General features: G+C 38.6%; 1 protein-coding gene across 1 annotated transcript; it reads right to left on the reverse strand.

The window, feature by feature from the left end:
• Nucleotides 1-20,616: 20,616 nt before the first annotated feature.
• DSCAM (DS cell adhesion molecule) lies at nt 20,617-481,519 on the reverse strand (the record flags this gene model as incomplete). The annotated part of the gene is made up of 33 exons (XM_080612812.1): nt 20,617-20,957; nt 41,244-41,546; nt 44,724-44,921; nt 48,658-48,807; nt 51,300-51,415; nt 57,534-57,564; nt 63,642-63,818; nt 68,577-68,867; nt 69,673-69,861; nt 70,430-70,528; nt 73,161-73,324; nt 74,118-74,235; nt 81,183-81,336; nt 93,361-93,494; nt 101,223-101,378; nt 103,144-103,290; nt 104,790-105,030; nt 111,421-111,491; nt 115,322-115,489; nt 120,178-120,306; nt 121,789-121,885; nt 124,933-125,129; nt 158,798-158,971; nt 162,557-162,676; nt 172,220-172,498; nt 185,818-186,093; nt 186,911-187,207; nt 189,455-189,730; nt 191,821-192,099; nt 198,232-198,378; nt 408,216-408,362; nt 413,005-413,322; nt 481,477-481,519. 33 exons carry the CDS (start codon nt 481,517-481,519, stop codon nt 20,617-20,619), a joined length of 6,027 nt encoding a protein of 2,008 aa, XP_080468938.1.
• Between the last annotated feature and the right edge of the window lie 95,197 nt (nt 481,520-576,716).

Consider the following 576,716-nt stretch of genomic DNA (forward strand, 5'->3'; position numbering starts at 1 on the left):
GCCCTCTGCAGCACACATACACCCTTCACTTAATATTTCAGTTCCCATCATACATGGTACAAACAAACATAAATCTACCAGAAGTTTCCACCTTTTGCAAGCGTCTACAGTTTTCAAAGTCGTCTTTTTCTTTCCTTCAGAAAGTGTAGTTCCAACAGTGATTAAAAATTTTCTTCTCAGAAATCAGAACCTGGATTCAGCTATTTGAGAACAAATGTGCAGCAGTGAATTAAATAATTTTGCATATTTATTTTAAAGAACAGTTACTGTTATGAACAAGTAGTCTATCATCTGTTCTTTGTTGTAATTAACTTTCAGGTAATGAATGATATCAAACCAGCACATACAGGAGAAGATTATTCTAATTTTAAGATTGTCATAGTTTTTATCATTAAAAATGCAGCATTCACCCATCTACCTCTTCATCATCTCTAAGATCCTTAAGAATTACAACTTAGCAAATATAAACTAATACTAAAATATCATTTGTTATATCTGCAGAACATCTTCAGTTTCTTTGTGCTTTCTTGTGCAGAGCTAAGTACTCGGTGCTTCAAAAATTCCCATTTGTCAAGGCTGACAAGAGCAATCTGCTAGCAGAGAGGGAAATGTGATAGCAACCTCCTGTCCTATAGGCTTTAGAGTTAAACCGATATCTTAGGAGGGAGCATGTTTGCTGTTTCTGTGGTATATGAGCTAAACAAGCATTCAGCATTCAGTAATTCTCTTTTCTATTACATTGAAGGCAGAGTGATTGCTTCAAAAGTCAATTTTAGTGTCACCAGCTGCACATCATGATATGCTGACCAACTGCAGACGGTTTTATGTAGTATACTGCTTGCATTTACAAATATTGCAAATGATTCACTTCCATCTTGAAAATATTTATGCAGACCTGTTCCCCTTACAACTAATTGTACACCAGGAGACAAACTTTAGAAGTATTTTGGTACTGTTTTAGCTTAAGTCATCAGTGGCCACAAAAAAACAAGTTCCACTTCTTTCAACAGGTCTTTGCTAACTTCTGTAGCTGAAAAAGGAGCTGATATTTTGCTAATAATGCATGAAATGCACTTGCTATCAAGGTCCATCTTTTTAATGTGTGAAAAGTCTTGGAAAACAATCTTTTGTCATTGATTAATCACTGATGAGAGCAAGCATAGACTATACGATGCTGGATTATGCTACAACAGACGTAACGCCTTCTGTAATCCCACATTTCTAAATAACAAAAATGGTTTTTAAATCATTCTCAGAAGCTGTGCTAGATCTGTAATGATGAAATGCTCTGGAGACTGCCTTGCAGTTAGCCTTTATGTTTCAATACCATGCTACGAAACTGAAAATGGCTTCAGCTGAAGCTGTACTAAATCTCATGTCAGCTCTCCCCTCTGCCTTGCAAAATCATCCACGTACTCATTGCAGAAAGTGCGATGTCTTTTCTTGTTTTTGGAGGTGCTGTTTGCCTTATTGATAGACCTTTACTACTGCAGTTACGTTTATAGTCACAGTGCATGAAAGAATGTAGTTTGCCCAGCTGATATAAATAAATCCTAATTTCAAAATTAAACCATGGTTCTGCTGACTGTTCTGCTCCTTTTGTGTGTTGGACTAACAAATGGCTCCAGATGCTTTGCCACATACAGCTACTATTTATTGCCTGGAAAAAAAAAATCATGGAATAAACTGATCATCAAACTCTAAGCTACAGTAAAATAGCAGAGCAATCCTCACCTAGCCTGACAAGATAAAGTTAGGTATTTAAATATACTGCAGTGTTCTGGAAGAGAATTAAAATTTTTGCTCTTTGGAGTTGCAGTTCTCCTGGTGGCTGAAGGCACATTTATATGAATGACATGAAAAACTGAAGACCCTTTGGTGATAAAGTCTAAACTTTTGTTGATAACATTTTAGGATTTGCTCTCAAGCACCAGCATCATCTGGAGAAGCAAAGCAGCATGTGGTAGCCAGCTCAGCCACTCAGAAGCTCGTGGCAGGCAGAGGAAGTTTTCACCATCACTCCCTGGGTAGTCCTAGGTCTTTGGCTTTGCCCCTCTATAGCTGCTCTCCCAGTCTTTCATCAGCTACAGCCTCAGCAGTAGGGTATGGCAGAGGCCCCAGCAGCTTGGTCTCTGCTCTTTGAGATCATGGAGCCTGGGTGACATTTTGCTGAGCTCTGGACTGGAATTTGTTGAGGAGCCCACCAGGAGGATGATGCCATGGATAAAAGCCCAGGTCTTGGAATGTAGTATAGGCAAAACTCTTGCAGTAAAGCATTTGTGGTGGATTTAGCTCCTTATCCTTTGCTCAGATGGCATAGGAATAAGATAAAGGCTGGTCCTTTAAAACAAGGTGGTATAGTCACTCCAGACAGTGCTGGTGTAAATGATTCAGATTTCAAGTGTCTTTTTTAATAATTATTATTTTGAAGAACTTGGTGTTTTCTCACCTTGGACAATGTTTTTCTTTTGTCATATATGCTACCCACAGGCAACAGAAAGCCATAAACACCACAACTCCTGTCACCTGCTCCCTTCTGCTAGAGCATTTCTTGTCAGAGACAAGCTACACCCTTCTGAAATCAAATCCAGGGCAGGATATCTACTTCAACTGGGGTAGAAAGCAGCTCCCTTCCTTCATCACCCCAGTTTGGGGATCCAATACATGATTACTAAGGAAGCATAAAGTTCACCTTTTTAAATGATCAAATTTTGAGTTTTCATCCTGCTAAGTATCCCCTTAGTCCCGATACTTGAAGGAATGCATGTTCCTCAAAGAGAAAAAAAAAAACCAACCAAAAAACCAATTTGATACAAAATGACAGAAATTCAACACACTTCAGATTTCCAGCAAGGTGAGAATTTTCTCTTCCTCCCCCCTTTGTCTTCATCAGACCCCACCTCAGCTCAGCTTTTGGCACCATTTTGTCCTACCAGAGCAGCTTCTTCATCACTTCTGTGCCTGCTGCCAGCTCTGCACCACCCCTTTCTTTCCTGTGCCATCACTTAATAAAGTCACAGCGTGAGTTGCTGGGCAAAACCTTGCTTCTCTCCATGATGGATCATTTCTGAAAGAACCACTTTCAATCAGTACGGAATAGTTTTCCATAGGATTGCTGGGTGCTCAGCACTTCTGAAAGCACTAATGTCCCTGGCTGTCTGTGGGAGTAGGAAGCCAGCTTGAGGCAGTGGTTAAAATCACACTTCAGCTTTATTTTATATGTGCAGCTCCAGGTACTTAAAAGCATTTTTTTTTCCAGCAGTGGTGGAAAGAGTACGATGATATGAGAAAACATAGGTACCTCTTCTGAACTGCATCAGAAATCTTAACAGAGATTGCTTTGCTCTCCCTACAGCCTGTGTTTCACATGAGCTGTTTTTTGGAGGATAACCAGAGGGAAAAACCTTTAATCACAATCCACACCAGCTGGTTTTCAGTCAGCAAACCTATGTCACTTCAATCAGTAACCTAGGAGGGAGAGCTGCTGCATCCCCAGCTATTGAGCTATTTCTTCTATCAGCTTATTCAAAACAAAGTTTTCTTTGATGTCCATCCCCCATTTTACCTTCCTTTCTTCTACTTCCCACCTTTAACCCTTTCTTGGAGAACAAGATACTTTAGGACCATGGTTGCAGTTCTCAAAACTGTCAGAAAAGGCAAGTGATGGTGTCTGATGAGAAGAGGCAATCAGCCTTCAGCCGTCAAACACCCTTCTCTCCACATAAGCAGGAAACTTTTCACCATTCAAGCTTGTTTATTTCCTGAGCTAGCTAAAGGCCATGAAATGCTAATGTTAACGCTGCAAGCACATTACTGCCTCTTTAATTTATTTCAGCTAACTTCTGTTGATGGCATTTGGGTAAGCTAAACTGCCAGTTGAACTGAATTTGTTGTGTAGTTCAAAGTAAAAACAAGGCTGGAAATAGATCTGTATTCAGAGGCATCTAATTAGGAAAACATCATGATAGTCAATGCAAATGTTTTCCAAGGCACTGCATCTGTGCACCATGCATCAATTGCGTACTGAGATTGCAATATCCATTTTCCAAGTAAAAAAAGCCATTTTATGAGAAAAACATGCACTTTCAGTCTGACTGTGTGAAAGAAATAGCAACCTTCAGGTTTTGGTGCTTAAGCCTCTGTGTGTAAATTTCCTCAATGAAATAAACTTAGAAGGAAAAAAAGAAGGAAGTTAGAAGGAAAATTTGCAGGGCAGGATGTGCCATAAATCTGTGCAATGCTTATTTGCTGAGAGTTGTGGTTTAGAAGTGCCTGCTCCTATTCCATTAGGCTGCATTCAAACACTGCTTGATGTGGAAGGTGTCAACCCAAATGGATTATTTTTGCAGGCCCAGACATTATGAACTGCTCTGAGCATGCTGACCTGTGCCCTCCCTTTTCGTCTCTTTTTTAACAAGTGCTTATGTATTTTATTCCACTTGCACATGCATTTATATATATGCAGACAGGTGTATGTACTTACATATACTAAAAAAGTAATGCTCCTTCCTGAGCAGTATGAAGGAATCAAGGGCTTGGGGTTCAGCTTGTAGATAGACTAAAAATAAGACTGATAATGAACAAGATTCTCCATTCTTACATTAGCCTTTTGCACAAATCCATTCTTTTTTTTTCTTTTTTTTTTTTTTATCTTCTTCACTGTAGAGAAAAAATTAAGGCATTTACTTCACTGGGCATGCTTCCAGATGTGAGATCAGTTTCTCTGTGATCTAAGCTCTTAGATCTGGTACAAGTTACACATAGGACAGGCTGATCATCACAGGAGTATGAGGGAGAGTCTTTCCTACACATAAAGTTACGTAGTCCTCACTGTCTTTCTGCATCTTGCTACTGATGGAAATAAAATTTCTACAAAAGATGAAAAAAACTAATTGGAACATCATTAGCCATTTAAAGCCTTGTTGGAAAAGAAAAGAAAAAAAAAAAAAGAAAAAAATACTGTTGAAAAAACTGCTTAACTATTTTGTACTGTATAAAAGTGAAGTACCAGTATTTCACTAACAACTGGGCTAAAATGCAAGTGTTAATGTTCTTATGCATATATTGTTGGAAAGATTTTGTGGAGTTTTTCATTAAAGCATTTAAAATACTTTGAAAGCATCAGAAGTGCTGGGGAGTGTTTTTCCTGTGATTCTAAAGTGTTATAAAAATCCTTAAGTATCTGTACAAACTCTTGCTACGAAAAAAAAGAACTTGCTTCTAGTGACTAAACCCAACTAAAAATAACTAGTCCATCAAACTGAAAAGAACAAGCAATTTTATTCAAGTTCATTTTGGGATTTGATTATTCTTTTGAAAATGGTAGAAAACAGCACTCCTGAAAATCCAGGCAGAAAAACAGATTGATCTCCTAGGTCTGTTTAGTTGCTGCCCTTTAAGGAAACAGATAGCTCTCCTCTTTTCTTGGAGTAAGAACATAATTTCTGGCCTCTCACATCTGTAGAAAACTGCTTTTCAGGAAGAACTTATTCAGCAAGCAAGTCATTACAGTTCTATTTGTAGAACAAATGGATCTTTAATGTTTCACAGTCTTATTTGAATATTCATGCTAATGTGCATTTTTTTCTGTTAAGAAATAATCATGTGGTAACCAAGCACTCCGATTAGCTGCAAAACCTACTTCTTTTAGGATATTAATTTACACGGATTCTTGACGAGATTGAGGAAACTACCATGTTAATTAGGGAAATTAAAACTACCATATGTTTTCTACCTGTCTCAGCTGTAGTATATACAATATACCATTTACATCTTCAGTGTTTCCTAAGGATCTCCCTGCTTATAAACATTAAAAATCCTGACTGTCCATCCTGAACATAGAAGCAAAGCAGTCACTGCAGATCTCACTACTGACTGCTGTACAAAACAAATAAAGTTGTGATGAAAAATGAGGAAGAAAAGAAATGAAAATGGAGAATTTAAGCAGGTATTCTCACTTGACTGGTATGGTGTCATAATTCATAAAAGCTCAGCACCTTTTTCATAACTAGACTCAATGAAGTCAACTGTTCATGTTAAAGAAGGATGTTCTCACCAATATCCTTGATCACAAGTACGTGTGCACATGCCCACTAAATATCTCATTTTGCTATCTCCCGAAGCTCTTTTTAAAAAAATTTACCAGTAATTTCACATTCCCAAATTCTGCAATTACACAGCTCAGCTCAGTGCCAACACTGACTGGCAGTTTTCCACAGACAACTTTTTACCTGTCCTATTGGAAACTAAAAGGAAAAAAATGTTTAACAAATGTCTGTAGTAATAGTTTTTGACAGAGCCTTATAAATCTGTAGTCAGGTAGGAGCTGATTATGGTTCTTTGCATATTTTACTTACTTCCTAAAAGTATCAGTAATGCAAAACATATTGGAAATGTGTTCAGGGACTCTTTTTTTAAATTCTGTCTATTAAACAGTTACAAAGCATATTTACAGATTTTTTTTTTCTCCAACTAATTGTCTTAAAGATAACTATTATTTTCTGTCATATATTAAGGAATACAAGAAGTAAGGGAAAGAAAAGAGGAAACCCAAAACATTTCTATATTACCCATTTATTAAAGCACTTAACAGTGTGTACTACCCACACATTTTTATGTGAGATCCATTACGAAAAGTACTAGCCCTACTGATCTGATGGAAGCTTTGCCTTGGGGACTGAACTTCATAGCCTGAGCTTTAGGCATACCCTTGTTTAACTGGTGATTGGAGACTTGTGGTTGCAAAAACTAGAAGTTAAAAGCCTTGCTGACAGAGCTAATAAGCTTGTGAGAAATTGAATTACACAGCATTGCACAGAGAAACAATTGAGGAAGATAAAAGTTCTTCTAGAAGAACTGAGAAAAATTGGTGCAACATTTACAGGACTGGTATGTTAACTTCTGCTGTCTGTCTTTGCTGTGCTCTCCCATTTTCACCTGTTGTCTTTTTAGCTTGCTACAGAAAGAAAATAATTGTACGTGTTTCCTTTAGTCTTTAAGTAAGCATTTGACAAATGCTCAAAATCTTGGACTGGATGACCTTTAAAGGTCCCTTCCAACTCAAACTATTCTATGATTCTATGAACTCCACCATGCATGTTATTGCACAGTCCACTCTTAAGGTGAAATATTACTCATTGAAATACTGACTGGGGCAGAAGAAGGACAAGAAGAGGGTGAATTACGTCTCCTGACTCCAGAGTGCGAACATGACCTATGGCAGTTGGCCATACACACACACCTATATTGCCACATTCATATACTTTTACCTTACGTATAAAACATATCCATGACCGTAGATGCGGACGCTTATGCTCCACAGACATTAGTATATCACAGGACTGTCAGAGCACATTTTTCTTTATTAAATCACTTAAAACTAAAGGATTGCCTATTTACTTATTTATTTTGCATTAGGACCTCCAGTTAAGTATTTTCCTTTTTTGCTGACAAAATCACATTTTTGTCCTCTAATAGGACACTTAGGAAAGTCAATAAAATTTGGGAAACCACTTCACCGTGCCTGAACTTAAGCCAGATCACAGTGATATTAAATTAACTCCTTTTATAATTCATTGCATCAGAATATGGTTTACTTTTAGCTAGCTCTTACAGAAGAAAAAAGGCATTTGGCTTCTGAGCTTCATTTTGCAGAGCTGATGAATTGCTCCCAGGCTGCTGTCCAGATGGTCCTCCAAGCTGGGCTGCCAGAGAAAATCCACCACATCTTCCCTCTCTTTTTCCTCCCAACACCCAGAGTACAATACCTCCATGCCTTGTGCCAGCAGCAGCCCTGATACAAAAGGTGATAAATCGAAAAGGCAATTACCTGCATATCTTCCCATTTTCAAAAGAAAAGGGAAACCTTTCACCTAATGATGGACAGATTTAATTAAGCCTTCTCTCCTCAGTTACCACAGACAGTAGCATATCTCAAGCCCCCGTGTACTCCCTGAACGGAGGAGCTGTTATGCATTGCAATGTTTGGGATTGTGACAGGACAAACAACTCAAGCACAGTGCAGAAAAACAGCAGCGGTTTTCCACAGATAGGAAATAGAGGCTGTTTTGAGCTTGGGTAGCGTGATGTGTCCATGAGAAAGCAGCAGTTTGTGTTCAGCTAATGCTAGCCCTGTTGTAGCTGTGGTGGACTAAGGCTACTAGGTGAAGCAAGGTTTGCAGAGAACTATACAATTATTTGTTAACATAGCTGGTATAAAAAAGGGGAGAAAGACAAATTTGGGGTACATGAGCCCTGAAAATAACCTGAAAAAAACCTCACTGCCTGAACACATGGGGTTTTTTTTCCAGCCTTTGGTCTAACAAAAGTTATTCTCCATACACTTAACTTCACTTGTGTCTACCTAAAAGCTAATATATTACCTCAACCTGTATGTGAATTGAAGACATACTGGTTATATTACAAGCATACATTAATTTAAAAGTGTGCACACATAGGTGCCTGTAATTCAAACAGTTTGTGTTATACGTAGAGATGCAAAACTATGTCTGCATCTGTAGATAGACACTGTTCCTCCCTGACAAAAGAAAAAGAAAAAGAAAAAAAGAAAATAGAAAAAGAAAAAGGAAAAGGAAAGAAAAAAGGAAAAGGAAAAGGAAAAGGAAAAGAGACCTATTTTATTAATAGTGCAATTCAGTGTAATATCAGCTGGATAAGAGTGATGTTCAATTTTACTAGCTGGGGATGTGGCCTGTAGCATGAATTCCCATTATATGGGACCCAGGGAAGGGAAACAGCGATGTCTCTGCTGGAGCTGTTTGGTGAAAGCCTTCTTGCAGAAGTTGCAGCTTCTTTGAAGGTTAACTTTGGGAGAGAAAAGCTGTGAACATTGCCCCCCAAAATGTAACGATAATTAAAAAATGTTTCATAAAACATGGAAATCAGTGTCAATGAGGATTAGTCTCATGCGATATTCTCCCATGGTATGTGATCAAATTACTTTAAAAGCTTTACCCTTATTTTTAGAGTCCTACTGCTCTTCTATTTGTCAGTCAGGAGCCGTTTTTTGCCATCTGACAGATGCTATCTGGGTTGACTGGGGTCAAATTTAGCATTCAGAAGCACTTACGAGCAGCCACATGAACACTGCCCAGGTCCCAGAGGTAGCCAAGAAGAGAAAACAGAGGGCTTCGGTAAACAGTTCTTTGAATTACACTTTGGATTCAATTTGTCAGCTGCACCACCAGCAGCAAGAAATGAGAAACTGAAATGTCACAAAAGATTGCAACCTTTAAAAAGCCTGTTCCATTTTTAAAAGGAGACTGCAAAGCCTCGCACAAACCCATGTCCACATACTAGCCTGCAGCAGTGTTTTCAGCCTTCAAAGACTTCACTATTCCAGCCCGCAGTCCTGCTGGCCTGCAGTGGTACCTGACCTTGGGAGCCTGCAGGGTGGCATCAGTCACTGCTCTGGCAGTGTCCCCAGAAGGGACCACTGGGTGCCATCAGGAGCCTGATTACACCACTGCTCTGGCCACTGTCTCTGGAAAGCAGCACACAGGGAAACTCATCACAGCCCACCCCAAACCTGTTAGCTAAGCAACATGGCCATGCCATCAATTTTTAATGATAAAAGTGCATCATAAACACAGCTTTGGTTTTGCAACTGAAAGGCATTTTGGCCGCACATGTCAAAGAAATTTTGGTGGTTTTCCTTTGAATCTCCTTTTAAGGGGATTGCTCAGCTGTTTGAAGAATTAAGATTATACCTAACATATTCCAGTGTGACCAGTACTCCTTGTGAAAATCCTAGGATGTTTTCTGTGAATGTGAAAATGCTATTTTGAGAATGAAGAGTTTCAGAATAAAGGCGTCTTGAAGTAAAAAACTACTAATGTCATTGATATTTAGACAGCATAAGAAACTATCTGCCTAAGGAAAATGATGTCTGTAGAAATCATGTAGTAAATACTATAGTAGAAAAAGAGATAAGTAGCAAGTTTTTGCTGAAAGTATTGGAAATACTTGAATTTTTTATAAATGAGTCAACTTTGCAGTTTTTCTATAGATTAAACATACTTTGTTGTAAACATTTTTGGGGTTCTTTTCTTTTTTTTTTTTTATATATATGTTTATATGTATTGATTCAACAAATATCTTCAAGCACTTTGGGAAATTTTAAGATGTAATTCACATCCTTCACTGTTTCTTAAAAATTGACACTTCTTTAAACAGAATATATTTAAGTTTGGACCCAGGAGTACCCTGCTTGTTCAAAATGTCAGCTATAAAAGTTATCTGAAAGTCATTAAAACACCATAGATGCTCTTTTTAAACAAGGTCACTGGTTAGCAAAAAATCAGAAAGTTTCTGCACACTATGAAGCACATAAAAAATAACTAGGTTGCAAGGCCAACCATGTGAAGTTGAGAAGTGCCAGAATTAGATACCCCTGCAGTACTAATGGTACTTGCTCTTCTGTGATGAAATGTGTTATGACACAGGGTTCGACTTCATAAACCTATATCCTCCCCCTCTCCTTCAGCCCACTCCTATTTCCATGCGTGGGGAATTACTCTTTATTTTCTTTTATGCTACCTGCATTTTATTTAGAGTTCACTGTTCAGAGGCTGAACTGAACATAAACTTATTCATTGGCTCCCTGGAAATTTCATGATTCTAATTTCATGAACGCTGTCACAAGTGTCCAAGTGATCAACAAATAATTCTGAGTTTCTCTGCATGAAGTCATGGTGAGATGAAGTAACGACTGCCTGCACCCTTTAGCACAAGAAACTAAGGTATAGGGAGATGAAAAACAAACTTTCGCTTGATGTTTGGGACCCCACACTATGATCATATTTAAAAAATATTTATAGCACTGTATGCATGCCAAGCTAGGTGAAACTTGGTAGGTTGCTGCACAGTAGCATGTGTTAAACTGAAAGCCAGAAGTTTCCCCATGACCATCAGAAAAGTGTGCAATCAGAAAACCAGGGAAAAGGGATTCTTTTTCAAATATGGAAGTATTTGCTCCTTCCCAAGGATCAGGAGAGGAAAACTTCAGTGTTCTACTGTTAACAACAAGGAGGAAAGCAGGTCCTTACAACTGAGAAATTCCAAGTGTAATTCTGCTTCCATGGGAAATTCTGTTTTTTAAATGGCAGAATAATTTAGTCCAAAAGCGACCTCCAGGATTATCCCTCCCCTTCTCAGAGCAGGGTCAGAATAGCTCTGGTCACTCAGGGCTTGCTCACTTGAATTTGGAGTACCTCCAAAGATGGAAACCCCACAACTTCTTTGGGCAATTTGCCACCGAGCTTGGTTGAGCAGAATAAAGCCCTGCATGAATACCAATGAGGGCTGAAGTCTTGTGTCTTCGGAATGACCTTGAAGAAAGCATCTGATTCCTGCAGCCTTCCCTTTCTCATAGGTATGATGTGGGGCTGGGGAGGGATATAAAGCTTTCAGGCTTCGGAGTTTTTCAGTTACACTCCTGACATGTGCTAACCATGACATAGCAAACAGAAGACTGTACCGGCAGCTTTCACTCTATGAGATATACAGCTCCTGAGTCATTAGAACAAGAAATGTGCTGTATCCTATTCAGAGGGGGGAGTCCTATCTTAGTGTGAATAAGAATGAATGAAAAGCTCAGAGACATCTGACCTTAATATTCTGCTATCTTTGAGGCGACAGCATGTCACTGTCAGAGCCACAATAGCATTTGACATTGCCACCATTACTAAATGTTGAAGTTTTCAATTTTGATTAAAACTGCAAAAGTAGAAACTGCACTGTTAACTGTCATCTTGATGCAAACATCAGCTGTGCGTAACTTTGTCTACATGGCAAGATCTGGTAAATTTAAAGTTGCGACAGATTTTCCCAACGTCTTAAATCTTGTTCTGCTATTTTTCTTTATTACACCATTTACTCTCTTTATTACCCACTCACCTGCCTGCTTCTCTTACCCTAAACCCCTACTAAAGTCTTCGGGACTTCAGTGACTTCAGTAAAAATAGGAAGGATTTTGTCCTGCCGGACTTAGCTGTGTATTTTACTGGGACTACGTAGACTTTGAAGATGAATTTCTGTTCTCGAACTATGTAAGAAATAAGCCAATATATTGCCAGGTAAATGGGGAAAACTTGCTCTTTTGTCATGTCATCCAGACTAATGTTCGTTATTGAGTGATAAAGACTGCTTCAGAGCTCACTTGTTGGAAATTGTTTCATCCTTATACAGGTAACGTGCTAATTTCCTTCAGGAACTGTGTTTTTTGTTAGTGTGTTTGGAAGTTGCTGAAGCGGCTGGAATATACCCTGATTTCCATAGATCTTGAGCTCTCTGATAAGTTCAAACATGTCAGCACCAGCTGATTGCTCTGCTGGCTCAGCTGCCTGGTCAGTTGAGCAATCAGTAATTTACATGGCAAAGTTTCAAGCCTTTTTCAGGCCCAGCAAACACAGCTAGAGAAGTGCTGCATGGGAACCCTCACTGAAGCGCTAAGCAAGTTGTTTTTAACTTGGGCTCAGTGCTGGCTAATTTCATCAAGCCTGCTGAGACCCAGACTTGTCCTGCTTGCTCCTTTTTTTAGAAAGCACAGCATGGAGAAAACAAATCAATGTCATAACCATTGGATGTGGCCAAAAATGTTTTCTGATCTTCATATAATGAGAGCGCTAGAAATAATTTCATTTGCCTCCCGGGGTAGAGAAGAGATGTGTGTAGCTTGATAGGATAATGGAAATTCTGAAAGTTGCCTTTATTTTAAAAGGAAAAAAAACCCCTAACATCTAAATGTTTCCTTCACCTGGACCAGAGCATTTTCTCTGAGAAGTCTCTGATGTGTCTTCTTGCCTTAAATGGATTAAGAAGCTCTACTTCTTGTTATAAAGAGTAAAGATTAAAATATGAAGTTATAAAAAGGAGGCATCTCCTGAATAGGCAAATTTTTGCCAAAGGGTGGGCCATAAAAAGCTAAGATCTGCCTATGCACCCACACACATCTAAGACAAACCCTTGAGAGTAATATGACTGAAAGTGGCTGATCACTGTGATTTCATGGTGCTGTAGCATCTTTCCTGCTTCCATCTACCAAGTGCAATGCAGTGGTAGTGAAAGGGTGGTGATGATAACTTGCACATTGATCTTGGCATTCTCTGTGCAGGTAGCAAAGAGTGTGCGTGTGTATGGGTATGCACATGTATGCCTGTACGCTGTAATCACAGATAAGCAACTCACAGCGCAGGTGGCAGCTGGTTCTGTAATGCCAGATTGACCTGAAGTAACCTGCAATCCCACCTGTTCCCAGTGCACCAAATCCCTCTGATCTGGCAAACCATGTTCAGCTATCCTGTACTCCTGCCCCAGGCCAGTGAAGAGCAGCCTAGATCCCAAACGTACCCTGTGTGTTGCAAACCACCCATGGGAGCAAATGCACAAACAGATGGTCACATCTACTTTTTCTTTAGCTCCTAAATCTCAAGTCTTCCTCAAAGACAGTCTGCCCTGAAACTAGCTTTGCCATCTCTCTAGGTTTTGTCTTGGCCCTCTTAGAAATGATGGGAAAACTGCAGAGTTATTTTTAACAGCACCTCATCAATTCTGTGTTGCCTATTGCTTTGGTTCACAGCTTCTCCACCTGAGGTGATTCTGCTCATAAATACTGTAAAGGGTTCACCTTCAAGGATGATGATTTAATTAGAAGTGCAAAGAGCTATGGCTCAACATGTCAGAGACTAACGAAGGAGCTTTTGTGGTTGGTGGAGAGCAGCTTGTCAAGGTATCCATTCATTCCTCTGCATATAAGACGAAATGTAACTGAAGCTGTTGTCATTCTAAAAGAAAATTCTTATTAGAGTCTGGGCAGAGATAGCAGGATAAAATAAATGGCTTCTGGTGCTTCATCTGTTTGTATGTAGGTTCAGGTGTGATTATGTAGTCTGCTATGAACTTTAATTAAGCTTTCTCTTTGCTCCAACCTTGAGGCTTAAATATAATTTATACTATAGGAAACACAGGTGTTACAAGCTCGGTGTTTCAAAGTTCGAACTGATTTAGGTTACATTTAATTTTAATTTCCTTGTGGAAGCATATAATTGTACTGTTACTGATGTTGGAGCAATTACACAGAGGTGAAGAAACTGGTACAGAGCAGAGCCTTACAGCCCTCTAACGCTTTTCTTCATGAACAAAAGTATCCCTGCCTTGTGCTTTTAATATAGTCTTATTTAAATCCAATTGTGGTGAGCTCCCACTCTCCTGTGAGCCTCTGGCTGCCCAGATAGACAGGAGATGACAGTCAGACATCAGTCATCAGAACACTGCTGTGCAAATGCATAGATGGGCTCTAGCAAACTTGTCCCTACCTGGGAGCAAAGATGAGGTCCTTAATGCTACCAGCCTATTTGTCTTCTCTGATAAAACGGAGCTCTTTTCTTGGCATGGGAAAAATGTGAGGCTCCTGGGAGGGCTGTGAGAAGCAGATCCTGGTAAGGCAGGCACTCTGGGCACCACAGGCAGGACAGCCGCTCGACAGAGCCTTATCCATCAGAATTGAGCTTTCCATCCTGAGGCTCTGAGATGTCTGGGAATGGTGTGCACTGGGGCTTGTCTTGTACACAGCGGATGCCCTGATCCCAGTTTTCTGGTTTTACAGAAGGAGAGTGGTGGCCACCACATGAAGGGGCATAAGCCACAGGGGTGCAAGAGCTTAGCATGGGGCAGCAGTGGTGACTGGGGCAGTGTGGGAGCAGCAGCATGAGAGGGTCTGGGAGATGCTGTTAATGCTGTCAGCAGAGAAGATGGGAAGATGCTCCCTAAGATCCAGAACAGATGTACTGAGTTTCAGTCATTTCAAAAGTCTCTGAAAATTGAGGGCAAGTTAGAATGGTAGGAAAGGATGAGGCCTGCAGGAGGATGGGAGGAGAAAGGCTTTTTCAAGCCCTCCATGAACTTGGTATGTTTTCTGTATGGAAAAGCTGTAGGATCGCCCATAGCCAGTCTCTAGCTGGTGGAAGATCTATCACAATGCATGTTTCCTTTGCTTGGTATTTCCAACCCCTGATTGCAATGCTCCCTTTTCTCCCACACTATCCAAAGCCTCTATTGCATTACAAATAGCACTGAAACCACGCTTTCTCTATCAAACTGCTAAATCAGGTTGATTTTGTTATCCCACTGGGACTGGAACTGTTAAAGAAAGCATGCTGGAAAAACTTTAGGTGCAAATATTATATAAGTTAACTCAGCTGAATAACTTACTGCATGTTACAGTTTTGATGACAAATTTCCCTTAATGATGGCATTTCTCCAGGTTTTCCACCTTGTTTTCCCATTGTGTTGTGGATTTCTCTACGATCTCACCATTATATGATATCTTTTTATGAGATGAGACACCTATCTTACGCTCAATTAAATATAAGAGTGTGGGGGTTTCTTTTATGCTTTCTGACAGACTCAGAGAATGAAAACTTGGCAGTTTCAGTGTAAAACCAGTAACTTCCACAATTTATCTCAAATCAGTTTTTCTTTTTTGGTACTCTGAGAAGTTGGTTTGGGCATTACTCTTCCATGGGCAAGGATAAAGATCAGTTTCTTTCACACTCAGTCCCAGATATTTTGAAATCTTTTTTGTATCTGTATTTCCCATTTTAAAAAGATAAAAATCACTGGCTAGGAATTCTGTATATTTCTAGTCCAGCAGCATCAGAACACATACCTGCAGCAGCCTTCCTCCTGACAAGCACATTCCAGAGAGATGGGTTTTCATCTTATGTTCAAACAATTGCTCCAACAGGGAGGAAATTTGTCTCCCTCACTCCTCCCAAGCCGTGGTTGTGTTCAGTAAGTTCTCTGCTCAGGGTCATCCCTGATGCTTGTCCCCTTGTCTTCCACAAGGCCTGAAAAATACCAAGCACAACTTCAGTGAATGCCTGTGGAGGGGAAAGTCATTCACCTCAGAGGACAAAGGTGCTTATAACAGAACCAGGAGGAAGTTGCTGCAGGGTGGGCGGCCAGCGTACTAAATGCTGAAGACCTGCTGGGAAGTTTATAGGGTCCTTGCCAACCCTGAAAATAGTTACAGATCCTTTTGCTGTCAATTCTAGCACCTTTCTGCCCTGAAATTCTGAAACGAAGGAGAGTGACATTCATTGTGAAGAAAGAAGGAATAGTACAGACAGTACAAAAATATCCAGGGAAGAACACTGTATGACCCTCCAGCAGTGTTAGTAGTGTTTGCTGGGCTGGGGAACTTCCTGCAGAGGCATATTGCTTCCAGGAAGGTGGTGAGGTTCCTCTTGGGAGGTGTAGGCAAGCCCAGAGAGAATTAATGGTGAAAAGTACTCTCTTTTTCCTGCTGGGAATGTCTCATAGTCAACCACAAGAGCCCATTAAGGCGGTGTAGTGACCTAAAATAACCTGACTAATGCTAAAACTATAAACAGGCCATACAAACTGTATGTTGTTTTTTCTTTTACATTTCTTTTAAAAGAGAGCTCCCTTCTCTGGAAGAGCTTTACTGCCTACTCAGGAAAATGATGTACTGTCAGAACTTGCCTTTCCAGCTGCCCCCTTTATCCCACATCTTTGCTGTTCATGTCATCAGACAAAAAAAGAACAATCCCTCAAAACCCCCCAAAGCCCAACCAACCAAAAGAACCCCTTTTCATACAAACCTGGCTGTGCAGGCAAATGATGTTGGTTATCAAATTCTGAAGACATTTACCCCAAATTATTTAATGCAAGCAATCAGGTGGAGACTTAATGCCATTCAACCACTTGCAAGCCAGGGATGGGTATCACTGTCCAGCTGCTAGGGAAAGTGAGAAACCTGGTTGCACAAAGTTCCATTTTTCCCAGATTGTAGCCAGGGTTGCTTTTATTTCATTTTCAATTATGTTATTTGGTACAGTAATACCTCACCTTGCTCATAACTCCTAACTCCACTCAGCTATGGTAACACTGCTATGGAGCTCACCTAGTTAAAAAAATAATTGATCAAAAGACAAACTTCAGCTTTTAAACCAGCAAAATTTCTTTGGTTCTCAACAGGAAAAGCATGCTTCAACCTAAAACAAAGGAGAGGGAAAAACTGAACCGAATTTAACATAATTGTGTTAATCAGGCAATTTAAGTGAAACAGTAATGGAATAATGAAGGCTAAAAGGGTTCTTATAAAAATGAGGGAGTTACAAACTCATTTGAGACTAAAGGGGAGAGTTAACTGCTATCTGAATCTTTAAAGGGCTAGTTGAGTTTGGGGCATAGGGAAAAATATAATGTGAAAAATAGTGAGTCTGAGGAGGAATGATTTTTAGTAGACAGAAGAATTCTAGTTCTTAAGTTCATCTCTTTGAAATAAAGTCTCCTATCACCCTCAGGACTAAGTTGTAGTGACAGTGTTGTGCAAGATGTACTTGCGTTGATACCTTGATGTTCTGGCACTTTAGGGCTTGTCTTTTGAGATCTCATGCTGATGCCAAGTGATGTTTTCAGTTAAATGAACATTTTCCAAGAAGTATACCACATACCAGGATGCAGACATATAGGATCCATGGGTTTGGATGATTCTTTTATAGGGAAGTGTTTGAAATGGTGCTGGTAGAAATATATCAGCACATTTTCTTTCAACGTGGTCCTGTGAACTAATGCATCATGCAAGAACTTGACTGCTCCCAGCTGTATTGATGTGAGAAAAGATATTGCTTCTACCTCCAAAGCTTGACTAGATGACAGGACAGACAACTCCTTAAAGCTTCTGTTACATGTTTAACTAGCTCTACCACTCCAGTGAGGCTTGGAAAATTAAAAGCTAATAAAACCCCCAAGCTGAGGGACTGTACCCATGTTTACACTTATGCATACTAAAGAGCTGGCTAGATCCAGGGTATGGAGCCAGGCACCCTGCAGGTCTGAGCCTCCATGTGTTAAGCAACAACCCAGTTCCACTCTGATTTTAAACAGCAGTAGACTTGCCGTGAATTTCTTTGAATATGGGGTCTCCAATGGCATCTTCACTTCATAAGGAAGATGAATGTTACCAGGCATATTGAATACAGATAAGGAAGAAGTCTTATTAAGTCAAGGACCATTGGCACTTTCCAGACTGTCAGCCAAATGTAGAGTCAGGGAGATATTGGAATATATCCACTATCAGCAGTCATCAGGAGTTTAAAATGTGAATATTTCCTTCCTCCATTGTATGCTTATTCTTTTCTGTCACTGAAGGCAAGTTTTGGTGGGGAATGCTGCCACAGGATCTTTGCTTGAGGGCAGTCAAGAGCCAGGGAAGCAAATGGATCAAGCCTCAAATTTGCCCCAGAATCATTCACATTTTTTTGGAGAACAAGAAGGAAACTTGAATGAAATATGAAAGTGGCCTGGGACTCAGAAGTCCTGCATGCTACTAGAAAATAAACTTCTATTTGTAAATGCAGTACTAATGCCCATCCAGCTCAAGCTGAGTGCGCCAGCAAGTTTCTTGTGGGAATGAAAAAGAACTGAATTGCCCCAAAATTGCCCCTTTAATAAAATTTTAGTTTTCTGTGGAGTTTTTTTTTTTTGCATGTTTGAATTAGATTCTTATCAATAAAGTATTTCTCTATGAAAAAAACCCCAACCCAGCACAACAAACCAAAACAAATGGATAAACCTTTTTTTTCAAGACAGTTTTCTTCATTCTGTTTGAAAATACTTCATGGGTAATTCCTAATTTCTTACTTCTTTTTTTTTTTTTTGGAGGTGTCAAAAATTAGTTTGGTTGATTTTGTTTGTTTGTTGTTGTTGTTTGCACTTTTTATGGTGTTCTTTTTTTTTGTTTGGATTTTTTTTGTTTATTTGCTTTATCACGGGCAGACTAGATGGGAAATGGTTCCTTATCTGAGTGACATCTCAGCATTTTTCTGTAGGTCTGTAAGAAGTACATACCTCAAGGATGTCTTCATTTGGCTTCTTCTGTAGGACTTTCCAGAACATTAGCACTTGGGCTTGACAGAGCTAAGGATGCAAGTGCAACTTAATTCAAGACATTTAAGTACTTTGCTAACTTAGTGCCCTTATAACAGCATAATCACATTATTAATAGTAATGAAACGGTTATACATAACTGCATTTTTCTATTTTAAAATAACTTGAATTGAGCATGGTGCATAAATGTTTGAATTAGCAGTGCCCACACTGCCACCAGCCAGGGAAATTGCAGGAGGTTCTCAGCCTCCTCAAGCATACTGAGTTTTGTTGCTTTCAGACCCCAGTTAATATTTCCAGCCAGTGCTGAACAGCTTGTTCATATTAGCACTAATCTGGGGTGCTCTGCACCATGTTCTCTTACTCAGGGCACAAAAAGATAGCCAGAATACACACATGGAGGCAGTTAGCAAGGCGGCTCAAATGTTGTTGTGTTAAACCCACCAACTGTAGTATTAAATCATTTATGATTTGTATAAAACAAGCAATATTGCTTCTCATGTAGTAAAAAGATGCAACAAACTAATATGAACTGACAGCTCCCCTGTAAAAAGATTTTTCCTCTAAAGAAAGCCATTTTGATCTTAGACCTGGAATAACTTTTTCCTCTCCTTTCTCCTATTACAGAAAAAGCTGTTTTTTTTCCTTCAGTCCTCACGTAAGTGACTAATTTCTGTGAGCACTGTTCCAAAATGGACTAAAGATGCGTTCCTATGGAGTAAGTAAAGTAACATCAACGCATTTCTTCTGATGCAAAAAATATTGAAGCTGAACAAAAGCCTCCTGGTGGCAGATGAAGCAGATGCAGGGAGACCTGGGTGACCGATTCAGAGCACTCAGGACTTGCCCTGTTCTGGCTCTCCGCTCCATGATAGCAAAAAAGCTGTGGATAAGTGGACCTCAGTTTTTATCCAGAGGTATGACCCTGTGATCCCCCACTTTTCCTTTCTGCCCAAGGTACAAGACGACATTGTTCAGAGTACAGTACTGAGATGATTATTACACTTAGAGAAAATCAAGTAAAGCAGAAGGCAACGGAAGCAGACATCACAAATAAAGGCAGAAGACCCTTTTATTTCGCATAGACAAAATGCAAAGAGTGTCTCATTAAATTAATATTAAAAAAACCCAAAATCAATGCCCTCACTCCACTGACATCACTCATCCTAATTAACAACAACAACAACAAAAAAAAAGAACAATCAAGGACCCATTTTCTAATTAAAAAAAAAAAAAGTGCAAACATGACAAAAGACTTTTTGTTTTTCCAAATCAATGTTCCTGTTGAATTCACAAATAGGGTGATTTTTGTGTGTGTGTGTGTGATTTTTCTCCCTTTTAAATCTTGTCTGATGGAATTTCCAGTTAAAATGTTTTAGTTAAGTCTCCATGCACTTCGTAGAAAATCAGTAAAAACACAAACGTTTGTGAAGATCAGAAAACTGGATTCTTTTACCCAAAAATTCAGATGTCCAGTCAGATGAAGCTCACACTCAGACAGAAAAAAAGCAAGAGTCTTTGCACTGTCTGTCGTTCATATTATTATTAATTTTTTTTTGTCAAATATTTTGGCAATCTTCTTCTTTAATTATAAATATTGGAATTCAATAAAAAAAGGTAGCTTTCATTGGATTATTTTTCAGTGTAAATATTTACAGCCATTGTCCAGCCATGCTCTTTTCGTTATACCAGGGTATAAGATTTTGCGTAGGGATTGTTTCCTTTCAAGTGGCCCCGGGAGTCCAGCAGGGATTCTTGGGAGCTGCTGATTTTTGCTGCCTGTCCTAGCTCGGCTCCTTCTCGCTGAGGTAACGTTGCCACAGCACCAGGTTGCCATGACTGTACTTCTCTTGTGGAGGATGTCTCCATGGGTATTGGCTCCAGGACGGTGGGGCGCTTCAAGGTTCGGCTTTTCTGCGGCTCCAAGCAGGCTTGCCCCAAACCCAGGTCTCTGCTTGTGCCCTGCACACCACGGTTCAATAAGAAGTCCATCCTAAGGTAGGGTGGCAGATGCATAAGATCACCTAGGGAGGCAAAAGGGAAAAACAAGTCTTTACTCATGGTCGTGTGTGTGCCACGCTTACCTGTTGGCTGGGGGAGTCAAGCTGATGGATTTGGCCACCAAAGCAGGGTATCCATACTCAGTCCAGCTGCAGCATTTATAATTGACATATTATTTGTCAGTCATTTGCTATGGTATGATTTTACAGAATCAAGGGTCAGCAAAGTCCTTTTGATCAGATCCATAGGAATTCACTATTAATATTTGTTTTTGTAATAGAATGATCATAATGCAAAGTGCGATGTGTTTGTCTTCTTCATGCACTCACAGCATGAAAAAGATAAAACTGAAAACTGAAGGAAGTTTTTCTTAAATCCTAAAAGAAAAGGTCTTTGTTTTCATTTGTCAAAACTTGAAAAATGTGAAGGTTCTGTAGATTTCTGTTTCAAATTAAAACCTTCACAATTACAGGTAATGACCCCCAACCTAGAGTAGAATGACTAAATTACCTAAAATGGATTCATGAGTGTTAAGGCTACAGTTTCAAAGAGATTTCTGAATAAGCAGAAAAGCATTCTTGTCCTAATATAACATTTACCTGCCATACATCATCATTGTGTTTAAATCACTAATGACTTTTTACCACTATGGCCGTCAACGTGCTGCTGTTCATGGCAACAAAATGCATTGGGACTGGCACCTCAGCTCCTGCGTCATCTTTCCCTTCTGTTCTGCATTGTCAAGGAAATCTCTTGTTATTTCCCCTGATTTCTTGGCATTTCTATGTGAGCCTGGTGTTGGCAGCCTACTCAGTTCAGAGTATTTGCCATTGCAAAACTACTGAGTTCAATCAGGTGCCTTGGACCTGCTGTCTAGAATTAAGCAGGGATGAGTGTTACCTTCCACATATTTGCATATGTATTAGACCTACAGAAATCAGGTTGGCTTTACTGTAGCCCTGCCTGTTAGGTATTCAAAAAATTGCTTCAAGGAAAAGAGAGTAAAAGAGAGGCAATCAGGCACATGATAACATTTCCTTCTAAAAATATTTGATGATGTAATCTCATGTATATAAGAAAAAAAGCAGTTACAGGTGTATTCAAGAACAGTATTTCCCTTTCTTTACAGATCTCTGCAGGTATATACCTTCCTTTTTATATCAAAACTCTAGTCTCAACTATAGATGGGATGCATCCTGAATGTAGAAGACTGTTGGCACCACTACACCTGTGTCTACATATTTACAGCAGTAGAAAATAAGGCTGAGCTGTGCCAGTGGCATAAACAATAGACCAGGAAAGCACTTCTTTGTAATAAACCAGTGTCTAACAATTCCATTTTTCCTAACCAAGCTAAAAGCTGTCCAATGATCTAAAATAAAACAGGTCTTTTGCTTTCTGGTATAATTTAAGGCACTGCAAATCTTACCTAAAAGACTAACAGCATCTGCTCTATCCATAATTTCGGTTCACAGGCAGAGGACTGCTGAGAAGCTACATTTGGACAGAATCACTGTTTATTCCTATAGGAATTCCCCCAGCACTCTGACACCATATGCTTTATTCTAGCTGTATCTCCAACAAAGATTCATGTTACACGGTATTTAACCCCTGTAGAGTAAGATGCATGTATCTCAAGATTAAGCTATATACCACAGCAACATTTATGTAAGGTTGGAGAGGAAGCAGGAGGTTTGTGTTTATAATCATACTGATTGCCACTTGAAGACTGAGTTGTGGTAGCATTAATTGGTTTTACTCACTTTATTTTCCTCGGGTACCTTCCATGCCAAATACATTCTGCTTATGAGAACTATTTCAGCTGAGACAGCAATGAATCTGCCATGGGGGTAAAGATCAGCATATGGACATATGAAATGGCAGGTGCCAACTCAGTCCACTTAACTACCAGCATTGAACTGAGCTGCCTGTGGGTACGTCCGTGCTGCCCAACAGCTTCGCTGCCCCATTGGCACCCAGACCCTGATTTCCTGGCCACTTACACTTTAACTAACAGTTATTTTGCTTCTGGGTTCCCTTTTGGACTGAGACAAGCCCAAAACACAGCTGTGAGGGCAGTTTGCTCCAAAAAGCATTGCCTGGGGGTTCAGAGAGGAGACAGCCTGGGTCAGAAAGGCTTGTTGAGGGAAACTTGCTCCCTCTGGCTATATCTTTTGCAGCATTGTGATATCCTAAAAAAGGAATCTTATCACTACCCATTTCTCCCCAGTGGAGGAGAGAGACAAGTGTAGGCATGAATGATGCTGCCCTCCCCCCCCATACCTGCCTCTGCCTACTAACGAAGGTGGTAAGGGCCTCTGTATGGCTGCCTCAGGCGTGGGTTATGGCTGTCAGGGCCCCAGTGAAGACAAGCAGCAAAGCACACTTTAGAGATGGCAATAGTAGGCGTGAAAACTTTGTGACTAGCTATAATACCAAAGTAATGCTTTCCCTCTTGTCAGGGATGTTTAAAGGCTGCTGGGGTCAGAAAGTGGGTTTCTTTTGCACTGCCATTATTGCCCCCCATGCAAAATAGAGGCCACTCAGCCCCAACAGAAGAGGATCAATTTCCTGTGCTGAAACCCCATCCCTATTTCCTGCAACAGCAGGCCTTTTCCCAAACGTGTCTGTCACCCTAACCTGCTGCCAGGCGGCACAATGCGTGCTGCTTTATTAAGACCAGCCAGGTCATTTCATATACATTCCCTCTTACTCTTGCTTTTTCTGTTTTGTGTTGACTTCTCCAAGAAGGAGGTGGTGCAGAGCAGAAGCTGGAGCATGGATCACTGGCAGACCCCCATGGTTGCTTCAGAGAGCTGCTATATGGCTTCTTTTTGACAGCAATGGGTGCGCATGGACTATAAAAAAGTTGAGTATTGAACATTATAGAGATGAAGGTTGTTTTTCAAACTGCTGCCTAGACAATTCTCATGTGTATTTAAGAGCTTCAGGCTATGTAAAAAAGACCTTTTTTCCCTCCCTAAATCTACATGAGAAAGCACAGTCAATAATCTGTGTAAACAATATGCGGTCATTTTATTATGATTTTCTAAATGTCTGGAGGTGAAGTTCCAAAAGGATTGCAGTAATGAGAAACCAAAGAGTGTAACTTGTTCCCCAAAGCTAGATACACAATGCACAATCTCTGACATGGCTCACACAGAGCACTCATTATTTGATGTGATGTACATGTTTTCCTATCATAAAAAGTTCCAGTGTTGCTTCTTATCTACAAGGAGCGTCTTTCCTTGCAACTGCTTATAAAACAAAGCAGATTATTAAAATCACCGAAAAAGAAAAATTTTGTGAACGAAATGTTTTCTTCTTTGCTAGATTGAAAACATCCTGTAAGAATTGAAACTTACAGGAAGAAAAAGTCTTTGATTTGTAACAACTAATGTGTTTCTAACTTAAAAACACAGTCTTTGAAATCTAACCACAGGGGCTCACTTTTTCCATTCCTACATCAACTCTGAAGGTAATCTGAAGACGATGAAAAGCCTTTTGTCATATCTGTGGAGTTACTTTGAAAGACGTTGGTTCTCATTCTTCTGGCCACAACAGCATAGACAGTTTTTTTGTTTCTTGCTATTCAGCTGAATGATGATTTTTTTCAGTCAAAGCATTGCAAAGTTTCAGGATGGTTCATTGCCTTTGATGCTCTAATTACCTCTTTTCAGCTGTGTGTGTGCCTTATTAGTAATGAAAGCAAACCTTTCATGTGCATGAGCACTGCCAATGAGCATGCTTAATAATTCATGCATTTTAGCTTAATTAGTTCAAAAGACATTCCAAAACTATAGTTTTCTGATGCATTTTTAAAAGGGGGAAATTTGCTGTGTTTAGAAACACTGAGTTTTTACGCAAATAATAAACATCCGGTCAAATCTGAATGTGGCAATTTAAGCCAGAGTTATCTCTGTATTTCTTTTTCTGAGTGGCCAACCCTCTAATGAATTATTTAGTATAGTACATTTAAGAAAATGTTAGCTTCAACAAATATTTGTCAACAAATGCTACAAGTCACTTACTATCACATTTACCATAAACAACATGTTCTACCAAAAAGGGAGTATTTTCTGGGTTAATGCATCACTACGCAAAAAATATTTGCCCTTATTTCAGTACAATTAAGCTGATATAAAACATTTTGCAAAAATAATAGATATTTTTATCTCTCTTCTGGACATCTGCTTTAGGTAGGGGAAGGGTTAGGATGAATTTGACAGGCTACATGGAAGGGAAAATATCACCGCACAACTTTTTGTGGATTTTATTCAACATGGCTATCTTGTTTGCAGAACTAAACCACGCTGAGATGCACTCCTTTCTCTCAAAAGACTTACCCCCTACCTTTTTCAAATGCCAAAGAGCTTGCATGTGTTTTTGCTTTCCTCTGCTCTAGAAAAATCTAAGGATCTGTGCTGTATTAAGTACAAGGTAATCACAGACTGCAAAAAAGATACTCTTATCAAGTTGTCACGTGATAGCTATATGCATTTTCTCAGGAATCATACCTTCCACCAAAGCAAAAGCAATTTGTCTTCACAATGCTCCAACACAGATACCTTCAGTGACAATGACTGCCTGATGATTTTCAAGTTTTGGTTGCCATTCGAAGGAAATTCCATGCTATTTGAAAGATTACTTTAGAAAAGCTTTTGAAGTAGGACTGGGGATTATGACAGGATATTTTATTTTAACAAAGGTAAAAATAAGACTGGGTGAATAGGACATTCACACAGCTTATTTCAATAGGCAAATGGGTAAAAAAGACTCTCGAAGTTCTCTCTGGCATGATCTCATGGGATCAGAGATCATGCCAGAATTGCAACCATACAGCTCTGTTAGCATTGGGAAAGTGTCGTGTTGACGTAGTTATGTTGTTTTGGGACCCAAGTATATAACTCTTCCTGACATTGTGCAGTGCTGGGGGGTGTACAAACCCTGCCACTACATTGGGCATCTCTTGGCTTGTCCTAAGTTTGGAAGTGGAAGCACTGGTGAAATACTGTGTTTTCCTTTGAAAGGAAGCAAGGGAGACAGAGCTGCTGACAGCTTTCAGTTCAGGTTTGTGCTAATTAAAAATTTTAGTGGGGTCTTCCAGCTCACTAGCACAGTAAATAAATCAGTGAAGCCTTTGCTCACAGGCTGTTTATCAGGAAAAAAGCTGCCTATAGGAAAAGCTCTTATTAGAAATAAGGAAAGGGTGGAAGGTCTGAAAGGCCAAGGTGAGAGGTTTGACGAAAAAAGAGCACAAGTAATGTTCAGAGGTCTTTGTCACTTCAAAAACTGACAGACCATTAAAGCAGCAGGCAAAGGCTTCTTAGACAGCAGCTGTTTGATCTGAAGACAGATTGATAGCAATAACATTTCTTACAATTGCTTGTGTCAGTGTTTGAAACCTGCTGGTGCTCCCTCACTGCCCATCTTCTGTCCATATATCATACATTAGACCTGCAGAACAGTCTGCACTATGCTGCAATTATTCCCACACCAACAGGCTAAGAGTCAGACCCGCAATGCTTGCAGCACAACATCAGATATAAATACACTTGATGAGCAGTAAAGCCAGCTGTTCGGTTACCTTGATCCTGTGCCCTGCTCAGCCAAGCAGGGGGGTAAAAAGGATCAGTCCTGCACCTCCCTGGTTGGCTGATAGAGGTCTCAGGCTGATGGTGCCTCAGTGAAGAGCTCAGCTCCTTCTCTGCCCTCCTGCCTTGTTAACCAGGGAAGAAAGGGGATAATTTCCAGATGCAGTCATTCCTGCCCTGAAGTGGGGAGGTGAGCACCTGCTCCCAGCACTCCATTGAGCTTTGTGGTGCCTCCCTTGACTCAGCACCCTGTCAAAGGGTCAGGTGGATACTTGTTGGAAACTTGGAGGATAATGAAATGAAGAGAACCAAAGCCTGTGTTTTCTGTTTTCATTTTTTGCTTTATTTTTGTATTTTTTTTTCCCTGAAACTTCTGGAGCTGTTCAGTGTGGAACTGCCTTCCCAGTGCTCTTTGTTTAATAATATTTTCTTGTAAATGTTGCAGTAAAATGTCACAAAAGAACAATAAAAAATTCTGAAGGATGCTTTGAACAACAGGGCTCTGCTTTCTAGAGCCAGTATTGATCAGTAACAGGGGTGAAGTCTCCCCATGCAAATTACTGGCCGTTTGAAGGAATGGGAACCTCAGCTGACTCTTGGTCAACAGAAGCACAAAATTGGCAAGTTCAGCAGCTCACATCTGAGCCCACTTTTTCAATACAAAACCTGGATTTAGTAATTCTCAAAGGTGACCCAGAACAAAAGGCAAAAGGTCCAAGTACTCCCTTAAATTACATTTTTAGCAAGCAGCTAAGCAGCAGAAAGGGAAAGCAAGAAGGCGAGAGGCAGGGTACAGCTTTCTTGTAAGAAAAGTAGCTGCTTTGAGAGGAGGCACACGCTCTTCCTTTCTTCAGAGTAGCTTCAACCTCTGCTTGGCTGCTCCCAAAAAATGTTCAAAGTGCTCAGTGTCTGGGGGAACACTTAAACCAACTGAATACATAACACTGAACAAGGCCAACAAGTTGTCTGGATGCATTTCAGCTGTTAACCTGCCCTCTGTGGCTTTGTGACTCATGCCACGTAACATCTTTAAAGCTCCTCACAGTGTTTCAGAAGATGACATAAAATTACACCTTTTGCTGTTCATGTTTGTGATCACATAGATAAGAAACAGCCAAAACACTTTAGAAAAATATACCAAGTTTCCCATTTCTAGACAGAGAAATCAAAATTCCCTGTCATTCCTGCAGGCCTGTACTTTATAAAAGACAAGTTTCATTTTCCTTTCTCCATGAGAACTGCACCCTTACAGATAATTTGGAGATCTGAAACACCTAATTAAATGTTACATGTTGCAGTCTGCTAAAACTAGCATTTTCATAAAAGCATTAAAAATGCCAGCTATGCCAGCATTAAAAATGCCAGCTATGTTTCACACAACAAAATAAAACCAACAGTTGCTGTTGACAGCAATCACTGGAGTTCTCTCTTAAGAAACATCAGGGTAAAGCTGTAGTTCAGGAGCCAAATTTGCTACTGGTATAAACCAGAGTACCTATATCGATTTCATCAAGACTATAAATTGATTTATATCCACGGGACATTAGGTTTAAGTGACTGAAAATGAGGATTCCAAGTAATGTTCATTTTATTAAAGATGATTCATTTTGTTATTTAGATTTAAGCCTTCTAATTCCAAGAAAAAGTCCTTAATCAATGTGTCTCAAAGCAAAAGCATGGCTGCTATAGTTTAACTGAGATCACACATCCGTGCTACATCAATGTAACACACTGTGCATCTGTCTAGCTGAATGCCAGAGATTTTTCACATTGTTGCCTCCTCCTGAAAGGTCTAATGAAAGTAAATTAAGCTCATTTTTGGTTTCTATTTCTGTAAGCAGAACTTTAGCCTCTCATACAGTGCTGCGCTTTTAAAAGACCTGTCAGGTGTTTTGTATCTTTCAGAAGTAACTTTAAGAAGACTTTCTGCAGTTGAGCTGATGGTCTAAGGAAGGAAACTCCAGAGGCTACACAGATTTAGACCCTACAGAGATACCATATAGATGTTCAGCCTCACAGGGTCAGTGCATCTGCAGAACAGAGTCCTTCCTTAGTTCTAAGGTCTAAGTTATAAACATCTAAGTTATAAAAACTTGTAAAAGGGACCTCACCATGTGAATCAATATGCACTCCAAAACTAAAGTCAGAAAAATTGTCAATAAATAATGAAATTATGATTGAAAAGTAAAGTATGAGAGCTCTCCTTTTCTGTCTCCACCTTGTCATGCAAGCTGCTTCATACATTTTTAAGGATGCCCAGAGACAGCATTTTCCTGCCCACTGGCTAAGCTAGGAAAGCTGTAATGAAGCCCTTGCTCAGGTGCCTCCAGTTAGCAGTGCTGCAATTTTAAGACTCTTTTACTGATCCAGGCTGCAGTGAACAGAAAGTGTTCAATTATACATCACTTCAGTTGAGGGTTAAATCGATTGTGACTCCATGGAAACTGGCATCCTTCACAGGTTTATTACTGGGATATCTTGGGAGCCTATATTCGGCACAGAGACTTGGAAGGTGAGGACTTTGAACTACGCTTACAGTTCATTGAAATCAGTGGGAGCCACTCTGCTGACCTCAATGGGCTCTGCCCCATACCCATGAACTCATAGCTAAACCTGACCGTGCCAAAGTGATGGGTGAGCATAACACTCTACTAATAGTTACACGGATGTCAGGCTGCAACAAGGAAACCAATAATCATCACTGCCCTGCTGCTCTGTTGAAGATATATTCATGGATGAATTACTGTAACTGGGTCTCCACATGTCCATCAGCTTGATTCACCTCATTGCATTTTGTTAATTAATCCACGGGGACCAGAAGTTCAGCTCTCACATTTAAATTAAGACTGATGGCATGAAAAGGTGAACAATACTGAAACACATCCAAATGTACATACAGCTATGCTTTAAAGGTCAGCATATAAAGAAGCTCTTAAATGGATAGCAAAGACTACCACTACAGTCAGATTAAGCATGCATTGTTAAAACAAAAGTTTATCTGGCTAGTGATAACAGTTTCAGCTTTATTTTTAAAAAATAGCACAAACATGGCCTTTCTTGAAGGTAAGATTCAGTTTACATTTTCAGATACCATAGTCTCAGTTCTCCTGTAGATCTCAGATTACATTAAGGTCCTCTTGGCACAGAGGAAATTAGCAGAGCCTGCTAATTGTGTGTGATGTCAGTTAAAGCAGTAACAGCTGTACATGACCGCAGGGACCTCAAAGCAAGGCTATATCAAGTCTTGACTGTATGGAAACCACTGCTTCTGATTACCTTGGGCTGATTGAAAGCCCACAGAAAAAATCACACACACTGTGCCTCAACACTATCAAAGTGAAATGCTTTGACATTTTCAAAATAATAATGACATGAGCAGGAAAAATCTAGTTTTTGTAGAAGTGAGGTTTAAGAGAGAGACTCTTAACAGACATACTCTAAAAATCAATTATTTTAATTGAAGTGGACACAGCAGCTTTGATTTGATTTGGAACATTAGCTGGTAGTTTCAGAAATTCAACATTGCAGTTATGACTGTAAGAACATGAAAGTAGCTAAAAATTTACTGATAAATGTAATCTTTGCTTTAGGCATAAAACTCTCCACTAACTGAATTCCACGCCTCCAAAGTTACAGAAAACATGGCCAGTTTTTAACACTTGCAGCTTATGAAAAGAAAAAAAAAAAAAAAAACAAACCAAAGAAACCCCCATGAAGCAAATAATCAGCTTTAGAAAAACTAAATTAAATTAAAGTGTAAAAAAAAATCTCCTTTTAATAAGAAAGATCTTGTTGGTAATAAAAAGATAGGAAATGTCAGTTTCCCTTAACATGCAACTTTAGCCTAGAAGAAAACAAAAACCCCTATAGGATTACAAACCAGCACAGTTTTGGATATTGTATTTTTCCAAAGTCACAGTTAATTATCAAATCAAAAGAAGAAATAAATTAGACGGATAGCAACAAGAAAAGACAATTGTGCGGCTACATACTCCTCGTACAGTCCTTGAGGAAATGGTACCAGTTGTTTCTTTCCTCTAAGAAAATAAATATTAATAATAAAAAAATCTTCTTAACACCAGTATCACTGATTTATAGATGACAACTGTAAAAATACTTTAAATTACTTTTATCAGCAATGGCTTGAATTTAACTTCCACATCTTATACACTACCTAAAATGGAATTGCACAGAAACTTTGTACCTGAACAGCTACCCTATCTAAACTCAGGATTCACATTGATATTGTGATTGATATTCCCTGTCTGATCTCATGATAATTTCACTTTTGATATGAACCTTTTTAGTTCATTTTTGTTGTACTGGCAAGGTTAAAAAACTTGCAGTGTGAACCTTCCTCTGTAAATCCACCAGAAAAATAATGCAAGCCAATGACTTCAAGTATGTAGTCATGTCACATTAAATGTGGAATTAAATGGTTTCCATCCATGCAGAACATTTAGCTTTTGAGAGAAGAAGGAGAAAAAGCTCCTGATAATTCACAGAAATAAAGCCTGAGACAGGATAAAGGCAATTCACTCTCTTCACCAATGTGCTATTTCTATAATAAGAAGCCAATGACACGGTCTGTCTCTTTGTGACATATTCCTAGTTTTCCACCGGAGCAATAGAAAATAAAAAGAAGGTGTTCTAGGTGCAGGAGAATTTAATATGGAAACATTAGAGATGCACATCTAGGGTCGCAATTTCAGAGTATGTCACATGTGTAAGAAAGTACATATACAAGTAAGTTAATATACAAGTGAAGAGTATTTACTACAGTCAATAGCATAGGCAAAAAGCTTTTTTCTCCACTTACAACTGTTTTTCCTGTCTTGCAGTTTTCCCACCAGCGTATTTTGATTTGTCTCCTTATGTAGTTTTCTCATAACTGGACATTTGTCTCCAATTGTGGAGTTACGATGGTGATTTCTTTGTTCTACATACACACTATATGTGATATGAGTATACACATGTATATTTTTATATATGTATCCTATTTTATTTGAAACCAGACGGAGCAGTGCAGAACTAAAAAAAGACAACAATCTATATGTTAGCCTTCTCATGCTTTGCTGTGGGATTTCTGAACAAAAAAAGGTCAAATGTAGATTCCCCCATATCTTCAAGAAGTTCAGTTTGGAATCTGGAAGTTGTAGAACTATACAATTGTATTTTTAGCTAATGCAGAAGAATATAATAGGCATGTGGAAAGGAGGCAAAAGGTGAGCTTGAAACCCTGACTGAAGAATCCCAGCCATTACTGAATCCCCAGTGACCAAATCTGTATAGGATTCAGTTGCTTCTGTAGCTTACAGAGCACTGTCAGCGACTTTTCAACAGAAAGCAAGTCTCTAAATAGACTCCATCACTATGTTGCACTTTCCTGCATCAAGTAGAAGAGGGAAATAATTCCTTCACCCTTGAACTCATAGATGAGTGGAAAAGAGTTCACACCTCTTTATCTCAGGTTACAGGGCTGGCAATGGAAATATACTGTGCTTTCTGTTACTGCCTGTTCATATTTTTCTTATTGTGTTAAGCAGCTTATTTTTAGCTGTAGTGACTGAATACTAGAAAAGAAGATTTATTTCTTGACTTGAGTGTTTAAAGCAGCACTTATATGTTGCAGGTTATGTCCAGACTGTATTTTAAGGGACCCTTGTAAATGGTTATTTAATAAACCACTTGCATTCTCTAGCTTAAGGCTTGTCTGCCAGCCAAGACTTTGCTGTTCAAATTGAAAGGATTAATCAAAGCATCATGAAACTTGTAAATTGGGTCAAGAATGCTAATTAAGGAATCTTTAAATACTGAAAAGACTTGATCATTCAGCAAAGCTGGAGAGGTTGGAAATCTTTTCTAGTAAATATGCAGTAGGCTTAGAGCTGGACTCAGACTGCTTGACTCAGGTGCCGACCTGTAAAAACCCAGCCCGAAGAAGTATCCATACTTGCTTACTGAGAGCCCGGCTGAAGACAGGCGTGCTCTGTCCTCGGGCTGCTGCGAGAAGGTGGTGGCTGCTGACTCCTCTGGGATGGAGAGGCCAAGCAGGATGGCTGACAGACAGTGAAAGGAGCTCTGCTCTCGCACAGAAACAAACAGCACAAGGACAGCAGGAGGAAAATGCCTTTGCATTTTCTCCCTATCCACCATCCAAACTGATTCCTTTCATCAGCAGGAAAGTTTTAGAGGAGGTTCCCAGATGTAAAATCTTGTGATGCTTTAAATGGATTTAAAAATCTCCTGGTCTGATATACCCAGTGAATGATAACTTCTCTGGAAGCTTATCTGAATGGCTCTTAGTCCACAGTTTATGTATTAAAGTGACCTCCAAACAGGCGAGGAAGAGGGATTGTCAAATTGAGCTTACATTTGTTTTGTAACATCAGGTATACAAGTTTCTGCCTGGTCCAAGTCAAGCTAACACTTAAGGATAATGTCATATATTTCAAGAGGTTCTCTTTGTGCTGATTAGCATCACAGAAAAATATAATCTGGTGGGTCTGAGTTTTGCAGTACTCCTGTGAAAGGGAAGTTTCTGCAAATAGCAAGAGACCTGATGAAAACTTTCTGGATATTTCCTATTCAAGCACTGGTCAGACATTATTTCTTGCAAGCATGAACTCCATTGCCAAAGGGTGCAAGTAAGTGGCCTGTCCACAAAAAAAAATAAAACAAAACAACAACACATGAAAAAAACCCAGATGTAAATAGCACTTGGGAAGCACAGAAATATCAAAATATTTCCCAGTTAATAGCTGTTCTTTTCTCTAGCACAATAATTTAGGAGTAAAGAGAGAAAAAACTCAAGAGGCTTCTTCACTGAGGCTATTACAGAGATTTAAAATTATAATAATGGGAATCTATTTTTAATAAACTATTATTGCAATGTTTATTGCAGTTAAGAATAATTGTTCTGATAACTCAATTTGTGGTTAATTTAAAGAAAAAATCAGAAAAGAGAAACACTATTATAAAACTTTTTCAACCTCTACAAATATTTTCCATTTTTTTACATTACAGACTTTGATGACACAGTGGGATGTAGGAAGAGAATATATATCTTTCCAATTTCTGTCCCACCCAGTTTCTCAATGCAAGAATTGACTGACAGCTTTGGAGGATGAAGGAATGACTCATTTGTCAACCTCTGAAATAAACTTTGAGTAACAATTATTGAATTTCTGAATATGAATATGAAAAAGTGCCTCAGTTTTGATCTGGAAGGACCTAGTATACTTTTGAGATAATTTCCCAGTATACCTATTCCTTGAAGATCTGATCTTGCTAAACAAACTTGTAGTTAGTGACAACTGTGGAGAGGAGAACAGTAATCATAATCCCAAACTTCTGGGGGTTTTGATGGCAAGAAAGATGCAGTGCTAACAATGTGTTGGCATAATTTTTACACCATGAAGAATATTAACACTGCACAGAATTTAGGAATTGAAGACCCATTTTTCTAAAGGGTGGATTTATCCCATGTGTTTAAAATACTACTGTGCTATCTTTACTGCCTCAATTTTCCCTTTAAATGTGCCTCCTGGGACACATGACTACTCTGATGGCTTACAGAGAAATGTCACCATCTGCAATGAGTGAGCTTCAAGGCCTGAGCAGATTAGGTCTGCCAGCTCTGTGAAGTCCACAAAATCCCATGCGCAGGTCTGCATCCATTCTTTCATTTTTTTTGAAAGCTCTGCATTAGCTGTGTTATGCATCAATTTCAATTTGCTTAGTGCTTTATAATGTGTTATTATAAAAGAGAAAATAATGATGTTATTTTTGATGCTGAAGCAAAACCTACATATAATCTTATCTTTTTCCAAGAATCTGTCTATGGAGATATAAAGATCAGAATGCAAGGATACATAAGATATGCTTTCAAAACACTGAATGTAGGAATTAATTAAAAAATATTACTTGCTTGTTCTTTTTCATGTAGCTATGACTTTTGAAAAGTTTAAGAAAAATGCAACTCCTAAAATATCTTTCATTGTAAACTCTTTAATAACACTGTCTCTATATACTTGAAAGTTTTGGCCTGATGTCAGGACAGTGCTGCAGAAAACATCTACAACTTCTTGTACAGTCAACTAGAAGTAGCATCGTGTCAAAGAAAGTTGATTGATATGCAAGGAACAACTCCTCCAAGGTCAGTGAGCAGAAGCTCAGGCAAAAATGCCAGGATGATAGCACTTTTCGTCTAGCTTGTTCATCTGCATAGATGAACAAGGAGCTCCCAGCAAAACTCAACCATAAAGAGAGGCACAAGTAATCTGCAGGGAATGGAGAGACACTGTCCAAGCATGTGGAAATGTGGTTAGTTAAGTCAAAGTCCAACTGGAATTGAATCTGGCCAGGGATGTCAGAGAAAACAAGAAACACTTCTATAAACATGTATGTGACAAAAGGAAGGTTAGGGAAAATGTGGTCCCACTGTTGAATGGGAACCAAATGACAGCGTGTGTAAAAGGCTAGGGTACTGCATGCCTTATTTGCCTCAGCCTTTACCAGCAAGACCAGCCTTCACCAGCAAGACCAGCCTTCAGAAATCCCACATCCAAGAGATCAGTGGAAAGAGGCTGAAGCAAGGAAGACATATCCTTGGTGGAAAAGGATCAGGTCAAGGAACACTTGACATATGCAAACTAGACATATATAAATCCATGGGCCTTGATGGAATGAACTTAAAATTGTTGAGGGAACTGGAAGATGTCATTGTGAGGCCACTCTCAATAATCTTTGATTGGTTGGAAGAAGTGTCTGAAGACTTGAAGAAAGCAAATGTCACTCCTATCTTTGAAAAGGACAAGAAGGAAGACCCAGGAACCTATAAACCACTCAGCCTCATCACGATCCCTGGGAAGGTGAGGGAGTAGCTAATCCTGGAAAACATTTTCAGGCACATAAATAACAAGATGGTGACAGGAGTAGTCAGTATGGATTCACCAAGGGGAAGTCATGCTTGACTGACCTGTTAACTTGCTGTGATGAAGTAAACAGCTTGGTAGGCTAGTAGAAGTTAGTGAACATTCTCTACCTTGATCTCAGTAAGGGCTTCCACACCATCTCCTGTAAAATCCTCATAGAGAATCTGATGAATTATGGGCTGGATTAGCAGACAGTGAGGTGGATGGAAAACTGGCTGAACAGCTAATCTAGGGGATGTTCAGTGGAAAAAAGTCTAGTTGGAGGCCAGTAACTGGTGGTGTATACCAGGGGTCAATATTGAGTCCAATCCTGTTCAAGACCTTCAATAATGATTTGTATGATGGGACAGACCACACCTTCAGCAAGCTTGCTGATGACATAAAATTGGGAGTCATGGCTGATATGCCAGAGGGTAGTGCTGTTGTCCAGAGGAACCTTGCCAGGCTGGAGTAATAGGCCAACACAAACCTCATGCAGATCAAGAAGAGGAAGTGCAAAATTCCTATGGAGGAACAACCCCACGCACCAGTACGTGCTGGAGGACACCCAGCCTGAAAGCAGCTTTGCAGAAAAAGCTCTCAGGTCTTGTCAGACATCAAGTTGAACATAAAGGCCAGGTTGGACAGAGCCTTGGGCGACATGGTCTAGTGTAAAGTATTCCTGCCCATGGCAGGAGGTTGGAACTAGATAACTTAAGGTCCTTTCCAACCCTAAGTATTCTATGATTCTATGAAGCAGTGATGTGCCATTATGACAAAGAAGGACAGTTGTAATCCGGGTTGCAATAGGAGTGTTGCCAGCAGGTCAAGGGAGGTGATGTTTCCCTCAGCATTGGTGAGGCCACACCTGGAGTACAATGTCTAGCACTGGGCTCAACAGTACATGAAAGATATGGAGAGAGTCCAGCTAAGGGCCACTAAGATGATTAAGGAACTGGAGCATCTCTATATGAGGGAAGGCTGAGAGAGCTGTGACTGTTCAGCCTGGAGAAGAGAAGGCTTGGTAGGGTGTCTCATCAATGTATATAAATACCTTATGTGTGGGTGCAAAGAGGATGGAGCCAGACTCTTCTCAGCAGTGCCCAGTGACAGGACAAGAGGCAATGGGCAAAACCTGAGACGCAGGAGGCTCTGTCTGAACATCAGGAAACATTTATCTACTGTGAGGGTGAATGAGCACAGGTGCCCAGAGAGGCTGTGGAGCTTGCACCCTTGGAGATACTCAAAACCCATTTGGACATGGTCCTGAACAAACTACCACAGGTGCTTCTGCTTGAGCAGCGTGAGTTAGACCAAATGACCTCCAGAGGTCCCTTCTAACCTCAACTATTTTGTGATCCTGTGATGGAATAACTTCAGCTGAAATGTAGAGATGTGTACTACAGCATAATGCATTTGGCAGTCTGAATTATAAAAGAATAACCATGACAAATATCCAAATCATTCAGAAGTCTCAGTGCATGTCTCAGAGTCAGTATGTCAAAATTACTTGGTTTCCTTATTTACTATTCACAGTGACATTAGGTATGATTATGATTCCACTATTTTTCATTACAAAGTTATTGCTTCTGGCAAAATCCTTGTATTTTTAGCTTCTAGGTATGAGCTGACTTCATAAAACTGATTCTTATTTCTTTAAACTAAATATCAGGAAAAAGGTGTATAAATCCAGAAATCAGAAGCAGTTCTGCCTGCTGATGTGCATGTGCATACGCAGTACCAGCTGACTGGAAGGTAAAAAAGTCTATTAGGAGACTTACAGTGGGCAGAATATGAGGCAATCAACTATTACACATTGCTAATTACAGAGTTAGAGTTGTACATAATGTGTAGAAGTTTCTGAAAAGACAGTCCTAATTCATAGTTCTAATGCTAGAAATGATCAATTACTAAGCTCGCCTAGACATCTGATGAGCCATCCAAATATAATTCAAGCTGATGGGGTGATCGAATGTTTTGATTCAATTTCTGAATTAAAACGGCATGGAAGTTGAGAATGTCACAGCATGTTGGTGTCAGCCCCCAGAGTACAAGCTGTTGAATCCTGATCACTCCTTTTTCCTCCTTCAATCAAAAAGTGTTCAGGTTCCCTACTCCTAATCATTAATCATCTCAGTTTGGAGCAATCCTGAGGTCTCAAACTTGTTGGATATAGCAGATGAGTTTGACGAGCAGGCAGATGGTTTCACTATATAGCTACAAAAGAATCCTATGAGGTGCTCGAAAAGCAAGAGAGCAATCAGTGACATGAGTTGGGATGCCTTCAGAAACTGACAGGAAGTTCTTCTAAAGCCAAGCCTCAGGTAGTCTAATATTTTACTTCCTCATATCAACACTTATGGTAGCAACAAGCTAAGAAATAGGTACTATAATAACTGAGTCAGTTATGGCTAACAAAATCTTCACCAGTAAACTCTATTGTTATCTTTCTTCAGTAAAATTGTAGCTTTGCCATTGGGTAGATTAGTTTTAAAATGTCCCATTTATAATTTTTTCTTGCAGTCTTACTGAGATGGTCTTATAATCATTGGGAATTGTTCTGAAAAACAAACACTACTTATTGCAGACTCTTAAACCTTTACTGCAACAATAAAACTTCCAATAGGTAGCATTAAAGGCAGTTTGAAATGTGAGATCAGAAATTAAAATGGAGGAGGCATAAGTTCTTGTACAATATCACTTTCAATAAAGAAATCAAGTTAGGGTAGAAAAAAAGCAAAGCATTATGAAAACAAGTAAAAGTTATCTTTAAAGAAACGGAAGAATAAACGTGCTAAAGAAGCACAGTTCAGTGTTTCATCTCAAATGTTTATGAAGTTTAACCATGCCAAGTGCAAGGTCCTACACCTGGGTCGCAGCAATCCCAGGCACAGCTACAGGTTGGGCAAAGAAGAGATTCAGAGCAGCCCTGCAGAGAAGGACTTGGGGGTGTTGGTCAATGAGAAAATGAACATGAGCCGGCTTCAGTGTGCGCTCGCAGCCCAGAAAGCCAACCGCATCCTGGGCTGCATCAAGAGGAGTGTGACCAGCAGGTCGAAGGAGGTGATCCTGCTCCTCTACTCTGCTCTTGTGAGACCTCACTTGGAGTATTGTGTGCAGTTCTGGTGTCCTCAACATAAAAAGGACATGGAACTGTTGGAACAAGTCCAGAGGAGGGCCACGAGGATGATCAGAGGACTGGAGCACCTCCCGTATGAAGATAGGCTGAGAAAGTTGGGGCTGTTCAGCCTGGAGAAGAGAAGGCTGCGTGGAGACCTCATAGCAGCCTTCCAGTATCTGAAGGGGGGCTATATAGGGATGCTGGGGATGAACTATTCATTAGGGACTGTAGTGACAGGACAAGGGGTAACGGGTTAAAAATTAAACAGGGGAAGTTTAGATTGGATATAAGGAAGAAATTCTTTACTGTTAGGGTGGTGAGGCACTGGAATGGGTTGCCCAGGGAGGTTGTGAATGCTCCACCCCTGGCGGTGCTCAAGGCCAGTTTGGATGGAGCCTTGGGTGACATGGTTTAGTGTGTGGTGTCCCTGCCCATGGCAGGGGGGTTGGAACTAGATGATCTTAAGGTCCTTTCCAACCCTAACTATTCTATGATTCTATTCTATGATTCTGTGATTCATCTACTTAATCTAAATACCTTAACTTTTAATTTCTTCTCCATATTCCCAAATGTAGAATTTCTTTGACTAATTGCATTTGAATTATTAATTACTTCCACAGATTTTCTGAAATGGTGGGTGAAAGAAGAAAGATGCCCAGTAAGTCTTTCCTTACTGATTTGAACACTAAAAATGTCTGCTGCTATTACTGAAAATTCCTTCTACCCATATGTTTTGTTTAAAGCCCTTCATAAAGTAACCTTTAATAACATATCACTCAATATTTGTGGTCGAACATTCAAGCTGCTCCATTGGAGCACTCAATTTTTTTTAAGGTATTGAAGCTAAATATTAATTTCACAATATATGTTATTTTTTGACTGTAAAGGAAAGCCAAAGTTAATCAAGAAAAGCAGGTAATAATTCAAAACATTTAAACTGAGATGAAAATAGCTACCAGTCTGTAATCCACTAGAGGGGCTCATATGATGCTCCAACATGGGAAGCTTTTAACACAAGCACAGCCACCGAAACTTGGTGTTGTATACCCTCAAGAAAATAATCTCTATATGGAATATATTAGAATATTTCCAAATACTAAATAAGCATAAATAAAGTATTTGGAACATGAAAGACAGAGTTATTAGTTATTAGCTATTAGTTAAAGAAATGATAAAAAATGCTTGTTGACTGACTGGAAAATGAGGGCTGCAATTTTCTACGTAGCTAAGAATACAGATGCTTCCCTTTGGCAGAGCAAGAGCAAATATTTATCTTACTTTTTTGAGTTAGAAATGAAAAGTATTTCTATCTTTATCTATTTCTACAGCTCCTGGGTTTGTGGTTCTACCCTAAGACTACACAGAAATCAGTGATTTCTCTCACTATTTTATTTTCTGCTTATTTTCCCTCATCTCTCTGTATGACACACTAATTTCCTGCCTTGTGTGTTATAACTTTCTACCTCTGCTTGGTATTTTTCGTTCTATGTTCTTTTAGCCTTCTCTAGCAAAATCCTTTATTATTTCTTTTCAGTGTCAGGTCCTGCTTTTGAATGACTTTTCTGATACCACTGTCCCTCTTCCATTCCTCTGGCCTCCATTTATGGTGTATATTAAGCAAAAGACTATACTTCATTCACTACTCTTTTTTGCATATATAAGCACTACTGATTAGTTTCTGTGTATATAAATAGCTCCACCCACCCTAGCAAATGTATATGCTAAATAAAGAAAAAAAAAAGAAAAAAGAACCTTAACTAAACTAAAATAATATAAAATAAATAATGTTTGCAAAAAGCACACAAACATAATTATACCTTTTTCCTATTTGAATCTTCCTTCACAATGTCACATCATGTATTCTGTAGCAAAGACTGACAAGTCTTCTGAGAAGATTTTATAATGTATTTGATCTCAGAGTACCACTGATAATCTACCTATGCTATTCTGCACCAGGATATCACTAGATGCAGCATTATTTGTGAACTAACGATTTGATTGAGCCCAGTAGATGGATGTCCTTCAGGCACCTTCTGTCACTAAGAAGTTGGAGTGGGTTTAAATTTGCCTGAAGGTAGAAGGCTCCATATCCCCTGAGCTATTACACTGTCCCAATTTTCTCTATTTTTTGTCCTCCCCCCTTTAGATAATCCTAATTTGATATTAGGAGAAGTCAAAGGAAGAGTACAACAGCTCAAGAACTGAAGGGTTATTACATCTTTGACAAGCTACAAGGCAGAAGGGATAGTACATCTTCTACAATTTGTCTTTGTGAACTATTTTGATAATAAACCTTTGCTCTCAAGAGCAAATTACAGTATTGCTGTAAGACCCTTTTTATTGGTGGGTGGTTTGAGTTGAAGACAGGCATATGTGCCCACATATGGTCTTATTTATCCCAGAAGGGTCTATTGCCTGATGGCTACAGCAGTAAAAGAGTGGATTTGATGGCCTAGACAGTCCCGTTCTGTTCCTAAATTCCAACTTCCTAATTTTTCTGTATGGGGGAAAATATATGCATATCTTATATTAGCTGGGACAAAAAGCAGTTATCTCTGCAAGTAGTTACAGGATATATTGTACACTTTCTTTCTTCCTTATACCCGCTCCTGTTAACCAGCCTAGGCATGGTGTGAAATGCTCACCCCAAGGTCCAAAATGTTTCCTCTAATGTCTCACCTGGTCGATGTGCCTTTGGAACTGCCATGTTCATCACTCGCCCTCCATCCTGAGGTTTGGGAGGGGATGCGGTAAACCTGCAAATCCCCGACTCTGACGGTGTGCTTGAGGTCAGGCTGTCTGTGTAGTCATTAGTCCCTGCCGTGAGCTGCTCCGATGACGTGTCTGATATGAAGCATTCTGTAATAGTGAACTTGGCATGTCTCAGCTGCTCTTCCATTTTTGCGTGCTCATATGCTCTCGCTAGCTCTTCGTAGGTAGAGGAGGCACTTTCTGTGGAGACCATACTGCTTCTTGCTCGATCTAAGCATCAGAAATATACATAATGGGAGAAGGAAAACATCTGCACAATCCTTTTTGGAAGAAAAGCTGTGAAAATGATGCTTTTTCTTAATAAAATGCAGAGCCCTTGAAATTATCAAGGTGATGTAAATGAGTCTGCTTCACTATAAATGTCTGCACAATTTTTAGTCAGTTACTTGATAATTACAGATAATCTAAAGTGAAGTTTATTCTGCTAGCTTCATTATAAAGCTTAGCATTAAATTCACGGTTTAGAAGATATAACATTTAATACATGAAAAGGGTTACTTTTTTTAAAAACAAGAAATAGTTTCTCAAAAAAATGTTAGAAACCCACAAAACAGATGTAGCAAAATAAGGAACAACTTCTTTACATTATCTTTTTAATGCATCTCAGATACATTTCTGTGAGGGGATGTGTAGGTGGTCTTTCTGTACCTTTTTCAATCTTACATCTTTTTATTTGAGAAAGCCCTAAGGACAAAGGTCAAATATAAAGGCATTGTCTCTCTAGACACCAAGTAAAATACTAACTCATTTCGTTCAGAACAAAGGTCTTAAGAATGCAATACTTTTTTGGTAGCTATCAGCCTGCAGTCATTCAGGTGCTTTTTTCAGTGCTGCTGAAGCTAATGGGGGCTTTATATTTGACACACAGGATATTATGACCTACAAGCTGTTCTTTTCTGCTGATGAGTTTCTGAGACTATCAATATTTCTTAAACAACACTACTATTGAAAGTGTAAATGGCTACTGATACATTAAAAAGTGTTCTGTAAATGCAGCACTGATTTCTGTGGGGACAAATCACTGCTCTGTTGCACCCATTGCACTTCTACTTCAGTGGGCTGGAAAAGCAGAGGACTTCCCAAAGTTCCTTGGGCAGAAGTCATGTTTCACCACAAGATCTTCACAATTTCACACATTGTTGAAGATGTTCAATAAACAGACACAATGTAATAGCTAATTCATAAAAATGGGACTCCTATAGCAGCCAGAGGCAACCGTGTTGTTATTGCAAATCTTTATCTTTTTTATTATATGCTATTGTTTTCACTGTGCACAAAGAACAACACTTCTTCCACTTGTAAATAGGACCATACGTTATTTAAAATGACAAGTACTTCTATAATATGCTGTAACTTGCTTAAATTTTTGAGCTGCCCAATACTTAGACTAGGAGTTTTAGTGTTGTGGGTGCTGGAAGGCTCCTGTCCCACAGTGCCACAGAGAGGGATCTCTAAATATGATAATCATGCAAAAGACCTGTTTTGTCCATGAAGCTCGGTACCTTCAACTTCCCATATCCCATGCACTGGGGACACTATTCCTGGAACAATTTGCTTTAACACCTACTTTAGATTTGATGAGAGCTCATCCAAACCCAGGTTGAACTTCATGAAACCTAGATTCATCAGAAAATTTCTGATGGTCTCTAGTTAGAACATTTGAACATAGTTACAGCTATGAACTGCTGCAATACATTTCTCCTAAGCTTAAAAGCTACTGCTTTGTAAACCTGGAATTGTTTTGATAAGAAGTGATAAATTCTGCCAAATATCCACTGCATCAACTAGATTCAGAAATTTGAACTCCTTATTGGACAAGTGATCAAATATACACCTTAGTTCAATTGATGTTTGAGCATACAATTTGGCTACCTCTGTTGTAAAGTTTATTTGGAAATTTTAAACGTCTGAAGTACTTAGATTAAATTAGCTCTATTTTTTTCCGAGAAACCAGGTGGCATAATAGAGCTACATTTTGGCCTAAGAATCACACTCTTAAGCCTGATTTAAAGCTTGCTATCCTTTACATAAATCACTGCATGTTCAAGGGTAAACACAGAGTAGGAAAGTAGCCATGTTGAAACAGATTATAGAGTGTTTACAAAATTGCATGTAGTTTGTTTATTAAACCACATAGCTAACTGAAATCTCTGCCCTTTGCCTTGTGCATTGGAAAATATCCTTGGGTTGTCCAACATCCAAGGTTGAAACACATGAAAGTGAAATATGGAATGTCTACAAAAAGTGTATCATTTTGCTGTATAGCTGTTAGAGTTGGTCCTTAAAGCCTTATGATAATTCTACCTGAAGAAATCAGGATGAAGTGTGACGGCTGGCTAGAGGTGTCTATTGAGTGCCATTGCCCTGTGGAGACAACACAGGGTCTTGGAAGGAAGGACCTTGTGAAGGGGTCTTCCTTGGAGGAAGAATTGTGAAAAGACAAGAACTCTAACCTATAAATTAGTGGATGTAAGATAAATTAGATGCTTGCTCTTATAGACAGGATAAAAACAGTCATACTGTTTTGCATGGTGAAGTACAATCACATCTACTGCCTTTTAGCTCTAATGCAAAACTTTTTCATGTATCATACACTTTCACCCTAAAATCGGGATAGAAGGCAGGCAATTCCTTCTGAGGAGGGCAGGGTAAGCCTGGATTCACTTCTGTCAGGCATATGTTCGAATAGTATTTTACCTTTCTTTATATTTAACCTTTATTAGGTTTGCTTTGTGACTATTCTGCTGCTTAATCATTTACTCATTTGTTTGTCTTACATTTGTCACTTGTTCAGTATAGGGCAGAGGAGAAATCTTTTTTATTCAGCTACAATTGCATTTATATTGTGAAGACATCTAGAAGAGATGAAGACTGCAGGCAGAATATGTATTCAGTGTCTTCCTACTTATCATATAGAGGAAAAAAACCTATGCTGTTTCTCAGGAAAGTCCGAGCTAGCTGCTGCAGTATTCAGTGATATTGCCTTGGACTCTAATTCCAGATTTTTCCTCCTCTTTTTTTTTTTTTTTTTTTTTTTTTTCTTTTCTGCTTAGGATAAATGCTGTGAACATACTACATGAATGGGAAAAGGAAAATACCTCAATGTAGCTCAAACCTTAAAACCATTCCGCCTATGACTCAGGCATGTTCTTGGTTGCTAATACTGCCCCTTTCTGGTCAATGCCATTTCATGCAGCGAACTCTCTTACTTTTTCCTTCAGGTACAGAAGTACAACACTTCAACTACAAGAAAAGATTACCACCATTATTTTTCAAAGGACCCCAGTATGCATGCGTGGTATGAGGAACCACAGGCATAGTATTTATTATCATTAGCAGCTACGGCCATCCCATTCTCACAGCGCAGTCCTGCAGAGAGCCCCGTACCTGTGTCTTGTGAGGGGCTGACGCTGTAGCTGTCACTTTCCTTGTCCACTGACCCTGTTGGTCTGGGTGTGGGCAGCCTCCAGTCTGTGGTGAGGGTGTGAGCTGATATGGTAGGGTGAGGTCTGTTGAGGGTCCACTGACTAGCGTAGCGGTTGCGAGCTGTGGGTCCAGTTTTGGCACTCCTCCTTGTGGTAGGATCTATGATGGAGAATAGAGAGAAGCTTTGCCACTAGGCTCTTGAATAGATAAGGAAACCAGCCCTGCCAGAATGGGATGGCCACTGAAATCATGTGGGTTAATAAAACCCTCAGAACATTCTTTTGGGAGTGGAAAAATGAACACTGAAAGTGCTCTTCATTATCAAACTGCTATTGCTTTTCTGAAATACCTACTTTCTAATGAAACCATACATTTAAAAAAGAGTGTCACAGAAGAGCTGAGAGACCCACCAATCTCCCATTGACACATTCAGTATCCCTTCACTCCAACATAAACAGTTCTCTAATAACAAACAGGCTTAGGCATGTGAAAGAGCACAAGGCATGTAGATCTAGTTGGAGATTTCACAACACATCTCAGGCAAAGCCAAAGGTAAATTATCAGCATAGATAATGCAGAAACACCCTAGGCCAGGTATCTGCCCTCAGTTTGTAAAAAACATGTCCTAAGCAATGTGGTGATATAATTTCCTATTCTGAACATTTTACTAATACTTTTACTGTATTATGGTATTAATCAGCTACAGATTCCCTATTTTTTTAACAGCTAGCCAAGACATAAAACGTAACCTGTAATAGTCCCAACAAAGCTTCAATAGGAACAGGTTGATAAAGATTTGTCTGTTTAAAATAAATAAACAAATAAATTTTTTTAAACTTTAAAAACTATCTGCTACTTTTTGAAGGTCATCAGTGTTTTATGCTTTCTTTTTATTATCCTGGAGATAATATGGTGACCACGAGAGTAAAAGCAAACTATGTGCCAAAACTGACCTCAATTTTGTTAATAAATCGCTCTTCTGCAAAATGAGTCTTGCACTCCCTAACACAGCAAATGCAGCAGAAAAATCATTATGTGGCAAACAGAAAGTGACTAAATCAGCACTGAAGTATTTATCTTCAAAGCTTCTAAAGGGATATTATTAACAATGGTGGGAAAGTGTATTAGAAATGAAAAATTCAAATCTATTCAAATGTTCTTTGACATTCAAATGGTGAAGTTGTCAGTCTTTGAGGTAAGAGACTTTAGCAGAACCAATTTAAAGAAAAAAACAATACCCAGATAACGACACTCAGCATTGCTTCTGCATAAGCATTCCCAGTAAGTATTTTTACTCTGCTGCTTCAAAGAATCAAGGTATTTTTTTATAAATACCAGCTATGGTCTGATCCTTCTCCCGTTTCACATCTTCCCCCTACAGCAGTGGAAAAATATGAAGCCGGTGCCATTGATAATTGATCCTCTTGGTAGTGCAACACATAGCTGCCTCACATGGTTAATATTCAAAAACAAACTTGGCATGACCTGACCCAGCCTGTCAGTGTAAACCACCGCTTTTAACAGCTGTGAAAAGTTGGCACATGGTTTTCATGTAGCCAAAAGTGGGACTCATGCCTGCTTCAAGGGAAGTCATGAAGGACAGAAGGAGAGTGCTGGTGGAAAAACTCTCTGCACAGTGCTTCGTCTGGCTGCTTTGTCTGCATAAGAGAAGGATTGGAAAGATTTCATCCAGGTATATAAATCCCTGAAGGGGAAGTGCAAAGAGGACAAAGCCATGCTCTTTTCAGTGATGCCCAGTGACAAGATCAGAGACAACAGCCACAAAGCGAAATGCAGGAGCTTCCTTTTGAACATCAGGAAACACTTAACTGTGGGGATGACTGAGCCCTGGCACAGGTTGCCCAGAGAGGTGTGGAGTCTCCATCTTTGGAGATATTAAAAAGTCTCCTGGGTATGGCCCTAGGGAGCTGGCTCTAGCTGACCATGCTTTAAGCAGAGGTGATGGACTAGCCAGTGCCCAGAGGTCCCTTTCAACTTCAACTGTCCTCTGATCCTGTGACTCAGTGGGTTTTTGTCAGGAATTTGAAGGAGGTGGGAGAGCACACAGGAGGTCTGTGCCCATCCTGCTGAGCATGTGCTGAGCAGTAGCTCTGCACCAGCTGTGCTGTGCTTGCATAAAAGACCCTGTAGCAAAGATGCAGCAAGCCTCAGAGCTGCCTGTGTGATCAAAACCAGCGTACATCTGGTGCCCTCGTTGTTACGCCAACTCTGCCGTCATATGCTGAAACACAGCTGTAGAGAGCTGAGGTGAGCAAGACAAAGGTTTAGGGAGCATACCTCTTTTATAAATAAATGCAAACAAACTAGAGAACAACTCAAAAACTTCTGCAAGGGAATATTTGCTTATAAGTGAGCATGAGTGTGATCAGAATAGATTATCCATAACCACTGAGGCAGCCAGCTGGTCACTGCTCCCCTCTCTACAGAAAAAAGCTGTGGGTCTAGACAAAATCTCATAGTCCAACCTCTATCAAAGCTGTATTAGAGTCTTGAATCCAGACAAGACTACCTAAAAGTCTTTGAACAGTCCTGTGCGGTGCTGCAATCAGACCTTCACTGCATAATAAAAGTGATGATGGATTTCTACTTCCAAAGTTGGGCTGGACACAGATCGTATTCTTAGACATGAGTTAAATCCAAGTTTAATTTGAAGGAAGTCTCCCCTTGACTTCAGTAGAATGAATCAGATAACTGCACATAGGAAAGACATTAGGTATACGGAAGGTGCTGGTGCTATAAAATGCTGTGGTATGATGCAGGCATGCAATTTAGGGGTGGTGCCTCTTTCCTATTTAGAAAAGACAGGGCTGGAAAACAATGGAGAGTCTGTCATTTACTCAGTCTTGATCTACCAACCTAATAAAAATGATCTGATGATTTTTTTGCTCTTGGAGAGCAGGCTAGCCAGCATGTATGTGAACTAAAGGAATGAGACAAGAGTGGTACCGGAAAGAAAACAAATATTGTATCTTCTAATTCAAATGCCATGACGCTCCATAGATGAAAAACGATGGTACTGATCTAGTCCTCAAAAAATAACTACCCATATGTTAAAACTGTCAGAGTCAGAAAAGCAGCAAGGACAGGACTAGAAGAGCTATCATTTATAACAGCTGGGGTGTAAATGGAGGTGAAATTAAGATTTTTCAAATAATCTGTATTCTAACTGAGCTTTCAGCATTTATGTTCACTAAACTCATCAAGTAAACAAATTCTGAAGTGGTCAAGAAATAGAAAAAGTCCAAGAGATTTTAGAAATTGCACACTGCTGGTGAACTACACTTTGATAATATTCCTAACTCATACATATTCCTCACTTTTATAGATATGGAACATATTTATAGGAGAAATAAGAAGACAGTTTATTAATTTATGATAGCATTTTAATCACTATAAGAATGACTCATCATTAATATATCTGGGAAAAATAATTTACCATAATAACTGAAACTGGAAATACAACTTCTCAGAAAAGCAATAATGAGAAATGTATTTCTTGACTGATGGAGAGGTAAGGAAGGAAGATGTATATTGAAATACAATAAAGATTAATCACTCGGAAAAAATATATTAGACATTAAAAATCATTAAGTTAATTTACCCCATAAATTCCAGATATGAAAATCTAGCATGCATTTGGTTTAATGAAAGTCAGGTATGAATTATTTCAAATTACACCTATGTTTCCTATGCATACTCAATTTTTGCTATATTGAATTACGAAATGCAATTGTATAAGAAATGTTCTCTGCTGACCTAAGTATATTTCTTTTAACTTTCAGATTGAAGAAAAAGACCCATGAGTAAGCAAATGCAGTACTCATTTTCTTATAGCTTTGTCCTTTTCAGATAACATATTCTTTTATATGCTTACTTGTTCCTGGTCGAGCATCAGAAACATCCACTAGTGGTCCTGTAGCTTGTGACACAGACTGGTAATGTACCGTGTGGGTGACAGTCAGTGACTTCTGTTTAGACGTCTCTCCGAAGTCAGCATCAGTGAGCAGGACTGTTGATCTGTCATCTGTAAGGAAAAACATCCCATTAGATAATGAGTAATGAATTTGGGGTTTGCCTTCATAATAGCTTCCCAGCAAGTCTCCAAATGTATTTTCATCTCAGCACCACCACTGACAGGTCTCTTTTCTCTGCAGGTCCCAAGATGGCTTTGAAGTGTGTACCACAGCTTGGGAGGCTCTGGGTTTAAACTCAAAGTTCATACAAAACTAAAGAATAAGTGTAATTTTCATGTCTGTTGTGATTTCACCTTAGAGATGTGCAACTGAGACAGACTGTTAAGCACCCTTCCAAAAAGCTAATTTGTGTGTAATTATTTTTGGCCCTAACTCCTTCTTTCCCATTTTCTGAACACTGCCCTCTTCATTTTCAGAGCTCTCAGCTAAAGCTTTCAACAGCATATATATTTATTTATTTATTTTTATTAACATGATTAGTAATGTTCCCGGTGAAATTGCCCATATCTTCCCAAAAAGAGGTTGTTAGGTTGCTAACTACTCCTCTACTAGTCAGCTTTTTCTCCAGAGACAGAATATTGCAGAAGGGATGGCTGTGACCCAAGACAGTTCTTAGGGATCTGCTTATTTTCAAGTATGTGAGTACTGTAGTGAAAACCTTTACTGCTGCATGGTTCTGCTGCCTATTGCTTCCACACAGAGTAAGATACATTCACCAGATTTCTACTCTGACCTTGATCCCTGCAGAGAGCCAGTGCTATATAGCACTACTATTTTTTTTTCCAGTTGTGATCTCTGTATCATATTTCTTTCATGCCAAAGAGGAAAGTGGTCCGCTTGATCATAGAAGGTTTAATAGCAATAAATCTTGAACTTCGTGCTTGCAGAACACCTATTTGGATACTATCAGACATCCTTTTGTATTCTTTACAGTCTTTTTTATCCATTCATAACTGTAATAAAAGCCACAAGAAGTTCATGTTATGCTATGCTACGCTACACTATGCTATGGTACACTATATATATTTTTGCAATGTATTTCTAAGGACAGCAGTGGGGCTTCTGTGCATTTACTAGCCAGAAGAGGTTTATCCTCCTCTTCTAAGCATTTCTGGGTTTCATTTTTTTTTTTTTTTAACTTGACAAGACACCATTAAGGCAGACAGTTCTGCACAATAACATAACTAGCATTTTGTACCCAAAGAAGGCCATAAACAGAATGAGCATTATGAAATCGAATTAGTCTGTCTCTGGCAAAATATGAGCTCTTATTCAGGTTGGGAATAAAGCCTCTTGGCAATAAACTACGTCAAAGACCGCCAAAGTGCCTCCTTAGTCTGAGTGCTGTGTAGAGAGTTTGCTATTATCAGGCACTGATCACATTAACATAGTTAAGGCACTAATGGTATTTGCACTATAACCTCCTATTTTTCAGCAACTAACTCCAAAGTAAAAACTGTCTTTAGGATGAAGCCTGGCACAAAAGACTGCAATCACAGAGGCAAACTTTGTGAAGGTCAGATCAACATTTAAAAAAGATCTTTATTTCAGGTGAAGCATGGGTCTCCTTTTCAAATCTGCAGCACAAACTGAAATGTTCCCTGAGGCCATCCCCATACCAGACTGACAGCAAATGTGATGGGGTACAGGGCTAAAGCAGCTTCTCTCTTCCCAGTGTGGGCATGGATGGGAGACGCAGAGATGCTGATCCCTGCTTGTGGAGTTTCCTCTCCAGCCACACCATCCCTGAGATGCTGTTACATTCTCAGCCATCACAGGCTTCTACACAGATTTTGATCCAAAAAAAGTTAGCAGTCTAACAAGAACAGTCATTCTGAAGGGTCTTGCTACAGCGTGTACCCACACAATCATGAGATCAGGTTATATTTTTATTCTGTTGAGATTTTAGACATGCTGTGTTTAAACTATTCGGAAAAAAAAAAAACCATCACCAAAAAATTCTATTTTTTTATGGCAGTTCAGCTATGTGCCAGACACATAAGAAATCTTGTTTTTTGTTGTGTGAAACAGTTTAGATTTGAATTTTGCATAGATACACAAAAGTTGAAAACTGATCATAATGTTGAAATGCCATTTGCTATGAGCAGGTGGATACAATATGCAACATGAAAGTTGTAGAAGTTGGCACAGCAAGTCTTTAAATACCAATATTTTAGTTTCAGAATTTCGTTTTCCTTATAAGTAATGCCAGTGATCCAACTGCCTAGTCAGAGCCAAATGGGAAATCAAAATGAAAATCATAAAACTGCCACTCTTCATTTACGTTTCCTTCAAGTGGCTCTTTTCAGCAGCTTCATTTTCCTAATGTCCTGCATTATTTTAAATACTGTACTGAGGTTGCTTAAAGTGCAAAATGACTCAAAGGGGATAAAAAAAATCAGTTTTCTCTTTTCAATGTGGCAAATTACTTTGTAGCTTTTTTTTCTTCCTGTGTGCAGTGGGGAATATGTGTGGGTAAAGGAAGTCCACCTACAAGTGCCTGTTACATTAACCATTGAAAACAATCTCAACAAGAGTTTACCAATGGTCTCCATTGTGTCCCTCTCCTCAATCAGAAGTTGTGCTCTGGGAATGTCTATGTGCATCCTCAGTGTTTGCTGCTGCTTATTAAGCGTATCTGACGTCCTGGTGTTCTTGCTAAAAACAAAAGAGAAGTAAACACATTAACATTCAGCCTAAATGATAAGATACTTTCAAATTTCCTAATTTAAAATCAGTCCAGCTCAAACAAAAAATAATATTACTGGTGTATGATATTAATTCATTGCACATGACAAGCAGTTAGATGAATTTACAGTGTTGAGGGATTTAGACTATTCCTTATCAGTTAAGTATCTCCTGAAAATTTTGTATCATTTGCTTCAAGAGTTGTCATGTAAAATAATTAGTAAAAACACTTTGCAAGATGGACTTTTTCTTTCATTCCTCATTAATATGAATAAAGAAACATTAAGCTGCTCAAATAAGTTGGTAGGAAAATGATGCCTTGAGTAATTTCTAATTATTTATTCTTTCTTTTTAACTTTTCTGGTTTTTTTCATTCAACAGAATCCAAATACCACTAGAAGTGATAAATGAAAAAGAAAATTAATAACTAGGGATTCTATTTATAAATTGCAAAAAATAAATAAAGGTTTTAGTCCCATCGATGTTTCAAGACTAAAATTGCAAGTCTTATCTGCACTCACGGATTATTTGCTAATTGATTGATTCAATATTCTAGAAAAGAACATAAACCAATTATTCCAACATCATGCAAATTGAAACAATTTCATTTTGAAGTTTGTGTACCAGAAAATGACTTCTTAAATAAGCTGTCTACTGAAAGCAAATGAAAATGGTTAGTAAAATTGAGTGCTACAATCTTTTCTAGCACAGAGCTTGCACCAAGAAACCTTCAGACTGCACTAAGATCCCAGGAACTTTTTGCCCTTTTAGATGTAATTACTCTTTGGAGGAGAGAAAACATTTGCAAATACTTCTTTATGCAGAGAGGCTGAGAAAAATTAAGATAAATCAGCCTGTAGTGTGATCCAAGTGCTCACACTTCAAAGAACTTTAAAATCCAAGTGGAGGCTCATTTTCTACTGTAAAATATCTGTAGATCACAGAAAACTCTCTTTTGGCAATGGATTATTTTTGTTAATGGAATCAGAAGAGGACTATTTACCCGTTTGATGAGAAGCTCACTTCTTCCCTGAGTGTGAGCCTCTACATGGGAGATTAATGCATGTGTGATTAGCCCACATCTCTAGACAATTTGCCTTAACTTTCTGTTGTATCTCCATGTGAGAAAGACATAACTTGCAGGTTTAGAGTTTCCCCTAAAGTCCTTTTTAGGTGGAATTTCTGTGGTCAGTAATTCTGCTCCAAATCCAAGAGTGGGATCTTCAAGTCCCACAGGTACACCTTTCTGGCCGATTCTTTTTCTGGCTTTCTGTGCTTTTGTGGTCCCCAGCATTAAGACTATCTATGTATCTCAAACTTTAATATCTCTGTCTTTACCTGGGGGATTAGGTGGCATCATTGACACCGTGTACAGCTGGATAGCTGATATGCATTCAAATAGCTTAAAACTGGTGTTTCATTTAATCATTATGGAAGCAAAATATCAAGAGAGCTAACAAAAGGCTGCCAGATTTTTCTCCATATATAATCAGTGGAGACTAGTAGTCACAATGGCTTATTAAGTACATGAATTTTCAAAGACGTTTAAGATCCTAAAATGCAGATAAATTCCACATTGATGTTCTCAAAGACTCTGCAAAGTCTCTGCATTAATTCAATGCCACTCTCTTATTGGTTCCCATTCAAGTTGCTGAAATGCTAAGAGAATTAGAGACTAATATATTATCTTCATGCCAAATATGCTTGAATACATGCCCTTGAAAAGTTGGACTACTTTGGGCTTGCTCAAGATCATAGAGCAAACCTATGATTAAGTAGGAAACCGAATTTCTGAGGTCCAATTTCAGTTCATAATCAATAATTCAACAGTTGCAGGCTACATGAATGCAATCAGACACATACAGAATTTGTGCAATACATAACTGAGTCTAATAAATTCATCATTGCACCCCTCCTTTGCTCCAGGGAAACAGGAGATAAAGGAGACAGAGAATGCAGATCCCAGAATCCCAGTGAGATGTAGAAGCTTTTCTGCAGTACAAATACTATATATATTCATATACAGTATGCACAGAAAGTGTTGCACAGAATGTATTGTTTGGACCATGTGGAGCAGGAAGACAGTTCCCCAGTTTTCAGTTATGCTGCTCACCTGCCAAGGGAGAATTCTGAATCCCACTCTTGGCTTCAGGGATAGTTTTGTGCAAAGTAATGTGGAAGGTCCTTCAAGCCAGAACTGGAATACAAGCCTCTCTATATTCATTAAAATTCCCCACTCTGCTCAAGAGTTGTTCCTTGTTTTGTGTGATCTCTGTCCTCTTCATTACTGGCCTAATTAATTCTTCTGTATGCAGCAGCATGGTGACACGGAGTGTCCAAAAACAGAACAGAAAACTGGCAGTAGCAAGAGTGTTGCTGCTGATTATCATGTGGCTCAAGGAATTTTGAATTATTTTCTGCAGAGGACCATAGCTCAACTTTCAGGTTATAAAATCCTAAACTGCCAACAGCAATTAAGTGCCACTAGGACTTGGCAGTGAAGCAAAGATTTTTAGTATTGCAATTTTGAAGTTTGATGCCCAAGTATTTTCTAACCTGTAAAAATTCAGGTATCACAGTATCACAGTATCACAGTATGTTAGAGATTGGAAGGGACCTCAAAAGATCATCTAGTCCAATCCCCCTGCCAGAGCAGGAACACCTAGATAAGGTTACACAGGAATGTGTCCAGGCGGGTTTTGAATGTCTCCAGAGAAGGAGACTCCACAACCTCCCTGGGCAGCCTGTTCCAGTGTTCTGTCACCCTCACTGAGAAGAAGTTTCTTCTCAAGTTTAAGTGGAACCTCTTGTGTTCCAGTTTATACCCATTACCCCTTGTCTTATCATTGTTAGCCATTGAGAAGAGCCTGGCTCCATCCTCATGACACTCCCCCTTTATATATTTATATACACTAATAAGGTCCCCCCGCAGTCTCCTCTTCTCCAAACTATAGAGACCCAGCTCCCTCAGCCTTTCCTCATAAGGGAGATGCTCCACTCCCTTAATCATCTTTGTCGCCCTGCGGGTATCAAAGTATTATAACAGTCTCATGAATGAGAAGCTGTCCTGGTTTTAGCTGTAGCAGTTATTTTTTTCTCCTTCCTAGTAGCTGGTGCAGTGCTGTGTTTTGGCTTTAGTTTGAGAGCAATGCTGATAACGCACCGGCGTTTTAGTTGTTGCTAAGTAGCACTTACCCAGATCAAGGACTTTTCAGTCTCTCATGCTCTGCCAGTGAGGAGAGGCACAGGAAGACTGGAGGGAGCAGAGACAGGACACTTGACCCTAACTAGCCAAAGGGGTATTCCATACCACAGCACGTCATGCACAGTACATAAACTGGGGGGAGCTACCCAGAACGGATGGATCGCTGCTCGGGTTGGGCTGGGTATGGGTCAATGAGTGGTGAGCAATTGTATTGTGCATCACTTGTACTTATTGTTTATTTTCATTTCTCATTTTAGTTTTATATTGTCTCCACTTGTTATTTCCCTTATCATTGTTGTTATTATTATTATTCTTATTATTAGTAGTAGTTCTATATTATTATTTACTTGAGTGAAAATTACTGTATGCACAGGACAGGGTTAAACCTATCAAGCTAGTTACGCTAAGGGATTAAATATAGTTCTCTCTTAACCCAAAGTCATTCTGGGTACTTGGCAGAGAGTCAAACCACCTCACAATTTCCCGTTGTCCAAGCTGGTTGTTGTAGAAACATATGGAAAACTAAATCTTGTAAGTAATCAGCCTGACAGAGGAATATCTGTGGAGAAAAGATTCCTTGCCTTGTGCTCAAAATTTGAAAATCAGTCAATTGCTATCCTGATTCACAGTGAACTGTTACAAAGAAGTTGGCTGGACCCACCCAGGAGAAACACAAAAAAAAGCTGTGATTGTATAACAGCAGACATTTTTATTTGTGAGTTTAAGGTATCAGCAACAAGTTGTGCAGTTCCCATTAAACTGCTAAATTCTGGGGTTTATCCTGTGTCTCTTTTTGACTTACACAGCCAAAGTCAGGGACTTTCAAAGCAAAGAATAAAGCTCCATTCTTAATCCACTTTAAGCATGCTCATAAAAATCTCCTCAAAGGAAAAGCTCTGTCCATCCCTCACACCTTCCTACGATCATCTTTTCTGCTCTTTGTCCAATACTTAAACAGCAAGGCGCAACCCACAGCAAACTCTAATTCTTGATATTTGTATCATAGCAGATTTTTGTGAAATCAAAAAGATATAAACTATCAGGAAATTTATAATATATGATTATTGCTTTGGAGAGAACTTATTATCCTTTGATTATTAACATGCTAAATCTTCAGGAACATCTGGTGATTGTGGGTAGCTCAGGTTTCCATTGCAGGTGTTTCACAGACTTATTACAAGTGAGAGAGCATTTTGCCTGTAGAAAGCAGGCTCCACAAAACAGCATCACTTTGAGAGCTCCAAATTATGACATGTCTGTAAATGCAGCCCTATATCCCCTAATTCCTCTGAAGTCTTGTTTTACTAGTCATTTGCCTCTGTTCATACTTTTAGAAAAGAAATATAAAATATGAATATTTGATAAAAACAAGATAATTTGTTAATAAATGAGATGGGAGAAACTGACTTGGAAATATTTCAATTCAGGTGAATGGAAAAGCAAAAAGAAAGGGTGACAGACGAGATACCTAGAAAACCATCTCTGAACTAAAGGCTGGGAAAGGACCTGTCTACTCTCTGAGTGTATTGGGTGGGAATTGGGGGTGGGGGCACAAAAGAAGTTCTTTAATTTGAAGTTCGACATTGGCAGAGTCAAAAATGGGTCAAAGTTAGGCACCTATGTTGGCAGTTTGATGAAGTTTTCTGAGTGTCAGAGGAGTCAGACTGAAATGGCCTTGCAGAGGCAGTGACAAGAATAGTGAAGCTAGCCAGAGTTAAGGCATTTACCAGTTTTTCAGAGGTGTTATGTGTGGTTGTCACTGGGATTAACTATCTTCGTCCAGGAGTTTCAGGCAGCCTGTGCTGGGTTTCTTTAGGGAACAGACTTGCTGTATGCTAATGTGTGCAGCTTTCTGCTACACTGAAAAATATAAAGAGCATATCTTCCTGACGTTGCTTAAACCCGCAGTCTGCTGCTGGCAAGGGTTTCTAACAGGCAGATAGGAAGTGTATGACCTGACCAGCATGACCAGTCTTGTTACCATCAGTGAGACTGTTCAGATATATTTGCAGACTGATGGTGTAGAGCTGAGTTGATACTAAAACCAACTTTCTCTATCTCTTAGGTAAGTGTATTCTTACAGTAGCAGGTGAAGTTAATCATGGGTGAGGAAGTTTAGAGTACAGTTCATTTGGTAAAATATCTGACATCTCAAACTTGTTGCTTAAAAATAAAACCAAAACTCATTTATACTTGAAAATAATCCTTTGGTGATCCTATTTTCAAATATATTTAGAAATTTTAAAGTTCAGACAAAACAATAAACATTGAAGATATGAGATTTCCATCTTTGAAAGAATTGTGGTGCCAGGATAGTTATTCTGTTGCATTTCAACAACTGAATTAAATTTCTGGATGCTGAACTGATGGAACAGAAATGAGAAATAATACAGGGATTTACGTGCTGTTCTGTACCTTTGGGTATAAGCAGCTAGCAATAGTGAATTACATAAATATAACAAATATTTAGAGGTACTCGCATCCAAGCATTTATTGACTTTAATTAGATGATTTCTGAAAAGCAATTACTTTGGTTCATATTATGAAAATGTTTTTCTAAATAGGCCAAATATTCAAACAGACCTACACTGCTTCTACAATTTAATCCACTAACACAAGAGTGTTCAGTTTTTTACCATTGTATTTCTTCACAGATGCTATTCACAAATTGGTTTTTTTTTATCCCATTTCTAACCATCAGTGTGTCCTAGATTTTAGCCAACAGTCAAATAGTGTGTTTTCAAAAAGGATTTAGGAAAAGAAGGTTCTCAGAAAAACTCAAACAGAAACTTCTCTATCTCTATAATAATTTTTAAATGCAATGCCATAGTTGACAGTCATTTTTCAATGAATCAATTCAAATTTTAAGAAATCTAGTCTTACCTCATAAGCATTTCAGCCAAACTCTTTGCATCTAGAAGAAAACAGAAGAAATGTCATCAGAAAATCTGTTTTACAGATTTATTATTAAGAATCTATTTGAATCAGCTGTAAGACCATTGTTGTTTCTCAGATCTGTGGCAAGAATTAAATCATCTCTAAAAGTCTTTACTTTCGATGAAACTGCTTTTATGCCCCAGATATCCCTGTTAAATTCCTCAGTAGCACCAAAAATGCTTAGAGAAATACAAGCTACCATTAGCTTAACTAGAAAAAACTGCAGAAATATAATAGAAGAAGGAAGAGCTTAGCAAATAATGGGGATCTCTTTTCCTTTATGCCATGGTTAGCAAGTGAACAGGTGAGGAAGGAAGAAAAGGCAAGAAAAACTTTTGACATCCGTCTCTAATAGGGGTCAAACCCAAGCTGGATCAGCAGTTGCCAACCTGCCATTTCCATGGTATTGGATTTTCCAATATTTTCCCATTCATCTTACTGCATGGAGGTCTGAACAAGGTCTCCAAGAAGTCAGCTTTTTTGATTACAATAAAGGAGGTGGCACGTTCTCACATGGATCAGCCCTACAAAATGAGGTGCTGCTGAAGGAAAAATAGCCCCCCTGTTCTTGCTATTGCTGCTATTATTACCATAAAATCTTTTAGGGGTATAGTTATTCTGGTACTTATCAGGTCCAAAGACACAGCTGAGGGCTAGTTTGCCCAGTGTTATTCAGGTAGATTTCTGTAAAACTTTATCAACATAATATAATAATTTCTATAGTATTATTTAACAAAAGCAGACAGCTATGCTTTGTTCTCCTGCAGTCTGCTGCTAAACAAACTCACTTAAAAATGCTGACTCTAGAGTCCTTAAGTATATCAGACAGCAACAAAGCAGCCTTTTGTGCAACCAAGTGAAGCAAATCCAAGAAGAAAACAATTCCAAGTTCTAAGTCTTTAAGCAAGTCTTCTACTATGTGAAACTTTAAATTCCTTCTTTTATCTGATGCTTGTAAATCTACCAGAACCGGCCAAGACATTTACTGGATTTGACTTTGTTTTCTCCATCTCACCTATTTTATTCCTTAATCACCTCTTGGGTATCCTTCACCTACAACAACTTACTTGCTTGTGATCCTATTAAATATCCTGCCTTTAAAACTCAGGGGATGCAGGCAGAAATAAACCACCATCTCAGTGCATCGCACTGGTTACATTTGTATTTATTTTCTATTCCAAGTCATAGTGTTTTCAGCAAACTTTATGATATTTTTCATTATTCTAGCAGCATGAGGATCATGAACAGACTATGCACCCATTCTCCCTCTAGAACATTATAAGAAATTATAGAAACATTATAAGAGTGATCTAACATGTAAATATTGTTTTAATTCAGCTAGCAGCTAGCTAGATGCTATTTTCTCCTCCTTAAGTAAAGGCCATAGATACCTGTGCAAGTAATTCACAACTCAAGAAGAGCTGAAGGGACAAAGCTGAAAGTTAACTGGCCCAACGTTGTTCAGTTTGCTTTCTAGATTTGTTTACCAGGATTAAAAACCAAACAACCTCCATCACGTGTTCTCAGGTGCAGCACAGCATATGGCCGTGTTCCATGCTGCATCTGGAAAAAATGTTACCCTCCCACCATTAAATGTATGTGGCACATGTTCAAATGCTGCTTAACATATATTCATTTTTGGTCAAAGAGATGCAAAAAAGATTGTGCATCTTTAATCAAAATAACATGAGGCACCACGAAAAATCATGTTACATGTCAAAAAGCTGAGCCAGGAGGTATTGTAGAAAAAACTCCATCAGCAGGGTTAAATGTACTAATTATTCAAGCAGATTATTATAATAGTCAGCAGCATTACTGTAGTTAATGATGGCTGTACCCAGGCCAGCGTAGTACTGGACCAAAACAAACATCCAAGAAGATAAGAGATCTTATGTAGCCATCAAAGCAAACCCTCAACCCAACTGAATATGGTAACAGTGTGTCCAAACCATCAGCTACAGGAGGAGAAATGCCAGTTTCACAAGTCAACTACTATAGACTACAGATTGTAATGTGTATTTCCTACATTACACTTTTGAGCAGCAAATTGAGAGCACTTCATAAAATGAGTCAGTATCCCTGCCAGTGTACTATCTCCCAGCTTTCACGTGGGGAAAACAGGGCTTGGGGAGGCTATAAATGACATAGTGAAGGGGGTGATCTGCTCCAGCCAAGCAACAGCCCATGCCTTAGTGAAATAGACAAACTGCTCCTCACTGTGAGTTTCACACCTGACTAAACTGACAGGCACTGACCCAACGACAGCCTTCACTTCCATTTGCTGGGGCAGCCGCCTTTAAAATCCTTAACACATTTGGCTTGCCACCTGGGAAATCAGGGACTGTGATACAGTATTAAATTGCATGCTGCCACTTCTGAACTATCATGCCGTGCTGCTACTTTCTGCTTGGATTAAGATGAGCTGGATTTAAAAACAAAGAGAAAACCATTACGGTAGTAGTGGAGCTAGGTTAATAGTAAGGACAAAGAGTGGTAAGTCATCAGGTTTCTTTTTTTAACGTATGCTGACCTATTGAATGGCTGCATGAACTCCAGCAGCTAATTGACCTTTTTGTCAATTGTCTTGTGGAGCTACTAAATTGGGCAAAAATCAAGGCTTTGATGAAAACTATGCTTTCTTTCTAAACAGAGTATGTAGTTCTGAAGAAATAAATCATACTGGGGTGACACAGGAGGAAGGCAAAAGTTTACTTGTGTCCATATCCTAAAACAAGGAGTAAAAGGATTAAGAATGGAGAAACTGCTGTTCTTATTCTGCATTTGTTCCATGGAAACTGGAACCACAAACCTACTGTCTATAAGCATAGATACAAATGTTAGCATGCAGAATGTATAGCAAATAAATTTACAATTCCCACTCTTCTTTGTCAAGCAAATTCAAAGAGAACACATCTCCTGAAGTCACAAAAGCAAGAATTACATTTGTAACTTGAATAAATTCTTTTAGAAGGTCCCACTGTGGAAACTATTCTTTCTGATGTAGACTAGAAGAAAGTTGATGGTGAAATTGTGATTTAGGAAAAATGATTCCTATGCTTCAAAGAAACCCCACCAGGTGATACATATCAAGTAATAATGACAGGATTTTAATTTCAAAACTAATTCAGATATAAGCTGAACATAAAAAGTACTAGAGCAAAACATTTTTTTTAGTTAAGAGATCAGGAAAACCTGCACACAGGATTTCTTTTGCTTTCTTTAGCTCTCTAGAATGGCAATACTGATTATCAGTAAGACTTTTAGAATATGAAGTAACCTCCAGAAGAACAGAAAATAGCTAACAAGGGATCAGTCTTCAAAAAGAATGAATTAAAAAAAAGTCTGAATTACTGAAGTTCTATCAATCTGATTTTGGCAATAAGCAAAATGACTAGAAAAAAAAAAAAGAAAAAAAAAAGAAAGGCTTGATGAAATCAATTAAAGGAGATGGAATAATTGAGGCCAATCAATACAGACTTGTGGTCAATCAGCCGTGTCAAACAAAGTTGATTTTTTTACAATGAGATTAAAATTCATTGGGAATTGATGACAATGAAAAAACTCTCACTGACATACAATTAAATAACATTAAAATACATGCGTTTCTCTAGAGCAGTTATGGTACCTCAAAATATATTGATATCATAGTAGCATGATGTAAAAAATAACATAGCAGCCATTTTACGGGGGTTTCAATATATTCAAACTACAATTTTAGAAGCAGAGAGTATTTATTTTCATCATGCAGTATGGGACAACACACTTGGTATTTTTATCAGTGGTCTGGAGTAAACAAAATAATATCTGATGAAAGTTTAAAAATGGCACAAGAATTAGGTAGCCAAAATATAATGAAAATGCTGGCTCACTAAGGCATAAAACTCTGGATCTTAAGGTAGCTTGGCCACAAGTTGGCCATGTATCTGTATTAGTATGAGGTCATATATCAGGAATACAAGCCATAACTATAAAATGGAGAATGTTACCCTATTGCACTGTAACCAGACAACTGTCAGATATTCTCAGTAGATAAGACGTTAAGCACAAAATCTTAAAATAATGTTGTACTCAAAAAGGTGATCCGCGCTGATACAGAGACCATAAACAGAAAGAAGAAAGGTTGTTACCTCTCTATGTGATGCTAATATATCTGTTGGTGGAATACTGCATTAATTTCCACCAGACACAGATGAGGAATGGTACCTAAGGATTACAAAGGGACAAGATAAAATCCTTGACACTAATAAATGATGGGAAAATTACACAGAAAAATTGAAGAATATTCATCTGTTTCATTTATCAATGAAAATATTAAGAAATTATTTGGTTACTGCCATGTATAAAGGAATATCCTCAGAGACTGAAAATACAATAGAAGAAAGAACTTCATTCCTTGTACGCAGACAGAAGTCTAACAGGGCCAGATGGCTGGGATGTTGAGCTGTAGCTCAACAGATTTAGATAAGAAGTGAGATGTAGCTTTTACAGAAATGTTAGTTAAATGATGATGTCCTTTACCAAAAGTACTGATGAATGCTTTGCCACTGACTATGCTTAAGAGAAGCTCAGCTATTTTTCTGAATTCCTATATTCTGAGAAAATATTTCAGAGAAATCTTACATTATGCAAAAGCCATACTGGCCAGCAATCATCAGCCTTCTTTAAGGTACCGTAAGTAAAAAATCTTCGAATATTTATAAATTAATAATGAAAAACTAAATGTGCACAGCCATCTTTTCCTGGAGCCAAGGAGCTCAAAATATCCTGCTCATTACTGGATGGAATTCCACAGTGTTTCCAAGAAGATAAGACAACACTTTCTTCACCCTTTAACAACCTTTTTTTAATGAAAAACCAAAAATGCACAGAGGTAAATGACAAAAGGCTTTGAAAGAGAAAGCTATTATATAATATGAAGCTAAAGCGTCCATATGTCCTGATTTCTGGAGCTATTTGTGAACCATAAGGCTACTTGTCCTCTTTGATCTAAGAATTTACCAATGCCTAAGAGCCTTGTACCTCTGCCTTTTTTTACAAAAACATCCAAACTATTGTTACAAAGGACAAAATGAGACCCAAAAGAGGTGAGTAGATGTTAAGGTGAGATCAAATACATACAGTTGGCCCTGGTTGTAATATATACCATGATCATATTTTGGTTAAAAGACTTAAAAAAAACCTTAAAAAGATTCAGTTAAAAAACTGAACAATTTGGTGGCTGTTGGAAATTATTAGCCTTAATTTTGCAGATGATAAATTGCTTTAATATTTAGTCAGTGTGGAATTTGAAAGGTTTTCTCCCAAATACCTTCAGTGTAAGGTCTGCTGTTGCCTGCTAGTAAAAATCCTACAGGGCTGAGTGCAGGAAGTGGATGATGCAAGGGTCAAAGCCTGACTGCAGCTCAGTCAGGGGTATTTATCAGATCTATAACATTCACTTGGCAAACACCTGAATTAGAATAAGGATTAGAGAAAATGCAGATCAGCAACAATGGAAGCTCACTGAAGAATAAAGTGTTGTAATAGCTGTGTTCTAACAGATCATAAGGAAAAAGATGTGGTAACAAATCTGAGAATATCTGGTTGTGTTTTCTAGCCTATATTAACAAGCAGCTATATTCTTTTATAACTCAGTAATCATGGTTTGCATCTGCTGGAAAACTGAAATCCCCTCATCTTCAAAGCGTCTGATTTCATTCTTTGAAAAAAATATTATTTTAGGTTATCAAGACCATTCACAAGAGAAACAAACACAAACAACAACAAAAAAAAAGGAAAACAATCAAACACCAGTACATGACAATCATTTTCCTTTCCCTCATGCAAAATAGTAACATTGGATACATGAGTCATTTTTCAGAAACTTACTACCAAATGAAAAAGAAGAAATTTCTGTAGAAAACACAAATGCTTTGTTGCCTTATGTTGGTTACATATTGCAGGAAAATGACATCAACTGGGGACTGAACACTTTGGTCAAGTGCCGCTCCACTTGCACTTTCATGTTCAGGGAGTATGCACATGTAGAAGTGCGTGCCACAGCTCTCATCTTACCTCTCAGCCTCTTCAGTCTCTGCTCTCTCCTCCTCCTCCTGACGATGAGCAGCATCACAAAAAGCAGCAAGACCCCAACCAAGATACAGGAAATGGTCACCAGCATCTTTAGTCCTTCGTTGGTTGCCAGTCCCTCCTCACTTTGCACAACTGATTTAATGAGTGGAGGGATCGTACCTGGAAACAGGGTCATGATATTAGATGCCTATTAATGAAGACAAAAGATTGAGTTCTCAGGGAATATGGCATTTCATGTGCTTCAGTTGCATGCAGAACATTAAGAAGGATTCATCATGTTCAGGGTGGATGCTATGCATGCATGTGTAATGGCAGTGCACACATGTCACACTGGTAACAAGGCACTGACTTCAGAGACTCATAGATTATCAGAAATCAAGAAAATTATTCATTGATGAAAGAAAACCATGCCCAGTATACAGTTAAATACTATGATTAATTTGAAGTCATATTAAATCATTACAAAGCTGCAAGAGATTGCAGAATTACTACCTATGTATATTACTCTACTATAGGAAAATAACACCGCTGCAATGTATACATACTTTCTGATGAGCTTTTTTATGTAAGGACAGTAATTGACAAAGTTCATTTTGTGCTTTATACACGAAATGAATCCTTTGCACAGAAACATTCTTATATCACCTCTTAGGGGTGCAGCAGTGATATTGATCTGAAATTCAGATAGCCAGCCTGATGCTAATTTGCCAAAAAGTGTCCAACTCATCAGTAAAACAGCAGAATAATACTGGATAGAAACAATCAAATTTTGGTTGAAATGAAGGAAATTAATCTAAAAACTACTGGCGTCGGCAGACAGCTCACTTTTTCATTTTGGGACATATTTGCATTTTGAATATACCTGGCTTCCTGGGGACATATAATACTAGAACTTTTCGATTCTTTTTTCTTTACTTCTAAAGGACGTGAGAAGAATGCAGTACTTTCTCTGGAAGGCTGTTTAGTCATGGCAGACTTCTCACTCATTTGCTGATTACTATTAAACTGCTGAATGCAATCACAAATGGAGCTATAAAATGCAGATTTGTTTGAAAAGGGATAGAAACATGCAAGTACTGTGAACTGTGATGACTTTTGGCAGAAGCTATTCAATTTTAACCATCTACCGAAACATAAAAGTAGCTACTTACTTCTTAAAAAGATAGGAGAGTGAGATAAGCAAACAGGCACATCCTTTTTTTACATTGTAATTGCTGCATTGAGTGATATCGTTATATCTCATTATATACAATACAATATCAGAAAAGTAAAATTGATATGATGCAGTACAATGTGAGTGCCATAACCACACTGCAAAAGTAGAATTCTAAGCCATGTTTTTTTCAGAAGAGCTATTTGAGTTGCATGTGATGAGAAAAGTAGTACCCTAAAGGGATGAAGATAAACAGAAAAGCTACAACCATGCAAACCTATGTCAGGTACTTTAGAAAATTTATTCCCTTACAATTGCATTTTGAATATTTTTCTACTGTTGCATTGCAGTTCTTCCCCATAATTTTCCCAGTTTTTCTAATTTTACATTTCTTGGAATAAACACACAGCAGATTTTTCATCTTGTCTTAACTGAGATGTAGTTTTTGCACTATTTTAAAGGCAAAGAAAATGATTAGATGAAGGAATGACAAAAATAGAAAGAACTTCAAGTTTCTGACCGCAATACTAATAGCTGTCTCTAAATCCTCCTAAACCCTCCTGAATAAAAAAAGACCAAATTTTGCTCCCAATTAAAGTCCCGCAGATCATTGGCTAAGGATTTTTGGGTTCAAGACTTCCTAATATTATGTCTTGCTCTCCTTAACACTTTGATGAAAATCAAATTAAGAGTGGCATTAATTTCAGTTAAATCTTAAGCATTTAGGTGATTATAATTTTCCATACCTTTTCCAAGTAAAGTGTAAGCCTTATAATCCTATATACAGGCAGTACAAGGTTAATTTAAAAAACATACTACAAATGTATATATATTTCACACTATCCATTTTTGGGTATTTGATGATTTTATTAGAAATTGTGAAAAACTAAACCAGTTATCCATTGAGTAAACACCATTTCAACATTTGTTGTCATTCTAGGTGTTGGCTAGGAGCGGAATAATCAAAGCTTTTCTCAGGACAAAATCCCAGACACATTGGGAAGTTCAGTTGATTTTATTATTTTTCCCATGTTAATTCACCATCTCCCTTTGTTAGCCTGCTTTACTGGTGCTTCACAGAAGTTGCAATTATAATGTCTCAGCCTCCATTTTCCCCTATATTGCAGCCCTTCCAGCATCTTGCATTGTACCTTGTGACTTCAGGGCCACCAGGTGTTTTCCTGTGTCTTAACTGTTCTTCATGTTTGGTCCCTTGGTGGGCTAGAATCAATTAATATAGCTTAGAGCAGCTAGCAAGCTGATCTGATTTAATGTCAGGGCTACTGAGTAGCTGATCTCTGAGTCAGGAAGCTCTTTTGCAGTGCTACAAGCTACAGCTGCACATTGCTAAAAATATCTTCTTAAGTATTGAGTTCTGAAAAACAAGGGCAGGAAGGTCATAAAGTCTGTAAGCAGAAAGTGGTTAGCTGAAATATCTATGAGCAGAAAGCAAAAAGTCTCACGTAGATCTGTCATTAGCCTTCTGACCTAAATCACCATGAAGAGATTTGAGGTAAAGAATACTTAGCCATGGTACTTCTCCAGAGCTCTATCACAGACAACAATCAGCTACTGCAGTCCAAGCAAAATGACTGAAACCCCAGTTTCACTTTCATATTGAAATCCACATAACTCAAGGATTTCTACAAAGTTTACAAAGGCTTTATCTTAAGGCTGCTAAAGCTCCTAAGCTTAGGAACAAGCATTTGGTACCCTAGACCTGTCATACTTTAGGTTTTTTATCTAATCTTCAAAGTACTATCCTTGTATCTGTTTCATCCTAATGGCAGCTGTTATTCCTAGAAGCAGGAAGGGACTAATCTCATATCATAAAAAGAATCAATGGTAGGGGTAGGGTTAGCACTCAAAAGTTGAGCTGGCCAGGAAGTTTCCATTGTAATGCTTTTTGTATATGAAAGTCACTTCCTATAAAAGGAAAAATTTCCACATGAAGTGTTGATAGAAAATGTTGACTTCTAATCAGACACCATTTTCCAACTCTGAAGTACCTTAAGCCAACACAGCTAACCAAGGAAAAAGTGAATGGGGAGCTGTGGCATGTTAGGGACAACTTTTGCGTTAGAAGCAGTGAAATAGTTATTCTATGAAATCTTTAATGTGGGAATAGACTATCTTATTTTTAAATAATGATGATGGTAATAGATCATCATCATTATCATGATGATGATAATAAATCATGATGATAATAAATAAATGATGATAATAAATAATAAATCATCATAATTTTAATTCTGCATCATATGTAACAAATTCGGAAAATTTGATACTTGAAGTTTGCTTTTCCATCCACATATTCTTCTTTAACCTTGCGATCAGTATTTGAAATCATGCTGCCTCTCTAAGGCACAATATAGTCCTGGCAAAGCATGCTTGACAAACAAAACCATCACTGTCATAAAGGAGAAATTTTCTATCTGACCAGAAGCAGGGGCCCAGGAAAACATGAGGGGATATGATATTCATGACAGAGTGAGCTGTGATGGCATGTGTCATTTATTATCTGCAAGAACTGACAAGTACTTAGTGCAAAGACTGTGATAGCATTAGAGGATGTGTAAGATGCTGAGGTTTAAACCCTGCTTGATTCCGACTGATTCCACACTTCTGACTGCAACGGTCCCTGTCATTTGCTCTTCCCTGAGCCATACATTGGTATTCTCCTGGAGAGTGCTGGTTTGTGTGGGACAAAACCATGGCAGGCAGATGTCTTACCAACACAGAGTTATGAATGATTAGCAATTTGGTGCTGTAACTGGATGGTTGTCTGTTCTTGTTTGAGCTTGCTCACTAGTTCTGTTTTTTAATTTAACAGAACTGATGTCGCCAAGTGGTTGCACAATACAGCACAATATCCCTGGCAACAGAACAACATTTTACACTGGATGTCTCCAGAAAAGCTCTGGCAAGTCATACTAGAGCAATTCAAGAGATAGCCATCTGGAGCCATCTGTGCTGCTTTTTTGCCAGCCATTTCCCACTATAGAGCCAGCAGAAGCACACATGTGCCACCATCACTTTCAATAAACATGCCAGGATAAGAGCTGGACTGACTGACAAATTGACATTTTTGCTCTTGCCTTCTTGTCCTGGCTTTTGCAGGGTAGGCAGTAACCCTGGCAGAAGGGCGGGATACAACAATGCCTTCGTCCCCTGTGCCCTGCTGCTGGGCATGACAGACCCATCTGTCATGGCCATTAGTTTCACTCTCCCCTGTCTGTAAATACGGATAATAGCATTGCTGTTACTTTGCCCTTGAGGATGTTGTCTGAAGGCTTTCCTGGATTACAAGCTGGTTAGCTGCTCCGCTGTGTCACAAGGACATTGCATGGAATAGGCCAGTCACCCTTGTTAATGGCTCCAGGAACCAATTGTACAGGAGATGAATATTCACATATTTCATGGAAGAGATGCATGAAATACTATCAAGTGCTTCTGTGACCACTGGATCTAGTGACACCTGGTGTCCTATGGTTTTGTGCCTCATGGCTGGTTGGTGCTGGAGATTTTCCTCACTGAGGACAATTAAATAATTCCTCTTTTCTGCCTCAGAGACTGTTGCTATGAAATCAGGAGGCATTTTACGCCTTTGAGGCTGTTACCCCTGTGTCAGCATGGCTAGCAGATTCAAAAGGGGTTTATAGGAGGGGGAAGAGAAACAGGAAAGAAAGAGAAACAAAAAAAATCATGTAGGAAAATAGAGCAAAATCAGTATCTCAAACATTCAAATAAAAATGCATACTTACTGCCATCATAATTGAGTGTTGCAAATTTGGCTTGTTTTTCTGCACAGCCAGCACTGTTGCACACTCTCATTTGCAGTTCATACCAGGTTGCCTCCTGGAGGTCATAAAGTATGTAGGACTTTGACAGGGATGTCCGCTGGGCGGTTGTCCATACTGTTGTCCCAAATGGCCGGTACTCCAGGGTGAAGGAGGTAATGGGGCAACCACCATCATTCCAACCTATCAGGTTCAGCTTCACCCTCGTGGTGTTGATACTAGCAAAGAGCTCTTGTTCCTTTGAAAACTGTGGCTCTAGAATCATTGGTATATTTCAAATGAAATGTTTAAGTATAACAAATATAGGACTCTCAAAAACATAAAGTTAAGAGAATAATTTCAAAGACAATCTTAACTTTATCTTACTACCTATATATTCAACTTCTCCTCCCCCCAAGAAAAGTTTTATTCACACTTTGTGCCAGACTCACAAACATAGATTTTCAAATCCATATGCCAAATTTGTTCATAATTCTGACACATATTTGCAATGTGGAGCCACCCTCAGCAACCAGGACCAAGGAACCCATTGCTGAGTTAGCTAAGAATTCCACAAATCTTAGCTGTTTTGCCTTGCAGAGCTTTTGTTTGGGTTTTTAATACTTATCCTGTTCAAAGGCTGATACTTGCTGGCTCCTGCAGTACCAGCTTGGAGCAAAAAAGATATTGGCTCCATTTCCTTTACACAAAAATATACTTTACATCTTCCTTCAACATCCAGACAAATAAACTCCTAAATTTTTTGCAAGAGAAGGAATAACTTCCTCATGGCAATAGCAGCAGCTGGAATTGCTATAGCCTATGATATTGCAGGCACCCCCTTCCCAAATATCTACCAACCCATCTTAAATATAAATGTTAAAGAAATAAAGATAGAAAAACTCCCAGTGCGTGCTTCAAGTCCTGCAGGGACATCCTCTTCTGTCACAGCATAGACACAATTGGAAATGTTTCCAAAGCCAATAATATTAAAATATCCAAGCCTGTCTTGTCATCGAACCAAGATTTACAGCAGAATGCAATAGCTTTAGGTGAGAAAAGGGGATGGACATCAATGTACCTTTTCCAAGTGTTTTGGCCTCAATGATCTCACTGATGCGTCCTGGCCCCACTCCATTCTGAGCAGTTAAAGTAAACTTGTACCAAGTGCCACATTTCAGTGTTTCTAAACGGTAGGACCTCTCACTAGGGCTAATGGGAAAACTACCCCACTGCTCACTGTTATCTTCTGAGTACTGCAAAATATAACCTGGAGGAAAAGCACAGATAGCCATGGTAAGCCAGACACCGACCACAAGTTCTGCAGGTAATATGACAAGTCATTTTAAAGACCTAATAAAACTAGAAAAATCACATGTACAGGGAGACATACAGCTCTTCCCTGAATAATAGATACCAGGCAATACATTTTGCTTACCTTTACAACAGCTTAAATACCATTTTTATGATCATTTCAAAGGGAAAAGAAAGGGATAGGCATTTCAAAACACTCTTCAATCAGAAATAAAACCCAGATGATGAACCTGGACCCTCAAAATGAACGGTTAAAGATTACATGTCTGGAAAATCAGAGTGAGTAACTGTCATAACAGTTGAGGGTATGCTGGAAGAAAGCGATTAAATCTGTGATTAAACTACCACAAAGAGAAACTGCAATTTACTGAAAGCTGTTATCATGATGATAGTGCACATTAAGTGCTGACAGCAATACAGATTGCTTTGTTTTTCTTTTTTTTGTAGCCATTCATAATTATACACTAATCCTATCAACATATGCTAATTCAGTAAGAAGTTGCAATTAACCTGAATTATATTACCTCGTATAGAACTGCCACCATTGTCTCCAGGTATCCAGGAAAGAGTGATAGAAGAAGATGTAGTTTTAGATACAGTGAGTCTCGGCTGGTCTGGTGGAACTACATGGAAAATAGTTAAAAATAGAAAATAGAGTCAAATAATTAGATGTTAATAACTTCTAACAGTCATTTATCAAATAACTGTTTTGAGTTGCAAAAAATTCAAATGATTTCTGTCAAAGTGTCTGTTTAGTTGACATCCTTAGTTAAGTCAAGAGCAGACAAGCTTTCATTTTTTATATTTCATTTTCTACTCAATTTTGTCTTTCAGTTCTTAACCCTTGCTTTTCTCTTCATTATTTGCATCTGTCCTGCCAGATCTAAGTGGCATATGAGCTACCCAGCCATTATTATTCATTATTTTTCATATCTGTTTTAGGGAGAAACTGAATTTTCAGTGGAGAGAAACAGATGTCCACTTGCAAGTGATGCCCCACTTATGCATGTGTTTACAGCTATTATGGCAAAAGTAAATTAAATAGTGCATAACAGAGCTTCTGCCAGTATAACTGTGAGTGCTAACTAGGTAGGATTGTTAGTCCTGTGATAAGAGGCAGATCCATGCCTCTTTCAGATCACACCATGTATTCATCGAGGCTATTGGTATAAACAAGACACAACTCTATCAGCAAAGGACGAACAAATCAGGAAACAATTCAGTTCTGCTGCTCCCTATAAACATTATAGCTATGTGCCTAAACTGTGGGACACAGGATCAGTACAAAGCACAGAAATAAGACAGAAGTCTCATCTCTTATCCTCTGCCCACTGTCCAGTTTGCTTTGGAGGAAAACCCAGCATGAAATGTCAGAGAAATTGTTACATCCCAATGAGTCGCCCGGGATAGGGAGAACTGGGACCAGAAACAGAGACAGGGAATTGGGATTGGAAATGGGACTGGGAACTGGAACAATTTAGGCTCCGCCTAAGTAACCCCAAATTGCACCAGTGTCTATGCCTGGGTTTCCAGAGTTCAGTGCTCAGGGGCAGAAAGTAGCGAAGTAGCCAGCTTTCTTTTCACCTTGACAAATCTCCAACAACAGATGATGACAGGGCAGTCACACCTGGTCCAGTCACTGCCATTTCAAGTGTGGGAAGGGGGTGCTGGTTTTGGCAATTGCTGCTAGCAGGAGCTGCCATTTCCCTGCCATAGTTACTCCTCGAAGACACCATCCAATAAGCAAGGCAGGACAGAAGTCAAAAACGTTCTGCTGTGTCCAATAGTCTGCTGTCAGAGGATGTTGCCTGCTTTGCCTGTGTTTAAGGGGTAGCTCCACCTGCAGAACGAAACTCCAGGAAACTCTGCTTGTTTGCAGCTCAAGTCAGCAAAGTAATGAGTGCCGACATGAAATGGAGGCTGCTGGTTTAGAGCTATGAACTAGCTCAAAAGGAAGTTAATTTTACTGCCCTCAAAGGGTTGAACTGACTCTATCCATGGGTAATTCCATGGAGAAAGGCTGCACTCACTACACTGAAACATTTATTGTAAAACTTTTCATTACAGCTGCACCCTACCTACAGAAGATGGTGGTCCCATATATTATATGCCAGCCTCTATCTATCCCTTGGGAAAATAATATTGAGTTGCTTTTAGTTATTGCAGTTCAATAACAGCAAGGATATGGAATTACAGAAGTACTTCATGAAATATAAGTTTTCCCTACTTCGTGTTGTGGCCATGCTTCAAACATTGCAGAAGAGCATCTTTAGGCTTTGTTGGCTCGTACGTAAGTTAATATACACTATGACATTTGTTTCAAGGTTTAGTGGAAGGGTTTAGCCAGAGAGAGTTTGACTGCAGTTAAAACAATCTCATTCTGTGTTCTCATATGTTTGTACTAGAAATTTAGATTGTATATCAAGGTAAAGGAGTGTGACATGCCCATATTCCCAACTCAGTTATTTTCTTCCCTCTGGTAGAACAATTTGCAGTCAGTTGATGCACTCTTAGGATCTACTTTAGTATAAGTGAGCAAAACTCTTAGGATCTACTTTAATATAAGTGAGCAAGGAAATCTCCTACATAGTGAATTATTGGTATGTGAATATATGTGTTCTGCTTTGCATTACTGTTACTGTATATTCCTATGTTATCATTACTTTTATACATAGCAACACCATAATGGATACATTATATGCATTTCAACACATAAAAAGCAGATGGTAATATGTGCTGATGTTCCATTTAAATGCGTCCTCATATTCACCATCAGTAAAATTCTGCTTTTACATAATGAAGTTTTTGTCCAAGGTCTCAGTAGAGAGGTTAACGGTTTTTCAAAAGCTAAAGTAAAGGACTTCATCTCTTCATGAATTTTTCAGTATTTAAACGATACATGTAATATTTGTACGGAGAAGGCAGAAGTTGCTATCTTCTGCGTAAGGAACTAGAACATAACTGGTTGCAAACACTCAGTTGTCAATCCTACAAGAGCTTACACAGAGACTTAGTTGCAAGTATGTGAATCATTTCACCAAAGCCAAAACATTTGCTATATCATACAGTGTTGCTGGCTGCATCAGAATGACCAGTATAATATTTTATTTCTTAATTTGGAAGAATAAAATTAGTATTAACACACAATACTACTAATATTTTACATGCATCTGCAAACAGATAAACCAATGCACCACCAGCGCTTGGCAGTCAATAGCCATAATAACAATCATGAGATAAATCCAATAGTCTCACCTTGTACCTGCAAATTCAAAATTATTTCATCAGAGCCCCAGTTGTTACTGGCCACACAACTGTAGTATCCAGAGTCTTCTGCTTTCACAGTACGGATGACAAAGCTGCCATTGCTAAAGATGCTTCTTCGCCCATCAATCATCACTAGACTGGGTGTCCCGTTACTACCTCACAGGAAACAAAGTGCATACATTAAAGAAGTTACAATCAAAATTACTCAGAATTGGATTTTTTTTTTTAAGTAACTAAGAATTGAATGAAAGAAAAAGGGGTGGGGGAGTGTCCTCTTTAATAAAGACAGCAAACGAATATTTTCTGATGGGCAACACCTGCCATTTGTTTAAAGAACACAGATACCTTTGCCCCAGTTTGAGTGACAATGGAAATTCACTCCTTCCTTAAGTATCTGCTATTTCATAAAAGTGCCAAAACAAAAGTAAAAATAGTTCCTGGCTACAAGCTATATCCTTATGAAATAATAGCTATTTGGATTAATGTACAAGCTGGTTTCATAGCACTGCAGTATCACTGCTTACACAGTGCTTGGATGAAAATTATTGTCCATGTGTGTTTCCAAGTGACTCTGTCAAACTGTAAAACTAAAGAACAAAAGAGAATAATGAAAACCAAGGCATGTGCAAGACATGTACACAGCACAATTCAACGCATCAGACATTTTGTTTTCTCAGACTGAAACTATTTGGTGTGCCTGAAGCTAAATCAGAAAATAGTCCTAGGTTTTATTGAATGTTTACTTCTTTCTAACTTTTCTCTCATTTTGACACATTCTAATAATCATAATTCAAGGAATTTTTGAACTCCTTATCTACAGTCACTGTGTGCAGTTCCCAAAAACAGTTCTTCTTCCTGACAGTCATCCAAGGTTATCGGCATTGCAACCCTCAGGATTTTAAGCAAATGGGTTTTATTTGACCTATACATTTAGTTGCTGGTTACCTATCCTTCATCCATTTGACTGTTGGAGCTGGGTCTCCCACGGCTTTGCAAGGGAGGACAATGTCCTTCATCCAGGGAGTTGTCACTGTGCCACTAAATGTCAAAATCCTGGCAGGAGCTGAGCAAGAGAGAGCAAAAAAGAAATGAGGTGTTCATTCATACAGCTGTTGAAAGGAAAACACAGATATCCAGGATTAAATCATAGAATAGAATAGAATCATAGAATAGTCAGGGTTGGAAAGGACCTTAAGATCATCTAGTTCCAACCCCCCTGCCATGGGCAGGGACACCACACACTAAACCATGCCATCCAAGGCCTCATCCAACCTGGCCTTGAACACCGCCAGGGATGGAGCATTCACAGCCTCCCTGGGCAACCCATTCCAGTGCCTCACCACCCTAACAGTAAAGAATTTCTCCCTTAAATCCAATCTAAACTTCCCCTGTTTAAGTTTTAACCTGTTACCCCTTGTCCTGTCACTACAGTCCCTGATGAATAGTTCATCCCCAGCATCCCTATATAGCCCCCCTTCAGATACTGGAAGGCTGCTATGAGGTCTCCACGCAGCTTTCTCTTCTCCAGGCTGAACAGCCCCAACTTTCTCAGCCTGTCTTCATATGGAAGGTGCTCCAGTCCCCTGATCATCCTCGTGGCCCTCCTCTGGGCTTGTTCCAACAGTTCCATGTCCTTTTTATGTTGAGGACACCAGAACTGCACACAATACAATGAATCTATTTCAAACTGTGCTTTTAGGTAACTATTTCCTTTTAACTCATAATATGAGCTATTTATTCAAACACAAATATTATAGTTTTAGTATCTGGAAAAGAAGTAACCAAAAAAGAGATGAGGCAGGGGACTTGAAGAATTGTTGTGGAGTAAAAGAGTAAAATCAGCTACTGGTCATTTTCACTGATTTTTATGTATTTCATAGTAGAAATTAAGCACAAAAAATATGTCCAAGGGATGCTGCTCTCCAAAATTCCATCAGAAAGTGTCCACAATAGATAGACACCTTGCAAAAGCTAACTTACTGAATCATCACTTTTACAACAGCTGTGGTATTAAGCAAAACAATCCTTCATGTATGTACATGTATGTACATGTATCACGGTTTAACTGAAACATTGCAGTCTATCTGAAGCTCACAAATATCAGCAAACTGTTAAGTCAGTTTAGGCTGTATCAGCTCTCATCTCACTTAAATACATCAACACAAATATCACTCCTGTAGTTTCAGTTTGTAATATGCAGGAGCACTAGAATTGTGTTAGAGCTGCATCATATGTTATTACTCAGGACTTACCCTTAATAGAAATAGACTTCTTATTGAACTCTAAATACATATTTCAAAGGCACATACAGAATACAGATACAAAAACTACTGTATTTTTAATCCTGATCTACTTCAGTCATGCACACTGAGCAGAATTTATATTTAATAATCCATTTTGCACCAATTAGAAAAACATGAAAATGAAAGCCAGCATCAAATATCACTGGAACAGTTAATATCAGGAAAAAAAAGTCATGCATAAAAGACCAGGCCTTGAAGAGTTAAGGGAAATTGCTTGACTAGGCTGCAGTGGGACATGAAGTATTCATAAAGAGAAAAGATTACAAAGATTATATAATCAGTTTGGACTGTGTTGCCTGCGTTCTGTTCAAGCAGTTTTGAAGGCTAAGCTTCTTGTGAGATTTTTGTCTGGTCGAAATTTTAACTGAAGTTAACAAGAAATAGCTGAAACAGACAAAATCAGTGTTAAATAACAGGACAACAATTACTTTCCTAACAGCCAAGCATTGAAATGTCCCATCCTGGCTAAACAGCCATTGAGAATCCCTGGCTCCCTCATTCTGGCATTGTTGTTGGTTAGCCTCTGCAGGAGGGTGCTGTGGTGTGTGCTGCTCTGAGGAGGTAGTAACACCAGAATGACGCAAAGACATTGCTCAGCCAGTAAGTTTCATGATATAGCCTTGTTTTCCACTGTGTCACTCTTAAGGCCATATCTTCTAGGAAAGATTTACATAGGCCTATACTGCCACAAGCCATGGGATAATTAACCAAGCTAATTGAAACAGAAAAATGCTCAGTCTATCTAGAGATATGGTGTGAAATGCTGACTCCACTGAAGTTAGTGTTAGAAGGCTCATTGGCCCTAATTGGTGCTAGGTTTTTGCTGCAGGAGATGCCTAATGGTACTCATGCCATCTTTTAAAAGCAGCAGGAGATGCTGTCAGCTGTGTCTATCTACAAAGAACATCTGAAGCATCTGGACTGCTCCTAGTAGCAGCAGTGCATTCTGAGTAGTGGTGGTTAGAAACTTGAATTGCTGTTCCATGCAAAATTCTTTCTGTAACATGAGACCTTAAAACTCATTTAAGATGAACTATTAATCTTTTTCTCCCTAGCTTTCCCACCTCTCCAATGTTTCTCAAAATATCCAGCTATTTCCAACTGCCAACAGTTACTTTAAGACAAAGTGTAAGTATTGCAGGAATCCTACTGAAGGCTTCAGTATGACAGCACCATTGTTAGCAAACTTTCTGTGATATCCATTTATATGTTATAGATATTGCAACATTAATTCTTACGTAAGCCATAGGTTGGATATCAGATCTCAAAGCACATTTATGTATAGCTCCTGGTTTTCAATATCCTGTGTGTCCCACTTTACTGTGATATGTGGAAGTAACACAAACGTCACAGAAGCTTTAGCCAGTGGTAAGATGAGAAACTGTAACTCAGAAGTGCCCATTACAAAAGCATAAAGCACTATTTCTTTGAAAATTCCCACAGCTTTCTATGGATTATCTACTTTCATGTACTGAGTGCTTTTAAAAGAGATGGCAAAATAGCATGAAAAGTCTGAACTCCAATTTTCTTTATAGCTTAACTTCTAATAATGTTCTGAGACTGCTAACAGGTACACAAACAAAAGAAAAATAGAAACAAAACAAGTGTCTAGTGAAATTCACCTGAAAACAATAGGTTTGAAAGGCTAACAGGCATTCATGAGGTTAAAATACCTTGAATCTTACAGCCTCCTCCTTTTTGAGCCAAGGGAGCTTTATGCTGCAAGTGGGCAATTCAGCTGCAGGGCTTACCTTTGCTATTGATGCTACCCGTATGCCTACTGACTACCCACCAGCCTGATGTTTGCTGGTACTAGATTAGGACTCTGTCTGTTCCTAAACTTTTACAAATTACCTAGTCATTAATTGAAGATAAAGAGATGCCTTCAACAAATAGTGCACTCTCATATGCTAACGAGGATTTCTAAATGTTTTTTGTTCAAATTCTGAATCCTCTTACCTACACTTACTGTCATAGAATAAGAAGAGTAGAAATTCTTTGTGAGAGGCCGTAACACACTTTTGGTTGGGTATTGTTTTTTGTTTGTTTGTTTGTGGGTTTTTGTGTTGGTTTGTTGTTGTTTTTTTTTTTTTTTCCTTTTTTCCTCTAGAGGGCACTGTAGAATCTTAAAGGCAAAACTGTATAGGGAAACTGAACAAGGACTGTGACAGTTCGCTGCAGCTCATCTTAATATGAATTAACACAAGGGCCATCAGTGAATATCCTGGCTCAGGATTTTCTTCCATTTATTTTCTCAAAGAAGAATGTCCTGGGTATTCCAGGGTGATGAAATAGACCAACAGCGTGTGTGTACTATCATGTGAGTCCTACATGTTGTTTAAAAACATTAAACACACAAAACCACATAGACTAGGTAGCAAATCTGTTCAACATTAATGCTCTGGTGGTCTGCGAGAAGAGGGGAAATAAAATGTTAAAGTCAGAGTTCTCCTCAGAGGATGAGATTGCCATGGGTATAGAACAGTTATTGTCATATTGCTGACAAATGCTATTCTCTATTAACTGTGGTCAGGAAATACGAAGAACAAGGTGAATGCAAGGTCTGCTGTCTTTTAGATATATTTGATGGGCTAAATTCACAACTTTCAAGTCTGAAATAAAGTTTAATTTGAGGTGTAAGGGCATAGCCTGCTTATGTGAAGAGTGAACTTTCATTGCTGTGATTATTTTCTGTTTGTTGAGGTTCTTTTTGCTTATTTTTGTAGTTAATTACAGAGAATGACAATCTGTTCTGAGAAATGGAGACACTAAAGAAAGAAAAGTTAACTTGAATTAAGCTTTCAGTTAAATTGTACTATCCCTTTCACATCAAACCACTACCTAGACATTCTCATTGTTCTCAAAGGGGTTATTAAAGGGGTTATAATTAAGTTGACATAATTCAATTCAAAGTTAACTCTCATTAGCTGTCATGATGGCATCATTACTTGGACAGCTACTGTGAAATAAATGGAGGAAAAAAGAAAGCAAACAGTTTCACAATAAGGGCCCATAGGAAGTACTTGCACTGGGGACTTGTGGTAAAATCAGGACATAACTGCTTCTAACCCTGCAATGTGTTATTTGTTTCAGATGTCCTGGCGGTTGAGAAAGGTATTCAAGGTTAGCTCTGCCCACTTTTCTTCATTGTGCATCCACTGCCCTTATCACTGATCATCACTTTCAGCTCTCCAAAAGCCCAGGGATGCATTCATATAGGCAATCTTGTACATGACACAATAATTTCTAGCTTGGCTACATCCAAAGGTCAAAAAATTGCTATCTATCAGTATCCCTAGTGTCCATCATGAGCTCCACAAATGGATTATCACTTTTTCAGTTCCAAGTGCATGTAAGAGAGGCTTGTCTTGAGCATAATCTAATGCAGACTTTATATTGGGGAACCACTACTGTCTCTGACATTGACTGGATACATTCTACTGTCCTGTAAAATAAAGTCCTGTTCACATTGACTTGTCTATATTGAAGTAATTAATAATGAAATTTTTCTTTAAAATTCCTCCTGTTATTTCATACAAGCTATTATTTAGTTCACTTATTTGTCATCATGGATCATATCAAATACAGAGGGCTTGGAGGAGCAGAATTAATTCTGGTTTCTAGCAAGCTTGTTCAGCTTACCAGAAATACATGTGGGTCAATCTCTTTCTAATTTTGGCAAGCCAAGAGCAATCATATACTACATTTCCTCATAGCTAGAAGTTACTAATCTTGGAACCTGCAACCTCTTCATTGCTCTGCGTTCATCTTGTCTGAACACTTCCCTCTTTTTCAAATGCGTAAAACATGAAGAAAGAGAACTTCTAGTGCATTATATGCAGGGGTTCTTGCACACTCCTGGATTTGCTTGCATCCTCAATCTATCAGTATTGCAACATGCTGTCTAATTGGTTTTGCTCTTATTCAAGCATCTATTTTTATGCCTATTTTTTTTTCTTTTTTTTTCATCACCAGAAATTTATTACACAGATATAACAATTGGCCTAAAAAGGAGGAGCACACTGAAACCTTTGCCCTGTTTCCCTGTGGCTTTTTTTTCCACAATCTTCCTTCATAGATGTCCTTTACACTCCTCATCCACCTTTTAAGATCTCAACTTTGGTTTCACTGATGTTCATGATGTAGTATGCAGTGATCCTACAAGAAATCCCACAGTGGAAAAGCTGCAGGTTTTTCAGGTCTTTCAGACATTCTTCATGTCACTCCACTAACACTGTGTAGCTACTAAGAGAAAGGATCTTCTGAAGGACTGTACAAATAATGCCAGAAAAAATCAGAAAGTGAAGGTGGCTTTTCTCAGTTGACAGAAAAAAACATAAAAGCGATAGTATGGAGACCAAGCATAACCCTGCTTGTTCCAACCTAGGCTTCTTTACCTTGCTAGACTCTCCCCACACTTACTAATGAATCTTCCATTGTGATCTACAGTAGTAACATAGTAGTTACTACAAGCTTCTCACAGGAAGGCAGAAATATATATCTATCTCCTATGATAAAAACTTAAGCCTAGAGAAGGGGCAAAGCCATGAAAGTTCCAGCCACACGCCTGAAGAGCCCTGTTTACAACTTCTATGTTCTGGGAAGCTATGCCATGTGTTGAAATAGTGCCCTCCAAACACCATCAGTACCATTCATGACAATAGCTCTGATTTATCTACCAGTATCAAACTGGTTATCTACCACATAGAAAGGTAGGAACAGCAAGCTTTACCATGGTAATGGTATATGCTTTTCCATGCAGAAAGTGCTTTCAAGTTGGTGGCATATATCTAAAGTTCTGCAAAGCTTTGTTTGAAAGTATCTGTTATCATGAAACACTAGACACTATTTTACATTACTACATCATTAGCCAGAATTAGCAGGCTTGTAAAACTGCATAGTCAATCAAATGCCTCTGATTTTGCAACTCTAGGGACCTGTTCATACTGGCACATGCTGTGATGTTACAAATTTGAGTGGAGAAAAAAAAATATTCAGCCTGAAGACCCCATGTAGAGCTTGAGTACTGATGAGACTTTGTTGTCTAAAATATTTGGTCTCTAATTCCAAGTTGAGATGCTGTAGTGTTGTAAACATCAAATCTCACAGTATAGATAAGGCAGAAATAATAGGCCCAAGCAAGATCTTTAAATAGAACAACTAATACAGCTGGAAAAAAATATGCAAGATTTGAGACACATTATCCCTTCTTCACATCTAAAATAGAAACAGCAAACTTCAAAGCTAATGCAAGCTGAGAATAATTGTTCAGAGTTTAGATATGTTAATCAGACAATTTTATACAGAAGCTAGTACTTGTGAAGTACACAAGAGATATTAGTAAGGAGAGGAATAATAAAGAAGTTATCTTGTATGACAAGAAAAAAAAAAGAAAGGGAGAGGGATCAGCTGAAAACCCTCTGTACCCTACAAAAGAAGATAAAAATTACTCCAAAAAGCAATTTATTTCCTTCTAAGGTAGGTGGGATGAATTACCCACTAGAGGAGCACGTCATTCTCTGCTGACTACAACAAAAGCTTGGGCAATTAGCTGAGAGTTGTCTCCTAACTTTTGGAAGGAACTGAAGTTACTCCCGACAAATCCCACTTCCAGTAAGCAAAGAGGCATAAAGAAGCCACGTGCTGATTATAACAGTAATTAGCATTGTAAAGTTCTGGATTGCTTTAAAAAGCCCTGCCACCTTACCTTTAGCTAGAGGTTCCACAGTGATAATCTCGCTGCTGTTACCTCTTCCTGCAGCAGTCACTGCTACCACCCAGACACTGTACTGGCGATTTCGGCTCAGGTTGGGGATTCTGTAGGAAAATGAGTCGGGAGAGGCTTCAAACTCGCTGATTACCTGTGGTAGGAGAGACAAGCGTTTCCAAACTAAAATAAACATCATTTGGTGAAACTCTGCTAAGCTGAGTGATACAAAGCCTGTTACTTCAGGGTACTTTGAATGAGTATCAGTTGCTCCAAACAGATGGCAGATGGCAATAAACAGACCAGACACAATAACTTGTTGCAATCAATTTATATTCAGTGAATTTGGGCCTATATTTTGTTTACAAATTGGGTTTTATTAGATCAGGAATTTTCCGTGTCTGTTAAATTTACAGGGTTGTATAAACAATTTAAGTGAACATATTTGCCTGGTTTTTACCATCAGTAGTTCCGTGAAATCAATTTTTTTTTTGCACAGAACTTTCCCAACAGAGGATTCAGTCCTGCATCTGCTATGAAATCTGGAGTTTATTACTCAAGATATATCTTTGGTCACCTAGAACTGTCATGCTGGTGTTCCTTATCCCTAGATTGGGTGGCTTACTCCTTCAGTAATGGAGTAAATCAAGAAACAAACCTGTGTTCTGTAATAAGACTGTTAAAGCTTCCCCCGAGTCTAGTTTTGTTTAATGACAAAATTACTTCCATTCAATGATTCCCAGCAGAAGGCCACCTCAGCTATTTAGCTACATTAGTAGGGAAGGACAAGTGCTGGAAGAAATGTCAATTCAGTCTATTCTTGCACTGTCATTCAAGTGCCTTGGCCATGGGCTGCAGTGAAGCTGACCAGGTGCTGCTATGCAGTACTTGCTTATTGGTAAGATGCTTTGCAGTCTGCTTGAAGTGACTTGTATGAGGAAAGGTGCAGAGGAATATATAGATTCCTCCAGGGGACATGGGCTATGTGCACCTCAGCACATCCTCCACAGAAAGCCTGTCTCCTTGGTGGAGGAGAAGGGAAACGTCGCCAGCCCTGAACAGTATTAGAATGCTCAATGTAACCAGTTTTATTTCTGACATGGGCTTTGTGATTCTTGTACTTAAAAATAGAGGGGTAATGAACCATTAGAATGAATAATACCTGCTTCCCTCGGTAATACTGTGTATGGTAATGGCTAGCTAACACTGGGCTAAAAATGCTTAGAACATTAGTGACGTAGAAAAGATTTTACTAGGAATCAGCATTAAAAATAATGCATCAGTGTAATCTAAACTTGATACAGACTGACAGAAATTGTGTAAGGGATCTCTTTGATATACAAATGTCTGCTGGGGATAAAGGCCAATTTCATTTGTTTAGCATTTCAAAAGGCAGGTTGACCTGAAAGCATTGGAATATGTAGTCCTTCAAAGTGAATTACGGATAAATAAGGGATGTTTCTGAGATATCATTAAACATCTCTCCAATGTGAACTGATAGCCAGTTTCAGCTACTGAGTGGGTCACTGCATTTCTCTATTCTTAAGCTGGCATCTCCTATAACAGGCGAAAATGGGAGTTCATCTCTCTTATTATTTAAATCTAGAGTGAAGACAGCTGCATCTAAGCCAGTGTCCTGGGTTCAGCAGTAGCAGTCATTTTTTCTCCTTCTTATTAGCTGGTGCAGTGCTGTGATTTTGACTTTTGGCCTGGGAACAGTGCTGATAACACCAATATTTTTAGTTACTGCTCAAATGTTTAGTCTTACCAAGGACTTTGTGAGTCTCATGCTCTACCGACTGAGAAGGGGAAGCCAGGAGGAAGCAGAGACAGGACACCCAACCCAAACTACCCAAAGAGGTATTCCATGCCACAGCACATCATGCCCAGGATGTAACTGGGAGTTACCTGGAAGAGCTTGTTCACTGCTGGGTGGGGGGGAGATATTGGTCGACGGCTCGAGAGGTGTTGTATTCTCTTCCCCTGTTATTTCTCTTATCATTATTATTATTGGTGGTAGCAGTAGTGGGTTTGTGTTATACCTTAGTTACTGGACTGTTCTTATCTCAACCCGTGGGAGTTACACTCTTTTGATTCTCCTCCCCATCCTTCCGGGAGTGGGGGAAAGAAGGGGGGAGTGAGATAGAGACTGCGTGGCTGATTTATGGCTGACTGGGTTTAAACCATGACAGCCAGCCACTTTGACTTCCATTAAAGACCATGCAAAAAACAAGTAACTTCTAAGGCAAGGTTCTTCTGGCCTTTTTGAGACATATATATTGCAGTGAGATGAATCCTGGTCTCAACATAGCTGTGTTTCACCACCAACTATAGAAGTGTCCATATAACTAGTCCAGGTATAGTTGACTGTGCTGAAGGCATCTGAAGTTAATGTTCTTGTTAACTAAAATAATTACCTCCCTGGCTTTTACACAAATGTGTGCTTCTATTTGCTTCTACAGCAATACACTCTGTTTTCTCTGTGGAGACTAAATCTTCTGGGAGGACTGATTTCTTCCAGCTAACAGTTATCTAGGCTCAACACAAGCCCAGGTAGGGACCTTACCATGCTTTCTAGCCAATCTCATTGCTCCTGTCAAAATGCCAAGTCAGTTTGTCTCATTTAGCAAGTGGTTGCTTGGGTTTCTGCTTCTGATATGAAGAGGTCAGAGCAGGCAGATACTTCTATTATTATGTGAAATATTGCAGCAGGTTTTGAGAGCCATCTGTCTCTACATTTACACAAGAATATTGGACAAATGCCCATAGCTTGACAGGCTGGATCTTTGTGAGGTCATACATAAAAATTAATGTATTGATTATGGCACAAGAGGCTGAATTTTAATATTCATAAGGCAGCATTTCCTAGGGTTAATTTGAAAGTCAAACAGTCTACGCTGTCTCTGGCACTTAGGCTCCGCTCATTAATGCATCTATCTAGCACAAGCTACTTCTAGACTACCTAACAACATGGGACATGGATACAGCATTTAGGAAAAGCTAAACATTACAGATTTCCTCATTGCTCAAATTTCATTCCAGCAAGCATCAGTCCTTGCTGGAATCCCCACTGTTTTTTCTACGATGCCCATGTTTTATGAAAGGGACATATGGCTGCCTTTGGAAGCTACTTCTAACACTGCAGATCTCCTGCTTGAAATGCCTTGCTGCTCTCTCTCCTCTGCTGTGGCAGACTGGGACAGTTGGGCAGACATATACCCTGTATGCAACTGCTAAATACAGCTCAGAGATATCTGGTTTGAGATTTTATGTTTGAGATAAGGTGAGCAGCTAAGCACAAAAGGAAAACCTCAACATTGAAGCTACAGTGCTAGCATTGAGTGCTCCTGCTCTGATGACCAAAGTTAAAGAAGACAAAACCAGAAAAAAACCCCAGCCTTCCAAATTCCTCTGGTTGCAATGTGGTCAGTTAGAAGAGCAGGCAATATTGTCTCAAAACAGAAGAGTTCTCTCTCTCTGGAACTCCAAAGATGGAATAATCACAAAATTAGCTTCTCTAATGCCTTTGAAAATGCCTTGTCTTCACTTCTTTTCTTTCACCCACAAAGGACCAGTATCATTCACACATTTGCATCTGTAGCTATTACAAATATAAATTCAATTATTCATGGAATTAATTTGTTAATTGAATCTGGTAAGCGTATCTTCAATATTAATAAATTAAAACCTCATTTTCTTAAAACAAACTGCTATAGCAAAAGATTTTGGTTTCTAACTGATTAACATACATCTTTTTTTTCCTCAGCTAACATTACCTTTTAAACAGTTGGGAATGCTCTAGTGACAAAGAACTGATTTTACTTTTAACTTTTGCACGTCATTTCAATTAGACTAACATGTCAAAGACTTTCATTACACAAGAATAAAAAAGAGAGCTTTGTCAGCAAAGAGAAGATTAAACAATTGAAATAAGAAATATTATAGAGCAATGTCACCTTGTCACATGTTGATCTTTGCATGTGCTGGTATGAAACATATGCTGTTCTATACCAAAAGCAGTAACACGCTTGCTCAAGGGATTCTTTTTCTTCTATCTATCTGGGTTCTTGTTGTGTTTTGTTTTGTTTTGTTTTGTTTTTATTCAGCATACAGATGATGGGTTAATTTTTTCTTCTGTCTTTAGCTCACTGTCTAAGAAGCGTAGACAGGGCTAAATCTCTAAAAAGCCAGCAAGGGCAGTGAAGAATAAAATGAAATTGAAGTCCTTTCTGAGGGTGCAGTCAATCTAGTTCTCAAACAGAAGACAGCAAGATATGCTGAGGAACAGCCACTTCAGGGAGCATCATTTTCCCCTTATGCAGCTTCAGCTCTATTGGTGTACATTGCTTTGTATGCTTTGAAGCAGTATGCCATCTTCTGACGCTTCTAATTCCTTTATAAAGCAATTAGATAGGTAATGTGAATAAACTCTGAACCCTCTGGCTGCTTTTTAGCTTTCTTTGTTTGTTGTGATTTTTAACCTAGCCTAGGAAAATTTCAAAAGGGCACCTTAGAAGAAAAATATAACAGTTTTCCAAGCAATCAGGGAGCTTCCCAAACAGGGAAGTAAGATAACAGGTAGCATTTACTGAGGACTGGAAGATTATTCAGTCAAAAGCAACCCTGCACCTTGCCTGCAACTGTATCTACAAACTTCTGATGTAAGATAGGTGAACTGAAGATCTTTATCTGCATGTTGCAGGAAACTTGGGAAAGTCACATGGAGACTTTAAGAACAAGAGTGAAAAGCAAGAAACATCTCAGATTTGTGGCCTGTGAAGTAAGAGTGTTTACAAGTTGGCTACCTGTATACTGGGTTCCTCATCTTAAAAATTAAAAATACATACATACATATATATATACACACTACCTAGAGAGGCATGTGTGTTTTCACTATGAATTTGAGTATAGAATATGGCCACAGCATCATAACATGGCTGGAAGGACCCTGAGAGCTCACTAAAGTCCATTCTTCTTCTTTAAACTGGGTTCAACTACTTCTGCACAATTGTCCAACATGATTTTGAAGACTTACAATGAATGGAGATTTTGCTACTCCCTAGGCTGCAAGACCTAGTCTACTGTTTTACTAATCTTACTATTGGAAATCTTGAAATCTATCTTGAGTTTTCAGATGCTGTTTAAACCTATGGATTATTTCCCACCCCATTAGAAACATGGAGAATAGATTATTACCTCCATCTTTACACCAATCTTGAATCTGCATGAAGTTTTATCATTCCTTGCCTCACCAGTACCCTTATCTTTTTACAGTTTAATAACCCCTATGCTTTCAACACTTCTAGAAATCACATCTTGTCTAACTGTTTCTTTAATAGTATCTGCTGTTATCCTTCAGACTCTCTAGCGGTGGTCCATAGCCTTCTCAAATACAATTTCCAAACCTGTATTCAACAGTCCCAGGATATGGCATTTGGCTTTTCACAACAGGATGATAAAGTTAGCTGATTTTCATCTTGAGATGCCAAATAACCTCAAAATCCTTTTCTGAATAGTCTGGCCAATTGCTCTCTACCCAGTACTTTTGTAGTTGGTTATTCATAGTACCCATTTTTCTGTACTTGTCCAAGTTAAATTTTATCTAACTTTTTCCAAAATAATTTCCCAGTTCATCAAGATCTGTCTGAATTCTAGTTCTGTCTCCAGTGTACTTGCAATCCCTCCCAGCTTTGTATCTCCTGCAAATTTAATAGCCACTCTTGCTATTTCATTTTCCAGGATGCTAATGGAACCACTGAACAAAAGTGGACTCAGGAGAGATACTTATGCTGCTCCCTTCTGCCCACAACATCAAACCACTGGTTTCATAGCCTCTCACAGAACAGCAATCAAGTTTATATTTAGCCTGAGCTTCCTAAGTGAAACCCTGTTTGTCTAGCAAGGATTCTCTCCATAAATATTCATCCTCTGGGCTTATCTCCATTGCTAAATGGGAAAGAGCCAGGGATTGTGTAGAGCACTGCACACTGATGATCCACACCACTAGCTCAGTTTTGTACTACTCCAGAAAGCTGTCTTCAAAACAGATCTGCTTTAGATGAGCTAGTGTTAAGCGGTGTAGACAGCCATCAGTTAAAAACACATACTCTTGGGGCCACATGCTGCTCTTTGGCCTTTGTTTAATCAACAGTGCAGATGAGGCCCACAATGAGCACTGAGTCTCGTCAGTAATTAAAGCAAGCTTTTAGTTCTACAAGGTCAAAACACAAAGATCTCTATCTTTTTGCACAGACGCTATCAGAGAGCTGTCTACCCTTCTTTACTTCAGGCCTTTGTTGTTCCTGGAAATTATGTGAAGACACAGTAATGAGCACTACAACAAGTTGTTCTTACTTGGAAGCAAATTGGGTTAATATGAAATCAAAATATTACTGCATTTATAGAGAATGAACATCAGGTTCTGCATCCCTGAACAGGGCAGACAGACCACTGATGTGCCCTCTCAGTGAACTCCCTAAAGATGTCAAACTCTGGGTGAGGTCATGGACTACTACCTTTCTCGAGGACTGCTGGCTTTTGCCTCACTTCTTTTCACAGATGGACAAACTGCAAATAACCACCAATCCTGCACCACAGTTTTCAGTAAGACTCTGGATACCACTTTGATCATAATGGCTTCTGTTCAAGTCTTTGCTATTTTGGCTTATGTTTTGAAACATGGCATCTCATTTCTCACTCAGCATTGTTGAAGATAACTGTTGTAAACAGAAGCTGTGCACAAAACACAATGCAGTTCCCTTTTTTTTTTTTTTCTTTTCTTAAATACAGAAGTGAAATTTTAGAAAATTCAAGATCGAAATGTTGGAAAAACAGAGGCACTTGCCTGCCTTCCCATCTGCAGGAAAAGCTTGCAAACACATTTCTGGGAATTATGCTCAGAAGACAGTCCATTGCCTGGAATTCCAGGTAGCCCACATAGTCAAGGATTGTGTTCCTTGGGAGCTGGCACACCACCTGCTTCCTCCTGTGCAGCAACTCACAGAAAGTTCCTTGGTCTTATGGGGCTCATGATCAGGGAAAGAGCATGTGGTGTCACAGGCTGGTGACCAGCCACAGTAAGGTCAGGAGACCACCTTCTGTGCTGTCAGAAGTTCTATTGCCTCCTTTGGTGAGCCCAAGAAATCATCAGGTTTGTTCAGAGCATTTCTGTCAACTCAAATTGTATGACACCACCTGGTCCCAAGCGCTTTGTCGCCTATATGATACAAAAGGGAACCGGATGAATTCAAGCCTGATGAAACACACTGAAACTGACATAGAGGACCTATTGTTAGACTATATTGATATACCTGTTATATGAGCCCAGATAGTGAGACAAAACCAGATTTTATGAAAAAATCAATATAAAATTTGTTTTAGTAGGCCTTTGCAAGGAAACCTTTTGAAAATAAAATAAAATAAAACAGCACATGATCAGAATTAGTTTATACTCTGTCGCATCCTTCCTGAGATCTGCTCTGTGGCAAAAATAAGATAGGCAAAAAATGTAAAGTTGACAAGGCAATTAGAAGAATGAATATACTGTGTTTGGGGGCTGGTAACAAAGTTGTGAAATAACTATGAAAAGTGTAAACAGCACACGTGTTATATTAAGAAAAGACATATTTTGAATATCATTCAAAATAAATTTTAAAATAACCCCCAAATTATATACTAGTTCTATGCTATATAAAGAACAAAATCTAATAAACATAAATATTTTCATGCTGGAAAAAATACTATATAGACATAATGACAAATACTGCTTGTAGTACACAAAATAATGAACATGTACTTTAAACTAAACTTTACAGATTCTGGCTCTAAAAAAGCTTCCATTCAACAGTAACTTAACAAATTTCTGCAAGCGACCTCTCCCCACTTTAAAAGAGACTTTCAGCACCCCTTTAATCACTGAAGCCTCTACAGTGTGTAACGATGAGTCACTTCTGGTTTATAATTGCTCTTGCCCTATTTTCATGCCTTTTATTCAAGTCTTTATACTGGGGGTCAAAGTATGAAGCAAAGCTGCTTCACATTGAATTAGAATTTGGACAGATCTTATGCAAAATCAAGACAAAGACTTTGGTCTGCCTGGAAGAATTGTGCGGAAAATACCTGGATGCTTAGAATTATGTCAGCTAATTCTGGTTCTGTAAAGATCTAGTTTAAAACATTTGTATATACTTTCATATTATCTAGTTTAAGGTGTATATCATCTCGTTTAAGATAACCACATATACTTTGCCTAGAATAAACAAAGAGAAGGTAATATTTTGGAATAAGATTCATTCAGGTGCTTCCAGACATTTAGCTTCTTTTCTTTAATGAAAGGATCTCATTACATTGCAAAGAATATCCTCCACTGGAAGATTCCACATGTGTTTGCACTGGAGAATATATCTCAAACACATAAGAAACCAAGGTATTTGGAGTGTTTTCCACTGGAACCTTTTGAAAACTCTGTGGCAGAGTTGGGAGGGTGCAGCCTATGCATTTGTGAAAGAGAGAAAGGAAACCTGGAGAGTCTGATTCATGACACTTTTTGTGCAGACCAAAAAAACCCAACAATCTAATACACCCTCACTGGGGAATCTGACTATAGCTTTTCTCTCGGCATGGTGCTCTGCAGATTGGCAGAAAAAGATGCAGAGAGATGTGAGAAACAGATGAACAGTTTAGTCGTTACTGCTGCTACTTCTGCTGCCACTGGTGGTTATCCTGTCACAAGACTAAGCAGACAGAATGTACATGGGAACGGTGTCTTGTACAGACATCATATGCCTGTTGTTTAATTTGATAGCACATTAAACCATTTTTTATTTTTTTTTTTTTTACTTTTAGTAGGTTTAAACCAAAAGCAAAAAAACACAAATATAAAAGTCTAACAGTCCTAAGAGTATGTTTATCACAATAAGTATACAAAAAGATCAGTAACCATCAGCCCAAAATGGCACCGGATGTTGGTCAGTTTTCAATATCAATTATATTTTCAAGTAAATTGATTGTCTTTTGGCCCAATATAGGATCATTTCCTTCTTCTCCATCATTGCTTCACACCTGTTCATCTCCCCCACTTTCCAAACCCAACTATTTCACAAAAATATTTCCAGGTCAAGATGAAACTTTGCTGGGCTTTCAGCTTTTGTGCCTTTTTAAATCCTTTGGAGAAGTCCAGGATTGCAGATTACAGTTCTCAAAGATTCTTTCAGACACATGTCACTGCCAGATACCTGAGGATGACTGAATGGTTTGAACTATGAAATAACTCCTGTTATTCTGTTTGGGTTTTTGGGTTTTGTTTGTTTGTTTTTTCCAGTGGAGAATAATTTTTATTTTTCACACATATTTGTGGCTTGAAACACCCCAGGCAATATACTGTTCTTAGGACTCAAAATACTTGAACAGGAAATGTCTCCATTTTTCTGTACAGAGGCGGCAGAAGTTTTAAGAGTTTCTGCTACTGCGAAGCAAACTGAACTCTACAAAAGGTAGCAAATGTTCATCTTATAATATGTCAGGGTCATATGAGAGTTGTGTTTCATAATAAGAATATGTGCACAATATTACCAACCGAGTTAATTAGTTTTCCTGTTGGTGACTTAAACACCAAAGCAGTGCTTTTGTGTGAAGGGCTGTCTCGTTAGCCGAAGTGTTCAAAGTGTGCGGTAAACACATGCTACTTGTAAAATACAATTTGCAGGCAATATGGCCTTCCTATAAGTTTACCTCTACCACTGTCCTTTTCTCTTTCTTCTCACTGATACTTAAAAAATGAGTCTGTCTTTCTGCTTAAATAGTAGACTTTTAGTAAAGTTATTTTGCAACCAAGGCTTTGACTGAAGGAAGAAGCCTATTCAGGAAGTTTGTATGGCTATATACTTTCAACTACAATACTTAAGTTGCCAGAAGAGGTGGTAAAGAAACAGGTCTTCTATTTATTTTTCTCCTCACCCTAGTAAGACCTCTTTCTTTGTCAACTAATTGTCTTTGCAAGAGTGACTCACACAAGAACTTCCTTGGGATATATAAACCCTATCTGCACATGAGTGTTAGCATTCAAGTACCTCTGCAAGTAGGATTCTTTCACTGCAAACCTAGCTCTGAATAAAATAACTTTTTATTTTACTATCTTTTAAACAATAAAAGATAACAAAGCATTTTGTTAGAAAAAACGTTAGGGGAGTGAGTTCTATATCTCTATAAATGTGTCCTGACATCTTGCATTTATTCAAGTGTGTCCAACTTCGCTTGTGGAAACTGAAAACTGAGTGCTATCACTGCCTCACTCACCACATGGAACCGATATGAAAGACCTGCTCTTTAAGCCACAATTCATGCTGATCTGCAAAACACTAGAGAGAAGTGGTGAAGTGACTGATACATATAGGACATATTGTACATATAGATAGATACACATATGTGTATTTACATATTTATGTGCACACAGACACATTCACCCCTTCATGCGCACAGGTACCAACAGGATAACTATCCATGTACACATTAGCAACCAACAGAAAACACCTCCAAGAGGCTCTTTGTTGGGCTAAGGTATACAGTGATACCCCCACATCATAAACACTACAAAAATACAGCTGTAAAATTCAGTACGGGCCAAGACCAGCAGAGGCAGTAACTATTTTTGTCATTGTCCATCACTGAGGTACTCCAAAAGGTAACCATACAATATGAAGTATTTAAAAAAAATAAAAATGTACATGAGAGAGCTGCACATTAAAGAAAAAACAGAATAGCTACAGATATTTTTTTCCTGGTGATGTAAACATACAATTATTAGCAAAGCCTCAGGAAGAAACACTGCAGCTTTCTGCATGGTGACCAGCGAGAGACAGCAGCACCACCTGGTGTTCTCTCCAATCCCCCAGAGAAGTGCCTGGTGCCCATTCAAACCAGATCCCTGACAGCAAGGTCCAGTTCTGTAAACTCCGACCTCTTAAACCCAATGTGTGCCACAGAAATGTATGAACCCTGGTGGAAAAGACACTGGATATTTTACATTTAATCAGTATGCTCAAGATAGTTTGGTTTTGCAATTTTTAATGGAGCTAGAAGGCAGTAGTCCCCAGACATAAATGAGGTAAAGATTTCCAGTCTTTAGCTCTGGATTTGACTCATAAATCCTGCTTATGTAGGATGTATTGGTTTAGGCATAGCTGTCAATGGACTTGTGCATTTTTCTCTGTTTCCCCTTGAGTAACTGCAGAATTAGTTCACTTGCTGGAAGAGTGGGTTGTGTGAGGTTGTCCCCCATTCAGACGTACCCTCAGGCCGTCCTCTCTCTCAGCAATCTTTGAAAAGAAGCCTGAGGCACTTTGGGAAATTTCCCTGTCAAACTCCTTCTACTTCTGGGACAATATTTTCCTTGTTTGTTAAATTAAGATCCCATTTTGCAAATTGCAATGCTAACTTTGAGGGGAAGTCCTGGTTAAAAATGAAATAAAAACCTTGGATAAAAACTAAACCAGTACGTTTTTCAATGTACATTACAATAAATATACATGGGTATTTACAAAGTGTAATTTGCCCTTGTGTTTAAAGATAGCTGGATTCCTTTGTGACTCAGAGAGGGAAAAAGATTCCTGATATTCAGTTCAATTTTTGTCTTTTCACTTTCTCAGAAAGTAAGAGCATGTAGACCTAGAGTGGATAAATACTCCAGGCATAAATAAGCTTATTCAGCAGCAAATATATTTGTTTGTAAGTCATTATGTTCTTGCACACATGGATACTCAAGCCAAAAAGGCAGGAACTCAGATGAAAACACATAAGTATCTGTGTATAAAAATGCATGCTTCCAGCTACAACAGGGCTCTTGCACTCAGCTGGTCCTGTAAAAGGTAACTTAGTACATTCTAAAAAATATTTCCTTTTTTATTCTAAAATAAAAACCTTAAAAGATACTCAACTTCAATTGTGAGTTTTGAAATGATTTGTAAGTCAGAGCTCATGGGTTTTAGACAGTGCAAAATTTTCATAGGTGAGAAAAAAACAAAACCAACTTTCAGTCATCTCCGTAGCCCCAGGATCCCCCTTCACCCTTGCTTAGTGTGAGAGGAAGTGGCAAGGAGAACATCAAGCACTGAGTATCTGCAACCACACAGTTTCAGCTGTGCAAGTAAGTGCTGCTGGTCTGTGGTCACCCTGTGGGACTTACGGTGGGGTAGGGGTGTGAACAGAAGACAGTGTATTTCCGAATGATGCCGTTCAGCTTGAGGGGAGGGAGCCAAGAGACGAAGACAGTGGAGGCCGAAGCTGCAGCTGCTTTAACACCCGCGGGAGGACCTGGAACTGGAAAACCAAGACGTGTTAGAATGGCCCACGGCAGGCACTTGGTCACCTTAGTGTAACAGAGAAGTAAAAGGAAAAGTGGAGCATGCCACTTTGGTAACCACACCTCGATGGACTGAGATGGACACGCTGTGTTAGGAAGCATCGTCCATGCTGCCCACAGCAGGGGAGAGGGTTTGGAGAACTGTGTCCCCATCCCTAAGAGGAGAGAGGCTCTGCTTCAGAGGTCCTCAAAGCAGAAGCTGCCGTCGATGGTTAAACTTTTGTGAAGTATCACCCCCAGCCTGCATGCATGAAAATATGTTGGCTGTGGCCAGTGAAATTGCCAGACAACGTATTATTACAAATTTTCAGTTTTGAGGACATAACCCATGGCAAATTATTATTCACTTTATAAATAATACATATGTGAGCAGTTTAATGGACATACACAGTAGAGCTGTGAATTTAACGAAGTAGAGAGTAACTGAGCTGCAGTTCCATGCGGTTAGCACTGCCTGACATGACCCATGTCTAGCTACTGGTGGAACACATGAGCAGACAAACAGCCACACAGTATCCATATCCCCAACCTTGCCCTCAACAGCTCAAAACTCTCTAGGGCACTGCAGTGTGTGACTGTTATTTCTCTAATTACAGCAGCTATCTATATAAGCCATCAAAAACTGTCGGAGAAGGAGAGAAAAAAAAACCCAAAACTCTTCTCTAAAACTACGTGCAAAAAACTTGAGCCAGGAAATGCTAAAATCCTGGTACATAAAAAACCCATCTATCTTTGCATTCTTGTATTTTGAGAAAGGCTTTAATTTCATGATAATGTTATTTTTCAAACTCACATTACACTGTACAATGTTCTTCAAATTTGGAAACACTGTTATACTAATGTGAACAAAAACATGCATGCTGGACTATCAAGTTGGACATAAGCTTGTACTTAAACAAAATACCAAGAGCTACCTGTAACATCAGAACAAACTGTTTTAAAGTTCTCTGAAAAAAAAACCCCAATTTTTGTCATTATTTAAAAATACTTTTTTAAACAATCAAAATAATAATTTTAAATATATTTTAATATTGCATGTGGTGAATATATATTCATGTTAAATTATTAAAATAGATATGTTGCCTTGGAAATTGCTACATCTGGTATAAGGACAAAACAAAACATTTTGATGGACTGTTATCTACATAACTTTTGGTTCATGAGGAATCTAATATTTTTGGCTAATTTCAAGCTTAACCACGAAAATGTTAGAATTTCCAAGAAAATTACCACTGCAATGCTTGATCATGTTTCCTCACTTTTACAGAAAACAGTTATTTGCAATATAGATGGAAAACCCCTTGTCTAACAAGCTGATCTTTGTAGGTGGATCCTTAATATTTGCTGTACTTCATTTAAGCAAATAGATATTATAGTGGCACAAAACTTTGCCTATAAAGAGAAGCCAGACAGCCTGGGGTCTAAATTTGCTTAGCTTTGTGGCTAGCTAATTCAGGTTGTAAAAAGCATGTTAGAAAAACTTCAATTTTATATCTGTACAGGTACTAATGGAAGATGTAAGAAAATGGACAGACAGGCACCGCTCAGTGCAACATTTCTGAATATACATTTTCTATTTATAGTGTGTTGAGAAAACTGATAAGACATCAAGTGAGAATGTCATGATTATAATTGCATGTGAACCTAGCCCCTCATTGCAAAGCGGCTAATTCAGTTAACAGTTCTACTCAATGCGGACTAAATATTAGTGCTTGACAGCATTCAACTTGTTATCTATACCCAGCTCATTAGAAATGCTATTTGCTCCCTATGCTGAAGAGTGAAAGCTAGCTTTCCAGGGTAATTACCTAACCCATGGGAGGATTGCTTAACAGTTAGTAATGTTTTCTGGAAATCACTGCAAATATATGTATAAGGTTAAAGTAATTTATTGTTAAATTAGGGGGTGATCTATAGGGACAGGTTCTGATGGTAATTGGTCATGGCTGTCAACTGTTGAGGGATTAACTCAGAATTCATCTAGCATTTTCTAGTCAATGTATATATTGACTAACACTACTTGCCATTGCATGAATGTATTACTGTGTGGTATACAGACCAGCAGAAAGAGGGTCTAGAAAGAAAGTCAGGAAGCCACATGGTTAAATTTCTAATTCAAGAGTCCCTCCACCACATTGCAGAGGAGTTTAATGGAGTTAATTGTTCTGAATCTTCATTTATTACTCCTCATTTTGCTACAGTGTCCTTGTTTGCTATTTTGGCCATGTGGAAATTACTGCGTGGGGGTGTTTACATTTCCTTAGCAAGAATCCTGCTGTCATCTGATGCCTTTCAGATCACCACTGTCTTCTGTCCAGAGCATAAAGTCATTGTTCAAACTCATACCCTGGACCTAAACAAGGTTATTACGAGTTAGCTCGGCATTAAATGAAAGATTTATTACTAAACATGGGTCCCATGAGAATCTGAAGAAGTTGTGGTAGGGAATGCAGTGCCTGCCTTATCTTAGATAGGAAAGACCCCAGTCTATGCTAACTTAAGGTATTTTCTCTCACTGCCGTTGTACACTACCAGTTTCCTTTTCTCCACAGTCACCAGGGTAAAATAATGGTAAGAAGCCAGAGAACAATCAGGGCTGAGCACAGAGAAGCTGAGGACTGCTTCTAGCCAACTTTGCAGCCTTCCAGGGAGTAGATTCTGCAAATTTAACATCAAAGATGGCCTCATTCTCCAGCTAGCAAGGCTTTGAAAGACACGGAAATAGCATGCTGCTTTCATGTGGAGGAGAATACTTTGTATTCTTGACAGGGCAAATGAAATGCTAACGCAGAGAAGGCAATTATACTGATACGACTAGTCCGGGAAACAGCATTTAGATATGCCAGATAATACGGAGGAGCTCCAGGAACTTTCTCATTCCCCTTTTCATAAGCAGAGAGATTATCACCATTTTTCTTCACAGTGCTGAACAGCAGGGAGGCAAATGCACAGAGCACGGCACATTTAAGAGCGATATCACCCATACATCAGAAAACTGAACCTTGTTCCATAACACATATTTAATTCTGCACTTCACAGGACTATCCTACTAAAAGTTACATTTATGAAAAACAAAATAAAATAAACTTCTGACTGCTGCCAGTAGTGCCTTTGTTCATATAGATATCCCACCTACAATTTAGATGTACGCTTGCCAAAATGCATTCACATGTACTGTTCACCCCTCATTCACTCAGAACTGGCCTCATATTAATCACACCATTTTTATCAAATTCTGCCAGTTTCACAAGTGGAACAGTTACCATTTTGTTAGTCAAAAAAGATAAAATTGGAGATCTCTGACAACAGAAAAAATGCATTAAGGAGTCATTAAGGGCAATTTTCCATCATAGCACCCAGGTGATGAACTGCACAGCCATTCTCATCAGCTGAATGAGCCCGAGCAGAGCTCTGCTCCAAAGAGCACTGAACGTGCACTTGATTGGATTTATGCTTATTCATTTTAAAATAAAGCTTTGTCAGATGGATGTATCTGCACATCCACCTCTCTCATGCCAATTGCCAGGAAGCTTGGTGTCCAGATTGATTAAAAAGAGGAGGAAAATCTTTCTGGATTCAGGCAGGATCTTACAATGAGGCTAGCAAATGACTTTAGTGTTATTTCTCTTTCCTCCCTGCAGCTAGTTCCCTGCTGCTCCCTTGCTGCAGCCTTCCTCTTGCTCTGAACGCCAACGTCTCTGGCAGAGGAGAGCTGGAAGGACAGCACTGCTGCACTTAATAGTCTTCTGTGATACACAATCAGCTTTCTGTGCATAAAAATGCATTTTCACAAAAGAAAATGACAAGAGTAAGAAACTTGAACCCTCCTGTGTCACAAGAAACCCCAGAAGCAACCTCTGCCTGACACTCAACAAAAAGCAGCCATACCAGGTCAAATTCCCAATTGCAGGAAGCTTTCCCTACGAAGCGGCTATGTCTTCTGCTGGCCAGTTTTGCCCAAGGTCAGAGGTGCTGCTGCCAGCTGAGGTGCTGCTCCCAGCCCAGGTGCTGCACTGTGTGTCAGCCTTGTATGGGGAGCACATTCATTGTCTCAGGTTGTCCTGGGTTCAGCAGCAGCAGTCACTTTTTCTCCTTCTTAGTAGCTGGTGCAGTGCTGTGTTTTTTACTTTTGGCCTGGGTATAATACTGATAAAACCAATGTTTTCAGTTGCTGGTCAGAATGTTTACTCTGACCAAGGACTTTGTGAGTCTCATGCTCTGCCAGGGAGGAGAGGAAGCTGGGAGGAAGCAGGGACAGGACATCTGACCCAAAGTAGCCAAAGAGGTATTCCATACCACAGCACGTGCCAGGGGAGGTAACTGTAAGTTACCTGGAAGGGCACGCTCTCTGCTCGTTTTCAGCAGGTGGTATCGTATTCTCCTCCCTTGTTATTTCTCTTATCATTATTATTACTGATGGCAGCAGCAGTGATTTGTGTTATCCCTTAGTTACTAAACTGTTTTTATCTCAACCCGTGGGAGTTACATTTTTTCGATTCTTATCCCCATCCCCCTGGGGGGGAGTGGGGGGGTGGCGGAGTAGTAACTGTGTGGCTGACTTGCCGACAGGGCTTAAACCATGACACAGATATAGGTTTCTCATATTGCATTTGCAGTGTAGAAAGAGAGGGAATTTGTCACACACCACCACCGCTCCTTGTTGCTACAAAGTGGAGTAGCTTTCAGAACTGTCCTTTGAACTCAGTGAGGAAGAGAATTTGAAGGACTACTTAAATTTTTAATGATTTAGTAAATTAAGTCCTCAGGTGAAGAGGACAAACAACTCATTAGAAACTGGAAAAAGTAGGCGACAAAACCATAATGAATTCTTAAAAAATGGACATTTCTGCTTGGCTTATTTTTCTGTCAGGAGGAACTTCAAGAAGAGGAGGGTTTTTTTCTGAAGGCTAATGGTGGAAAAAAATGCTAGACAAAACCCATAAATATGATCACATTGAATGCTCATTTTCTATTATTTGCTAGAGCTGTTCCCATTTCCCAAGCTGATCAGCAGCAGTGTCTGACCTCTGGTGTCTAAAATCAGTATCAAACATTACATGAAATCAAAGCATCAACTAATTTCATCCAGGGTGACTGCTTCACTCCCTGGGTCACTTTTATTTTGCCACATTGGAGATTTCAAGCCTGCTAAAGACAGTTTGGCCAGATGTTTCTAGCTGAACACCAACAGAGAAGTCACAGGAAGTCACAATCTACCTTTCCACAGCAGCAGTGGAACATGCTGCACAGTTGATTTTACAAAGAAAAGTTTCCCCTAATGTAAAAGAGAAAGGAATTAATGGTGTGCTATGGCCTCTTGGTAATAACAGTGTAGAGAGCCTGGCACCAGTTAAAAATATCTCAGATTTACCGATTTTATTAAGAAGGGTGGAATGTCTTGTGTCATAATTTTAGCCAGAGAAAGTCTGGGAGCAGATAAAAGGTTTCCAGATCTAAGCTCTGGTAAGATCGCAATTACTTTTATTTCACACGCTCTCAGCGTTCAAACTAAATTTAGGGCAGGATCTTTTAGGTGCATTGAATATAGTCCTACTAAATAATTCTCTGTGGGAGACTTTCCCTTATAAAATTACCGACGAAATGTTCATTCCATGGAATAAGGCACATGTTCGATGCCATGTATCTTCCTCAGCGTAAAGGATGTTTAAGCCCAGGATGTTTTTATTTTTATTATCTGGCAGAATGCTCCTTATTGTCCCCTGACATTGGACTGACTGGCCGATCTGACACATAGGGCAGCAGTCTCCAATGTTTCTCAAAGACATAGACCATCAAGCATATACTTCCTGTCCTCAGGAGTCTTTTGACACAAACTGTATCTCCTCAAGGCCAGCTGGTCCCTGAGTTGCTGGGACAGTGTAGGACAATCCCCCCTGGCTGCTGGCGGCTTAAATCCTAGTCGCAAGGCCAAAGGGTGAGAACCTCTGTGTTCAGGGGGTATTCAGGGAAAAGTTGCCATACTGGGATCTATTTGGCAAAAAGTAACTTAAAAATGTAAAAGGTGATCTTACAGTTCTCTTATTTCTTAGTTTATTCTTTGAAATAAAACCATCTACCTCCAAGCAATGGGTGTCTCAAGAGCATTTGTGTCAGGTGCTCCAAAGTAGTTTTTAAAGGACTTCATGGTGGGAGCAGAATGAACTAACATTCAGCATATAAGACACGCAAGTCTATAGCTGAGCAAATTGCCCTTGACAGTTGCAGATGAAGTGCAGTACCTTGAGACAGCTTTAAACAGAGCCACTATTGCAAGTTGATGCAGGATCTCAGCAAGACCAGGAAGCAGACCTACACTGACCATCATTGCTGTATGCCCAAATTTTCTCATATTTCTCAGCTACAAGACATCCACTTACTTTTTTTGCTGTTAATTCAACTTTGACCAAAGTAATGGAAAGTATTACAAACATGAAAATAGAACAAGGAAAAATAACTCATTCTGATAATGTAAAAGAAAATTTTAGAAAAAAGAGAAATCTAATTTTCATTTATACTGCATCACCTAGAAACAGCTACAGTGGGGTCCATGTGACCTTACAATGTATGTAAATGTTAGAAAGACTCCCTTAATATTTTATTGGAAAAAAATTAATAAAATTTAAAGTTTTTTTTTTTATTAGCAAAGAACCACCAAACATTCCTCAAGTCAGTTAATCTACTTAATCTATTCTGTTGGCACTTTTGTAAATCTCATTACAGATAAAAAATTTGACAAATATATTTGCACATTCATGAAAGACCTGTAAACTGGATTATAAAAATCCATTGACTAATTTTCTTGAAGAAAACACTACATGACTCACAGGAGAATTTCCCAATCTAATATTATTAAGCTAATTTTATTGCTACGACTGCTTTTTTTGCTTCTCCAAAAAATTCTTGATCCAGATTTTCAAAAGTGTTTAGGGATCTAAGGATGTATTTATACATCTCATGGAGTTTTCAAGGCACTAAACAGGTTAGGGACAAAATTCCCCCTGAATTTGAGATTCTAGTCCTTGAGAAATAGATCAGTATGTGGCATCCTACTGAGGCAACCTGAAATGACTTTCAGAGTTAAAGTTACAAGAAAGTGATTATGAAAACTTGTGTGTGTGCGTGTGATTAAAACTTTCTTAAACTTTCAGCATTAGAACTTGAATCTTTCATGCTTTGGTCTATAAACAGACAAGAGATTTTTGTTCTACAATTTGCCTTTAAGTGAACAGCTGTTTGGATGGAATTTTTTTATATATCTATTCTGAAAAAAATAGTAGAAGTATATAAGTTATATAAGATCATCCCAGAATAGTTTCTTCTCCTTTCTCCATTTTCAATCGTTTTGAAAGAATTAACTCAAACCTCCTCAAAATTCTCAAATAAGATACTAAGGTATTTGGAAAAAGAAAAAAAAGAAACCCGACAAAACTACTCAAACTTGCTCAGATCATTAGTGCATCGGTGTTATCTACAAACTTCAGGCTCACCTGAACCAGAGTCTTGGAAACAGTCAGATTGTTTTCAAAGCTGTGAACGCATACTCCTTCTGCATCATATGCTCCTAACTCAGAACCTCCAGACAGAAATCTCACTCTGCATGTTTGTACAATATTTACACTATTTTGAAAACCAGAGACATATGAGCATTTTGTGGAAGTGGGAATAGAAAATGTTTTACTCCTTACCATCCTCTTTAGTGCGGGTGAAAATTTGTTCACTTCTCACTCCATCTCCAGCTCGTGTAAAAGCCAACACTTGAATGCTGTAGTTGGTGTATTTTTCAAGGCCATCAAGCTCTAGGGATGGCTGTGTAGTAGTGACATTCTTTATCTCTCCTAGTTCTATAGAATGAAGAGGAAATCGAGTTATTGTCAAGTTCAGTCTTCTTCCAGTTATTGATACCTACTGTGGAAATCTTGGGGATTAAAGAGTGTACCAGAGAAGTAATGTTTCATTATTATAAACCAGCAATGAATTACAATAAATTAAAATAAATTCCTTCATGTCCTGACTTCTTACCATTCAAAGCAGATCCAGTTTTCCTTTTCAACCTTTTTTTTTTTGCAATTTTTTTTTAATACAGGGAAGAGAATTGAAAATTTCTTCAAGTAATAAGATTTTCATAAAGAATAGATAACAGGAGGAGATTATTGCAAAACATTCCCTAAAGCAAAAATGGGAAAGTCAGTTATCTCTATAAAGATTTTCTGGGTTTGAGAAAGACCATTTCTCATGAGGAAAAACATGAAAAAGTCCCCTTTATTTTAAAATATGTAATAAGCGCTGCTTTAAAGCACTTGATAGCAGTAATACCAGCTAAGAATAGATTTAAACACAGTAAAATCAGATTTACTTGCAGAAAGATGATGCACTTCATATGAACCTTTTTTTTTTTTTTCTTTGCAGCAAGCTAAGAAGTACAACCCATATGGCAAAATAGCTTTAAACATATTTGGGCAGAAAGTAAAGATAAAAAGATGAAGAAAATCCAGTTTTAAGCACTGCATGAACATAATTTTTTATCATGTTGTAGGACGTCATACAGGAGCTTAGACACACACAGACTATATTCATATAGGATCTGACCCAAAGACTGCAGACATCACTGAAAAAAATAATTTTATGTCTGTCATGTGTACATTTCTATGTATGCTCCTCATACAATTTTTATCTTTATTTTTAAACGTACAAATGAATTGGTAGCTTATTTCCAAATATTTTTGACCCTAACAGTACCAGTGGTAGCAGTAGGCCTCTGGGTTACATTTCCACTCTGAGTTCCCCTTGCCACACTAGCAGAGGCCAGGATTTCCAAGACAGTGGCATATTAGTGTGAACTATGATTCTGACAGATGAAAGGAAAAGACGGGAGCCAGCTGATTGTCCTAAGGCTGTGAAAATTCAGCAAGGCAAATGGAAATAAAGGCATGTGCATCCCAAATCTACAAATATTTAATTTACCAGGAAGTATCATATGTATGATTATCATCACGTGATAAATTGCAGATTAGGTAAGGTATTTCACTCCTTCTTTGATCATTTCAGTCATTCTCTGCTTAGAAGTCCCTAGGAATTATGCTCAGAGAACAAAAACCTAAGCATAACAGAGGAAGCTGCCATGAAAATATGAAGCCTTTTCCAAAAATGTTTCCTTCTTTTGCCCTCAGCTATGGAGATGAAACACACCCTGTCAAAAAATAAATAATAACCTATGAAGTAGGAAACTAGCTAAGGAAACAGATAACCAACCAAATTAAAATAAAATACAGGTTTGGGCAGGTGTCTTCTAGGTTCATATCATCATTCTTTATAAAAGATACCTGCTGGAATTTGTAACTGAAATGAAATTTGTTCAGGTCATTTGGGGTATTATGGTAGGTCTATGGAGCGTTGCAGACCCACAGTGGAAGCCTTCTCCAGGGGAGACTCCAGGCAGCAGCAGCCCGTTGCTCTGTTAAAGCTCTAGGGAAAATGCTTTCCTTCACAAATAGATGAAGCTTTCTGTAAACCCAAGAAAAAAGGAAGAACAATGCCTTCACAAAAGAGAATAAATGATATAAAGGCATCATATGCCTTTTTACTTGGTAACAGCTGGATTTCTCTCACCTCCATCCAAGAGATTAGCCCAGTAGATAACCCTGAATCCTTGCAGAATCCCATTCAGAGTTTCTTTCGCCAACGTTGACCAAGAAATAGAGATGGTTTCTGGTGATGTGGCAGTGGCTTGGACGTTCCCTGGAGGGCAGCTGGGCACTGGAATAAGATATTCACCATTTTTAACTCCATTAACAACCCAATGATTACCCTTTCAGCTTCCTTTTAAATTTCATTGCTATCTCACCACCCATTGTTTAATTAGCAGTTATACCCTGTTACCAGTGCAAACCTTTATTCTTGCTAAAATCTCCTAATAGCAGCCCATTTTCCTGGAATGACTTTGGATGTACTGCTTCCCCACTTGCTGACTATTATTTTAATAGGCTTTTTGTTGCTTCTTTTGAAAAAAAATGTGTCCTAGTGCTGAAATAAACATAATATTCTGTAAGCAATTTAAGTATGGGGTTCTTTTTAAAGTTTGCAGCCAAATTGACATCTTTTTGGACAATTCTAATGTCCCTTTAAAATTGCTGGGAGGTGAAAGCTGGCAGTTCTTTAAAAACACTTGAAAAAATGTTAATGAAAGACCCAAATTAGAGTAATAACCAAAAAAACCCTGTTGCTAGGAAAAGTAAACATGTAGGATTCTGAAAAGAAAAAATACTATTTGTTATAATAAAAAATATATGCATGTATGAATGTACTTCCTTCTGAGGTCTTGCAGTGATCTGTCTAGGCCTAGAAACGTTTAGAGTAAATGAAAAACACCAGTCTTTCATGAAGCATATGCTTCAAAATCTGTAGGTCTTGAGAATGTTAGATGTGTCCTACTCCATTCCTCCTGTGTAAAAAGTCAGATTCCTAGCTGGCACTGACTTCAGTACGCAGATGCTAATTTACAGTAGCTGAGAATCTGACCTACACTATCCTTTACAATTTATTTGCTTTTATATGCCCGTACAATATTGGGTCTCCTTTAGGATATGGAATAATTTTCTTTTTCCACTAGAGGACACCCTCTCATTGTTTAAGAAGTGCTTTTGATGCAGTTTGGAAAAAAAAATAATCCAAACCCTAGATTGTTCCTTGGATTAGACAGGTTGAATTTTATCTGAAATCAAAATCATATTTCTCTCATTAGTTTGAATATCCTTGAAAAAATCCCACACATCTCTCTTTAGGCTGACAAGACAAGGGATTGTGCAGTACAAGAGCTCTAGATTTCACAGCAGATTCATTTGAAAACAAAAGAAAGCCAACAACATTAACAACATCACTTCATCCTTCAGAGTTTTACTTCTAGGCATCTCAAAACTATGTTGAGATCACAAAATTTATAAATATGTAAACACCAAAGCAATAGGCTACTTAATGAAAGCTACAGTCTTAGTCAATATCATTCACAGCAGGATATATTATGTTAGTAGAGTTATATTTATATACCTGTATGACCTTGCATCTCTTGCAGTGAAAACTGTACATGGTCACTGGCCAGTTTCTTCCCACCCAGCTGTTTACTGGATCTAATGCCTGTAAAGTTTGGTCTTCTATTATCCCCACTATAATAATCAATATTCAAGCAATAAATCTAAGAAGGTAAAAGGAAATTAAGAAATAATAGCATGTCCCATGATAGCTGTTTGCCAAGGGCCTACCATCCTCAAGAGTAGTGGTGATGATTTCCTGAGAAGAAGGTCCTATTCCAGCCCGGTTACAAGCCTGGACTACCATGCCGTACTGGGTGAATTTTTTCAGGTTATTCAGTGTATAGACTTCACTGTCTCCAGTGGTATCAATACTGATGATATTGAACTGGAAATTTCCGCCTGCACTGTACTCCCGGTAACCTATCTGGTATCCACGAATAATTCCATTTTGCAAGTGCTTCTTTGGAGCCTAAATAGAAAATGAAAGATCACACATTAAGTACGTGTCGCCAAAATAAAGATATTCTTCTTAAATTTTTTTAAATAAACACAAAGTCAACATTTTTTTCCTACTGAACACAAGTCTATTTGTAGGCAACAATTCAAAAATTTTCCCTGCACATAAAGTAATGAACATGAAATAAAAAATTTTTACCTTGATACATAAATTTCAGGTGCAGATTGTTCTAATTCCTGCATTCTTATGCTGAAAGAAAAACCTTTAAATGGTTCATACACAGAAGAAATAGATAAGGAGATATTCTTGAGTTATAACTTGAATTCATAATGCTTTGTTCTCTTATCAGATGAATCAAACAAGTTTGAGTTGATAAGGCTGTATTTGCATTACAGGCCTACCGTTCACTATTAATTGTGGTTTTGCTACAAACCCTTACCATTCGCTCACTAAATTTTTAGTAAGGCATTTATTGATCTGTTCAAGGCAATCACATAAGTTTATTCAACTAGATGCATTAGGAAAATTTTATACTGTGTTTTGAAATATGCTTCTGTAGTGTGGAAAGATGATTAGATAATGAGTGCTGAAGGCAATAATGAATTGAAAAGCAGGGATTTGCATACTGAATAGCTACTGAAACAAGGTGTACAATATCTGGCATTCAAGAATTCGGAGAGTACAGAATGCTTGGCCATAATTATGCACTGTATTTCTCAGTCATAGTGCAAGATTCCCTGTACCTGACTAGTGGAAATAATTTCTATACTCTGCAATATAGAATATAGTCTAGAGTAAAGGATTGACAACTCAGGTAAAAGCCTGTTATTGTCAAAAATACCCATTAAAATTCCATTTAAATACTATTGGACTATTTCCAACATGTGATAATGTTCCTGTCTGGTTTGATATGTATATGAGGTATAATTAGTATAAACATTTTAAGGCACAGTTTGTAATCCATGGAGAAAAATCTCTTTCAAATCCTCCAAACTTCTTTCAAATTCCCACCAGATGCCCACAAGCTCATCTGTTCCACTGACCCATGAAAAAGGTCTTTGTGATGTAGTTTATTGGTGAGTTAAACAAGCAGAGGCAGCAATTTCTGTTGTTACTATATCCCATTAAATCTACTGAAGAATACATTCTTAAGAAGAATACTATTTTTTGTCACAGGACCTGTCTGTTTGAGTGAGTTTATAGTTCACTCTGCTGAAGTCTCACTGAAGCCAATAAAACCAGTGTGGGATTTGCCTTTCATCCACTATCAACAAATCGTTGCCCTGCAAAAGCCAGCACCCTCTCTGTATTTGAAATGTATCACTGGATGGATCTGACTGCTTGAATTTTATACCTTCAGATGCTTTCTTTGAATTTTATTTTCATATGCTCCCTCCTGCCTTCAGAAACAGAAACAAAACTTGAAGCAAGGATATAATTTCTGCTGTACTACTTCAGGTCCTCTGGTGCTAACAAGCTCTCTGCAAGCATGGGGCTGTCCTTTCAGTGGTAGATGAACAAATTAGGAGATTCACATCTTGAGCAACTTGTAAGGCATACTGCAGGGATTAGAACTGTGTTTTTGGAATCTAGAGGTATAGTTGTCTCCTGTTCAGATATTTCTTTTTTTTCTTATAAGAAAAAAAAAAAAAACCACAACCAAGCCTCAAACAAAGAACCACCCAACTTCTTTACAAACATGTGGGTCTTTTATTATCAAAACACTTTGTTTGCAAGAGAAAGTACTATTCTGAATGGCTTTATGATCATGTAATGATTGCAAAAGCTTTTGTTTTAAGCTGGACTGTGAGGTGGAAACTAAGGCCAGATTATTTTTTTGTTTGAGATTCAGATATCTTCATAAGGTGAAGCTGTTTCATTCCATCTTAAAAGAAAATAACTTTATCACATTTAAATAATTTAAATATTTCATGGTGAATTGTTTCATTAGTTGAAGGATTTCAAATTCTGTTACAAGCCATGATATTGTGCACAGCTCATATCATATATTTTTACAGGCAATGTTGATGGGAAGGGGCAAAAAAATGAGCCAACATAATCTAAATATTTCAAATTGATTAAAGAGCAAACAGTTTGGACAAAGCAGCAGTCAACTCAGATGGTGTTACAGGGAGGACTGCTTTCAAACAATGTGGCAGGTCACTGTCTCGTTTCTAAATATGTATCAGAGTAGAGGCACCACTTTAATCATACCAGGACACCAGTTCTTTCCATCAGTGTTGGATGCTATCATAGCTTGACAAATCCTCAACAGTTTGCATGGAGATTTCTTGTCTCAAACATTAACGTGATCATGGTTGCACATCTCAAGATCTGAAGCCTTTCCTAGTTAAAGGCTGCAACTGGAACATTCCCATGTGTTACCACAGGTGGTTTTTGAGCAAAAGTTGTTGCCACAGCACACATTGCACATTGAAATCACAAGCAACATGCTTAGAACACATACACCACATAATGTAGTGCATTTTTTGTTTTGTGAATGGCATACACTGCCTACTGCCAAATACAGCATAACTAAAGATCCTGTATATACGTACACTATATACCATCAGGCATGCACTGTATACCAAGAAAAAGTGAGCACAAGCCTGGTGCATAATAGATTACAGAAACATATAGAACATATATTGGAACACATACATCATACTGTAAAACATATGGAACAGAATGCTAAAACTAAATCAAATATTTACCATGCACTGTAATGTTTTCAGAGCAGGACTATAGTCAGCATAGCCTCTTCACTGGGAATTATGCAATTATACACTTTCTCATTTTGAACTGGAATAAAATGGCAAAGTTTGCATTCTTCATGAAACATCTTTATAATTGTTTTAGGTCAAGGGTTTTTTTTTTCTTTTTTCTTTTTTTTTTTTTTTTCCCACTTTAAAACATTATACAATATCAAAGAAGCTCAAAGTCACTTCAGAACAGTAAGTTGAAATGTTCTGCTCCACAAAGCTTCAAATAGTCTTGTTAGTACTATCTAAATGCTTCATTTTTTGATAGACTTTTTGCACAAATAAATCACATTTTCTATATACGCCTTCTGGTATATATACTCATTTTTGGTAGAAAAGTCAATAAAGCAACCTTTGTCTGTGACTAAGTGTTCATGGGAAAAAAAAAATTGTTAATCTTGTCTGCAGTCATAGAACACCAGTGAAAAGTTTCAGTCCCTGATCTTACTGGTTGTGTCACAAAATCTGAGAGTTGTAAAATAGGGTATCAATGACTTTTGTAAAGTGGGACCTTTTATAGTTCTGTGCAAGTGCATATGCGTAAAGAGGGGAACGAATATTTCCCATGCCTAAATTTAATGGGTTCATTTACCTTGTAAAGTACTAAAAAAAAAAATAATATCTTTATGTTCTTTACTAAACGAGACTTCCTGTTTAATTCATATTCTCTCTGCACAATTTTAAACTACTAAAAAGTGCTGAGTATTATTTAAAAATCCAGTCTAAACCCCAATGTTCTATGTGGACACATAGAAATCAGATTAAATAGATCACAGACCTATAAAACTTTGCTTAACTAGGATTTTCTGAAAGTGGGCTAAGAGAAACTTTAAAGGGTAGATTAATGACTGTAGCAAGTTGCAGAAATAAAACAATACAAGATGAAAGATACTTGGTGTGCTATTCGCTTCTGCTTTTGCTGTTATTGACACTGTCTGTATTTAAACGAGGTTTGCCAACTTTAAATAACTTTAAATAACTATGATTTTTAACACAATCCCTTTTGTATAATGGCAAACACTCCACATGCCTGCAAAATAAAAATGTCCATATTATTAATAATTTAATTTTCTTCCCTTTTTGCTTCTATGATTGATCTCATGGCTATTTCTTTATTATTAAATACTTTGTATTGCACAATGCAGTGAGTGTCTTCTGCACAGCAGTGCATCGTAGGGACTTACCCAGAAGCCAGGATTCAGAATGGGACTGATGTGTCTTTGGGACCATCTTAAAGTACTTTTTTTAATAATGAACTAAAACTGCTCTGGCTGGAAAAAACCTGCAATAATTCAAGGGAAGCAAATGGCTCACTCCTGGTTTGGGACTTCTTAATTAGCAGGACTTCTTAATCAACTGTTGTGAATTGTCATTCTGGAAATAATTCTTCTAGTAAAGGTAGGATTATGCAAGCAGTAACCTTTCAGGAAGGTTTTGTTTCACTTCAGCCAGCAGGTAAGCCTGTGGCTAGTGACTACATGCCTTTCGGTTTTGGAAGCATTTGATGAAAACCAACACTGATATAAATTCAAGAATCATAGAATGGTTAGAGTTGGAAGAGACCTTAAAGATCATATAGCTCCAACTACCCTGCCATGGACAGGGAGACCTTCCACTAGACCAGGTTGCTCAAAGCCCCATCCAACCTGGCCTTGAACACTGCCAGGATGGGGAATCCACAGCTTCTCTGGGCAACCTGTACCAGTGTCTCAACACCCTCATAGTGAAGTTTTTTCCTAATGTCTAATATAAAGCAATCCTTTTTCATTTTAAAACCACTCCCCCTTATCCTGTCACTACATGCCCTTGTAAAAAGTGCCTCTCCAGACTTCTTGTAGGTCACCTTTAGGCACTGGAAGGCTGCTATAAGAGAAGAGCCTTCTCTTCTCCAGACTGAACAAGGTCAATTCTTTCAGCCTGTCTTCATAGGAGAGGTGCTCCAGCTCTCTTTGTGGCCCTGTGGACTTTCTTGAGCAGGCCCAAGTCCCTCTTACGTTAGGGGCCGCAGTGCTGAATGCAGTGGTCCAGGCAGGCTTTCACAAGAGCAGAGTAGAGGGGGAGAATCACCTCCTATGACCTGCTGGCTGTGGTCATTTTCATGCAACCCATTGTTATAGGTTTGCTTTCTGGGCTGCAGTCACACACTACTGGCTCATGTTGAGCTTCTCATCAGCCAACAACCCCAACAACTCCTCCTCAGGGCTGCTTTTAATCCAGCCTCTGCCAAGCCTCTAGATGTGATTGGGATTGCCCTGGCCCAAGTGCAGAACCTTGCACTTGGCCTTACTGAACTTCGTGAGGTCTGTGTTGTCTCATCTCTCAAGCTTATCAAGGTCTCTCTGGATGGTATCCCTTCAGCATGTCAACTGCACCACACAGCTTGGTGTTGTCAGCAAGCTTGCTGAGGGTGCACTCAATCGATCAATAAGATGTGAACAAGAACCAAAATCAGCACTGTATCTGTGACCTGCATGTAACAGGTCTGGTAAAGACTACTGCTTTTGAAGCTTAATGCTGAAACTTCCCATCAAAATGGAAATTTTAATGACCAATTTATAAAGCACCAATGAACTATTCAAAATGCTTGACAGCTGAGATCCCTCTGTACTAGTTAGAATATCTGTAGTTATATGTCCACCTGTGCTGTACAGAGATCATGCACTGTAGAAACCTGCCTTTCCAGGAACCAGCTCAAACGTAATACAAGATCATGCTGGTTATTTATACAATAAATAAGCAGCAGCCTACAGTTATTTATATGGTTAATAAGTAGCAGCTCATTGCTACTATTCTAACTTTCTGGATAGTCCACATAATGGGGTGAAAGACACATCATCCGCATTTGCAGGAGTAATTAACATCACTATTATGCCACATCCCACTCCAGCACTTAATACTACATATTTCAGAGTATTAAATAAATGGAATTATAAAAAAAATTTGGAAACTGTCATTCATATTGAGATTATGCTACTGTAATTAGATAGCTTTACTCTGTCTGCTAAAAAGTACAAGGAGTATATATTGCAAAACCATTTAAAGCTTGGTTTAAGTACCTCTGATATCATACCAAAAGCATTTAAAACATTCTGGCATTGTCAAAACACTGGGCAAAATCTAGAAAAAATGAATTGAGTCATAAGACACGCCAGATTTTTAAATATCTGTTGCTGATATTTTTAATCGGTTGCTCTGATTTATCAGTTCTCATTTTGAGACACTTTACCGCTTTCTCTGTGCAGACATGCCTTCAGTAAGGCTTTGTCCCAAAGTCCATTGCAATAGGAAAAAATTGCCATTGGCTTCAATGGTTTGGGGAAATTTTGCCCCAGATCAAAGTGAAATTCTTTGATGCTTATTTCCAAGCATGTAGTCTTTGAAATCAGAAAGAAGCAGGAAATGTTCTACTCATCAGTACAGACAAGCAGTTGCTGCTATTATTAACCAATGGAAGGTTCATTCTTTTCATAATGCACCACTCTTAATGGCAACTATTTTAAGATTTGGTGGCAAAGGATCTGCAAGGAATCTCCCAAATAAAATAACTAATCCACAGTTGTTATAATACTCCCCTCAATAAAACCTCCTTGAATGCACCAAAATACTGTCAGTCAAAATTCTTGGATGTGTGCATATTTACCTTCCAGGTGACCCTAATGCTTTGTGAAGATATAGGTTCAAGTTGGACATCCTGAGGTGGACCATCAGGAGCTGGAAAGAGAGAAGAGAGACACATCAAAACTATTCCTCATAGCCCACAGAAATCAGCACTTCACATAGCATGTCACCATCTTAACACACCAGCATCACAGAGATTTGGACTGAGTCAATGTCATATGGAAAACGGCATACACAACTTCATTGCACAAAACTAGAGCATAGCATCTTCCTATTCAGGTGTCATGTCTGATCACCAGTGAAATACAACACATGCCAACATATAGCATGGTAAATAAAATAAGAATGAATAATAGTGACTTTTCATGTTTAGTGATACTCTCACAGTGCTGTTTCTGTTTTGTAAGTAGGCAAGACGTGTTTTCAAGAGTCAGAACCCTGTGGGTGATAGAAAGACAGTAGAACCCATTTGAAAGCGAGACAGGAGCTCCTCGTCCAGCCTTCATGTTGCACACTTCCTAGTGGGATCTGCTTTGTTCAGTAGTGACTGAGCACATTCAGCCAAATATCAAATATTTCATACTCAAAAAGCTGCACACTTTACTCTCCCTCTCTCCCCATTATAAGTATTTCAGCCTGGAAATCAGACAAAAAATAACTGCCAGATACAAAAAGTGTGCCTGAGTTAGGTAGAGTTTCATTTAGTATCAATATGCTGCCGAGGGTTTGCATGATGCTTTAAAGGCAAATGAAAAAAGAAGACCCTGATTCCAGGGAAACCTACTTGTCAGCTGGGCAGCTATAAAGCAGATCAAGAATTAGATGGGTTTGAACAGAAAGATCTGAAGTAAATTGCTTGCTCAGTGTTGTAAATCATTGTAAAAGAAAGATCTGAAGAAAGGAATGGAGTCATCTTGAGCTGCTGTAGAGGGTTCCCTTGATGCAGAATATGGCCTCAGTAAAAGGTATTAAATTAAGTTTAATAGCATGACAAAGGAAGTAAAGCAATAAAAAGGGTGAGATGGGGCTGTTAGAGGTGGAGCAGCAGTAAATGACAGCTGTGGTGAAAGGAACCAGAACGTATTGCTTTAACTGATGAAAGCACAGAGACCCAGAATACAGCCTATAATATGTTTAAGTTGTTAAATATGCCTTATTCTGTGCCATTCTTGACTGTCCTTCAGATAGGAAATTTCCAAAGGTTGAAAACACTTTATTTCTATTCTTCCTGCATTACTGTACAGGAAGAAGAAGAGGAAAAATTCTACTGGCAAAAATGAGATCACTCTGAATTTTTTTAACCCTGTCCTTGATTCTGACTCCCTGTTGACAAACATGAATGGCATTTCTCCAGGTACATTATAATGTAGCGGAATTTGAGAAAAGCATTTGAGTTTAAAAATGGGGTTTAAAATGTGCTTCTTAAAATATTGACTTTTTCTTGAAGGACCCCCAAAATTTTCCAGACTGGAGTAGGTAGCTGTTCCCAGCATACCATAGTGAAATGTTAAATAAGAAATCATTTTAAAAATATATTTAATGTTATACAGATTTTGTGTCAAAGACATAAAAAAAGCCAAGATATCCCAGCTTCCTACATTGATTTCAGTATTAAACAGCAGCCATGATGCTTTTTTATTCGTGATAAACATTAGTGCAAGTGGGTACTTGCAGTCTATTTTCAAACACAGGAGCTAACCATGGTTGCATAGAGTGAAAAAAGTGGTCTGTAAGCTTTGAAATCATGCCATTCTTGACTATCCTTTTGCCACAGAGACCACATACAGTTTTCTAATAGATAGTGCTGGCTGACTCAGGTCACTGTAATATGTCATATACAATCTGCACCCTCTTGCCAATAGCATGGTTTGAGTTGTCCAGTTTTTATATTGTCTTTCTTGGACCTTTATTTTGCTCCCTTCTCATTACCTTCTCTCTCATTCCCTGCAGCCATGCTGCTCTCCATTTCCTATTGTAAAAGCAGAGAACAGAAGTAAACAGTGATCAAAGATATGGTGCTCCTGTACATCACATACCATCTGAAATAAAAATCCAAGAGACAAACATCATATGCTCGCCTAAGTCTGACCTCCTCTCTTCCAGTTGTTCCCTAGGTAGATCAGTGACTTTTGAATACAATTCCACACTGTTAGTCTTTTTCTCCAAATAGACATCTCCTTTAAAGACAGTAACAAAAGGACCAATTATTCTGAATCTTGGTTACAAAGAACTGAATAAAATGTGGTGTTAAGGTTCCACCCTGTTCACAGGGAAGCTGTTTTTCAATTTCAAGGCCAGCTGCTGATCCTGACAACTTAATTAACAGGCAGGAAAAACTCAGCAAGTAAGAAATATCCCAAGTATAAGTAAATAAGACCTACCCCTCTACTTTGATGTATATGCACAAGAAAGAATATGCATTTTGGGGACAGGTGATGCTGACCAGAAGAAAGGATAGTCTGTTTTCATTAGCGATTTCACATTTTCATTGAACAAAGGACAAGAAAAATCCTCACCAAATGATAAATATTTTGCAAACTATTCACCATTAATAAAGCTGTTCACTGAAGGATTTCCTTCCACTAGGGTGAAAAAACACCTGGTGCAAAAAGAAATGCAGCTGATATTTGTCTCCTGCTTATTTTGCTTTTCACTGTGAACCCTTGGATCTTGTTCTTATTCAGCAAGTCCCTTGGAGACATGAACATGTTCTCCTGACAAGGGGTATATTTTCACTGTAGTAAATTCACCCACAGAGAAAATGTGTAGGAATTACACAGCTGTATTCATAAGAGCTGAACTAAAAACTGGTCATGGGTGTTCAAAGCCTAGACCAACGTGAATCTTGAAAAAAGGTAGGAATTTTCACTGCTAGAAGACTGCTACCCAGATACTTGCATTGCAGTTTTCCTCTCAAAATTCCTAAAGAAGGAAGCACTACTGACTCAGCATAAGGTAACAGGAAAAATAAAATTAGCAAGATAAAAATGTGTTTTCCAATAAAAGTGAGCAAGCTTCTTTCTGGTCAAGACTTCAGAGTAATTCCATCCAGTTTTAGCTGCTTAGGTAACTCTCAACACCTTTCTACATTGTATGCAATTGGAACATATGCCTAGCAGAAGTATTCTTGGCCATTCAGCATTTTCATTCCTAATTTCTGAAACAGAGAGCTGTAGCTCTCTGCTTTTCACCCACAAGTAACATGCAGGACTAGGGACATAGTAGCACGCACAAGGCTATGCTGGCCTTATCCATCTGCCACTTCAGATAGCTCTGAGAAATAAAAATAAGACAGCACTGGAAGGCAGCAATTTGAGTACACAAAAGAGTGGCTCCAGCCACCAAAGCGAAAATGCCCACACAGCCATCCTGGTACCGAAACCTACAACAACGTAGACGAATACATGGCAACAAAGAATGGGAGGATGACATTTAACTGATGACAGCCAACTGACTTATACAGCAATCAGAAAACAAAATGGTGAGTGAGTTCGGGGATGGAATAGTAAAAGAAAGATTTGATTCATATAGATCAATGTTCTCAATGAGTTAGCTTAAATTAGTTACCTACACTAATATCTGAGCCTCTAAGGAAAACCACATGACCCGCAGGGGAGGAACTACCACTAAAACCAGGATGATGTTCATTGAGTTGCGTAACTGTAGATATAGGTGTGCTGTTTTCAGTACACCAGGCTAAAAATTTGAACACAATGTCTTCTCTGACCACTAGATGCCACTGAACAGCTTTAATTACGAGCCTGCACGATGAAGTTGCAAAAGTCACAGTGTTTTATGGGAACAATTCAGTTATTTCTTTTGATGCAGCTGCAGCAACACAAGCATCATTTCAGGTAAAGATTCCTTATGTCAAAGAGCAATAATTCCCAGCTTGATTTAAATGCTACAAAACCCGAGCGTACCTGCTTCATCAGTAGTGATGGTGAGCTCATTGCTGGCCTCACTCTTGCCAATGCGATTCTTGGCATACATGCGAATGTTGTAAGTTGAGGAAGGGTGGAGGTCAATGATAGTGGCTTGGTTTAGCTGAGGGGAAACATCTTTGGTTCTCTGAACAGAATCCCAAGAGTCTATTTAATAAGAGATTAAAATAAAACAGAGAAATAAAAGATGATGTTAACATCACTAACATAAGCTTGCAGTTAAACTGTCTCACAGAGCGGGATACTGCCATCGGTGAATTAATCCAGAAAACGCCTGCTGCTAAAAGAAAATCGACTGATCCCCTTCCTTGGCAGCACTCCCAACTGCTCCTAGTGTGGTGCTGTGAACGATGGGATCTCAGCTCTGCGGTCATCAGCATATCTGAGGAAATAGCTACTCATTTGTCTTTTTTTGAGGAGGTGGTGAGAGCAGCAAAGATTCCCCAGGTCTGCGTGTGCACACACTGTTTTTTCACCATTGCCACATTGGAACAACTGTGAAAAAGATGGAAGCTGCTTCCCCAAAGAGATCCTCACTCAAGGAGAAGGTTAGCTGTGCTCCAAAAAGGGAGGAAACAAAGTTAATAAACAGGAATGTAGGGCTCAGACTAGCAGGGAAATTAGGCAGAAATTTTGATCCCAAACTCCAGGAGCTCACACCATAGGGAAACAGTGAGGGCAAGCTTACAGTACTTAAACACAAGGCTCAGCACCCTCCAGGACTGGTGCTATTTCCCTGACTTGTGTTAGGATGCAGGAGCAGGGGAATACTCGGCATAAGACAAGGGGAATGTTAAAGCCTTTTACCTGTTTGCGTGTATCTGTAAAAAGAGGAGCACATTGTTATTATTCATGCTTACTATTCATCTGCCTGTTCCTTTTTTAATAAATTCTCCAGACATATAAGAAAAGGATGGAGATTGACTGAACACAGTAACTCCTCCTTTTTATCCAAGCATTCAGTTGCTGCAAACAAAATAATAGAATGTAGCTGTTTAAAGCATTTTGATGTCTTTTATGAGTTGCTATCCTTAATTTCTTTCTTACTGCAGCGGATGTTCTTCCTTTAACCTCTGCAGCATCCTATGGGGGATGTCACTGAAGACTCTACAGGAGTGTTTTACAGTGTGGGTCACTGCAGGCAGGATCGCAGAAAGCTCAGCAGATAAGAGACTGCTTTAAAAATAGAAAGCTCACAGACACAAAATATTTGCACATGCTGTGTAAATTCTTTTATATGAGCTTGCTAAAAGATGCACAACTTGTCATGATGACATCTGCAGCTTGGCTGGCTACAGGGCCTGTTTGCTTGTCTGTGTGGCTTTGTTTACCCAGCAAACATTTAGGAAGCAGACATTAAAGTGCTAACCAGATTCACTTGAATATATTTTTCCGTGGTAACTGAGTTTGTCACCGCTTCCTCTGTAGGATACTTTCAGAAGCTCTAAAGCAGTTACCTTGCAGTGCAGGCAGCACTGCAACAACTTGGTTTCAGTTTGCTACAACTTTGCAGAATTTCTTAAACTTTTCAGAATTTTAACCAGTAGTTACCCTCCATTATGTTAAATCTTGTACTAGCACAGGTGGAGACTCTGTTCCAGTGTTACCACACCAACAAGAAATGCATTTTAACAAAAGACCTGCTTGGTATGGAGAATTGTGTTAAACTGCCCTTGAGGGTGATGAGAATTTATTTAAATTTAGTCTGCATATTACCAAATTGCTTAAGTTTGCACTTGGTTGTTTGAAATACCAACCTCTATGGTACGTATTAGCTGCTGAAATCAAATAAACGAATTTGAAAAATCCTGGTGATTCTTAGTAGATTAAGCAATGATGCATCATGGAGAAAGAGATTTATGAAAACGCAGGTCTCCAGTGTTTATTTACAACTCATGCATGGACTTCAGGTGTATATTTTGATACATGCGCCCCCTTCTTGAAGGGTAAAATAAACCAGCAAAAGCAATCCCTCCAAACTGAACCAGCCCAGAGAGCAATTAATCAATTTCTTTCCAAAACTGTTTTCAATTTTGAAAATTTTAAGTGTTTATAAGAATAATTGAAAAAAAAAAAAAAAAAGTTAATTTTGCTTTCTTCTGTCAAACCCAAAAATATTTGGTGGTGTCTACGTGGTGAGTAATTGAGTGAGGTACTCAGATTGACTATTGGCTCTTCTGGTTTTCTTTTTGACAGCTTCATACCAGTTCCCAAAAGGAACACGTGGAACTCTGAGGTTACTGTGCTGCGACCAAAAAAGCGGCTGTAGCTCGAGCAAGGCTGGTGCTGCCGCCCCGTGGCCTCTTCCGGTACTACACCGCACCTCCGTGGGCAGGCGTAGTAGGAGCCCCTAGCTCTGCAAAGGCGTCTGTGTCCTCTATTCACACGTGAGCACAACAAAGAGCAAAGCGCGTCCTCTCCCTTCAGGTCAGGGCTTAAGCGGAACTGATGTTAAGTTTTCCCCTCAGCTTTCCCTCATGACGTGAAAAATAAAAAATATAAGGAGAAAGGCACAAAGAAGGACACACACACCTTTTCCTAACGTCAAACCTTGTTGTACACCTCCAGTGGAAATGTCTGCTGGCTACACATCGGTGGTTTTAGGGAGGGGTATTACAGGTACATTTCTGTACAGACAAGCATTGTACCTAAGTACTGAAACAGCCTGAAAAGCTGAGCTCTCATCTTCCTCCTGCATGGCAACTGGACCCTACAGATACCACCTACCCAAATGACAGGCAACTCCATGCTCCTTCTAGAAGGTAAGCAGAGTGTCTTTTTTCACACTAAAAAGAGAAAGTACTTTTTGAGAGTAAAAGAGAGTGTCTTTTTTTGTTTAATTGCACTGCAGGGGTAAATTGGATACCTGAGGGAAGCACCATATAGGGAACTCCATGCATGACATGTGGTCACCAGCACGTTCTCTGAAACTGGAAAGTTCTGCAATTTTCCTTTTTAAGAAACCTAGATGTTGCATCCTGCTGTAAACCCTCTTCTGAGTCCTCAGGGTAAGCAATGTAGGTGGAAAATTCTTACTAAACACAGCTGTGCAGCTTACAGCTTTACTTTGGCCTTGGCAGGATGTTCACTCAGCTTACCATCTGGATTGTGAATGTTTTACCTAAGTTTTCTTCTGTCCCTGTAATAATCTGGAATTGTGAGGAGCTTTCTTAATTCCCTCTTCTTTGTTCTATCTTCCTTTAACTACCCAGTACAAGTTCTTCAGTAACCAGGTTTGATGTTTCATTTTCTTGATTATTTAATTACTGAAAAAATTCACGTGCAAGAATTCAAAAACCCAATCCTAGTTTCTCCGAAGATTCAGCCTTAGATTCTAAAAAATTATGTTTCTATTATTTGCAGTGAGATGTAGGAAATCTGCTCTTTTTAGGACATGAACTCCAGTGTTTGTCTTCATATACAAAGAAATACTTTCTCCAACACTAATTCTGCCACTCACTGTTTTTTCTTTCTTTCAGTTTTTTTAACCTTTATCACTGTTGTGTCTTGATGTTTTCATTCAGTCTGATAGTGCCTCATTTGCTGTCTTGCTAGTGATTTATCGTGCCATATTAGAGAGACATAATTTTGTAATGCAAGCTCATGGTGATTACCACTTCATCTTTGCCTGCATTCTGCATTATCACTTGAAAACATTGAACTAAATCCAACAAAGATGGTTTAGAGCGCTGTAATCTTTCAGGTACCATGCTCACCTGTACATTATCAATTTCATTTCCAAAGCAAACGTAAAAATGATAACTTATGATTTAAAACTCAAAAATATTTTATCTAGTAGGTAGAACATCTCAAAATTTTTGCCTAAGTGAAGCACAAAGGAAATACTCAATGTAGACAAACAAAGAATAGAAAAGATGAGTAGTAGAATAGTTTTTGAAAAAACTTGGCAAATATTAGAATTTCATGAACAAGTACATTTTTCCATCTCAGAACTAAAGGGAGAAGACTGTAAATGGACTGTAGTTGCTTTGATAAACAGAATGCTTCACTGATAAGCACACAGAGCCTTCCTATTAGTGAACTATATTCCCTTTCAAATAGTGCAAAAAACTCCAACATGAAGTAGTACAATATAATTTCTCAGTGTCTTTTTAATAATACTTGAAATATGAAACATTGTTCCATCACAATTGTCCTGCTTGTCCCTTCTCAAATCATGAAAGAAAGGACTGAGATTAAATATTAGGAAGAAGTTCTTCACTACGAGGGTGTTGAGACACTGGCACAGATTGTCCAGAGAAGTTGTGGATGCCACATCCCTGGAAGGCTTTCTTCATCTTAAAATTCTCTTAAATACTCTTTTCCACTGCTAACTTTCCAGGGAGGACGCCATATACTCATATATTGATAGAAAACAACTTCTAAAAATCGGCTCTGCAGGAAAAGATAATTTGTAAAGGTGGATGGTTTTTTCTATAGGGAAAAAATAGAACTTGAAAATTTAAAAAAAAAATCCAAATGGATTAAAGATAAGAACAGGGACCAAGAATCAGCTATCAAAACCATACCAGCTATCAAGCTATCACCTAGAATGGCTTATTTTACAACACAATTTTTCCACTTAATTGTAGGTTTTCTCTGGTAAAAAAGAAAAGCACTAATTGCTAAACCTAATGCCTTTGGCTCAAAAACAAAAAAAAAAAAAAAGAAAAAAGGCAACAACAAATGAAGATAAATTTTGCTGTGGAAGATTAAATAAACCATGGTAAAAATTTCCATCAGGCAGTTTCAATTTATGAATCATCTTTTACGATACAGACTCAGTGATGAATGACTAGTGACAGGGATTACTTCAGAGGAAGATTATTTCTTACCTGACTTATTCTTGCACTCGATATCGTAGCCGGTGATTGGACTGTTCCCATCAAATCCCATGGTCCATCTGAGGGCAATACTGCGTGCTCTCACTTCTCGGATTTCTATTTCAGGAGGGTCGGGGGGCTCTGAGTAAACATACACACAGTTTTAGTCAGAAGGAAGCCTGTACTCTTAATGAGGTAACATTAATGAGCGTGGCACTGGCGTAGCTTGCTGGTGGTAAGCTCTCATGGCATTTTCTCTGATCACTCTTTAGTACCCTGAGCCAGTTAATCACCTGCTGAAGAATGCTCAACAAGAGGGAGGAAAGGTCAGTTTGCAATTAGGAGTCACTGATGCAATCTTGAATACTGACTTCCGTTTTAACCTTCTTATATGCAACCTAGAGCTGCGTTTGCCTAAAAGCACTCCAGATTGGACTACACATGCTAGAAAAGATTTTTTTGCCTTGAACCCTATGTTTCACTGATACTTCCACAGTTTTTACACAAAAGGTGACGGTAGAAATACGAATACTCACCTTAAAAGTGCTAAATTGAGTAGGGGGAGGGAGTAGAATTTCTATCTCATTGAGTATGTTTAAAAGTATTTATTTAATAGCAGAATAATTTGATAACAGTATGAAATTATACTAAAGCCTTTTTCTGCATTTAGAATTAAGGTTATAAAGAAACAGCATTTATTGCCATTCTAATGCCGCTTTAAATTGTCACGGCAGCTTAAATGAGCAGTGGTGTAGCTGAGAACCTGTCCCCAAATTCCACCTGAATTATTTGACACATTTGCCGTAGGCATTTGCTGAAATCCACTGTTTCAGTGATTCACTGAAATCCACTGTTTCAGTTTCTGTTGTTTGAAATCAAGAGTGGGGAGAAAGAAATTTGCAAGTCTTAAAAATCTATTGTGTGCATGCTCAAAGGCATACAAGCACAGGGAGAAGCATCGCACAGAGAAGTAAGCAGTAGTCAGTGGCTGAGTCCTGCCCATGCTCTGCATCTTGCATACTGTAACCTCCATCACCAGGACGTGTTGCTGTCTGCCTGCATGGTACCCTGAAGGAGGAGAGACCGCACCCCAGGAAACATAGGTTTCCGGAGTTTGTAACGTGCAAACTAATTCCAATTTATTTTGACCGATTAAACTAGAAATATTTTGTTTAAAGATCCACAGTAGGTTTAGCATTTCTCTAGAGATAAAGTCAGATCACTTCTGCTTTATTTTGATATTGGGGTTTAGGTACATTTGTTCTTTAACAGCAAATGCATCCCTCTCCCTGCAAAAAGTAGCCTCCTCATATCCGCTGTCCCTACTGAAGATGATAGCCTCAAGTATCTTTAGCAGATTGTCGGCTAGTATATTTAAGAAAAAAATCTTCTTTTCAATTTGTACATATCTAGAATGACTGAAGCTTATCCTATGTTTTGATTTAATCTTTGATGCTGGAAAATGAAAGACTGAGCACCTTAATGCAGCTCCTCATTTCTTTGACAATGAGGAATACATTTAATTAGGAATCAGAGCCTCCCTCCCCAACAGATTTCTGAGATGGCATACACTTACTGTACTACAATAGCTGTGCTTTTTTCCTTATGTTGTCCTCTTCCTACCTTGCACAGTGAGCTGGATTATTCCACGATCCTCCCCATAAGAATTGATGGCATGGCAGGAAAAGAAGCCAGAATCTTCACGCACAGTTGGCAAAATCTATAGGTGATTTGAAAAGAAGTAATTGATTGAACAGCACATAGAGAAAAAAAAAAAAAACCAACAGCTTTTCTGTATAGTGCAAGAAAAATTGTACAAATTGCTTTACTTGACAGTAATAAATAGATACTGTGTGTTATACACATACATACATATGCATAGTAAAATATCCAGAATACTGAGAGTTATCAAAACCAGCAAGACCTGGGCTGAGGAAGTAGGCTATCTGCTCTACATGTGTAGTCAGGAGTTGGAGCACCACTTATTCCTGTAGCTTCTCATTAGGAGTCTTGTTTCCTGTTACTCCTAAGTTTGCCATGTATTTAACTGCTCAAATTTTCCATACAAAATGGTGCCTCCTGCTACCTCCATGTTTTCCCAGTAATTTCTAAATGTAACTCAAATGGGTGAGGTCTGTGTGGAGGAAATAAAGGTTCAAACCTTGGTGATGAACCCTGCAGTATTAAGCATTGTGCCTCATAATAAAATTTTGAATGATCTTTCTTTTCAATGTGTGATTTAATAATGTAGAAAGTTGCATACAATCTTTATGTACATGATCATAATGATATTTTTCTACAGGACCACTGCTTCATTCCACGTACAATAGGGAGAGTATTTTTTTAAATGAGAAAATATTCCAAATACCATTTTCTTCCCAATGTTCAGTGTGCTGCTCCACACTTTATTTACTGCACACAGTTCAAACTGTGCCCTGAAGACAGACTTATTCATTTTCTCATAGCCTTTTCTGTGGATTCACCTATGCAATACTCATTTCAGAAACATGAGTGAATTTATTTTCATAAACCCTGACATCATGAAAAGTATTACCACCATTTTGTATGAGGAATTAAGGAACCAGACGTATGGTAATATTTGTGGCTGCTTGACAATTTGCCACATATTAGCTGGGCCATAGTAACTCTGTGTGCTCTTTATTCCTTAGCAAAACCAAGGTAATATGGGCACAGCTCTCATTCACCACAAGTTAAGTGGATTAATTTCCCACTCGCTATGAGAATGTTGGAGAGTTATCATCTGAGATGTGGTAACTTGTCAAGCTGTGTGAAGTTGCACATGTGGCTGAGCTTTAAGATAGGAAAACAAAATTTTTCTGAGCCCAATTTGATACATCTAGGGCCTTCTTCCCCCCTGCTCAGAGTTCTTAGCAATAAATAGCTTTTCATGTGTTCATAACAGCTTCCATTGAGTTAAGCTGCAGCTATGAGGGCTTAGTACTTCTGCAAATCAGACCCCCAGGGCTCAAGGCAAGTACCTAGAAAACAAAGAACACACAATTATTGGCCACCTGTGAAAAGTTTGGTTTCAATGATCAGCCTTGCATCACACAGTGTCTTTCATTACTCAACCCTAATTCAATTCCAAAGAAAATCCAAGTCATGCCTCATTGAGGCAGGGGTCCTGCAGAAAAAATAAAAGCCAAGTATACAACTAAAAATTACATCATCATGCACACATGCAAAACCACTGAGTTAAAAGCTTCAGAGACAATGTTAATCCTGACATTTTCTACTTTTGGGATATTTTATCTCTCAGAAGTCAAAGGTTTTGTATGTAACATACATATAGTTGTAGAATGCCACTACCCCACACAACTGCTTTGGAAGAGAATTCTCTAAGCAGGTCTCCAGCCTCCCAAAAAGAAATATTGTTGTGCATCAAGGCATCATCTTATTAAAGTCAATAGGATGAATGAGGGAGAGAAGTCTAGGGGTTTATCCTATAATTAAATATTATTTGTAAGACAAATGCACTAATATGAACAAAATCACACATAGAACTTATTCTTTTTCACAGAAATCAATGACAAAGCTCCCTCACATAGAGCAAATCCAGATTTTTACTGGTTATCATCATCACAATTTTTGGCTACTAAAGAAAGAGATATACTTTTACAGTTACACTAGAATGTCACCAGACAATCACAAGAGAGATAGAAAATTATTTCCTTCAGCCTGGTCAATAATGTTTTTAAGAACATGACTGAAAAATGGAAAATCAAGAATTTTGACTGAGAATCTGTATGATTTTATTTTTTAAGCTTTTTGATTACATAAAGGCACATTTAAAAATATAAAGGAATGGACATGCTCATGTTGTTAAATTTAAAATTTGACTGGAAAAAGCTGTACCCTGGTATGTTGGGGGCAATGTCATAACCGCATCTGTTGTAGATGACATCACAACTATGAGTTTCCTGTGCTTCTGTGGCATCTTGGGGAAACTTAAGTTCCCGAAACAGTAGGTCCACTCATGTAGCCCCTCAAACTAACCCAAGTCAGACACTTACAAGTTAACAGAATACCATATACTGATTCGTCATGCAAGTAGAGATGCATGGTGCCCACACCACCAAACAGCTGCCCGTCACAGAAGCAGAAGTGAAGATGCAGACTATAACCATTTGCTAGGTAGCTTGGTGTCTTCTGCTGTTGTGTACAATAAATACCAAATGCTGGCAGCAGTGGATATACTACTTACATATCTACACATCTTTTCTTTCCATCTCATTCTGAATTTGATGACTAATCTGATTTTGTAAGAATATCACAAGCCCCAAAAAGTGAAACGGAGGAAGAAAAGGTAGTTTAAAAAGACAGCATTTTTATCTCAAAACAGCTTAATGATTTTGGCAAAGGTAAGCCTGACACACGTCAGAGCTAGGGGTCAGATATTCACCCAGCGCTTATCAGTAGTGTACTCAAAACTGAGCTGTGCTGCCCAGGAAGGGCAGGCTAATTTATGAACCACATTGCTCCTGAGACAGAGAGGATGGGGAGCTGCAAGCCAGGCTCACTCTCTTCTTGTGTCTGGAGCATGGGAGGATGGAGATGTTTTTCTAGGGGTTGGGATGAAGAAGCATCCTCTACCTCTTGCTGCTAGCTCTCCAGTGGTGCACCACAGATGGAGCAAGTGGTGGGGCTTTAATTTTTTAGGGCAGAGGTAGTTGTGCATCCTTATCAAAATAAAATAAAGCAACACTCACACATGTAGAAAAGTCATGGACCGCTTTGTTTTCTTACCTGCAGAGTAGAGATCACTTCATCTCCAACTTCCTTGGTGGAAACAAGGTAACGGGACATTTCAGGGTTAATGATTCGGTCTTCTTTTTCCCAGCGGACTATGATGGGTTTCTCTCCATGTGCCGTGCAGCTCATCTCCTTCTTTTGACCTTGTGTTGCCAAGGTGGTATTTGGATAGGAAGTTATCATAGCTGGAACTAAAACCAGACAAAAAAAAAGATCATTCTTCAGTAAGCTGACTAGTCTGATGATGCATGGTTGGCCCTTCAGTCTGGGTCTCATTCAGCTTGTCCATATTTGACCAGATGGCCAAAAATGTCAGAAATTATTTTGCTTTCATTCCTGTGTTAGAGAATATTTTTAAGACTGAAGATGGGCCTCAATGGGAACTTAGCAGAGGGGAGCTGGGACTGGACACTGAGGCTGTAGAGATGAGAAGATGCAAACCCAACAAGAGCCTGACTCCATTTGTTTTGCTGCTCACAGGACCACTTGTAACATAATTCAAATATTCACAGTACATGAAAGTGCTGTAAGTATAAGCATTCAGATATGGGGCCAATTACAAACTGATAAAAATTTCCTATTTCTTCTGATGAGCTACTGTTTTATTTGCTGACATGTATATGCTCTACCATTTTGTATAACATTAATGACCTATCAAAATGAGGGCTCAATTAAAACCACGAACTGTACAAATGTAAAAGAAAGGCTCTGCACCAAAGAGCTTAGCCCATGTATGCACTAAGTACATAGTTAAAATGCACTAAATGTACTAAACAGAAAGTATAATTAAACTGACAGTAAACCTAGCTAGATTTGAGTTCTATTGTATTCAGAAGGTATTTGCAGAAAAATTCGGACATAATTGTCAACTTCATTAATCATGTAGGAATTTAAAAAAAATTGTTAAAAAAAAGTACTCTCTTGCTAGCAAGAATAGGCTTAAACCCAAAGTATTTTCCCATTTTGGAATAATTTTGTTTCTGGAAATAGGAAGTGAAAATCCTCAGAGTGTTTCAACGTAAACCCCTCAAAACACAGCATTTTTGATTCATGATGGTCTCTTTGGTGTCCTCAGTAGTCTGTCTTTTCATTCCCATATTATCTGTCCACCAATGAATAGCATCTGGGCATTTCTGAGTATCAAAGCCCATGAGCCTATCTTTCAGTTCTGGCCTGTTCCCTTCTTGGTTAAAGATGGAAACCCCTGGACAGCACACAGAACTGCTCTCTTCTGAACAAATATATCCACTCCTTTCAAAGCATATGAGGTGACAGTAGAGTCCCTTCTCTAACTCCCTTCTTCTTCACTCCAAGGCTGCCTCCCACAATAGCCTCACTCTCCTTGTTTTTATGCATGAACACGTGCCTCTTCTTATCAGAACAACTCACATCATCTGAACTTCTCTGGGTCTTTATTTTAAGATGCCATTGGCGTAGGACCTTATTTGAGGCTTCCACAGTCTTTCCTTTTGCATAGATTGTATCTATTGCTACCACACAGCAAAAAGAAAAACATAATCCTTATTTGAATTAATTACTATAATTGCTATTCTGAAATGCTAATGCTTGGTGGCATGACCTTTTCATGCCAGAGCTGTTGATGTTCAGATATGACAATATGTCAGGATGCAGTTTCTTCTGTTCAAAGGCTTCCTGAACCAAAACAAACCAATTTGAAAATTAACAGGCCTGTGGTTAGAGTTACAAACGAGATCTAATTACAGGAAGAACTCTTAGAAAGATTGTGTGAGACATGAGGCTTTTTAGTCACTGATATGCATTAGTGATGAAGCACGTCTTGTTTAACAGTTTGGATATTATATATCAATTAATTTTGTCAAAGAGGAGCATTTAAAGATAAAAAATGATGAATAATCAGAATAGAAAATTAGGACAAGTCTGATTCCATCTTCCAGAGAATGAAAATAGCTTCAGTTTTATCTGGTGTCTGTTCAAGAACTAGTACCCACAAGGAGGTTAAATTCAGAAAGTTCACTTTTTGTGACCATCCACTTGTTGCTTCTAAACACAGAATGTAGCATACTAGACCTACACAGCTGTAAACCTATGGGCCCTATATTTACAGGTATGTGCACCTGAATATATCTGCTCTTATTTGCAATACCTGAAATAGACCAATATATCCTTTTATGCATTTTGTTCATTAATAAGAGACCAAATTCAAACGAGTAGCATGTTATTAAGAAGTCCACATTACCATCATTATCTTTTGCCACCACCTTTTTCCTGCCACAGGTCTCTTTCTTCTTCACTCACTGCACCTTTCCACCCCTTTCTCTTTTCCCCTCAATGTAATATGCTCCAGTCCCCTTCACCTTTCCCTCTCTTCTTCCTGCTGAAACCTCCTTAGGTTCAAACATGCTCCCTAACCCCTACAGCAACATCCTTCTCCTCCAACACCATTTTCCATCCCAAATTAAATCATACTAACTTTCTAAGTCACCTAAATGATTTTTGTCTACAGCTTCAGTCCTTCTTCCCACCAGTATGTCCTACTTTGAGTTTCTCTGGTGACAGAGGGAACGTGTGCTTAGCCCACCCAGAGAATGATGAATGGTGTGTGCCTTCCCAGGAGGTACCTCAGCTCCCTGGGTGCCTGTGATCCCTGGGCAGGAGGTCTCAGCATTTGGAGCTGTTGAGCCTTGCATTGGCAGGTCTCCTGCTTCACTGGTATGAGCACAAATTGTGCACCCACAGAAAATGGGACATATGGATTTAAACCCCACAGACCTCAAGGAACCTGTCTCAGAGACTCCTTCCTCACTTTCAGATCTCCTAACCAGTTGTCTAACAAGAGTACCCTGATGGGTGCCATCCAAACAGTGTGACTATCTTGCTTGCTTTTTAAATAACAAAAGCTAGCTTTTGAAACTCAATTTTTTTTTTCCAACAAACTTTCTTAATAAGAACATCATAAAAACATGTAAAGAAAAGATGACTTTATTCCTCAGATACTGCTTTATCCCTGCTTATCCTTCCTTCCTTCTCACATAATCTTCCACACAGATTCCTTATTGCCATAGCAATGCCTCACAGCTAAATATTTCCCCTTCTTCCAAAGCTGATTCTTTACTCTTCACAATTTATCTCCAATGATCCTAAGCTATAAGCTCTTCTTTTTATCTTCTTTAATGTCAAAAGATTTCTGGTAACAAAACCACATTTCCAAGGATATTTTAGGCAACGTATTTCTTCATCCTCAAACTATCTTTAATCAAATTACTGATGCAAATAACTGAGATAAATATGCTGGCTCTTTACTGAAAAAATAATCTATAAAACTGTAAATAAGCAAACTAAATCTGTACTACATATGCATGAGATATTCTCTCAGGATGTCTTAAAAATAAAGTGAAGGCATTTAGAAATATAACAAGATGATTCAGATGCCCTATTAAGTGTGTGTATCCTTTATAGCCCTTCAAATATACATTATATACACACATATATAATGATATGCATTTATATAAGAGAATTTTGGAAGGGAAGGGCATGTTGCTGTATATGCTCAAGGAATGCACAGCATCATTTTCCAGGACTTTGTAGTCGGCTTCCTTATGGAAGAAATCAATCCAGTTATCTCTCCTCTGGGATTCTCCAACATCCTTCTCTGAAGCATGTGCTGGGCATTGTTAAAGGTGTATTGGTCAAAACTGGACAAAATAGAAGCTACAGTTTATAGATTATGGCAATTTCCATTTTTAAGTGATGCATTAATGCTACAAGCAGCATTAATCTTGGAGATTTCTGTTTAAAGTTGGGATTCTGTTTGGAACAATAACACTATGTTACATACATAAATGATTCCAAGACTGTTAAATTCTCTGTATGTTTAAGAACTGTGGCTCCTAAAAAGGTATTTTTCTAGCAACCTGGCTGTGGTGAGAAGAGAGGAATACAGCACAGTCAACACCACAATAGACGGGGAGATGCCGTGCAACATTGTAGGATGTGTTCTGAGCTATGCTGAAAGTCAGATTGCTGATCATAGCCAAACAATGCAGATTTAAGTTGCTCTTGAGAAAGAGGATGTAAAAGATGCAGTAGATAAGCAAATCCAATGATACAGATAATGATCTGTAGATAACTGAACATATTTAAACAGATGATCTGTGCCCTCAAAAGTCTCTTCTTTACACTGATCACTCAGGAACTTGCAATGGTTTGCTTAGTTGCAGAGATGTGCACACTAGCGCTGTAATGAGGGAAGATGAATGCCATCTGGTTTTCTTGAACAGCTTCTAGAACAGAGGGCTATGGTTCTTTGACACAGTGTAAACAACCTTGGGTAAAAATAACATCATGGATGAGGATATGAGTTGTGATAAGAGAAAACTGCATTAAACTTGAAATGAATATATATTGAAAAAAATAAATATATTAAAATTCCATTTTAACATTTAAGCCAAATTTAGCATGTCCTTTTACGCTGGTCAGCCACTCTCTTCTGTGAGAAATCTCTTCTGTTCATGACAAATGAGATTTTTCTACCTGAAAAACAAATTTCTTCTTCCTCAATCCACTTCTGCTCAGGCAAAGAACGCCCATGCAAGTACATTGCTTACATTTAAGGGAGCCTAGCTCTTACACTATAATTAGTTGATACCTATTTGATAGTTTACTTTTAAATTTAGTAGATTTCCGGGAGTCAGTGTGTGCACTGCTATAATTCTTCTCTTAACTTTGTTTTTCTTTTCATAAATGATGTTTTTGCTTAGTTAAGTAGCATCTCTCCAGAATTCAAATGGTATCCTGAATGTAGCAGAGAATTTAAAATCTATAGGACTGCTTAAATACTTCTATTTAAGTACGCTGTTCCTTGGTAAAACTGTATTCTCCAGTCTTCATCCTCAAGAGATGCACAGGACTAGAAAAACACCTGCATATCTCAAACGGTGAAAGAAATAAGTTAACACACATATAAACACCCCATTTTTATGAATACAGCAATTTTTAAAAAATAAGAGACAGAATTAATAACAACTTTTCTACCAATATTCACTAATTTTGAAAATGAAATTAATGTTTGTTACCTACTCAAGTTCATTAGGAAAATATTTTGAAAATTCAATTTAAATTTTATAAGACAGTGGATTTTGAAGGCAATATTTTACTATATATATTTTTAAAAAAGAATTAGTTGTGTAAGCAAAGCAACTTTCATAGACAATACTGGGTGAATTATGTAACTAATCAATATGGCAAGAATTTCAAATTCAAAAAGTGAATGTTTTGAAATTAATTGATGCTGGGGTTCCATGCTAAGAAAAACTATTTCAAACATGTAGACCTGAGAAATTTGAGAAATAAAAATTTGATGAGTTAATATGACAGATTGCATTATTTACTCAGCTTCAGTTTTAGGAATTTACAGTATACATGAAATAAATTCAGAAAACATATTGATAAAAATGTTCCTGAAAATATTTTTAAACCAAAGCAAAAGAAATCAAATCACCTTCTACCTCTAGTCTGCCTTAAAAGGAAGGCTAGTAGCTTTTTCAATGCTTCCATTTGTAACTGGTAGAGGAATGGATTTCTGGACAATAGACATGAACTTCATTAGCGGTTCTATTAGCAAAAATAATTTTCTGACAAAACAGTATGAAAAACAGTACTACCATGGAAAAAGAGACTGCAGAGCAGAAACTGCATCTTTATGTTTCCATTTAGTGAAAAGTGACATCCATGAGAATTATGATATATAAATAATAGAGAGAAATTAAACAGAGACATGACTAGTCCATATCCCAGCCACCTAAGGTTGTATTATAAATTCCATATCAAAATAAGAGACTCAGTGGTATGCAAAAACTACATTATTAGACTATTAAGACATTATTAGAATATTAAGACAATCTTACAAAGTAGTCTTAGAAAAAAAATCTAAAAATAAATAAATCGGAGTGGGAATGTGACTCTGCACATTCTAAAACACCATTTCATCTAGCTATTCCACTGATATAAATGAAGTTACTTTGATTATAAGTATTATTTAAACATACGTTTCCAAGCTAGAACAGTCCTTGTTTGATGCTAAGCTTTAATAAGAATGACAATGATGTCTTGAGTACTTGGCAGCTTCACCAGTGCCTCATGATCTGATTGAATATGTCAAGGCAAAGGCTGTGAACATTTAGGGTTCATACCTTATTCACTCAGAAATGGTTTCAGATCACATTATAGGAAAAAAAGTTGATTTATTTTGCATGACAACTAAGAATTTTAACCGAAAGACACATTAATAAAATAAAAAAGGTCTCTTCTCTCAAATCACAAAGGCAATTCTTTCCTCTTCCTGAGGTCTTTTCTTGCATTAGTTCTTTATTTGTACAGTACAAACTGCTGTCTTCAAATGATACACATAAGACAAGAGGTCTTGATCCTTCCTTTGACTTTGACATGGTTCTGAAATGAATATGACTTTCTTTTGCTTTGCTATGCAGCTTCAATTTCCATTTTGTCTAACTGTACTTCCTAATAACAAGAGAAAGAAAATGGGAAATGATAAGCTGATAGCTTTGTTCCCTGCAGTCAGTTATAGTAAAAGCGTGTGGAAATTTGTGACAAACTAGGATAACCCATGTAAGGCAATGGAAAATCAGTTTCATCAAAGCTTGGCTAATTGTCAAAACAAAAGTGATCAAAGACCTATAAAAAATTACATTAGCATTTATATAATTGTGATTTATGAAGACTTAGACAAAGACCTTGTTCCTACACAATGAATTAATGAACAACATTAATGTTACCATCATCACCACTGTTGAAAATTATGGATGCCTAAAAATTAATATTAGAAACATGTCTCCATTAAGTATAAATTTCTTGGGCCACTTTCTATTCCAAATCAATTATGGTCTTTCATCACTGTATAAAAGTCAGGCTGGAAGGAGCAGGAATGATAAATAGTTAAAACTAGCAAAATATAATTTTAGATAACTTCTCCAATGCTTTGATCTTAAATTGAATTCAGTCTGCCATCAAGATGGCATCAAGTTTTAATGTTAAATGAGAGGGTTACTGCTATTGTAATTGTAAAGTACAGTGCTCTAATTTTTTGTTACTTACTGAATGCAAATCAGTAAAGACCAGAGACTGTAGAATCACATGGGAGAGTGCTCGGTTTCTTACAAGTTGTTATGCTTTAAACTTTCCATTTGTGCCTTTTCATTAAAAATACTAGAACAGTCTGCAAGTTTAAAAGAAAAAAAAAGGGGGGGGGGGGCGTAGGAAGTCACAGGAAAACACAAGCTTTAATCAGGAAATATTTATGACCCAGCAATTCCCATAGGTCTTTTAGATTTTGGAGTCTGTGAAGTGACATGTGTAAATGTCCCTCCCAGGGGAAGATAAGCAAGCACTAATTGAGGTATTGACAAGTTTAAATGAAGCAGAAACACACTAAGAAACACTGGCTACAACAAAAATAAGTATTGGTGAGCAGTGCATCCTGGGACATTAATGGTTTTAATTCACTGCTCATTCATGCAAGTAAGTATACTTTTAAGCACGGTGACTTGGGTCTATAATAGCTCAGTACTGAGTTAAAAAGCCATGAAATACTACCTACTGGTGTATAAGAAAGAGAGCTTCAGTAGAGCTAGTATCATCTAGCCTTTCAAAGCAAATTATATTTTTATTGTTCAGATAGATGCAGGTAGACCAATAGCATCTGGGGAACAGAACTCAAATATGTTAAAATCAGCAAGATACAGCTCTCTGTACGTTTATGTAGACATTTTCTATATTAGTACATAAACACAAACAATATAAATATAAATATAAATATAACCTGCATAGTAATACTAAGAGAAAGGTCTTATTGCATTGTATGTATACACAAAAGCATTCACTTGTGCATGGAGGTAGAGGACAACCATAGAACCAGCGGCATTCATCTCAGCCTAACTTCAGGTAGGTAAAACTCAATCATCCAAGCCTTCAGATAGTCAAATGAGGACTTCTTCTGTAGCAGTCCTTGGGGGCAAACAAGAGCTTACAGAGGACCATTTGTCTTGCCTTAAAGATGACAAATGGCTTCTTATTGATGATAAAAGGACCTCAGGGTGAGCTGCTCAGACTTTTACAACCAACCTTTAGAAGTTCAGCTTAAAGTCAGGGAAATCCAGTGCTAAAGGTCTAATCTTAAAGTCTACATTCTCTTAACTAAGGAGATTTAGGATGTCAGTAAATGGTACTATCTCAGGAAAGACAGGAATGGAGATTCAGCTGGGGAGAGTCAGATCTTAATAAAAAGCTCTGAAGACATTTTTTTTAAAGGACATCAGTCTGGTTTCTCCAGTCAAAATGCTAATTTTGCACCATGTCACAGAGACCATTTGGGCATGGTTTGGTAATGGTCTGACCATCTATGTAGTATTAACTCTGCTTGTTGCTGAAAAAAAGCAAACTTGATTCCTAATCTATTTGATCTTCTATTTTTCACTGTTTCCACTGTTTTCTACTTTTGCTGCTCAGCATGCCAGCAGCTTCTACAGGTGAAACAGATCTCCTAAGCTAGTCAGTAAAAGTAGAAAATTTCCAGAAGAGTGAGGAACCATCTTAAAGGTTACGCAATCTAGGAAAAGCTGATAAGTAACCTGTATGCTTAACAATATATTTTCATACATGTCTGATGGAAAGAGAGAATTAATAATAAAGAAAAACAAAGAGGGCTTAGATAAACACAATATTTTTTACGTAAATATATTCAGTATAATACCTTTGTGAGTTAACATTTACCTGTAAATGAGCAGCAGCTCTTGCAGCAGAAAATCAGAAAGGAAAATTCTCACTTACTTTGATTAAATCTAAAATTAGTACCCCTTGGGGATATTTTTCTTTCTTTTTGGTGTGTTTTACATTCATTGCTATCAAGTCTTTGCAGTGTTTTGTCAAATCTAAAAGCTAGGCCTACAAAGAGAATTTTGGGAGTATTACACTGAACAATTAACAAAGCTTCCAGACAAAAGCAATGGCTGACAATTTGGCTCCAGTACCCAGATACCTAAGGCCAGAGGAAGAGGACCTTAATTTGAACTAGCTATAGTTATTTTGGCTTATTTAGAGTGGCCAGTATGCTCATCCAGCTGTGACCCAGAAAACAGCTGAAAAGCTAGATTTTACACTGCTGTTCCTGATTTTGGCCATGTCCGACTATATAACTGGGGTCCTATATAACTGAGGTCAAGGTTTGTGTGTGTGCTTGTGCTTACATGATCAGTGCATATGCATGTGTGTGAGTAAGAAAGCAAAATAAAAAAGTAAATATTTTCCATGAACTCAAATAAAGAGAATTATTTCAATGCCTGGAAAAGAAGACAAAGCAACCCTCATTGCCTTCTTCCACTGACCTTCAGCTGTCCTGTGGATTTCTCTTTTCAATATGCTTTTAAAAAAAATGCTTCTATTTCTCTGGAGACCATTTTTACCCCTCAGCCAAGCAAAGGCATCATAAATACTAGTGTTTCAGGCAGGAGTAAATTATAGCCATCCATCTCATGAACAAAGCACATGGCACAGGGCTGCAGGTCACTTGCCTCCACAGTACCTTCCCACAGCATGAATGTTATAAAGAGTTCAAAGGAATTGGTTTATTTTTTAACTTTAAATTGTGTTTCAAAGGAATAGGAATTCCCGTTCACTCTTCCCCATACAGAATGAACCACCAAAACCAGAGGCCAAAATGTCAGTGGTGATAATGTAACAAATAGCAAATTAAGAAGAAAGTCATGCTTCTAAGCATGGTTTGACATATTGTATATGATGGATCTTGAATATGACAAATGAATCAGCTAGTTTCAGGGACATTATAAAAATACTTCTTTGATTTTTTTTTTTTTTAAACAGATTGACAAATTTTTCTTCTTAATCATATTCTTGAAATGCACACACACACAAAATCTGTACTTAGATCTAAACTTAATACCTAAATTATTAAATTACCCTCATACAGAGTTTGGCTTTAGGAAATCAAGGAGTTTTGAATGCTGATTTGGTGATTCTGGGTTTGGGGTTTTATTATTTTTTTAAAATTATATTCCATAACAGCGAAAGTAGAAGACAAAATATATATTATGGTTCAGAAATTGCTAAAAAATCAGACCAAGATCCTTACAAACATCTTTAAAATGTGAAGTTGCCAGAAAAGGAAAAAAAGAAAATCTAGGAAAACTCCTGAAAATTCTCGAAACAAAACAATTTTTTTTCAGCCAAACAATATTAGTAAAACTGCTCAATATCATGAAGCTAAAATCACTCTAAGGGAACATAGATTTCCTGGTGATCACGTGGGAATAGATTCCTGACTCTTTAATTCTATAAGGAACTGAAAGAATAATTTTGCCAAGTAAAATATAATATACAAGGTTATGGTATTATTGAATCAGAGGTAAAACATCTCTTGTTTACCATGAAGTAAAGCTAACACTAATTTCTAGTCAGCTTCTTGCTTAATGAATTTACCCATGGATGAATTCATCTAGGTTTCTTGCTAAAAACTGTCAGCGAGATTGATGGACAGGACAAATTCTAGTGTTTTATACCCATGCTACTTCTCATTTGCAAATAACTAACCAAGCTCTTTCCGGTAGCTGCTTGTAATGAAAGGTTTATCATATTACCTAAGATCCTGTAAAACAACATCCTGAGATTTTATTTTGAGAAGCTCTTGCACTTCTGTTCTGTTACTGTTAACTGATGGAAAATCTGGCTGTTCTTTGAAATTTGGCATGAAAAATCCCTTGCTGTTAAAGAAGTGCTACACTATTGTCCCACACTATTTCTGAGAATTCACAGTTGAAAGATGCTGAAAAATGACATGACTAACTTTTCTTACTAGTAAGATAAATTAAAGTAATAACAGTAACAGCATGAGGCCAAACTAGTAGCTGAATATGAATGTTTTAAAAAGGTAGGTGCTGCCACTGTCAAAGCAGTTGCAACTGCAACTTTAGACTGGGACAAAACCACCAGATTCCTACATCGTCTCTAATACATATGCAAGGAAAAGAGTGATGAAAGTAGATTGCTTCTCCACACCAATTCATTTTATTTTATTTCTTTTCCCTCTATTAAGTGGATCACTGATCACATAGGATATCTTCAGAAGATTTTGTAGATAACAGGTTTTTTCCCTGAATTCATAGGAAAGAAAATGGGGGACTATTCAACCAGGCTGGTTTGTCCAAGCCTCCAGATCTAACAAATGGTTCATAGAGTTTGTTCCATCTTCCATTAGCATTGAATCCTGCAACTTGAATGACAGAAGTCTATTTTGAATACTAAGTATTCAGGCTCTACTGATGGCAGATTTAAAAATACATATGAATTAAAGTACATACAGAACTGTAGATATCCACTCGGGATTAATCCTATATGGATTAAGGAAAAAAAAAAAAAGGTAAATAAAAGCACCAAAAATTTCAATAAATAACTGAAACTTCCCAGTAGTCTCCTATTTTGTTGTGATCATGTTTGATGAGACATTCTTTACTAACACAAACATTGTTTTCCCACAAGATAAGGCCTTCAGAGTACACAGTGCTCAGGATTATGCAGTTGGTGATGATGCTACTTCTCTTTCTGCCTTATTTTTGATCATGCACTTGGTTAGAATATAATAAAGGAAATTAAGCAAGAAAGAAGACTGGCTTTCTGGCTAGGCTTGATGAACGCCACACAGGCATTTTACTCTATTTTCTGTGGCAAAATTAAAATTTCCTAGAAGGTTACCTCCCATCCTCTTTGTCAGATGTTATGTTCCTTCCTTGATTTTGATGCGTTCAAGTTGCTTTGCAAAATTTCTGAACATCCCTGAATGCAGTTGAAGTCTTCCTAAAAATACACCCTGATTAACTAGTGAATTATTTCTACAGATAATATGAGCATATGTTTGCTGTCTTTTGAGGTACTTACACAGTTAGAAAAGATCCAAACTCACATTTCACAAAGGTTTCCCAAGGATAACTTCAAAACTTCTTAAAGTTGTGTGGCTCCTGAAGATTTTTCTGTATTTATGCTGTGTACTTGGCTCAGATTTTCTGTATGAGTGACATCAACCAAGAGACAGAGTGCCTAGAACCAGTCTCACATTGAACAGCTTTTTAAGAAGCTGAACTCTAGTGAAGTGTGAATAAAAAAATAAAAATAAATGCAATCATAACTGCAGCACTGAAGAAAGGAAAAAACTTCTCGTCCCTGTGCCAGTTAAATACATTTTTAATACTGCTGCTAAAAAAATAACAATCCTTTGATTTTCTTTCCAGAAGCTTGCAGAGTTGCCGGCAGCTCCAGTACCTCTTCCAGTTTCTACTGTCAACTCTGCCAGTCTCTCATAAATCTCACTAGCCTCTTACACCTCTCCCTTCAGAGCTCTCCTTCCTTGCCTCAGATTTTGCTAGAATAAATCCCTGTAATGTCACACAGTTTTGCCCCCGCTCAAGTCTACCCTCCTGTCTGAGCAGGCCCCTGTTGTGTTTTTTAATTAGATGGTGTCCTTTGCAGAGAATGGGACTCTGAGGCAAAGAGGTGAAGAAAGGGTCACTGATAATTTATTGCATGTATCAGGGCTGACCTAGCTGGTAACAGCAAGACTGAAAACCTGAATAATTTGTTTTGTAGGAAACATTGGAAGATTTGGTACTCCAATTCAGGTGAAAACAGAAAGGAATTAGAATTGTTATATTAATCTTATTGAAACCTCTCTGGAAGTGTAAAAACAGGTCATCTGTCAAGAATTATTACTGGTAAGGAAAGACATAATTCAAGAGCAGCCTCTGAGAAGGTTTTCTCTTTCTGTTTTGGGATCACCTAGAAGCGCAGGGTACAAAAATGTGAACCAAGATGTTGCTTTAGAGACAAGTCTTTCAACTTTAAATTTTCTAAAACATTTACATGTCAGCTATCTTGGACATGCTTCAAGGGGGAGACTGGTCAGCTCCTATGTATTTTTCATATAAAGCAGCATCAGCATCAGGAGCACACAATTTCTGAAATTCACTGGTTAAGGAAATACGATGGAGGAACAAAGTTTGTGTGGCACGCTTTGTCTACATTGTTGCTGACAGTTATGGCATGACTAAAGCAGTATTAATGTTATCATCATAGCATATTGACAACTCTTCTAGGGAGCTATTTGTCAGCAGGTCCCACATAACCCTATGGAGAGGCAGCATTAGAGGAGGCTAGCTGCTGGCAGTTCTGTAACAAGCAGCTTCTGCAGCTCTGGGGAAAACTGTTGAACATTTCTGTACCTGGTGAACCCATGGCTCTTGGCAATTTTGCAAAGCTTACTCCCAGAAGGAGAATAATCATGTTTCTCAGTTAGGTGAAACAAAAAACAAGAAAACAAAAAATACATAGCCTAATAAATTGTCACGTTCATTGTTCAGAAGGAAAACTTTAAAAGATGGTAATACTGCCAAAATCCTTAGATAACAAAAAGAAGTAATTCAATCTTTCTTATTGAACTAGGTTGTATAGAGACAAAGCCAGTGAGGACTTAGTTAAGTGCTATGGGACACCCACTGGCCCTGCTGCCTTGGATAATGGGAGCACTTCTGTTCCTGTGACAGTTAAAAGTAAAACCCACATGCCAACCATGAGCTTGAAATTGCTGCTCTATCACAAAAGGAGTGTGAGATCACTCACATTTCAGAGATTGATAGACCACAAGGGTGAAATCCTGGTCCTGTAGAAGTCCAGAGGAGCTCTGTTACTGACTTTCACTTGACCAGGATTTTAGTTGTTAAAATAAGAGTTAGATGGGCAACTCTTAATATCTTGTTATCCAGTCCTCATACAAGTTAATAGGGAGGTGCTAGAAAAGAATTAACAGTAGAATATTAAAAAAAAAAAAAAATCCTTCCTGTTTGTGTTTAATAAAAACAATAAAAAATCTCCTAAGATCCTTAATATTGCCCATTACTATTCATATCCTCAATTCATGACTAATGCATTTTAATCCAGTCACAGAGTGTGCTTTAAACAATTCAGTTCTGCATTATGTGCTGCATTTGAGATGTTTAAGATCTTAATTGTTTGTTCTCTTCAGTATCCCTCACCCAAGAAGTTAATGAAAAATTCAGTCATGATGGTATTGTTTATGACATACATAGCTGTGACACATGATAATTTCACAATCATTTCAAGACACCATGTGGGTTTTTTTGACATTTTGTGACAGGCTGTGTTATCAAGCACAATTGTTTGCACAGGAAACAACTGTAGCACATGGTCCTTAGGACATTATGTTATCTCCTGATAATGATGTCATTAACATGTGTATACTATAATTAATGACTACAAGAGCGATTCATTTGAGTAAGGCTTATGAATCCATTTCATCTAAAAAGGGAAAGAAAACCTATAATCATTTGCGCTCAGATCCTGAAAGCTACTTACTTGCAACCTGCTGCAGCTACACTGAGTGACCCATTAATTGAGGCATATTAACCAAGAAGCATTTATTTCTCAGTTATATTACAGAAGCTTGGATTAGAATCATTATCATAATGATTGTTCTCATAGAGATCAATGAGAGAAACAGGAACCTAGCAGTGCTCAAAAACCCTTTGTCACCCTATCTGCTACCAGCGGTAGCCAGGAAACAATTACAGTTCATCAGCCTGCATAGATAATATAATGAAGCTGAAGACATGTAGACAGCAAACCCACTGCCATTAATGCCATCTCTTCATTCTCCTGTAAGGCTCTAAGACAGAAAAGCACACTTTTTAAATCCTTGCCTGCATGTCACATAGAAAACACACTGTCCTAAGGCAGTTCAGACACATGAAGCTTTCTTATATAAGGTTAATGATTTCTATCCCTCCTGCTATAATGGGCATCCTTTTGACCAGGTAATATATACCTTATTTTTGCCATCGAATTTTTGCCAATATATTTGATGGCTGAGTGTCCTGATGTTAGACACACCATGGTTTTAGTGTAATGTCTAAATTATACTGAAATGTCTAATTGCTGTGTTTTTGCTACAGACTCAATTCTGCTTTTTGTTGCTTATAGCTTCCTAAAATAATATACATATCTATTTAGACCCCCTAAAATTGTTTTCAATCCTGATAATCCACTCTTCTCTCTTAAGACTAATAAAACGCCACAGAGAATTTTTTTTTTTATTCAGAATTCCAGAAGGCTTTGTTTGGTCACACAAAATATTTTTATGGTGATATTTTCATACAGAACAGCCACACCAAAATAGCTGGGAGTGAATGAAATTTCCAACCTGCCACAGATAGAGTCCTCAGGAAAACTGCCTACAATATGTCAAAAGAGATTAGAATGAGACTGGATGCCTGTGAAGATGCTTGAAAATAGACTGCTCACAGAAGTTACAACCAAGAAAGACTGGATCATGCTGAATCCTCCAGAAAGATTAAAACACAACAGGAGGGAGCTGGGGAGCTGTAAGCAGACCTACTTCTCCCAGAAGCACACAAAGCACAAATGTTGAATGGGGTTCAAAGGCACATGAAGCACTAGAGAGGCTTTTCCAGAATGGGGGGGGGGGGTGTGGGATATGTTCCTCCAAAACAAAAATCAAAAAAAATTATTTTTTTGAGAGACATCAGTGCCTTCAGCTGGTTCTTTCTTTCTTCCTGTGGAACTGGAGGAGAGCGTATTGGGAAACCCAAGAATACCTCTCCTGTCCAACTGTTTCATTGCTAACTATACAATGTCAATATCTGTGACTTTTTTGTTGCCTCTTACATATTGTTTCTATAGAGTAAACGTAAGGATTATATGAGTATATTGTTTAATGATTCACATGCGTCATTAACTTTGCTCTGAGGCTTGAAACATTAAATATGTATTTATGTAGTAGCCTTTTCTACTCTGTAACTCCAGAATAATCATCACTGTATCTACTTTGGTGTGCACTACATTTTTTAAAGTTCAAGTGAATAAAATAACAATGTCTATTTTAATGATATAAACTACAAAATATTTAAAAACTCAAGAAATGCAAAATCAGAATTTCTGGAAGAGTAAATAAGAGCAGTATTATCACAAGCTGATGTGAGCAACATAATAAAAGAGTTAACATTCGGAAATCATTCTTTCTACCTCATAAAAATGTTATATATATATATGTTATATATATGTCTATATGTTATTACATATATATATTATATATATACGTATATTTGTACATGTATGTTCCATCTTGTACAGTTGTCTTTCAAAAATGCTTGTGGTTATACTAAAAATAAGATAAGAATGACTGCGCCTTCTAAATAAAGCTCCTGATTCAGTATGAAGTGCTCTTTTTCTGCCATGCAAATCACAGAAATTGGAAAGTTCCCGGTTTTGGCCTACAGCAATCTTGTATGAGTTAAAATCTACAGTTCACATACTGTCCACTTTTTAATTGCAGCATTTTTTATAATTATTGATTATAACATGCTTTATAACAGCACATTAAAAGAAAACGCTGCCAAAAGTTAAATAAAATTTATACACTCATATAAAACAAGTGGAGATGTAGGAACAATCAAGGAATATATATTAAGTATTTCAATTGGAAGTAGCTTGCATGCTTAATTCTGGAAAAGCAAAAAACAAATGAAAAAAACCCACAAAGTCAAAACAGGGATGCCAGAGTTCACTGTAAATTTAGAACCCTGACTTGAACCAAATATGACAAATATGTCTTCTTAGGTATCCTATGGTACTTAGGGAATGCCCCCACTAGCTTTATGGGAGGAGGCAAGAGAGAGCACATATTCCCTCGACTTAAACCAGTTAGATGGTTTATCACACTTCTTAGTGCTACTGAAAAGTAATGTTACTATTAGAATGTGCTAGAATAATTAGCAAAAGCAGAAATAATCTTGTATATGGACAAGATGCAAGGAACTTACTGGGAACTGCAGAAGACAGCATGCACATGTATTCATATATGCATACAAGCACATAAATATACTGTTTAATTGTAGCATGTGCAGAACTTACTCTGTGTCAGCAGAGCCATAGTAACTGCCCAAGTCCACATTCCTGTCCCACAGCAAATGGAAGGAAATTCAACGTCTTTAACCGTCGATTAATTCAACTGTCAACCTCTTTGGATGTCCCCTGTGCCAAGCAGATTCATGGACAACTTCCACAGCTCAGCAAAATGCCAAGCCACTTGCTCATCCATGCTCACTGGATTGTACATTTAAGCCCCTTCTTCCAGAACAGAGGCCAATTTATTCTGCTACTGTACTTTAACAGGCAAAATAACTAGATAGCAATAGTTAAAAGCAGATCACAGACAAGGAAGAAGCCCTAGTCATCCTAGACAAGATAATAGTGAGTAGCACCAGCCTTACACCTTCTGGCCAGGTCATTCTTTCTTAGTTTTTGAATACCTCTTTAAGTGTTTTGAAAGGTCTACCAGTTTCTTACCAAAAAGCTTAAGTGCAAAAAGGAAGAGTGTTAGCACCTCTGTGCAATGAGTAATTCCGTTAGAAATGCCAAACCAAAGTAGGTCCAGAAAGGCAAGGGTCACTATAAACAATCAAAACACAGAAGTCCTCTTTCACATCTGCCTTCTCTGCTGAGTTACTTAAAATACAGCTGCTACATGGCATCCGCAAAATTCCTGAGGGCACCCGGTATTGCTATGCACTCCTATAATGATCTTCCTCATCATTTAGGTGCATGCCCATTTTCCTTAAAAGCTAGGCACTTCATTTGACTATTATTTAAGTCTTAGAGATGGGCATTTAGAAAATGGTAATTGGATTTTCAACAACAATATGCAACCACTTATGAAAAGTCTGTTCTTCCTTATTTCAGTTTGGCAAGTCTCCACTTGAAAGTCTGATGGCAGGAGATTTTCCTTGCTGAAAGTAAGGGTTTATAGCTCTAAGTACATGGCAAAGAGACAACTTGTACCAGTTGTAAATGCAACAGTTATGCTGCATTGCAAAGTAAGACAAAAATAGCAGAGCACTGCTTTCTTATGGTGCTCTTACAGTAATAGGCACTTATTTTAAAAACCAGTTTTGAGATAAGACTGCAAAAGTGAAAACCTGCTGCACTATTGTGTATGTAAATGTGCGCAATTACTGAAATCAATGACTGGTAATTAAAAGTCAGGAAAAATAACTCTTTAACGGATGCTCTTTCTACTTTCTGATTTGCAGAAAAATGTACTTATGTAATAGTTTTGTTGAGGTATTCTTTTTTTCTGTCTCTTTCTTTCTCATTTTGTGGTCATAAGTTTATATAATTTATCTTTTAGAAAAGACTTCTGATCCTTTGAAAACCTTTGTGAGGAAAGAGATGGAAGTCAGACAGCAGGATTGTTTCTCACTTATCTCTCAATATGACACATCAATTAGTAGAAAGATGTTCTTGTTAGGTCACTGGCAATATGATTTAGCTGCTTATTTCTAACTTATTAGTACAAGAATAGTTCAGAATGGGGAAACTAACTGAGAGAACTTGTAAACCTGACTGAAAGCCAGACTATTGACATCAATTGCTATATTTCCAATGACTTACAACATTTGCTGGAGCTTAATCATGTCTACTTTCAGATCATGGCATACAATAAATATGCACAGCCTTTTCCTATAAAGTATAAACCAAATCTTAAGAGAACAAAGCCCCAAACCAACTCTTAGCAATATATGACAAAATTCCTTGATAGCCATCTACTTTGCTAAGTATAATTTAGCATGTCACTGACTATGTGAAAGACAATTGCATACATACTATTTTTATAAATCAGGGTTCTGCTTTAAGAATGAAGAAATGGCTTTAGGAATATAAAGCTTAGATTTTTTTTTTTTTTTTTTTTTTTTTTTGAGGATGCACTTCAAAGGATTAAAAAAAAAATCCCAAACAAACAAAAAACCAGGAATGTCACAGACAAGAAGAATTGTGTTTAAGGAAAGCAGGAGTCCCATCATATCTCTATTTTTTTTTCTGTTAAAAAAAATAGATATGTAATTGTTTTTTGCTAAAAAGATTTGAAATCAGTAACCTCCAGCTGATGAACCAAAGATCAATCATTTCAGTGTGTCCCTGACAGCTCCATTACAGCTAAGTAAACAGCATAAGAAATACAATCAGGAAAAACTTCTATCATCTGATCAGATCTGGATGGGTTTTGTTCCTTTTTTGCGTTCTTTCTTTTCAGTAAGCATTAAACAACACATTTATGTCAGTGCAAACATGCTCATGCACATGGACACAAAATGATACTGGTAACTGAGGCCAGCAATCTACATAGATCAGAGAAAGAGACCTTGTTGGACTTTTACAGCATAATGACATAATATGATATTTTGGAAAATGAAGTACAGAAACTTACAACAGAAGTTTCAATCATAAAAGCTAGAAGCTTAAATAACATCTTTACCAATAACTATCAAACTAGGCTGCTTACTTGCCTGAGAACACATCAGCTTGCATGAGGAAATATGGCAGGATGCAGACTCACAGCTGTCACAGCTAAACCATTTAAATCACATGGACCTACCTGTACCTGTACAGGGAGTTCTGTTCTAATGTTCTGATAAATGCATACAGTGGGCAGCTTTCAATAAACATTTAAATTCTTCATGGATAGTGTTGCTTACTCTTTTGAAAAATCAGCAGGAAGGTTTGCACATTTCCAAACAAGGTAAAAATGTTGATGGAAAATACTGTTTCACAAGTCAAGAACTGTAGTTGGAACTACAGCATCTATTCCCTCCCTGAAGAACCTTTTCTCTTTCCTGAATTTGATCATGTGTTCACTTTACATCCATACAGTTACACAACATTGCTTTCCCAGGAATCTACCAGGAATTTGCCAGGTGGAAGCTAAGCACTGAATAAATTATGACAGAGAAGGTAAAATTAATGTCACAAAGATGTACATACTGCCTGGACAACACAATTCCTACGTGATCAAATATTCTATCCCAGTATGGAAAAGAAAACAAAAAGTGAATGTAAGACTAATTATTCTGTGGCCTGATGGAGACAGTTAAAAGAAAAAAAACAAATGATTGGGTTAGATTAATCATAACTAATTAGGCCAACAGTAAGAGCTCATTCTTTCATTATCTCCTGGTTTGACAGACTAAATCAATTCACTCCTTAACCCTGCAGGATCCTAATAAGATTTATCTAAAAATGGAGCCATGCTTTAGTTATCTACACCATGAAGACACTCCAAAATCAATTGCTGTGGCCATAAATGGACACTTCCTTTTTTTTCTCCAAGAAATATAAAAGTGACAGATTAAGATATGTTCCAGCATCACATATCAAACAAATTATTGAATGAACAATTTGAAGGGAGCTCAGACATTGATGCAGAAGATGAATCATAATGTTTAGGAACACAGTCTAGGGGGAAGAAAACCTGTCTCCCACAAACCAAATACATCTAAGTTGCTGAAAGAAAATCTGCATTTGCAAATCCTTTCTGCTGAGTATCTCTGACATTCAGACCAGGGAGAGGTATAGGAAGTAATCCCTTAAATTCTTCTGTATGCAGCTTCTTCAGCTTGTAGACAACTCTACTTCCTACCTTGTATATTCTGTTCCTTTCCTTCACCTCCCAGATTTGAATTTATTTTTTGTTTTTATGTTGATTATCACAGAATCTATACACAGTATTTATATTGAGTACCATCATAGGATTTTCACAGAGGGATATGAACAAAGCTAGCATTCAATTCTTGAAAAACTATTTTGAAGAGAAAAAAACCCAACACTTTCTTTATATTTCAAGGCAAAATTGCTTATTTTAAAAAAATCTTTAAATTGCACTGATGCAAGCAGTTGTAAAAGACTGTCTTTGGCTAATAGTGACATTTGATATATTTGAAAAGAAATAAAATCTTATCCAAAGCATAAAATATTTGCATATAAACTACCTTTTTTACTTTTTTTCTTTTAGTACAGGAGCATTATACAGAAAAATGTATGTAACTGATTTGCCATTTGTGTCAACTATCTGTGTCAAATGTAGTTTATATCCTGCATATTTTTTAAGATATTGTGAAATATATTTATATATTTATTATAACTCATTGTCTCTTTTTTATGCAAAAATTTAGGTTTATACATCAAATCAAAGATAAAAAATCAGCCACACTAAATAAATAAATAGATACAATATAAATTTATAAAGAATCACCATGCAGGTCGCACAACAGCATTCAATAATGAAAAACAGCAAATAACCTTTTGAAACACAGGTCCTGTACTGAAAAAAATTGTGATTGGGTCATTCAAAGTATAGAAGAACCTCTGGTATATAAGATGAAATACTGTCATTTAAGACTGCCCACGATTTTTGCTGTTCAAACAGTATTCTGCAAATCCTAAACTCACATGAGAATAATAATGGGGAGCTCTGAAATGGATAAATAAAAGAATGAATTTGGATGGAAAAGGATTTTTATAAAAGAGGAAATGGTGGCAGAGATGTAAGGTTGCAGAATAGCGACAGTAAGGAAGAGGAAGAAGCACCAGTGACTGTGAAGGGAAAATGATATGAGACACAAGAATACCATCCTCTCTGAGCCTGAGGCTTTGTCCTGGTGGAATATAGGTACTGTGTAAATTAGATGTATCTTAAAACTAGCATGACTAGACACAGAGAAAAGAGATGAGGAGAAAGGAAAACGAAAAGCAAAAAGGGAAGGGAAAACCATGGTACTATAACAGATAGCTTTTCTGAAATGCAATACTCATGTGTATGGCACATACAGCTAAATTAATTTATATCTCACTATTGCTTTACAATGCTCTCTTGATTTAAATTTATTTAAACTTTGTTAGTGAGATGTAGGCCCAATTCTTGATGACATTGCAAAAGTAAAAATAAGTAACAATAGATCACGCATGCACTTCCTCCACTAGAAGCAAATATTAAACCCAGCAAACACAGTGCATACAGCTCCCACCCCACAAATGAAACAGATATATTCACAGCAGCATCTATATTGTAAAAAGTTACTCAGAAAAATTACTTGGCTTAATAAAACAAACATGATAACCCAGGGGATTACATACTCTGAGCATTAAATGCCCCTTAAGGTAAATATTAAAGAAAAAATGAGACTCTGTACCTACATACATGCTGTATTTAAAATCAGTTTAACTCTAGATAAACCAGCAAACATCACTACTGAACATTTGGCATGGTTAGTGTTTAGTTGTTATTCCTTTGCCACATGGATTAAAGGCAAAAAAGAAATAACCTATCAGGGCACTGTCCTAACACTATTTATATGAAGACATACTTTTGTGTAGCTGACTTTGAGAACTAGAACAACTTCATAATTTCAAGAAAACATCAGAAAGAAAAAAAAAAGAATTGTTTTGTATGAGTGGTGTGTTCTGATGAGAGTTTCTGAGCTATGTGTTCAAATTTAATTACCGTGTCTATTCATCTCTTTCCCTATCTTCTAGTTGATACGGTCTCATATGATAGATGTCACCATAGCCTCTTACAGCCATCACATCGAGCTCCAACCACTTAAGTGGTCCATAGCTGTGCTTGTGAATATGATGCTCTGAGTGTGTGCTGCAAAGCTGTTGCACCCAAAGGAGTTGGCTGAGCTACTGAGGGTCTATCAGTGACTCACACCCTCGGATGGTCTCTTCCCATTCTCAAACAAGGCTTAGAAACAGCACAGAGCCCAGGAGGGGCACAGTGGCAGAGCTAGAAGCAGGGCACTCAACCTCTTTGCAGCTAGATGTGGAAAGAAAGACAACAATGAACTATCAGAGATTTGAAGATCATCCACTTGTCCTATCAAAATAGGAGGAGGAGTAATGTTTGCTAAACTAAACCTAGTAGATGAGTAATAGGTAACTTCAAGACGAATAATCCTGAAAGTCATAGAATCATAGAATAGTTAGGGTTGGAAAGGACCTTGAGATCATCTAGTTCCAACCCCCCTGCCATGGGCAGGGACACCACACACTAAACCATGCCACCCAAGGCTTCATCCAACCTGGCCTTGAACACCGCCAGGGGTGGAGCATTCACAACCTCCCTGGGCAACCCATTCCAGTGCCTCACCACCCTCACAGTAAAAGACTTCCTCCTTATATCCAATCTAAACTTCCCCTGCTTAAGTTTGAACCTGTTACCCCTTGTCCTGTCACTACAGTCCCTCATGAAGAGTCCATCCCCAGCATCCTTGTAGGCCCCCTTCAGATACTGGAAGGCTGCTACGAGGTCTCCACGCAGCCTTCTCTTCTCCAGGCTCAACAGCCCCAACTTTCTCAGCCTATCTTCATACGGGAGGTGCTCCAGTCCCCTGATCATCCTCGTGGCCCTCCTCTGGACTTGTTCCAACAGTTCCATGTCCTTTTTATGTTGAGGACACCAGAACTGCACACAATACTCCAAGTGAGGTCTCATGAGAGCAGAGTAGAGGGGCAGGATCACATCCTTTGACCTGCTGGTCACGCTCCTCTTGATGCAGCCCAGGATACGGTTGGCTTTCTGGGCTGTGAGCACACACTGCCGGCTCATGTTCATTTTTTAATCGACCAACACCCCCAAGTCCTTCTCTGCAGGGCTGCTCTGAATCTCTTCTCTGCCCAACCTGTAGCCGTGCCTGGGATTGCTCCGACCCAGGTGTAGGACCTTGCACTTGGCATGGTTAAACTTCAGAAGGTTGGCATCAGCCCACCTCACAAGCATGTTGAGGTCCCTCTGGATGGCATCCCTTCCCTCCGGCGTATCAACCAAACCACACAGCTTGGTGTCATCGGCAAACTTGCTGAGGGTGCACTCAATCCCACTGTCCATGTCACCAACAAAGATGTTGAACAAGACCGGTCCCAACACCGATCCCTGAGGGACACCACTCGTTACCGGTCTCCAGCCGGACATCGAGCCATTGAACACAACTCTTTACGTGCGGCCATCCAGCCAGTTCTTTATCCACTGAGTGGTCCACCCATCAAATTGATGTCTCTCCAATTTAGAGACAAGGATGTCATGTGGGACAGTGTCAAAAGCTTTGCACAAATCCAGGTAGATGACGTCAAATCTGTCTGTCAAGAGTCCTATGCTTACCAGCACATAATTTTCTTAAAAGTTTATTGGGACATATTGTGTTTCAGAAGTATTCATTCACATTTCACATGAAGGCAACCCTAAACCTGAATAGTTATGTTTTAAATTCTCTTTCAAGAAAATGACCTTCTGAATTACCAGAAAGAATAATTTCCAGAATATTTCTTCCCAGATAGGAGTCTTTAAGTATTACCATTTATTTTATTCTAGCACAGTAGGGTTTGCAGTTTTTGCTAAATACAATATACAGAAATTTGTGAGCTTACTTTCTCAATTAAGGTTATTATGAATGGATTATCTATCTAGCCTGTATAAATCACTGCAACACGACCATCTCAATTAAAGGAAAGCACAGCAAATGTTATTTTCAACTCTTGTTTCAGCAGTGTTCGGAGACATAGGAGCTATAATCCTTGATCTGAAATTAACTCTGCTGCTTGGACTCTACTGACCACAGCTGGCCAGAGCTGGACACAGAGTTCATTGCAATCTTAGAGCCATTTAAAACCTCTGAATAAGCTAGTAATTTAACAGCACACAAGAGGTATTAAGATTGAGAAAGGAGGACACTTAAAATATCTGTGGGTTTTTTTGTGTGGAAGTATTACTAATGTGTTCAGTAAACGGAGAAAATAAAACAACAGCTAGAATATATACCTTGCAAATCATACCCCTTGCAAGGCTTTCTAAGAAATGTGAAGATGTGAAGGCATTCAAAAGATGAAATCATCACAACTTTGTTAAACTGCTCAGTTTTTCCATGAAAGACTCGATATTCTGCATCTACTATGAACATTTCAATAGAAAGAAAACTTCTGAAAATAAACCTCACTCTTGCTTCCTTTTGAATGTTGCTATTTGGGCAGCATAAAGCTGAGAGATACAGCTATTCTGAAAAAGAACCCACAAACGGAAAAAGTACAGCAGAGCCCATGTGCACTTTGTTGTTAGCTAGCTAGCTAAAGAGAAATCTGTTTCACCTTCCTGCTAGAAACATTGCTGTGCAAACCGCCTTGAAGAAAAGAAAAAGGGCTGCTATATTCTTTTTCTACTTGCACCCAATTAGAAAAATACATTTTTAAAAAGAGAGAAGTCCTTACCTCTCCTCTTTTCCTTAAATGAGAGTATTTCAAAGATTTGCATACAAAAGCACTTAAGCATTTGTACTGCAGTACATCTGGCAATTTTCTTACAAGAGAAAGCATTCGTTTTAGCCAATTGCCACAGGCTTGGCATTACTGAGGGAAGTAGAAAGCATTTGAATGTACAGAAGAAAAGGGATATTCCAGCTTTCTACCAGCTACCTTGAACATACTTCACGTTTAATTTCACCCTGTTGCCACAGGCACTGTGTTGTTATGACAGCTGATCTGCCATTGAATAGCTGTAAAGGAAAATCAACAAAGGATCGCTTCAGCGATTTTCAGTGCAATTTATTGGAGCTTGTATCTTGCGGCTGCTGCCGCCTGTTGGGGTAATGACACATGATGGGTGATTAAAGTGCAAGTCCCTAAATCAAAGCTGTGCCAATGGTCTGAAGCAGCAGAAAACAGCATTCAGACCCTGTTCATTTCTCATAGTGGGAGGACCTCATCAGGGGAAAAAAAAAAGGCTGTTTTACTAAAAAGAGAAAGTATTTGTGTCTAGGGAGAATTTTTGTGTTTCTAAGATTTACTGTAGCTTTCTTACAGCATCTTTTAGACTGTGCATTTAATGAAAATAAATAATTAAAACACAGTGTTACAATCCATCTCCACTGGATTTTAAGCTGAGCTGTACTGTAGTTCTTTCACATGTTCATATTTAACATAGTTTTTGCCTTTTTTTGCCAAGAAATAGGTGGTGAAATAGAGAGCTATCTGTCATGAGGGTAACGGCAAATGTAGAAAAGGGCAGCTCACAAGCTCATGAGAAAGGAGACTTTGGGATACAAGAGTATTTTCACTTCACTGAAGTTATTTTTGCTTTTCTTTCCTTTTCTCTTACACTTTAATTCTGAGAACATATGCAAGTACTTCAACTAGATATTTCTACCAATTTTAGCCAAATTCGTTCATTGGTCAAAAATGTACTGTACCTGAAATAACTGCAAAATAAGTATGAAGAAGCAAAGAAAGAAAAATACTTTTGTTTAAAAATGGCAGAATATCAGGAAGATAAAACAATAAAGCAGTGTACACAGACCAGGGAACTTTGATTTGTTGGTTGGGTTTAGGTTTGGGTTTTTCTTTGGGTTTGTTTTTTTTTTTCTTCCCTACGGGAAAAAATATTTACAGATCATGGAACTGTGAAAATATATGGAGCAAAGACAGTGTCCTGGTTTCAGCTGGGATGGAGCTAATTTTCCTCCTAGTAGCTGGTACAGTGCTGTGGCTTTGAATTTAATATGCAGCAAGCTCACTGCCCTGGACTTCAAGAGAGCAGACTTTGGCCTCTTCAGTAGCCTGCTTAGTAAGGTTCCATGGGATATAACCCTAGAGGGCAGGGGGGCCCAAGACTCTTGGTTGTTATTCAAGGATCATCTGCTCCAAGCTCAGGAGTGTTGCATCCCAACTAGAAGGAAGTGCAAGGAGGGCCAGGAGACCTCCTTGGATGGATAAGGAGCTGCTCAGGAAAATTCAAAGGAAAAAAGAGGCTTATAGAAGGTGGAAGCAGGGACAGGCGGCCTGGGAAGAATACAGGGATGTTGTCTGGGAAGCTAGGGACCAGGTGAGGAAGGCTAAGGCCCAGTTAGAATTGAACTTGGCTAGGGATGTTAAGGATAACAGGAAGGGATTTTACAGGTACGTAGCGAGTAAAAGACAGACTAGGGACAACGTAGGCCCCCTTCGGAAGATATCAGGAGAACTGGCTACCCAGGATTTGCAGAAGGCTGAGGTTCTTAATGACTTCTTTACCTCGGTCTTCACTGGCAAAGGCTCTGACCGCACCACCCAAGTCTTGGAAGGCAAACGCAGGGACTGTGAGAATGAAGACCTTAGGCCCACTGTAGGAGAGGATCTGGTTCCAGACCATCTTAAAAACCTAAAAGTACACAAGTCCATGGGACCTGACAACATTCATCCGCAGGTCCTGAAGGAGCTGGCAAATGAAGTTGCTAAGACACTGGCCATCGTATTTGAAAAATCATGGCAGTCAGGTGAAGTTTCCAATGACTGGAAAAAGGGAAATATAACCCTCATTTTCAAGAAGGGGAAAATGGATGACCCGGGGAATTACAGACCAGTCAGTCTCACCTCTGTGCCTGGCAAAATCTTGGAGCAGATTCTCCTGGAAGGCATGCTAAGGCATATGAAAAACAAGGAGGTGGTTGGTGACAGCCAGCATGGCTTCACTAAGAGGAAATCCTGCCTGACCAATTTGGTGGCCTTCTATGATGGGGCTACGAAACTGATGGACAGGGGCAGAGCAGTTGACATCATCTACCTGGATTTGTGCAAAGCTTTTGACACTGTCCCACATCCTTGTCTCTAAATTGGAGAGACATCAATTTGATGGGTGGACCACTCAGTGGATAAAGAACTGGCTGGATGGCCACACGTAAAGAGTTGTGTTCAATGGCTCGATGTCCGGCTGGAGACCGGTAACGAGTGGTGTCCCTCAGGGATCGGTGTTGGGACCGGTCTTGTTCAACATCTTTGTTGGTGACATGGACAGTGGGATTGAGTGCGCCCTCAGCAAGTTTGCCGATGACACCAAGCTGTGTGGTTTGGTTGATACGCCGGAGGGAAGGGATGCCATCCAGAGGGACCTCAACATGCTTGTGAGGTGGGCTGATGCCAACCTTCTGAAGTTTAACCATGCCAAGTGCAAGGTCCTACACCTGGGTCGGAGCAATCCCAGGCACGGCTACAGGTTGGGCAGAGAAGAGATTCAGAGCAGCCCTGCAGAGAAGGACTTGGCGGTGTTGGTCGATTAAAAAATGAACATGAGCCGGCAGTGTGTGCTCACAGCCCAGAAAGCCAACTGTATCCTGGGCTGCATCAAGAGGAGCGTGACCAGAAGGTCAAAGGATGTGATCCTGCCCCTCTGCTCTCATGAGACCTCACTTGGAGTATTGTGTGCAGTTCTGGTGTCCTCAACATAAAAAGGACATGGAACTGTTGGAACAAGTCCAGAGGAGGGCCACAAGGATGATCAGGGGACTGGAGCACCTCCCGTATGAAGATAGGCTGAGAAAGTTGGGGCTGTTCAGGCTGGAGAAGAGAAGGCTGCGTGGAGACCTCGTAGCAGCCTTCCAGTATCTGAAGGGGGCCTACAAGGATGCTGGGGATGGACTCTTCATGAGGGACTGTAGTGACAGGACAAGGGGTAACAGGTTCAAACTTAAGCAGGGGAAGTTTAGATTGGATATAAGGAGGAAGTCTTTTACTGTGAGGGTGGTGAGGCACTGGAATGGGTTGCCCAGGGAGGTTGTGAATGCTCCACCCCTGGCGGTGTTCAAGGCCAGGTTGGATGAAGCCTTGGGTGGCATGGTTTAGTGTGTGGTGTCCCTGCCCATGGCAGGGGGTTGCAACTAGATGATCTCAAGGTCCTTTCCAACCCTAACTATTCTATGATTCTATAATATTGATAACATACTGATGCTTTAGTTATTGCTATGCAATGCTTACTCTAAGTCAAGGACTTTTCAGCTTTCTGTGCTGTGCCAGTGAGGAGGGGCACAAAAAGCTGGGTGGAAGCAGACACAGGACACTTGACCCAAACTAGCCACATGGATATTCCATACCATAGAACATCATGCTCAGTACATAAATTGGCAGGAGTTGGCTGATTGCTGATTCGGGGATGGACTGGGCATCAATCAGCGGGTTATTAGCAATTGTATTGTGCATCACTTGTCTTTCTTGGGGTTTATTCCTCTCTCTTTTTGTTGCCTCCCTTTTCATTACAAGTTATTATTGTTATTATATTTTATTTCAATTATTAAGGTTTTTTATCTGAACCCACAGGTTTTACCTTATTTCCAGTTTTCCTCCCCCTCTCACAGGGGGCAGTAAGAGATGATGAGGAAGCAGCTGCACTGTACTTAGTTGCCGGCTGGGGTTAAACCACAACAGACAGATTAAGAAATATCAGAAAACTGGGCTCAGGTGAATTTGACATAGTATGATTACAGTTCTTACTATAAGCATTTTTTGAAGGTGTTAGAGACAGTGATTTTAATCTTCCTTTACAACAAATCACGGATAATCTAGCTTTGCAAATGCAGAACAGCCAGTGCCACACTTACATCTTGTGGGATATATGCATTTTTAATAAGAAATTGGACATAAACAAAAGGCTAACACCTATGTATAAATGCGATTCTTTTCATATACAAGGAAAAGTAGCAATTGGAGAGATCTCAACATTCCTATATTCTCAACAAGGAATAATTTTCCTAAAGGCTAAACCAAGTATCTAGAAGTACTTTGGTGAGCAGAGCACAGTGAGCTCTCCATCACAGCTTGCTGGCTTTACTGCAGGTGTTGCAGCAAAGCAAACTCATCTGATTGGCCATGTTGGAAGTGTGCCTTTATCCTGCCCTTATAAAGTTTCACAGAGGAAGCCATGCATAGACTTCTATGCATTTTAATACACAAATGCTGCAGCACTTCAACCACACAGGGGAACAACTGCTGCTAGCAGTGGAGGAAACATCTTCACTAGATTCAGAATCGTCCTTCATAACCGTCTTTTGAGTTTATTTGTGTTTATAACTACTATTATGTTTTATTTCTTTTGCTGTGATAGCTAGTTATGTGATTTGGGCTTCTTTATTCCATTAATTGTCTGAAGATGGAAATAAACAGATCTTGCTGGAAATAGGTTGTGGTCAACATGGATGAGACGCCCTATAAGGGGAGCAGAGGCAGCAGACGTACAGGGTGGCAAATTACCACAACCAAGACCCAGATAGCTGCAGAAACAGGGCACTACACTCACTTTTACACTGTGACAAGGCTTCTGTTCCCAGACAGTCTTTTATGTTATTCCAGCAGGTCTTGTCAAAGATAACAATTCTTTAAAGTTTAAAAAAAAAAATTGTTTAAGAAACTTAGCATTAAAAGTATTAGCTGGGGTTAGTATTTTCCTTCTGGAAGAAGGTGTGGGTCTTTCTAACAGTTTTAGGTTTATATATTAAACACATATAATGTAATAGTTAAGAAGCATATTTGAGAGGTAAGTGAATGGAGCAATTCTGTTTTCTTGGCAGACAGGATTTGTTGGAAATGTTTTGATTATCAGACTAAAACTTCTCAGGTTCCACACTGACATGAAAATAAGTGGGAGATTTGAGAAGGGGCAGGGCTAACATGACTAACTTCAACAGAGTATTTACATAGGAACATACATACCTTAATGAAACTTGCTTTTCAGCAGGGAATTTTTTTCACAATACCATTCTATCATGTTATATATTGCCCCTAATGTCAATTAGGAAGTGTGACATTTATTCAGATGAAGGCAGGCAGGCAGTCCATTTTAAGCAGACATCTCTTCCCTTGTGACTCCCAGGCAATCTTTAAATAATTTTAGTTCTTCTCTTTATGCTAAAGGCTCATTATCCTTTATAGAAATTCTTTAGAACTCTTCTCATCCCGAGCACCAGGAGTCATTTCTCAAGAGAGCACTAGATTCCTTATTCCAGATTTCTCTCATAATTTTCTAATATTGTATGTCTTAGTGAATACAGAATTTGAGAACAACTTATCGTTGGTTCAGAAGAAGAGAAAAAGTCACTGATCATGATTTTTATGTCCATTTCTTGAAAAGAAAAGAAGAATGATAATAGCTGCTAAGTGAAGATGCTCTGCTTTCATGGCTATCATTCTAGCCCTATGATTCCTGATTCAGCATTGATTCTGACAGCTCTTTCTTTCCACATTTCTATTAGCATTCCTGAAGCATCTTTCTTTTGCTCTCATCTTTTTGCTTTGTAGTCCCTCCTCATACAATCTCCCTTCAGCATATAAGTTGGACCAGCTTCTCTGACATGAAGGTGTCATGTAACGAACACTGAGGCTCTATATAAACATGTATCTGGAATTACTACTATTTCCTTCTCAGCATTAAAAGTCTGGTTAATCAGGCTGAGTCAGTTTATAGCTTTAGCTGGTTGGTGAACACCGGAGGATCTGCCAACAGGGCTGGTCCAGCCCAGTCAGAAATTTTGCATACTGTAGAAGGGGATAAAGTTCCTGTGGTCCACATAAAGAATTTCCTGGGGAAGACAGTCTGGGTTATTTCTGCTTCAGATAAAGGCAAACCTACTTGTGGGATTCCTTTTGCTCAGAGACTCGGATATACTTGATGGGTAATGCAGGAAGATGGGCTTCACTAAGAAAAGGTCTGTCAATTTTAGCGGTAGCAAGTCATGGAAGTATATTATGTTGATGCTTAATCTGTCCACTCCTGAACAACCAAAACAAAAATTTGTCTATCCTTTTTTGACATCAAAGGTCAGTTGCTTTTCTGTTTAGATACAGGTGAAACTGGAAATTCTAGAAGAGTAAAGCATCCAGTCACATTTAAGAGATTTGTCACAGGATCTATGAAAGGCAAAATTTTATCCAGCAATGTTACTAACAGAGTAGGTGAAAACTTTTATCAAACATGGAGGAGAAGAATCACCTATGCATAAGAGGTTGGGGTTTTTTAAGTTTGTATTGATGCTATCAATGGTTAGCATCTGCATATATGAGGTATCTGTGGTACAAGGGACAGTTAAGATGCGAAGGAAGTGGCTGTAAAGGCACTTGTTGCCATGTCTTTCTTTCTGAGAGGCAGTCTAGTTTCACAATCAGTGACTATATCTAAGCCACTTTACTTTTTCATCAGATGATTTGAGCTACTGTTCACAGACAATCCATGTAGACTGAAGGAAGGAAGGAAACCAATTTGTCACACAGAAGTCCAAGGTTTTTATCTAGTAGTAGGGGCCTGAGGACTAGGGTCCAGAAACAGGCTTGTGGGAGTGAGGGTAAAAGAGCCAGAACAACCAGAGAGAAAAAGAAAACGGCAAATTATAAGATACAGTGTCAGAGAGAATAAAGGTTCAGGCTCTCACCTTGGTGTCACTCCACCTGACATATTATATGCTGTAACCACATTGCCAGAACAGGGAATCCAGCTATACTTGAAGCCCACCATATCACACTTCCCCAGACCAGCTTCTCCTTAATGTGTGCTTGATTATAAAGCTAAAGACAACATATGCTCTTGTATGCACACACCAACACGCTAATGGCGTTTGCTCTAACATCCGTTCTGGGAGCAGTACGTGTGTTAGTGTGGATGTGTGAGGGTGTATAGACATGCTTGCCTGCTATCTCAGAGCTGGAGGGGTTTTCATTAGATTGAAACAGCAACTGACTCTCCAGGGAAGCTCCTGCTCCTATTTGATAAGGGATGCTCTTTTATCACACATGAAACTGCATGCAGTGATCAGACAGGCAGTGTGCGTAGCTGTCAACCAGAGGAAAGCTGTTTTTCTGTAGCATATTACAGCAGTGTATTGCTACTACAGTTGAAGACTGACCCCAAAATGGCCAGTTATGGAAACTGCAGAAGCTGGAACTTCTACTGATCAACAGAAAAAAGTATGCAATTAATGCACTTGCTTGAGATAATGGGATATCATGCTATTTTTCAGAAGACAAAGCCACTCTGGTATATCAGAGTGGAGAGGTACTGGGGCTTTCAAATCCAATAAAGCTAACACTGTTCGTTTCAAAGAATCTAGTTATTCATTCTCTGACATTACAACAAACAATGCCCCTAAACTTTGATGGTCTAAAATACAGTTCACCAATGGAGAATAAGTTGGATTTTCCTTCCTTTCAGAAAAAAAAAAAAAAAAAAAAAGGAAAAAGAAAAAAACTTTTTTACTTTCAAGAGAAAACCTTTTTCAGGCTAATTGACATCTCAAAACTCCAAAGCACTCAGTCTCTCTTCAAAAATCTTACAAACATGAAAGTGCATGTCTTGGTGACCTCCATCAATACTAGTCTAACAGGTCAGCCAGGAACATTTGGCATGTTGAAGTGTCAATAGTTGCTTCTTTTCTTTGGTGAGAAATTATATTATCTCTACAACTTCTTTTTTTCATAATATTTCCTCTATATTCTCAGCTATGTTCATGTTTGGAGGAGTTATAGCTGGCACGCACATAAAAATCAGGTTGCTCTTGTACCCAGAAAGTACAGGTAAGTTAAGGCTGTGTACGCAATACAAATTCAACAGAATTGAATGCATTTTCTGATGTTACTTGCAGTGACTAAGTCAAAATGACTATTGTGGCTGCATCTGTAATATTTCATAGTATGTTATAGTATCTTGTGGTATCAACTGCAATTACACCTATAATATCTACCTATGGAATTGTTTCAGGGAGTTTTAAATCCATATTTTCTTCAACTTCTGAGATTTTTAACAGTTGCTGCAGGTATTTCTCCTTTGTTATGTTTGTTTTTACGCTGGACCAAAGAATTTTCTTACTTCCCCTTCATTACTCAGCTGTAGGTCACAGACATCATATAAATTTTTGAAATGAGATGTTAATCCTTTTCATCTTTAGGTCCCCTTTTCTCCCCCTACTAAACAATGGTTTTTTATTAACTGTACTAACTTCCAGGTGCTACCACATGCAGCTGAATGCCAACATTAAATTAAAACCAACAAAACAAATTTGTCACTTCCTTCCCCACGTGCTCTCCCTCTAAACTAAGGATGCAGTAGACAAGCCTTTTTCACTCAATGGTAATCTGAGTCACAGAGAAGTGGTTTAGTTCTTACTTTTAACAGTGAGGTACATGGACTTGCTGACGTCTGCTCCCACATCATTGCTGACCTTGCAGAGGTAGTATCCACTGTCTTCTTCCAGCACATGTTTAATCAGCAAGGAGCCATTTGTGAGAAGCTGGATACGGCCATTCAATGCAATCGGTTGGAACTGTGGAACCCCAGCACCTAAAGCAGGACCCCCATGGAAATAAGTTAGTTAGGAATCAAAGTGGTTTTGTTTTTTTTTTAAATAAAAACAAAGGCAGAAACTATAGCTTCCTGTTGTTAGATGCTTAATTCAATAAAAATATGAATGGCTTCTGACATCATCAGAACAAACGAAATGTTTCTTTGCCAAAACTGAATTCATTAAATGGAAAGAAGGCAGGCTTCTAGAATGTAACTGTAGGAGTAATTTGCTCATAGTAAAGGGGCAAAAGGAGCACAAAGGTGGAATGGAAGAACCAGAAATGGGGAGACGGAAAGTGAAGATTTTCAGACTGTTCATGGGTAAAAAACAACATTTGTTTCACATTTAGAGGCTGATAAATTATTGACAATTACAGCTGAACAGTCATATAAGTATGCATTCATAATGCATACACCAAATGAATTTCTTATGACTAAGAGGGGTTTCTGTTGTAGTAAACATGGTATACTCAAGAGATCTCTAGGACCTTGTTTACAGAACTTTGGGTAACATGGAAAACTGCATGTGTTGCATGTTTCCTCCTAAAGCTGGCTGACTGATGACACATAAAATCTCTATTCTGCCATGTTTGTAGCCAGTATTTATTTGGACTGTTAAAAAAAATACAGAAAAAGAAAGAAAAAGCTGAGACCATTAAGCACACATGACATGCCATGTTTGTCGGTAATGTAAAAATGGAAGGTCAATAAAGAGACAAGAAGCCAAAGATTTCTGTATCAACTTTGGTTTTAAGAAAAAAACCACTTTTCCTTGGACATAAGATACTGGGTGATTTAGAAATAAGGATCAGATTGCTGCCATGTCGACAACATGCCATACTGTCCAGAGGCTCACCGCAAGTTCAGGTTCCTCCATGATTAGGGACTTTCTAAGTATATACTAAGGTACAGTTCTCGTTACAAAGGTTTTCACAACCTACTTTGGCAGCAGGAGACAGGATTTTTCGGGGAAATCATTAAGTAGTCTTCTTCAATGGAATTCTCTTATACATCTTTCCGTACACGAAGTTAATGTCTGTCAGCATTAATTACTGTTGGCAGTTGGCAGTTGGCTGAGTCAGCCCAGGAGAAAATATAATGAATAAATATTATGGGGAATGTTAGTATAAAATAGCAAGTTATAATGACCTATGAATAGAACCTCTAGAATATTAAAAAAGAGCAGCCATGCATACTGAAAGTCCTTCTAGTCCTAAAAGTGTTTGCTTTAGGGACTTACAGTTACCCTGAAAGTCTGGTGGCCAATACTGTGAACTAAGGAATGTTCAAAAATAAATCAAAATTGTTAATTTTTCAACTATTTTATTCACATGCATATCACATTTCCCCTTTTATTGTTTGGTTTGTTTTCTTTAATAAGCCATTTTCCTTGTAATTTAGTTGGAAGCCACATTTATGCTTCATAAACTCTAACTATCTGCAAGTGATTGCCCAAGTAGATAGATGCAAGCACTCACTTCTTACATTTTTCTTCACATGAAAAATTCTAGCAAAAATTCTGTGTTCCCAGAAATGAAAGTGCTGATATTCCTGAGGATAGCTACAAGTGGGCACAATTTTGCATACCAGTTTGCAAAGGCATGCGTGAATCTGCAAGAGGGCTCCCTGTTCATGAATCACAGAATCACAGACGGACTGAAGTTGGAAGGGACCTCTGGAAGTCTAACCCTTTTTCTCAAGCAATGCTACCAAAAGATGGTTGCCCAGGACCATGTCCAGACGGGTTTTGAATATCTCCAAGGATGAGACTCCACAGCCTCTCTGGGCAACCTGTGCCAGTGCTCAGCCACCCTCACAGTAAAAATGTGTTTCTTTATACTCAGACAGAATACTCCTGTGTTTCAGCGTGTGCCCATTGCCTCTTTAAATCTGAAGGGCTTAAATCAACAGCTTCTTGCTGATTATGGGGTACCTGTATTGACCACTGTAATTAGAGACAGCAAGTCCATTTCCATTACTTGTTTATCCTGGTGTGCAAATAAATGAATCATTTTTTTTCCATTTTGCATGGACACAAAAAGCCAATTACACAAACTTACCTGCAGGTGTACAAATGCCCTTTCTATTCGGTTGTGGTACTTACAAATGAACTATGATCCAATTGCTTTACTCCTGATGGCCTCACCTCAGTAAATATTTCAGAATTGGGCACAAACCTTGCTCACAAACTAGTTATATAACGTTTCTCTTTAAAGGAAGATGTAGGATATATCCCATCGACCTATAGAGCACCTTAGACTAGGTATTGAAATTGCAGTCATCCATTAGCAAAATACAGACTTTTGTAAAAATCCTGACCTTTCCACCTAGAGTTACTTTGGGCAAAAATTTGTTAGATGGCTTTGCCTACATCACTTATACTAAAGCTTTCTTTGACTTAAAAATTTCAGGGCTCTTAGTGGAAAACCTTTAAAATAGTCACTTGAAAGTAGAGCATCACTAAATTCAAACTACTGTCCATTTCTCCTTTACTAAGACGGGCCACTTATCTTTTCACAGTTAATTACAACCCAGCTAGCTTGGCTTGGCCTCCTCCTTCAGCATGCAAACACAACAAAACAGAATTACTTCATCATGACCTATATTCATAATTAAAACTGCTTATACCATTGAGATTAATGGAATTTGAAGCTCTGCATCCTTCTTGCCATAAACCAGAATTCATAAATAAAAGCATAAATAATCTTTAACATGAACATTTCTCTTCCTTCACCTTTTTTCTTAAAATATAATGATATCATAATAAATAAAATACAACATAAATATAATATAAATATATATCTTCAAATATAATTATGTTATCGATCCTAAGGAAATAAAAAATTACATGGAGCATTGTAGAAGGATTTCTTCTCAACAGCACCTAGTTTTTATTTTTAAAGAGTTAACTCATTCAGATTGGATACAGTGTTCGGAGAGTTTGTTTTCTTGCTAAAATCTACCAGAAGATAACTGGGCAGAAGACGCAACCCAGACGGCAGCACATTTTAATTAAAAAGCAGCCAATTTCTTATGGTTACTGAGGGTCAAGTGGGGCCAGTTTTAATGCTCTGTTACATGAGAAGAAAATGTTAGAGCATTATGTAAAGCACATAATGAATTACTGCTTTGCTATGCTACCTGACCTTTCTTCTTTGCTGAAAAAATATGATTGGCCATGTTATCATGAATTTTGAAGGGGAAAAAAAAAAAATCTGCCAAATCCTGCTGGTGGACCTTGTTCTGAGGGTGTTTCAATTAAAGCAGTACCTCTTTTTTCTCAACCATCTATTTCATCACTTGCCTGCTGAGGCCACAGCTAACCTAGGCACAAATTTACAGCTCCAGGATGTCTTCAAGGCAGACCAAAAGTCTATCTAACTCTGCCTTGTGTCTATGACAATGACCAGCACTAAGTGCTTAGGGAAATTATATAAGAAGAGTATAAACAAGACTGATATTTCTCTCACTGCATCCAGTCAGCCTCTGCAATATGAAGATTAAGTCAGGAACTTACAGGTTGAGTAAACTGCTACTAAACCAGAATTAATCTGTACACAATGATCACTGGAGGAATCCTACCTTTTGAGTACTTCCAGACAATGGTAGGAACAGGATAACCCTCTGCAGAACAGTTGAGTATTACAGCTTTTCCATAGATCCCGTCCTGGTCGCTGGGCTGAACCACAAACCTAGGGGGCACTGTAGGAGAAAGCAAAAGGAGCCTTGAGAATTTGCACAACTTACCAGGTACCTCAAAATGGCAGACCAGTCAGATAAGGAGGCATAAAATTTCATAGCAGAAAGCAAAAATTAAAACCAGCTTTTTGATGATCCAGTGTCTTAGTAAAGTTGGTTTTACAAGATTATTTAGTTTCTGTGCATAATATCAATGTATTTCTTGACAAGCACAACAAAAACTGTGATCTTTGTATGATATAAAAGTAAGTTAATAGAAATCTCTCCATAGCAGAGGTTATAAAATGGACCAAGAGATAAGTCATACTACTAAAGTAAAAAAAAAAATGCTTTCTAGCAGAGGCAGAGGTTTGACAGATGTCTAAGAACAACTGAAGTTTTCTGTGTTTGCTTTTTATAACACTGAACTAGTAAGCTTTAGAACAAGAATTATTTAGTGTAAATAAACACAGAATCTTATAGAATGTTTTAGGTTGGAAGGAACCTTAAAGATTATCCAGTTTCAAATCCTCTGTCATGGCAGGGACACCTTCCACTAGACCAGGTTGCTCAAAGCTCCATCCAACTTGGCCTTGGACACTTCCAGGAATGAAACATTCACAATTTCTTTGGGCAACCTGTTCCAGTGCATCACCACCCTCACGATGGTTCGCATAAAGAGCTTCTTCCTAATACCTAATCTAAATTTAGCCTCTTTCAATTTAAAGCCATTTCCCCTTGTAATCTTAGAAAAAAACCCCAACATTCTTAATAGCAATCAATTCTCTTCATATTAAAATGAGAGTGTTTGAACCATAACTTCTGATGGCATGTTTCTTTCCAAACAGCTGTAGAAACGTTCAACACAATTTGCTTGCATGAGGTTGAAGAGGGAGGAGAAATGTTACTGGAATAGAGACTTTTTGTAAGGCAGCATAAAACCACTTCACTAAGTCTTCCAGACATATGTATCTATTTATACATAAATAAGAGTTGCTTATCTCAAGGAAAAACTCTACATCTTCCAAATATAGATACACAGCAAAGAAATCAACTTAAGACAATGCAGTTTAAAACTACAGTTTACCATGAAGGCCCAATACTAAATGTCGAAGTCTCAATAAAACATGCAGATTTGACAAAAGTTTTAAAGAGAAGCTGAAAATTGTAAAGAATCTTGAAAACCCCACAGAAGTTATTTAATATTAAAAGCACTTGATGGTTATATTGAAGTCAGTTAAGGTCAAGATTTTCAGTGACATCCTATTCAGTGGTTCACAACATGAATAAGTAAATACCTGAGAAAAAGTAAGCTATTCCTGTCCTTATCCCACATGTTATTCTTTTTATCTGTGCTACAGAGAAAATGTAGTAAGGTGACTGAGCCTGGGACAGATTTTTTCCTCTCAAGTGCAGCAAAACACTCAGGTATTCCTAATAGTTTCTTGCTTTCCTTTCCTCATCACAGCACATGCTCACAGAAATAAATGCAATCTAATGGATTCACAGGTCCAGCCAGGGCTGACTTTGTCTGAAACTTGGGAGAGACAGAACAATGGGCCAAACCAGCCCTCCCATACCATATCAGACCCCACCACCTGCCTCTCCAGAAGTGTCAGAAGTTAAGAAAGGAACTATGAGAGAAGGCTGCAGCATGAGGAAATGTAAAGCAGAACAGAAGTGGATCATGAGTACAGTAACTGACATTGGACCAGAAACAGCTCTTAATGACTTGAATACAGTACTGATTATATATCAGAAAAACTGTTCAGCAGAAGCACCAATGTTAAAACACGTGACTTTAAAGATTTTTCAGTATAAACATTCTCATATTTTATGTAAATAGCACTTTACGTTATACCAGAGAGTTTTCCTTAAGGAGAAACTTGAGCTGGCAGTGTTGGTACAGACAGGACTGCTAAAAATTTGAGGTATCTAGACATACTGTCTCCAGATTCAGATAACCCTCCTCACAATGGCTCAAGCCTTCCTCTTCATGCCTCCATAATCCAGACTCCACTTCAACTTCCTCTTTCCACCTTCATAGATACAACCGTTTTATAAAAGATAAGAACAATCTTTTGGAGAGTAAACAAGCCCTTTAACTCGACTTTTTCCTTATTGAATCCTACAGCTATAATGCACAGCTGTTTCTTGCCTAACTATGTACAAAGAAGCTCTACTGCTTTTTGGAATGTGGCTAGAAGAAGCAGAAGCAATTAACAGTGATAGAGGTAAGAGACACCTTTGTACTAGGAGATATTTACACTGCTGTCAAACATTTTGGCCTTCCAAATGGCTATCACACTGACCAACACATATCATATGTTACATTATTCATGATAGGTAAACATCAAACATGAAATCCCGGCAACAGCACCTTTGCACAACCACCTACCCTGTTTTAATTATCTACTCAGAGAAGACAGAAAACATTTGCTTCAGTGCCTCTTTTCTCGTTGTTTTGTGTCCATTTTATCACAATGAAACACAAAAGGAGTCCTAAGTACTTATTTTAAAGCAGGTGGAAAGTACAATTAGTTGCACAAATAGATTTGATTTTACATGACTCAGCACGGTGACATCAGCTTGTTTCACTTCGGTAAATGCAAGTATGCATTTGTGCATTTGTATGCACAGCTTCTGAAAGACCACTGACAAGCTACTTACCCACAAAAAGGGTAGACCAAAAAAACCCCAGCAAACCTAAAACATGGAATCATCTCAGCTGTATCAGTCTTACAGGTTAATGATTACAAATGATGCAATGGAGGTGACGGATAGTTACTGCCCTCCTCTACCACTGAAAAGTGTGAAGAGAGAGTGCAATACCTTCTAAAATCTCATACTATTCAAAACTTATGCAATTTCTTCATTTTATTTCCCTTCTTGAAAAACATTTTCTTTATATTCTTCATGATCTTAAGGTCCTTTCCAACCCTAACTATTCTATGACTACTATGATTACTAAGATTTCTTATTGATGACACTAACAAGAAGTGATGATTTTTATGAAATAATTGATTATATTAAATGGGTAGACATATGCAGAAAGTTCTGGAAAAGTTAAGCAAGGTTGCCTAGCATGGAATAAATGCAATCAGCCTTTAAAATACTATTTGCATTAAAGTTTTCTATTAAAATAATTTATTTTCTTTTTTGTTCAATTCTTTTGGGCATACATAGAGAAAAATGGATGGATTCCAAGTATAAATTTTTGAGCATTTCTATGAAATGCATCCTTCCACATTTTAATGAGCTCATTTAGCTATTCTTGATGTATTGTGCCACTAAGGCTCACAAGCTCTGAACACGGCATTTTATCATATTGAGTTCACTGTATTTTGGGTATATGTAAAACTTAAGGTTTTGCTCAAATATTCTTGGTATTCTCACTTCTAATCATTGCTTTCAATACAGAATTATACCGGAATGGTAACTGTGGAAATTAAATTTTGCCGTATAAGCTCCAGAGCCAGATGTATGATTAGCAGTTGTATGGTTTACTTATACTGTTCCACAAACAAAGCATGTTTCAACCTTACTTGGCAAAAACTCTGCCCACATCCAGTAATAGAAACAATTTCTATATTCAGTAAAGCTTTGGCTTTCCTTTAGGACTACTTATAAAAATGCCAGGTGTTGCTCTGATTTTAAAGACATGAACCCTTGACACCTGGTCTTAAGATTGCCAATAGAAATAAGAAAAGATGCTACAGTGAAACAAAATTACTCATTCAATGACCTTTCAGTTATTTCTGTATCGCTGCCTAGGTAAACCACAGGATTTTTCTTCTCATAGAAAAATTTAAAAAGTAAGCAGAGGAGACCTTTACATTTATTTTTTCCTTACTGATAGTTTGCTTCTCAATTTTGTTTCAAATTAATAATTTGGTCAGTTTCATGTGTTACCATACTTTGGAAGACAATGCACTTACTATTTAATCTAGATTCTGATACTTAGTTTTAGGTTATAAAGCTACACTCAGCTTTTGTTATCTTTCAGGAATTCATTAGCCCTTAAAGAAAATTTTCTTAAAATTTAACAAAGTTAATTTGTCTTATATGCTTAAGAGGAGTTAGTGGAGAAAAGCAAACAATTAGTTCTCTCTCTTTAGCTGTAAAGGTGCGAGCCTCCTCTACCCCTTCAGAAGTGAAGCATTCTTAAATAGCTCATGAATATGACTGAACAGTTCTACATTTATTATTACTCTTGTTTCAACAGCACAGTCCTTTGAGTCTGTAAAGGAGGGCATTTAAAATTCCTTTAACAGTGAATTTCTGCTAGGCTTTCTCATTTTATGCAGCCCACAGATCTGTGATGAGAAATGAGCTGTTGAATTGTTTACTGTAAGAGCAATAAGGTGACAGATGCAAACTATTTAATGGCTGAACTCAAAGGACCTAAAAAAGTGTTTTCAGTCAATATTATGACTAGCAGTCGCAGGCTCTCACAAAGGAAAAACAAAGGATGAGAGCAATCAAAATAGGATGTTGAAGGTAACATGAATGCCACAGTGCCATTTTAGGGGAAGGAAAATGCTTTTATTAGCTCCTTGTGTGAAATAATCTGAAATAATTCTGATAAGATGATAAAATGTAAGTTGGTACCCTACGAAGTTACTGCTTAGTAGTGCCCTTGCTGGTCTCAATGGACTTTACAAGCTTCTAACAAAAAATCAGTTTATGAGTTCATGCCTAACATTCTCTGACTTCATTTTGCTTTATGTAAATCCAAGAATCCTTTCTGACTGTGCTTTATGCCAGGGACCAGACAACAAACTTGCACACATCTTCCTGGACTTCAAATCTATGCAAGTGCTTCTGGCTCCCAAGTACAGCGATTAGTATATCACACCAGAGAGCAATTCTGAAGGCTCATAAACTGAGCTCCTCCAGTGGGCTACTGGAGTGAGTTAAGAAATAATCTATGACATTGGCCCAGAACACAATGTTTCATTTTTACATGGAATATTTGTACTTTACATTTAGATCATACTGTCAAAATGATGGAAGAAATTTAATCAGCCAAAGCAACCATTGATGTATTAATGAATGAGATCATTAAACACTGTACTTTAGCAAAGATGAACAGTTATTAAATTTGGTCATTGGACCTAAGGGGTAGATTTAGCTGGTTTAGTAAAACCATTTGCTATGCAGTTCAAGAAAAAAGATGCACTTTTCCAAAATGAGACAGTCTCTAGTGGTTTGTGTTGACCAGGTTTGTGTAATTAGAACATAAAATAGGAAGTGACTCTTTCAAGAGTAACCTTCAAAGCCACAGTGTGCCAGCAAAGAAAGTAAATGAGTTTTGACTCCAGCTGCAATCATAAATCTTCTCACTCTGTTTTCCTATCACAAGCTGCATTTGCTGCATCACACCAGCACCATGACCAAACATTAGAAAACAGACAGATACTTACTTCCTAATTGGAAGATTCAAGGCTTAGGGACTCCTCATTGGATGCCTAACAATCTAATGATATTCAACATTTCTGGCAAGTGTAAAATTAAAACACATTTACACTTAATGCACTAAATGTATTAAGAAGTGTTATTTGGTATTTACCTCCTTTCAGTTTTAACTTACGATGTGTTCACTAATAGGAATTGTAAAATCATGATTTATGCACCCACTACTATATTTGAATTCTCTTTTCTGTCAGTATCTGAAAAAATTTTAACTCATAATACATTTATGAGCTTTTTCTTTTTGGTTACCAATTAATATATTTTTCACTGTTTTTTATTTCATAACTACTTCATTCCCATTTTAGGAAACTCTACAAAAATTAATAACACATGATAAAGTATATATAGATTTTTATCACTCTTTAGAAGACACTCCTAATAAGTAAAGCCTTAATTAATTCCACATGATGATATAAGTAGTTGACAGAGAAGATATTTTCCTAACTTTTAATGGATTGCTTCCATGACAGGATCCTATTCTTTTTTTTTTTTTTTTTTTTTTCTTAACAGCATACCTAGAAAAACAAGAATGTGACAACAAATAAAATAATCAAAATAATAATGACTGGTGAGTTTCTGAGAAACCCTTCTAGCTTTCAAATTTTCAATGCATTTCAAGAGGAACTTCAGGCTGGGATCTGGCAGAGAACAAGATTTTGAGAAGGAAAGCTCTGTGTTTGCTCACCTGGATTGCCTACCTCTGTTTCTTTCATAGACCACAAAATAACAGGAACAGCAGCGAAGATTTACCGTAAGGTGCCCACAGATTTTAAGAGACCAGTTTGGGGGTTTTGTTTGTTTTTTTGTTTGTTTGTTTGTTTTCAACTTAATACTCTTGGCAAAATAGCAGTGCAGTTTAGATATGAAATATAATATTTGTAAGAAGATTATAGGAAAGCTATTTAACAGGCTTAAAACTTAACAGAAAAATGTGAATGTTAAAAAATAGCAGATACATGCAATCCAACATAAAAAGTATTGAGGAAAAAGTCTCAAGCTGTAAAGCTGAAAATTTATGTGGTTGCATGGATTCTGCAGAAGTTGTGGACTCACTAGTACTTTAAATGTCGCAACAAGCAGTTGGCCTGTGTTTCTTCATTCATCTTAAGAATGGACTGGATTTAAATTCTACTTTTAAGTCTACCCAAGTACTGTAAATGATATGGACTCCCACTTATTTTGGAAACATGATAGCTTTCATCATGTTCAAGTATGCTTTTAAAATGAATACAAGGACAGTATAGATAAGGAAACAGGAAATTTGTGGTGAACAGTCACATCTCCCTTTACTTTCCCATTCACTTTCTACTCTCATATCAAAACGTACAAACTTCACATAAATAAGATATTCCCAGAACACATTCCCTGACATTTAAGAAAGCCAACATTAAAGTATACTGCTGAGAAGCCATCACAAAATGTGCATTAGAAACAAAAGGAGTTAAAGCACTATTTTTTTCCCTTTATTTGGAAAAAAACCACTTCACTGGTTTAGAAAAAGAATATGTTTAAGTTAAATGGCACCCATCAACAAAAAGGTGAGGAGGGTCAGAAAGCTTGGAGAAGGGACAGAGAGCAAGAAAACAAGTCTTTACTTAAATGTGTATAGGTTAGGTTGGATGCAGATGAGTAGTGATCAAAAGCAACCCTCTGATGGCTGGCTGTCTTCTACGTGGGATGACACGGATGGAGCAGTTTCAATATAAGGAAAAGAGGTCAGTCCAGGGTTTTGGCAGAAAATACAGGTCAAACATCATATTATATTTCCCTCTTTTCCTCTGAGGGAGAACTATTATCCCAGATGAATACACGAAACTGATTAAGACATTATCATTTAAATTGACTGAGAGAAAAGAGAGGACAAAGTCTTAAAAGAGGCTGCTGCAGAGCACTGGCTGGGCAGAAACAGAAAGCAAGAGGAGAAAAATGAAGTAGCCCTCACAGCTTCCTAAAATGTTGCAGGACTAGGACTCTAGAAGTATTCTGCAAGCCTCTGTGTAAAACAGTGAAAAGCTACCTTTATCATGTCCAGGGATTTATAAGGACACCCTTCAGTCACATGCACCCAACAGCTGCCATCCCACCACTGGCGCAGAGCCCTCACCAGGAGATGCAATGAGAGCAGCAGCATATGAGGGCAAAATGGAGGTGTCAGCGATGTGAGAGAAGTGCAAAAGCAGGCTACCCAGCGCATCTCCTTTGGAGAAGGAGAGAAAACGAGTGCCAGCAAAGTCAGCAAAAGGCAAACATGTTCAGGGAACAGAGCTGAGGCCAGCCAGGGGCTTGCCAGAAGAGGAATTGCCCACTGACAGCAGAAGGCAGGAAAACTGCAATTCAGGAAAGCCAGGGAGAAGTTAGGGGAAAGCAGGGATGGCCCTGATCAGAGGGACACAGACCAGAATACCCTAACTTTACATGGGCTCACTTGAGCTGTTACAGCATCATGGATCTCAGTGCTGAAAAAAGGATAGACAGTGTTTGCAGAGAGCCAGTTTCCAGTGGTACAATCAAGATCATCATACCATTCCTGTTTTGATGACATGCCTATAGGAACTTGTACAGAGTTGCTACAGTGATTCATTTCAGTTACTTCAAGCACTGAGTGTAACTGCAGATCAGGTACGACCTCAGCTATTATTAGATGCAACACTTCTTTGTAGGGCAGACACAGCCAGTGGACTGCCTGTTGTGATTGGAGGTTGTCAACTTTCCCTTCTCCAGATGAGGAAAATCTTTTATTATTAGAATTATTAATAGGGTTAAAAGTTAACAGAACAGCTTGGTAAAACAATAATTATATGCATGTAGTTATTTAGACTACTTCATTTAAGAACTACTAGATAGATGCGGAAAGTTATAGATATCTGTACTGAATAATACTTCAGATTAATACCAGTGAAAATTAAAAAAAAATTGTTAAAATAATATTTATATCAAAACTACTGAAAAAGCAATGGAGCTATTTGCCACCAAGCTTTCAGAATACTACCATAAAAACCCATAAGCAAACACATACCGTAAGTAGAAAACTAGGGAATAATCCATTTAAGCATAGTCCTAGGACAGTGAGAAGATTGACATAAAATGAAGAACTGTCCAGAAGGTTTTGCTTCAAGTGAGTTTTTGAAGGGGGGGGAAAAAAAGCCCGGAAAAGATGGCAAAAGCCCCTGAGTGGTTTTAAGATTTACCTTGGTAACTTTACATAAAGGAATATAAAATGTAGTGATCAGCAACAGGTAGAAATAACTAGGGTTACTTGCTGGATTATGGTATATGTCCTCTTTTTCTGAGGAGTCTAATGGCTTCATAGCAAGAAAGTGATGGTGGGAATGAAAGAGTATAATACTAATTTTTTAAATATTAAAATTGAAAACACTTTGAAAAACTTTCAGAAACAAAAGGAAGCAATTTAGTTTTGTTGAAGTAAATTAGAAAATCTATCACAAGGCATAATTTCTATGTAATCTGGCTAAATTGCGATTTGAAGGGAAAAAGCTATTGAAAGCAAGGTATCTCTCTGAAAAGTCTTTTCCACATAAAATGTTTCTTTACTAGAACTATATTCTCATCTATTTCAAAGCAAAATTTTGTGAAGTCATCAATCATGCTACTTGCATAATAAACATAACTAAGGAAAAGAACAACATGGTAAAAGGAGAGAGTCTTTTCCCCATGAAATCAACATCAATGCTTTGGCTTTTTACTGACATAATGTTATATGAGAGACTGAGCTAAATAAAAAATGGGGGTAATCAGAGTAAAATAATAATGGAGAGGAATTCGATACCATTTTGACGGCTTGATCCCAATGAACAGGCTTGTGCCTAACGAAATTTTTCAGGTCAGTCTTCTAGCTCACCGATCCATCTGTGGATGGGGAAACCCACTCTAGGGTTTCTGATTAGTTTCAAAACTTTTAGACAGAAAAGTCATATTAGTTTCTGTGTTTCATTGTTCTGTGTGCTCTCTGTGATGAAGAGAGGGATTATCATATCTTCTTCTTTTTCATACTTCCCATCAAACAGATGTCATTACAAAATACTGATGAATTCTGCTTAATTGGTGCCTTTCAAACTAATTACATCTACTTACCTCTCACGATTAATTGGCTTTGGTGCTCCACAGCTGCTGCATCATTTCTGGCTATACAGGTATAATTCCCATTGTGCATCAGTGAAAGATTAGAAATCCTTAAGGAGCTGGTGAAGTCAATGTTGTCAATCGTCACCCCAAGACTGGCTGGGATCGGCCTGCCATCCTTCTGCCAGGTGATTGTGATGGGCAAATCCCCAGAGACCACCACGCAGGGAATGAAGACCCGCTGGCCGATGGAGAACCGCGGAAACTCAAAAGGCTGAATAAAAGGTGGAACTGAAACAAAAGAGGAAAGAGAAGCTATTGCAGTTATGGTTTCATTTCTGAAAAGACTATAATGGAACAGATGCACAGTCCTGAATATGTAAAATCAACACCTTTGACAGCCATAGACAATTGTTTAGATAAAACAATTAAGTCTTTTACAAATACCCTTTTTTTCTGGAGTACCCAATGTATAAAGCAGAGGTCATAAGCAGTAAAATCCGTGGCTTCTAGGACATCAGACATTGGCAGATTCCTGCAAGTGTATTGAGTACCTCTTCAAGAAATCACACTGCCAGTTTGTGACATTCTACGTCTTCCAGCAGTGGCACTGTCTGGACAGTCCAGGAAGAGCTCAGCAGCTTTCAAGGTCTGGTGCAAAGGCCTTACTTAGGGTTATGGAATAAACCTGGAAAAGGGTCCAGTTTTGATTCTGTGATGTGAAGAAAGGGAGTGTAAGCTTCTCTAACTGTTCCTAGCACTTATTTCTTAGTGTTTCTAGTCACAATTTTCAATAAGATTGAGTACAGGAATGTGGTGAAAAGCATATGCTTGTACTATAGCAAACTAAGTTAAAAATAATTTCTAAACAGAGGGACAGTACATAAACACTCAAGTTGGTGTTTAATTCCTGCTAAGCATTTTTGACTATTTATTTTTTTTTCACTTATTATTCTGTGGTTGAATAAAAAGATGCGAAAGAAATGTTCTTATTTTCTATCATGTGGAAAATTCTGCTTCTTAAATAACATTTATTCTTCAGGTATTTTTAATAAAAGCAAAGGAAACAGTGGGCTGGAGTCAATAAACAAAGCAAGAATTAATGGAGGTGCCTCGCTTGCTCCAGCTTGTGGTTGGAAGAATTCGTCGTTACTAACAATTTGGTAAATTGAGACTCAAATACCTACCCAGAAGAAGGAACTGAAATCTCCGTTTCTCATGGGAGCACTTTAACAGCCAGGGCATTGATCTAAGATAGGTTTCTATCAATCACTCCTGAAAAGACTATAAAACCACTTTTGCAAGCAGTACTCAAATACTCATTCATCAAAAGAGAAGGTTCCTAGAGGTCATGTACCTGAGATATAGGAGTGCATTTTCCTTTTCTTGCCTGAGAGATTACTTACATATACCCTGTAGTACATTTGAACATCTTTAACAGGAAAGATTGAAGGATACCCACAACAGAACATTTATACTGCTCTATATTAACTAGCTTCAGAAGAAAATGGAGTTGGTGGTTTTATCTAATTGTATTTCTTCTGTCCTTTCTCCCTTTAGCAAATCTAAGGCTGTATTTTCCCCAGACCTGAAGCATAAAAGCTGTTCCATATCAATGTATACTAGCTCATTGACTTCCCCAGCAGCATTTTTTCTCCTCTGCCAGTGTCCTATTTCTGTGACACAGGGACAGGTTTTTGTGACTATTACTATGTTAGCTAAAAGCATTTATTTTGATCTTTGCGTATGATAGCTTTTCCTCCAACAGGAGGAACATCAGGAGTAAGAAAGTTTAACACTAAGGAAACAATACCAACCCCCTGAAGGATTAAGGCATTGTTCAAAGGCATGTTCAAATGCTTGCGTACATTGAGGTGCAAGAGATGAATGACACAAATCAGACATTAACTCCACTGTTTTCAGCATAACCATGATGCCATTTGCTGAGAAGGAGTTATGACCATGTGCAGCTGTCGCAGAGAGTTAACATCAGGCGTAGGGTACCACAAGTCATCCTTACAGGCTTCCCTTGACTTCTGAGAGCAGCTTGCTGTCTGTGGCTGTGAGAAGTGCCACTGCAATCAATTTTTCTCACATGCTGTAACATCTTTTCCTGACTGCCATCTCTCAAATCGCTAAAACCTGTTCTGTTGTGTTTGGAAAATCTGGTAGATCAGGCATACAGAAGAAAGGAAACACTGTATAAATTAGTGTGTTTATTTGAACTTTGAGCACTGGAAATTAACTGCTTTTCCACTTGGGGACCTAGTGTCAGGAAGTGAGGCAAAATGTCTGCCTGCCTCTTCTAACTACCTTAGCACAGCTAACGCATTCACATGAGATATTTCAGATTCTTTGTACATCCCCAGGAAGAGGCCAAATTTCTCTTAACATTTATTGGCAAGCAGTTTATAAGTGGGAATAAGAAATTTCTAGAATAAGACTGTCAAAAGGCTTTGACATAACCTTTTTCCTTGATGACTGCAAATATCTGCTAAATGCCAAGTGCCCCCCTTACTGTATTGGCTAGCACATTTCTGCCCAAACCCTTTTCTTAATCTCAGACATCATTACTGAAAGATACGCTAAAATTCATAACAGGGTGGGAAATTGCTTCCGTATTTCCTGCTGAGTGTGTAATAAATTTGGACCAATCTTTCTTGGTCAAAATGGTATAAAAAGTCAGACAACATATATCTGAAGGATTATTATGTACATTTCCACTCTCCATCTCCTTGATGCAGAAAACAAGGAGCAACATCGTTAGATCACATTGAAGTATTTTTCAGAAAATATTGATTTGCAAGGCTGCATTTACCAACTCTAAAATTTAAGAAGCAGCCTGCAGAGCATTTCAGAATTTGGCTAAAATATTTATAGACAGCACATTTTCCTTCTAATCAGGTTTTTAAGATACAGAGGAAACCAACATTTATTTCTGCTGTATAAAATATAATGCATATTCAACCTACAGCAGCTTGCAGTCCTGACAAGTAGCTTATTTTTAAAAACAGCTTGCAATTTAAAATTAGTACTTAAAAGAAGTAAATAGTCTAGTGTTAACTTTGAAGTATTAAATGTTTTTCAGCCACAGTATTTACCAGTTTTGTCTGATAAAGGCAGTTACTGGTGACCTAATATAGCAGATAAATTTTCTTCCTGCCAGATTAAAGAATGACACAATCACAAAAAAAATCACTTATTAAAAACATAGACTAAAGCATACCTGACATCAGGCAAATAATTTCTGAAATACTGATGTTGGCATAAATATATATGTCAGTCTATATATCTCTGCAGCAAAAAGTTGACATATATCCATGACAGAAAAAAAAATCAAACTTGATTAAATAGCCTGTGGTTTATTGTTTAATTTTTTATAAATTAAATCTGTTTCATTGCCAAGCAGCATTAAAAACATAGGAGGGGTGTATACTGCTTTAACTCAGAAAGAAAAGTTACAGTAGGACAGATGTATTTAAAAATGCGTTCAAAATACTTCAAGGTGTGTTGAAGTATTTTCCTTCTCTATACATAGCTCTAGTTTGATCATACTTCAAAGCTTCTTTTTCTTTTTTTTTGTTAAATTATGCCATTTCATATATAAGGTGTTACGTGTTAACTGTATATAGAGAGGGCTGTATGTGTATGTATGCTTGTGTACATATAAGGAATATTTCTTCCTCTACCCACAACAGGAAGAAGATTGAAAAATCTCTGCTTCATGCAGTGAAGTGCGATGTCTTGGGAATGCTTTATTGATGAGTGCTTGAATTAAGTGTCTATTTAAGAAGAGGAGCATGGGCCAGCCTCATTAGTGCTAATGCAGAAAGATTTAAATTATGGTTTTGTGCCCTAGCAAGGTCTTCTGTACCTCTGGGAGATTACTGTAAAGGAGGGCAAGGAGGGCTTCCACACTGCTCTCCATTAGCAGGGGAACATCTTTAATTTCTTGCCCTCCGTTCCATGGGAGTTGTGTTGGAAACTGCTGAAAAGACTCACTAAAACAGTGTATCCTGCAGATAGCCTGTCTCCTGCAGCAGCATCATAAATGTGGTATTCCTCTCCTGTGGCTCTGCATAGTAGAATGAAAGTTGTCCTCTGCTTTATCATTATAAATGGCTCCCTAATGGATTTTCTTGCAACAACACTGTTGCCGATAGTATAAAATCCCTTTGGCAATGAATACTTACCACACTGGTCCATTGGCTGATGCAAAGTAATAACCACCAAACTATGTAGCCTCTTAAGGCAGCTCTTAACCCCTTGATTTCACACTCTTGGAGCGCAAAAGCCAAAACTATTTTATCTCTGCACAAACCCTAGCCACAGTCCAGTCATTTGTAAGTTTTTTCAACTATCAACTGTTTCTCCTAAACAGCCCCATCCCTTGTGGGTGATGGTCTGAGCAATTGTACAGTCACTGAAGCACTGGATTTTTATGCTTCTTTCTTGTATGTATTGAGCCTTATTAATAGGGTATGTCATTCAGCAGAAGGCATTTACTGAGATGAAACTCGTACCCCACTCGCTTGTTTTATACTAATATATCCTGCCTTGAAAAGAAGGAATACTGTCATATTCTTTGGGTCTAAGTGTATGCACTGAAAAAAACCCAACCCAAACCAAACCAAAAAGCCTAACCAAAATAATTCCTGCAATGCTCCTGCTGTTGCACTACATTTCCCTCTACGTGTAGGTTCCTTAGTTGCCAAAATTAACCCTATATTCAAATATTCAAAATCTTACCACAACAAACTGTGGTATTTTATCAGGAATGTTTCCAAATGTGGCAGAGCAAATGCTGTGGTATGTATTTCTCAGGGGAGCTTATGAGAGAGACTTCATCCTTCACATTTACCCTCACTCCCCTTTCTTGCATTGCAACACTGCTAGTTCACAGGCTCCCTAATACCATTCTGGGAGCTCCTTCAAAATAACGGAGGATGCAAAAGGTTGTATAGAAACCAAAAGTGCTTTTATGTTGTATCTCATCCATCTATCAAACCACTTCCTTTCAGTCTCCATTGAGAGCAGAAAAGTGCACGCCCTTATCATATGAAACAACCTGCAAACCCAGGACAGTGGAAAGCTGAGTTCCCTGCCCAAGGGGATGCATTTACTATCTTTTAAAGGAGGAAACCTTCTTGATTTGATGTTAGCAGCTGCAAGAGTATATTGACACAACAAACAATTACCTTCATTGTTAAAGTGTCGACTGTTAAAAGCCTCACTTGTAGGCTATGTATCCAGGAGAACTTACCAATTATTTTTACTGTGCTTTTGGAATGTGATCCTCAGGTAACACTGTGAAAAGTTTAAATCAACTAAATCACTACAGCTAAAAGTTCCAGATTTAGATGAACAGAATGATCTCTTTCCCTGAAAATCATTCCTGTATTTTGACTGGTTTCACACTAGCTTCCCTTTTACCTTCATCCTAGGACTGTACATAAGAAGCTGATTTTATACCACACTTCCATTTCCACACGATTAATACTTTTTCTTTTTTATTTTGCATGCTATGTATTGCGCACATTGATCTGAAATTAGGGCAGCATACTTCAGACTCGCACTATCATGTGCACAGATATGCACTTTGCATATGTGCTTTCTATATGTATATACACATGCAGTGCTAATAGCTCATACTAACTTGATGCAGTAAAGTGCCTAAAAATTTAAGAGCAACTGTATTCAAAATATAATTGGCAAAATACATAAAGAGCAAGAACATGCCTTCTTCTAAAACTAAAGTAAATAAAGCTGCATTGTAAGAAAGGGAAGAGGACTAGCTTTTGATAAACCCAAATATAATATACATATACTCTTGAACTACTTAGCTTAGGGTCTTATTCAAGTATTAAGGCTCATTTCACATTGCTTCCATAATTCATAAATAAACACATTCATACACCAACTTCAATTGTTTGAAAGATATAAGATTATGCACAAAGCCAGTGAGCTTTATTTCAGATTTAAGTGAAAGGTTTTATATTTGTGCATCATGAAGACTAGGATAATAATGAAACAACTTTAGCATACATTTTTGGGTGAGCATTTTCTGCAATGTCAGAGGTGAAGTCCTTAGGAGTACGGTGTACTAGAATTGCAGTGCTACAAAATAAGACACTTGGCTGCAGCATCCACATGACACTTGTGAACTTTTGAAGAATGTAAATTAACTATTTTAATTTAAGGTTAATCTTGAGTTGTTGAATGGTAAAAGTATACACAGACCTGTCAAGTCTCACATACTGAATAGCAGACTGGTTTAGTATTTTCTTCAGGTACTTCTATGAGTTAAGTGCCAGGGGTCTCAAATTTGAGATATCGTTATCAAAGTGCACGTTTCCTTAAATCAGACTGCTGCCACTGCTTGCTCCCTGTAACAAGTCGTCATGCCCATTATGAGACCTGAGAATGACTGTTAGGTGGATTTTTGAAAGATCTTTTGAACAACTGCACATTCACATCCATTCTCACCACGTGGCCTTTGCGTGATTTCTGCATATGAGAGCTCCAGTCACTTTGAGACATCTGAATATTCCTTCTTGAAGAAGTTGCAACAAGCTTAGAGGAATCCAAAAAGATATTGCAAAACAGAGTGAAAGGCAAAAATGGATATAATGAAAGAATTACCTGAAGGACATGAAGGCCAGAAGTTTCTTCTGACTCAAATTATTAGCAAGGTTCAGTTAGTAGGACTGAATGTCTTAGATACATACAAGAAACTGAATTCAAACTTGCCATAATCCATGCCATAGACTGAAGAATAAAACGATTAGCAATTTGTTTGATGATGGCATGCACCATGTGCCTAAGAGCTCTTGAAAGATCTCCCCTGATGGTTTTTCCCTTTTATTTCTGCATATTTTTCACTATATAATCCAGCCCTCCCTGAACTGATCTGCCATGCAAATCTGCTAATAACATTTTAGCTATTAGAAAAAGCTATATAATTCCTAGGAAAAATGAAGAGAATCTATTCAAATAGTTGCAACATGAAATTATTTGGAAGTAGCTCCTGTTTGATTTGCTTGTTTTCTTAAAAGAAACAGGCTGGTACAATTGTTTTATGTGGTTCACAACAGGTGAAGAACTATCACTTTGGTATAAGGCAATAAGAAGCCTTCTAAATCAAATGATACATATAAGCTTTAAGAGATCAGAAACAGTCCTTTTGAACACCGCACTTTTTATTTTAATGATGCTGCACCCTTCCCTCTCAGGGGCTCCTTTTTCAATTAGTTTCTGCTGAAGAAGTGTGAATAGCAGCAGACTGTTTACATGAGAAGTCTGTCCCATGAGACTGATGAAAAGAAAATCATCACTTACTACTGATAGCTTTTACTGTAGCTGAGAAAACTAATACTATAAATTACATAATAAAACCCCCCTGAAATAATAACTCACTCCTGTTTTTAAAATGCTTTGAGATGTATTAAAATGCTGTAGAAGAGATGCTGCTATTATTATTGTACCATCTTGCCGCTTGAAAGGTTTCTTTTTCAACAGAAATCTGAAACTTACAGATGGGGTGGGTAATATAATCTCTTTCTTTGCTTACCAACACTTCTCATTGTAAGACTATTTTCATTTGCTTGCTGTTGGACTTCTGCTTGGACAATATTTTTCCAGGCCAGGTGCCTGCCTCAGGCGGAGTCATTTCAGCTGGAAAAATTCAGTTACAACCGTTTGGCCATTTCAAGAAAAAGGGGTAAGTGTGGAAAAATAGGGATGCAGTACATATTTATGAAACAAATAAAAAAAGAAACGAAAAAAAAAACCAAAAGGCATTATGAGAATCTGAGAAGTCTAACCTGCCCCACGGTTAGCAGGATGGATTTCAAGTTCAGCAGGCATTGACCTTAGCATCAGACATTCTTGCTGTCCCTATGGAAAGCCTTCACAAGGACGCCTAAATTTTTCAGTCAAAGCAAAACCAAGTAAATAACAGCTCTCCTGAGAAAATGTTTGCCAGTGACTAATAGCTAAGAGCTCCTAGGGTTCCAACAGCACTGAGCACATCCTATCACTACTCTCAGCGGATGAGTCTGTTCAAGGCATATGGGGCAGATGCAGTCTGGTGGGATGTCAGAAATCAGAGCAGACAGATTTGTCTCTCTAGTTCTCATATGACCACCTGTGCTGGGCTGAGGAAGCATGAAAAAAGTTATTTCAATGCAAAGAGAAATGAGATGTGTGGGCCAAGGGACCAGAACAGGGAGCAGCCTGCATTGCTAGGCATGTAGATTGTAGCAGCAAGTGATGGACAGCAAGCAAATGTTCAGGATAAGAAGAAGGAATTATAGAACTGGATTTAGGGGGTGATTTCTGACTTTCTCTTTTTTAGGGAAGTCAGAAGTTGGGAACAATCTTGTGGTGGGATTGCAGAAGTGATGGAGGTTGAAAAAAATGCAGTTGGGAAACTGGCTGGAGATGCAAGACTGGGAAAAAGAAGCGGTGGGGTAAGGTACAGCACTGACAGTGAACAAAGACCCACATGAAGGAGAGACAGGCCTGGTGCAGACGGAGAAAGTGAAGACCTGAAGAAAGAGAGGACTGTAACTGGAGACTGGGAGGAAAGTTGGGACCTCTGAAGGAAAAGACTGATTTTGAGTCATGAGAACAAGGCTCTGAGGAAATGAGAACTGAGATGGGAAAGACACAGAGGACAGATTCGCTCTGGAATCTAGAGCAGAAAAGCCGGGACTTGGGCAAGGATAAGCTGGAGAAGACTGAGGAAGACAGGTCATACTTAGAAAGAATGAACACAAAACCCTACATCTGCTGCAGGCAATTCTTAGGATGCCCAACTTCAATACTCCTCTGATGCTCACAGACATATATGAACCTCACTGGCAAACCACTAGAGCTGGGTAAAATGCAGAGTAAGAAACTAGTGCTGTTAAGAATAATTCTGTTCTTGGCAAGGATCCATGCAGTATCCTTAGCAAGGCTAATCTTGATGATTACTTCAGGCCAAAGCAAAAATCTTGAAAGGGTATTATTGCAGTTGCAAAGATAAATGGCCAACAGGTTTAAAGTACCAGAAATTAAGTATGCAAGTACAATTGTAGCCTTCCCCCAAATAAGTATGCATTACATACTTATTTGTCTGTAGTAAGTAGCTTGCACGGCTTTCTGTAAGAACTCGGAACTGATCAATTCATTTATCCAAATATAAAAAATACTGCCAAGATGGCTTGATTTCCAAAAAGCTCCATTAGGACTCAGGCACAATTCCAACAGAGCTATGTCTGCCAAGCAGAAACCTGCATATTTTCCTGCCAGCTTATCCAGTCAGCTCCCAGCAGCCAGTTTATGGGACTGCTAGATTTCAAGGTCCAGATTTTGGGACAGAGACAAGGGACAGGCAAGTGATGATGGGCAGGTGGCACGCCACATTTCTGTGGGACAGTTATTTGGAATCCACAGACCTGTGGGGTAGGTGGCAATGCAGACAAGGGCACTGGTTATTCCTAAAAAATGGGACAACTGAGTTCATGTGATGTCTAACTGATTCTTCTGATCAGCAATGCAAAGAAGTAGCTAGCATAAGGTTGAATAGTACATAAGTGCCAGGCTTTTGGCTTTTGTCTTCCTGATGGAGTGCCAGGTAGGAAGCTGCAAAGCAAGGCTCTATACAATCCACTCTTGGGCCCTCTGGCAGCCAGGATTTCATTTTGAAGTTATTGTCAAGAAACTTTATGCTCTTATCAGAGATCTTACAGTGATCTCCAAAGAATGTCCTTGAGGATGTTCAAAATCTTTGCTTTAATTTGACTGTTTGTAAATCTCAGAATACTGTACAGAATGGGCAGCCCTCTTGTATTTGATTACATGCTCATGTTTCGTATCTTTGTGTAGATGCTGCTTTCAGCAAGCTCTCATTCAAGACAGAATGAGGATGCTTCATGTACTGGAGAGTTAGAAATGTGACCAGTAAATATAGCAGACGACTGCAGACAAGAAAGGCCAGTTCTGTGCATAATGCAGATAAATGTTGCCCTGTTGTCATGGTCTAAAACCAGCCAGTAACCGAGTATCATGCAGCCGTTCACTCACACTCCTCTTTTTCCCACTACCCACCCCAGGCAGGATGGGGAGGAGAATCAAAAGAATGCAAAACTTGAGGGTTGAGATAAGAACAGTTTAATAATTGAAATAAAAGTAAAATATAATAGTATTCCTACTACTACTAATAATAAGGGGAATAACAAGCAGAGAGGTATAAAATTCAAGGGGAAATGTTAAAAAATAAAAAACCAAAAAACAATAAACACAAGTGATGCACAGTACAATTGCTCACCACCCACTGACTGATACCCAGCCTGACTCAAGCAGTGATCGGTCCTGTCCAGGTAATTCCCCAATTTATATGCTGTGCATGACATGCTGTGGTATGGAATATCCCTTTGGCTACTTTGGGTCAGGCGTCCTGTCTCTACTCTCTTCTGGCTTCTTGTGCTCCTCCTCACTGGCAGAGCATGAGAGACTGAAAAGTCCTTGATCAGATCAGGATAAGTGCTACTTAGCAACAACTAAAACATCAGTGTGTTATCAGCATTATTCTCAGACTAAAGCCAAAACACAGAACTGCACCAGCTACTAGGAAGAAAATTAACTCTCTCCCAGCCAAAGCCAGGACACCTGTAAAGACAAATTCTGTATTCACCCTTGCCACAGATCTCTCAGGTAATGCTAATTACTTAAATCTGCTTGTCCTAGGGGGCTTCTAAGCTGGGTGATGTGACTGATCTGAAGAAGGGAAAATAACTCTCAGAAGCAACCTCATTTCAATGGGACCTGAGCTTTCAACGTGTGGATGCTATATAACAGCAGATGAACTGAATAAATCAAGCTGTAGGCTTCTGAAAGTGAATGTACAAAAATTTGTGGATACTTTTAAGTACAGTTTGTGCCTCAGTTGCCATTTGCCAAAATACTCCTGATCACCCAAGTGGGTTTTGGAAAGAATTCATTGTTTCTAAACCACTTTGATACTGCAGAGATTATAATCTCGAAATTTCATGAGGAAATTCATAATTATGTCTTCAGAACAGAATGTGAAGGAAACAAATTTCCAAATGACAGCTCATTAGATGTTCTCTATTATGAATCACCCTTCAGATGACTGATTTGACGTCACCCAGAATCTTGTAGCAGAAGTGAGAACAAACCAAAGGACCCATGACGTTGAAGATGGAGAAGAAATTCTTCTCTGGAGAAGAAATATGTATATCAATGGCATGAGAAGCCTAACTATAAATAAGGTTATTTGGGTTCAATATTAACTCCCCTTACAATGTCATATTACAGAGTACATTTTTTTTAAACTCTAGTATGCAGACTGGGCCATATTTCACATTTTTTGGAATCAGATACAAGTGCCTGAAAACTCATCACATTAACTTTGGAATCTATAAAACAAAAGGCAATGCAAGCTATAATAATAGTTTAAACCTTCATGCCACTTTTGACTCTCCATTAATATGTTAGATAAAAATCCCTATGTAGTTATGGAAGAAAACAATACATAACCATGTGCAGAAACACTGTGGCAATGCTGACCTCCAGCTACAACAGCAGAACCTTGAGAATTGTTCAGGTCTGACATATAAAGCTCACCTTTGACATTTCAGGCTTAGCATATGAGGACAGGTTATTAACCTTTTTTTAAATAACAGTGTCTTCTCAAGGCCAGGGCACGATGAACTAACTAGGGCACTTTGGAGCCGACTTTGAAAACTCTAGATCAATAGATAAGAGCCACACTGAGACATTTGCTGTGCATGTCATGAACTTCTTTTCATACTGCAACTTGTACAGCTCTGATGCATCTGCCTCATGGAGCAGGATGGGGCAGCATCCCAGTTGCAGCTGCAGCTCAGCTCACTGGCAGTCTCCAAATGTGCCACATGTTTATGGAAATTATTCAGAGTATATTCTGTCACTCTGAGATTTCTGACAAGCCAAGACCATTGTCCTGGCAGCTGTATATCCAGAAATACAGAGACGACTTTCAAGGAATCAAAATTGATAGAGATGGCAATATGCTTTCTGGGGAGGAATTGTCAAGTTTGAAATTGTAACCTAATGGAATTAAAACCAGTATTGTACCTGAGGTATCAGCTAAGAATCTTGGTGACTAGCAATGTTTTGATCTAAACGCCTGATCTGTAATAATAAGCTGTTTTCTGTTCTGTGTTTTAATGGGCTTTTGGTTTGGTTTAAGGGATTTTTTTGTGGTTTTTTTTTTTTTTTATTTTATTTGGTTGGTTCTTGGTTTTGGTTTTTTGTTGTTGTTTTTGTATGCTATATTAATTTTTGATAGTCATTTGAAGAACTGTATCATTTAAGAGACAGAATTCCCCACCAGATTTACCATGGCAAACTGTTAGTCCAGCAACCACATAATTACTAATTTGTTATTCAGTTCCTAAATTGTATCAAGAGATCTGCAATGTGACTGTAATATCAAACATACATGAAAAAAAATGGTGACATTAGCTTTTTATGTCACAGCATGTAATCAGTGACCTGGTGGTCTCAGGTGTGTGAAATGGCATGTTTTTCAGAGTCCAAATTGCTAGTGACTTAAAGCTAATCCCCTAACCTCTTGAAATAATTAGCAATTACATCACTCCAGACTGAAAACAAGAAAGGACTAAACAGAACAGAAGAAAGAAGTTAAAATATCAAATGTCTGTAGCAAAGTCATTTTACCTTACTGTTCCCTGTATCTTATCTGAGAACAAATACAGGAATCAACCTTCTTTCTCTCATCTCCTCTCCTCCCCAAAAGCCCAGGAAAAGTTTCTAAGAATTTCAGAAACACTGAAATTATACCTTAATTCTTCCTATATGCTTACATGAAGTACACTACTTAGTGGCCCCATTGCTCAAAACTAGGTGCTAATGCAATCAGGTTCCCTGCCTGTTGTGTCCTTGTGAATAAGTCTGAACATTGCCAATAGAACACAATGCTAAAAAATTCCTATTCTCATATATTGCTGAAGTCTTTCAGGGCCATCTGAACATCCTTGTTTGGGACTATTTGAATAGATTTTAAGCATCCTATTAGAATTTCAAGTCACGTTTCTTTACATTGCTAGCCTTCCAAGCATCAAGAACACTCAGAAAAGCACATTTAATAAGAGGAAAGCAAGGTTAATGCTTTTAGTTCCTGTCTCTGCTTATTGACAGAAACACAGACATTAAAATTCTCATCTTATTTTTTGAAAGCTGGAAAGTCACCTGCTAATGAAAATGTGAATTTTGTCATCCAGCAGAGAAACAGTCACCAGTCAAAATTTGGTGGCAAACCATTAATCTACTGACTTAATTGTTACGGTGAAAGCTGTTCATAAAAAGCTTGCTTTTGTAAGGCTTCTGCTGCTAGCTGAATGAAAGAGGGTAAAAGTCAAGAAAGAACAAGACATAGTGACTGATTAGCATCTATGTCATCATTAAAAATAAACACAAATCTGGATTAACATTCTGAAGTCCTCATTATTTGTCAGGACAATCCTATGGGTGCAATTCTGTGTTCTATAACAGACACAGCCATTAGCTTGGCTCCAGTTTTCTCGAGTTAACCTTACCTTTTACTGTCACATGCACACTCTGGCTGGTGGAAAGCTGGGGTTGAACAAGGACATTACACGTGTATTCACCCTCATCTACTTCCTTCTGCACATCTGAAAGCTTCAGTGTCCCATTGTTTTCAAATGCCACTTGGCGATGGTTAAACGGTAGCAGGTTCGAGTTCTTGTACCACTTGATGGAGTAATATGGGTAGCCGATCACACGGCAGTGGATATAGGTGTCCCGTCCAGCTATTGCTGTGATGTTCTTCATTGGTCGAATGCTTGCTGGCCCTGAAAAGGTAAAAAGAAATTCTTGAAAACAATTTAAAGGCACATTTGCTTGAGGAAACATGCATATAATTTTTCTGAATATACAAATGTTAATGACATTTACAGATGCGGCTTGCACAACACTTCTTAACATTTGACAGTTTTTCTGCTTAAGAGATACTTAAGCCGTTTCCTTAATCTTTATATGCTCTACTTTTTCCTCACCCTGCTGCATACATAATAATTATGTGGGGGTATATGTTTGGATTATCCAACACTTGCCTGATAAAATCTTTGCTGCATTACAAATTAAAAGGCTGAAGGTGATTTAATTAATGTGAGATACTAAAGCTGATACAAAGTTAGAATCCTGTTACACATGAGAACACTGACAAAGTTAGCTCTTTTCGTTTGGACATATAGAAAGTATAATACCATGAGGATGGGTATTATGCCATGTAGAACTAGAAATGCAAGCTAAAGTACTGTATACATGAATAATTACAATGAATGTTGGACAAGTAAAGGAGGAAATTAAAAAACAAACAGACATGCACAGCAGGACTAAAGTAAAGAAACTATGAACTAATTGAGATGAGTATAGGAAAAATAGACTACAGAACACAAGCCAACGGGTTCTTCCAACATTTAACCATACCATACACTTTCTAGATGGGGCTGGAGAGGCAGGGTGAGAAAAGAGAGAGGGGAAGAAAAGGAGAGGAAAAACAGTAAGTTGGTTTTGGCATTCCACGACTCATTTCATCGCATGCAATAGTCTTCTTCTCCACTACAATGAGTTATGTGTGTTTTTTTGAGGAGCTGATTTGACAAGCACCTCTTACGTTTATTCGAGCCTGGTACAGGACGACTCCAGCAGAGTTGTTGGCAATACAGCGATAAACTCCACCATCTCGGACCTGAGTATTAGAGATATTCAGGTAACTGACCACATTGCCTTCAGAGGTGATAATCTGGCTGATACGATGACTGCCATCCTTCACAATTGGATCTTCATCCAGTGTCCAAGTTATTGTAGGCAGAGGAGTCCCCTTCACATTGCACATAAGGGAGACTGGCTCTCCTGGACTCACGACTTTCTCACTAAAGGCAGAAATGATTTTGGGAGTTCCATCTGCCAAGGGAAAGAAAGCAGAAGAATAATAGTTACTCGATGTAAAGATTGTTCCTTCTATCCTGGACCCAATCGCATGAGCGAAGATTTTTTTTTTTATCAGTGATGCAAACAATTATGTTACAGGATATAATTCTAATTATTGAGAGAGGAAAACAAATTTTGGTAGTAAAGTACTTAAGTGATCCTTTGCTTACTGCAGGTTTCTTTTTCATCCTCTGGGAAACATGGTATTGACTCTGCTGCAGGAAAGGCATTTGAATAGATGGCCCAGGACTCTGCACATCTATACGAACTGACTGGGTTCTTGCATAGAAGTGTTAAAGCCATACACAGTGCATCACACAAGACGTACAGCAAAATCTCAATACATTTTGAATTTTATTTCTCCTGGTAGATTTCAGCTCCTTGGAAAGCTAAGAATGAATCCTGTTGGCAAGAGCTGGGCATAACCTGCATAGGCTAATTTCACACAGCTGTGCCAATACAGTTTACTCATGACCCACAACAATAATCCATTTAGAAAAGTATTAAATTAAGCTTTTCTGAATACAGATAGCCAGTAACAGCAGTGATGCCAATTTCTTTCTGTGGTCATTTTGTGCTACAGAAAAATATTCCTCTGAAATGGGAGCATTCAAATGCTTTCTCTTGCAATCTGTGGCACAATTTCCTCAGCCTCTATCAGAGCAAACGAATAGTAAGAGTGGATGGAGACAGAAACTTTAAGATTGTAAGTAGGGAGCAGGATTACATATCCACTATTTGGAGAGTTTCATGGGATGACATTTAAGAGTGCTGACATCCTCTGTGTATTAGATATTGTCAGACCTCAGAAAAAAAACCAGCAACAAAAATAAAAGCTTTTTGTCCTGAAAAAAATCTGACCCAGGACCAATATATCCGTGAGCATGCACACTATGTGCCTCTGCCACCCCTCCTCCTCTTTTCTTTTTTTAATTCAAGTGACAGGCTTTTATTGGAGATGAAAGCAGGCATTATTTTCCCAGTGAGACCCTAGTGTCTTTGAAATCTTTCCTGCTGTTGCTCTCTGATAGCCTGCATTCTCTTGACATCATGATAGATTATCAATATGCTCTTTAGGCTTTCTTAGTCACAGGAGATGGTTGCCGAGGTAACTCGTTCCAGGAAGGTAATCTTTTATTTTTCTATAAAGACTCTAAAAATAGTGTCCATGCCATGTTTGCACTACAGCCTCATTAGTGAGATGACTCTATACAAGTTGATAACTTTCCTCACTTAATTATCATGTAGAACATTGTGTCAGGTAGTCCAGGTTATCTCTAAACCTTTAGCCAAAACATCCAACCAGAAAAGCCATGCCCAGATGATCTTTGGAGTTGTGTCCTGCTGAAAAACTAAGGTAAGAATTCAGCATCACTACTACCCACTCCCTCTGCTCATAAAAGAAAAACAGTAAAATATTGACTGGAATGACTGCTTCAAAGGGTTTTTTTGGTTTCTGTCGTGGTTTAAATCCAGCCACACAGCTTGGTCACTCACTTCCCCCCTTCCTCTATTCCCCTCGCTCCTGGAGGGATGGTGAGGAGAATCAAAAGAATGTAACTCCCATGGGTTGAGATAGGAACATTCTAGTAACTAAGGTACAACACAAAACCACTGCTGCTACCACCAATAATAATAATGATAAGTGAAATAACAAGGGAAGAGAATACAACCGCTAACCACCCGCCGACCGATACCCAGCCCAGTCCGAGCAGTGCTCTAACCCTTCTAGGTAACTGCCACCAGTTTATATACTGGGCATGATGTGCTTTGGTATGGAATACCTCTTTGTTTAGTTTGGGTCAGGTGTCCTGTCTCTGCTTCCTCCCAGCTTCCTCTCCTCCCTGGCAGAGCATGAGACTCAGAAAGTCCTTGGTCAGACTAAACGTTTTAGCAGTAACTAAAAACATCGGTGTTATCAGCGCTGTTACCAGGCTGAAAGTCAAAAACACAGGACTGCACCAGCTACTAAGGAGAAAAAATGACTGCTGCTGCTGAACCCAGGACACTTTTTTTGGTTTGGTTTGGGTTTTTTTTAATATTTTTTTTTTCATTCTATGAGCTTTTGTTCAGAGTGGGGCACAACAAATCCCATTGACAGTTCATGAGTACCCTCTTCTCTTGTTCAGTATCCATTATCCCTCACCATATAATGATGGCACCAAAGACAGCATATATATTGTTATGGAGACCAGAATCACTAAACCAGTAGTGACTGACCTTCTAGTACCACCTGAACATAGTCTTGAGCAGACATCTTGTCCTTGCGCACAAAGCACTGGTAAGCTCCACCATCACTCTTGGCCATGCCATCCATAATAAGGTTCTCTCGATTGATGCCAGTGATCCGGACATTGTTACCAGGGTTGATGATTTCACCATTACGATACCAGGAGAGCTCCTGGTCCTCAGTTCCCGTCACACTGCAGGACAAGGACACTTGACTACCAACGCTGCTTTTTACTTTCCGTGGGCTGATTGTGGCTTTTAGTGGTTCTGAGGATTTAGATCAAAATAAGCAGGAAAGGGAAATAGAAAATATTAAGTATACACATGCATTTACATGCAAGTAACAAATTAAATCAAAATTGAGAAGTGCAACAAAAATCACATCCATACCCTTCTGAAAAAAAACTCAAACCAACCCAACCAAACAACAGATGACTGTGTTTGCTCTAACAAGCATTTCTGTCACCAACACTGATGACACAAACCATAGATCTACCCAACACATGACATAATCCCATGCCTAAATGAACAGTAGGAGCAGATTTACTGAATAACAACATTGGTGCTGAGTGCCTAACAATGGCACTGCACATGTTTTGGGAGGGTAGGACATTACTGCACATTATTTCAGTGTGGACCTTTGAACTGGTGCATTCCTGAAGCTCATCTGGTTTAACTTCCTGCAAAAGGAAGCAAGTTTGCATGTTCCAAAACCACTCCCTGATGTGAACAAGTGCAATAAATGCCAATGGCCAGGACATTAGCTTTTAAGGGTGGAAGATTCATGCTAAAATTTTAACATAGGTACACCCATAGATATCCATCAGATCTGTTCACATGGAAGTTTTTTCTTGTGGAGGCTCCTTATGGAGTAAAGTTTTATATTGTAAAAAACCCAAGATGAACAATCTTGAAAAAAAAGTCATAAATATAAATGTAAGATAAACAGTCTTTATCCTGACACCTAATAGTTATCATAGAATCATAGAATGTTTAGGGTTGGAAAGGACCTGATGATCATCTAGTTCCAACAGCCCTGCCATGAGCAGGGACAGCTCAGAGTAGACCATGTCACTCAAGGCTCTGTCCATCCTGGCCTTGAACACTGCCAGGGATGCAGCATTTACCACTTCTTTGGCCAACCTGTTCCAGTGCCTCACCACCCTCACAGTAAATGTAGATCTCATATCGTGTTCTGTATATATTGCTGAAACTTCCTTATAAAAATAAGGGACTACTATCACCACTGATAGCATCTTTGATACTAAATACATACCATCATATTTTTTACCAGCTTGCATACACACATGCAGACATAAGTATACTCACACTTATACATAAAAATTTCCTCAGCTAACTAACATACTTTAGTGAAACTTTATAACACAGAAGTTGGAATAAATCTTTAGTGGCCCACTCAGAACAGAGGCTTGGAAAACGACACAGGTCAGTGGCCTCATTCACAGACATGTATGTAACAGACCTTTCCTCTACAGTGGTCCAGAGCAAATATGGGTGTTTGACCGTAAAGTCAGTAGGTAAAACGTACCACTAGGCACTGAGGACATTTTTGGTATCACTAACAATACTGTTACACCATGCCTTTGGAAATTTTGACATTATATTACAAAACAGACTGAATTAAACTAATTTTTATGAATACTTTTAGAAGCAAAGCTCCTCTGTCATAATTCATGAACTACTGATCTTTGTCTTGGTTTTATTTTGCCCAAATACATTATATGTAAATTAATTGTGAAGACATTTTTATGGCCTAAACTGTTCGCAAACTTCTCCCTTTTCAGTTTTCTAGTCATGCTGTATAGGTGGAAATGTTAGTTCACAAAGCATTTTTTCTATTCTAGGAAATATTTTTTTTTTTAACAATAGAAGAATAACACTTTTCCAGTGCAGTGCTTCTGAGTAATAATTATCTTTGTAGAATTTGTGAAACATTCAGAATACTCACACATGAATACTCGACTGAGGGGAGGTATGAGTATTCAATATTACTGAACAGCATGACTCATCGCAATGGGAGTTTGGCAGTTTTATTCATGAGAACATTTGAAATTTCTTTTTAAGCATCCAGTTCAAGCTTCTAAATTACATATCCTCCATGTGATAAATTATATAGTTACATAAGAAATTGCATCTCTTTGCACTTCTGATCGCTGAGTTGTCCAACTAACTCATCTCCACTGAGCCTACTTTCTGTTGTTCCACAACTTAGAGAATTTCAAGCATTGTTTAGATAAAGTAACAAACCAGGAGATATAGCAAGGTAAGCCAACAACTTCTTTGATGCAAACCCAGACAAGAAGTGATCTGAGATCTTCACTCACTCCAGGACTTACGTTTTACATACAGTCGCCCTATCATCTCAGCAGTCCCATAGTTGTTCCACACCTCGCAGACATAGTTGCCCGAGTCTGAGGGACGTGTGTTCTCTATCAGCAGACCTGTAACTGTCTGACGAAACCTGCTGTCAGGTTCCCAGGGAACATTATCCTTCAGCCAACGATACTTTGGTGCGGGGTGCCCTGATGCTTTGCAAGGCAGCTCCACTCGCTGTCCTGCCATGGCTTTACGGTGGTCAAACCCATCTAGAATAGATGGAGCTGAATTCGCTGGATCTGAAAGAATAAACAGCAGTTTTCAATGGGAGCATTAAAATTCTTTCACTCGCTAAGCAATATGCCAATATTTTTCTCTCCTGCATTTTTTGACTAACTAGCCTAGTGTTTTTCATACTAGTTTGCTACTATGACCCAACAATCATTCAGTAATATCTCAGCAGTAATGGCTGGGATCCAGCAGCATGTACTACTGAAGCACCTCATGACTACTTGGAAATCTTCTTGCTCGATTTTTTCCAGGTTGCAACCATTTCTCTGGTCATCCTTCATGTCCCCTATAAGAGCAATTGAAAGCCAGAAATGCTGTGACCTCAACGATTATTACTGCTATTCCTGCACTATTTGACTAAATGAAGCCAACATGTTTTCAGTGTTTCTCCGTGGTTTAAAGGATTTGAATTAAAGGAACAATAGAGTCCCTTGTCAGGAGAGAAATAGTCAAAGACGCAGGAATTTCTCTCTGCAGTCTGACTGACAGACAGACCTTTTCTTCCTTCTTGGAAAAAGAATTTAACATGACAAGACCAACTTACCACTTAATACTCCAAGTTTCTCTGTTCAACTTACTCATAAAATCAGCTTTGAGACTAATACACTTGTGTAGCACCTGGCATATCACAAAATCATTGAATGGTTTGGGTTGGAAGGGACCTTAAAGATCATCCAGTTCCAACCCCCCTGCCATGGGCAGGGACACCTTCCACTAGACCAGGTTGATCAAAGCTCCATCCAGCCAGGTCTTGAACACTTCCAGAGATGGGGCATCCACAACTTCTCTGGGCAACCTGTTCCACTGCCTCACTACCCTCACAGTAAAGATCAAACGGTAAACATCCCTTCCCTCCAGTGCATTAACCGCACCACACAGCTTGGTGTCATTGGCAAACTTGCTGAGGGTGCAGTCAATCCCACTCTCCATGCTGCTAACAAAGATGTTGAACAGTACGAGTCACAACACCAAACCCTGAGAAACACCATTTGTCACTCATCTCCACTTGGACATAGAGAAATTGAGTACAGCTCTTTGTGTGTGACCATCCACTCAATTCCTTATCTACCAAGTGGTCCATCTGTCAAACCCATGTTTCTCCAATTTAGAGATAAGGATGTGATGCAGGACAGTGTCAAATACTTTACACAAGTCCAGGCAGATGATGTTAATTGCTTTTCCCTTATCCACCAACGCTGCAACCCCATTTTAGAAGGCCACTAAATTTATCAGGCATGATTTGCCCTTAGTGAAGCCATACCACATGTCTCCAGTCACATGCTTACTGTCCATGTCTATGCCTTAGCAGAGGTGCATGTACCCCACCAGAAATGTACTCTGTGATTTCAGTTTTTTAGATTTGAAAACTTTTGGAGCAAGAGGCTGACATGATTTACAGTTTTGTGCAGCATGATGAAAAGTATGATGAAAGCCCATTCTGGAGCTACTGCAACCTAAGGACTGAACAATAAATCAACAAATATTCATCTAAATATTTTCTCATCACATACAGCCACTTTACTGAGACTTCTGTCTCACAAGGAAATTCCACATGCTGATCAACTCTTTTTATCTGACACACCAGTCTCTTTGGGTATACCTACATCATAGTTGCCTGGCTGTAGGTGTAATTGTAACTATTCAGACACTTTCAAGTGGTCTTTGACTTAGCTAAGCTCAGGTATTCCACACAGGGTAGTTGCAGAAGGTTCCTTTTAGGAGCTGAAGAGATTAAACTGCTGAATTGAATCTACTCAAGCAATAGTGTGATCAGTACCTGAGCCTAGTTAGTTTAAATCTAGTTTAGATACATCTTCATGAACTGCAGTCACACCTGGGAGAGTACACTTGAGAGCAAATAGCTAGACACACTGTGCAAGTTCTATTATCAATCCAGAAACTAAAATTGTGATGGTAAACAAATGGGCTAAATAAATTTTAAAGTGAATACCTTGATAAAACCCTAAGTGCCAGGTTCAATGAAAGATGACCACTGAGACTTTTCTGTTCTCTAGGTGCCAGTAAAAAGTGAAGCCATTGAAGGCACAACCACTTTCAGTTTACAGAAAGTTCCTGTTTGTCTTATTAGAAATGTGTCAGCCAGTAGTTAAACAAATGATTTTGCATGTATCAGTAGCCTCAAGGTCCATATGTGACATCAAGATGGGTTATATTTTTGAGCTTGCCGTGCTGTTTGTGTCTGGCTTAGTGAAAGCACAATCTGCCAGAACACCATTGGGAAGGCCGACGTCAATTTGACTAATTGATTAGCCAGTTCCTTTCTTGCCTTCTGGATCATTGGGCAAGTATGTTTTCAGTGCATAGGCTCTTCTGTGCAGCCTGAGGAATTAATTCTGAAAAAACATAAGCATGCAAGAAATTATAGCTCTGGCTTTTAGGAAAGCTACACTTACATGAAATCAATTTCTTCAATTGAAAGTTGTTATTAAATGATAAAGAAGTAGAACTGACTTTTAGAGGTATTCTCTGTGCATTCCTAGTCAAAACTCACAATATCTTTGTACCTTCTCCATATGCTTTTAACGTCAAAAGATTTTGTGATGGATTTATGGTTTCCCATTTGCAAACCATTAAGTACAAAAATACAAAGTACTGCATGGACTTCAAAACGGGATCGGGTCACTGGAAAGGAATTAAAACAATGGTAAGGAAAAGTAGTGGGTAGCAAATATCACATTATGACAGCTTCCTAGTTTGTGGCAGAGAACTGCATATGCTTCAATGATAGGCCCAAGCAAAGTACAAAACCACCTTGGACAGCAAGCTGGTTTTTTTTGGGGGGTTTTTTGTGTTTTGTTTTTTTTTTTTGGTTTTGTTTTGTTTTGGTTTTGTTTTTGTTTTTATTTTTTTTTTGCAAAAGCAAATCATCTGCTGCCCTTCTGCTCCCTTGCCTAGGCAGAAGCCCAGGAAGCCAGGCAGACTGTCTTAGGAGCTGGAGGCTGTGACAAGAGATGCTACGGAAAGCACAGCTCCCTTTTTACCTTTAAAGAACAGCACACCAGTCCCTGGGTCACTTCTTTTCAATTTTTCTCCACCTCAAAGTGGGTGTTCCATCTGCAGACCCGCTAAACTGAAATTTTCCTATGTACTTGAGAAGCCTTGAGCTGGTTCTTATAGAGGAGGTATTTAAAATAAATTCAGGGTTACTTAAAATACGATTCCAGTGATCTGCTTTCTTGCACTCTGTACTTACACACTTAAATGGGTGGTAGAAACATCTCTTTGGGATGTACCTGGACCATACTCCTATTTAGAGCTCCTACACGCTATATATTCCAGTTAAAGAGGAAAAAAAAAAAACCAACCCCAAGAAAAAAACCCAAAAGAAATACCAGGGTTCATTTGCAATTGTCTTCAATGAGGCAAAGAGCAGTCTCTTAACCCGATTCCAGTGCATGGTATGCACTCTTTTGAATTATTATTTTATTATGCTTTAACAGTGCGCTGCAAATGACTGCTAGCAAGGACAAGAGCAGAAAAAATGAGGCAAAATACTATTTTAAAATATTGTATTTTGGATCTCCTTTGAAGGACAGAGCAAGAAATGCTATCAAAATCATGATTTTCTGAAGGGTGAGGGTTTAAAAAAGTTAAAAATCTCGGGAGCTGGGATTCACTGGTGGACAAAATTATTTCTGGAAAAGCACACCATAATGGATATTAGAGGAATAGTCTGTGGCATGTTAATAACCTTGGTTTTAATTTTATTTAGGAAGACCACAGGGTTTCAAGGAGATGTTCTTACTCCAAATGAAATTTGGAACTTTGCCTTGGTCATAGGCATACTAGTTATTCACATGTGTATTTGCTATTAAATCTATGTTACCTTTCTCACTCTTTCAAAAAATAACAAAGCTTAACTAATATTACAAATGTGGTCAAGAGACTATGATCAATACCCACCACAAACTATTTAATCCCCAAATATTTTACAAATGTAAAAGTCAAAAATGTGGGTCTCATGCAAGCAATCCTTTCACAACTATGTTCATGGATTCTCTGGTCTCAGTTCTTAAAGGACTATTTAAAAATATACAGTAAAGAAAAAAGAAAGCATGTTAGAGAAATATTAAGAGACAAACTCTAATGATAATTGCTGCATTTGTTCAGAAGACTAACAGGACTTGAAATCAGAGCCCACTATAGTTCTTGTAGGGAATAATTAACTCCATTGAATTAAAAATGCCAACTATTACACACAGGTAAAATTTCCTATATTGATTTGGTCTGTGGCAGAGAATAGAAAAGGAAACTCCAGACAAAGCACATCTTTTTGTCTGCTTGTCCTGAATTACAAAGGGGAGATTTCATTTTCCCCCTTTGTTCAGCAAAATAACTAGAAATTTTCCTGTGGTAACCAAGATACAAGCCTGATTTTATTTATGTTACCACTGGCTCAGCCTTAGCATGATTTCATACGGAAGCAGACCATATTATGGAGCCAGCTAGAAGGATAGGACCCTGCCTATCCTTATAAGACCAAAGCAGGCAGATTATTGTGCAAGAAAACTACTTCTTCATCTGGCTGGGAAAAGAAGAGACAGGAGTTTTACTCATAGGGGACAGATATCAAAGGAAGAAACTCCTGGATCTACCCGGTAAGTGATTCTGACCTGAACAATTACACTAATTTTTTTATCATTAGTATATTTAAGTACTGACTTGTGTGTTCAGAGGGCTCCAGGATCCTTCAGCAATCACCAGTTTGGAAGAGGGCAGGAAGTATGTTACTAGTGCAAAACCTCGTGCCCACATCTGCCTCCTTTAGGGCTCTTGAACAGAGGGTGGAAAGCTGAGACCTAATCACTAGATTATGGTTTCTTTTTTCCTGACAAAAAAAAAAAAAAATGGAAAAAAATGGAGTCTGACCGTTAGACTGTGAAGGTCACTATACGCTGACTGATCTTTAGGGTTAGGATCTTTAGGGCTAGGATCTTTAGGGCAACTTATCAACAGTGAAAAGGAAAAGAAACTCAGTGGGGCTTTCAGTGGGATGGTGGGCATGTCTTCAGTAAGGCAAGGATACAAGGAAAAAAACCAGAGAGTCTGGAATATAGTCTTAGCTAACTCAATGGATGTAGGTATGTAGTTGCAGATTTACTCATACTCAAACACAGGGTGCAATTAGAGACACCCAGCAAATGAGGGAGAGGAAGGGGAGATGGAAAAGAGCTAATCCTGTACAGAGATGTTTGAGAGCAAGTTCCAAACTCAGTTCTGGGGTCTGCTCCTCCTTTTTACCTCACCCACAACTGGCATCTCCCCAAGGCAAAGTCAGGAGAAGGTGTGACTGGAGCAGCACTGTACGGATGGCCCTAAGTCTTTCGAGTGTGTGCACAGGGAACCAAACAGTCCATCACACACACAACAATCAGGAAATGATTTACAATTACAAGTAAAAGTTAAAATACCCCATCTACCTTCTTGTTTATCTATCTGCTGCACAAAACATTTTGCCCTGGGACTCTTAGCTCTGCCCATGAACAGCCACTGCCTAACCTCCTGGCTGTCAGCAGCACCTGGGTGGACTAGGATGGGTCATGTACCCCTTCTGGCAAAGATCCCTTCTGAAATCAGGGGAACATACTGTTTTCTCCAGGGAAGGAGAGTGATGATTGAAAAGAAAGGCTGAAATGCACCTCAGCTAACCTGAGACTTCTGCAGTGGAAATAGCTACAGATGAGCTAAATGCCCTGAACTTCTGCTATGGTCAACAGAGAGAAATAGGCACCATGGGGCAATTCATCTCACCCCAAAGTGGGCAGCTGAAGTAGGTAAGCTACACTGGCCCTTAAAATTGCTCCTCAACTTTGGTTACAAAGGAAAGATAAGGCGAGTAGATACGTTCACGGCAGAAATCTACTTTTAATGAGATGAATCCCATCCACAGTCCTTTTAAAAGGACTTTAATACTAAAAAAATCACTGTACTAAATACCAGTGTACTCTTACAGGCTCTCTGGAAATATCTAACAGGAGGTGAAAAACTGGCCAGGGGGGAAGGAATTTAAAATGGGGCATTTTATTTTGCATCCAGGAACAAGAACATTCCTGGCCAGTTTAACACACTAGAGAGAAGCTTATACAATACTTGATTTAACATGATATAAAAAGGAGCACCTGATACAAAAAGTCTTGCACTGTTGCTTTGTCGTGTTTCTCCAGTGTATCTGTGCCTTGTAATACATCGGTAGTTGTACAGTCCATCTTCATTCTGTACGTCTAAAATATACAAGGCTCCCGTGGATGTGATGAGAAATCTAGGTCCTGAAAGACACAAGAATTTGCAGTGTTTAAAATATCTGCAAGTTGCTACTGTGTTCTGATTGCTCACACTGAGGGATGGATGACAGAGCCTGTAGGTCCTGAAGATATTTTTGCCAGGCTAGAAGCTGCCAACTATAAATTGACTAAGTACTGACTGCAAATGCATATAAAGATGTTAATTCATATGCACTTCTTATTAAAAAAACGGTAGGTCCCTAAGCAAAATGTGAGGAATGAAGGAAAGAAACATGTCATAGTATATATCACAATCAACAAACAACACCCAAGAGGCAATTGAAACAAAATACAGAGTAAAGAACCAATGCAGAATTTAATCCCATTTAAGTCAATATTTTGCATTGAATATGATGGAAATTCACCAGCAGAGCTGTACCTGTTAGAAAGACAGTCTGGGATGGCATGAATAATCAAACAACATTAGCCAAAATGGCATTTGCTGTCCAGATACACCAGAAAATTGAGAAAAATTGTCACAAAATGTATAACTGAAGGGATCAGTAAAAGAAAGAGAAAATCACAAAAAAAAGAAGGTTTTTCCCCAAAGAATATAAGACATATTTTCTGAAGGGTTCAGGCCATAAGAGCCATGTACTACACAGCCCTGCTCTACATCCTGCTTCAGGTGTGATGGGAAAATGAAGACAACAAACCCAGCGTTGATGATGCTGACTACATTGCTGACCCTGATGAAGTTATACACACCTGCACTAGCTGCAAGCTAGACAGCTCAAGTGTCAGTAAGAATCCCACCCCATCCTGCCCATATTTCCTATGGGTTAATGCACTTCAGGCCTCAGCAGTATGAGCTGAGCTTTCTGCAGCTCAGTACTTTCACAGCCAAGCTACTGGCAGAAAATGAATTAATACATTATCTGCTTTGATGTGGACATTTTTTTTTTTTTTAATAATATTACAGTCTGTGATTAGAGAAGCACAATGTAAGCAGGTTGACAGACTCCTTGTCTGAAAGAAGGGCTTAACTAAATTGCACAGGTCATGTTATTTAATAGCCAAAGCTGGTTTTATTTATTTATTTTTAAATTATACATCGAAAGGTTTATTTCAGGAAGAAAATTAAACCCAGCAAAGTGACTGTCCCACTAAAACTGAACAAGATGGACATGTTCATGGTCAGCATTTCTCCCAATGTTCATACAAACTGAAAAATAATATAGTTGAAATTTTTTCAAATACATATTTTTTTTAAACATATCTACAAGTGCAGTTTTGATTGCCTGACAATCACAAATGCCTCTGTTCTGTTGTAAATGCATGTTCTAAAGCAAGACACAAAAAACCTGACACCTACATGGTACTTGTTTACTCTGAGGATTTTCCCATATTTCAGTAAATGGAAGTAACCTGGTTAGAATGCATTGCAAACTTGAGTCTCCCCTGGTCACTTCTTCCATTTTAAAAATAGTGCAGTTTAAGCTATGTAATGCTTTTCTAAAACTTTTACACTGGAGAAAATGTTCATTACTCCTCTTTTTTGTGTCTCCTATTTTTTCTCTATTAGTTGATAGCTCTTACAATATAAAAACCTGTATCAATGTACTATAAAATACACCCAGCTCCCAAAGTAAGAAGAAAATACACAAAGACAAAACCCATTATGAACTAATATTCAGTAACATGCAGTAAGAAATATTTCCTTTTCTTCAGAGCTCTATTTGAGCAATGACTTTTTAATAATTAAGTGTAACCAGGGTGCCTGCTCACAAATACATCAGTGGGAAAGCAATCCAGCAGAGAAAAGACAGAAAAGAAATTATATCATTACAGAGGGCAATTCCTTTAATCTCCAATCTAAAAAAAAATAGAAGCAATAATAATAATTAAAAAAAAAATACAACACACCCCCCCCAACAGTCATCCCCCCCCCCGTTCCCCCTAATATTTAATGTCACAGGACAAGACTGACCCTTAGAGAACACTGAATAAAGCAAAAGCAGCCCACCTCTCTCATCCTTGTATGCATACTGCATTATAAAATAACCACACTGGTGACTTGTCTTGGCTGACCCTGTTCTCCTGAAAGTAAGGCACATGCATGGAAGCAAGTCACAACTTTGGAAGAACATAAGCCACACTGCACATACCCTTCTGAAGTACTTTGTTCAAATAACATGGGCCATGGCTAAGAAGTATATGAACAAAATAAATCCCCTGAAAAGAGGCTACTTTCCTGCTTCTGAAGAGGAAGAACTAGACAAAGGAAGGTGCAAAGGAGGAGAGAGGACTGGATGGCAATGCACTTTCCTCAGCCATGAGCAACACTATATTCCAGCCTAGGGCTGGGTTTACAGACTAGAGAGACTCCTTCTTATACAGGGCCCATATTGACTTCATGTGCCTCTGAAAACTGAAGTGCTTCCATACAGAAGGCTTGTGCTTCAACACAGATTTCTTGCAAATGTATTGTTGAGTGTATTAGTGTATTATTACCTGAAAAGGCAATATTTCAGTTTCGCAACCAGGTGTCTGAATCACGGCACTGAAAAAGTTACAAGAAAAAAAGCAAGGCTATCTTGCTTCTTATATTTTAATACTTCAGTTGTAATGTTTGAAGGAAATTATATAGACAGTTAATAAGAATAAATTAAAATATATAAACAGCTAATAAGAATAAATTTAATTAGTTGGTTTCTCAATTACTAATAAGTTATTTGCTAGTCACAAAACAGCTTGACTTGACCAAGCATTCTAATGAGGTTTTCTACAAATACCAGGTAGCCAATAGCTACCTACTAGCAATCAGAAAGCATAGTCTGCAAGTATGTGGGCAATCACCTAGTGAACCCCCTTAGCAATCATAGGATTGTTCTCTACCTGCCGTCAGTCGTAGAGCCCAGATCCAAACCCACAGCAAGGGAAATCCTACCACCTCTTAGGGAGGCAGGTTTTTAATGATTCACTCAGAAGAAGTACTTCTTGTTGGTCAGAGAATAATTTTTCTTCCCCAGTTGATTCTCACACTGTAACTCCTAGATATGGTAGAATGTCCTATGCTAAATATTTCTTCCTTTTTCTTTTACAGTCCCAGTTACTGAGACATGAACATTTCACAATATCACAGTATCACGGTATGTTAGAGATTGGAAGGGACCTCAAAAGATCGTCTAGTCCTATCCCCCTGCCGGAGCAGGAACACCTAGATAAGGTTACACAGGAATGTGTCCAGGCGAGTTTTGAATGTCGCCAGAGAAGAAGACTCCACAACCCCCCTGGGCAGCCTGTTCCAGTGTTCCGTCACCCTCACTGAGAAGAAGTTTCTTCTCAAGTTTAAGTGGAACCTCTTGTGTTCCAGTTTGTACCCATTACCCCTTGTCCTATCATTGTTTGCCACTGAGAAGAGCCTGGCTCCATCCTCATGACACTCCCCCTTTATATATTTATATACACTAATAAGGTCACCCCTCAGTCTCCTCTTCTCCAAACTATAGAGACCCAGCTCCCTCAGCCTTTCCTCATAAGGGAGATGCTCCACTCCTTTAATCATCTTGTCCTGTTACATCCTATCTCCTCAACACACAGAGGTGCTCAACACCTGAACGCTTTAATAATGTTTACTTTTACCCCTAACTCCAGGTTAGAAGGATATTTAGAGTTATGGAGTGAAAGCCATGGGCTGTTTTACTTGTATGTCACATGCACATTCTGCATTACTGAAATATAAAGCAAATCTATCTTTGCCAAGAAATACAGGTAATTAAAGCGCAGTTGTCTTCCTTAGTTTGTAGGCAACATAAAATGACAGCTGCAGGAGATAGGAATCACACTTTAGGACTTCACTTACAGTATGCAGCAAAGGCAATCTATTGCTTCTGCTTCCAGCTGTGTGAGCATTAACCATCTCTGTATTTCAGACAGCACAGGCAGTTCAGATGTATGCTTGCCCACAGCAGTGCGACTTATCTGGCAAACCTGCCAGGTGTTGAACCAGCTCTGTATATACCATGCAGACATGGCCTCTGCAGCCTGATCAAGATGTATATCAGATTTTTCAAGATGGGGAGTAGCTCTGCTAACAAACTGTGCCAGGGTAGATGTCAGCAGAGAGACTGCTCTGCTGCTGACACATCACAGGACCAGGAACGCGTGTAAGTTCTGGCCATTTACATCCTGCCAATAAATCTGCATGTGCTGCTGCACTTGTGTCAAGTAAGTGGAACTTAAACAGCTGAGCGGCAGAAACGTGTTCATTGTACCATGACTTCATGTGGCTTTCTTTTTCTGGGATCCAGATTCAGCTTTGCTAAGTGCATGTAACTCCATTTCTACAAAGAGTCACACTGTTGGAGTCTTACTAGCATGCACAAGTTTAAGATCATACAAAATGTGCCCAAAATTTATAAAATAATTCCTTTCTCCATGCTTTTCTAAACCTTTTCTGTTTTCAGAATCCCTGCACAACTTTTAGATATGGTCTATATAAGCTATCATTAGTAATTAAATTTGTCTCTTCTCTTAGGATAAGCATGAAACATCTGTCACAGAAATAAAGTTAGAAGACCAAATGCAGAGTTTTCCTTAGAACTGCCAAAAGCTCACTTCCTCAGTATTTCTACCTTGCACATATTATTGCAGCTAACATTTGCCCTGGAGTTGAGTCTGGATAAACCCATGGAGTGGCTATTGACAGGCTGAAGAATATATAGATTTATGCACTATTATCAAATCCCATAGCACTGACTTATGTTTGCAAGTGAAGCCTTCCCTCCTCAGTCCTGGAGAAGAGCTTCCTCTGATGCAGTCATACATCTGGGTCAATGACAGTGGGTACACTTATTAAAAGCCTGTCACTTAATAAAAGAGGTTTGTGAAAACTGTGCAGAGCCAAGAAATTGTTTGGTGTTATCTTGCTGTATTTTTTAGAGAAGTTATGCACATACTTGAGCTATCTAACACTGCTTAGATCATCTTCCTGTAGGAAATTCCTCAGGCAATCGCATAATAAAACCTTCACTTAACACATTATCTAGAGATTTTTGCCTCACCCTCTTTAAAGATAACTGAAAGTAAATAGTTATTGCCACCCATTAGATGTTATGCCAAAGCATACTTTTCTCACCAACACACATTGTGTGTAATTGCAGGGCTAAAGCTTTTCCTTTTCCTTTTTCTTCTTAATATATTTTGCACACTTATATAATGCTTTAATAAACAGCACCTCCTTATACTGTAAAAATGCAAGGCAGAAAAGCTGACAGAAAAATAAAAGGGGAAATGCATGTAATTTCTGTCATCTTCTAAATGGAGAGCATTTTCATTAAAACCGACAGGCTGTCAGCTGTGACAAAACCAAAGCGTTGAGTGTTCTGCCTTCTGTACTTCAAAAAGTGTTTAGAAATGCACTAGGATGGGAATCGACAAGCTCTTATTGCCCTGTTGATCTAGGGGAGTGCTTTCTTCTTGAGGCTCATTTATTTTAATTGCTCCTGCTTTGCTGTAACAAAGTTTAATATTTTTGACTCACCTACTTAATATGCCAAATAAGGATTTTTTTAAATGGAACATCCTTTCACATAAACTGAAGCTTTTTGTTTGTTTGGCTTTTAGCAGGCTTCAAGGGAGGAAGGCAGAGAAGCCTCCTTCACAACAATTAAAAAGAACATTGTCAAAATATAGCTCATAATTCCCATTTCTTATTCCTCTTCAGTTGTGTTTGTATTAATGCCTTGAAAACTTGATTATAATAATTTCAGCATCTGATTTTCAGAGACATTGAAAGCTTACATCTTTTTTGGCTGTCAAAGCTTGTTGCCTTTCAAAACTCTATCCAATATCTGTAGTCTTTATTTCATTAAAAGAGTTCAAAGGGTGTTAGGAACCTTACAACCTTTTGCCTTGGTGAAGTAGGCAAGCATAGTAACATACTACTATTTAAAATTTAAATATTTTACAGAGAAGCTCACTGAGGTACATGGATAAATGTACATAAGTCAGTGGACATAATTCTTTCTCCAGCATCCCATGCCTCAGCATGAGACTGAAAACAAAACATATAGATCCAAGGACTAGAAGGACCATTAGAGTCATTTATTCTCACCTTTCATGCTTCACCCATTAACTCCTGCATCAAATCCATACCTGGAAGTTAAGCTAAACTTTTTTAAAAAGACGTTAGTCATGATTAAAGATTTATTGTAAGCGGAAAGGATGTGATACCCCTGGGTAAATTATTCCAATGGTTAATTATTCTCTCTTTTGAAAGTTAGTGTATTGTTTGTGGTCTATCTGGCTTTGACCCCAAATATTGGATCTTACTGTGCCTTTGTTAAAGATTTCCTCTGCAATCAGAAATCTTCTGCCCATTTAAGTACTCACAGAACTTGAGGAAATTACCTCTTAAACCATCTTTCTCTTTAATTAGTTATACAGATTGAACTTCCTAAATCATTTACTGTGAATTATTCATATCTTGAAATAATCTGGTTTTTGCCCAGAACTGTAACAACTTTTTAAAGTTCTTTTTAAAATTTGGAATGTGCACATAAGTTCAGTAATGTTTGTGGTAATCACAAATGCAAAATGTCACCACTCTTTCGCTATACAAATTTTGCTTCCACTTATGCATCCAGGAACTACAGTAGTCCTTTTATCAATGCTAACATGCTGCAGTTATTCATTGAAAATTGTGATCTCCTTTTCAAAGTCATAGATTTAGAGAATAGATTTCCCCCATTCTGTAGATGTAATCTATTGTCTGTCTGCCTTGACACTAGAATTGGTTGTATGAAAGACTACATGTTCAAATCAGACCTCTTTATCACATGATCCAATCTCCCTGTGCAGCTCACCAAGTCATATCATCATTTGCCATTACACAAAGATCTGAACAGTTTGCATACTTTATCAACGTCTTTTCTTAAATAAATTTCACTCATTAATAGAAACTTTAAACTTATGTCTTCACTTGAAATACCAAACCACTTGATTTGAAGATACATATTTTAAAATAGTAAGACATTGAAGAGAACAAACAGGGAAGAGGAGGAGGAAACTGGGTCACACCTAAGTTTGACGGACTTGAACTATGGGCCCCAAATCGCACAACATTTTAGAAACACCCCCCTCATTTTACTATCTGCTGACTAGTGCCCTAAATAACCTAGGGACTTCACTAAAGTTGAGCTGCATTAGCAAATCATGTGTTCATTTCTCTAAGTAGGAAGAGGTCACATTAACGATTATGAAATTGTGCTTACGTAAGATTTTTAATGCTTTCCATTAGACTGTATAATATCAGAGATTAAAATAAAATTTTACAGGTCTGAGTAATAAGTTAAAATGATTCTGTTTAGGTTTCTTATGTGAAATTGTTCTCATGTATAATTCATAAGAACAAGAGAACACTTTCCTGTCGAATTAGTGCCCAATATTCTTGTACGAAAATAAGAATATTTTAAAACTGTAACATTAATTATTCTTTTATCATGCTCTTTTACCCCAGCATGCTGGTAGTTTTAAATAGCGGTAATGTTATCCTCAAGATCATTTAAAATATCATATTTGATTTTCACTTTGCTGGAAACACATCTAACGGTGTTATGTTATTGCAGTCTAAATTGGCTTGATAGAAATGAAGAGAACAGATGGCTGTTCTAATAGTGTACCAAATGATAATATAGAACAAATAAACTTTTATCAGCTCTACTTGTCCCTTCCTCTGGATAGAACTGCTTCTGCTAAGCACGTTTCCAGCATGACCTGTGCACGAAAGGGGAGAGATCTTCCCACAGAGCCAAAGTAGAGAGTAACCTATAACTCAGTTTTATAACACTGCTAGAACATCATTCTCAAAGCAAAACAACCTGCTGCTCTAGGCATGGAAAATGTGCTAAGAGCAGCCATGCTTAAACTGTGCCCTGAAGTTACAATCCTGTGAATGTTTTTGATTCCGAACCAAAGATTAGATGAGGAAAGCAAGGCATGTAGGAAGGTAAGGATTTCACTTTTCTAAGCAGCACTCACATTCTGTGCTCTACCTACCTGAGACACCTGGGGTGTTGTTCAGAGTAGGTGGTTCAGATGATCACTCCTCTGAGCAGCCCCACCTGCCCCCTGGTGATGTAGCCAAATCTCACAGGCCCTGCTAGCAGACCTTAGAGAGGATAAAACCGATTTTTTTTAGTTCTTCATATTCCCTCAGCTCTGTGAATTGCACTTTTGAAGAGTGTTGCTCACTACCCCCTCTCTTCTGGGGCACAACCTGCAACTGACTTCTAGAACACAAGCAGGAGAAAGTAAAGCCATGCCACCACCCTTTCTTAAGTAGGGCAATGACCTGTCTTAATCAATCACTTTCAATTACAATTAAATTAGCCCTCCCTTGTATTATCACCTCCACCATTCAGGCACACCCGTTGAAGAACCAATTACTTATTTGCATTACATGCTTGGTCTTCTTCTCTCATAGATCTAGGGTTTGATAACTAGAGAGGCCACCATGATAGTGATTCAGCAGTAAAGCTTCTCAAGTGTTGCCATTGTATGATGGAATGATTCATGAGGAATTAAGGTCTTTGATTTTCACTTTTTTTCCTGGCAGAAGGAAAGAAATAAACATAAAAGGCACAGGAAGTGTTTGTCTGAAGCAAAAGAAGCCGCTGCCATATTTGATATATTTTTCCATGCTCCTTAAAGCTCACAGAGATGCATTTCTATCATAAGAGTGAGCTTGCAGGTCTGAAGTTTTCTTCAGTTCCACAGGAGAGAGAATTTTTCATTTTCCTTCTGGTTTTGGGGCAGTGGATTTTTGGGGAGTTTTTTCTTGTTTGTCATGGGATTTTGGTGGGGATTTTTTTAGGTTATTTTGTGGAGGGTGTTTTTTGTCCCTGTTTCGTTGATTGGTTTGTTTTGTTGTTTTTTCCCAAAATTAAATTTGAGAATTTAAATACAAGCCAGCAACCTCACATGAGGTATCCTTTTATTCTATAGGCACATATTCTGTTTTGAGTTCAATTAATAGTAACCGAGGTTATCTCTCTGCAAACAATTAAGGATGTTTATAAACATTTCCAATCCTGTGGCCTGACATGGTTCCAGTTGTAACATAGATGGATTCTTAACTTTGCAAAATTTATATAGAACTGATAGCTCATAACTAAGATCTTTTCATACATCATCACTCCTTAGCCCTCCCACTTAGAATCATAGACTCATAGAATCATAGAATAGTTAGGGTTGGAAAGGACCTTAAAATCATCTAGTTTCAACCCCCCCTGCAATGGGCAAGGACAACTCGTACTAAACCATGTCACTCAAGACTCTATCCAACCTGTCCTTGAGCACTGCCAGGGATGGAGCGTTCACAACTTCCTTGGGCAACCTGTTCCAGTGCCTCACCACCCTCATAGTAAAGAACTTCTTCCTTATATCTAAACAAAACTTCCCCTGTTTAAGTTTGAACTTACTGTCATTCATAACTTGAGATTTTGTGAAAATATTATTTCTAGATTTCCCTTAATGTTTTGCATGCAATATTACTAGCTAAAAAAACAAACCTATCTGTTTCCTGCATATAGAACCATAACATGAACAAAATTGAGAGGAGAGAGAAATAAAGAGAAAGAAAAAAAGACAAAAAAAAAAAAAAAGAAAAAAAGAAAAAAAAAGACAAGCAAAAAAGAGAAAGAAAAGGTAAGATAAGGAGGGAGTGAAATGAAGCTCCAGTTTTGGCTTTATAAATTGAGCTAAGATGTTATCCGCTGAGTCAATTACAGCCTAACCATAGGAACAAATGTTGTGGTACCATATTGTGTTCACATTCAGATGAATTGAGGCCTGAAAAGAATGCTCCAAAATCAAACAGGTTCTGAAAGCTGGTGGTATCTATATAACTAACCAGTTTTAGTTTCTTTAAATTCAGCTGTAACATGAATGTTTCTGGTTTTGCATTTCTGTAACCGTAGAATAAGGAAAGACTTATGAGCATTACTGCTGTTACATGTGCAGTGCTATCATTTTCTGAATAAGTTTGGATACTAGGTTAATGTTAGACTCTTAGGCAAATTGCACAGAACACATTTTATCACCTCCTTGATGTTTCTGAGACTACAAAAATGTATTTCATGCCAATTGTCCATACCAATTCCACTTACATTATGTATACAGTATTCAAGTTTTAGAAGGGAGGAATAGGCATGTTGGGTTTTTTTAAAAGCATAAATAGATTCAGGAGCTGTGTTTATGTGTACATAGACTAGGTTATGTTAATTGTTACTACTTTATGATTGGATAGTATAAACATGACTGATCACATAATGTTTATATTTAAATGTTCACCCTCTTAATCTTTTATGAATATATTAGATATGAGAAGCTACAGTTCTCTACCCACTGTTGTTAACTGTCAGTCCTACAGGATATTAAATAAAACTGCCATAATCTTTAATACTGCAATTTGAGATTATTTGAGTCCTTGCACACGTTGCGGTAGAAGCTGATTTCCTTATTTTAGCTAGAAGGAAAGCAGATAATTTTAAATCACTAGCTAGTTTTAGGGCTCTGATTAAAGAGGATTCAGCTTTGCCCATGATATATGGAGCTGTCTAGGGGATTAAAATTTATTCTCTCAGGCTTTTGCTGTTGAATCCCAAGTAAATATCTAGCCTAAAGCTGATCAGTGGCTTAGCACAAATAAACTTATGCTTTATATTTTACAACATCCAGGAACATAACCTATCTCTCCTTCTATCTGCATGTAAATTTAAACACAAGCTTGTTAAGTAAAGGAAGAATCTCCATCTCCTCTGGCCAGAACAGCAGTTGGTTTTTGTCACTATCATCAAATGTGCACCTCAATGGTTTATAGCTTCAAAGTCACTGTGTATGTAGAATAGGTACCGTTATAGACAATATGATCAGAATAAATCACAGCCTCACATACACAGAATTACAAGTGCCACCAGCAGCAGAATTATTTAGAGAAACTGCAAATAATCAATATTAAGCTACATTAATTAGCTCTGTGGCCCCACATGTTTAACCACATTTATTATACAGGTGACTGTGAAGGTAATGAAGCATCTTAAACTGAAGGAAGAGTTTTATGGGAAATTTAGAACAGTACCTGCTTCCTTTCATGAAAAATCTATTAAAATATTCACAAGATATCTAAGCATTCAGAATTTTTATTTAAGGTATAAACTGTAACTAACAGACAAAGCCTCATCTGGTACATTCTAGTGCAGTATTTTCAAAAATTACTTGAGAGTGTAAAATTTGGGAAACCTCAAAGATTAATTTGGTTTTAGGGTAATGACTTAGGAAGGATTCATTACCTTGCTCACTCAATTTGAAGAAATAAACCTATGTTGTTTGGATAAAAAATACTCAGAATATTCACTGTGGGAAGAAGCAGCTTCACTAGGAATTAGAGCTAAATTAACTAGCTTCCCCTGGAGACTCTTGGCCAGTTCCCTGGGGAAAGAGTCCAGTTTTCAGTGAACAATTTTAAAGAAAAGGCAATTAATGATATGTGTTTCTACCTTTTTGAATGAGAAAATAGTGTTAAGTCTATGGATTCACTTTCCAACAGCTCTTTAAATATCAAAACATTTTTAAAATTTCCCTTACCATTAGCTGCATACTACTTTTCCTCTAGAAACTTGTCTTCTCTCATCCATGCTGATTCCCACTCTGAACATACCCAGCTATGGAATACGATAGGAACCTAATTCTCTCTCTAGTTTACCCTTCCACACAACACAGGTGAGACACAGAGTTCTATTTCATATATTTTGTAGTTTTAACTTCTTTCATTTCTGACTACCACTTGTACACAGTGTTTTAAGAAAAGAGTCTGACAAGGTAGTACCATCTTTTAGGACTCGGTACACATTTTCCTCGGTATAGAAATGTGTGGAACCTTCACTGGGTTTCTATATAGCAGAGCCCCAGAACAACTGATGAAGCAGTGTTTTAAACAGAAGAGACAGAACATCAGGATGATATTAGTAAGAGCAGAAGTATGTAAAAACTGTTCCATGCTGTATAATGAAACAAAAGAATTCCTGCAGACCCTGATCCAGCAAAATTACTCCATAAAGGAATATTAGAAAAATGGCACCTAAGTGTTATACAAGATAAGTCACGTGTATAATCAACTGCTGGAAGAAAAGAAAATCACACGCTGATTTTAAATTGAAATACCTGCAAGCAGTTCCTGACAATCTGATTGCAGAATGTGTTGCATTAGCATATAGGGATTTAGTGTTTCATGCCTGCAGACCTCATTTTTTGTGGGTTACAAAGATTTATAATTCTTAAAGCATTTCAATGATCAGAGAAACTTTGAATGTGAGTTATAGCATAATGCTGTAAGTAGGCATGGCTATCGTGTTGTTTTCTGTGCTTTCTCAAGTTAGGATCTTTGCTGACGTCTTTGGCAAACTAACTTTAACAATAAAAAAACAGTTCAGTAAATATAACTTTTCAGCATGGATTAAATTCACAGTGTGATTCTTGCTAAGCATCAACTCGAGATTATGGGATATTTCACTACAGCTTAATTTCAAAGACATATGTGAGATAAAGCTTGGAAGGATGTGTAGCTGCAGACCTTCTCATAAAGATTGCTTTGATTCTGTACTATTACTTTCCTTAGGCTGGCAACATAAAGACAAATATCATTGTAAGCACAACAAACATCATTCCTTTAGAATAAATGTAAATATTTTAGGGGTTTTTATTGCCTTCTCTGAACTGTTCAGAGAATCATGACTTGGAAGCTTTTCCAGATATCAGGAACATTATGCAAATATGCCCAAATACATTTCTTAGGTAATTTGCCTATTTTTATTTGATTGGAAAATTGAGGCACAGTAAAGCTAATAGCGTTGCCTAATGTTGTCTTATGTGTTTGTGGCAGATTTGGGAATAGTGTATCCCAGACCTGGGCTTAGAGCATAAAAGCGTCCTTTTTACTCCTCATGTTGCAAGCAATGCCTGAAGACCTGCCAGACACTATTCAACCCTTTATGCAGGTACACAAGAAGGTTGCAGTTTGAGTATGTAGAGCTCTGTGTATGAGCTAAAAATCACTACTGTTCTATTGTTTCAATTGTCAGAGTGTCTGCAAGCACACTGTCTGTGCTTTGTTTGCACTGTTGCAAATTTTGGACAAAGGCCTTTGGCCAGACTAATGTTCCAGGCAAGTCTGTGTTAAACATTCTTCCGTATTTCCCTAGCTTTTCATGTATTTAATGATACAATTAGTTCTACAAATGATGACAGGCATCTATTTTGTTAACCCTTACAGTTCTGTTTAGGGTTGCATGGTACCATTTATTAAGCAATGAGACTCACTATAATGTGTTTTCTTGTATCTTTTAAATGATGAATATTAAGAAGACAGAGGTATTTTAAAACAAACTGTTGCAAACTCTTGTTCTAAATATTAGACTTTGGGCTGAAAGTCACATGAAACATTTTTTCCACATCTAAAACTAGTTTTTGAAGCTTAGCATTAGGTTAAAAAAAACCCAACAAAATAAAAATGTCAAAGCAGACAGACACCAGCATTACCTGGACTTTAAGCAATGTTCTGAAGCAGTTATCCTCTCTTTGTTTATCTGCACAGGCCTTTAAAGAATACGTCTAGTCACAGAATGACCTTGCTTGTCAGTGTCATATGACATTAGCACAGATGGTCTCGATGACGCTAATAACATTTATACATGAAGATCTATATAATTGACATTTCTTGCATTCCCAGAAAATGCAAGCAGCATAAAGTTGCCTGAACAGGACTGACCTGACAGGTATGCCTACACAACGTATAGCAAGTTGTCTGTTCCAGATGTGCAGAATTTGAAGTGCATACTTTGCACCAATGACTGGTGCAGAACTGTTGTAGTGCACACATGTAAGTCAGACACATCCACGATGTCTTGCACAGCTGTAGATATAGATGGCCAACTGCATGCACAGAATTTGTCTTTAAAGGATTAGAACATTGGGATAAAAGGCACCTTTAAGTAGAGGAGCACTATGAAATCTGTGAACTGTATATGTATGTATCATTAAAGCTATCAGAACATGGCTTCAAAGGGATCTAAAATCATGTACAAGTGATCTGTTATTATTGCTTGTGCACGATATTTGCCTGAAAAGAGATGTGACTCTCTGCACAGTGTTTTAAATGCATAAGGTCTAAAAATACTCCTTTTTTAGATAAATTCATCTAAAGCGGTGACATTCTCACAATTTGCTTCAATGTACTTATTTTCCCCAAGAAGGCACAATGCAGTTTTGAGGACTGGACGTTTTACGCGAACATTTAAAAAATGCTAGTGTTAGTTACATAAGAACATTTCTAAATAACTATCCTTATTTTTCAAAATCAGGTACCAAAAAAGCAAGGAGGAAAAAGCTCTGAACTAAAACTGTTTTTCTTCTCTTTCCTTGATATTCAACTTTAATTAAGTTATATTTTTTTATGCAGCAGAAAGCTTAGGGATGCGAATAGCCATAAATGAATCTTATAAAAAGAAAATTAAAGTAGCAAAATCTGACAGCTATATAGCATTTATTCTAAGCAAATTCTGCATTGGTTCTATCTCTTGAGCAACTGTTATTTGGGTCACATCATTGCTTTTGTAGTTCAGAAGCTCCCAGAAGAAAGCCAGTTTTATTTTACTCCAGTCCTCCTGGCAGTCCTCCTGGGCAAAGCCCCAAGAATTTGTATCACTGACCCTAGAATTTACATTCTACACCATGTCCAGTGGAGACACAGTATCCCTAGAGCATTTTCATTAAAAAGGTAGAACACATATGCAACCCCTGTATATTGAGCCTTTTTAACTTTACATTCTTGCTGGAGCAAAAGGAACATTGTACAAAGCACAGCACACTGTAGAGCAAAGAACACAGAAGGTAGGACATAAAGAAATAATAGATAAATAAATAAATAAAATCCAAAAGATCTTAAAGTCAATATACCATGTTTCATTTCTTTTTCTTTCTGACAGTAGCAGTGGCCCCCTGGTCTAGTAAGGAACAGTTCAATAATAACGATCTAAGGCTGGTCTTCAATAGAGACTCAACAGCTGACAGCTCTTCTGTTCAAATTGACAAGAGCACAAAGAAAGGCTTGAATAACTAATTGGAAATGGCTGGATGTGATTTGATTGTGTGACCAACCTGTTAGATTTACTTACTTTGGCCTGATCTTTCAAGATGAGATATTAAACCTGAAACTCTTCCATACAGAGACTGTGGCATAATCTGCAGAGTATACCCATGAGAAAATAAGTGCCAGAAGAGAGACCAGATTTCACTTGAGTGGCTAAGATTCTGGACTGCAAGCCTCCCTGGTCTCTATCTTAAGTACTTATAAATTCTACTGTACAGATGCGGTCATTGTAAGACACTGCCAATGGGAAAGAAAGTGACATTACCAAAGTTAACATCTATTCACTAATTGATTTCTTCCTATCTTAAAAAAACAAACTAAAACAAAACTCTCTATCATTATTTTCTGAGATACTTTTTAGAAAACATTTCCTGGAATAATTTCCCATTTAAATCAAAGCTGCAAGCACCGGAACATTCAGAGGTAATCTATGTGATTAATGCCATTTCAAACATAAGCTGCACTTCCTTTTTCTAGGGACATATTAAAATTATATTAAAATTAATTCAATATAGCATTGTCTTTTAACTCAGATGCTGCTTTTTCTGCATCAACAACTCTGACATTATGCACAATAAACCTTTGTTTAACCACCATTTACCATAGTTGGGGAACAGAAATAGCACATACCTGATAATTTCTGATTGCTAAAGTTCATATAGACCTTTCAACATGAAGGAAATATTGAGAAAGAAAGATTGCTATTTAGGCTGCCCAAGGTCTGTGAATATGTAGTTAAATGCTGATTTTGTATGTTGAAGGAGTATTTACTACAGTTAATGGTTAAATACTCGATACAATGTACCTTGGGAAACTGAGTTTTTTCAGTGATAAGTAATAAATATTTTCTCTGAGACCTGAGCTTCTCTCTCCCCTTACTCAGATAAAATTCTCACAGCGTTTTACTGTGTATGGGAAGAGTGAAAGACTGAGCATGTATTTTAAAGTTTATGTGATAGCTTGTCTTCTGAACAACAGACACCACTTAAGTGAAAGAATATGTTTGTTCAGGACAGTCCTAATCATGTCACTGTATTCTAGTCCCAGCTTAACACTGCACCATAGCATATGGCATTCAGAATTTAAATAGTCTCCAGTGCTTAGTTAAAAAAAAAAAAGTCTCTTTTTAAAATATGACATGTTTAAGGCTAATGCTAGCTTTTAAGACAGTAAGTTTTGAAGAAGAAAGTAGAATACATGGAAGTAGAGCACACCTTTAATAAAAATTAAAATTTTAAATTACCTTAGTTCTTCCTCACATTTAAAATTATATTCTGTGAGGAGGCATCACCTGCTTCTTACCAGGTGGTACCCTGTGGCACCTATTAGACTTGCTGAAAAAGGTCTTTTCCAAAACTTTTAGGAGCAATAATTTCTTAAACTATAACCTCAGTTAAGTATTTATGCATTAATGTTTAGTTTTATGTAAGGAAGTATCCCACATATGCATGTGTGCACATGCATGTCCTTATGAAGGTAATAAGTGAAGGTCCCTCTTTATGATAAATTATAGATGAAATGTATAATATATGAACTAAAGTTAACAACAGGAAAAATCAGTCATACACAAGAAGCTGGGGGCAGAACTTAGTGAAGTCCCATTACCTGCCAGAGAGAGGTGGCAAACAAAATTTTAGTTCAGAAAGATACACCTGAAGATTTCATAACTGTGCAGGTTTCTCTGCTCTGTTTATGGAAAAATTTTCTATCAAGCAACTGGAAAAACAAAGAAATATGAAAAAATTAATCTCACATCACTGAAATAATGTTGAAAATCTGGCAGGATTCAGAGAAGAGCTGCAAGAATTATTCAAGAACTGAAAGCGCAGTTTTACAATGGTAGCCTTAAGAACCAAAGGCTTTGGTTATGAAAAATGAGCTTATAAAGAGACATAATAATAGCTTGACTGATGAGAGGGAAAACTTTTAAATTAGCAGGTCAAGACAAGGTAAGACTAAATTGACTGAGAATAGACAGAAGACGGAAAATTTAAGCAAAAAGGTATTCACAGCTCATTCAGAAATTACAAAGTGAGTATAGGAACTCTACAGTAAATTCCAGGCAGAAGCATGGAAGATCGAAAGAGTTTAAAAGATTGCTTAGAAAAAGGCAGAACATTTGTCCTTCCTATGAGAATTTATAGACATGTAGGAATCAGACACTTTACTGTGGCAGAATTAGAGCATACTACTACTGAAACTCTGGCCCCACCATCTCCCTCTGAGCAAATGGCCACTTGTGTGCCTGGAAGGCACCTAGGAAGCACAGCATTATGGCTGGCTTTCTTCAGAGGCATTCGCTTCCTTCATGTAAAGTCAGCTAATAATTTGAAGACACTTGCTTCTGGTTTCTAGTCTAAATTAATCAAAACTTCATACTGGAATTACGTCTCTGCACATTGCTGGACTCATCTGTCCCCTTCTGTGCTAAAAAGCCACCTAATAAACAAATTCCTAGAATGCATGAGCAACCATTTCTGTAACTTTATCATTACTGCTGGGTTTCTAACCAGATTGAGTGTATTTTATTCACACAACAATATCACAACAACATATGTTAAAATAAAAAGGCAGGGGTTTGAAAGAAGCAGCACCTTCAAGAAATGAACAGAGCAAGTACAAAAAATGCACACAATAGCAAACTTCCTCACACAGAAAAAGAATTGATCCTAACAGGTGCTGGTAGCCTGATGCAAGCATAATGTGAACGAACCATCAATCAAATTGCTTCTGACTTGGATGGGTAGGAGTGAGAAACGTATGATAATTTTAGAGGGAGGACTTCAGAGTCTTCTTTCCAGTTTCTGTAAATCCTGATGTGAGTCTGGATTAGGACATAATCTATGTTAGAAAACTCGTAAAGGTACTTACGAGTTCCTACCATGCATTCTTACAAAATTACAAAAGTATTCATTTTCTTCTCTTTTTCAGCTTATAAGTGGTTTTCACATTAACATAAAAGCCATATTTTGCTCATTTTTTTTACATTGGTCCACTTCACATTTTTGTGGAGATGCAGTCACAGAGGTCTCTTTAAGAATGTGTGTATTTAAAGAAAAAAATATCCTTGATGTTTCCTATGAAAATTAATTCCCTGCATTGGCTCTGGATGTGAGAAAGCTTTATTTTAAAACTTAAAAATCACCCATTTATTTTTGGTCCTTGTTATTGTGTGATAAATCTAAGAATGAAAATATTTTGGAATACATTTTGCAACCCAGGATTTTTCTATGCTTTCAAAGATTAAAATTAGACTGAAACTAAGAAATGAACATGTGGGTATTCAGGTGCACTCTCTGGGCTTGAAGTAATATCTGTTAAATTTAGGAGAGTCAGGAACAAGATTAGTTCTCATTAACGATGCGGCATGTACTCCACAATCTTGTGCCCATAGTATTCACTCTATAAAAATGTCATAATCCCAAAGAGGAGGCATTAATGTGCTACTACGTTTCTCAAATTTACTTACAGAGGGTAACAGAAGAATGCAGTACATGAATCTATATTTCTCCACCTTGTCTGTGTTTCTTCCACTTGGTTTCAAGAGCAGCATTATTTTTCTGTTCAATTTGAGGAGGACAAGAAAATTATTCAGGAAAAAAAAAAGAATGCTGAAAATGGAGCAGTTGGAGCAGGTAACTAAATGTACAATGACTTTTGGTTTTTTTTCTTTTTGAAATGAGATAGAGTTCAATTAATTGAAATGGACAGAGAAAGAAAGGAATATAGATGTACTGATGGATGACAGAACAGCTGTGAGTTACCAGTGAGATATAGCCATGAAAGAACCTAATAGGATTCTAAGATTAACCAGGAAAGGAGTTTTGATAGACACAGAGAAGCAGTAGTATTATTGAATAAGATGTGGGCAATAGCTCACTTAGGATATCATCTGTAATCCAAGTTGATTTTGTTCACAAAGGACAAAAAAAAAAAAAAAATCATCTATTTAAATGCTTATGCAAAAAAGAGAAGGCATTCTTTTAGAGGAGACTTTAAAAAGCTGGCTTATTTATGTTGCAAAAAATAAGGTAGTAATAAATGTGTCAATAATAAAATTAGAGCAAATAGTAAAATAAATACTTTTGGGTATATGTACCAGGAAAAGAGAGAGAGGAATTATTCAACTTAAAGAGCATTACTGGAATGAGATTTAATGGCTTTGAATTATCCATTAATAAAACGTAGTCTAGACATTTGAAGAAGATTAGAATAATATTGGGAGATGATGGAGAACATCTCAAAGAGAGTGGTAGTAAAATCTACTTGTTTCAAGATGGAGACTAAGACAGAAATTGAGGTGACTGTGTGCATGATCCAGGAGTTCAGAAAGCCTGTGAGGTAAAGGTTTGGGCATTAAATACAAGAAAAAAAAAGAAAAAAGAAAAAAAAATCCTATGATTCAGATCTTCTAATCATCAGTTCTAGGGTTCAGGAAGATTTCTTCTCCATACTCTTCTTTGACATATCTGTTGTCTTCAAAGCACAGAGCAGGTTGCCTCGCTTTGTAACAAGGTGATGGAAGGAAGACAACATTCTGAGGGAAGAGGCTTAGAAAAACCTGAAGTGCTTGGTTGGCATTTGTTTTTTGAATGCTCAGGATTAAAGACAGTCTCCTAATTTGGGAACAGTGAAGAATTATGGTACAAATTACACTGGCAAGGTCCTCTGGGTATTTTCCTGGTGTCTCTTGGAAGTGTTTTTACGAGAGAGCCATCCTGCCACTGGAGGGTTGTAGGATATCACTTTTTCACCCCTCCTTTCATTTTGTCATATTATTTGGGTTGGGCTTGTTTTGGTTGTGTTTTTCTGTAATTTTAGATTCTGTATACCAGAAGTTCGAAGATAATTTCAAGGAGTGCTTTCTTTTTGTATTTTTAGGGGGAGATTAGAAATAGAAGTTCTGTGAACTCTTTGGTATTATGTATTTATGTTCATGGAACTGAACTTGATGACCCAGGTCATTCTTTTCCTAAATTCAAATGGAAGCTGCAGCTATTTTTTTACTTTTAGGTCCTCATTTCAACTGAGTTTCTGACCATGGCAGGCCTCACAGCTGGGAATAAAGCGAAAGATCAGTTTTCTTTTTCTTGTAGGATTTTTTTCCCCATTTCCAGTTCTGTCCAAGGAATTACCAGGACAAAACTCTTTTGGAACCTGGTGGAGGAGCTTCATTTTCTGACAGAAAAAAATTAATGTCTAATTTGACATAGTTCTTGCATTTATTTGCAGTAAGATAACAGTGATGTACCCTGAAAACATAAAATTAAACCATCTGGTACTTCTTGCAAATAAGTACAAGATCTTCATATGGAGATTATGCTGTGAAGTGTATGCACAAGGAGGATTATAATGAATATCTCTATTCATGCACTATGTCATACTCTGCAAAACCACATGGTTTGTCAAGTCACTCAGTGAAAATCACCTGTACCCAGTGAAAATCTTTGCTTTCTTTTCCAATTCATATCTGAATACCATGGCTATTTTTGTCACAGTGTCACTGGAAAAATTAGCCACCAGAATATTTCTGCTGAAAGGTACTGGGCTCAGCATTCTTAGGGCAGTTTTCCTGATTTCCAAATACCTTTAAGGAGCACTTGGAATAAAACATACTAATTGCAAGTTATGCGTATGTAACGGAGAAGAAGATGCAGGTCTGTCCTTTAAGAAATATAACCAATAGATAAATTAAAAAAAATGCCCCTCAAAGTGTTCCAAAAATAGAAATTTGGGGAGTAATATTACTATTTTTATATCCACCCATAAAAACATTAGCCAATAAACTAAAGTAAATTTTCCAACTTTGAAGATCTAAGTCACATAAAATGAACATACACTCATGTGGTGGGTTTACTGTTGCAAGGGACAATGAAGAAATATGGAAATTGAAAAGGAAGAATTGACTAACTATTTTGTATCACAAGGTAGAAGGAAATTCTGGACAAGAAGAGAAGCAGCTAGGTTCACAGGAGGCAGTAATAACATAGTGTTAGGTCTTAGGGATACAACAGTGTAAGAACAACTTAAACTACATGAAAATCAGGGAACAATTTGTTGAATGGTTATTTGTGGTAATGGTCAGCAAGTAAACTCTAGGGTTCTTCCTTCTCTGATTTTCATTGAAGTTCTCTCAGTATAAAATATCTCTCCAGAAAGCTGTACCCAAACCACTGACTGAAGTCAATGGTCATAAGAAGTTGTTCATAACCATAAGACACTATGCTTCAGGCTATTAAGAAATAAAATTAAAGGAAAACAAAGCCCATATTACTTTAAAACACTCAGTTTTACCACCAGAGAAAGTTAAAATGTATTTCCAGTCTATTTACAACCCTTCTATCAACATCTCTTGATTGGTAGTCAATGACATTGCATCTGCTGGAAATGCAGGTGAACATAAGATGAAAAGACAATGCATCTCATCACCAATGTGTAAATGTAAACCTCAGGAAAATATGAATACAACAGAACAGAGGCTTGTTCAAGTTTCTTAGCGCTGCAGGGACATAAAGCATGTGTAAAAGCAGACTGTAAACTAGTATATTTATCTAGTCAAAGCAATAACACAAACTGTTGACATGGATGATTCTGAAATTTCCTAAGGGATTCTTGGACAATGTTTGTTGGTTTTGTCTTGCACCTAAAAAATATTCACAATCAATTCCCTGAAAACTGAAATCTATGCTGGACCCTCACTTTCAGCTCTTGAGAAAAAGCAATCTACTGGGGGCATTACCTCTGGAAAAAGACACTTTTCCGCTCTCAGAATCATCAGAACAAAGCTATAAACTATGCAAAATGAATGACCATAAAAAGATTTAAATCCTATGAGGTGCTAGTCAAAATTAATATGTAATGTACCAGTAGTCCATCAGCTGAATAAGTTTGGGACAATAATGACTCACAAAGATAGGTCATCTCCTACTGATTTTTTAAAAAAGAAAATGGGCTCAACAGTTCACGTGTCAGTGAGTAATTTACCTCATTTAGTGGCAAAAGTCCAATTTGCTAATCACTGCTGCATGGAAAATTCTTTACCTTCTATATACCAGAAAGGAAAATATTATTACATGTTGTATATAAAGCCACAGCTCCTTTGTGCCGAGAGCCTTACAGTATTATTCCCCAAAACCATTCCCTACAGGTAATAAAGAGCCCGCAAGTCTTTCTAATGTTGTTCTTGGCAACAGAAACTTGTTTAGGAAGTTAAAACCAAGACTGTGAGAGCAAAGCATGCTATGAAATAAATAACATATGAACATATGAAATAAATACATACAGTTAAGTCAATCTTCTGTTGAGCATTCTGACTTCTAAAAATCTTGTTTTGAGTATTACAAGTCATCTTGAAGTAGAGACATTCAGACATCATTAATATTTTAAATATTCTTGACCTTGGATCTTCTGGGAAAGTCACTGACCTAGTTTGGTTTGGTTTTTCAGCTACACCAATAAGTTTTGCTCAGAAAGTACCTGAATGGAAAGAAGCAAAAAGCTCTTCCCAGACCTCATGAGAGGGAAAAGAGAGGGAATGGATCTACTTTAGGTGTTATGGCCATCCATAAGCTCTACCAAGTTGCCACTAGAGGAGAAGAACATGAAAAATCTTCCAACATTCCATTTACAGAAAGGAATCAGAAACTGGATTCTATTCCTCAACATCCTCCTGCTTTGTAACACTGCTTTGGTTGTGTCTTTCTTAATATTGGTCATGAATTAGGATTTAGTAGGTTTTAAAACTTACTACAGTGTAACTATAAACAGAAATAGATCCTAGAAGAATCCACAAGTACCATTCGAATCTCAAGAGAAAATTACAATTATTCCTCGTCCATATTAAGCTCATTCCTTAAATGTGTATTTTTGTTTGTTTTTCTTCTGGATACTGTGATTATCTTGATTGAGTATGCAATTCTGTGCCTTCAGTTGATTTTTTCTTTTTCTAGGCTTTAAACTTATTGGGAGGGGAAAAGAATATTGGCATCCACAAACCGATTGACTGTGCAGCCTGATCATTTGCTAAGCATTATTAAAAGCTCCCTGAAATCACTCCAATGCATTGCCCTTTACAAGCCATCAGCCACCAATTCAGACCATCAAATGCGATTACAAGGACTCTTTCTGAAGCTACTTCCAAGCCATTAGTCTGATCAAAAAGCTGTGTCTTTTTTTACCCCATGTACATGTAAATCTACCATACTAGTGCTTCAGTGTTTATGTGGTGATTCATCACACTTCTGAATAGCATTCATGTTAAATCTTCAAGACAAGTTTGAATTTATTTAATTTTCAGAAATCATCCTTATTTAATGATTTTTTTTTTTTCAAAGATACGCTCACTTGTACATCTCTCTTCTATGTACATCCATCTATTATGTGGTAATTAAATACCACATCTATGTTCCTCCCTCTTACTGTTCTTTGGAGTCAAAATGGCCATTATCAGCACAGCTTCAAGGAAAATCAGAGCACTCTATTCTTCAAAAAGCATATTTCATTTAATCACAGAATTTCTATATATTTCAGATGCACACATTTATCCACTTGTTAAAGCTTGTATTTCTTCATCATTCTGTATCAAACATGACCAATGAACAATCCTGCTGTGCTCATAGTCCAGACTCAAAGATAGGCACACCTTGACCTGTGTGCTGTTACCTAGCTGGGGACACACAAATACACGACTTTGAAGAGTGGAGTATTACAATCACCATGTTTAAGCCCATCACTTCTAAAGCTATGGAGGTATGGATTTAGGTGCCCAGCTTGGATTCTCAGGCTTGTAAATGCCACTGAATGACTCTAGCATGAACTGACAGACCAACTCACAAAGAAGGAGAAGGAGGAGCAAGGGTGAGACATACTGTTGAACAGCCCCCCACCTGCTTAGCTTGTACCTGAAAACTAAATGTAGGAAACAGAACTTTTCATGAATATTGTTACAGAAATACTCAGCCATTCTCATACAGAAATTCTCAGTTCTCAACCATTTCCTCATATTATACAGTTGAGCCAATGGCCAACTTTTCATTTATTTTTGTGGGTGATGTCTTTCATGTGTTTTTCCATTGTATAATTGGAGCATAATATGCCAAGATCACTTATCTTCACCTGGCTGAGAAACCAGAAGAAATATTCACAAAATTAAGACGTCCTGTAGCAACAACAGCAGAAGAAATCATTACAAATGCAAGACAGCCAGCCAAACAGGTAACTAGAAAATGCATCATTCCCTGCAAATAATTTATAATGAATCATTTATTTATTCAATTTCACTGCTTTTCCTGCTCACAATGCGTTAGCAAGATACCACACTACTAGAATTGACTCTTTACTTGAAATTATTCATGATTTTTCCTTTTTAAAGATAAAAAGCTTTCTCTTGTTTCTTTTTCAAAAAGATTTTTACCAGGTTTGTAAATTATGTAGAATTAGATTTAAACCAGGCACCTTCATTTGAGCTTTACAGTGTTGGAAACTTACTTTAATCCTAATTTTGTGATATAAATATTCTTAGTATTTTTAAGATTATTTTCCAAACTATATCCTTCAGTAAATATGTAAGTATTTAAGATTTATTCCACTCTGATTCTAAGAAAATCAGATATCTAAGTAGCGCATATCTGTAAGTCATGGAAAAATATTGATCAGTGCGTATCTTCTATATTTGGCTCTCAATTTAAACTTGTCCTTTTATTCCCCTCTTCCCTAGTTGTTATTTTACATTTTGTCACAGATCACATCCCTGCACCTGTGGGCACAGTGGGTCACTTAGAGAGCAATCTCTTTGACTTTACTTCCAGCTGTGGTGCTTCCCTTTGACTGGCTGAGCTCTAGATCTGGGGTACCAGAAGAACTTTCTTTCAGCATGGTCAAAGGTGTATGTGAGATGCACCCTCAGCTTTTAACAACAGTTGACAAAGGTCTCACTCAAACACAAAGTTGAAAGTCAGAGACATTTTTCCCCTCTTACTAAGGCCTTTTATATCTGTTTCGACCAGAAGTGTCTCTTCTTTAATGAATCCCTTTTCTACTGAGAGTAACCATTGCTTCTGCATGTAAACTTTTCCTTGCAAAAATGAAATCATCTGAGAAACTCAGAATGGGATGTCTTCCATTCTGTTCTATAGCACAGACATTTTCCTAAAATGCAGTATTCCAAATTTTTGGGGGACATTTGGAAGGACTGTGGACATTAGCTACAGTCCCTGCAGTTCAGTGCTGCCATTCTGACATCAGGACAAAGTGCCATATTTGTGCAGTGTATCATAGGTATGTGACACTGGAGCAGGTTGCCCACTTTGTGGTTGTCCCATCCCTGGAAGTGTTCAAGGCCAGGTTGGATGTGGTTTTGAGCAACTTGGTCTAGTGGAAGGTGTCCCTGCCCATGGCAGAGGGTTGGAATGAGATGATCTTTAAGGGCCCTTCCAACCCAAACCATTCTGTGATTCTATGATTCTTTTCAGCTGACTGCATGTAGAGCCACATCATTTCACCACCCAGGTATTGGCAACTTTCTTCAAGCTGCTTAGTGTCAGTACCTAACTTATATATTACTAGTTACACCTCCTGAAGTAGGTGTTGGTATAATGCAGTACGAAGATAGAACCTGAAATTTTTGAAATCCTGAGTATTTAAGAACTCAGTTATTTAAACACATCCTTTGTGTAAGCAGTTATCACAGCTGGATGGTGTCTAAGAACACAAAACAGGCAATGCAGAGCCTGAAACAAAAGCATCTTACAGTCTGAAGATTATCCTGAGGGCTATACAGTAAACAATAACAAGGGCTGAAGACCTTTAACAAATGCTTTATCAGTAATTCTTTTGTAAAGTAGTGTTAAAAGTTGTTGCAATATTGATAATTGTAGTTCCCCAACAATAGAATACCTTTTAAATATGCCTGCATGCTACTTTTAACATTTCTACTTTTCATCAGTATTAGAATGCATATTAAATGACATAAACCTCATTATATACTGCAATATATATAAAGGGCACAAAACTATTCATATCAGCCATCTCATCCATTCAGACAAAAAGGCGGCATTTTCAGAATGTTTTCCTGTGTGTTTTTTCTTTATTTTTTCATTTATCATCAGTTCTTCCCTTTTTCTATGATATATACTAAGGTGCATATATTTTTGAAAATGCATATTTGTCAAACATAATGTCTTTTCCTCAGAAATGCTGCTCATAAAGAGAATGTGCATAAAGCGTGTATTAAATTGACATATGATAACAAAGGTGAAGAAAATTGGAAAAACCAGTAGGTCCTCTGAATTTTTAAATCCTCCATATTTTTTTCATTTATTAGGCACAAAGACAGTACATGTTTATAAATAAACTGACCATTTCTACAACAATTAAAACACACAAGGACCACAGTTTTTAGAGCTGGTACACAAAAATTATTTTTGTGTCATCAAAGGGCTGTCAACAGTTTCAAAGACTGTTTTCTGAAGAGCAGAAATGTAACATGACTTGCTTTTACCTTCTTCTACCAAAAATACTATCATATTCCAAGAAAACTTACTTGCAACCACAGACTAAAACCCTCAGAAAAAACCCACAGTCTTACCCCTTCAAATAGTTAAGCAGGAATATACAAGATATGTGATACTGTAGGAATTTCAGAAGTTTAATATTAATTAGAGTAGGCTTAATTTTTTGTTACAAATATTTCTGATGCAATTGCAGTGGTAAGAAGACTGAAGAATTCACAGAGCACAGCTAGATTACCTCACAATTGAGACTAAAAAATCAATGAGCTAATTGATTACGTTTTGCAAAAAGAGTACAGCTAGTTTTTATATTGCTTTAATGCTACATGTCCATAGCAATATTGTGTTTCTATCCATTGAAGAATTTATGGGGAAATGGAAGAATTTGCTATTCCAGTGCTTAACAGCTGGAATGATCTTCCTGTGGTTTTAAAACCAAAGGCTATAGTACTTAGCTCACAGTCAATTCTAAACTTTACATATTTTCTACCATTTTGTTATATTGGTTGATATTGTCCTCCACAGTGAGGCTTCAAGCTATTAGTATGGTTCTGAAATGTTATTAAAAAGAAATTTTCTTTTATACAGAAAGTTTCATATCACAGCACACCTCAAGTTATGCTAGGAATATGCAGCAGGAGCATGCTATTTTGCACTTCAAGATCCTAACTGATATTCTTTTCCAAGGAAATACCACTGGGGGCAGGTGAAAGATAACAATTACAGGCACTTGGATACAACCTTGATTTGGAGTCAGTGCCACCAGGACATGCACCTGAACACAGGAGCTCACAAACTCTCTTGTTATCCCATATTTTAGACATAACCTGAGAGTGTTTTCAAAAGCTAACCCAATACAGATAGCTGAATTTCAGAAATAAGCTGCAATTAACAAGTCCTTATATGAGCTACGGACTAAAAGAGCTACCTTATGTGTGCCTGTACACAGCTGTGAGAAGGTCTTCGTGCAATACAGATGTCTACGTAAAAACTCTACTAAAGCATTTAATTTCTACATAATCAGTCATTTACCTTTCAAAACTTTTACTATCTTAAGAAAAATCATTCTTTCTAAGCTCAACTTTGGCATTACAAGGAAACGTCAGAAGAATTTGTGATGTGTGAGATGCATAAAGCCTAATCCATAAATGAGTGTGATAGCAGAGCCCACCGATAAATGTGAACAGTACTTCAGTCCAGAGCTGCCTGAAAAACAAGGTGACTGGGAAAAAAGTTTTACAGCAGCCCAGATGAAGCAAGGGGAAAGTATCATGCTGTGTATGTATATGGTCTCCTGAGGGAAAGCATGGCAACCCTGAGGATTCCCTAAGGATAAGATTAGCATTTCTCCACAGCCGTGTGAAAGTGGCTCTGGTTGTTATATTTTAGTAGAGGCTTCAAATGCCTTAAGTGTGAGAGCCTGGTCTTCAACTGAAGATCCTGAGAAAGTCAGGAGAAATATAGGAACCAGACTGTTCTTTGTTGTGAAATGGAAGGTAACTCTGGACGTGTATACAATTAAATTTAAATGTTTAGACAACTTTGTGAGTGAAAAATGAGGGATTTTTCACAGGTAATATAACTACATAATCAATCAAGGCAACTTCATTTTAGTCACCAAAATGTCTACAAGGAAGTGAGGACAAAAAGGTTTTTTTGCGTGAAGGGTATTTTTTTATTATTATTATTTGTCTTAGGACTTGAGAAAAATGCAACTTTCTAGCTTGAAATACACACATATAAGTTGCATGTACCATACTTAAGGGACATCAAAGGTATATTTCAGAGCTGGGTCTGAAACACCAATCAACTAAATGATTTCAGGACTAGCATTCTTGCAGTCCATCTGCTTAGTTCATTGCACATGAAAGCAATATTTCCTGTATTCTAACATAACTGAACTTCCACTCCCTTTGAACTAGTAGCTGCATAATTTTTCTGAAGTTTTGCTGAATGCTTAAAGATTTTAAATCAGACTCAGCATATGTGAACACAATAAGAGGTTGGCTTGAGTACAAGAGCTCAATTACATGCTGCCCAAATTACAGAAAAAGCAAACTCTGGACTACGTGCATAGCAGTTTAGGCAAATACATATTATTGTGTGCATACATATATATAGACTATATATATAAAATATATATCTATATAAAAAGTATAGTCCTAAGTTTTTTTCTGTTCTAGCTGAGCTCCCCGTTTTCTCTAATGTGAGTTCTACCACAGGGAGGATTTTGGGATTCGCTCATTTGAAATTAAATCAATCACTGTGTTGTAAGATACCCTAAAGAGGGCTGCTTTATTAGGCCAATTATACTATCTGAGTGTGTAAAACTTTGTAGCCTGATTTCTTGCACAATGCATTGTTTTGCATACTTTAAGGTTAATACCACGTTTCCATGATGAAAACAAGTCCTCTAAGTGTGCATCAGGCTACGCAGCACTACATCTACTTAAAATGTAACAATGTACATGGTATTACCTGTAATCTTATTTGTAATTCTGGCTGACATAAGCAGTGTCCCTAGGTTGATGTATTTCTGATTAATGAGGCATTAGTTCTATATCAGGTAGCAATTTCAGAATAGTCCATTTCCAATGAGTTATGAATATGACTTGATTATTACCATTTGACCTACTCTTGTGTTGAAATGATTTGTGGCTGCATTTTCCCAGAGGACCGACCAAATGTCATTGCCTTGAAATACCACTGTTATGTTCTGGTAATTAAATGAAGATTTTAAAAAATTGCATGGTGGGCATGGAATCTGTGCCTGGTGTTCAACAATCTGAAATACCTGCACACTTACTTACAAGAGAATTTCCCGAACATGAATGAAAATGAGCTACATAAAAATTCTGCAAGTGTTGACCTAATACAAATCACAGCTGCTTCTGTCTTACAGATACTTGAAAACATCGAGTTCTATCCCTTACCCTACACTTACACCAGCCTCATGGCATTTAAAGAATAATGAAATCACCACACACAGCCAACATGGGAGAGTCCTAGTTAACTAATTGGATATCCTTCTCTGATAAGGTCACCCACTTATGTGGGTGAAGGGGAGGTGGTGCATGTATTTTTTCTACATTTTAGTAAGGCTTTTGATATGGCCCTCATGGCATCCTTCTCGACAAATTTTGCAGACATGGGGCGAGCAGGTTAAATGAACATTATTATCCCTTAAGAAGATATTCAGAATTGCATAGGCTTAAAAAGCACAGAAACAGAGGTCTTGCATGATTTGGTCAATTAATGAGCTGACCAAGCAATACTAATAATAATCTTGATTTTTTTGTACAAGGCAAAGGTGATAACATTGTGAAAAACAATAATTGCACATTCATTGTCATATGACATCTGTAAAATAGAAGTAATTCTCCTTTTAAAAACAATGTCAGAAATGAAGGACATCCTTATTTAAAATCCTCTTTGCTCTGTGACTTGCTATGTAACTTGTCACACGTTGTTCAAACGCATCTTTTTCAAAATAGCATTAGAATTTTACTACAAACTTGGTTGCCACTTAACTCTCCTTTCCCCTCAGTTTACTTACTCCACAATAAAAGGCTATCCTTTTCTAAAGGCTTCTTCTATTCACTGCTTTGCTTATTCTGAAGCAGAAGGGCATCAAACTAAAACCTGCCATCCCAACTTAGGGAATAATCAAAAAGTGAACCTGAAGCTAGAAAGAATCAATTTCATCAAGCACTACCAGACAGAAGAGGAAAACCATAATGCCAATTTAAATTCAGAAGTCTGCAGGGTCGGAGCACATCTTCAAATTTATGTGTGACAAGGGGGTCCTTGTGTAGAGCTTCTTGATACCCTGCAAATCACTATCTTCATTGCATATGACTTCCCAGTTATTTGCAGAATGGCGAGAGTTCTGTATAGTTAGGATCTGGTGGAGAACATCCATATACATGACACTGGCCGGCAGGTCAATGGCAGAGAATAGTGTATAAAGTCTTTTGTTAAACCTGGAATATCAAGTAGTGAAATAAGAAGACAACTGCAGCATGTGCTCTCCAATAAATGCAGTTAGCTTAACCTGAAGTTAGCCTACTTTCCACAAAAAACACGTATACAAGTACTTTTTCTTTTTGTAGCAAGGACCATACAGTTTCACACTCATTTATCAGTTTTGCTACATGTGCTATGAAGGTCTGACTCTTTTTTCATATATGTTGAAACACAGAACCAGATACCGACTCCTACCTGTCACCTGCACTGCCCATGACCCAAGCCAAATGACATTGCTTTGGGATGGGGAGTATGCCCCGAGGGCATCCAAGTGCACCACCAAAAGTAGGGAACCAGGGGAAGTGATAAGCTTTGGCATGAGACAAGGCAATGAGTAAGGAGCCCTGTCATTTAATAAGGTCTGTTCTCAGTAATTACAGCAACACAATTTGATCAGCAAGGACTAAGTATCTTCATCTGAAAGGGATCGGATGAAATTAGTGCTGATGTAATAAGTACCATTTGTCACTATTAGGGAGAGAGGTGTTGACAGGTCCCTGCCGTTGCCACGGCAACGCGGCAGCGCTGTTTCTCCCAGCATGGGCTTTAACTTCAGCAAGTTACACAAGTCTGGAAGGTAGAGAGTGCTCCTCTGTGGTAATCCAATTACTCTCTTCCCCAGCCTGGGTCACACAGGATCTACGTAACACTACCCAAAGTGGGATTCCTGGGGCTCGATTTGGGGTGGTGGTCCAGACTGTGATAATCAGCTCAGGTGTGCCATTCCCCAGCCTCAAGCCTGCCTTGGTTTCCTTGCTGTCAGCAACCTTGAAGCTGCATCCTTAGAGATGCTCCCTCTGGATCATGCTCTCTCTGGCATCTTGCCACCAGCCCTCCTGCAACCAGCTTCCACACGTCCCACAGCAAGTGGGAAGCTGCTCCATTTTCTCATTGTTTTGACAGCATCCTTATGTGCCTGCTGGATTTCTCTCACATAACCTTAATGTAAGATTTAGAAGCACTGAAGGCTTTGTGTTGGCCAAACTACATCTGAAAGGTGTCCTTTCCAGATGACCACTTTCCACCAGGCAGCCTCATAAAGGAAATTTTCATTTTAAGTAGAAGTGCATTTCTCTCTGACAGTACATGCGTAAGGTTATTCAGAGGTAGATTACATATTGTTACAATATTTTCCACTGACACATTCCATGAGGTGAAATAAAAAGGAAAGATTTGCTGCCAGCAGAATAAAATATTAAGTGTGAAATACCACATGAAAGAAAGAGAAAGATTCTCTTGATAAGATACTCATAATCAACGCACATAGCCAAAATGCGATCTTAATTATTGTCAGTGGGTGGAAGTTTCCTGAATGTTAAATTACCTGCAGCAATTACAAACTACTGAGTAACCTGTTTACAGCTTCCTAAAATTATCATCACATAATTTGGCAATCTGCCATATTTTATTTCATTAAAACCTTAATGTACCATAACATAATAGCCATAATAAAGCTGTCAAGGGCCACTCATTGCTATTTACTTAGATCTCATCTGTTTATTATCTCTCGAAAACAACAACCAAACAGAAAGGAAACTTGGAAACTAACAGGTCACATGAGAAATGGGGAATATGAAGGGCTCTTTCTTTCTACTCTACAGCCCTAAATCCCTATCTATCCTATTTGTCTCACAGTCAAAATTATGCACAGAAAATGCTTAATAACCTGGTCTTGAAGACCCTAACTGCTTGCTAAAGTATAATGCATGTAGATGGGACAAAACATAACTTGTCAGAACACAGAAATAATTACCAGTATTTTACGCTACATGTAGCATTAGCAACGTCAATGAATTCTATAATGTTTTACAAGCTATCATCTGGAAGAAGTGCTTCTTCTGCCAGGTTACCTTTAAAATTAAATACTGAAGCTTTTGAAGAAATTGTAGTAGCTGGAACTGACATAAAATACAAAAATTATTGACTATAACAAAATGCAAAGCTACTAGATCACTCATTAATCCCTTCAATTAGATCCCCACAGCAGTAGCCAAACGGGGTGAGCTTGTAGCTGTGCTCTTAGCAGACAGTGCCTTGTCAGAAGTTTCATCATTCAGATGCAGTGTAGGTCTAGAAACAGGTGTTTAAGTCATCTATAAACTCAACTGTTCTACTTACAGAATAAGTGTTGATTTTCTTCAACAGCTACCTGCTTGAGTACTGACATGCACCACGCCTGCTTAAGTCTTGAAGCAGATGAAGTGCTAAGAGATGCAAGCTTTTGGAAGAAACAACTACATATTGCCACATACAGGTGTAGGTGGAACAACACTACCGGCAACAACAGATCTGAGTAGCAACACAACAGCACTAACAGAGCTGAGATACTAACAAAAAACCCATGCCCTTGTTCTTAGTGGATCTAGTACACTAATATCCCCTGTGTTACTGGCAAATCCTGAAGTAGTTTAACATATATATATTAAAAATAGACTTACTGAGTATCACATTGATTAGCATAGTTTGCCCACTTGGGTTGTTTTGTTTTTTTTTTTTTTTGGGGGGGGGTAGGGAGCTTACATAGAGAGAAAGTAGTTAAAATTACATTATATTTTTGTGTATCACGAAGTTATTGAAACCACAATGACAGCATTTTATTTGCAAAACATTCAATGACAATTTCACAAATGGGGCAAATAAACCAAGACACAATGTTTTCAAGTAGTGAGGGATAAATTAACACTGTTTGAGTGCTCACAGACAGCTATAAGAAACATTAGTTGGTATTGTTTATGTAATTCATAGTTTTAATCTTTGAGCTTTTAAGTAAAGGGAGAACTGCTGGATATACTCTCTTTACAGGCAGTATTTCCCTGAGTTTTAGATGAATGCATCAAATAGAAGACAATCAATATATATATATATACATGTACTGAAGAAACCTGAAGGGAACCCTGTAGCAAAATAAAACCCCTGCAGATAAAAAAAAAAAAAAAAAAAAAAAAAGCTGCACTTTTCATTAAAACAATTCTGCTGACATCATTTTACCCCTGGGTTGGACATAACCATAAGTATGATTTACAATAAGCATTTTTTCTGGTTACAAGTGCTGTATTGCTACACTAGCACACATTTCCAAGGGTTAGCAGGCAAACATTTTCCTCAGTTTCAGGCTGGGATCTTGTGCCATGCATCTTTAACATGGAATATTAGCTAAAAATGAAAAGCAGATACTAATTTGACTTTCAAATTCATATCCAGATATATCTTCTCAGACAAAATCTGTTACAACAGCTATACGAAAACGTTCATGCTATTTCACATACATTATCAGATCCACACCAGTCATTTTTTGGAACACATGTGCAGGTTCTCCCACTCTGCTTCTAGGTGTAACCGGAAAGTGCAAAGGAAGAGGGAAGAGCAGAGGCTGTTGTTATCCTCTACTTGAAACACCCTATAGAGAGACTACATAGCTAGCAGGAGCAAAAATGAAGACTTTTAAGACCTAAATCCAAATTAGGGAACAAAATCTGAAAAGTAAAGCTCACGTTTTATGTTACATTAAGATGTAGGTTAAAATGAGGGTATAAGGAACATTAAATCCCAGTTTCCAACCGAAGTCACTGGGGTTATTGGAAAAATCCCAGTGCAGTTCCATGGATTTCAAATAAGAGAATTTTTCTAGTTACAACAGTGGGAACTAGGTAATGATGCTATTTTATCACAGGTGAATCTAGCTAACTAGCTTACAGTTTTGACCTAAAATACAACATGTCAAACTGGAAATGTAACCGACTTACTTACATTAGAGGCTTGAATTCTCTCATTCCTTTTACCTTATTCTGTCTTCTGCCTAAATGGACCCATTGTGGTCAATCTGTCGCTGCACCTGTAACGCGTATCTTTACTCATTCTTTACATCTGTTGAAAAAGATTTTCTGCTTACTATGAGTGTGCATGTACCATTCAGTATTCTGCCATGTACCTGAACTCATCTAGATGTTGGAAAGAGTACTGAGCAAAAGAAGGATGGTAAATTAGTCTTGGCTAAGTGCCAAGCTCAGCAGGTTATAACGTTTCCAGTATTCAGACAAGCTTACTCATCCCCACACATCACAGAACTGGGCAATGTAGAGTTACTCTTACAAGTGATATTAGCAGTAGTACTAGTGGCAGATCATCATCCAGAAAGCTGTCACTGGACTCCATGTGTTCTTCCGTCATTTCATGTCTCAAAGTTCTTCATGAAAAATGACTTCCTAGCTCTGTGGGAAGGCATGCAGGCCTGTAAATGCCAAGGTGCCATAAGATATGCATGGCAATTGCTGCCCTAAGCTTAATTTCTCTGGTTTTCATTTGTTATGGTAATGCCATGAATAACTGAACTCCTGATAAGTTTTGAAAATACTTTTCTGAGATTTGTATTATTATTTTCAGCTAATATTAGTTTTTAACAAATGATTTGTAACCAACTTATTAAAATGCATCCTCAGAGACAGTTCAGCAATGATTACATCATTCCTTCCTTCATGCTGCTATCATTAGAAGGGATATGCTATCATTACTGCCTGAAATTTCTGAAAAGGCTTTAAAAAAAAAAAAATAACTGCAAAAGCACATCACCATTTATGAACATGCTTTGGCAATAATTTCAGCTTTTACAAAGGTTTAATTTAATCTGAAACTTGTACTTAAAGGGAAAGGCTCAAAATAGTAGCTGCTTACAGCACAGCAGATGGTCCAGACAATAAAAAAGGCAGAACTATTTGAGCAACGTGAGTTGTTCACTGATAAAGATAGAGGCAGTTAGCAACTGTGCAATGAAAATGGTGTTTCACTGGAATAAACTAATTTGCAAAACAAACTTCAGAAACTTGACATGGATTAATCTTTCTTCTTTTTTTTTTCTTCCCCAAAAAGTGTGTTCTGAACCTGTCCAAATGGATAATTTAAAAAATAAACAGAAATTCGTGTTTTTTAAAACCTAAGATAACTGTTGTAATTTATTTAAATATTGTGGGATGACACACACACAAACTAACTCAATGTAGATTAAGATACATATCCAACAGGTGTCTTATTACAGGATGAGAGAAGAAATTTTAAATTGTAGTTTTTCCAAGACATAAAAATGATTTCTTATTTCAAATGAATGTTTCATGTAGCCAAGAAAATGGGGAACATAATAATGGCAAAGAGAAAAATACCTAACTTGAAAATCACAGTTAAATATTGAAGTTACCTGATTAATAACCTCCGGCTTTTTTAGCATCAGAATTATAATCAGTGTCAGTAAATCCTTTAGAAAGCCTTGTCAAGATGGAAGCCTTTAAGTCACAGCTTAAATTTTTAACAGCAGTAGAGTTAACATATTAAATAATGATATAATCTGCATGTATGAAGTTTCCAGGTCTTCCCATTTCTTTAACTAGTAATTTCTCTCTTGAATGTTTACGATGCTCTCTCTTGAAGTTAAAATAAAGAAAATGCGTTATTTAACTTGAAATACCATTGGTCACCTTAAAGTACACTTTCATTCAGTTCATACAAGAGTTCTTTAACAATCATTCAGAAGAAAGTAGAAGTTGAAGGAACTTTCCTGTGTAACCCACTACTGGCCTCTGCTTTAGAAGGCAAACACAAAATACAAACTGTTTTCATAAACCAGGGAAGCACCATACAGATCTTGTTTGTGACCACACTGATTTCTCTTGAAGGGCTGTTTCAGAACTCTGTTTCCACTGATGCCTGGAAGCTTTCTTCCAGTTTCCAGGCTAAATGTGTTTGGAATCAATTTAAATTGATGCTTTCCTTTAGCTTAAACAGCTTTTCACTCTTACTGACATTTTCACATTACTCTTTTTAGAGAAGGCAATGGTATTTCTTTCTTCCTTGATGTATATATTCTAATTAATTAAACCAACCACACACTTATAGCAATGTTTCCTAAGAATTTTTCTCCACTCCTAAGTTTTGTCAGTAGGCCTTCTCTACATTTATTCCAATGTAAATTTACCTCTGTTGATGACCTGCCTGAAGAAAACACTCCAAATGAAATAGCATTTTGCTTCGCATAACAATACTAATGCTTCTATCTCTCTTTTGGAAATACAACCTCTACCAACTATTCTCTGTGCTACGGATGGTACTCTGCTGGATGCCTAGCAACCTAGGCTGTCTGATGTCTGGAAGTCACAGGATTTCTGGAGTTAAAAAAAAGTATCTATTTTTACTGGAACATTATCCTTTATGGAGTTGAATGGCCTTGTCCCGTCAGAAGCCTAGAGATTGTCTTTACATCTCCTCTCTAGTGGCTGCCTGCTAGTCGCTGAAAAGCATTTTACTCATTCTGTAGGTCCAAATCTGTGACACAAAAATCACTGATTTCCATGATTTCAAAGGAAACTTCAGCATTCCATGGCTCCTAAGCTTTGACTAGCAGTTAAAATACAAATATTTCTTGCTGTTAGTGAGAAAGCAATCACTGGGACAAAGAACTGCAGTACTTCCACATTAACAGTTAGCACTATATGCTAATCGTATTTTAATTGCTAACCAGCCCCTACCAAAAAATAACAGGATACAAAAGCAGAAAACAAAATTCATTAAGCATAAGTTTCAGTTTCTCTCTTCTTTTGTGTTTAATTTCCATTAGTTACTGTCCGACTTGCATTGTATGAAATACATTTGGTTACAGAAGGCTCAGAGCCCTTGGATCAGGTAATCCTGTAAGAAATTAAATTTTGGATTTTCACACCCCCACTCAGGTTTGTGGTAGGTTCAAAAATTGTCTCTGAAAGTTGCTTATGTCCAACCTGTGGTTATTATCACAGCTACACCATCAAATCAATGCCACATTGTATTTTTCTGGATCTGAGCTGGTATGGTGAAGCAGAGGATTTTTAACTCTGGTATGGTACCAGTGTGACAATTTCCAGCAGTAAGGTAGGTACCAGAAATTCATCTCTCTGTGCTTTTGAAAGCCAGTGAAACTCCCTCTTCCTGAGTAATCCTATAGAGGAAATAGGTTTTCAGGAGAACAAAGTAAAACAAATAATAAAGATACCAATCCTGTCCTTTCTACCCAGCTGCAAATTATTTCTACCCAAATGCATATTATATGTATCAGAACACTTAAAAGCTCCTCTGGCCCACAGAAGGCCTCGGAAAGGTTTTTCATCTCATGCACGCCCATCCTTTTAGCAAGCTCAGAAAGCTTCTTTCTGTTTAAGTGTTGAGCAAGAAATGGTGCAGAATGGCAATTAGTGGAGAAGCATGTTGGGAGCAAAGTCCTTTGGTTCCTTCAGGGAGGGAAAAAGCTCTTCAGGACAAAGTAGCCTGGGGAAGGAGGCTCAGGGAAGCTGATAGAGGGCAGAGGTTAACCTTGTGGTAGGTACTGAGAGTATGTGGCCAGTGGGCTCCTCATTGCGACTACCTTAAAGTGTAACAGAATAACTCAGATATTCTACAGGCAACAAGAACAGACTGATAACCCTTAACTTTGTAATTTGTTATATGAATCTATTATGTATTCTTCCAACAAAAGATAGATTTTCTAAGTCTCTTTGCTTTTGTCAATACTGACTGAAAAACTTCACTTAGACTAACACTGATTTTTTTTTTATTTCAAGTTTAAAGAATTTCCAACTGCTGCAACAGTTATTAGTGTCAAAAATCACTTTCAAAGACACTTGTCTAGGGAGAGACGGTGATTGAGCTATTCACTTTTTTGCCATGTTTCTAAATGTTCTACAATCTTCCAAAATAGAGCTTAGTAGAAAAACTGGAACTCAAAAGCAAAAACACCAAAACCTGTAGTTATTTAAGATATTCTGATATGAAAGCACATCCTATAAAAATACTGATGTCTTACTATTAGCTCCTACAGCCTAACCAGCAGCAGTGGTAGTTCTTAAATAATGGCTATGAAGCATAAATACAACACCTCTGCCTTGGAACCTTCCCCTGGTAACTGTCCTCTAATGGACACCCCATTCATTAATTAGGTTGGGTTTGAATAATTTTTCTAACTTCTACAAAAGAAAAAGGAATTTTGCCCTCACTAACAATGTGCACATTATGACCAAGCAACAAAAATACAGAAAACAATTTCTCACACATATGGCTAGGAGAGAAACATGTATTATCAGTTATCAGGAGTCAAGCCACAGTATAGGAGAGGATGCTTCTTTCATTGACAGGATTTTGTCTGCAGAAACAGCCTTACACTTGCATTTACATGTTACATTTCTACGTCATTTTCAGATCCAGTTGTGCTGGAAGAGGACATAAACAATCATTTCAGTCGTACATTAAAGAACTAATTATTTTTCTAATTTCATTTGCAATCTGTCCACCTCTGATTCTTACTGGCATCTAGTGGTACAGTACTGCTTTTGTTAAAATGCACATTCTTTATTGGTCAAAACAGGAATTGTCCTAAAATAAAATGCAGATTCTGGACTCTAGAGGGTTAAGAGAACTGGAGGTAAGCTTGAGTTTATAGGTCTGATGGTGTCACTAGGCAACAAGTAACTTGCTGCAGCCAGCTCTTTTCAACCTCCTTGCTTCCTAATGAAGCCTGGTCTGCAGGCTGTTTAGAGACAATAAGAGAAAGCATGTTTATTCCCTCTTCTTCCCATACCCACTTCCTCACCAAAACCTAAAACAAAACAAAACCCAAAAATTAGAGAGTGATGCTACAATTGCAGTTACACCATGTTCGGAGTGGTTAAAAAACAGATAGCTTTTGTAAGGTGGGGACAATTGCGGAGCTCTGATGTTTTAGTCATGTTTCAAGGAAAGGACTGCAGCTGTAATTCCAAGAGAGTAAGAAGGGGGAGGAGGAAGATAAAAAAAAAAAAAAAAAGAAAGAAGAAAAATGTCATTTGGAGCCAGTTTGAGCTTGTAATTACAAAAACTACTTTTTCAAAGACCCATTAAAATAAAATTCGAAGCACATCATGTTTTTTTAAATTGGAAATTTAGCTATGTTTCTGTGGCTTGGCTGATTGTGTCTTGCATTCTTATCTGTTCTAAGGGATTAAAACATGAGCCCAATTTAAACAACTAAATCTTTACAGTTGTCTTATAGACATTATATTATTTTCAGTAACAGAGAAATATTAAAGACACTGTAACGAAATAAAGGAAATCTCATGATAGATTGTTTTGCAAACCATTTCTTTAACTACAAAAAACTTCCTATAAACAAAGAAAGAACAAATGACCTGTAAATTCTACAGGAATTCTGCAGATTTTGAATACAATGCAATAAAAATAAATCAGTGCTATACAATCATCAAGGCATATTTATTTTTCTGCATTTAAACAAAATATCACATCTTTTATTTATGCAGTCCAAGAGATTACATGTTCTTGCACTGAATACTTCCAGTTCTTTATCATAAATCTGAATTCTGCCACCATAAATTCTGTACTCCAACATCTATACAACCCTAACAGTTTTGACAAGCTAAGATATTTATTTTATTTGAAGACAGGTCCTTGTAAATTTCGTAAACTTAGTATCTCACAGCAAGTACAAAAATATGAGCATATTGTATTACATTGTCAGAACAGCAGCTCTGTATAGTTACGAATACATACAAGATGACCTATGCCCTACTAGCTTGCAATTGCAGCACATTTTATCCAGAGGTAAAATTCAGACACACTAAAACTAATTTCTTACTTCATGTAAAACTAGTCACTGTGTTGTCCTGGCTAAGAGACAGCATGATTCTTTTTTGGTCTTTTTTTTTTTTTTTTTTTTTTCTGGAGGGGGCATGCTTTGTGTTTGTGGGGTTGGTTTGGTTTGTTTTGTCTTTAACAAAGCATGCTGTAGATTTAATTTATATGGCTTCTCTTAGCATAGGGATTGAAACGTATTTCTACTAAGGTTTTAATTCTGCACTCTGTTCAGAGTTTCCTGCAGGTTCTGCATTTCAGAGTTAAGCTCAGAACTGCTGGGTCTTTACTGCAAATAAGGTTTCATTTTTGCAGACAATAAGCCTTGTTTACTCCTCTGAAATTACTTTTTAGCTGTTCTACTTTCATGCACATTGTATTTCAGGTTTAAAGCCCTCCGTTCTTATGCTGCATAAGCAACAAGTTCTTAATCTTCAGCTACTCCACTCAACAATAGGTGCCAACACACTCACTACAGCCTAGAAAAGCCATAACGAAGGAGTAAGGAAATAGCTGTCATGTTCAACTAAGACTATGTTCTGTGTTTGTGGAGCTGACATTAATTTTAGCCTCAAAGGAGCATGAATTCCCAGACTGGTGATCTCTCTTTACAGCCAGAAAACAAGAAATCAAGTTCACAGAGAATGAATAGTTACACTGATTTAGTAATGCAGGTGTTACACACAGCTCTAATCTCTTTTTAAGATCGGGGAGAGCAGCAAGTCAAATTAGTAGGTTCTAGATCAATCATCCACCTAAGAGTCTTGGATAATTCATTGAGCACCATCTAGAAATCTAAGCTTTCCTTAGAGGTGCAGTCTGTAGTCAAGGCAGCTTGTCCCATGCAAGAGGCAGGCCACTGATTTTCAGAGCAACAGAAAGCTTCTCAGTGGCCAAGAATAAATTTATGCATAAAGGCAGCGTACATAAACAATAAAATACATTTACAGTATCATAAACCGAAGGTGCTAAAGCTGTGCTTTGCCAAGGAGCGGCAACAACATCACACATGCCCATGCTGGATGAAAGGTACTTTCTCTAGCAAGGAGTACTTCAAAGACCATGGAGGCCCATTGTTTCAGACTCAGCTGGTTCACCCAGCCTTGGACCTCCAGTTCAGATATAAATTAGGAAACCATATCGCTAGCCTCAGGGTAAGTAATTTACAGCCAAAACACCATCACCATGTCAACAGCTGAGCTCTCATTTTTTCATCATGACAATCACTTACCTCATAAGGAGAGATGAAACCCCTCACACCTCATATACCAACTGTACACAGCATGCAAAAGCTGTCCTGGTATGAAGAAGGAGCTAACCTTCTCAGACACACAGTTCATACCATATATGTAATCTCTTATTGAACACCGGTGCTTGCATAGCAAACATTGCAGAGGAAGTTGATAGCATTTTTTAACCACCTGCAACATAAGATATCTGTGGCTGTTCTTATGTATTATCGTTAGGCTGACAACTTACCAGGTACATCTCCCTCCATGCAAAGGAAGGAAGAAGGATGGATCAGGAGGAGCGTGGTACAGGCTCATTTTCCTTCCCAGCTCAATTAGGAAACAACTGTCTTCTCTTCTCAGCCTGCTCCTTTTATCCAGTCTTAGTTCTGAGTGATTTACCTCTATATCCCTTCCCTTTCCCACTTCAGCACTGGCTCTGAATGCTGGTGAGACACTGTGAGTCACCCCAGGTGTTTACTTAAGTACTTCATATATGAAGATTACCTGACCCACAGACATTTAGGGACCAGTCAAACCTGTTGTCTGAAACAGCCCCAGGTGCTATGTTGGTGCTGCCTGGATCACAACAAAAAATGTACACACAAACAAATACAACCCTTATGCAGACAGTGGGGAGGAACAAAATCAAACCCACACTTTTTAATAGAACAAAGACTAAGGAAAGATACTTGCTTTTGAAATGCAACATCTCTTGCTTGCTTCTCAGAAACCTACAGTAATTAAGGATAAATAGCAACTTAAATGTATTCTATTTGCAATGTCGAAAGCTTCAATTTTCTTTCATCGAGGGGGAAAAATGTGTTCCTTTCCAGTAGGAAGAAAATTGTTCTGTGATTATAATGACATCATGCTGCCTCTGATAGATTATTGCAAGTCTAAAAGCTTGAGAAAGTGGAAGGGCACATGAAGTACAGTACAGCCTTTCAGCTATTTACACAGAAATTCCTATACATATGTATGTACAGAAAGTAAGAAGTAAAAGAGCTTTTTTGTCTTTGACTCTGAACTCTCTTTCCCTTAGCCAAAATGCATATAAAAATTGGGACTGGAAGAAATGGATGTGATTCTTAGTTTGATTTTTTTCTGTAAAGTAGCAATAAGCAAAAACAAGAACCCAAATACCTTTGGAGGAAAATGACAATTACAATAACATTCAAAATTTACAGTGTAATTTCATTGCCATAATTTTCCACATTTTATACTAAAATATATTTGCTTACAGAGCAAGTTTTCTTATAATGAGTAAGAGCTGTTTTCATGTCACTTGCAGAATTAAAATACTTAACTGACAAAGGAAGAATTTGTTTCCAACAATTTAAGTCTGCCTGAAAATTAGAATTATTATATTCAACTATGCTTTGTAATTGAACAATAATGTTAGTAAAGTCTATTTACATTTTAGGGTCTTTGGGACCAAAACCATAGTGTTCATATATTTTGGGTCCTCTTTAGACTTAATGCAAAGACATGGCTATTCATAACGTATGCTAAAGAATAACTACTGAATGTTGCCAACCACCATATTGGGGTGTACAGGGAGACCACTTGCAAGGAAACCTCAGCAGTGTCCTGATCGTCCTTGTTCCTGCCTCCTTCCCTGCTGCAGATAAGTTCATTTCAGCACCCTGTGAAGTCATCTGCCCCTTCCTTATGCCACTAGTCACTTTTTGTGATTCAGGTCCTTCATCTTTAGGGCAGCATTATTTAATTCTGCTTGCTTTACTGACATGCCTAAAACTTCCTCCAAGGTACCCCAATACACAAAGGAGTGACTGCTTTGAGCTCTTTTTCTTGGGAGTCTAGCAGTCTTCTTGTCATTCTCAAACTTGGAGCACAAAGTTCCCTTACAAAATACTGAAGCAAAGCATCAAAGCAAAGAATTGTTGGATATCATTACTCAAAACACTGTAGAAATCCGTGCATTGCTTCTTTGCACATCACTGTTATTTGGAAAATACTTTTATTACAGAGAAATGGAACAGTACCTACATATTTCATGAAACAATACCAAGAAGGTTACTTTCCTGTCTGGAGTTTTAACATTTGTAAGAAAAAGAGTGTGTCAGGTAGCAAAGTACTAGCCTAACACTTGTGACCAAAGGAAAATAGATTCCCCACACAGATTCTCCAGAGCATGGTAAGGTTTTTATTGGCCAGAAAAGTGATTTCACAGAATTTATAATTCTGATTTCTATCACAAGTTTTACAACTGCACAGATTGTCCTAGTAGAAATCCGAGACATGCTGTAAGATATTATCTGAGCTCACCTTCGTTTTCTACCTCCTCCTTGTTCAAAATCAGAAATCTGCAAAGGAAAATCTGAACTTTGTGGATTGTGATGCCAATATACAGGTCCAATGTTCAAACAACAGGGGAAGCTGACAAGTAGTCACTGATAACATCCTATCAGCAGTTTGCACCTCTTTACATTCAAGAGTCTAGCATACTTCACTGAATCACAACTTAGTATCACTGGGAGAGAGCAGTAACTCCTCAAATCACCAAGAAATTAATGATTCAGCTGTGGCACATGCAAAGCTGTATAATCGAGAAACAGATTGGGACTGACACAAAACCTGGAAAAAACGGTATTGCGTTTTCCCCACCTGATAAATCACCAAACAAGCCAGAAGCTCACCTCTGGCAGCTAGTTTTGATCCTGAGTCTCTCTCAAGCAAAGTACAATATCTGAGTCCTGAGGTAGCTGAGACTTAGATGAACACAAAAAAGCTGAATTAGGAGGGAAAGTTGGACCTTTCTCACTGGGCACAGGTGTGAGGACACTGGTCAGGGCTGTATCTGCACCTGGTTCTTATAAAAGCAGCCCAGGTTATAATCAAACCACACTGTTGGGCTTCCGCACAGAAAGTCATAAATACATTTTCAATACTGCTTCTGTCTGTCACAGCTGCTGTGGTTGTCTGACTTAGTGCTTAGTTTGTTCACCTTTTAAAGGCAAGTTTTCACTGATTTAGTGGTGATGAAAAACACAGGATTTATTAGGACCTGCTTTGAGGATCAGATGAAAAGGAACAGGAAGAGGCATTGTTTGAATGTGTGAACTCATTACAAGCACTAATATAAATACAGGTATTTCTGCAATCTGTACTACAGATGTCCATATTCAAAGCATGGCCATCTGCAAAGCGTGTGATAAAATAACTACCACCCATCATTTCTCATATTCACTAAAGGGCAAATCGTGCCTGATAAATTTGGTGGCCTTCTACAATGAAGGTGCAGTGTTAGTGGATAAGGGACGAGTGACTGACATCATCTACCTGGACCTGTGCAAAACATTTGACATTGTCCAGCATGACACCCTTGGAGATATAGATTTGACAGATGGGCCACTTGATGGATAAGGAATTGGCTGGATGGTTGCAGTCAAAGAGTTGAGGTCAATGGCTCCATATCCAAATAGAGACCAGTGATAAATAGCTTTCCTCAGGGGTCAGTATGGTGACCAGCACTGGTCAACATGTTTGTCAGATAGTGCAACACCTTATAGCAGCCTTCCAGTACCTAGAGGGGCCTACAAGAGTGCTGGAGAGAGACTTTTTTATAACGTTATGTAGTGACAGGAGAAGGGAAATGGCTTTAAGATGAAAGAGGGTAGATTTAGATTAGACATAAAGAAGAAATTCTTTACTCTGAGGATGGTGAGATATTGGAACAGGTTGCCTAGAGAAGTTACGGATGCCTTATCACTGGACATCTTCAAGCCAGGTTGGATGGGACTTTGATTGACTTGGTCTAATGGAAGATGTCCCTGCCTATGGAAGGGGTAATGGAACTAGATGATCTTTAAGGTCCCTCGCAACATTAACCATTCTATGATTATATGATTCTGTGATCTGCAGCTCAGACTGTAGCATCCAATGGACTGAGTTCAGTCAGTCCACTGAGATCTGTTCTCAGGATCTCAGAATATCTGTTCCTGAAATCAACATTTTAAAAGCATATCCAGCCTTCTGTGACTTCTTGCTGATCCATTGCCAAATAATTTCAGGTTTTATGCAAATTTTTAAAAACATGATGGCTTTTCTATTTCCCCAGAGTGTACCATTGAATTCAGAATAAAACAGAATCTGTACTGAAATGCAGATACTAAAGACAAAACACAGAAAAACAAAGTACATGTTTTAAAAACTGTATTTTGCCAAGCCTAGTTCAAATAAGGCAAATTACCCAACTCAGAAAACTACCCAAATTCTTTATATTTCTAAGTTTTTTGTTGTAAACTACAGTTTAAAAGTTCCAATTCCAATCAAGATCATAAAGCCTACTCCCTTTAAAGCCTAGAAATTATTTGCTACACGTGCAAAGTGCTCTTTTCGTTGGTTTTTTTTTTTTTTTTTTTTTTTTTTTTTTTTTTAGCTCCTATAGTCAGTTTGCTATAATTACAGGATGAATAAGGATAAACATGTAGGAAGGCACCCCTCCTTGCAAATCAGCTGGAAGCCAGTTGTTAAGATTTAAAAACATTTCCATGCTTCTGCTCTGACAATGTTTAAGCATTTGTAAACATCCCAAAATGCTATGTGGGAAGGGAAGTGATAGCAGATACAGGAAACAGAGAATGACAATTTCAATCAAAGAACTAGTGAAAAGAAAGTGGGGGTTGGACTAGATGACTTACAGGTTCCTTCCAACCCAAACCATCCTAAGATTCTATGAAAATGGCATGACTACACTTAGGATGGATTCTTGGAAATTTGTTATAATTTTCACTTCCAGATGTGGCTATAACTCAGTCATCATAATTTGGCAGATTAAAAACTGAATGCCTTTTACTCTTTCAAATAAAAGCTGAGGATTTTTTAATAAAAATAACAGTAAAACTCCCCATGAATATTGTGAACATAAACCAATGCTATACAATATACAGTTAAGGTATTGAGCTAATACTGAAAAAGAATTCTATGTGTTTTGTTAGTTGCATGCTCTACTTGTATTAACAATTGCTGTGTTCCAGTTTCCTCCTTTAGCATCCAAGATCGTATGAGCGTGACTTCCACAAGCTTTAATTATGACATGTATCAGAGGATTTTCCAAACAAAAAACCCACAGGACAAGTAGAATCAGAGGACAGATAAATTACATGCTAGCTGTACTTTAGTTTTTGTTGGTGTTTTATCCGCACCACTGGACAGGCCCGTTGAGGTACAGAGACCATGTCCAGCTCCTCTAACACTCTGGTTAACAAGCAGTTACCATGCAGATATTCCCTGCTCTCTGGCTTCCTCCTTAGCAGCTGTGAGCCTCTGGAAAGTGACGCACAGCTCTCCCTGCCTCATTGTATGATACACAGTTGGGATGAGACTCTTCTTGCTTTTTATTTATGCCCACAGGAATGAAATTCTGCTCTGCCTCTGCCCTCAAAGAAAATAATACCCCGTCTGAGGGAAGTGTTCCTATAACTACATAATCCTTTAAGGCATTTAAGGAACATGAACTTGAACCCTTCCAGAGGAAAGATCAAGATCTAGATTTTCAACAAGAAGTTCCTGCTGGTAATTTATATAATCTGAGTATCTGGGCTTTCTGACTTTAGTGGTGGAAAAGAAGAAAAATATGTTATACAAGAAGGAAAACATAGCCAGTATCAGAGCTGACAATTTGTTACATGAGCAGCAAAACTAATGAAAGCAGTTTTCTTACTTGTTAGTTTTTCTGGTGCACAACAGAGCATCAGGAATGACTGAAGTTCTTCCCACCATTGTGATATTCACAGCAACCATCTGCCGTTCAGATCCTTGTGAGTCTTAAGAGTTTAACGCAGTATATGCCTCCCCTCAGCAGAACACTGGGTATGGCTTCTGCCCCTGCTTGTATTTCCTCAAAACTTGTAGGGATGTATAGCATTCCTGGGTCATTTGTATTTCTCAAATGTAACAGACCCTGTCAATCAGCAGGTTCAAAACCCACTGGGCCTGGGAGAGAGACCTAGGAGGACATGGGCATGGATGGAAATACCAGCAGCAAAATCAGATGGCTCTTGTTTTCTTCGGAAACTAATCTTTAAAAGTATTCCTTTGTTTTGTATGTGGATTGGGCTGATTTCTCCTTGTTGAGAAAAAATATTTTATAGTACAAGTCAAGTTTAGAAAACAGTAGGAAATTCTATTAAGTATGCTATCTCTGTTTCACCTATTTACATCCAGACATTTGACAATGCAAATATAATGTGCATCTGTACATGAATGATGAACTATTTTTACACTAACTGAAGAACTGGTCATAATGTGGTATAGAAATCATGGTTAAAAATTACCATCTGCCTGTTACATTTAGAAGAGGAAAAATCTATTACATTATTCATTTTAAATGTGTTCTGCCTCACATTTGGATTGAGGTGAATAACATGAAAATTAAGTACCAAATCAAGGATCTTCTTCATGTCATAGTGTCAGTCTTACTGCTTTAAACACAACAAAAAGATCTGAAAGATCTTCAATGGAAATTCTTATAATCTGAGTATCTGTAATCTCTTCAGTGTCAACAGTAGGACATATGAAAGCTGATTTCCACATTTTATTAAAAGTTAACCATACTGTGTGTCTTTGAAAACGAATCTGTTATTTGCACAGTCCATGTCTTTCTCTATTCTCAGAGTCACCAAATGCAAACTGGAGCTGGATTTTTCATTTAGTATGCATCTGTTAGATGCACAGTGATAACTGCATAATACATCTGAGTGACATTCCAAACCAGCTCTGACATTTCAAGTTTGTTTTTGTCACCTAATGTTAAACGACCACAACTTTCAATTTTATAGTGTTCTTTCTGAAAAAAAATAAATCCGATGCACAAGCTGTTTTGCTGTGTGACATTTGTCTTTAGAGTGGTCATTGAGTCATCAAGCAATGAATATACCATACTTTCATTTTCTTGTTTAGGATGCAAGCACTTTTGAGAAGGTGAAAGGGAAACATTAGAAAAGCTTGGCTCTGCCCTGTCATGTTATCTTAGTGTGACATGAAATTCTGTGACGTGTGACATTAAAAAAGGTCACTTTGACAATCTGACTACTAGAATGTGAGGATATTTTTCCCTATTCCTGGCAAATGAATGGCAAATTACAAAATGTCTGCAACTAACAATAAAAATATTTTCTTCCTTTTTTTGCCTTCTATGAAGTTTTATGACCTCAAGGAGCCTTAAAACATTACAGAGCTTCTCCAGCTTCTCTCCAGTTTTCTCTTTTCTTCCCTGTAGAATTTTATTAGTTGAAATGAAGCTTATTTTCTTTATTTTAAGGGGTTTAATTAATGTGTTAAAGCTTCCCTATTCTTTCTTATTACATTGGATAGAAAAAGATGCAAAACCGTTTTAGTACTATGCTTCACATTTAAAAGAGGAAGATTTCAAGAAAGAGACATAACACAGGCCCAAATCTTACATTTGAAGAATGATCAGCATTTCTATATGTCAGCTGGGAACTTCCAGGTTCATTCTGATATGACAGAGGCTCTAAATGATACCTCAGCCGTCAAATCGCTTGAATTTAAGTTTTAGCAATTAAAAAAAAAAGGGTATTCTTAAAGACTGAAGTCAAGTTCTTAACCTCCACCTAAAACCCATGGTGGAAGTGGAACAGGGGTAAACTAGATGAAGCTTTATCAAAGATCAAAAGTGCCATCTATATTTCTTTAATTTTTTTTTTTTTTTTGCATAATTTCGGTAGATTAGAAATAAATGCCTAAAAAAAATAAAATAAAAAAGAAAATAAAATAAAAAAGAGCACTGCAGCTCATATTTATACTCTGTTTTTCCTTGTACTTCTGGTACCTACGCGGGTCATTGCAGTATGTGTTCTGTCAGCTTTTTATATTTTAAGCATTGTTCTCATGAGTGTATTATTTGTCTGTTCTATTATACTTCACACAGTTGGGTTGCTGGCATTTTGAAATGCCTTTTCAGCCTGCCAAGTGCCTGTTTAAAATAGAAAGGCAAAAAAATGTGAGTTTTGAATGTTGTTTTTCTCTTACAAACAAAAAGATTGAATTTGATAAAATAAGAGATAACAATTTAATGAAATGAGATAGGGACTGGCCTCCACCAATACTGTGAAAATAAAAAAGCAAGCTTTTTTTATTTATTATTTTCCCCTGGGGTTTGGGCCTAAATAATGTAATATCTCTCAGGCATTGAATAAATATGGTGGACCAGTAATAATATCTTTAGTCAAAGACTACCAATCTGAAGCACTGATACACAGATGGTGTTTGTTTACTGAGTTAGCTATTGATGTGTTTCCAGATGGTGATTTATCAGGACTTTTCTTAAGAGCATAGGTAGATCTGGCATAAATTTGTCAGTTTAAATTGTACAGATTTCTGTAAGACCCTGTTTCTTCACAACAGTTAAAACTCACTATTTTAGAGCATTGGGCAAGTGGTTTTTTACATACATAGAAAAGATTATAACTTTTAACAGACGCTATAATCATAGAATCATAGAATAGTTAGGGTTGGAAAGGACCTTGAGATCATCTAGTTCAAACCCCCCTGCCATGGGCAGGGACACCTCACACCAAACCATGACTCCCAAGGCTCTGTCCTACCCAGCCTTGAACACTGCCAAGGATAGAGCATTCACAGCTTCCCTAGGCAACCCATTCCAGTGCCTCACCACCCTCACAGTAAAGAACTTCCTCCTTATATCCAAACTAAACTTCTCCTGTTTAAGTTTTAACCTGTTACCCCTTGTCCTATCACTACAGTCCCTAATGAATAGTCCATCCCCAGCATCCTTATAGGCCTCCTTCAGATACTGGAAGGCTGCTATGAGGTCTCCACGCAGCCTTCTCTTCTGCAGGCTGAACAGCCCCAACTTTCTCAGCCTGTCTTCATACGGGAGGTGCTCCAGTCCCCTGATCATCCTCGTGGCCCTCCTCTGGACTTGTTCCAACAGTTCCATGTCCTTTTTATGTTGAGGACACCAGAACTGCACACAATATTCCAGGTGAGGTCTCATGAGAGCAGAGTAGAGGGGCAGGACCACTTCCTTCGACCTGCTGGTCACGCTCCTTTTGATACGGTTGGCTTTCTGAGCTGCAAGCGCACACTGAAGCTGGCTCATGTTCATTTTCTCATCAACCAACACCCCCAAGTCCTTCTCCACAGGGCTGCTCTGAATCTCTTCTTTGCCCAACCTGTAGCTGTGCCTGGGATTACCACGACCCAGGTAGCTTGCACTTGGCATGGTTAAACTTCATAAGGTTGGCATCAGCCCACCTCACAAGCATGTCAAGGTCCCTCTTAATGACATTCCTTCCCTTCAACATATCAACCAAACCACAAAGCTTGGAGTCATCGGCAAACTTGTTGAGGGTGCACTCAATCCTACTGTCCATGTCACCAACAAAGATGTTGAACAAGACCGGTCCCAACACCGATCCCTGAGGGACACCACTCGTTACCGGTCTCCAGCTGGACGTTGAGCCATTGACCACAACTCTTTGCCTGCGGCCATCCAGCCAGCTCTTTATCCAAAGAGTAGTCCATCCTTCAAATTGATGTCTCTCCAATTTAGGGACAAGGATGTCCTGTGGGACACTGTCAAACGCTTTGCACAAGTCCAGGGAGATGACGTCAACTGCTCTGTCCCATCTGTCAGTTTTGTGGCCCCATCATAGAAAAGCCACCAAATTGATCAGGCAGGATTTCCTCTTAGTGAAGCCATGCTGGCTGTCACCAACCACCTTGTTGCTTTTCATGTGCCTTAGCATGTCTTCCGGAGAATCTGCTCCAAAATTTTGCCAGGTACAGAGGTAAGACTGACTGGTATTGAGTTGCTTAACATCTCTTGATTTAAAACTCTTCAGATGGAGGTTTTGTTAAAAAAAAAGTAAATATTTTTTTGTCAAAGATCAGTCATGATCTTTGTGTATTTTCTTTAATACTTGTATGGAACTAGAGTTTGCATTTCTTTCATTTGTTTCTTGATTCCACTAAATTTGCATTATATACAAAACAGGTATTTCATATTCACAGTTGTTAACTCATGCAAGCATACATTAAAGTTTTATAAAAAACTAAATTCTGGAAAAACACTGTTCTCTTTTTCTAATGCCATTAAAAGAGCTTCTATAGATGTACACTCCCAACTTGATCTTGAAAGATGGACAATAGCTGATAACGAATTCCCTAAGCATGTGGCAGGAAGTTTGTGTCTTACCATTAAATTCCCATGTGGGGCATAACCTATATGTGGGTCCTACACCCCACAGATATATCTGTTGATGTGACCAAGGAGGAGGCCAAGGAACTGTTAATTGACAGGACAGCATAAAACTGGCTGGGATGAGACCAGTGCATAGCTCTATGCCCACCAGTGGTTGAGCTTGGGATAAAAAAGAACAGTATGAAGCGGGCACAATCCAATTCCATCTTTGTGGACAGCTTACATTTTTAAGCTAACTAGCAACACAGAACAGCAACATGTTTAAGCCTTGATCTAACTTCTTAAATTCTAAGATAAAGAAACAACAAAATCAGGGCTATATCCTCATCCTTCTTGACCTTGACCTTGCATCTCTGGCAAAAACAATCTTCCTCCTCTTCCTGTAGCACTACTGTGCTTCAATTCCATACCTCCAAGCTTTTCTTCCCTTCCTAGCTTTCTAATTTAATTTTCGTAAACCTTCTCTTCACCCAAATTCCAGGTTCCCATCATTTCATGCAGTAATTATTACAATTGCTTTTCTTTGTCCTCAGCAAACATAACTTTGCCTTTCTCATATCTAACCAGAGTGCTACGGACAGAAATTTTTCCTTGTCTGCTCCTTTGGCTGTGTCACTTCCCCTTTCTCAGTCATAACAGAAGTTCTTTGTCATTCAATCCAGGCACTTAATTTCCCTTCTACATGTTCCCCAATCACCTCTCACTGCACCTTGTAAGAGTAATTTTAGTATCCACTTGCCTTGCAGTGCCAACTCTCTGCACCTGTTGCAAACTCATACTTGGGAGGATTTCTTCAGCCATCTCCAAACACCAGCCTCCTTCAGCCTTCATCCTAAGGCTCCCTTCTGCTCTGACACCCATTGAAACTTAGCAGAAGTTAGCTTCTGTTGCATGCTTCACCTGCCAGGTTGACCAGTACTGGCCCCTTGCTTCATTGTCCCCGCAGTTTATCTGCAATCCTCTGCTCTGCTTGTCTTATGTGGCCATCATGCTAATCCGTGTTTGTACAAAGCCTCAGAGAAGCAAGGATTTTAAGGAGAGAGTCTATTTTTAGACCAACTGAAATAAATGGAAGAAACAGACAAGCTTTGGGGTATAAAGGAAGCGAATATCTCCTTAAGTTGCAAATCCCATATAGCAAAAAAAAAAAAAAAAAAGTTTTCCTATCTGAAAAAAAAAAAATAGTGAAGTTTGCCTCTGAGGCAAAAATAGGGGTTGGAGTAAGGTGGTAACTAGTGGCTATTTTTCCCATGTTTATTTAAAAAAACCCACCTATTATGTGTGAGGTCACCTTCAGTTTCTAGATAGAGTTAGCATCATTAGGCAGGATGAACTTGGACCCTGCAATAGGACACAACAGTAACAGCTTATCCACAAAGGTAGGTCAGGATAATTTTAACAGTTCTGGTATTCAAACCTTAGGCTCCATGTTGCTGCAGACTGCATTGATGATTTGAGCACCGGACAGGGCTCACTGCTGGAGGGGAATTCCCTTCAAAGTTATGGAGTTGCCACCAATATATTTTTTGCAGCCAGGGATGAGTTTACTGTGACATACAAAATGTACTATCTTGGAAGATTCATGAATCATCAAAGTATTGACAAAGAGACTGAAAGCTTAGATGACATTAATAGCACTGAAATTAATATTGTAGCCATGGTTCACTACTTGCTTTTTGGGACTGAAAGTCAGTTTAAATATGCAATTGCTGAGCAGTTACTACACAAAATGAAAAATACCTGTAACATTTTTTTACTCATAATGACAATAGTTCCTCTGTCTCCTACTAAAGTCTCTGCCAATCTGCTTATTTACTAGCTACAAGATATGTTGCTTGAGAATTACATAATTTAACAACTTAATTATTACTTTAATTGTACTATTGCAATTTTTCCACCAGAAAAAAAACCAAAACAACCCAACAGCATAAAATTGCTACCTAACTATACCAACAGACAGCTTGTAAGAAAGATAAACACAAAGAACTCCTTCCTGCAAATGAGGGAATAAAATCTGCAGATTTTCAAGTGGGAAAACAGTTATCAGCACTGTAGGACTCTGCTTAGCGGGTTCTGGATTGCTATTTTATTCAATTTTTCCAAGACAGTGCCAATAAAATAAGAGCACAGCTGCACAATTGCACCTCTGCTATGAAGAAAGACTTAGAGAGTTGGTTTTGTTGAACCTGGAGAAGTCTCTGGAGAGACCTTATTGTGGCCTTTCAATATAAAAAGGAGGATTGCGACAGGACAATGGGCAGAAGTTTCAAAATTAGATTGGGCATAAGGAAGAAATTATCTATGCAAAGGGTGGTGAGACGCTGGAACATGCTGCTCAGAGAAGTTGTGGATGTCCCATCATTGGAAGTGCTCAAGGCCAGGCTGGCTGGGTTTTGAGCAACCTGGTCTAGTGGAAGATGTCACTGCCCATGGCGGAAGAGTTGGAATATATGATTGTTGAAGGCACCTTCCAAACATTCCAAACACAAAAAAATTCTACAGTTCTCTAACTGACATTGTAATTTTTACTGGAAGATCATAAACCCCAAAGGACGCAGGGTCAGGCTAAACAATAACTCTGTTCACTTTTCACACCACAAATGTATCTTAAAATTCTACACAAGCTGATTATCAGACACAAGGACAAATCAAAGATTGCATAATATTTGACATGCTTAAAATGAAAGTACAGTTAACTGATTTTCCAGAGATATGAAACTGAGAAAACCACTGATGCTCAACTACCATTCTGGGCAATGAATGTAACAACTTCACTGCATCCCTTGTGTTCAGAAAGCAAGCTGAGTGAAGAGTTTGTATTGAGATGTCTCCTGGAAGGGACATTTCTGACAGAATTAAGCAAAATGGCAATGCAAGTCCCAAAACGAAAAAGCGTACTGAGTTCCAGAATCTGTTCTTCACGTTTATATTCAGTTCAATGCACCAGAGCATTTTTTTTTATTCGTTGGACTTTCACCAAGACAATTCATAATTGTTAACATAATTGCTTAAAGCCTTTTAGGTGTAAATCAGTAAGCAATGAAGTGAGGTGGAAAAGTAGCTTCCCTGTGACAGATGCATGCTTGAAAATGAGGTGATAATAGGTAAAATGGTATTAAGTAGACTAATGACATTCAATAACAAGCCTGTCTAATTGTGAAGATTTAATTAAAACAGAGCTGCTGTGATGCTTTTGCAATTATTAAGAGAATAGTTGGCTTTCTGTTTCAGATCAAGATGCTGTTTCAAAATAACATAATCTAAGCCTTTAAAAAGGTCTAGATCTTAGCACGTCATATAAATATTTTAATCTACTTAATTACTCTGGGTTGATAGTATATCAATAGAGTTAAGAAAAAAAAAGGCATATCTGAGATGATTCATAGATACATTATATGTTAAGTCCTTCCCATTCAGCAAGACACTTAGTGTCTGAAATTTTTATAAACAAGATTTCATTAATGATAAAAAAGCTGGATTAATGAAAAACTGAAACAAGTACACCAACACTTTATTATAAGGTTAGGTGGCTTGTGACAATTCTAAAGCTGCTCTCAGCTCTTTCACACTGAATTATATTTGCAACTCTAACCAGGTTCATACGCTATTTGGCATTAGCCAATAGTTATTACATACTAGAACCTGATTTCCAGGAGACTAATGTTTAGAGCAGAAATATTGTTAGGCTCCTTGCACCATCAGTGAAAAGCTACATACCTCCCTTCAGTTAATAATTTAGAGCAGGGGCCAATCTTATCTTAAGAAACCCAATCTAGAAACTGAAGTAGATGGTGAGAATTCCTGATAAGTTCCTCCTTTCAGTCTATTCCCAATATTCAATCTTCCCTGGTGGGCCTCAAATACAAGAGATATTGTTGGAAGGACACCATATATGGCTGGCCTCAATCCCCAGAAATATTTTGCTTGAAAACTGCTAGCTAATTCAAATGAAGCATTTTTCTTGTGTCTGATGTCACCTCAAAACCTACTGACCTGCATAACGACAGCAGCACTTGCGCTTTCTCCTTTTTATTCCCTTTTCAATATCCATTTACTGCCTTGGTGTCCAGTTTGTGGCAACCTTAGTATCTGCTATGCTCAAGGAATTTCATCAGCGTTTCACTTCGAAAAGCATTAAAACATACAAGATCCACTTGCTGTAATGTGACTCAGAAGTCCTAACATGACCCTTTCCTTTCTCTCCACTGATTTCTTTATTCATAAAGAATAAATCTTTTGCACTGTATCTAACCTCATCAATACCTTTATGCCATGGGGGATTTTGGCTGCCAATTAAATCCAGGTTTAGGTTTGTTCTGTTCCCTGTTGTGCATGAATGACACAGATAGGCAGTTCTGCATGTTTCTGAGATGGAAGAGCCCAAGTGTACTTGGTATCTTACCATACATCCAAAAATCTCACATCATCTGGACAGATCAGTGGCAGAAAACCAAACATACTATAGAGTAGCTACCACATAATTTTCTCTGTTTAGTACTGTTAAAAACTATATGCTCATCTTGAGGTTGCTCTACTGATGGGCTAGCAGACAATAGTATGGAAAGAAAGCAGTATCATGGAGAAAAACATGTCTGTATCCATGCTCAGCCTTGGGTATCTTTGTCTTGCTTTGCAGTATTGCCATTGAGTGGCCCAAAAGCTTTAAGGACAAAATAGGGCTTAATAAAAGCATATCAGATAGACTGATTTAAAGTATACCAAATGCAGCTACTTAAGAGATAATATAAATTCCATCACTGCCAATTCAAATTAGGCAAAATTCACCAATGGAGTGAAAGTTTCTTTTCCGTTTTTCTGAACAAAGCAATAACAAAAATTAACAGCAGATGGTATATGAACTATTAGTCATTTGGATAGTAATTCAAAGTCTATTTTAATCCTTTCACATGTGATATTAATTCCTTTTTCTCCCAATCACAGTTATATCTTTCCTAGTTATTTCAGCATTTCTAATTCTAGCTTATAACCAGAAATGAAAATATAGCAGTGGTCCTGAATTTTATGGAAGGTTTGACTCAGTTTTGGTGCTATGAATAATACTTATAGCCAAGGAGAGAAAAGGACAAAACCAACATTTTACATAGGCCACAGAAATATCTTAGAAGTCTTTTCCTATCTTTACAGTTATAGGCTTGAGATGGCAGCTTACAGGCAATGGAATTCATTACTCCTAATCACTAGATTGTCCAGTGACTCACTTCAAGAAACTGATAGCTTTTGTTTACTCTGGGTTTTGGATTAATTGATTTAGCACATTAGAAAGAACATCCCCCTAAGGTTTTCTCCATCTTCAGCTTGTCAAACACTGTTCTGCCTTCGCACACTGTCTTTCAGACATACTTTCCTCACCCCTTCAACACTTTACACAGGACCTGTACAACCCAATTTAATCTAAGACTGTTAAGACATCTTGTTTTCAGCATCTGTAATGATAGCTCCAAGGAGAGCATGATTTAAAGGCTGCTCTTGAGCATAAAAAGATTGCACAAGTTTCATAAGTCTCAGAAAAATAGCAGAAAGTCTTCTTTATTATTTACAGATTTATTTTTCATCAGCTGAATTCAATAAGAAATACAAAAATCTAGTATTTAATTGTTCATGTTTTACAAAAATATTCTACTTGCACTACTTAGTGTCTAATAAACATGTACACACTAAAGTTGATGAAATCTCAATGTATTCAACCCCAAAATGTCTTTCTCCACCTTTCTTACCTCCTTCATTTGTTGTTTCTGAAAACAGGTCTGAGAGGGTTTGTTCTCAGTACATCAATTTTTTTTAAAAAAAGAAACCCAGCCTCATTCCAATTCTCCCTAGCTTGTTAAAGTCATGCAAAAAATCTGTTTGTGGTAACCTTTGAGCTCTGGTGATGGCTATATTTTTTCCACTTATACTGTGGCATGTTAAATGCCACCACAAATGATAGTGCATGCTTGCTTGTGGAATCATCAGAAGATTAGGAACTAACATTGACAAAAAACTTTCTTAAGAAACTGGCATGATATGTCCTAGTTCAGGAAGGAACAAAAATTATTGCTAGAATGAGTGTTTTGAAACCTTTGAAAGGCTAGTCAACATGGGCTGAGGGCAATTCCTGTTTCCTTGTTGTTCTGCCAATGACAGGAAATGGGATACCTAAGACTTGTTCTGACAGTGCCCTTGATGCTTGACATGGAGAACTGCGGTTGGGGAGAAGGAGAAATAGCTGTTTGCTCTACTGGGGTCCATAGGTGAGCTAATGAAAAAATACACTTCGTAGTTTAATCTAAATACTGATTTCTTCTCCTCTAAGTACTTCTCTGCTGATCAAAGACAGAATCCATATTCTTTCCAGATCAAAAATATAGCTAGAAATATCACAAGTTATCAAGTTTCCCACAAGACATCACTGGTAAACTGTGAAACCACAACAGGCTTTTGGATTCACAAAGACTTTACAACTCATCTAACAACAGAGGGCATCACATATTCCAGGACATGTGTAATGGAAGACATTTTTTTTCTCCCTTAAGAGTTGAGAAGGAGAGTTAGTTATGACTTGTTTAAGCAAAAGGAAAAGACGAAACTCTTAGAAAAATTCCAGGTTTACTTCTCTTGTATTTGTAAAAAGAAGATGCCTTTTAAAAGTATTTCTTCTTCTAGGTAAAACCACAGTGGGATTTAAAATTTCATAATGAAATCAGAATGAAAAAATACCTTTCTCTTTCAGAAGACTGAAAAAAAAGATTCCTATCTCTTCTGTTTTCCGAATGTGTTTCAAGGAAAAGAAAAAATCATTTTTGTATAGTCTGCAAGTACCTTCAACCCAGAAGCCATTAAAGAAAGCAGAACAGCTGCATACAGTTGATGAAACAATTCTTAGGATCAGTTGCAATTTAAATAGTTTCTCTATGCAAATCTAGACATCCTATTTATCTCAGGCAACACTTCCATAGGGAAAACAGACAGAATTAGGGAAAGGGAAGTAAATGTGGACACAGAAAAGGAGAGCTGCAAAACAAGCTAATGGAGAAATTGCAGCTGCATTTTTTTTTTTTTTTTTTTGTTATGTGAAGCAAGCCTCTTTACTAGAGGATAACTTGCCCAAACACAGCTTTTATATTATGTGTGATACCAAATTTGTTCCACTGTTTTCTTCATCTGTAAAACAAGTGACATAAACAGTATATGCTTGTACTGGCAAAATTACTTCTATTTTCAAGGGAAAAATATGGCCCCACTGAAATGAATGACAAAGCTCCCAATAAATTTAAAAGGACAAGTCTCCATCCAAGCCTTACTGTTTCTCAGTATTCAGATGTAGTTAAGCTAATAGCTTGATCCTTCAAATTTTTATATGGGTGAGTGTGTATATTCACTGCAAGATCTCTCACAGCTATGTAAGGGTCCCATCTGCAGTGTTAGCAAATAGGTAGGCAAATTGCAGCTTGGGGAAACACTACTACCATCCTATTCCTTGGTATCTCTGCAATCTTAGTGTACTGGCTGATATCTGACCTGGAAGAATGCTCTTATCCAAAGGGCAACCCCAGGATCTTGTGTAAAAACGTTGTTATTGTGTTCACAACACGCAACAAAGGAGAGACACGTTTGCATACATTCACAGCTTTCGATTATGTCTCCAGGACTGAGAATCAATTGGGATCTTTGCCAAGTGGCCAATCAAAGGCAAAATTCAAATATAGATTCCTGTGAAACTTACGGATCGTCCACACCCTGACAAATGCTAGGTACTGTTTAACTGGGCCATATCAGACATAGCTCATTAAATTATTGCTATCTACAGTGCACCATCCTTTTACTTCTATGTAACAAAAATATATTGGACTTGTTTTCTTTTTTCCAGCCCTATGGTAAATCATCTTTTTTATTCACAAGACATGACTAAAGTAAAATTTATGACTCTCGTATTTTATTAATAAACTTTACACCAGTATGAATTCCAGGGATGTACTATTCATTTCTGTACATTTTAAAAGACCTAGAGTCATAACAGAGAGTCCAAATGTAAAAAACTCATAAAGATATCAGATGCAGTAAAGAAGGAGTTTATATAAAGTCTAGTTTTCTTCCAGAGTTGTTTTATGTACTGGTGACTACATCATGTTACTGAATTAAATGCAGAAAATAATTTATTGCTAATTATAAATCACTTTTAGAAGTCAAGAAATTCAAACTTTATCTTTCAGAGGTGAAATTATTTCTTTACATTAAAGAGACCTGTGCCCTAGATTCCTGATCATCCTGGTTGCCTTCCACTGGAGAATTTTCAGCTTTTCCACATAGACCTCCACAGTTGTATTCCACTGTGACCTCACCACTACCAGCCACAGAGGGATAATAAGTTCCCTTACTCTAATGGCCATGAGCCTCCTAACATAAGTCAATATTTTATTTTCTTTATTCACAGTGGAAGCTCAATTTGGAGTTCAAGGTGATTTTGTTAGGAAAGTACATTTCATTATATCTACCTTAGTAAATACTCCAAAATTACAAGTTACATAGCGTAAAACCTTTTTCATACTTTCTTTCATTAATTTATTATTTTTCTTTTTTCAGTACTGGAGATGATTTAGAAATGTAATAATTGCTAATGTAATTACACTCTGGTACAGACCCATTGCTGTGTACCACAGCTCTGCTTTAACAGACGCTGTGCAAACACCGAACTTTTTATGGACACTTTTAGTGTCCATAAAAGACTTTGCTCAAACTTCAGAATTCTGCTTCATAGTACTAATCTTTCAGTATAAGTTACTTAGGATCTCTAATAGAACTAATCTGCTATGGGTTTGGGACAGTTAACATGAAACCATGAAAAACTGCAGTAATTTCTACACCTGGAAGAATAACTCAGCCATATAGTCACTTGATAATCTCTTCTGTATACAATACAGATCTATTTGCAGTTCCCTGCCATTAACTTTCTTTTTTTTCCTAATACCCCACCTGAGTCTCCCAAGGTGCAGCTTTCCATCTGTCCTTATTGAATTTCATAAGGTTCCTGAGGGTCCATCCCTGTACCTTGTCTGTGTTCCTTTGTATGGCAGTCCTGGAGTGTATTGATCCCAGTTTGGTATCACCTACAGACAGTATCAGAGTGCACTCCATTACCACTTTCAGGTCACTGATAAAAATGGCAAACTGGACAGGTCCCTGCAGTGACTTCTGTGGTATTCCATTTTTCACTAGCCTTCAATTAGAGTACAAACCATTAATTAACTATGACTGCCTGAGCCCAGCCAGCCAACCTGTTGCAATGATTACTGCTGCACATATATCCAGACCACAGTGTCCTGACATGGACACAGGAACATTTTCTCAAATACTGCTGTAAACCTTGATAAAGCTGAAGGTAAATGATGTTTGACACTCTCCCCACCCATGAATATAGGCATTTTATCGTAGAACTCAATCAGGTTGGCCACGAAAGAATGGACTGACCAGGTGTCAGTCCATGCTGGTCATTCTTAACTTATTCTGTACCTGGATAGGTATTCTAAGAGGATTCTCTGATTTTGTGTAATTTAATGGACTTAGACCCTATGAAGTTAGTTTTAGCATAAGATTTTTCCTTTTAAAGGCAAAGTTTATAGTGTTACTTCATTTGTATCACTAGGAGTTAGAAGTCCATTGAATCAGTGAAGTACCCCTCATTTATGGGAAAAAAAAAAAAAACCAAAACAGCAGAGTAATGCAGTATTGGACCAGGTTGCCCAAGAGGGTCTGTTTACAGATTTATTCTTTTGGAAAAGTGTCCTTAAGTTTCTTTGTTGTAAGCACCATAAATATAATTTCTGTTTTCTTGTAAGTCCGTAAAATTCCCTTTTATGGCACAGAAAACCTCAGTATTCAAGAATCATTTTATAGAAAAGTAATTTGCAATTATAATTTATCCCCATATTGCCATACAAAATTGCACTTAGGAAGACAAATAGAACAGAATGAACCATAAATTTCCCTCCTCATTATGAATGATCAGGATCCTGCAAACACATTATGTGTGATATAAATATGTGAAATAGGATCATTCACTAGTGAATTTAATAAGTTTGGTTTAATAAAAAGAGAGCTGAAAACCGCTTTATACCATGGAAGGTCTAAATTCCTGCTGTAAGAGAGAAAATGGTCAAGATAGAAAAAAAAAGTGAGTTACAGAACTTTATAAGAAGTACTGCTGACCACCTTGAGTCCTGAATGGACCAGAAGCAAGCCATATATATACTTCACACTTGTTTATATTTTTGTCTTCTCATTTTCACTTCCCCAAATGAAGGGAGATAAAACATGCCACAAGAACATTTACATTAACAAAAAATAATTATAGCCTCTAAGCATTTTTAAATTGAGGTAATTGCTCTCTATGACCTGCTGCTAATTGTGATTCTGCTCATGTTTTGCAATTTTTTACCTTAAAATATTTTGTAACTCCATTAAGGGGTTTTGATTTTAACAAACATCAAAAATTTGAAGCCGTGTTATTGTATAAAGATGGCAGCTGGTAGCCTGATAAAGTTAATGTAACATTTTGTACTCCTGGATTTTAAATTTCTTCTGTACTCTCTCATTTCTCAATTTAGTGTTCCATCCCTGGCTTCATCACACCATTTTGGGAGCTCTGTTCACCTAAAAAGGGATGAAAACTTCTCCTTTTCTGTAATATAATGGACTTAGACACTGTACTGTCAGCTTTAACGTAATTTTCTGGTTTTAGATACTGAAGCCAACATTTGCAGTGCAAGTTCTCTAACCATTTGTACTGCTACAACTTCACTGAATGCAGGAAAGTAATTCCTGATTTACAGGAGTGCAAATATGAGAATCACACTACACACTAGAGTGTTAATCTATTGACTGAATCACTAAGGTTTCTTGTGCAACAGGACAACCCAGAGTACAACACTGCATAACTCAGAAGAAATGTGATATGAACATAATGTGTACTCTGTGTTTTGAAATTTATTACTTCACTTCTCAAGATAAGACTTTTCTATAGCTGCTTTGCCAATCAATCACTGGACTGAATCATTATCAAAATTAATACAAATAAAAATACTCATCATATTACTAAGATTGTGCAATGGAACTAGACCATGTGTACAACACCTTGCTTATTCAGTGTTATAAAATGATTAATACCACAGCTTATCTCACCAATGTTATTATTCCCTTCTACTGTTACTGAAGTAAGAACAATGAAACTTTTTATCCCATTTTTATATGAAAACTGAAGCTGAGCGATTCCCATTCCCTTCCTTTGTAAAAGGATATTCTGGCAATGTTCCTTTCAAGGAGGACTCTCTGGCATTCACGTATATTGATTTAACAAGAGCTTCTCTTTGGATAAACAAATGGTTTCAAAAGCAGGGTCCTCTTTTTTTATAACCTCTTTTTTTATGTGTTCTAGTCAAAACAAATGGGATTTTTGGACATATTCCAGCTAAAATAAATGGGATTTTTTTTTATATATATAGTTATAAGAAAAAGGACAATAACCACTTTTATACATACATGGCACAGTTTTCTAACTGACAAAACCAGTTTTGATTTTCCTATCTCTTCCAAATATCCCGTCTGCAGACTGAGCTGTTTTACAGTTCTCAGTGGACTGAAATTTGTGCAAGGGAGGTTTGCTACCTATGTCAAAGTAGCTATCATTTCATCATTGCACAATTAAAAAATAAGAATAAATTGTGAAATGAAGAAAATTAAAAGAATAAAAAAGGATAGAGAACCTTATGTAGCACGCACCCTATGCTACATAGGGTGCTAGGAAGCTTTATGACTACAAGGCTTTCACACACCTGCAGATGAATCAAGTCACGCAAAAGCACATGCCAAGATCTTTAAATTTGCCACGTGCCATTTTTTCTCTTTCCCTGCCTTAGACATCATTAACCCTGGGCCTTGAGAAAACTATTAGTTTTCTCCTTATCTTCCCTATGTCCAGTACAATTGCACATTAGCAGATATTTGGGTTTTGTTTTTTTTTTTTTGAGGGGGGGGAGAAAAATTTCAGCCCACACTTATTTTTGTAAATGCTAAAAATGCAAGAAAATGGAAAACTAGTATTTATAAGAGGGTAGCTCCTAGGCATTGCAGTAGGTAAGGAGGACACCATTATCATCCACATTGTATAAATATATACCCAGTCTGTCACAGACTCTTCTTCAGAGAGTTTAAATGGACAATTTAAATCGACAGGACAGTGACTGAAATAGAGAGAAAACTGAATTACACAGAAGACAACCTGTCCAAGGTCACACCACAGTCTAAAGTCACTGTGTTGACAAAGTGGAGCCACTACTGGCAGCACTGTTATTTTTTAAGCTTTAGTGTACAAGTCTATCTGTGGCAACATGCTGCTAATAAGCTATACATTGAAAATAGCAACATCGGGTTGGTTAGCCATTGGAAGAGAAGATAGGAGTCTCCTGCAATTTAAATATCATTACTCCAGTCTGACAAGTTATGAAACAGCAAGGAGAAACAGCAAGTAGCTAGACGTTAAAATGTTAAGGAATAGTATTAGCATTCTTAGTATTCAGATTACAAATTCATTTATTTCAAGCAGTAGGAAGAATCTCCTGGAGTTGTTGTCAACGCTAACGAAGTCTAATAGTCTAATTAATGGCCTTTTTATTTCTCATTACCCCTCCATTAACAACGGTTCTGAAGAAAGGTTCAAAAGAATGTGTAAGAATAAAGAAAAAGTAATATAAGTATTTTGATTTCCAATACTTAATAGTTAAAACAGTGAAACGTAAAACATCTCAATATGCTGCAAAAAAGCTGATGGCAATTGCAACATGCAAACAAGCTGATTCTTATAATCAAATGAGAGAATCAGAGCCCTGAACAAACCAGTTTTAAATGGACTATAATTTCTAGCAAAACACTGTTGCAAAAACTGTTTGAAATAACCACAATAATATGATATCAAATTGAGGACAATTAAACAGGAGAGGAATAGATATTCTTTGCTGCAACAATAAAAAAGTTACTTCAAAATAATTGCTTGCCACATATTCTACTATTTATCTAAAGAAGAAGATGGAACTGTGCATTATAAAACACAATTTGTTACTTAAAGTATATAAAAGTAAGAGGAAAAAAAATATTAGCCCTGTGATTTAGGTAACACCATGCAATACATGCATGGGAAGCATTAATATATTGAGAAAGCAAAAAAAAATAATTATCTGCTGTCTAGAAAAATTACTCCAAACAAAGATTCACATATATAACAGCAACTACATCTTAAAGAATAAGATTTTATGTTGCAAATCAACAGAATTACCAGGGATGGAGGACCCTTCATTTTATGAAAGGCAGTAGGTAAGGTTCCTGTATGTGTGCGGGTTTATTATGAAGAATCCAAATTCCTAATTGAAAGAAGTGTCCTGACCGATAAAATTAATTTCTAAAAAATGTTGCATATGCTTTGCAATACTCAAATCATGAATATTATCACTCCAGTTTCTGAAAAAACTTCAAAGATCCCATCTCCTCCTCTGACTTGAAATCTACCATGCTTCTTTTCTGCATAATATAACATGAAATGCAACTTCACGTGAGAACAGAAAGTGATATGTAAGAAACTGAATTTACGCTAATAACTATTGGCATTTCTCTAGGCTACAAAACTTGCAGTTTAGGTCAATTTCTGTATCTGATTTTCAGAATGAATTAGAACCCAAAAATGTCCTTTCACATAAAAAGTTATAATTGCAAATCATAGATAATCCAGAAGCTGCAGTCAACAGAAGTTATTTTCTAAAGAAACATCCCTTTTCTTTGGGGAACAGCAGACCTGAATGAAGAAAACCGAAGACCCTGAGAATGCAATGCAAATGTAGAGGTAACCATTTAAACAACATATTAAATATTGGAAAATTACTAGTGAAAAGTTCATTTCAAACATATGAATGGGGATAAAAGTCAAGGCCAGCAATTATTAATAATTATTAATATTGTAAAACATCATGTTATTTTGGTACCTATTCTTCCACCATAACCCAGGAAATGAGGCATTTTGAATTTAGGTGGCTGTTTTCCTCTTTGGAACTGTGCACTAGTACTAGGTTACTGAATTCATTGCCCTTTATATGGCTGGTCATTACTTTCTTGCTGATACCCCTAAAATCTATTCGATAAGGGAGCTATGGATCCCAAAGCTCCTACCATGTGTATATAGTTCCCACCACTGTGTGTGCCAACCACATGCTTTTACTTATTTTCCTTCATTTTCCCTTTCCCACCAACCTTCATTTTCTTCCTTCCTCTCAGAAGAAATGACTTTACAGATGGGTGTGGATATACCTAAGCCCATATGTATGTGTTTCATCAGGCTGGAGCAGAATCAGTTGCAGACTTAGATGAAGTTGTGTCAAAGGAGCGTTTGGAAAACAGTATCTCTTCAGCTGGCAAAAGGCACAGTGCTGAAACCTAGGCTAATACAAATTACAGAGCTTCTCGACAGCTCAAGAATTTACAGCAGCAGCGAATCTGGTCCATCTAGAGGTATGTAAATACTAGGAATTGTCATAATGCTACTCTTAGTTTATATTTCTTTGACTGTGAAGAAATTTGTTACCTGTCTGTGAAAAACAAGATACTTCAACAACAACCATGATTCTGAATCTCAAAATGTTTAATTAAAACCACACAGAATAAATTTATCTACAGTAACTTGTGTATCGCATATTCTTTATTTGTGCTACTCTGTTTCATTAGTCATTCCAAGACCATAATATCATTCCTACCATCCATAGAACAATGCCACATAAAAAATACTACATTGTGTCCAAAAACTTCTTATGCCATTATATGTCATCTTCTCAGCAATGAATACTTAGTGCAGTACATCTCTATTAAGATAAGATCTTAAGCATCACTTATAAGGAAATATTGATTTTGCTTCCTAATCCTATGACCATATGTAAAAGCCAGATCTTTCAAACAGAAATTAGATCACCTGTTTTTACTTTAACCTCTTTCTACAACAGCTTAATGACTTGTTTGCATTGTTCCCTACTGCTGTGCATTGTCTTGATTATTTCAATAACAATAATCAACAGTTCTTTCCTCATCAGTTTACGAGGATCTTTCTTTTTTTTTTTTTCCTCAGACTAATTATTTCACATATTTCTATACTACACTGTATTTACCATCTGTTGACCCAATTACCTAAATGATCCAAATCCTCTTCAGTCTGGTTGGAGTTTCTCATTATTTGCTTCAAGTTTTATGTCAGTAACATCCATAAGCCATGAGGGCTTATTTTACATTCTACATCTATGTATCAGTAGATCTTAAGACTGCAGTCTAGGTGGTCAGATCCCACTGAAGAATATTCTGAATCTGATACACTGGACAATTATTTCTTCAAATGGTATGAAAGATGATACTAGCCAAAAGATATATGAAACTTCTAACTTTTTCAGGTTTAAATCCAAATGTTCATTCAGCTTCTCAGCCTATTCCTCACTTTTAAGGATTTCAGAGATATTTTTGAAGTATGTAGCTATCATTGCAGACATCAATCATTTGCTTCTCAGCTTTGCCAGATTTGTCTAACACTAACTAACTACTAACTACCAGAAAGAAGGCCAGCACATGACTGGCTGTTCATGTCCTTATGTGCTCCTGACAACATGAGTTACTTTACTGATACCTTGCAAGTATTAAACATTGCACTTTATACAGATGAAGGTGGGTTTTTGAAGTATATCATGCATTTCATATGAGAATGGCTGTGATAACAACTCAAGATGCTACAGAAAACTTCAGTAAATGGTGGTGGCTTTGAATTTTGCAAGAGAAGATATTAATACAGTTTCTTTCTGAGAAGGAGCAGAATGGAAGAGGGTTTCTAAAAGATAAAAAACCTTTTCTCACTGGTTTTTAAGTAAGTGCGAGAAATCAGAAGGGAATGGTACATGCACACAGAGAGTTAAAAGGCTGGAGGGTTTTTAGACTGAAGGGATTTGCAGTTTGTTCTAATTGCTTACTTATTCTTTCATTATGGTTGAAGAGTTCTGGTAATTCACCATTATTAAATATTCAAGGACTGGTCCGGAGGAAGCATTCTTCAGGGATTGCTCTCATCACTCCACTGCCAGTTGAAAATCCTGCTTTGTGCCTGTTCATGTGTGCAAATAAAGCTCTGCTTTTCCCTTTTTATTGACTTCCTTTACTAAAAAAGCTTCAAGCATTGTGGTAATGTGAGAATATTTAGGAAATTAACACTTGTGCATCTTTCATAGAACTTTCCCCATATAAAGAACAGTTGTTTACCTTTTGGAAGCAGAGAGTAAAAAATGTTCCTCCCCCTGAGGAGAACCTTTATATGCCCACACTCTCTCCACTCCCATCTTGCTAATACTCCCCCCCTACCTGCATTTTCTTTATCTACAGACCTCATAGCATGAAATTCTCTTACTTCTCTGTCAAGGTGAATCAGTATAAAAGATACAATTATAAGTTATACAGTAGTTTAAATCACTTGAAGAATAAATCATCGGTTATGCTGGGAAAATATTGCATTACTGGAAAGGCTCCCTCAGTACCAGGGCTCTGTTATAATAAGGAGTATTTTTACACATACAGTAATTGAGCATCCTTTCTCCAAGTCTTCAAAACAAAGAAGCACAAAATATCTTCTTCAATAAGTATAGACAAACAGCACCTACAAAACCTGAGAAGGGTACATGGCCATCACAGAATACGCTAGCATATAGGTTAGTCTCATTTCCGGGTAAGATTTTCACTGATACCTGAGTTCTGCATTAGGAATAACAGCAAAAGTCCTTCAAATGGTGCAGAGGGACCACAACTATTCTGCTGTAGAAATTGGTTGTCACCAATTGGAGCTCTCAATACCTTCTAAGAGGGGTTGAGAGCTACCCTCAGAGTTGCCACAACATGGTGCTTGCACTTCAATGTCCAGCTCTGTACATAAGTGTTCACTTTAGTCTAGCAGTTTCTAACAAGCATATGAAATAATTCCAAAGTCAACTATCATGGGTTGCTACACAGAAAATTATCAGGAAATGGTATCTCCTTTCTCAGTAGATCCTTATATATGATTCCATATCAAACTTAATTTGGTAGGGAATAACCGTGGATTGTTCTGGATTTTGTTCTGGCTAACCATGGACAGTCAAAACAGCAATGATCAAGGTCCTGGGTTATGCTGAGATTTCTACATCAAAAATTGCATTTGTTTTTCACCTGAAGCCAAATTCTGCTTTCATTAATATTTTGATAACCTAAGGCAGAACCTGAAATAAATGAAGTTTCAAAATTTTGCAGTGTTCATGCACAAGCAAGTAAAAACCCCTTAACAACCTGATGACAAATTTCAAACCATGAAGTCAGTATTACAAGTCCTAACACACAATTCTGAGAACTACTCGCTTCCCTTGTTTATATCTTTGAAAATTTTAGGTGCTACAGAAATTTTCTGTGTTGTTACTACAATTTTATCAGAGGCTGCCAGAACTTTATTTTGGAATTCCTCATAGAAAACTTAGGGGAAAGCTTAGGTTTGCTCTCCAATCCTAATAAAATAAATACAATTCTTTCATCCTGGAACCACTGAATAAAAAAAATCCAAATAGATATAAGAAAGGATTTTCTGAAAACGGTTTATCTAACAAAAAATGTAAAATAAAAAATCCATTTAGTCACACTCAAGCTGGTTGCAAATTTAGCAGAAATTCACCAAAGATTCTCAACTAAATGGAAAAAAGTGCTAAAGGCAGATTTTCACAAAACTATGATTTAGTGGCTTGAGCACTTTGATACACAAATGATCAATTTCTTCCCTAACTGAAGAAGCTCAACATACAAATCTTCCCCTTCTTGGAGAGGATTCTAACAGCTTGTTAGCATATTTGATTTTTTTCTCCACTTTGCATAACTGATTAAATGAAGGTGATAATTCTTTCACATCTGCTATAAGTATCCTATCCATCCTTGTTGTTGGGTTTTATTGTTGGTTGGTTGTGGAGTTTTTTAAGGTGGCTCTTTCTTTCTAGTCTTGAACTATTAAACTAGTAACCGAAGAGAGAAGGAGAGGGATGGTGTAATTCTCTGGTCTGGTAGTTTTAAAAATAATTTAGAACGATTTAATTGTTCCAGAATTTGTGCTACTGCACATTAACTTATTTACGTAACATGAAAGTGTCAAGAGGAGAGATGGAGAATGCACTTTGCTTTCCTCTGAACCTAAAAAACTTATAGCTGTGACTATAGTGTTCCTCCTGAATAGGTAGACAATATGGGTTTGATAACATTCTGATGGAATGATCTGGACCTAAGTCTCGTATATGTTTTATATCTGATCTACTGCATAAAGGGGTGATATTTTTCATCAGTATTGGGAAAACAAAAAAATCATAATAAAAGCCAGACTGTTCATTAAATAAAAAGGGGGAGGGAGGTGTAATAAAGAATGTAAGAAATCGGCAAGCATATACTGATATTTCAGCAGAATACTTTCCCATTTTCTAGCACCTCCTGAGGTTTCAATGGCATCTTTGTATTTAATGGTCCCTGATGGCATGTTTCTTGCCAGAATTTGTCCAGCTACTTCTTAAATCCATGTAAATTTGCATTATCTATGACATCCTGTGAAGTAAGTTTCTCAATTATATGAGGTATGAAGGCATACATAGTACTGCTCATTCAAATCCACCACCAAATAACTCAATGTGATAGCTTGTTCTTATGGAGGGAGAAGAGAGGAGAAAGAGACTAAACATTCGCTACCATATCTTTCATGGCTTCTGGGATTTTGCAGTCTCCTGTCATGTGCCTGCCTCAGCTGTCTTATTCCCAGACTGAAGTCTTACACTATACAATAATTCTGTATGCACAAGCTGATCCATACCAACCAACTCTGTCAGCTTTTTCTGAATTTGTCCTGAATCCACTGCCTCATTCCTGAGGTGGAATGAACCAAACTGCACACAGCATTCAGGTACAGCGTGGACCTGCTGATACACTTCAGATTTATGGAACAGCATAGTAACTGTTGCTTTGGAGCCTAGCTCTTTCTCAGCTCCTAAAATTCAGTTCATTTTTGACCTGAATGAATGCTGACCTGAAAGCTACCATAACCTCAGGTCTGACAACTGAATGATACCAATTAGCTCATGGCTTGCTAAACTGCACATACATACACTGCTTTGCATTTATATTACTGAGTTTTGCCTGTTTTTTTTGTCACACAGTTACTTAACTTTTCAGAGCAAGCCCTCACCCACATTACTCAGAAATACTGCATGTAGTCATTGCCTCTGTCACCTCATGCTTCACAACCTTTCACACTCTTGCCAGCGACACCCCAAAGAAGTCTCTTAAAACTATGACCTGCTTTTTAGACAAGTTTTCATATGGGTGAGGAGCTATCCTTTTCTTTCTCAACGGTTTTGGTTTTCCCTTGGTGCTTTTTTTGGCACTTCTTACATTATCTTGTTTGAGTTTTTTTAGGTATAAGTGCTTGTGAGTGTCTGGTGCTAGCAATTTGCTAACATTCATTTTGTCTATTTGTTCCACAGACCTTCTCTTTGGCAACTGATCCATTTTTGTTCTTTTGCTGCAGTCTTATCTTCTTTTAGCAGTCCTTTGCCACATTCCCAATCTATTGGACCTCTTCATACACTGGGAGAATGCCTGTTTCTGTTGTGTCTGTAAGTGGATGCATTATTTTCTCAATACCTTTTCAAGTTGCTGCTAAAAATCTTTGTAGCCTGACATGTTATGTTTCTACACAATAAAAACTGCTAGAGGTTAAATTATTTCCTATTTCGGACATAACATCAAATTTCTGAAGGATGCCTTCCTTCTGTTCTCCTCCCGTTCCACCTTGTTTGGCCACATCTGTTTTTGATAGTCTTTCCATAGCCTTTTTTACAGATGACATTGTCTCCAATATGTGGCCTTTCAACAGACATCATGTCACCTGCAAAGATTTTGGGCTTTCAGCTGCCCCTTTTAGTTTCCTTTTTTAAGGTGATCCCACATTTTTCTTGGAGTTCCCTTTATGCTCACACATACAGCTCAGATAGTAGCTCTGGCTACTGTCACTCCTGCAAGGACAGATGGAAATCTGTCCTTGCAAGGAGCACCTCTGTGTCAGCAGCACTTTGAACAGTGCTTGTGCAGCTTCAGGCCCAAGGGAAGGCTGACGTTTCCAATCCTGGGTTTCCATCCATGAATTAGTTGTTTGTGGCAGTGCAGGCAGCAGGGAAGCCTTGCTGTTGCCTTCCAGGTCTGGGATTTCAATCTGTGTTGCCTGTTGTGTCACTTACTTTAATGATGTGAATTAACACCAAGCTTTCTCTAACACTCATACCAACATGACCTATTTTGTAATAGCATGCTTCAAAGAGTTCAGGAAAAGCATTGTCTCACTTTACTCTGTCTGGTACTCCATTATTTGCCCAACAGATTATTCCTGAGTTTCATTTCAATGGAAGATTGTGGGAGATTAAAAAAAAGAAAAATCAAGACTAAGGTTTTTTCTTCCTCTTCCATTTTAAAGCCTTCATCCAAGCAAAGAGACAACTATACCCTATCCCTAATTTCAGCAGTTTTCACAGAACAAACACTAGAAATTTGCCTTGTTTCAGTGTTTTTCCAGTTAATGGTTACTTAGTGCTGTAAGTTAGATTTCAGTATATTTGCATATCTGCATTTAACAGCTTAGAAAATGTGAATTAAAAGTAATTACACAGAAAAATAAGGGGAAACATAATTATTATCTCAACATCAATAGTGTCAAGGATATTTCAATACTTGAGTTAAACTGTGTAGCCATCAAGATCTATATCAAGTTATATGGCTTATGTTATCCAAAGGGCAAACTAGATTATCACTTATTCCTTCTGCCTTTAATATTTCTGAAAATATATAGTCATCTGACATATAATATGTAATATGTTTTTTTCTTTTTTATCTTTTGCTGTCTTTTTTGGCCCTGAAGTCTTACATCAGAACATCAGTAACTTATAACTGAGTTATTTTGACTTGATCTACCTTTGCTTTACTGCAGACACAGCAGCCTTGGCTGGGTCTATATCTTTGACAGGCAAATTCTAGTTACTTTATCGTCAACCATTCTAAATTATCAAAGGAAAACTATTAACACATTTCTGACATGAAAATACTGCCTCTTGTCACTGTCATGCAATAGCTACAATAAGCAAGCAAGCGCTTATTTTCTCACAGAGTTGACATACGTCTTTAGTTTCACCCAGCTAAGCTTTGATACTTAACGTGTCACATACCTACAAGGATTATGAAATTTGAAATGGAAAACTTTTCCAAAGTAAGTTCAAGTTCAGTTTAAAACCCTATGATGTTCTATGCTTGCAGAAATGTAATTTGAAACTTGCAGACATCTAATAGGTGAAAACTGCAGGACAAGGAAGTTTTTTTGGTTGAACCATCTTCTCCTTTACTTACACGTCTAAAGCCTGAAGCAAATGAAAGCTTGAGACACTGCAAAGTTTGAGACAGCACAATTCAAATAAAAACAATGTCAATAGAAGAGCTCCCCCAGTCACTTTTGCAGATACAAGGACTATGTATTTGCATAAGTTTACATCTCTAGATGTAAAGTGTCATGGATGTTTGCCTTAAAACAATGAATTCTTCTTCAGCCAAATTCAAGAATTTTGTCTCACTTTGGGTGAATATCAAAATTAGTGAAGGGAAAGGAAGGCAGATGTTTATTTTTAATATGAGGATAGACTGACAATTTTTCACTGTCTTTTTCAAATCTCCTCACCCTTGTTTTCCAAAAAGTGTCTCATTCATTCAGCTACACACTGAAAGTGTTTTCATATTACAGCAGAACTTTTTCTCTGTCATGTCCATGATTAATGTGATAGCAACAAGTTATATATGTATGCACAGGGGTTCCCGAACACTGTTACAGATCTGATATGGTGATAGCCCTGGCTGGATACTTTTTACATCATCTGTCAACTCTAGGAAGACATCTGGAAAGAGGCCAGAGTTTTCCCATTTTTGTTATTTTGAAAATACACTTTTAGAGTGATATGTATTATTGATAAGTGCAGATTTGAGTATATCACACCAGTGACTGAAACATTCAGCATTCTTTCTGAAATTATCGTCTTTTCAAAAGAAGAAAAATCACATAATCCTTAAACAAAAAAATATTGTTTCACTGCCATTGTATTTTTTTAATCTTAAAAACTAGGTAGAGGGTTTTGGGTGGAATCAGCAAGTCAAATCCCTTAGAAACTTTAAAAAATGTTGAACTTTAATTAAAATTGCTATGGTGCATTGTGGAGCTTTTACCTCTTTAATTTTTAGAAGTTGCTTATTGTCACAATACTTTGCATAAATCCTTTGGCCTGAGAGAAGTGGCAGCTGTTTCCCAAATCTGTTAATGAATTTCACACTAAGTACTTTATAGTCTTTAGAGACAAGGAACTTAGCCTAAGTTGCTTTTCCATCATTTTAAAATATGGCAGTCTTACTGAAGGTAACATCTACTTTTTTACTGGTGCTCGAATTCACAACTGTAAAATTTGACTATAACAACATTGTCCTGGTTGAGTTTCCATCATTTCATACCGCCTTATAATAATCACGGAAGCCTATTCTGATAGGCTAATGTACAGATGGTGCTCAGAGAGTAACTTTCAGTTTCAAGTACTCCAATTAAACTGTTCCCCTGAGACTTCCACTTGCAAAACAAGGTCACTTGGGGTCTACCTAGCAACAGTGACAAACAGCGCTTCTAATTAAGGAAACCCAAACCACTGTGTTATTTGCATTTTCTCAAGGACCAGTAAGAAAAATATTTTAACCTCACACATTGCTAATCATTATGAAATAAACATATATTTACAATTAATGAGGATAAACAACAATAAACATTTGGCCTTAATTCCATTCACATGCATGGTTACATAAGTTTATATAAATTAGGAGTACCAATGATAGGCTCTAACACTAAATAGAAACAACCACACTTGATGGACTCGCATTGCCACAGAGCATCTTTACAGGTTGATACAGAAACATTCATTACAATTTACCACACTCATGTTTTGCTAATACATAACCAATGTATTGAATTGCTCTGTTAATCTTAAAGATGAGCGACCACTGTGAGGGCTTTGTTACAGACTCATCTATACCATCAGCATTTGTGCTCTGAGACAATAATAGCAACATTGCATTTGGGGAAGAAGAATGAATATTCCAAGTAATTAAAGATACTCAATTTTGACAGCTGATTATTTTCCAGGAGCTGCTACTCTATGTCTCACTAATGAGTCATTGGAAGTACCAAATACTAGTGCTAACCTAGAGATTTTTACCCTGTGAGAAAAAGCAATTAAAGATAGTATGGGATTGTGGACTTTTAACCAGTTTCATTAGCTTCTTCCTTTCAGCAAGAAACAAATTTACAGAAACTTTAAGAAATAAAAAGATCAAAGGTCGAGAAAGATTCAGCTGTATGAATGCATTGCTCTGCAGAGAACTTGGTTTAATGGCAATGTTCATATGCTTAGGCTATTTTGGGTTTTTGTTTGGTTTTTTTATCCTAGTTCAATTCCTGGTCAGATCAGATCAATGTGCGCCTAAAATGATGGCTTTGCAAAATAGCAAAAAAGAAAAGGAAAGTCTTGCAGACTGCATTTGAACTCTTGTGATCATCTTACATCACATTTACACTTGTCTGCTTTATTCTTCATGAGTGATGTGTCAAAGTTCAGGATGTGCTGGTTAAACACTAAGTAGTTGGGTTACATTCAACTACATAAAAAGTAAGTTCACATAGATCCCCAGGCTATCTCTGCTAACACACTGGGACTGCAGGGAACTGAAAGCTCCAGGGAACTGATTTTGCAGTTTACAAGTCCAGCCTTGTTTTGTAGTGAGCAAAACTTATCAAGCTCTCATAAATTTTTATGTAAGAGCACAAATTTTCTTGTGGGATGTGTGCCCATGTCACATGAATGGGCTTACCATCTTGTCAACTAAGCATTTGGAAGCTTTGCTGGAATTGGGTCCAAGAAAGGCAAACAGCATTGTTTTAGTAAGTTGCAAATTACCAACATACATGTTTTATAAAATAAAGTGATCTTTTCACTTTTCCTCCAGTCAAAAAGAGCAGAAAAAAAGATTACAAAGAAAAATAATTTCAGTTTTGTTATGGAAATAAAGACTATATTGGAAAGTATATTGAACAGAAACATAACATTAAATCAGTAACAAAACCTGGTTTATTTCTATAAAGCCAATATATTACTTCAATTACTTTTTCAATACTTCCAAAAACATCTGCTTTCCGTTAACAGTGCATGCTGTAGTACAATATGTTCTACTTCCTCTTTCCTAAGACCACTCTTTCTATGTTTAAATTAAACTGTGCTCTTAATTGTTTGGGGGAATGTGTGTCATTATCATGACTTGCTATGATTATTTTATTAGACCCCAACGGAGAAATGTGGCGTGCAAGAAGTTTAGCAGCAACTAGTTTATCCCTGGAAGAAAAAAAATCAACTTTGGAAGAAATAGTAGCTAAAATTATGTTTTCCAAGGGGAAATGAGAGGGTTGGTGGAGAAGAGACTATAGAACACCAAGTACTTGGGGATCGTAAGATCAACATAATTTGATTTGCTATCAGGGTTTATTAAGACAAATATATTTAAATTTTCTTTTTTGGTTTATTTTTTATGTTAATGACACTTTTGCTGAGGCAGTTGTTCTTCATGGAATAAGCTCCTATTTTTACATCCATCCATTCTGTCTGTCTTGCATCTACCTAAGATTATATTTTTATTTCTTGCTAAATGTATCTCACTACCCATCACTTAAACCACATTTCTATGCCATGAATTCCATTAAAACAATTTACATGTCTAAAAGTACACTGATTTAGGATATTTATTTTTTGCTTGTATTTGGAGGAGACAGAACAGCACAGTGGCAGAGAAACAAGGAGAGAAAAATGGCTTTGAAAAGTTGTGAGCTAAAGATTAGAGAAATTTAGACAGACATTCTGCCTCAAAGAGGATGGGATCTGCAGCCTAGGGAGGGAGGATGAGGTTACAGCCTTTAAGCCGTGCTATGCAGGAAGATCCACAAGAAAATCTAGATCAGTCTCTCACTAAAGATTGCAAACTGCTTGGTAGTAAAGGCAATTTCTATGTGGTACTTGTGTTTGAGAGAGGCAAGAGAAGATCCTCACTTGACCCCAAGCACAGTACCAGATAAGGTAGTGGTGGGAGAACATGTGCAGATATAGTTCTAAATTGCTATTAGGCACCCCACTTCCAGTTATTCCAGATGTCAACTTCTTTCTACTGGCCCATTTATTTCCTATTACTATTGATGACAGAGAACTCTCTTTTTTTTTTTTTTTTTTTTTTTTTTTTTTAATGCGTTTTAATATCTGCAGTTGACTAACTTGTTTAAATTGGTTAGACATTTATAAAGAAAATTAATCATTTCCAGCATGGTCCACAGCTCACCTCTTCCTCTCAAAGCACTGGAAGGCTAAATACAGTACTTAATACAGAAAATACAGTAAGGTTCCTCAAATACTATTGGTAAATAAGATATAACCAGGAAAGAGTTATGTTAGAAAAATACAAAGGCTATGGTCTTGCAGAAACTAGAAACGGAAGCTGTAATCTTTCTGAATGACCATATGTAATGTAATCTCAGAATGTAATCTCAGAATGACCAGAAATGTATCACAATGTATTTCATAATGAAAATTAGGTGACTGAATGGCCCTACTTTTTTCACTGTTATTCCTCTTTCTTTGTTTTAATGGTGCATTACTAAAATGTGAATTGCCTTCTTTGACTTTCTCCTGTACTTACAGATACCATTCAAAGCAGCCAGGTTGCACTGATATGTGTTCTAATGGCCAATGGTAGCATCTAATGATGTGAACAGGATGGGAAATACATGATATTCCTTTAAATGAGAGAATAGTGCTGCATTACAGGTCACGGACAGACTGCCATCAGTAAGAATCCCCTGGAAATGTTTATGTCTTCTTTGCATATTATTCTCTCATGCCATGTTTGTGGATTTTATAAAAGTTAATCATCCTTGCCTAATGTGAAGAGTATTCCAGGACTATCTGCGTGGATTGCCCACTAGATGTCATACTAGAAGGCTTGTGTTGAATGCAGCTTGTATTCAGATAAAGGATATATTATACACCCTCTGCAACATAGCCACAAATAAAAGAGAAAAAAAAAGGAATTAAAATATGGTCACTGTATACTTAACTCTTAAAATAAGCACACTAGTATTCCTGGATACAATCCCAAGGCATATGAGAGAAGAGTTTCAAAAGCAGTGTTCCCAAAGAAATACATTAACTGAAAGATATTCCAGTACAGAAGATTCCCCAGATAATCTGATTTTGTTTAGGTGGCAACATTTGCATATTTCACATTACACCTTTAAAGCAAAGTGAGGTTCCTACTATTGGCTGTTATAGGTAAAAATTAAAAAAGAAATAAATTGGTCAAAAATTAAAGAAATTATATTACTCATTATTACATATGAAAAATTACATTATCAAAACCATCAAACTTTATGAAGATTCGTGAGCAACTCAACAATTAAGGCAAGAAACCCACAATGAATACATTACTGTTCTAAATGTCACTTGTAGTAGTTTATACACACTGCATAATAGGGTAATATCATCCACCACCAGTGATGAATACATAAAAAAACCCCAACATGGGGCTACATATTTTTATGCTTTTTTTCTGCAGCTGTAGAAAATTTCAGTGTTTCAATGTAGCCTTTTAACTACCTGAGCATACTCATGGTGGGCATGCTTAAAGCTTACAATGCCAGCTCAGAATGATGAATAATCTGCTAACACGGTCAGAGAGGTTTTAAAATCCTAATTCCAACATAATTTAAATCAGCCTGCTTTGTAGGCCTAAATCTAACTTATACCCACATCTAACTCATCTGTCAGGTCGGCTACCTCCCGAAGCAATAACCTACCAATAAACTCAACAGGCTGGCAGGTCTGCAGAGCTTTGGAGATAAATGAAGGCAAAATCTCTCAAGAAAATACTACCATTAATTTAAATTACTTGCTTTACAAGTTTAAATTACAAAGATTGTAACCACTTTCCTTCAGGAATCCTTTTATTTCTGCCAAGGTTTAAAAGGCAAGATGCCCACTTTTCCTTCAGCAGGAGTTGATTTTCAGTACACTGCAGTCGCTTTCCCAAAACTACCATTAAAAAACACATCACACCAACTCTTTCTTGATGATGGCTTATTTGCACAGGTTTCTAAAATATCAACTCAGGATTGTCTGTCCCAGTTTTAATTAAGTTAATCAGATTTAATTACAGGTCTAAACACTGCCTATGCACTTGCCAAAAAAAGCCTCACATTTTTTTCTTACTGCCTCATATTGAATACTCCTATGGAGTTTATACAACACCTGCTTCACATTAAGATCTGCTCAAGACAGGTAGCAGTGATACCAATTTTAGTACTATGTGGTAATATCTAATTACTGGCAGAACTTCAGCATAAAATGGTTATGGAAGTAATAATTTTATGCTTCCCTCAGAAAATACCACAAGAAAGTCCAAGTCTGACTAAGATAAACTGATTTATTTCCATTAGAAGTAATTTCAAGTCACTGCCTAGTTTTGTCACTCTAACTTCAAAAAATGTTAATTATTTCTAAAGCAGAATGTATGTAATTATAATAGATTTCTGCTGGAAAACAAATTACCTAGTGCCCTTGGGGTGAATGAGACAGAAGATATTTCATATTCCTTTCAACAGCATAAATATTTTACCTTTTAGACCATAAAAATAACATGCCAACCATAAACATCCCTTTTTTTCCTTCTCAAATATTTAGAGAGACTGCTTTCTCCCTCTTAACATGAAGATACTAAACAAGTTGACAGTCTGCTTGCCAGTCAGTTTAATCTCACTCTCTCTATGGGTTTGTGGAAAAACTGTAGCATGCCAAGTTATTTTTGGCCAAATGTTACAGCATAAAGAGCCTTCAGGAGCTTTCACTTAGTGAGTGGACTAACTGGCAGCCGATGCACCTGCAGAATGTGAATTGACATTGCCAAGAAAATAGAATAACTTTTTTTTTTTTTTTTCCCCCAACTTTGAATATTTGGATTTGTCCCAGTACTTAACTCAGTTTGGGAAGAATCTTTAAGAACCCAATGAAAGACAAGGATGCCCCTTGGAGAGAGAGCAAAAGTAATTCGCGTCTATTTCAGCTAATGGTCATTTATAAAGCAAGCAAACAAACAAACCAACAAAACCAACAAACACTTGAGTTTCTCTTCCTAAATGGGAAATAGGTGAAAAATAAAAATCCACATTTCGTCCTTGTCTGCTGTTGACTGCCATATATTTTCCCTTGCACTTTATATACTGACCAAACTTCACAAAATGTGCCTTTCCAAAAGGCAGTGGGGATAGTTCTGTTTGCCTTCTTTAACACAATCTGTATTGTAAAAAATGTTATCTAATAACTATAGATAAGGCTTACAAATTTGTAGTAAATGAATTTACACTTCTGTGTATGATCCTGAGCTAGAGAGCTCTGCAAAAGACAGAATCCCCATCTACATGATAGCAGTAGCCTTAGAAGTGAAATTTATGTGCCTTGAGATGACACAGTTCCAAGAGAGACCTCCCCATCCCAGCCTGTCTCCATCTTTAAGAGAAAGTCAAAGAGATGTTTCCATCCAGTCATAAAATCATCACTGTTTTATCAGACAGTATGTTAACCTTGGAATCTTCAAATTGTTGAACTGTGAAGTCAGTGGAAGTGCTGCAAATCGAATTTTCAGAGGAAGGGTTTTAGAAAAGGGAAGTAGTATTGACACAGTCAGTAATGTTTAGTTTGTGTACTAGTTTAGTGGCTACAGGAAAAAAGCAAAGGAGCTATAAAACTTAGAATTTACTTCAGTAAAGAGGCCAAGAACACATGTCGACAGTGTGACTATAGACATTGCAGACACACAAACCACAATAAGTTTAAAATGCATGGTTTAAGTACAAGTAGTTCTCATATAATTTCTACACTAAGAGGAATACAACCCACACATGTTTTTTCTGGAGGCAGAGATGCTGGTGAGAAACAAATCCACAACAGGTTGGGATTTCCATCTAAACAGATTAGAAACACAAGCCTTACTAGAAGCCAGTAGGGTTTGTGCCCTTCGTATAAGAACTTAAAAACTAATCAGCACTTTTGGCACAGTATATAGGACTGGGGCGGGGGGGGGGGGGGTGTGTGTGACAGGGAGGTGGGAAGGTTCTTGGTCTCTTTGTTTCTTTTTTTAAGTGTAGTTTAGATCCCATTGTCTTTCCCATTGTGGCAACTTTATCTCACATTCACATCTCAGGGGAGAGGCAACATCTTCCAATATACTGGCTGTCAGCACTTTAAAAGCTACAAACTGATCAAGGAAGGAAAATAAGGCTTTTTCTTGTTGCTGAAGTATTCTTTGGATTTAGAAAAATCTAAGCACTGTTGCCTTTCCAGGTCTTCACAATTTCTTTACTTTTCCTCATTTAGTTCCACATCTACTTTAATAAATATTTAACTATGTGCACCAGCACTTCCCATTTACTTTCTCTTTAGCTTAAAGATTAATGTAGATATCTAAGGAAACAGCTTTAAAACATGGAAAATCATTCTGTTCATGCATGCGTTTAGACACAACTATGTTTATCAAATGTACTTAATGGGGTAGAAGATTTCACAACTGCGTATTAGCCTAAGAGTCAGAAAATACTGAGAGAGAGATGAGGAAAGCAGATTTCTCTGACTCATTTATGATGTTGATTGAAATCTTGTCACACTGGAATCAACAGGAAAACAGCCAAGGTCTTCAGCAGGACAAGAATTTTGTTACTTTTTTGGTCACTGCTTTTTTTTTTTCCCATGAATGAGCATACCGACTTCCATAATTTTCTTTTATGGAAACTAGTGAAAAGATTGAAATCACAGTCCAATATACAAATGAGGCCTAACTTTTCTAACAGCCACATGAAGGACAAAGAAACACCGTACACACACTGACTCTGTGCAGACTAAAGCATGACTGCAGCATGCCTAAGCATTGCTGGTTCGGATGTAACCTGTCTAGTTGGAGCACTCATGAAACCTTAGAAGAATCCACAAACTTATCTGAGACCTGCAATACTTAAGAATGAAGCTGTACATTTAGTTCTTGAGTAACTGAAGTCAGCTCAGGTGTACCCCTAATTCAATACAAATTCAACTTATTTATTGAACTGCTGGTGTATCTGACTGGAAGTTATACACTGGTACATACAAGCGCCATGACTATTCAGTTTAAGTTTCAAATCTATGTAAGTTAGCTGCACATTTTACTAGTTAAAACCAGTATTTTGAAGTCAAATGCAAATTTGAGGTTTTGCTTTCTGCAAAGCCTAAGGGGCGCATTTGTAACTCAACCCAATCAGACTTTCCAGGATCCTGGGCCATTTCAGCACATTGTGTATAACAAGAAATTTCATTTATCACAGTTATGTAATATTCAGATTCCTTCAGGCCTTGACAGGAGCCATATTATCTCAGATTTATTTACTTACAAGGTCACTCTTCCTCCAGATCAGCATAAGTGTTTTTGCTTTGGTTCCGTAATTGTGACCTGTAAACTCAAGCTGACATTTATCAACAACTCTTGTGCTTTAGACTGATTCAGGGCCAAAGTAATGTTATGGTAAATTCATCAGCTTTAGTTGACTTCCGTGGTGGTGATCCAGTCTCCTGCATTTAATATGGTTTTAACATGAAGGATTAGCGAAAAGCAAGAAATCTAGAAGAGCAAACTGTATTTAAATTTTCTACTTGCATTTAATGAGTTCTAGCACTGTATTTTTAAATGACACTGTATTTAGGCTGTGTTATTGCATCCATAAATATAATGTAGTGCCAATAAATATTTCTTTGTTGATGTGCAATGTAGAATTCTCATCGCAACCATATACCATGCATTTTGTCAACCTATCAGTCTGTTGGACCACAAGCTAATACATCTGCATCTGTTTGCATTTTTAACCTTAGAAAAGTCTGACTTGAACTTTGCTTATTCTGCAGAAAATCTCTGGATCTTTATGAAAATTTTCACAAATACAATTTTCTCTAGAGTATATATTAATATACACAAATTGAAACTAAACAGTAACTCAAAATATGCCTTTTTATTTCTTTCTTCTGTTTAACAAATCCCTGTCTCCATCTCCCACACGATTTTGTTGTTAGAGCTCCTGCAGCTATCAACCATGCTACATCAAACACTTCAACTCCTTTTGTGAAAAGGACAAAAACTATCTTGGATTAGAGCAAACCAAGTTTCAAATCTTCCTCATATATCACAAAGGAAACTGTGGGTACATGTCTGCACCTGCAGATTCTGCTAATTCACTGTGGGCATGTCTCTCTTGTCAGAAAAGCACAAAGACACAGCAGCACGATAAATGCCCTTGTAATTTCAAAAGCCCTCTCCAATTTCTCTGATTTTCATACCCTTCATCTTACAATTAATATCAAATAATTCTTTACCGACTCTGATGAGGATAATTCCCCAATCCCCTATAGCCTCATTAATGTTTGATGCAGTCCCCTTAATAAGTCTGGCAAAATAAACAATAATTGTGATTCATATATCCTTGAAAACTATTTTGTTCACATTAAAAAAAAAAAAAGGAAAATTCCCAAAAATTTCAGAAAAATAGTAAATGTCAATATTTTGGACTAATTTCTTGACTGATGTTCTTCCAAAAACAACTCTTCCTTTAGGGAAGGTATGTCATATAATGCGTAAAGGGAATTCCTTTTTTTTTAACTTAGAAAGGCTGCTTCCGAAACTTCTTTGATGCAATTTTTCAGCTAGCTTTTCCACCTAGTAAGGAATATCTAACACCATTCTGCAGGCCTGATTCAAGGCCAGTGAAGTCACTACACAGCTGCTGTTTCTAATGACTGGAGGGCCCTCTCTTTTGCAAGTCAGAGCACTTTATTGTACAAGAAGATGCTCAGATAAGGAAAATCAAAAAGCAATCATCTCCTGCTGAGACTAGACCAGATTCCAAACTGCAGTCTTTTAAGTTTTTCTGTGGCTGTGTACAGGCTTTGTAGCTGAAATGCCAAAAGCAGAGGATCTGATTGCTGTGACCTCATTATGGCTTCAGTGGACAGTAAATATGATGAGCTGCTAAATAATTGATTATTTCAAGATCTTAATGCTGAGTGCTTTTCATGCATCAGTACAACAGACTATTTTATAGGTGTTAGTGTATCAGCAAAACTCTGAACTACTCACCTACAGTTCTCGCTGAGTATAAAAAAAGGGAAAGAAGTGGGAGTCAGAGGCAGGCCCCTTGAGGGATTAAAAATACGCTTCAACATCAGCTTCTTTAAACCCAACCTGCAGTGAAGTTTGGTTTGGCTCTTTGAATTTAAATGCACAATTCTAATATCAGTATTGCTGAGGAGGAAATGTTAGCTGTTTATGGCAATAAACTAGCAAATTCTCATGTGCCTGGAAGCTTTTAATGGAAATTTTCAGCAGGTAGAGAGATGTCTTTACTCCACCCACACACAGCACATTGCTGTGCAGCAACAGCTATTGCTCCCAGCTATAGGCAATATATAATGCACCTTATGTTAAGTTTCTTCTTCTGAGATGACCTTGTAGTTTGTCAGATAGTTAAAGTTCAAGGGAGGTGGCCAAAGTACTAGAACGACACTGATATCCTGGAGTGAGCCTGGTGGAGGTCAAGGGGCTAGAGAACATGGTACATGAGGAAAGGCTGAAAGAAGTGGGCTCACTCAGGAGAAGAGCAGGTGAAAGGGAGATTTTGTTGCTGCCTGGACCTCTCTGAGCAGAATACTCAGACAATGGAGCTGCATATTTTTGGAGGTGTGCAATGACAATTCTTTTTTTTTTTTTTTTTCATGAAGATGGTTAAATACTGGAACAGAGAAGTTGTGAGACCTCTGTTCTTGGAGGTGTTCAAGATTTGACTAGTCATGGTCCTGAGAAACCTGATCTAATTAAACCTTTCCTGAAAAGGGTGTTAAACTAGATTAGCTTCTAGAGGACCCCTTCAACATAATTTACGATTCTGTGAGACATAAAAAGGAGGGAAAGATTTGGCATCTCTAATGTAATTTCCAAACTAATAAAAAATATTACCCATTTAAAAATATATGTGCTGTGTCACTACAAAAAAACCTTGTCTAAAAGTTAAAAGCTGTTATGAACATTAGGGTTTTACATACAAACCTAGCTTGAAGAGCTAAACCAAATGAACAGAAATTCAAATAGAATCTGCACAGGAAAATATGGAATAAATAACTGATCTACTTGTTGGGGTTTTTTTCCCCTATGCTTGGCCATATTTACTTGTACAAGATCTAAGGAAAATGCTCCCCTCCTCTGGAATAAGCTTAGTTTTTTTCCTAAAATGCCATCACATCTGGAAGGTGTTTAGGAACAAGCTTGACATTCTAAAACTATATGCATTCACAAGTGAAAGAGAAACAAATAATAGTGACAACCAAGCTGTGAATAGCTATTAACATCTTTGGAGATTGTGATCTATTTACAGAGGAGTCAGAAGGAGAATATGTCTTGTGTTTCAGTTACTTAGTTGCTCTCAATTTTTCACAATTCTTGTAATTTTCACACAAGTGATATCACTTGACTGAATAAAAAGTTCGTAATTTGTACCTATAGCAAAATGCATTGGTTTGGGCTCCCATTAAGGCATAACATTTGAAATTAAAATCAGACCTAAACTGGATGCATGAGGATATCCATTTAGACTCTAATAAAAGTGACTTAGAGATCCAGGTGCAAAACTCAACCATGGTGCAAATTAATTATCAAAATTTACACGACAGATTTACTGATATGAATCACTTGCCTTCTTAATGTTCCCTCCTGTCTAGTTTCTTTGACTTTCCTTCATTTGACATCGTTATTTATTTAATATGCTGGATGGCCCAAAATGATAGTTATTGTGACAACTGAAGAAAATTAGAACAGTATTACATCAGCAACAAGAACAGAATGCAGGAACAAAGAGACCAAAATAGAAGTACGTAAGATTTGGCCCAACTGACTTTCTCTAATAGTAATACGTGATTCTTATATAGTCTTCATAAGTTTTGAAGTAGAAAATAACCCCAAGAAGCCTGAACATTTGCGTATATGCAACAAGAAAGCAAGAAAATATTCTGCAATTTTTTTTTCTTTTTAATCTTTTTGTGTGCTGTGTACGTGTTCTTACCAATATGCAAACAAGTATGTGAGAGTGGTCTTACAAGGAAACAAAATGATGGTCTTAGGATGTTGAAACACAATAGCTTCTCTGCAAATAGGCAAATTCACTGTGAAACAAAAAATATTTTGCAGTATTGTTACTTCTGTATTACTATTTACAATTGTCCTTTTGTCACTGAAAATAAATGTTTGCTATTCTGTACTTATACCAAAATAGACATACCTATGGTCAATAGAAGTTAGTAGCAAAAGCCTCTAGTACTCAATCTATACTGAGTTCTATAATCTGGAGATAAACAAAGCAATTCCTATGACAGCTTCTCCATGGGAGCAATATGCTAGCAGGTTAGACAGAGACCCTATCATTTCTGTAGCTGATATTCCTCTCTGCTTCTATCCCAGAGATGTAGAAGTAAAGGGAAAAACAGTTGACCTGGATACAGAGATCTGAAGAACAGAAAAATTCATAGTAGGTGGATCACCTAAAGGGCACAAGCAAAAAGAAAAAGGACCAAATGCAGCAAAACCAGAAAAGAAACAGAAATGGATGGTGCAGAAAGGTCTTTCTCTGAATTTGAATGTGTCTTAGGATTTCTTTCTGAAATCATTGGTACACAGGATTTTCATAATGCCTAGCTATTTGTTGAAATCCTATAAAAAAAATACCCTTTTGCTGCTACCTTTTCCCACATAAGTACTTCAAGGACAATGTCATTGTGCAGCTAGGTCCCAAAGCCCAACTGATAACTCAAATGAGACCGAAAGTGGTGTATATGATAAAGATACTATTTAGGTATTCTTTTCTGTATAGGAAAATACACTTCAAAATTTATACTGACATTATATTTGGGTTAAAAAAGCAAACAGGCAACCAGAAGTTGGACAACACCAGAGATGAAATGGTTGGTGTGATCTTGTTCTTTTCCTTTTTCTCATGTCAAGTTCTTCATCACCATTAAATGCTGTTACACTTAGATCCTGCCTTTGCTTTAAGCAATCTCCTTCTGATTGCATAGCACAAATGGCACCAGCAGCTTTAGGCAAGATTGCAAACAGTTATGACTATTAGCTGGAAAGCAATAGGGTATGTATTATCTCTTGGAAGGATGATTGCCAAAGTTGTAGGAAGGCCAGACATAACGAAAAAGTAAAAGCTGGGGACAACCTACAGCAAACTTGGAGCAATGTCTTATTGTGACCATACGAGTAGTTTTCTCTGACGCCCCTAAAAAGTTGCAGGGAAACACCTGAGACCATTGGCTTAGGGTGTGTCATTGCAAAGGCTTAACGTGGCTGAGGCACGTTCAGTGCAAAACAGAAGGTTCTCATTTTCTCTTAACAGGATCTAACAAGCTCTGTGGAGTATAAAATTTACTACGAATGGCAAATTTTACAGATTACAGTTAGCCAATTTTGAATAGCTTTCATTAAGAAGGATCTTCTGTGATTTCAGGATTATCTCCTTGCCCTGCTACAAATAAGAAGATATCTTTAATAGTCAAAACACACTTAGATTTTTGTATACATGACAAAAGCTAGGTCACCTTGCAAACCACTGATGTTTTCCCAGTGACATTATAACAGGTAACTGAACTTCATACTTGGTGGGATTTATAGAAAATCACTGGGCATTACATTTCATGGAGCAATAAAAGCTTTTCAGTACTCTGTAATATTCATGTATGTCCCTCCACCACCTCCTATTTTCTGTAGCTGTTCGTGGCATCTCACATTTTGAAGAAGTTGGTCTGTGCATTCTGAGAACACGTGTCTCATTTAAATGTAAAAGGAACATGTTTTACTCTTTGTTTCTTTCATGTTAATTGTACTGATTGATATGACAGTAGTCTTCATGCTTTGTACTTTCTTTTATTACCTGCTATGAGCAGTGCAATTTCCTTGAAAAAGCTCTGAGATAAGACCATGGTAACACTGAAGAGAACATAAAAAAATATTTTTGTTTTTTATTTCAGTGCAACTACAGGTTCAGTCTAGCTCAGTTATTCCTGATAGTAATGATTATTCTGCATATTCCATCTGTTGTCAAGGTGAAACATAAAAAAGGTTGACTCATTTTATGTAGAAATTCTGGGTATTAGATAAAACAAATAACTTCATTACCATTAAGAATAATACTAGGTATTATCAGTAAGATCAAATAATTAACAAAATTTGAAAAGTAAGATTTTTTTTCCAGAAACATATTTCATTACCCTCTTATTTTATAGACAAACTTATGTATATGCATAATGCATAAGGCTAGAACTCTTTTATTTGATGAATTCACTGCAAAGTCAGGCGATATCTGCCAAAGATCCGGAAAATCAGGAATTCATACACGCACTTATCTGAGATTTTATACAACATATTGCTATTGCAAAATGTTCTCTTCCCATACTGTTTATTATTTAAATTGGTTGCTTAAATCTTCTGCATTTTTAACATTTCATTTTATCTTATTATGAGATGATCCCAAGAGATCTTGAAATTCTAATTTCAACTCTTTTAAATAATCAATGTGTATAATTAAGTCAATCTTCCAGAAGACCAGTAGGGATCTATGTTTTCCAGTTGATTTTATAGGCAATGCTCTGAATGTGAAATACTTTACTCTGACTGAGGCAAAACAACACTTCCAGAAAAGAAGCTATGAAAACTTAACAGGAAAATTCCTTATCCCTCTCAAAAGATAGCTGAAAACTAATCAGATTACTGCCATGCTCCATCTGCCCTTTGTAATACTGAAGACCTTTTTGCCCACAAATATTTACTCTATGCTTCTGCTACAGGTACTGACATTCTGCTACTATGCAATGCGTTAAAATGCCAGGAGTCAAATTGTATCTAAAGCTGCAACAGTTTAGGGACAAGGTCAGAGGTCAATCTCAAGCTTAGGTGGTCTATCAGGCTTCTGTGATTAAGGTATAACAATATTTGCAGTCAATCTAACATAAAGAGAAACCTTTGCAAACAAGGCTTAAAACAAGCATCAAATAAATGGTAATGTTGTTGGCGGATATGTAAATGTTAGAAATACAAAAAGATAAAATTCCATCAATTCCACAAAGAAAGGTAGGAAAAAAAAAAAAAAAAAGGCATTTATAGTCTCATTCCTTCAATATCATCCTGGGACCAAATGGTTTTATGGGTTTAGTATAGCAGGATTTAAAAAAAAAGCAGGAAGTCAAAAGTGATGGAAAAAAATACTTGCTGTGTACAAAAAAAAAAAAAAAAAAAAAAGAAAAAAAGAAACCACAAAAAACCCACAAAACCCCACAAGCAAACAAAAAAAAACCCCTCAAAAAAGGCAAAACCCAAAAAAGACCCAACAAAATAAACCAACAAAGAAACAAGAAAAAAACCACAACCCCCCCGAAAAAACAACACACCAAAACCAAACAACAACAAACAAAACAACAAAGCAGAAACTACAAATATAAATGCTAATGGCTCATATTTAGAAGTAGAAGAGATATCTTTACTTCCTAAAGTTTCAAGGTCTCTCCCTTTAATGCCTCTTCATCCAGAAGGAACATTTGGCTTTGAAGAGCAGAACTTGGAAGTGAAAAGATATTTAAATACTTGGCTTCTTGTTCCTTCAGCTTTTTCTGACTGAATGTCATAACGCTGACTGCAAGGAATAACCCTAAAAGACAATTATTTGGTTTATATATAAATCATTGCAAGTCAAAGAGTGATGGCTCTTAGAAACAAGTTCTCAAATGCAGGCAGCTACATTGGATATATGAAATGTTTCTGTGTCCTGATTTAATAGGAATATTCTAGACACCTATTTGAAAATATGGTCCTGACTAAAAGCTAGATGAAAGCTGGCTCCATGATCTGGCAGCAGAGAATATATTAGTTATCACACCCCTGAGAAGCAACAATGCAGGACTGCTGCTCTGAAAGTTAATGGCCCAAAGACTATTCAACTCAATGGGAGACTTTTCAGTAACTCCATTAAATTATTGGGTTGGGCTCAAAAAGCTTAATTTAAAGGTCTTTCATGACAGAATTTCACTCTAGTGACAGCATTATTCCAAATTCTGCTGTTCCCAAAAGCAACATCCCAATATTCATTTAAGCCTCTGAGTTGATGTTAGCTGCCACAAATTTCAACATCAGAATGTAGGAATTGTCCCAGCTGGCAAATGTTGATTATTATATTATTCTCATCCGCAAAGTTCTATATATAGAAAGGCAAAACGGTTATTTTCACACTGATTATTGAGTCACAGTAATCACATTTCATATGGGAAGTAATTTATATCTAATTCAGTATATGAACAATTATGTACACCTTGTCAGTTATTAGTTAACACGTGCATCAGTTAGCATGTGCCTCTGATGTGTCACACAGTTAATACAGACATATGTAAAATGAAAAAAATAAAATCTAACAAAAAAGTAGCCCTCTTCTGACAGTAAGAAAGATACTGAATTCCCAGCTCAACAGAAATTATCACATTTATGTGGATGACTTTCTGGCAAAGAACAGCCATGTACCCAGATCAGCAAGTGCCTACGTGGAGTTCGACATGAACCAAGGGACAACAAAAGATGAAGGAGGACGGGAGTGAGGCACTGGGAGTGAGAATCCCAGCAAGATAAGAAGGAGCTGGAATTTACTGAGTTGCTAAATTGAAGACTGTCGGAAAACTTTGAAGGTCAGGTTCTCACACCTGTGCTTAACCAATTATATGTTAGTTGATAAGGGCCTCAAAGATACGTATCCAATCACAATGGGCCAAGTTAGTGTAAACAGCTTTAAGAAATAGTATATAAAGAGTTAGTTTTCTATAATAAATGGCTTTTGTCTGATCACATTGATCTCTGACTGAGTCCATTCAGCGACACATTTCAGCATCTGTTAATGGGTTAAAAGCTGATGCATTGATGTTCTTTACTGAACAGGTATTAATGGAAAAAAGGCTCCAGATTCTAAAATGCATCACTTTAAGGTTCAAATCAAAATGAAATATTTCAGTTGTCCCAAATTTTTTATTTTTTTTTTAATTAGACTGAACTCTTGTTTTCTGTGAATTCAAGAAAAGGAATAGGTCTTATGGAAGCTGAAGTTTGGATCATCATTCTCAATTACAAATCAATTCCTTGAAGATTCGCACTTCCCAGAGGTAATGTAACTGCTATTCTAGCAGGGTCCACATGTTGCCCTGTGGAAACTGAAAACTGAGAACTGAATGGCATTATTATTTCTTGTACAGAGCTTTTTAATCCAGCTATATCTGCTGTAATCCAAACACCTGTTTAAAAAAAAAATAAAATTCACTGCTGTCTTCGGAGAAATATGGTTGTCAAACAAGCCTGGCCTATAGAGATGCATCCAAGCTGTAACTTCAATAAGGCAGTTCAGAGCTAGGGAATGGTGTTTTGCTTAACTGCTTTGAAACAAAGTATTTCTAGGAAAATAATATAATTTAACTGAAACTTATTTCAGAGAAACCAGTCTCAAAAGTCAAATCTGCACACAGAAAATGGGGTGTGGAGAATCCTGAGATTTGCTGACGTTCCATATCTGTGATTTAGTCTAACAGTTAGGGCCTTAATCATACCTCTAGGCTGTAGCAGAGCATTCTGTACAGCTGAGAAATGCAAAAAATGAGAGAAAGCTCATCTCTATATTTCCTCTCCTTGGGCCAGTTTGCCAGTGTAAGTTAGATCATCCTCTGATGACAGATGGCTATAACCCCTGGAGGGCCAAGAACCGTAACAAAAGTTCACAAAGTGCATGTGAAGGTTTGCATTACTTTTGTTTTGGGCTGCTAAATACTAGAGAGACGCAGAAGGCAAAAGAGTTTGATAGTAGCTTGATAGAGTTACAGGTTGCAGAACTGACATCTGAAGTGGAGATGCAAAGCACTTCCCCCCTGCCTCCCGAAATCCTACCATAACATAAGCTCTAGAAATCTAGAAGAATTACAGAAAACAATGAAAGAGGAAGGTGGCCAAAGGAGAAAGCAATTATTTCTACAGTCTATTGACTGCCACCCTGCAACCAAGTCTGCAACTGAATCTGATATACGTCTAAGTCAGGTATATTGCCAGGAGAAGCTTTCCCTGTGTTCTGCATCCCATTCAGATGAATTATAGCAGTTTACAATATAAATTATTAAAAGTAGGAAAATTTAATGGCTTGAGGTAGCAGAAGTAGATTGCCAAGATTGGGGACACACCAAAGATGAAACAAAACCAGACATCTGAGAGTAGGATTTGTGTTGAATACCTAGACAGTTCATTGTTTCTGAAGGCTATAGTAATTTTATTGCTACTAATTCTAGAAATTTATATCCAATGGCAGTATTGCATATATATTATAATGTAACACTGTCACAGTTACACCTGGCAATGCTGCCTGGCCAAAATCAACATCTACACAGAAATCCCCCTCAAAAAAACCCCAAAACAGTCACAGGGATGGATGCAAAAATACCATCATAGATAGGCAAGTAGGAATACCTACAGCAATCATTTGGATCAATATATTTCTCCTGAGTTTCCTGCAACTGTATATCAGCTAAACTGTGCAAGCCAATAACTAGATGATGCTGAGAAGAAAATACATCACTTCATGATTTTAAAAGATCTGTATATCAAAAGCAGTAGCTCAACAGAATATGTAGTGTAAACCTAAAAATAGGAAATCTCCTGATGTTGAACACTCAGTGCAACACTGATATAATTCTCATTTGCTTTTAAAAATTGTACACTCATGTAAACACAGCATGTTCTCAGCCATGGATAGAAGTATGTTGAAAATAAAAGTGTATCTGTTTTCTTAATAAATTAGAAAAATAAGGAACTCCTTTAGGAAAAAAAAAAAATCAACAGAAAAAAGACCTTGCAGTCACTCTTAGATGTCAAATACCATTAAATACAACTTTGCCTGTTGCTAGAGAAGATAAAAGCTGTATTTAAAAGCCTTGCCAAAAATGTCCTTTTCAGTACTAATTAACATCAATGGTCAAAGCCACTAAAGAAGCAAAAGAAGAACAGAGAGAAGGAGAACAAGAGAAATAAGTACCATCACTGACACTAATAGGATTTTTTTAAGCTATGTCTCATGATACATTAAAGGATATTTTCTTTTTAGTAAAACGTCTTAGGCTTACAAGTACCATGAGCAGATGTCCTTCTCAATCTTCCCCAAAATCAAGTCTAATAGAACACAAAATAAAAAAGCCACAGCAGAAACTGCCTCTTCCTGGAGTTTTCCCAGACAATAAATTAGCAGTTCTATATCATAAAAGAAGTAGAAATATCCTTGTCAAGTTTGAGAGCACTTTTGGTTCCTACACTTCAGGACTGTTCAGCCCATGCCCCAAGATCACTGAGAAAAGATTACAGTTAAAGAGCCTTGCAAAGAGAATGAGGCCTCAGGACTGTGTGGGCTTTCTCTTCACGCTTACTCCAGCCACACAAGTTTTCTATATTCACAAAATGGGGAATCTTACTGTGGCAGCAATCCCATTCATTGGGAATTGCAATGGATGAATTTTTTTTTGCTTGCTTTTTCCAGCTTTGACTGTGCCAAACAGATCCTTATTAATAAGGGAAAGCATTAGTAGAGGTCAAGAAATGCAGGTGTTTTCTTATGTTTCAGAGAGAAAAGCAGATTATCAGGTCTGTTCTACCATGTTGCCAAAAATAACTTGATCTCATGTTTTGGAAGCGCTGGCGGCCAGACTGTGCACTTGTCTTTCTTTTCCGTGCTACCTCCAATGTACATCACACTGCTTAAAAAATAAACCAACCAAATGGAAAAAAAAAAACAACCTAAAAGAATCCACCCCAAAAAACACCACAAACAAAACCATCTCAAAACCTTTTTGCTCACATCACCACCCGCATGTCATTTTCATTCTTTTCTACAGATTAATTTCCTTCAGAAATACAATGCCTTCTAACTTCCCATTCACAGAGTTAAGTCTGGAGCAACCATGGAAGTGGTGCAGTTCTACGGATGTAATAAGACATGAGAATTCCTACAATTCATAATTACTGCTAACTCAAAATGTGGGTCAGAGCCTAAAAACTGATTAGCCCCTTGAGCTTTTCATGTCTCTTCTTGTCATGAGTGGCGTGACAGGGGAAGAAGAATAAATAAGCCTTCCCCCTCACACTCAGCATACAGGCAGCCTAGGGCACAGAAACTCCCTATGCATGGGCTAGAAAAAGCATTGGCATGGTAGCTACACCAGCTTTCCAAATCTAACCTGTCATTATGTTTCAGTCCTTTTTATGAGGGGATCCTCTTTCACATTCCGTCCAGACTGACTTCATGCCCTGGATTCTCTGAATTGGCACTAAGTGCTTGAACCAAACTTCCAAAAGATGAAAACCTCATTTTTCCTCAGCATCCTACTAGTATTTTTGATTTATTACTGGAGCAATCAACAAAAGCGCAAGATGCAGTAGATCTGAGATACAGACGTTGTCAGTATATACAGGATCTCTATGTGATCATTTTAGACAGCTCCCCTGGTACTGAACAGAAAGAAATGGTTTTATTCACCAGCTGAAGGAGCTAGAGCAAAATCTTGGAGCAGATTCTCCTGGAAGGCATGCTAAAGCACACAAAAAACAACAAGGTGCTTGGTGACAGCCAGCATGGCTTCATTAAGGGGAAATCCTGCCTGATCAATTTGGTGGCCTTCTATGATGGGGCTATGGAACTAATGGACAAGGGTAGAGCACGCAAAGAGTTGTGGTCAATGGCTCAACGTCCAGCTGGAGACCAGTAACGAGTGGTGTCCCTCAGGGATCTGTGTTGAGACCGGTCTTGTTCAACATCTTTGTCGGTGACATGGACAGTGGGATTGAGTGCACCCTCAACAAGTTTGTCGATGACGCCAAGCTTTGTGGTTCGGTTGATATGCTGAAGGGAAGGAATGCCATTCAGAGGGACCTCAACACGCTTGTGAGGTGGGCTGATGCCAGCCTTATGAAGTTTAACCATGCCAATTGCAAGGTCCTACACCTGGGTCAGAGCAATCCCAGGCATGGCTACAGGTTGGGCAGAGAAGAGATTCAGAGCAGCCCTGCAGAGAAGGACTTGGGGGTGTTGGTTGATGAGAAAATGAACATGAGCCAGCAGCGTGCACTTGCAGCCCAGAAAGCCAACTGTATCCTGGGCTGCATCAAAAGGAGTGTGGCCAGCAGATCAAAGGAAGTGGTCCTGCCCCTCTACTCTGCTCTTGTGAGACCTCACCTGGAATATTGTGTGCAGTTCTGGTGTCCTCAACATAAAAAGGACATGGAACTGTTGGAACAAGTCCAGAGGAGGGCCACGAGGATGATCAGGGGACTGGAGCACCTCCCGTATGAAGACAGGCTGAGAAAGTTGGGGCTGTTCAGCCTGCAGAAGAGAAGGCTGCGTGGAGACCTCATAGCAGCCTTCCAGTATCTGAAGGAGGCCTATAAGGATGCTGGGGATGGACTATTCATTAGGGACTGTAGTGACAGGACAAGGGATAACTGGTTAAAACTTAAACAGGGGAAGTTTAGATTGGATATAAAGAGAAAGTTGTTTACTGTGAGGGTGGTGAGGCACTGGAATGGGTTGCCCAAGGAACCTGTGAATGCTCCATCCTTGGCGGTGTTCAAGGCCAGGTTGAACAGAGCCTTGGATGACATGGTTTACTGTGAGGTGTCCCTGCCCATGGCAAGGAGGTTGGAACTAGACAATCTTAAGGTCCTTTCCAACCCTGACTATTCTACAATTCTATGATTCTATTTTGTATCAGTCTTCTATGAGAATCAGTGAGTTAATAATGGTCAATGTCCAGGCATCAAGGTTGAACTACTGAGTCATGCTGTGTTTGGTATTTCAACTGTATGGATGGTCACTTGAATAAAAAGGGGTTTTCCTTGTATTCTGAAACAGAGTGTTCCAAAGGACCAATGGACTGTTTTAGGAAATTACCTTCACTGTATGCAGTACAATAAAGCCAGTCTCTTTCCATGTACCAAAAGCTAGAAGTGACCAACTTTAACATTTCCACAGCAGAAAAGCATAGTGAGGCACAGCATGTGAACAGGCATAAGTCTGTTAGGATGCATCCAAAATAATTTGGGGTCTACACTGAGTCAACTAGCAAAAGCCACTGTTTGGAAAGCTCAAGTCTATATTAGAATCTGTACACTAGCTGACAGATTGGATATATTTTACAGTAATGGCAACAATCCTGAGTAAATAATTCCATGGCTTCACAGGCTAATTTGTAATATAACCACCAAGATATCTCTTGTGAGGAGAAGATTTAAGAGACCCTTGCATTTTACCACATCTGTACATTCATTCAAAGAAAACCAAAATAACCTGAAAATTAAATCCCTTCTACATTTTTTTCAGTTCTGAACTACAGATAGAATGCTAATCTAGGATATTGAAATTTATATTAAAATGTGTTTGTGAAAAGTTTTGTGTGCACTTACATGCACATACTATACATACTAATTAAATCTTCTACTCAATACCAGATATGAAAACCAAAATGCTGAGGAATAAAATTAGGGTTCTTTTGCTATGACAGAAAAAGTGATCTTTACTTCAAAACAAAAAATTACCACTTGAACAAAAGTTTATGGTATTCTTTATGTCATTTAAGTAATTGAGCTCTGCAACTGGTATGTCAGGAGGTTATATTATTGCTTGATGTTCATTTTCTCTTAATATCATTCCAGTGGGCACCCCTTCCTTATCTCAGGAGGCATAGCTACAAGGAATTCAAACTGCTGCTAAGCAAAGTGAATGCTCCATCCACATCTCCATGGAAATCAAGCTGGTTCATCCCTCACTATGGGAACTGGAGCCTCAAATTGCTGAAGGCTAGTTTGAATAAGCAAGCCCAACCCACATGGGATGAGAAGATGAAGGTCAGCAAAGAATATCCAGTTCTTTCTTTGTAAATGTGTTTTGCTTCATATCTACAGTTATGACTAGTAAGGGCTTGATGCAACACAAGAGGAAGAAATAGGAAGGGAATACAAGATTTTTCTTTCCAGCATGTTTCATGCAGTCTCAGAAATGCTTTTTGACAGCTCCTCATGTGTTGAAGAGGAATTCTTCAATGTGCAATCAGCAAGGGGGTCTCTGTAGATGCAGGTTGGCATATGGTATCTCAAATTTCTCAGTGACAAGTGGCATGTTAGCACAGCAACAGAGTAGCAGAGAAAAAGACGTTTTGCTAATCACTCCCTGTTGCCCAGCCCCTCAGGCAGAATCATATTGCTTTATGCAGATGAGCTCATAACAGTTTCTTCAATTTAGCTTTTATATAAAAATGTGCCAGCTCCTAACACTATGTCAACAGGCACCGGAGGGCCTTCCACTTTACATTGCAAGTGTATTACTATTTAAAGACGAGCTTTTAGCTTAACATCATTGCTTGCCTTCAGAGTTTAATTACCGCCCTCCCCATGAGGCCCAATGAGCCATCCACTCCTCCCACGGGAGTTCTGCCTGGCAGTGATCTTTAACTAAATAAGTAAATGCCAAATAAGCACTTCTTAAAGATGCAGTGTCTTGTTTTTTTGCCCGGCTTTGAAGTCTCATGAAGCCAGGCTCTGATCTGCATCTTATGGCAGCAAGCCATGTTGAATTTAGAGATCTCAGTTATAAATTTCATCTCTGATATAAAGTAGAAAGGGGATATAAAAAATTGAAAACTTTTTTCCTTTGCTATTTCTTGTGCTCAATTATCCTACATCGTTACCTGTAGGCAGACATATATCACTATAACAAGAGCTGCTTGTATCCAGTTACACCATCTGTCTTACACAGATACAGCACTCTGTACAGCCTGCATTTGCTACAATACTCCTCCAAGTTATCTTCCCATATTTCTTTCCATCACCTCTGTCTATAATAGGATAGTAGTTTTACAAAACAATTCCCTTTAATTAAATATCCAAGACTTAAAACAGGTCAACATATGTTTTTAATTCTGTATGAAGTCAAGCTACTGGGCAAGACACAGAGGATAACAGACTTAACAGTGTCCATGGAAACAGGAATTTAAACATACTTTTCTTTTAAAGAAGGAAATAACAAAAAAATGGCACAACCGGATATGATTTCTGAGAGATGGCAGTATTTCAAAGCAGCTACAAACAGGAAAGTTGATCCTAGTTCTTAGAATCTTCTAGCCAAATATACAGTGGCACCCAGAACACACACACACAAAAAAAAGCCACTGAGAGATGAGTGAACAATAATTTATGACACAACAGGTATCTCCAAATGCCAGTCACTCAGGAAACCAAGAAACAGGGACGAAATACAGCACTACAAAGCAACAGAGAGCTGCTGCAAACTGTGAAGACATGATGTATACACTTCTTGCACCATCTACACTTCAAATCAGCATACACAGCTGTGACTGAGCTGGAAAGGAACAGACCAGGTGATCTATTTCACCTTACTTCTTTGCTAACAGGAAAATAACCCACTTTTGGCACATACTACCAGAGTAATAATCATGACACTTCATTATTTCAAAAGGCTTAGGCATTGGCTGTGGTTTATACGGTACTGTTCAGCACATGTTGCAAATGGTATTGTGAATGTGTCTCTGGGATTTGTGCCTGTCTTCAGAAACAAATTCAGGCTCTACTGCCACAGTGATTTTGAAGAAGCACGGATCTGAACTTAAAATGAAACTGTTCAGCATATAATTATATAAATATTATGAAGTTTTTTGTAACTGTTACAAGACAGCATATCCTTTCACTGTGTTACAGAATATAAAATCTCTAATCATAATATTCTGGGCTAAATAAAAGTACTTCTATTTAAAATAGAGAATGGAAAACACTTTTGCTTTCAAACGATGCAGTTCACAACAGATTCACCATCTTCAGAAGAAAGCAGAAAGCTAGTTCATTGCAGGCTCCCTATGAATTATGGATGTGTGGTTATTATGGTAGCAGGCAACATTTTGCTACAATGTTAATTTTCTTCATTTTTATTTTCTGTTATTTGTATTTATAAGGAAAGTTATCAGGCATCAAACACCAGGAATGCCCTTAAAATAGTTACTGGCTTTCTGAAGGTGTGAACTGTAGCTGAATGAAACCAGTTCTTACTCATCTTTAAGCTTTTATTTTTATACTGTGTTTCTCACCAGAGTACTTCAGTGTTTTACAAACATGACCATTTCTTCAGTTTAAAATACTAACTAAAATGAAAACAAAGCACATTTCTTTACCTATCAACTCCCACACATGTTGCAGGGCTTGTTTAGTTGCTGCGAGAAAGCAACGCCAGGGAAGTGATTTGGGTTTTTTTTTTCTTTTTCCTTAGACAAAATCATGCATGATAATTTCAGTGGAAGGACATGGGTACCTCTTTTTGCATTCAGTTTTAACTCTGAATCACCATTTTGAAATGACATAAATGCACAGGAATTACATCCAAACACAGACTCTGCCCATTCCTTTGAGAAGATTTTTCACTGACTTGACCATATTTGGAGAATGGCATCACACTCTGTTGTCAGTACACATCTTTGAATTAAGACAGCTAATACTGGGAAAGATATTCAGGCACTAGATCCGTGACACAGATCAGCCATTGCTTCTGTCCTCTATGGCAAGTAGCTTTTGAATACCGAATAAAAGTAATAATGAAAAAAAAAGGTTCATCCTAAGCTACGTATCGTTTAGGGCTTCTATTTGAAAGTATTTCCAAAGGGACTAATTTGTGCAGGTGTTACCTCTGTTGGCCTCTTCATGGCTAAATAATGTGGCACCTTCTCTTTAAGCCTGTACTGTCACCACTGTAAGGGAGAAGGGTGAGAGTGAAAGGCTGGAAAAAATGTTACTCATGGCAAAGGTAATATTTGAAACTTGTCAGGAGTTCCCATCCTGCTTTGAAACAGTTAAAAGTATTACACAGACTAAGACTTATACATTTGCTCATGTTTGTGTTTTAAGAAGAGAAAGAGATCTTACTAAAAAGGTGTTGGCAAGTGGATAATTCTGGGAGTCTTCAGCTATTTTCTCCACATTAAATAATTACATGGAAGAATTTCCCACGTTACTTAATTTCTTCACAGTCGTATTCCAACTGTAAAATCAAACCTCCCTTGTTTCGGAAGACTTTCCTGCATGGTTAAAAGAAAGTACCAAGTTACGCCACAAGTAGTACAAATTGAAGAGCTGGATGCTATTATACAGCCTTCTTACAGATTTACTCCTTCACTAAATATGATAATGGTATTATTTTATATACATACTGTAATCACTGAAATATGTCAGCTATCTGCAAACAAGCATTAAAGATCAGATAAAAACAGATTTCTTATGTTTCAGACATGGATTATTGTTAAAATCCAACCCGGAAATTGAAGCAATCCTAAGCACGGTGTTTTTTTGGTTGGGTTGTTGGGTTTTTTTATCAGCATTACAGCTCCAAACCATCTGTACTTAATTGTAAGACAACAAATTGTCTAAAAACCAGAGAGGATTAAGAGGACAAAGCTTCTTATGGACAGTTTATATTAGAGAAATTTAAAGACTGCTGAGATCACAGCACTTCTTCTGTACTTGTCTTATTTCAGAGAAGACCCTATGCTTATCTTCTTCAAAAATGGGAATACATGCAGCATGTTGATCATTGCCACAGCTTCAGTAAGAGGTTTACCAGGGTCTTAAACCTTGATGAGAAATCCACTCCTAGCTTAAGAGCTTGCTGACATTTTTTACTAAGGTTCATCCAGGCAAGAAGACCTACTGCTGAGCTCCAGTGCTCCACTGACTTCCAGAACTGGAGAAACTGGGCCAGTAGAGTAGGATGGAAGGCATTTTGTATACCATGCTTCATGTTCAGAAAAGAAAATAATTTCATTTATGCAGAATGAGGAACAGAAATTTGTTTACAATGGGATGGATGGGGAGAAATGGAGACACTGGTCACTAAATGGGTCACTCAAGCACAATTATCTGGTGTGAATGGCATCATGTCAATTGCCTCCTGATGAATACCTCAATATACTGAGCAGTTTCAAAAATCTTTCAAGTCTCATGCCTATTCATCTATGCCTGCATTCTTTTTCATTTATTCTTTTTGGTAGGCACGATTTCTTTCAATAACTGGATAGAAAGTAATATTGTGCAATTAAATAACAATTCATGAGTTGAATAGCTAACAACTACTAGTCAAAGTCAGTAGTCTGCCTACCTGCCAGCTACACTACGCTTCATTAAAACATCACTTGGTATATTTTCCAAAGAAATCTATACCTGCAGAACAGAAAAATCTGTGCATCTGCCAAGAACAATTTCCTTTTGGGTCTCTTTTTCCATATCTTTAAGGTCCTTTTAAAATTCTTTTCTTCTCTTAGATCTCTATTTTTAACCTTTACAAGCTATACCCTTTCCTTTACCAGATCCAGCTATCCCAACTGACCACAGTACTTATCATCCTTGCTGCTGCTGCTTACGTTCTCCTCATCCATTCTCTAATATTCTATGTAATCATTTTCATAAAAAGGAAATGCTGTAAAACTGATAAATAGAGCAGGAAATGTGCTGCAACACTCAAGACCTTTACAGAATCTTCCAAAGTTATTTAAAGAGAACTTTTTTTTTTTTTGAGAGAGAGAATAAAATCCTTAGGAAAACCACACCATAACCTCTGAATAAGCTTTAAATGGCATGCCCCCTGGGATCTTTTATGCAGTAAATGAAATTAATTTGCTTTAAAAGTAACTGGTAAAATATCTAAAGATGAGCAAGACGTTACAACTATATAATCTACTACTTAAAATAAACATACGTATTTTTTATATTGTAGTAAATAGTTCTGGACCTGGCATACAGATTACTTAAATGATTTTCCAGTCTTACAAGAGCTGCATGCTATTGTCTGAATCCAGATTGCAAGTTTGTCTTCAAAACATTTTCTTTTAAGTGTTAATTTTTTACTTTAAAAAAAAAAAAAGTCAAATATCATCTAGGACAGATAGTGAGCAACACAATCTCTAAATTTTCTCAGTTAAGTGTTATATTTAAGATTGCTTTATTTGAGTTTCATGCAAATGCTAGATAACAACTTTTTATTTTTTTAGAAGCATTTAAAAAAATGGCTTTTTTCCACTACCCAAAGACTTTCATTATCAGCTGTTGCTAACATCTCTGTTTTCATTTTAGTTACATACCTTTCAATAAATTAACAATGGTTCTAAAAATAGAGGAGAACAATTTTTAATATTTTTTCATTTAAGCAAAGATAGCTCTAAGAGCTTAAATTTAAATAAAACTTTTTTTGCTTCTAATTTGAACAGATAACAAAAGGAAGAGTTAAAGTGATCCAGTTTCAGGTATAGAAGCTTACCTTCCCTGTGTACAAAGATGAAGATTCTTTCAGAATTAATGCTGAGATTCACTGCTCCGCTTCAGCCCACTGCCTTACTCGCTTGCCCAACTCAAAAGTCCAATTCAGATTTCAGACTGCATTTTAAAGGCTAAAGACTCAATGTGCGAACCCACAAAGCAGCACATCCTCCAGGGCAAATATCTGTAGACTCATAACCTCTTTGCCTCAAAATTGTTTAATTTTAATTTTTAAGCTTTTTTATAGCTATACACATGTAAACTGTTCTGTTAAGTATTTTTAGGCAATTTTGTATGGATATACTAAAAAGATGCATTATGTCCATACCTTCTGGGCAAGACAGATTTTCCTGAATGAGGCAGTTCAGAATAATTTTTAAAATGACCACAATCCTGAATTTGCTTTGCTTGGGATGTATTTGAGCTGCACTGACACAGTTCAGGGTTTTGCATGCCTCTTATTTCCTTTCCAAAGCAGGACCTGCAGTCCTTGATACATCTAATAGTATGAACCATGCTGGCTCATGTCAATGTCTTTCCCTCCTGCCTTATAAAAGATGACACTCAGAGAGGAAAGCTGGTCCTCAAAGACAAGCATAATACTGTGAAAGGGTTAACTTATTCTGTTAAACCTTATAATAAGTATGTATTGTTATAATCTTATAGTCTTTATAATTACTAAGTATACCAGCTGGATCCTATTCTCTTTTCTGCTATACAAAGATGCACAGGCATTCAAGGTCATAAAATGACTGATCTTGTGGTCCCAAGAAGATGAAAACACTATTTATGCATACAAAAGTTTACAGAACAGAAGTAGTAAAATTTTATAAAACTATGAAGTGTGAAAAAATAGCCCAGTATTTGTTATGAGGGTTAAAATATTACATAACAATGAAGGTTTTGCAGATACAGCTGAAGAATAATACAATAACATGAATATTTACTTAATAATTAACTTGCTTATATTGTATGCTTTCTAACCCTCCCCCTTAGGTTCTGGAATTCAATGCAATGGAGCCATGAAGTCAATCTTAATAAAAATTAAACAATGAGAAGTCTCTTTCTATGGCTAAAAGCTATTATGAGATAATGTCCACAACCCCATTCCTCACCACCCTCCCAAAAATGTATAAACTGCACATCTTTTCAACAATTATAAAGAACAACAGTTCCAACTACTGGTTATACTACCATACCAATGTAAACAGCACCCTCAGCAGATGTGATTACTCCTAATCTGAGTTTACAGTTCCTAAATACTAGCTCAGATGTTTTCACTAGTCCCAACTTTATTTCCTAACACCAACTGCCCTCAGATGAGAAAAAAAGAAAAGAAAAAGTTTCACATTTATAAAAGTCATCATTATCTCCTGACTGGCTTAGAACAACACAATCAACCTAGGTGTAAAGGTATCAGCCTGGAGGAAGCTAGAGCCTGGACATAATGCACCTGTCCCCTGCTCTCTAAATTGGCTCCCTACTGGCTATCATGTCAAGTATAAGAGTTCAGTCTTAACTTCAAGCTGCTTAATGATCAGCAGCTGGAATCTCTAAAAGACTGCCAAAAGCTTGAGGACTGGCTTTGCCTTCCGTAACATCCTGGCACTAAGGAGAATCAGAGATATCCACACTGGTGGTCTTGCCTATAAAAGTTTTAACAGCAATTTCTCAAGATACCAAAATTCTGCAGCTCATGCAATGTTAATACAGATTTTAAGTTATTGTAAAATGTTGGCATTAACTGCTCTGTCAAATTAGAAAGTCACCTTTTCATTTCCTTCCCTCATATATATATACTCAAACTTCTGCTCCTAATGACTCTCTCTGTCTCCCTGGCCCTGTTACACCTATCAAACAAATTATATCATATTTCCTAAATAAGATATAGAACACTTAGCAGGGGTCCAGTGTCCATTCTCCTCAAGAGCTGCTTGTTACTGAGGTGGGAAATAGAGGGATAATTGTTCTTCCCCATTTGTTTCCATCCACCTGCTGGGTAATTCATATAACCAAAGGGATTGTTAATTTTCCTACCTAGGACGGAAGATGAGATAGTCTACATAACTGGCCTAAGCAATACTGAAGAGTGCTAGGGTGCAGACCAAGTGAAGGGAAGCTCTGTTTGCTTACTCTGACAGTTGTCCTAGGGTTATAAAAAAAAAGGACTGCAGGAGCTGAATATCCTAAGGAAGAGACCATCCCAACTGACCAAAATTGTGGGGAAATGGTTGCCCCATAAATGCCAGTCTAGGAACAAATTACAGACGTGGAAATCACCAGCGAAGTGGTTCAGAATAAAGTCTTCCAACTGCATTCTTGTATGTAGTTACATCAGAGAACCACCTCAAAATCAAGCAAATCTATAGTGAGATTCACCTCATCCAACTTTGGCAGTCTGAGTTGATCAGGTGGGCATCCTCTAATAAAAGGACAGAGTAGGACATTTCCAAAATAGGATGTATCCTGTTCTAAGGAAGATGCCTTATATCGGGGAGCTGAAATTACTCATCTATTTCTATAGCTCATTGGAGAGAAGAGACCAAGATTGCTAGTTTCGGTCAGATGACTGGAGAAGGTGGACCTTTTTCACAACAGTGTGCCTCTTCCTGCTTTGAGACCCTACCCCAGTATAGCAAGTAGTCCAATCTTCCAATGTTCCCAAATGAAGCAGAAGATGGCTATGTAGGATGGAAAAATATATTGCAGAAAACATTAAAAGAACTTTATATGTTGCTTGGCTGTAATAAAACCAGGCAATGAGGACTTTCTACGCTTAATTTAAACTGTGCAAGATCCTCTAAGACAATGAACTTCTAAGGGGAGTCAGCCCTATATGGCCACATTTTAACTGCATCCTTAAAAAACATTATGTTCTGAGTCAGAGCAATACAATTTTATGGAATCTGAATTGACACATTACTTAGAAAACTGATTTAGCAGCCGTCACAACTTCTCCACTAAAGTAGTTTCTCTGCTGCAATAAACCAGGTTTATTGAGTAGTTGTCTAGTAATCAGTCTGCAGTATGATTATTATTATTTACTGTCACCTGACCTCACTCTTCATTTAGTAATGATTGACAGGTGAACAAAATTGCCAAAAGATTTTTCATCTTTCAAAGTGAAAATATTTTCTAAAATATTTTGAGAAGCATTGCATTTTCATGCACACACACATTTATTTATATACAAATGCACACACACACAATTTGATATTTTATTACAGAAGCCATCACAGCAGAGTAAATACTTAGATGCTAAGTCTGCTTTGGTTTAACTGTTGAAGACAGCCCTTCTCTGTTAATTCTGATGCCTATAGTTGTTTGTTACATAATTCACCATGTGAATGCCTGCTGGAAGTGATTTTAATACCTGATTGCTCTTGGCTCCAAGTAAAGGAACGTCCTTCATCAGGGACAACAAGATGGGGATGGTGAAAATTTATGAGCCAATGGCTAGATGTGACTACTGGGTAGAAATCACTTTTATTATGTGCATAAAATTGTGTTTGGATTAAAGGACAACTACATTTCTCAAGATGATAACCAATCCAACACCTTAGACAAGAGCATAAGGCCTGCAGTTTGGTGCTTGGTTTTAGTGACTTTTGTGTAGATTTTTCACATTGACTTACTAAGAGTGTAAAGGATAACAGAAACAAAATGGTTATTAATTTTTTGTTTCATAAAACGACAAATTTGACAAAAATATTTTCTGTGAAATAAAAGTTGAAACCTACTTTGATACTGAAGATTTTTAAATAGAGATAAAAGTCAGAAGTTTTCATGATTTCCCTTCAATCACATTTTTAGAATAATCAAGGTGGTCTCAAAGGTGTCATTACAGCTTTTAATAAAATTAGCTGATATTTTCTATCAAAGTGTGTGCTTATAGCAATTAATACACCTTGCTGTTGCCTCGTAAATGTAGTTTGAGACATCAGAACCTGACGACTCTATCCTAAAAAGACTCTTTTTAACTATTGTAATTCTTGTATGTGTTGCCATGTGAACAGAGCCACTAAGGTTTTTCTGTAATTATTTACAATGGTATTGTGAAGAATAGAGAGGAAAATAACACTGAAGACTCACAAAATAATGTTTGCAAAGAAAATGAATTTGGGGAGATTTTAAGGAAAAAGACAAACTTCCCAGCAATAAGGGAGAAACAAGGGAAGACCTGGAAACTTAAAATGTTGATACCACCTCCTTTCTACACATACCAAATGCCATTTTTACATTATAGCTCCTCTGTCATTAGATCCAGTTTAGAAAATCCTCCCTATCAGATGGTTTTACTCCCTTTCTGCCATGTCCATGATGGGTTCTATTCACCATCACATCCAAAAGCAAACTAATACCAAAATATGCCTCTTTTATTATTGCTTAAAAAGGAAATTTCATATTCAGAGTCTCATCATGCAAAACTGATCATACAACAGAGCTGGTCATATTCTTCTGTAAAGTGAAAGAAGTGATCAGCTGAGGGAAGAAACCTAACCTGGAAGTTCAGCTGTAGATATTTTAAGAAGTAATTTTACACTTCAGATCTTAGCAATCACATAAGAGAAACAGAAGTGGTGGATAATCTCTGAAGGCGACAAGGAACAAGACACTTGGGGAGAGTGGGAAGAAGGTTTAGTGGGAAACTCATCTGGTCTAGTTAGAGGATTAGTAACTAGATGGAAAAAGAGAATAAAGACTCTGATGAGCAAGGACAGCTTACTTTGGAAGTCAGGACTAGTTCCTCCCCTGATACCAAACTCTTGCACAGTCAATCCCACTGCAGCATGCTACCATATAACCTGCTACTATGCACAGCCTCATGCACTGAGCTAAAGCAGCTGAGACAACCCTGAAGTGGGACAGGAAACTAAGAGAGACCCAAATAGATAGCTGAGCTAGAAATACCTTGCTGGCCAACTACAGTCCTCGACTATGCTGCCCTGAGTGGGTGAGTGCAGCTGTATTGCAAAATGGCACTCCAATAACAATCAGTCATTTATTTAGTGTGCATGACGGCAGGATTAGCTTTTGATGACCTGTGGTGATCTGGAGCTTCTTTGTTCTTGCTTTACTACTAGTTTTGGTTGAGCAGCCTTTCATCACATAACAAATAACCTCCTTTTCCTTAAGCACCTAGTTATTCAGAGGAAATTATTTGTGTCAGGTGGAATCTGACTCAGCAAGTTTGAAATATAGTCTGAACCTAAATATTTACTGAGAGCAAGAACAATAAAGTGGAGATGTATTCGGAGATTAGATTTGCTGTAATTGTTTCATAGTCCTACCAGTGAGTGCTTTCCTTTCACATATGGCTCTGTTGTTTACTATTCTCTGAAAAGCTGAAGGACCATGCAAAAGGAAACATTTTTTTTTTTTTTTGAGAAGAAAAGTCACTATTGTCTGCTCAAAGTGTTCACCCGAAAACTAAGTCTGTGCTTAGAAACAACTGGGAACAGGGGGAAGCAGAACAAAGTGTCATATTTGTAAAGGTATTGAGATAGGAAAGATGCAGATAAGTAAGATAGTAAAGTATTTCTGAAAACACCATTAAGCTCAAGGCATCTACACACCCACACAAATCTTTCTTAAAATCTCAGCAGTGCTGAGATTTCACTTGAGAATATTGTCTATATGAGAGTTGCACAATCCTCCTGCCACAAGGGTATGCAGTATGCGGTTTAGGCAGAAAAGTTGTAATATGACTAAGCAGTATCTGCTGGCATTTTTAAGTCTATAGACGTCCTTCTCTTTACAGTATTGCAGTTTGTAAATAGCTTCAAATAAAGAAATAAAAATTAGTATAGTGTAAAAAGACGTGCCAAGGGAAAAAAATCATGCCAGCTGGTCTTTGCCTTATGTTTTTCTGCTATTAAACCTGAAGGTTTTGAACCCAAAAATTCATACCATAATTATTCAGCTGTTGTCTTGGTATAGGTTTTGTGCTAATTCTATTTAGACACAGTCAAGAAAACATACCTTGACTGCATTTTAGTTTAGTAAGATTCCTCATGATAGGTAATCGGCCACCTTCTGTTCCAGTAGGAGTAGTAGTTCTGCTCCTTCCTTTGCTATTGCTGTTTCCCTCTTAAACTTTATTTCTCAGGAAATTAGATATCATTTAACTGCTGGTCTCTTAACTCAGTACTGCTATTTCTGTCTAATTAAATGAGACTGTAATTGAACATTAATATTATTATATATTTTCCTCCTTCCTCCAGTTAATAATCCTCACAGGGTAAGTGCTTCAGACAGGAAACTTTCAGTAGATTTCAAGTAAAACTTTCCTTGAAAGTTCCAAAGATGCCATTTGTTTTTCTCCCTTCAGCAGATATTTTGTTTTGGAGACCCGAAGATGAAAATGGAAAGGTGGAACAGGATAAGGACACATATATATAACATTTGATTTAAATTCCTTGCTGATTCTCAACCAGCAACACAAAGAAAACTGATAAAATCTGACCAGGAGGCTGACACTGTATGAGAACTCATCAGAGGTGCAAAGCATCAGTTAAGTCTCTAATGGATTTGCTATTCAAGATGGGAAATATCCCAGTCAGTAACTGTAAGGATTTATTGTTTTAAAGTTAGCATAAACTAGGTTGCACAGGACATTTAAGTGGAAGCTTTGTTGTAGCTTCTGCATAGTAGCAGAGGTATAAAACTAAGTCAGACAGAACTGTGAGTTAGCCAAAAGGCTAAAAACATCATTCAAGTCCACTCACTTTATAGGAAAGGATGGTAAGCCTCTCTCTCTCTCTTATTACCAGAAAATTTGTTGTAACATACCTCAGTGTTTAAATAAATGCCATTTCAATGACCACTCAAAAACATACATTAAGATTTATGTAAATTTCAACCACTAACTTTGTAATTCCCCCTAAAATTTCTTACTGATATAAAATAGCCTGCTATCAATATACCTTTCCTGTTTATTGTTCAAATTACTTATGCCAGGGCTCTGATTACCTGGAACATTTCTTTGAAAGTTTGTTAACAAAAATCCAATTTTGGGTTATATAGTATAGCTTCCTCTGCCACAAACATAGAACTACAAACCTTAACAGGAATAATATCCTGAAATTATTTCTCAAGAATAATCATATGCTGAAGTACTTGTCTGTCACCAGCATTCATTTAAATAAAAGAAAAATTGCATGAGAGTAACTCAACTATTGTACTCATTCTTCTTCCAACTTCAAATCATGCCAAACTGCACCTTATCAGTATTTTTGAAAATGAAACATCATAAAAATTCAAAAGGAAACACACCATTTAAAAAGAAAGAAGTCTAGGGAAACATATGTAGGATGATATCAGCTATTAAATTCTTATTTAAATCCCCTAGGATTAATTTGCTCAGTAAGTGTATCAAAGGTGTTAATAAAACAGGAGTTCTGTGAAGCAAATATCTTTTAATTCTACTTTTACAGCTCCATTCATTGGTAAACAGCTCTCAGGATTTCTACCATTTTATATTCTATGCCCAATCTACCTCTCCTCAATTTGAAGAGTCTGCAATAATCCTGGTGGTATTTTTGGTGTTGTTTTGTTGGGGTTTTTTGTCTAATTTATGGTGATGAAGCTTTATTGACCATATAAACAGAGAGAAAAGCTCTATGCATCTTAAAGTTACAATCCACCCAGTAGTAATAATACGGCAAGCATGAATTGTTCCCCCTGCTTATTGGACCAGCGTGGCAGTTTTAATTCTCTGGCTTTATAGTGTAATAGTAATGCTGTAGATTTTTGGAAAGTAATGAGAAACTTGGGAACGGAATCCTGCAAAGACATTGGGTTACCTAACCATACCTAACAAGTAGAGAAGAGAATAGCAATGTGTGAAACCCACAAAACAAAGACAGATTTTTTGAGTTTTGCAAACCTTAGGCCAAAACACTAGATACAGTTAATTCATTCTTGCTTGCGTTCAGTGTTACTCCACATGAAGATACTTCTTTAAGTACTCAATTAGCTTCAATATCTGAAATCATAAGCATTTTACCTGTTTCATTTATTAAAGAAAATACTTTCAATTTAATCTTTATTTTTCTTCTGGCATGCTTGCTTATATGTTGCAATTGATTTCTATTCTGTAGGATATGCTTCTGTATTTATAGATTTCTGTAATATATGGTAATTTTTCTTTGATCTTTTATTTTTCTTTTGATCTTTTTTTCCCACCAGTAAAAGCTGTTCTATATATTATTTTTCCCACAGAAGACTTTAAAACCATCCCTTTAGTCACTTTTCTTTATTTCTTGGCTGCTTTATCTTTTGATTTCACAACAGCACTTACAGTTACTTTATTACTCATTGGATTTTTTTTAATTTTTCTTTTGTAGAAACACCAATGACTAAACCAGAGAGCGCTTTAGGTTTCTTTCCACTACACCACACATGCTCCCTATACTCATTCATTTCTGCCTATTCAAATTCTTGAAAGCTTATACTATGCTACTGTGGTATTGTAATCAGTCTTAGTGCACTGCATTTAATGAACTTAGGGGTACTGACATTAAAATTTCGCATTTCTAGCAAAACATTCTATTAACAATTTGCAGGGCCAAGATGATTCTTACCTCTGCTTGAAATCTGTGTTGTCTGGATCACGATATAATCACTATCTAAGCCTAACATAAGGTCTGATTTCCCACATTCAAGTCATCCAACGAATGACCATACATTGTAAATCCCGTTTATAAGATCCTCTGTGGTTCTCACCTAACTTTGAAAGACTTGGTCCATCCCAGGGGCAGGGAGTGGAAGATGGGTTCATGGATTCATGCAGATAGTAATCAGGAAGCACAGCTCCTACTTGTCGGAAACAGCAGAATTATGGGAATTCTATGCATACAAATGAGGCAGGGAATCTGGAGTTTGCCGCCTTCACACATCTACTCTCTTATTACAGGTCTCAATAAAAATAATTTTTAAAATTAAATAAACAAAAAAAGCAGGATTTTTATTCTGAGTTTGCACTTCCTATTTAAAAAAAAAAAAAAAAAAAAAAAAAAAAAAAAAAAAAAAATTAATAATAGGGACAGAAGAGAGCCCTGAATGTGGCATCTTTAGGATCTGCCATTGAGCTCCAGTCTCACGCTGAGGTAAACTGAAGCTCACTAATCATGGTGTTTTCCAGCCAAGAATAGCACTGTTATCAGCCACATGCAGGCTTTGACCTCCAACGGCTGCCTATTGTGCAGCAGGCCAGCAGCATCTTGGGCCGCCAGCAAGGACAATAGATTGACCTGCTCAGCCTTTGCAAATTGAAGCTGCCTGAAAAAAAAAAAAAAAACCCAAAGCAAAAAAACAAACCACGTCTAATACCGCTACCTAGCTGAGAAGGAAAAATAACACAAAAAGATCAGGAATCTTCAGCTGTCACTGACAGAAGCAGATACCTGCAAGGAATCTGATCTAGAGAGCAGAGTGTTTCAAGACAGAACAATTGAATGTATTTAGCCAATTAAGAATGCTGAGGGTTTAGATCATGCTTTGCTTTCATATAAATGGAAAGATGAGACAAAAGACCACAGCAACATTGGAAAGTAACAGAGGTACTGCAATGAATATGCAGCAAAATGCAAAAATAAGAGAAAATTTTAATCATAATAGAAGAAATAGAAAAGTATTTTAATTTTTTTAAGGTTACCAGTGGAAAAAAAAAAGGGGGGGGTGGGAGGAAAAAAGCCAAAAGTGTTGATCACAAGCAGATTCACTTTGCACAGAGCATTTTCCTTGCTGAGATAGTATGACTTTCTGGAATGTTCAAACCGCTAAATAGGTTAAAAGATTAGTGACACTAAGAAAACAAATTTTTCAACACTGAAGCTAAATGTTTTCCTTTGGGCTATGAACTCTTTCCACATTGGTTTTGCAATAAGGTGCCTGTTTATACCTTTCTAACACAAAACCAAATCAAAACACTAATGGCAGTTATACACAGACAGTAGACTATACAAAAGGCATGAGGTAAGAGCACTAATTTAATTTCTACCTAGCCAGAATTTCAAAGGCACATATCTCTTCCATTTTTCATATCTAATGCACATTAAGTTATACTGACAAACTGGTATTTAAGCCTTACTAAATTAATTAGTAAATTAAAAAAAATAAATAAAAGAAAAAACCCCAACGTTCCTGTGTAGAGGTGAATTCATCCCAGCACAAGGAAAACTACAGCTAACTTCATTGTTCACTTGTCCAGTGCCTCCCGAATGCACCAAATGCAAGTTTCTGCACCTTTTGGGCTTTGAAGACTGGCAAACTCAACTGAAATATCTTATCAGAAAAATATATATTTAGAGGACTAGTCCATGAGATGCAAACATAGGGAATTGCTATGCTATTAACAAAAAATTGTTAACAATGCTTGGGAATTACAGCAAATACTACTTGGTTTTAAATTATTAATCATTGTATTTAAAATGGTCTGACACAGAATTGTAGTTGGACAGGAACCTTGCTGGACTGTGACATATATATCATTTTTTCACCATTTTTCTTACACTAACCACAGTGAAGCATCTTGACTAATTAGAGCAAGATTCTCAAAGTAAATATTTATTTTCTCAAATTAAAACAGCACATCCCACAGTCCTCAAGGTAATAGAAAGAAATATGCCCAAGAAATACCACAATCCAAAACATTTCTTCAGGTAAAAATTAATGCTGGTCAAAATTCACAACCATTTCCAGACCCTTTTGTACCATAGAGTTACTGTATTTGGAAAAACGGTGAGTCATGTCATATCTAAAATGCAGCCAGACCTATGACTTTGCATTCAGTGTCCTTTTTAAACCTGATGTGAAGCATTTGCAGCTAACAGGAAAAAGAATCTCTATGTAAGAACTATATTCCTGACATTGCAAAATCAGCTTTCAAAAGGCCTAATTCTGTCATTTAAGCAACATCATACATTGCAGATTTCAAAGTTATACAGCATCCTATTGCTCATTCAGACAGAAATGAAATCTTTGCTGGATAACTTAAAATCCAGATCAATATTCCACCATAAACATATTGGAAAAATAAAAAAAATAAAAAAAAAAGAGCACAGTTCACGTTGTTATGCTTTGTACTGATAATTACTTGATTCTGTATGCTAAAATTTCATATTGCGCATTAATTTTCCCTTCTGAGACTCACCTGGGTAATTATATTAGAAAGTAGTCACTGTAGTTTCAGAATAAGACGAGGATAAATTTTTGACAGGTCACCATTGGAGACAACTAAAAGCAGCTGCTTCTAGCAGTTGCAGCCATGCCAGTATGTTAGTTTAATGCAAACTATACCATTAATCCATGACACAAATATCTTTTGAGGACTGAACTAACATTTGATTGAATGAAGCCAGCCATTTTGCTATACAAGGTAAACAAAGTACTTAGAGTTATCAGACAACCACTAATTTAAATAAGAGCAAGGACAGAAGCTGAAATAAGGTGGGTAGCTGGAAGGAAAGGGTTTATCTTCAGTTCAGGTTAAATTTCCCTGTTTAGACTAAAAAGCCATACACAGTAGATGGTAACAGAGAGAAGATGTAGTGGTGCATGGCTTCACAGAGCATGGTCCCTACTGGCAGCACAGCCATGGCCTGAAAGGGAGGCAAAAACTCAACAGCTGCTGGGCTGGCTGAAAAGGTGATGCAAAGCTGAGTTCACAAACCTACCTACCACGCTCAAGGGAAAGGTGTTTCTTCCCTACCTCCCAGTACAGCACCCTAGCCTCCTTGTGCTCCCTTCAATCCGCCACCATACCAAACTCTTCGTATTGCTAATTAGTAAGATGTCTAGATTTCTACCTTGGCCTCCAATTTTTAAGTTTAAAGTAGTGTATGGCACAATCTGGGATATTGGTATATGAGGTTTCAACTCATATTTCACAAACATACTGCCTCTGGCATAAAATCTGACAGGCTGACTCCTATTTTGAACAGGGACCTCTGTATTAGCATTTGAATCATGACACTGTTGTAACACCTGTGAGAACTAAATATTCTAATTAAACAGATAGAAGAAAAGATGGTAAAGGAGGAAACTTAAAAATAAGAGCCAACAATTTAGTTTCATGACTGAAGCATAACAAGAGTTTGCTCACCAAAGACAGACTTGCAGAAGTAATTTCTGAATGCAGATCTGCAAGAGCTAAACATCAAAAACCTGTAGTTGTAACGGTGGAGGCCTACATTGTGTCAGTCTATCTCAAGAAGAAAACCCCCTTTAGCTACAGAGCTTTGGGGGGCGGGAGGTGTGTAGGTAAACCAGCAAAAGAGCTTTTTTTCTGTCTGGACCTGCATCTCTTTGGTAGGAATCATATGACGGAGTCACTAGATCCACACAAAGACTTTTCCTGCCTCTGAAGGTCCATTGGCTCAAACCACAAATAAAGACAAATATACCCTGGCAGATGTGATCAAAAGGGCCTCTTGAGAAGGCACACAAGCCTATAATATGTTTACTGTGGTGAGATCAAGAAGTTGGTCCATGTGCACTGTGAGCTGAGCATCCCCAGCTGCAGCCACTTCTCTGGGAGACACGCAGCAAGCATCACTGAGCACCTGCCGACCTCAGGCTTGCTCAGAGTCCAGCTCAGCTGGGAAAGACCTCTTCTAGATAGACAAATCTTCAGCCATCCCAGGGCAAAAGTTTGACTGAAATCCCCATATGTCAGTAAATTCCTGAGATAAAGACAAGCCTTCAGTCTACTACACAAGTTTCTAGCATCTATGCTGATAACACACTGATCTTTCAGAGTAAGGGCACAACTGAAAAACAGTACACATTCACCTTCACTAATGTTTCAACACTTCCCTAAGGTGGCTGAAATTTAGTAATCAGATTTGGTCTAGATCCCTCAAACCTGTAGCTTTGGATTGCATTTGGTTTTAATCCAAGCTGAATCACCTAACCTAAACCCTAGGGATTTACGTTTTGAAGAAAGGGAATGTGCAATGATTTGGTCAGAATTGGATATAGACTGACACGTTAATCTATTTCTGCATCAGGTACATTTGGATTCATCTGAAATCTGTGCTCTTCCTTCTCTAGCACGGAAAAATACAAGGAGACCCTTCATATCTCAATCCAGTTCTCCAAAAAAAAAAAAATAAATTAACTGGCTCTGGCATTTTATTTTCCACTAGGTGCTACAGCAAATTTGAGATGAGCATGGGGTAGAAGTGGCACCTTAGTGGAAATATATTGGCATCACTAGGTGTTATTACACATGTGGTTTGGATAATATATAGGTATGTCAGAGTTATACCAAGCGCAGTTCAGACATATAAGACTATAGAATTTTGTCAACCTTGCTGACAATCCATAAAGATGAACTTCTCTGAATGTAGACATGGATATAGAAAGCCATCTTTCTTTCTTATACCTACAGATGTTTACTTACACTTGGAGTTGATTTTGTGAAACATACAAGGAAATTTAAGTACACTGATTCATGCATCATCCTTGGCCTGAGCCTAACAGCAAATGTTTGCAGCCAGTGTTCTAGCAACTCAGCAAGAAGTGAATATAATCAGGAAATGTGAAGGAGGAGGAGGGAGGAGATGAACAAAAAAATCCAGCCTCAGTAATATGAAGAGCAAGTACAGATATAGAAGGTTCAATATTCACTTGCTACCAACTGTTAAAACTCTAAACAAGGCGTCGACGAGCATAACTTAAATGTAAAAATAAATAAGACTTGATCCTTCCATGGCTCCAAAGGATTTGTCAACAGAAAATATGCTAAATGTTCAGTACCACTAAAATCATAATTCCTCCAAAATTCCAAAATTTCAAATATTAATGTTCATATACTAAAGTAAAAAAAAAAAAAAAAAAAAAAAAAAAAAAGAAGAAAGATTGTTTAGTAGCCTGAATTGTAGAGGTAAACAATGAAAACTATGTGGTTTACTATGTTTAAATGCTCCTACATCATACAGGATTAATAGCAACAGCCCTCACAGAACAAAGCAGAACTTTCATCCAGAAAAGATTATTTGTGGAATTTTTGTGGAGGTTTCATTGTTCTTTATATGTATGCAGTATATGACCACCTGCTCTGAGCACTAGCAATTTTTCAGAGCCGTATTTATTTTTAGGCTGTTTGCAAAAGCTGACTGTCCAACCCCAAAAGCAAAAGCATCACTTTAGACAGATTCCCTTCTATGGATACATTATAGAAGTCTTCAAGTCACAGTATATTTTAAAATTCTCCATTCATCCCCCTGATTCGGTGCTTAAGGGGTCTCTCATATAGAGTCTGCTGTATGTTTCGTTTAAATTCTAGTGCTGTCGTCTAGGCCAAGGATCTCAGCTTTGGGATTCATTGCCCATCACCTTCAATATGCGTTACTATGGGTACTGGAAAGCCTATTACTGTACAGAGTAGAGCCACAAGAAAGAAAAGGCACATAGATTTGTAGCACTAACAAAAAAAAAAAAAAAAAAAAGAAAAAAGCAAGGGGGAAGAGAATTCACAGCCATTAGTAAGATATAATCTTGTACAATATCTTTCTCTTAGAAAAGCTGAAAACCTCCACGTAGTTAGAACCAAAGAAAAATTGAAGGCAAGATCAACGTTTCCTACCCCGTAGTGTCACTCAGAACATATATTGCATGCTGTGTCTTTCCTACACTTCTCACCTCTGTTGGAATACTGTGGGAAGTAAATATCATTCACATAAGAACAGCACTGTCAACAAATCTCTTTTACCGCTGAAATAATCAATGAAGAAACAGCAATCTGCCCTGCAGCCTTCTGCACTCTCTATCGTCTACAATAAGATTTCTACACGTTGGCAGTCAATACAGTTCAATTAATGTTTAATTCATGTTTTTTTCCTGAAGCAAGATGAAAAGACAGAACATTTATCAATAGCGGAACTACAGCAAAAACAAACACTTTTTGTTCCAGTAGTACCATCTTTTTGAGATGCGAGGCACTAAATCCAAGAAAAACCAAAATGTCATCTGCCATTTACTTATCTGAAATGGATTAAGTTCTTCAGATGATTAAATAAAATATTAGTGTAAAAATATAATGTGAAAGGAATTTTTCAGCTAATGCAGCAGCCAAACTGAAGCAGAACATATCCATTTTTGTTATTTTCAGTGAAGATATTCTGGAAACTATACACAATCCCATCATATTTACATGCATGTCAGCTGAAAACTCAGTCTCACTAAAAATCTTTTCTGTCCTGCTTATTTCTGGTTATCAGCTAGATTGCTGGTCATCGAATAGAATGCTGACTGCTCCTGAGAGGCTGGCAAAGAACTCCCTGCTGAACTGCCATGATCCCTCTCTCGACAGCAAGCATCTGTCTTGCTGAAGATACTGTGTTTTATCTCCATGGCAGGTTCTACTCAAACATTCAAGGCTCTAAAAATGAGAGTTTAAAATCTAATTCACGTCTACGGCCTGCTTAATCACCCAGCAGGCATCAGTGAATGCTTTTTCATTGTTTCTTCTTTAGCTTCTTCTGCTTAACCAGCAGATACAGTTATTAACTGTGCAGTTACACATTAACCTCTTAGACCCCAAAATGAATCCAAGTCATTCATTAGGAAAGATTGGTGAAGAGAGAGCATGAGCCAAGCAGCGCTATCTTATATAATGAACATTTTCAATATTTTGATCAGCTGTGCTAGTTTTGCAGCTCTGCCCATGATCTTGAAACTTCTCATATCAAAATGGTGGAAATTTCAAAGTAGCAGAATTAAAAATTGTTTGTATTGGGTGCTGGACCAGTGGAAATGGTGGAAGAAAGGCAGACAACATTTTTACATACTTCTCAGAGTACAAAACAAAGTATTTTCTACCGAAGTCATAATTCTGTACTGAAGACACAGTCTATAGCACATGCCAACAGACCAAGAGCCACTGATCAAAGGCTGATTACAGCAACAGATACCACATGAAGTTCTGTGTGGTTACAACTGCCTTGAAAAGAAAATGGTTTTATAGCAGCATAGCAGCAGCAGTTCTGTACTGACAGACACAACAAGCACAAGCAACAGCATTCAAAAACTTTCCTGCAAGGATATGGAAACTACCAGAGACAACTGCAGACATTATTCTTTTTCATCTCTTCCTGAACACATATCTAAAATTGGGCATGTAGAGTAAAAATTTATTAGTAAAATGCTGAGTACTGACCTTGATCAACAAGTAACTAATATACCAAGCAGGACATGATATTCTGGATGAGACTAATGAAAACATCAGAAGGTCTAGAAAATAGAACACAGAAAGAAAGGCTGAAGGAGTGGATGTTGTTTAATCTAAATAAGAAAATACTTTGAAAGGTAAAATAAGCAGTCTTCAAGCACATTAAATGTGTGAAAGGCAGGTAGAAAGCAGAAGAGATAAAAGTTTTGTTTCATCCACTATTGGCTTGACAGGCTGGATTTAGGTTCAGTTTGGGAGAACAGTTCAGTTGGGAGTAAGACACATGGTGAAGGAAGAGATGACCTGAAGGCATCTCTTTCACTTTTAACAAGTTGGACCAGCATCTCTCAGAAATGGCACAAATGTCAGGTGATCCTATTTTCAGGCAGGGGAATGGGCCAAGTGATCTGTCAAGATCCTTTTCAGACTACTCTAATTGTAGGATTGCACATACAATTAGCAAGAATGGATAACACTCAGTGTAGGCATCCATCCATAGATGATACCTATAGTGTACATCCTACTCAGTGGAGATCCCTTGATAATGTAGCACTTGGTGTAGGCAGAAAAGCACAAGGCTCAGTATGTTGTCCAGATAATTAAAACAAATCTACTGATAGAAGGAAAAAATTGAGGGCATTAACTGTATGTGTAAAGAACATGATTGTATATAACCGATTTACTTGGTGCCAGGCACATGCCGAATGAACATGTTCAGTATGGGATGGGGTGGATGACCATGCATCAACCTTTCACATGCAAAAGAATGAAGCTGGCATGCCAGGCCACATGTTAATAATACTTGCCTCACTCTGATGGTCCTTAGGTCCTTAGCCCATCACATAGTTTGAGAAATAAGATGAGCAGAGTCACAGCCAAATGTGTTTATGTGTTTTAAAAAGAATCCAATTCCAAGTAAAATGCTTGACAGGATTTATTTTTTTTTATTCTTTTTTTTTTTTTTTTTTTAAGCAGTCCATGTGCATAAAGGTAACAATGCCTTGAAGACCACTATCCCCACAACAAACTGTGGGACACCTCTCATCTGGAGGGAAAAGACCAGTCAGACGCAAGTTAAAAACTCCTAAGGAAATGCTTGTCTAGGCAGCTGCAAAACTGAGAGCTCAATAAGGCAGTAAAGGATACTTCTCCACATCAGGTGACGGATTTTGATTCTTTCACTTTTATCAGATTATGCTGAGTACATAAGAAAATAAAAGCAGAAAGGATGTTTCGTTTCTCATAAGCACAGTTCAGATAAGGATAAGAAGGAAAGTTGTGCTTCCCTTTCAAAAGGCAATGGACTGAGGAGCTACTGTTATTCAGCTGCCAAGAGCTCTCTCCCTTATGTACAGAGATCAGTGTTTTCTCTGAAATATTGTCTGATATCTTAATTGAAGGCTACCTTTCACATATGCCCATAGAGAACTGAGGCACTGATTCACTTTCTTGCAGGAAGAAATACTGCCATAGGCCCTAGCAGAGCTGATATTGTCTGGAAGGAGGTGCCACAACATTAATACACACAGTCTCACATGCTGATGGGCTGTGCTTCATAGAGTTTCCTTTATACTAATCTGGATTGTTATGGTGTGAAATTTAGCCCCTGTTCCAAGGGAAGCCCAGTGCAACTTCATCTAGTGGGATTTCCTAGATAAGAAGGGCTTGAACAACCTGGAGAAGTCAAACTTGCTGAAGTGATGAGAGAATAAAACAAACCAAAAGGAACCCAGCTGAACTGTGAGCAGGCAAGTATGTCTAACTCCCCAGAAAAAACACTCAGAAAAATAAATGAGGAGTCCTGTACTCATCTACTGTTATAATTTTTTATGTTACATTTACAATCATAGAATTATCCAGCTCTTTTTATGGCAAAATGAAAAGATTTAACCTACCTCTGTCTGGGTCTGTCAGCTGAAATTTCTCAAACATTTGGTGTAAATAAGCACTGTGAGATCCCACTGTAGAGGAAAACCCCTGTCACAAACCTCACTTCCACCCTGTTAGGCAGTTATACAAGCAAGTGTGCATTTGAACCAATAGTGTTAGCATGGGATTCATTTGATAAACTAAAATTCTGATAAATATTCAAGTGTTTTATCAATAGTTCCTTAGTAGTAGTTAGGTAAACTGACCAGTATCCAACTTTTTTACATATCACCTCTATTTAACTTGATTAATTACCAATTTTAGAGTAGTTATTCTTGTGTCTCAGTCTCCCTGCTTTTTTCCTTGAAGGGTGCAAAATGACATTTGTAATTGCTGCAGATGGGGAATGAGATTTTTATAAGGGGAAAAATAGCTACAGAAAAGATGATCAAGAAAAAAATTTGCTGGTTTCTTTAATTTTTAATAAAACAAAATAAACTTATTTTTCTTCAATCTTGACCAACCAAATGGCTGTTAAACACCTGCTGAGATTTTTTTTCTTTCAGAAGGAAAGGATTTCAACACTTAGCTCACCAATTCAGCTAATGTTTAATTCATTTCCTTGTCTGCTAGCTAGATTAAAAGAAAGAACATTAGTCAACAGGAGGGAGGCAGCAAAAATCCAGCTTTGCACTACAATTCCAATTTACAAGAGTACCAAATTCAAATTTCTAGATAAAAGATGTCCTAGGAGGGAGGCCGAAGTTGAGATTGCAAACCATAAAGAAATGACTGGGACACAGACATCACTGATGATAAATCCTTTAGGCAAAGTCAAATTTATGATCTAGTTAAAATGGAATATCGTGGCATCTAATGTCATCCCAGCGCTAATGGGATATATCTGTTGCAACAAACTGCCTTCTCTGGTAAAATACATTATTTTCTGTATTTCCTTTTTCTCAGCTTGCCTCTGGTATTATGCTAGGCAGGGAGCACCAGCAGAGCATACTGCAGGTGAGGTTTTTTTCCCCAGGTGCTTTGCAGTGCTTGTGCATTCAACTACCACTGTAAAATAGCATCAGTAATAAGTAACAGAAAACACAGTACCGAAAAAAATGAAGACTTACATGTTCTGCAAAGACCTAGAGAATGGGGAAGTGTAGAGGAAAACACCTTTTATTTTTCAGACATATGTATTTTTTTCTGAGCCATAAGAAAAACAGTGATTAATCATACCCAGGTGTCATGGAACAAGACACATAGTGAGATATGTATGTGAACGGCAGGCATTATCAGTGGAAATACAAATCCTATACTTCCTAATTGGAGATGTCCTTCAAAAAAAATGGACAGTATGCTGAATATGCTCATTTTAAGATCCATGATTTCTATTGTAATAATTCAGAGTTCTGACAGCACTATAAGAAGCCAAGAATTCCCAGATTCTGGTTTATTCCTCGTATGTCTACCCTTTCCAAAAATGCATTGATTTTTATAGGTATGACAAGCTGGCTTAATTCATCTCTATGTGAAGCAACCTTTCATATCTATACATGAATACTAGAAGATATTTTGAGCACACCAGAAAGGGTAACAAATGCAAACTGCTCTAGGCTCACATATCCAGCAGGATAGCATCTAGAAAACTGTGGAACTGCTGCAATTTCTACAATATAATGACACTGCATCAGACAATACACTACCTGATGGAAACTGTTAAAAAAACATATAACGAAAGTATAAGGAGAGAGAGAGAGGAAAAAATATGTTTGTAGGAACAAATACAACTACTGACCTTCCATTTGTTTTCCCCTACTTCCCCCACCCCAGCTGCTTTGATTTTAGTGTAGTGTAGTCTTTGTTGATATTGCAGCATGAAAATGAAGGGGGAATGAAGGGATGGGGTAGGGAATTAACCCTAAGAGGAAAGATTTGCAGATTTCATTTATTCTTAGTTCTTCGAACTAATCCATTTGCAAGTCAATCTTGTCAAAAAGGAGATAGGCTCCTTATTGCAATGTTCCAGGGGAAAGAAAAAAACCTTAACCAGATCACATTGAGCGGTTTCTATAGCCAGAGGAATTCAAATGAAGAGCTTTTTCTCTCTGCATCCCCCACAGCAGTTACTGGTTGCAGCCTGCGCACCATGCGCTTCCAAAAGAACCTATTGATTCAAGCAAACACTAAACACTTGAGCATTAAAGAAAAAAGAAGCTTGTGCATCTACCTAGGTTCAACACCTAACAGAAGTATGGAAAACAAATAAAGGAGTTCTTTTTAGTCTCTCAACTATGCATCTCTTCCTATACCTCTATGCTTCCCAAAAATTCAGCATAATCTCAAAAATATTGCATGCTCTGTCCCCACACTTGCATAATTTGCTGCTGAATCTTTCCCCTACAGCAGTATTGCCTTTAAAGATAAAGCTTCATTATTTAATTATATTCTAGCATGTGAACACAGCCTGGAAAACGAAATGTGACTATAAACTCGAGCAGTGTCATTTCTGAGACTACAGCAGAATTTAGAAACAAGGCTGCAATATTGTAGATAATACAAAAAATAATAATGAAATTGTAAAATCTGTATGCTAACATTAATCTCGGTCCTCTCAGCCATGTATTGCACTAGTATGAATGGCCATATGACTATTTATTAATTTCATTTTGGTGCTAAATCTAAACAGGAAAAATTATAGTGAAATGTGAGCTTTGCTAGAGCATCACTGATAACCTGTTTCCACAAAAGCAGAACTAAAGTGCTAATTCAGGTCTTCTTTGTTATTGAAAGCCCTAACTTCCCTATCTCCAGATTTCTCTTGTGGTTTTATTGGAGTCAGCTATGCATTCTCAACAGACAAAAATCGTTAGAGTGTAGAGACTTGAAATTATGAAATCGTAATACCAAGACTGGAACTGAACACAAAGGGTACCTCATGGGACTGCATACAAGATGTTGCTGCTCACTTTCTCATACAACTCCCCTCCACTCTCCATTTTATTTCAAGTAAAATAAACTGCTGGCAAAATTCCACAGCTGAAAATCACACAGGACAATAATTTTTATGCAGATCTTAGGTCCAGCTCACCTTACGCCAGAGAAACCTCTTTCTCTCCTTCCCAGTCAGTATGCAATGGCATTAAAGAGAAAGGTTAATGGGGTTGATATTCTACTGCCATTCAAGCAGGTCTTAATTGCAGCAAGGGCAGGGACTGCCAGCTTTTCAAAACTAAGGCTTTTTCTGCCAACTTCATTAAGCTTATTTTTACAGTGCATCATTCTCTTGTTTATCATCAGCTCCTCCTGTAATGAAATGCCCACCACATTGGCTCAATGAAGAACATTAAGAGCATCCATAAGTTGAATTTCATGGTATTGCCGATTGTTCTGAAAAGTTATAAATAACAGGAGGTGCTCATGATCACTTCAAAAAATGCTTTTCTGTTGGGTTTAATTTTAGCTCTTTCTTTTTTTCATTTGGGAGGTAGTGATGGATATTTTTTCAAAATGTATTAATAAATAAACTTCAAACAGAAAAGCTGAGCATTGAACTGATTTACTAGTGCCTACCTATGCTGTGAAATGGTAGTAAACTGGGGGTAACTTTTTCCCTTTAAGCTCAGGAATTTTCTTGTGTTTTGTAACCAGCAACCTTGCACCATTTTGAATGATAGGTCTTTTTATCTCTTTTTCCCTCCAATCTAATACCTGTCACAGCCATCAGGAAACTGAGAGCCTTCTCATAGGCTTTAGTTAACCCACTGATCCACGGAAAAGCAGAATCTGAAGAAGTGCTTGCTTACTGAAACCTATATTTGCTTATAGCTTGCCTATAAAAACCTATGTTTGTGTGTGTTTTGAATCCTTTACTTGCTTTACCTTTTGATGAAGTAGCGAAGTACAAGCTCAGCTGAGGTAGTTGGTTAACAACAACATCTAAATTTTAACAGTGTTGAGTGATAAAATATCCCTGGAGACTTGAGAGGGTGGGAGGGAGGACTGAAAAACATATCAAATTAAACATCTTTGAGTCCTCAGGGGCAGAGTCAGAGGGGGAAGGGAAAAGCTGTCATCTTATTTCTCCAGTCAGCACTGCCTGAAGATGCAGGTTAAGAAGCATGCCTTCTAAGGAGAACAGGGATCCATTTGTTGAAATGCTTTTTCCCCCATATTCATCTCCCCTCTCTTTCTTAGTGCTTTTCATCAGCATTTCTTCCATTTTTGTAATAAGACTGATGTTTTGTGGGTTGGTTTTTTTTTGTTTGGTTGGGGTTTTTTAAATATAGTCCTCTGAAATATTCATTCAGATGCTTCACTAAAAACCCTGAATAACACTTAATTAAAAAAATCTCTTTTTATCTCTTTTTCTTTCCAAATCAACAACTGCATTCCACCAAAAATTAGTTAAAAACAAATTTTAAAAATAAAAGCAATAGAGGCATCAGAATCTATAAATAATTAATTAAGGAATTATATTTATCAGCTACAGGTAGCACACGTGACAACACAGGTGTCCTATGCTAGTAATTTGTCACACTCTGATGCCTCACACCGTGTCGGAAGGTCTGAAGGTCAAAATGTATGGGTTCTGCTCCCAGTTGTGTGCCTGCAGGAAAACTACAGGCTATAGGTCAGCTGGTTGTTAATTAAGTGGCAAAGTGCAATTTCTGCCTTATGCCACCTTTGTATAGGATGACCATTCTTTTTCCTCCATCTTTGGAAAGTAAAATTAGTTCCCCTGGCAAGTGACATTGTTCACCTCCTCTAGGTTCTGCTCATCAACTTGATATAGTGTTTTCTGTTACAATATGATCACCATCCATAACTTTCATTAGAGAAATAATCACACAACTGGTTTAAGCTCTTTTTTTTTTTTTTTTAAGAGACAGAATACAATATAGTTTTCAGATTTTTTTAGCTGCTGTAAGCCACATTACTCTCTGCATCAATACTATTAACACATCCTACCAAGCCACAATGTCCCTGTCTGTAACCCTTCCTGTACAGAATGCACCATTTCAGCAACGTTCTGAGTACCCAACAGGCTTAGAGCTAGCACATCAGGAATGATGGTATTCCTAGAGAGCCCAGCTTTGTAGACAGAAGCATAAAGTACAACCGGGAAAAAGAAAAAGGAAGATAAAATTAACATTGATTAATGGCTGCTCTGTTGTACGGTCTCCAACAAGCCACAGCACCAGAGCACACACTCGCCGTGTTCACTGCAGTCAAGTGTCTGGTATTCAGACACACTGGGAAGAGTGGTTGTGGTAGCAGCAGTGCGTAGAAGTGACTGAGAGAGAAGGGGGATGGTGAGAGCTGAAGGAGTTTTTGGTAGTCCTCAGAGGGAAGCTTCAGAGGTTGGATTTCTGATTTTTCCAATTGTGATTTTGAACCAGTGCCGGGCAATGAGTCAGTGTTTGTCACTAACAGGGTTCTGTAACGGGGAAATCTACAGCGGTGTGACAGCCTGTCACCACAAGCAAAGTAAGATGGCACTCCAGAGTTAATGAGCCAGGGAGACCGTAAACACAAAGAAACCAGACATAAAAAGAGTAAGGAAAAATGTGAAGTGATAAACAACAAAATATGCAGGGTTCAATGCACAAAAATGGCAGTTCTGCACAAAGAACTGGCTTTGGGGTTTTTTTGTTTACAAACTTTACAACCATAGGAAAGCAGCTTTAAATTTCTCTCAGCCACCCAAAAAAACTAAATATAACCACATACACAGACCAATGGCATGATGCACTCACTCCTGCCTATTGCAACACTCAGAATTACAAAGTAGTTTCTGTGACCCGCTAACAGCATGGGACATCCTGCATGCTGTTTTTCTTCTGACCAGGGATGGAAAGTCTTCTGCATAGACAGCAACACCCTTGCAGTGTGCCTGTAGCCCATCTGGAGAGGGCAGAGATACCTTTTGGCTCCAATCACACAGGAGAAGGGCAATCTTGGATGGCTGTTAGGTGAGCTGGCCCAAGTGTGAACAGGCAAACAAAACCTGCTCTAAAGCAGAAATTCCCAGGAGAAAGCTGTCTCTCTCCTCTTGATAAGTAAACTGTACAGTTACGGATGAGATGAGAGAAGACAGACCACATGAAGATCAATAGGGCAGGACCTTGCCATGAGAATATTGCTGCAAAAGGGAAATGAGGATGCAGACTTTGGTAAGAGTTTGAAACTCAGACCTGTTCTGATAACCTGGATTTTCTTTTTCTATTTAGCTGAGCATCCCTGATGTCCATCACTGACAGCAAGTGCCATTAACCACATCATATGCTGCCAATACTCAATACTAATCCCAACTCAGAGGCCAGGCTGCACATGTGGTCTGCTCCCTTAGGCAAATCGGCCTTCAGAGCCTTCCTCAGGTCTCCCAGAAGTGCAGTGAATACCATGTTATGTTCCAGGGTTTTATAATAGCGGAGTCAGCCATGTTCTTGGCAGGACATCACAATTTCATTATTGGTTTGCTTATTGCACAGAAGTACAATAATGTAAGAAGTGGTGGAACATGACAAATACTGAATAGAATTGTTTGAAATTTCAAACATTTTTTCCAGCATTCTGTTTCTATTTAAAGGTTCAAAGATGAGTAAAAAGCATCTATTTAATGAGTAAATCAGAATCCATTATTTGGCTCTTAGCAAAAACAGTTTGTGCTCACTCCTGCTCTGCTTCCTACTGAATCCTCTGCAACTAAATGCACACAGAGACTGCATATCTTCCCTCCCTTTTTTCTTCAAACTTGGCTTTTAACCCAGTAACCTCTTTTCTTCTTACTTTGGCTGCCTCCACAGCTGGATCCTTTTTAATTTTGGGCACACCCACGTTCTAGGGATGTCCAGGAAAAAATAGCCAATTAAGTCATTCAAAGCCCTGAGCATAGTTAACGTTCATTTACTGCATGAAAAGAGCAAAACACCTTCCTGGTGCTTGCCAGTTCTGCAATATTTCAGCCAAATATATTCAATCATGCCAGAATGAAAATTCCATAGTGTGCATTATGTTCATTTCTAAACTCTGTTAACTTAATTAACTCTGTTAAATGTGCACTGATCTTAGACCTAAAGCATGTTTGATGAGGTATTTTTCATTAGGCAGAAAAAAGAATTTGAAATGTTCATACCATTTGCAACAAGAGAGAAGTCTATCTTCCTAAAGTTGTATACAACACACCCCCAATCCACAGTCAGTGAAGGTCTATATTCTGTTTGTACTTTGTTATGCTCTTGGCTTGGAATCATCATTGATGCAATACTATCCTTCAAACAAAGTAGATAATATTCTGCATTGTCAGTACCATTTAAAATGCAAGACCAAGTAATATGAGAAATTATTAAATCATCCAATAACAGTTGTATTTAATCTGTATTGCCACTGCTAAATTCACACAGTGAGTGGATGCTTGGTGAAGTTATTAGAGACATAAGTCCAGATGCTCAGATCTTGTAACCAGTGGGCATACAGCCATTTCTAAAACTTAAAGAAAAGCAGGGAAAGGGGCTTATCATTCTTAGCACTGCTCTAGCATTTTTTAACGAACACAGATCCACACTAGAGATAACTAGAACACTTCACTTGCAGGTAATAACTTTGTTGCTTGCAAATCAATCATTGTCTCAGACTGCTTTGTTGTTTAAAAATAAAAAATAAAATAAAAAAAAAAAAATAATCTCATACCTGGGTGTGACACACACCAAGGCAGAGGTTATAGTTAGCAATAGGAACGTAATCTGGCTATCTCCCAAAGCAGGTGCCATAAAAACAAATCATTATTACCAGAAGAGACAGGCATGCCTGGCTGTCAGAATAGGCAGTTAAATGGGATAACAACTCTCCACTCTGACCTAAAACTGAAGCTGCAGAAAGTTCACTCCCCACAGCACCCTGTGCATTGTAAGAGACAGCTTCTAAAAATCACAGCTGGGTGAGTCTGTCCTCCGTTGTCTGCACAAAAGGAGTTCTGAAGTATATTCTAGGCCAGCTGAACAAACAAAACACAGTATTAAACTCACACTGTGCATCCCTCACCTACTGCTTTGAAATAAAACACAAGCGAATAGCACTCTCATACAGGCACAGAGAGTCATATGTGGCACAGAGAATGTTATACTGACAAAGAATCATAGAATATTAGAGTTGGAAAGGACCTTAAGATCATCTAGTTTCAACCCCCCTGCGATGGGAAGGGACACCAGACACTAAACCATGCCACCCAAGATTCCATCCAGCCTGGCCTTGACCACTGCCAGAGATGGAGCATTTATTACTTCTTTGAGCAATCTGTTCCAGTTCCTCACCACCCTCACAGTAAAGAACTTCATCCTTATATATATTCTGAACTTCCCTTTTTCAGTTTAAATCATTATCCCTTGTCCTATTGCTACACTCCCTGATGAGGAGTCTCTCTCCAGCATCCTTCAGATGCTGGAAAGTTGCTATGATGTCTCTATGCATCCTTCTTTTGACACACTTGAAATATATGCATACAAAGAAACCTGTAGCCATTTTTCTGTCATTAGGTATGTTAAAGCAGAAGAAGAGACAAATACCATTACAGGTCCAAAAATAACTTTACTGAGTTAAACAGCTATGGTGTGTGGGCCATATTGCATGTGGCCAATCAGTTGCCAGCACAGTAATCACGTTTTGTGAATGTTAAACTGAGAGTAAATACTTCCCTGGCACTCTCAGAATGGAAATATTCAGACTCCAGAAGGCTATACAATCTCTTTCGTTTAGCAAGGCCAGAAAAGCTACAAAGAGTGTTTTGATTTCTGTTTCTTCTTTGGAGTTTAAGAGGTGGGCAGAGTCATGCATAAGCTCCTGTGTTTATTTCTGCCATGGCTTCCTTCGATAATACAATCCTATCCCTGACTTCATCTCTGCATTCCTCACTCATAAAGCCCCTGTACACTTAGGATTTCCCATGTGCTTGAATGACCACAGCACATTTATGCAGCAGATTCTGAATACATACCTACTTTTGCCATACAAACTGAAGTGCTACTTCTGCTGTTTATCGCAATTCTGCTCCTTTTGCTAACACTTTAGCTATCGACATTCCCAGTGTATTTGCTTTGTAGATATATTAGAATATTTTTAATAAGCATTTAGTTATCTTCTCAAAAGTTACTCTTATTTGCTTCTTCATAAAATATACCAACATATCCTACCTTCCCTGCAACTTGGTGCCAGCAGATGTTTGCTCTTTATTCATCCATTATAATTTCCATTCATATAATACACAATACTTCAAAGTAACCCTTTGAACCTGAACAGGACTACGACCCTCATACACACAGCTTAATTTTGCCTACTAGAAGCTACTTGGTTTAGCATAAACTCAATTTGCATATTGATAGATCTCTTCCCCTTCCAGTAACTATATAGAAAGTTAACGCATTGCTATAATAATTCAGTGTATATCAAATCTTATTTCTTTTGATGCATTTAGCCACCTACTGTCACTTTATTGCATTTTTCTGGCACATGCAAGCACACAATTTCATGTGAAAACATTTATGTTGGCACAGAATTCAATTAATTTTTTCCTCAAAGTTGAAAACTTCAAACAGATGTATATTTACCTCTTCAAAAGAATCAACATTTTCAAGTTAGGGAGAGAAAAAAGAGCTATTCCATTTCTTCAACATTTGAGTCAGCAGCAGTTTTTCACTGATTCTGCAAAGTTAATCAGTAATTTCTTTATTTATTTTGCATTAGCATCTACTCAGCATCGGAGAAAGCACACAGCTCTTCAAAATTTACCGTAGTAAGAGATGAAAAGGTGTGAGGCTATTTGCCAGAGCAAAGTAACACTGCTCATTGACTCCTAATAAGAAAAAATAAGAGTACAGTGTCAGAAAAAAAAGTGGCACTGAGGGAAAAAAAATCGTACACGAGTGCATAATGTTTATATGCTGTATTTTTCAGTCTCAAAACAAACCTGCCACAATCCCTATTCTCTTTAAGAAGTTAGAGAGGAAATTTATATGTATCAGAACACTTATTTGATTCTTTACAAAAGTGTGTTTTCATTTTTCTGGCACTGAACAAGTTAATTTGCAACATCATTTTCTTTTTCCTCACAAAGTACATGGTGTGTTTGCTGGCTATTAAGTGCTGTATTTACAGTACTGTCATACAGACTGTGTTTACAATCTGGCATTGAAATACTTGCAGTTCCTCAATATCCCTGGTACTACCTGATGACTTCTTGGCATGAGCCACACTTTAGTATACAGGTGCATGAAATTGCATTACTACACACATAAGGGCTATTTGTGACAAGTATCTCTTCAAAAAAGATGCCCATGTGTATGATGTAGGAGTCTTCCTACTTTGCAAACTCTTTGTTCACATATGTGCTGTATATATACATGTATGATAGGCTTTTGTGAGTACTTGCAAGGAAAACAAACTCCATAAAACTGAGGAAAAGAGGAAAGGAACAAGATGTTGAGGATGCTGCCACTTAATTTCACTGGCGTTTCAAGGTATGAAGCACAGAGGCTATTTCTTGCCTTTTGCAAAGTTCCTGAGACTGTACAGACACATAGATTAGAGATGACAATTGTGTTTACCCAGATATGTTTCCAGTGACTGCAGAACATGGTAAAAGAGTGAGCAAAGATATGACATACGCTTTCCAATTTTGTCTTCCTACTGATGTTATCATTAAGGCTGAACCTGCAAGTAGAGAACATCATCCATGCTAACAGTGCTCAGAGGTCTGTCAGATTTGCTGTCACCGACCCACTGATTGAATTTGTTCCTCCCATTTCTGGGTCAGAAAATTCTTACATGTGGCTATTTTCCAGGCAAGTATTAACTGCAACAGAGCACTGACTATTAATCCAGTGTACTTCAGCTTGGAAAATGAAATAAAAAAGAAAAAAGAAAAAAAAAAGGTACAGAGTCTTTGTTGTTAACATATACATGTGCACATGCACATGGACTCAACTTCCAAAATTTCACCTTGGATGAGAAAATATTCCCTTGGAGACAGGAAGAGTTAGGAAATGCAAAACATCTCCTCATTATAATACTGACAGTTTTCTGGCCTTCAGCTTTATTCTTCATTTCCAGTGTGTCCTATGAATTTGAATGGCAGAATTAAAAAGTGTACAATACATTTGTGTGTGAAAAGAAAATGCAAAAATGGAGTTAAAACCCAACATTGTCCCAGGATTAAACATATTCATTAATAAAACATCTTCCCCAACAGAAAAAGTCTCTATGGGATAATGAATTGTATCAGATTTCGTGAGTCACTGTTTTATTTTATTTCTTGTGGGATTTCTTGGTGGGGGTCTTTAACATTTTAAATTAGGTGTTTCAGCTCCATCACTTGTCAAAAAACATGAATTTAGACAAGACTTCATATGCCTTAAAAGAGTAATCAGAAGTATAATTGCAGTCTTTTGTTCAGTACTTTTGTGACTGAAAAAGGGGCAGCAACTCCACTGCTCAGTGCGCCATTGGTTGCTCAATTCTGCTGTTTACAAAATGGGATATTTTGTCTTTTTGATTTAGTGTTTATTTCTATAAGACCAACTTTAGATGGAGAAAAAGACTAAATGGAGGAAAAATATTCATGTTGCTATAAGACATATTAACTGCATTTTGCAACCAGAGAACATGCTAAACTGACTGTAGTCCTTTGAGTCATCTAGGAGTATCTAACTCCTTTGAGTCATAAAGTTTTTCTCCCTGAAGATGTATTTGTTTAGACTTCCATCCTTTCTCTAGTTCTTATCTGGCAAGGAATGACTTTATAAGGAAATAAAGCAGGAACAATGCCGAACAAATACGAATATGTTATTTGCCTGTCTGCCTCTGTGAACTGGTAGAGGGATCTCTATCAAAATGACAGCACGTAAGCAGAGTCCATAAATTTTACTGTGCTAGTCTGATACACTTACAGATCTGCATCACTGCAGTACTTCAGACAAGTAGAATAACAGCCCTTTTTCAGGTAGCATGAACAGCTGAGCACACTATGCTCCTGCAGGATGGAAACTCTGGCCTTGTACTATAGCCTTGTTACATGCTATAAGGACAGGTAAGGTCCAGTTGCATGAGGAATTGCTGCCCGTATGAAAGCAAATTACCCCATTCCCTGCGACAGCACAATCTCACCCTGCCATTAGGAGCATCAGCTGCTAGTGCACAACTCTCCCAGTAACAGTCAAAGGGATATTTCAAGAATCACTTTAGGAAGGGCCAAACTGAGCCAAGAATCATCAAATAAGCCAGAATATACAAGCATCTCTCTACCGCAGCTCCAGCAACTGTTAAGAGGCTTAGAAAATGCGTCATTTTGACCATGGAATCACATACAATTACAGAACATGAAAACCAGCATTGAAATACAAATAGAGGAAAAGCTTGCCTCCCATCAAGCATCTGGACAGGTCCACTATTAGACTCTCAGCACTGCTGGTATATTTATATTCAGGCAACAGGACATGGGCTGCTAAAGCACTGCTGCTGTACTGCCCACCAGCAGTGCTCCACCTGCCCTGTGGCCATACCTAACATTTTTCCATAATCCATTTTACTATCTAGGTAATAAATGACAAATAAGATTTAGTGAAACGAATGTAAAATGGGATTTCTCATGTACTTTCTGAGTATAACCAGAGGCCTACCAGTCCCAATGCCATCCACATACAGGTGATGACAGGATCAGATGGCAGGACCCATTTCTGGTGCAGTCTTGTCCATTCTACTTGCTTGGGAAGTACATGACCTCCTCTGAGCACTGCAGGCCATCTGTCTGGCACTGACCAAAATCATGCCCAAGAACCTGCTAACAACCGGGCAATGTTTACTCAATCAGCACTGGACAGTCTGGCACTGAGCTCACTCCCTGATACTGTTTTATTTATCAGTAGAGATGTGGCCACTGAGCCCTATCTAACAGCCATTAAGTTGGCTGCAATCACTCTGTTCATTCTGCTGCAGCTTTGGCTACTTTAAGCAAACTTGAAAAAAGCCAGGTGGAGTAACAAACATTCTCACCCGTGTTTTAGGAAAGAGGATTAATCTACATAAGAACATTTCGTAGGAACATTATCAACATCTAAACTCATCCACCCTATCACAGGGTGCAAAAATTTTGCCTTAATGATTTCGACATTGTGTTTGCTACCTCTTAGTTGTCCCAAACTTAAATTTTAGAAGGCTACCCAAGGAGTGAAAGATAACAGAGTAGGGAAATGACCACAACACTTTATAATTTGTTCCAATGGTTGTACCACCAAGGCTACTTTTGAGCTAGGAGACATCATAAAATTTAACAAATGTAAACACTTTAATATTAAAAGCAGTTTCCAGATTTTGTTGCACTTTCGTGGAATTAGCAGTTTCTCTCAGTATATACTCATGATAAAATTATTCTTGATACATAAACATTGTCTTTGATAAACAAAATAGATCCTGCTCTTTAACTAGTTCACAGTAAGGTACATGTTAAGGATGGCAGATTATTTGGGAGCTTTTTTTAGAGCTTTTATCTGAGCTCTAATTGCAACATCCTTTTTAGCACAAACACTAAGACACAATTTCAGCCATGATCTCACCCATGCGGCTTGCAGGGTACTACTTTCTGATATTCCTAGGAGTCATTCAAGAAAAATAACAGTTCCTTCTGTCACTGGTGTGCAATGGAAATACACACTTAAAACAGATGAAGAAAAAAACTTTCAACTGCAGAAGAAATCTGTAGAGAGACTTACAGATTCTCCTCAGGGAGGTGATTCTGCCCCTCTATTCCACTCTATTCCAGTAAGACCCCACCCAGAGTATTGCATCCTGCTCTGGAGTCCTCAGTATGGACCTGTTGGAGCAGGTCCAGAGGAGGGCCACAAAAATTATCAGAAGAATTGAAAACCTTTCACTGTGAGGAAAGGCTGAGAGAGTTGGGGTCAAGTAGTACGGAGAAAAGAAGGCTCTGGGGAGACCTTATTGTAGCCTTTCAGTACTAAGGGGGCTTATAAGAAAGATAGAGACAGACTTTTTAATGGTGCCTGTAGGTCTGCCCCGTAGGTTTTAATCTAAAAGAGGGGAGATTCAGACTAGATATAAACAACAATTTTAAGAAGAGGGTGGTGAAAAACAGGCGCAGGTTGCCCAGAGAGGGATAGTAGATGCCTCATCCCTGGAGACCCTCAAGGTTGGGTTGGATGGGGTCTAAACAACCTGATCTAGTTGAAGATGTCCCTCCTCGTTGCAGGGAGGTTAGACTAGACAACCTTTGAAGGTTCCTTCTAACCCAGACTACTCTATGATACTATGATTCAGACTCTGAAAGTGACAGCAAAGCCCCTAGTTAAATCACCACCATGCACTCAATGTCATTTGAGTCTTCGTTCCTCCTGAGCACTCAGAGCTTTGCAGTCCTTGAGATCCAAGACTCTCTTGGGCTGCAGGCTCATTGCGGATCATGCCACCTTCCACCTTCTTAGCAGTCCTCACACGTCAGTCAGAGCAGTTAACTTTCCTTGCACTCTTCCCCCACTCCCTCCCTCTCTGTCAGTTAACACATACACTTGAAATTCTATTTAGCATTCACATTGTATTTTCAAGCCACAGCACACATTCATAAACATTCCTTGATGTTTGTAACCTGATCAGACGCATCACAATTGTCATTGTCAGAACAAAAACAACAGCAGTTTTAACAAAAACAAGATAACATGACCTTACCCCATCTCTAATTCCAATGGGAAATGCACAACATTTCCTACATAGCTAAAACAGTGAAGAGAATAAACAAGATGATGGAGTAGCAGTAGTACAAAATCTAAAACCAAATAATAATAAAGAGCTAGATCATGAGTACTGCTGGGCCTTAGAATGTGGTGGTCCATTCATTATATATTGAATGAATTGATTTCCAAAGCTAATGAACTCCTCTGCTTTGAAGTACTGGTTCAAAAACTTCTTCCCGGTGTGGGTATTACCCAGTGCATGCAAGAGAGAGAAATTGTCTCCTGGGTCATTAATCCCAGGATCAAATACTTCCCCTACACTCATGACACATGTGTCACAAGAAAAGCAACTGGTTATATGGAAAAGTAAGACTAAGGACATTACATGTATTGAAAAATACACTCATATATTTTTACATGCTTAATGAGGCATACTAACAGAAAGTAAAGCTTGCAACATGGGGCCGAAGCTCTGTGTGGACCACTAAGCATTCAAAAGACTCAATGGTCCAAAAAGAAATGCAGATAAATGAGACTGAAAGCTGATCAAAGTCTAAAAATATTAATTATAAAAGTGATGCTTCAGTCTTTGAAGGGTGAAAGAGTACAAACAGATCTACTACTCAAAACATGATAGGTATATGATATGTTTTTAAAAAGTACCCTCATCAAATGAATAACTTTCTCATAAATTATGCTGGTTTACTACAAATATTCAGGAAAGTAGTTATTAAAACTGAAAATTAGTTTTGAGCTTTTTTGTTTGCTTTTTTGTTTTTTTGGTTTTGGGGTTTTTTCGGGTTTTTTATATGAGAGAACTTAGAAATTACCTTGATTGCAAGATAATGAGTAAAACATTGAACTCGCTTAGACAGCTGGATCCACAGTGTAAAAGAATAGGCAACATTTTCAGCATAAGTGTTTGAGAGGCATTGAGACACATTTCAGTGTCTGCCAAGGGCTAAATGGAAACCAGAAAGCATAGCTTTATCTTAAAATTTTAAGCAAAATATTAAGGAATAAACAATTACTAAATACTTATCTCAAGATACACACCAATTTGCTAGAACTGAGTTACTAGTGAGCATATGTATGGTTAGTTTGAGTGATTTCTATCTTGTATTTGATGCCTTTGCATTTCCTTCTCACATACTGACAAATACATGGCAGCTGTCTAAAGCACTTACCACTGCTTGCACACAAAACTCATATCCACTTTGTCTCCTTTACATATCTCTTATCAAGCTAATCACGTGAATAGTTGTCTTCAATGGAAAGAGAGAAAGACAAAACATCATCAATACAGGCTTTCAGTACATCAACAAAAGTACAGGCTATACACAACACACATGACTGAGTCTGTCCATTTGTTGAGTAATTGCCTTCTCCATGTACTGGGGAAGTCATTTTATGCTAATCATTGGCCAAAGCAGTCAAATAAACAACTTCAAGACTCAAATTTGCATTCCATCCAAGAAGGGAATTTCGTCATCTGCAGAGATCTGGAATCAGATAACAAGATGCCCTTCTGTGCTGTCCTCACACCACCAAAAGGATAAACTTTAAAGGCTGACTGACAAAAAGCCATTCAGTAGCCCAAAAGTTCAATTTTAATATTTTGTAAATGCTTTAAGATACAACTCCTGTGATCAAGGAGAAATTATATGCTGTCAAATAAAGAAGAAAATCCAGCTCTTAAAATCTGCCAGAAGTCCAGAAATAAACACATTCAGAAACAACAGGGGTTTTCTTAACTCTGTATATACATCTGAATTTAGTTAAGTGAAGGAGCATCCTTGAAGAAAACAGATCTTCATTATTTTTAGAAGAAAGGAATAAACAACAAGACAGAAACTGGCAGTATTTTCACTTGAAATTTATTTACTTTCCAGTGACAAATACTGATCTTCTGGCATCAAAATGCTCTAAGATTGCATTCAGCAGTCTAGATTTTCCTCAAATTAACGAGTAAATAAACAAACAATTTTAACATTGTAAAAAATTTAATAAGCCATTATTCATCTAAAAACTTTAATATTGTTTTATAAATTAAAAAATATCACACTCAGTCCTGTATCGCTCATCATACCTTGTCCAGAATAGAAAACAATGTTTTCTTTTCTAACTGGCTTCATTTCAATTTTGCCAATGAAACAAAATAAAATATCACTTGTTTAATGAGCTTTCAGAGTGACTCTCCATCTTTTCCAAGGTCAGATACCTACTATTCATATAATTAGATTGAGAAACGGAAGATTTGTCTGCCCTGCTTTGAGCAAGGAGTTGGACCAGAAGAACTCTAAAGGTCCTTTACACCCTTAATGAGTCTGGGAGTCTGTGAATAAAACTCCTGCCTCTTCAGAAATAGTTCCCGGCTATCTTAGTTGGGCATATGGTATCAATTACCATAATACTCCAGTTCTTTGCAATCTTTAATGTATTTATTTCCACAATCCTTTTTAAAGGCAAAAAAGTCTATTATCCTTATTTTATAGCTAGAGGACTCAGGTACTGAAATTTAAATGTTTCTTATTAAATATTTCTATTCTATTCCTTGTGCTCATGGTTCCTTGGATGCTGCATATATGTAGACATTTATGCACAAAATACTGAAAATATCCTCAAGTCCTCTGGGTAATTTCGTTTTCATAATTTCATACCTGGTAGCTTGAAAAACTTCACAATACTAGAAAGCTTCAGTTTGGGCATTTTAATTTAACCACCTGAAAATCTTGAAACTCCTGTCAAGACTTTTCAGACTTGATAGCCTACTCTGTACACAGCCAAAGCTAAGCACTAAACAAGTAGGATGATCATTTGAATGGCCTGCTATACAGATAGTCAAGTTGCAGATTATATTTCATAGACAGAGGTGTAAAAGCTTGCAGCTAACAAAAGCATGATATTGATATGAAATACAGGTTAGCAACTTTGCTCAGAGAGAGAAAAGGAAATATAAGAGCCAAAGACTAATTACAACAGAGCAGTTAAAATTCCTCAGGTTTGTGATCACAAAAGGGTATTAGCAGGTTAAACTAAACCAAATCAAACCAATAAAAAAGAAAGGGCGGCAGGGAGAAAGTATCTTTAAACTTAATCACACAGAAATTTTGATCCACAATTCAATAACTTACTTTTAAAACTGTGATTCAAGAGATATCCAAGACCAACTGAGCTCATGACATTTTAGTTTAACTACAGATATTCTGCATAGTTCAAGCAATTTATATGTAGAAGCATATGTTTCACTTTAGCACTTAGAATGTCTTGAACTTTTACTGCTAATACATCATAAAAGCAACACAGCAGAAATAGTAAATATGTATAGGTTATCAGGAAAGAATATCTTCACTAAGCCTATGAAAGCTCAGTAATATTTTCTCATCTGGAGTTACTGAAATCTTAATCACAAGCCTCACCATGTTTATATCCCCAGGAGCGATATTCTTCTGCTTTAGTTTGCGCTGTTCTCTTTGTGGCAGATTGTTTTAAAAATATTTGAAAGGAGACACTCAGCATGCTGCTAAGACTCTTTCTATCAAAGGTTGAACAACAGAGTTCTCCATAGAAAGGGTTCACTCCATTTCGTGTTCAATCTCCTGAGTAGTGTGAATTTATTAACCACTTTGAAGTGGTAAAAATGTGATGCATGTGTGTGTATGGATGATCCAAACAGTATAAAAACCAGCCAGGAAATCAATAAAGCAGCTTTTTAACAAATGCATTTCCAACCGATCAAAAGAATAGCCTAACAGCTACATACGGATGATCTAACACTCATTACATTATCATTTCAAGGAAACATCTTTTGCAACTGAAAGGTGAAGTCTTTCTGTAATGAGCTCCTTCTGAGTCAGCAACAAGACCCTTTTTTATAGTGCTGAGACAAAATAAATATGTGCCAAACACCGGGGAGGAATTATTCTCTGCAAACAAATGTTTTTCTGCATGCAAGGACTCTTTCTTTGCATTGGTTTGCTTCTTAAAAGAAAGGAAATGTAGAGAGAAGGGGGTCTTTAATGTAGGACCTTTCCATTAAAATAGGAAAAATGTAACTCATCAGTGATTGCCTCTGAGGGATGAGTAAGAGGGGGAAAATTTATTCTGTCTGGCATTAGCAGATTCAAATATATGCTGAATGCAGAATGAGTTTTGAGCTAGTCCCAGAGAGGTTCTCTGATGTTTTCCACAGGTCTCACACTTGGAGGAATGTTTCCCTCACTAGCAGTATAAAAGATGAATACATTTTTTAAATTAAGGAGATGTTAAATCTGAAACAAGAGGCTTTGTTTAGATTTTAAGAGACTATAAAAGGTTCAGGTCACATCCTCAGGAAGCATAAATTATCAAAGGTCTGACAAGTCACACATTACAGAAATCAATGAATTGCTCCTAACTATACTACTGTATCTTTTTGTTTGTTTGTGTGCTGTTTTGTTTAGAGTAACTAGTAAGAAAGCAAGAAGCAAAAGTGGTTCTTTTCTGTAGTAGGTATTCAGTTGGTTGACCAGAAATATCTGGCAGCTATGACAGATTACGATGCAGGACATCCTTTTTCTTCCATCCTTTACTCAGAAGATTCTCCTACAAATAAAACTACATCCTAAAACTTACGGCTAAGGAAACAAGAAACCACTACGAATAGCCACAATGCATTACAACTTTTCTGGGAATTTGACTTCTTTTTTTTTTTTTTTTTCTTTTGAAGTAATGATAACGGCTTGGGGCCAACACATTGCCCCATAGTTCATTCTAAAGTAACAAGGCAACTCAGTATCCTTAAGATGTGTTTGGGTTACACAATCAAATTACATTTTCAAAGGAAAGTGCTGGCTCACAGTGTCATTGTCTCTACCCTGATCAGTTAAAATCATATGTAGCCATTACTAACACCTATGCAACCAGGGTAGCCTTCTGCATCTCCAAGCGAGAGTGCAGTATGGGAAATAAAACATTTTCCCACTTCATTCATTCAGGGACTACTAATAAAGCAAGTTACTAATATAGAACAGGCAAGGCAAGGCCAACTCCTCTGTTTTCCACAGTGCCTTTTTTGTCTGGAGTAATGTAGTTTGCCATATAAATCTTATTTGCACGAGTGCGTGTAAGGGTTCCCACAGGGACTGCAATCAGAAAATCTTGTCCCTTTATCTTCCCTCACAGTGCTTCAGAGGGAGAGTGAGGAGATCCCTTCTTTATGTGCTAACCATGACCCGTCAGGGCTAAAAGCAAAATAGGATTCATCTCCTCTAATATTATACGTCTTCACTGTTGATGTCTATGTCTGAAACTTTTCAATCCAGGCTTGCTTGAAACCAAATGGATAAAATCAGGTGCATTTAGAGCATGATTTCTCTAGCCAAACAAAAAAGTCTTACTCTTGAAAAGATAAATCACATCCTAGAAATTTCTGTTTCTCTTGTCTTTGAATGAGATGACTAGCTCAGAGATAGGTATTTACTCTGTAGATGTTTATATGTGATAAGCGAAATCAGTCCAGGCATCCTGCTTTGCAGATTGCTGTATTTTGGTAACATGACATCTGTGCACCAGCTCCTGCAATTCCCTGTAGAATCTAACACCTTCAAAAGGAAAAAAAACCAAACAAAAACAACAAAACATAGCACCCTTCTCATGGAATTCATAAATCAGGAGGGAAAAATAAATCTCTTTAAATCTGTTCTTTTTTGCTTTTCTTCCCTTGTCTCTGAAAATTGGCTGGTTGGGTTTATATGGTACATGTCTGAGTTTGTGCACATGCACACCTCTCTGCACCAAATTCCCCTAGCCTCCAGTAGAAAATGGATACCATTTTCTACTCTAGTAGTATCAACCTTCATGCTTTCATTGACATGTTGACATGGCAGGCCAGTTTATGAGTTTATTTCTTTTTCTTGTCATCACTTTTAAACCTTTCTTAGACACTCCTCTTTCTTTTTTCTATTGCTTCCTTTTTACCACCAGCCTTCAGTTGCCTTAAAGGATTTCAGTGGATGCTGGAGGAAGAAAACAGTAGAAAATATGTGGAGGGAGATAAAGGGAGGAGAAAAAAGTGATAGTTTTATATTGTTTCTGTCCCTAACGCACAAGTCTGTCCTTTTACTTTTCCCTAAAGATGTGGAGCATTTCTGTTTCTTTAACCAGCCCTATACTTCAAAAATAAACAAACCAAGTGAGTAGTCGGAAATTTTCTCACATTCATACTAGAAAATTAATGTTGGGGGGACAAACTGTGCATGAAGTTTGCTGTGGATCACAAGGAACAGAGATTCTTTGGCCAACAGATAGGGTTTGGGTTTTGGTTTGTTTTTTTTTTTTGAAATAAAAGCATTCCTTCTGTGGTCATAAGGCAAAAAGCTTTCATGTCTAATATTAATAAGAAGAACAATCATTAAGGTGAAGCAGGTCCTGCCCTTTTCTTTCATCGCTTATTTCTCTTTTTTGGGTTTTTGGTAGAGGAATATGCCCCCCTTCTAAAGCCCCAGTTCAGATTATTCTAAATGAGGTTACACATCAGTACTGAAAAGTGCTACAACCTGTGTAGCTGGTAACTTTTTCCATAAAGTGGATGACATTTCTACTACTATCTTTGCTTGCAATAAAAGCTGCTGAAATAGACTTTTTTTTTTCATTTTCATATGTTATATTCTTAATTTTTGCATTCATATTTACTTTTGTCATGCTACAAAGATTGTACCTTTTAATATTTTGTCATTTATAGCATGGTCTTGCAATGGCTAAATATATATTAGATTTTTATTCTTGACCTGTCACTGAAGCATTTGAATATGCCTCAACAGGAGTATTTACACTCTCATTTTCTGCTGTGGATGGTACTTAATGTTAAAATGTTAGCAGTCGAGTGAAATAACCAAAACCTTTACAATTTGACCTTCCAACTCCACCTTTCCCAACAGCACAGCTAATTTATATGATAATTAAAAGGAAACTGGAAAATTTTGAGTTTCCCTGGAAGAATCTCTGAGGTGAATATATTGGTTAATACAAATTTTGCAAGGACTGGAACCATGATAAACCTACTTTAATATACTTAGTTTAGGTTGCAATTGTGCTTTCTGTGCTTTTAGTAACTTAAAAGATATGTGTTAAAATATTCAAAGTACAGCAATAACTCTTATGATAGTAAAGAAATTCTTCATATACAGATTAAGCTGCATGATTGGAAGGATAAGGCAAGCCAGTGGCAAACATTGACTTACTTCTAAGTAAAAATAGAAGAGCAGTATGAAGGAAATAGGTCATCAGTGTGTTCTCAGCCTGGATTTTCTCCTATTATGCTGCTTTTGTCAAGGTGGACTTTTTTTCATTAGATGCTATAAATCAATAGTCACACAATGAATCTCATATCTTCCCTTCCAGTCAAGTTTCCAAGACTGAAACTTCCTGAGCACATCTGCTGTTGACAAGCACTAGGGGAAGTAAAGCAAACACAACTGAAAGGTCCTAGCTGCTGTTCCTGCTGCTGCTGCTGCTAAGAGTGTTTGCTTTTCCCTCACTGATCACCTGCCATCTTACTTTATGCAGATGGCATCCCAGCTGCTATGTGACCATACAAAAAAGGTCAGTTTACACACAGCCCGACAGGTAACACTACTACAGTAGGAAATGCTGCTTCTCCTCCTGCTCTAAAATAAGGGTCCTCAAAACTGGCTCAATATGAACTGCATGATGAAAAATTTTGATAAAACCCTTTGTGTAACTCAGTATAATTTGCCAGGCCATCAAGTTTTCTATGCTTCCCTGCATTTTCATCCTATACTCATTTCCTATTTACTACCTTAATAAAGTACTTAAACTGCAAGTTAAAACTATTTATTTGTATGCGGCTCGTATGCACTCTCCACTTGATTTCTATATTATTATCTCACATGAAGTTGGCACTGGCAGTTGGAGTTGCTTAATGATGCAATATAGTGATCGATGTATGATCAAAATCACTCAAAGGGAACAGAGGAGAGCAGAGAAGGAGCAAAACACTGTCGTACTTTCCTGCTGTGCTTGCAGGGGACACTCCCGAGCACATTTCAGTCTTTCCAATGCGTGGAGGTCCTGGACAACAGAGAGAGCAGTAACACATGCCCTCCTCAAAGCAGAGCATCGGAAGCATGCAAATACAGTCTGGTTGTGGGGGGTTTGCTTGACTTTGATTCCTTGACTCCTTTACAGTGAAATTCAGGAACAACCCTGGACCCCAGGGAGCTGGGGAAGTGTGGGTCAGCAGTTCCTCTGAGGGCACCAAGCTCCCAGATAGCTCTCACATCAGAAAGGGAAGGTAACTCACCCTTTCCAGGAATGCTCACCTGGCAGATAAGCCCTCCTGGCCTAGCATGATTTATTTAATAACACTGTAGTGCATATTTATTATTTTCTTTCTTTTTTGAGGGGCACAAGCACTGGCACCAAGTGAAACTACTTCAGGGAGATCATATGACACTACCTGAGTTTTGCAGGTATTGCAAATTGAAGAAAACCTTGCTTCACTGCTAGCTGCACTTGAGGTAACTAAATTAAACCAACAGATATTTTGCAGTGTTGGCAGAATCTCAGACCAACTGTAAAATGGATACAGACTTTGAATGTTAAGAGAAAAACCATCTTTCATATGCTCTGCAATAAGACTGCAATTTAGAAAGACAAAAGCACTTCTGTCTTCATAAAATCCCTTCCTAATCTTAGGGTTTTTCCATTAAAATAAGTAAAATTTGGCTGTGATGTTAAAAACTGGTACTTCAAAATACTGTTTTGTCTTATCAAATTTGCTCCTTGCTATTTTACGTAGCAACAATGGGAAAGTAGTTTCTGAAGGTGTTTCTAGATAGAATCACTTGAAGTTAATCAGAATAAATAATGTATATGTATTTTTCAACAATAACAGATGCCTAGAGGTTTAAACACAAACAAGAAAAGTTGCAAAGTACAGATATTGTAAAAAATCTGCTAGAAGATAATATTTTTTTCTCCATTTATTTCCTAGTTAAAACAGTTAATAAAGGTTAATGTTTAGGTACTGTATATTTCACGATTTTTTGCATTACTTTGAAAAAAAAATCTGCTTTAATTCATGAAAAAAAAAAAAAAAAAAAAAGGGTTTAATCTTTTCCAAGGGAATTTCAGAGTTCAGAAGTGTGACAGTGTCATGGTTTAAGCCCAGCTGGTAACTAAGAACCACGCAGTCACATTCTCACTGCCCCTCCCCCCCGCCTTCCTCCCCCCTGCTCCTGGAGTGATGGGGAGGAGAATCGAAAGAATGTAACTCCCATGGGTTGAGATAAGAGAAGTCCAGTAACTAAGGTATAACACAAACCACTACTGCTACCACCAGTAATAATAATGATAAGGGAAATAACAAGAGAAGAGAATACAACCGCTCACCACCTGCCGACCGATACCCAGCCCAGCCCAAGCAGTGGTCTAGCCCTTCCGGGTAACTGCCACCAGTTTATATACTGGGCATGATGTGCTTTGGTATGGAATACCTCTTTGGTTAGTTTGGGTCAGGTTTCCTGTCTCTGCTTCCTCCCAGCTTCACCTGCTCCCTGGCAGAGCATGAGACTCAGAAAGTCCTTGATCAGGGTAAACATTACTGAGCAGCAACTAAAAAACATTGATGTTATCAGCGCTGTTCCCAGGCTGAAAGTCAAAAACACAGCGCTATACCAGCTACTAAGAAGGAGAAAAATGACTGATACTTCTGAACAGATAGAAGACAAACTATAAAAAATATCTTCTTGGAATCAAACCTATTTCATCTTACTTTCATATGGGGCCGTAAAGAGTAAATACCATCAAAATATGAACCTCAAAATGATTCCAGGTTGTTCCAAGCCAAGCTCTCATTTGTGCGTGAGTGGTGGTGTTCCCACCACCACCTGCTCATCCCTCTTTCCAATGTTAAGCTCCAAGCATATGAATTATCAAAGGTAAATATTCAGTCCGCACTATTTCTAAAGGAGTTTTGCGCAAGTAAACTCTGTCTTTAGTACACACAGGTATAAGTGCTTGATAAATAGACACACAGGTGTCAGTAGGTGCAAGCTCTGGATATACAAAGAGACTATTCTTTCAATATTCAACATTCACCTTAGCAACCAATGCAACATACCTCTGAAGCAGACAATGCCTAAAGCTGCAGTCCTCATTGTGACTTTGAATGATATACTATGTGAATCTCATTTAACAGTACGAATTCCCCTCAGACTTGCAGCTGCCAAAGCAAGACACTTGTAATGGGACAAGGTAAGTCCTATGAAGTGTCAGCTGTATCTTCGCTGTCTTCTGCCACCACTTTGGGGCTTTAGACTTATGTACTGTGGGTTTATGGCACTAAGATGGGACGAATTTGGACATAGAGAGTTTTGTCCAATAATTTCTTAGTAACCATGCTGCCATCAGCCAGTATTTCCACTGTATCCACATAAGTAATCTTTTTTAGGTGGGAGTATCAGAGATGTTTTAAACAGTCGTTCCATCATTCAGGAGAAATTTTGGGCAGAATGATTTATTGTCCCATTATGTATGGCAAGAAGAGGAACATTTATCAGTGATGACAATGAGGAGGAGGAAGGGGCTACATCCTCTGCCTATGACAGAATAACACCTGCACAAAGTGCACAAATCAAGCAAGATTACCATTTCAGGTGATTCTCACCACCATTTGGGCTGGAACAGTAGCCACCAAGAATATTTTATTGCCAGTAGAACAGTTCAACTCTGGCATACAAAGATATCTTTTTTCTCAGCTCTGCTTCAATGACCTATATATGGCTATTTAATTCAAATACAAGCAATGATGCTCAATGGGCGAAGAAAAAGTAAAGAACCTACTTTATGTCCAAAACACTTACTTAATACAAAATAAATTATTTCCTTAAATTAAAAGAAAATAAAGGTAAACCTAAGTACTTATCTTCGCTTTCCTCTCTCCATCTTGCTTATCAAACTATGGTCAGGTAGGAATTACTGATTTTGTCATGCTGTTTCTGGTCAGTATGCAAGAAAGCCCAACAGCCAGACATGTAAAAGGATTAGCTCTGCATATACAGTCCGTTTTGTTCTGCAATCAAAGACTGATTAAAATGGTATGTACAGAAGACTGTACAAAGATGTCTACTGCAACCGTTTTAAAACCTCTGACACAACAGTATACCATAATAGCCTAGCACCACTGAATTCTTTTGCTCTGGGTCTCTACTGAGGCTACATTCATTTTACTGGAAGCTATTCCTTACTTGATATCCCCTATATAGCATATGCAACAGCTACTTATCGGCAGCAATCCAGCTCAGAGTTTTTCTGGATTTTATGACAGCACTACTTCAGATTAACTGTGCCCTATTTTTCTATGAGCCAGTTAATCACCGTACTGCTTGTTCTATTACTAGGTAATCAAAAAATTAACAGCAATCATCTTATAATGGCAATTCTGTGCCATTACATTAGTCAACTTCCTCTGTCCCAAGTTGCTCTTACACAAATTACTCTTTTTTTAATAATTTAATCTATTTTTATATTCTGAAGTATCTCTCACATTTTGATCCTCACCTATAATGATTAGATCAGGTAAATTATTTTCATAGCTATTCACATAAAAGGAAAAAGTCTTCTTATATCTGAATTGGTTTCTTCAGCTTAAACAATTTGATTCTCATTAAAATTTTGGGTTGGACACCCAGATGCTTTTTTTGGTAATTTATTTTGGTAATTAAGTGTATTTACTTTACCCAAAATAGTCTCAAACACTGTAAAAACAGTGTTATGGAGGTTACCATTATAAAGCTTCTTCTGCACACGGTTAACTCAGCAATGACAAAATTCCCATAGCAGACAAGAGGATTTACATCAGTATTTCTAAAAAGTTGCAGCTATTTATATGATAGGGCCCAATTAGAGCAATATGATGACCTTCTGTATATGGTAAGTAGATGTTCACAAATCTACAACTTAATTCAAACAAAAGTTAAAGTAGCCCACTGGCACAAGAGCTTTTTCCCCATATGACACAGGCACACTCCACCTCCCTTGGGATGTCTCAGAAAATTCTGGTATGACATACTGCTGACATCCTTCCTTACATCTTTGTCTATGTCACCAACTGAAGTCACATGCTATGCCAATAAGAGAGTCACAGAATATTTTTGTAGACACCACCCAATACAGCAGGTCCTTCACTGGTGGCTCCATACTCTTCCACAGCACACATGAACAAAAGAGTCATGGTTTGTTTTCCCACCATCAGGCAAAACACCAAAATCCAGTAGTTTAACAGCTGATTTGGTGCTGCTGAAGCACTAGAAAGGCCCCTGTATCAGATTAATATGAGTACTTATGGGTCTCTTCCTATTGACATAAATGATCAAAGCGAGTAGGGTAACTTCTGTTGAAAAAATGCTGTTTATAGGGATTTCCAGACCTTAATAGAAACACAGAGAACTAAAACTCCTCTTGCAACAGCACAGGAGAGCCAGAAACTTCAGACACCAGAAAGGATGGGCCCAAGGACATACCTTCTTGTACTAAAACCTCTTTAGTTTCCAAGTGGTGCTGAAACTTGACAGATAGAAATTCATTCTGGTTTTGAAACTCCACACCCTGCAAATGATCAGCTCAGCACCAAGCTAGAGGAACCTCAGACGACTGGTTTGCCAGTGGGCACATAGCAACACCATGCATAGGAAACGCTTCAGATCCTTAGAGTAGTCAAAGGTTATCCCACTGACAGGGCTCGGCTTCTGCAAGCAATGGCCTCCATACTTCAGGAGCAGCACCAGCACCACATTGGGGGTAGCAGGCTTTGCAGTGCAAAAACACACACAAAAAAAAAACCTTTACCCCATAAGCAGCACTGAATCTCCCTGTGCTGCCAGCAAGCATGGTTCAAAATTCTTCTGCTGTCTTGAAGCTTTCTCTGTGAGGTAAGACAGTAGCAATCAGTACTTACCAAATACACAGAATAAGAACTCATCAGACCAGCTGGATATGGCCAGTGAGCTTCCACAGGGTACAGGAAATATGGAATTTCATGTCCTTCACCAGACACTAGAAAATAATCTAATATTTTAAAATAAACACACATGCCTGATCATCCTGTTCTTTATACTCCTTCCACTGTAAAAGGAAAGAATGAGCCTATTGCTCATCAGTAGGCAGATTAAATTCATCTATGACAGATTAAATTCATCTATACCCCAAATGAAAGGAAGTGTTTCAGTTCAGTGCAGCATACACTAAAATCACGCATCAAGGGTCCATCTAAACACTCAAAATCCCTGCTAATCAGACCTCTAAAAATGCAAATCAACACTAGCGCTACAGAAGTTGTAGAAAGGTACTGTTTCATCTTGTTTAGAAAGATGTATAGTGTGTTTGTGGTTCAAAAAATTCATTGCATCATGGTACACATTTTATCTTTTCCACTAAGTTGCAAATTAAGTAATTGAAGTATCCAGTCAACATGAAGTATGTTCATGTATCTATTAGCAGAAACAGAGAACAGTTGTTTACCATTATATCGTACTGCAACTGTATATTTTAAGACACACATGTCCTGGAAACTTGGAAAAAAGAAGGGACTTCAAGAAAAATGATTCTACACTGCTGATTTTCACCATGATTAACATTAAACCACCATAAACTGGAATAAATATGCTTTAACTCTTGACAAAAGTCCTTGCTTTACAACTACTACTTTGTTATTAAGGCTGCAGAGTAAAGATGCAGATATGAAAGTATTTACAATTGTTTAAAGAAGTGAAGCTGCATTAACGAATGGAGGCTCCAGCGCAGAAAGGCATTTAAGCATGTATTTAATGGCCTGCAGTGGCTAGGGCTTCTTCACTTAATCTGATTCTATGTCTTGAATAGCAGCATTTTTGGGTTTTACTCTACTCAAAGCATGAGTATTCAGTGTAGACAGAGAGAACACAGATCCTGCCGTATACCTGACAGCTATTTCCAAATTGCATTTAATGATATGACAAGTGGTGTATAATATCTATGAGAATGATTTTAAGGGTTTGCTTAGTACTTCCATTATCTTGATTAAGATTCTGTGATAAGCATCTTTTTAAAATCTTATTTGTTTTTGGTTTTTCATTTGTAGTTTCATTGTTCTCACTTATTCTGAATTGAATTACATACCTTATCTTTCTGCCACATCCTCCTATTTTATTCTGGTAATTTTGAATGTTATTGTCCCCTTGCCACTCCCAGATATGTACTTTCAGATTTCACTACTTTGTTGGATATGCTTTCCCCTAGGTCATATTTGCATATGGCCAGATTCGCTGCAGAAATAAAATGGACACATTCCAGCTCTTACAGGGTTAAAAAAAAAAAAAAAAAAAAAAAAAAAATTAATCAGAGTTTTAGCACAGAAGTTATTTTGGCATATGGTCGGCAGTACCTTCATAAGAACACTGTGACCTGGAAAGGGACATGACAACCTTCCTGCCTAGTGCACCAGGGATGGGATAAATGTCTTACAATTGGACAGGCACACATCTGTGAGCACAACTGGCCCTACTCATGGCACTTTTCTCATTCTAAGGAAAGGGGGGGGGGGGGGGGGGGAAGACACACTGTTTCCAAATTACTGCCAAAATATCCCCATTCCCCAGCTCTATTTCACAATTAGAAAGGAGATCCATATTCCTGTTCTTGAATTTTGTTTGTATCCTGGGTATATTAGCTCCAGAAGGCAGGACCCACTTCAGTGACTGCCCCTGGTGAACTGCTGTAGTGATAGTGACCAGAGTGGGAAGCAAGGTGAGAACAAAAGTATCAACTTGCATGAGCTGATGGATTGCACCATGGGACTTTGAAAGCCAGCAAATAACTTTTCGAACAAAGCATCATGCATGAGGATACTGAGCAAACAAGCATTCACAGTTCTTCTGAGGACATATGCTGGTGGACATGTACAGGACTACGAGGCATGAATGGCAGTCCTTGGGAGAAGAAATGATAAGAAAAAGAAGGGGAAGTGGGGAAGGCAGAGGGGAGAAATCGCTGCAGGGAACAGTCAAAGAAATTCTCAGGATGCCACACATCTGTGGTTGTTTAAGATATCGCAGATGAGGTAAACCCGCATCACATACAGAAAGCAAACCCTTGGCAACTTCTTAGCTATCTGAATGGCTAGAGTTGTATGATTTCATCTTAGTTACCAAGACATTAAAATGTAGAGAAGATACATGGAAATGCCAACACAACTCTTTGGAGGTAATTAGTTACACCATAGATTCAGTCACTGTATAACATAGGCAAGGCTTTCTCCTGCTGAGAGCAATGAACACTAACCCTTTGGAAAAATCATGATCTGCACTTGGAGCACTCTTCAGCACCAACCTCTTCTGGGAAATCTAATTCATAGGATTTAGTTTTCAGGGGAGAACAACTACATACTTTGTAATATTAGTTATTTTTTGAAACTGAGTTTACTGAAAGTGGAAAGATTAAAAAAAAAAAAAGGCAAAATTAACAGTCACCAACAGATACCAACGCAGTATGCCCTGAAAACCCTACTCTTACTGATGCAGAACTATCATCACACAGCCTCAGAGAGCTTAGAAAGATGATGTTTCTAAGTTACATACAACTTCCCAAGAGTGGCTGACATTACAACCGAGTCAGCAGCAGAGATGAGGATGACCTTTTGACTATAAGCATTGCTCCCCTCACAAGTAATTTCTCCAGAGTTATATTTCTCTGCTTTATCTTAGCAGATGATACTATTGCTGCTGTCAATGCTATTCTAAAATTCCTTTTATCTATTTTTGAGCTGTTATGTGCCTAATAATTATAATGTAAATGTGCTTTCATAGCTACTGGGCAATTCTTGTTTTTCCTCTTTTCATAATAAATTACTCATATTAAATTACAAACAGCAGCCTGAGGCTATAGATTTGATACCCAGAGGCTATTAAAAGCTTTCAACGTCATGTGTGACAACTGCGGAGTTAAACAAACATCCTCACATATGTTACAGTCACAATAAAAGTGATATTATCTTTGTATTATAAAGGATGTTAACTATCCTGCAAATCTATTTTCTTAAAATTTTATGAAGAAACAAATCTACATTTTATAGCTTTTATTACTGTTTTCAGTACTGTATGGTTTCTACACCACCTCACAAGCCTGAAATTACTTAATTATTTATTTTAAGTTTTGGGTTTGTTTGTTTGCTTTTTTACACTGGCATAGAAATATTGATCACCTCTAAATTCCTCACTCCTCCTCAGTCTCCAGTAGTGCTGAAAGTACTGCTGTAGCTGTTTTCAAGGCTTGTTTCTTGTGGATGATATCATCATAGAACTCTACTATAACTTTTATTTATATTATTTCATACTTGTTTTATTTAAACTGCAAGAAATGTGAGGTTTGTAAGTTTAAATCAGATTCATTTTGTTTTTATTCAAAGTGATGAAGAGTCACTTCAAGTTAGAATAAAAATAAACACATTTTAAATGGTCTTAAACATCAGAAAAGCCAAATGACATTAAAATGTTTGATGTTAAGATAAATGCATCTTCTTGGGCAAACAAAACTATAGCCTATGAATTAGGCTATAGATTAACCCTGGCAAATCAAGCAGGCACAAGAAAGCTGTAAAGCCTATGCTGCAGCTGCTAAAAGCAATAAAAGCCTATTCCAATGGAGATAAAGACAATTGCTTTATCCTTCCAAGAACTTTCTTTGCAGTGTTCTGCTCCCTGGTGCCATTTGCACCAGCTCCAGCTTTCCATTTAGATGTACATGGCTGCAAAGCCATGAGATATGAAAAGCACTTAATTTGTGAAAGTAGGGTGATTTGAAAGTAGATCTATTTTGGTAGCAAATGATACTTTATGAATGGTCTAATCAGCTTTAGCCATTTGGATAAGTCATTTTAAAGCAATGAATTTAACATATATTAAAGAGCTGTTTGATTTTGAACATATAGAGACAATTAAAAGGAACCTGCCAACCCTTTTGATTCTTATTTTCATGGGAATATACAAATATAATGCAATAACATAATGTTCAAAAGCACCACAGTTTAAAGGTGTTCTGTGGAAAGCCATACAAAATATTTTGTCTTAACTATAATGCAATCTTTTCAATGCACCAGAAAATTGCTTGAATTCCTTTTCATTAGAAAACATTTGTGAGCTACATCTATTTTGATTTTGCATTGAATATTTACACTGTTGTACTGGACACTTACACTGTAAATATTGTATATTTACACTGCAACCATAAAAATAGACCCTCAATATTAGAAAATGTGTAGTGGTTTGTGGGTTGGTGGTTTGTTTTTTTTTTTCTTTTCTGAAAGAACAGCTGTTCTCTGTAGCTCTGACCCAAAAGTACACAGGGATCTGAATATCTCAGAGAAAAATCTCTCTCCTCTGTGACTTAATTTTCATGTCAATTGCTGGGAGGAAAGAGGGAAAGAAAAAAAAAAAGACAAATGACATGGAACAGAATGATGTTTGAGATAGACAACAAAAATAAAGACCTTTGTACAAACAGACTTTATTGTATGAAAGTAGACTAGCTAAATATAGCGGAGATTACGTATCTGCATTATGTTCACATAGTCCTGTCTTTCTTACTGAGATTTGGCAGACACATGGGTATTCTTTTCCAGGTAAAACATCTCAAACAGTTCAACAAAGAACAAAAGGTCATATATACCAAGTGGCAAACAAACAACATTTAGAAGCACAATAACTATGGCTAAATAAGTTGCTGTGAGCTCATTTGGCAAAAAGACTTAATCTTTCCCTGTTGTTCTGCAGGAGGAGAATGAACCTACAGTATTTAAAATAGGAGCTATTTTTGTGAAATAAAGTGTTCTTAAAATGAGTATAAAGCAGTTTAAATCTGTTAGACTAAGAGAGAAAAAACAAAATGCACGTGGTCAGAAAGAAAAGGGCTTATTTTTTCCCCTCAATATTTCTCTAATAAATATTCTAAACACGTTAAGCTGCTTTCAAAAAATCTAGGTGATTCTAGAAAGATTATGCAAATAATTATTTCATTTCTGCTCTTTTTTGGGGTATCGCCACCATTTTTAATGTAGTGAAGTCCCAGCAGCCCCTATCTCTACCACACAGCTGGCAAGCATATCTAAAGGATTATGCATAATATGCATGTGAGCCCATGGAGAAAAAGCATTTATTCAGAACTGAAAAGAAGTAGGAAAGCTTCAGTTCTCCAGCCACAGAGCAAAAATATTTAAATATTTTTTTATTTTATTTCCATCCATTTCCTCAAATCCAAACCTCTTGCTACCAGCACCTCCATTCTTACGGCAAGGCTAAAGCATCACCAAAGCCACACCGCTTCCTGAGAAAACAATACATACTTGAAAAGGAGTGGGGGGAGGAGATGTATTTTCTGGATGCTTTTTTTTCTTAAAACTAGATATATGAACAGATCTTTACTTCCCTCCTCCTTAGATAAGCATTTGTCACCGGTTTTTGTGAGAGTTACAGACACCCATCAAGACGAGGCTGCTGTGCATTCACATCTGCCACTATTCAAAAGAATAATTCATTTTCCTCAAACTTATTCCCAGACAAGAAAATGTGCAAACCCAGAAACTATAGCTACAGAAAAAAAAAGAAAACAGAAAACAAAAAACTGCTAACTTTTCTATGACTGTTTATCCCAAGCAATTAACATTTTGCATCATTAATCACTGTTTTAAAAATACAGCCAATACAGTCCCTTAGATATAGTGCCCAACCTTCAACTTTTATGATGTGCAATTTTGCTTAAGTATTTCACTCCATTGTCAAAAGTCCTCAATGAATGTGAATGGGGGTGGGTATATAGAATCATAGAATCATAGAATAGTTAGGCTTGGAAAGGACTTTGAGATCATCTAGTTCCAACCCCCCTGCCATGGGCAGGGACACCTCACACTAAACCATGTCACTCAAGGCCTCATCCAACCTGGCCTTGAACACCGCCAAGGATGGAGCATTCACAACCTCCCTGGGCAACCCATTCCAGTGCCTCACCACCCTCACAGTAAAGAATTTCTTCCTTATATCCAATCTAAACTTCCCCTGTTTAAGTTTTAACCTTTACCCCTTGTCCTGTCACTACAGTCCCTCATGAAGAGTTCATCCCCAGCATCTTTGTGGGCCCCCTTCAGATACTGGAAGGCTGCTATGAGGTCTCCACGCAGCCTTCTCTTCTGCAGGCTGAACAGCCCCAACTTTCTCAGCCTATCTTCATACGGGAGGTGCTCCAGTCCCCTGATCATCCTCGTGGCCCTCCTCTGGACTTGTTCCAACAGTTCCATGTCCTTTTTATGTTGAAGACACCAGAACTGCACACAATACTCCAAGTGAGGTCTCACGAGAGCAGAGTAGATGGGCAGGATCACCTCCTTCGACCTGCTAGTCACGCTTATCTTGATGCAGCCCAGGATACAGTTGGCTTTCTGGGCTGCGAGCGCACGCTGCTGGCTCATGTTCATTTTTTCATCGACCAACACCCCCAAGTCCTTCTCCACAGGGCTGCTCTGAATCTCTTCTCTGCCCAACCTGTAGCTGTGCCTGGGATTGCTCCGACCCAGGTGTAGGACCTTGCACTTTGCATGGTTGAACTTCATAAGGTTGGCATCAGCCCACCTCACAAGTTTGTCAAGGTCCCTCTGGATGGCATCCCTTCCCTCCAGCGTATCAACTGAACCACACAGCTTGGTGTCATCGGCAAACTTGCTGAGAGCGCGCTCAATCCCACTGTCCATGTCACCAACAAAGATGTTGACAAGACCGGTCCCAACACCGATCCCTGAGGGACACCACTCGTTACCGGTCTCCAGCTGGACATCAAGCCATTGACCACAACTCTTTGCATGCGGCCATCCAGCCAGTTCTTTATCCACTGAGTGGTCCACCCATCAAATTGATGTCTCTCCAATTTAGGGACAAGGATGTCCTGTGGGACACTGTCAAAGGCTTTGCATAAGTCCAGATAGATGACGTCAACTGCTCTGCCCCTGTCCATCAGTTTCGTAGCCCCATCATAGAAGGCCACCAAATTGGTCAGGCAGGATTTCCCCTTAGTGAAGGCATGCTGGCTGTCACCAACCACCTCGTTGCTTTTCATGTGCCTTAGCATGCCTTCCAGGAGAATCTGCTCCAAGAGTTTGCCAGGCACAGAGGTGAGACTGACTGGTCTGTAATGCCCTGGGTCATCCATTTTCCCCTTCTTGAAAATGGGGGTTATATTTCCCTTTTTCCAGTCGTCGGGAACTTCACCTGACTACCATGATTTTTCAAATATGATGGCCAGTGGCTTAGCAACTTCATTTGCCAGCTTCTTCAGGACCCACAGATGGATTTCATCAGGTCCCATGGACTTGTGTATGTTTAGGTTTTTAAGATCCCACGTTACAAACCTCTTTGGAAACAGATGGCTTGTTTTTAAAGTTCATGACTGAAAACTCTGCAAGGAATCCTGTATTAAGGCATGGCAACTGGTTGGATTTTGGTCATGTTTGATACTGATCAGATTTCTCAGATTTTATCTCACACCAGCAATAGCATTAGCTAGAGAAAAATGAGGGTTTATTTTACAAGCAAATTCAAACAGGAGACTTCAAATTGAGTGGTTTGTGTGTTGATAGCAATCAGATCAAGACAGCATGAAGCCTACACACCTTCTCAGCTTCAAGAAGGGGTTTTGCCATTTGCACTGAAGTCCATGCTGCTGGAGCTAGGACATCACCAGTTTCTAAGACGTCTAAGGGCATCCTAGCTACTCTGCAGCTATGGGCATTCCACCAGTCCTGTTCCTGGAACAACTCAGGGCTGAGCTTTTGAAGTGGGAGATTTCCCCACCTAAACCGTATCAGCTCAGAGCTCACACAGAGAAAATAATGTTACTTGTTAACACTTCTGCATCAGATTTTCTACTCTTTTATTTCATAATTTACACGTGTGGCTTCATCCTACTTCCCAATACCAATACCCCCCAAATACAGTAAGCAGCTAAAAGGGTTGCAACATTAACCTATCACATCAGTTTTTAATCTTTGCCTATATGTGAGCCTCTAAATATCACCCATTAAAAGTGCGGATCCCATGTAGTGAATTTCAGTCAACCAACTAGTAAGTCTGCCTTGTTTTGCTGTCCTGCTCAGAACCCTCTGAGATGTCATCCCAGACACGGCTAGGTTGACAATTCTGTTGCTGGGCTTTCTGAATCTTCCTCAGTCTTCTTGCTCTTCTCATTCTGTATTTTCTACCATTATTTTTAAGAATCAAAATCACATGCAATAAGAATATCTTCGGGCTTTTGAAAATGAACAAACTGTGTCTACTCTTCATCCTTCACCTCTCACAATGAGCTGCCTGCAGACAAGGTAAGTCAACCATCATGGACTTCAAAGCCCCTATAGTGGGATGGATTCTAGTACCTGACAGAGGCTGAGGTAGCACATGATTGTATGGCTAAATCTCCATCAGTGCAGGCACAGCCTAGCTCTAACAGAGTTAGCCTAGGAAGAGCTGATAACGGTGGCACAGCTATCTCAGTGCTAAAAAGCAGACTGAAGAACAGAGATGCCCTCACATCTGACCCACTTTGAGATAATCAGATAAAGAAAAAGAAGCACAACGTGAAGAAAGTATTACTAACTCACAGCTCTCATAACATTTGTTTTCTCATTGTAATTACTTCCTTTGACCTACCATCCATTTCAGAGTATTCTTTAATCTTCTCTAAAATAGAAATTAAAAAGTAGGCTTGAAAAAAGAAGAAAACAAGAGAGTGACAATTCCACTGAGAGATAAATCTTCAGTTGATATAACTAGATGCTGATTTCTGACAGCCAAGGATCTGACCTGTGAGGCCAAAACTGAAAAGATGCTCTTACTAGAGGGGTTAATTCAGACAACTCTTTTAAAATGCAAATTTTCTGCTTTTTGCTTTTTCTGATTTCAAGCACAGCAAAGCAGGGGATGTAATTAGAGAATGGGTAGTCGGCACTGTTCACCAGTTGCGCGTAAGCTTTAAACTAATAACTCAGCAATTAGAAGAAAAATGAGCAGTAATTACACACATTTTACTCACTGCTAGACAGATGGAACATTTTCTGCTCGTTATTGGCAAACTGTCACTGCGTTTATTTCATTTTTAGTGTTTACTGTTTGTTGTAGTTTGATTAGGAATAATTACAGGCTAGGAAAAATATGAAAGAAATGAACAGCCTTTTCATTTTACATCTTTAAAGCAATACAACCATTTCTTCCCCCAGTTTCTCCAAGATGAACATACCCTCTTTTTAAACCTTTATCAAAATCAGGCTGCACCTCACAAAGCTTGGCAAGAAAACAAGGTAAGACAGTGTAGAAAGGCCACCTTCTCCAGAGTGGCTGGCTCAAACACTGATGGGGTCACAGTCAGCCATCCTAGTAGGCACTGCTCTGTATTGCTAAGCTATCTCACAAATTGGGTTATATTTATCGCAGCTACTAGACTTTAGTCAAAAGCAGCATCTGAGCTGAATCACAGCCAGCAGGGTGGGAACTGCAGAGAACCATTAGTGCCATTACACCAGTTAAGAAGTTACGGAAAATGCAACAAGCTGGAGGCAAGACCTTCTTTAAGCCAAGTTATTGGAGCTTGCTTCCCTGCCCCTCCTACCTAATTCTGGATTTCTGAGTCTTTATGTTGCACAAATCATGCCTTACTCCTGATCTTTGGGGATAGTGTAAGGTAAATGAATGTGTGAGTGCCATCTGTGTATAGACTGAGCTATAGAACAAAGAATCCAGACTGGAAACCAGGATAATCTCTTAGAGAGATTTTGAAGTATTGTTATCCCTGGCACAAAGCATCAACTTCCCATTCTAATTCTGTTCATGATAAGATTTTCTAAGACCTTAACTGAAACACACAGAAAAACGCACTGAAGTGTTCACAGCTCACTTGCTTTATCACACAGTCCCAGCCCCACTGAGATGCATGCACAGCTCTCGCCTGCCCTGATCCAGACTCCCAGATCTCACTAATAAGGATGTTTTTTAATAGAGTAGTGGATAGGAAAAAGGCAATACAAATGCTTATATGAATATATTCTTCTGACAACATAGACTTAACACATCTTGTAACAAAGTGCTAGGGAGTATGAGGTAGATAAAGCCTGATTTGCCTCAGAAATGCATTCAGTGATTTGATAGATCTAAAGGCCAAGGTCCAACCAACCACTTATGTGAAGACATCCTATGTTTTCCTTCAGATATTTCCAGCACAATTTTCTTCATTGGCCCATCAAAATTCACATATAACCCTACACCAGCTGAAAGAATTATGATGATAAGGAAATCCTACAAAAATCTGAACTAGTCCTATTAAAAAAATACGGACAAACTTATAGTTGAGAAGACTTTCCTTTTGTCTGGTACAAAGCTGCTAAGCATTGTATCTACCTCTCCCTTTCATGACTCAGAGCCAGTGGTTTTCTGAGAGCTGAGAAAGTAAATGGATTCTCTATCATGCCATAAAACTAAAAGAACAGAAACTCTGCAGTATGTGGCATCACATGAAGTAGCATTTGCAAGGCCTGAAACATACAGCAATCCTGCAATAGATTTTCCCAAAGAAAGTAAGATTAGATTTGAATGTATATGATTTTTAAGTCTTGTCTGAGTAGCCATTAGTTAGATCTTCAAGAGTTTCTCCAGAGTAATGAGCACTTTACTTCTTCTATACTGCCAGTTGAATGACCAGAGACTCTAAAAGCCCTAAAGGCAGAGATTATAAGGGAGAATAAAAGACAACACTACAAGATTTGTAGGAGAAAGCAACAAAATAGTAATGGTGGAGAAGTGGAAAGCATGAAAAACGCCTGAAAAAGCAAAGCCTGTGCAATAACAGAGGACATCAAATGATGTAGCAAGATCATAACTGGGACTTTCATGTATTAGGCAAGTGTTACATATGCAGCTGTTGCAGAAGGAAAAAAAAAAAGGAAAAAATATAACAAGGGTGTAGCATACATTCATATTTATTCAGTCTTATGATGGAAAGCTATTTTAACCAGATGGGAAACTGGAATCTAACTAACTGTCCATTATTTCTGCAGTTGGAACCAATGTGATCCAACAGACTTGAGACACTACATCAAGTCAAGCTTCTGCCCAGCAAACAGCAACTGGTAATTGTGTTTGCAATATTATTCACTATCTGAACACTTGGGAGCACACTTCTGTCAGCCACTAGGTACAACATCAAGGTATCACTGTATTTTTATATACTACATTCATAAACTGCAGTTTATATCTTACTTTAGCTGTCCTCTAAAGGAATAAAATAAACTAAGAGTTTCACTTTTCTAATTTTCAATAAAATTTAGAAAAAAAGCATCTTCCTCATTTTAACAGAAGAGAAAGAATTTCTGTTTAGTTGTAAAGCTTTGCTCTTAATGATATTTAATTACACATGCTTAATTACACCTGGCATTCTCCATCTTTGGCTCCTAAGAATTTTCCTAGTCAGATGATTAATGTGCATGTAAGCGTAGAAAATTTTGAAGCTAGGGCCTTGAGAGTTGCTTAACCTTGGTACTAATGTATAGAAAACTCAACCATCTGTACATCTATACAAATCTATATCCATATCTACATAAATTCTATGATTCTATACCTTGGCTTCGTTTCTTTACTGTACTGTCTCAGCACAAAGGTATGCTGATAACATATATATATTACACAGAATGGTAAAGAGAGCTCTAATTACTTTGTGTCCTGTGACATTTGCTTCAAGTTTTTATTTTTCACCCTAATTAAGATTTTGCACCAGGAGAAGCTGAAGCATAAATTTCAGACACTGTTCATTGGATCTACACAGGGATAGTTTAATAAAAATAACAATTGTTATAAACGTGCTATAATAATCTAGTGCTATAAATAACATTCAACAAACCTCAATAAGACTCAGAGAAGTAAGACAAACTTCTTGTTAGCTGGTAGACCCCAAAGACACTTCTCTTACCCATGTTTTCAGATTATAACCCTCTACTTTATATTCTGCTCCAATATGGAGTAGTTATGTAAATGGAGATGCTTAGAGCATCAAAACTGTGTTTTCATCAGGACCTCCACAGGAGCTGGCGTTACTAATTACGTGCTATATAATATTTGACTAATATTCCTGAACGGCTTTCAGAGCAATTTTTTGAATATGCCACTTAAGTTCTGAAAGATAAACTTGAATATTAGAAGTCCAATAGAAGTGACCAATTTTAACCAGAGGATTTTTGTTCTAAAGGTAGTACTAGCAGTATGGAAAACTTGAGAGAAAGAGAGAGAGAGACAAGGCAGAGTCAACAATGAGAGAGTCTTAGTAAAGATTTTGGAGAAACAACATTGGAACACATAACAGGAAGTTGAAATTTTATTCTAAAGAAAGAATTTTGTTTGAGATTTGTGATGCGCAATTCTTGTATCTTGGTTGCATAGGATAAAATGGAATTTACATTCTCGTGTTGCACCTAGCCAAATAGCACACTATGTTTTTATAAAGATTTTATGTGTGTTTTGAAATGAAAAGGTACTTAAAATTACTTTGTTCTTCTTCCATCTGATCTACAACTGTAACAGCAGTCACAGCATCCCCCTGGCTAGGAAAAATAAATAAATAAATAAAAAGATAAAAAGAACAAACCCAGCTAACATAATCTGTTTGATAAATAAACCATCTGGGAAATAAGCAGACACCGTCTGGTTCCTTCACAAGAATTTCAACAATGTACAATGTATTTCAGCTTACAAAAGTGAAAAACTCCTCACTTTCACTTTCATTACAAAAGCTATAGAGACACAGTTTATACCCACACCATTGTAAACAGAATTACAAGTCAAACAACCTTTCAGAAAACAAATTATTCCTTGGCAAAGAGATTGCAAGTCCTGGCACAGAAATTGAAACTTTATGTTATTGGGCCAAGCAAGATTTTTATAAGCAAAAAAAATGTAAAAACAAAGCTAATGCATAGATAAACTATGAATGAAAATGTACGGTTAAAAACTTGGATTACAATAAAACAGAATCCTTTGCTAGATGTTTAACGGAAGCTTACTAGAGAGCATTTTGAAACATTTATACAGATACAGCATTTATAAAGCCTAAATCAGGCCAACCTAACCAAAACAATCAAAATATGACTGCCTATCTCAATTTCAAATATGTGGAAAAGTGCTTTAAATAACATGAAAACTTGAATGAATAGCAGTTTGTTAGGGAAAATAACAGGACCAGAGAAAACAGGTCAAAAACCCAATAATATTTACAAATAAAGTTAATTTCAGCAGAAGCACAGAACAGTTATTTTCCTTTGCTCTTCTAAGCAAAACTCGCATGGGCTCAGCTCAAGTATTTATGAACCAGTTATTGCTGACTATGCTAGAACACCAACTTCTTTGCTGAGCAAACTAAACTCCAATATTAAAGCATATATTCCTTTTCCCCGTTCTGTCTCAGCTTTGAGTGAAATAAATTCTCCAATGATTAAAGAGATAGATGACCAACGTAATATCACTGCCAACTTTTCTCCTCTCAAAGACTGATCCAAGATAACACCATTAACGCTTTTTTTATTAATGTGCTTTGTCAACTTTAATTATTAACCCTTATCCATGAAGACTGTGTCTTAAGGGTATCCAAGATTTCTTCTTAAAATTAAAATGAAGTGAATGAGAGGGCGAGAGGGGTCAAGGACAGCAGAAAGAGCTTTTTCAAATACATGGCTGATAAAACTAACACCAGAGGCAATGTAGGCCCACTGGTGAACGGGATGAGTGCCCTGGTGACAGAAGATACAGAGATGGCAGAGTTATTGAATGCCTTCTTTGTCTCTGTCTACTCTGCTGGAGGCAGTCCTGAAGAGCCCTGTACCCCTGAGACCTCAGATGAAGTCAGGTCAACGGAGCAGTTTGCCTTAGTTGATGAGGAATGGGTTAGAGACCAGTTGATCAATCTGGACATCCATAAATCCATGGGTCCAGATAGGATGCACCCACGGGTGCTGAGGGAACTGGCGGAAGTCATTGCTAGACCACTCTCCATCATCTTTACCAAGTCTTGGGAAACGGGAGAGGTGCCTGAGGACTGGAGGAAAGCAAATGTCACTCCAGTCTTCAAAAAGGGCAAGGAGGACTCGGGTAACTATAAACCGATCAGCCCCACCTCCATCCCTGGGAAAGTGATGGAGCACCTTATCCTTGATGCCATCTTAAGGCATGTCAAGGATAAGAGGGTTATGAGGGGCAGTTAACATGGCTTTACCAAGGGGAAGTCATGCTTGACCAACCTCATAGCCTTTTATGAGGAAATAACACGGTGGATGGATGATGGCAGAGCGGTGGATGTGGTCTACCTTGACTTCAGCAAAGCATTTGACACAGTCTCCCACAGCATCCTCATAGCTAAACTGAGGAAGTGTGGTCTGGATGATCAGGTAGTGAGGTGGACTGCAAACTGGCTGAAGGACAGAAGCCAGAGAGTTGTAGTCTATGGGGCGGAGTCCAGTTGGAGGCCTGTATCTAGTGGAGTGCCTCAAGGGTCAGTATTGGGACCAGTATTATTCAATATCTTCATCAATGACCTGGATGAGGGAATTGAGTGTACTATCAGCAAGTTTGCTGATGACACTAAGCTGGGAGGAGTGGCTGACACGCCAGAAGGCTGTGCTGCCATCCAGCGAGACCTGGACAGGCTGGAGAGTTGGGCAGGGAGTAACTTGATGAAATATAACAAGGGAAAGTGTAGGGTCCTGCATCTGGGCAGGAACAACCCCAGGTTCCAGTATAGGTTGGGGAACGACCTGTTAGAGAGCAGTGTAGGGGAGAGGGACCTGGGGGTCCTAGTGGACGGCAGGATGACCATGAGCCAACACTGTGCCCTTGTGGCCAAGAAGGCCAATGGCATCCTGGGGTGTATTAGAAAGGGGGTGGTCAGTAGGTCGAGAGAGGTCCTCCTCCCCCTCTACTCTGCCCTGGTGAGACCGCATCTGGAATATTGTGTCCAGTTCTGGGCCCCTCAGTTCAAGAAGGACAGGGACCTGCTGGAGAGAGTCCAGCACAGGGCAACTAAGATGATTAAGGGAGTGGAGCATCTCCCTTATGAGGAAAGACTGAGGGAGCTGGGTCTCTATAGTTTGGAGAAGAGGAGACTGAGGGGTGACCTTATTAGTGTATATAAATATATAAAGGGGGAGTGTCACGAGGATGGAGCCAGGCTCTTCTCAGTGGCAAGCAATGATAGGACAAGGGGTAACGGGTACAAACTGGAACACAAGAGGTTCCACTTAAACTTGAGAAGAAACTTCTTCTCAGTGAGGGTGATGGAACACTGGAACAGGCTGCCCAGGGGGGTTGTGGAGTCTCCTTCTCTGGAGACATTCAAAACCCGCCTGGACACATTCCTGTGTAACCTCATCTAGGTGTTCCTGCTCCGGCAGGGGGATTGGACAAGGTGATCTTTTGAGGTCCTTCCAATCTCTAGCATGCTGTGATACTGTGATACTGTGAAAAGCATCCATCAGTTACTTGTGCATTCAGTAAACAAAGGTGGTTATTAAAAACTTCTGGTACATCCAGTAAATTCAAGCTCAACTCGTTATGGCTAGTCTTAACTTTCAAATTCCATTGACCACCTCAGATAAAAGCCCTAGCCCTAAGCATTTTAACACAGTTTAGAAGGTGTTGAAAGGGTTTCAACAGCTTTAAGCTCAGACTCTGCTATACATGTGTCTGCAACAATTCTTGCACTAATATATCTAAATACATGTGTTGTATTTTAAAAGAGTGGTTAATGTCAGCAACATAGCTTGCTGGAAGCTGAAGTGAAAAGACAGTTTGGTCAAATCCTGTTTGCCACTCCAGATGGATATAATTTTTTTTTTTCTTTCTTTTCCTGTCAAGGAAGCCAACTCTTTTCAGTTGAAGTGTGCATATGAATGAAAGACACTATTAGCACAGAGAGTGTCCAGGGTTCAAGTGTTGTGACCTACTTGTGAATCAACAGCATTGTTTACCTAACAAAAAAAGAATGGAATTATGTCCCCACTGAAGTCAGAGGACATTTACAACCCAATTCCATCTCCACACTTGGAAAAAAAAGGCATTCACCCCACCTACTAAGCTGACATAAGTTCTTTTCCCTCTTACCTCCTCATAGAATTATTTTCTGCTACAATACACAAAGAAACACTAGGGTTTGACAATGCCCATGGTCCCTTCCCTTGAGTACTGAACATTGCAGACCTTCATCTCAGGTGAAGAAAGAGCATGAGAGGACACTTCTAACTCCTTACACCCACTTGGTGTCTGACTAGTCATACTGAGTCCAGGTAAGCTACTGCACACACCCTCATCAGTGGACTTGGCCAGGCTCAAGAAGTGGGCACATGTGAACCTCATGATGTCTTGATACTGGCAATCCCCACTATCAATACAGGCTGGAGAACGAAGGGATTGAGAGTACCCCAGAGAAAAAGGACTTGCGGGTACTGATGGATGAAAGATTGGATATGAGCTGGCAATGTGCCCTTGCAGCCCAGAAGGCCAGTTATCTTTTCAGTTGCATCCAAAGTATAGTGGCCAGCAGGTCAAGAGAGGTGGTTCTGGGTGAGATCCCAGCTGGAGTACTGAGACCAGCTCTGGAGTCCTCAGTACAGGAAAGATATGGACCTGTTGGAGAGGGTCAGAGAAGAGCCAAAAAAACAATTAGAGGGCTGGAGCACCTCTCCTACAAGGAACGGCTGAGAAAGTAGGGGTTGTTCAGCCTGGAGAACAGAAGACTTCAGGAAGATCTTGTTGCATCCTTTCAGTTCTTTAAAGAGGCCTATGAGAAAGATGGGGAAAGACATTTTAGCAGGGCCTGTTACGATAGGACAAGGGGTAATGGTTTTAAACTAAAAAAGGGGAGACTCAGGCTGGATGTGAGGAAAAAATTCTTTACAAAAAGGGTCGTAAAATACATGAAGAAGTTACCCAGAGAGGTGGTGGATGCAGTATCCCTGGAGACATTCAAGGCCCGGCTGGATGTGGTTCTGAGCAACCTGATCTAGTTGAAGATGTCCCCGGTCACTGCAGGGAGATTGGACTAGATGACCTTTGAAGGTGCCTTCCAAACCAAACTCTTCTATAAGTCTATGAGTCTATTCTAAATTTTGAAACAGGTGCAGGTTATACTAATAGATGTCATACAAAAAGAATGGGCAGCAGGCAACATTACTTTAAAAAAAAAATATAATAATTTTACTAGCAAGACAACTGGTTAAAGGTGAATATTGAAATGAACAGATACTGTCTTGCCAACTGACTCTTGTAATAGCTGCTGTACGCCAGAAGCCACTATAACAGATAATATAAAGTTATTGATGTTACTAATTGTACTGTGTCACATATTGTACCATTGTTCTGTCAGGTTCCTGAAGATATTTCTGACAAATACAGTACTTGCACTTTTCAGCCAGCTAGTAGCATTTTAACATGCCATTCTCTGGAAAAATTGTCAAAATCTACGTTATTTTGAAAAACTTGCTTCATTATGAACTAGTCCACTGTCACACATTAGAGCATTTCATTCCCCTGTCTGATATGAGAAAAGAAAAAGAAATAATTAGACATAGAAAAAAATGTAGAACAGAGGCATTTTTCATTCCACTTATTAGTAGCTAGCACATACATGACAAGAACAGACAAAAATCCCAAAGAGAAATCAGTCACGTGGTGGTGGGGGCTAACACTTCCAGAAACATTATCCTATCTTGCACCTAGAGATACCAGCTCACAACCACCAAGGTTTTCAAAACATCTGGAGGGCAGTTAGGCATTTGTGTCCCATTTATTTAACTGCCTACCTAAAGGTCATGGATAAAACCTGTGGAAAAGTCTGGAACAGAGCTCATATCTTCTGAGTTGTTTTGAACCAGATGATGACTCTTTGTACATTTTCCCTGCAATCAGCATTTTATACTATTCACTGCTATGAAATACAGCTGAGTGTTAAAGGTCATTTTATTTTTTTGGTGGGATTATAAGCAGAAGTGTTCTTAGATAAAGAAAAACAGCTAGCTACTTTTGCCCTGGAGTACAAAAAACAACTTGAGAGATTTCCAGCATGATTAAATAAAATAAGGTCCTTTATCAAAGGCGCAGCATCTATTCTAGGAAGAGCTGAAGAAGGTTTCTGCTGATTCACTCACTGCCTATCAAAACTGAACTATGAGCGCTGTCTCAGAAAAGAAAAAGACATTATCATCAGTTGGGGTTTTTTTATGAAGATTTTTCACGAAGATATATATGATTTGGCTCATTTGCTCTTCAAGGTTAAAACAGAATTATTGCGGATGAACTTTCTCTGCCAAGTACAAACAGAATTTTAATCACACTTCCTGTGCAAAAGAGTTAGAAGGCAAAGTCAGAGTTATGCTCAGATTAAGATTTAATCTCTGGTTCCATATTGTCCTCCTGTAAATTGGAGTACGTTAGAAATGTTCACAACCACAGCTTTTGATGGCTGGCTTCACAGCTTTGTTGCCAAAACTCGTCCATACAAGCACCTTATCACTGATCGACTGTCACAGGAGAGCTTGTCTGGGGGGCAATGAGGAAAACAGGGAAGGTGCTTCTACATTGGTTATGCTGCTTGAAATTGATTTGGTAAGGTTGCAGTGAAAAAAAAAAAAAAAAGAATAAAAATTATGGCAGCAAAATTTGGTAGCACAGACCAGATCTAAAACAGATAAAGAAGTTGGATATCACAACATTTCTAGAACTTAACAGAAAAACAAAAGCAAGGTATTATTCTTGAGTCAGCAAAGCCACACAGTATCTATCTATCTGGTATTTCTGAATGATTCACAGCATCCCCTGTCCAACATTGGAAAATTCATATGCTAATGCTTTACCTGGTAAATATTGCATGTCTGGTCAATAAGCTGGTGTCATATTAGTTAGTAATGGCTGAATACAAATATGTGTCTGAAGAAACACAAAGATAGCCAAGCTAAATAGTTTATTTTAAAGGGCAAAATGTATTCCATATTTTACTCAGGGCTGTGGGTAACAGAGAGTTTGATACTAGATAAAGACGCAAAAATGGGGAAGGATTCTTAGCTTCAAAGGTAATGGAATCCTGGGAAATTGAAGACACAGACTGGATTATATAGCTGAAGACTCAGCTGTTCAGTCCACAGAATTAGAAAATTGTCTTTCTTTTGATTATTGATGTACATGGCTGATTTAATAAAAAAAAATCTGGATGATGCATAGAATTGGAGCCTCCATGTATTCCTTTCCCAGTACAGAATAAATCAGCTTTCAAATATACTTCATAAGGAAAGAATTGAGTAAGAAGGACAAGGTTAAGCGAGAGGAAAAAAAAGGCTGACTATCAGGTAGATAATGTGCACTGACTGAAATGATGGTAGAAAATAGGTGTGTTGTGGATTTATAGGTGAATTTATGTAAGTATTTGTCAATGAAAGTGAATTTGGTTGACTTCCCAGAAATACCAAAGTACAAATAGGGTATCTGTTAAACTAGTCTGCTAACATTAATATCCCATCAGGAACAACTATTTGTGATACCATTATCCTAGGCACAGAAAAAAGAAAAATAGAAAGGATCTAGTACCATATATATATAGGGATGGCAAAACCATGATCTCTACAAGGCCTTCCAGGATTTTACCTGAGTCAACCCTCTCTGCACCGTCCTGCCATTCCTTCCCAAGAGTTCCAAACCACACTCTTCACCCAGGTCACCTGGTACCTTTACGACTGCACACTAACATTGCATCGCTCCAAAGCAGTTCCAGGACCCTCCCTCCCACCTACCCATTATACCTCCTGGCACCAAGGATCCCTGCCCTCCTACCCTTGATCTCCTTCACCCTTTGCCATCTTAAGATCACTGCAGTACCAGTCCCCTGACAGCAGCAAAAGGGAGCTACGTTGTAACCACTACTCCACATTTCAGTGGCCTGTGAACAGCTGTCCCCACCACTGCACAGCCCAGGGTGTTTGACATAATACAATTCTCCTTCCACCAATGAAAAGTTCATTGTCTTGTATGGTAAAGAAGCAGTCTTATGAAGCTCTATTAGCATTAACAACTCAACATACATCAGTTATCTCTAAAAGGGTGCAGGCATTTATTCCCTGTAAGAAAGTCAGAGGAAAGCGAAGTATACCTGAAGCAACTATAAATACTGGAAAATTTTTCACTTTCCCATAGCAGATGCTATGGGCCTACGGCCACACCACCCTGAAAACGCCCGATCTCGTCTGGCACCACAGGAACTTTGTCCCCCTCTACAATATGTAAAAGTTCTGACTGGGCTGGGCCAGCCCTGTTGGCAGATCCTCTGGTGTTGACCAACCAGGTGGCCTTTGGTAAGTGTGTATCCCAATGCTTGAAAGTTCCCCCACCCATTGCTCTCAGTGTAGTTTTTAACAGCCCATTGTACCGTTCGATTTTCCCAGAGGCTGGTGCATGGTAGGGGATGTGATATACCCACTCAATGCCATGCTCTTTGGCCCAAGTGTCTATAAGGTTATTCCGGAAATGAGTCCCATTGTCTGATTCAATTCTTTCTGGGGTGCCATGTCGCCACAAAATCTGGTTCTCAAGGCCCAGGATAGTGTTCCTGGCAGTGGCATGGGGCACAGCGTATGTTTCCAGCCATCCGGTGGTTGCTTCCACCATGGTAAGCACATGGCGCTTGCCTTGGCGGGTTGGTGGGAGTGTGATATAATCAATCTGCCAGGCCTCCCCATATTTGTACTTCAGCCATCGTCCTCCATACCAAAGAGGCTTTAACCGTTTGGCTTGTTTAATTGCAGCACATGTTTCACACTCATGAATAACCTGGGCAATAGTGTCCATTGTTAAGTCCACCCCTCGATCACAGGCCCATCTGTATGTTGCATCGCTACCTCTGATGGGTATCCACCCCTTATTCCATACCATTCACGTCATGCTCAGATCCCACATTTTCCATATACCCTCACTCTCATTTCAGTGCACTGTTATCTTAGTGCACAGACCAATTCCTATAAAGCTACTGAGTCCATTCGGTTCATGATGTTGGGCTCCATCTCTTGTAACAGTCTTTCAGAGCAGGAGAAGCTGTGTGCAGTGTTGGATCGTTGTCTGCTGATGCTGATCATTCCTTTACTGTAGAACTCATCCGGTTCTATCAAAGTTCATTCTCTGTTGGGATGATGGTCGGAGGGAAGTCAGGGCCAGTCGCTGGTGCCCTGCAGACTTCTAGTTGATGGCTATAGCAGGCAACAGCGTACAATTGAGTTCATTGTCTGTTTTCCCCTAAAATCAAATTCCCTTGAGGTACGCATCGGACTTCCCCATCTTCCTGCATTACCCACCAAGTATATCCAGGTCCCTGAGCAAAAGCAATCCCACGAGTGGGTTTGCCTTTACCTGAAGCACGAATAACCCAGACTGTCTTCCCCAGCAAATTCTTCTCGGTATCCACCCCTTATTCCATACCATTCACGTCATGCTCAGATCCCACATTTTCCATATACCCTCACTCTCATTTCAGTGCACTGTTATCTTAGTGCACGGACCAATTCCTATAAAGCTACTGAGTCCGTTCGGTTCATGATGTTGGGCTCCATCTCTTGTAACAGTCTTTCAGAGCAGGAGTCACTGTGTGCGTGAGCCGCCGTCCCGACGAGAGCTCAGTGGCAGGAGTGTAGGGTCCTCACTCAATGGTGGTGTGACTTCATTCAGGCCACAATAGTCTACTGTTAGTCTCCACTCTCCGTTAGACTTTCGCACTGGCCATATGGGGCTATTAAAGGGTGAGCGGGTCCTGCTGATCACTCCCTGACTCTCCAGACTACGGATCAGTTTATGGATGGGAATCAGGGAGTCTCGGTTGGTGCGATATTGCCGCCGGTGCACTGTTGCGGTCGCGATTGGCACTTGTTGTTCTTCGACCTTCAGCAACCCCACAACAGAAGGATCCTCTGAGAGACCAGGCAAGGTGGACAGCTGCTCATTTTCCTCAGTCTCCAAAGCAGCAATACCAAAAGCCCATCGGTACCCTTTTGGGTCTTTGAAGTACCCTCTCCTGAGGTAATCTATGCCAAGGAGCATGGAGCCTCTGGACCAGTCACAATGGGGTGCTTTTGCCATTTCCTTCCAGTCAGGCTGATCTCAGCCTCCAGTACAGTTAACTCTTGGGATCCTCCTGTCACTCCAGAGATATAGATGGGTTCCACCCCTTGACAGCTTGACGGCATCAGGGTACACTGTGCACCGGTATCTACGAGAGCTTTATACTTCTGTGGGACTGATGTGCCAGGCCATCTGACCCACACAGTCCAGTAAATCCGATTATCCCCTACCTCCACCTGGCTGGAGGCAGGGCCCCTCTAACAGTCATCACAACGTTGGACACCTAAGTCGTATTGAAAGGGATTATTCTTCGTTATCATAGGAGCTGGAGTAAAATCAGCTCTTCCACTCCATCTGGGAACCTGCTCACCAGAGACTGAAGCCGCAGCTCTCATGGGATGATTAGTCTTGACCCTTGTTCCTATTTTCAATTCATGCACCCGTTTCTCCAAAGCTGAAGTAGGTTTTCCATCCCACTTCGTCATGTCTTCTCCATGATCCCGCAGGTAAAACCATAGGGTGGCCCGTGGTGTTTGCCTTCTATATCTTCTGTCTCGAACAATAGGACGTCTTTTGTTAACAGCTGAGACGTGTGTTGGTACACGTGAGGAGCTGGATAAATCAGATAGATCGTCCCTCAATTGTTTGAGGTCCTGGGACAGTTTTTCCACAGCTGAGATGATGGAAGGGGTGAGATTGTCTTCGAACTCTCGGAGTTTATGAATCATTTCATCCACTGTTGGTGTTACTATGTCACCCCAGGTTACTGTTGCCAATGAATGGGCATATGATGACGGTGCATTCCGTGTAAGTTTTCGCCACATGGGTCGTGTACATTCGACTTCATCTGGGTCTATGGGTATATCTCCGTTATTCGGTTTGATGTGATAAATCATCTCTACGATGGCTGATTCCCTCAGAGACTGGATGCCTTTGTCTAAAGTAGTCCACTTGGCCGAACGACTTGCAACATCGTCCTTGTATGGAAATCTTTCTTTCACAGCTGCCAAGAGCCGCCTCCAAAGACTGAGGGACTTTTTCTCTCTTGCAATTGCTTTGTCAATTCCCCCTTCTCTAGCAAGTGATCCCAGCTGCTTGGCTTCCATACCTCCTAGTTCGTGACCATCGGCTCCATGTGCTCCAAAAAAAAACTGTCGTGGTTTAAGCCCCGGCTGTAAATTAGAACCACGCAGTCTACTTCCCCCCCCCCACTCCCCAGAGGGATGGGGAGGAGAATCGAAAGAATGGAACTCCCACGGGTTGAGATAAGAACAGTCCAGTAACTAAGGTATAACACAAATCACTACTGCTGCCACCAATAATAATAATGATAAGAGAAATAACAAGGGAAGAAAATATGATACCGCTCGCCGGAAAAGAGCCCGACCGAGAAGAGCCCGTGCCCTTCCGGGTAGCTCCCAGTTACATCCCCGGGCATGACGTGCTGTGGTATGGAATACCTCTTTGGCTAGTTTGGGTCAGGCGTCCTGTCCCTGCTTCCTCCCAGTCCCTCCTCCTCCTCCCTGGCAGAGCATGAGACTCACAAAGTCCTTGGTCAGTCTAAACATCAGTTGTTATCAGCTCTTCCCAGGCCAAAAGTCAAAAACACAGTGCTGCAACAGCTACTAAGAAGGAGAAAAACTGACTGCTACTGCTGAACCCAGGACAACATGTTTGTTTTGTTTAGGGAGTTGCTTTTAGCCAAACTTATTCAAGACAGACCTTTTTAATCAACATCCTGTCCTACAAAGAACATCACAAGACATGAGATGTAACTATGGTTCCAGTGGTGGCTGTCTGAAGAACAGGTAAAGTTATCATTTAAGCCAATTAAATGACCAATTAAATGTTAGAGAACCCCCACCAGTACACATGAACTTCTGGCTTAGATTTTATACTTATATTTAAACAATGATATGAGTACATTTGAAGGCAACTCAGGGACAAAAGTTTAAATACAGCTCTATAAACAAATCTAAAGCTCATATCACTTCAGTGACCCTCATGCACTTAATTGGCAATGCAATGAGAAAAATCCTTGGCACAGTGCATATAAATTGTCACTTCCAGCAAAGAATGAGGATCCATTTTGTTTAGAGACTGTGCAGCTGTTGTAGATTTTTAGGGAGTAATTATGCATTCCTAACACTGAGCAGTGCAAAATGTTCTTTAATGTACTTCAGAGATTTGTTAGGGTTGTAACCAGATCATAGGAGTTACTCAATTTCAAGCACTATGGCAATGTGTTGAGAACATGTCAGAGTGGGGAGGTATGGTTAAAAATTAACTGAAAAATGCTTTTTGCTGCCTGACACTGCAAAACAGAGGTACTGCAAAATGTCTGTAAAAGCTCTCTAGTCCTGTGCACATAGATTTCAAAAACATTGGAAAATTCCACAAGAATAAGATCTCCTTTTGGTCTTTGAGTATTCCCATCCAGTCCAAGTCTTATTTTTAGAAAAGTTAAGCAAAAAGTTAAGCTGTCTTCATGCTATATCAAGCCTGCTCATCCAACTCTTCCATTTTGATAGATGTATTTAGGTTTATGTGACTAAACTTCACCCCTTTCCATCCGACGAAGAAGGAAAATAACATCATTTACGTACCCGAGGTGACACAAACTGTCACATTCTCATATCAAGTCTTGTAATAGAACTCAGTACACATTTGCATAGCGAGTTTAATAAATAGTGTGAAACCTGGAAAGTTCTGTACTTAAACTATCTTCTTGGCCTAAATCATTAGCCTGAACAAGAAAATCCCTTGAAATAATTTTATCAAATAATTATTACTGCAATTTGTGATAATTACTTTTAAATTTCTATTATTTTCAGGTTAAAATGTCTGCTTTCTTTAGAAACTCACCCAAAAATCCCCATGTCGACAACATATGGAAAATATCTTTATTAAGCTGTAGGCTTGTAAGTTCAGCAGCTATGAAGTCAGCCTATTTATTTATTAGTTTTACTGCTATTCTAAACTTCATCCACAGCTAGTGACTGTCTAAATCAGTTAGATCAAACTCAGGCCACTACATCATATTCTCATGCTGTTGGTCATTTACAGCTGTCGTGGTTTAAGCCCAGGCTGTAAATCAGAACCATGAAGTCCACTTCCCCCCCCACCTTTCTTCCCTCCGCTTCTGGAGGGACGGGGAGGAGAATCGAAAGAATGCAACTCCCACGGGTTGCGATAGAAACAGTCCAGTAACTAAGGTATAACACAAATCACCACTGCTACCACTAATAGCAATAATGATAAAGGAAATAACAAGGAAGAAAATATAACTGCTCACCAACTGGTACCTCACCCCCACCCCGCAGTGATCTAGCCCTTCCGGGAACTCTCCGTTCTACATCCTGGGCATGACGTGCTATGGTATGGAATACCTCTTTGGCTAGTTTGGGTCAGGTGTCCTGTCCCTGCTTCCTCCCAGCTTCTCCTCCTCCCTGGCAGAGCATGAGACTCACAAAGTCCTTGGTCAGTCTAAACATCGGTGTTATCAGCCCTGTTCCCAGGCTGAAAGTCAAAAACAGTGCTGCAACAGCTACTAAGAAGGAGAAAAACTGACTGCCACTGCTGAACCCAGGACAACAGCCAAAACACAATGCTGTTTTTGTTTTAATTACTTTTGAATTCATTGCTTCACAGGCTTAATTCTATTTGCCCCATTTATGTCCCAGTAACAACACCAGTCCCTTCAGCTCCCCAACCCACTTGATACTACTGCATTTCTGTCTATTTCCACAAAGTTTCTAGGCATTCCCTGGTGTGCACTGAGCAGAAAGCTATTGTCACTTATTCTATCAGTCCCTGGGCTGTCAAACAAGCTGAAGGTGCATTATTTTTTTAATACCTCCTCAAGCTGACAAGATTAAACTAAATTGCATTATTATGTCCTTCAGTGCAAAAAGATGGCCTGAACAATTCCTGCAGTTTCCTACACATACTTTTTCAGAGAACAGGGTGGTTTATTTTTACAATATCACTACCATCAGTTGCCTGTATCTTTTTTCCAGCATGATTGCTTCAGGAAAGCTAATTGTGATATTAAATATGGTCTTTCTGCCTGTCTGTCCTCGGGGTAAAGAAAAGTTGAGAATGAAACATGGTATTACAATCAAGCCTGACACATGTATAGAGCATGACCTTCTCTGTGCTCTCAGACATTGTGACTTCCCAAGCCAAAAAAAGACAGCAAAGTTAAAAGGTAAATATAAGCAGTATGAAATATATTTGATGTGTGATCACAAATCAGCAAAAGAACTTTTTCTTACAATTTTTTCTGAAAAGAATATAATTACTAGTTTCACAAGAAGGCAAGGCACATTAGGTGCAGGACTTCAGATTGCTTATATTCTGTAACAATCTGCGTTCCAACTTGCATACAGAAATTACTGTCTGAAAAGGATCTTTTCAGAAGTGGGCTGTACTTTTGAAATTCAGTTTAGAATTTACTTTCAGAGGAACAGAATGAGTGGAAAAGTCTCAGCTCCATCCCTCCAGGACACCAGTTCACATCACAAAAGAAACTATTTTTAATACAGCATTACAGATTGGGCAATCTCTTCTCCACAAAGCCTTCTTTACAGCTGACATGGATAATACATCAAAATCAGCCTTTAAGAAGTTGTTTGCTCTAGGACAGAAATAAGGCTTTTTTTTTTTTTTTTTTTTTTTGCACAATTTATGCATGGTTACACAGAAGCAAACATCCTGAACCATGAAGGAAGGCAGTAAGTCAGGGTAGTGGGTAAGGATAGTGGGTGTCCCACAATAAACAAAACATTCATAGAAACCAATATACAAACTAATGGGAGGGTAAAATAGCTATCACCGTTTCCTTTTTCATTGTGTACTTCTATATTAAACTTACATCGCATTTTTAGGTTTTGAACATTTTCCCATTGCAGGGCAAAAGCAACTCTCATGTTCAGTACCAGGGACAGTGCACAGATAACACCAGGTTTCTCATTTTCCGCTAAAGAGAGAGACCCATTGTTTTGAAGAACAGAAATAATAATCTGTGTTAGCACAACTCATAGCTACACGTCACTGATCCAAGCTCATCATTTGTGGTGGTACTACAGCGGATCTTTCTGAAAGTCATTCCAACCTTGAGATAAATGCTAATCGCTAAAGAGTTGCTTTCAATGTGAAAACATTGCATTTATTTCTACAGTCATAACTAACCTCAGCTTTTGCATTTTTATCTTCACAGATCTTCTAGCCGTTGGCTATACTTACCAGCTGTGAAGAAATAATTTCTGTCTAGAAGCTGAAGAGTAAGTTCCTTCAGACTCTCATCTGGGGATAGGTTTTCCAGAACCCAGACCATTTTCTAAGCTGAGACACTTCATCATTTAGAATACAGAACCCAGCTCCATGTTTCACCAAAGCTAAAAGCAAAAATACTATCATCTCCTCAATTCAATTTAATATTCACTTAATCCCAGGGCACATTAATTGTTTCACCACACCAGTGCAAGGCAGGTTGTATGAACATCACCCTAGTTCACCTTCCAAGTGAGACCTCATTCCAGTCTATAAGCTTGTCACACATCTTTTGTTCCTAACAGCATGGTCCTGTGTTCACTTTTGTTAAAGCAGCAAAAGCATTCAAAAAAGCTTATTTTATTGAGATGAACATAGATGTTCTGCATAATTTGAATCATCGTTGATATTCTTTCTTCCAAACATGGTCAGTTCGATAGCTGAGGTATGTCATGTGGCCTGGGGGGTTTTTTTGTAATCTATTTAACAAAGTTAAATAGGAGGATGATCATGAGCCAGCAATGTGCCCTTGTGGCCAAGAAGGCCAATGGCATCCCAGGGTGCATTAGAAAGAGTGTGGTTAGTAGGTCAAGAGAGGTTCTCCTCCCCCTCTACTCTGCCTTGGTGAGGCCGCATCTGGAATATTGTGTCCATTTCTGGGCCCCTCAGTTCAAGAAGGACAGGGAATTCCTTGAAAGAGTCCAGCGCAGAGCCACAAAGATGATTAAGGGAGTAGAACATCTGCCTTATGAGGAGAGGCTGAGGGATCTGGGTCTCTTTAGCTTGGAGAAGAGGAGACTGAGGGGTGACCTCATCAATGTTTACAAATATGTAAAGGGTGAGTGTCAGGATGATGGAGCTAGGCTTTTCTCAGTGATGTCCAGTGATAGGACAAGGGGTAATGGGTGTAAACTGGAGTATAAGAGGTTCCATGTGAACATCAGGAAAAACTTCTTTACTGTGAGAGTGACAGAGCACTGGAACAGGTTGCCCAGCGGGGTTGTGGAGTCTCCTGCGTTGGAGATATTCAAGGCCCGGCTGCACAAGTCCCTGTGTGATGTACTCTAGGTTACCCTGCTCTTGCAGGGGGATTGGCCTAGATGATCTTTTGAGGTACCTTCCAACCCTCGGGATTCTGTGATTCTGTGAAAGTTCTGTGTAGGTTTTGAATGCTGATAAATGCTTTTAATTGCTTTCATGACAGTAAGTCAATTACTTAATGTTACAGTCCATTATCACAGTAGTCTTTTTCTAGCATATTTTTGAATCTTAAAAAAAAAAAAAAGGCGCAAGATCAAGTTGTCTGACAAGACCTAGTTTCCATAAAACTGAAAATAATGTTGCCATCTTTTAGGGTTTGGGTTTTTTTAATTATTTTTTTAATCCAAGATCAGCCTTTTTGTGATTCAGAATAGAATCAGCACTTGGCTAATATATTTTGAAGTAGCATGAAATTAATGTTCTGTACTATATTTTGAGGGAATAAGTAAATCTGATTAGTATGAGACCTCCCTATCACACACTGCAATTGCACTTTGCTGAAAGCTAGAACTATATCTGGAATATAAACTAGCTGAAACTTACGAAAGTGATCAGAAAGTTAAGCAGAGCTATATATAATCATCTGTTAGATGGTTATAGCAATATTTTGAGTCAGAAATATTATTGAAGGGGAAAAAGAAGCAGGTTGTCTTGAGCATGAGACAGGTTCCTCATTTGTACTCTAATTAATTTTGGAACAATTGTTGAAGGTCACATTTTGATGCCACTAAGCTTATCTGGAAAAGCAGAAAATAAATTTATGCATAGTTATGCATACCTAGATTTTTAAAACACAAACTTCCTTCACTTTTTCATGATACAATATTTTGAGAGTATTTCTCAAGCTCTTTCTTCTTACTGCTACATTTTCATTGAAAGTTTGTTAGAGAGCAAACATATTTGCTTGGGGTTTGCTTCATTCCTGTTTAGAGGATAAATTTATGCTTAACATATTCAGAAATTTCCAAGGACCTGAATGAAGGAATCTCACTCTCAGTAAAACAGATAAAACTGACCTTTTGGTCACTCAAGTAATTTGCTTTACAAAAGCTTAAATGCCATTCTAATACATGGTCCAGGTTTCAGTCAACTTTAATGCAAGGATCATTTTCCAAAGAACCAAGTATTACAGAGCTTTCATTTTCAAGGCAGAGCTTACAGTAATCACTAAAATATTACAAGAATAATATATTGCAAAGCAAACAGTTATATAGCCAAAGGAATAGAGCAAAAACCAATGATAATCCTATATTTTAGCATCAACAAGAGTCCAGCAAGACTTTAGTTGGAACTCAAAAGTCTTCAGTCAACCTGAAGCAGTGTCCTCTTCGCTTAGATTTCTACTTATTCTTCTGCTGCAATCAATGAACTAATAACCATTCCACCATATAGAAAACATAAAATCACTTTTACAAACTTATTTTTAACTTTTTCTGTTATAATCAGTATATGCATGATATTGCCGCCTAAAAGACAGCTCAGATTGGTGTCCTTTGTGCTGCATATTGTACACACAAGTAATGAAAGGTGGTACCTGCTCTGAAAGCCTTATACTCTTTAAAAAGAAAAGAAAAAGCAAAAAGACAGAGAAAGAGAGCAAGGTGGAAGTAAGGCCAAAGGCAAAGAGACATAAAGGCCTCTCCCTAAAATAAACACACAGAAATTCAAGGGTAGTCCTAAAAAAGTCTCAAAGATTCCAGTCAATAGCCTTGTTTAGCCAACTACACTATCTACCATTATAGGTTTTATTAAATTCCAAACTTGCAATAAATTTACAAATAAAATTACTTTGAAGTTTTTATCAACACTTTTCCTCCCTTTCTCTCCCCCAACAAACTTCTATCCTAACTTTTCAGCAAGCAATCATTGCAGTCCATCTACCTAGGCATAAAAAAAAAAAAAGAAAATTAGCAAGTACATACTCTGCATTTCTTAAGAATTAATGTGGTGTTACAATTTAGCAAAAGTGACATGATGATGAGTTACAGTGAGATGAAATAAAATCCTATTGCTAAACATAACTGTAGGACACCATGGGAATACTACATGAATCTTCATATTCATGAAGCTTAATTATAGCAAAATAGCCAATCTGTAAAATTCAGCTACATTCAAGTACTGACTTCAAGACTAAAACATGAACAAAGAGAAAATGTTTCCCAGGAGATGCCTCTACAAGATGTGCAGAGGCACAAATGTAAACAAAAATCAAAAAAGGCAGATGAACAGATACTATACATGGAAGAACCAGAGCAGCAGCCAAGAAGAGAATTAACATACACCTGAGGATTAAGAGAGTTTAAAATATAGTATAACCATATAGAATACAAAGTCTACAGAAGCTGCACTCCATGTTACCTGGTTATCACAAAAAAACATCAAGTAAAGCATAAACCAGAAAGATTGCAAAGTGCTAGGGGTCAAAGAACATGTGTTGCTTTGCCAGCAACAATAGCAAGCGGGCACATGCTTCTCATAAGTAAAATTTTCTGAAACAGTGGTCAAACAGGACATATTATGTCATTCCTGGTGATTCATCAGCTTTTGCCACTGATACAGATGCTGCCAATTTTAGCCAGGACACAGAAATTGATATGCAAAAAGTCAATATGAAACTCTCAGCCCAAGTTCGTAATTTCAGTCTGAAGACAGAACAACTAAACCAGGTGTGCAAATACATTGCCAGTATATATTATGGGAAGGTGGGAGCAGAGAGTCCATAACACTCATTTGTCACTGAAGACCTTGTAAAGGCAGCAAAGTGTAGGTTGGAGGCTTCCAAGAAGACAGCTTTGATGTGAACCTGGGATTGTGAAGGGCAGAAAACTCAGTTCAGGATCCAGGCACTGGATATGAAGTAAGGAACACAGTGAAACAGAAAGTTGAGAGATAAATGGCGACATGAGAAATAAGTGTGACCAAAGGTGGCCAAACTTTGGTGGTATTGAGGAGTATATGTGAACCTACATTTAACCTGTGAAAACTTCAATGGATAAATACAGAAAATAACCAGATATCCTGAAAACTAGTTGCAGGAAGAAGGCAGAGGAAAGAGTGAAGAGGAAGGAATGAGTAGATCCACACGACATTCCTTTGACCCAATACTGGATGATGACCAAGAAGTATGCCAAGAAAGAATGTTCCCCTGGCAGCACCCTCTCTCTTTCAAGTGGAACAGAAAAACTCCATCACTATACAAGTGATTTCAAGGAAAAGTCCCTTGGTGAGAGTGCATAGTTATCTGTAAGGGCTGGCAACTGGCCCATAGTCCAAAAGGTTTAAGATTAATTTCTGTCCTGGGTTCAGCAGCAGTAGTCAGTTTTCCTCCTTCTTAGTAGCTGGTGCAGCGCTGTGGTTTTGACTTTCGGCCTGGGAATAATACTGATAAAGCTGATGTTTTCAGTTACTGGTCAGAATGTTTACCCTGACCAAGGACTTTGTGAGTCTCATGCTCTGCCAGGGAGGAGGAGAAGCCAGGAGGAAGCAGGGACAGGACACCTGACCCAAACTAGCCAAAGAGGTATTCCATACCACAGCACGTCATGCCCGGGGATGTAACTGGGAGTGCCCTGGAAGGGCACGTCCTCTTTTCTGTTGGGCTCATTTCCAGCAGATGGTATCATATTCTCTTCCCTTGTTATTTCCCTTATCATTATTATTATTGGTGGCAGCAGTAGTGATTTGTGTTATACCTTAGTTACTGGACTGTTTCTATCGCAACCCGTGGGAGTTACATTCTTTTGATTCTCCTCCCCATCCCTCTGGGGAGGCGGGGGGGGGGGGGGGTGTGTGTGAAGTAGAAACTGCATGGCTGACTTGCCGACTGGCTTAAACCCCAACAATTTCTCTCCAGTAACCAGTAAAAATGCTATAGCCAGTCCTAACTCCATGATTCATACTTCTCTGGATCTCTGGACAGCAAATGCTTTTAAGTAGTAAATACCTAAATAATCTCTTTGAGGCACTCCAGGTCCTAGAAAGGAACACTGACTATATGATTTGAATCCACATTTCATTAACCTGTGGTTAACCAACTGAATTTGTTGCTCTCCTAAGGGACTATTTCCTCCTTACTTGTTTTGAAACATGCTGTTCTTTACTCATCTTCCCAAATCCTTCAAGGCAGATTACCATAAAAATTATAGACATTGCAAAGACTAAGAAGTATTTAGAGATACTTTTTTATTCCCATGAATATCACTCAAACCTTCTCATTTAGAATGCAACTAACAAACTATTCCTTATATTATTATAGATAAGGAAATGTCAGAAAATAATTACGTAGCAGATCACACCTTTGAATGAATAAAAAATCCCAACAAATGCCTACACATCAGCGACGACTTGCAAGAACTAACCATAAACCCCATAATTCCCAAAGGGACCAGCACTAAGTCCAGCAAGATTTAGCTGCTGGCAAGGTGTCTGTAAGGTACATCCTTGCACTCTCCTATTTCAAAAAACACATCAACAGGAACAAGGGAATAGAACGTTAACACAGGGGAAAAAAAAATGCAGAAAAAACCTGATCTTTCCTTGAGGATGATTTGTTCTACAAGTTTAAAATACAAAATACACATCATGTTATCAGTAATTCTTAAAATATAACAGTAGCAGTGCGAGAGAAAAAATAATGGGCATTGTCTCAGTGTTAGCGTTAGTATGAGTGGAAAAATGGTTCCATAAGGCAAAATGAGGGATCCCTACCTTCAGTTCAATACACATCAATGAGCTTTTCCATAAACCTTGCTCTCTTTTGTACATTATGAAATTTTTCCTAATGAACCATAATTCTTTTCAGCTTCCCTACATGCATACACAAAATAAAAAAGTTGCTTCTTAGCTCCAGAGAGCTTTTGTTGCACAAAGAGCTTAAGAACTGACTTCACTAAAAATTCAGAGATTTAAAAGCTCAAATGTGTTTATATATTCCTTTGTTTATATTTGCACTTAGTAGCAAATGTAAGCCAGAAGCAATATTTGTTTCAATGAGTATTTCTGAAGATGATAAATTCCTCATAATTTTAACCCTCAAAAGAGTCCGTTAAATTTAAGTCTGTAAGCACACTCCTTAGTGTCTGTACCTTTACCCTTTTTTTTGTCACCATCTCCATCAAAACAAACAGAGCTGATATGGTTTGGCATCAGCATTTTGTTTTAGAAAGAAATCTTCCTTAAGGTGATCCTACCATAAGAGTACACTTGCCCCACAATGTTGCAATTTTGAACACAGAATTTCTTAAGTCAAAAGTGAGTGACTGACTAATTGCCTGCAGGTGCTAGAGTGTAGAAGGGGTTTTACAAAGCATAGAAAACACTGAAATTTGTGAAGGTAACATAACAAAAACTTTATTTTTCTTATGTTGAGTGAACTAATATAGCCACCTTCTACCCACCCACTCTGTGTCAGAGTTCAAGCTCACTTTTTAAAAAGATAGTTAAATTGCCTGTAGCCCCTTCACACCATTTATCATTTCAGTAAAATCCACAATCTAGCGCTCTCTCCATCTGGAGACCTTTTAATCCAAAAGCTCTCCAAATGCATCATTTACAGTCATGACTGGAGTTTCACTCTTCCTGTCCTCACCCCAGATATTCTCCCTGCCACTTTCTCACAATATATCCAACTACACTTGCTCTGACCAGTGTCCAGCAACACCCTCATCCAAAGATCAGAGCTAATTTTCCTGCTTCAGCTTTCTTTTCTTACCAGATACCTTCAAGTCAAACACCATGATCATCTTTGCAAGAGTCTTGTCCTCCCTTGGGCTTGGCAATCCTTTTTGCCCTAATCTCTGCTTCTGTGCATCCTTCAGAGACTCCTCCTTGGCCTGACACACAGATGTTCACACAGAAGTCTGCTTTGGAGATTATTTGCTTTTCTATTGAAATCTAAACTGCAACTGCAACACTTGAAGTGACTTATGTAGGGCAGGATGGCATCCGCTATGCACTTACACAGTGCTAAAGCTCCTCCATGATTTGGGGAAAGGCCTTCTTCCTACCAGACATGTCACAATCCAGTTCTCTGAGTGCTGTCCTCAGTCATAGGAAACCAGGACTACTACAGCATACAAAGCATATATACCTATACAACTAGGAGACTTGTGAGGTTCAGAGACCTTTTTTGGGTCCTGGAGGTTCCAGCTTTTACTTCCATTAATGAAACAAAATTCTGAGTTGCCACTGTTGTAATTAGTTGTGCATTTGTAACAACATAACAGTACTACTTAAATATAAAACACCTCAGCTTTTATGTATTTGTTATTAGCACACTAGATGATGCTGGTTTTGAGTTTATAGAAGAGTAGCTAGGTATTAGTAGCTTGCAAATGACTTTTGATTAAATAAGTAATACAAGTCAGAAAACCATTTGTCCTTGGAAATTAAATATTTTTAATTTACTCAGAAGCACTCAAATTTCTAATGTCCAGCCCAATTACTTTCTTAAACTGACCTAGAGTTTGCAGGTTTCTAGGTGGAATTTTGCTTGTAAATCATTTAAGTTAGCCCATGATATATATCTTGGGGCTAAATTCTATTTACATTTATATGACCTCTCCAATGGCGTATCTTCATGGTTTGTTGGTTTTGGTTTTTTTTTGCCAGCTGGAAGCGTTTTAACTTCACTTATGTATAAATGCATTATGTTTTTTTAAAAATTCTCCTCCAAAACCACCTACCAACAACCCCTCACACACCTTTATTCCACTATTGAATTCAGCATTGCTTTTACGCTTTAGAAATATTGTGAGAAATGCAAAAGCTGTACTTTCAGCAGCTTAAACCTGCAAGTGAAAAAACGTGAACTACATATGTTTTGAAGTGCAGCATATTATAAAAACCATCCTTCTTTCACAAAATCTGAGTCACAAAGACTATGACTTCATTACACACACAGAGCAGTAATGGTTTTGGGTGCTTCTAATACTGATTTTCTAACCTTCAAGATTTTCAGTTCTGTAACTTTAGATATTGGGAAAAAAGAAAACCTCAGCTTCCCAAGCAGCAACACCTGTTATTGAAATGCTAATTTTCGTTTAAATATAAAAGAAATAACAACATTTGCATTTAAACTGCAGTGATTAAGCTCTGAAAGGACAGAAATTAAGTTACTTATCTTTTGGGAGGGATTTTATATATCACTGACTCAAGTAGCAAGTGCTGAATAGAAGCAAAACAGACTAGCTTTGGTCCTTGTTTGTTATAATTTTTACATCTGCAAAACAGAAGACCATAATATTTATGTTTAGAAACCCATTCCCACAGCAGACAGTGCTAGGTGCTCACTACAATACAAATGAACCCACATACATCTGCCTAAGTAACTTGCTACCTAGTACAGAGAAACCAGACTAGATGTATGGTTCAAATAGTATTAGGTTTCAAAATGGGTCTGAGACAAAAGAACTAGTGCAATACTGAAGAGTGTAATATACAGTAATACATTTTGTGTCTCAGATACCAAGATCAATCAGCTGTGTTCAAATTTAATACTTTGTAGCTTATTGCTTTAGATAAAAATACACTTATACAGCAAACAAAGGTTTTCCTTCAGTGTGATAAATGCTTCAAATACTTTGTGAAGCTCACAGGAAGAATGCTCTTTTCTGTCCTCAAGTCAAGGGAAAAATTGGGAAAAAAAAATGTATCTTTATTTGGCTTTGTAGCCAAACTGAGCAAAAATTTAATTATTCATGCAGCTGCAATAGAAGGCCTAGTTACAGACTTTTTTTACCTGTTTCTAAAGAACCAAATCAGTCATTGCCATAGCCGGTTCTAGCCAAGTAAAAACTTCTATTTAACCTTTTTACCAAGATACAGACAAAAAACAAATCTCAGCAATAAAAAAAAAAAAAAAAAAATTACCTTTAAACAATAAGATCTCAAAAAAATTCACTTATAATTGCAGACCCCCCTTAAAACCAATGACATCCATTTCTGATGAAACCTTCCACAAAACTGAGCACAACAGATTTTCCACACTGACAGCCCCTTGACCTGATAGGAACTGCCCAAAGAGGACTTATATGTAAGTCACTTGCTCACATCACAAACTTGGCGCTATCATTAACTGTGCATCATGACATCCTTGTTTCTAAACTGGAGAGGCATGGATTTGATGGATGGACCACTCAGTGAAACAGGAATTCACTGGATGGTCACACTCAAAAAGTTGCAGTCAACAGCTTGATATCTAAGACCAGTGACAAGCGGTGTACCTCAAGGGTCGGTATTGTGACCAGCATTGTTTGACGTCTTTGTCAGCAACATGGACAGTAGGATTGAGTGTGCCAATGACACCAAGCTGTGAGGTACAGTAGGCATGCTGGAGGGAAGGGATGCCATCCAGAGGGACCTTGAGAAGTGGGCCTGTGCTAACCTCATGAAGTTTAACAAAGCCAAGTGCAAAGCCTTGCACGTGGGTCAGGGCAATCCCAAGCACAACCACAGGCTGGGCAGAAACTGGTTTGAGATCAGTCCTAAGAAGAAAGACTTTGAGTTGTTGCTTGATGAGAATCAAAACATGACCAGGCAATGTGCACTCACAGCCCATAAAGCCAGCCGTATCCCAGCCTGCATCAAAAGGAGAGTGGTCAGCAAACAGAGGGAGGTGATTCTCCCCCTCTGCTTCACTCTCATGGGCCCTACCTAGAGTACTGCATCCAGCTTTGGGGCCCCGAAAATACATAGGATGTGGACCTGTTGGACTGAGTCCAGAGGAGGGCCACAAAGATCATACAATCATAGAATAGTTAGGGTTGGAAAGGACCTTAAGATCATCTGGTTCCAACCCCCCTGCCATGGGCAGGGACACCCCACACTAAACCATGTCACCCAAGGCCTCATCCAACCTGGCCTTGAACACCGCCAAGGATGACCCAAGGGCTGAAGCATCTCTCATATGAAGACAGGTTGAGATGGGATTGTTCAGCCTAGGGAAGGGAAGGCTCAGGGAGACATTCCAGCAGCCTTCCAGTACATGAAGAAATCTGGAGAGGGACTTTTTACAAGGGCATGTTGTGACAAAATGAGTGGGAATGGTTTTAAACTGAGAGAGATTAGACTTTAGGAAGAAATTCTTTACTATGAGGGTGGTGAGACACTGGAACAGGTTGCCCAGAGAAGTTGTGGATGCTCCACCCTGGAAATATTCAAAGCCAGGCTGGAAAGCTCTTTAAGCAACCTGGTCTCATGGAAGGTCTCCCTGCCCACAGCAATGGGTTGAAACTGGATGATCTTTAAGGTCCTTTCCAACCCAAATCATTCTATGATCCTATGATCATCATACAGGAAATGTTTATTCTTTATTTCTACTATTAATTTTTATGCCAATCAGCATGTCCAGAAGAGCTATTTCTGATACTCCCCTGCCTATACAGCATAGGCACCCTGGACAATAACATGGAAAGCAGACTACTTTTCCAGAGCATCAGTATTGCAAATTGCTTGGTTCTCAGTGTGACATATGCCTTTTTAACAATGCCTAGTGAATACGCATAACGAAACATGTTTCACATATTTGTATTTTTTCTTTCAGTTCACAAAGGTTGCAAGAGCTGGACCAGTGGCAATACTCTGAATGGACAGACCTTTCACTTTCCCTCTCCAGAAAGACTGCTGGATGAGTGAGTCTGGTTAGTATCTGCTGATGGAGCAAGTGACACCATGGGTGCCCAGCTGCTGCACTGGAACCACAGCTCTGCAAGAAGTAGAATTTTGTATTCTCTGGTGGCTCTGCAAATGAAGTGGTGGCTGTTTCTCCCTCTCTTCTACCCCTGAGGTGGCTGGTGGCTAGTCTGAGGGTCATGACTCTCACAAAGGTTAGGGTTATAGATCTTGGTCTTAACAATTGAGAATAACTGTTCTAACTCTAATCTGCAACAGGCAGGATCTCCAATCACAGAACCACTTTAGGTTTATTAATAATTCATTTCATCTTCAAAGCAAGGCAAAGGAAAAAAAACTTTCCGCTTCCAACTTTCTTCTCTTGAAGGATCAATTTCTTTCTGCTATTCATCTTCATAAAAATAACTTCTCACATATTTTCCCTCTCTCAAATCTTTAATCCCAACTGTAAATCTACTTTAACTTCCTGAAAGACTTATTTCAGGTTTCATACATAGAAATCAAACTTAATGCTTCAAGTTTAATAATTGAAAAATATAAAATTTGGAATCTTGAAAGGAAAAACTCTACTAATATATTCATTATATATCTGAGAAGTAGACTTTTAGAGATTACAACAAAGCCACCTCTTTATTTATCCAAATTTCAGTTACTTGTATTCATATTTGTAGCGCAATGTTTTGAACCAACATCACCAGAGGGCCCATATAGACAAGTACAAGTCTATAATCAAAAAAGAATCAAAGGACGTTATCAGCTGTTCTTCATATACTAAACATTTTCTTCCTAGGTCTCTTTCAAACAACATAGCCTGTAGGAAGCAACTCCACCAAGTAAATCAGGAGCATTCAAAGAGATTTAGATATAAAACCAGAAAGCTTGTTTGAAAGATATTCTTCTTTTGAAGAGGAAAAAAAAAGAAAGAAACCACAACGCAGGCAGCAAGCAACTTTTATGGTGTCAAAAGACAACTCAATATTCATATTCTGCTTTCAAAAATTTAGAAATCTGTATGAACTGATTGCATGGCAATATCAGAAAGCTAGAAAACAATCTATTTTAGTAATGCATAATACTATTTCAGAACTGTAAATTATTTTTTATTCCCAATGATTCTCATTTCATTAGGATTAGCAACACAATATGAATATTGTGAATTAATCAACAATATAGCAGAAACTATTAATCACAGGCAATCCAGACTGTAATTCTGACCCATGCTCAAATCTAGGAGAGCACTGTCAATATCTTTAAGTGTAAATAAAGGCATTGAAGCTTTTAGGATATTTTTTGAATATTAATGAAAAGAAAATTCTCACTTAAAGAACCTTCAGTGACTTAAAGCTAGAATAACACTAAAAAATAATGCTCAGATGTTCTTAATGTTCAAATTATTTTAATCCAGTATTATCTTTTAAGAAGTTTTACTTGATTAGTTTTGTTGGCAGCATCTACAAACAGTGAATACAGCATACACAATTAAAAAATTATTCGGGGGAGGGAAACAAAACCCCACCAAAATAAAACAAAGCAACAACTTCAGCTCCTGCATTTTGATAAAACAGCCTGCTCTTTCTCCTCTTCTCCCCCCTCCCAAAACAGACATGTCAAACTTGAATATCTCTTGCTCTAGGCTATAGACTGATGGATGGTATAACCAGATGTCCTTTACTTATCATTAGATGAGACATACATTTTCCTGACCTCCACATTGAGACATGGTCCAAATTTTGCTTGTTTTGTTTAAAAGCAAAATTCAAATATAACTATGTTATATGAAGCCAGCATCTACCTTAGATACATTCTGTCCGCATAAAACCAGCCAGCATCTCTTTTTTAAAATATGGATACATAAGGGAGAGATTTTCCATTTTTAGACAATTGCTTGGAAGGCACAACCTTCTGCTTACAAGCAGAGTAAACCACAGCCAGAAGGCAATAATTCTTTTACAAACGGCAACATAAAGACCATATTGTATCCATCCATATTCTAGTGCAGTCACCTATTGCTGAAACATCCCTCCAAGTAGACTTTATTCATCAAGGAGGAGCAGGAGTAATTAATAGGAACACTTTCCCATTCATCGTTCTCTCCTCTGCCTTCCCTTTATCTGCATTTGTACACACACACGTATGCATAAGTCACAGTCCCATGGTACTTAATCTTTAGTAAGGAGTGCTAGGTAATTTTTCGCAAGGTCTGCTCAGTAGAGAGCAATACAACAGCTTCCTTCCCGAAGAGCACGCTGAGCTGAGAAACGTAAGAGCATGCTGTGTTTGCTCCTTAGAGGTAGGACAAAGAAATACAGGAATTGCAAAGAAACTGAAGAAGATAGCATGCCTCAGACCTTGGTGGAGTCCAGAGACATTTCTTTTATGGTTCAGATCCAGACCATCCTGTCATGCAGCAACACATCAAGTGATCACTGTTACATTACACAATAAAAAGCAAAAGTGTGCACTGCAGATCTTTGGTGCTAGATGTGATTGTGGAATGCAATCCCTCCCAAGACTCACATGTGCTGAGGGAAAACAGGGAGCACAGCCAAGGACATTCAGGCCCTTCTAGAAGTCCCTGCCCTAGGCAGTTGCCTCATTTGCTGAAGCCTAGAGATTAACTTGTCTCATCAGGATACTGTGGTGAATAATAATACATGCCCCCATTCTTACTACAGGAAGAAAATCCTGCTGGAACTACTTTCATTGCACAACAAAATTATTGAGAAGCTTTTCAAAATGTCACTCTATTAATTTTTAGTCTGATTAATAACCATATTTTTAACACAAATATTAAGCACCTGAGGAGGTTTTATACATCTTTTTAGACTACACTGAACAAACAAAAAATAAGTAACTTCACTTTTACACAGGAAAAAATGTTTGACACTTTCAATAAGAAGGAGGCTTTATGGGGTTCATCATCAAGGATATATATTTGCATGACATTGCACCCAGGCAAGTCAGGTACTCAAATGTTCAGTATACATAATCCTATTGTTCTTTTCTGACTTCCTCCTCCCTCTTCTATACAACTAATGGGAATTTTGCTATCATTGTGAAGTCAGGTTGCCTGAACTAAAATACAGGACACACTGTAAAAACAGAGAAATTCATGCATTCCTGAAAGAGGAAGCGGTAGTAGCAGCGTTAAATATGGATGATTCAGTCTTTTCAACACAAAACGATTATGGAGGTCAAGTGTATCCTTTCCTTCTAAAATAGAAATTATCCATCCTTTGAGGCAAAAGAACTGTGCTTTTGCATAAAATAGGACCTCTACAATAACTGCTTTTGTTCACAATAAGAAAGTCAGCTAGCATATTGTGTAACAGCTACAATGTTTTTCCAAACTTTCATCATTTCAATTTTTTTAAACTATTATTCTGCAGAACAAGGCATGTTTTTGGAAATATATAAGAATTGAACAAATAATAGAACAGTCAGTGGTGACAGTCCAATGAAAAGAGAATTCCATTAAAGAGCAATTCACTTTTCAAAACATCTATAGATAGGAGAATATCGAGCTGCTTTACATCAGCAGCCTTGAATACACCTTTTCAGTGACCTTTGACACATGCTGGGCTACTTACTTTCCTCTGCTTTCAGTCTTAATCAGCTCTGTCAACAGGTATTATATTACAGTGCTTTTTATAATCCTGTCCAGTCACAGTATTTTCAGAAATCAGGTGTGAAAACAAAACAAGTAAATCTTTTAGATTAGGAACACTATAGATAAAAATGTCAGATTCCTTAACTGACATCAGCAGAGTTTCTCTAAAAGCTTTACCAAACAATGGTAATATAAAACCTAGTTAAGCAAATATAGTGCAACTTATGACTTTACATGTGTGTGAACTGGCAGTATTACCTGAAGAATAAGTTGTCTACTGCCCAGTTGAGGCCTACTTTTTTGAATGTGTCATTCTCTCTTCCCTATTCCACATCTTTATTTTTGTAAGGAAACAACATTGTCTTCTCAGACAGCAGATCCCTTTTTCTGGAAACATCATCCAGACAGTCAACTTAGAGCAAGGTATATAAAGAGCAAAATCCAACATAACCAGACAATTTTCTTCACCATAGCTTCCTGATCTAGGTGCTTTTCACTTGAAAGAGATGAGACAGGTTTCAGAATTTCACTTCAGAGAAGTAAGTTTCATCTGTCATCACCAGAATTCGTGAGGAAGAGACTTGGATTTGTCCCCAGAAATGCAATTTGGCTTCAGTTACACAAGTATCCTCCAAAGGCTCCTTATTTTTCAATGAAGGAGCATGCTGCTTTTCTCAGATAGGCAGAGAAACATAAAAAAAAAAGGAGCCACATGTCACAAAAGTGGGTGGCTGTGTCATTCCTTCAAAATGCGAGGGCCAATGCCAAACAGCTATAGCAGTAATTGCCATTTACTGATCTATTCATTGTTAATATGTATGTTAATATAACCTTGTCGTGGTTTAAGCCCAGGCCGTAAATCAGAACCACGAAGTCCACTTCTCCCCCCCACACCTTTCTTCCCTCCGCTCCTGGAGGGACGGGGAGGAGAATCAAAAGAATGCAGCTCCCACGGGTTGAGATAAGAACAGTTTAATAACTAAGGTATAACACAAATCACCACTGCTACCACTAATAATAATAATGATAAAGGAAATAACAAGCAAGAGAATACAACCGCTCACCAACCGGTACCTCGCCCCCACCCTGCCATGATCCAGCCCTTCCGGGCACTCTCCATTCTACATCCTGGGCATGACGTGCTATGGTATGGAATACCTCTTTGGCTAGTTTGGGTCAGGTGCCCTGTCTCTGCTTCCTCCCGGCTTCTCCTCCTCCCTGGCAGAGCATGAGACTCACAAAGTCCTTGGTCAGGGTAAACATTCTGACCCACAACTGAAAACATTGGCTTTATCAGTATTATTCCCAGGTTGAAAGTCAAAACACAGCACTGCACCAGTAGAAAAAATGACTGCTACTGCTGAACCCAGGACAAACCTATAGCCAGGATTGCTCCCTATAGAATGTAACAGGTGGAAAGCTAACTAAATACCTGCTATATTGTCTTTATTTACAGGCTAAGGCTTTTCCAAAAGCATAGGCATCTAATAGTTCTATCTAAACTGAATGCCTAAACTATTCATGTCACCTACAATGTCAAGAAATATGTTACAGTACTTACAAAAACAAAGGAAAAGCCATTAACATTGAATGTTTACCATTTTGCAAAAAGTTTAAATCATGGCTTTCTGTTTATGCTGCAACTCTTTCAAATAGTATTGTAAAGTGATTGTTTTTATAAATATAAGTCATTTAAGTCTCTTAAATCATGGGTGTCTGTGGTCTTTCAAAGGTCCTCCTTCTCTAAATCATAGACAACCAATTGAAAAGGTCAGTGCTGATTAAAAAAACCCCAACCTATATATAGGGAGATCAGTTACACTGCAAGTTACTCTTTTCTGCCTTGTAAAATAATACCTCTCTTGTTTATTTTAGGTACTATGAGTATTTTTTTTTTTTTAATGCAAGTATGTAAAGAAGAGCTTCCTGCCAAAAATCCTAATCCAAATATCTTAAATGGTTTCCAGCTTGTCTTTCTCAATCTACTGTTTTCTAAATCAGGTTTTAGGCTACAGCTAAGCGAAGTTACAAGGAACAAGTGTTTATTCATCTTTAGACAGTACAGTGCTGACAAAACATAAAAGTTACCCTTTTCTAAAAGAGCTGAGGATTTTTCTACAGTGTGCTCACAAAACCTTGAAATGTATGTTTGACATTTTTCAAGTCAAAAAAGAAATATGAAAATAATAGTACAACTCTTTTTTTTCCTTAATTTACCCACTTCCTCCTCCCCTCAGTTAAGCTTCTGTTTTATAATTCCTTGCTTTGCTTATAATTTTGAAGTGTTTATGTAGACGAATAAATATTGACAGAATTTATAGGTGGCAGCAAATGACATAAAATAGGTGGTTTCTTACTTTTTCGTGTCTTACAGTATTCAAAGTAAAATCTCAACAGAGGCAAAAATCAAGAGATCTCTATAAAATCAAGCAAAAATCACAGACTTAGCAAGAGAACCATTATGAATATGTGGCCTAAATTTTGTGCAGTGGAGACCTAGATGTTGCCTACATACAGAACTCAAAGTCTAGCAAAAACTTTGAAGCAGATTTGATGTTTTCCTCATGCTCATGCAGAGTTTCAGTTTCTGTGTGTGGAAAATGGAGATAGCAGTTACTGAATTACTATGTACTGCAAAAGAAGAGATTTATATAGGAAAAGTGTATAGCCTTATGTGAGAGATAAATATCATTAATTGCTCACCGCTGTACAGCAATATTCTGACTCTCCTAATTCCTAGACGTAATTATCTGTTTTCTCCATAGTTTGCAAAAGCCAGGAATAAAGACTGAGAATGCTGATTTGCTTCACTGTGACATTCTAATATGCTTTGAGCCACAGAAAGATGCTTGTGATTTATCAAAACTTTTGCATGTTTCTGCAAATTCAACATTTTATACATCCAAGGAGTTATCTGCACTGGTGTCCAAGTGGGAGGAGGAAGGGGACTGACTACTTTTAATCTTTAAGTGTTCTAAGATAACTTTACAGCCACCTTTTTAATTACAACAGATCAAATGCAAAAGTCTGCTTATTTTTAGAAAAACTGAGTCATGTCCACTGTTGTTACATGGGAGCCAAAGAGTGGAGGTGTCTGACAGAGCTCACAACATGAACCCAGGAAAGCTGGTAGATCCAGAGCTATTCTAAATCTTGACAAGAGCCCAAGAAAACCAGTTTTATCCAATGCCATTTTGAAGGCAATGTTAAATATTGCTTAATTGAGCTACAGATAGTCCATTGAAGGGCTTTTCAGCCAATTGTGCCTACTATCATTAGCACTGGTAAACCTTGTCACTGAAATTTAGTCCATTGCTTTGCTCTCTGTATTATAGAGGCGTTTCCCAAAGTTTAGCCGGATGCTCAGAGATGCAGGCTTCAACTGAAATCATCATAAAGTAGTCACTGAAAAAGATTCCATAAAAAAAAAAAAAAAAGGTATTTTTAGATGAAACGCCACTTAATGCCAGGGTGAAAAAGTTATTGGGCAGGATAGTGGGAAGCAAGTAGTCAGCTGTAACAGATGGCAAAACACATCCAGCTCCCCTTGCCTTTTCCACCACTGCCTGTGGTTGTTGAAGGAGTTCTAGAGTGGCTGTGTCACAGGTAAACACTCCTTCAAGGATGGTAGACCATTCCCAAGGCTGCAGAACAAATGTCATGTTGCTATCCATAAATTACTCCCATATTCAAATTTAACACTCCTCACATAGCCATCACCCTATATGGCAAAACAGAGTGCAAGCCCTATATTTATCACATTAGGCCCATGAAGACAACAGGCCATAAACTTTTTGAGGGTGAGCTCTTTGCAGCCACTTCAGCTCCCTGCCTGCATGAGCCAGAGCTGCATAAAAAAACATAAATCAGAACACAGATCAAACACACATCAGGCATCCCACTGCAGATCTATGGCCTGAGTCATATGAACTCCTTATGACTCCTTGTGGTGTCTTCTCTGGAGTCCTGGGCTAACCATTTCTGAAGGGCCAAACCTCCAGTTGCCAGGGGGCAGCTGAAGAAACCTTTTGAAGAACAAGTGGAGACACTCCTCTGTTCTTTCTGAAGAGCGTGGGAGCATATGTGCTTGAAGAAGTACACAGTGCAGCAATAGCTGGAACCTGCTTTTATCTCACTGCTGGTTCTTGGTTTACAGTGATCAATAGGCAGAGCTTCATATGAGTATCTAGTACATTTCTTACACTTAGTGATGTTAAACACCTTTTACCCCTAAATAAATAGCCAGATTTCCAATCTGGCTAACTAGAGCCCTACAAATAACAGTAACAGTGTTAACAACTTTTCCAAATGATAGGGGTCATAATGATCAGAGGAAGAGTAAACCAATATATTTTATCAGTTTGAGCCCTATTGATGAAATACATTCATTCATCAACAGAGCAGCAGGTTAAAAAGCTGATTCAAAGCTTTGCTGGGTGCTTTAACACAGCTCATGACTCAATCGCTTGAGTCTATGCTGTTTAAGCAATGCAATATTTTGAGGGGGTGTACTAGTTTCAGCATATTTTAACTGAATTTTATTATTTTAGTAATTTTTAAACATATGTTGGCCACTTTGTGTGAAAAGTTGACAAAAAATGAGACAGTCTCATGTTTAGCTCCTTCTCTATCCCAAAGTGCTAAGGTGATTGGGAATGGCATACTAATCTCTTTGCCTAGGAATTCTAACATAGTGTAGAAGCCAAAGACTTCCCAAATAATTAGACCCAGAAAGCACAAACTGACACCACCGAGCAACAACAAAGTTCAGCAAATGAAAAAATTCAGAGGAAGGCCTCCTCAGCATTGCTCCTCATTCTCTCTCTCCCAGTCACAAGATACACCCAAAAGGGGAGATAATTTGGATACCAGTGATTTCATTCCAAGTTTCAGCTCCAGCTTTCAGTTACTGACTGCTATGGAATGTGTGTGTAGTTTCTTCTTCCTACCCCTTCTCTTTCACAACTTTTCCCATTTGCAGACATGCAATTTTTAAAAAAAAACCTTAATTAGGGGGCATAGGGTGGGGTGGTGTTACAACAGTAACTTTGCTTAAATTCAGACTTCTAGCTAACAAAAAGCTAATATGACACTGTGGGAGAGGAGAGAGAAAGGAAGTGCGAAATATTTTTAAAGTGAGAAAATGTGAAATGTTAAACCTGAAAGTTTTCAGTGAAAATGTTTTAACTGAAAAACAACTGCATTTGAATCCCCTACTCCTTTGAGCCCCCAACACTTGTAGTTTGACCTCATCCCTGATGTTTTGGAAGTAGAGAGAATCATTCTCTTTTCTTTTGGGAACAGATGGACATACTTGGACTGTGTCAGAGGCAGCTGGTTATGCTGAGACCTGGACTAAGTGATTTCTCCTCAGTGTCTTTCTAATGTTTCTGAGGTAACAGAAAACTAATGGGATACTTATTTCAGTGTGAGAAGCATGAAGTCACGTTATTTTTGCTAGCAGGATATTGGCTTGTATCTTTTCCACACATTTTGGTACTGTTCCATTCTGAACGTGATCACTCTATTCCTTGTTCTAAAAAGCTGCTTCCCAAATCAGAACAAATCTAAATCACTACTTCTTTCTCTGCTCTTCAAGTTTCTCTGTGTTCTGTTCACATGGTATTCACTTATACAGCCAGACTTGCCTAGACTGCTTTGCTGTTTGCATCTATATTGACTTTAAAGCCAGTAGACCTTCAGTGGCCTAACAGATTGTTCACCATTCAAATTAAAGAAATTTGAAGCCAAGTTTCAACTCCATTTTTTTTTTTTTTTTTTTTTTTATTGGCACCTAAGAACTCCAAAAGCCAAGAATTCTGAACAGAAGCATTAAAAGATGCTCCATAATAACTGTCAAGTAGGCAAAGAGATACTAGGTGGAGTATTAAAGAGGGAAGTACTTAAACTATCCCCTAGATTAGAATCTCAATGTGACACAGTGCAACAACAAAGTACTTCCAAATCCAGTAACCAAGCCACCCAGGCACAGGATCATCTATTTTCATGCTCCTCATTAATACGCTGGATTGAATCCAGTACTGACTTGCCCCTGCAATGTGTCTGAGGTTAAAAATGCCTGTGTACTTAGCTTAATAGGTTCCCATTAGGGAAATGCAAAAATAGCATTGATTTTACTTAAGAAGAGCATCTCAGATAAATGATGCAGTTAAATAGCTATACACAATTTTTTTTCTGAACTCTGGCAATTTTGTTTCACAGAAAGTATCCTATGTGGTTGTTATGGAGGAGTTTGCTAGTATCCATATGATAATTAACTCAAAATATTCACTACTCCTTTTCCCAAAATAGGAATTTGTAGAGGAAAATGAAAAATAAGAAGCACATCAAAAAACACTGCAAAGATTGATTATGGAACCAAATGATCAACCAAAACCCATGCAATTTATTTATCCTAAGATTATTTTGTTTTCCTATAAAAATACATGAGCAGTTTTCAAACAGTCTTCAAAATGAAACAGCAAAATGCTTCATTTTGAAAATACTGAAAAGGAAAAGTTCTGGCTTTTCTGCATCCCTTTCAGATTTCCATTTATTTCTTTTGGCTGAAACATGACTTTTTCAATAGGAAATAGGAAGACATCATTTTCAGCCAAAGCAAGTGCACATTTTTCCTAACAAAGTAATTGACAGGAAAAAAAGAAATGCCCAGCTGATTCAAATACACAAGTCTCCTACAAATAACAGGAATCATGAGAGGAAAAAAAAGTATCTTGAGACAGGAAGCAGGAAGAGATTCTTGATTTTAAACACAATTTTTGTTGAGTAAAACCACACAAAGTTGGTGGGGGTTCTCCCTCACCTCCCACTTCTTTTTTTTTTTTTTTTTTTTACAAATTTAAGGCATTTATTTTATGGTCTTATGTTCCTGTGGTTTCCTTCCAACAATTTGTTATTTGGTATCAGACATAGTAAGAAAATAAATCTAAATGAAAGTGACACAGCAAAGGCAAAACATTTCATCTTCTTTTAGCTGACTACAGTTATAAGTAATGCTTTCCAAACACACCTCTCCCACTGAGTTTCACCTTCTATGTCCTCACACAGAGAGCTGCAGTCCAAGGCAATAAGCACTCCATAAACAGAAATCTGAACTGCGGAGTGCATACAGTATTGGGTTTATTAATGAGGATATAAAACACTTCCACCAAATTAACAAGGACTTCTAAACCTCCTTCACACTTGATCTGTGCCTTTTCCTATTTCAGTACTTGGAAGAAACAGATTTCTTCCAAGCAAGAAGCTTGGATGCAAGTATAGGACTATGTTATAGGAGATCCTCCCCGAGTGCTTGCAGCAGCCTTAATGAGAAACAGCAAATCTTGAAACTTCTTTGTTTTTCAGTTTCCCTCTTTGTAAAATGAGGGTAATAATTCTAACTAACTGAAAGGGGCTTAGGGTTTCTCATAAAGGAAAAGAGATGTCAAAATAGGCAGGAATAAGGGTTTCCCAGATTTTCTACAGAGTTTGAGATACCTAACTCAAAAAAAGAAAAAAAAAAAAAAAATCAGCTCTAGAAAGTGCTGTGAACAACTATTGATAAGCAAGCAAAGAATTACAATCAAATAGAGCTCATGCAAGGAAGGAGAAGACATGAAAGTAAAGGAAAGAAAAATCCAGTGAATAACTTCTTTTTCTTAAATCCTTTTCGAAAATGTACACAGCATCTCACAAAATCTTGTTGGGCCGCTGACATTTAGAGGGGTTCTCTTTTTCTCATTCATTCTATAAAAGTGCTGAATGAATGCTACGACACAGTATGCATTATCCTATCACTTCTTATTTATGGGTGCGCTTTTGCTTCCCAGCCCTGAAATTGCTTTTCAGCAAGTCACAAATGTCCACTTTGAAAAGAAAATCAGGTTTGCTTCTCTTGTTCTTAACTGAATTTTTGCAAGAAAACCCATGTCTTATTTGCTTTCAGCAAAAAAGATTTTAAGATACCCAGTACATTTATTAATTCAAAAAACATTTTAGCAGAACAAAAAGTAGTATGCATATGATTAATCCCTGTCCTTTTCTGGATTCTTTCATAAGACTTCCACATATAAACACAGAACATTGTTAGTATTTGGGTTTTCCTGTTGTTTTTTTTTTCCCCACTATTTTCTTTTTCAAAACATCTCCCCTCACAATAGGAGCTGCTACCATATTTTATTATAATTTAGAATGAATTGCAAAAGATTTCTGATAAATACATTATAATCTCAAAAGATTTTAAATTATGTTGCTCATACATGTAAAAATTGTTATGCTTGTTGAGACTCTTGCACTCTCATGAAATTTCATATCAACAACTTATTTTACACAAATGTTTTGTTTTCATAACACACGGACTATAATAAGAATTTATTTGCACAGAATATGTCTATATAGCTTTATTTTTTTTTAATCTGCATACTATTTTGTAAGTAAAACTAATCCCTTAAATATACAGTATAGTTGTGTATTTCCATATAGTTATTTTTAGCATTTCAGTTGATGCCCTTTGTTCTTTTTTGTCTTAGAAATACTCCTTCAACAAATGTCTTTTTTGTCAGTGTTTTGTGAAAAACAGGAAGGGAAAATGGAGTAAAAGGAATGATTCCCAGTCCTCAGTACAGACAAAACACTTCTACCGGCACAAAACAAATGTTAGCCTCAGAAACAGAGCAAATATTTTTTGCCATCATTATCACTCAAGTATTGCTTAGAGGATAAGTTGCAAGAAAAGTATCAGGAGAATAAAAGACGTTACTTCTTTATGGGTTGTGAGTCTTTAAAGAATAAAACATGGATTTACTAAAAACTGGTTTTTGTCTAGATGCAGTTGAGTAGGATGTTTTACAAAGGGAGGGTAGTAAAAAAAAAAGAAAAATCTGCCTCTAGAACCTTATATTCTTTTTATCTCTTCATTAGTTTAAAATTTTAAAAATCAGCTCCACAGCGGAACCCAAATGTATTTTCTGAGTGTGTCAGGAATTTAATTCTCTGTTTTAATGGAGAAAGGGGAAAAACATTCAGGAAAAAAAAAAAAAAATCCCTAAGCATGCAATTGAAAAACAAGAGTGCTGTGTGTCAGCTCTGTTTTCCCTGCTGGAATACATAATCCCTGAACAGAGCTTGCCCTGACCTTCCACAAGTAGCAGGGTAATTGTTCTCGGGGATTTTATGAATATCACTACCTATTTGCAAAGAAAGCCATGGATAAAAGAGGAAAATGAATTTGAATTTGCAGTGCAAGTGAGCATCCAGTCCTGGGCTGTTGCCTAACTGGAAGAGAGCCAGACTTGATCCCTGGGCAGAGAGCCAAGGAAATATTATTTTCATGGTGCACAACCAAGTTCTGCAGCTGTAGAGTTAAGATGGGCACAGAGAAGGGACCTCTGCATCATCTTCAGAGCAGAATAAAATCTAAAGACTCTGAAGCATTAATTTTACCATCCTTCCTCACTACCAGACCCAGAAGCAGAGAAGCAGTAAACCACTCAAGTTTTGCAAGGAGAAGCTATACAGAATAATCCCTCCAGGGTGCTACAATGAAGGATAAATCCTTCTAAGGAGAAGGAGAGAACAAAACAAAAACATAGAACTGAAACCACAGAGAGATACACAGAATACACCTCTTTATAATTTCACACAGTCCTCTCAAGCATATCTCTAGTGTCCCTCTTGAGCTGCCCTTTTAGTTCTTCATGGTTGCATCTGATTGCTGTCCAACTTTGGGTGTGAAGCACTCCCTCTTGGTAGTGATGTTTACTGACAGCATCTGCCTGTGAGGCACAGATAGGAATCAGCCCTGGGGAACAGGATCTGGCCCAGATTGTGTGGTTTAGCCCTGTTCAGGTCTGGGCTCATCCCCCAGCTGTGCTGCTGCAGAAGGGCTCAGCAAGGACAGCCTCTCACCTGAGATGTCAGCAGCACTGCCATGAATTTTTAACTCCTCTGCTCACTGAAGCAGCAGTTGATTTCAGTCCAATTCACTGCACAGGATGTGCAATCTTACTTTTATGGGGAGGTGAAATTCCTGTATTAATTCATATTGAGTGCACACAACAGGCAGTGAGAAAAGTGACAATGCGGAGAGACAAAAGTAAGAGTGATTTCTGTGATCTGTATTGAATTAGCTACCTTAAAAATGAATGCTGAGTATCGCATGAAAGTATCTGAGTAAATACATAGCTGTTCAGATAGCAGTAGGGGAAAGAACACTTACAGAAGAAGAAAAGGACACAATGAGGTAGAGGAGGATAAGTTGCCATAGATATATACCTACATCCTTCATTTCATGCAGCCATAATTCTGTCTGGCAGCTGCATGATTAATTCAAAGATTTCTTGATTATTTCTTTTTTCGCTGCTCAATCCTGCTGACCTGCTTTTGTTGACAGGTCTGTGTGGATCACAATCCTCTGCCCATTGAAAGCACGGAATCATCTTGGTCTCCATGGCCTGCAGTGAATATTTCAACTCATTCAGCACCAACAGCATGAGAGTGCAGAGCTTATTTCAAACCAAACAAACATGAAATAACAAACTGGTAACCTATTTTTACTGTGAAAAATATCTGTAATTGCAATTATAATGTGATTTTGATGGTGGGAGAGAATAACTAAACCATTCAATCTTTCTTCTCCTGTACTCTCACTTTTATAAGAAATTCATTAGCTGAAAGTTTTCTAGCAAAACCAGAGATTTTGCTACAGTAACTCCCTATAACATTAAATGTTTAGCCTTTGCATCTGTTGCCTTCCTGCAGCAGGACAGAGTATCCACCCCTGTGCAGTTACACAGCTCCAGCTCACACACCAGATCACAGGCTTTAAATAAATCACTGGATTATAACTCAAAGATCACCTGGCCTTCACTGTAACCTTCCTCCAAAAAGAAAATGGGCATGCAATCAGAATATGCTGATACAATTTAGCAACCCAGGTGAAGCAATGGAGATACAACACTGATGTCACTGTAAATGAAACAAAGCTTTACCAGATAGGTACTTCCAATTCTTTTTAATGAGCAACTCTTCTAATGAGCCTTCAATTAAAAAATGGACTCTCAACAGGGAAGATAAATCAAGTGAGCATCTGTATGGCCATCTACAGCCTACATCTACATCTACATCTACAGCCCTAAAAAATGGGTTTATCTACTTAATAGCACTGTACTCCATAATAATGTTTTAGTTGAAATCAGTTAACTAGTACAACACACAACACTGGAAAATACTGTTTCTCTGTTTCTTCTGATTGGTACCTGTATTTCCTTGATGAATTAAAAATAACCAAAAAATCACAGCTGGTGGCAGTTTTGACATTCTACCTCTCTCAAGTGCAACTAAATCATGTACACAGGCAAAATCTGCAGGGTATAAAGCATTCTGGGTAAAAGGCACACACTCATTAAAATGTATCTCATGCATCAATTTTGTCTGTCAGACAAAACTGTCAGAGCTCTTTGGCTGTTTGCTCAGGTTAGATCGAGTTTTGATGGGAAACCTCAAGCATACAGTGCTTAATATGGTCATCTACTTGTTCGCTGCCATTCAGGAAGGTGACAAGCCACTTAACAGCAGTTTTGCAAGGATGGAAACGATGCTATGATCACTGTTTAAAAAAGTAAAAATTAAAATAAATAACAAACTTAGACCTAAAACCAGCACAGTGAATCACCTAAGTATGTCTGTGCTCCTAGCCCTTCTTCATACCAAATCTGATAGCACTGTGCTGTGCTGATGACAAATCAGACTCCCAAAAATCATGCATAACAAAACAAAGGCATAAAAAATTTGCAAAGAGCTACTTAATTCAAGAAAATATATTTGAACCAAAAACTGCCTGAAGAAATGCAAAGAAAGAGCAAAGACAAAATAGAAAAATGTTGAGCGAACACCTGTGAAGGTTAACAGTCAGTCTGCCCTTATTTCAACTTTAATAAAGATCTGGTAAACATCAACCTAATTAAAATGCAGGCTATATTTATTTGATGGCTTCACAAAACCTGGAGTGAATTAATGTCACAGGAGCTGAGGGGGCTAGAAGTAACCGGCCAGATGGTAAAAAGGGATTCACCCCAGAAAAATGGAAGAAATTTCAGGTACATCTTGAAAGAAAAGAACGTGAAACAGATACTTTCGGTGAGAGACTTCACTGTGCCACTGAAGTCAACCATGCTGAAAGAAAACTTTTCATGAATGGCAACATCAATCACAAGGTGGTAAAATAGAACAGTTAGGGCATCAGACTGGATAATGTTATGCATGGTCCTACAGACCCTCAGGCCCATATGGAGATGTGATAGATGCTCATATATATGTATATGTGTGTGTATCTGTATGCACACACTCATGGTTATAGAAAGGCAGAGAAAGGCATATATTTAAAAAAAAAAAAAATATTTGAAGCCTTAACGCTGGAAGCAGAGTTACAATGTCCTTCTCCTCTCTCATTCTTTAATTCACAAGACTGCAAGCAGCAATTCTGAAGAGGGCTTGAATCTAATAAAGTTTTTCATGTGCTTTAATTGTGTAAGTAGAGAGGGAAAAAAAAAAAGTGGGGGGAAAGGATAAAAAAAAAAAAAAGAAAGATAAATAGGACTGTGGGGTTGTTGTGGGTTTTTTTGTTCAGTTTTAATGTGAGTAGAAGGAAAGGATGCCACCAATTGATGGAAATGGAGGACTGTCCAAAACAGAGCAGCAACAGAGGGGAAAAATATTATGATACACTTGTCTCCTAGACACACTTCATTACTGAAATGCCAAAAACACTGCTACTATTTGTGAATCCTATTAGTATTAAAACTGTTGGATGAAGTGATTTGGCTTCATACACTTTAAACACCAAGGTACCCCATTCAAATACATTTTTCTCCTCCATCTCTCACAAACAGCCACTGATGTTCTACATCCTCAGAGCAGCTGAAATATCCAGTCATGCTGAGGAAAATCTGCAAGATCCCTCTACAGAAAAATGACAGTCTCTCTGATATTAATATCGCTATTTCATATGCATGCTTCCCTGTGCTTGTTAAATTATCAGAAACCACTCCTTTGCCTGCAATCGCGTTGCTCACTTTTCTCTGTGCTATCAAAATTTGACATATGGATCAGATGCTTTCTATCTTCATCCCTTCAAGTCCCTGCCTTGAACAGTGAACAACACCTGTCTCCCAAAAGCTGCTGAAATCCTTGCATCTAATCCTACCAATCCCACAACCACTATTTTAGAATGATTCACCTGATTAAAATACTCCAGTGTAATGGAATAGGAAGCAAACATGGAGCACAGGCTGCAGAGTAGCCAGAGGAAAGGTCCGCCAATGAGCAGGTTTAAGTCCGTTGCCTTACTCAGTTACAGTTTTAGTTTACAGTGAAGCAAAGGAAAGTGTCAAAAACGTTTGCACAAGCAGGGTCTGCTAAGCTTTTACCATCTCCACTTTCTAGAGTTATAAGTCGCCCTCTTCTCTTAAAAGAACAGTGCTCTAAGAAAAAATGCAGGTGCTAGACATTTCCTAAATAATGTAGTAAATTACTTTTTCCTAGCTCCCTTGGGAAAATAACCTTGTTGAAAAAGAAAGTGAGGAAGCAATATATTGTCTTTGGAGATGCACTTTCCGTGCCTTCAAGAAGCTTCAAAAACACATTACTGTAACAGCAAGCCTACAGCCTGACCTGAGCACTGCTGAACACTACTTGCATTTGCTTTCCAGGCAGTCAAGGAAGCTCAGCAGATCTAAGGGTCTGACTGCTTTACTTTCTGTGTGCTGTCACAACTCTAAATAGCAGAATTAAATCTCTCTGGCATCTTTCTGGTAGAAAGTAGTTTACATTCAGAATGTTTGTATTTTATATATATTGCTAATATTTAAGCATAAAAGATGCTTCATCCCACTCTACATGGAGTCGGGAAAAATCTTTCATCTAAACCATTCAGTGGCCTAGGTTAAGTGTCTGCTGAATGCCTGCTGTTTGGCAACCATGATTAACCCCTGACATCAAACCAAAACAAGAAAGATCATAGCTCATCTCTACTAGACACAGACTCTATCAAATGGCTGGACTTAATCCCTGTGATCATTAGCAATAATCTAATTCTGAACATGGGACTCTGCACACATGACCACTTTCCATAAAGAGAGAGATGGGGTTTTTTCTACTATGTACAAACCTCATGGTTGAAAAAATAGTGATCACTCTGTGTAAACTGAACACTGCTGTAATCTCCAAGCCCCAGAACAAACAAAAAAATGCAGCGCTATATATTAGATCCCACCACATGATAACTACTGGCAAACATTGACTGCTTACCATCAAGCACAGCAGTTCAGGAAAACTCTTTGCACAGAAAAAGATCCAAGAGCCCTGGAGCATTTTAAAGGCAAGACTCGAGGAACTGTGTGTAAATAAATAATGTAATTCATTACATCAAATGTAGATCATTGTACATCAGTGACACTTCTCAAGCCATGGTCCAGTGTACTTAATTTCTGGATGAAAGTACGCTGGCTTGAAGGCTTATCAGCTGCCATCTGCACATCAATCACAGTCCTTCAGGGAACCATGTTCTGTTCATGCTTACACACCTTTCCCTCAAAGCTGCTATTGTTCCAGTGCAGATTTAAATATGCCATTATGCACAGTCATTATTATCCATCTATATGCTTTTCCACCTTTTTTTAAGCAGTCACATGTATAAATCAGATTTTTGCATGGTATGTTTTGAGGCAGGAAAATGGAAATTCACAAAGGTCAGGGCATGAACCTATTCATGATCCTGCTCTCGGCACTAAGCTTTCCATTCAGATATATGGAAAAACTCAAAATCCCTCATAGTTACCAGCATCAAGATAAAAGGCATTCATAACAGTACAGTATGTAGTGACAGACCGCACTTAATTCTTCAGCTTTAATTTTGTATTCATCTGCACTTCGTTCTCTTCTTTTCTGTGTCTTTGCTGATACTTTACACTGACCTTTATTTTTAATAATCCCTTTCTGTCCTTCTTCCCCTATAACCACACCAACTCTTTGCTCTCTCATGGGCTAATTAATATACGAACAGATTCTACTCTTTGCTTTCACCTATGTAGAATAGAATCAGCAGTTACATTGCCTTTACCTTCCCTTCTAGTCCAGTTTCACTGTTCCGCATGTGAAGAAGAAATACTACAAGCCAAGCAATAGCCTCCCGTCTGCCTTATAGCTGCTCAACAGGAGGAAGAGCACAATTTGCACTGTGGTGCTTTTCTATACTATTTTTTCTTGGTTTTATGGCTGTTGTTATAACAGCATACTTGCTGCACTCTTCGGTCCTGCAGGGCCTACAAAAATAGGTTGCAAGGTCAGCTCAAAACTTATTCAAAAAGTCTCTTTCTTTGGGAATGGCTTGTAAGGGAAAGCAGTAAGGAGGAAAGAAATCTTGACTTTTGAGTAAGCCATATGCAGCTATCAGTCATACAACACTCTAGGAGTATTTAAACTTTTATGTTCAGTGTCATCTAATGAAAATGTGTTAAAAGCTGGTTACTGATACAAAAGAAAACTGCACATCATTACCATGCACATAATTCAGTTGCTCATCATTACACTACTTATTACAATTCAAACGAATTTCAGACTCAGTTTCAAGTCAGCTGACAATAAACAATTCAGAAATGAAGGATCTTTAGAAAAGAGATCTTAAAGTTACAACTGCAGAGCTCCATACAGCAGTAGCCTGTACTTTGTGAGCCCCTTAAAACTTCACAGAGTTACCATTGGTCCTTCTATTTTGCCAGCCTCTCACAAATCATTAGGCAAGACACACACCACTGGAAAGCTTGGTTGCTTTTACTAGATGACACAAGTACACAAATAAGATAATCCGCTACAAATGCATAAAATGTGGCAACTGCAGAGGTTTGCTGCTGTCCTTGTCTATCACTAGTCTGTAACACAGCTGTATCTAGTGGAGATGGCTAAAATCATCATCTATCAATTATTATTCAAAATATTTCTTTCCAGTATGAAAAGATTTCTGTGTATTTATTGTTGGAAGTCAAGGTTTTCTACTTTTCCCTGATAATCGGTTTTGCCTTGCTTTAGAAATCTTTTTTCGGGTACCTTGGCCCTAGAAGACACCCTAGAAAGGGTTTTTGTTCTCAGATATGTTATCATATTGAAAGATACAATGTAGGAGCACAACCCCAATTATTTAGCTGTCCCCCTGACAGACAAGCACATGCACAAATTTTCAGTCCACAGCTGTCCTTGCACACAGAAACTTCATAGAATTCAGTATTTCTGGCTCCAAACACAGGCTCCCTCCCCTTTATTGAACAGGGAGTCTGACCTATCTGGACACTCCTTGGAAATGCTTTAGCAATATGTCTTAATATGTTTCAACTCCCAATTACTTTACAATAACCTGGAGGCATGACATAAAATTGCAGCCAGGAAACAGAAGATACTTTTGCCCAGCCATATTTATTGCACACTTTGATTACTATGGACATCACTGTGTTCTCTGAGAGCTAAGCATACAGACAAAGCAGTTTTGTCCAGGACACAGTATACTACAACAGCAGAAAATTCTCACTGTCTTAATCAAGGAATACACCTCTTAAACACTCTTTCTAAAAAGGTAGGTATTTTTTTTACATTAGAAAAGCAAAAGCACTTTTCTCTTTTCATTAAAATGCTGAATTTTCATAAAAAAAAAGAACTGATACTGATATGTCAGTAGCAGCTGACATAAAGGATTCTGGTTCATCTACAAATCTCTCTATCCTAGTAAGCAAAATTAGTATTAGACTCCTGTAATCAGAGACTACAGATGGACAGGTATATGAAATATTTACTCAAAAAAAAAAAAAAAAAAAAGAAAGCTTCACTTGCCTATACAGCTTCTCCAGTGAAAAGCTGCCCTGCTTCTTGTCATAGGGGTTCTCCCATTCCTTCCTGTAAGGGGTAAGCTTCCTAGGATATTTGTGTCTTCTATTTGTAACAGATAAATCAATTCAACAAAAAGTTGTTCTTGCCTTTTTCCTTTCTCTTCCTTCCTTCTCTTTTCTTTTTTTTCCTTTTCAAGCAAACACTATCAGTTTCCAACAAAAAGCCTTATACACCTCAAACCATGATAATCGTCACTCCAAGTACATACCCTTTTGTATGCTTGCTCTTTCACAGTGAGGTTTTCCCTCAAGATGGCCCTCATTTTTGTTGATGTTAATGAGTAACCAATAAATTAATTATATTAAGAAACAAGAAAAAAAAAATAAAACTAATCAGAACTTGATGTTTTCCAATATTAAATGGTGAGATAACAAGCATACCAAAGAACCTGATCTAGCACACAATAAAAGAAACCACCACCAACAAAGCCACCCACACCCACACTAGCAGTGGCTATACAGGCAAGCATATGCATTTCTTCAGAACATCAACCATTAGTGGAAAACAGCTCGATAGTTGTGTTATGTCCTGCATCCTATTCATCAGCACTGGCATTCTAAGACAGGTTTATCAATATCTACCATCTGAGTTTATGGCCAGATTATTGCAAAATTGATTATGGGTAAAACTCATTGCAACTGTTTTATGAAACATGCGTGGGTTCTTGTTTTTAAATGCTCTCGCCATTAAGCAGCAGTTAAAACATATAAGTGGCAAACAAACAAATCTTGTAATCATTGTGGTTAAACTGGAGCAATGTTTTCCTGCCTCACTTTTGCCCTTGCATGACAGATAGCAGTGACCTGTAATCTAACCTATGATTTCAGCTCTGAAACTAAATATTTTCTGTGATGTGATCCAATATGATAAACTGATATTTTTAATAGCACCAGTTTTAATGAACTGTTTTATTTCCACTTAGATTTCTAACTGTTGAATTAAGAGATTGTGAGATAATTAAAAACTGGCGTTTAAGTGTTGAAATTTGCAATACCACAGTCAGGGTTGAAAATCAGTTTGGGGTTAAAATCAATATAGACTAACCAGAACGAAATAATCTTAAAATAACAGCCATGATAGTCTGTAAAAATGCCACAATTTCTTTTCTAAAGAAGGGTTACAGAGACCTGTGTCCTATACCCCTTAATCTGGGGTGAAGGGCAGGATTGAGCCACTCAAAGATATCACATAGGTGATTGGTACTAAAGCTCAAGTTTAAAAAAAATCAGATTGAGAGGATGTAATCTATGTTTACAAGAGAAAATATGCATGTTTTCTTATAATACAGAAAGAATAAACTTTTAAAAAATATTAAGATAATAACCCTGCCAGCATACACATTCTTTTCCACTCATACAGACCGATATGGATCATATAATAGCCTATTTTAAGATAAAGCAAACACATCCATCCACTATTGCATTAGATAATCTTAACCATAGTTCAGATACTTTTAAACGTAGTTGTGTATCATTATATACAGAATAATGGAAAGCTTATTTGCATATTTAATTACAGCTCTGGCCTGACTATACTGGCTGAAGTGTTGGTGAGTCCTAAAATACAGGTATTATCGACTTCTCAATGAAAACACACTTGGTTTAAGTTACTCAATGAAAAAAACTAATATGCCACATAAATTCCAAAAGCATAACAAGAAAGTGAATTTATGAAGCTTAAACTATGCACCAGTAGTGCAGGACAACTGATCATCAATTATATGGTGCTTAAATATCTACTAAATCCTTAGAAAGTTATTTGATATATATATGTATATATATATTTATATTTCAAAACCAGAACAAGCTTATGTAAGGAATCAATAAAACACAAAGAGAAATAAAATCTATAAATGAGTTATATAGAAACACAGCCATTTTCATCAATGCTACATTTGTCAGAAAGGAAAGGTTATTAATATACAGATAAGCATAAACACATTTTCAAACACTGTAAGGTCATAAACACAAACACATTTTAAAATATACTCTTCAGCAATATATAACTCAAACTACTTTTTTTCCATTCTGCATTATCCTGGAACAATATATTTCAAATTTCTGCATACATAAATCACTTGTATGTGTAACAACAGCTGCACTGTGTGTAATATATAATTTAGATATCTACTATACTGAAAATGTTTTTCCCACATATACTTTCTCCCATGAATTTCTTACAATGTTTGTACTTTAAAATGTCGGATATTCTTTGCCTGAATTCCCCCTACTTCCTCAACAATGCCTCACATTTTCTCACTTTGTCAGTAAATAGATTAATGCATATAACTGCTTTAGAATAGATTGTTTCACTTCAATATGTTCAGCTTACAACACAGTTTACTGTGTGTTTAAGCTTCCAGCATTATCTATTAAGACACTTATCTATGAAGATATTTCAGCTTTAAGTGTTATGAAAGTATAAATATTGATTACATACCCCATTAAAACATAACCAATCAAATTTAAATTCAGGATTTCTTCTTATCCATGAGTAACATATTACTACTGAAAAACAACTACAACCCAACACATGCTTTATGACACTCAAAATTCTTTGGCATGCAGGCATTCCTTATTAAAGTTAAAACGTGAACCCATTGCCACAGCACCAGGAAGCTGGTTTTTATCTGGTATAAAACAAAAAAACATGCTATTTTCCCCTCAAGCATACTAGAAAAAGCAGGGCTGTCTGAAACCTTCATGTCACACACAGTCATAGGGGTGCAGCAATGCTAATGTGCAATACATTACTGGAAGAATGACATACCATTCAGCTATAATTAACTCAAAATAAACTTCAGGCATTTGGGGGAAAAAACCAGGAACCATAGCTGCCATTGCCAATTGGAAAAGAAAGCCATAACATCCTACCTGAGACAAGCGAGACTGTGTCTTTCTCCCATGAGACAACAGTGATGTATGCCTCCACAGAGGAGGGGATAATGCACTTGAACACTGCTACATTGCCTCTCATGGCTTTCTGGTCCTCCACACGGACTGTATAGGGTTCCCGTAAAACTGAAGGTAGAAGAAGAGGTTTTGTTAAAACAGTCTTAATCACACGTCCCATCCACTTCCTTAGTTAGCCTTGCAAATTTTCTCAGGCTGTGAATTCTTTTGTCTCAGTAAATAATATAGTTTTGCAAGGCTAATTGCAAAGTAATAAGAAAGCAATCCCAGGTCTTTTTGTTTCCTCAAAATCTGCATTTTACCATATTTCTGTATCGTTCTCTTCCCTAATTCTAAAGGAACGGGAGAAAGACTTTTGTAAGAACTGCATATTTATATGGGTAAATGGTGTTCTGTCTTTTGTTACTTTTCTAGCTTCTTATGCCACGTTTCCCATCATAAATAGTTTTGTCCTCTATCAAAGGATACAAAGTACATGTAAGTACTCTGTGTGAATTAGACATCCAAAGGGTAGAAAAGAAGGTCAGTGTCATTTAGGATTTTGAAGAAGTGAGAACTGAAGAAGAAAAATCGATGGAGGTGACAGCCAGAGAGAAAGTGAGGTGTCTCAGAAACGCAGAGAAATGACAGTAGGTAAAGAGCTGCATACATTTGACAAACATTGAAAGAAATAGACTAAAGGTAAGAAAACAGGAACTATGTTTCAGAGTTGTGTTAAAAAAACGGCACAGGGACACTTATATCCAGGATATGATTTATTTTTTTTTTAGCATCTGAAAGAATTAATTTAATGGACAATGATAAAGGAACAACTGGAGAAATCCTTCACAATAAACTAATACTGCTGCGGTGAGACAGAGTTGCATTGAGTAGGAAAATGGAAAGAAGGAAAATCCTAACACCAAGAAATTTAAATGAAGAAGGAGTGGTAAAAAATCCTGTGAACAACAGTTAATGGAGAATGTGGTAGAGCAGAGAAGAAACAGATGCTGTCTACTACAAAAAGTAAATGGGTAAGAAAGGACAAGCGGCAACATAGACTTTCCGTAGGACCATAAGTTCAAGGTGCGAAAAAAGAAATCACCACATCCAACAGAGTTATAAATCTTGAGGTGGTGAACAAAGTTATGTATCTTGAAGTGACAGTTTCAATGAAAATAAGGATGAATGTATTGGAAAATGACATGTGTTTGAGACACATATATGCCTGAGGGTAAAAGTAATCGGGAAGAACACCACCACTGCAGCAGTGTAACCAAGTAAGCCATGCTGAACTGCCAAATTAATGACACTTTTTGCCTACATATCCTGCCCACAAACATATACCAAACTCTACCAATTATGTTTAAGCACATTGATCCTAGACTGAAGAGTCAGTAAAACCTCTGCAGAGTTTACAAAAGTATTTCTATGCACCAGCAGCACTGAAATTTCTAAATGTCAGCCCCACTTACAAGGTATTTCAAGAAAAAAAGGCAGAGTACTGAAACATAACTTTAGTTTTCACAAACAACATCGAGTTTTCTGATCCAGTGCTACCATTGCAAAAAGGAAGACTGAAGTTCTCCATCCCAAACATGAATGCAGCAAAATAACAGTTAGGAGCTCTAACCAGAAGTAAACAAATATAATTGCATTCCGTATATCTTTAAAAATAAAAAAGTCTGATTTCTATGACATGATAAACATCACTAGGGCTTTTAAAAGTCAATAATTTCTTTTTAATTAATGGTTAAGTTTCTTAATCCTGAGTGCTGAACTGATGTCACAAGCACCTTTAATGCAGTGACTTTAAAACACTGCCTGTGATAAAACGCTGCCCTGCAATGAAGCAGACACCTAATCTTGTTCTACACTGGCAGGAGTGGCACATAGATCATCTTTATGAGGCTGACTTTAATGCTCATGATCCAATCACAGTTTACAGAAATGGCTTCTTTAGCAGAAATATCTTAACACACTGCTAAAGGTTTTTGTATTCTTTCAGAACAGTTAGCCATTTTGAAAATCTGCCTGGTTGATTATTTCAGTAAAAGCAAACAGGGAAACCATATGTGGGGCACAAAAACTGGAAAGAAGTTTCTTTATTTCTTTGCTTAAAAACTTTACATTATTGTGATTCCAGAGGCCCCTTGGCTATTTCGAGATCATTGTTTTGTCAGTTCCCATGAATGACTTGCTGATTTATCTTTTTTAAAGAAAAAAAAATCACATCTCCAAGTCATGAATCTATATGAGAATTTCAGCTTTTATTAAAAAGGTATATTCTTCCCTGACAAGACTGCACAGAGGATAGTTTGAAGATGAAATGGAGATATGCACCTTTAATCACATGTGTGACTGGCCTGAAAGAAGACTGGGTTGGGCGTCTAGGTGTGGGGTTATGTTTTTTGGGGCGTTGGGAATGCGTGTTGCATTATATGCAAAATTATATGCAAAGCCACAATTACAAGCACTGTGAGCTAGAACCCTTACATCTCCTACTCATATTTTTTGGGGAAGCCCATAAATTAGCTTCAGACTTCCTCAAGCTCACTGTGAGAATAGGCAAAGCTGTATTAGTTTTTGTATGACTGTTCTATGATTGGATCCTCCACTGATTACTTTTGTATTTCTAGGAAATCTTGTTGTTGGTGGGCACAGGAAGGAGGAGGAGATGAAGAAGAAAAGAGATTTGAAAAGGCTGGCCCTAATTAGCATTATTTTGGGGAAATCTGAAACTCTGTACAGATTTCACATGGCCAGAAATTTAATTGAAAGTAACACACAAACAAATGAAGTTTATCACTTCATATTTGAGCAACACAGAATTTCTCATCTGAACATAAAAATACACTTGCTGTTGTGTTCAGAAGAATTGTATTTTCTTAATATTAGGGAATTACACAAGCCTTTAGAAAAGATACTCACTAATAGCTATTGTCTGCCATCAGGAACAGTGACAGCTCTGACATACAGTATCAGTTTGTATGAAGGAAGCAGACTTGTTTAACTTGTTATCCAAACCTCAAATTAACTGAGAAATCAAATCATATGAAGAAATAATGAATCAGAGGTAAAAGGCTAAAAATGGAAGGAAAAGGGGTAAAAAAGGCATTTCTGACTTGGCCAAAAAGAGTTGCTAATTTATGAGTCAAGCAGCTACAGGCACCTACTGCAAAGCCTTTTTTTCAGGCCCTTCTTCTATTTGTGAGGTTTATTTCTCAGACAGAGAAAGAAGACTTCTTTTGGGGTTCCAATGGACCAACGCTGAGCAACAAACATAGCTGTATCCTGTCAACCATATCATATGCTTTCACAAGTAAATGAACACTGGTTCAGAGCTGTAGCTAGCAACATTGCAAATATTAGCCTCCTTTACATCACCACATTATTTTGTCTAAAAAATACTAAAAATGGAAACTAATACTAGTAAAAATGCTACACAAGGGACATTCAAACTTGAGACACATTAGCAAATCCACAAAGGACAAGAAAATACTGTTTTCTTTGAATATAATTCTGCCAACAACTGGTAGAAGTAGACAACTTGTCCACAAATCCATTGAAGTAAAACCAAAAGCACAAAACCCAGAACCAAGTTCCAAACATATTTATACTGTATTCTTACAAATCTTTGAGGTTTGGATTTTTTTGATCTGTGGACAACTAAGCATTTTCAAAAGAAGCATGGATCATTATTGACACTTCACATATGCATAACGCTTACTTGCTTCTACTAGTCACTTGTACAAGAAAACCCATTTTTCTAGACTAAAATTTTAATAAGACATGAATTTATGAAACCTATTTTTTCCTCTTGCCTTCTAATTGTCTACAAACTACAGATCTCTGAATATTAATTTATTGTTGAGAAGAAGAAAATACATTCTCTTATTTCAAGAATCACAGACAAATCTACTTGTTTAACCGTTCAGTTTTCCCTATGTAACTCCTGTGAAGGCCTATCTCTGAAGGAAAGATGCTTCTCCCCTGAAAAAAGAAAAACCAAAACCCAAAAAACCTCAGCATAGCTCCATCAACAAGAGAGGTTATGAGGATTTGCATTAGGCAGGGTCAGCTCCCAAACTTGCTTTCGTTTGTTTGTTTAAATATTTTAACTAACTGAAATGCATAGACAAAACTTTAAAAAGAAATATTCAATCATGTGTTTATATGTTGCAACAAAAGACCTGATTTTGATCACACTCTGATTCTCCGCTGGCTGACCCAGTCTGCACACAGTCAGTATAGAAAAGAGACGCAAAACCATTATGCTCATTTGCACCTTTTAGTTTAACCAGAAATGACTGACTGTGGGACCAACATCAGTTGCTGAATCATTACACAGGACACAGGTTTTTCTCTCAAAACAAAGCACAAATACAAGCAAATGAAAAGGGATGTGACTGGATAAGAACTCGTCTTTTCTTCCAGCCCGTTACAAAATCCAAAGATTGCATCTTTTTCTCTCACAGCTTTTTAATGAGTAAGCATGGTCTGATTACTCATTATCAGTTCATTTTTCCTTATACTTGCGAAGAAGCCCAACTAATTACGATCTGTGGAAAACTAACTTTTCACCACCAAAACAAATCAAATCAGGGAGGAGCAGGAAGAAACCATTGTTTTACTTAATATTGTAAAGAGTGCAGAGGTTACAGTTCTGGCCTGTCTTCTTTGATTCACTGCTGCTGCTACTCTTTATCTGAAACACCCAAATTTTCTCCCTCCTTGAGCCTATTTGAACCCAATAAAAAATTATACTTACCAGCCTTAATGTGAACATCCTGACTTCTGATTTTCCCTGAAGGATTTTCAGCTGTGCAATAGTAAGTGTTATCATGGATTAAGTTATTAAAGCTCGAAGGAGGGAAGGGGAAAATTTGGAGAGTGCCATTGGGGTGGACGTGGCGGATCCCTGGGACATCGTAAATCTCCTCGCCCGTCGCTAGGTACCATCTGAGCGTCACAGGGGGGATCCCTGCTGCTGGACAGGGTACCAGTGTCCCTGTGGTGCTAGCAAACACTACCTCTTGCAGAGATGCATTGACGAAATATAGACTGGCATGTAGATCTTCACTGAAAACTGCAAAACAAAAAAAGAGAAAGAAAAGACCTTGAAAACCTAAGTAATTTCAGCTTCACGCAAAACAATTTGACTGTTATTTGCCACAAAATCAAACACAATGCCTAACGAAGGTAATCAAAACATCTGGATCCTAATGCAAGCTCCAATAAAATGTTTCTCATTTTATAAGAAAATGTCACTGGATTAAGCACATTAAATGGTTTGCATCCAAAAATAAAAAGGAAAATCCCTTTCTTTATAGAGTAAACTGAAACAGATCTGAACATTTTAACATTTGCAGATGCAGTGTTCTTTGTAAGGACACCAAAAATCCAGCAGTCATCTACTTTCATGAAATTTCTAGCATCTAAATTTCTGCCTGAAACACAGGTAGTTTCTGTTAGCATTTTAAACTTATTTTTACAGTCTTTCCATGGCAAAATCAAGTAATAAAAAGAACTGAGCAAACAATGATAAAATATCCATAATTCCTTAATAATAATACGTATCTATAATTAATACAGACACAACTTAATAAATACATTATGTAATTTGGTTGGATCTTTTTAACAAAGACCTAAAGACTTAGGTACAAAGCATGCTTATTGCAATCTTGGTTCTGCCGTCCATGTGATCATAGTTCCCCACCCAACCTTAAACCGCAGATTCTGTAACACTGCAAAAACTCTGTATTGGCCAGAGCAGAAGCTTAGCCCTCTTTCTTCTGAACACTTCTGCCATGGGCTATGCAGCTATTACCTGGAGGGCTGGAATGTTCCCCAACATTTCATTCAAAACACTTTCCTAGCCTTCTCTGACTGAGAGCATATCAGGGTAAGGCACAATTTCTGGTTTCCAATAAATGGTGGGAGATATTACCAATACCACCATTCTGCTGTACATATGCAGGAGTAAGGTTTTGAAAGGGTGATCATAATGCATCAGATCCAGTGAGCATCAATGAGACAGATTTTAAGGTTAGCCTTCATTTGCACAAGAAATAACTTGCAATCCAAACGCAAAGTCATGAAGTGCCATGTACAAAAGCTTGAAGTACAAAATTATTCTTTCCTTCTCTCTTTTGACATCTTGAGAAGATATAAGATAGGAAGATACCATCTTCTAAATATCATTTTGGAATTGGCCATCAGGAGAGACCACCTCAAAAGAGAGCAGAACTGGAACTGGGAATCCCTAGAAACAAAAAAGTAAGAGAGCCACTCCTAAAGCAATAGGGAAGGATGTCTGGCATGCAAGAGGCAGCCAGATAAATGGACAGCACAGTGCACGATGAAAGGCACTTGGAGATTCGGAAAGAATTAATTTCAAGCACTGGAACTGACAAGTCCATGCATATAGATGAGACAGGTGCTAGTAGAGAGTAAAGTCCATTGCAAGAAACAAATTCTTCCTAGTTAGTGCAGCCCTAGAAGAAACTTGGTTATCTATAAAGTAAAAATAGGCATAATAGAACTAAGCACAGGAAGAAGCAGGGCTGAATAAGATGGTGCCACTTTTGCATAATCACACTTCTAATTATAGTCATACTTTAAAGCAGAGAACTGTATTGTTGGTGACATAATAGAGAACTAAAAAAAAAATAAAATTTGGCATTGTTCATCTGCTGTACAAGCTATTCTCTACAAATACAAGTGAAACAATCAACAGAGCATTTTAATTTCCATTGGCCAACAAGAGATTCACATAGAAGTAATAAATACAGTTCACATTTGCCAACTTTTATTATACTATACTGCTTCTTAGCAGACATTCATGTATAAAGGGTAGATTTGCTGGCCGAGAATAAAGAGGTGAATACAAAATTGCAAATACCATAAAAATAGAGAATATCAGGAACCATGTTTGACACTTCCATAGAATCTAGCTTTCTAATCAAAATGCAGCACAGCCGAACTAGAGACTCATACTAACAGCACATAACAATGAATTTTTTCTAGCTGCTTTGTATCCCCTGTAGAAGCTTTCACTACTTTTGACAAACTTTCCATCCATCAGCCTATGCAATAGTGCTTCATTTTAAACCAGCATCTGGTACACATTCATCTTAATGGCACACAGAAACACACTAAGATCCCTAGAAAATAATTGTAGTGCTATAATACGCACACATATACACAATGCTGACAATCCAGATGCATTTTGTGCTGGAAAACAATGTCTGAAATACTTGGATACATTCAACAACAAAAATGGGATTTCAGAATCTTTTATTAAAAAGATATTTCTTTATAAATTAGGAAGAAAGCGATTAGCTGAATAACAGAACCAGTGATTTATCAAAACCTAATTGAAACTGAGACAAGTCAAAGACTTGTTACTTATTATATGTTACTTAATGGTAAAATATGATCCAACTAAGCACCACATTTTGTAGTAAGCAGAAGCAAGCTCAGACTAAAATTTGCAAAGGGAGAGCGACAGGAAAAGTTGATGAAAGTTACATATATATATAAAAAAGTGAAGAGAAATACCTAAAAGGAAAACAAGGAAACAAACCAAGCAAACAAACAAACAAAAAAAGAGTAAAAATAGAAGGGGGGGGGGGGGGGAGGAGAATCAGACAGGTTCTACCAACTGCCTAAACAATATTCTGAAAACAAGACTTTTGGAGTCTTTTGTCTCCAGACCAATGGCTAAAATTCTAAGGGCCCAGGAAAACAGGCACAGGCCTGGCTCTTTCGACCCCACTCTCCCCACAATCTGTAGGAATGGACCTCTACAACACCTCTAAGACAGAACTGAAATGGCCACACTTGGCCTGAACAGAGATGACAGCAGTATTTTCAAAGATATGACATCAGCTAGCAGTCCAAGGGAAGGAAAGTCAAAGATTCCTCCGGAATAAGGTTTATTTATTACTGAAACAAATAATACATAAGGGAAACAGGAGGAAGCCTGCACCTCAGCAGCATTCAGTGGATGCCCGAACTGAAATGCCAAAGTGACAAAGTGGAAGGAGGGATATATTTTATGCAAGTTTAGTCAAAATTCCTTAGATCCAACTACTTAAAGCTATAAGGGGAACTGGCAAAGTATAATAGCCAAAAAATTTTCTCCAGCTTTTCAGGAGAGAATAGTGCTGCTGCACTGTGCCTAGCAAAGTGCTGAATATGTCACCCTGATAAAAAATTTCTTTCAGCACTTGAGAAATCTCCTGTCAAGTAAAGTGGCTTATCTCAAGACAAGCTGGTCGGTGAGGCTGCAGGTCGATCACACTCAGAAAGTGAGACTGAGCAATATATATCCAGTCTGGGTAGATAAAACCAGACTGGACAGAGACATGTACTAAGATCTAGGCTGGGCTTTGCATTTACTATACCTATTGGCATATCTAAGATTGGACTTGCTTTTTCGGTTTGTATAGAGGTAACCTTTATTGTCTTCCGGCATGTCACTCCTTTCTCCAGGTCTCCAAGAGGGCTGCAGCTCCTACATATATATATGCTGTGCACTTAAAGGTCTTCTATAAGGTGAAAATAGAACTTGGGATACTTTTGCCTCTAAGGGTGTCATTTAGCAAGGCTTCATTGTATATTACACAAGACAAAATAGGCTGAAGTTGGGGCTTTACAATCCTTTTTAATGGGCAGAAGGAGGTGTCACTAAGACATAAGAGAGAAGATCCTACATTTAAACTACCTACTGAATCAGGCTTGGGCTTGCTCTGTGTAGGATCTTGTGTCCTGGAGGGATCAGCATCAGCAGCAATGAAGAGATGAAAGAAATGCGAAAACAAACTGGAAATATCTGTCCATTGGAAATCCTCCTCTATCCTTTTTCCACTTCTATGTCCCCCTTCAGACTGCTTCACTTTTAAGAATCTTTACCATAATGATGTCAAAAGTGAATACTTTCACAGAATTTGCATGTAATATAAAAAAAAAAAATTATATCTGTTCAACTTGATGTCAGAATGCAATGCTGATATTGTACACTTCATCATGTTTTAGTAAGTTTAAATAACATGTCTGTTATTTTTAAAGCTAGTTTTTTGCGCCTCACAATATTCCAAATCCCTCTCTCCATATTCTGCAAGTGACTATTTAAAGCTCTAGTTTCCTCTTCAGTTCCTGAAAAAAATTAAATACTTTTGGGCAACACAAAATTCAACATATTCAAAAATGTCTCTGAACAATTAATTGATACTTATTTATATTTCAGTTGTATCCCTGTCCTTTTCAAAGGCTAAATTCTATCCCTGTAATGATTATGCAAGGTGGAAGTTTGGTCTTAAATGAATAACAATTTCAAAACAAAGGGAAAATTATTTCTCATTCATTTGATTAATTAAATCATGCATGAAATATTTATATAGATAAAATAAAAGATATGAATCAAAGTGAAAGTCTAGAGCCAAGAGAGTACTGAGGTTATTTAGATAAAATAAAAATCAAAGTAGAAAAGAAAAATTATGTAATTAAGCAGTTGACTACTCTCTTGCACTACAGCAGGTTTATAGCAACAGCCTTAACTGTCTTACAGTGCAATGTCAGGTTTGCCACAGCCCTGGACATTAATATTTCCTCTACTTTTCTCCTCAGTGATGTTGTGATTGATGAACTGGGCAACAATCAAGTATGTTCTTTAGATTTAATAGCTTGCATAAGGTGTCACCTTAAAATTTAAGAATTTCTCACTGTTAAATACCAGCAATGTAGAGGAAACCTAGAAGCAAACCCAAGGAGTACAATGAAAAACATAAATAATAATAATAATAATAATAATAATAATAATACAGTATAGAATAAAGTCTAAACATTGCGCCTCTTGGAAATCAGTGATCCAAGAACACCCACTTTTCATAAAGCTCTTTCCTGGTAATGACTCTTACAACCTGCTCTTGGAATGGGAGATGCCTGGGACCACTTTGTACATTGGTGGGACAACACAGTCTAGAAAAAGCTGACAGTTGGGAAAATCATGCTAGGTTAGGAGAGCAGATTTTTTGAGCCTCTTGCACAGGTAATTTAAGACAACAAACACAGCCTAAAATGCAGTTTAGACCTCATTTTGGAGGGGCAACTCACTTCACTTGGTCCTTCATCTTCAGGCAAGAAAACATCATACTGATCATAACCCTTAAAACCATACAGCTATTAGGTAGAATTTATCCTTTAAACAATTTTGCATCTCATTTTATTTAAAGCTAAAAAAAATATACACATCTACAGCAGAATATCCCACTTGGCATTACTAAAATATGCATTTACTTTGTAGGGGTGCAACTACTCTGTGAAATTTTGGGACCCAAATATAAAAAAATAATTGAAACATTAAAGAACAGAATTTAAGCCCCATTTTCCATATGGCCAATAAAAAAAACTGAAATCCTCATTACCAGAGGAAAATAAAATATTGATTATTACTTGCAAGGCAAAAGAAAGATATTGTAAAACAATTTAATGGAATTCATGTAAAAAGCAATCAATAAAACCCTAAAACATTTGTAATAAAATGGCTGAAGACATCTAAAGAATAAATTATGTTTAAGGAAAGTGAATTAACAGGATCATACTGCAGGTTAATTACACTGTCGACATCCAAACAATTTCATATGCTAGGATAATCTTTCTTTCATAAACACACATAGAGAACTGATAAACGAAACATTTCAGAGTGCCTTGCCTTTCAAACCAGTAGAAGAAGCTTTACAAATGCAATCACAAATATGCAGATTACTCAGTGCAAAACAAAGCCAGAGAAAGGCAGTCTGGGTGGGTGGTAGAGTGCAATGCTACCAAGCTATGTGACTGTTTAGGATGATTTTTTTTTTTTTTAAACCTAGATAGGTCTTTTCTCCTTTCCTTCAATACATATTCCCTTAATAAATTAAAAGCCTTTGAAGGAAGTAAAAAATGATTAGACACCTACAAACAGTAACATTGTTATCACTGCTCAATTATCAAGTAACAGGCTATGCAAAGTGACCTAGAGAAATTACTTCAGCTATTGTGAAAAGATCAGAGTGATGAGGCATTACAATAATCCATCTGTGATCATGTCTCCCTCTAGGGGTTTTATCTAATGACTAACATACAAGGTTGATAAATATCATAAATTTTATTAGAATAGATGTAAAACAAATGTCCTTTTACAACTTTGGCTTTGATTCTGACTCCAGCCAGAAATTTCATTAGTCCCCTCTAAATCTGTAAGGATTGAATATTCCTCACCATTTGAGGGGGGGAAGAGTGAAAAACAACTCACACAAGGAATAAGTTTCAGATGGAGGCAGGATAGCTATTTTTAAGAACAGGGAAACAACGCTGGATAGAGATGCTCTGAGCAGACTCCAAAGTCTGAAAGAACTAACGGAAGAAAGAAAACAACACCAAAGAAAAATAATGAGTGCATGCTAAAATCAACACAAAACAGCTTTAAAATGGAAAACAAAATTAAATCAATTGTACAAAATTATTTAAGGTTACAAATATAATTAACAAAAAGATGAATATATTACACTACTTCACTAGTAAAAATAAACACAAAAGGACAAATTAAACACCACCACCTACAATAGTTTCAAGTCAAGTCAACAATGCAGTAAAAGGAAAACCTTGTGTTTTCTATCAGCCAGTTTGATCTTCTTGTTAAATGTTACTTTCTTGGAAACTGCTGAGAAAAGCATAAAAAAAAAAAAAAAAAGCCCAGTTTTTAGTCTGCAGTTATCTCCTGCAAAAAGGAAGGGAGCTCTGCACTGGTCAGATCACAGGTGTTCATGAGAACAATAGGCAGAAAAACATCTTTGTGTTTCTCCCAGAAATATGTATCTTCCAGTGGCAAACGCTGACACATCCATTGTTCTGACAACAGAATTTTTTCCTGATAATTCTTACACAGGCCTCATAAAAGTGTGAAGAATGTTTTTCACCAATTTTTCAATTACAAAACACTCGTGCAAATGTGAGCTTTGCATGGGTAAGCTGCTTGCTGAGTCCTTGGCAGGCTGAGATGCTGGACTTGAAGTGAGCACCAGCACCTGTGGGAGTCAGCACAGGAAAAGGAGGGAGAGCTAGTACACCTCTGAGTGGCAATTTGAAACCCGAAATCTCCGAATTTGACCAAAATGCTTCTTGACTTTTCTTTGTGGTGGCTACCAGAGACCATCGTGAAGCCAGATGACAGAGTGAATCCCAGCTGCTCACTGCCAGGCATTGCTGCCAGACTTGACATCCAGGTGTAGTGGCAGAGGAATGCCCAGGACAGAGGTAATGGGGAAGATGGAATCCAGGAATAAGGAGATAAGGGACAATTGCGGGCAGAGGCCTTTCCTCTGCCCCTGGACCTCCTCCTCCTCCCACCTTCTGACGGGACAGTGTAATTCAGCAAGAAAGGGTTGGTAATATCGCTGGGATGGAGAGCCTTGACAAAGACCAGGACAGGTCCATTAGTTATTTACATCTTCATTGTATAAAGAAAAGCTCTGACAGACTCAGGAGAGTGTTAATTTGCAGAACGTAACATTCCAAAATCGAAATTGAGTTATTCACTAATTTCACTCTAGCAGGTGCCTACTTTGAGTGGTAATCCCAGAGATTTGGCTTAACATATGGTAAAATAAAAATCTGAAGTAAAAAAGCATTTCTTGGATGTTTGACTTTTAGATGCTGAAACAGTCTTGTAAATTGTTACAATTGCTACTGCAGTACAAAGCAATGGGAAAAAAGACAAAGAAGATAGTCTACAGCAAACATGGATGAGCTGGTTAGGTTTTGTACTGTTCTGATGTATATAATTGCATAATTGGTATCATTAAGAAAGCCAAAATTATTTCCACAGTACATAATTTCCCAGTGTCGAACTGCTTCCTATGCAGTGTGTTGTGTAATGGTAGCCAGCATTTTAAGGCTAAATAGTATAAAATTACAATGTGTCCACCAAAAGGAACAAAAAAAAAAAATTATGCTTCTTCAAATTGCTACCCTGATTCAGTGTGCCAGTGCTCAACCTTTTATTCCAATGGGGTATTCATTTGAATCAGTTTCAAAATCAGAACCACTAATGAGGATAATTAAGTATGCAATTGTTTTTGTCTACAAAAAAAATGATCTCTACAGAAAAAAGCACACAGTATTACATTTTCATTCTCACAGGACAGAAACTTCCATTAAATCAAAGCAGTCATCCACAATTAAAAGAAAAGGTCCTCAGGTGAAACCACAAAAAGAAGCAGAACTCACAAATGAGTTGGATCTCTGGAAAGGAGAGAAGTGTGGGTTTTGGTGGAGTGCACTGTGGAGACCTGAGTGCACACAGAAGTGCTGAGTGGCAATATATGTGACTGATGGGATCCTTAAATCAGCTAAAAATGAGCAACCACTTTGTGATTTAAATGCTTACTTTTAATTCTGTGCTCAGTAATAGATTACATGAAATAGCAGATATTTATATGGGATAGATATCCCAGTTTGGGCTAAAAATTGCCAAAGCAAGATGTTAGGTAAGGTTTTTTTCCCCTTATTTAAGTGTATAGGGACAAACTGAAAAACAAAATAAATAAATAATTTTCAACTTGGGGGTAAAAAATGTGTGTCTTTGCTCCTCAGCAAGAGCCAATGCATAACCTCAACTCCACTTGTTCCTATCATAAAGAGCACATTGCAAAAACACCAAAAGCAACCAGACAGAAATAAGAGCCTTCGATTTATTTTTTCTCACAAAAATATTTTATGAGCAAGAGAAATAAAGATGATTAACTGTGTCACAGGGTTCTGAAAATCTGAGTTAATGAATATTTGTGTATCTGCTTTTTTTGACTGATTTACAAAATCATCGCTTTTTCCATAAATAGAGTCATTACTTCCAAAGTTTCACTGGCTGAGATCTAACAGCTTTCAGTCTGGGGCTTGCCTACAAGTGCTGCAGCTGACCTAATAATTTCTCATAGCGCCCTGCTGCCCACTTACATCATGAAAACAGCCAGGACACGCTTTTGCCTGTTTTTTCCTGTGGGTGACCTTCCACTTGCTGTGAGAGAGTGAACCCTATTACCAGAATTAGTCTCCCACCAAACCAAGCAAACCTTTCAACCACTAAGCTAAAAGAAACTAGAGGAGTTGAAAACCCCAGGATGTCAACAGACTTGTAAACCCCAAGTCTCAGTTGCATTATACTACATCACAATTACTACTAAGTATCCTCTAAAGTGGCCCACAAATGTTAAGTCAGCTAATTCTTCTCATGACCTCAAGAAGCCTCCTGCCATCAGCAGCAACAATTACATGTTCAGTGGGCTCCTGCATTTACAACCTGGAAGCAATCTTTGTTTCACAGCTGAAAGTTGATTCTGATAAAAGTTTCTGTAAATCCAAAACAGGGTTGAATATGTACCACAGAAAGATCTATTCCAAGATCTTTCTTTTTTATTACGAGAGGAGAGAAAAGGGAAGGAAAACAGGGAAAAATCTGAATGATGCCCAGTGGCATCTCACTCCTTCTCCATGCTCAGTCTCTTCTGGGGAAATATACTCTCTCCTTGAATGGACTCAGCTCTGGGAGAAAGAAACAATATTATCCTTAAAGAAAGATACAAATGGAGGCCTGGGATTCGGCTGAAGTTGAACAGCTTCTACCTGGATACCATCAGCAAGCTATCCCAGTAAATACAAGCGTGAGAGTTTGAAATGGATGCTGACAGGCATCAACATGCTTTAGCATGAAGTTTTACTGTAAGAAGTCACACAGAAACACTGCTAAATACCTTGACATTAGAAGAAAATGCAGAAAGAAGTAGGTCAAAGCTTTGGTGGTATGCTGTTTCCAACATAGACACCATTCTGCTCACTTGCTCATCTCTGCTAAAGGAAAATGCAAAATCTGCCCACCAAGGCCATGGATATAAACAGAGCATCAGTACAAATAGAGCAACCTCTGCAGCACTGCCTGAAAACCAACATTCTTCCAGAAACTACTAAAGAGACTAGTAGTACTTTACTGTACTTCCTGACTAGGAAACGTTGAACAAAACCTGTAGTCTTAATGGCCCCAAGTCACCACTATCAACACTAGCACATTGAGGGCAAAAATGTAGTATTAACATGGTGTATCCTTTGCATCATACATCATATAATATTGTGGTATAAGAGCATTCCCATTCAGGAAGCATAAGTTTCCTTCCCCCCTCCCCCTCCCCAATTGTTTCCCTTTCATCTCAAGCTTAATCGCAAATGATTTAACCAAGAGTCCTTATTCCACAAGTCTGCAAAAGCAGAACAAGTTAAGGTACGTGAAAATACACAAATGTAAAAAATTCCTGAGTTACAGGCAAGAAAATGCACATCCTTGTGAATGACTCCAAAGGGATCAAACCTCTGGCTCTAGAAATGTCTCTGTGGAGCAAACTCTTGCCTGGATTAGAAACCCCTTCTATAGCATGGCCACTTGGTATTTGGATTTCCTGGTCTGCTGTGCATTTTCAAACCTCTGTAGAACATGCAGCACGTCTTAAGCATTTTGCTTCACTAATGCTGCTTCACAACTGTGCTAGATTTTTCCACCCATGGGGACAAGTTCTTAATTTGACTGTATTCTTTCTGACAGTTTGCCTGTCATATTAGACAATGCTAGCTGGGGCTGAGTCACAGATACAGCCTAACCGCAGAACAAGAGCAGCCCTTCCTCGTGCACCATACACAACACTACCAGAGGACCATGGAGTGGAGAGGGCATAGCTGCCTGTCTTGCTTGAGGACGAGCTCTCAAGTGATGCAGAGTTTAAAAAAAAAAAAAATAAAAAAAAAAAAGGGGGGGGAGAGGAAAGAAAAAGAGGGGGAGAGGGGAGGGGAACACAAAACAATTACTTCTGGTCAGCATGAACAGCCAGATCCAATAGATGTAAGCAGATAGTCTTACTTTCACAAAGCAAACAAAACTTGCACGTCATACTGACTATTTTAATAATGAAATTGCTGAAAGATTCCTCAAGTGATTTAGCCCTAGTAAGCACCAAAATAAAACCTGTACTTATGCAGGCACTAAGTAGCACAAATACTGCAACACAACAAGGCATAATGAAGAAAAGAATCATCATTAGTATTTGGTTATTGCTTGCATTTTTCCTAAACTGCTTCTGAGATCACCGTGATGTACTAATTTTCATTTAGGAAAAAAGAAAGCAAAATGTACTGGTATTCATGACTGTTGCTGTAGAAGATCAGAACTATGACAAATCTGAAAGAAGCTTTCAGGATTTAATTTTGTTTCTTAACAAAACCAAACAAACTATAACTTACGGAATAACTTCAGTACTTGAACAACTGCAGTCTAGTACTCTCTTTTGTATATAATTCCTACAATGTAGCATGCACAGAAAATATTAGAATTTCAAAGTAAACACAATCCATTACATTTCTTTTACTCCATGAGAAACAAAATCTCATCGAAGATGGATTTTGCTGGAGGATGAAAGGTTTAGGAAGAGATTAAATATATCTAAAATAAATTAAAATGACATCTCTCTATTTTTGTATAGCATCTTAAATGGAGAAAAGATACTACCAACATAAAAATAAGTTCTCTAAGAGTATTTTAACATTCTGAATGATCCCAAGATAACATTCAGAGTTTGGAAATGGCAAGTTTAGCATGCTAATCAGTTGAGGAACAGAAATACATATGGAAATATTATGAAGATGGTTACAGAATGAGCATAGAACAGACATTTACATTTTAGATACTTTGACAAAATGCCAGGCTAATTTGCACTGAAGGCCTCTTTGTCTACTTGAAAAATAAGCACATGAAATGCTGGGCTGTAACTTGGAAATTCCTGGGTTCTCTTTTAGTTCCTCCATCAGGCTTCTAGCATCACATCAAAGCAATGACGAGCCTCAAAGCCCAACATTAGCAAAACCCAGATTTCTTTAAGCTTCAGTAAAATTTGAACACTTAAATACCAGTGACAATTTGTGCTTGGGCCTTTCCTGTTTTTTCCAATGATTTAAAATACAAATAATGACATACCACTCCCTCACTCAGGTGCAGTGAGAAAAAAAGTCCTTGCACCTTCTTTGCAGCAAAATCTCTTAGGTTTTATAACATCATTAGATAAAGTAATATGCACCATAGCTGTTCTTATAAATGTCTACCAGTCCACTGTGTAATGTTATCAACTTTACTTTGCAGACTCAGCCTTCATGTGAAAGCATATTTTGTATGAAAAGCATATTTCTGTTCTCCAATTATATACACTAAAATACCTGGTCTACAGAAGCTTTTTGATAAATTAATCCAAAGATATAGCAAGTAGCATCAATGACCTACAGTGAGGGACTGTCCCAAGTGAAATACTGTTCAATAACTTATACCACTAAAGTAACAGCAATATGTATCTCTCACTACGTTGTTGTAAACTCAGTCTAAACAAATCTGTTCCCTTCCAGCTTCCCTAGTCAAATACTTCAGAAAGACCATGCCTTAAGAACAGCTGCACTCATTTATTTTGTTATCACTTTTGGCAGTAGGATGACAATGTTCTACATAAATCTTAGTGAAAGGAAAAACAATCCTTAAGCCTTCAGTTTCTTTAAAAACAAACAAAAATCAATACCATATTTTGCATAACAGTAGAACAGAATGTTATGCCAAATGTCCATATACCCATTATTTTTGCTCCTAAAGTGGCTGATAAAAGATGTTCAGGGAAGAATGTCACAATCCTTTCCTAGTGGTGACAGCTAATTTCAAGGCCAATATTACAAAATTAACTAGAATTGCCTTTTTTGTTTGCAGTGTTCTGCACTTGTTTTCTTCCCAACATGCCATTTTAGTCCCCATTACTGTGTGATCTTTATAAATCTTTCTGGCTCTACTTATGTGCAAGTTGGGCTTTCTTCAATACTATTCCATCAGAAGACTTTAATATTTATAACCTTCTTCAGTTAATTTATGCATATGTTGAACAGCCCATAAACCAGCATAGATCCCTGACAGTGTTTCCTCTTCAGCATGAAAATCAGTTATAAGTTTCCTATTTCTTTTCTAGTCTATCGTTAATCTACACAAGGACCTCTCTTACCCCATGGCATCTTTCTTTCATACTATTTGATGTGACACTTTGATGAACTCTTTTCATCAGTATCCTGACTACATTCTTCTTGCTACTTGCTTTGCCTCAAAAAAGCATAGCCTTCTTTTGCTAAGGTTGTGTCAGACTTCTTTCCCCAGTACATTGCATTTATGTGTATGTTCTAAAAAGTTTGCTCTTTTTTAAGAAATGCTAGCCTATAGTCCTTTACCTTAGTCTCTTAAAACAAAGCACTCTGACATTAAGTACCCAAAGAAAAATAGCAATTCTAAGTCAATAAAAGCAAAAGGTTACAGCACAGTCAGCATTTCTCCAAGTAATTATACAGCTGTTTTTATTTGCAGCTCTTGAAGGAATCTCATCCATGGCTGATGATTCATTTGCATTCAGTGGATTTGTTCCTTCTAGAATTTCTTTCACTTGCAATGTAGTATTGGATCATTCTTCAGAACTGCCTTCCTAAGAGAATGACAACATGAGAAGGTTGGCTCGCTTCCCCCTTGAGACACAAGGAACACAAAGAATTCTTGTGGCTTTTCTGCAACACCTTTACCTCCCTAAATATTTCCTTTAATACTTTATCACTTTCACCTGATCTTTTATGCATAAGGTGAGCTAACTCTCACAATCTGTTTTGGTCTGCTTCATTGTGAACAGGGATTTCATTTTTGTAAGGCTTAATTCTTTTCTTGCATGCTGGGATACAACACACATTGTGAAAGATGCTTTTAATACTTTTGTGTACTCAACCACATTCAAGTGGGATGTGCAGGAAAGAATACATCTAATGTCTGGCCCTTTTAGAAGATCTAAATACTATATTAAATTAATTTTCTAGCACTACTTCTCTAGGGATTAAGTTGCTTTGTTCCAGATGCCCATTTTCAAATACTTAGGTTATTTAGGAATTTTCTAGGTTCGCTAATTCTCACTTTCACTGTATCACCATTTGTCCAGGATTGAGGGATTGAACATGGATGTTCTTCAAAATTTCAGTCCTGGAAGGCAAATCCTCACCAATTATGCATTCTTCCACACTTCAACTACTGCATCTTTAAATTTCAAATCACCTGTTTCCTTGTCCTGTTTTTGTTTGCATCACACCCCTGCTTATCTTTTTATCTTTAGAGATTTCATATTCAACCTCCCCCAAATCTTACTCCTTCCTTTCAAAAAAAAAAAAAAAAATTTTTTTTTTTTTTTTCTGAACAGATGATACAGGAGCCTACAAGAAAAGACTAAGTAGAGAGCTCCTACTGTTCAGCCCTTTATTAAAGCAGCCTACTTCAAGTAAGCATTTCCCTATTGTTTCCTGTTTTGCTGCTAGTACTTATAATGTTACAGCTGCAGCTCCTATGTCTTATGACATACCAGGGCAAAAGCAGTGAGGAGGGACATTCTGTGGAAGCTCCCAACCATGGCATGTACCTTTCACTTATCTGCTTCATGGACAACATTCAGATTGGTTTGACCATGCTAACCCTAACCTGCTGTAAATTCACTTTTTTCATTTAGCAGTCACATTAAATCATAATATTTAAGGCTTAATAAAATGACTGTATGTGGCAAAATAGCTTCTCCCACACACATTCCTTCTCCTAATCAACGCTAATTAAGTATCTGCATCATATAAATTGACAGTAATGTAGATTCTGAGGCAGAGTTTAAAGTGTAAATAATAATGAGATAAAAGAGATCTTTTGAGCAAAATCAAAGTATCAAGTAGTCATTATGTGTAATCACTATCACAATTTAATGACATTTTGTGCTGGAACAGGAATATGAACAGGAATTAAAGTGTCTGATATATTACTTTTTTTTTTAACCATATGTTTGTCCCAGCCGGTTAACAAAACATCAGTTTTCACTTTTATCGTTAGCAGCTCAGTTCAGTGCAAACACAGTATCCGAGCCAACCACAGTGGCAATGGACAGCAGATGTGAGGCCATTTTATGGCAGATTCTAATATCCTTTTAAACTTCCTGAATCTGTAAGTTAAGACTGGAAAGCCACAATAGGAATCCTCTATCCTATCATGCAAACACACCTACACCTAATATATATGGGTAGCCACAAGTAGATGTGACAGAGTAATACACAAACCCTGATTAAAGAGTAAAGGGGAGGCAGATGAAAGAAGAGTAAGGCTCCTTTACTCTAATAGACCTAATAAGAACAAATCATGACAGGACAGAAGAAAGCAAGGAGAAATTCTATCCACTTTTAAATTCCCTGTATATTTGTAAATGCTTTTATTTTATGACCAGTTCAAAAGATAACTAATGGATTAATGCATTCTGTCCATCATCACAGGCTTAGCAGGCTCTAGGTTTGCAACCAGCAGTAAGGTCATTGACTTGAATAGCAAGTATTTGATAGCAAGTATTTCTATGACTAGCATTTCCCAAAGGATCAAGTCCTGAAAGTGGTATTACCAGTATTCCAATACAGCACCAAAAAAGGTAGCATGAGAAAAACAAAGTAAATAAAACTCTGGAAAAACTCAGTGATGGAAAATACTCACTACCATGCTGTCATTTCATGCAAAACTTTACATGAAAGGGACAGAAGACAAAATAAATGTTAATCAGAAAACACCATATGTAATCTTCAGAAATATCAGACTGTATGGCAGCATCAGTGGAGTTCAGAGCATAGACTAATACCACAGGTATCCCTAGGGCCTGTTTACATGTCCTAATACAGAGCTCTTGATGCATGAGAGCACATGAGCTTAGCCATCTCGAGTTTGAGGGCCAATCTAGAGAATTTTTTTCATCACTTCCTTTCTCCCCTTTCTTCATCCAGATTTTTCAGAAATTTCCCCTTTCCCCCATCTCAAAATGGGGATGGGAGAACTGGAATAACTTTTTGTCCCCTCAAAAGCCGTGCTTCTTAAAACAGACAGATAAAATCTCAACCCCACCATTCTGGGAACAGTAATGTGAATGGTGGGAAGGTATCTGGTTACTGGGTATGATCACCCTTACCAATTTCTTTGCATGAACTGAAAATACAGATAAAATGAGCTAATTGATAAATTAAGAAAGTAAGAAATAATAATAGTATCCATTAGTGACAGACTTGTTGAGGAAAGAGTTGAAAAAAAAAAAACCAAAATAATACAAAGTACAAATACTTTAATTTCCTCATCAAAAGGTCTGGAATTTTTCACTTTGATGTATCACCTGCAAAGGTGTACACTCGAAACACCTGTTACATTTAAAAAGGCAAGTTAATAGTTGAATATACAATGCTTGGTAACATAAGGATTATTTTTCTAGATCAAACTAATGGCCCATCTGTGGTGCTGCATGGCTGGAGATGACAGTGCAAGAAACCACAGATGTACAGGTGCAGAATCATCACACCCCCACGAAGTCCATGACTATATTTTCTTCTCTGTAGTTAAGCCACAGGAGAATTTTAAGTTTATATTCCCTCCATAATTTGGTTGCATTAGCTACAACAACTTGGGATATTTTGGCTACCAGTAGAGAATTCCACTCCCTTTTTGATTTTCTAAGGTTCCCAGCTTTATAATTGAAAAAAAAAAAATAAAATGCCACATAACCAAACCACCCCATCCCACATTCAGAATTGTCAAATTAAAAATCTTCTCAAACATTCCCAGATAAGTTTTCAGGCACTATAGCACATAAACAGCTTGTTTAATAATGTTTTCAGCAAAATTCTGAACATTTGGGTTTGCATTATTATTCCATAGTGAAACTGAGCACATGGCTTAAGCCCATATGTATTTTTAATGACCTGTTTTTACTCTCCCATTGATCTGTTGTCATGTTTAATCAAGACAACAAAAAAAGAACAGCAAGTAAGGTAAGCTTCAAGTACTGCACATTTAATTACATGAAGAACTCTGTGGGGAGGAAGGGGATAGATTGACCTTTGTATCAGTTTTCATGAGCTTAGGTGTCCTTTTTAGCCTCCCAGAATATTAACCCTTAAAGTGGGGAAATAAAGTGACTCTGTGTTTGAATGAAACAAAAGGCCACCCTGGGGAACAGTCTTACTTTTGCACATGTACTTTGCAAGTGCAAGGTCCTACACCTGGGTCAGAGCAATCCCAGGTGTACAGGTTGGGCAGAGAAGAGATTCAGAGCAGCCCTGCAGAGAAGGACTTGGGGGTGTTGGTCGATGAGAAAATGAACATGAGCTGGCAGTTTGCGCTCACAGCCCAGAAAGCCAACCGTGTCCTAGGCTGCATCAAAATGAGCGTGACCAGCAGGTCAAAGGAGGTGATCTTGCCCCTCTACTCTGGTCTTGTGAGACCTCACTTGGAGTATTGTGTGCAGTTCTGGTGTCCTCAACATAAAAAGGACATGGAACTGTTGGAACAAGCCCAGAGGAGGGCCACGAGGATGATCAGGGGACTGGAGCACCTCCTGTATGAAGATAGGCTGAGAAAGCTGGAGCTGTTCAGCCTGGAGAAGAGAAGGCTGCATGGAAACCTCATAGCAGCCTTCCAGTACCTGGAGGGGGCCTACAAGGATGCTGGGGATGGACTCTTCATGAGGGAGTGTAGTGATAGGACAAGGGCTAACAGGTTCAAACTTAAACAGGGGAAGTTTAGATTGGATATAAGGAGGAAGTTGTTTACTGTGAGGGTGGTGAGGCACTGGAATGGGTTGCCCAAGAAAGTTGTGAATGCTCCATCCCTGTCGGTGTTCAAGGCCAGGTTGGACAGAGTCTTTGGTAACAGTTTAGTGTGGGGTGTCCCTGCCCATGGCAGGGGGGTTGAAACTTGATGACCTTAAGATCCTTTCCAACCCTAACTATTCTATGATTCTATGATTTTATTTGGAATATTATTATCCAATAAAAAATAGAGTACAAATTTGTGAATACAGGTGACTACAGAAGAGTAGAACAACGTCAGCAGGTACTTTTAGGCTTTTTTAGTCAATGATTCATGAGCACAACACCTGCCCATGCTGAACAAGATGCACACACACAAATAAAAGTACTATTTTTCACATTATTTAAAACAGTAACACCACATCAGTAGGATATATCATACTGTGCAGCTATACTGTATATAGAAACCTGATGTTTTCTTTGTTCAGTGGATATGACAGTTTCAACAGGGATTTTAAAAGGTTCTTAAATTCTGTATTTCTTATACTCTTAAGAAGCCTAGAAATAACTAGTCTTTCAGATTCCAGCCCTTGAGATCTTTATTCTGTGCATATATCTCAGTAACAAACAAATGTGATTGATCTGATGGGGAAAAGGCAAGCAAATCATGTTACACAGATCACAAGCACTATACCAAGCTGAGTATTTTAACTGAATACTGCTGTTAGAGTCATAATTATTTTCTCTCTTTTTAAAATATACACACAAAAAAATCATCAGATAACTACTAGAACTACTTTGGGGACAGTACGTGAGCCCCATTTTATATTTCCCAGCAACCTATCCTCAGATGAGATTATGCGCCTCTTCATCTGAAACGTTAAACATGGAGAGCAGATCTTAGATTTAAGGAGCTAAAAACAATCAGAAAGAAGTAAGCCCAAATTTCACAGCATAACCTGTGCAAGCAGGAAAAGCTAAGTCACCTACATTTTGTTGTAAGTACAGTTTTACAGTATGCATTAGTGATCATTGGTATTGTTTATATGGCTGAAATTTGGATTTATCCTCATAGCAAGCACACATAACAGTCATAACAGAAAGCAAATGTATACCTAAACAGCTTGTGTGGATTTCAGAATATTAATAAAACAGCAGATTTAGCAACTACATTCTGCCAACTCTCTGTAAATGCTAGCATTTTATACAGACTTTCTGCAAAGCATATGTGTGTTAACTTTCAATAGAATGGTAGGATGATTCACTAACCACATAAAGCACAAAAAAATATGTTCAAACTGGGGACAAAATAAGGGAGACAAATATATGAAAAAGTCTTAACCTCGTTTTTTTGTTATAGACTTCATTATTAAAGAAAATGTACCTTTACAGCATAGTATTACAATTGCAACTATATGTTTTAATCACATAAGAAGAGGGCTTCCCTATGCAGGATGAAGACCTACTTGGACATCACAGCTTTCTGCAGCAGATACCACAAAGTTCCTTCACAAGAAGCAATCTGAAAGTAACCATCTAAGTGGAAAAAAATAAATTCAGAAGGAGCATTGTTTTCAGGTTTACATAAAGACTCCAGAATTGGTGTAAAGGAGTGGAACAAAGGCAGATGAGCAAAAACTGTATGAATTGTGTGAGGATTTGCTGGAAGCACTAAGGTAGTGCACTGTGGGCATGGCCCAGTCTGACACAGGAGATGCAGCTCCCTTTTCCCTAAGATCAGGGCAGCATCAGCCTTCACAAAGCATAGTAATAGCACAGCTTTGTACCTACACTGCAGTCACAGCTGCAGCTTTGCACAGGCCTATGCAAAACTCATTAGAAGCCATCTCGCATAGCAGCAGGAGTTTTGCTGCAGTACAACTATGTGTTCATCATGCTCTGATGCTCAAGCAGGTTTAGCTCTTGGAGCTCCCCTATGCCCTGGCTACTCTGCAACCACTGATCCATTCTGCTACCAAGTAAACCATTTAAAAGTTTACTTTGCAATGTCTGCACTTCATTATTTCCCAACTTCAGGTGTACCTTTACTACAGGAATCTCAGCCACTGGTGGGAACCCTTTCGTCATCAAGCTACTGGTGCCACTCTTCTGGTGGCAAATCATAAAAGATCTGTCTTGCTGAGCAAGAGATGAACTAAGACCCTTATTTTCATTCTGCACTCATAAAACCCCCACATTTAGCTTCAGTACATAACTGAGGTGTTGAAGGTGAAGTAATTCAAGAAGTTCTCACAAAATTTAATTGCTAAGTGTATTTTATTTATTGTCATGGTCACCTAAGGCACCATCTAAACAATCTTCAATCTTAAAAGCTAGGTTAAGATTTTAACTATACAGTACTTATACCTTCACACAAAGAATATTATACAAATGCTATCACAAGTAACAGTGAAGGATGGAGTACAGAGAAGGCTCAGTAAATGGGAAGAAAGAAAAATAAAAGCAAAGCAAGCATAACAAGAGAGGAACAAAAGAAAAATCTTGGAGTATGAAAGTGATAGAACATCAGTCAGCTAGCATCCTCACAAACATTAGCCAAGAATTTTAGGCAGGAGGATTCTTCAGAGACCACTTTGTAATCTGAATTAGAGGCATATACACAGGTGCAAGTAAATGTGGTGCTAGAGCCAAGAAAAAGTTCCAAATAACTTCATTCCTCAGTGGGAAAGCATGAATTTTGATCTCTTACTGAAACAGTGTTAAGAACTATGTTTCCCTGTACATCCTGCAGGCATCCCTTTGGACCACTGTCAGGACCTCACGAACACACAGAAAGGGATCCTCAGAAGAACAGGAACAGTGAATGCACAGTGTTAACTAGGCAAAAGAAACACGCTCTGTTTTGCAGCAGGACTCCTTGCTTGACTAGAAGTGGTTTACCCAGCAGCGCCAGCTTGCCTGCCCTTCTCCCGCAGACCCTATGAGGCTCACAACACAGGGAGGTGAGCCTCTGCCCATTGCATGCCTGCCTCTGCTTGGTCATAGCAGCTACATCTCATCTGTGTTAACCAGGCAGATGGCTGTGGAGCCAAACAGAGAAGGAGCACAGAGCATCAGAGGTGCCCATGGAAGGATGGGGAGGTCACCCAGGCTGGGTACCCTAAGACACTTAAAGGTGTCTGAGCAATGATGTGATGCAAAACTGAATTTTGCTGCTTGAAGTAGGAGGACTTACCAAACAAGCTTTGCTCACATTAGTGAGGAATCGATGTTCCTCTGTGGATCATGCTGAGAAGTTGTAACACAAACATCAGTAGCTGAGAACTAGCAAAAGCACTCCATACATGAGACCTCGCAGTTCATGTACAAAGAGTTGGTAGGTAAAAAGGGGGTCTTTAAGCACATTTTGAGTTTATGGCTTTTGAAGGCCCAGTAAATATCAGTCTAATGCAAATGCAGAATTACCTTTTTGATATTTTCGAGACTCAAGCTTCAAGCTTAGATTTCTTTGTAATTTTACAATGTAGTCAACGTAAACTAACATTTTTTCACACAAAAGCATTGTTACTTTGAACAAATACTTAACGCTTTTAAGAAAGACACACTTGTTTAAAAAAACATAATAATTTTTACAAATCATTCTTAAAGGATGTGTACTGTCCACAGGAGACATGCATTTTAATTTATAAAGAACAGACACTTTAATGTTTTGTTACTGTTGACTTTCCTTTCTGAGTATACACAAATACATAGTTTTTCCTGGTCTTAATATCTCACTGAAAAAGACTTCCTCAGTCCTATTTGGCATAATGAGGAAATACTTTAAAATCAAATGAGGGGAAGAAAATAATGAGGCTACACACATTATGCTTTTAGTAACTTCAATGGCAGTTAGGCAAAGAAAGGATCTGCCTACGGAGGGAACTGAAGGACTGTCATTAGATGTGTTAAGAGTATGATCGATGCAATACCTGAGGGACCAACACAAGATGGAGTGAGTGGGACTGAAAAAGAACAAAAAGAGTAAACCAAACAAGAGCCCACACTTATTGCCCCAATTAAAGGACAGACCAAGTGACCTGGAGCTGGAGAACAGAATCTAGGCCCAGAACCTAAAAAAATAAAGCAACCTATGTAGCTATAGGAAAGAAACAAATACAAAACCAAGAAACAGCAACTGTTCTTTCAGAACACTGAAGCTCACCTGGTGTAAGAGGCAGAAAGCAGTAGCTATTTTTGTGTTTCAAAAAACCCCTGGTGCATTTTCTACTGGTTATCTTCTAGCAGTATGCTTTTCATGCACTGTACTTCAAGTGACTCCACTTAAATAATAAGGTCTTCGAACCGACCTTGTAAAAGTTTTCTCTTAGAAATAGCACAGATAGAAATGAACTTTAAAGGTCAGCCTTATAGGGGAGGGGGAAAAAAAAAAAGAATCTGGTTTCCAGGCTGCAGTTTATACATAAAGGTAAAGGGTGACTGGGTTGCTTGCAAACAAGAACTATAAAATGGAAGCAGACTGATTTTCATTTTAGTTAAGGAAATCTATACTAAAAATCCTAATAGACTCCTTATCCCTTTGCCACAAACAGACTTTCCTAGATAAAAAAATCCACTGGACGTGCACTGTCCAGCCAAATCAATCATTTCAGATTCAGGTACAGAGCCTCTGTAGACTTAATGAGAGGATAGCAAAAGCACCTTTCCTCTTAAGACCTGCATCGTGTCCTACACAGCATCACTGCGATGAACTAAGCAATGAACTATGCCCACCTTTTCCATGGTCAAAAGGGATCATTTCCATATCCAGTGCTAGTGATACACAACACAAAAAGTGGTTTGCTGAGCAAATACACATCTTTTCTTCTGCTGGCCACAGACTGAACAAGGGAGAGGTACAGGTGCATTTCCTTGCCCCATAGCACAGCTGACAGTGGTATCAACAGCTGCACAGAGGGTGCCAGCGCAGTGGCTGGGGAGATGGGGGACTTCTGTGGCCTCTCCACAACTTCCCCATGCAGAGCCACATCCGTCCTCCTCTCAAATGTCATTGGCCCAATTGAGGAGAAAAATAATTAGTTTCACTCTACTTCCTGCTAATTACAGAGTGTATAATCTGCCAAACGATGTACACACTCATGTTGGCTGTGGCCTGCTGCCTCTCCCTGCTATCACAGGCATACTCACTCTGAGACAGGCAGCGAATGGCTTACCAGTGACAGCTGGCAAACCAGCCTCTGGGAATAAAACATTTTATCACTTCATAAATTTCTAACAAGGTTTCAAATTGCTTCAGTTTCCCTCCTCTCAGCTCTGTCAGCCTGGCAAAGGAGTTGAGGCGGGGGGGGGGGGAGGGAGAGGAGGTGAACACTAATTAAATCTGCAGCAGAAAAGTACAACTAGAAAGATAGTTCATTATTTTTAATAAGTAACAATTAGACCACAATTCCAAGGAAAGTTGGATTCTTTCTGTGATCCACTGGCAGCATGGGAAAACCAAAATCTATTATTCAGCCCAAAAATTTAACATAGGAACAAGTTAAGCACTTTAAACCGCAGTTGCATGACACGTTTAAACTTAATGGAAGGTGACACAAAACACACTAAAATCTTGACAGGAACATGCCACATAACTGGTGTTAAGATTTCATATCACTATTCAGATAACAAATGGTTTCCAAATTCCTCCATGAAGCTGCCATCAGGATAAAAAGCTGTATTATCATTATTATTATTGATTAGACAACATACTACATTACACTGAATATGACAACCTGTCCATAGGAATATAGCCAGAATAAAACTAATAGGATGCAAACGACTATTGATCATATTCATAGCGCACTGCCTCACAGGTGTAAGTGAGCAACTCTCCTTTCAGCATGAATTTAAAAAACAGGACTGATTTAGAATCCAAACATCCTAGAAAACCAAGTATTTCTGCATTTGCCCATACAGAAAAGTTGTAAGAGGTGGAAATTTCACATGGAAAATAGGATAATGGGAAAGAGGTAAATAGAAATAAGTACTAGGAGAAAATAGAATAAATGTGTTTAATAGAAAATAAACACCACATTAGACTGAGAGTGCCACATTGTCAGAGCTACACTTCTTTGGCCAAAATAGACACTTAGTACATACGTCTTCATTTTACTAGTAGTGGAAACAAAAAACCAGGATCTGTGAACAGGTTGACTAATTTTCCTTATATTTAGCTCTGCAAAGTCAGAGCAGTGCTGCTTTCAATTTGAGAGAGAAAAAGAGCAGAAAAGGAAGAAGGGTACTAAATCTGGGCTGTATCACACAGAAGAGTCTTCTAGTAACATGCAAAATCCTGCAGGACGGAACTTAAGACAAAAAAATACTCAAACCCAAAATGAATGCACAACAGCACAGATGCTTATATTTTTCAAAAAAAGAATTTGTCGTCAGGACCACCACCTGCTGCATCCTCTTTTCAGCAGAATCTCTAAACACAAATGTCTCTTCTAGAAAAATATATTTGCCTGAAAATATGTTTACTTTTAAGGAAAGGTTGGATTTTTACAAAGGCATGCTGTCAAATGAGTGTGCACCTTCATTAGAAAAAGCTGAGGCACTAAATCCCTTCTTTGCCTCTGTTTTTACTAGCAAGACCTGCCTTTAGGAATCCCAACCCCTAAAGACCAAGAGGAAAGGCTGCAGCAAGGAACACACCCCCTTGGTCTAAAAGAATCCACAAGGGAATACTTAAGCAAACCACACATACATAAACCCATAGGACCTGATGGGGTGTACCAATGAGCGTTGAGGTGACTGGCTGGTGCCGCTTGATAACCTTTGACAGATCACAGCAATTGGGAAACAATAGCAGACTAGAGGAAAGAAAATGTGACTCTCATCATTGAGAACTGCAAGGAGGAGGATGCAGGGAACTACAGGCAACTTAGCCTTATCTCCATCCTTGGTAAGGTGAAGCTAATCATGGAAACCATTTCCAGACAGGGAGGACAAGAAGGTGATCAGGAATAGTTAGCATGGATCTACCAAGGCAAAGTCATGCTTGACCAGACCAATAACCTTTTACAGTGAAATGACTGGCCTGGTAGACAAGAGGACAACAGCGGATTTCATCTGTTTAGGCTTAAGAGTGGCTTTCAACACTCTTCCCCATCAGATACTCATAGGGAAGCTGATCAAGTATGGGCTGGATGAGCAGACAGTGAGGTGAATTGATAAGTGGCTGAACGACTTCACCCAGAGTGGCGATCAGTGGCACAAAGTCTAGTTGGAGGTAACTAGTGGTGTATTGCAGGCATCAGTACTGGGTCCAGTCCTGTGCTAGACCTTCAACAATAACATGGATGGTGAGGCAGAGCATAATTTCTGCAGATGAGACAAAACTGGGACAAGGAGGTCATGCTGCCATCCAGAGGGACATCAACGAGCTTGAGAAATGGGCTAAAAGGAACCTTATGCAGTTCAACAAGGGAAAGTGCAAAGTTTTTCATCTGGGGAAGAACAACCCCATACACGAGTACATAAGCGCTGAGAGCTGCCCAGCTGGAAAGCAGCTTTGTCTAAGCTGTAAAGTGCCTTTACCACACAACAGTGCCAGGAGGGGCCTCCTTTTGGGGAAGCAGACAGCAGTGAAGGGATTGAAGTAGCTTAAGTCGAGTATTGCAAAGGGGTTTGACTGAAGAAAAAACTATCTCCCCCATAAATTCAAGCTCTGTGGCCCCAAGTTTCAGGCAATTTTCAAATTAAATTTATTATTTTTCATCTGTAAATTAATTTCACCTCTTTTTTCTTAACTTTGAAGAAAAGATTGTCTAGATTTTGAGGATGAACTTACTCATTTCTAACATTTGATTTAATATAAAGAGCTCACAAGTCATCCAATTTTATTCTGTTGCTGCTTCATCAGGAAGGGTATTAACAAGCAAAGAAGAAACAAGGAAGAAGGTGAAAGACAAGACTAAAAGGGAGGAAAACAAGAGGATGGGAAAAGGAGCAAGAGGAAGTTAAAATGAAAATGGGGCAAGAGAACAGTTGCTATGAAAATGCATATAACATTTCTATCTGATTTTAATTCTAAAAGAGATCAGAATTCCAGTCTTAGGCCAACTGAATTAAATCAAAACCTTTACTTCATTGCCATTTCTCATGCATGGACCTAGGAGTCCTCAAAAGACGCCTGGAAAACAAAACCACCACCAAGCCTGACCTCATTACTTTGATGTGAAAATGAATGACAAATATATTTTAATCTCACTATTGCTCTTAGTTTGTCATCTTACCCAAGAACCTGCTCAAGCAAGAAACATGGAGACATTTAACGTTAATTTGGGATGGAGACCTGGCTGCTGCACCGTACGTTTTCTACTACAGGATTTCAAGCTAAGGAGCCACAGTACTGAAAGTGTAAGTCAGCAAAATTCAAGCAAGAAATAAGATACATTTAAAACAAAGAAGAAAAAAAAAACCCACCAAAAAAAAAAAAAATACGAAAAAGCCACAAAAAACCCAACAAGAATCATTAGCCATTAGGACAGTGCACCAAACTGGTTACCAAACTCCTAATCACTTGGAGTCTTTAAGTCAAGACTGGTTGCCTATGTAAATTGGGCCACTGATAAACAAGCATTAGCTGAATGGTGAGGAAAACAAAGAATATTAGAAAAAAAAAAAAAAAGTATTAAAAAAATATTCAGGTGCTCAGAAAATAAATCTTCTGTGTTATTAAATAATGGAAGAGGCAGTAACAATTTTAAAAGCAAGCCCTTACTGTCCCCAAATGAAGGCGTAAGGGAAAAAATCTATTTTGCTCACAAGGAAAAAAAAAAGTCATAGAGAACATTTTGCTTTTGAATTAAAAGAATAAATAATAAAGTTTAGTATTAAAGATGGCACAATGGAACCTGCTATCTTTATTCTGAAAGCATACATAAGATTTCCTCTGTGCTTATTTCTATCGCTTTTATTTTAAAAGTGATATGAAAAAAAAAATGCAGCTTTACTGAATATGTTGTTTAATTAGGACTATGTTATTAATGTGGAAACCTATTTTGACAAAGTTTTCACAGTTACACCTTGAACAAGCCTCAATAGCAACTACAATTAAGCAAATAAAGCGGTAGCGTGTTAACAAGGGGGGGAGAAAGGACATTTTGGTATTTGTTCCAGGAAGTACAGGATTTTCTTTTCCTTCAATTTTTGCAGTTCCTAAAAATAAAGAAATAAAAATAAACTGACAGTAAAAAAAAAAATCAAAACACACACACACAAAAACACCAAAAAACACCACACAAAACCAAAACCACATAAAACAACCACCACCAAAACCAAAACTACCACCACAAACCACCTCATACCATGAAAGTGACCACACTAAGGTGTTCCTGTGAGGCTTATTACTGAGTTTTAAAGAGGCAAGTCCAAACTGTCTGCTTGGATAACACAAGCTGTGGGACAGACAACTTGAGCATCAGCACTAGCAGTAAATTCCATGCATTTGAGGGAGTAGAGGGAGTTCTCACCCTTTCTCCTCATGACAAAAGTTATCCTTATCCCTTCAGAAGGGACACCCAAACCAACTGTGTCACAGGAACCTAACTCGCAGCCCAGCCCAGCCCATCAAAATTTCTCCACGTATATGTGCATGCCTACTTCACTGCCCCAGTTTAGGATCCCAACGTTAGGCACATCCCACATCATCATCAGCCTCATGGGGCGTGGATGCCCAGGCACCTCTCCTCATCTGCACTGCTGGTGTGCTCTTGGTCAGTGATGTGGATCTCGGCTTAGCAGATCCCATGGAGAGGCTGAAGCATCCTTATGTGCAGCGTCACATTCAGCTCTCCTCATTACCAGCTCACCAGGTGCTCCTACCTGGTGTTGCAGAGCAAGGAGCCATCACCCCTGTGCACTCCAGTGGGGCACATGTCCCACTTTGGGCACCTTTAACCTAATCCAATGATGCTATGTGCATTGCTACAACTTGTGCTGACTCCTCTATATTAAAATGAACAGGTATACAAATTGGTAACATTTCTGTTTCAGCATATAGTTTTGTCCATTTTAGAAACAAGATATTCTGCCTTAGAGAGTTTGTCCTCTTACTGATTAGAGCAAGGTCTCTTTTTATAAGTAAGAAGTCAGTAGCGACATTACAGGTTAAGACCAGCAAAAGGTCACCTTCACCTAAATTCTCCTATTGCTGGATAAGGTCACAATAAATTATTTTTGGGTCAGTCCAAAGCTTTTTATTTATCCTGGAACACATGCTGCTTCTAATCCCTGGTCTAATTTCCTGCAGAAGCACCAAGGAAACATGTCCATTAAGAATGAGCAACACACACCATCTCATCATCAGACCAAATTAAATGGCAGGACAAATGTGTAATTGGCAATGTTTGTGTAGCACAGCCGGAACAGAAGTACAATTGTCACTCTTGCCTAATCTTCTCAGGACAAGCTGCAATCTTCTCTAGTGCAAGTCTCATATGCACGACAATGACCCGAGTCTGGCAACACTCCCACAGCAAGTTCGACTTTCATCTTTGACAGGCAGTAAGGCTGAACAGATTAATGGGTCTGTCTACAGGCTCCCTGGTTGCTGGTGCTGCCTGCATGTGAATGCAGGCTCTCAGGGGTGCCTACCCATGTTGCACCCCCTCTTCCCTCCACCCCTTTACCTTCCTGTCCCACAGTGGTGTAGAACTGAGCAGCACGGCCAGCACTAGTATGATGTTCAGACTAGGCAGATCTTACATCTCAGCCCTGCCACATCTCACTCAGCTGCTAATGCCTCTAGACACACACATACAGCACAACTGTGCCACTCAGTCCCATACCACACACAGAGTTTAAAGGCAGCTAGCCTAGACATCTGGCAAGTGAGCTTACAGACAAGCAAGATCAGGGTGCTATGCCACAGTGCTGCACGAGCTGGTAACTCAGCTTTGGTTTTATGCACGTAAATTGAATTCTTCACCAGGATTGGCAAATATTAGTGGGGGGCAGCAATATGGCTGAGGCCAGCACATAACGGTAGCATGTGTCCATCTGAGATCAGTTATCAGTCCTACATGACGAAACAGAGACTGAAGGTATCTCATGCTTGTTTTATATGGAAACCAGTTATTTACCGCTATTGGCTTTTTAATGCCAAAACCTACATTCATTTTTTCCCTTGGTCCTTTCCCTTTCCTATGCACTGCCCTGATTTCTTCACTGCCCTTTCTTCTTCACTGCTTCTTCAGTGCATAATGTTGTATTCCATCTGGGGTTTATTGCTTGTAATGATATTTTAATTCCTTGACCTTTCCTTAACCCAAATTTTCCAGATCCCAAATCTAATTTCTTACAAATTATTAGCTTGGAAAATCAGAGTGCATTCCCATCAAAAATACTAACAGATGTGACCACTAGCTGTTAAAAACACAGCAAACCTTTCTTCAGCACACAGATTCAGGTAATAAGTTCAAAACTGCAGAGATTCTTAAAAATTTTTTGCCAAACTTATATTGTTTACCAAACAAAACGTAAAGTCTTTCATCTCTCACCAGTGTAGCCTACAAGTTATCAGCTAAGTATGCAATAAGGTATATTTTCATTGGGTTGAGTCCACTTAAGGGCAGTCGCTTTCGAAGAGGCACATTTGCCTCATCAGACCTGCCTTTACACTTACCAAGCTCTGGCTAGAGGATAAGGGGACAAGAATGTATAAGTCCAGATGAAACATGCGTGTGTTCCATAAATCTACATAACAAGTGTTTTCACCATGCCATCAGATTATTAACAAACATTCTTAAGTTATTCCAAGTGCAGAGACAATGATTTCTAAGTATCAACCATGCTGTTACTTGACATCTTTTATTCCACAAGAATTCTTGCCTCTGAGAGGGACTCAGGTTTGAAATACTACATACTTATCTAAAACAGAAAACTGAGCAACCTTAAGAATATGGACTTTATTAGTGCCTTCAAGCTCCATGGGCAATCCCAGCAAAGTACGGGCTCATGGATGAACATGGCAGATGTACAGTGACAGAAATCTGATTACCAGATAGAAGGACTTGTATATAGGTCAACCAGAATCTCACATACCATAAGAAATATTCATATAGACAAGAGAAGCATCTACTCAATATTCAATTTACATATAGAGGTTAGAAGAGATGATAGATACCTTACTCTGATTTTCAAAACGTTATTATACTGTTACGCTGTTGCATTATGAAGGTAAGTGTTACATTATGATATAATGAGTATATGTTACGCCTAACATCTTAATAGAGTGTTTTAAACATGCCCATTACTTTGAATACTCAAGTTTCACTGATCTTTGAATACTAGAATTAACAGCAAAATTTATCAAAAATATAGCTTAGGTTTCAAGCAAGATGTGGACAAAAATTGCTGGAGCTACAGAGCACAAGAATATATACCAGTGAGTTGTCTTAAAAGAATATTACAACCTTTAATATACATTTAAGTAGAACTAGTGCATTTTTTCCTGATGTTAGTGCTCAGTGCTAGCAGTGGTTTAGGATATTGTATTTTACCCTGATGAACACAAACTTTAAGGATTGATTTTAAGAGAGATATTAACATAGCATTTACTGCTATTTTAAAACTGCAATTGAGACACAGGAGAATGGAGAAGAATGGGGGCATGTTTCCAAGATGTAAAATGATCCTAGTAGGACAGCTTTTGAGTGATAATTTCATAACATAATTTTAAGACATAATTTTTTGTCTTCAAGAACACTTCCAAAGACTCATGCAGCATCTGTGGCCTTTAAAGGATGCAAGATGAAGGCAAAGAGAAGCTATTGCAGGTTCTCTCAGTGTAAAACAAGTGGTCATGTCAGCGGCAGTGCAAGTACTAAAGAGTAGCGGACTGATAAGGGAATGAATGCAGATGTAAAACTGGGAATATTTTAAGATAAAAATCAACCACTACTTTAACATGCACTGATGAACTGCGTATGTGATTACAATGTCAGACGATACAGTGATACAGGCAAATTTTCCACCCTATTTCCTGAGGTTATATATTCATCCCTGCACTAAAAAGGTGAGCCTCAATGCCAGAATAGGTGTTGAAATAATTGTAAGTGCAGTGACACATACCTTTCTAAACCAAAACAGTAGATTTACATACTACTAAATGAAATAAGTGCTTGCGCTTGCATTTTGAAACGGATGTTTAAAAAGGGACATTAACTGTTATAAACACAAACAAAAGAGTTGATTCTTTTAAAAGGTGCAATAGAAAGATAGCAGAGAACAGTGTTTTAGCAAAGAATTTTCATATATATTTCAATGTCATATTTAACAAAATTAAATGTCAAAAGGTATCAGGCAAATCCCACACAGAACTAAAACAAATGCTCAATTATTCATTTTTTATTCTGTGATACTCTTTGGAAGGAAATTAATCTAATTTTGATCAATTATGTTTGTACCTGATCTCTAATGCTTAGAAGTCAGTAGAGTCATAAAATACTGTCCTCCTCCAAGCATGATTGCATCAGACAGGTGCACGCTGAAGAAGTAGGAGACATATTTAAGTTGAAGCATAATATTGGTAGGAGAAAAATTTCAGCTGGCTGAAAATATTTGAAGTGGAAATTACAAGACTGGTTTAAAGCCTTTAATAAAGCAAGTTCTCCATGCAACTAAAAGGGATAAACAACCTAACTAGAAAGTTCAAGATGAAGATTAAATGATGTTACTACAATTGCCTGCTGTCACAAAGGACTGGAGCTGAAGAAACACGAATTATCTCAGGTTTCATGTTCTCGCAAATATCACACAAGAATATGACACTAGAGTCGCAAGTGAAACAACCACACAAAGGTAACATCTATATTTAATTCGAACTAAAGGAACCTTTTTAAACTTTAGCAAGCACAGGGAGGAAGCATTTTGGGGTTAGGGACATAGTCCATAATACTCTGTGTGCTAGGCACTCTAGATTCAGACAAACGTTTCACCACCAGAAGAGCTAAACCATGAGTACACAGAAATACTTCCCTGAAAGCAAATGAACAAACAAAACAAAGTGGGCAATGAATGCATTTAATCTCCCATATCCCAAAAGGTTAATGGGGTCTGTCCTACACTGAACACTCATTTCTAAATATGCAATAGCATGCAATCAATATACAATGATGTCCTAAACCGCAGCTAGAACCTGGACTACTACGTTCTGGAAATCTGCCTGAGATGCAGCAGCCTCACATCAAAGCTGTGAACAAAATTACTCAAGAGGCATTAGGAGCTCTCTTCACTGCCTATGAAAAAGCCTCAAGCCAGAACAAGAAAAACAACTTCTCCAAGCATTTATGCTGCTGCAGGGCCTAAGGTCAAGCAGAGAAGGCCTAACATACCAACCTTAGGTAGCATTTATCAGATAAGCATCTGTCTTTCAATGAAGCATGGAGCAGAAATCTTGAATATAATTTAGAGTTTTTCTTCCATGCAGTAATACTGCTTGCCTTCCTATTAGCAGTCATCTTTCCCACTTTATCCAAGCAGGTCTGTAGCGGTTGCATCGATTGGAGAATATTCTCCTTCACCCATTAGGACAAAAGTCCAATTCAATACATTTTTTACCAAATTACTCAAAGGTCATCTTACCTTTCCATAAAGAGAGCATGTGTTTAAGCAAAAACAAAACACATAAACAACAAAGAAACAAACAAACAAAACCAAGCCAAAATAAAAAAAACCCTGATGGGGATGGAAATTATAGCAGTGATTAGAAGCTGGGGTATATATCAAAGGCTTCTAACATCTTCAGGCATTCAAGACTTTGTTTATACGATGCTTAAAGTACACTAAATAGATAAGGTGAGAAAATAAAAAGGTAAACTGTTCCTTATTAACATGTTAGTAATTTTTTATGAACTTCAGAAATCTTCACATCATCCTATTTTTTTCTACTATCCTACAATAGTTGGGAAGCTATATCTCCAGCTTCCTATGTGCTTTGATTTAATTTCACAAAATCTTTATCCATTCTTATTTTATCCATTCCACTTAATGTTTGTTATAGAAAAGATTTTGGCCTAGACTACTCAGTTTGTACACTCTCCTCAAAAAAATTTTTGTCTGTTTTCTTTTTCCATGCTCGCTTTGAAGATGCTGGTTCAAGTCCAGTAGGGAGAAGAAAAAAATTCCACAGGAGATTTTCCTGCTCTGTCTTGTTCTGTCAATCTATCCCAGCGTAACCAGCACTGCTGTTCTCTTTCAGTGCATGGGAAGATCCTTCTGTGAAATTTATCAATTCACATAATTTCTTATTAATATCAAGATTTCAGCATACAAAATCAGTGGTTACACCACATTTTGAAAATATTCCACTTGGAGACTCACCATGTTAGGACTTCTAGACTGGATTTGCAAGAGTCATGAGCATTAGTTTGTGTAAACTATCAGCGGAAGCTCATTTCCAGAGTAATTCAGAAATTTAATACTGAACCTAAGAGTGACAGGACCAGCTCTGTAGTTGGGGTACTCACTGGGGTTGCAAACAAATTCATAACAAACAGTTCAGCTACATGATTTTGTATATTGTGTACATTATTCTTCAATGAAGGCTTTTCTCCCTTATTTTTCTTCAAAACAAAAAACAAAAAAACCCACACCAAAACAAACAACAACAACAAAACACAGACACACCAAAACCCCAAAAAAACAGACAAACTAAGTACCAAAACAGCAACCAATCAACCTTTGCATCATACAATTGGAAGAATATGAGGGGAAAACTATTCTCCAGCCAGTTTACCACAGAATAAAACCAGCATTGCAGAGCAGCCTGTTGCCATATGGGCCCTTGAACAGATGACCTGAAGTGGTACTATCTCTCAAGAGAGGTTTTTGCAGCTTTTCATGCGCTAGCTAGTAATGGCAGCTAATATGATTGTCAGAGGACATTAAAGCAGCTGTTGAACTAGATAAATGTACAGGGTAACTTACCATAAGTGACATTTGTTTTATTATCCACAAAACAAAATATTTGTATCATTAACAAGCCATCCATGGGTTTATAATGCTGCCATGGGAAAATGCTAAAATCTCAGACCTTCAAGTAATAAAATAAGCCCTTGGTATTAAAAGCCTTAACAGATAAAAGTGGAAGGAAGCTTAATAGCAAAGAGCTTGTTTCATCAGTACTTCTCCGGTACACCTTTAGACTCAATTTAATTCTAAAACCTTAGTTCCCCCCCGCACACGCCCTCCTCTTCCCATTCCCTGTCTGATTCTTTTATAAGCTGAAAATTAGCCTTTCCAGATCTGCACAAAAATGTACTTTGGATGTGGGGGGGAAATCACAATGCTTTTCCATCAAATGCTTCATCAGAAATGCATACTCACAAGCTTTTCTCAGGAAATTCAGAACAGAAGAAGGTGGAAAAGGCTTGTTAAATCATTAAACATAGATGTGCACATCTAGGCTGTTGAGCATCAGGACTTCCATGTATTGAAGAGACAGCACAAGACTTAATTCAAATGGAAACTGGAATATTACGAATTTTCGCGTTAAGTCTTTTGTTTCAAAAAGTTCTAGCAAAATGATTAAATAACCTTAAGAATATAGAAATTCTTCAATACACAAACAGATCTCAGTGTTTTGCAGATCATAAAGGACAGAACCAATGGCTGAGGTATTCACTCTTGCTGCTAAATTACTATTCCCAAAAAAGCAGTAACTAACTGATCTGTTAAAACACCTGCAGAAACACTGAGTGTGAAATTAAAATATTTGTTTGGAATATTAGTGACTAGTTAGTGTAGGGCCTCTGGAGACCACAGAAAAATTTTGCAACCTCAGATGGATTCCAGCACCTGAGAGCAGGCTGGGAACAACCCAGGTCTTTCTTGGGTGATCTGGTACCAAAAAGACATTAAAAGCTGTATTATTGCCCATGGCAGGGGGCTTGGAACTAGATGATCTTAAGGTCCTTTCCAACCCTAACTATTCTATGATTCTATGATCCTTTGGAGGTTTCAACTCAATTTTGGACAAAGACAACAAAATCCAAGACTCTAAATCACATCGTAGCTTATTAACTAATTAACTCTCCAGTGTGTGTATAGAGAGATGTTCTTCAAGTTGGGGGGAGGAGAGAAGGGGAAAGAACTCAGCTGCTTAAAGGTAATCATCTAGTGCTCTATAAGACACCCATATAAAGCTGGCAGATAACTACAGGAACTGCAGGAGGACCTAAACCTTCCAGAACTGCTCATGGCAAATGTCACAGAACTCAAAGGAATACTAACCACAAGATTTAGGCAACAGTCCCCAGCCGAAGTTCTACCTCAGGATGGGCTGAGTAGCTCTCTGGTCCGTACTGGCTATAATGGCTGGCTTCCACAGACTACAGTCAGAGCTTGTCACCTACCTAACTAGCAAGTGGACAGTAACATATTGACAGGTACCTAAATGTCTTTTAATTTATATCTAAGATCAACTATCACTCCTTCCTTACCTTAAACTGCATTAAATCAAACCACCATATCACCAATGGTCTACAGAACCTGTGATCTTAATATGTGATCTTAAATAAAAAGATATATATGAACATAGTCAAACATCTCCCTGCCAGTCATCCTATAGAAAACATTAGGAAAAAGATGTCCACTCCTCTGGTAAACAGTAGCTAAAATTTCACCTGAAATACATGTGTGTATACTAAATGCTCTCTGCCCTTATGACAGTTGTATAAATAGCTGCTTCATCTTACTTCCTAGGTATCATAGCTATTCACTCTTTCTTGTTCCGTAATGGTCACCAGATGATGCCGCTCTGATCCTATCTCTGCTAATTTTGGTCTCTTCTTGGCATAATTCCAATTGAGTTCTAATAAAATCTTTGTTTCACACCACATTCAATATAACTTACTTGCAATCGTCCAGATGTAAGCATATATGCATTTTGCATATACTACAGTGATAGTACCAGTGAACAGGAAGATTGCATAGCAAAAACTGGAAAACAAAACTGGAGACTATTTGCTGAAAGGGAAAACAGTAATTTTAATCGATCAGGCCATATTTTGTGCTTAAGCGATTCATCAGCATACAGATGCTACCTATCCCTCTTTAAACTTGATGAAGATAAATAGAAAGGCATAAAGACACAGGCCTATATTTATCTCTCCATAGGTCTAACTTCAGCACCATTGAAATTCTTAAAAGTAAGACATGGGGGGGGGGGGGGGAGGAGGGGAGTGTGTAAAAAAATCAGCATCAGGCATATCATGAATCATATAAAAATAATCATCAATTATTTTTATAGTTATAGACAACAGGAACATTTTTCAGTGTTCAAGATCTTCCAGTAGAGCCAAGTGAACTCAAGTATGTTTGGTTATTAAGAGCAGTATGCAAGGTGGTATCACCAAGTAGAAGGCATATAAGCCTACCAGTTCCACGCTCTTACCCTTAATCTGCCCGGTTCCCACTGCATTCATCATGATTGAGTCCAACGTAAATAGTTTCACAAGGTCAAAAATAAATGGAAAAATCCCTCATCAGTAATACCAAGGATCCAGTTAGGGCCAGAGGAGAGAAATGAATCATTTTTCGTTTCTCTTGAGGAAATGGGATATTATAATTAAAGGCGAAAACTGCATCTGTTTCATGCATATAACATGAATGCTAAGGAAACCAAGACATTTTTGACAAATTGGACATTGCACACAACATTCTTATTAATTCATAAATTAAAAATACATTCTGTTACCTTATCAAAGGAACTTTGCTTCTGTCTTTTTTCTTTTTTTTTAATCCCGTAACTTGTAAAAAAAAAAAAGAAACCAACAAAAAAACCTCACATTTTTGAAGGAAAATCATAAAGGACTTCACATCCATCTTGAACCATCGTGCCTCTCTACATTTCAGATTGAGTTGAAATTTCTAATTGGAATGATTTTTTCATGAGTTAAACTATAAAGGAGAAATAAGTGATACATTTAAATTATTTATTCATCTTATTTATAATTAATTAGGTTTTTCTCTGTGCACAGTCAGGCTATACTAGAGTGTTTGATTTTTAAAAACTTCTCTATCATCAGGCAACAATGGATGACTGCTTTTCTCATGTCACTCTTGTTTTAGTTTGCTCTAGAGATTCAGACAACTCCCATTCACATCTTGGTCAGCTTTAATGCATTAACCCTCTCAAGTTTCAAACAACAGCTAGAACCTTTCCAGTAACAAGAGGTGTTAAACAGAGCTGCGTGCCAGACTGCACACATACAAGCTGCTCTAGATAAGGAGGGCAAGGTTGGGATAAATCCCAGTTACACATAAGTTTTTCCTCTTCCTCTCCACTGAGGGAAAAGGGAAGAAAGTTGTATCTAGGTGAATAGACCCCAGGACATTTCTGGTTTTGACCAAGGTGTGCAATTTCTTTTCTTCACCTAAAGAGCAAGAATAAAGGAGAGAGGGCGAACTGCTTACAAAAATCATGAGAAGCAAGAACTTTTGAAGGAAAATAAAAACAAGGTCTTCCAGGTAGTTCTTCTCCCAAGACAGAGCTCCAGAGATGGCTCCATCCCATGCTGCATGCAATGGGAATAAGAGCAGAACTGCTCCACGTGGCATGGAAGGGCCTGGGCAGGTGGCAGTGGAAGCTGCTCTTCACAGCTGCCTGCACCAAAATGTCAGCCCAGCCAAGCACTAGATACCATGCTTGCTGTGTTTGTCATAGCTGGAAGGAAACAGTGAGAAGGGTTTTTTTTCACACGCTGGTATTGAGAGGATAATTGACAGGAGTGGGAATTTAATCCCAGGAATTCCATCTGGAGGGACAAAAAAAAAACCAACAAAACGAAAAACAAACAAACAAACAAAAAAACCAAAAAACAAACAAACAAAAAAAAAAAACCCAACATATATATATATATATGTTACATATATACACACATTTAAAATCAAGAGAACATCTTTTTAAGATTTGTTCCCTGGTCTCAACGGTCATCCCTCTTTTTAAACAAAAACTGACATGTGTATGTAATCACAGCACTCCTCATACAGGTGGGCCTTTTCACGGAAAAGTATTATGCTGTGCAGTAAAATCCAAGCCAAATTTAAAAGGGGGTTTTGAAGATACAAATAAAAGATGCTGCACTTATGGATCAAGATAAACATTTGGGGAAGGGAGAACATGCTCCCAAAAAAGCAAGGATTGGATAATTTTCACAAATGTGTTATTTTTAAAGAAGGGTTTAGAAATTGTTAAGCCTCATTTTCTCCCAAGGTGTCTAGTAACAGTGCAACAAAAGCTGTATTTCTCCTGCGTAAGCCACTGAACTCAGAATCCGAGGTTTCAAGGAAGAGGCAAAAGTTGCAAAGCTAGTAAGATCTCAGCATGCAGTAAGACTCCAGTTTTCATGTAGAGATATTTCAAGATTTTCTAGCACTTATAATACCATGTCTAAATTTTGCAATTCACTTAAACCCAGTAAGATTTTCATTAGAAAATAATAACGAAACGTGTATTAAAATATGCACCATTGAAGGGGGAGGGAAAAATCAAGATTTTTTGGTAACCATTACAAAACAATAATAAAAATAGCCACATCTTGTAGAAGCTAGAGAAAAGTCAAGAAATAAGAAGTTTTACAAAAGAGCAAGAGGAGCTCCAGCTATAGGTAAGAAAGGAGTGTGAAGGGGTAGCAAAGCTGCATTGCTCCAACACTCACCGGGCTGGAACCTCCTATATCCCTCTTTGCACCAGGAGGTGAACCATGCACACTACTGCTCTAAGGAAATAAACACACCAGACATGTAGGACTGACTCAAAATTAATGCATGGGATATGATGGAAGAAGCAATACCTTCTGCTGCAAGCACACAAGTGAAGGTGTAAGATCCCTGGCCAGCAAACATGACTGTGGTGAGCAAACAGACAGTTGTTCTCCTGCAAAGGAGAGGACGACTGAGCTTCTTGATCCTAAATCAGCTGAGCCAAGGGGAAAGCAGCAGCACTCTGGTACACTTACAACTCAAGGCAGGCTGTGGGCAGAGATCCCAGCATAGCTGGAAGGTGGCCTTTGCGGCCCCAGACAGCACATTGAGCTCTGGAGGACAGAGGAGTGAAAAACAGGGTTTGGTTTGCGGAGGCTCAGCTTCATATTTGCCCAGCTGGCAGCAAGCCCAGAGGGACCCTGGCAGTACAAATCCAGCAGACAGCAACAATAACCTGAGCACTCCCTAAGCCACCCCTCTGATCTCCTCAAATTACTCTCTGTCCTGTGAGAAATTAGCTCCTTTTTCATCTGCTGGATTGAAACATTAGCTATCCACAGACACCACTTTTGCATTGGCTCCACAAGACCACACATCCCCAGTCCTCACCCCTGCCACATCTGACATCATCCATGCAAAACAGCCCCAGGACCTGAACTAATAGGAAGCATTTTACAGCAAACCTCCTGCAGCTTCCTCTCTCAGTGTCTGCCCTCCTCCTCAACATAGCTCACCAGCACATCAGAGCTCATGTGCCCTCCATGGGAGCTGGCAACTCCCTAGCACCAGGGATCACTGGGTCCTCACGAGGTTTGAAGCCCTGACTGTTGCTGCCCACAAAGGCTCACTACACCATTATCTCATACACGGGAAAAAAAAGGAAAAAACTACAAACCTCACTCCTCCTCAAAACACAGAGAGAAAGAAAGCTTAGCTATATACCTGCCATTATCGTCTTTTTAATATAGCTTCCAAACATATCCTGTCAGTACAGTGAATCCATCGAGTGTCAGGATGGTAAAAGGTCAGCAGCCGAACCAAATAAAAAGTGAAGAACAATGGAAATGGATCACTTCAGATTTGGAGAACCATCTTCCCTCCGCAGTGTTTGTTTTACTGGCACAGCTGGCTTGTAATTTTTAGCAACCATGAAAACGTAAGAAGGACAGCTGTGTGGGACACTACTAAATCTAAACCCAAGGCGAGCAATACATGATACTGCCATACCTGACATGCAAGAGCAATTTAATTCTTCTAAAAAATAAATCTGATTTTTCAGCCCTTCTATGCAAAGCTGCTATATTGCACTGTTTATTTCTAATGTGAAAGCTGTATAGAATTGCATGTGGTTCTTCCTCCCCTTAGAGGGGGTCTATTTCACCTTTTGATGTAATCTTGTTTGATGTTTCCCTCACCATATTAGAAATGTTTTCAAAGCAGACAATCTCCTATACAATCTCCCTCCTAAAATAAAGCATCAACCATAATAAGGTTTTATGTAGGTCAAGAATAGTTTCACAGATCCTCATGCAAATAAGTCTTGAAGCAAACAATCCATAGGGATTCCTATGCCCTTAGGTACTACAATGTTTTAATTCGGTTGGTTACACAAACCCTACTTTTCCAAAAACAATTTTTGTTTTTCTTTGTTAGAAGTACAAACTTTCTTGTTCCATGGCCTAAGGGCTTCTTTTGTTTGTTTGTTTAGTTAAAAAGCTATGGCTTTGGCAGTCTGCCTGGTGATGGTGTACAGCACTGGAAGGATTTCAAGTGCTCTCCTATCATTTTCAGGTATTTTTGTTGGCACAGAGTTAGTGCTTGATTCTGACCCTCACATTCTACCACAGCAGCTGCATGAGCCACCCTCGAGCACTGAAGAGTACCCCTTGTTAGGGAAGAAAACTTATGCTGCCCTCCCTCACAGTGACTCCCTGGCAAGTAGCCCTATCTAGTGGATTAAGGTTTTATATCGATTTGTATGTGATAAGCATAATCCTGTTGGTTACGAGGGGACAGCTCAAGGTGATCGGCCACTCATGTTTGGCCTTGCATTAAAAAAAAAAAAGGGGGGGTAAAGAAAAAAAAAACGTAGGGCAGGAAGGAAAAGAAGAAATAATCGTCTTGTGATATTGGTACTGGACTTCAACTGGTACTATGTTACACTTCTCAGTCTTTTAAAAGATGCTTTCAAACAAAAATAGACTTGAAATAGCACTGTGCAACTGTGCAGCCAAAAAAACTGGGAGATACCTGTACAGCTCATTTCGGTGTCCAAACAGGTGGAAGCATCTTTGAAACTCAGAAAGCACCTTATCAAAGAGTGAATCAGCTCTTGGGACAATACAAAATAGTGTTGAACACTAACACTAGCCCAGTGGATCACTGTTGCAGTCCTGCTTCCCCATGTCTGGACACCTTCACTAGAGAGGTTTAGAAGAAAAAGCATTTTTGCTTGATTGTGAGTTTGTTTGTTTGTTTGTTTTAATTAGATCATACAGTCGACCTGCAGTCCAAATAGATACAGATGGGACCACAACTGGCAGGTTTTAAGTCTTCTCACTGATTTTTAAGTGCTGAAAAAAAGAAGATCCTTCATGCTGGCTCAAATTCTATGGCTATAAGGAAAAAAAGAGAGGAAATCATCTGGGAAAGAAAGGAAGGAAATCCACTCCCTAGCAAAAGTCGGTATCTCTTCAGATCCTCCCCACTCCTTTACACCCAAGTATGTTCAAAATATCAAAACACCCCAATCAGTTATTTTCCTTGCCACTACTTAAGAGCTCAAATCTCCATTGTTTTAAATTCCAGCAACATTTAAAGCAAATCAGTAAAGTTTCCATTGGAGAGATGATGTATTTGCAAGCACCTAGGATACAGTCATCCTAGTGACAACTTTGGCTTTCTCAAATGCCCAAACTGGTCAACAGCTAGATCACTTGGTGAAAACAGGCATTTTTTTAATCACCAGTGGCAACTTCTCAGTTGTCCTGCTGTTCAGGATGCACCCACAAAGACTCACAACCTACGGGCTGAGTGAAGGCTACAAATAAGGATGCAGAGCAATGACTTCCTGTCATACAGGAACAACTTCATGTTACTAAGAGTCACTCTGATAAGGAATTAATCGGTAGCATATTACAGGCTCCAGAAAAATCATACATCCTTCATCCACCTTGTAATTTTGACATGATACTGCCTCTACAAATCATAAAATGTACATTCGAAACATTAAACTATTTAGATGTATAAAACAGAGTCAATTCTTCCACTGATAAATACATTTAATTTGTCAAAATTAACCAAGCCACATTATTACAGAACATACATCATTTGGATAGCTAATAGAAGAGCTACTGTGCATCAAAACTACAGTTTAGTTTTACCCCATCTTCCTCTTCTTTCTTCAGCTATACACATACAGCTTTTTGCCACATTTTGAGACTAAGAAGCTGCCAAGAATTTTTATTGATATAAACTTTTTAAAAAAAGCAGAATACACTGAAGTATAAAAACATCATCAATTTAGAAAAAGATATGATTTTGTTAAAAGGATATAAATACTTCAAATCATTTTTTCCAAGTCTACCAAAATACATGTCGAAGTGTCACATGCAGGAACATGCCACCAGAGATAGTGCATGCTTTTGAAGTGTTCCCATTTAAACAGAAGTGTATTAAAAATTATGATCATAGAGTGATTTAGGTGTGTCCATATTACTACCAGACAGGTGAAAAGGTGGAAGAAGACATTGCATACAAGCAATAACACAGTTTTGCAGGTGGTAGCCAGAGCTGCCATGTCCTATCTGTTTGACAACAGTCTTGCTGTGGTTTACATCTCAGAATAGGAAGAAGAGGCCTGCCAGTACAGCCCACTTCCTCCCTCATAGTGGCACCAGCTTGTGTGCTGGGGCGGATCATCACTAACCCGGTAACCCCATCCAGACTAGTCAGCTGACTGGTAGGCATCAGAACAACTGCATGTACGATTCCCACTCCCCGGGACTGGTAAAGCATGTCAGTTCTACATTTGCTGCTCAGGTGACAAGAATGTGAGTCTAAGTTATATTAGATTTGTATGTAAAAACTGATGACAGAATCATACAGCTGTAGTTGCAGAGGAGGAGGGAGTTAAGGGCCAAAACCAACAGTACTCTCTGGATCTATGCCTGTTAACACTGATGAACCTTTCGCCCTCTAGACACCGAGAAGTATCACAGCTTCAAGTTCATAATGGAGCCTTTCTAATTCTAGAGACTACTTTTGCCCTTTGTATCAATACATGAACGAAGGTTTTATCTGTCTTAGTTTTTATCTCATTCAGTAACCTTCAATTCCACATGACTGTCCCCTAACTTCATCTTCAAATGCCTTTTTCTCCAGGCAGGAAGGGAGAGGTCAAAAGAAAGGGAGTACAGGGAAATTAGAAAAGAAACACAGTTCTTTCAATAAAGAACAGAGCTTATGAAAACTGTATTTTAAAGAATAAAGTGCAGTTTTACTGGAAATGTATATGCCCTGCAACAAAAATTTTAAGTATAATAACTTCAGTTCAATTATAATTGTTTACAACAGCTGACAAGCAAGCAAAATTTGTCAGTAACACATAAAATTGCCCAGCCTTTGCATACATTGCAGAGCACTTCAAGACTTTCATGCAAATAAATAATTAAGATTAGCGTTTTTTCTGTAGAGAAAATGTTCCAGAAAGAAAGAGATTCAGAAGTATATTCAAACCATCAATATTTCCTCTTCTTTGTTTGCTGAAGTAGTGCATCCAGATATTTTATATTCTGAAAAACAGCCTTCCTCCTTTATTTCCCCGTGTTAAAAGTATTTTGCTTAACTTAGCAAACCGAACAATATCAGATATGTTTGCAATGGTACTTATTTTGCATCTCCCAAAGCCTTCAACCTTTTCAATTAAATAAGCTATGGAGCTAAGTTAAGATGCATCAGAGACTACAGAGCACGTAAACTGTTGCTACTGAATTAATGGTATTAAACACACATACACATAAATTGCACAGGTGATAAGTCATAAAATGAATAAATCTTAGTACCAGTGTTTCTGTGCAAAGAGATATCTAGCTTCTGTAAAGAGTTTATAAACATCAATAAATGGCACTGGCTTCAGACTTGACAGACCACCAAGCACAAGTCAACCATGAATTCTCTTATTGTCAAATTTTATAGATTCTCAGTGATGGGAGAATCCTCATTCTGTGATACAAACATTCAAAGTCACAGCCTACTGCTCATTTCTTAATTATGTAAAAACCTATTTAACACATGCTCAGTTTGCCATTTTCATCTGACTCAAACTTTAGGAATTATTCTTAAAATGGAAGGTGGAAGGTAATAGTTCTCAGTCAGGAAATAATAACAACTGCAGGGTTTCTTTTGCACACACCAAAGAAAAAGTTTCTAATTTTCCAAATTAGTTGCCCTTTTTTTTTTTTTTTTTAGGCAAGTTCTGTGGATTTTTTTGTTTAACCAAAAAGAATTGGATAGAACCTTTCTTCTGTCCTCACTTCTAGTCACACACTCCCATGTTGTGCTCAATATAGACAGATTCTGAAACAAAGCCATTTGTTATAAAGCAATCAAGGAACACAAATTCAATAGAACTCTATTTTTCCCAAGATGGTTAAAACAATAACAACAAAAAACAAACAAACAAACAAAAAAAAAAAAAAGGAGAAAAAAAAAAAAAAAAGAAAAAACCACAAGAGGTCTTACTCAATTTTTACAATGGAGAAGGATAGTCACCAAGTTGAGAAAGTTACAAGGGTTAAAAAAGGATTCCGAGTCTTGGTATGTCATTTACTCTTTGGCTACTACTCACAGATCTTTCCATTTCTAGCCCAAATATCGCACACAATAGCTTAACATTTCATGTTAGAATTCAATTCTAAATACTGACGAAGGGATTTTTTTTTCCTAGTATATTTAGCTACTAAATGTAACAACACAGGTTACCCAGCATCAGAAACTTGCTGTGCCTCATTATGCATTTTAACTCTCTCTTCTTCTTTTCTCTTTTGATGCACAAAGAAAAAATATCTTGTGTAGATTTATTCTTATTTAGATGTACTGTACAAAACTACATCATTTTTACAGAGCTATGATGCCATAAAATATTTATAAGGACAAACAAAAACAGCATAGCTCTTTGTAAAATCATTTACCACCACCAGCTTTATCCAACTCCTACAGAAGCTGATTGAAAGAATCCTGTGAGTTCAACAGGACCAAGACCAAACTAACAAAGCAATGTGCTGAACATACTCAGGTTTGAATAAGCAGCATAACAACACAACCTCAATGTACTTTATTTTCAAATCTCCTTACAATCTAAAAGATATATCTAAACAGCAGGGGCACAATGAAGAGGGAACAATCTAGCAAGAGTTTTTCTATTGTATTTCCACTGTATATTTCCGTTTCCTTTGGCTCAGCTAGCAGTGCCCAAGAGCAATCACAATTTAAGTTTTGTACAGGACACATGCAGAAACCTGTGGTTAAATGAATTATGTCAGAATCGAGCAACCCTGTGTGGAAGTTGCTAAAATGTAACTAACACCACTCCCGTTAAAAAGAAGAGTGGAAGAAAATCTATCCTTGTGACTGCAGACACCTTAGACTACAGTATTACCCAGAATCTTCCCATCAATGAATATTTTGCTGTATTTGCATTCGAAGACAGGTTTTGAGCTGAGTGTACAGATATGTCAGAAAGCCTGGCTACTTATAAAGCTCAATATAAAGTGTCACTGCTTTTAAATGGGGGGGGGGGGGGGTTGGGTTTGTTTGGGGTTTTTTTTAAGAAGGGGGACAACAAGAACAAACCAAACAAAAACGAGATCCATTTTTCAGAATGAGAGGCTGCAGAGAGGAGGAGTAAGGAGAATAGATCTCTTCAGCAATTCCTACAAGGAAGACAAAAGCACAGACAGCCCATGTTTCTGTCTTTCCTTAGGTCAAGCTAATACCATTTAATTGCCATCAACTAGAGTATCACATGGCTGCTCACTCACATCCTTCCCACCATCGGTGGTGTGAGGAGAATTGAAAAGAACAAAAGATAAAACTCATGGATTGAGATAAAAGCAGTTTAATAATTGGAATAAAATATAATTACAAATTATTGTTATTACTACTATTATAATAATAGTAATAATGAAAAAGCAAATAACTAAAAGAGAGGAAAAAAACCCAAGAAAGACAAGTGACGAACAGTACAACTGATCACCACCAACTGACCAGTGCCCAGACAGCTCCACATCAGCAATCAGCCTCTCCTGGCCAACACACTCTGGTTTACATACTTAAGCATGTTGTTCTATCATATGGAATGTCCCTTTGGCTAGTTCAGGTCAGCTGTCCTGGCCATGCTTCCTCACAGATTCCTGTGCCCCTTCTCACTAGCAGAGCATGAGGGACTGAAAAGGCCTCGACTTACAGTAAGCACTGTTTAGCAACAACTACAGCATCAGTGTGTTATTAACATTATACCCATACTAAGTCCAAAACACAGCACTGTACCAGACACTAGGAAGAAAATTAACTTTATCCCAAATGAAACCAGGACAGTATGGTAGGAAACTTCAGTAGGACAACCAAGGAGAGATTCTATATGGGGAATGTGGAGAAATTAGATGAATGAAGGTTTCAAAGGCTTGTATTTGGAAAAACAGAAATGAAAACAAAGCATCATCATTCGTGACCCACTAGCAGGGTAGAAGTCGACAAGAGTTCAGCGCATAAGCTGACCTGACAAAGGCTCTTCCACACATCTTAGATACAGAACAGAGCTCTTGCTGATTTAAAATACATGGGGCGGGGGGGGGGGGGTTGGAGCTGGGAGAAGGATGTGAGGTCTATAAGCAACTGATAATAGGATCTTAGAGTTGACTTTTTTTTGCTAGCCCAACATAGGCAAGACCAGGTGCAAACATGTGTGTCCTGCATTAAGTATGGGCTTCCATGCACTGCCCTGGCCATGAACCAAAGGGACTGGACAAGCATTTCATCCTACATTTTTACAGAAGGTTAGCTGGGCTCCCTGCAAGGAGGAAAACAGTAAGATTTTACATCCAAATCTACTGCAGAGCAACAACACTAGAACGTAAGACCAAAGACATTATTACCATTACATTAAAATTGGGCAGCATGAGGCAGGGGAGAAGAGACAATTACCATTCTGTAACCACAAAGTTGTTAAAAAAACCCCCAAAAAAACCAAAAAAACCAACCTGGGAATAGTGAATACAGAAAAGAAAAAAAAAAAAAAAAAAAAAAAAAAACAAAAAACAAAAAAAAAAAAAACAAAAAAAAAAAAAAAAAAAAAACCACCCCAACAATCCAAACTGACTGTAGTGTCTCATAGCAAAACCCCCACACCATACACACTGGCTTCAGCCTGGAAGTAGATTTCTACTGTTGGCTGCAAAGCATGAAGCACCACCACCCTGGGGTGAGCTACAGCCTTCCTTAAATGTAGGTACTCAGCTTCACACCTGAAGCTTGGTCAGTGATGATGACACTATCCTTCCACTAACATAATGCAGCAGCAGCTGACATGGTACCAAAGCAGCATTTAAAGCATGTATAGAGGAAGAAGGGAACAGGGCTTTCTTTTTTCCTCCTCTGAAAAAGAAGCAAGGTGCAACTACCAGCAAACTAATTCTAATTGTATGGATGGCAGGGCAGGACAGACTTGAGACTTTCCTGATAAGCATCTTGGGAAACAAATGCAGTTGCCAGTTGTCTGTGGGTCACCGAGCAGTATCATCTTTAGTGTCCACAATGACGCTGAAATTTCACTTCCCCCGCCCTCAAATATGAAATATTGTATTCTACTTGCCTTCTGGGGAAGCACAGCAATTTTTTTTCCTTCTCTCTCAATCCACTGCCCTCTGTGACTCCTTAAATATCTATTCATCCTTTCTCTCTTTCCCTTATTTTTTACAGGATGCAGCCTAGGCAATCTCTATGACTATTAAAAAAATAGTCTTTATCAAAAAAATGAATGCACAATTCTCCCCTTCACTCCTTTTCTACCTGCAATATACCTAAATATCAAGTTGATTTCAAGGGAAAAGCAAATGTTTACTTGGGGGGAGAGGAAAGAAAAAGCAGCTCTAGCACTCAAACAGTTTTATCCCCTCAGCTGTTTATCTGTCCCACTATCAATGTATTTTTCAGTAATGTGCATACCTGGGTGGAAAAAACATGGTAAAGAAAGCAAATTTTGAGCATCAGCAATTTTCAGGTAGTTTCAAAGGAGACAGGTACAAATATTTCCCAATTTAAGACAGCAACATCCCACATTCTATCACTCTTAATTTTTAACCTGAGTTTGCTATCCAGTTTACTAGGAGGGCACTTTTGAAGAAAGAGGTGAGACTTTCCCTTGATGAGTACCTGTCAGCTAACTATTAATGTGCTTCCAAGTGCCTTTTTGCATTCACTTATCATCTCATTTCCAAGCGAGGCAGTACTAAAATTTCCTAGAAACTGAATATGACATCATAAGAAGGTTTTGCAGAAGCTCTCCCAGTATGTCCATTTATATTAGTCTCATCATCCATAACAAGTGTTTAAAAAGCAGAAAAGCAACCATGATGCATAATGCATTGTGTCATGATGCATAATAATTAAAACCCCTCCCCCGGCTCCTGAGGTTTAAAAATCCTTCCAACTAAGCATTTCAGTGTAAAGACTTTGACAAAAACACCATTTAGGGACTTTCAAGTTTACAACTATGCAATTTGTCATCATTTATATTAACAAGAAGGTTTAAAATAAAAACAACAGTGAAAGGAAGATAATACAATGCAATGCTGCACTTGATGAATCTCCTGTTGACTAAAAACCCCTATGCCTGGCAGTCAGGAAAGTTATTAACCTGCCAAATTACAAATGGAATTGGTGTATTTTTCTCCCAGAATTCTTTAAGCAGAAGAATGTAGAGTATCCCATGTTCAAGTATTAGCAAAGGTTACTTGCCTTTGGAATATTGATTAGCCCAACCCTTGTGGGAATTATTTCACTTTTCCAAAGCAAATTAAAGATCTGAAAAGCAATTCTCAACTTAACTTCAAATGCAGTTATTTAAAAATGGATGATTAACGCAATTACTGCCTGGCGCAGAGAGCACAGCTTTCCAGAGGCAGCCAGCGGAATTTACAGTTAAAGCTGAAATCAGATTACCTTGAAAGAACTCCCTTGATCCAGAGAAGAAAAAATAAAACGGATACCTGGGAGCTTATTTCTCACCTGAATAGCACATATTTCCTTCTAAACCATGAATTGTATTGTAGTTAGATGTGCACACACTCTCAGGTTTTCTAGGTTTTTCAGGTTAAATTACACAGAAGCAGTGTATTTACTTGCACTCCTATGACTTGTTCTTCATTCACCTCCAAGGTTTCCAAACTGCCTGTTGAACAATGCTAATACTATTTAAAATAAGCATTTCTGTGGGCTGTTTTTATTAGCAATGATTCACTCAATAGTAAAATACTTGTTTTTTTCTTTTAGACTCATATAACAACCACCAGCATGGAATATGCATGTTCCTGAGCACAATTATACTAATATTTTTTGAGGAAGAACATCCTCTTTATAAAATGGTGAGGGACCAGCACCCATACAAACCAAGTAAATTTCCCTGAAATAGTATCTGAAAACACCTGGCAAAGCAGTGATTTGAGCTTAGCTCTTTTAAGCTTTAACACCTAGCCTCCTAAACATTGTTGTTCTGCATAGTTACAGAGCCATTAAGAACAAATACAGTTTCAAAATCAATGCTGAAATATTTCCACTGAAACTTTATGTCAACTGCTGTTCAGTTTTAAAATACCAATGCTTACCTCTGCTAAAATAAGGATTTGGTAATGGGTATGAATACATATTTCAGAGGTAATTATTTTAGTCACATTTTTTCGTATTACAGGCTCTAAAATTGTACTACCTTTAAATCTTTACCAGATAGCATAAGTGATAATAAGCTGTAAATCCACAGAACTAAAATGCTGCTGGGAGCACTACTTATGACTTGTCAATCACCGTGTCTAAAAGTACATCTGTAGTCTATAAAGTGGTGGAGTATTTTCTTCAGTTACAGAAATTAGACCACAGACTATGAACACAAAGTTGCAAAAGCCTATACGTCTTCTTTTTTAATAGTTCTATGAAATGGTCAGATAATACATTTTTTATTTATTGACCAAAAGTGATTACTCAATGATCACTTTTTCCTTTTCTGAATGAAGAGAAGGGCAGGATAGCAAATGTAATGTTTCATATGCCAATCAATCTTTTTTACAAAACAGCTGTGTTATTCCTGAATGGCTACAAGAGGAGGACAAGCCTAACAGATTCTTTAGGAACCATGTGGTTTAGGTCAAATTGTGCAGGGTTTGAGGACTAATGCAGCTGCTTTTAATCAGGTATAATAAACTGGCTAGAGTCTCATAAATGAGAAGATTAAAATGGTTTGGGTACATGGACAAGTTAAAAAAACTCAAGTAAGATGTACATTTTCACCATTTTGCTAATGTATGGCTGCTGACATGACTTGTCCTTTAAGAACTTCAGCTGTGAAACGACATGTTTTCTCAAACAGTTGCATATTATAATCAGGTACCACAGCACAACTAATTAAACACCACTTGGTTAGGACCTTCACATTTGTCATAGCCTGTCATGATCAAAAGTTGTTCGTGTTAATGGTTTTATAGAAAGACACACATTCATTTTGAAAGTGCATGCCAGACTTTGGTTTTCAGGTTTTACAAAGTTATTTTTCTGTGATATTTTCTCAAAGATGTTTATTTGCTAGACTTGCCAGTAAAACATAACTGATCCCAGATGTAAGATTTCTGGTTGATAAAATTAAATCACTTCAATTCCTTTTCTGTGGAAATTTCATTGATCTGATCTCTGATCTCTTTCTTTGCCAGAAAGCATTTTTCTGAATATTCTTTCTAACCATTCTCCCACATACCCACCCCAAGCTGATGAAAGCAGAGGCAGAACTTGAAAGAAATATCGACTTTGTAGAAGCACATTTATTTTCATTAAGTCAGTTTTTCCAATAGGGAATAAAAGTCAGTCACACCAGGTATTTGAATCCAAGCTTCTTTCTGGCAAAGCTAAAGTAAAATTTCGTATTCAGTTTTTGTCACCTCGGAGGATGGATCATCCCTGAATATTTCTGGTGTGATTAGGGAAGGACAGAAAGGGGAACAGTAGGAGAAAAATAAGGTGAAACACAGATAAATAACTGTCCTAACTTTCAAATGAATTTGTTGAGACTGACAAGTGCTGTGAGATGGCACCAGAGACTGCTCTAGGCAGGAGAGGGAAGGACAGCAGCAGGAAGCAGACTTTGCTCCTGAGGTGAGAGCTAGTATTGCACTAGCTATTAGCACAAGAGGAAAACGCAAAAGACAGGAAAATTTTAATTTCTGTGCCCTCAAGCCAAGAAAATCTTCCACACACGGGTGGTCCACAGTTTAAGTGCATACAGTAGCTAAATAGCTTTGATTCACCAATTCCAGTTTGAAAATATAGCATATGGGTCATCCAGTAGATTTTGTTATTTTTCCCCTCTCCCCAGACAATCATATTTCTGGTCTGTTTAGTTGTTGTTTCTAGGCATTACTTATTGTCATCCATGGTAAATGTAATCAGTTGCTCATGGACCAAATCTAGGATGCTCCTTTTTTAAAATAAAATATCCAGGTTTGTGCCATAGGACCATTTTTTCATTCTAATACTCTCCGGACCCTCTCTCTCAAAACATACATAGAATAATTATTGCAAGCAGCAGAGAACTGAGACACCTGCAAGATACTGGAGGCTTCAGAGGGTAGGACTGGACAGGACTTTAACTACTTCTTCCAGCTTATACGTTCACATGAGTTGAGGGCAGCCTGAAGTTGCACCTGATACAAGCCATACTTGCCAGCACAATTAAGACGGGGAAGGGGTTGCTAATGTTTTCCTGAGCATGGCACGTGCCTCACTGTCAAAGACACATGCAGCAATTTCAGGGGCAGGGGGTTTAGCAGTTAGTGATGCAAGCTAGATACACAGGCAGGCTGGAGAGTGGGATAAGAGTACCAAGAAGAAACCTTGGGGTGATGATCTCCCCAGTGTTGGCACAAGGCTTCAAGTCTTATGAAAAGGAAAAGGCTGCCCAGCTTGAGGACCTGTTCTTTCCCTTCTCATCCCTATCAGGTGCAATTATGTGCAGCCCTGAGCATCTTAACACAATTCCAGCAACTACAAAGAACAACATGATCTGAAGCAACCTGGCTGATAGCAACTTTAAATCAGCACACTCAGCTGTAATCAAACCAACCAGCTAACCCCAAATACATTGAGAAAGTATGAAGGTCAGGGAGAGAATCAGAGAAAGAGAAAATTTATATCCATTAAAACCAGTCAAGGAAGCCTGATTGCTTTCCAGAAAGGACAATATGTGTGTCAGGCAGAACACCAATGGTTTGACAAATCCATTAATACTAAGTGTTGTTTCGGCGTTTGCCTGCAATAAAGAATATGGAAACCTTCAGTGCCAAGTTTAGAAAGGAAGAGAAAGTTCAAGTTTCTGTGCAAGACTTGGGAGACGACAACTGAAATCAGAGCTACTGAGGTCCCACATATGCCCCTCCCTCCCACCTGAAGACAAATCCTCTTCGGAATACTTCTTTATGTGCTTGTAGCTACATGAAGGTAGGAAATCAAACTACAGTCCTGACACATTTGAAGCAGAATTCAGTATACTTAGAAGTTGTTATATGCCTAAAATAATGACAGTTTGTCTTGTGGACCTGGAAGGTATCATCCTATCTATCCACTGAGACCAGTTTCTATATGAACACATCACAGGAAAACATGACTTAAGCATGTGATACCAGTAGAAAGAAGGGTGCTGTATCTTTGTATACATAGGTTTGGAGACGTTGCCCCTTCCTCCTCATCTTAGGTTTGCTTCTCTAATGCAAATTGATACTGACCTCTACTGCTAGATTAACAGCATGTGTACTTAGTAGAGAAAGAGCAAGGACTACACAATAACGCACAAAGATGGCATTTTCAAAAGGGTATTTATGCTGCAGAATATGAACTCCTCTACATCTAGAGGTTCAAAGCTCTAAGGATGTTTATATTAATCCAAAAGAGCACTTGCCAGGTGGGCATAGAAAGTGTGCCCATTACACAGACAGGGAAGTGAGTTAAAGACTTGAAAGGGAATAGTTTGGAGTATCCCATCCTCCACGGCTATTTGGCTAGTTTTCTACCTGAATATCCCTCCTGCACTTCAAGATCATGTTTACAAAGCTGACCTCTGTCTGTTATGGAAGACCACACAGAGGACATTTGCCATAGAGAACAGCTATATAATTAGTACACACGAAATATCTAACGCACTTCCCACCCACATTTTAGCTTATTTTGCAGTAACATCCTCAGGTCACAAGGCTAAGTAGCTTACCTAAGGCTAGGCAGGGTCTGAGGGCCAGTCCACATGGGGATACTCACGAAATGAATCTGAAATTAAACTTTAAAAAAAGAATGCGCTAAGCAGCGTCCTAAGCTAGCACTTTAATTTAGAATTAGAGCCTTAATTCAGCTTAGCCTAATTCTTTCAGTTCTAAAATGGGGATGTTGACACAAGCCTGCTTCCAGATCTATTTATCTGAATCAGATGAAGGCATTACTACCTCCAGCTAGTCATCACTGCTTTCCAGATGGATGTTTCTACCCCACTCAACTATGATAGCAGAGTGATTTATGTGAGCAGTTCTCCTTACAGAAAACCAGATCAGCTACAATTTAAAACAGGAGGTCTGCGTTCATCTGGCCTCTTACTGAAAGGGATCAGGGATCGCTCACACAAACCACTATTGGGTAACCTGTAGGGACAATAAACCCTCCCAGCCATGTAGCAGTAGACAGCCTTAGGTTGTAACTTCTTAAATCTGAACAGATGTTTACAGATAAACATTTCCCCACAATCTGGTTGGAGGGAATAAACAAGTGGGACAACTGCCTGGGATACTCACTCAATTAACCGAAGCAAAAGTGTGAACTGATGAGCCAAGAGTGACAGCAAGTCTCACAGGGTCGGGTCCCTGGCAAAGGATGAGGCCGAAGTCATTGAAATAGCATATATTTTCTTAAACCATAAGCTTGGAGAGATCTTAATATTCAATTGCTGCTACACAACTGCACTTTAAAGACCAATAGCATGAAGGTGCTTTTGGCCTCTATGACTTGAATTACGAAGACTCATCTATTCCATGTCATTTTACAGCTGGTAACAGATTGTAGCATGCAAGTCACCTCACATGTAAAATTGTTTCCTAGACCATCTGAAAGGAATGAAATAAGATGTTACACGAGTTCTATGAATCCCTGACAGCTTTTAAGGTAAACAAAGGGAAGTAAAGGAAAGAGAAAATCTTTTACATCCTATTCCCTTGCTCTACCTTCCCACACCTGGGATATGGAAAAGCAAAATCCCCCTAGACAGGTCTTGGCAACCCTGTGTTCAATCTGTCTCACACTTCCCCTGAGATAAATTCAGGAGAGGAGAGGGAGGTTGCTCCATGATGAGATCTTTTGCACTGTAGAATGGAGACAAACCAAATTACTTAAATTTAGAATCCGCTGTCTGAACTCGGGCCACTTGTTACTATTGAATAATCTCTGACAGAGGAAGACAGTGGTGTACACCTCCACAAAAATAGAAAGTCAGTTAACACATCTAGTTGCATGACACCAGTTTATATTTAATATTCAAAACCACAGTACCAAACCTTAAAAGGTTTTTTGTTATTTTTGCTTTTCTTTCTCTCCATTATGTAGACCTTAGACACACAAAATTAGGTAACCTAAAAATGCAGGACCCCAAAGACAAAGAAAGCAATGCTGCAGTTAAACATTAATCTCCTAGCAGCATCAAGGTATAAATTCAGTATGTTCTTCATTTTACATCATAGCTGGAGATTATCTCCAACAGACGACATGCGAAAATAAACCTGGATGAAAAGGGAGGGGAAAGTAGGTAGCAGGAGGAAAAACAACCTTCTTTCTCTCTCTCTGTCTCTCACACACACACACACAGAGAAAACAATTTGTTTTGCAAAGTCTTCTGGACCAAAATACATTTCAGCTTTTAAAAAGGGGAAATTATCTGAGGAAAATACCACTCAGAATGGAGATAGATATGGAATTTAGCTGTACCACAGGTTTTAGCCTTGGTAAATCTGGAATAGGATATGAGATGCGTTTATATTAACAGAAAAAAAACCAAACAAAAAAAACCAAACAAACAAAAAAAAAAAAAACCACACCCTTGGACTCCTTTTTCACTTTTTTTCTTTTTTAATCACTAGAAGCATTCAGATCATCTAGAGGGAACCTATTTCCAGTTCTGTTCAGTAGAGTAGGAAAACAAGAAGCCCTCTCCCCTGTCTCCTAACATCAAAAGGAATCATAGTGTTTTTAACATAGAAAATCCATTAGGTACGGGAAAAGGCAAGAGCCTAATATCAAGCTGAAAATAGGAATGCTTAAGCACAAGGCATTCAGGCGATGGAAATGCATTCAGAGCGTTTAGCACATAGGATTAATCGAATTATAATTTAATCATCTGATCAAATACTAATTAGCATAATCACTTGAGGGGAAAAGCTGCTAGAGGAACAGACGAAGAAACACCTTGGGCACCCAGCACATTTTCATGACGCAAGATCATGCGTAGATTTTTTTTTTCTTGCTTTATAAAACACAACAGACATTAAGGATTGTAGTGCCGAAGAAGCAGTCTAAATACTCCAGTCCTAGATCAGATGCAGTTCTCCAGCATAGACAATGTTGAAGCTGGGTCTGCAATCTACAGTTTATTCAGATTTACGAAAGGGCGGTAAAACTGCAGGAACAGTATGCTACCCTGGTTTGCCATATGAAGACTAGAGCATGAGCACACATTTTAGCCCACAGTGTTTCCATTATAATCATCCTTTACTGTTTCCCCCAGAGTCTCCCACATGAATGTTTAACTATAGATTGCTTAGATGACCTTCAGGGATACAGCAAAGTATTAGCATCCTTTTACAAACTGCATTTGAAGTAATTAGTCTAAATCAGCTGGGTTTTTTGGCTCAGGGCGGGGGAGAACGGGAAAGCAAGAGATATTAAGGGAGCTTTTCTGTATAATATTATCTATCTCTCCGGGTAAAATCATGCCACTTTTAAAAAACAAACCTAGAGGAACCAGAAAAATCACCCTGGATGTTTATCCATACAATAAAATGACATTTGTGTCTGAAGAATGGACAGGAAGAGATAGATAGAAAGAAGCTGGAAGACTGCATGGAAAGGAGAAAGGGGAGAAACAGGGCTTTGGGTGAGGAGAGGATCTTAAGAGGCATCTTTGTTTGAATTTTTACACAAAATAATGTAATCAAACAAGTGTTTAGATTTTCAGATGAATAATTCTTCTGGACACTAAAGGCAACTAAATTTTATTAACCACAACATTTAAAGATAAGATTGGACTTGGAAAAAGTTTCCTACAGTGTTATGTAAGGAAGCAAAATGATGAGCTGCTTACCTATATTTTAAAGACATGAGATCATACAGGCTCAGCTGTGAGCTAATTTAAATTGATTATATCCCTCTTACAGAGCTATTACTAATAATCCTTTCATCTTCTCAGAATGTCTGCACACTAATAAAATAAGGTAACAAGTTACAGTGTAGGGCCACTTTACCCCAGGATTTCTTCATACTGGGCACCTTGCTGTGTCAATCAATATGAGCAGTCTGGAAACTCTCATGAGGGCAATATGCAACTCTCCACTGCAGGTGACTATTCCAGAAAACATCCCAACAGCAACAAAGAGATGAATATCACTTTAAAGCATTATCACACTTCTAATAAGAAAAGTCAGTGATAGATGAACTAATAAAAGGCAATAAATTGGTTTCTCACTGGCATAAAGGTAGAATCACCATACAGCATGCATTCCTCCCTCAGAGAGAGAAATCATACGCCAGCATACATGAAGTCCACTTAGTTAAAAAGTAAAAGTAATTTCATATAAAAGTTCAAAATTCATGTTGAAAATATCTAGTTTCACATTCTTGTTTGTTTCTTTCCAAGCAAAAACCTGACAGGAAAGCCAGGAGATCTTGCATCTGACCTCACAAAAAAAGAGATATGTCGAAGTGAGAGGGGACCAACATAACACTAGCAACGCTACTTGGGACAGCACCATGGTCAGAGACAGGCTGGAACGCAAGACAACCACCACCATCTTGCCAAACCTATCCCTACATCTCTTTTCTGTTTCCGGCCTCTGAGAGGGCAGCAGTCCTGAGCCAAATGGCAGCATCTCCTGCTGGTATCGGAGGTGCAACTCCCCATATCTTTCACTATCTAACCTTGTAAGAGTACCAGCACTGTGCCATGTCAAAATGCCTTCATTTTGCACTTGTGAGCTATTTAATGTGTGCTATTTACTTTAAATAAAATTCTCCAAGACCAAATGCACATGCCTTAGGAAATGCCAGAGCTAAGGTGCTCAACCAGCCTTATCCCCCCTATACCAATTATTCTAATGTGCATCCACACCAGTTATGAAAACAGTAGAGAGGATGTGGGGAAGAGTAACTGCATTGCACAGTGGTCAAAGAAGGCTGTTATTTTGAATATGACCAAGACAGAAACACAATGTACTGATCCAAAAAGTTCTCAAAAATTCTCTGACTTCAAAACAGTCAGCCTACTTTTCCCTGTGGAAGATGTTAAAATAAATAAATAAATAAATAAATAAATAAATAAATAAACTTTAGCTCCTTTTGTAATTACTAAAAATCAGCATTCTTCCCTTCTATAGAAATGCATTTTGAGATGTGGTAGAAATACTGTAATTGCTTTTATCCACTAGGGACAAACTTTTGAACATAATAAATATGCATTGAACTGCTACAGGTGCAGTGTCTTCAAACAGGCATTTCCTTTCCTCTGCATTGCCTTCACATGTGCCACTGGTTAAGACATTCAAAAAGCCCTCTATCACTCTCACTAGTGGAATAAACACAGCCTGAGCATGTGTAGCACTTTTAACAGGACAGCTACATCTCTCTGAGGTTGCACTGCTCCTTCTCAAGCACGAATTCACTAGCTAAAGGCAAAAAACCAGTGTGAAACAAAGGAGTTTGGATAGGATTTTTGTACTAAACCAGGATAGCAAAGCTCAAACCTAAACCTTCTTTTCTTGTCCAGGAAGAGGGAAAAAAAAAAGGAAAAAAAAAAAATCCACATTGCCTGCTCCAGGATGTGTTCACACCATGTCAGTACAGCTTTCCTCAGGACTTGCTAAGCAAGCAGCTCCCCAGTTTGTGGCAGAGACAGAGTTGCTCTCTGATGGGGTGGCAACCTGGCGTGTTAGAGGCATCCTCCTCCATCCCGCAGTGCTCTCAGGAGGCAGCATCCAGAGAGGTCCCCAGGAACAAAGCTATGTGCTCAGGCGCATGTGCTGAGCAGACCCTATCGCACCAAACCTGCCGGTTCCAGCTCCCAACAGCTGAACAGCAAATCACAACTGCCACTGCTTCTCTGAAAGCCTGACAGCTCAGCCTCTTTTTCTGAGGATTAATTATCTCCCTCCTGCCCAATAAAGGAGCTCAGCTCCTTTCTTCTTCGCTCAAACAAGGGACTTGCGTGTCCTACCCTACAGCCACACTGACATTCATAGGATTGCTTTCCGTCCCCCTCACTTCCTTGCCACAGGAGAAAAGCTTTGAGGGACAGGATAAATACTTTTGCTACCAGAATAAATACAAATAACTGTAAGAATAAGGTGGAGAGAAGACGGGTTGTAGGCCTGCACAATTAAGCTTATATCACAGATGAAATCACGTGAGCAGACACAAATGAAGGAAAAATCTGAATACAAGCAAGTCAAGGAGAAGGGCGGTTGGGAGTCTGCGTTCCTCCTTGCTAGCCACACAGCAGGATCCATGCAGTGCACCATCTTCCTCTATGGCACAAACCAACACCAAGAAGGAGTTAGGGGACCAGCGTTCGGGAGTCCCAAAGCCACATGCTGCTTTGTTCCCCACCCACAGCTCCTGCTCACAGGCAAACAGGCTCAACCTTGCCTTTCCCACTGCAAACTACAGTCAAGACTTCAAAGCCTCCTGCCATAAGCTGTCCAGCTCAGACTTGGCCTTCAAGACTGCTCTCCTGCTGTCCAATGGGGCTTCATGCACTTTGAGTGCCCTTCCTTTTCTTATCAGACCTTGCAGTGCTGTCTGAATTCCCATGTAGTTTTTAAGCTCACCCTGTTCCCTTCCTTACTCTAAGAAACCATTTCTTATTTTTTAAATATAGATACTTATAAAAAATTGAAAACAAAAAGGCTGTGGCTACAATTAACACAACAAAAACATGGCAAGTGTCACCTATCACTCAAGTCCCATAAAGAGATGAACCTTACTCTCTGTACTTCTCTTTTCCCTTGCAATGACAAAAATTTAGAACAGCTACGCAACAGGGCTGTGGATAAAGTTCTCATAGTGGAAGAGGTCACTAAACTTTTAAACTGCCCCACAGAAAAGCCACCTAACAGAAGGAAAAGGCTCAGCTGAAGAATGTGCAGTGCATGCAGGACCTTCTGGATGGTAAACCACAAGAGGCCTTCTCTGTTTCAGCTGAGGTCCACCTAAAGCCTGTTTTGCTTGAGTTACATCTTTTTCATCAAGACCCCATCCCAGGGACATCAGAATTTGCTTTTCATAATAAAAAGGACTTTGTCAAGGACTTCCACTGTCCTTAGCTCAAGCCAAAGGTAGTCTAACAGCATGTCACATGCTCACTTTTTAGTTTTCAAGTGACTTCATGCATTCACAGTATTTTCCCGAGTCACGGCCAAATTCCAAATGACAACATTCCCACAGAAAACCCCAAAGACTTCAGAAGGTAATACTGTAAAACAAAACCAAACAACCAACTGCACACAGTGACTTCTGATGGGAAAAACAGTCACGCAAGAGAATTTAGCAAAAGCCGGAGCTTACATTTTATTCATCACCTTTCCACAGTCTGGGAAGAAGCAGCCAACTAGCATTTTGGTGCACTCAAATCCTACCATGCAATTTCTGCAGTCCAGTAACAACAACATATGGGATCTACCAAGCCTGCATATTTTGTTATCCCAGCTAGCCTTCTCTGTCAGCTTAAACAAGAGCCACATGTCAAAGACTTACGTTTGGCATTTGAACTCCATACTAACTACTAAACCTCTAGGAAACTCTACTGAACAACAACATTTTATCACGGAGATGCTTCTAAAGAACAGAACTGAAAACAAACACATCCATCAAGTTCCTTAATTCTGTAGCACCTATAAACTGGGGCCATGGAGGGCTGCTACTCTTAAATACCGAGAGACAAACACCCTTATAGTATGCAGGCTTAGCATAAGCCATTCATTTGCAAAACCACATGGGAGGATTTCACACCAACAGATATTTATACAGACAGAGCAACCCTGCAATCTTATCTATAAAATCACTGCAAGTAGATTATGTAGACAGGCAACAATTTGCAATTACAGTGCAACACAATTATATTCTAGATGTACCGAAAAAAAACCCAGTCCTTCCAGGAATCATTTTCTGATATTATTAAGACACTGGAGGGCACCTAAAAACTTACTCAAAAAATTACTACAGATGACAGAATAGTCATCTAAAGATGACTAAGAATAATTTTTAGTCTAGTACAAACATGAATTTTAAACTATAAATCTTCTGCAGAGGATTACTGTGTAATTAATTTGAAGAAAATAGAATCAGTATACTTGGACAGCAAAGCAAATGCCAGATTTTCCATACACAGAAACTTTTAAGCAATTACAAACGATATAGATTTTTTTATATACATATGTGTGTGTATAAATATAAATATAATTTAAAATCTCAGAGAGAACGCTATCCCTGACATACTAGATTAAGAACCACATGAGCAGGATGGTTGATCTCCAGCTCACACAGTGGCATGCATGTAGAAGCTTTAAATGCTAACCAGGCAAAAAATTTCTCAGGTGGTCCTTGTATGTGCCTTTGCTTCTGCCACATTGACATGTAGCAGGATGCTATTTTCAGACACGCTCTCAGGCTGCCTCATAGCCCATGTTGTTGTGCAGGGTCTGTCCTTCTGGAAGCTTCAGCAGAGGCACATCAGTGATTCAGCTTGGGTCACTGGGCTGCTCTCTTCCTCAATTACTAGGAAGCTCAAGGGAGGCTGGTGTTTAGGATGGAGGTGACTCTCAAAGCCTTTGCATTTAAAAATGGTTTTCTATAAATAGGATTGCTGGCTCACTCATAAATCTTACTCCCTGCCTTCTAAGTAAAAATAGTTTAAATAGAGATTCTGGAAAGATTTGTTAATCTCTGCTATCCTGTTTGTTCATCCATTTGCCTGCCTCTGTTTCCCCAGTATGTATCATAACATTTGTTGCCCACTCCACTATGAAAGCTATATATGATGTACCCTAGTTTCTCTTTTGCTGATGACTAATCTAATGCCCTAATGAAAAAAAAAAAAAAAAAAAAAAAGAAAAAAAAAGAAAAAAAAAAGAAAAAAAAAAAGGCTTATGAGATAACAAGAAATTATTTTGTGAATGACAGTATAAAAAGAAAGCAATGGCAAGAAAAGCTTGTGGCGCTAACAAGTACTTGAAGAATCTGTGGTGTGCTCTTAAACAGGTTATTTTCAGTGCTCCAGAATATTGTGCTGTGAAAGGCTCTTATGAAATACTTCCCATTTTAGGTTGTGGGGTTTTTTTTTTGTTTGTTTGGTTGTTTTTTTATAAAAAAAAAAGATCCCAGTGTTTGATGAAATGCTTTTAAGAGACAGCAAAGACTGAGAAGATAAGATTTCAAATCATGTTGTTCTTCAAAAGAAGCCCTAATTTCATTGATTTCATAGCAGGCTAAAGGAAAAGAAAGTGTTGATTAAAAAGGATTGTAAAATATCTCAAATTATATTGTGAAACAAGTAATTTAACTGCATACACCTGCACATTCACCTTCAAATAATTAAGTATTCTGATCTACAGACCTGTATTGGCTAAATGTATTTTTTTTAAGTCCTTTCAGAGTTTCAACAACTCAAAACAAAAAACTTTAAAAAAAATTAAAAAATTGTTGCTTAGAATAATTAAATTTATTATAATATTTTTTCAGCCTTCTCCAGCTTTTAAAGTGAAAGCTGGAGTTAGTGTCTTTCCCATTGCAAAAGTGAAAAAGTTCTAGAGATTGATAAGTGGTGTGTTCCAATTAAAATCAAAGGCTAAGTGAGTGGTATGTTCAAACAGGTCATGATCATCTTAATTTGTTAATGTAAACTTTAAGGGGAAAACTTTAAGGAGAATTTAAACTTTAAGTGGAGTAAACTTTAAGGGGAAAGGACGGAGTTCCATCTATTTTGCTCCTCAATTCACTGCCCTGGCCACCTCCACCTACTAGATGTTTAATTTCATTGCTTTTTGCTTTTTTTGTCACTTCAATGTTTATTAAGTAAGTATAAGAGATTATTTCTCCATCCCGAACAAGCGCTGTACCTAAGAGAGCAGCATATTTGTTAAGAGAATCATCCAGGCAAAATCACAAAAAGTTTAGGTGCAATCTGAGCCCATCTGCTCCTGTAACCAAAGCCTTGCACAGTTTATAAGCTAGAACAACCTTCTGGATGAGCTACTCATCAAAGCCTGCAAGATTTCCCTAAATAACTCGATTTATCAGTATACTAAATGAAAAAAGTTTACTCAAGAACAAACAAAATTAAAATCAACTTTAAACTTTACTGGATGCAGCAGCAGCACTGAAGAGATGTCACTGAAATACACCTTGAATACTGTCACCAGTTTTTGGCCCCTCACTACAAGAAAGACATTGAGGTGCTGGAGCATGTCCAAAGAAGGGCAACAAAGCTGGTGAAAGGTCTAGAGCACAGATCTTATGAGAAGCAACCAAGGGAATTGGGTTGTTTAGTCTGGAGAAAAGGAGGCTCAGGGGGGACCTTATCACACTCTCCTACCAACTGAAAGGAGGATGTAGTAAGGTGGGGGTCGATCTCTTCTCCCAAGTAACAAGTGATAGGACAAGAGGAAACGGCCTCAAGTTGCACCAGGGGAGGTTTAGACTGGATATTAGGCAAAATGTCTTCACCAAAAGGGTTGTCAAGCATTGGAACAGGCTGCCCAGGGAAATGGTGGAGTCACTGTAGCTGGAAGTATTTAAAACACATAGAATCATAGAATAGTTAGGGTTGGAAAGGACCTTAAGATCATCTAGTTCCAACCCCCTGCAGTGGGCAGTAACACCTCACACTAAACCATGTTACCCAAGGCTCAGTCCAACCTGGACTTGAACACCGACAGGGATGGAACATTCACAACTTCCTTGGGCAACCCATTCCAGTGCCTCACCACCCTCACAGTAAAGAATTTCTTCCTTATATCCAATCTAAACTTCCCCTGTTTAAGTTTGAACCCGTTACCCCTTGTCCTGTCACTACACTCCCTCATGAAGAGTCTGTCCCCAGCATCCCTATAGCTCCCCTTCAGATACTGGAAGGCTGCTATGAGGTCTCCACGCAGCCTTCCCTTCTGCAGGCTGAACAGCCCCTACTTTCTCAGCCTGTCTTCATACAGGAGGTGCTCCAGTCCCCTGATCATCCTCATGGCCCTCCTCTGGACTTGTTCCAACAGTTCCATGTCCTTTTCATGTTGAGGACACCAGAACTGTACACAATACTCCAAGTGAGGTCTCACGAGAGCAGAGTAGAGGGGCAGGATCACCTCCTTCAACCTGCTGGTCACGCTCCTTTTGATGCAGCCCAGGATATGGTTGAAACAATCTGGTCCCAGTCTTTGCTGAAGACCTCAAACTATTTCACAAAGCCTGATTACTTCAAACCCACACCACTTCCGCAAAAGATGGGAAGTTAATTGAGCACACCTTGTGGACTGGGGAAGAGAAACTGCAGACCTGGTATGTGAAAGAATGGATTACTACCACAGCAGGGCCATTATCTGAGCATCATTGCCTTGGACCCCTTCCCTCAGTGAGGCAGAGAAGGCTTTTGCAGAGACTCAGACCTCAAACGAGCTGAATTGCCTTCTGAAGGCACTCACCTCATGTAAATGTGCAACTTGGGCAAGTGGTTTAATGGTGGACTTGGCAGTCCTAGGTCAGTGGTTGGACTTGATGATCTAAAAGGTCTCTTCTAACCTAAACAATCCTATGATTCTACGAAATCACAGTGCAGAGCTGTTAGCTATTGAATAGGGTTTGCAAGTTTGTTTTTATCATTTGCAGAAATCAGCTTCACTTTAAACCGTTACCAAAAATACCTTCATTTCCACACACTTCTAGTATTGCGCGCTATGGAAAGGAGACACAGCATCCACCAGTAAAAAGTTCAGTGACCGTGGATAGAAAACCGCAGCTCAAACTCCTTCATTGGATACCGCCTCTTCCAACCACGGCTCGCCGAAGCGCAGCCAGACTCGTGTGGTTTGCTGCCCACTAGTGTCGCGTGGCTCCAGCTCTCCCCTCTACAGCGAGAAAACTACAGGCAGCCAGCCCTGAAGCCTGCGGTAGGTTCACCCTGAGCAGAGGAGAAACACTTCTTTTTAAATGGAAATAGGTCTTTCTATTTGGGGTGTGCTTCGGTGTCTAGCTATAACTATTCTTTATTTGGCATTTGGTATTAATTAATAGCTATTCATAGCTTGAGTAACACCAGATTAAAAACACCATCAGCTGTACTGTGCCATCCACAAGCACATACCAAGCTAAATGATTTCTACACATGCATTAAACTTTCTAAGCTAAGGATTTGGTTACACAATTCCACATAAGCTATGCACATATTACAGTAAATTTCTACAAAGAGAGCTGTTTGCTCTTTTCCTTAAGTGTTTCATCCCCAGCACTGAGAGTCACCATTTTCTTTAGAGGGTGTCATTAGTACCACTGTCACTTTCACTGCTCATTCTCCAGCCTAAACCCCTGCTCTCAGTTCAGTGTGATCCTTCCCAGTCTTCTAATGTGCTGCTAAAACCTATAGATAGATATAGTGCAGGGAAAGGATTCAAACAGGAAATAATTTTAATGGAAATTTATTTTTAGTGTCATCTGTACTGTATCGGGTGCCTCCTGATGCTCTATTGGTTTCAGCAGAACAGCTGTGGACAACAGGCATACAAGAAACCCAGCCAGAAAGAAGCCTGCAAATGGGATCAGCATACCTACAGCAGAGACTAAATGATACCAAAAGATACCCGTTTCTGAAAATAGCATCCTAATTCTGACCTAACTTTATCACATTTATCTTTATTTCAATAAAAAGCAAGGTTTTTGAAGGAGACCATTCTCCCTCCACAGCCTCCCCTCCCTTCCCCCTCCTTCTTTCCCTGTAATTAGTGAAATGCCTCCTTACTCATTACAAACAGGCTACACTCACTGTTAATTTTACACACTTGTTTCTGGACTACATATATATAGTAACGTGGAAGGTAGTACAGATATAGTAACCCTGAAGTAACTCAAAAGTATTGCTCAGGATTGTAACTGCATGACTCAGGCTTCCAGAGTGGTGAATTTAGATGCATAGCTCCCACTGATGTCTATATCATCCCACGCACTTACTAAGGCTGCAATATATTTATGGTTAATAGATACCTGTATTTTTAAGAAACTCACAGCAATGAGAGTTTAAAGCCCTTACAAAATCTAAATGTTCAATCAGGTATTTGGAAAGGTTTTGTTTCAGGCTTCAGAAATACTAATTTGATGTAACAGTATGTCAGTATTTTATTGTCCCCAGAAGGAAGTTATTTCACAAACGTAAAGCCTATCCAGTGACACTGCTCATATCTAATTTGACAAAATGTATTTGTGCCGACAGACTGTAGGGCAATATGGGGCCAACCTTGCTATTGTTATTCAGATGGTTTCCATTATCTTCAATGGAAATGTAGCCCAAGATGACAACTATAGTGTTAAACCCATAACATGTGGGTTTATTTTTTAATCTTTTTGTTCCCTTAAAAAGAAGGAAAAAAGAAGGGGGGGAAAGAAAAAAAAAAAAAAAAAGCCACCACAGAAACAACCCAAAACCAACAACAGGAACATAAACGTGAAGAATCTTACACATATTAAAGTTAAAATTAGAATGAGATGTAACGTATGATTAAAGCCAATCATACACATGCTTATGTTGTAAGTAAACGTAATATAGTTCCATAAGGGGGTCAGAAAAGGCAATGACAGAAGCCAAGCAAGCAACCTTCAACAGCCTCCCCCCTGCCTCCCCAGATATAGTCCTAAACAAATACTGCCTCCACACAATGGAGGTCAGATATAGTTATAGATGGAATAATTAAAATAAATGTGTATGTGACATACGTATTTAGCTATGCAGTCATTTTCTTCAAAGCTATATATATCTAATATGGCATTGCATTAAAATCTGAATTCCTTTAAAATATTATTCTCTGATTCTTGACTCTGATATGACAGTCCAAGCAAGGGTTACTAGCAAACAAAACCAAGTTATTCAGTCTTAACATGAAGGTAGGTGCCATTTAAAAATAATTCCTTTAAAAAGATTCTAAATACATATGCATTTTGACATCAGGTATAATGTTAAAACACACTTCTTCAGTTGCAAAGAATCATTGACCCATCCATTACATATTTCTACAATGCTTTCATCTTCAAATATCACCAAACACAAAAACATTTTATTTGAGCAATCCAGATTCACAAACATACAGATGATGCCGTGTGTCAGTACAGAACCTGTGCAGATGCATCTATCATTTACACGTTACACTAAAAAAATCTAGAAAAATCTTTGTGACACAAATTCACGTTTGAATGTGATCAAAAAAACCCTATGAATACAGAAAGTGAAAATGCTACTGACTTTATAGATCACGGAATAAATTAAAGTGATTTTCATAGTATTTCAGCCTCATAAAGCTGAAATTACTCTGTTCTTCACAAACCCCTGGAAGAGGGACTAACTAGCTTAGAACATAAAATTTATAGCATCAGTACAGTAGACCAAAATATATGCCTTTTCTTTTTTAAAAAGGCATAAGACTTTTGGATAGAAACAGGGTCCTTCCCCGTGCAAATCTAGTTTTAGATGGATAGCACTGGTAAGAACATATACTTTCAGGCTGATTCTGTCGGTCTTATTAACAGCAAATTTCTCCCTCCAAGGTATCCGGCTGAAGAGGATAAAAAGGCACAGTGCTGCCTGCCAATAAATAAATAAATAACTAAATCAGACAATTTCTTAATGTTAGAACTTGTTGCAGTTGTCATACTGCTAGGAGAAATGCAAAATTTTGAAGTTATAGTTTGGGGTTTTCAATCATTTTGCAATCTGTGGCATTCAGAATGTGCAAATATTTTAAGACAGCCCTAAATACATGCTTAAGATTCACCTCCTAGTTTACTATCTATCCAGCTATTCACACTGGACTGGCTATGCCTGTCAACCTATTTTCTCATCCAGCGTATACTTAGAAGATGTGAAGGCACCCTTATCCAGCATTCATACCTCACCCTCTGCTAGAGGTTCAATTATTTCTATCATCCAAGAAAATCTTACTCTTTGCCCTGTGCTTCTCTCGCATTGATTCAATACAAAAAGCGTTTCCCTATTCTACCTGCTTTGCCTATTTTGAGAATTGCATGTCTGATCTTTCCAATTTAAGTGTCAGGATGTGATGCATTACAGGCAAATATTACATTCTCAAATCTGAGAAGGAGGCAATGTAATAGAATAGCTAGAACCTCAGACTACAGCATAATTTGTTTTCTGTCCTTAAAACTGCAATGCTAATATGCATTTTAATAGAAGTTGTGCAATTTAAAACTATTTTCACATATGTCATGTTTTTCAATCACATATGACTAAATGCTCCAGAAAAACCCCATCCACTGTTAAAGGCACCCAGAAACAGCAATAAATGTTGGTCAGTCCAAGAGTTTGCAGAATGAAGAGGTGGAAAAAAATTAGAACAGGTTTACCCTTCCTAACTTTACAATTGACTGAAAGTCTTCAACATTTTCAGATGATGTAATGCTTATCCTTGCATATTTTTACATAAATGGGGAGGGAGGAGGACAGAGGGCAGGTACCTTTACAGTGAAAGGTGAAAGGGAAATAAATTTAAAATAGCAAATACAAAATATATATATTTAAAAAAAAAAAAAAAAAAAAAAACAAACAAACAAAAAAAAAAACCACCACGTTAGGTGAAAGCAGAAGGGAATGAAAAAAAAAAAAAAAAATCTGAAACGTGAAAGGAAGCAGTACCTCAGTGCAACCGCTCAGGGTGAAATCCCTTCAAATTATCCCCGTGTACTCAGACGGGTTTATACGGCACTTAACAAATTTCTGCACTTTCCCAGCTCAGAAAGGAAGAAAAAGCACTACTATCCCTGTCGCTCTACGCACCGTCTTATTCCGAACGAGGCAGACATACAGCAACGTGGCTGGGCTACGAGCTGTCACTTTGCTAGGTAAGCGAGTTGAAGCGATTACAGAGCAATTTCGCCCGTCTCCCCGCGGCTGCCCGCAGCCAGCGCGACGCTTCGCACACAAAAGGCACAACCGCCACCCGCTCCCTTGCCCGAGGAGGAAAAGGGAAGGAGCCCCGCGGCGGGGGGCGGCAGCGCTCACCATGCGAGATGCTGTGGAGCAAGGCGACGGCCAACATCCACATGCCCCCGCCGCTCCCCTGCTCCCCTCTCCGGGCTCGGGCTGGGGCTCCGGCTCGGGCTCGCCCTCGCCCGCCGCGCCCACGACCGCGGCCACGGCCGGGCCGGAGCTGCCGGGCAGCGCGCACCGGGTCCGGCCACCGCCTCCCTCGGCCGACGGGTGACCGGTGCCTGCGCGGAGCCTGCGGGGCCGCTCGTCCGCCCAGCGAGCGCTCAGCCCCGCCTGCAGCCCCGCGGCTCCGCCGACACTCGCCGCCCGGCTCTCGGGCGGGGGAAGAGGCAGCCGGCGGCGGCGGGCGGCGGGGGCGCGGCGCCCAGGTGTGTCCTCGGCTCGGGGAGGCGCCCGCGGCGCGGCGGGGGCAGGGCCACAGGTGACGGGAGCCTCCGGCGCAGGCACAGGAGCATCCCCGGCGGCGGCCGGCCTCGAGCCGCGGCGAGCCGGCTCCTCACACACCGCCCTCCGGCCCGGCGGCAGGCAGGCGGGCGGGCGGGCGCATCTTCCTTCCCTCCCTCCTTCCCCGGCAGCTCTGGACGCGCTGAGCCCTCTGACAACCCCCTCCTGCCTCCCAGCGCAGCAGAGGGGAGCGTTAGCCCCAGCCCTCCGCAGTCTTAAAGCACCACAAAGTCTCCACAGCGGAAAAAACCAAGACCAATAGAAGGCGGCAGCGGAATGCCCTGCCTCTCAATAGTTGGCTGAACTGCGTCCGTTCAGCATCAGCTGAGTTGTATATGACTAATGTGTTGACAAGTCGTGTAGGGGGACTGGAGGAGGGGGCCCTTCTAGAAGGTCACAGCCCAGACAGGCGAGCGCATCAAATAATTGACTGGCATTCTGTGTGAAACTGAAAGAAAAAGAACCACATACATCTACATCTCTCTGTGCTTACACAGCTCCAGATACTGTTTGGCCTTTCATGTGTTTCTTTTCCTGTGGTAACAAAATTTTTCCCCCTGTACTGTAAATTTCAGCCTCTGTTACTGAAAGCATTTTCTGTGCCTATTCTTTCTTCACGTCTGTGATGTGAAGGTTGGTCTGAAATGGAAAAGAAAAAAAAGAAAAAAAGAAAAAATATTAAATGCAGACAGAAAAGAAAAAAATCAATATTGGGATATATGTAACAGCATTAGGGAAACTGACTTTAAGCTGTAAGATGAAAAGCAAAAAACAAAGCAATAAGGAATCTCAACCTGCAAAATCCCCAATGTGTTACTAAACAGGATCACATTCAGGGGGTCTTCATGAGACATTTTTTTTTTCCTTTAACTGCTTTATACCACCAGACATGGCCACACTGCCAATACTCAGTTTTGTCCACTGTAATAAAACCCGAGAAAGGATGTCCTTCAAAAAGAAATTGGGACGAACACATGCAGAAAGCTCAGCAACACAGCTGGACAGGGAAGAATACCTGCCTTGAGATGTTTCTAAAGACATACAGAATGGAACAAAGCACTGTATAAGGCCCTTCATTTTCATTATTGACAAAACCAAAGTGGCACCTGAAGCATATTGAAAGCCATCCTGCAAGTTCTTAGTTCCCTGCATCCCATCATGGCAGGGACATCAACCAGGAGAAACTGAACCCCTAAAGTGAAAGTAGGAGAGATGAGGCCAATATTGGGCAAGGACTAGCTGCTTGTGGTTGCCCCTAAGAAAAATACATGGGTAACCAGAGAAGCTGTTCCGTGGAAAATCCGATGCCATTAAAGAAAAATTAGAGAGAAGTACAAATGTCTTGGGGGGGGGGGGGGGGGGGGGGGGCAGAGGAATGAATTTTACTTTTATTGGAAGTGATGTTAAAAATGACAATACTTTAATCTCCTTGTTTTGAAGAGAGCTAGTGACTAGCAGAAATGCATAAATATTGATTTGAGAACATTTTGAAGAAGTTCATGACATGTTTGCTCAGGCAGTTCTTTCAGAATTGCTTTGTTTCCTGTTTTGAAGCTGAAAACATGTTTGGGTCTTAAGAGATACAATGCTATACCACATGGAATAAATATACTGTCTTCTCATTCATTTCTGCTTCCTTACCTACATAACTCTGGTAGCCCTTGACAAATTTTAGTTTCATTTAAAGCAGTCTCAAGGAAGTTTATGTACTTTTCAGTTTATTCAAAACAACAACAGCAGCTGCAGGCTAAAACAGTAGGTCTTCAATTTGTTCTTCTGTGGCACCAAAATGCAAGGGACCAACTTTCAGTGGGCACATAACCTTTTTTTAGCAACAGCCAGTTAACTAGGCAGCATAATCATAGTCCTGAGCTAGGCTTAAGGAAGGGAGGGGAAGACAGGACAGAATTTTGCATAAAAGCAGGGTTCACTGGTTCTATTGCTCAGGAAATAACTTGACTGAAACCTAAATTAAACAATCTGCCGAAGTGGAGAAACAAGACTATTTGATAACTTCCACACAGAATACATGAAATCAGCCAGGATGCTACTTTTCAAGTCTGAAAAATGAAGCGTGACCAGACTTCAGCTGCAATCAAAGCTAGTTAAAGTCATCAACCAAAGAGAATTCCCTTTTATGTTTTGTTTGATTACAATAGAATATTCTAGATTAAGTGGCTGGAAACTATCAAATTCTTCCTAAAACAAATTCAATTATTTTCCAGTAAGATCCCTCAATTGGAATTTGCACCTAATTCTGTCTTCTCTGCGGGGGGAAAAAAAAAAAAAAAAAAAAAGAAAAAGAAAAATCCTGTGCAACTGTTACTGTAACTGTGATTAAGAGTCAAAAATCTTAAAACAGGCTTAAATTCTTAAACTGGGCTTAGATCTTATACTGGTTGACTGTATCAGGCTGATCATCTTTGCTTTCTGCAGCTAGCACACAAGCTCTATGAAGAAGATCTCTTGAAGTTAACAGAGAAATGGCAACAGTACACATCAGCTGATGATCACTCTAAATGTACATCAGACACTTAGCATTTCAGATTACATTATATTGCAGGAAGCACAAAGTGAAGACTTCTGTATTAGGACCTCACTGAAACAGCGATGCACTTGAGCCATCCAATGGAGCACCTAGAACATCAATAGACTTTCTGACAGTTCAGACCACACAAGCTCAAGTTGTCCCTTGAGCCACTAGCATGAAGTACACGCAGAAATACCACTAGCATGATCAATCTGACAACAATCCCGTCAGCTTTCAGTTGAGCGCACACAGAAAGGATTAACTGGCAAGGTGTCCAAACCCAGGACAGTCTGCAAACCAATTTTACAATGCATCATATTCTCATACTAAGTGAGCAGATACACAAGGAATGACCACAGCAGACTAATACACCAAAGATGGATGCAAAGTGCCTTTGTGAAAATTAAGTAGGTTATAATGATCCAACTGGCTGAATGTTTCACATTTCCATATTGGAAGATGATGTATCTGGTCTATAACTTCTGTAACCAACCTTTCAGTAAAATTCTTTTTTCAAAGAAAAAAAGATTAAATAAGTCTGCATTGATCTGGACTTTAAAAACAAAAACAAAAACAAAAACAAAAACAAAACAAAACAAAAAAAAAAAAAAAAAAAAAAAAAAACAAACAAAGGAATCTTCCAAGGAGAAACCGGGCTGGGACCAGCACCAGTAATTGGTTCTATTCAGATCATGGAATGTTTCATAGGCTTTGGGTTTTAGGGAACTCAGTCAAATATCTGTCATTGAAGCATTCAACTATTCAAACAGAGCCCTTCATTGTCATTCAGGATGCAAAAATCTCATTTGCAATTTCAGCTTTGAAAATGGTTTTAAAGGTACCTGAGGGAAGCAAGAATGGAAGGGAAGCAGAGAGGAAGTGAAGAGAAAGCATAGTGAGAGAGGAAGTCCTCAACAGTTAAAAGACCTGGGGGAAAAAAAAAATAAAAAAAATTAAAAAATGAACATGTGTGAAACCAGAATCTAAATGATGGATCACCTCGGCTTCCGGAAGAGGTGATACCTTGGCTCAGTCATCCCTCAGTTTCTAAATCATCCTGTGCCTCCTTATTATTGACCTCTTTCCCTGAGTGAAGTCTTCTTGACCATGTTCTTTCAGATTAGCTACTTGAAAGAAAAATATTAATTATTAGTTTGCAGACTAGGTAAAGATAACTGCTAGGGGCCATCAACTGAGTAAACTAATTTCAGTCATAAATTTATCTGTGATTTTTATTTTATAGTAGGATTTAACAATGGGTTTATTCTAGTGTGAAAGGACTTGTAGTCCCAGTTAGCTTAAAAGCAAAATCAAAACAGAAGTACACCACCCTGGGATAATAACGGGAAAGAAATAAAACTTGGAACATTTCAGTAAGCAACTATTTATTCCTTTCTTTTAGTGAAAACACATGAAGAGGCATCATGCAAAGGATTTGTGAATAATTTGCTGAAATAAATACCACTCCTAAGCATTCAGACCTCAACTTTCTGAATCAAATATTCCCAGTCTTCTTTCTGATTCAAATTTATTTTAAAGCTGAAGATGACAAGTTCTATAGCTCTTCACCAAATTTTCAGGTGAACTAAAGCTTTGTCAGTGTACCCATAATGAAGATAAACTCAGAGAGTGATAAAGGGACCAAGGGTTAAGAAGGAAAGAGGAGCTGAAGAGCCAAAGCTTTTCAGTAGTTTCCATCAGTCTGGAAACAGGAGAATCAAAAGCCTTGTGAGAACAGGTTTTCCTCACAAGACTTCATGCCCGATTTGATACTGGAAAGATTCAGACAAATGTTGAATGCTTGTCAAAACCAATCGCTGAACCTTCTGATATTCACTGGCTACCAAGCTTAATGCTTATATCTATAAGCTCACAGTCAGCCATTTTTATCAGAGCAAGCTGTAAAAATTAAATATTTTCCATGAGACGCTCAGAATTTAAAAGCAATTTCTAGTTCTCTAAGTACCATTATGAAAACATTAGTTGAAATGCTCTGTTTTTTATTATGCAGCTATAGTATAGAATAATAGTATTCAATAATATGGAATATTCAAGATGGACAAATAAAATCTAAACATCTGCATGCAGTTACCTGAAAAAACATCTACACTACTGATACCTATCTAATCCACCCCCAAAATACAAGAGAATAAGTACAATTTGCTTCCCATACTTCATCTGAAGCCATTGACTACTCCAAGCTGATAATGTGCAAGAACATTGTTACCTGGCAAAAAAATGTGCTCTCTCGCATGACCTGTCCTTACAGTATGCACACAATTAACCATTCAGTCTTGTCATGCTCATGAGTTAAAGCAGCAGCGTTCAAAATAGTGTATAGATGGCTTAATACACAGCAAGCTTGAAAGAATAAAATTGAAATTATTTTTTTTTGTCCCCTGACTGAAGTTACTCTTTTCTTCTGCAGCTCGTTCCTGGGGTTCCAGTAGCATCTGGAAGACATTATTAAGCAAAATTACCCCACTGGGTCATTCTGTGAGCACAGAATCAGTGGAAAGAAGAATTTCCTCTGGATTCTGGTCAGAAGACTGAAGACTTAAGTGGATTCTTAGATGTCTATTACTTTTGCCAGTGGATTAGTCTCTCTCTTCTCTGTCCAGGTGAATGTTTACACACTTATACACACATAAAAGCAATGACTGAACAAAACTTTACTTACACCCACGTAACAAACTGATACAAACTGGCCAGCAGGTTCAAAAGGTATTAGAGAGAAAGAGGAGAGGAGCTGACAAAGACGTTTCTTAGAAAACCATGTTAGAATAAGGCATGGAAAAATCCAGTCTGTGAGAAGGATTTTGAACCCCTGTGTGTGATTCATGTTTTCTGGAGAGAATACCGGATTTTTCTATGTAAAACAACATCATCAAAACACGGGGAAGCGATTTTTTTTTTTTTTTTTGTGCTGTAGACTTCTTGTTTCATTGCACCTTGCAAACAAACAGAAAAGGTAAGATTCTTGGCTGTTGAAAGAACTGACAGTCAAGTAAAGGAAAAATATTCCTATTCATTTTTTAATTTTCACGTCTTTATACGGACAAGTTTGTTCCTACCCTGGAAAAGAGGAGAGGCTTGTAAAATAGCTAAAGATGAAGGCCAGGAACATGGCACACAACATATCAGACAACTGTCTTGGGCGAAAATCTGGGTTCGCACGCAGCAGAAAGGCTTCTCTTGGTGCTAATTGGTTCTCATCAGAGAAAGTAGCATAACATGACATACAAGCACTATGGCACTGAAGATACCCATTTAAAAGTCTCCAAATAAAGTTGAGCTAAACTGCTTTGTGTGTCTGGTGTATGTATAAAGATAAAACATTTAAGACTACAGCATTAAATTATTTTAATGTGAAGATATGATGGAGTGATTTATATATACTGAAATCATACACGTAGCTGTGCCGCACAGTACATATCTTAATGTCTTAGCATGAAAAGGCTGAGTCAAGAGTACTATTTCATTTCTAAATCTGATTTTCCATTATTTAGATTAGGAATCAGGGCCTTTTAACAAGAGATCTAGGACTACTCTGGGTTTGGACATGGGCATGTATATATAGCTATATACATAGCTACTTCTTATTAAAATGAAGTGGTGGGAAAAAAGGAAATTTGAAGGAATATCACAGCTTCAATAAGGCTTTTTTTTTTTTTTAAATGAATGACGGTTTCAAAGCTCTGAAGACCTCTCTTTAATAATTGTTACAGTGCAACCCATTAAGTACTGTAATTATGTGGGAAGAAGGTTATCCCTGGTTCTGAGCCAAATTCTGCTATTACCTGCCCAGGATGCAAGTGGCTTATGCGGAATAGCAACCACATAAACAAAAGAAGAATCAAGATACTGAGAGCCAATACCCTTCTGACCTGAGTCAATACACAGAAGGCACCAGGAAGAGCAGAGCTCGCCAAGCCTCAAACACCACACAGTGTCCCCCGTATTCTCATCTTCCTCGTGTGGCTCCCACCTGCTTCCAAGCATGAATGAAGAAGCAATAGGTCTGCTTGCAGATTATTGGGAGCACATGCGAGCGTGACTCTTCCCAACCCTAGTGCAAAGGAGGGGACCAGGAGGAGCAGCAGAACCACAGAGCATCGGTGGAGCAAAGAGGCAGGGTTGCCAAGCAACAGCCTACCACGTGGGGGGCGTTAAAACAGGGAAAGGAAACAGATATAAATTGCATTTGCTCGTGTGGAGCAATGGTAGCCCTTCCATCTGCTTTTCTTTCTGCTTCTACTGAGTTACGGGTGTGAATTTCATGGCAGGATTCGGCCACAAGTATTTCCCACATCATGAGCTCCAGTCAGCTCTTCAAGAAGGTTGCAGTGGGAGAACCGTAAGGAATACTTTCTTTGCAAATTTGTTGTCATGGATAATACAGCAAGAACAGCAGCGGGGTTGTTGTAAGTTCTTCAGACAACTTGCCCCAAGACTCAAGAATAAAAAATAAAGCTAGACCTTCCCCATTCACACATCTGCATCAGCGATTTTCCTTCTGGTACACCATTATTTGCCTTAGAGAGAAACATGCACTACGTACGTGAGATCTTTTCCTTTATACTATACAGAACTTCTATGTCACAAGTGCACCTCTATTATTTTCATATAAAGTTATTCTTTATATTCTGTGAGGCCATAAACATTTGATGTCATCACATGGCATCAGAGGAGGAGACCTTCACAAAAGGTTTAGGCAAGAGGTATTCTGATGAAGAGGGACCAATTAGGAGGGCACATGGGAAATACAAAAATAAAAACTCCTGACAGCTCATGGGGCATGACCACATATACCAAAAGGACTTTCACACAGGCCGACCTCAGGGATCCTAAACCCCTCTCTTCCAGGACGATCTCCCACTAAGCCAGCTCCTCAAGGCCATTCACAACATTACACCTCTCTCCACATCTGGCAACCAGTTCCAGTTGTAAAGCCTTGCAGTACTCTGCCTCTTTCCCGGACAGCTGGATGCTTCCAGATATAGTCACAAAAAATAATTGTGTTCCTCCTCTTTTGTTAACCCTTTCTTGCCCATCCACACTTGATACACCTTATCACAGATCACCAAGAAACTATGTTTACTCATCATTGTACAAATAATTTTGATTCCATAATGCATTTTCTACAGACTATCAGTGTCTACATTTACAGACAAATGAAACAGAAAACCATGAAGGAAACTGCATTTGCATTTACTTTTGAGTACATAACATAAATTTTGCAAACGTAAATTTTTAACAGATAAGATAGGTCTATTCTTTATACCTTCAAGTCATGAGGTCATCCAGAGAAACATATAAGGTAGATAAAGCAGACACTTTTCTCTCTCTCTCAGCCAAGTATCTAGGTCCCCTTTAATAGTCAAAATGGAGGAGTAAACACATTTAAGAGATGATTTCTCTTGTCTTAAAGTGGCTGTCCAAAGTAGAACAGAAATTGCACCCTTGAAGCACTTGTTCCTGGAGAAGCTACAGTGACTCGCACCATAAAAACTTTGAATTAAGTGAGAGGAGCAATGTCCATAGCAGCCAACTGTTGCAAATTTTCAAATAGCAGCAAGCCCACAGGCAGGATTTGAAGGCAGCTAATGGAGAATTTGTCTTTTGGTGAAGAAATTCTTATACGGAAGAGCAGAAAAGTACTTGGCTCTAAGTCTGGCTAACAAGTGGAAACTGATATACCAGTTGGAGATGGAAAATTACTCCAGGTACTTCATGGGAGAAGTTTGGTAGGGCACTGTTATGAAGGACATTAGCAATAGAGGAGAAAAACATGTGACAGAGAAGAATGGGTTATCCTCTCCAGTGAAGGGTTTCACAATAAAATGAAAGGCTGAGTAAATACAAGTGACAACATGAGTATGTTGGACTAGTATCAAAGGACAAAAATCACAACTGCCATGTCATCACTGGTGACAACACATCTGTAGTACTCTGTACCAGTTCCGGGTTCCTCAGTTCAAGAAAGACACAGACATACTGAAGCAATTCTAGTGAAGGGCCACAAAGCTGGTTAAGGGATTGAAGAATCTGATACATGAGGAAAGGGTGAGAAAGCTGGGACTGTTTAGCCTGGAAAAGAGAATGCTCAGAGAGATCTTAATAATGTGTAAAAATTACTGATGGGATGGTGTAAAGAAGACGTAGCCTTACTCTTCTCAGTGGTATCCAGTGACCAGACAAAAGGTAATAAATATAAACAGAAAACGTAAACTTCCATTGAAACAGAAGATTATGTACATATAGGTATATACAAATAAAAATTGTTTATATATTAATGAGGCTAGTCTAACACTGGGAGATGTTTCCCATAGAGTTTGTGGAGTCTCCGTTCTTAGAGGTGTTCAAAACCTGACAGGACACAATCCTGAGCAACCTGCTGTAGTAGTTAACTCTGCTTTGAGTTTGAGCAGCAGGGTTTGTCAGATATCCCAAGGTAACCTCCTGGATTCTGTGTCAAAACCACTGACTTCATTCTCGACAGAGAAGATGATCTAGATCCAATGCAGACTGGTGCTGTGGTAATTCTCATTCATTTTCCTTGGTTGATTTGGGGGTTTTGTTGCTTCCTTTTTTATATATAAGTATATAATATATATATAAGTATATAATATATATAAAATATATAAATATATATATAAATATATAAAATATATAAAATATATATATATATATATAAGTATAGCAACCTTTCAAAAGTGGTCTCTTCGCCACCAACACTTATTTTTAGATAACGGTGGCTCATTTTAAGAGCCTACATTTACCACCAGTTTATATAGAGTTGTGTTTTGTCTGAGTTTAAGTGCTTATAAAGTGACTGCTACCAAGTAAACAACATTAATATCTTCACAAGAGATAAAATGGGTAAAGTGAGCTTTCCTGCCTTACCTGAAAAGTTTAGTGGAGTGGAAAGTAGGTGGAAAATGCATTTTTGCCACTACTTTGAAATAGTTCTTCCAAAGCTACAGACAAAAAAATCCCCACGTCACCCCATGCCTCAGGATACAGAGGTGATGCGCAGGCCACTGTCATATGAAGGGGAGAACCTTGATATTTGACACATGTCACAGAGTACCAACATTTGTCTCCAGAGCAAATAAATAGGGATGCCTGTTTTGTACAGTTATCACATCCTTGCTGATTCATCTCTTCTTTAAGCACACTATTTCCTCTCTCCCCACCTTATACTCCTCTCACACAGAATTCCTGCTTCTGTCACTTCTGCTGTATATATAGATGGATCCTGACTCTGCTATCTCCTTCCTTGAAATGATACAACCAGAACACAATGGGCTTTAAGCATATTTTAGCTGAAGGTTTAACTAGAAATCTTCAAAAGATACACCTGTCTTGCATAACATCTCCTGTCCTTCTTACACAACAACGTTGAAAGAATAACTTCTTACTATTTTGGTCTCCCTGCTTTTGCCCAAGACATGGATATATAAAAAAAAAAAAAAAAAAAAAAAGTTATGCTTAATTGGCTATAAGTCAATAAACAGATTGAGATCTACAAAAATAGGTTTATTAAAAAAAAAAAAAAAAAAAAAAAAGCCAAAGAAAATGCTAGATGCCGAGGCAAGAAAATACTCCTCAAGGGAAACACATTCATATGTTCATAGGATATGATATAAAACTAGTATTTGATTTCACTTGACTGAATACTGTATTGTTTTCCTAATCAGCTACTCCTCATTTCCGTTACTGCTGCAAAGGTATTTCAAAGCTGATTCACTGATATTCAGTAGTTTTCATATTTAGGCAGAAGTTTAAGGCTGATCAAAAAGTTATTTGACATGATACCTCCTTATTGGAAAAAGCTAAATTCAGTATATTTGAAGCATTCTGCTGCATAAGTTCAAAATTTCAATAGTTGCTTGATTAGCATATCCAAATTACAATAACGAGATTAAGAAAACCTAACTATCTGATTTTTTTTTTCTTTTTCCAGATGAAGTTTGGGTTTACTGTCAGTTTAGAACTCAACAAAATCATAGCATGTTAGCATTTGTCATTAAATTATATTTCTGGTTTTCAAATAGTTCTAATTCACATGCCAAGATCTTCATCTAGCACTGTAATGACAGGCTTTTTAGTTTTCTTTTCTGTATTTAGATTTCCTTTCTGATGCATACAAAAAGAAGGCTGGTGATCTCACTTTGAACATATGATTGTCATAGACCATGGCACACACAAATCTCTGCACTTGGAGTTTTTAAGAGTGATCAGCAGCTGTTTCAGGTCATGATTGATGGGAGCTGGCAAAGCTTTGTGGGAAAATGGCAAAATGCCTACATGCATATGTCCACCTGAAGCGTTACAGACTTTTGACATAAATAATAATCAGATTCCCCTCAACAAGCTTTACAAGACAGGAAAAGGGTGTGGGGGGGGATGTTTAAGGGAGATCTCATTTGTCTTCAATAGTTAATATTAAGAGATGCATTCTCAAGAAGTCAATACTAATAATGAAACAGAATTTTCCTCCATGCCTTGGAAGTCTGCCCTAATCGTTTCTTGTACTCAATATCTTCCACGAGTGCAATAAATATTTTTAAAACCTAATTCTAAATTCAGTTTCTTGGAAGATATATTTATGGAAGGATTAATAGGAAACTGTTAGATAGAACACACCAGAAATAACACACACAGCTACCACATACAACCATTTAAACACATAGGAGAGCAGAAACTAAGACCTTCCACATACCATATAATGCAAATATTAGTTTTCTTCCTAATGCTGGGTGACGAATGCCATAGAGTTAGCTATGCCTTCTGTTTCAGAAGAGTGTGTTCTTTTGCCAAACGGAGATGGGGTGGACGGGGACACGATGAAGGGGACAGGGACGGGACACACGACGGCGACAGGGAAAGATAACGTCCTTAGCGCCTTCTGCCTCCCACCCCTCCTCCAGAGAAGGTTGTTCGGCTGGTTGTACAAATGCTGGTAGAGTTATGGGCTGTCTGTCACTTTGCTAGGTAAGCGAGTTGAAGCGATTACAGAGCAATTTCGCCCGTCTCCCCGCGGCTGCCCGCAGCCAGCGCGACGCTTCGCACACAAAAGGCACAACCGCCGCCCGCTCCCTTGCCCTAGGGGGAAAAGGGAAGGAGCCCCGCGGCGGGGGGCGGCAGCGCTCACCATGCGAGATGCTGTGGAGCAAGGCGACGGCCAACATCCACATGCCCCCGCCGCTCCCCTGCTCCCCTCTCCGGGCTCGGGCTGGGGCTCCGGCTCGGGCTCGCCCTCGCCCGCCGCGCCCACGACCGCGACCGCGGCCACGGCCGGGCCGGAGCTGCCGGGCAGCGCGCACCGGGTCCGGCCACCGCCTCCCTCGGCCGACGGGTGACCGGTGCCTGCGCGGAGCCTGCGGGGCCGCTCGTCCGCCCAGCGAGCGCTCAGCCCCGCCTGCAGCCCCGCGGCTCCGCCGACACTCGCCGCCCGGCTCTCGGGCGGGGGAAGAGGCAGCCGGCGGCGGCGGGCGGCGGGGGCGCGGCGCCCAGGTGTGTCCTCGGCTCGGGGAGGCGCCCGCGGCGCGGCGGGGGCAGGGCCACAGGTGACGGGAGCCTCCGGCGCAGGCACAGGAGCATCCCCGGCGGCGGCCGGCCTCGAGCCGCGGCGAGCCGGCTCCTCACACACCGCCCTCCGGCCCGGCGGCAGGCAGGCGGGCGGGCGGGCGCATCTTCCTTCCCTCCCTCCTTCCCCGGCAGCTCTGGACGCGCTGAGCCCTCTGACAACCCCCTCCTGCCTCCCAGCGCAGCAGAGGGGAGCGTTAGCCCCAGCCCTCCGCAGTCTTAAAGCACCACAAAGTCTCCAGAGAGGGACAGAAAGCAAGACCAGAAGGAAAAAAATAGCAACCTGGTTTACTGTAAGATAACGGCATTAGGAGCGCCAACTGCACGTGCACAGAAAGCGTGTGCTTCGTCATGACCAGCACATTCTAGATGGCACTCTGGAGGGATCAGGGGGAAACAGCATTAGGTTAGGTTGTATGTAGGACAGCGTTTACCTGTTCACAAGGACTTTTGATCAGTCATACAAAATTTTATCTATAAGGAAGTATTCTATTGATCTATCTTACTTGCAAAATCCTTGCTGAGTTGACAGTCTTTCAGTGGATGGAATAGGTTGATTTTCCACTTATACGTGACTCAATGAAAGAGTGTTAGAGCTCTCCAGATTGCAATTTTCTCTTCTAGGCAGGAAACAGCTCTAGTTTGGCTTATGATCCAGACCTCAGAGCCTAGACCTCGATCCTGCAGTTTGAGAATTAGCTGAGAATTCTCAAGAAAACAAGAATTTAGCTCATTCTCTTCATGGGAAAAGTGAAGAGTATTCTCTTTACACGCTCATGCAGCTGGGCAGCAGGTTGAGGTAAAGGGATACTAAAAATTACTTTCCCTAGAAGGAACTACAGTCACACTGTCAGCAAAGCAGAAACAGGCCTTTAAAGTAGACTCAGAGGTGAAATGGGGATAGGTCTTAGGAACACCACGATGTGCAGAAAAGCCTATATGAAAGAAAATTTGAAGTGCTTATATATAGACTGAACAAGAGACTGTGATAAAGGAATAAAACTCTGCAATAAAGCAGCAGTAACCACAAAAAAACTAGAAGCAATGAATGATGCAAAGTAGTAGCTGCAAAGTTCCCAAAGCTTTTAAATTATGAAATTACTGTTTTAACTTTTGGACTGGCAAGGAAAATTATCTTCTGGGATATATTTTGCAGGGAGACAGGTCAGTATGTGTATTCTTGGATGGAGAGTAAGCTGTTGCAGTGATGGAAATATCTGTAGTGGAGAACAGGATGTATGATGTGGTTAATGGGAGGAAAAAATGCTTATGCTGAGTAAAAGGCAGCAAGTTTCTGGATATGAGAGATGTGTGAGAGAGTTGATCAAAAGCAAACTCCAAAGAATGGCTTGGAGTAGCTGTAAGGATGGAAATGTTGGCAGTGACAGTGAAAGGGGAGGAAAATTAGACAACTGAAAAGATGGATATGGTCTTGGTGTCAATATGATTAGCTTCTCAACAAGATATTTAGAGATGTGGCTAAATGATTTATGTATCCACACTATATATGTCATGAGCACATCTGGCAGGTTTTGAATAGCAGAGGGCTTCATGGTGCCCTGTATGGGAGGAAGGGAAGAAGTGCCCCATGCTGGTGACAGCTGAGTCCAGCCACTTGGAACTGGGCAGCACTAACCTATCACACAAAAAAAGGAGATTCAGGACACAGGAGAGGAGACAAAAGACAAGTCATGCATCTTAGGAGTCTGTGGCCAGTGGATACATCACATCAGGGTAGGAACTCCCCCAAGGTGACTGCAGCCCAGGGAGAAGTTCATGCTAGAGCAGAAATGAGTAAGAAGGTGAGAGCCATGAAAGAAAGGAGTAAGAAACAAGGAGTGGCAAAAAACCCCACTACACATTAACCCCAGCTTCCTGTGCTGCCCATCCCATAGCTGAAGAGACAGAATGGTAACTTGCAGCAAAGCAAGGGGAGGGGAGAGGAGGAAGAGGTAGGAGAGGTGTCTGGACTGAATCTGAGCTTTGGCAAGGGAAGGAAAGGTGTTTCCCCAAAGTGTTTAATTGATTGTCTTCTTTGTTTCTCAATATCCAAATCAGTAACTCAAAGTTTATTTTCACTTGCAATAAATTAAGTGGAATTCCCTGAGTTGAGTCTTCCTCTGACAATATATGAGTAGCCTTGCAAGCAAATGTAGTGCCTCACAATACCTGCTAAAAAAATGGCTGTCAAAAGAAGAAAAGGAAAAATCATCAATTTTCAAGTTAAGGCAAACTGCAAAAACACTGAATTAATTATTTGCAATACTCTAAACATGGAGTTGGCTTCCTCCTGTTTCTTACATAATTGAATAAACAAATATATGAGCAAGCCTTCAGTAAAACTATACCATTTTCTTTATTGTAGGATGGAGATCAGAAATCTAGTATCCAGAAATATTTTCTTTGGTATATTACATATACTTTCCTCAAAAAGAAATAATGATCAGTTATGAGACAGCTATTCCCGCCTTGTTTTGAAATTATCAGAATGTCTTGTTAAACAAGCAAAGGGAAAATAAACCCTTGTTAGGTGGCTTCATTGTTGGTTCTTATACTAAATACTTTTGCTGTTGATTTCCTAGTTGTATATCTTGGAAGTTGTACTGCAAATACATTCATGCAGACAAGAAACGAATGTCTAGGAATGTATTGTAATGCTAAAACATGATGATTCTGCAGAGTTTTGTTTTTTTTTTAATGAGAGGAGGATCCTTCCAAGTTCTCACTGTCTTTGTGCTCCCCATTTCTCTTGAAAGTGACTTCCCAGTGGTCCTTGCTGATGCATAGTCTGAACCTGTAATAAGCATTCTTGAAAAGACTGAGTAACATCTGAATATGTGGAACCCAGTTGCAGAGACAGTGCTTTGGCCTTCCTCAGGGTGTATAGACAGTTGTACCTCTGCTATGAAGAGATGTGATTCAGACTCTTTCTCATTACTTACTTACCTCAGCTACTTCTATTGCCTTCTCAGAACTACGTCTCAACTCTTGACAACCTTTTGTGCATTTATCTACCACAGCATCCCTGTGAGTTTGGAGAGTGTTGTTACTCCTATATCAAAGAACTGAGGCACAGGAAAGCCAAGGGTTAATCATCTAAGGGATTCCGGTATTGAAATAGTTAATATTGCAAAAGCCAAATTTTAAGTGGGCTCATACATACTGGAGCTCACAACCTTGTGTAGTATTCTACCAGTATTCTGGTACTTCATATAGAAAAGTTAGGTACTGCAGAATGAGATTCAAGAAAAATAAGTGGAGAGACGTGTTGACCCATGGAAAACACCTAAAAGAGAGGTGCCCTAACATTCTCTGGGAAGTGACCCAGAGGAGCTTATTGGCTGAGTGCTAACACCACATCAGTCCTCTTTCAGGAGCAGGAGACAATTGACTTCTGCCCTTGTTCTGCACCCAGCAAAGAGAGAGGTGGGTTCAAAGTATTCTCTGACAAATATCAAAGAAAAGGTTAACCCTCATTGCTCTATCTTCATGGTAGTTCACTTGTCTAGAAGACTTAAACCCTGCTCCTATTTTTTTCCAGAGTAGTACTTTTCCATATTTTCTTCACATAGCAAGACCAAGGTCAACTTAAAAGATGTCACATAATATCATAGTAACCTCATCATCTCTGACAGAAAAGAGTTGGAGTCCTTCTCCAAAGCAAGCAGGGATGCAATGGAACATGGCAGTCCTGGAGTAATGGTTGGACTTGATGATCATAAAGATCTTTTCCAACCTGGTTGACTCTACAATTCTATGATTCTATGGATCTCCCACTCCCAAAGCTAGCACTCTCTATAGTTGAGTATGGAGTGACAAAGCGGGCAAGAAGGACACTTCCTCTACTCCATTTCCATCCTTCTGTTGGCACAGCAGACTAGCAAGTGGTAGAAAGCAAGTCAGGGGTTTTATGTCTCCAGCACTTAAGACATGAGCATCTTCATGCATGCTCTAGCTCAAGAAAGACCAGAGGTGGCTGTAGGTGTATCTAGTTCTACAATGATACTCTGGTGCTGAATTATTTATTTATTTATTTATTTATTTTGCACAGAAACATACAACAAGGTATATAATAACACAAGTAGATGATCTTAAGGTCCTTTCCAACCCTAACTATTCTATGATTCTATGAATTCAGACTCCCACTCCCTGTGATTTCCCAAACATAAATTTCAATTTCTAACTCATGAAAACCTTCTCATAGTTTGGTCTCAAGTCCTTCTGTCATCTGCCCAGCAATTTCTTTTTTTTCTGAAAGTAATTAAGTCATTACAAATGCAAGTACAACTATACATATGTACCTCTAATACCATACATATTGTTACACAGATAGTTCTAAGAGATAACATTATAAACGATCTTATGAAAGATCTTATCTTCATGTGAAAGCTATTTTAATACCTTACCAAAGGTAACTGGGGATCAGTTTTGCCCTCTAATTCCCTAAAATAACCTCAACGTTTTCCTTCAGGATGGATGAACAACATGCACTACAGTTAACTCAGGTATACTTGGCTCTAAATCTATACATGTTAAAAGAATTAAATGTGAGCAGCAGGGAGGAGAGGAAGAAAGAGAACAGTAGAGAAGGAAGGATAGTCCATACAAGCTAAGTCCTCCCAGTGTCTGTACGTATTACAACACATTTTAGTAGTCTGCTTACAGTTATTCTCCAGGATCCTTTCTTGCAGAGATTTATGCTATAATTCCTGGATTCAAGTCCTTTTCAGAGGGATAGTAACATCTAAAACTTGGAGCCAGCTGGAACAAAAGCTAGTTCAAGTAGGTGACCAAGGCCCCTTACCATCCCCAAATGAGCACATTTTCAGCAACCATGTTCATGCTCATGCTCAAGGCTGTCATCTTTCCCCTCTACTTAGAGTATTTGGGTCTAATTAAATATTTCTGTGCAAGTGACAAGTTATGCTGGCATGTCTCCTCCCATGCAGGCTAGCCAAAGTTCCAAACAGTATCATGTTGAGGCCCGCTGGCCCAAATTCAGAAAAAAAGTGGCTTCATAGATGATAAAACTCAATCTTGTCAACAGCTTCTAACTACATGTGCAAAAGGAGCAGGTGTAATTTTAGAAAGACCTGGGTTACAGACCTGAACAGCAAGTGGCAAGTGCACACTCTCAGTCAAGGATCCTGATGCAATTTCTGCCAAACCTTCTAGTTGTTTTCCTCAGTCTTCAACAGACGGAGGATTGGCAAGCTGGCATTTATACAAGCCCCAGCCTGACTTAGGCTTCAACCAAATTGCTCATACTAAGTATCAGAGCTGGATTAAATGAACATCAAAGCTGTAGGTAAGCTTAAGGTAGGACAGCCTGTGCGTTTGTTTTAACTCACCACCTTACCTACCTGCCATAGCTGCACATTAAACATACAGCGTGAGGGGGTCACTTAAGACCTGTGAATTCTCATCAGAGACTCAGGACAAGTGAGGAACTGCATAGTATCATTCCCTGTGATGACACGCAACAGCAATGTGACTTTTGCTAGCACTTCCTAAACAAACAAACAAACAAATAAATAAATAAATAAATAAAGGCTGCATCAGCTATATCAAGCTGGGCCAAGAAGCCTAAAAAAACCCCAAAGCCGAAAAAAAGTCCCCCAGTGTCATCTCTACCTGACTACTGCTGATATACACAGCTCAGATTCAGGCTTTACTCAAGTCTGAAACAGAACAACCAGCGTCTTTCATAGTGCTATCAGTGACATGAGAAGGTTATCTCAAACCAGGCAGTATTAGGTGCTTTGTCACAAAAATCTGCTCCTGAAGTGCTATTACTGCTGTGAAGTGCAGAATTGACTTTCTGTGTATGCCTTGGCTCTGCTTCCCTTTATCATCTCAGTGAACTCTTCAAGTTCTGTGTCTTACCACAGTTCATCTGTGGAAAAGGGAAGGAGAGACCCAAAACCAGGGTGAAACATTATGGAGAGAAGACAGCTTCTTGAGCAGAAGTTTAAAAGAATTTTTCCTAAAAAAAGTCTGACCTCATTCTCCTGAAATAAAACACTGCCCAGATCAACAAAGAGCAGATCCAGAATGTTTAATAGTGATTCCCTGCAACTGGAAACAGTAGGCGGTACAAATAAGGATACAAATAAGACATGATTGAACTTCAAATTTCCTTAGCCATGGCAGTAAGCCCAAATAAATCTGTTTTCTCTACAAAAAGGCAAAGCTCAAGACAATACTGCATGTGGGGAACCCTTCATTTGGGTCAGTTGGTTCATGTTCTGGTTTCATATTAAAAAAAATCAGTATGTGAAGGCTCACTCGGACAAGACTAATAGCTCAGTAATAAATTGTTGGTGAATCAGTAGTTGATTCATGAATGAGGTCTGCATTTATAAACTTTACCTTTTTACAATGATGCTGTTAGTGTAGAAAGCTTTACAGAGGAATACAAAGGATTTTAGATTACTCAGGAGAACATGTTTCTCCATGAACAAAATTGCTTTTGGGCTTCTGTTTCAGCTCCATCTGCCCTTGCCGTCATGTTGGCACCTTATAGCTCAGAGGTCTGTGAGCAGACCGGCTCACCTTCTGTTGGTCAGATGGCTTCAGAAGAAGTACGCTGTTCAGTAAACAGGCATCTCAAACTGATTAGCAAATAGTCAAAGTGCTCAAAACAGAAATGCACACTTATGCACACAAACCACAAAGGAAAACAATGCCATGGGTCAACACCAAATCAATGCTCTCTTTAGTCAACTGGCCGAAAGACTGTTGGCAGGATTCCAGTCAGAATGATAGCTGGCTTATAATGGCTATTACCTGACCACTTTGTAATGTTTTATTGTGCCTGAACATGCCCAGGCTGGAAAGTACCTACTGGCATGTCTTTACCATCTGTTGCACCATGATGGATGTGCACCTTGCCTCTTACTTGGTTCCAGCGGTATAACTGATACTGTAATTTCAGCTGCTGTGTACCACACAGAGAAATATTTGAGCACCTGAACCCTACCACAGTGCTATTTAATAAGAAGGCAAAGAGTTCTAACTACCAAATTTGGTCCTGAGGGACCAAAACCCTAGGAGAGGTTAGAACTAGTAGCCCACACCCACACATTTTGTGTTTCTGTAGCTCAGTGACTCCACTTGCAGAACTGAAGGAGGAAAACCTCTCATTCTTTGCAAAGCAGAGGAGCTCTCCTGATAGAAAGGCCATAAGGATCTGGGATACAACGTTGGTGGACAAACTGAAGAGAAGAATGAGGGAAGGAAGTCTCCTGAGATCAGGTGACTGTTCAGGCAGGTGAGGCTTGCTAATGAACGTGCCAAGAATGTGCTTGTCTTTCAGTTTTGCATGTTCTCAATAAAAGTTTTCTCAGGGAAATTTACATGCTTTGGTTCTGAGCAGCAATGAAGCTGAAGTCCATGATCAATAACTCTGAAATTTTGTTCAACAACATCAAACATAATGTGCAAAATACAGCCATTTCATAAAGGTTCACCCCTGAACATGGAAGCTGCTCCTCAAGGAATACCAACATAGGCTTTGCGACCTTCCATTCTAAATACAGGGTAGTTTTCTTTGACTTGACATTGTCAGATGTGAAAACAAATCAACAAGCAGATATATGCATGACACAAACTTGCCATGCACTTAGAAAGAGAATTAACAGCACATAACAGATACTAGTCATGCCAAAACAGCACTGACTCCAACAACAGGTATGTCCACAAGGATGCACACTCAGAACCTCCTGTTGTGCAGGAGCACAGGTATCTACTATAGAACTTGAAGTTTTGGCTTGTGAAACATGCACAAAAAATTATTAATAAGTAATTACATTAAAGAAGTGGGTTTAATTATCTCAGCTGATGAAGCTTCGTGCCTGCAAGAGAGCCATGCCTTTTTAATGTTATTTGTTTTACTGGCCTCCTCAGTAAAGAACTGATGGAAAGTCCTTTTCCCTGGCCTAATTAGGCAAAACTAGGTCTTCATATCTGCATGGCTTGGATTTCTACATGTGCTGTTAAGACCCACAGTAGAAACATTGTTTTAAAGCATCATCCAAGACTGAAATTTACGTCAGCAAAAACATCCATGGGGAGCGACACCTATTTTTTCTTTCTGTTGCCTGATTGGAGCAAAACAGATTATGGAATTACAGATTTACCAACACTGCCACTGCAGTGTGCATTCATTGCTCCAGATAGAAAGTAATACATTAAAAATGTATTGGTTAATAAATCCACAACAGATTTTAATATTAATCGCCCCTTTGAAACTGATTCTTACCAAATATCACAGTTAGTGGTTTCTTTGCTAACATGTTAATGGGTCATTAACTAAAACCAGTCATTAACTGCAGCTGTTAGTTTCCATAAGGATTTATTAAGGCAACTTCACGTATTATTAAAAAGAAAGTTCATGGTTCTAATGTTCTGGAACTTTGTTTCCCTCAGGTTTCCACTTCAAAGGCAGAAACATTTCCCAAACACTTAATTGTGTCACTCAGTTCAGTTCCATTCTTTAAAATAATATTTCTTGCTCTTAGAATTCCCTTTTGGCATGTTCTCCCTTCTCAAGGAGAAAGCAGTTATGTATAAAAGATGCATGAAGGTGTGAAAGTATTCTTCTTCTTAAAACAATTTTTTTTTTTATTTTTCATAACTACTAAAGCAAAAAGAGGTAGGCCTGGTATTAAAAAAAAAAAAAAAAAAAAAAAAACCACAAAAAAACCCAGAAGAAAACATAGGAAGTTGAGCATCACTGTGATTAAAACTGCTAAGAGGGATTTCTGCCTCACACAACATGTTACTAAACCGTGAAACTCCTTGCCACTACAAGTCACTAGGGCCAAGACCCTAGTGTTCACCATAGAGTTCAAACTTTATACAGATCTCAGGAATCCTAAGCTTTATACTCCCATAATTAAAGATAGTCTTGAACTCTAGAACATGAAGCTTAGAATTGCCTTAACGACTTGCTGTGGTAATTATTTCTACAGTCTAAATAAACTCTGTAATTATTAGAAGTCAGAGTGACATACTTGGAGTGAAACTTTTATATTTGCACGTTATATGGTTCTTCCAATAGACCATGGATGAAACTAAGATCAATCTAGTATGAGAAGGCTTACACTCCCTTACGCTCCTATATTTTCCTGACTTCATCTCTATTTTTCTCCCTCCCTCTTTTTCTTCCCACTGGATAAATATCAGAAAACAAGAGTTTCACACATCTCATCACATTCCTAATGTTCTACCAAGAAGAAAAATATGCCACACTGAGTTTCCATGTGGTGACATAAGGAGAAAAACATTTTCCCTCCAGCCTGTAAAATCTTATTCAGGCCCGCAATCAGCTCTGTGCTACCCTTTTCCATGTCCTTGAGCACATTTACTTTGACTTAACCAGGCTCCTGCCAAAATGTGCAAAGTTGTGGGAAAGAAAGGGAGAAACAAGAGCCTTTGCCTCACCTAAATGCATTGCAAGAGCCGAGCTTTTGAGGCTACAGTTAACTTTTCAGAGTTTTTCACTAGTTGCTGCATGTTGGACAGTGCATGAGTACAAGCTGTTGGCATCAAGAAATACTGACCATTCAGATTCCTTCAATAATATACTTTCCAAAATCACATCACAAAAATTGAGAGATTTTGCTCAGTGAGTTTATATGAACCCAAACAAGTCAAGCCATCAAGCCACAGTAATTAACATCGATGCAAAAAAAACCCACCCCTCTAATTTACAGGCTGCCAAAGATTTGTAACCTGGTACTAAATGGTTCAAATTACATTCAGTATTGTTATCTGTGGATTAGCTGATATTACTTATGAATGCTGAGTTTTCTCCAAATCGCTTGGATTTATTTCATGTCTTCAAGGAAATGCTGTAGAGATTCATCTACAAATATTGCAATGGTAATGTCTTTATTTATATCTCTGGGGGAAAAACAGATAAACAACAGGCTTCTGAATGATATCTGATGGTAAAACTCCATTATTTCCCATTTTTGAGAAATCATCTGTGAAATGTTCTTGTATATTGCAAAAACCAAACAAAAAATTTCAGTAATATCCCTAAATCACCTTTTCAACCAAGGTTCCTATAGCTAAATACTGATTTATGGAAAGCCTGATTTTGTGCCTGATTAATTATAATATCTATAGCAAGAGTTGCACTGCGTTGTTTTATTAGTAACTGCTAGTTAACTAAATAACTGGCTGCTTTCAAAATGTACTATACCTTTGTAAAACAAGAATTAATCTAAAACAAGAAAGTGTGGTGTATACAATTGCTAAACTTACATGCAACAGCTTTTACATAAGCTAATGTGTTTCTGGTGATAAAAATAAGTCTTCTAGATTCATATGAATCCTTTAAATTAGGAAGACTTACGTTTCATCACCAGAAATACATTCTAGCCTCACAAGGTACATAGATTTCTTTCTCAACAGAGGTGTTCTAGATTTAAAGGCTTGAAAAAATTTGGAAAACATGAGCTTAAGATCACTTTTAACAAAGATTAAATTTACCATCCAATATATTATGGAAATAAAATAACTGATTATATGAAATAATGTTTGCCAAACAATGCAGAAAAATATGTCAATTTTCACAACATAAAATAGCCTTCAAGTGAACATTTTGGTACCATGCTTCATCAAAGGTCAATCACAGAAGCCCACTTTATCTACATACATTCATAACTCTCTAGTGTAAAAAAACCCACACCAAACAAAATAAAAACTCATTTCTGTTTCCAGTAAGAACCCTGAATATGAAGCCATTTTCTCACTTCCAGTCAGCAAAACATCAGCTGCTAGTTTTCATGCTCCCCAAGTCTTGTTCATACATATAGTATCATATGCCTGTATTCTTATTCTTGTGCTCTCTTTTCTATGGAAGGAAAAATAACCTGCAAGATTTATGAAAACCATCCTCTGCTCAATCTGTTCTCAGGTCCTTAGTCACAATATCTTGATGATAATATGATGATGTGCTTTATTAATTTGGAAAAGCATAACCTGTAACTTTTGCTGGATTCTTTTCTAAGCATTCCCTTACCTTTCCAAACCACCCTAATTTATTTAATTTATTGTGCTTATAGAATCATAGAATAGTTAGGGTTGGAAAGGACCTTAAGATCACCTAGTTCCAACCCCCCTGCCATGGGCAGGGACACCTCACACTAAACCGTGTTACCCAAGGCTCTGTCCAACCTGGCCTTGAACACCGACAGGGGTGGAGCATTCACAACTTCCTTGGGCAACCCATTCCAGTGCCTCACCACCCTCTCAGTAAAGAATTTCTTCCTTATATCCAATCTAAACTTCCCCTGTTTAAGTTTGAACCCGTTACCTCTTGTCCTATCACTACAGTCCCTGATGAATAGTCCATCCCCAGCATCCTTGTAGGCCCCCTTCAGATACACATGGCTGCTATGAGGTCTCCACGCAGCCTTCTCTTCTGCAGGCTGAACAGCCCCAACTTTCTCAGCCTATCTTCATACAGGAGGTGCTCCAGTCCCCTGATCATCCTTGTGGCCCTCCTCTGGACTTGTTCCAACAGTTCCATGTCCTTTTTATGTTGAGGACACCAGAACTGCACACAATACTCCAGGTGAGGTCTCATAAGAGCAGAGTACAGGGGCAGGATCACCTCCTTCGACCTGCCGGTCACGCTCCTCTTGATGCAGCCCAGGATATGGTTGGCTTTCTGGGCTGCAAGCACACACTGAAGCTAGTTCATGTTAAGTTTCTCATCGACCAGTGCTGAATTCGATTCAGTCCGTAAACAATTGGCTTCGAGACTGGTGCTTCAGGCAGGGCTTTGGATTCTTTGATAACGGCTGGTTTTATAAGGCTCCAGTCCGGATGATGGCACATGGGAAAGGTTTATCACACAGAGGCAAAAGGATGCTGGGGCATGAATTAGCAGGGCTCATTTGGAGAGCTTTAAACTAGATTCGAAGGGGGATGGGGTTATAGCTGGGCTTGCCCCAGTGGGGCAGCACTCTAGAATTGATGAAGACAGAGAGGCCTCCTATAATCCTAGGGTGAAATTGGTGAGCTCAGCTCCCTCCTTGAAATGCCTGTACACCAATGCGTGCAGCATGGGAAATAAGCAGGAGGAGTTAGAGACCTGTGTTAAGTCAGGAGATTATGATCTGGTGGCAATTACAGAGACGTGGTGGGACAGCTCGCATGACTGGAATATAGTCATGGAGGGCTATGTCCTTTTCAGGAAAGACAGGCCAGCCAGGCGGGGTGGTGGGGTTGCTCTTTATGTGCGAGAGCAGCTACAATGTACTGAGTTCTGTCCAGGGACAGGGGATGAGCGAGTTGAGAGTCTGTGGGTGAGAATTAAGGGGCAGGCTGGCAGGGGCGATACTGTTGTGGGTGTCTGTTACAGGCCACCAGATCAGGGTGAGGAAGTTGACGAGGCCTTCTACAGGCAGCTGAGAGCAGCCTCACAGTCACAGGCCGTGGTCATCGTGGGGGATTTTAACTTCCCTGATGTTTGCTGGAAGGACTACTCAGCAACCCAGCCACAGTCCAGGAGGTTCCTCCAGTGTATGGATGATAACTTCCTCATGCAAATGGTGGATGAGCCAAGCAGGAGAGGAGCGCTGCTGGATCTCATCCTCACTAACAAGGAGGGTCTGGTCGAAGCAGCAAAGGTTGAGGGCTGCCTTGGTTGCAGCGACCACAAGATGGTGGAATTCAGGATCTTGTGTGCTAGGACCAGTACAATAGCAAGTAGAATTGCAACCCTGGACTTCAGCAGGGCAAACTTTTGCCTTTTCAAGCAATTGCTAGGGGAAATTCCATGGGCAAGGCTGCTTGAAGGTAAAGGGGCCCAAAATGGTTGGTTGGCATTCAAGGATTGCTTATTCCGAGCTCAAGATCAGAGCATCCCGACACGTAGGAAGTCAAGGAAGAGGGCCAGGAGACCTGCGTGGCTAAATAAGGAACTGCTGGGTATGCTCAAGTGGAAGAGGAGAGTTTACAGGTCATGGAAGGAGGGGCTGGCCACTTGGGAGGAATATAAGGCTGCTTCTAGAGGATGTAGGAAGGCAGCTAGGATGGCTAAGGCCTCCTTAGAATTAAATCTGGTGAGAGGGGTCAAGGACAGCAGAAAGAGCTTTTTCAAACACATGGCAGATAAAACTAACACCAGAGGCAATGTAGGCCCACTGGTGAATGGGATGGGTGCCCTGGTGACAGAAGATACAGAGATGGCAGAGTTATTGAATGCCTTCTTTGTCTCTGTCTACTCTGCCGGAGGCAGTCCTGAAGAGCCCTGTACTCCTGAGACCTCAGATGAAGCCAGGTCACTGGAGCAGTTTGCCTTAGTCGATGAGAAATGGGTTAGAGACCAGTTGAGCAATCTGGACATCCATAAATCCATGGGTCCAGATGGGATGCACCCGCAGGTGCTGAGGGAACTGGCAGAAGTCATTGCTAGACCACTCTCCATCATCTTTACCAAGTCTTGGGAAACGGGAGAGGTGCCTGAGGACTGGAAGAAAGCAAATGTCACTCCAGTCTTCAAAAAGGGCAAGAAGGAGGACCCGGGTAACTATAGACCGGTCAGCCCCACCTCCATCCCTGGGAAAGTGATGGAACACCTTATCCTTGGTGCCATCTTAAGGCATGTCAAGGATAAGAGGGTTATGAGGGGCAGTCAACATGGCTTTACCAAGGGGAAGTCATGCTTGACCAACCTCATAGCCTTTTATGAGGAAATAACACGGTGGATGGATGATGGCAGAGCGGTGGATGTGGTCTACCTTGACTTCAGCAAAGCATTTGACACAGTCTCCCACAGCATCCTCATAGCTAAACTGAGGAAGTGTGGTCTGGATGATCAGGTAGTGAGGTGGACTGCAAACTGGCTGAAGGACAGAAGCCAGAGAGTTGTAGTCTATGGGGCGGAGTCCAGTTGGAGGCCTGTATCTAGTGGAGTGCCTCAAGGGTCAGTATTGGGACCAGTATTATTCAATATCTTCATCAATGACCTGGATGAGGGAATTGAGTGTACTATCAGCAAGTTTGCTGATGACACTAAGCTGGGAGGAGTGGCTGACACGCCAGAAGGCTGTGCTGCCATCCAGCGGGACCTGGACAGGCTGGAGAGTTGGGCAGGGAGAAACTTGATGAAATATACAAGGGAAAGTGTAGAGTCCTGCATCTGGGCAGGAACAACCCCAGGTTCCAGTATAGGTTGGGGAACGACCTGTTAGAGAGTAGTGTAGGGGAGAGGGACCTGGGGGTCCTAGTGGACGGCAGGATGACCATGAGCCAACACTGTGCCCTTGTGGCCAAGAAGGCCAATGGCATCCTGGGGTGTATTAGAAGGAGGGTGGTCAGTAGGTCGAGAGAGGTCCTCCTTCCCCTCTACTCTGCCCTGGTGAGACCGCATCTGGAATATTGTGTCCAGTTCTGGGCCCCTCAGTTCAAGAAGGACAGGGACCTGCTGGAGAGAGTCCAGTACAGGGCAACTAAGATGATTAAGGGAGTGGAGCATCTCCCTTATGAGGAAAGACTGAGGGAGCTGGGTCTCTATAGTTTGGAGAAGAGGAGACTGAGGGGTGACCTTATTAGTGTATATAAATATATAAAGGGGGAGTGTCACGAGGATGGAGCCAGGCTCTTCTCAGTGGCAAACAATGATAGGACAAGGGGTAATGGGTACAAACTGGAACACAAGAGGTTCCACTTAAACTTGAGAAGAAACTTCTTCTCAGTGAGGGTGACGGAACACTGGAACAGGCTGCCCAGGGGGGTTGTGGAGTCTCCTTCTCTGGAGACATTCAAAACCTGCCTGGACACATTCCTGTGTAACCTTATCTAGGTGTTCCTGCTCTGGCAGGGGGATTGGACTAGGTGATCTTTTGAGGTCCCTTCCAATCTCTAGCATACTGTGATACTGTGACTAACACCCCCAAGTCCTTCTCTGCAGGGCTGCTCTGAATCTCTTCTCTGCCCAACCTGTAGCTGTGCCTGGGATTGCTCCAACTCAGGTGCAGGACCTTGCACTTGGCATAGTTAAACTTCATAAGGTTGCTTACCTAACCTTTTCTGTCTGAAGTACTTTGTGTGCTCTCTGCAACTGAGAATATATTCAAAAGAGTTTCGGGCTGTAGGGCAAACACAGACTTGGGCTGCATTAGGAAGTTTCTTATCAGCAGATTGAGGGAGGTGATCCTTCCCCTCTGCTTGGGACACACCTGAGGCACACCTGGGGTGTTATGTCCAGATGTGGACTCTCCAGTGCAAGAGACATGGACACATGGGAGAGAGTCCAGCAAAGTGCCACAAAAGACAGCTAATGGACTGAAGAATATGAAGAAAGGCTGAGAGAACTGGGACTATTTAGTCTGCAGAAGAGAAAGTTCAAGGGAATGCCTTATCAATGTGTAAAAACACCTGACAGGAGGTGTAAAGAAGTCAAAGGCACTCTTCTTGGTGCTGCCCAGTGAAAGGCCAAGAGGAAATAAGCATAGGCTGAAATACATTAGATTCCATTTAAACATAATAATTTTTCTTTTGTCATAAGAGTGATCAAATGATGGAAACAAGTTTCACAGACAGAGTGTTGAGTCTTCATCTTTGGAGATACTATGAAGCTGACTGGACATGGTCCTAAGAAATCTGCTGGAGTTGACCCTGCTTTGAACAGAGGAACTGGACTGAAAAAATTTAAGAGCTCCTTTCTAACCTCAATTATTTTCTGATTCCATAATTCTGGGTTGGGTTGAGTTTTTTCCCCCAAAATAAAAATAATTTTTATAAGAATTTTAGTCACTAGAGAAAAATAGTCAACACCAGAAGGAAATTCATTCTATGCTAAGACAGAAATGGGGCTGATAACGTCAGGTGCACCTTTTCTCTCCAGTGCAAAGAAAGCTCAGCCAGCTCTCACTTCAACATCCAAAATTAGATAAGATGAATTCCAGGCTTCTTCACCAAATCATAATCAGCACCCACATTGCTGACAGGGGTGAAACATACAGGAATTAAAGACATGCTGTGTGGCACAACATAGTGCGGTATATCCAGAGCTAACTAATTGGAGGAACACCATCTTAACAAGGCAACCTTGCTTCTGACACCCGAGCTAACTCAGATCTGTCTCTGTGGCAGTGGATTTTGCTGTGTGTCTGTATTCTGAGTGATCTGCTCTGGTCTGTCACAAGGCAGGAGCAGATTTTCATTCTTAGCATTACCAGAACAGAAACTAAACCAGACGACTGGTACTCCTTCCTGTATACAGCAAAACCTAATGCCATATCTACAGCTCAGCCTGGCTTTAAGGACCTGATGTTCTGAAAAGCGGGGAACAGATCACTGTAGAGTTCACTTTGTAAGACTCTTCACAAGAAAATCCTAACTTGCCTGTTAGTGGAAAATAGATGATCACGTTATCCACCAGCGTGAGGAATCACACAGAGCAAAACCTGTGGCAGTTAAAATGCAGCTATACAGCTACTCATGCTTGCATAATCATATTAAACATTTTCATTCATTTCTGCTTGTTAAAGTAATATGATGACTTTCTTTAGTTTCAAACATGGCAATGAAAGGAAGCTTTACTTTCCTCAGCCTGCTGTGCAGCTTCAGTGCCAAAGGCAACAGCTTTCTAATCCAAAGCAAGAGTTACAAGATGGAATACATTTACCAGCACACGGGGGGGAAAAAAAGAAATGAAAAAGGGAAATGGGCCCTTCTCACCTGCCCATGTATAACCATGTGAGCTAAATTAAAACCATACATTGTCAGCTGGAAACTCATTTACATGAAGAACCGTTGGCAGGTTTTGACAGTGTACCGGTAGAGCAGGGTTACAGAGCTGTGTATCTTTGCCTTCCTCCTGGCTGCTCCATAACACAGAAGTGAGAGCTGGGCAGCAATTTTACTGCAAGGCCAAGGCAGCTTTTATGAATGTTAAGTCACAGGATTCAAAGGACAGCAAGCAAAGGAGAGAGCCTGCTTTGGAGTCCATTTATAACACAGAGCAGGACAGAACTAGACTTGGAACAGAAGCCTGTGGCTCTCCCTCAGGGACTTGCTGCACAATGAAGGAGATGCTAATTTTGAAACACAAAGATTGAAATGTATCAGTCATGAAAGTGCAGGCACCTTCTCCTCCAGTCTGCTCAATCCTCTGTCATTTCAATAGACAGAAAAGAGTAACAGCAGTTCCTTCGCTACTGCTGCCAGCTTTACATGGAGCGTGCAGCTATGGGTTGGGAGTGTTAAAGAATTGAAAGTGAATAGACAATGATCAATGTACCTTAGCTGCGTACCACCAAAATTAAAGAGATTTTTACCCAGTGACTTCATTGGAAGTGGAACTACTGCCTGAATAATTGTACTTTAGTTATTATTCCTTTACTATAAACAATATTTTTAAAGGCTTGAGTGATAATTAAAGTTTTTAATTCACCTGGCCAGCTCAGTCTCACTGGTGACACAATAATTTCAGCCTGTCTCTCCTCACCACTGCGGCAGCACCTGCATCTGCCTATTATGTGAGTCTCTTGAGCAAGCAGAACTTGCATAACTGTCTTCAGAGGCAGTGAAAGGCATCTTGGTCCTTCTCCCACAGGCTGCCTCTACTTATGACTACTTAGTCAAAGAGGTTTGTGCGATTAAACTACTGAAATGAGAAAGGGTTGTTTCTCATTTTGTAAAGATTACATTTTCTGATGCCTTCAGCAGCATCTCCTAAAGTGTCTCAGTTTCTTACAGAGGTCTCGTGATGCTCTGGATAGGTTGCTCATCATCTGTCTCATGACTGTTCTTTCTTCAACTTCATAAGCTTTTTCTTTATCAATTCCCACCCTCCCCCACCCCTTTTTTGTTTGTTTGTTTGTTCGTTTTTGTTGTTTTTGGTTTTGCTTTTTTTTTCCCAGAATAAAGAAATCAGAACATATATTAGATGCTTATTTTCCTGGAAGTATTTTTAGACATAATCTGAAATAAGATTAACTAATTTTTTCTGTATTTCAATTAATTGCTCCCCCCTTGCATGTGCTGTTCAGACTGTCAATTTGAATTGTCTTGATTTCTATTTGCAAGTCATTATCAGGCCAATAAAGCAAGCAGAACAAACTCATAGTGTTGGGTATACTTAGTGAATTAGTAGTAATGTCCAGATTTATTGAGGAACATTTGAGGTGGTGATTTTTTCCCAGTATTTTTTTTCTTTGTTTTCTTTCCCTAAAAATGTCAGCCTTTTTCTCAAAAGCTATACCGAGCTACTCCCTGGGATGAAGTACTAGCTCTTGTAGTTCTCCTCAGCTATTTAGTTGAAGTGAAGGTTTGATTAGAAGCTATGATTTCTTTGTGTAAAGATGGAGAAAAGAATTGTGGCCACACTCATAATGACTGATGAAAATAGAACAACTGCCATAAGGGACCTGAATTAAGCATTTAGGTTGCTTTTTAGAAGTGGATTCTTTCAATTTGTTTAGGAGTAGATGTTAGTATTATAGGGAGCAGGAATATATAGTCTTTCAGATCTTTATGTTCTCTCAGAGATTGCAAATAAAATTTGCACTGTTAATTTTAATATAATTCTAATATGATATAATATAGATTTACCATATCCACATACTGAAAAGACATGCAACAATGTTCTTATCTCAAAAACAATATTTCACTTACATTTTACTCAAGAAATTGAGAACCTCCATTTGATTTGCAAAGTGTGTTAGGAGAGCTATACATGAAGTGTTGTGTAAGACACAGTATTACACAGTACTATTGTTGGTATACTATTTAAGAGTTGTTTGTACAATAGAGGAAGCAAATAGACTAAGAATATAGTCATGGGAATGACAAAAAAATAAAAAAATATTTTTTTATTTAGGAACTGGCACAATTGCATATTTTTCTGCTAGTTCCTGGATAAACTTCTCTCTCTATCCCTCCTGTCACATCATCATACATAGTAGAGTACACCAAGATCAAAGCTGATAACTGAAAGGCATTCTTCTTTTCATAACAATCTGCCGAACAACTGAAAAATAACAGCAGATTGCCTTGTAAAGAAGAACAGCAGCATATCCTTACATTTCCCCTCTTCCACATTGTTCCTTCCCCTACAATTTATCCCAATTTCCTTACAGCATAAGTTGCCTATAGAAATCACCAACATTAATTTGGGTGGGATGGAGAATATTATTCTCAGACATGCAAAATATGTTGGTGGCATTCAGAACAGTTTAGTATAAGACTATTATTAGTCAGAAAAGGCTAAGTTGTGTCTTGCAGCTGCAACTGTTAGTTGACTGCTTGTGCAATTAATTCCTTTCCAGAAAATTCAAGTCAGTATTTGTGACAGGAATATTTATTGATAATCATTCAGTAAGAAAGCAGTCATCCATTGACAGTCATTGACCAACACGCAAACATATACCCTCCAAAATGCCTGAATGTTTTGACTTCAAACTTTTTCTGTGATTTGGCATGTCAGAAGGCAAAGATGAACAAGCTAAACCCAAGAACGTATACTTTTGCAACCAGATAAGGCAAAACTGTGCCTGTATCTCCATGGAGTAACACTCCTATCTATTTTTTTAAAAAACACTAAAATCAATACACCAGTAACTGCTGAACTACTTGGCTACTTTTAACTCTGTCTTTTCACTGTTAATGCCTAGGTTCTTCTCCACATCTCTGTGCTTAACTTAGATAAGTAAGATTAAACAGATATGCAAGGATTTAAAGGATCTGGGCCATCAAATTTCACTCTGTGGCATAGTTTTTGCACTGCTGTTCCAGCCTAGAGATATCAGACCATGGCTTGACTTCAGAGGGGTTACAGCAGCCAAGAGGAGGCAGCAGTGGGTTTTTACAGTTAGTCTAAAAAGTTGATTCAAGCTCACATGGTTTGCCTGGACAGTACAAACTAAACACAAAGATGCTTTGTGGTTTTGTGGTCTTTGCTAGCCACAAGTAAAAATCTTACACAAATAGCTGGAATGTGTCATCCATTAAAGGTCCATCACCTATATCAAGTTCAAGAACTAAAATAGAAAACTCGAAAACTAAAAGCAGCAGTATTTGCACCTTCAGCTGATGGACAGGCCCTCAAATGAAGATCTGTGATAGATCCATGTTTTCTCTAACTGCATGACACATAGCACACTGATCAGTGTTTGCATATATCAACTAGACAAAAAGCTTGCTCTGAAATATGAGATATACTGCTATCAAATTCAAGAAGATTCCCCATATACATTACAGTTCTTATTTAGACTCACCCTTGGCTGGAAAATCAGTACACATCTCTGTCAGAGGAGATATACAGGACACACCTACACTGGTATTTGGAGTTAACCTTGTAGCCACCCTCAGACACCTCCAGTAAAACTAGCTACCCTTTCTTCATCAGATCTGAGATGGAATGTGGAATTAAGGTGTGAGATTAAGGTTGATCCTACCTATCAAAGCAGGTATTGACAAACACAGTTCTTCCTTCTCAATGTATGTTAAGTCTGCCTCCTGAGACTGTAGTGAGTCTGAGGAGCCTGTGAATAGAAGCTAAAACGTGTTTGCCCTACTGTGTGTAGCTTTGTGTTCCTCCAAGGAGTCCAAACAAGCCCAGCATTTCAATGACTGAAGGAGGGGCATCATACTAAACATTCGTGAAATGCTGCAGCTGAATGTAAGGTTGGATTCACAGGTTCTGAGGTCAGGCACAAAGGAAGGATTGTAGCACTCACTGACCTGTGAACTACAGAAACGCATTTCTAAGACCGACAGAGGTATTAGCTATGTTATAATCTCTGCCTGCACTTGGAACATCACTCCTTTTAGAGGGGCCAAAGGAAGCAGTGAAGCCTAAATCTGAGTCTCTTTCGGAAGCAGTGAACATGACAGAAATGTTTCATCTGCTGAAGAGGAAATCTCAGTTATTATAAATGTCTTGGTTCAATCTGTACTGCGTTCCTCATAGCAAAAGTGAATTAGGTTGGATATTTTCTTTTTGGTCAACTTCCATGAGTGTAAGTGAATGGCAGATGGAAAGGTCTTCATGGAAGGTTGTAGTGAAAGTACCAGTGGCACAAGAAGTTTATGATCAAGACTTAAACTTAGAAAGACTGTACATGAGCATTGTACATTGGCATTACTTTATTTATTATATGTATTTAAAAAAGCCATCATCTGTAATAGTACACAGACAGTAGTCATATGATTGTAGTAGAAAAAACAGTAGAAACAAATACAAGTCAAAAAGTCTTGCCCCAGTCTCCAAGCTTGTTGAGATTTGAGGTTAAAATTTTGAGTCCCCCCAAGCTGTAAAACTGTGATTTAGCTGTGTGTTCTAAACAAAAGTTTTCTGTTTTTTTCTTGCTTAATAATTAGATTCTCAAGCAAGAATAACTATTTCTACTTCAGCACATTGTAAAATGGAAGCTTCCAAAAGTTTTAGTATGTTGAACATTTTTTTAATTGAACCAGTACAGGTTAGTTCATCTAGAAACCTCTTCTGTTGTTTATGTCTTCTTCTAAACTAGCCTCTTTTCATAGTTCTACTTTTTTTTTCTTTTTAACAATAGGTTTGCATGAACTAACATGCTGCACTGTTTCTTTAAACACACTATCTAAAACTAGGCATTTCATTGCTAATCTAAGAAAAAAAAACCAAAGAAACCTTGACGACGCAGAGATTTGCAAAATATTTAAGCAACAAACATCGAAACTCCCATAGAATTTGAAAATTAGCTCACAGTTACCTACTAATTTATACTTCCATCTTGATTACATCTGACAAACATTTTTTTTTTTTTTAGTATAGGCATGAAAATAATAGAAATTTATCTTTTTTTGACAAAGTTTCCACTTGAGTTCAAGAGTCTGCTTGGATTAGAAGCCTGTAAAGTGATGTCAAGGAGAATATGTATGAGCTTCAAAACCAATATTGCCTATTGCAATGGTCTGTTCAGTAACTGCTTTGCAATATTTTAGCATCTTATTTGTTCTTTATTTTTGAATTTTATAGGAAAATACTCAAAAACATTTTCATCAAAAGGATATGATTTCACTGAAAACAGCATACAAAAGAAAGTACTAACACAAGATCAGAAAGATGTGCATCTTTACAAAATAAAAGCAAAGCTACGTTTTCCTGAAAACAAAAAGTATAATGCTTCTTCTAGAAATCACAAGGAAAAAAGTTAACAGACAACATTATATATTTCTACTGAATATACCAAATAAGACTATTTAACAATAGGGATGGAAATAATCAGTCTCTCCTCTGTTGCCTGATTCACAAGTCCATTCTTGATACATTCAATGCTTACATACACACACATGCAAACACACATGTGCATATACTTATGCTTACTAGAGAGAAAGAAAATAAAAGAAATGCCAGAAGTGCATCCTGTGACAGCAATCAAACATAACAAAGGAAGAAAGAGATAAAGTTCAGAACAAATATTAGGTTAACTAATTTTATAATCACATTTCTGTAAAAAAGAGGTTTTTCTATGGTTAAAAACAAACACTGAAACATCTTTTGAAATATAGCAGCCACACAAACCAAAATTGTCACAGGTCAAGGAGTCTGCAGTCTTCAGCATGGTAAGATTTCCATCAAAATTCCCCAGGCATTCTACTGATTTTACTTCAAACTTTCGTAAATCCAGATGATTCCATGAGGAACAAAGCAAATGGAATCACTCTGTCATAAACCTCTGGCAGTTCAAAGGAAGCTCAGACCTAAGAGATAAAAGTTTATATGTGAAAAACTCTGGGTAATGGGCTGCAGCATTCACATGGCAACATAAAAAATGTCCGAAACATAACTAATGTAAAATATTTGTATGAAAGCTCACCAATCTACCAGTGAGATACTTTGTTGTTGTTGTTGTTGATAAGCTTCTTTTTAATTTCCAAATCATTATTCTATATGCAGGTCTGATTTCTGAAATAACAGTATGCTTATTATTTTGACAGTACTTAGCAAAGCCCAGCAATTACAGGCTTGACTAAACAGCACTCAAATAATCAAAACCAGGTATGGAAATGATGGGAGAAGTAAAAGAAAAATATTTGAGAGTAAATAGGCAAATTTCCTCAATAACTTCATAAACCATACAGTTGTGAAAAAAATATTATAGGATTACAATAGAATGGTGATGCCCTTTTTTTCTGCAAAATAGACATCTTTTTATCTGGCTGCTGCACAGTATGAAATATATGAACAATTTATAAACCTATTAACAAACCAGTACAGAAATGTATCTCATCTTCATCTTGAGATACTGTATGCTTTATTTAAGGATCACTTGTTTCTATCCTAGGATCCTTAATTTCCTGAAATCAAATTTTACAGTGGTAGCAAACATTGAAATTTCACTACATTGAATGAAATGACTATCCTTAGGGATTTGAACTCTCAATAATTTTACTGTAGGTTCTAGGAAATTATGTCTTATGGAACTTAGAACATACATTAGTAGCAGGTCAGCAATATAATTTACCTTAAATAAATACGACAGGATTTTGTAATCATTTTTTACCTTGAACCATGGAAAATTACTTTCTCAACAACCATGCTTTATATTCCAATTAGCTGATTTGTCATTGCCAAGACAACCCTAATATTAGCAACACCTAAAACATGGAACTTACCATCTTGGTTGTTTTGTCCTGAAACATTCTCAAAGAGCACTCAGGGTCAAGTTGTGTCAAAATAGCTTCTAAGGAAGGAAGCTCTTGCACATCACAACTCCACCTATATGCTCAAGAGATTCCTGAAGGTCAGCTGCAAAGCTTTGACAATCAAGCACTCCTGAGATGCCAGGACAATAAGGAGGCTGCATAAGTTGCCTTAAAACAGTACATTAATATATCTTCAGTGCTTTTGAAATCTTGCAGCTCTACATCTCATGAGACAAAAACTCTAAGTAGATAACGACAGGCAGCATGAACTGCTCCACATCTTTACACCAATGTCCTGCAAGGAACCCTAAGTAAACCCAATGATGTTTGTATTTTGGCCAAGAATATCAATATATCAAAAGTACAACTTTTCCTGAGTTTCTCTCAGGACCATGAAATTAGAACTCTTGCTGAAAACTTAGGACTGCAAAGTAGTGGATTAAACTATGCTTCCAGTGAGGTTATAGGGAAAACTCTCATTTCCTTCAAGGACAACAAAGTTTGCCAAATCTGAGTGACTGAAAACAGCACCCTATGGTTTGCATTAAGCCTTTCTATTAGAGTCTATTAGACTTTCTATTAAAGCAGATACATTTTATGCTAAAGTGTTTGAAAAATTATTATACTTTACAGTTTTCTGCCCTCACCTAATTTAAGAGGTTTCATCTTTCTCCTTAGAGCTGATAACTTCACTAACTTCAAACTCAACTTTTCAAGCAGCTGAGGAAATACTGAAACTAGCAAGAATTCTTAGGCTCAGGGATGAGAAATAGGAGTCGACCTTGAAAATACAGTTTTAAGGAATAGGTTAATTCAGCAACATTTTATTCTACACGTCTCTGTTTAATGACCAAGAATTTTGAAATGTCTCTTGGAAATACACATTTTTAAGAAAATCTTAATTCATAGACCTGCACACAAATCCCACAAAAAACCAAACCAAAACAAACAAAAACAACCTCCCCAAAAAAATAACCCAACAAAACCCCATACAATCAATCAAACAAGCAAGCAAACAAAAAGAAAAAACCAACAGACCAAAAACCACCAAACAAACAACAATGAACCAGAAAAAGCCAAAACCAAAGCTAGATCAAGCCTGACTTCTTCTAGCACCATTTTCTGAGCAATAACAAGATGTCGGAAGAAAGGATTCTGCTTCTGGCCACAGAGCTGAAAAGGCAGCTGCTTCAACAGTTGTTATAAGTCCTCTAAAAACCTCTGTGACAGTGTTCAGTAACCATAAAATACCACAGTTTATGAGCTGGGCACACACTTTCTCACGTTTTCCGCATAACTCTTACCCAGTTTTATGGGTGATCCCTTAGTCATCTCATACCACCCAATGTCATAGAGAGGGCTGAGAGAACAATTGTCCCAGTATTTTTCTCCTCCTTCCTTCTCTGAGGTTTGGCTGCTCCTGCTTTCATGGCATTCACACCGGAGAAAATGGGATATTCCCCTGATCAATTTCCACATTGTAATAAATCAGAATGCATTTGCATTGTCAGAATTCAAACCAGATTGTTCACCTAGCCCAAAAGATTCTTTTTTATTTTTTTTCCTCCAGGAGACTGAGGTTGCTGGGTCCAGCATAATGATGAATTGCAAGCTGGTCCACAAGCAGTGCTTTTCTGATTAATATATTGTGTGCAAAAATACACAGTGAGTAAGTCACCTTGGGTCTGCCTTCATTGAGGTTATTAACTATGTCAGAATACGTTAGCTAAAATGATCGTAATTTCTCCTACCAATCAGACACAGCTGCATGTTCTGATATGACTGAATACAGATTTAAAATTTGCCTGCTTAAAGCCTCAAAAAGCAAAGGAATTAATTTTTAAGATGTACAGTAAATTTATGCTTCCTCCTTAGCATGTTGAGATTCAGAGACTCTTCTTCATTAGTTTTCTTCCTGTGGTAAGCAATAGCTACCTGCTCCAAAGGGACTTCCATACGAAGATTATCCCTAGGAATTACCTTGCATATGTGCACTCTGTCGCCTGATGATTGAACAACTCCAAAAAAGTCCTTGATTTAAGCTGACACTCTTACACCATCATACCTTTGTTCACTATAAGCAGCCTTCAGGGAAATCTGATGTGCAGGAAAAATAAGTTGGATTTTCCTCCTTCTCAGCATGGGCTAAATAAAAGGGAATTAAAATAACCTATTAAAAGAAAGAATATTTTTTTTTTATAAGGCATGCCATAACTTCATCTTCATTTTTGCCCATTCCAAAAAGAAATGGGGTAGGGGAAGATAGAAATTGCCTTTGCAGAGCAAGATTAGAAAATATATTGATTGAGGTTGATTCATGTGTAATAAAGATAAAACACTAGTATGGTAAACAACATTAAAGGTGAAAGCTTTTTCTATCCTGACCTCTTCTGGAAGAGACTTGCTTTGGACAAATGGTCATAGTGCTAGCAAAGGAACCTACTTAGTTTTTACTGCAGAAATATAATTTCTTTTATTAATTTCTACAAAACTCTTCATTTTCAATGGACAAAAAATAACAACCCAAAAGAACGTCTCTCATCATCCCTGAGTTTGCTGCAACTTCTAAGTTATTTTGACTTTCCAGGATCTCAAGCTTTTACATCAAGACATCTGACATCCAAACCCCACTGGTAACCTAAACTATGTAATGTGCTTGTTCCACAGCAAAATGTTTGACATGATTTCCAGACTGTTATGGCACAGACCTTCCCATTAGTTCTATATAACATTTTTCTGCTCTTACCACAGAAACAATTTAAAGGGTATCTTAGAATATAGAGAATCATACAAAGTCTGTTGCAGATGGATATCTATCCCAGTCAAAAGGGCTACAACTATTATAGATTCTGGATATGAATAAGACATATCAGTTCAGTACAAGTTATTTTTTTATTATAGTAACAACTAAAATAAAAAAAAATCTAATTATGAAAAATTGTGTATTAATAAAACACAAAAATGCCTTCTTTTACTATTTTTGCAAAATTTCAGAATGGTCACAGCACAGTCTGTGTCGTCCTTTATTTTTTACATTACAGGAAGGTCTACTTAATAAGACCTTGGACTGAACCAAAAGTCCTGTCTAGGAAAGTGATCTGCAGCAGATGCAGAGAGCAAGCCATGCATAAAGCCAGGACTCCCTGCACATCACAGCCTACTCCTGACAATCCGTTGCTGAAAAACTTCCTGCACTGCAAATCACCTCCGGACGTTTCCATTACACCAAAAATGGCAGTTCAGTAAACGCCCTCTGAATGACAAAGACAGTTTTCTGAGCTCTGGCTCTAGCTTCTATATCAGACTGCAAGAAATGTATTCTGAAAGAGAATGTCTCCTATGAGATTTTTGAGATTTGGATTCCAGAAAGATGTGTTTTAGTTTGCTTCTACTGCAACCCCCATGGTGCACTTGTTCAGTGCAGGGCCATATCCCAATGCCCTAGCACAGCTGGACTGCTCTCCTTGACCGAATACTTTCTAGCTGAAATATTACAAGTCATATTACTTATAAATCCCTTTTATCAAAGAATTTTAGAAAAGCTTCCTACTTAATCAATTAATTCCCCAAATTTGTGACAAGGTTTTCTTCTGTTCTGCACTAGCCTCAGATTTTCTCTTCTCTGCTGATTTAATGGCTCAGAACATCTCCATTCATAATGGATCAGGTCTCCCCTGGTCTCTTTTTTCCACAAGATTTAATAAGGAGCTATAGTGTTGCATTTGAAGCAGTCATACAGACACAGTTACAAAATTTATTCACAGTATTCAGAAGGTCAGGATTACATTGAAGAACATGAAAGTGGCGTAAAATAACAAAATTACTAACATCAGCATATAAGAACTGCTTGTCTTCAGTAAAAAAAAAAGAGAGTTGCTAAATATTTCTTCCACCATATAGCCAAAGAGATGCAGAAATGTGGACTTCTAGAATTTTTCAAGTCCATCTCTGATTATTTTCATGCATATGGCTTGTTAAATATACACATTAATTGATTTATTATGGAAATAGTGTTTCAACAAAGCATATATCATGCATGACAAAGCAGATTAATTTGCTTAGTGTCCTGGTTTAGCAGTAGCAGTCATTTTTTCTACTGGTGCAGTGCTGTGTTTTGACTTTCGACCTGGGAATAATACTGATAAAGCTGATGTTTTCAGTTGTGGGTCAGAATGTTTACCCTGACCAAGGACTTTGTGAGTCTCATGCTCTGCCAGGGAGGAGAAGAAGCTGGGAGGAAGCAGGGACAGGACACCTGACCCAAACTAGCCAAAGAGGTATTCCATACCATAGCACGTCATGCCCAGGATGTAGAATGGAGAGTTCCCGGAAGGGCTGGATCAAGGCAGGGTGGGGGTGAGGTACCGGTTGGTGAGCGGTTGTATTCTCTTCCTTGTTATACCTTAGTTATTAAACTGTTCTTATCTCAACCCGTGGGAGCTGCATTCTTTTGATTCTCCTCCCCGTCCCTCCAGGAGCGGAGGGAAGAAAGGTGGGGGGGGGGAAGTGGACTTCGTGGTTCTGATTTACGGCCTGGGCTTAAACCACGACAGTTCTTTTTGGCGCCCAACCTGGGGCCCGAACCCACGAAGGGTTGAGATAACGACAGATCTGACCGGAGTGTGTCTAATCGTATTTGTGATAAGCATTCAGTGTTCTAGATTAATAGTCACTCATCACAATGCTGATTTATTGGCTCTCAAAGTTGTTGTTTTTGATCTCACAGTCTCAATATGCCGTAGGTTACTTAGAGCCGGTATTTGCTGTGTTGGTGTTTTTCAAGTGTGGGGCTTGGGCTAAGGTTGTTGTCTCGTTGTATTTTGTAGCAATGACTTGTAATACAATAGAAGGATTGATCATGAAACTGATCTGGCTTATGTTCCCAGTGTGGTCACCACCTTTATACTTTGGGAGGTATATAATACAAATGCTTAGCAACTATACATCTTTTTTCTCCTTCCTGGGTGGTCAACCTATGAAGGAGACATTCTTTTACCCTCCCAGTGCCCCTCCCAGACCGTTTACAGCATCGTTTGAGAGTTTTGAAATTTTTGAGTGGCCTTTTAATATTGTTGAGACCTGTTTGCTGATTGTGATGGGGGTCACCATGTTGGCACGCATACAGAGTGTGTTTTGTTCACAACCATTACGTCTGATCTCAAGAGTTAAGCAGAGTCGGGTTTGGGTCTTGTCTGGGGTTAGACGACAAAATAGGGGGACCGAGAGATTTTCCCCAAGGCTGGACAGCCATGAGTGTCATGGTGTGTGGGACAGTATGGGCGAGTATCTAATCCACTGGGCCCCTCCAGTGCTTTGGAAGCGTCGGAGATGGAAGGCAGCTGTGTGGAGCCCCCAACAACAAGTTGCAGAGACTGCTGCAGGGGAGGGTGAATTATTTTGAGCCTGATGGGCCCATGACACTTCAGGCCATCAGGGCAGAGAAGCAACATAGAGATGGACTCATGATCGAGGGGTGGACTTTGCAATGGGCCTCTCCTGCTCTGAAAGACTGTTACAAGTGATGGTATATTGAAAATGTGGGATCTGAGCATGACATGAATGGTATGGAATAAGGGGTGGATACTGTCCTGGTTTAGCAGTAGCAGTCATTTTTTCTACTGGTGCAGTGCTGTGTTTTGACTTTCGACCTGGGAATAATACTGATAAAGCTGATGTTTTCAGTTGTGGGTCAGAATGTTTACCCTGACCAAGGACTTTGTGAGTCTCATGCTCTGCCAGGGAGGAGGAGAAGCTGGGAGGAAGCAGGGACAGGACACCTGACCCAAACTAGCCAAAGAGGTATTCCATACCATAGCACGTCATGCCCAGGATGTAGAATGGAGAGTTCCCGGAAGGGCTGGATCAAGGCAGGGTGGGGGTGAGGTACCGGTTGGTGAGCGGTTGTATTCTCTTCCTTGTTATACCTTAGTTATTAAACTGTTCTTATCTCAACCCGTGGGAGCTGCATTCTTTTGATTCTCCTCCCCGTCCCTCCAGGAGCGGAGGGAAGAAAGGTGGGGGGGGGGAAGTGGACTTCGTGGTTCTGATTTACGGCCTGGGCTTAAACCACGACACTTAGTTACTATTTTCTACTGTAGCTTGAAGGAACAAAGCACAAGATATCAATCTTCATATATATCCCTATATGTTGAAACACTACAATCTCAGGGCCCAGTATTTGCTGCAGAGAAGATGTTGACTACACAAGGCACACATTCCTTAATGAACTTTGATAAAAATGCTGGGATGAAACTACATACATGTAAATTAGAGTTTTCATGCTTTTGATGTGGATCCCAAGCCCAGTTCCTGACATATTGCTGAACAATTCTTAATCCAAAAATACATTTAAAGGAGGGAATCAAGGTACTGAAGGCAAACCAAAGACCTCCTTCTGTGACTACTGATTTGCTGTGTGAATATTCTTCGCTGTTTCCATGTCAGATGATTGAGAGCAGGTAGTTTCTGCTTAGGTAAACCAAAATTTTCAGCCTGCTTTCATCCCATTTCAACTTCAGGCACTTACTTGAGGTGTCTTAAGTCAGGAGAATATTTGCCGCAGGCTCCTGCTAAAGTCAATGACAAGATACATGATAAATTGCCAGCTGGAAGTACCTGTCTTTGACAATCCTTGACAATTAAGGATATCTAAACTCCTAACTCTACATCTTCTACACAGTTAAGTGTCTTATGTTAGCTAGGAGGAATCCAGACCTTCAGTCATGAGGAAAAAGTGGAAAAAAAGAAATGTCAGTTTCTGATTCATCTAACTTCTCCCCACTGTGCAGATCAATCCTTAATTATACTATCTGCTTGAGAACAATTTCAAGTCCGCCTCAGGGCAACTTTCCTGAAAATAAAAATGTAATCTTTGAGAGAAATAATAAAAAAAAAAGCAGTCATGATCCTATATAATTCATAGATGTTTAGCAGTTATGATCAATACAATTTGAAAATACAAACATAGCTGGTAATGTCTCTGCTGTTTTCAATAATGTTTAATTATTTTTAATCAAAAACATGACTTCCACGTATTTTAATACACTTTGCTAATTTCTTTGTATTCTATTTCAGAGACTTATGAAAAAAAACACTTAGTTTTCTAATTCAGTCTTCCCCATTATAAGAAAGTGCATGTTCTTTTAAGCCTCAGAAACAAATAATGTTTTGCAGCATTTAAACATGTAGAGCAGAACAGTCTTACTATTGAAAAGTGGATTCATTTGGGTTAGTCAGCAACTTTTCAATCTTTGGAGAAATCTGGGGCTCCTCAAACATATCCCATTCTGAAGCAATTAACAGTGTGCCGAGCTGTTGAGTTCTGTGCTCAGTGCTGCTGAGCCTGAATCTAACACTGTCCTGCATACAATGAGCAAAAAAACCCAAGAGTGCTGCAGAGTTCACAGTAGGGAAAATTGGCTGGACCCTGATTTCTGTGCTGAGTGATTCCACTTAAACCAACACATCAAAAAAAAGAAAGGGATCATAGCCAGAGAAAATATGTTTACTCACAGGTTGAAAAGAAAGTCAGCCTAATGCAGGTCATCATGGAGACAGGGAAGAAAGAATTATCTTCCATGGTGCTACTGAGTATGGGAATAAATTCTATAGATACAGTTGTATTGTGTACAGTAATGCCTATCAAATAACCATGCTTGTGAATTATCCTTCTACACATTATTTCTTTCAGAGAGTCCTTTAAATTTAAGGTATATCTGTGATTCTGATGGGGAGTAAGTTCATATTTGCTCAGTCCCAGGTTCTCAAAATGTAATAACAACATATTTTATAATTATAAATTATTAGCCACCCAGTCAGAGTTGTATACTAATAAAACAGTTTGATTTGCTGGGATGCATTGTTTATGCCTTTTTCTCCTTCACTTTGAATTAGTTTGCATTAAAACATATAACAGCTATATTTGTCAGAGACAGGGAATGTAAGTGAACCTGTTAACCAAGCTCCTTCACAGTCCCTGGACAATAGCCAGGGGACACTTCAGTAAAACCTTCTGCAGTTGGTGGGATAACTGTCTCTTTGCCTCAGGGAACCCCAGTATTAAAGTTATTAAATAAAACAGCCAGCCTGGCAGTTGGCTATGAGAAGCATTTATACCATTGTAAATGGATTAGCAAAATGCAATTTCTTTTAGCGTTTCTGTTTCAATTATTTCAAGTAGATGTGCAGTTATAAATATTATGGAATTGTTTAAATGCTTCTCACAATGGAAAAAAGTAAATATAGGTTAGAGCTTCGGACTCCCAGGTGAATTTTCTATGTTTTCTGTTTTCTTTATGTTAAAGCTCTTCATGTGCTGCTGTAAAAGTTGCACATTTGGAGACCAGGAGAAAAAATATTTGTGCTTCTGATGAAACAGGGTATTATGCTAATCAGGAAAGTATAGATTTGAAATGTCTTGAGGACCAGAGGAAAGCCTACGGCTGTTCTTATCCTACATTCTCAGCTGGTATGTTTTGACATCAAGTGCCTGGAGCAGTGCATGAGATACCAAGAGAGAGACTATACCACATATCTGTTTGTGTGAGAAGCAGGGGGAATCTCTCTTGAAAGTACGCCTCTGTGGATTTTCTCTGAGAAGGGTTAATTAATATACATAGCTAGCAGCTCAGAAACTATCATGGGCTCTTACGATGATTTCAGCAACATCTCACCTCATCTTTATTCTTTTTTTTTTTTTTTTTTTTTTTTTTTATGATGCTGCGATTAAGCAGTAAGCTATAACAAGAAATATGACTACTGGCATGGGATAATCATGTCCTTGGGGTATATCAAGCACCAAGAATAAACGAGTGCTTTTAATCCCCCATGGGTGTGATTACCTCATGATAGCCCTAACCATCAAGAAACAACATTGCTACCATGAATTTTTCGTTTTTATATTTAAATGTATTACCCAGGCAAGTGACTGTGCTCATCTCAAGCTGCCATTTTGTGTCAGACCACATTGAAAGGGTGCAGGCTGGTTGCAGCCGGCCCCCTTGGTACCCTGCCAATGCCGCGCACCAGAGCAAGGAAATTTCCACCAGAGATTCAACCGTGTGCATAAACCTCTTGCCTTTCAAAAAAGCTTTCCACAACAGCCATGCTTGCAAGCTGAATTAAAGTTGCTGTAGACTTTAAAAGAGGGGGTGGTGAGGGGCAAAAGTAGGGCAGCAGGAAATAACGGATGAGGCTAGCTCAGTTGAAAGCAGCCGTGGAGAAGCCTGAGGGCTAAGATGGCAGTCATCATCGATTCAAGGGAAGGAAGATGTCAAGGACAAGGAATGTCAAGCAGGAACAACAATAAGGCATCATAAGGGTGCTTAGCAGCGCAAAGTCTCCCAAAACCAGCACAAATAAAGCTACTGTACAGTTGTGATTGGTCTATTTGCTGCTTGATATCACAAAAAAAAAAAAAAGTAAAAAAAAAAAAGATACATTTACAATGTACATCTGTCCTCTCCCACCTGCCTACACAAGACTAATTAAAAACATTCTCTTTCTTCCTTTCACGCCCCACCCCCACTGGCATCATTTTGAAATAGTCTTTGCAAACAAAGTTAGATACAAGTAAATGCTCTACATGTAACCAATCGTGTCAATATATAGATAAGCAGCAGCAACACACTGGCCCTGAACAAATAATTAAATGCTAATGAAAGAGCTACAGGAACACAAACGCATTCCAGGTTTCTACAGTCTGCAACACTATCTGTGGTATGCATGTATTCCTGAAGCATTAACACATGGCTTCTCAGGTGATAGAATTTCATGGCACAAAATGTATTTATCCAGTAGGTTTTTACACATACTTTACTTTAGCTTCCCACATAGGTGACAGAATGCATTATATTTCTGATGATGCTCACACACCAAACATGCTGATAATTTCAGATGAGTGTACACACACATGCTTACAGGCACACACAAACACAGAGCAGCTTGAAGGCACATTGAAAACCAGCTCACCACAATATCTGTTAGGTTGCACCACTGAATCTGTTGCTGAACAAATGACAGCACCACAGGAAAACAGCAAACAAGATTTTTAGGAAGTTGAATGGATAGTAAGTATTTTCAGTTATTTCAAAATTTGATTTTGTTTCATGTTGAAATATTTTTTTAATTATCTGTAAGAGAGAAATAAGCCTCAGCACTTGGGTCATTGACCTGTACTAGAATCATATAAGCTCTAAAAATCCTTGACCACAGAGAAAGTCATGGATCTGAGACTCAAAAAAATGCTGATCTTCCAGGCATGATTATAAAGGGAGGCTAAAAGTTCCGTAAATGCATATAGCACAACTTGAAAATCTACTACATTGTCTCTGAAACATTCTCTTCTTGCCACCCAAGGGGTATATAGCATGTTCTAGGCTTATGGAATGTTCTTTGGCAGAAATGATATAATGAAGTTATATATTCCTCATGTACCTGTCTTTTTTTCTTCTTTTCAACTTTCAGTGTGTCAAAATGTATGATACTTGCAAGGGAAGAAAATACAGTCTTTTGTAGAAGAGCTCATTTTCAGCCTTTCTAAGAACAGCAATTCTGTTTCACAATAAATATGGCATGATATTCACCCAAAATTTGCACTTAACTGAGACCTCTGTGACATTACTCATTACTGTGATATTACTTCTGGCAGAGCAGTGAATTTCACTGAAATAAACTGAAACCAAGGAAACTCTCTTTTTCCACTTACTGCTCCACTTTGCATTTGATTTTCTGTATATCTAGAAAAAGGCAGATAGATACTTCTGTCTGAATTAATTAGTTTTCTTAGTAAGGTGTTTTCCACTTATACAAAGAAATATTACACCTATTGCCCACAGTCTTCAAGTTCAAAGGGAGGAAAGAGAACGGAAAAGTGGAACAGAAGAGAACATTTGATCATGTTTTTTCTTTCAAGCAGTGACCCTTTACATAGCTATGACTAGAAATTAGTTTGAGTATCCATTGGCTGTAATTGGACAGGCTTAATAAACAAGACAGTCATATTCCTCAAAGGCTTTTGGCCTCCTGTGTCAGAGCTAGAGTCTGTTGATCAAACTCCCACAATAGATTTAAGGTTAAAACTTTGTCAGCCCCCACTCAGGGCAGCCAACAGAGACGAGAAAAGTTCATGGTGCATTCTTTTCCTTAGAGATGGCAAAGAAAGAGAAGGCTGCTGCGGCATGAGCTGTGGAGGGTTTGAGGAATGGCATTATCAATAAAGATAAAGTTAGGCAGAAGCTGCAGTTACTTCACCTTCTGGTGAGTACTTCGGAAGAAGTTTGCGCCTGATGCATATCATCATAGAATTAAGGAGACATACAGAGGCAAGTGGCACAGCTGGACGCTCAGAGGTGGTCAGATAAGCAGCAGCAGTTACTAAGGAAGAGAGCAGAGGAATTTCAGGTCACAGTTCACAAATTTTAAGCACCAGTTGGATGAGACTAAAACTGTGTAACCACTTGAACTTTATTACCATGAGGTAAAGAGAGGCTGAGTGTCAGAAGCAGCATGGGCCAGGACTGTGGTTCCCCCGGCGGCAGCAGGGCTGTGCCTGGCAGCCAGGCACCAACCAAGCCTGTGGTGATGAGTAAGGGGCTGGTTCTGAGACCAGTTCCTTCCATGGATCTGATCCTGATCCTACCCAAGGGAGACATCCCATTGCATCCACAGAGAGGTGCCCAATGCCCATCGATGCCTGGGGCTGTCTCCTGCTGTCTTCTGACTGCCTTTGTTCCTGGCTGGGGCAGTGGGACAGCCCTGACCTACCACCCACCACAGGGAGTCCCCAATGATTCTGGACCCTGGAGATTCATCAGCCACCACAGCACCCTCACAGGGGCAGCCGTCAGCTGCACTGTATGTAAGCTGGCCCTGCATCTTAGAAACCAAACCTTGAATAAGATGGGATGCCCACAGAGACTTTACATTGAGTCAAGTCAGTGTAAATGAAATAAAGCTGAGGATGAGGCTTACTGCATTAGGGTAATTCTGTTGTCTATCCACACCAGGAAAAATTCAACTAGACTATTCCAGGGCCAAAACATCTTCTGGGGTGCAAACACACAGCTCTCTACAGACGCAAAATTTCTTCTGTAGCATATATGTCAGGCATTTTGTGACAGAGCAGGTTTTCCCTTCTGTTTTCTTTCCATGCATTATTTCTATAGCTACTTGCACAACCCTCTCGCTTCTTTCTAGCCTGTGACACTGCCAAGATGGGGCTTTGATAGATCTTGTTCTCCGTGACCTGTTTCAGCACAGTGTTGTGCATCCTTATGTCTCCCCTACTACACAGAGAGTTGAAGAGACTTCGCTTCTGGCAACTTCAGGACCCTGATTCCCGGTGGGTTCTATTAATGTCTCAGCCTAGCTCTCATTTTCCATCTGCTTAGATATTCATATATCTTGCTAAAACTAAGCAAGTAAAAAGCTCTATGGGGCTGGCTTGTCTGGGGGCTGTTTGTCTTTTCTGTACAGCTGCAGGCAAGCATCTGTAAAGTTTCAGTATTTGCTCTAAATGAAATGTCTCTTAGCTAGAACTCCGTTTCATGTATATTGCTGGTGCAGACAAGATGTACCCTGTAAATAGGAAAAGAAAGCCCCTTGGCATGCTGGTGCTACTACTAACAAAGGTGATAATTGCTCTTCTTTAGCCTAATTTTATATTACCTATGTTTCATCTTTTTTATTATCAACATATATTCTTACTTTATGCTTTAAACTGCCACCACAATCTTAGTGACACATCAGTTCTCGACATCATTTTCAACTGTTGTGTGGATTTTAGGGATTAAGAAAACATGGCTGTGAACAGAGATGACCTTGAATCATAGGAAAATACAAATTTAAAAGAACACAAAAGGTAATCCAGTTGATTGATTGTCACTATTCAAAATGGGGTCACAGTTAATGTCTTGTGACTACTAATAGATGGTAATTTAATTTGTTCTTGCAAATCTTTAAAGACAGGCATGCTTTTGCAGCCATTCCATTCTATGTATCGTCAGAATATGGCTATCATATCATGTTCGCCAGCATGAATATTTCTTGTGACAATGTTAACTTGCTGTTTCTTACCTTCTCCAGTGTGGATATCCACCATGTACCATTTCAGTACTTTACCTGCTTAGACCTGGTTCACATCCACTCTCCTGTTTAGCCTAAAACATCTCTAGTGTCACTTTCTAAGGCACAGAGCAGGGGTAGCACAAGCCTTAGCAAACACCATTGAAGAATCTGGATGCTTCCTGGAAGGGTAATATATAAGAGAGATTTCTATTTTTATGTTCAAGTTCAAATTTGAGAGTCCATGAGTTGTACAATCAAAACGACAGGAAACCTTAACTTCTTTGCACTGCAACCAGCAGAAAAAGCTTGCATTCTGTACAAAAACATGCAGAAAATTAGAGAAACTGCTGTACAGCTAAACAGAAAGGGTAACAACCTTCTACCCTAAAACCAGGCGTGATCAGACATAGCTATCCAGAGGTGAAAATCTCGTTTCCACTAACGAATCCCTGAGCAAAATAAATTTAATCTCATATTAACTAAAAGTAACTTAAACTTGTTACAAAGGTTGGGTTTCCAAAGCCTTTTTTTGAATGTGGCATTTTAGACTATTAGGTTGGGAAGAAGGATTTTTGTCACTTAATTACATAATTAAATTATTTTCAGGTTTTTATACACATCATAATACCTACATTTACTATTCTATTGTCATTAGTGCTTGAAGACATCTTTCATTTATCTACTTAGAGATGTTTACATAGAACTTCCAGAGATAGAAGTCATCATCTTGCTGAGTTTGAAAGTTTTCTTTTCCAGCATCTTATTCTTCAATCTCAAAGGTCTGACATTTTTAAACTCTTGGCATTCTCTTCTGTAACAAGGTTGAAATTTGAATATGCTACATCAATTTGGCTTCAGTTTGATGTCTCACTGAGGCGCAGCCTGGCTGAGAAGAGAGAAAAAATGAATATGAATGCCAACCATCTATTGGGATAACTAAGTAAAAAATCAGCAGGTCTCAGGCTGTAACTGAGAAGGAGCACTACCCCGTAAGTGAGAACAAATTTATTTTGCATGAAGTGATAGAAATGTAAGTTGCCAGTGATATAACAAAGTTATATAAATTTAGCAACATCAGTTCAAGAGGAATTTAGACTAATCTGGTGGCAAGGCAGTTACTATACTTTTAAGGACACAGAATGATTTCAAGAACTGATTCAGTAGTTAAACAAATATTCAATCCTGAGAGGAAAAGAAAACTATATAAACCTAAGGTTAATGGAGACTGGTCCCCATAGATGGCTTTTATCACTTGATGCTGTCTCTTAAGCTTCAAATGTTCTTGTGTTTCTATGCAAATGAACTGCTTACAAAATCCAACTCTTTCAAGTGTGTTCTAAGCGTTACTGTCTATGTCATTTTACAGTAAACACATTTCTGTTGCATAGCAATATGTTTCTTTTAGAAGATGGGTAAATATGCAAAATGTTTCTGTAACTATTTGTCAGATAGTCAAACAGATTTTTTGTCTATCCTCAGGCCCCTTTTATGTTCACTCTCTGTGAACATATGCGACAAGAGCTCTCCCAACACAAACACTTGAAGGAATCAAATCACAAGCTCTTTTTCTACCAACGTTTGCACAAAAAATATGAGAGGAAGAGTATATTTTATCATGTAATGAAGTAGAAACACACTGTGAATTGCACTCAGTTTTAGTTCTTGATTTCACAGGAACCTGTAAAGTTTAGTTGATCCTCCTTGCTGGTACTATTCGACAATACAATCTCAGGAAGGTAAGTGAGAAATAGAAGCCAAAGTCCTTGCTAATATGTTAGCCACCAGATGTAAATAAGACTACCTCACAGTTTCCTTGGAGTCACTCCAGATGCAATATGTGAAAAATCAACAACTGCTCAAATCATAGCACAAGCAAAACTACTATGCAGCAAAGAGAAGACAGACATGCCAAAGGACTTGCCTCTTCTGCAGTGTGCACTGTTATTGAGGGCATTTGTTCAGGGATCAGTTGATTTCCAGCTTCAAAGACTCTTTGCACTTACTGCACTGATAAAAGTCAAGTTCCCTAGTTTCTTGAGCCAGTGAAGAGCCACAGCCTGAAGCCATCACACATCTCAATAATCAGTTTACCAGGCTTACTTCAATCACAAACACTGTGGGGAAAGATGGTATTTTATTGCAAGTGTGTGTTGGAATCTGACCTGGAGGAAACCTTGTCTGAAGCCCATGAGCTCATTCTGCCTGCATCATGTTATATCATGCCTTATTCATGTGATATCTCTGTGTGCAGCGGTTTCAGTCTACCCAATGCGAGGATGCAGACTGGATATGACCTATGAAGTCACTGGAACAGCACATCTCAAGAGCTGCAAAACTGTCATGAACTGAGTTCCTGGTACAGAAGCTTTTGATGAATATGAAATTTTGCCATTCTCTACTTAGTATAAAATGAACTAGCTATATTAGTGGACAATTGGACCTAAATCATGTATGCCTCTCTACAAAACTGTATCTCATACACAGCTGTCCTTTCCACCTAAAGGTTACTATTACATTTATTGTTAGTTTGGATTTTTTGTAACCTAAGCGAAAGCTTAGACCTCTGTAAATCTTCTTTTCTAGGAGAAAAATACATTTTTGTTGATCACAAATAGTCTCTTTAAAATATTCCAGAAGACAGAAGAGAAAGGACAGTCTTTCACTCTTCCGCTTTTCTTTCCATGCCTAAATTTCAGCTCTCACTGTTTAGGTGGTTGTGTTGCTTCATTAATACTTTGATAAGATATAATGGCCCAAAGATTCAAAGATAATTAGTCTTACAGCTCAACTCCAACAGCATCTTTTCAAGAGTTCTATAAAGAATTCTTTGATTCAATCTTCTGTGTACCAAAATGAATGAGACCTTTTGTGATGAGTGTTTACAAGTGCACCCAGGAAGCTGAGAATGATGTGACTGGCTACAGTCATGCCTCCAAGCTGCTAGGAATTGCTAAAACAAATAGTCATTCTACTTTATTTGATGGAAAGTTTTCCTCTTTATGGACTAATCAGCCAGCCTGCCACTCTCCCTTTGATTCAAAACACGTGCAAGGAAGTGCTAGATCCACAGAAGTTCCCAAATTTTTAGATTAGTGTGGTAAACACTCAAGTGTTTTTTTGTTCTACAGTCACACAACTCTAGAAGCACAAATGTTTTTTGTATTAAGAGAGCAGCCAACACTCCCAAATTCTTGTATTATAAGAACTATACTTTCATGCAAAGCTCCATGACGTAATATTGTGAGAGGTTCTGCAAGCTATATATACTATTCTTACCAATTTTACAATAATGCTTGCATGGTTAAACAAAGGATACAAATTTAGCATGGAGATATCTTGCTACGGACAGTCTCATTTTTACATCCAGTTTCCCTCTGTCAGTCCTGCCATAAGTAGATACCTGTCATTCTGGATGAGGAGTTAAGAGCACTAGCTATGAGAACAGTAATATCACTCCCTTGTGTGCCTTTGGCCACAGAAACCTGTATGTTTCTATTGCCTCAGCAAGATGAGCTCATCAGACTGCAGGAAACATGGGTCCTTCTAGGTGAAGTGGTGAATATGGATTTCAGTACAAATTGTTTAGTACTAACTATAGGAATGTTTATAAAGATGAGGAGCAAAAACTGAGAATTTGAGTTAGGAGATATTATTAGCAACATAAATAAGAACATTGTTGCAGGTATTTTCAAAGTTACTTAGGATATTGCCAAGAGTATTTTGTAATGCTAAGTGTTTCCAGTGGAAGCGGAATGATGTGGGCAATGGTTCATCTAGGTTGGAGGAGTCACCAAGGTTAAGTTGGCCTGTGCCTTGTGACAAAATTGATTCCATAAAGAAAAAAAGACAGGTCATTGTCACAGGATCCTCGCTCCTGAGGGGAATAGTAGGCCCAATATGCAGACCAGACCCACTTCTTAGGGAACTCTGCTGCCTTTCTGGTCCCAGGGTTAAAGACATGAAGAGAAAGCTCCCTAACCTGGTACAGAATTCAGAGTATTATCCATTATTGATTTTTCAGGTAGGCAGTGATGAAGTTGCAACAGGAAGACCAAAAGCAAGCAAGAGAGACTTCAGGGCCTTGGGACAACTGGTTAAGAGATCAGGAGCACAAGAAGTGTACTTGTCTATCCTTCCAATTGCAGGGAATGATGGGGGAAGAAACAGAAAGAGCCAACAGATCAGCACCTGGCTGTGAGCCTGCTGTCACCCAGAATTCTGGGTTCTTTGATCATGGCTTGGTAAGGGATGGAGACCCACATAGCAACAAAAACACAAGGTTTATTGATATGTTAGAAACTATGGAAGCACCTGAAAAGAGTCTCAGGGGAATGAGGGCTTCTACCCCAAAAGAAGGCAGCGTGATCAAGTTTTTTCCTTGAGATCAGAATTAGTTCATGGAAGTAAACCCTTCTACTTTTAATTTAAAGTGCAGTGTGCTGCCCCAAGTGAAAGCTACATATAAACTTAGAAAAATGCTAGAATTTCAAGCAATTATTATTCTGTAATATCAGAGCCAAATTTTCCCACAGAAAAAATAGTTTTCTAATGCTATTTCAATCCTGAAATAATTTAATTAACAATATTAAAATAGATTTCAAAGCATTACAGGAAAAGAAGAGTAATGTTTAACTAAGAGTAAAGTTTAACTTTTCTGAAAGTTAAATGGCACTTAATTGATTTAGGTAATATGCAGAGCCACCTACCCTGCCTAAACGGTGGACACACTATCCAGTATCAAACTGAGTTCACTGCTAAACTGAAAAAAAAAATTAAAACTACTAATATATAAAGACTGAAGGAAGAGCTATGCTTTGATACCACTGGGTTAAATTCTGACTGATTTTAAAAGTGATTCAAGAATAGATGGATATTCCCAATTTCATAATTTAAATATCAAAAGACACTGAGGTCAGAATTGTTCTGACTTGACAATGTCCTTGAATTGCTACCAAATACAAATAAGATGTGTTTAGTCCCTTGATGCTCTACTCTAAGGAAGGGACACCTTCAAAACCTATTTAGGACTTTGTCTAACAGAGTTAGTGACTTTGGTGCTTTTCTGACAATCAAAGGTACCAACATAAACTGACAACCATATGACAAAATGCAAGGTCAAACAAGGGAGAGGCTATTGCAATTAACTCTGAAGGACAGGGAGAAGGTGAATCAGCATTTATTACTAAAAGATTTGGGAATTTCTGCACTTCAAAGGAAGTCAAAATTTGTCCTTGAAGAGTGAAAAAAACCACTCTTCTAGAACAGCCACCTGACTGGAGTCCAAATCCTTCTTTCCAAAATTCAGATTCCTGCTAGGCTCTGATTTCAGGAATATCCAAAATCAATACCCTTAGCATGCCTCAACAGATTTCTGTGCAGAATTCTCTTTTCATGTATTAACTGAGAAGGCTATGCCAGAAGCAAAAGAGAAAATAGTCTACTCCAAAGCAGTCTCCATAATTTTAAATTATTCTCCTGAAAACAATAATTGGGCTGAATCACAGGATTTATGTCTGATATCTGAGATAAGTTTGCCTTGCTAACTGATTTTAACTGTCTCTATTGCACACACAATACACATGAAATATATTGCAACCATAAGAAGATACAGTTTGCAGGTTGTCTTTTAAGGTGAATTTAATCATAACCTAATTTACTAAGTTACCTTGTTCACTGGTCTTATTATATCTAAAGTACAAAGAGATCATAATTCTTGCAGTGCATTTGCCTGACATTGCACTGTATGAACCTTAGACAAGTATGTATTATAATCTTTCTGAGTTTATTTTCTTAGGGTTACCTTTCATTCTAAAGGTCACAGAATTGTCAGGATACTTAAGGTGTCCTGACAATTAGCCATACTATGAAGCCATAGTATTGTCATACTACTATGACACTAGCCATAGTAAAATTAATTACCAAAATAAACATAGCTGAGGATTTACTAGCACGATCAGCACCATTCTCTTCCTACAAGTTCAGGTTTGTCCTGTGTTTGCATATCAAGTAATACATGCAAAAGAAAAAAAATTTGCTTTCTCCCTTTTATAAGAGGGTGTGTGCTTAACGGGCAAAAGAAGGAGAATATTCTCGCAATTTCTAGTTCTGCTTTAACCTTCATGCTTGTGTTGAATAAAGAGCAAAATATATTTTAATATAATTTTCAATGTGTTCTGTGTTTCTATTTATGGAAGATATTCAACCTATGCAAATACCACATTCTTTTGAATTCTGCTATATTTCCATTCTGGTTCAGCACCTAAACCAGATAGTGATTACCAAACTAACTAACGGAATACCAAAAGCTCAGAGTTTTGGCTTGTGGTTTTGGTGGTTTTTTTTTTCTTTTCTGTACCTTAAATTGTTCAGTATTTACTCCTTTTTGTAGTATGGGCTTTGCATTTGACAACATTTTGGAAAAGTATCTCTAATCTCCAGACTAACTGAAAGAATTTAATCAATCTTCACATTAATTATTTCATCTTTGTCTTTATATGGTACTTGACAGGACTGATTGTTTAGCTTCCATTATTTTTAACACTAAATCCTATATTCATACAATACAACGTTATTGCAACCTAACTCTCTTGAAAATTATTCTGCCTTCTCTGGAATATGCAGTGTATGACCTTGAGCAGCAACTGGGAAATGACCTTCAACCTTCATTCTGAATCCTATACTTTGATTTAGTAAGGACATTTCTTAGAAGAAACTATTAACTAATGTAACCATATTGTACTATCCAATTTAATTATTTTTATTTTGTTTCTTTGTTTTTAAGGCTCTTTGATATTAAGACAACTATATTTTGTGAGACAAGGTTTCTTTACTAAATAAACATATAATCAAATTATCCCTTTAAGTCTGATTACTAAAGTATGTTAATAATAATCTACTCTTGTCTTACAACTATGGAATAAAGATACCATTTGAAGTTTTCTGTGTTCTTAGTAATAACCTAAATAATGCCACAATGGAATCCTTCTTATTGAAGACATTGGCCTCTACATTCCTCATCATTTCTTTTACTGATCCATTACTAATTACTGCAGTGCTCAAGAGATCTAATCATAGATCTGAATGTTCTGCATTATATGAATATTGAACAAATAATAGTTTATCCTTTCAGATAAAAATGGAAATAATGTTAAAATTAGTGACAGTCATATTTCAATAACACATATGCATACACTCATTTACGCTTCATTTCATGAAGTGTTATTCATCTGTACAGTTTTAGAAGTTGTTGGGTTTAATTATTTTTATTTTAAATTACTTTATTAAACTTTGTAGTAGTTCTGTTTTTCTATTTCAGCAACATCATTTAGTACCCAAAATGGGATAGGAACAGAGTATGAATCACATGAATGCCATTTGTCAATAATTCCATGTGTTACATTTGTTTATGAATGGGTTGGTGAGACAGAATTAGTTAATTCCATCCCATTACTGATCTTAATAATATTATTTTTTTCTTTTCTTTCTGGTGCAATTAATGTGAAAATTAACTATGAATTGCAGTTTGATGAATTACTCTTCTCTCTGTGATTTTCAATTGGTAGACATGACATCAGATCACAGGTGTCTGTAAGGTTACTCCAGCAACATGTCTACCTTGATGGCTGTTAGGCTTTCCCTTGCCTTAGGCTCCAAACCCCTGTCCTAAGGAGCACAAACTTGAGAAGAGTCTGCAGTGCCCAGTCATCGTCACTTTAAAATCTAAATGGAAATTGCTAGATTTTGTGTACGTTTCCTCTCCCACACTGTAGTTACAGATGAAGAAAAGTGAAAACATGGAGATCACAGAATACAAAGCTTGGGAGACTATCAAGATGATGTTCTTTGCCCTGTGGTTCCAAGCCATCATATTTACAAGACTTCTGGCAATCACCTGAAGGAGATATATCTTTATTTCTAATTCTCAGAGCCAGTGGAAAGAAAAAAAAAAAATTCAGACAGCAGCAAGCCATTTTACACTACGTATGCTTAGTTTACAGGGAAAAAAGAGTTGTGACACACAGCTTTAAAAAAAAATTAATTCTTTGAAGCAATGCAATTAACTAGACAAAGACAAGTGGTTTTAATGAAAAAAGGTAATCAAGTAGGTTAAAAGACTAAATGGATCCAAGAAAACTCAGATTTTTATGCTGTCCCCTGCAAATGCAGAAGAGAACATTCCAATACATTTTTGGTTGTTTAATATTTCTTCTGCTTTAATTGATCCTGTGGTGTTTTGCATTTCACAGTCACATACTATTGCTTCTTTGACACAGCAAGTTGTTGACCATATGCTTAACAGAATGGGGTACAATTCACAAGAAATCTTGCAGACTGATAAAACTTGTTGACAGATTTAAAATTGGGGATTTTTTTCTCTAGAGAAATATTGTGTACAAATAACTGCAGTGAGAATTGCGTGTTTATTGCCTTGCAGTTGCATTCAGATCCAGCCCTCTCGGTTTACAGAGAGATTTGTTCAGACTGTCACCAGCTGGATCCTACGAGCCAAGTTCGCAGATTCTGGCATGGGCATCACATCAATAAATCCAGCAACTAAAATTTGTTATAAGGAAGACCAGCTGAGGTGTAAAAGTATATTTGGCCATTATGTGTAGTGGAGGCTCTTCAGATAACAGAAAAGTGCTTGATCTCTGCTATTTCCCAGCATTATTCTCTCCACAGCATTAGCAGACATGGAAAGTGATTCAAAAATATTGTCAGAAAATTTAGTAGATCATGCTCAGGAGTGAAAGCAGAGATGGGAAGTGAGGGAGATGATTATGAATCACATGTGAGTAATAATGCTTCTTCCAAGTGAAGAGAAAAGCAGTTATGTAATAGAGAGAAAAATGAAAACAATCAAACCTGTTCCCAATATTCATGTGCAATGTTTTTATTTATCTTTTTACTTAAGGATTTGGGAACTGAGAAAAGTAACTAAGAAACTGTAGAAGTGTACATATCAAAATTTGATAAGAAACATTTTCTTATGGAGTACTTGGTTTGATCAAAAGCCCAGAGAAGTTCACCCCCAAGGAAGCTGATGCCTAATATTTTGCAGATTCTCAAAAAGCTTTGGGGAGTTCATCCAGGGCTCTGAACTGGTATATGTATGTCCTGAACACAGGATATTTACCCATTAATACAAGGCAGTGGTATGCTTTAACAGAGAGAAAGTTGTGTTTTCCCCAGTTTATTTTGCTTTACTTATTAAAGAGAATCGCTACTATCATTGCCTTATGAAGCTCCATGGTTTATGAATAAGCTCCATGGCTTATTCATAACCCATGAATGGAAGCAGGCCCAACACAGCCATATAAGGTAGGGAGAGAGGGCTGTTCTTCATGCACAGATGCTAGGCAAAGAGTATTTTGACCACACAGACTGGCCCAAAACAGGGGAATGTGAACCCACTACAGACAAGGCATGCTCTTTCCACATCTGACCAAGAACTGTGCATAGGCAGAGGTCGTGTACATCCTGGGCCAGAATATTATGAAAAGCACAGATCTGGCCTGCAGAGGAGAGCAGCCAGATAACCTGATGGTGGTTTAGTGCTTTGGGTAGATTCTAGCATGCAAGTCCCTCAGGACTTCACCCACTAAACATGTGTAGGCCTATGCTTTAAAAGAAAACTCCTCTTTCAGCATTGTATTCAGTGAAGCTCAATTCCATATCTGATTCCTTTCTTGTGTTTGATGCAGCAACTATTAGATAACATGTAAGAAACAAAAGGCATGTTGTTGTACCAGGATTTTTAAGAAGTTATTCATTGCTATACTTTAGTTGAGATCTGTGAAGAAACACATGAGGCATATTTTGAGAATGTGCTATGCCAGGTTACCCTAAGTCACAGTGTGTTTAAACAACCATTTTATTCTACCATCTGGTACATGATAGGTTTCTGATAAATATGTGCTTGCGCTTTGACTGTGGGATGCACACAAGTATGGAGGCTGGATTTTCCCAAGATGTTTGTCTGAGTCTCAGACAAACAACTTTGACAATGTGCAGAAGCTTTCTGCAGGTGCAGCAGCAAACCTTCCCCTTAATTTCCCTCTCTGAAGCTGACCACCCACCCCAAAACAAGTGCCAGGACAGGGTAAGTTGAACTAAACTATTGCTGTAAGCCAAAAGAGGTGAATGTAGCTCAAATAAACGTAGTCAAGTACGAGACTGGATTTATATATAAAGTCAGCATTTGCCTAAGGTAGCTGACAGCTGAGCACTCCAGGGTCCCTGCTTTGGAGAAACAGGGGAGAGACAAGGTCTGGTGTTAGAGCAATGCATTATGCTAACCCTCTGAGTTCAACCTCCTAAGTCCTCTGACACTGCTCTCCTGTCTGGCTTCTCCTCACTCGCTTGCCCTTTCTGTGCAAGGCCTTCCCTCTTTCAGGAGAAGGCCTTGCCCCTGCTCTGTCTCCTTCCCTCCCTCTCAGACAGCAGCAACAGCTCAGGTGAGCAAAAGCTCCCAAGGTCCCGTCAGGAATAGGACGCTAGTGCAGACATGAGAGAAGACTTTTGGCAAGGATGCACAGGTAACATGGTCACCTGGAGCAGGAAGAAAAAGCACTAGTACCAGACAGGAAGGAGTCACAGGTAAATAGGTATGACATTTTCTTCCAGAAAATGACAGGCTGAGGGATAAGAGAGAGAGAAATAGTCCCATGAGCACTGACAGCCCTCCAAAGTCTGCACAACCCCCCATGAACCCCATAGGTCACGCACAGGAACGTAGAAACCCTGGGATCCCCTCCAATTCTCCCTCTTTTACCTGTAAGTCTGAAGTTGTGGACCTTTTCTAGCCTTCATCATCTGATTCTCCTCAGTGGTTCATCTTCCTCCACTCTCCACTGCCATCAGAATTGATCATCTTCTCCCTGAGGGTGTCCTCATTCAGCTTTGACAACACTGCTGAGAAACTTTGAGCTGGCTCCAAGCTTATTTTACTTTCTATAGATTGCGGCAATGTCGCTGCAGTAACAAGTTGTTCAGTGCAGTCTGCAAAGCCTGCCCACAAACCTGGTTAATGCTCAGATTTTTAATCTGTGAAAAGATGGAGCTGTGAGGTCAGCTGTGCAGTACCAAACCCAAGCTCACCTGCTTGTGGACAGCAGTCCTGGTATATTTATGTTGAGCAAATAAGGGCCTTTCTGGCCAGTGACAGTATCATTCAATAACACTCTAGAGAATATTTTATTGAGAATAACTCCATGTGATGCAGAATGGATCAGACAGCTGGGGTGGGATCCCAACAATTCTGTTGTTCTTTTTACTTAAACTTCAGATCCTAATTTGTCTTCTAAGCCTTTATATTTCAGTCTCAGCTCAGGACATGAAGCTTCATAGAACTACAACCTCTTCATACTTCATCAAGTTTCTGGTTGACAAGCATATTAGATAGCAACATATAGGAACAATCCAACCCCACTGCTCTCTAGTTTTTGAGAAAATTGTCACATTGGATCAGGACAGTGTCATGGGTTGTCTGACCCATCACCAGTGTTGGCTTATGCCTCATCTAACACGCCACCGGCGTTGGCCAATATCTCACTTACAAGGCTTTACACAGAGCTACAAAATGCAAGCAATAAATACCCTTATGACTAAAATGAAAGTTAATTTGTGTTCTCACTTAATTAGTTCTTGATTTATATCCTGACGTGCAAGGGTTGAGCTCTCATAGAACTGTGTCCTTTGGAAAATAAGTAAGTGCTTCCATTCTTCATACTCTACTGCAGTTCTTTTGACTGGTATCAGCACATTGTTTTAATAATATCTTGTAAGTTTCATCAGGTTTTTTGTGCTCCATAGTATAACGAAAAAGAACCTGGTAGAAGTTTGTAAATTGTTATTTATATAGTACTCTAGTTAGCCAGTGCATTAGTGCATAATAACAAAGTAAACTAAAGAGTTCAATCCATTGCCTCTGTCAGACTTTCCCTTATAGACCAGTTTCTTACAGACCTATCATGCCTTCTCTTATACATTCAAGGAATGAACTCCTGTTACCTTGTTTAATCTCCTCTTTCAAGAAACTCTTAGCATACTGTTAATTATTTTCATTGTTACTTCTGGTTCTTTCCTACTTCTTCCTCCTTTTTGAGGTGAAACAAGTAAAACTGAGCAGTAGTTGAGGCTAGCGTATTGTACCCTTCATTATTATTCACCAAACACTGCTATCTGACCTTGGGAGAGTGCTATGTTGTTCAGGTTTGTACTTCTGTCACTTCCTGAAGTAGTTACAGTTATTTGTGAACACTAAACCACGGAGTTGTTCTCCCCAGCACACACTGCCTCGCTTTGCTGAAGGGAACATCTTGAACTCTTCACATATGTTGACTCATTATGACGGATGAAGTAGGATGTGACATCCCACTTACAGTTCCCCAGCATAAACAGTTGAAATATAATAAGAGCTCCCATCTGCCTCTCTCCTTTGCTCCCCCCAAACTGAATGCAAAATGAAGAACCAAACTCATTCACATCTTCATTCAGAGAACAATTAAATCAGGAAGCAAGAACATCCACATCTTCAAGCAGATATCACTGCTGAAGTTACACCGCCATTACTCTAAACAACAATAAAATCCTTATTAGCTTTGCAGAAAAATATTCAAGAAGGGGACTTGTTCCTAGTATAATTTTATGTCTTCCTGGAGAAATTTGTCTACAGGTTGGCTTAGGTTAGAGTCTTCCACACCACATACCAGTATCTGACACTGCAAACTGAAATTCATCCGAAGTGAAAAGCTGGGTGTGCTATTTCTTAGCACAACATGGCTATAAGAGGAATATAGTAATCTTTGGGGCTGGAATTCATTTCTTGACCTGATTTTCTTCTGTAATTAATGAACAGCATAACAGTTCACTGAAAGTCTCAATAGGATTGCAGCATATATGAATGTTTTCATAGGTACCCCACTGTAACAGAATAAACTGTATTTTTTCTGTTTCATGTAACTACTTCCAGACAGTGAATGCCACCCAGGACTTTAGTTTCCAGGAATGGAAAAGTAATTCATGCCCAAAGCAACAGGGGAAAAAAGTCTGTAAAAATGAACTTGAAAAAATACCATTTTATGGTGATACATTTTAGGAAAAAAGCTTCTCAAACCCAACTGAGATTTAAGCCACATAAGTCCAAAGTACTTTGAGAGCTTTGATGGAAAAGATGTGAAGCATTATTTAAAATCAAATTCAACCTCTGTATAGTTATACAGGAATTTGACCTATTCTATTTCATTTTATTACCCCTACTTGATAGGTGAGGGACATTTCTATGTTATGAGAACTAGAAACCTTATGTGCTCTCACTTACTTAACTAAAATTATTGAAATAATTTATTTTTTAAAGTTCATGGCTAAATGAAATACTAAAATTCATAAACATTTTTTTTAGTGGGAAACCTACCTTCAAAGAACAATTAGATCTGTATTTTGGAAACTGGCTATGTCTAAAGGCCACCAGCATAAAAATTGAGGCTAGTTCTGTAGAAATGGAGGATTAGAGCTGAGTTAGTGAGCGCTTCCCCAGTCTATTTAGCATTGTTGAGAAAAACACATTTGTCTATACAGGGCAACACTCTATCTCCATCTCATCACATCAGAGGGTATACTAGAATAGCTGTATGGGACCAGATCAAAAGATCATGGAGCATGAAAGGTCTGACTGAAGTGGTGGGTGCTCTGGGAGATGCTCCTCTCCTGGTGTACTGTCCCACCAAAACAAGCAGGGCCTCAGCCACATTTGAACCCTTTTTTTGTTTGTTTGCTTGTTTGTTTGTTTGTGAAAGGCACTGCCTAATCATCTTGTTGGGTATCCCTTAGGTTTGTTATTATAAGAAACAGCAAAACTTGTTCCCTATTCATATTGGTCACAGCATTTGTCAGCAAAACTTGTTCCCTATTCACATTGGTCACAGCATTTGTGTTCTGTTACTCTGGTTAGTGCCTATTTCTTTTCCAAAATAAAACATAGTGTTCTTTGACTATTCACACTCAGTAGGCAAATTATTCTACATCCTTGGATATCTTTCTTTTTCTTCTGCTTCTCTTTTTTGTTCTCTGACTTTCCTTCTGAGCTACTAGAATTGTAAAGTGCTCAGGATATACATATACCAAGGAGTTTAGTACAGACACAAGGCTCTTCTTTCCAGTTGTTTGGATTTTTTTTAATCCTTTTTCCTGATCCAGCTTCCTTCTTTGAACAGATGACGCTTTCAGAGGATTATTCACAATAACTTCCCTGAGGACTCTTTTCTACCAGGTAATTTAGAGTCTATAATTATGTTTCTACACTTCAAATTATTAGATTTGCTGGGTACAATCCTACCCACTCTACCACTTAGAGTAGTAGGCTACCATTCTAACCAGTTTTATCACTACTCTTCTATTTACTATCTACTGGATTACTGGACAGCAAGATATAGCAGTATCTTGGGACAGCACTTTTACCAATGTCAGGCAGCACCTATGGCCCATATATTCAGTGACTACATTTCATACACAATAAATTCAGTTTACTAACACATCTTGATATGCACACAAATTTCTCTTAGTCTTAATTCTGTCCCTGGTAGATGTCTCAGCTTAGATTCAGCTAAATTATTGTTCAATAACAGGACTTCCAGAACAGATTATATCATGTCTTCCCAGATATTTTCTGCCTAGATATTCTTTTCTGCCCACCTCAGACCCACTTATGTGTTCACTAGCTGCATCACATAGAATCATAGAATCATAGAATAGTTAGGGTTGGAAAGGACCTTAAGATCACCTAGTTCCAACCCCCCTGCCATGGGCAGGGACACCTCACACTAAACCATGCCACCCAAGGCCTCATCCAACCTGGCCTTGAACACCGCCAAGGATGGAGCACTCACAACCTCCCTGGGCAACCCATTCCAGTGCCTCACCACCCTCACAGTAAAGAATTTCTTCCTTATATCCAATCTAAACTTCCCCTGTTTAAGTTTGAACCTGTTACCCCTTGTCCTGTCACTACAGTCACTAATGAAAGGTCCCTCCCCAGCATCCTTGTAGGCCCCCTTCAGAAACTGGAAGGCTGCTATGAGGTCTCCACGCAGCCTTCTCTTCTCCAGCCTGAACAGCCCCAACTTTCTCAGCCTGTCTTCATACGGGAGGTGCCCCAGTCCCCTGATCATCCTCGTGGCCCTCCTCTGGACTTGTTCCAACAGTTCCATGTCATTTTTATGTTGAGGACACCAGAACTGCACACAATACTCCAAGTGAGGTCTCACAAGAGCAGAGTAGAGGGGCAGGATCACCTCCTTCGACCTGCTGGTCACACTCCTTTTGATGCAGCCCAGGATGCGGTTGGCTTTCTGGGCTGCGAGCACACTCTGCCAGCTCATGTTCATTTTCTCATCGACCAACACCCCCAAGTCCTTCTCCACAGGGCTGCTCTGAATCTCTTCTCTGCCCAACCTGTAGCTGTGCCTGGGATTGCTCCAACCCAGGTGTAGGACCTTGCACTTGGCATGGTTAAACTTCATAAGGTTGGCATCAGCTCACCTCACAAGCATGTCGAGGTCCCTCTGGATGGCATCCCTTCCCTCCAGCGTGTCAACCGAAACACACAGCTTGGTGTCATCAGCAAACTTGCTGAGGGTGCACTCAATCCCACTGTCCATGTCACCAACAAAGATGTTGAACAAGACCGGTTCCAACACCAGTCCCAGGGGGACACCACTCGTTACCGGTCTCCAGCCGGACATCAAGCCATTGACCACAACTCTTTGCGTGCGGCCATCCAGCCAGTTCTTTATCCACCGAGTGGTCCACCCATCAAATTGATGTCTCTCCAATTTAGAGACAAGGATGTCATGTGGAACAGTGTCAAAGGCTTTGCACAAGTCCAGGTAGATGATGATGTCAACTGCTCTGCCCCTGTCCATCAGTTCCATAGCCCCATCGTAGAAGGCCACCAAATTGGTTAGGCAGGATTTCCCCTTAGTGAAGCCATGCTGGCTGTCACCAAGCACCTCCTTGTTTTTCATGTGCCTTAGCATGCCTTCCAGGAGAATCTGCTCCAAGATTTTGCCAGGCACAAAGTCTATCATTAAAGTCTAAATTTTAATCTTATCATTAATCTTTAATCTTATCATTAGAGTCTAAACTTGTGATTCGTTGTGAAAAGGTATAAAATGGTATACACATGTAACACATATAAGACTAATACTTATTTTAATAAACAGATTAATTACTTTGTGTCAAATGGAAATCTTTTGTATAAATAGCCTGTTGTGACAGACTGCTGCATAATTCATTAAAAACATATTCATTTATGCATTTAGATATTTATGGAATTTTTTTTAATTAATCCTTTCAATACATTCATCAAACCCTATAAATGGTTCTTTTACCCACTGGGGTCTTATTGAGAAGAGAGATTTACAACTGCTGAATGTATCTATATCACAAGGGCAATAAATCAAAAAGGTTTTAGGAACGTGCATGAGGATCAAGCAGTAGCAATTTTTTTGCAAATCCCACTATAAATTTTTATATGGCTTGCCTGGGAAAAACTGTCCTGGGAATAGGAAGTGGCTTTGAAGTTGCAGGTCTACCTTTGGTGAACTGAGGCTGAAGAGCATCAGGATCGGATCAAGTCTAAATGCAAAGAGGAGACTTTGGGGAAGGGGAAGGTGGTTGTTTCTATTTGATCTTTCTAATACATATTGAAAGGCATATTTTTTTCAAGTGTTCCACAAGCCAAACTCATAAGTAAGTCACTTCAGAAAACAAAACCTCTTGGCTTATTAAAAGAAGACAGATGCAAACACTGAAGGAACCAGAGTATTGTGTCTACCATACTGTATCACTGCCTACAAACGCTGACAGATACCTATAGTTTTGACTGAACTATTCAGGAGCAGCTTGCTGCAGACACCTGACATGGAAAATTGTGCCAGTATGGAACATAAAACCAGGTGCCAGCCAGGCAGCTCCACTTGCAGTGTCCAGAGACACCTCAACAGAAGAGTACACCAGCTTTTCATGTGCATGCTGGGAAAACATCTTTAAGGGAGAGCTTCTGAGATGGCTGAAACCTTGCTGATGGGAGGCTGACAGGGGTAAGCCCTGACTGAAGGAAGGCAGGATGGTCAAGAGACACCGTTGCTATGGCAACACTGCCTGGGAAAGACAAAAGAGGAAACCTGCGATTAAAAAGGAACAGCTGAAATAGGGGGAGGAAACAGGGCTACCAATGCAATTCCAGCCCAGTGCTGGTGTGTGCTGTGACAGGCTGACACGCACTCATCACCTCAAATGACTAAAGCTGCCAGTCACTGTCATGTGATGATTTCACTTGGCCGTCTGGCCAAATGCTTGGTGCTCCTAGATGGCCACAAACTGAAAATTAGTTTGGGTTTTTGGAATAAAATCTTCTAATCATTTTGTGAAGGCATGGTGCCCAACATAGCAAGAATGTTTAAAGAGGCTCAAATAGGTCCCAGAAGCCTTTTGCCAGCCCTCTCATCAATGTAACTTCCAGTGAAAAAAAAACAAAAAAGAAATTAAAAAAAAGAAAAATATCCATTGCACCTGCATGAGTCAAACCTGAAAAGTCACTAACTTGTGCACGATGTTTCTTATGTGCTTATAGTAAAAGTAGTTTGAGTGGGTTGAGTAGCCCTGATTTAACAACAGCAATTGCCAGGATTTTTTTTTTTAATGGATCTAGGCAAAACAACAGCCTTAAAATCACCCACTTGACTTAACAGAAACCTAGAAGATGCAGAACACTGCAAATTACTTTGGCAAAGCTGAATCATCTGTACAGAAACTCAAAACTAAAATTAATCTGTCGCCCAGACCAGCCAGGAAAAACATAATTTATGATAGAAACTGACCTAAATTACAATTTGCAGACCAATATTCCCCTGTCAAATGACCATGTAAAACTACAACAAGCCACTGAGCCTTTGTACTTTCTAGGGGAGTTTTTGCTATCTTTATACTGCTTCTAGCCAGAAAAGAAACCCAATTTCCTTACACAGAAAAAACTGCCAACGCAATTAGTTCTCCAGCCACTCCAGGATAGTCCAGGCACATACATCATTATTTTCTACTAAAATAAGGGCATCTAAAATAGAAAAAGGGGAGATAGATTATTTACACATCTATACAATTACATATACCTCCCATGGCTGTTTACCTTCTAAAATTTTTACGATAAATTTTCACATTTTTTAAAATAATGGGAAATAACAGCCTTTTTTTATAGTATGGAATTGATACACAATAAAATTAAATGAATTACTGAAGATCACTCATGAAATCTGCACTGGAGTGAAAACTTGCGTTTCTCATGTTCTTGTTCTGCACCTGAGGAAAAGATTGGTGTTCCCTTAGACACAGGTACTTTGCAGCATTGCAATATACACTGGGAAATAGGGCTGCAGCAAATACTGAATGTTGCACAGAGAATCGGTTGATATTTTTTGCCGCCTTTGTTTTATGTTTGTCCCAGTGCTCTTGCAGAAAGTAAAGTAAGTTATTCAGGCCCTGCTTTTTCATAATCTCAAGAGTACTTGTTGTACGGATAAGCCATCGATTTTTGTTCTCAGTCTGTTACAGTCACATACATGCAGAAAAAGTAATTTCCTCGGGACTAATATCATTTGTTCTCCAGGGTTTTTCCTTATGAAAACTGAATTTTGAAAAATCCTTATGTAACCTTTGCTATTAAGGTTACAGAGGATTGAGATTCATTTGTGGGATGAGCAAGGCATAAAATTCTGCTTCTGCAAACTTTTCTGACAAAGTTCTTTATGTAAGAGAAAGGATGAAGCTTTTTCTATGTGATATAATTTCCAATTGGAAGTAAAAAAACCCTGTAAAATTACTTTCCTTTCCTTGTTTGTGCACTTACTGCTCTAAACCCTCTCCTCAATCTAATTTTGACTTTCACTCTAAAGATACTAATATTCCAGTTTTAGGAAAATATGGTTTTCCCCCTCTTAGAGTAGTACAAAATGTTTCATTGCTATAATTATTCTAAATCAGAAATAAAAATGCTTTTAAATGTAAATAAATTGTTATACTAGAGCTTGATAAAGGAGTACATGGGAACATGGGTAAGCCTTTAGCTTAAGAAAACTGGAATGAAACTTCAATCATTTAAAAAAATACATAATTGGAATATGAGCATTTGTCCACTTTAACTAAAGAAATATTCAATTAGAAGCACTCTTCGGGGGTAACTTCTCCCAACAGACTACTCCAATCCAAACAAACAGCATCATACTGATTGCATTTGTGAGGAAGATCTGATGGGGACAGATAGCTGCTCTCAGACCCTGAACAATAAGAAAGTAGTCTTCCTTCCCTCTCACCCCCAAAGTCTGTAATGTTTTAATATATCAGAAAGGAAAGTCTTGTGTAGGACATCTGACCTCACTAGATATTGATCTTTTAGTTGTCCACAACTCATCTTCAGTGGCTCAAGATTTAAGGTGCCATGGTCATTACAGTGTGCAATACCACTGTGATGTGACTACAAGGCACAAAAATTAGACACCTGCCAACTGCTAAGAGGTGGATCTTTCTTTGCAGCTGGGCAGCTGCAGTACATCCGTATTGCTGTTATCAGCTGAATAGAACTGAGCAGCAACGCCTGCGGAGTAATATAAGGGAGGAAAGGACAGGTGGGTAGGAGCTAGAAGTGCTTCTCCACAGCCATAGAATGGTGAGATTCCTTATTCAGAGGTGGCTAAAAGAAAGGTTTTTTAAAAATTTTCATTTGTGTTCCTGTTGAAAAACAGAGGAACAGTACCTGGAACTTACCTTTATTTATATTGAACATGTTTCTCCCTTGGAGATGATATTTAGGAGCTCTTAAAGCTAGTATAATCAGAAATAAACATATTATTATTGTCTCAAATGTGACTAAAACCAAACCAAGAACCCCTCTTTACTTCTAGAAGCATGAAAGTATGTCTGAGAACCCCCATCTACCCTCATCATTTCATTGAGCATCTCATTATGCCTGGAAGGACAGCTCTGAAAGTGGTGTCATGGCACTCAGAGGCAATCAGCCTGCTGTAGTTTCTGACCAAAAGGGGATCAGTAGTCATATCTTAGGGCAGTGGGTCTTGTCCCTGAATCAGATGTCCCCAGGGGCCAAGTTGACCTCTGCAAGGTTCATACTCAGTTCAGCACATCCCATGTTCCTTTACATCACCCCATGCTACTGACACGTCTCCTTGTCTCCTAGGCACTTCCAAAACAAATAAGTCCTATGGAAATAAGATTTCTTATGCCAGTTTTTGCCTGTGAAGGCTTTAGTGCAGAGACAGTTTAAGCACCCTGCCCTGTGCAAAATTTCAACCCCAAACTTGCTAGCAAGCTCCCCTTCACCTGCATGATTCCTAGTATTACGGAAAGCAAGAGACATGGGAGATGGCAGACATTGCTATAGCTATTTGTGGGTTCCATTGTGGGAGAAACAAGATCAGTGCGTGGCCAGGAGACATCCACTGAATAATTTTTATCTACTTTTTAGGAGAATGAATGTCCTATCCAAACTGCTTGCATCCAGCAGGACCAAGAACATCAGAAGAGAAAGTACAGTACATCGTGAAACAGTTCTTTTTCCATAGGGAGCAAAGCACATTCCCAAGCTATATTGGTAACAATAAACCTCTGAAATAATACAGTACATCTCTCTCCAGTGAACGGCATCATTCTGTATTCTTCAGAGATGGGTGAAATAAAATTGCACAGAACAAAGGTTTCAAGTTTCCTTTTTTGATGCTTTCAGACCTGAGCAAAAATAATTAATTTCTCCACCTCCACAAAGGATTTTGGCAGTTTTGCCATCAGTGGAACACAATAATTGTCAGTAAAAAGAGCCATTTTCCACAGAGAAACTAATAAGCTAGAAACCAAGCAGCACACATGAGAACACCTTCTCTTCTACATTTCAGATCAATGTGAGAACAGGAAACTGTTATGTTTTACTTTTTAAAGTAATGTGGGACACAAATCTTAATTCTTCTCTTGTCATTGAAAAGGATATCTGAGGATGTGAATACACTGCTAAACATAGTATGAATTACAGGCCAACTTCCATTGTTTTACAGCTGTATTAGAAAGCCTCAGGGCTTCCTAGTAAGGGCATTGCTTCTTTTTGGCACACAAGATGTGATGATGAATGCACCTCCATGGCTGCAATAGTTTGGTTCTGACAATGTATAAGTAACCTAAGCCCTACATCTATCAGGATTAGATATGCTTAAAGCCTTCCCTCTCCCTCCAATGCTGGTCATGGTTTGAATAGCTGTGCAACATGTCCTGGATGCAGGATGGTAATGCAGCATTGGAGGTAATGAAAATTTCCCAGCACTTTCCATTCTAAGCTGCCCATTTTTAGCAACTTCTGATGTTAGTAAACTGTAATGAAAAGGCTACAACCTTCACAGCATCTATAAAGAGGTTTCAGCTAAAGCATTTCAAACATTTCTCAGCAAAATATAACTGACTGTAATGAAAAGGCTACAACCTTCACAGCATCTATAAAGAGGTTTCAGCTAAAGCATTTCAAACATTTCTCAGCAAAATATAACTGACCATTTAAAAAAAACTCATAAGCACATAACCATTTACTTTGGAAATTCTAAGTATTCTTGTATTAAAACCCAGGAACCTGAAATATGATGGTGAGGCAAAGGTAGACCTGCTCTAGCCTCAGCGATGTGTTGTGGAGTTGAGTTTGGCTAAGAAAAAAATGAAAATTTCAAGAGAAAAATGAAAATTTCAATGTAAAATTACATGACCCATGTCACATTTGGACAATTACCACATGTGGGCTGAGCCTGCTGCATCTCTTTGCAGGCTCCTGATGCCAAGTGGAATAAATGCTTGCACTGCCACTGAACAAATGTCACTATAGGGATGGAGGTGATGAATGGGATTTCCTCCTAAAATTACTAGCCCTCCTACTGAGATACCAGAAATGGCAACAGAAGACAGGGGGAGTAGCTCTATTCTGTTCTCAAAACTTCAGCTGACTGGGGTTTCAAAGGCTTGAGAAAAAGGAAACATGCCAAATTGAATGACAGGGCTTGCAGCCTCTCAGGAGATGGGGGTTGGGAATAAAGAAATAGGCAGAAATAGGAAAAGAAGGCAAAACAGAGGAAGGGAAGAAAGGTAGAGAGATGCTGTTTACAAGACCAGAAGATGATGGCCACTATGGCAGAGACCCAGAGGTCTCTGCTTCTCTTCCTTGTCCACACAATACCTGTGGCAAGGTGATGCCTCCAGGCTCTCCTTACACCAGCTATGCATACCTGCTTGTAGCCCTCACTAAAAGAGGGCTGAATCATCGATTTATATCTCAACCCTACAGCTGACCTTTTGGTTTTCAAATGTTAACTATTGTTCAGCAATGCAGCTAGAAATCCCCACTAAAATCAGCCAAATCGAAAAGAATTTCACCTCGATCCAAGGACTCTGCTTCTTACATGTTCTGAAGAGCAAAGCCTGCCTATGGAAAAATTAGTATGCAGTCATGTAACTAAAGATTATATCATTCCACATACAGAGGGGAACCTTATTTAAAATATGTACCACTAGATCTTAATTCTGGCATCCTGTAAGGTCTGTGGGCTTGACTCCAGGGCCTTTTAATTTTTCTAACATTTTGGGGATGTGGTTTACTTTTAAATATATATGTGTGTGTGTATAAACATATTTTTTCTGATATATACATATAGGCATACTTTTTTTATATAAGATATATACACACATATATATATGTGGGCCACAGCCATCAGAGAAAAAAAAACCTGTAAGAAGCAGTTCTGCTCCTTAGTTTCTGTGACAATTGTGTTTCCATCAGTGGTTAAACTCTTTGCAAGGGAATCTGTGTCTGTGCTGGATTTGCCGTCAGATATTAGGATTCTCCGTGGAACGCATCTCATGCTCACTCAGCAAATCCCTTTATTTTTTCTCTGGGAAGTTGCTCATAGGTACTCCATCACTCTGACATTTTTCAGCCAGGATAATGATGGAGCAAACAAGCACAGTAGCTGACTCAGGAGGAAGGTGTAAGACTGCAAAGTGGCTGAGCACAGAACTACTGTTTATTTATTTATTCATTTATTTATTAAATACACACAATAGAACCATATCTTTTATATTATAAGCAGCCGCTTTTTCCAAGGTTAGAAATTACTTCAACACTGACCAAAGGATAGCATCAAATACAACAAAGCGATACAGTAGTCACTGAAATTATGGCAGCAAAGATGGTAGCAAATAAGTATTTTAAAGGTAGGTAGGATGGCTAGGAGCTAGTAGTACGCAAGGGATCAGACAAGCAGACAAGGAAGAAAGGGTGGTATGAAAATTCAGAGACTTCTCTACATGTTTATCTGTATGCAGGAAACTGTCTGAGACAGTAAACGGATAAATATAAAAGCAAAAGATCTAAATACATCTTTTCTTTTTTATTATTGTTTTTATACCATAGGTAAAATTGTTAATCTATTCCATATTGCAAAGTGACACAGCTTTATGTATGTTCATTTTTATCTTCTTACTATGATGTATAATATCTGTCATAACTCGAATACAAGCTTGCGGTCCTATTTTAGGAGTGGAAGTAAAGTAAAAGTGTTCACCAAGTCATCATAGTTCAAATTTTTCCCAGGGTCATATTCTCCCCCCTCTACCTCAAAGAGCTTGCCAGCTTCCCCAAAAAATTCATTACTTGGCAACTGATATTTCTTTCATCATATTGATAGTTTTACTTTCTTTTGAACAAAGAGACTGGTGTGATTTATGACTGCAAATAGTAAATTAGCATCTTATTAAGATCTAGCATGCTTTATGACATTTTGGTGTACTTTGTTTATATGTCCCTTAATTTTGATCACTTTCTTGTAGCTACCATACTATTTCTTAGTCACTATCTAAGAAATATAAAAAAATTACCTTTGGATAACCTCAATTACACCATTGCAACTTTAGCAGCTTGGTGTTACAGAAACGCAATTCTAGTGCTACTGCTAATGTAACGCTACAGGGCAGAATTTTCAGAAGCACTTTTACACTTTCATTCAAGTTAATTTTTGTATAAATAAAGTTTTAAGTGGTCCCCAAAGAGATAAAATACTAATTACTGGAATCCGCACCTTGTCAGATAGATCTCTCACTTTGGATATGTAACAGCAACCCAAGCTGTTTCTCCAGCAAGCTTAATCACATCTATTATGGACCAAAGCAAACTGTGACTCTAAATGTCCTAAAACAACAGAAAATTTTATATTTATAGCTGACCCTAAACTGGAATCTGACCAGTTCTCTGTGTCAGCAGACATTACAGCTTTGTTCATAACTCCCCAGAGACAAAGGGTAATGAAATTGGGAAGGGAGGTACCTGGTCCAGCTTCACTCCCACAAGGCAGGTCCAACATCAATATCAGATCAGGTTGCTCAGGATCTGGTCCAGCTGAGTGTCAAATCTTATGAATGTTACACTGCAGGTAGTCAGGAGCGTGCAAAATAATATATTACTCCACTGCCCTGAAGTCTACTGCCTCTGGTGCCAACTTTCAGCATAAGCATTACAGTAGGAAAGCTCGGTTTTGGCACTGAAGAAAACAGCTTGTATTGGATTTGAACTCTGGGCTGCAGTATTGGCCTTCATCTACTAAAGTGTCACATCAGAAAAGCTTTTTCCAAGGGCTGCACCAGAGAGGAGTTCCTCTCACTGAGGAACTCATTGTTCCTTACACTGCTGATTAAAACACATCAGCGAACCTAAGCTCAGCTAAGGTCAAAAACAAAGCTCTTGTTAACTGCGATTAATCACCAGAAGACCTTTCATCCTAGTTCTACTCTTACTGACATAAAAGACAAAATTCTTGCTGTCTTTTGTGACCCAGGATCAGACCTCTCAAAAGCAACTTGGGTGAGGGAGTTCTCTTCCTTAACATCTGTATTTGTATTTCTAATTTTACATTGGAGCAACTTTTAATGAACAAAATACAAATCCCTGAAAAATAAGGTTTTTAATGGAATTGCTGACAGACAGTTAAGTAGAGTGCCACAAACAGCACTGCTGTAATGATTAGTTGAACAGGCTGATTACACTGGGCTTGTGTGCTCTCAGCAGTGGCAAAAACTCATTTGATTTTCAATACGGCAGCCTTCTTGAATCAATATTTTTTATTATGTATTCCATTTGAAGTACTTGTATAAAGAGTACAGTATTATTTTAACTTAATATTTTATTTTTATAGCTCATGTGGCATAATTAGGCACATTTTATGTAGGTTTGACATGCAGTTTAACAATAGCTAGAACTTATCTGTTTGCTTTACAGTTAAATCAGCAGTCAGAACTATATATGTGTAGGTAAACATATGTGAAAATGCATATCTCTATAATTGCAGTTATTTTGCATATATGACCTATGATTTTGTGTGCCTTCTCATTCTGGATACCTACCCAGAGAGACCTGAAAAGAGGAGTCATTTTCAGGATGCATTGAGTATTGTCCATAGACACATGCAGCCACACAGGTATTCAAACTCAGTATCATTTTTTAAAGGTTAAGTCATATTATAGAGCTCTTTCCATATCTTTTTCTTTCATCGTTCACTTCTCTGTGCATGGTAACTAGTCTGCATGGAAGACAGACGTACAAAGCTGAAATGTGCCTGATCTCTTCAAAGATGCTTCTTTTAATCAGCATCACTATAACCCTAGCTGTATACTGTCATCCAGGCAGCACAAAAATAGCCACCATGGCAGCAGATGTTCCTGGGAGTTCTTTTAAGCACTAAGTAACTCTACTTCCTTCTTAAATAAATTACTTATTCCAGTCCATGTAAACTAGCCCTGACCAAATATATGAACATTTGCCCTCAAAAGGATCCTTGCCAGAAAGAACAATCCCCATTGCACTGTGTCAAATGAACTTTCCACTGCCAGAGAACAAGTCATGTCCTGTCAGGCTCTCATATGTGTTGGGGTATTTTGGATTTTCCTTTTCAAAGCAATGATGGTGTTATTGGCATTGTGTAAAGGAGTCAGGGCAGCTGAGTTCACTGCCATCTTAAGAGGTTTGGTGAGAGCATTAAGTTCCAGGACAGAGAATCGATTTTCCAGGAGAAGCATGTCAGTCAGAGCCACACAGAGGCTCACTAATATATAGGAATTTTTATTTTGAGGAAACAGCATTAAATTTATGAATATCACCCCAAATCGCAGTATCTAAATACCTTATTTGCAAGAAACTCTTTGGCTGAATAAAATCCTGAACTCAGTGGGAGTTTTGCCATTGACTTCAACAGGGGAGGATTTTACTGGTTTTATCTCCTGGGAAGGAGAAAAAAGGAAATATAAGCCATCTAAACAGTGATTACCTAAAAACACTAAGTAAAAAAAAAAAAAAAAAAACCAAAAAACACCACAACAAACAAACAAAAAGAAACCCAAAAAAAAACCACTTGGCAAAAATCAGAAAAAAATTCTGCATTACCAAAGGGACTGAAAACTATTAAAGCAAATTCTCATGCCTGCTCATTTATACCAGGATCAGCTTCTAGTTTTCTCCAGGCAGTGATTAAACTAACTGCAGTTTTTCTCCATTCTCCTTGGCTGCTGATAAAGAAATGATAGCATAAGTGAGTATAGAAAAATGCAAAGCAGTGAAAACTATAACAAAGAATACCTCTTACCAGAAAAGGTAAGATTCAGGATCACCCTGAAGCAGATGCGTAGAAATGTTCTTACTTCCATGGCCTGTCATCACATGCTTTAAACACATGCTGAAGTAAGATTCCTGGACAGAAAAGAGTTCCTAAATCAGGACCAAAAGCAGTTTGAAAAAATCCCTTTCAATAGCAACAACTGGCTTCAAGATTCTCACAGCTGTATGTAAAAACAAACTCAGTTTGGGGGTTTCATGGAAGACCTTTCATTGCTTTGAGACATGAAAGGAAGGTAAGTCCATCTTAAGCATTACTGAGTGACAATCTGAAAGTGCTAAAGGACCACTGAAATCTCTGATCTGCTACAAAATAGGAAGTTTTAAGTCAAGCTGGAGATGTGTGAATAGGCTTGTAGTCACTGTCCTGATTAAGTCCCAAGCTCAGAAGGGAGTTGTTCTAGGTGTACCTTTGTCTGACTCACAAAACCGCTCTGCATCCTCTTCATTATATGTAATTTAGCTGAATGTCATCCATTTACAGAGACTGAGCTCCTAGGGAAAACTTCACCTCTCTCTACAATTAATGGTACAATCATTACTTGTGTGGTTATACTCACATTGACCACTCCTAAATTACAGTTCCTAGCCTGTGAGCAGGAGCAAGCAAGGAACGCATCAGCAAGGCTAGGGCTGGAACAATCACGAGAAAACAGAGAGATAAGGTGATAAAATGGTCAGTCATGTGTAAGCTGGTTGCTGATCAGTACGCTCGCCTGCCATGCCCTGCACCTGATCAGTGCAATCTGTTCTGTCTTCTTATTAAACTCCTTTCCTGACTCTTTTCCTGAGTTGTCTACTCTATGTTTTTATATACATGGGGTTCTATGTGCCAGCAAGTGGAGTCAGATCATGGTCACAGAGGCCCATGTGTCTGAAGTGCCCACAACTAGGGAGACTATAGGGAGACTATCCACTAGTGTGTGGATATTGCATGGGAGTGTATGTAGCTGCGTGTAATCAGTAGCAAACACCAACCCATATGAATGACATTAGAGTCCAGTTATGGTTGCTTCCACTAGTATAATCTCCCCAAAGAACATCCTGCATTGCCCAGCTACTACTACAACTACATAAGTACAGGAAACAGAAAGACTTTGGGATGATACAGATGTCTTGCAAGGGACATTTGAGCTCCCAGGCCTCAGAGACAGAAGAGCTCTGTGGACTGAACTCCACTTCTCATTGTTCATGCAGGACTTGTAGCATCTCTCTCAGACCACAGTGATGAAAGCTCAATAGAAAATCACTGATCCTGCCACTTCGGTGTAAACAGTCTGCAAAGGAAATTCAGTTAATGAGTTTTCCTTGATTTCAATGCATTTGTTATTTTCAGGTCATTTCTAAATATTATCCAAGAGCGACATGAGAATACATGGATGGACACATTGAGTCTAGCACAGTAACCTGGTTTCAGTAGACACCAATACTAAAGCCTACACTATCTAAAAAAAGGCAAAGCATATGCAATGAAATTATACAGTGAGCCTTTTCTAGTGCAGCCTCTGTTCTTCAACAGGCTGTGGTTCAGAAAATAACCTTGTCTTTTCCCTATTGATAAAACCTGCTTAAAAATTATGAATGCAAAAAAATACCTTTGTATTCAGTTTATATTCTGATTGTTGTTGCCTTTGATGGGTTCAGTGCCAGAGATCTATATGCAGTGGTAGTCCTTAATGTCCCCAACCAGCTTCTCTTAGGAATCCCACCACCTCCCATGGGCCCAGGTTCAGCTCAGCCTAGGGCCACGAGCTCCTGCCCCAGCAACACCATAGCAAGTCCCCATCCCTCCCTCTGACCTTGCCTCCTGCATGGATCTCAGCACTATGCTGTGATAACTCATATTCTGGATGGACCCTTTAGACATAGACTGTAGCCTGTGCCTTGTACTTGTCTTTGTCTCTCTCTAGGGCCATAATTGGCTCCATGTCATGGCCTTATCTTCAGCACCATCTCCTTTAGCTCCCAGACCTGGATGGTTCCTGGCCCTGGTTCACCTCATCACCCTGTCAGAGGCTGCTCTGACATCACCTCCTGGGTCTGCCTACTATGCTCAGACCTTTCAGGATAGTGCCTGTTGACAAGGGTACAACCAGTGCCATGATCACCTCCATGCCCACCTCCCTGGTTCTTACACCTTCACTGCTCACTGATGTGCACATCTGTGAACTTTTCTCCACACTTCTTGTAACAAGAAACTTTCTTGCTACAGAAAGAAAGCTAAGATTCTTATGTGACTTTGACAAAAAAATACCCATTCTCAAAGCTTTATATAAAACCTTAAGAGATAGCAGCAACCCTGCAATGAAATAATTCTGTTCTATAGATTATGCAGTGGGTAATTCTCAGAAATGTTAGGACAGTAAATCAATAGTAAACTCCAAGAGATATATTCTCATTAGGTACTGCTTTAGTTCTTAAATTTGTATTAATTTGAAGCACAGCTACCTAGGTCTAGTCCCATGCAGTGAGTTGAAGAGAAGTTGACTAATGTGCATTTTTTTCCTAGTTGCAAATAAAGATTATTCAAAATCCCTTATAGATGTTCTAAATGAAAACAGAACAGCAAAAGCTTTTGTAATCTCTCCAGTTCTGTTCTCTCATGACTGTCAGACTTGAAACAGGAAAATAAGATTAAATGTTGCAAATTTGTCAATATGGGACTGGTGATCAGAAAACTGACATGTCCTCCTTTCCACATCCCCAGAAAAAGGGTACAGCAGTGCATAACCAAATTGCCTTGGCTCTGGGAATTGTGATCAAAAAGGTGACCCTAGAGAAAATGCATGGTAGGTTGCCTTGTGGTTGCATGCTAGGTTCCAGGCCATGCCTCTTTCTGTCTCATTCACAGAGGTTAAAGACACCAGTCCCAGTTCTGACTGTGTCCAGCTACTGAGTGGTAAGAGACTGATGATGGAAAACCTATATCTCTTCTCCTCCTGTGCTCTGTCCCTGGAAAGTCTAGACCCAAATTTTGCATGATTTACATCAGAGAAAACACTGTTTATAAAAAGGAAGAAAAAAGCAGAAAATATGGTAAACCTCCGTCTCCTCCTAAATACCACCCACCACTCTTATCAAAAGAAAAAAGTGAAGCCAAGAGGAAAGGGAAACCATAACACAATGCATCATCTCAGGAATACTCTTAATACTACCAGAAGAGATGTCTGAGTAGCTTAAATGCAAAGTTGCGTGCTGAGACCCAGATTGCATAGGTTCAGACTACTCATTGCATTGTTATGCACCAAATTTGTTGCAGCTTAGGCAAAGGCTGCCTTGCTTGGGGCACATCATTACATAGCTGAACAAAAGAGAGAAGTTTAAGCTTAAACAACTTTCCACACTCTCTTTTGATGTGAATGATGTGCCCCCACAAGCCAGCTTTTGGATCGAGTAGCATTCAAAGGGCCAGTGCACTCACCTCATCCAGCCTTACCTCCTGCTCTGTCTCTGCAAAGAAACATGCCTCATTCACCAGCCCAAACAAGCAAACAGCCAGCCAGCAGAAAGCCCCATGTGCCTCTAAGTTACCCATAGTTAACAAGCTTCTAAAGTTACCTTGCTTTGGCACAGTTCCTTTGCATGAAAGGAATCTATAAAACCTCACAGTGGAGTACAGCTCCAGCATGGTGCTGGACTAAAGGATATTTGCTCACAAAATCACATTAACATCCGTGGAACCAGAGCACTTAATTCCCCATAGATTGCTTTGAAAATGCAGCCTTAAATCAGCCTTCTGTGGAGGATGGGGGTGGGGAAGGAAAGGCTTAGCCCGAGGAACAGCTTAAATTAAACTTCTCCTAAAGCTTCCTAACTGTAACATGAATGCAGGCCTTCGCCTTTCCTATCTCCTGCTGCTCACAGCAACCCAAATGATCACATGTACAGTGTTGTCATCCTTAAAACAGGGAGAAGTTGTTCTCTTGCCATACTGAGAGGAAACAGAGAAGGTTACTAGAGGGATGAACTGACACGTGTTTACCCAGAGGGGTTAGCAGCCTTGAGCCTGCAGAAAAGTTTGCAGCCTTTCTTTATGCATTTTTAATCAATTCTAAGCTACTTACAAATATGTGCAATTACTTTCTGCACTTCGCTTTGTAATAAGATTTAATGACTGTTCTGTAATCCTCTTGGTGAGCACTGATAATCAAACACTATGATTTAAATTTTAGATTTAACAGAGCAGTTTTCTATGAAATGAGGAGAAGTGTATTTTTAATCTTTTATCTTTTTCTGGAAGTTGGGAATTTTTTAGCTTTCTTATACACAGTCATAAAATAAAAGACAGGACTGGGTTTTTTAATATCTTTTTCTAATGGATGCCAGAACACTCCAGGCCTCGCTTATTTTGTTGGAATTTTCTTTTTCTATGAAAATGTTTTATCTCTTACAAATTTATGGTCCTATTTTCAGCATTCTTGGGCACCTCTTAAAGTTGAATGAGTTATAAAATTATGTATACTTTCCATACAGAGAGATCCCAGATGTGAAATAACAGTTTCTGTATATTGGTGCACCTATGAAAGAATTGGCTTTTCTCATAAAATTTGTTGGCTCTTTTTAAAGTAAATTTAGTGCTCTTGGAAAGTACAGACGAACATAATGGCAGCGATTCACGCTGTGATTCTACCAAGGCAACAGAACTTTCTCTTCTCATTAGAAAACGCAGGACTCCTAAAAAAAGACTAAAAAGCCTGAAAGTCACAGACTGAGCAGTGACCAAGCTGTGGGGTCAGAAGGGAGGGAGGCATGTTACTGAAAACAACCCTCAAAGCACTGGTTAATGACAACAAACAGCCAGGGGTACTGCCTGGAGGCCATACAAAAGCTAAGGGCAGACTTTGGGGTGATTTTGAACCATCAGCTCCCGGCTCTGGCCCCCAAGTACTCCTCCATTTTCACTCCAACAAGCCAACAATGCAGGACCAATAGCCTCAGAGAATTACACCACATCTCTTGCCCTGCACAGCTCTGGCCCAAGTAGCAGGTAAAGTTGCTCCTCTGCAACACCTACCAAATGATCTTTCCTCCATCAGCTGGCACACTTCCCAAGGCCAACTTCACTGACAAGCTGCTTGGGCTGCAGGAGGACATACATACAGCCAGGCAGGTATTGTGTCTTGCAGAGTTCCAGCAGGATCAGCTTCACTGTGACAGGGCTTGAGAAGGTCAGCTCAGGTCTCTGCTCCCAGCTTCTCTGTCCCTTCTGCACAGCTCAGCTTGGCTCATCATGCTGAGGTAAGAAACAGAGCCTTATCTTCAGAAACCTGTTACAAAGTGAGATATTTGTTTTTCTTCTGTAAAAAATACCATTTTGAGGCAGAGAAAACATATTCTTGATGTGAGAAGGCATCACCAACAGCTCTCTAAATTACTCTTTCTCCTGCTTTCTATGCAATAAAAGAATGCTCTTTGTGTGCAACAGAAACATTTTAAGTTTACAACAACCTTGTGAACCACCACCAAAGCACCAGAGCTGACTCTAATTTTACCCAGTAGCAGCAGCAGCAAATTTTCTAGGTTTACATGTAGGAATACCAGATCCCTCTGCTCTAGCACTGACAAACACTTGCCCCAGCCTAGAAAGGCAAGTTATTGACTGACTTATGACAGCGATGTGATCTGAGCCAGGACAGAAGTGATGGAGGTACTTTCCTAAGTAGCGCAGGCAAGGGATCCAAAGCAATAGAAGACCTTCAGTGGAAACTTTATGAATAGTTAATTTTTAGGAGAAAACTCAGGCTCATTTAATATTTGGGTTTTTGAGCGATGAGTGAAACTTCATAAAATGTGGTAGACATGCACCATTCAGATATTTGTATGTACACCAGTGAAAGTTTTGTGGGAGGTTTTGAAGAATAAAAGGGTCTGAGCAACCTATTTTCGTGTGTGATGTGAGTCTGTCAGAAGAATCAATGCAGAGGATTGTTAAGCTGAACTTTGCAACCAAATACATGGAGAGAAAGCAAGTGTCTCAAACCTCCCAGTGACAGAGGTTACTGCCACTTCAGTTTTGATACACTATGTCACAGAGAGACCTTGCCATGTTTGTGAAAAAGCTGACAGAGTCAGCCTTGGTTTTCTGCCAAATCAGGAACAAAGACTGTCTTAGCCCAAATCTGTAGGAGAAAAATAGAGTAAATGTAACAAATCTCCTGTGTTCACTCAATGGCTTTTTTTAAGCTTGTGGACCTAAAATCACTCTTGCGCTCCTAGCAGCAGACAAGTTCCCCAGCTGTACAGCCACCTGGGATTGAAGGAAGGACTTCACCATACCCTGGCCTCTCCCTCCCACATCTCCATTTCCACCCTCCAACCAGTTCTCTAATCTAGAGAGCTAGAGGTATGAACTCTAAAAACAAACAAACAAAAAAACCCAAAACAAAACAAAAAAACCCACAAAACAAACAAACAAAACAGCCACACAAAATATTCACAAAAAAACCCTAAACAAAAATCCCCACATTATAAAGAGGGCCTAAAGGGAGTGAAAAGTTCATCTCATCTACTTCCTCAAGTCAATGCTGGATCAACTTAATCTGTATAATTCTGACTAGCATCAGTTTGACCTTGTATATCTTGATGCTCCTTCCCTGCAAAGGTGATGATTTCCCCTTTCCTCAACTTTTCATTACTTTGCATATAACATCTCAGAGTAAAAGCTGGTCTCCCACTGCATGCTCACGTAGTGAGCAGTACCCCAGAAGACTACTGATTTAAACCTCCGGGTGCTATAGCAATAATAACAAGGAATATTTTAGCTAGAGCAGTTTGCACAACTTCAGTAATTCAGAATGGTTTTAAAATCAGCAAATGTCACTATTAGCAAATGGCAAGACTTTTGCTCCTTATTGTGAAAGGATTTTACCTCTCCTCATACTAGGGCTGAATTTTGATTTCCATGCCCATGGACGCAGAGTGTGGATCCCAGATGAGGCCGGTCAAGGCTATTCAGGCCTTTTAGTGCCCTCAGGACCCTGATGTCTACTCTTGAAAGAAGCAGCCAACTTATAGAGCAGAAGAATCTGGTCAATATCAAACAGTTATACCCCACCTTCTCAGACGTGTTCTAACACAAACGCTTTTAAACCAGTTATACTCACATTTTATCTACATTATTTCTGGCATAAGACAAAAATAGCATAAAGCAATATAAACTAGGAAAATGTGAATGTGAACATGCATTGTCCTTCAGATGGGATATGCTCATTATCAAGTGAAACACATTGTAGGGATATCCGATTTCAATTTTTGCAGCGAGTAGAGCTGTTGAGAAAGCTACTTTATCTGTAATTTGAGAAAAAGAACAGGCACAGCAGGCTCCCAATATTTGAGTTCACTTTGAAATACCTTGTTCAGTGTACCTTTTTAATTTAAAGGTAAATGCAAGTGAAGGGAAGATTAAGAAATGGAAAAATAAAACTACAAAATTTAAGAGACACTTTTATTAGTTCTGTTGTTTCAATTTTGCAGAGATTCACACACAGTCTTTCATCTGGGTGACATTTATCCTGTAACCCTGCCAGACCAAGCTCAAGTCTTTTCTATAATATATGCAATATTGATATTTGCCATCATGAGAATATGGAACAAACCAGCTGATTTTGTCCATTTCAGTCATGTTGACAAGACTCCATTGTGTCATGGTTGCAGAGAAAGATCCAATGGAGATGTCAATGGGAAAGAGGGGATTTGGGTGATAGGAGAGAAACAAGGTGAAATGGAGGCGTTCAGGGGGTACTATCGAGGTTTCCAAGGGCTGTGCTTGCCATTTTCTGTCTTCCATCTGTCACTAAATTTCTCTGCCTCCCTATACGCACCTCAGAAGCATTTCAGCCTGGAGGTGCCCAGCCAGCTTGCCCTGTTGCCCCCCTGCAATGGCTGAGCCTCAGAGAGAGGTGTCCAAGAACAAGGAGTGAAGTGGTCCAGACCCAGGGAGACAATGCCTTCCTCTCCATTTTCCCTTCCCATGCTCTCACCATTGGCATGAATAGTGGGGCCAGGCACTCACTTCCCTAAGAAACCACCTACTTGGATAATCTGTCAGCACCTAGCCCCATCTTCTCTCTCTGGCTTCTGCCCAACCATGGGAAGATAAAAACACAACAGCTTTGATTTTACGAATAATATCATCTCTCCCCCCCTGCTTACATAAAGCTGTTACTTTCTGTAATAATTCTGGTGTGACAACTTAGAAACAAGCACAGGTGGCAAATGCTGATGGAGCCCTATCTCAGGCCCATATGGTGGCCACTGCCTTTGACCTTGACTTTGCTCTTGTCACTGACAAACATTTAGATTTGTTTCTGAATTAATAGGACTGAGGTAAAATTACTTTCCTCCCTTCCCTACTCCTCCCTGCCATTTTTAAACAGGTGGTTTTAAACTAAAAGAGGCTGGATTTAGACTGTAGACATAGATTTAGACTTAGATATAAGGAAGACATTTTTTACAACGGGGGTGGTGAAACACTGAATCAGGTTGCCCAAAGAGGTGGTAGATGCCAACATCACTGGAAATGTTCAAGGTCAACTGGGATGAGGTTCGGAGCGACCAGGTCTAGTTGAAGATGTCCCTGCTCATGGGAGTGGGGGTTGGACTAGATTACCATAAAAGATCTCTTCCAGCCCAAAATATTCTATGATTTCATGATTTTATATCTGTGTGTGCGTGTGTGTTGTGTACAGTCATATATATTATCCTCTTAAAAAAAAGAAAAACACAGAAGTGATTGATAAAGTGGGATAAAGGTTATAAGAATTTGATTTATTGTTGGCTTCCCAATTTGCTGAATTCCTATATCCTTCTAAAACACATTTAATATTCTTTGTATATACTCAGGTAAATGCTTTAAAATATTTTCATTTAGTAAATGAAAGTTATTTTTAAAAATTCAAAGGGTATTACTGAGAATATTGAGATCCTTGTCGCATCTCCTGAGAAAGTTAAGAAAAGAACCAAAACAAAGCCTGAGTGAGACACATGAATGGGGAAGAGGATGATGGAGTCTTTTTATGTTTGCAGAAGTAAACAGTAAATGAAATCCATAGCCACCGGCCACATAATAGGAAAATGGAAGTGGAATTGTGAACTGTTAGGGGAACCAGAAATTTCTGGTGGGTAGGCACAGCATCTCAAAATGAAGTTCTCTATAAAAACAATTACCAGCCTGAATTTTCAGTGTTCAATACACAGGAGTAGCTGTTTTGCAGTCTACTGTGCAAAAAGTGAAAGCTGATGATCCGTACCATCACTGAATTGCAAATAGAAGAGTTGTTAAAAAGACAGAAAATGCTGTCACTTAAAATAATATCTACAGCCTAAGTTGCCTTTTTTTTTTTTTTTTTTTTTCCCCAAACAAAATTGTAAGAAATTCAAAAGTAGTCCCCAGAGGGACTGGGTAATGGACAGAAATGTTGACAAAAAAAAAAAAAGAAAATGCTTTGGTTTTATTAGCATTGCAAACTTTTGTATTTCACAGTAATCCTGAAAATACCAGGCATTTTAATTAACTGTAGTGACTATATCATCCAGTCAAATATGCTTAAACTTGAAAGTGATGGGAGGAGCTCTAGCAGCTGAGTATTGAAAACTCAAGTATTTCAAAGCAAAATATAAACAATGTCAAAAATTGTCAAATTTTGTCAAAAATTGTCAAAAACAGGGCAACACAGATATAATCAGGAGTTAATTAGAAATAACTTGTCCCCATATGAAAAAAGACAGAAAACTCTTTCCTTTGGATTTTTCAGGATCCCATGTACTACTGACTTGGAGGAACAGAATCTGGATGGCGTGACGATAAAGCAAAGAAGATAGCATCTTCACTGTCAGTCAAATGCAGTCATGACGCTAATTAAGGCTCTTGAACGCTTTCACAAACATCACTATCTTAAAGATGCTCTGATTGTAGGAAGAAGAATTAATGTACCAGCTTCTCTATGATCCTTAGTGGTGATCCCAGGAAAACTGTTGATATCTACATCTAAATATGAAAAGTATTTTGAATAGATGATCTTTTGAGGTCCCTTCCAATCTCTAGCATACTGTGACACTGTGATACTGTGAATTTTGCGGTCGATTTCTTAGACACAACTAAATGACTCCACTAATCTTTTTTTTAAGCACTATCAGATTGATCTGATTGAAATTTCAGCCTAGACAATCTATTGAAACAGCAAAGGGCAGATGCAAAAGAATGACAGTCCTAATGGGAGTTAGCAAGCTGATTGTTGTGTTACACTTCCAAATCACATTTGGAACAAAATATGCCATTTTATATTTTATGTATGAATGTCCTATAAAGTAAATCATATAGACACTGTTCCAAGTCTTACTGAAGAAACCTTCACAGGTATCTTCATCTTCACTTTTACAGCTTTTGTTCTCCTAGAAATAAGATTTTAAGAAAGCACACCAGGCATGTTATCTACATAGTCTTCATGGTACCTCCTAAATCAGACAAGTCTATTTTATTGTGGACCAGATCACCTAGCTCTTATCGGTGAATGAATCCTTTGGTTTCACCAGCAGTTACTCCTAAATAGAAATTACAGGATCAAGGCCCAGTGCAACAGCAGTTGTGAAAGAGCAAACTCTGCTGCCAGATTACTTTCTTTTATCAGCTTGCATTTCTTTCTATGGCAGCATGAGGCCACTTCTTAAATGGGGCATGAGGATATCTTCCCAGAGTGCAGGTATAACAACTTGAAAGGCACAATACAAATGCAGTGTTTCGAAATAGACACCTATGTCTATTCCTGCTTCAGAATAGACACCAGCAGGGTTTTGCCAGGTTGTTCATCACTCCATGGATTTGCAGCCCTCTTGGATTTCCTGACATTATCAGAAATAGATCATGAGACAGTGCTGTCAAAAAAAATTTCCCTATTTTCTTCTGTGTTGAACCATGACATCGCTGCCTGGCATTTCAGGTTCTCTATGTAGAATAATTGCATACAAAAGAAAAAAACACATATATTACTCTACCCTCATGTATTTTTTTAACAATATCTTAAGTATTGTAGCTTCATACCCATCATCTTTGACATTCATTCTTTCATTTATATTCAACCAGAAGGCTGAGCCATGGGAAAATTACATTTATGTATTCTAATGCTGCTTTTTTCATAAAAGTTTTGTACAGGTCTTGTATAGGGACTACTGTGCAGGATTTGTACCTCAGAGTACAGTTTTGTAGATATATATGACTTTAACTCCACAAAACACAAAGTCAGACTGGAATGTTCACATGAGAACTGTGTTCCAGGAAATGAAGATACAGAAAAAGAGCTGAGGACGGGAAAGCAGATTACCAGTAGTAGAAGAAGACAAAGGAGTGGAGGGGATCACTCACTCAGACTGACTACAGAAAGAAAAGGAAGGACCAAGAGCAGGGAAGTGCAGAGTACAATATCAGGAAAAGTTACACAGCCTGCAGTAAGTGAGCCCCTTAAATCTTTAATAAAAGTGACCTGACTGATCTTGTTTTTTATATAGCACAATTTCTATAGTTTCAGTATTCTCACAGGAATCAGCAGTAATATGGAAACCAGCAGAAATGACAGATCCAGAAAAAAACCAAAATACATATATATATTCAGCTTTATTATACAACATGCTGCATTCAAAACAAAGGCTTCATTAAAAATGCTGCTCATGCTCTTTTCATGGAATCACAAAAAGACACACACACCAAAAATGTCTGAAAGAGCTGCTATAGACTGTGTCTAGCCATGAAAAGTGCTTCAGATTTTCTGACTGCAGAGGGCATTTCAGTCCAATGTAGGAGGGACTACAGGCACCAAGCACCCCGCTTTCAGACATGTCACTAGACATTTTACCAACATTTTAGTGAAGAAATCTAATCAATAAAGTGTATTACCCACAGAACAATGCAGAAGCCACACTTCGCTTGCTGTCAGCTTCATCTCCCAGAAACTATTGATAGTATTAACATCTCTGCTGATGCAGACAGAGGACATAGTTGGTTATGCCATCTGCTCCCTCAGCCCATACATATCAGGGCTAACAAACCACAGCATCACAGAATCATTAGGGTTGGAAGGGACCTCTGGAGATCATCTGGTCCAGCCTTTTTTGGGAAAGGGAACCTAGGTGAGGTTACCTACCACCAGATGTCCAACTGTATCTGGAGAACCTCCAGTGAGCAGGATTCTTCCATGTCATAGACTCATAGAATAGTTTCCACTGGAAGGGACCTTCAAAGGTCATCTAGTTCACCTCTCTCTGCAATAAGCAGGGGCAGCTTCAACTAGATGAGGTTGCTCAGAACCACATCCAGCCTGGCCTTGAATGCCTCCAGGGATGGCACATCTACCATGTCCCTGGGGAGGTTGTTCCAGTGGATGACCATTCTTACTATAAAAAGTCTTAAATAACGTTCTGCTTTAGAAGGGGAAATTATAACCACTGGAAGGGCTTTGTCTAGGCCAGGCAATGGAGAGGTTTCTAAAAGCTGATCTTCTCAGAGCACTCCTTTCTGAAATGATCTTGACTTTCCCTGCAACCATTGCTATGGTACCTCATCATCTCTTGGTGTGATTTTATTATTACTGCTGTTACTAACATCCCTATGAGAACACAACTGCATCTTGGGTGTGCTTCAACATGAAAAACTTGAAAACATTGTTTTGTTTGATTTTTGTCTCAAACAGATTTTGTTTGGAGATGTTGGAAATTGATGACTTGTTGGACAGAGCTTACCTTGGATGAGCAGTGACTGCCAGCTGCTCTCCCAGCTAAGCCTTTCTCAGATGAATACCAAAGTTATACTGACGCCATTTCAAACTGCACAAGAAACAAAACTACGTAAGGGATGTGCAATCTAAATTTCCTCCGCCAATCTGTTACTGGCTTCTTCCACCGCAGGATGTGAAGGTCACTGTTTTCAGCCATGTGCTGGAGATTTTCTGTAACAACTGTTCAGCAACAAACTGGAACTACTTTGAGCCAAAGGAATGACGTTGTGCACTGCCCTATGTATTGTCAATGTTACTGCTAAGGCTGTTACTTAACTGAATGCTGTCTGTGGCTCGTGGGATCTGAAGTAACGGAGCATCAAGGTACAGAACCCTTTCTCTACCAGTGTCATTCCTGCCTGATCCTCAACGCAGCGAACGTATTTTTTTCTTTTTTCTCTCAAATCACAGTGTCTCATAGAAGTACCTCAGGACTGAAGAAAATCATTCCAAGCCGAGTTGATGGCAAACACGATAGAAACACTGTTTTCCTTTATCCTGTTGCCAACCTGGCACTTTGGGTTTGCTATAGGGCAAAAGCCCTCATGGAAACAAACCTCGGTAACTGATGTCACAGGTGCAAGCTGCTCTGCTCCATGGCCTGTCACCAGAACCACTTCAAGCAGAGCTTTGCTGTGCACCGTGGTGCATTTCCCGAGGTGAGCGGCTCCAGAGAGGAGCCTTCAGCACCGGAGCGAGGAGAAACCCCGCCTCCCGGAGCCTCAGCTCTGAGCGGCGAGAGCCAGCGACGGAGCCTCGAGCCCTCGCCAGGCCTTGCCCAGGCGCCGCAGCTCCGCTGAGGCGAGCAGGGACTCACAGGGGGCGGTGCCAGGAGGGACGGCCCCGCCCTGAGCGGGGAAAACCCGCCCCGGGGAGCGAGAGGTCTCCTTAAGGCCGGGGCCCGCTCCGGGAGCTCTGCTCCGGCTGCGCCGGCGGGGGCAGCGTTGGCACCGGACAGAGGCGGTGAGAGGGGAGGCTGCAGCGCGGAGCTCGGGGTGCAGGAAGTGCCTGCACTGCTCTCCTGAGGCGAGGGTGCGCAACGGGCAGGGCTGCTCTCGGTGCTCTGGTGGAGGCCGTCCCCCAGCAGGGGCTGAGCTGCGGGACGCTGTCAGCAGCTGAAAGATGTCAGGGAAGCTGAGAGGGAGCTGGGCTGCTTGCTCCGGGCCCAAACTGTGCAGGGGCCACAAGCGTCCATCATAGCGCATACAGAAAAGGAGGAGGGCAGGGAGCTGGGAGCTAGTAACAAAAAAAAGGGGAAGAGGCGATTGTCCTGCTGTAATCAGTGCTGGTGCAGGCGCACCTTGAGTACTGAGTACAGTTCTAGACCCCACCAGTTAGGAAGAACATGAAGGTCCTCGAATGCATCCAGGAGGGCAACAAAGCTGGTGACAGGGCTGGAAGGCGTGTCCTGTGGGGAGCGGCTGAGGACACGGGGATTGTCTGGTTAGGAGGAAAGGAGGCTGAGGGGTGACCTCATTGCTCTCTACAGCTCTTCCCAAGGAGGGGAAATGGAGAGGGAGATGCTGATCTCTTCTCCCTGGGATCCATTGATAGGACGTGTGGGAAGGGTTCAGAGCTGAGCCCGGGGAGGTTTAGAATAGACATTAGGAAGTCAAGGGGGTTTCAGCACTTCAAAAGACACAAATCAGGTTACAGGTGCAAAGTGTATTTTATTTATTTATAAATAAAGTTATTTATCTTATTTTAGTTCAGCTGAGTTTAGTTAATTTTAGCCTAGTTTAGTTTAGATTATATTTTCTTTTTCTGAATCCCTCAGAGCTGATGCTCACAAGCATTAACACAATGCACATACATAGCCAGCAGCAGGCTGACGCATCCTTCAGGTTAGCTGGAAGAAAACGTCCCTTGCAGCCTGACAAAGGAAAGCCAGGGCAGGAGCAGTGCCGTGGTGGTGCAAGAGGAGAGCAAGAACCCATCCAGAAAGGGCCAGGGAAGACCTGACTGGGGGTGGTGCTCAGTGCTACAGAGGACAGCAGCAAGTCCCGGGACCACACTGGGGCCACCCTGGGAGTGCAGAAGGCTGCCTCCCCCCGGATGCGAGGCACGAGGGCCACCTGCATGGAGCACGAGCAGCTGCCTTTGGGCCACAATAGCCCAAAGGAGCCCCATGAAGGGGCTGCGCTCGGCTGCAGAGGAAGGCAAAAAACCCCGGGGACACTTGATAGTCCACCTGGGGGCAAAAAAGCCTTTCCCCCCCCAGCTGCAGGACACGAGGGGCCACCTTCGTGGTGCATGAGCACCAGGTGATAACCCAGAGCACCAGAACCAGAGGAGCCCTGACAAGTGGTCATGCTCAGTGCTCAGAGAAAGGCAAAAACACCCCGGGGGCACTTGATAGTCCACCTGGGGGCAAAAAAGCCTTTCCCCCCCCCAGCTGCAGGACACGAGGGGCCACCTTCTTGGTGCATGAGCACCAGGCGATAACCCAGAGCACCAGAACCAGAGGAGCCAATCTGCCCCGGGGGAAAATTCCTTCCTGACCCCAACACTGGCGATCGGCTACTCCCTGAGCATGTGAGCAAGACCGGCTCCTGGTCCACGGGCTGGTTATGCCTCTAAGGGGACACTGGCTCTGCCTTTTCTGCCTCCACCTGGAGCCATCTGAGGGGCTCCCAAGAACAGCAAAATGCTGCTGGCCTGATCTACCCTGGGGTTGAATCCTTCCTGTGCCTGGCAGTGGGAGCTCCAAAGCACTGGGGGAGGGCACTGGGCCATCTGTGGATCCTATTTCTTATGGCTACTGGCACTATCTTCCCAGAAGATGAGGGCAGCGAGCTCCCCAAAGACTGAAGCAGGATTTCCATCCTCAGATGAGCTGTGAGCATGGCCCCTCCAGGAGCTGGAAGTGCAGCAGAGAACCTCCTGCAGCTTCGGGCAGTCTTCCCCCCTCTGCCCCTCCAAGTAATTCCACCAGTGCCTCAAGGACTTCCTCTTGGATGCCTTCAGGCTGCCAGCTCTGTCCTGGTGGCAAAGCCAGGCACTCTGGCAGTGGGACATGGGAGGACGCTGCCTTATACTGCCCCGTAGCACTGTGATGCTGTGTTGGCGGGTGCTGGCACTATGACACAGTGGTGATGGGACCCCCACAGCCCTGTCCACTGCAGCCCTGCTGCTGCCACTTCACCCAGCATCTCTTGGAGAAAGGCCTTTGGGATGCTGGCGCTGAGGCAGTGCCTGTACCCAGAAGGCCCAGGGGGATGTCCCTGCCCATGGCAACCAAACACTAGGCACCACTGCAGGGTGTCCGTGTACATTAATCTCTATGTTCAGATGTGTCAATAAAGGCTTTTATACCATGTACAGTCGTTTGACTGCGGCGATCCCAGAGGTGAAAGAAACAGGTTTTGGTTCCCTCTACATGAAACTTGGCAGAAAAGTAGAGAGCATACAGGATTTCCTCACCATTCGTTACCAATACTCCAAGTGGCATTTGCTACTGCGCTGCTTATGGTAAGGTCTTCTTCTTGGAAAGAAGAAGAATTGAAGAAATCTCTTCTACGTTTGTTACACAGGATGTTTAGATATTTGCTTGTGTTTGTTAACATTCATGTGTCTAGTTTGGGGGTTTACCTCTTGTATTACTACTTGAATGCAATGCTTCACTGACTAATTCGGTGTTCTTGATAGCTCAATAAAGTGTTTTGATCCCATTTGGTTTAAACCATGTGGACTGAGCAGCTTTTCCTTTCAACACTCAGGAAAAACTAATAACTGACCCAGTTTTGTAGAACAGTTTTAAAACCCTCAGCTGAGTATCACGTAAGAGTACTGCATGGAGGGCAGAGATTTAGAGATTGGCAACAAATCCCCCCCAGCACATTTGTTAGAATCCCTGAAATGCAGAATGACTGCTGTCTCTCTCCCACAGGCTTATTTCATGAGTGGTCTGTCAGGGGGGAAAAGGGAAAGTCACCAAGTTTGTTATCAGAGATGCTGGTGTAGGATGCAGAAGACAGCCCCAGCTGTGTTGCTATCTGAAATGAGGAAACTTCTGTGTCTGTCTGAGCCAATTGTTCTTTTAGGCAATACACCCATGTTTTTCACATGCAGTAGTAGAAAATGCTACTGCCTCTGCCCAGTTCTGGTAGAAAGTGAGCTGAATCACCTCTTGGAAACACACCAGACACCCAGACAGAACCAATGAGAGGGGAGGCTGCAGCGCAGACCTCGGAGTGTAGAAAGTGCCTCCACTTGTGTCTTGAGGCAAGGGTGCACAATGGAAAAGGCTGCACTCGGTGTGCCCTGGTGGAGGTCCTCCTGCAGCAGGTGACTGAGCTGCGAGACACTGTCAGTAGGCTGAAAGATTCTAAGGCCCAGTTAGAATTGAATCTGGCAAGGGATGTGAAAGATAACAGCAAGGGCTTCTATAGGTATATAGCAAATGAAAGACATGCAGGCCCTCTCCAGAAGTTAACAGGAGAACTGGTTACCCTGGATTTGGAGCAGGCTGAGGTTCTCAATGACTCCTTTGCCTCAGTCTTCACTGGCAAATGCTCTGGCCACACAGCCCAAGTCTTGGAAGGCAGATGCAGGGACTGTGAGAATGAAGACCTTAGGCCCACTGTAGGAGAGGATCAGGTTCGAGATCATCTTAAGAAACTGAATGTGCACAGGTCCATGGGACCTGAAGAAATCCATCCATGAGTCCTGAAGGAGCTGGCAAATGAAGTTGCTAAGCCACTGTCCATCATTTGAAAAATCATGGCAGTCAGGTGAAGTTGCCGACAACTGAAAAAGGGAAATATAACCCCCATTTTCAAGAAGGGGGAAATGGAAGACCCAGGGAATTACAGACCAGTCAGTCTCACCTCTGTGCCTGGCAAAATCTTGGAGCAGATTCTGCTGGAAAGCATGTTAAGGCACGTGAAAAACAACGAGATATTTGGTGACAGCCAGCATGGCTTCACTAAGGAGAAATCCTGTCTGACCAGTTTGGTGGCCTTCTATGATGGGGCCACAGAACTGATGCATGGGGCAAAGCAGTTGATGTCATCTACCTGGACTTGTGCAAAGCGGTCAACACTGTCCTGCACAACATCCTTGTCTCTAAATTGGAGAGACATCAATTTGATAGATGAAACACTCAGTGGATGAAGAACTGGCTGGATGGCCGCATGCAAAGAGTTGTGGTCAATGGTTCGACGTCCGGCTGGAGACCAGTAATGAATGGTGTCCCTCAGGGATCAGGGTTGGGACCGATCCTGTTCAACGTCTTTGTCAGCGACATGGACAGTGGGATTGACTGTGCTCTCAGTAAGTTTGGCAATGACACCAAGTTGCGGCTGCAACTCGATCCTAGCAGTCAGTCAGCTGATCGGAGCTAGCACAGCTAGAGCCGGAGCCGGCACGCTTCAGAGACTACGAGGGTCAGAAGAGATTAGGAAAATCAGAGGGGACAGCGCAGAGACATCGCGATTCCCGACATCTCCCGATCCCCGAAGCCCCAGCAGCCCTTGCGAGAGAGCGGCTGACGTGGCAGGGGGCGTTCCCGCGGTAACGGCGACCGCACCCCTGCCCCTTGCCTTGAAAGAGCCTTTGGGAGGGCAGCGACCGGTCGCTGCCCACCGGGCGCAGGGAGGAACAAGCAGGTTGTGTTGTGGACTCTGTTGCTGGTGTCCCAGACTGCTGACCAATATGGTCGCCTCCAGAAGGAGAGCTTGCAGTAAGGAGACTGTAGCAACTCAGACAGAGATCCTGTCCCAAACCGTGGCTGTTCAGGTCTCTGGCTGCAGGGAGTGCCAGAGCCTGCTGCTGCCGAGGGAGGGAGGCCAGCACTCCACCTGTGTGAGGTGTGAGCAGGTAGAAGATCTGCTTAGATTGGTGGCAGAACTTAAGGAGGAGGTCGAGACGCTGAGGACCATCAGGGACTGTGAAAGGGAGATCGACTGGTGGAGTAACTCCCTAGCATGTCAGCAGGAACGGTTCCAGGGAGATACCCCCCACAAGGGGATGGACCCCCTGTCCTCTCAGACAGAGGGGGATGACCCGAGACAGCCCCTGCTCTGTAGCTGTTGCGCAGAGGTAAGGGACCAAAAAGACAATGAGGGCTGGAAGCGAGTTCCAGTTCGGAACCGTGGGCAACCTTCCTCCCTTCCTGCCCTGCTTCCCCAGGTGCCCCTCAGTAATAGGTTTGAGGCCCTGGATCTTGATGGAGAGGTAAGTGAGGATGTGGTGCAAGGCCAAACTACAAGGTCACATAGGAAAAGGCGGTCGACTTCGCACCTCAAGACTGCCTCTGACAAGAAAGAAAGAAAAGTCATTGTCGTAGGCGATTCCCTTCTGAGAGGAACAGAGGGCCCGATATGCAGAGTTGACCCTCATCATAGGGAAGTGTGTAGTCTGCCTGGAGCCCGGATCAGGGATATCACCAAGGTGCTCCCCAGCCTGGTGCACCCGACAGACTACTACCCGCTGCTGGTTTTCCAGACAG

Source organism: Psittacula echo (genome assembly GCF_963264785.1).
Source record: "Psittacula echo genome assembly, chromosome: 3".
In the NCBI taxonomy this organism is placed as follows: Eukaryota; Metazoa; Chordata; class Aves; order Psittaciformes; family Psittacidae; genus Psittacula; species Psittacula echo.